General features: G+C 48.1%; 2 protein-coding genes and 1 long non-coding RNA gene across 11 annotated transcripts; 2 read left to right on the top strand and 1 right to left on the bottom strand.

The window, feature by feature from the left end:
* The first annotated feature begins 37,856 nt into the window (after window positions 1-37,856).
* GRK3 (G protein-coupled receptor kinase 3) lies at window positions 37,857-151,660 on the top strand. Of its 3 annotated transcripts, none has more exons than XM_043438088.1 (21): window positions 37,857-38,077; window positions 61,817-61,893; window positions 87,132-87,205; window positions 97,962-98,063; window positions 99,966-100,040; window positions 106,163-106,224; window positions 108,945-108,996; window positions 110,847-110,938; window positions 111,612-111,711; window positions 117,905-117,983; window positions 119,780-119,910; window positions 122,111-122,205; window positions 127,116-127,223; window positions 133,415-133,481; window positions 133,916-134,016; window positions 134,699-134,765; window positions 135,509-135,604; window positions 139,015-139,177; window positions 141,672-141,808; window positions 144,135-144,248; window positions 145,388-151,660. In XM_043438088.1, exons 1-21 carry the CDS (start codon window positions 37,965-37,967, stop codon window positions 145,547-145,549), a joined length of 2,067 nt encoding a protein of 688 aa, XP_043294023.1. In that variant the 5' UTR covers window positions 37,857-37,964; the 3' UTR covers window positions 145,550-151,660. The 3 variants fall into 3 exon arrangements, with proteins under 3 accessions (XP_043294023.1, XP_043294024.1, XP_043294025.1); XM_043438089.1 differs by lacking the exon at window positions 37,857-38,077 and adding an exon at window positions 39,944-40,396; XM_043438090.1 differs by lacking the exons at window positions 37,857-38,077; window positions 87,132-87,205.
* Window positions 151,515-155,232, bottom strand: LOC122421903. 2 transcript variants are annotated; one of them, XR_006263694.1, is made up of 3 exons: window positions 154,600-155,232; window positions 151,882-152,051; window positions 151,515-151,640 (listed from the first exon to the last, which is right to left on the bottom strand). It is a non-coding gene; the product is annotated as an uncharacterized LOC122421903 (long non-coding RNA). The 2 variants fall into 2 exon arrangements; XR_006263695.1 differs by having other exon boundaries at window positions 154,612-155,232.
* A 201-nt stretch (window positions 155,233-155,433) lies between these two features.
* On the top strand, window positions 155,434-376,990 carry MYO18B (myosin XVIIIB). Of its 6 annotated transcripts, none has more exons than XM_043438083.1 (44): window positions 155,434-155,608; window positions 167,904-168,060; window positions 169,817-169,975; window positions 174,496-175,737; window positions 176,269-176,335; window positions 177,179-177,291; window positions 178,593-178,769; window positions 183,328-183,526; window positions 185,448-185,590; window positions 186,390-186,490; window positions 187,507-187,570; window positions 195,718-195,862; window positions 213,184-213,357; window positions 217,251-217,341; window positions 219,213-219,405; window positions 222,561-222,641; window positions 224,723-224,870; window positions 230,556-230,715; window positions 233,307-233,490; window positions 234,273-234,495; window positions 236,394-236,503; window positions 246,145-246,210; window positions 251,036-251,164; window positions 253,040-253,183; window positions 254,821-254,910; window positions 264,857-264,976; window positions 265,260-265,368; window positions 269,327-269,451; window positions 271,486-271,640; window positions 275,193-275,316; window positions 276,156-276,356; window positions 280,450-280,560; window positions 284,437-284,541; window positions 293,974-294,126; window positions 310,307-310,420; window positions 311,516-311,632; window positions 312,585-312,668; window positions 314,169-314,306; window positions 316,597-316,782; window positions 344,155-344,285; window positions 354,760-354,807; window positions 356,112-356,249; window positions 373,453-374,650; window positions 376,779-376,990. In XM_043438083.1, exons 2-43 carry the CDS (start codon window positions 168,022-168,024, stop codon window positions 374,636-374,638), a joined length of 7,587 nt encoding a protein of 2,528 aa, XP_043294018.1. In that variant the 5' UTR covers window positions 155,434-155,608; window positions 167,904-168,021; the 3' UTR covers window positions 374,639-374,650; window positions 376,779-376,990. The 6 variants fall into 6 exon arrangements, with proteins under 6 accessions (XP_043294018.1, XP_043294022.1, XP_043294016.1 ...); XM_043438087.1 differs by having other exon boundaries at window positions 155,434-155,612; window positions 167,901-168,060; window positions 269,330-269,451; XM_043438081.1 differs by having other exon boundaries at window positions 155,434-155,612; window positions 167,901-168,060.
* The last annotated feature ends 94,348 nt before the right edge of the window (window positions 376,991-471,338 follow it).

The raw sequence follows: 471,338 nt of genomic DNA, 5'->3' as shown, positions 1-471,338 counted from the left end.
AGCAGTCGAGCAATGCCCTGTATGGTGCGCAGCAAAGAAGTGGTGCATCTGGGCTCCAAACCGAGCCTATTTGATAATAATAGCCCCCCCAAAAAATTGCACCAAAACCCAAAAAGACAGAGAGTATAGCCATTCCCGGGGGGCTGAGCAGGAAGAGGAGCCCTTCTAATTCCTTCGGCACTACCCACGCAGGCCCTCCTCCGATCCTGGTGTAGCCCTGGGTTACAGATGCAAATACATCTACCCTTTCCCCCTCCCCTCCTATCACTTCAGGAGTCACCGTTTGAATTCTGCTCTCCTTGAAAGCATCGGGCAGTCAGAAATCCTGCCAGCTGGACCCCATTCAAGTCCAGTTGCGTCTGCCTGGCCGGGCAGAACCCAACCATCCGTGTGGAAATACTCAGCCGATAACAGCCAAGGGGACGCGGCCAACACGGGGAAGATGGATGGTTCCCAGACCGGCTTGTTTGGCCTCCAACTCAGGATAATATATGAGCAGTGACGTCAAACAAACGAAATCTTAGCTGGCTCATTTCACATCCTCCTAGGGGGCCTTGCTGCTTCCTACCAAGGGTCCTTGGAGCTGTTACTTCACAACCCGCGGGCCAAAAGCAACGTCAATTGTGTCTTCACAAATTCCTAAAAATATTGCCTAATGGTTTTTTAAAAAATTAATGTCCTGTGACATGCGAGCGTCATTTTCCTGATCGAGGTGTTGAATATAGATTCTGTATATTTATTTATATAGAAGCCAACACAGCCTGAGGCCTGCTGTTTTTCGTTTTTCACATCTGGCCAAACATTGCATTGTTTATGTTTATTTATTTCATGGCAGTGGAGAGAAATTTCTTTCCACTGGGGTGATAAATGGGTAAGTTGTAAGGTACAAGAGGAGGAAAACCTTATAAAATTACTCCATGTCCTTTTCTCCCACTTCTTTTCTTCTTCTGCTTATTTATTTCATATCTTGTAATACTTAAGAGTTCCAGGATTTGAAAATGAGTCCTAAGACCATCACCCAGGCCCTCTTCTTGGAACTCCCATAGCATATTCAATCTGGACCCCTTAAAGTTTAAGGCTTAAGTAAACGTTTGCATTCTAAGAGGCAGGGGGGGGCAGGGGAGATTCATTCAGCTGCAGTCCCAGAGCCTCAGGTTCCATTGAGAATGCAGAGAATTTTCAAGTACATCTGAGGCTCAGTATTTTGGGGGTCCCTGCTCTCTTTGATAATTTGCCAAAAGGTGGTGATTGCAGCCATGAAATTAAAAGACACTTACTCCTTGGAAGGAAAGTTATGACCAACCTAGACAGCATATTAAAAAGCAGAGACATTACTTTGCCAACAAGGGTCCGTCTAATCAAGGCTATGGTTTTTCCAGTGGTCATGTATGGATGTGAGAGTTGGACTGTGAAGAAAGCTGAGCGCTAAAGAATTGACACTTCTGAACTGTGGTGTTGGAGAAGACTCTTGAGAGTCCCTTGGACTGCAAGGAGATCCAACCAGTCCATCCTAAAGGAGATCAGTCCTGGGTGTTCATTGGAAGGACTGACACTGAAGCTGAAACTCCAATACTTTGGCCACCTCATGTGAAGAGTTGACTCATTGGAAAAGACCCTGATGCTGGGAGGGATTGGGGCCAGGAGGAGAAGGGGACGACAGAGGATGAGATGGCTGGATGGCATCACCGACTCGATGGGCATGAGTTTGAGTAAACTCCGGGAGTTGGTGATGGACAGGGAGGCCTGGCGTGCTGCGCTTCATGGGGTCGCAAAGAGTCGGACACGACTGAGCGACTGAACTGAACTGATATGTACCCTCTCTCCACAAAGTGAAAGTGTTAGTCACCTAGTTGTGTCCAACTCTTTGTGACCCCACACACTATAGCCTGCCAGACTCCTCTGTCCATGGAGTTCTCCAGGCAAGAATACTGGTGTGCATAGCCATTCCCTTCTCCAGAGGATATACCTGACCCAGGGGTCAAACCCAGGTCTCCTGCGTTGCAGGCAGATTCTTTACCATCTGAGCCACCATGAAATCCACAAAAATCTCCCTACAAAAGTGGACATGTAATAAAGATGAGCATACAATTTAGGGTACTTAATTTTAGGTGTCTTAGTCAGCTGATGCTGCATAACAAATATTCCCACACTCAGTGACTGACAACAAGGACTTATTTTTCTCACTCGTGTGATCGGCATGTATACAGACCGGCTTGAGTGTTTTAGTCTCAGAGTATGGTTTGGCTGTGTTTGACTCTAGGCTTTGGAATAGTTCATCTGTGCACCGTGTGTCTGATTCTGGAGCTCTGGGGCAACTGCTTTGGGAAACATTTTTTTTTTTTTTAATTGAAGTTGATTTACAGTGTTTTGTGAGTTTCAGGTATATAGCTAAGTGATTCAGGTAAGTGTATAGGTATAGTTTTTCATATTCTTTTCCATTATGGTTTATTATAGAATAGTGAATGCAGTTCCCTGTGCTATGCAGTAGGACCATGTTTATCCATCCTCTACATAATAGTAGTTTTACTGATCCCAAACTCCCGATCCTTTCCTCCCTCACCCTCCCCTTGGCAACCACAAGACTGTTCTCTGTGCCTGTGAAGTGCATTCTTTTCGTGGTGATGGCAGGAGCTCAAGAGACAAGCCACACTACGCAAACATGGTTCATGGTTTTATCACCCTGTCTGCTCCCATTCCATTGGCCAAAATCAAATAGTCTCATAGACAGATGGAAAACTCTACACTACCCAAAAGGGAAGAGGAAAAGGGGTGAACACATATTGACAATACTTCCGTTTATTACCAGCAGGTCATAGACCCTTGGAGAGCTGCCCATGGAGCCCAGTTTAAGAACTGGATCGGAACCTGAGTCTTGTATGGTGATTCACAAGCTGCAGCAAATGTAGAAACGACGTGGTTCAAAATGCAGATCTGAGGCTATCCTGCCCTAGAGATTTGGATCCAGTGAATCTGGGTGGGGCCCAGGAATCTGCATTTTAAATAGTCCCTCCTGTGGTGATGCTGATGGTCCAGGGTCCATACCTAGAGAATCATGGGCTTAGTGGGCTCAGGGCTCAGAGAGGTGGCTGCCAGTCCCAGCTCCATTCTAGCTTTGAACTTGGACAAGTGGCTTTGCTTTTGGAGTCTCCCATTTTCTCTTCTGAGAAATGGAGACAATCTCTCATAAGATTGTTGGGAGGATTCACAGACGAGGCTGGTGATAGAACTAGAATGGGGCCTGAAACATATTAAACCAAGAAATGTTAGTTTGCTGCCATCATCCCCATCATCCCCGTCATCATCTGGTTTCTCCCAGCTCTAACAGTCTGTGATTTGACACCACTTTACACTGTTCTCTGGCTGTAAATCTTATCTCCTCTGACTACTAAGCTCCTTTAATTCTTTTCCCAAATGCCCACAGTGGGACACATTTTGCTTCTGGGCCAGTTATTTTAACAGGTTTAATTTTACCCATCCCATCAGGCAAGGTGTTGTGGACTCCCAGTGGCAAGTCAGAGATGCATTCCTCCCCATCCTCCATTTAGAACCAAGTAGACCATAGCGTGTGAATGCTTAAGGATTTAGAGTGGCTTAAGATCTGTGAACAGTGGCTGGCCAACAGGGCAAAGAGGAACAGTAAAAGGTCATTATTTACCCCGAAGCTCACAGCTCAAACCTCTTGGTGCATCCTTTTCATTTTCTGGCTTGATCTCTTCTTTCTAGACGTCTGAATGTCTCCCTCGCTGCTCGTTTCCCCTCTGCCTCTGTTTGTATTTCTCTCTCTCTCTCTTTTCCTCTTCTCCCTCCTGTGTGCCCTGTTGTCCTTAACATTCTCTGCCCCAACTCTTTCCCCCATCAGTGGTATGTCTGATGCCAGATCCACAGTGCGTGTTTGGTAAACGTCTGAGGGAAGGGGAGGGTGACTGAAAGAAAAGCATTCCCGCATCCGAAATCCAGTTTCCCTCCGTTGAACGGCAGTCTGTTCCACTGCTGGGCAACTTCTCCAAGTGAATGAAGCATTGATTAGCTGAGTAAACAGCAACAGCACCCCTTCAAAATCGGCCCAGGATCTGATCCAATCTCTCGCCTTTTAGAAATGCCATCTAGTGCCCAGAATAACTGTTCCCCAGCTTGCTTTTCCTCCACAGCTGAAGTTTTCCTCCCTGAGCTGAGTTTTTGCTCACATTTTTGAGCCCCTTTTCCTTTTACCTACTCACTTAGCAAAAATGCCACTTGACTTCCCTGGTCATCCAGTGGTTAGGACTCCCAGCTTCCGCTGCAGGGGGAGTAGGATTGATCCCTGGTCGGGGAACTAAGATCCCACACGCAGCGCAACAAAAGCAAACAAAACAGAAAAACACAAAAGTGCCACTTGCCAACTGCTGCTGCCCTTCAGCCCCGCTCAAGCATGCACGTGCCCCATTATGTCCATTACTTTTCACTGGCTCTTCCTGCTTCCCTGTCCCTTTGTATTTCCTGTCCTGGGGGGAGCAAACCTTTTCCATGAAGAGACAGATAGTAAATCGTTCAAGCCTTGCAGGCCATGGATCTCTTAACTACTCAGTTCTACTCCTATGGCAGGAAAACAGTCATAAACATAAACGATGCCCAGGGCTCTGTTCCCATAGAAACAGGAGGTGGGGGCCATAGCTTGCCAAGGTGTTTAACATGGAGTCTGGCAAATAACTCAATAAATGCTGCTTGTTATCTAGAGTTTCACTCCTAGATATTGAACCGACCATCTTTTTTCTTTCTTTTTTTTTTTTGGCTGCGCTATGCAGCTTATGGGATCTCAGGTCTCCAACTAGGGATCTAACTGAGGCCCTAGGCCATGACAGTTCAGAGTCCTAACCACAGGGCCTCCAGGAAATTCCCTGATCTATCCAGTCTTTACTGGGCAGCTACTGTATGCAGACCCTGCTTTCCATAGAGACGTCGATGGTTAGTACTGGAAGAATGGTAGAGATCACCTAGTCCAGAGGTTGAAAACTGACCATGAGGATTTTCTTTCACTTGTTATCTGTGTGACTCTGGGCAAGTTACTGGACATCTCTGTGTCTGTTTCCTCATTTGTAAAATGGGAACTTATAGGAGTGTGATGAGAAATGCATGAGTTAATACACATAAAGTGTTTAGGATAGTGCCTGGAATAAGCATTCAATCATGATAATAATGATTATTACTATTTGCATCATTGATGATGTTGTTTCCAATCTTCTTTTAGGTGGACCATATACTTTCTGGTTTCTCTGAGGTCTTATTTTCTTAGTTCAGCTCTCTGAACTCACTCACTTTTACGTCTTGCCTCTGGAATCACTAGATTTTTCTGCCCCTCTTTATACCAGTCCCCCATACTTCATGGGTAGAAAATCTGAGATCCAGGTCAGGATGGAAGTGATTTGGTTATATCGCCACAGCAAATCTAAGACAAAAATCATGTAGATGTAGACCCCTGGTGTTTAATCTCTCACTGTAGGCTGCATACAGCTCTTCTCAATTGCCGGCCACACACCCTTCAAGCTGAAATCTTCCTCTTTGAATATTTCCATGCTGGTTACAAGGAGCTGGATTCTACCTCTCCCTAAGATGCTCTGACCCAAAGGCTGAAAGCTTCCAGTGAGGCCTCCAACCACATTAGCTGGGAGAGAATCTAGATGGTGTGGACTTCTTCCCACAGGTACTTAATTGAGGCTTACCGGGCTTAACAGCATATAATTTAAAGGGCAGGGAATCTGGCTAAAGGTTTAGAGAGACCCTTCTAGACAGAGCCTGGCTTATTACTGAACTCTTACCACCCGAAAGTCACTGAATACTGGTCGTAGATGAAAAAGTCAGTCATGTGTGGAGTGAGAAGGGCATCCTTGTGGTCACAGGAAAACCAATAAGGTCGGCTTGATTCAATCTTGAGCAAGTGGCAGAGGCATGAGTTATCTTAACATTACAGGAACCATTTATTTAAAAGCACTGTCCTGGGCAGTCAGTTTATCTCCATCAGATGTTGCTTTTACTTGAAGCATCTTGGATAATGGACCTCGTGATCTGTTTTCTGCTGGGTTGCTGTCACAGACCCAGTTGAGAGCTATTCCCTCTTAAAGCAGGAGAAAGGGGACATCCCGAGCAGCCCAGTGGTTAAGACTTCACCTTCTAGTGCAGGAGGTGTGGGGTCACTCCCTGGTTGGGGAGAGGAGATTCCATATGCCTCGCAGCCAAAAAACCAAGACATAAAACAGAAGCAATATTGTAACAAACTCAATAAAGGCTTTAAAACTGGTCAACAGAATCTAAACAAATCTTAAAAAGGAGAAAGAAGGAAAGCCTTTGGAGAGATAAACTGATAATGAACAGCGGAGGTGTGTGCTTATAGGAAATTGCATATATGCCCACTGGATTAGCATATGTAGAACCTTCCATCAATAGTAATGTCCATGATGGAAAGACAGGGTTACCTTTGGTCAAGCAGCATGGAAATGTACTCCAGTTGGCTCATGATATATCTATCCAACAGCTTAGCACAGTGGTGAATTTATGATATTATTGACCTTCCACACCCAAAGCAAGGCCCTTAAATTGACATTTGGCAAAGGTTCCAAATAATTTGGCTCTCAGTTCATGTAATGCAAAGCCACCAGGAGAGAGGAATGGAAAAAGTGGGGTTCAATACAGGTCAATTCTGTATTGACGATATAAGCTGAAAAATCTTATGGGGAATTGAGAATATCACAAGATTTTTGTTGGGCCGAGAAAGAGCTAGCATTTCTACTAGCCAACATTCCTCTACCCCCAAAGTACCTTTCAGAGATGTGGCCAGCTATATTTATGGCTTCTTATCAGGTTTGATTTTTCCAAACTCAGAGAGGCAAGTGTGGTGATAGGAGTTTGGATTGAGTCGATCTTGAGTTGGAAAATCAACTTCTCCTAACTGCGGGATGACATTGAGCAAGTTGCTGACTCTGTTTGAGCCTCAAAGAGTTAGTCATGTGGTCCTGAGGACTAGGTAAGATAGGCAGGTAGTCTCCACAAAATGCCTGGCATACACAAGGTGCTCAATTAATGTTGGCCCCCTTCCAGTAGTGGGCTGGTAAATGTTTAGCAAAAAAAAAAGTTCTGATTTAGCATTTGCCAATTTCCAGGGTGTAAATATGCCCATTGTGGTCCATTCCGGGCTGTAGATATGTTGTCATATCAATATGGATGAGGATGAGGAGGAGGTGAGCACAAACGGTGCCTATAAATTGGTGCAAGCCCACTCCACATCACTGCCTGCTTTCTTCTCTACCGTCCCTCTTTCCCCCTCCAGACTCTTAAATGGGATCCTAGATTCACAGTCAGCATTTAACACATTTGTGTTAAATGCTCTTATTAAATAGATGGGAAAGTGTGTATGCTACTACTTAATAAGTGGGTGCAATCCCAGAGAAAAGAGGAGGATAGGAGAGGCAGTACAGGGTGGATACTTAAGTGGGCACCTCTGCGTATGAAGCTCTGGTAGCTGCTCCATCACATGGGGCCATCTTGGTGGATTTAGAATCATCCAGCTGAACGGAGAAATGGGGGAGAAATGTGTACATCCACTCCCCACCCAGAGTGGTCGAAGATTCCCTGCAAAGGGCAATAAGTAAACATCCGAATTGCTCATAAATGGCTGTTGGGTGAGTCTGTGGCTCTCAGGACTCGGGTCCAGCAAGGAGTTGAGTCAGGGATATAGGGCTATCACTGTGTGCAGATGGGCAGAACCTGTCTCCCCTGTCACGGGGGCTGGAATGGAACCCACAATCAAGGGTCCCCAGGACAGCAGAGGCCGGAGATCTGTGGTGGTGCCTAAGAGGTGTCAGGTACACATTACGGAACGCAGGTACCTAGATCTGCAACCGTCTAAGTTTAATAATTAAATATCAGGGAGCTCTGCCCTTTCACTGCTGAGGTTCTGGGTTCAGGCCCTGGTTGGAAAACTCAGATCCCACAGGACACAGGGTACAGCCAAAAAAGGAAAAAAAAAAAGAAAAGAAAACAGATGTCTCCAACATCTTTCAGACAGATAGACTTCTGTTGATTTTTCTACCTAGAAGGATTTTCATATGAAAAGTTAAGACCTTTATTATCAGCATCAGAGCCTGAATATATTGAACAAAGGAAGCTTTCCTCTATAAAATGCAAAGTATGTTAGCAATTCCAGCACTGTAACCTATTCATGAGTTTTGAAATTTGTACATGTTAGAAACGATACGTGTTAGAGAGGAGAACATATTTTACTTAACATCAGCAAATGATGATCTTTGACAGAATCAGGTGTCTTCAACCTTGGTCTTTGCGGGGTGGATGAACTGAGTCTGTGGCAGGTTTTGTGTGGCTTTGGTTCTTCTTGGACCACACACTCACACACTGGCTCAGCCTATTCAGACGGCCATAAAAAAAATACCATAGGCTGAGCTTAAGCAATAGGGATTTATTTCTCACAGTACTGGGGTTGGGGAGTCCAAGATCAAGGTGCTGGCCAAGTCAGTTCCCTGAGAAGGGCTCTCTTCTGGGCTGGCAGGTGACCACCGTCTCTGTGTCCTCACATGGTGGAGACAGAGAGTGCTCTGGTCTCTCCTCCCCCTCCGTTAAGGCCACTAATCCCATCACAGGGGTCCCACCCTCATAACCTCATAACTTAAATGCAATAATTACCACCTCCAGAGACCATCACATTGGGGGTTGGGGTTTCAACAAATGAATTTTGAGATGATAACAAACTTCCAGTCCATAGCACACACTCTGTAGTATATGCCCACAAAATAAATCATACTAGGTGTCTGTTGTGTATGTCTTCAGGTACAAGGGGTCCAGTCCTCTGAGCATCCAGACCAGGCCCTTAAATGATCCAAGCCATCCCTGCTTCAAGAAGGAATTGTTCAAAAAGGCAGTGCAACATGCAGACTCTCAGGCCACACCCTAGGGTTGGGGGGGGCGGTCTCTGGCAATGGGCCTAGGAATATGCATTTTAACCAGTTCTTCCCTCCTCCACACATCTGCCTGGAAGATTCTAGTAGCTTTTAAATCTCAAGAATCACTGCTCTAAGCTTCTGCATCCTCTGGAGATTTTTGGAACCTGGTTTGTCTCGTTAAAGCTGATGTTTAGGTACTGATCATAAAAACTAAAGCTATGTGATAGGATAAAAGCTGAGCACACTGTGAGATGTGCTTTCATTCTTCCTTTTCAGCTGTGTGTGAGGTACAGTGTACAAATAAAACTGTAAGATATTTACAGTGTGCTGGGCTGTGCTTAGTCGCTCAGCCGTGTCCGACTCTTTGCGACCCCTTGGACTGTACATCGTGACTGTTTGGTAGATGTGTATGTACATTGTGAAAGACTCCTCCCATCTAGTTAATTAACACTCCCATCACCTTCCATCCTTTATTTTATTTTAGTGGAAATGTTTAAGTTGTACTCTCTTAGCAAATTTCAATTATTATACAGTGTTACCAACTGTAGTCATCATGTATTACGTTGGCTATTCAGACTCTAGTCATGTTACAGCTGACGATTTGTATTCTTTTACCAAGCTCTTCCTGTTCCCCTGCAGCCCAGGTCCTGACAACCACTCTTCTACTCTTTGTTTCTATGGATCTGACAACTTTTTAAAAGATAAGTGATACCATGCAGTATTTGCCTTTCTCTCTTTGACTTATTTCACTTAGTATAATGCCCTCGAGTTCCATCCACGTTGTCACAAATGGCAGGATTTCCTTATTTCTCATGGCTAGACAATATTCCCTTGTGTATCTGTTCCACTGTGGATCACATTTCTTTATCCGTTTATCCATTGGTGCACACTTAGGTTGGCTCCGTAGCTTGGTTATTGTGGATGATGCACAGCGATCATGAAAGAACAGATACCCCTCAAGATGCTGTTTCTCAAATGTGCCTTCTGACCACAGTGGTAGTTGGAGCACAGATTTGATGAGCTTCCATTTCAGTTAGTGGAGGAAAAGCAAGAAACGGGGAAGATAATCCAGGTGAACCAGGATTTTTTTTTTTTTTAATTGAATTTCTTGAACTTCCCTGGTGGTGCAGTGGATAAGAATCCACCTGCCAATGCAGGAGACGTGGGTTCGATCCCTGATCTGGGACTATCCCACACGCCACAGGGCAGCTAAGCCCGTGCGCCACAGCTGCTGAGCCCTTGTCCACAACAAGAGAAGCTTCTCACTAGTGAGAAGCCCACGAACCACAAGCAAGAGTAGCCCCCCACTCACTGAACCTAGAGAAAGCCGGAGCACAGCAATGATGACCCAGCACAGCCAAACACAAATACATACTTTAAACGTTGGATTTCTGTGTGAAAAGGGGAGAGAGAGAGACATTGCTCTGCTGAAAACTTGAGTCCATTTTAAATAAAATACATGACTTCCAGCATCTTCCTGTCTGGCAGCTGCTGTCTGTCCCTTCTTGTCGAAGTGGCCACTGCCCGTTTGTCATGTAGGATTGACCTAACCTTTGTGGGAGGAGCTGCTGAATAGTTTAATACCAACATCATTCATTATTGTCATTAATAATTTGATATGAATATTTTAATACTTCAACGGTCACAATCACTTGTTCAACTCTCTCCAGTCTCCCTTTTGAACATTTATTTTTATAACAGTGCTAGGCAAATGCCAGCTTCAGATCTGAGTGTCCCTTGGACTTAAACGTCTGTGGTTCTATAAATTCTTGCCAAAGAGCTGATGTGTAGGACACGTGACCATTAGATTTTCTTAGGTGAACTATGGAAAATGGCACATTTTGTGGTATCGGGGCTCCATGGAACTGAGGACAGAGCAGGAGTCAAGGCCAATTACTTCCCATCATCATCATCACTGTCGCCTTTGTGGAGCATCTGTGATGTGCCAGGCACTGGACCCAGCTTTGTCCTCCAGCATAGCATGTGGTCATCACAGCCACTCCATGGCATGTCTGATCACATTACCCCCATCTTACAGATAGGGGAACGGAGGCTGAGGAAAGTCAAGTCGGCTACGCACGCTCCACCGCTGGTGTGTGTCAGAGCCAAAGTACAGAATCAGGCGGTCCACCTCCAGAGCCCCAACCCCTAACCGCTGGGCATCCTGTCTGAAAGAAGAAGCGGAAGGTACAAGGTGGCTAGATATATTAATATATTGTTAAGTGTGTGCCCGACACCAGAGCTGTTTTTAAATCGCATCCAAATCCCCAGATAGCTTTTTGACAGTGTTTGGAGTCCTTGATAAAAAATATTGATCAAAGAAAGGTGGTGAGCACACCCGTGCTCGCTGGAGATGTATCAGAGCAGTCTACTATTGCATGGGAGGGTGAAAGGCCAAAGCAAAAGTCACTTTTTATTTTTCACATTATTATTACTGCAGAGGTGCATGGTGGGACCTGAGCGCTGCCAGGAGCAGCCCCGATGCCACCTAGAAAGGCACTTTTTAAAACCCAAAAAGACTTCCCCGGTGGTCCAGCGGTTAGGACTTCACCTTCCAATGCAGGGGGTGTGGGTTCAATCCCTGGTTGGGGAGCTAAGATTCCTACATGCCTCGCAGCCAAGAAACCAAAGGTAAAACAGAAGCAATATGGTAACAACTTCAATTAAGACTTTAAAAATGATCCACTTCAAAAAATCTTCAAAAAATATATTATAAAAGCCAGTGGAAAATCTCTGCTCAGGGAGACGTCTCTTAGCAGCCCCTGTGTATCTGCTCTCTGAAGGCATGGGGTGATGTGATTTCAAGGTATGTTCATTCACTTGCTCAGTCACGACTGACTCTTTATGACACCGCATACAGCAGCATGCCAGGCTTCCCTGTCCTTCACCATCTCCCGGAGTTTCCTCAAACTCATGTTCTTTGAGTCTGTGATGGCATCCAACCATCTCATCCTCTGTCGTCCCCTTCTCTCTCTGCCTTCAATCTTTCCCAGCATCAGGGTCTTTTCTAATGAGTCGGCTGTTCATATCAGATGGTCCATGTTTTAGAGCTTCAGCTTCAGTGAATATCAGAGCTTCCAGTGAATATTCAGAGTTGATTTCCTTTAGGATGGACTGGTTGGATCTCCTTGCTGTCCAAGGGACTCTCGAGGGTCTTCTCCAGCACGACAGTTTGAAAGCATCCGTTCTTTGGTGCTCAACCTTATTTATGGTCCAACTCTCACATCCATGTATGACTACTGGAAAAACCATAGCTTTGACTAGACAGACCTTTGTCAGCAAGGTATGCATGGTAGTCATATCATTTAGGATTTAGTGACTCCATTCCCAGTTCCAGAGGTAAGCCCCCTACCCCTCCCTAACTGGCCTAATGCAATCAGATAATCCCACTGTCTAGAATGGTGGTTGCTGGGGGCTAGGGGTGGGGAAAATGGGGAGATGTTGGTCCTAGGATACAGACACTCAGGTATAAGGTGAACGAGTTTCAGGGATCTACGGTCCGGCATGGTGACTGTAACTAACAGTACTTCCCCTTATACTTGAAAGATGCCTGAGAGTCCAGGTTTAATGTTCTCACCATGACAGAAACAAAATGGTAATTATATGAGGTGAAAGGTGCGTTAACTAACCTTATCGTGGTAAACATTTTGCAGGATCTATGAGTTTCAGATCATCTCATTGTACACCTTAAATATACATAATATTACACATCACTTGTATCTCCATAAACATGGGGGGAAAATTTAAATTTTTAAAAAGAAATTCTACTCTTGCACATGCTTGTCTCAGAGATGGTCACACAACCCCAGTCTAAGCACTGAGAACATGGTATTATGTTTCCCTTGGCCTTGTGATGGGTTCAGAGGTGGGCGTGCGACCCAAGTGGGTTCATTTAGAGTCAATCCCAGAATTTTATTTGGCGGCTGTGAAATAGAAACCCTCTCTTCTTCAGGAAGACGTGATGTGTGGAACTTTCTCATTTTTGTCGTTGTAATGAAAGTGAGTCTGAAAACTAAGCCATCATGTGAGAGAAGGCAGAATCAAGACAGTTGCAGAGAAGTGAAGTCAGAACCCTGATCGAGCTGTTCCTACAACCAACTGACCATTTTCATTTGTATGAATCAACACGTTTCTTTTGTTTGCCATGTCATTTTAAGCTGAGGTTTTGTTTCTACAACTAAAAGCAATCTAGCTGTTACATCAAGCATCACGCCTGCAGTTTAAATGTGAGCAGGTCCTAATGGGGAGCCCTGCTTTCATGCTGAGCCCATCTTTAAGCCAACTCACCACTTAGGTTCAGTCTTAAAAAAACAACCAAGCAAGGTCTAACTGCACACTATGTTAATGAGCAATGAATATTTTACTTAAGTTGTTAGTAGAATGCTGGGGAAGCATGTGGCATGTGAAAACGCGAAACCTTAAAATTCTTCATCATTCATCCCCCTAGGACCTCCGTGCCAAAGATAATTGTCTCGTCTTTCCTCTGCCCCTTCTCCCTTCAGCTCCTCCCACCTCTTTAGTAATTCCACTCTCATCCCACATTGATGTTCTGCACTCTATACAAAACAATAGCAGTAATAAAAAAACAGCCATCTTCTTCCCCTCCAACCTGCTCCCAACCCTAGCCCAAGGAACTCATTGAAGTATCTGGCTGACAAAACCAAGACTTCCCGGAGGGTAATTCAGCTGTTGAGAAAAGTGCACGTCCTCTGTGTTGTTACCTACTGTGTTTTAGAAACACACAAGAAATGCTCTTCGGCTGCCCTCTCATCTTTATAGCCTTTCTGACAAGAAAGAGGACAGATTATTACCTCCTTAAGTAAAACCTGAAGCTTGCCGAGCTCCAGTTCCCTCCCTTGGATAGGGAGGAAGGCGAGGGAGGCTAGATCCCTGAGACCCTGAACTGTAGAACCAGTGAGCAGACAGGAAACTAGTGATGAGGGAAGAGAGAGGGATGATGCAGGCAAGTCTCCCAACTGGGTTGTACCGGTCCTACAGGACAACCAGCATCACACTTGGATGCTTGGTACATTCTGTTTGTGTGTCTGTGAAAGGAAGTTATAGCCACGGCTGAGTTTGTGTTGTCACATTAATTATAAAAGCTTTAAGGGGAAAAAAATTCCAAAGGGAATAGAGATTTTCTGAAAAGCATTCTTGTCTAAAGGAAGCTGCATGCAAATGGAAAAACCTTGACATTTAATTGATTTCAGTAATCATGATGACATTGTGTTTTCATTCAGGCTGTGCAATGGGGCTTTAAAACTGTGGGAAAATGACAGACAGGCCCTTGTTAGGGGAAACAAAAATGCTTCCAAGTTGCGGGGTTGAATGTTTTTCTTTTCGTAGGAAAAAAATTATACCCCATCATTTCCAACAGTCCGAATGACAGTTAGCATTATTTCTTTCTTTTAGTAGATATAATGTAAGATTTTCCAGAAAATAGAAGGCATCAGAGAAGAGTTGCTGACACGTTTAAAAAATAGTTAACATCTGAAAATACCTTGTTTTGTAGATTTGACTTGGGAGCCATGTAAATTTCTTTTATAATTTTAGAAAGTTGAAGTAGAAATGAAGAGTAAAATTTTAAAATCAAGAACCTAGTGAAACAGAGAAACCTAACTGTGTGTTGGTTTGGTGACTTAACCATATATAAGCAACTTTAGAACTCAGCAGTTTAGAGGGAAATACCCCAAAGGAAAAAAAATACCTAAAAACAACCAAAAAACTTAAACCATTCTCATTAATCATACTATTAGTAATACCTTGTTATTTCAAAGCTATTTTAGGTACACTGTTATATGAATACATTCTTATGTTGATGTATAAAGTAAATACATTCTTATATTAATGTTGTTAGGAACCAAGATTTTCGGCTTAACAGAAAAGGTATAAACCTGAAGTCAACCAAGTGAATACAGTCTTGTAATCATAAACTTGAACTGGAAATAGTATAAACTCATGATACATTTTCTGTCCAAACATTTTTGTACTTCCCAGTTTTTGGTCACTGTTAATACCTGGAGTCAATGACCAACCCAGAAGTAATGACCCAGACTGTGGTCTCTAAGAGCAAATTCTCAGGACCATAAAAGGAACTGGAGCTCCTTGGAGAAATGGCTAATTCTAGAACTGGTGCAGGAAATGTACAAGATGACGGTGGGACATTGTATTAAGTCAGAAAACAAGGAAGACATCAAAGATTACTGTGGTTATCTTTGTCTTTGTGGTGTATTTGTGGAAATAAAACGGACCCAGGAACCAACCCACTGGCTCTCCTGGCAAAAGAGACTGCTTGAGCATCTAAAAGAATAATACTGCAGAGTGCTGAAATACATCAAATATAGTAAGTGAGTTTGTGATGATAGCAAAAGCAATACAAAACAAACAAACCAACAAAACCCCCAAAACTCATTGGACATTTTCAGAAGATGTTAAAGAACCAAATCTTTATCCTTGATATTGGTAAATAAAAAAAATCAAGCATTTATCTTACCTTTCCTGTGGAAACTATCTTTGTGTTCAAACAGTTGATGAAGAAAAACTTTCTCTTTGGAATTAAAATAGCTGCATTTTGCCATGTCCAAGGAAATAGTGGATCTAGGCAGTGGTCATCATTGGTTGCTAACATCCCCCCAAATGGATTGCCAGAGATTAATGTGTATTCTGATGGAGTAATTCAACTACCTCTAGAATATTCTTGCTCCATGATATTCGGTTGCTGTTGTGTCCAACTCTTTGCGACCCCATGGACTGCAGCATGCCAGGCTTCCCTGTCCCTTGCTGTCTCACAGAGTTTGCTCAAACTCATGTCCATTGAGTTGGTGATGCCATCCAACCATATCATCCTCTGTCATCCCCTTCTCCTGCCTTCAATCTTTCCCAACATCAGGGAATTCTTTCCCAGCATCTTTTCCAGTGACTCTGCTGTTCGCATCAGGTGGCCAAAGTATTGGAGCTTCAACCTGAGCATCAGTCCTTCCAATGAATATTCAGGGTTGACCTGAATTGACTTTAGGATTGACTGGTTTGATCTCCTTGCTGTCCACGGGACTGTCAAGAGTCTTCTCTAGCACCACAGTTTGAAAGCGTCAGTTCTTTGGCATTCAGCCTTCTTTATGGTCCAACTCTCACATCCGTACATGAGTACTGGAAAAACCATAGTTTTGACTATATGGACCTTTGTCAGCAAAGTGATGTCTCTGCTTTTTAATATGCTAAGTTTGTCATAGCTTTCCTTCCAAGCAGCAAGCATCTTTTAATTTTGTGGCTGCAGTCACCATTTGCAGTGATTTTGGAGCCCAAGAAAATAAAGTCTGTCCCTGTTTCCATTGTTTCCCCATCTATTTGCCATGGAGTGATGGGACTGGATGCCATGACCTTCGTTTTTTGAATGTTAAGTTTTAAGTCAGCTTTTTCACTCTCCTCCTCTTGCACCATACTCAAACCTGATTCAGTCAAAGCTCTAAGCCTATAGAAAGCTCTATAGTACAAAGTAGAGCTCTATAGCTCTAAAGTACAAAGTCTAAGCCTTTGTACGGGGAAAACAAAGTGTAAAGGAACATATTCAAAGACACCACATAGATGCAAATCAACAAAATCCAGGTTGTGGCAAACTCCACAGAGCAAATGATCCAGTTTTTCCATAACAGTTTGCAAGGGAAATAAAAAAGAAGCTATAGATAAAGGAAAATAAAGTGGCATATCAGCCAGATGCAATCCTCACTCAATCAAATCAGGTGGAAAAAAATGGAAAGAAAGAAGGAAAATTTGATCTTCTGATTGAATTAATGAATCGTTAAGTTTTTAGGGCTATTAACAATATTGTGGTGATATTCTTAAGAGAGGGAACAAATCCCTGTCTTTTAGAGGTGCCTTCTAAAATGTACCTGGTTGAAATAATGTAATGTCTGGAATTTGCTTTAAATAATCTACTCTGGGGGAAAGAGGTGGGTAGTGATAGATGAAACAAGAATGACCATGAATGACAGTTTTTGAATCTCTGCTTTTGCATATAGTTGTAATTTTCCATAATAAAACATTTAGAAAAAAAGAAAAACCAGCATTTACATTTAGTGATGTATCCTAGGACAGGTGTCTTACGATTCTTTTTTATACTTCAGACACCAGAGCTTCATGGCTATTTCAAACTCATCTGTGGGGAACTTCCCCTAAGAAATTTGGGCTTGGACCCTTACCTAATTGGAATGGGATGATCTTATTTGAACAGAGTAGGTAATGACTTGCACTTTAGACACATATGTCCAATTGCCTTTAGATATCCTATCTTAAGTTTCTGTCTACAGGCATATGCCTATAACTTAACCTACCTAAAACTGAATTCATTCTCTCCCTTTCAAATATACAGAGATCAGTTCCTGTCTGTGTAAGGAAATGTCACCCCTGGTCATCCAGCTGTCCAAATCAGAAATCTAAGAGTCATCATTTCCTTTTTCTTATCCACCCCCCATAACCCAACCATGTTAATTTCACCTCCAACATGCCTCTGAAATTAAGCTTTACCTAAAAGGTCATCATATTTTTCTCGGTTTCTTGCAATAGTCTTCCTCCTGGTCCGTCGTAGCTTAAAACTTCTCTCTGAATCTCCGTTACTTTAGAATAAAACTCAAACTCTTTGCGTCTCAGCAGACAACACACCTGTCACAGGTATGCAGCAGCCACTGATAAGTTAGGTGGCGACTTGACCTCTGAGAAGTCTTCTTTTCTGCTAGTGTCCCCCTCACCAAGCTGCTGATGTCCCTAAATTAGCAATTTATGTCTGACTTCAGCCCTTAATTCCACATGTCCACTTTTAAAAGGCATATCCATTAAAAGAAAGAGAGTTGTAATACTCCCCCCTCCTTCTGGCAAAGACAGTGGAAACCCATGACATGTACTTGAATCTGAGGGCTGCTCCTTACGAACTGTGTGACTCAAGTTCTTTGGGCCTTCTTTTCCTCCTCTGTAAGTTGGGGAGAGTGCCTGAAAAATTCCATGGACAGAGGAATCTGGCAAGCTACAGTCTGTGCGGTTGCAAAGAGTCAAACACGGCTGAGTGACTGATCACATAGCTCAAAGCTAGTTTTACAGGAATATTGCACGATCTAGGTGTTCCATGAAGTATCTGCTTTAACATTTAATAGCTACTTTATACATGACTCCAGTTTAGATGATTAATAAGTATAAAAAAATAAGTGAAATAGATGAGAAACAGCAGGATTCAAGGAAAAGACTGACAAATTTTTGAGCAGCCTGAGGTTTTTGTGTAAGAGCAACTCTTCCTCCTCTTTGGTGAGTTGTGCTTTGAGGGGCATTGCCTACTTTTCCTAGAAAGATAATTTCATCTCTACAGAGTCAACATAAAACCTAAAAGCAGACATAATGGACACTGCCCAAATATTTCTGTCATAATGCACTCGTTGTCAACTATGTCTGTGATAATGCTGCATAGCAACCCCAAACCTCCGTGGTTTATAGCAAACAAAATTTCTTTCTGTTCCATGAGTCTGGGTATCAGCCAGTGTTCACTTGGATTCACCACAGCTCCATGTGACTCTCGGGCTGGGACCAGGCCGTGGAAGCAGTGGCTAGCTGGAGCGAGGCTAAGTCACAACTCACAAGTATACACAAGGCCTCTGTTTGTGTCGCCATTGAAGGAAACAAAGGGTCCTGCCTCAGGTCAGTGGGATAGGTATCCACTTGGTCTACACGGAAGCAAGAGACGGGGGGATGGAAGAGTCATAAATAATACCATCTGCCTTTCCACCATAACTCACATATCCATACATTGGTCACAACAAGGGTTAAAACTCTTTTTTGTACGTTCAGCATACATAACTTCCTGGGGGCAGTTATTCCCTTGTTTATCATTGACTAAGAAAGTATGATTTTCCTGGATTTCCCTGGTGGTCCAGTGGTTAAGACTCTGTACTTCCAGTGTTGGGTACATGAGTTTGATTCCTGGTTGGGCAAGTTCCACATGCCTTGTATCCAGATAAATAAATAAATAAATGAAGACTTTATTTAAAAAAAAAATAGAATTCAAATTTTAAAAAAGAGAGAGTAGGATTCTCCTGATTTAATTTTCTCACTGAAAAAGAAATAAATGCTGACCATAGTCATAATGGAATGTTTGCTGCGTCCCCCACAGCTGAAGCATGTGATCATTACTTCTTTCCCCCTCCGTGAGGAAGAAACCATGGTGATCACATTCGATGAGGAAGTTGAAATGCTCGGAAGTTAAATGACTTCCCCAGGGTCACCCAGCTAGTAACTGTGAGGCAGTGAAACTAAAATCTATGCTTGCACTTCCTCTTCTATCGTCCAGGGAGGCCCATAGTTTATTATTTTTTAAACACATTTTTTTGTAATGTTTAAATGTTATTGTTATCTCTTAATTTTTTACTAATTTTTTGTTTACATACAATGGAATTTTATTCAACCTTAAAAAGGATTTTTCTAAATTGGAAGATAATTGCTTCACCATGTTATGTTGGTGTCTGCCGTACAACCACTTGAATCAGACACGGTTAAATGTATAAGTCCCCTCCCGTCTGAACCGCCCTCCCACCTCCCATCCACCTCTCTGGGTCATCACAGGCTGCCCGGCTGGGCTCCTTGTGTTGTCTGGCAGCTTCCCACTAGCTGTCAACGCTACTCTGTCAGTTCACCCCACCCTCTGCTTCCCTGCTGTGTCCACAAGCCCCTTCTCTGCTTCTGCATCTAAATACATTTTTTAACTTTGAGGACAGAATTCGATTTACAAACTCTGAAGCTAGAACAGAGAGTTCTCATATACCACTCAGCTTCCCCTATGATTAACACTAATCATATCTTCCATTATTATGGTAAATTTGCCCTAAGGAATGTACCAATACTGATACGTTATTAACTGAGGTCCACACATTATTCAGAGCCTCTTAATCATTTTCGAACATCCTTCTTCTGTTCCAGGCTCCCATCCAGGATGAATCCTACGTTCTGTTTACTTGTATCTCTTCAGATTCTTCTTGGCTACACCAACTCTTCAGATTCTCTTTTTTGTTTCTTTTTTTTTTTTTTTTAAGTTATACACAAAACTTTATTCTTTCCTTTTTTTTTCCTTGTGTCCTTCATTGACAGTTCTTTTGTTTGTTTTTTAAATTTATTTTTTTATTGGAGGATACTTGTTTTACAGAATTTTGTTGTTTTCTGTCAAACCTCAGCATGAATCAGCCATAGGTACACATATAACTCCTCCCTGTTGAAGCTCCCTCCCATCTCCCTCCCCGTCCCACCCCTCTAGGTTGATACAGAACCCCTCTTTGAGTTTCCTGATCAATACAGCAAATTCCAGACTTTGTTTTCGATGACCTTAGTTTGAGGGGTCCTGGTCAGGCATTTCGTAGAATGCACCTCAGTTGGGATTTGTCTGGTATCTTTCTCATGATGAGCTGGGGTAATGGTTTTTTAGGAGAAAGACCATGGGGATAAAGTGTCATCCTTGCTACATCATACCAAGGATACGTGTGCATGCACATCTGACTCTTTGCAGCCCTGTGGACCATAGCCTGCCAGGCTCCTCTGTCCATGGGATTCTTCAGGCATTAATACTGGAGTGGGAAGGATACATACAAACATGCCTTAACTTTGGTCACCTGGCTGAAGTGGTATTGGTCAGATCTCACCACAACCAAGTTTTTCTTTCCCCTACCTTGCCCCCGCTCCTTGGAGGGAAGGTGCTGTGCCCAGCCCTCACTTAGGGGGAAGCTACCCTACCCATCTCTTTGAGGGTTAGCCACCTACATTTTTGGGTGTTCTGTATAAGAGATTTGTCTGTGTCCCTCCTTAATTAATTTAATCACTTATAATATTTATATCAGTATGGATGCATGGATATTTATTTTATACTCTGGGTTATAATCCAATATTCCTTTATTCATTTTGTAGCTCAGATCATTCCCAGTGATGGCCCCTGGGAGCTCTTTCAGTCGGTTCTTGCGGTTCCTTTGATATGCCCCCATCATCTTGTGTGTGTTGTTTTTGCTCAAGCACTTTCTTACTTTCTGTGACTGTCAGATCTTTCAGACTCATCTTGTGTCTCCTAAGCCAGTCCTAGAAAAGCCATTTCTCCAGAGATCCCTGGTTCCTTTCTTTCTTTCTTTCTTTCTTTTGAGAATGGCATTAGAAATCAAAAGCTAAAGGATGGTCCAGTGGTTGACTCTCTGTTTCTAATGCAGGGACCATGGGTTCAATCCTTGGTCAGGGAACTAATTCCACATGCTGCATGGTGCAGCCAAAAATAAAGAAAGGTTTAATAAAAGAGCTGAGGGTAGATGCTGGTTCTGGTATTTTGGTGGTGGCTGTCTCCTTTCACCTAAACGTCAGATCTTTTCTCCAATGATATTTCAAAGAATATCATTCTTTTGTTCAGAATGGAAGACTTTCTTCTGTAGCTCCTCTCAGCCCTTGGTGTCTGAAGCTCTTCCAGCTCCATTTCTACCTTTCTTGGTTCCTCTGTAAGCAGAGAGGCTCGGCGACTTCTAGATGCAAAGGCTTCATGGTTCTGGGCTGTGGGGAGGCTGCTTTCTGTCTCGATGCCAGCCCCTTCTGGCCGATGCATGGCTCTGGATTCGGGTCACGAGCGATGAAGTTAACCATGGCTCTGTTAATTCCACCCCCCTGTCGCGTGTGATCACTCAGAATGTGTTGTCTTCAGCAAAAGAGTCTGGAGCGTTTCTCCCAACACGTGCCTGGCACCTCCGTGCCTGCTCACAGCTTTCTGTGAACTTCTTCCTACCTCACATTGTCTCCAGCATACCATAACCTGGGGAAATGTGTCCTCTGCAAGCTTGAGGAGTCCTGCCCTATTGGATTATTGCTGCCCGACAAACAAGCACAACAGCTCAGTCGCATACAAAAAGAAGCATGTCTTTTTATTTATTTAAGTATAATTTGCAATATTATGCTACTTTCAAGTGTATAGCAAGGATATATACATATAGTCTTTTTCAGATTCTTTCCCACTATAGTAATAGGTTATTACAGGATATTGAATATAGTTCCCTGTGCCATATAGTAGGTCCTTGTTTATCTATTTTATATATAGTAGTGTGTATATGTTACAGGCTTCCCTGGTGGCTCAGCAGTAGAGAATCTGCCTGCCAGTGCAGAAGACTCAAGTTCGATCCCTGGGTCAGGAAGGTCCCCTGAAGAAGGAAATGGCTACCTGCTCCAGTATTCTTGCCTGGAGAATCCCATGGATAAATGAGCCTAGTGGGCTGCAGTCCATGAGGCTGTAAAAGAGTTGGACACAACTTAGTGACTAAAGAACAATAAAGTGTGTATACATTAATCCCAAGCTCCTAAGTTAACAGGTTCTGTAAAACTCTGTATAACCTGGCCTGCACCTACCTCTCTTCTCTTATCAGCTGTCTTCCCTCCCATTCTCCTCGGCTCACTGAACTTGAAATTCTCAGAGCTCATTCCTGCCCCAGGACCTTCGCACCTGCTATTTCCTTTGCGGAGAGTGCTCTTTTGGCTTCTCCTTTTCTTGGCATCTATGCAGATCTCAGTTCCTCTTCAGAAAGACCTTTCCTGACCACCTAGCTAAACAGAGACCACCACTGTGCGCGCCCCCCCCCCCCCAATGGCAGTCTTTACACATCACTGTTCACAGCACTTTCTGCAGTCTAACAGGATCTGGTTCATCCATCTACCTGCTGTCTCTGTCTCCTGATAGAATAAGAATCCTCCCTTGCTTGTTCCAGTGCCCCAGTGTCTCCAGCACCTGGCACCATACCAGCACTGGGTAAAAAGGAGTCCGAACCTTCGGAGCCAAGTGGAGGCAGCAGTGTCCTTTGGAGCAGGATAGGGAATGGGAGGGACCTGTGATATTGTCATGGCTGCGGGGCTGGGGCTTCTCCGGAGAGAGGGCAAGTGTGAAAGGGAGTGGGGGAGGGCTGCCGCTTGGTGACGGTTATTCAAGTTTATTCATAGAGTATTTCTAAAAGGAATGGTGTGTGGGACTTCCATGGCGGTCCAGGGGCTAAAACTCCATGCTCCCAATGCAGGGGGCCTGAGTTCAATCCCTGGCCAGGAAACTAGATCCCACATGCCGCAACTGAAAGATCCTACCTGCTGCAATCATGATTGAAGATCCCTGGTGCCACAACTGAGACCCAGTGCAGCCAAATGAATATTTTTTTTAAAGTAAAATGAAGACAAAGGAATGGTGTGAGTGTGAATGTGTGTGTGTGAGAGAGAAGAGAAGCATCCTTGTCCAGAATATAGTAGAACTGACATTAGCAACGTCATAGCATGTATCACTTAATTGTTGGTGTCGTTTAGTCAGTAAGTCGTGTCCGACTCTTTGCGACCCCATGGACTGTAGCCCACCAGGCTCTTCTGTCCTTGGGATTTCCCAGGCAAGAATATTGGAGCGGGTTTCCATTTCCTTCTCCAGGGAATCTTCCCGACCCAGGGATCAAACCTGCATCTCCCTTATTGGCTGGCGGGTTCTTTACTGCTGAGCAACCAGGGAAGCCCATCATTTAATTTCTGCCTGATATTTCGGGGTCTGTGCTCTCTCCAAGCCTTTATCACCCACAAGAGCCTCTCCTCCAAGCTGCAATCTGAGAGGATCCACTTGGGGAAACAAAAGGACACCCTGGGCCATTGCAGTTCAGCATTATCATTTCTTTCCACTTCCTTATTATGAGGTGGGAATAAAGATAGTTCCCTTAATTTCAGAAGAAATGAAAATGACTTTTCTCCGGGCTGTGGGGTAACTTCCCCCACCTCCTCTGTCTGCTGCCAGCTCAGATTCACATGTCCTTATAGGTTTTCGGGAGGCCCTTCTCCACCAAATGTTGTTATTGAATGTAAACCTCAAAGCAGGAATTCAAAAGAATGACACTCAAGGCAGCTATATCTTTTTTAAAAAACTGAGAACTGAATATACAGTCAAAACCCACCTTTCTCTTCTTCATGTTTCTTTTTTTTTTTCTCTTTTCCTAGTGGATGAGGAAAAATGCAGGTGATTGTTTTAAGGCTGAATTCTCAGAAAGGTAATGCCATATTGAGTTGTAGCCTCAGAAAACTGCTCAGAAAATTGATGTGCACACAGTCTGTTCTCAGTGAACTGAATAGAAATACGAATGTTGGAACTGAGCTGAAACGGCAATGGTTGGATGGCAAGGGAGATTAGAATTTTCTTTTTCTTTCATCTCCTCCCAGTGTTCATTTTTGGAGCCTTTTCTTACTGTTGTCAACGAACCAGCCTCTGCAAACATGGTCCCTGGTACTGCCACATGGCTATTGTTTAAACTGTCCCCTCTCGCCTGTCATCTCAGTGTAACTCATCCATCTTTTCTGGTTCATTTGCTGACCTGATGCATGCTGTTGCTATTTTAGAGAGTTCTTACGATCTAGACCTCGGATGGAAAAAGAGGTGACCATCCACCTATCACTGAGGAGCCGTAGCCCCGGAATAGTAAATATTTGCTTGACAAGTGATTTATCACCTTTCATGCCACGATTAAAGTTTAACTTTCATTGAACAACCACTCCATCTATATCGAGACAAACAAATATTTGGGGACATGTGTGGTGGCCCTTTCACTGTCTCCTGAAAGTCTCTGTGGCTCCCCACTAATCTATTCTCTTCATAGCACTTTGTTTTGAAAACAAAAATATAGTCATGCCACAGCCTGTGTGTCATATTCTATGGCTCCCTGGTGCCCTCAGGATTCAGTCCACACACCTTATCCAAAATTTTTTTTAAAGATTTTTTTTTTTTTTTTGGTGCAGACCACTTTAAAAGTCTTTGTTGCATTTTTTTACACCATTGTTTCTGTTCTGTGTTTTGTTCTTTTGGCCTCGAGTCATGCAGGCTCTTAGTTCCCTGGCCAGGGATTGAACCCATGCCTCCTGCATTGGAAGGCGAAGTGTTAGCCACTAGACCACCATGGAAGCCCCTGTCCAGATTTTAAGATCCGTCAGGGTTTGGCTTTTCATGGAGTTCTCCACCCCATTTTATGCTTCCTGTCTGTGAGGCCAGACCCTGGTGTGTCTTGAGGGGCCAGTCAGGAGGCGGGACCACGTGGTGCTGTGAACTAAGGTCGGCGTTACAGGAATCAGAACATACAGGGATGAGGAAGGAGCTGGGGGAAGAAGAGTTTCATAAATGGGAGCTGAGGAGGAAGCGAATGCTAGCAGCTTGGTGTGTCTGGCTGACACGGGGATCCCATGAAAGGGACTGATGAAGAAGTCCACGGAAGTCCATAGAGGTCTGTGGCTGCCGCCTGTGTGACTTCGCAGCTGAGAGTCCAGAAACGGGCTGAACACCCTTGCTGATCAGTGGGGTCGGGGAGAGCCGGGACGGAGGGCAGCAGAGAGGAAGGACACACTGGCTGCTGCGTCACCTGGGTCTCCCTGGTCTTACACAACGTCACTTTTTAGCACCTCTAACCCGGAAGCACGTGTAGAAAGGCAGTCTGGCCATCGTGGTTCCCAGCACAGCGAAGCTGCTAATGGAATAGTCCGTAGGAGTGGGATGGGATGGAAAATAGAGACACAGTCCCTGTGCTCAAGGAACAGAGACAAAGAGCAGATGCATCCCAAGATGGTATCTGGGCACTTCTGCTGTGTGATGTATGATAAAATTCATCCGTCTGCATCGCCACCAAGTCTTCAGTGAAATCCACACTCCACTGACTTTGCTTTCTTTTCCTTTTCCTTCCTCCCTATACCAAGCCCGCCCCCCGCCCCGCCCTTCCTTGTAGGTGATCTGAGTCTGGCCTGAAATTGACATGGGAAAGAACAAAGTCTGCAGAGTTGGCCAGAGCACATGTACTTTCCACTTTATTAAAGGGGAATGTGAGTTTCTAGTGTTGAGAAATCACAGTCTAGGCCAACTCTCTCCTTCTATGTTAATTTTAAATCTTGTATTTAAATGGTTTCCAGAGGGGGAGGATGGGGAGAAGGGACAGTTAGAGAGTTTGGGATGGACATGTATGCGCTGCTGTATTGAAAATGGGTAACCAAAAAAAAAAAAATACAATAAGATAAATAACCAGCAAGGCCCTCCTGTATAGAACATGGACCTGTGCTCAGTGCCATGTGACACCCTGAATGGGAGAAGAGTTTGTGGGAGAATGGATGCATGTATATGTATGGCCGAGTCCCTTCACTGTCCGCCTGAAACTATCACATCTAATCGGCTATAGCCCTGTACAAAATTTAAAAGTTTAATGAAAAAAAAATTCTTGTATTTTAAAGTTACAAAAGTAACACCTTCTTGGAAATATAGCAACACAGAAATAATTAATATTTAAAAAAAGTAAGTTCTGTCTCCCTTATTCCCTTCCAGCCCCACTTACTCCTTGTTTCATCATTGAAAAAGCAGAAGCCCGGGGAGGTTAAGTGCCTTGCTCTAAATCACATAACACTCATTTTGGCCTGTAATGGAGCCTCTTAGGAGTGACCCATCTCTCAAAGGGCCAGACTCTGAAAGCCTGTTCTCTGAAATGCTGATTGTCCACCCAAAAGGTCTGGGAGTGTCTTCATCTAAAATAATTTGCATTGATCATTGTGGTTACAATTTCCATTTCTCCATTAAAGTGGGCAGAGTGAGGGTCATTATCAGAACCTCATGTGGGGCCCTTGTATCTTGGTGGGGGCAACCATGAATTGTGTCAGGGATGGGTCCCTGGTTCAGAGACTCAATATTACAAGTCGAGTGAGGTCAGCTTATTAACTTACCTTTGCAGTGACTGGGGGGCTTGTGTATACAGTGTCTGGCTCAGGGATTTTTCAAAGGCTGTGATCATGGCTCACAGTATGAAGTACGTTTTATCTAGCAGCCTAGTACGCACACATCACACACACATACTCGCATGCACCTCTGAAACAATGAAATATGAGGCTGTGTTGGGGAGGCCTGTGTAGCATGGATCTGAGTGCAGCTTCTGGGAGCCGAGGGTGGCCTATGGTCAACAGTCTGCAAGAATCCAAGGCCCTAAATCCAGCAGGCCATTAGGAACTGTTGGAAATGTTCACAGCACCCATGTGAATGTGGAGCATAGCCTTCCACTGTTGAGCCTCAGATGAGCCCACAGCCCCAGGTGACACTTGACACACGATAGCAGCCCTGTGAGATCAGGATCAGAGGACCCCGTTAAGCCATAACCAGAGTCCTGACCTGCAGGGTCTTTGAGATGCTTAACAAATGTGTATTATTGCTGCATAGCAATAACTGACCCAGAGGCCTTGTGTCTGCATGGAGATACAGAATGTGATACAGAAATCTAACTTAATCTACCAACAGATCTTTTCCAGTTTAAGTGCTGGTAACAGACAGCCCAGAGGGGAAAGAAACCTCCCTGTGGAGGTGCTGAAGTCCTGCAACTCATGACCAGCAGATGAAGGCTTTTGGAGTCAAACATCCCATGATGTCGGGACTGTGACCCCACACAGTCCTGGGAAATCACTTTCTCTCTGACAGCTCTGTTGGGTTCTGATTGTGATCAGAATAGTCGCCAAGACTCCCAAGTGGGCTGTTAGTTGTGGCAACACTTCTTGAGCAAGGGCTCCGCTGGAGAAATGTCTTGATCACAGGCTGGGCGTCCACACAGATGGCAGCTGCACTGATGGGGCAACAACAGTGGTCCAGCCCAAGGGAGAGGTCAGACGCTGTCAGCGCTCTGGCACCCAGATCCGGCAGTGACCCCACAGAACCTCGGTCCCTAGCTGCTCAGCCCCACAAGTTGCCATTTGTGTGCGGCATCGCATAGCACACACTGGTGCGCTTTGGAGAAGGAGGTAAAACGGACACGTCTCTTCATGTCCTCAAGCGTGCAAACACTTGGGCCTGATGTTGCTCGTCTTTCTTATTTGTTTAGAAACACGAAGGCTTGGATGGATGGAACTGTCATCTGTTTGCTCCCTCTCATTCTGTTTTCATTTTCTGTTTCCAGTTGCCCACTGGCTTAGTGGTCAGATTCTTGCAGCCCGACCATTTAGTTGACTAAGTCATCAGTAAGATTTGCAACGATGAAACAAAACACAGGAAACCCCACAAAACAGCCTCTGTGTCTGAGTGTTGAATTTTGTGCCTTTAGTCACTCAGTCATGTCAAACTCTTTGGGATCCCATGGACTGCAGCCCACCAGGTTCCTCTGTTCATGGGATTTCCCAGGCAAGAATACTGGAGTGGGTTGCTGTTCATTCCCCTTTTTTGTTTTTAAAAATAAGATTTTTTTTATGTGGACCATTTTAAAAGTCTTTATTGAATTTGTTATAATATTGTTTATGTTTTATGTTTTGTTCTTTTTGCCAAGGGGCATGCGGGATCTCAGCTCCTCTAACCAGGGATTGAACCCAAGTCTGCTGCCTTGGAAGGCAGAAGTCTTAACCACTGGACCACCAGGGAAGCTTCCTTCCCATTCTTGTTTAAAGCGGTTTATAAGAAAAGTCCTCCAAAAAACCCAGTCTCTCCCCTCACCCTCACCTCCACACCTTTCCCACCACCCCCACCCCACATGCCTTTTTTGGGGACCATGTTGACAGAAGGGGAACGTCATTCTCCACAGAGCTGCCAGAGCTCTCATTCACGTGGTCAGGCGATCATTGTCAGTTCAGTTCAGTCACTCAGTCATATCCCACTCTTTGCGACCCCATGGACTCCAGCATGCCAGGCCTCCCTGTCTGTCACCGACTCCCAGAGTTTACTCAGACTCATGTCCATTGAGTCAGTGATGCCATCCAACCATCTCATTCTCTGTCGTCCCCTTCTCCTCCTGCCTTCAATCGTCCCCAGCATCAGGGTCTTTTCAAGTGAGTCAGTTCTTTGCATCAGGTGGCCAACTTATTGGAGTTTCAGCTTCAGCCTCAGTCCTTCCAGTAAATATTCAAGACTGATCTCCTTTAGGATGTCAGATCCCTATTTGACTCTGTACATGACTCTCCATTACTGTCAGGACAGAATGTGCGCTCCATGGCCCTGGAAGCTCTGACTTCTGCCCTGTCTCAGGCCTCACCTCACCGCCCTTGTTCTCCATCCATGTTCCTTCTGCTCGGGGCCTTTCCCCAGGCTGCATCCTCCACCGGGGAAGAGCCATTGCTCTTTCCTTTTCTGCCCATCCTTTGATTCTCAGCTTAAATGTCACCTCCTCAGAGAAGCCCTCCTGGATCCACACCTGACTGTGAGGTCTGACTCTCAGATACCTATATCCTTCTGGCACATAGCAGGATTTCAGTGAGCTGCTGACAGAGTCCCCGTGTGCCAATGTTATTCTGTGAAGGTAGAGAGTATTACCTGGCTTCCACTATCGTCCAGTGACCCCAATAAAGATTTGCCAAATAAATGATTGATAGAGTAAAGAAATCTATGAACAGATGAATGAATGGAGATCACGTAATGTTTTTAATGTGTTTTTTTTATTCTGAGACTTTACTTCATTTCCCAGAGACTACGAGAAGAGCTTTCCTCATCTTCTGATAATTACCACTTTAGCTCTGAGGTTTATGGTGGCTGGATCATGGTTTCCTACAGGGCAGGGGTCCCCAGCCTCTGGGATCTAAAGCCTGATGGTCTCAGGTGGAGCTGATATAATAATAATAGAAATGAAGTGCACAGTAAATGTAATGCCCTTGGATCATCCTGAAACCAGGTCCCTCACCCCATCCCTGGAAAAAATGACCTCCACCAAACCAGTCTCTGGTGCCAGAAAGGTCCAGGACCACTGCTCTAGGGGACTAGTGTCTGCTCTCAGAGGGGTCAGCTTTGGTGATGCTGACAACGAGGGTTATGACTGGCCTGGCGGGGGTGACATTGGCTGGTCATAGTCACAGGCTTTGGGGCTGGAGTAGTTCCAATCCTCAGTTAAGTCTTAAATGCTTAAAACTGGCCCTGAGAATGTGATTCTCTGAAGGAGAGTATTCTAGACCTAAGAGTGGTCAGGATTCCAGGACTTTTTGTGGTCTCCTGCCAAATTCCATGCTCCGTTCTTTCCGGAAACAGTGTTGTATGGTGGGGGCCCTGGGAGGGTGCGTAGGTGTTGGCGACTCTAGGCACGGGGTCCATCAGACCTGACTGCAGGGGAGGGGACGTCACTCATTCAGTCCCGTGGAGTCCTTACTGTGTGTCTTCTTATTTTGTTTAATCCTCGCAGTCATCTTTGCAATGCCTGCATGCTCAGTTGCTTCCATCATGTCTGACTCTTTGCGACCCAAGGACTGTAGCCTGCCAGGCTCCTCTGCCCATGCGATTCTCCAGGTAAGAATACTGGAGTGGATTGCCATGCCCTCCTCCAGGGGGTCTTCCCGACCCAGGGATTGGACCTGAGTCTCCTGCACTGCAGGTGGATTCTTTACCCAGTGAGCCAACTAGTTACCCTCAATTCCAGAAGAGATGATGGAAATTCAGAGAGGGGAAGTTGCTTAGTCTAAGATCATGCAAGTAATGTTAGAAGTAAGGTCACATGGAGAATTCCATCAGTATCCAGCCTCTTTCCTCTCAACTGTACCACCACCCTGAAATCACTAGTCCAGTAAGGTCAGCTGAATGATTCCTGGGGTAGAAAACCCTCCTACCCTTGATATATCACATGTACACACACAAAATAATCCTGGTAGATAAAATTTTTTTTAAGAAGAGCAGAGCCTGTTATTTTATAATCAGATGGCTTAGAAATGCAGACATTTGGGGGAAAGTTGACTTCCTGACAAATTCATACTAGCGTGTAAATGACTGATAGGAAATCTTTCCCTGAGAGCCTCTTTTGACAAGGGAGGAGAACATGGAGAAGTGGAAAGGGGGCATTTGTGCCTGAAGGGCTCAAGGGGCAGGAGGAGATGGGAGGAGGGGAGAGGAAGAGCGAAAAGAGGGGAAGAAAGGAGAAAAGGGCTTGGGAAATTAAAGGAGACCCAGGAAAGACTCCCTGACAGCTTTGCTCACTGCTCCGAGGTGACTAAGTGGAGTCTCTCTCAAAGAGATGCCAGGGGTGGTATTTGAACAGAGAACTGAGTGGTGGGAGACCAAGAAAAGACCTTGAAGGAGAGTGTTCCGGGCAAAGGGACCAGGAGGAAAAACCTTTGAACCTAGACTTAGTTTGGCCAGAGTGATCTGGGCTCAGTGAATAGCAGGAAGTGACTTGGAAAGAGCATTTTAATGGGATTTTTATAGCTTACTACACACTTGAACATGTGCTATGCTATCTTCTTAAAAAATATTTTTTTATAGCTGTGCTGGGTCTTCATTGCTGCCGGCCGGTTTTCTCTTGCTGCAGCCAGCAGGGGCCACTCTTCGTTGCGATGCAGGGGCTGTTTACTGCGATAGCTTCTCTTATTGCAGAGCACAGGCTGTAGGATGCGGGCTTCTGTAGTTGTGATGCACGGGCTTAGTTGCCCCGCAGCATGTGGAATCTTTCTGGACCGGGGATCTAACTTGTGTCCCCTGCAGATCCTTAACCACTGGACCACCAGGAAAGTTGTGTGCTATGTTATCTTGTTTGACCCAGCAGCCTCATGACTTAGAGTATCGGGACATTTAGAAGACAGGAATCAGGGGCCCAAACTCTGGGCTTAGACTGCCTGGGCTCATGTCCTATTGATTTAGTTATTGTATCGATACTTGTTTTGCAGGTGACTTGACGGAGACCAGCCATCTTCATCTTGACCATTTGGGGAAGATTTAATGAGATAGTTACACAAAGTGTTCAGTGTGATAATTGGCACACATAAGTGCTTAATAATTGTTAGCTATTATAATTCCTATTTTACATAGTCAAAGTAGCTTATTTGGAAGAGCGTTTCAGCGTACCTAGAAACCTCCTGGGAGTGATTCTGTGTCTCAGCCTACCACACTGAAGGTACTCAGTAAACATTTGTTGAATGAGTGAAAGCGTGAACTAATGTGGCAGGAATCAGGCAGAAATAGAAAGGAGAGCATGGAAGTGTTGATGGAGGACTCTGAAGATGATTTGGTGGACAGTGGGGAGCTGCTGAAGGCTCTTGAGTAGGAGCAGGGAGGCGTCAGATGGATTGAAGGAGGTAGGGTGTGGAAGTAGGATGAATAGTTGGCAGACTGTGGGCATCTTCTGGATGAGGAATAAAAGACTTGTGCTGGAGGTTCCAGAAGGAACGCAAGGAGGACTTTCCTTTCATTCTTACTGCTGCAGATCACCGTGGGTAGCTCCCTTCTGTGTTGTAACACACCTGTGCACCTCTGCGTGTGATGTGCTGGTCTGCCTACTGCAGCCACCGGCATCCAGACCTCCTGGATTGCTACCCTAGATGGCTCCAGGATCCCCTCTCGTTAACCTGTCCTGTATATCCAGCCAGCAGACTCTTATTACACAGGCACCTCTGATGTTGTTACTCTTCTATTTGAAACCTTCTGCTGACTTCCCACTGCCACTCAGATAGCTTCAGCTCCCCTCTGTGGCTCCCAGGCCATGTCTAATCTTGTCTTGCTGACCTCTCTGGGCTACTTCTCCTGCTTCTCCTCCTTTCTCTCAGGATTTCCCATTCAGGCTCAGCTGATCTGACCCTTCTGTCTCGAGTCCTCCTGGGTGACACCTGCTTGAACTGTTTCAGAGCCTGAACTGACTGGGAGCCCTGCTCCCAGTCCAGGGTGACTGGGAGCAGGGCTTTTCATCCTTCAGGGTGCCCTGGAATTGCTTGGGCAGGGCTTGTCCTCTACCAGGGAGCTCCCTCTTTAGTAGGCAGTTATGGTTTTCAGTAGCATATCCTCCCCCTCACCTTTAGATTTTCTCTGATAGAAAGTTCTTGAGGCAAAGAACCTGTAATCTTTTATGCCATCCATCCATCCATCCATCCATCCATCCATCCATCCATCCATCCATCCATCCATCCATCCATCCATCCGTCTATCCATCCATCCATCCTATCATCCAGCCAGCCAGCCATCCAATATGTGTTTATTAAGCAAGGTCAGTGTGCTGACTGCAGGTGCTGGAGGAAAAGTTTCTCTTCTGGAAACCTGCTGACGGATCGATTGCTCACCTCCCCCGCACACCGTGCCACCAGTGATTGCTAACGCTCTAGGTCTGTCCTGATACAAGATGGTTTTTGAGAGGTGTGAGTATTCTTCACCATGCAAAGGGTTTCACTGTAGGATTAAGTAAAGCCAGGGAATTTTACAATTTGACGGGGCCTCGGGGAGCAGCTCATTCAGCCCCTTCATTAGGCAGCAGTGGACAGTGAGAGTTAAAAAGCTGAACAACTTGCTTACAGTAAGTCAGCAGTGCTAAAGCCAGAGGGTCATGTCCGACATTGCTTTTCCATTCCTGGGACTGGTCACTTTCCACCATGCTGTGCCGTTGTAGAGATACTCTGCTGATGATGGGGATAATAAGAATGATAACTTTTTTTTTTTTTTGACACTGTTGTAAGTGTTTTTCATATTACAACATGGTTCTCACAGCAGTCTTATTAATACCACTGAGAGTGCCAAGGCTCAAAGAGGTTAAGCAGCTTGTCTAAGATCACACAACTTAGAAGTACTGGCCCCGGGAGTTCCAATCCGGGTCACCTGGCTCCTGAGCCCAGATTCTGAACCGCATCGCTCCAGAGCTTCTCTACAGAGAGGGATTGACCGACCTCCCCGCCCCTCCGCTCCGCCCTGCAGAGAAGTGTGTTTCCCCCCATTTATTTAAGGGTCCTTCTGTATTGAATGTAATTTCAGCTTGTGAACCAAATTGTGATTTGGTTTGTGAACCGAAGTTTGGTATTAGACCTTTCTGTAGTTCTTTGAAGGAATGAAGTGCTATGTAGAACCTCTGTTAGTTTGTGAAGCTTTGCTGTTAAGACAGCATGAAAAGCAGTTGCTGCGATGCATGTGACAACGCACAGAACTGTGATCTCAGTGACAGGTGAATCGGGACAGTGGCCCTGGCGTGGCTGCAAACACCCGCACGCTTTACAGAATGAGATGTTTGGAAATAAGCCCGTCCAAACCCCAGTGCTGTGCACTTTTTCTAAGAAGCAACTATATTTAGGGATTGTTGTTGTTATTGTTTAGTTGGTAAGTCGTGTTTGACTCTTTTGCGACCCCATGGATTGTAGCCCGCCAGGCTCCTCTGTCCCTGGATTTCCCAGGCAAGAATTCTGGAGTGGGTCACCATTTCCTTCTCCAGAGGATCTTCCTGACCCAGGGATTGAACGTACATCTCCTGCATTGCAGGCGGATTCTTTCCTGCTGAACCACCAGGGAAGCTCATATATAGGGGATCACTTGCCAAAAAAACCCTCTCTCTTAGCAGGGATTGGATGAAACACTGATATTAATGAATTAAGCACAGGCACATTCTGCCGGTCCCCAAAACCTTTCTTTTTTTTTAATTTAAATTTTATGTTACATTACAGTTGATTTATAATGTTGTGTTAGTTTCAGGTGTATAGGAAAGTGATTCAGTTATACGTATACATGTATCCATTCTTTCAGATTCTTTTCCCATACAAGTTTTTACAGATTATTGAGTCCCCTGTGCTATCCAGTAGGTCCTTGTTGATTATCTGTTTCATATATAGTACTGTGTCTATGTTAAGCCCAAATTCCTAATTTATCCCTTCCCCCTCAAAAATCTTCTAATTGGAATCTTAAAGTTGACTTTTTTTTCCTGTGTCCATGATTGGTTTTACAGAACAACCCTCCCTCCTCAGTTTTTATAATCCGGGGATTCTCACTGTGAGTAGGAAGCCCCAGTAAAGTGTAGAATCTAAAACAAATATGAGTTAGTTCTTTAGTTAGCTTTTGTCCCTTGAAGCTGTTATCAAAATTAACCCCGGGGAGCATAAATTTAATGCATCCATCTCAGCACCACCTCCTCTTATCTTGGGAAGCCATAGAAAAGAGAAAAAGAGAACATTATGAACCTTGCAGGAACTCTGGAGTTTTATCAATTATCACAAGCAGCATGAACCCCGAGTCATTGAAATCATCTCAGGGAGTGGGAGGGCGGGAAGCGTGCTTATTTGCAAGGGAGCCTTATTGGCTGAGAACAAATGGGTTGCTATTTTTTATTTGTTTTCTCTGTTCGTCCGTAATGATTACAGGCTGGCCTTGGTGTTTAGCGACAGGATCCAGCAGGTCAGTGATGACAGCCCCATCACTGTCATTAGCGCCTTTTGTTTGCAGTGAACATGAAAAGCTGTTCAGTATTAAGAAAGTCCAAGGAAAGAAGGAAGGGGAGGGGCGAAATGTGGGGACAAAGTGAGACAGTAAAGGAGAGAGCCTGGAATCCCAAATTCACATTAAAAGTAGTGGGTGCTCTGGTCACTAACTTCACTGGGGAAGGGGCCTCAATTTTGACTCGCTGTTCTTTTTATTAGAAGAGTCATTGGTTGTGTCTGTAAAGACTAATCTTTTTTTTTTTTGGTGCAAATTTGGGTTCCTAGAAATGCACTAAGGAGATACCCTTTCCCCAAAGGGCCTTTCTGCTTCAAGGGTTGTGTCTGGGAATGACTCTCGTTTCAGTATCTTTTCTAGCAGGCAAAGGTAAAATGAAGCAAAATAGAGGAAATGCAGTGACTTTGTTGGGGACCTATTGGGTGTCAGGCACAGTGCATTTTTATGAGCATTATCTCCTCCACTTCTAACAACCTTGGGGTCCTGTCGGTGGTTTTGTTCCCCCTGTACTGATGAGAACAATAAAATATAAAAGTGTTACCTTGAAGATCAGGCCAGCTAGTCAGGGCAGAGCTTGGGTTAGAATTCAGGTGTGTCTCTTGTTCCAGACTTACTGCTCTACGCTGCAGCCCACCCACTTCCTCCCCAAAGAAAGAGAGAAAGAGAAACCACCCACTGCCAAACAAAAAACTGAATTCAAAGAGGCAAGTTTAAAAATCTCAGTATTTGGAAGACCATGAAAATGTAGGCAGAAGTATGTATTTATTTGATGATTGAATCATGTGAAAGCAAGGGATGATTTTTTTAAAGACATATTGAAAGAAATTGTATGAATTATAAAAATGTGTTATTTCTTGGCAGGGGGGACTTACCTTCCTCCTGGGGTGACCCTTGACAAGGCCTTCTGTGTTCCTTTTTTCCCCCTCCCGCAAAAAAAAAGTGGGTGGAAGACAAAAGTTTGATATTTGGCTTATGCAAATCATCAGTGAATTTGGTGCCCCCTTGTCATTTTGGCTTTCTGATGCCTGACCAAGCTCCTTTGAGTTGAGTGCCTACTTCTTACACACCTCTTATCCTATTCTGGACAAGTTCACTGAATGTTGTGCCTTTGGTCTTGAGAAAACCAGCCAGTTGTGATGACAAGCATACAGGGGAAAAGACAGGGGAGAGGTGTGACTTGGTGGGAGAGGGAGAGAAAAAGAGGGCAGGGCTCTTGGGATGACCAAATCAGGCTGTTTCTGCTGTGACATTGCATTTAACGTCTGGAATTTGACCTTAAGCGTGTCTGGGGCACTCTGTGGACCATGTAAGCTATTGACAGAAGGTTTACTCAAATGCTAGTTAAAGTCAAGGCTCGTGCTACAAGGTGACCGAGGTGAATGCATTTAAAGGATTTTTTTTTTTTTTTAAATGGATTCTCAGCTCAGGTTTTCTTAGATGTCCTGGGTGTCCGTTAACTTCACTCTGGCTGGAGTGATGGGTTCCGAACATGGACGTGTATGCGTCGCTGTGAAAAATTAAGACGTAAATGAAAACCCCAGGCCCATGTGAGCACCAAGACTGAGGATCAGAGAAGCTGGAAATTCCCTCCTGCCTGGGTATTTGGCCTCCAGCTTTCCCACTTCCCTATATCATCCTTCTGTTGGGTCTGTGTGCAGTGTTGTTGTTTAGTTGGTAAGTTGTATCCGACTTGTTGGGACCCCATGGAATGTAGCCCACCAGGCTCCTCTGTCCATGGGATTTCCCAGGCAAGAATGCTGGAGTGGGTTGTAATTTCCGCCTCCAGGGAATCTTCCCAACCCAGGGATCGAACCCACAATTCCTGCATTGGCAGGTGGATTCTTTACCACTGAGCCACCAGGGGAAGTAGGGCTCCCCTAATTTGATGGTAAAACCGCAAGAGTCTGAATGCCAGTTCTAGTTCTCAGCGACCATTATTAACATCCAGATGCAAACCTCTGCATGCAGGGGCGCGGTGACCACCTTGGACAGACAGCGCCTATACCAGTGGGCTCCTAAGGTCAGCTCCGCTCCCACTAGGGAGCTCTCAGCCCAATTCGCCCTGCTTCCTTAACTTGAGACAAGTAACCTTCCGGCTGTTCCGTTTCTCTTTGCAGAGTTTATAGGGTGTATGGTGGAGGGGCGGGGGATTGGGGTGTTCAGGGTCAGAACTGAGGCTTTAGGGGCCGGCCCTCCGGGGGCTGTTCAAAGACGACCTGGACCGAGGCTTCAGCATCACCTGTGTGGACAGGTGGGGCTCGCGCGTCTCTGGAGCCACCCCAGACCGTCTAGAGGATGCTGATGGGTTCTGTCCAGTTTGAAAACTGCCATGTCCGGGGAACAGGGATCTCTTCGCTGCCCACTGGGTGCTGGGCATCGGGCCCTGGGAGCCCTCGGCTCGCAGGGGTCCCGGCGGGGGGGCGGGCATGCTGGGCGTCGGGTCCTGGGCGCCCTCAGCTCGCAGGGGTCCCCAGAGGGGCAGAGAGGGCGGCGTGAGAGCGCCTGGAGCTGCGGGCGGGAAGTCGGGAGCAGGAGGAGGAGCAGGAGGAGGAGGAGTAGAGGAAGTCCCCCGTGGCCACCCCGAAGGGAGGGCGGGACGGTGCCCACAGGGAGCGGGTCAGCCGGCGAGAAGCGGGGCTGCTGGGCTCGGGCGCCGAGGGGCACTGGCCGCAGGGCGCGCGCGCTCCCCGCCGACCCCCGCGGAAGGGGGGGTGGCGGAGGCACGCGCGCGCGCGCACGGGGGCGGGGCGGGGGCGCGGCGGCGCGCGTGGGGCGCTGAGCGGGGGCGCGCGCGGGGCGGGCGCGGGGGGGCTGCCCCGGGGCGGCCCCCCCAACGTCGGGGCGCGGCGGGCGGCGGCGGCGGGAGCGCGTCCCGTCCGGGTCCTGAGGAGCCGCCGCCGCCGCTCGCCAACATGGCGGACCTGGAGGCCGTGCTGGCCGATGTCAGCTACCTGATGGCGATGGAGAAGAGCAAGGCGACCCCGGCCGCCCGCGCCAGCAAGAAGATCGTCCTGCCCGAGCCCAGGTACCGGCTCCCCGCGCCCGGGCGCCGCCGCCGCCCCCCGCGCGGCCGCCAGCGACCCCCTGCGTCCGGGAGGGTCGGGCGCTCAGTCCGCCTCTGACCCCCGGGCCGGCGCTGAGGGGGGAGCGGGCGCTGAGGGGACCGCCTCGCCGTGCCCGTCTCTGAAATGGGGCCTCGGAGGGCTGTTGGGAGGGGACTCCGGGAGAGAGCGCCCCGAAGTGCCCGGCGCGGCGGCCGGCGAGCAGCGAGCGCCCCTGTGAGGGGTTGTTCGGCTGCGGTGTGACTTCGCTGGACCAAGCCTGGCCCCTGTCCCCCTTCCTGCCCCATCCCTTTCTCTCGGGCCAGCCCAGTCCCTGTGGTCCTCCCTGTTTTAAGTGCTCTGCTTCCCTCCTGCCGCACCTATGTCATCTCCGTCCTCCCCTCCAGCCCCCGATTCGGTCCCCCGCCTGCCGCGTCCGTCCCTCTGCCCCGCTGCCTGTCTTTCCCTGGCGCTCCATCCCGGCCGTTCCTTACAGAGTTCCTGCGGCTGTGCCCCTTCCCAACTCCGTCCTCTCCTCAGCTCCCTCTGGGCGCCTTAGTTGGGGAGTGCAGGCGAGTTGCCTTTTTTTTTTTTTTGCCCCGGGCACTTAAATTACCGTTTTCCATGCTCGCTCCCCCTTTTAAGGTCCACCAGGCAGCAAGTAGTGAATTCTGACCCACTTGATTTTCTCTTTGGTACGTGGTGACAGGTCCCACTGGCGGCACTTTATTAAAAGGTTGAAATGGGAATCACTTCAAAACGCATGTTGGAAGGGTGATTCCAGGCAGAAATTTTGTTTAAATTACTAGCCAAGGACCCGATTGAATTGGCAAGGGTCTTGGTGAAGTCCATACCAAGTTGTAATTTTTTTGCCTCAGAAATGATTTATTATTGGTGAAGTAATAAAAGACTTGATTAGTCCATATCATTGGCATTACCCCAGAAAGGGTCATTTATCAGGTTAATAGTGAGTTTCGGATAAGTGTATCAGAGGATTGGAGTTGGATTCTTTTTTTCCCCCCTTAGCTTCCTTCCTAAATAACACCATCACCAGTGGTACAGCAAATGTGGCTCCTTGACGCTTAATAGCTCTTGGTGGAGTTGATGGTACAGTGAGGCATCTTCTTAACGGTGAATTTAAAACTATGTATTTTTGTATATTACTGAAAACTAAAACTAAAAGCCATTCTCCATTTGAAAGCATCAGCCCTTCATGTGTTCTCTGTCTAAGATTGCTTAAATATTACCTTGGCATAAGGGGAAAAAAAAATCTTTCTTGTGATGCTGAGTGATCATCAGATTATTTTTTACAAGTCCAGGAGCCTGAGCCCCACGATATAGAAAATATCAGTCCCTTTGTGCTGTTTGTTGTGAAAAGTCAAACTGTGTACATGAAGGTGTGCGTCCTGAATGTTTTTGGCTCGCTTGTCCTTCTTAGCCCCTGCATCTTGGCTTTGCAGGGGAAAACCTACTTTGATGAGCAGGAACAGGCAGGAAATGTCAGAAAGAGTGGAAGCCCTTTGGAGCATCGTGAATACAGCACTCCTATTCCAGACTTTAACATGTCTGGAGCTCACTGACAAGCAGTGGTGTTTAAAATTTCTGGCAAATGGAAAACTAAGTAAAACAGGAACCCCGAACGAAACCTGAATTTCATTAAAAAAAAAACAAAACCAAAAAAACCCCCTGCATTTCTATAAATGTCATATATAATGCTTAGTTTCTTTTCCTCTTTTTCTTCCTTAAGGACAGGGAATCCTAAATATATAAAGTATCTGTATGTAAAATCAACAAATCTTAACTCATGGACAGTTTTTTTTGGGGGGAGGGGTGATATATACTATTATTAAAATTAGGAACTTCTGTTCATTTTGTTTTTCTTGGTGTTTTGAACTTAATGTGACTTCTGCTTTTTTAATGTCCCTCCTAAGAACATCCTTAGTGCTTAGGGTATTCACTTCCTTGTGTGAAGGCCTTTGTTGTCAGTGACATTCTTTGGTAATGCTCTCTTTAAGGCAGAATTAGTGACGGGCCAGCAGATTTCTCATGACATTTTAGAATTGAGACATAGAAACAGGAGAGTAATTTTAGGAAGCAGCTCTTTAGTAATTGTTATTCTGTTGCTGTTTTTTTTTTTTTTTCCCCCCCAAATAGACTTTTGAATTAGGCCATTGGAATGTTCTCCAGAGATTCTAACTTGTTTTGAATTTATCTCAACTGGCTTTACTTTTCTCCTGTGACCATTCACATAGTCACCGCCACTCCTTGTGCTGAGCTAGGATTCTGTACATTGAGATCATCAGGTAAAACATCTTCACATCTTTCTCCAACTGGATGGCAGTTGGTGGCTTACCTGCTTTATTTGGGGATGGGGTGGGAGGTTGGGGGATTTCTAGATCTGGTAAGAAAGTAAATTTCACATGAAAATGCCTCAGCATCATGACTCAAAAGACTAGTGTGATTTCACTCTTTGGTGAAGGGTACAGGTCAGATGTTCTCTGATAAGAGTCTGTTTCAGCTTCATTTTGAGGAAAGCTGTGTGGTCACCAGTCTCTGGCATTCCTGAGCAAGAGGTTTAGCTTTATGTGTTCAGTTTCTAAATGGGAAGCATAAAACTCGCCATTGGTTGATCCCCAGTGACTCTTTTTTCCAGCTAACTATTTGAAGCCACGGTAGCATTTTTTGTCCTTCCTTATTTCACTTACTTCACCTTTTCCTCCAGTTTTGCACAGAGAGACAACAGAACAAAGCACTACCCAGCTAATTTCAATGAAATGAGGAGTGTGCAGTCCCCTGCCTATTACGGGAGAATCTCACAAAATGGAACATTCCGCCCAGGGGAGATTTTGCTTCTCAGAGACGGCGAAGAGGCAACCATTTTGTTAGACTGACATGTTATTCAGTTAATGAACCAATGAATGTAAATCCTGTGAAAACTGCCTATTTGTTCAAATTATACAACTGCTTTAGTTTACTGAAACATTTGTTGCACTAATGTAGGTGATAATGGGGTCTATTGGTGACAGGCAACTGTGACCCATGGACGCTCTGCGCATGCCCAGTTGAGAACACACACCGTCAGATGTGTGTGCCAGTCGTTTTATGCCATGTTAGGGAAGAAACATTTATTAGGGACTAATTCAGAAACCAAGGCCTACAAAGGGTCAGCACCTTAAGCCCTGTAGAGTCGAGGCAGCTTTTCCTCTCGTCTCATTACTCTCATAATCTTTTCTGAACAGCAGGATTCAGTTGACTTGAGTTGACACATTCTTGCAAGAGGTTCAGTCACAAAATCGATCTCTCCTCCAGAGTTTCATTTCTATTCAGTGGACATTGAAAATTCAGGCTCATCCATCACAAAACTTGTCCTTTCCAAGTCATGGGAAAGCCTGTAAGTGTTTAAAGAGCCTTTATAATTTTCTGGAAACATTTTCAACTGTCCTGAAGAAGGTTTGTGGTACTGTTTATTCCATGAATTCAGTGCACGGTTGTAGAGCTCTTTTCCTGAGGCAGGCAAGGCCTGGCCTGACAGATCCTCCTTTAAGGGGCTTACAAGAGCCAGCTCACTAGGAAAAGACCCTGATGCTGGGAAAGATTGAGGGCAAGAGGAGAAGGGAGTGACAGAGGATGAGATGGTGGGATGGCATCACCGACTCAATGGACATGAGTTTGAGCAAGCTCCGGGAGATAGCGAAGGACAGGGAAGCCTGGTGTGCTGCAGTCCATGGGGTCACAAAGAGTCAGACATGACTTAGTGACTGAGCAACAGAACAACACAGTCTAGTTGGAAATACACAGGGAGTTGAGAAAGATGTTGACTTTCACGCGGCAGTTGCCAGGGATTCTTTTTAACTGTGGACAGGTAGCACAGAGTGGCCTGTACTATTCTGTTTTCACGGAATTCATTAGGCCTGCTCTGTGTTTGGCAGTGATTTTTTAATAATCCCCCTTGAAAAGCTGCCGAGCCGTAATATATGTAGTAATATGGTACTGTGCACCCGTCTACTTTTAAAGTTATCATAGGTGATTGGTCTTGAAAAATAGCTTCGTTTTCTTCTAATGTCGAAATGGGATTTATTCTGTAATTTCCCAGCTCCAGTCAGCGAGTGACCAGAGGATGATTTGGAAGATTCCTCTCCATTTGAGTTGGAGGGTATTCTATGCCTGCATGGCCGTCTCTGAACTACAGAGTCAGGGTTGAACAAACGAACAGCCTTCAGGAAAAAAAGCACTCTTTATTGTCAATAAGAGCATTTCTATGTATGAAACAGTGTGTGCTGCTTTTTCTCTAAACTATACTTTCCAAATGTAATTTATTCTGACCTTTCAGCTATTACTTCATTCTTGGTCAAAGTTAATTTGCGCCAGCGACTTGAAAAGGTAAGGACTGCATGCAGTCAGGAGTTCTTAGAAATAGATGTTCCCTTGCATTCAGTTTGGGACCCAGAATCTGCCCAAGTCAAGCATTATAAAAGGCTTGTGTCGAGAGACCGGTTGATGTCTTTGAGTTCAGGCAGTCCCAGCTCTTAGAAGCGATGTGTTCTGAGCTGGCCTCTTAAAAGAACCTCCTCGGTACCCTGAATCGGGCTTCGGCAAACATCTGTTTGGATCCAGTGTCTTAGAGGCCCTAAGAAGGGACACTTCAGTCTTCAGCAGGTGGATGGCAAGCTTAGGAAGAGATGGCCTAGAGCAGAGAGGACCCCTGGGGTCCCTGCAGTCCCGTCAAGCGAGAGGGAAGCTTAAATTCCCCAAGGCAGTGATGTGATAACCGCCATTCACTGAGAGCACCCCCTCTGCGGGCAGTCTGCATCTTGAGGGCGTGTGTTCCCCACAAAAGCCCTGTCAGGCGATTAGCATCGGCTCACTTTCGTTTCTCAAAGAAGCAGGTGCCCGAAGAAGCAGGTGCCTGAAGAAGCAGGTGCCCGGGAAGGTTGAGGAACCCGGCCCAGGTGACCACTTACCGTGGCTGAGGCAGGAGCGGATTCAGCCCAGGTTTCCCAGAGCTCTCCATCATGCTCTGCCATCTCACACTTCTGGGTGCAGATTCAGCCAGCAGCCAGGGCAGCATTGGAAAGTCAGGACCATCCTCAGAGACTGATAGAGAACAGCTATTCCTCTGGGACCTGAGAAAACGGTAATTATGACTAAGTGAATAAGCAGTTTCTGCCTTATTTCCCAGGAGGAGCTCAGGGGTTAAATGCCTGTTCTGTTTAACACGAGAAGTGCGATCTCACTGCTGTTAATGAGAAATTGTATAATAATAGACTGCCTCACCCTCTGGCTGCCCAACAGGATTTCTGTCTGTTATCATTTAGAGAAAAGGGCAGCCCAGGCTGCCCACTCTCCTCCACCTGCTCCCCCCGCCCCCAATATTTTTTCCATTTCCAGGAAAAGGATAAAAGGAACAAAACTGTATTTTTGGTTTTATTTGCAATAAAAATTACTTTCTCGTTCGATTAATCTTCCTCTGTTAGAAAACTGTCTTTGAAGACAGCTGTAGGTGAAAATGCATTTTCTGTGCCTGATGGTCTGTCCTTGTTTTCTGGACATGGGTGGTGGGGAAATGGAGATGATGAACTTGGCAACTCTGGCTTTCTTATTGTCAAGTCATTTGCCTGCAAAGTCATTTGCATGCTGATGAGGCTGTGTGATCCAGAGTCCTCTGCCTCTCCTCTTTTTCGCTTCTTTATCCTTCTCTGTTTTTATTGAAAGAAAAGAAAGCGAAAGTGCAAGTCACTCAGTTGTGTCCGACTCTTTGCGACCCCATGGACTATATAGTCCATGGAATTCTCCAACCCAGAATACTGGAGTGGGTAGCCTTTGCCTTCTCCAGGGAATCTTCCCAACCCAGGGATTGAACCACAAGGGAAGTCCAAGAATACTGGAGTGGGTAGCCTATCCCTTCTCCATCGGATCTTCCCGACCCAGGTATCGAACCGGGGTCTCCTGCATTACAGGCGGATTCTTTACCAACTGAACTATGAGGGAAGCCCCCTGTTTTTATTACCGATTAGAATTTAGAACCCTGGGGTCTTTTTGGATTGCTGAAGGAAATGGCAACCCACTCCAGTGTTCTTGCCTGGAGAATCCCAGGGACGGCGGAGCCTGGCGGGCTGCCGTCTATGGGGTTGCACAGAGTCGGACACGACTAAAGCGACTTAGCAGCAGTAGCAGCATGGGTCTGAAGGAGAAGAGGGTGTCAGAAGACGAAATGACTGGATGGCATCACCGATGCAACGGACATGAACTTGGGCAAACTTCGGGAGATGGTGAGGGGCAGGCCTGGTGTGCCGCAGTCCAGAATGGGGCTGAGAAGAGTCGGACACGACTGGGCGACTGAACAACAATGGGTTTGAAATGCAAGCCCCTCATCTCCTCTAAATATTCCTCCTGATTTTGGAAATCTTCTTTTGGGTCACCTGTGCTTCGGCTTCAGTGTGAAGCCAAAGCACGTTTTAGTACTTTATAAGACAGTAAAGAAAAAGCCCATTAGAGAACACAGTGAAGATATTTCTGCAGCTCATCTGTTTTGTGACTAGTGGTTTGTAAGAGTCAGCCTTGGCCCAGCCTTGGACTTGTACTCTTGTTCGCTCCCATTTCCTTCTTACAGGGTTTCGAGAGCAGGAAAAACTGATTATAGGAAAGTTGCCTGGCCAGACCTTCCTCCTCAGTGAACTCGAAGGCCAGCTGTCCTTATCGCTGGGCCCTAATTTTCCTGTGCCCTCTCTCCTACCTGCCATATTGTCCTAGGAGAGAAAGTTCTAGACTAGGAAGTACAGCCCTGATTCCACTGGCAGTTTGCCACAGGCCCTCAGTACATCACTTAATTTCAGTGTATGCAGTTTCCCCATCTGTACAAAATGATATCTGTTCTTTTCTGATCACAAACCGTCCCCCAAATCTCTGTCTTTTTAGAGCATTTTCTATCCATACATTTTTGAGCAGGAGAGGAGATTAATTTCAAACACAGAAAACTCAAGAGAAAAAAAGTGGAAGCAATGTGAAATGATAGTTTTTCTTTATTTACACCATAGGTGGTTGTGGTTGGGATTACAAAAAAAAGTAAAAAAAACAGTAGCAGATAAAGGCCCGTGTTGCATGGAGACTGTGAACTCCATGCTCAGAGCAGGTGGGCTTGGAAAGCAGGACTTCTGAAAAGTTAGATTGTTGACCCCAAGTAGGTGAATTTCTCAGGTTTTGTAGGTGAATCTCAGGTTTCTCCTCAGTGTTCTTCCTCTAACTGTTTGTGGGAGTGCTGTTTGTCTAGAACCTTCTGCTCGTGGTGCCTCGCTTGGTTCTTTTCCTTTCTTTCTTCTCTCTTTTTTCTTCTCTCCCTCTCTTCCCTCCCTTTTGTCCCTCCCTTTTCTTCCTTCCATCCATCCATCCAGTAGGCTCTGGGCTATGTTGGCTTCAGTACCTAAGAGTTCATAGGCGAACCACTCTTAAAAATAGATAATTTAGCAATTGAGAGAGTTGACATCCTCAGAAGGTCTTTGTGTCAGTAAAATGAACCAAAAATCATAATCTGAAAGCAGCTGGCTTCAGTGCATTGAGCATAAGGTGATGCATTCTCGTCTTCCTCAGACATCCACAAATACATCTTAATAACCTAGCGTTGTCATAGATAATGTTTGAAAAGATCTTGGAGGGCGTCCAGTCTAGTCCTGTGTTGGGTAGGTGACTTCCCTCTCCAGCATCCAGCCAGGGTCATCTTCTGGGAACATCTCTGGAAGAGATATGGTGTTGGAAAGCACTTTCTCTCCCCCCACCCCCACCACAGGATATATATATTTTTTAATTGGAGGATCATTGCTTTACAATGTTGTGTTAGTTTCTGCAACAGTGTGAATCAGCTCTATGTATACATGCATCCTCTCCCTCTGGGGAGCCTCCCTCCCACCACTTCCTCCCCCAACCTTTTTATTTTCATAGGATTTTTTTTTTTAATTGAAGTATAATGGAAAGCTCTCTTGTAATTCATCCTGTGCACAGATAGCTCTTGTTCCTTTCATGATCCTGTAAAACAAGTTTAATTCGTCCGTAAAGTAATAGATCTTCAGTCTCTTGAAGGCAGCTGCCTCAGCCCCCATAGCTGCTGTGGGGAGCTGACTTACGTGCCTTCAGTTGTTCCTCGTGTCACGCGGAAGCCTGCCCGCTGCTCTGTAATCTACGCTCATCAGTCTGAATATTACCTAGCAGAGTAGGAATATTAAAATTTATGAAGACGAAAAAGGTATCTGCAAAATTACTGTAATAAATACGGTGATGACAGAGCTGTTAAATCCAAAATCAAGTGTATGGTTGAGTCCCTCTGAAAGTTCCATTACAGGGAGAACATTTTTGGTCCTGCGAATGACTTTTAAATTTCATTTTACTGGTTTGGTTAGGGGATCGGTTGTTTCCATAAACGGTCAGAGTTTGGAAGCTAAGCATGGGCTGCATGAGTATTGTGACAGGGACTGTCTTTGACTAGTGCTGAGTGCCTGGCACTGTCTATTTCTCAGATAATCATAGGCTAAACTATTTAAGGAAGAAAGTGAGCTTCCATTAACCTGAAAAGATTCATTTTCTGAGGATTAGAGAATGTTTGTTTCATGTGTTCAAAAATTGACAACTCCGTTAGCTAAGGAAAGCAGCTAGTTTCTTTATTTTCAGCTAGAAAACTTTCTTGAATGACATGTTCGTAGTGTTTGTATTTTGTGTCATTAAGTCAGTCCATTGCTCTTTATTTAGAAAGATGACTGGTGATATTTTCAGGTCATTTCTTCTACATCTTCTGTATCTGTATTGCTTTTGATAAGGATTTAAGTTAAAAATGAACTGAGATGCGAAGGCATTTGCACAGCTGTTAAATAGTGTAGGCTTTCATTTTGCATCATGAAAATGTCTCAAGGCATCTATGACATTTTCAGTGGCTCTTCTTTTAAAAGTACGGGGCTTTTTTTCTCCTTCTATTCTTTGGCCTCTCCACGCAGCATGTGGGATTTTAGTTCTCCGATCAGGGAGCGAACCTGTGCCCCCTGCAGTGGAAGCAAGATGTCTTAACTTCTGGACCACCAGGAAGTTCTCCCAAATGTGAGGCTTTTGATGGTGGGGTGGGGGGGATCTGTACTGCATTTAGAAAGGAACTTATCCTAATAGAAAAGGTCAGGGGACTGTCATCTTTAAAAGGCCCTGCTTTTTTCAGCTACACATACTGATTCTTTTCTCCTATTATAATGACACCCTAAGTGGGAAAGTGGATTACACAGTGAATCTTGTCATTGCAACCCTGAGTATAGAATGGAAAGTTTTCCCTGCTCCCTTGTTGTGTTCCATTTTGGAAGCACTGCCTTCTCTTTTGTTGCCAGTGGCCGTGGAGGAAAACTCATTATTTTATCAAAACATCCCTCTAGAAATGAGCTAGAAAAGAAAGGTGTTCTCTGCACAATAGCAGTTTCTAAGCAAAGGATGAGAGGATGTTTATGCTAATGAAAAAAGTGAAGTGAAAATGTTGCTAGTAGCTCAATCATGTCTGACTCTTTGTGACCCAATATACTATAGCCCGCCAGGCTCCTCTGTCCACGGAATTCTCCAGCCAAGAATAGTGGAGTGATTGCCATTTCCTTCTTCAGGGGATTGTCCTGACTCAGGGATCAGATCAAACCCAAATCTCTTGCATTTCAGGCAGATCTTTACCGTCTGAGTCATCATGGAAGTGCCCCCCCCCCCAAAAAAAAAACATCAAAAAAACTGTTGAGACTTTTGTGTTCAGGGATTTCTTAGGGTTTAATCATTTGGTTGATTTTTTTTTTAATTCCATGTGGAAAACCAGGTAGCATCTTTATGTTTCCGTCCTTTAAATAAAGTGTCTTGCTTGACAGGGGATTGAGGTTTCAAATTATTTAAAAAAAAAAAAAATTCAAGTTACTCTGTAAGAGAAGCTTATTTTCTCTGGCTGTGTCCTACCAGAAAGATCTGATGAAGTAGCTGGTACACACTCCTTTCTGTAAGGTCAGAGTTTTAAGGTAAACATTCTGGCCCTATGGGTATCTTGCGACTCTCTGGCATGGGGTAGGTGGTGGCGGAACAGTTAAAAAAAAGCCAGACTCTAGTTTTGAGGGGCCTCAATGGTCCTAACCTGATAAAATTCTTCCTCCACTCTTAAAAGACATTCTTCAAAACTAGGGTGTAAACCAGATCAGAATTAATTACAGTGATCCTGATGGGAGATCTACTTGTTGGGCTTATCAGTTAGGTTTGAACACATTATCTTATTAAACCGAATGACATCTGTTGTTCATCTGTTTCACATTTATGCAAGAGATTTGAATTTAGATTAAAAAAAAAAAACCTGCATTAGTGCTTGTGTATAGTGCTTTGCAGTTTTACATGTATTGGATCTTTCTTGTTAGTTTTTCAAGTTGTCCTCTGTAGTCGGTAGACAATTGAGAAAGGAAAAAGACAACTACTTGAGACATGTCCACGTGGGGACATTGAGAAGGGCACTTTGTCTGTCTGGAGGGACAGCTAGTGCTCTCCTCGGACACCACGGTCTTTCCTGTGGTCCCAGGGGTGGTCTTCCCCCCGAAGACTCAGAAACTGGATTCTGTCATCACAGAGTCTCTCTCTGCCTCCTAACGTGAAGTTCGCATCCATAAGCTGAGTCAGGTCCAACTAACACCTTCTCTTCTTTGAGGCCGGTGGTTCTTATTTAAAGACCCCTTGGAGAATCTGATGAGCTAGAGGCTCCCCCTCCCCCACCGCAAAATGCACGAGCTCACCTGGTCGATTCATCTCAAAGCCCGACTGTAGCTGGAGTGTCAGATTGATATTCAGCACAGGCTCTCAAGGAGCCCAGCTGCCCGAAGGCCCTGTGACCCAAGCGTCCGGCTCGGAAGGCCGCCCCGTGGACGTGGTGCGGACGCAGGTGGCACAGGCCAGTGGCCGGAGGGCTCAGAAGGCCTGGCCCCTGGCCTGGCAGCCGCAGGAGCCAGGACCAGGTCGTTTCTCTGGGCTTTACCCTGGGTGTGAAATCCGTGAGCCCCCTGACGGTGAGACGCCCCGTCTACACTTCCACGTTTCCTTTCTGACTGGTGCCAGGCCTCCGCTGGAGTCATAGCACAGTTGCTGAAGCCGCAGCTAAGGCTTGCTAGCCGAGGAGCTTCGGGCATTTCTCTGCCCTTTGTGTTATGCCTTGATTTAAAATTTTCATTCTCCAAGGGCAAGCTTTTTCCCTTATTTCCACGTTCTGGGAAACAGCTCCATGATACCCAGCATTCCCATTTGAGGAGAAAGTCCAGGTTCAGAGTGAGGGTAATGGCTCAAGGTCACCTTGGTAGCAAATGGTACAGTTGAACCTCAGGTCAAATTCTGTGCATTTTGATGGACACCCACAGACTACCTTCTGTGGTAGTCTTGAATGAATCTTCTAAACAAAGAAGGTTCTCGGGTTTGGGTAGAGGAACATTGTCAGTTTCAGACTTCAGTAACACAATTTGGAGATTCGTTGTCTTCATTCAATCCCGAGGTCAGCTGCTGGGATCTGATGAGGTGCTGCTCCAGTAGTTACATATACTTTGACCGGAGATGTTGAGTTAATCATAAGTATATGCATATTTCCTGAAAAAATGAGATGTCATAAATTTCATGTTAAATAATAGGATACTTATTACTAGTGATGACACTTTTAAATTGAGAATAGCTACATGTCAGGGGTTCATGGTACTTTCTTAACCCCAAACACATTTTCTTAATTTCTGATGCACCCTTATTTCAAAAAGCAAAATTAAAACTCACGTCTCTGCCTGTCAGTAGGTAAATGGGGATCCTCAGCTTAAAGACACTTGTCAGGTACTTGAGATGCATTAAGTTTTTTTTTTTTTTTAATGTTACATTGATTAATCTTGTTAGTGGTACCTTCTAAATTATGACAGAAAATTAATGGGACAGGTTGCCTATGTAACCCTCACAGAAAGGTCATTGAGCTCACATGGGGATGGAACTCTGTCAGGGACACTTCAGCAAGTCCATCTAGAGCTCGCCGCCTTCGCCTGGTGATGTGTGTTCAGCCCTTCCTTGTCAGTAATGTAGAGATGGGGTTTCCCTGGTGGCTCAGTGGTAAAGAACCTGCCTGTCAGTATAGGAGACGTGGGTTCAGTCCCTGGGTCGGGAAGATCCCCTGAAGAAGGAAATGGCAACCCACTCCAGTATTCTTGCCTGAGAAATCCCATGGACAGAGGAGCCTGATGGGCTACAGTAGTCCATGGGGTTGCAAAGAGTCAGACATAACTGAGCAACTGAACAACAACAAAAATTCCTAGCTGATCATAAGAGATTCATCTTTACAGAGGACTGGCAGCAAATCAAGAGGAAATTGCAGAAAATCAGAAGGAATGATAGAATTAGGAAAAAAAAAACCACATCATTTTGCAACTTTTGCTGAAAGTAGATTTAAGTAAAGATCATCAGTGTATAAAACCATTAAATGAAAGGTTGATTCGGAATTTTAAATGGAGAGGTCAGACTTTCACCAATTAGTGAATTTTCATTTCACTAATGTTGGGGCTCAGGACAGGCCAACCCCCAAATGGGCCAAAGTGATACAGTGATTATTTTGAATTTAAGATTACTTAAGAAACAACCACTGTAAGAAAGACACTCTGACCCTCCTTCGTGCCCCTGAGAGCAGGAAATAAATCTCGCATGTGAAAGGTACCCTCCTGGCACTGAGGGAGACAGACAGCCCTTGTTGCCTGAGACGGAGCGCCCAGGCCGAGAAGGCCGTGTAGACAAGCCTTGTTTCTTCCTTGCTCACTCACTACCCTAAGCCCAAGTTGCTTTCAGGTCTCACAAATGTATTGTTTCTTTGTCTAAAAGGTATAAAAGCTGACAGCTTTGATCATTTCTTTAGATCCTATTGCTATGAGACCTCTGTACATGTGAATTAAATTTGTTTTTTTTTCCTCCTTTTACTCTGTCTTGCATCCATTTAATTATCAGACCAGCCAAAAGAACTCAAGAAAGGTGGGGAGGAAACATCCTCCTTTCCAACCCTGTGTCTCCTGATATGAGGCAACCTGAAGACTGTGTAGTGAATAGTCCTTCCCTCGAAGATGAACCTGAACATATCCAAGTCTTCAGAGCTGACTTGCAGCATACAGGAAATGAGGAGACAGAGGAACACGTTGAGTGATTTTATGAGGAAGCAAACAAGCATATCCAGGATGGGGGCCATCCTTCAGGACTGCCGTCTTGGTTTCCTCAGTGAGTCACTGGCATGAAGATGAGAAGTGACTGGTAGGGATGGAGGGGTGATCGAGAGTAAAACAGAATTAAGAGATAATAATCAAATGAATGTGCACATCTTGATTTGATCCTGATTCAAACCCAACTGGGCTTCCCCCATGGTGCAGTGCTGAAGAATCTCCCTGCCAATGCAGGAGACACAAGAGATGTGGGTTCGATCCTTGGGTCAGGAAGATCCCCTGGAGTAGGAAGTGGCAGCCCACTTCAGTGTTCTTGCCTGGGAAGTTCCATGGACAGAGGAGCCTGGTGGGCTACAATCCATGAGGTCAGACAAGGCTGAGCACTGCACTGCACTTCAAACCTGGCTCTACAGAAGACACCTCTGAGAGAATCCTGGAAATTTGATTTAGGAAATGGGTATTCAGGAATTATTGTGATTTCCAGGGTGGGGTTGGGAAGAGACAATGGACCATGTTTATGGAAGGAAAGTTTCTGTAATTTTCAGAAATGCAGGCGGAAGTAGTAAAGGTAAAATGATATGCAGTCTGAGATTTGCTTTAAAATACTTAAAAAAGCAAAACAAAACATGAAAAGTGAGGGGGAGAATGGAAGCCAGCTAAAATCTTAACAGCTGTCCACAAGGTGTTGACTGATGGATCATGGGATTTCACACTACCAGTCTGTACTTTTGCACGTTTGAAAAATTTTACAAAAGTTTTTAAAAACAAGGGTAGATGACTCCGTGTGAGGATCATGATTGTCTTTGGATAGGGCTGGTGATAGCCTCGTGTTGTCCCAATGTCATGTGTAACCAGCGCTGATGACTTAGGATATAACTTCGTACGACGCACCCTACAGAGATTCTAAACGTCCTGCATCTCAAAGAACAGACTGATGAGCTCTTTGAAAACTGCATTAGATGACTCAAGAAGAGGCTCCTTGGCACCGATTTCAAAGACATGGGTAGAGTTGTAGTGAATTCATTTGCAACCAGAGTTCTGACTAATCCAAGTCCTTGTCGATGAATTTACAACCTTTGGATCGGAAGACTTCTCATTGGAGGATAAGGGGGAAGAAAAAGGATGCAAAAATATCCAAGAGAGAAAGCATATTAAGACATGAAACTTTAGAAAGTGATTTACCCGTTTACTCACTGAAGACAAAACGATTTCAGCGAACCTCATTCAGTGATGAATATCTATTAAATCATAGTTCTGATGTTTACATTTAGCAGGAAAAAAATGACAGCCTGAGCTGTTTAAGATGGTCTACCCTTGAAGCATATGCTCCATGCCTAATGAGACTCTGTAATGTAATTCTCTCTCACTGAGATTACTTGAACAAATTTCTATATTTAAATTACATGAATATTAATTTGTCAAAATAATTTCTTTAAAATAGATATTTTGTAATGCATTGCTCTAAACCAGACCTCACCAACTAATTACTAATAAAGAAAAACAAAACTTTTAAGTCAGAGCAAATCTGGATAAATGGTGCAGTGGGGGGCGGGGGTTACAAGGTATTTCTAGATTGGAAGACTCAGTATTAAAAAGATGTCAATTCTCTTCAAATTAACCTTATCACAATCCAGATCCACATAAGAATTTTAAAGAATGTGATAAATGTGATTCATCCAGAAGAGATAAGTGGGAAAAAATGACCAATAGAATAATGGGGATCTGCTTTAGCAAACATGAGACATTGTTATAGGAATTAAAATCACATGGTCTTGTTCCAGGCACAGACACATTGATGGCAGAGCATGCAGAATCGTGTGTATATGTGTATTTATGTTCATCTCTATAGCAGAACTTGAACTTGGCTTATGAGCAAAGGTGGCATTTTGAGTCTGTTAGGGAGAGGATTGTGTGTGATAGCTGATTGTCGGATCGAGTCCACATTGTACACACACACAAAAGTTCTCCAGTGTTTAATGAGATAATCATAAAAATTATTGAATATAGAAAAATATGAGAGAAGATATTTTTATTATTCTGGAGTACAAAGGGCTGTCCAAGGCAAACCCCCAGACCTGGAAACCATCAAGGAGAAAATGAATACAAAACTCAGATGAAGTTTTCATGTGACGAATGGCGTCGTGTGCCAAATTAGAAGGCGAGTAGTCGATGAATTCCATTGGTTGGTCTTGTACGGAGAATATTTTAGTTTGTAGATCTGTTTGCCTGGGGAGTGCTTGGTCACTGATATTCTTGCCTGGTTCACATTCTCTTAGGGAAGTGGGGTCAGGGAAGCATAGCAGTTTGTGTCCAAGTCAGCAATTTTGCCAGTTATAGAAACAACATGTCATCTGTCAGTCCTTATAAAGGAAGTGTTTGCTTTAAAAAAAAAAAAGAAAAGAAACTTTGAAGAGCTGGACATTAATCTCAAGGGTGGTGAATTAGGTATTCTTGCATAGTTAGAAAAATAAGTGAATCCAAAAGTGGAGGCTCTGTGTTGTCTGGCATTTTTCTCTCTGTGTGTGTTTCTTACCTGCTGCTGTCCTTTGTCCATTTCCTTCGGTTATTCGGTGCAGGCAGGCATGGTTTATCAGATGCTGCACAGGTTGCCCCGTTGCTTTCTCTGTCACCTCGTCTTGGCCAGGGGCCCCCCAGGTCTGGAGTTCAGCCGTGCCGCCCTGGACTCTGCAGCCCCCTGTGACTGTCCCTGTTGACGCCCTAGGGACACTGCATTGTCACACGGCACTGGGGCTCCCTGCTCACCCTTCTAGACACGGCCCCCTTCAGGGCAGAGACCAGGTGGGACTCACTCTGCATTCTGAGTGTCGCGCATGGTGCCTGGCTCGTGGAAAGGACACACTGCCTGTTTTCAATGAACTAGTGATTAAATGAGCAGGGGATGGATATGGAGGTGTGTATATTTACAAGCACGTTGTGGGGAATGAAACAGCCTTGCCACCCGACACACAGTGGAGATTGGAATTGAGAGCGGGTGCCTCTGCAGGGCTTGGGGAAGGCCGGTGACCCCGACCTGAGTCCTGGAGGATGAGCAGAAGGCTTTCATGCGAGGAGAGTGGGAATGGCATTTACAGAATGACTCAGCAGTGAAGAAATCCTGCATGGCTCCTGTGTGCGGTCAGAGGGAAGGTGTGACTGATGAGGTCTCCTGGGGCCTCTTTGGACATGCTCCCCGTGAGGTGCTGAGGAGTGTGGACCCTGGTCAGGATGTGAGACCCTCAGGATCTTTTCATTTATTTATTTTATTGAAATATAGTTGACTTACAATGTTGTGTTAAATTTTGCTGTATGGCAATGTGAATCAGTTATACATACATATATACACACACACACACATTCTTTTTCATATTCTTTTCCATTACGGTTTATCACAGGATATTGAATATAGCTTCCTGTGCTATACAGTAGGACCTTGTTTATCCATCCTATATATAATAGTTGGCATCTGCTAATCCCAAGCTCCCAATTCTTCCCACCCCCAACACCCTCCCCCTTGGCAACCATAAGTCAGCTCGCTTGTGTCTGTGAGTCTGTTTCTGTTTGGTAGGTAAGTTCATTTGTGTCATATTTTAAATTCCACATATAAGTGGTGTCATATGATATTTGTCTTTGTCTGACTTACTTTACTTGGATAGTAAGGTCCATCCATGTTTACTTGGATAGTCTCTAGGTCCATCCATGTTTCTGCAAATGGCACTATTTCCTTTTTTGTAGTTGAGGAGTATTCCATCATATGTACGTACCACATCTTCTTTATCCATTCATCTGTTGATGGACGTTTAGGTTGTGTCCATGTCTTGGCTATTGTGAGTAGTGCTGCTATGCATTGGGATCTTTTAAATGAGATAATTCCATAAAAAATTAATCTTGGAAACCAGGCAAGATGCTCTCGACCCTCCTAGGGACTCTCCTTGGCCCCTGTCTTCCTATTCTCTGATGCTTATTTCACATAGATTACAATGTAACCATTAGGATGAAGCTACTTCTATATCATTTCTGATGCAAAAGTATTTTGAGAAACAGATAAATGGATTCTAAAATGATTATTGTAACTAATTTGAAGAAACAGTTTAGATCACAAAGTTTTGGTAGCTTTAATTAGGTAAACTTGATTGACCCCATAAATGTGTCCATCCTTCAAATTATATCTGTTCAAGTATGACTTTTATATATGATTTTTTTCCTTTTGGTCAGTGAAATTCAGTTATATTTAGTGTCACTTAACATCAGGTAATATATTGCAGAAGAAAGGCATCTCAAAACAGGATGTGGACTGTCAAAATATGGGAGGAAAAAACACAAAGGAATTCACGTTTAGCTTAATTGGCTTGTGATCTCCTGGATATAGATCATCTCATGTGCATTAGTGCTATGCGGATTATATGCAAGACTTTTTGCCCAAGATCTGGTGAACTGAGGAACCTTGGGAAGAGCTGACAGTCGGCTCTACCAGATACTTTTAAAGACCCCTTCAGAGTTTATGGGGCTTCCCCTGTGGCTCAGTGGTGAAGACTCCACCTGTAGTGGAGTTTGATTCCTGGGTCGGGAAGATCCCCTGGAGGAGGAAATGGCAACCCACTCCAGTATTCTTGCCTGGAGAATCCCATGGACAAGACAAGAAGTCTGGCGGGCTACAATCCATGGGGTCTCAAAGAGTTGGACACGACTAAAGCAGCTGGGCACACACATCAGAGCCTGTATCTGGCAGAGTTCGGTGGTTTTAAATCTAGCGGTAGAGTCTTCCTTGTGTTTTGGATAATGTTGCTCCATTTCCGGTATTTAATGAACAGCTAGTGGAAAATGTTTAGTAACTACGTGTGAAAGAAAGCAGTTTTCTTTCAGGGGAATTGAATCTTAGTGTAACTGCTTAGTCATCCTATCTTAAAAAAAAAATTCTGCCTTTTAGGTTTCTTGATGGTCGTAATTTTAGCAGCTCTTATTTGGGTGGTGCTCATAACAAAGCCAGCTTGCTTGATCTTCACAACTACCTTATGTAAAACTGCTTTTTTTAGGTGATATGTTACACAGTATTGAAATACTTGTTTAGATGCATTTCGCTTTGAACATCAGAATAAAACAGAAGTAAACCTCACATAGAACATAGAGAGTTTTAATAAGGAGGGATATCTGCAGCTGTCCTTTGGCCAGGAGAGAGCAGACATCTGGTCCTTAAACTACTTTAGTAGTAGAAAAATTCTTTAAAATATGATATAATATTTATTGCTGGAATGGGTTGCTATTTCCTTCTCCAGGGGATCTTCCTGACCCAGGGATTGAACCCAGGTCTCCTGCATTGCAGGCAGATTCTTTACCATCTGGGCCACTAGGGAAGCCTTTGTATTTCTATAGCAGGACCCCAACAGATTATGATAGGTAAGGCTGGTATATTACCAACAAATTGATATTAAAAAAAGAAAAAACAAACCATTACGCCTCCAAAAACAAACCATTACGCCTCCAGTTGGTATAGTATTATACATAGTAAGTATCTATGCCTTATTTTGATGAGGAGGTATTTGAAGGCCATATTTTGATATTTTTAAATTATCTCGGAACTTCCATGGTGGTCCAGTGATTAAGACTCTATGCTTCCACTACAGGGACGTGGGTTCAACCCCTGGTCCAGGGAGCTAAGTGCGCATATGCTGTGCAGGGTGAAGCAAAAATAAGTAATAAACTTTCTGTAATGAAAATTTCAAACATGCACAAGAAAGAATCATACCAGAGAGTCCTCTTAGTCACTTCATCAGCATAAACTCAAGTATGGATGAAAAGGACTCCTAATGAATAAGACATCCCTGTCACTCAGGGAATGCCGCAGGCTTTAGGAGCTCTGTGCTGAGAACCAGGAGAGAGACCAGATACGTGTGTGTGTGGTTTTATTTATTTTGGCTTCTCTCTAGTTGTAGAGAGTGGAGGCCGCTCCCTAGCTGCAGTGCGCAGGCTTCTCACTGTGGCGGTTTCTCTTGTTGCAGAGCACAGGCTCTGGGGCGTGTGGACTCAGTAGTTGCAGCTCCCTGGCCCTAGAGCACGGGCTCAATAGTTGTGGCACACAGGCTTTTGCTCAGCAGCATGTGGAGTCTTCCTGGATCAGGGATCAAACCCAGATCTCCTGCACTGGCTGCTGGATTCTTTACCAGGGAAGCCCCAGATACATTTTTTTGGGGGGGGGGGGGAGCTATGTATATCATCTCTAGAAGTTTGCTCCTGCCGCTCTGTGATCAAACAATATGTACTCTTTTTATTTTTTTATGTCGTGGCTCCTGGCTCCTTATACTAAGAATAATTATTTTGAGATCATGTATGTTATATCAATAATTTATTCCTTTCTATTGTTGAATATTCTTTCATAATATGGATATCCACTCATACTTACTCATCTGTTGGTGGCATTTGGGTTTCCAGTGTTTGATCATCACAAGTAACGCTACTAAGAACATTCATGTACAAGTCTGTTTATGGATATATGCTTTCATTTCTCTGGGATAAATACCTAGAAGTGGAATTGATGGGTTGGTTATATAGTGGTTTGTGTTTTAACTTATTAAGAAACTGCCCAGTTATTTCCTTTTAACCTTCCCACTAGTTGTGTGTGAGAATTCTAGTTATTCCACATCTTTGCCAACATGTGGTATGGTCAGTCTCTTCTAATTTTAGCTAGTCTATAGGTGTGTAGTAACATCTCACTGTGAGTTTAGTTTGCCTTTTCCTAATGACTAACACTGTTGAGAATATCTTCATATGCTTATTTGCCATCCACTTATCTTCTTTGGTGAAGTGTCTGTATACATCATTTACCCATTTTTAAAAATTAGGTTGTTTGTTTTGTTATTCTTGAACTTTGAAAAGCCTTTATATATGCTGAATACAATTCCTCAATCAGAATATGATTTGCCAGCATTTTCTCTGTCTATGCTTTGTCTTTGAATTTTCTCCAGTCTCTTTTGAAGAGCAGAATGAAAATTTCTGTTTTTGAAGCAAAATTCAGTAACAGAAAGATATCCGGAAATCTCCAAATATCTGGAAATGAGTCAATTCAGTTATAAATAACTCATAGTTCAAGAAAGAAACACCAAGAGAAATTAGACAATAATTTGAATTGAACGAAAATGAAAACAGACTGTATTAGTATCTGTGAGATACAGTTAAATCAGTGCATAGAGAAAATTTTATAACTTTAAATGGTTATATTAGAAATGTTTAAATTCATTGATCTGACTTTTTAAGAAATTGGAAAAATAGCAATTTAATCCCATAGTAAATTATAAGCATTTAAATAACAGAGTGGAAATCAATAAATATAAAAAGTGTAAATAATAGAAGAAAATGAATGAAACAAAAACTAAAGATCAGTATGATTGATACACGTCTAGCTAGTATGATCAAAGGAAAACAAAAAGAACATACACTTTAACAGTATAAAGAATGACTGAAGAGCTTTTACAGACATTAAAAGGACAATTTAAAAAAAGGGGGGGGGGGTGCTTTCCTGGTGGTTCAGTGGCTAAGACTCCGAGCTCCCAGTGCAGGGGGCCCAGGTTCAATCCCTGGTTGGAGAACTAGATTCCAACGTGCTGCAACTAGGAGTTCACATGCCTCATCTAAAGATCCCGCCTGCAGCAACTGAAACAAAGCCAAAGAAAGAACAACAAAGAAATAAGATCAAATCTTAGTAATTTGACAATTTGGGTGAATGGGACAAGTTCTTTAAAAGATAAAAGTTGCCAACACAAGAATAAATAGGAAATATGTTTGGCCCTATATCTGTGAAAGAAATGAAATTTGTAATTTAAAACCTTCCCAAAAAGAAAATTCCAAGCTCAGATGGCTTCACTGATGAGTTCTGTCAAACATTTGAAGAATTAATACTGTCTTATACCAGCTTTTTCAGAACAATTAAATAAAAAGGAATAATTCCCATCTCATTTTATGAATCATACTATCTTAATACCAAAACCAAAGAAAGCTATTATAAGAGAAAGAGTAAGACTTCTACACTGAAAGGTATGAAATAGTGCTAAGAGAAATTAAAGAAGCTTACATAAATGGAAAAATATATTTATGTGTAGTACACTTAATATCTTGAGGTTAATTTCTCTAAAATTGATCTATAAATTCAACAAAATCCCCATCAGAGTCTCAGTAAGCTTTTTCTGGGAAGAAATTTCCATGTTGACTTATAAAACTTAAATGCAGTCATCCCAGGATAGCCAAAAAACAAACAAAAACGAAACCAAAGGCAGTAGAACTATGTTAGAACACTTAGATAACTAAGCCTTCTGGTATCAGCTTGTGTTTTAAACCTAAAGCAATCAAGATACGGTGGTGTTTTTGTGAAGAATAGACATATCGATTAATGTAACACAATAATCCAAAGATAGACCAACACATATTTAGTGTTGAATCAACAAAGATGCCAAGAAAATTCAGTAGAGAAAGGATAGGTTTTTCAACAAATGATATCAGAACAATTATGTATTAGAAGGAGAAAAAGAACCTTGGTTCTTACCTTGCATTGTACATAGAAATAACATGAAATGGATCTTACGCCTAAACATAAAATCTAAACTTTAAAATTTCTAAGGGAAAATAGATTAGGATGTGAGAGATTTCTTAGCACAGACCATCTACCGAAGAATTAATCCTACACCTAGTTCGGAATATGGTTCCATAATGTCTCTCATAATGTCTCATAATGTTCAATATAATTCACCATATGACCAACAGTTTCACTTCTAGATATTTACCCATGAAAAATGAAAACACATGCCCATGAGAAAACTTGTACACAAATGTTTAAAGCAGTTTTATTTATAATAGCCCCAAACTGGAAACAGCCCAAACGTCTATCAACAGATGGACAGATAAACAAATGGTAGAATATTCATACAATAACACACTTCTTGGCAGTAAGAAGGAACTAAAAACTTATGCACATAGCAATACAGGTGAAGCTTGTTTATGCTGAGGGAAAGAAACCAAAAACAAAAGACAATATAGTGCATTATTTTATCTATATAGAATTCTAGAACTATAGCAAATTGTCTTTATTAAACAGAAAGGAGGAGATCAATAGTGTGCTCAGATCCTAGAATTTGGGGAGATAGATTGCAAAAGAGCACTTTTTGGAAAATATAAATATGTGGTATCTTGATTAGGACAGTCGTGTATGTGAAAAACTCATTTAACAGTACACTTAAACATGCATTTAATTACCTCAGTTTGTTTCAAAAAGCAAAAGAAAGGGTGGCGAGGGGAAATGATGCCAAACTATTGCCCATCAGTAGATGACAGAGATTTAATTTCTGCTTTTTCTATTTGGATAATAGCTTTGGAGGTTCGCTTATTGAATAATTGCTCCTTTCTCCATTTTCCTGCCTTGCCACTTCAGTTACATTTCAAAGTTCCATGCATGTGCGGGTCAGTTTGTGTGATTTCTGTTCCATTTCATTGGTCAGTTTGTTTATCTTGTCTTGACTATTTTAGCTTCATAATGGGCCTTTTAATCATCATTCTCTTTCTTCAGAAATGTCCTGGCTATTTTTGAGCCTGTGTTTTTTTGCATGCACTTTATAAAAAGCTTATCTGTTTCCGTGTTCTATGGAAAATCCTGTTGGAATATTGACGGGAGTTATATTGATTTTGTAGATGAATCTGATTAGAGTTTTTGCAATATTAAATCTTTCTGTTCCTTACCATACTATATCTTTCTACTTATTAAAAACTTCTTTACTGTCTCTCAGTACAACTTTGTAATTTTGCCTATAACATTCCTGCACATATTTTGAAAGATTTATTTAAAGACATTCAATGTTTCTTACTCTGATGTAAGTGAAATCTTCTTTCTAATTATATTTTCTTGTGGTTTATACTTGCTGTGTAGTAGTGTGATTTTTTGATATTAATATATCCAGGGAACATTGGCTTTTTCTTTAGAAAGAATCTCATTGATCGGTTAGCAGAATTTGTCATGTGTGTGTGCACGCACATCTTTATTATTTTTGGAAAGTGGTGGTGTTGAGGGAGAACTTCCCCAAATTCCTTATATTATTTTTTTAATTAAGTAGGGAAGATCTCCTGGAGAAAGAAATGGCAACCCAGTCCTGTAACCTTGCCTGGGAAATCCCATGGATAGAGGAGCCTGGTGGGCTACAGTCCATGCAGTAACAAAAGAGTCGGACACGATTTAATGACTAGACAACAACAAACTTGACATGTAAGGTTGGCCCTGGGTTGCAGGAGAGAGTACTAGCCAGAGGTGTGAACTTTAAATTTAGTCAGCTGTTCAAGCAGCTGTGGGTGTCAGTAACAGGCGTCTTTTGTCAAGCCAATATCCTTTTGAGGGGAGCATTTTTTTTTTATTGAGGTATAACTGACAAAATTACATATGTTTAAAGTGTACAGTGAACACCAGAATAGAGTTAATCAAGCCAGTACCCTCGAATGAAGACATCGTGTATTTTCCATTCTAGGGATGGAGACTGGCATTGTTAAAAACATGTCACTCTTCTCTTCTAGTATCCGGAGCGTGATGCAGAAGTATCTTGAGGAGAGACACGAAATCACCTTTGACAAGATTTTTAATCAGAGAATTGGTAAGTCTGGCTGTTCATTTGGCAGACCGTTAATTCTAATTGTGATACTACAGTAAAGTGTAAATGCAGCCCCCGATGCTGTCATGTGTTATAGCTCAAGCTGGGGGTGAAGGAAATGGCATGTAATTAATAAGATCCTAAGTGATTTCTTATGTCCGTAGTAATGTCTCTTGTAAATAAGCTACTGGGAAACAGGCAAGTTTGGGTGTAGGTTTTAAGGCAGTGTGGAAGATTCCCCAGGTCCAAGGATCGGGTTCTTGATACTCAGAGAGAAATCTTCTGTTCAGGTCTGTGCCTGAGGTCCTCATCTTCTCTCACTGACCTTGTACTTTCCATGATCACAGGTGTCGGCATGTGTCTTCATCACCCTCACCCCGCTCTGTGGTTGGCCGTGTGCTTCCAAAGTGTGGGGTCGGCTTACTGGATCAGTTCTCAAGGGTCCATGGGTTTTGTTTGCCGCTCACTCCTGTCAGTTCCACCTCAGTCTCCCTTATTCCTACGGCTGTATTTGGAACCTCTGCTTCACAGGTCACCAGGACTGCTCCTGCTGTGTACGCAGAGTTCACGGACCCGTCGCCCACTGGCTGATGGCCTCGACCCGTTCAGACGTGTGGTTCTGTAGGAGTGCCCAGCAGCTTCTGCCCTGGAGAAGCTGGGACCAGACAGGAATTGCTTTAGTGGGAATTTCGAGGCCCATGAAGAAATGAGATTCTTTTTTCCCACCTGCCTTCTGAAAGACTAGCAGCTTGTTCAAAGGTGCCTGTCGGCTGGGTTAGAGGAGCGCTATCAACTATGTATTTCTGTTTTACATTCCCCCAAATCAGTTCCCCCCCCGTCCAGAAATTTCCTGAACAATCTTTGTTCTCAATGATAGAATTCATCTTTGGCCTGTCAGCTGGCTCTGTTGTTAACTTGCTCTATTGTTAACTTACAGTGATGTAATAAACAGATTATGCTTGAGTTTTTACAAAAAAATCAGTGTAGCTGAATGTAAGAGACCAGGAATCTGTCCTCTCTTTGCATCTTGTTTGCCTCCCACAAATGTTCAGAGGAGCTTTGCAGGGAAACTGTGTCTTAGTTTTTAAATTAATGTAATACTAGAGGAAATTATTAAAATTCCAAGAAATTATAGTCTTTCTGAAGTTTCCTGGAACTCTGCTTCTGCAAGTGTTTCTGCTCCCATGATGTGCAGACACAGGCCGACTTGTCCCTTTGAGACTGAATATTCTGATAGGCCTGGGTCATCCTTCTGTGTATAGGTCAGGAGGCGAGACTCAGGTTGATGAAGTGACTTGTTCTGATATTACATTCTGATAATTCTTTGAAGGCTCCGTTACTATAAAATGTACTGTAGAAGGCCACCCGGTAAGAATTGGATAGATTTGTTTGTTTTTTTTTTAAGAAAGAGTTACAGTGACCTCCTTTATTCAAGTAAAGCAGAAACTGGTATGGAAAGTCTTTGGATTTTTGTGAACCACTGTCTGTCACAAAGTGACCACCTATGAAGAGGTACTAAAGAGTCGCTTGATGAGGGTGAAAGAAGAGAGTGAAAAAGCTGGCTTAAAACTCAATATTCAAGAAACTAAGATCATGGCATTCTATCACTTCATGGCAAATAGATGGGGAAAATGTGGAAAGAGTGTCAGATTTCGTTTTCTTGGGCTCCAAAATCACTGCAGACAGCGACTGCAGCCACGAAGTTAAAAGACACTTGCTCCATGGAAGAATAGCTATGACAAACCTAGACAGTGTATTAAAAAGTGGAGACATCACTTTGCCATCAAAAGTCTGTAGAGTCAAAGCTATGGTTTTTCCAGTAGTCATGTGTGGATGTGAGAGATGGACTTAAAGAAGGCTGAGCGCTGAAGAATTGATGCTTTCTTCGAACTGTGGTGCTGGAGAAGACCCTTGAGAGTCCCTTGGACTGCAAGGAGATCCAACCAGTCAGTCCTAAAGGAAATCAACCCTGAATATTCACTGGAAGGACTGATGCTAAAGCTGAAACTCCAATACTTTGGCCACCTGATGTGAAGAGCCGGCTCATTGGAAGAGACCCTGATGCTGGGAAAGATTGAGGGCAGGAGAAGTGGGCAACAGAGGATGAGATGGTTGGATGGCATCACTGACTCAGTGGATGTGGGTTTGAGCAAACTCTGGGAGATAATGAAGGACAGGAAAGCCTGGTGTGCTGCCGTCCATATGGGGTCACAAAGAGCTGGACACGATTGAGCCACTGAACAACATGAGGCTGTAGATTTGCCTTCTGTAATGACCCACTAAATACAGTGGGCAAAAGGCAGGTGGCGTGCTCTGGAGAAGCCGATCAGGAGTGGCCCGTCTGCTCTGAGGACGACTTAGGGGAGCCCTTAGCCACGCGGAAGGTTTCACCCTGAGCGTAGGGGTTTGGTGGGGGACAGATTCAGCTTTCATCTCATCCTCCGTTGCCTCTTCTTGTCGCTTTCGTGGTGTTTGGTTAACTGCCATCTGTACAAAGCCTCTCCTTTGCTTCTGAGTTTGTACCAAAAAGCAGAAGATTAAACTGTCCTCATGACCAGAGAAAGAAACTCCGTATCTTTGGGAGGAAAGGGAAAAAAAGGAATTCTTTAATGGTGACTTAAAATTTTTCAGATGTTTTACAGCTCTGTTGAGGTACATTTGATACAGTATATTTCACCTATCCAGTTCAGTGGGTTTTGGTGTATTCACAGAGTTATGTGACCATCAGCACAGTCTCATCGTGGAACATTTTCAGTATCCCAAAAAGAAACTGCATCAGGACTCCCCTGGTGGTCCAGGGGTTAAGACTCTGTGTTTCCAGTGCCTCCACTGCAGGGTGCAAGGCTTCAATCCCTGGTTGGGGGACCAAGGTCCCACATGCTGCAAGGCGTGGCCAAAAGATCAACAAATAAATAAAACAAAATAAAATACCTCCCTTCGCCTGCCTCCCTGGCCAAAGGTGGGGGCGGGGAAGAAGCACCCATGAGCAGTCCCTCCCTCTCCACCTTCACTGTACCCCTAACCCCTAAGTACCACTCATCTAATTTCTGCCTCTATGGATTTGGCCGTGTTGTGCTCGCCACATAGACAGTATCATGTAACGTGGTCTTTTGCATCTGGCGTCTCTCAGCATGATGTTTTCAGGGTTCATCCATGTTGTTGCGTGTGTATTGGCACTGCCTTCCTTTCTTCTTCCCCATTAATATGCCCCTGCTCCACCAAGCCATGTTTCCTTCATCCACTCATCTGCCAGTTGTTTCCAGTTTTTGGCTCTTAGGAATAATGCCGCTAGGAGAGGAAGGTTGTTTTATTTTTTTTCTTTTTTCTTTAGCTAAGACAGCAAAAGAGATGATTTATTGTACACATGTTACATTCAGCCACAACTGAGAAGAGAATTACTGTAGAATATCATGTGGGTCCAGGGCAAAGGACTGAAAGAGGGACCGCCTCAATAATGAGCAAGATGGGTCTCTCAGAGGTGGTGGAGGTGATCAGTATGGCCATAGATGTTCCCAGACCCACCGAGACAAGTCCGAGATGGTAGGCATGCAGTCCGGCAGTCTGTACCAGCGTCCCTGGCCTCTGGCTTCCCTTGTTTCTGCTTCTGTGGCCTCCATGGTGTACCAGTTTCCTTGGACCTCTGCCTCATCTTTCTTCTTCTGCTCTTCAGTCTGCACATTCTCTTCTTCCTCCACTTCACTCTCGTGGCGCAGAGATTTCTCAAACGAGGGCCCTAAGGCCAAGAGAGGAAGGTGTTTTTCAGCATGTAATTTGAGCAGGTGGTTTCACGTTACTGAGATGCCCTGGGGATTGTGACAGGCTTGCCCTCCCCTGCAGCTCTAGTTTCCAGTCTCTGAAATGCATCAAGGTCTCTTTCTTCCTGTGTCATTTCTGCCCCTCCCTCTGCCTCCTGTAACTGCTTTTGAGTCTCTCATCCATCAGCCCCCTCATCAAATGTGCGAGGCCCAGAGCTGTCTTTTCCGTGGTTGTGATTAAACCCTCACCTGAAGCTGGCTCCAGGAGCCTTTGATCTGAGCCCCTAATGGCATTAACTCCGGCCTCACAGATTCTCCTCCCGAGAGTAGCTTCACCAGGCACTGGTGGTCTGTGGCTTTTATCTCAATTAAGTTATTAAAAAACCGAAACGTGGTTCGGATAAAGAACTCCTCCCTCCCTTCCTCCCGACTCCTGAGCCTGGAGCTGGTGAGCCTGTCGGGGAGAAGCCAGGTTTGAACTCGGTGGGGGTTGGGGGGGGGGAGGAGGACAAGGTAAGCGTGCAGACACAGATCTGTAATTACGTGTGGACAGAGCTCTGTATTTAACGTGTCTGCTGCTTTCCTGCTCCGTGGCGTTCCCGTTTTCTGGCTGGTGGGAGGGATGGGGCGAGTGGAAGGTGGACCGAGATTGCAGTCCCTCTGAGTCTCCTGGTTTCTGGCTTCCTCCCCTGCCTTCCCCATCTCTTCCCTCCGCCCCTCTCCATGACTCTCTCCGTGTGTTTCCGCCTTGCCGCTTTTCTGTGCTCCCCTTGTTTCCCTTTCACCTTTGATCCCCCGCTACTCCCCTCCTTGTCTCTTTTTCCAAGTCTGCCAGCATCCCTCGTGTTGGCTGGCAGTTGACACACAGTTTTGGGGACCAGCCTCCAATGTGGGCTGTAGCCGCCATGTCAAAATGCTTTCTGAAACAAACAAAATATATAGAAATCTTCCATTTACTTGGCTTCTGAGGCTTTGCTGGGTGGCAAGTGATTGGCAGGCCTGTTGGTTACACTCAGACTGGTGGTCATTTCAGCTGTTTCCCTAGCTATAAAAGTGGGGATACGAATAGTACCCACTTCATTAGCCCTTGTGAAGATCCAGCAGGAAATGGATGCAAAGCCCTGAACATGGTGATTGTTCTTCACAGATGCTCGGTGAATGAAATCTCTGAAATGAAATCTCTTATTATGAAAAGTTTTAGTCTTGGGTAAAACTGAACCAGAATGATGATCCCCCATGCTTATATACCGGGCTACCCTGGTGGCCGAGATGGTAAAGAATCCGCTTGCAATGTGGGAGACCTGGGTTTGGTCCCTGGGTTGGGAAGATTCCCTGGAGGAGGGCATGGCAACCCACTCCAGTATTCTGGCCTGGAAAATCCCCATGGACAGAGGACCCTGGCAGGCTGCAGTCCATGGGGCCACAAAGAGTCAGACATGACTGAGCGACTGAGCGCAGCACCTTCTTATACACCACCGAAACTCAATATGTTTTCAACATTTTGTGTACCTGCTTTGTCCATCTCCTCTTTTTTTGGTTGCCGGAATATCTTAAGGCGTTTAGCAAACCCCTCATAGCATTTCAGCCCTATGTGCATCTCTAGAATATCTGAATATTTTCTTTTACAACTTTAATACCTTTATCCCAACCAATGAAAATGATAATTCTTACTGTAATACTGAGTCTATATGCAGGTTTTTCTAATTAACTTAAAAATGTCCTTTTACTCTTGGTTTTTTTGAATCAGGATCCATATATTGTTCTTGTAATGTAATTGGTAATAACATCCTGCTAATCTAGAATGGTCCCCCACCCACAGGTAATTGACATTTTAAAGAAACCAGGCCGGTTGTACTGTAGAGTGTTCCACATTCTGGATTTTTCTGCTTGCTTTTTCAAGGTGTCATTTCAATGAATTGCACTTCTGCTTCCTAAATTTCCCGTGAACTGAAGGCCAGCTCCAGCAGCGGCAGGAGCGTGTCCGGTTCGGACTTTGTAGCGGGGGGCACGTGGCACGTAGGTGTCGCTCTCTGCCGTCACTTCTCCAAAGCGGCTCAGGCGCGGCCAGCTCTCGGCTTCCCCATTCAGCTGTCATCCGCCATTCGTTTCCTTTTCACTGATGATCTCTGCCTAAATCGATTACTATATTAGGAAGTAACAAAGCGGTGAGCTCGCTAACCGTGCCGTTCCTTCCATGTTTACTGCTTGTATTCATCAGCTCAAGCTCTTTATTTGCCTGTAGAGATGGTCAGGTATGGTTGGCAGATGTCTAAGATGTCTCCCATGACTTTTGCCTCCAGGGGTGTTATTCCCAAGGGTAACCCGCTGAAAGAGGTTTTGCAAATACAGTTAAGACTGTGTTCCAGGTGGGCTGAATCCACTCACACCAGCCTTTTAAAAGCAGAGAATGTCCTCAGGCTGGCAGCAGAAGAGGAAGCCAGAGAGACTAACACGAGAAAGACTGGACACGCCCTTGCCGACTTTGCAGGTTGAGGGACCCCATGAAAAGGATTGTTAAGTGTTGTCTATGGCAGACAGCAGGGAAACAGTCCTACAGCCATCAGAACTGCATTCTGCCAGCAACCTGAATGAGTTTGGAAGCAAATGCCTCCCCAGAGCCTCTAGATAAGAGCCCAGGTTGTCAGCACCTTGATTCTGGCCTTATGCGCTCCTAAGCAGAAAGGTGGCGCTAGTGGTGAAGAACCTGCCTGCCAATGCAGGAGATGTAAAAGACGCACGTTTGGTCCCTGGGTCGGGGAGACCCCTGAAGGAGGGCAGGGCAACCCACTCCAGTATTCTTGCCTGGCAAATCCCATCAACAGAGGAGTCTGGCGGGCTGCAGTCCTTCGGGTCACAATGTGTTGGACAGGACTGAAGTGACTTAGCACTTACATAAGCAGAAAAGCCAGAGGAGCCAGCCAGGACTTCTCATCTCTAGAACCAGGGGCTATTTGTTAGTGACATTTTTAAGTCACTGAGTTTGTGAATATTTGTTACACAGCAGTAGAAAATAATAGAGCAGAGAGACTTCTCTGGAGATCCAGCGGTTTAGACTCCATGCTTCCACCTCAAGGGGTGCAGGTTTGATTCCTGGTCAGGGAAGTAAGATCCCACATGCTGCTTGGCCAAAAAAAAAAAAAGCAGTAACCTTAAAAAAAACTAATAGAGCAGGATAAATGCTTAGTTCTGTTTTTAATTGCCAGTTTCCCAAATGAAAAAGGTTAAGTGACAGTTGTTTTTATTTTTCTAATGGTTACATAGCAATCAACCATCTTAATGGACATCAATTAAATTGATTCCTAATTTGCTATCAGTAAAACTTAGATATTGACAAATGTCCTTGGTTTGGCTCAACTAAAGAATGATTTTAAAGGGATACTGGTTATCCAGTAGATATGGTTAAGATGATTTTGATATCATTTTCTTCTGTGATCAACTGGAGTAATAATTTCATCATATGCAAGTGGGGCATATTCAGTTCAGTTCAGTTCAGTCGCTCAGTCATGTCCTACTCTTTGCGACCCCATGGACTGTAGCACACCGGGCCTCCCTGTCCATCACCAACTCCTGGAGTTTATTCAGGAGTCCATTGAGTCGGTGATGCCATCCAACCATCTCTTCCTCTGTCGTTCCCTTCTCCTCCCACCTTAAGTCTTTCCCAGCATGAGGGTCTTTTCAAAAGAGTCAGTTCTTCTCATCAGGTGGCCAAAGTATTGGGGTTTCAGCTTCAGCATCAGTCCTTCCAATGAATCTTCAGGACTGATTTCCTTTAGGATGAACTGGTTGGATCTCCTTGCAGTCCAAGGGACTCTCAAGAGTCTTCTCCAACACCACAGTTCAAAAGCATCAATTCTTTGGCACTCGGCTTTCTTTATAGTCCAACTCTCACATCCATACATGACTACTGGAAAAACCATAGCTTTGACTAGATGGACGTTTGTTGGCAAAGTAATGTCTCTGCCTTTTAATATGCTGTCTAGGTTGGTCATAACTTTCCTTCCAAGGAGTAAGCGTCTTTTAATTTCATGGCTGCAATCACCATCTGCAGCGATTTTGGAGCCCCCCAAAATAAAATCTGCCATTGTTTCCACTGTTTCTCCATCTATTTGCCATGAAGTGATGGGACCAGATGCCATGATCTTTGTTTTCAAAATGTTGAGTTTAAACCAACTTTCTCACTATCCTCTTTCACTTCCATCAAGAAGCTCTTTAGTTCTTCTTCACTTTCTGCATAAGGGTGGTGTCATCTGCCTATCTGAGGTTACTGATATTTCTCCCGGCAATCTTGATGGTAGCTTGTACTTCATTCAGCCCAGCGTTTCTCATGATGTACTTTGCATATAAGTTAAATAAGCAGGGTGACAATAATACAGCCTTGACGTACTCCTTTTCCTATTTGGAACCAGTCTGTTATTCCATGTCCAGTTCTAACTTTTGCTTCCAGACCCGCATACAGATTTCTCAGGAGGCAGGTCAGGTGGTCTGGTTTTCCCATTTGTTTAAGAATTTTCCAGTTTTGATGAATTCCATCTATCGACAGACTGCTCAGCTCCTCTGACTGCATCCCGTCTCCTGTTAGAGAAGGATGTTTCTCATCATAAGGAGACTCCAGAATAGACAGTTAATTCATAAAGTATGCAAATATTGCTCTCATGTATAAAGAGCATCATGTTTAATGTAATATGACATCATATCATTATTGCCATGGAAGATATTTCCTTTTCTCACACTGACTCGAGGACCTAATCCCAAGTTTGCATATTAATCTTTCAGAGTTTGTGTGAGATAATGTTGGTGTCTGAGGCATGGTTTTGGTCAAGAACAAAACTTTGCAACTTTTACTCTTTTAAAAACAGCTTTATTGAGGCATGATATTACATGTCGTATCATTCACCCATTATGAGTCAGTATAATTTGATGAGTTTTAGTAAACCACGTCTCAAAGAGACCCCCTGTGCCCACTTGTAGTCACTTCCTGCTTCCAGCCACAGCCCCAGGCAACCACTAATCTCTATGTCTCAATAGCAATTTGCCTTTTCGAAACATTTCATGTGAGTGGAATCCTGCAGGCCGTAGACTGTTAGTCTCTTGCATCTGGTTTCTTTCATTTCACATCAGGTTTTGGAGGTTCATCCACACTGTGCGTACCAATCCTTCTTTCCCTTCTGTTACTGAGTGATACCTCCTTATATGGATAGACCACATTTTGCATATCCCTTCACCAGTTGATAGACATTTGAATTATTCCCACTTTTGGTCTGTTACAAATGACGCTGCTGTGAATATTCACATAAAAGTGTGGATGTATGTTTTCATTTCTCCTGGGCATGTTACTAGGAGTGGAATTGCTGGGCTGTATGGTATATTCAAGTTTAACTTACTAAGGTATCACTAGTTGTTTTCTAAACTGTGTCATTTTTACATTCTCACCATCATTTTATGAGAGTTCCAGGTTTGCCATAGCTTCATCAACACTTGCTGTGATCTTTTTGATTCTGACCATCCTAGTGGGTATGAAGTGGTGCTGCATTGGGGTCTTGATTTGCATTTCCCTAACAATTAGTGATATTGTACATGTTTGTGGTGATTAGGCATTCTTATAAATCTTCTTGGTGAAATGTCTATTTAAATCTTATGCCCTTAAAAAAAATGATCGTCTTTATTTGTTATTTATGTCTAATTTACAAATACATCCTGCCCGTCTGTGGCTTCTTTTTCATTTTCTTCATGGTAACTTTTGAAGTACAGGAGGTTTTAATTTAATTTTATTTTATTTTATTTTTAGGAGGTTTTAATTTTAAAGTCCAGTTTACAAATTTTTAAAGAATTTTGGTGTAGAATCTAAGAATTTCTTGCCTAACTGAATTCCACAAACATTTTTTTCTCCTCTAGAAGTTTCATCATTTTAGATCTTAGGTCTTTGGTTGATTTTTGAGTTAATTGTCTTGTATAATATGAGGTAGGGGTCTAAATTCATCTTTTTTTGCATGTGACTATCTAGTTATTTGAAAGAAGTTTTCTTCTTTGAAGAAGACAGCTTCCTCCCCTCCCCCATTGGATTGTCTTGGCACCTTTGTTGAAAATTTCAAAGAACATTTGTGTAAAAGAATGCATAAATTATATTTGGCATTTGGGGTTAAGGCATAAGAAATATACTTGCCATGGACTTTGAAAAAATTATGTTTTGTTATAAAAAGAATATTTTGGAAAGACAGAAATTAGGACAGAAATTGCTGCCTTACAAAGTTCTTTTTTAAAAGGATTTTCTGAGCAGGGCTATAGAAAGAAAACTGGACACACATGTCAGGAGACCTATTTTTTTAATTTAGTAATTATACAAAACCACAGAAATACTGAAAAAAGAAGATATGAGACAAAAGAAAACATTTTAGGGTTACTGTTTTGTCAGTTTCAGAAAACGAAGTTACCAATCTATTTTATAAGTATAAAATCATTTCTTGGTGCTTTGTGCTTCAAAACATGTTAGATGGCTAAAATCTGCAAGTACTTAAAACCCTGCGACTTCTGACCAGAGTTAAGTGATAGCAGGTTGAGCCCTTTTGTACGTGTTTGCAGGGCTGGAAGTCTTAACCTGGGAACCTGCTTCAGGCTTTGTTTTCTGTTTTGTTTCCACCCTTCTTTGGAAGGGTTTGTTTATGTCCCAGTGCGGGGCCTTCCCCAGACAAATATTTTCCCTGACTGACAGTCACAGACGGCCACAGTCCCCCCAGCTCATCTGTAAAGCTTCCTCTGGCTGACAGCCACCTGCCCTGACAGAGAAGAAAAACCTGGGGCACTGTTCAATTCCGCTTCAATTATCCATGTCTTTGTGAAGACTTTTAGTGAGGGAAAGAGTTAAAGATCTATTTAAACTTTCCAGTAGCAGAGGTAAACACTTGACTAAGCACAGCTAATTGGATTTTCAGTTGAAGAGGCCAGGCAGGCACAGGCCACCGGTGGTGAGGAAACCCATAGAAACGATGGGCAGAGCTTCTGTACCCTTTTCGACCTGCATCTCTTAACAGAAATGCCGCCCAGAGAGGAAAGATGCTGCAGAAGAGGGAAAGGCTGTTACTTAAAACCCCACTGGCAGGCAGTCCTTTAGCCGACTCCTTATCTTTTTTGGCTCCAACAAGCCTGGGGATTGGTGTCTCGTGTTGGAGTCAGCCTGAATGGCTCCGAAAATTGGGGACCTGAGAGATTTGCGGCCGCTTTTAAAGAGGGTAAAAAGGCTTAACCCAGTCCTCTGAGAAATTAAGTTGTCTTTTTTTTTTCTTGTTCATTTTAAAGTAGTTTACTTGGGCTGGTTTTCCTTTTAAAAGCCATCTTTCAGGTTCTAAGGTCAGCCATTATTGTCTATTCGCAGAAAAACTCAGAAGAGCTACAGTGTTTACTAGAAAGACGCAATCCTTTAACATATCGTAACTAAAACTATCGGAACACTGGCATGTGACCACCAGACCCCTGATCTGCAGGCTGGCAGCTTTGTCTACTTTTTGTGCTGCGTGTGTACTCAGTCACTCAGTTGTGTCAGACTCTTTGGACCCTATGGACTGTAGCCCACGAGGCTCCTCTCTCCATGGAATTTTCCAGGCAAGAGTACTGGAATGGGTTGCCATTTCCTACTCTAGAGGATCTTCCCGACCCAGGGATCGAACTTGTCTGTTGAGTCTCCTTCATTGGCAGGCAGGTTCTTTACCACTGTGCCACCTGGGAAACCTGTGTACCTTTTAGATGGTTGCTGTTTAATTTTTCTTGAGCTCTTCTGAGCCCGTGGTTGATTGGAATGAACTACTGGTTTAAGACAGTAATGGCTACCTGCATACTGTTAATTAACACCATATGAGTGTTCTCTATGCTAGGTAAAATAACGCGACCAAGCTCACCTAACCCCCAGAAAGCAGAGCCTGAATTGAACTTGGGTTCTTCACAGCTGCTATTTTCTACCTGTTACCAGGAAACGTTAGTTTGGAAGTTAGTATGCATGTGGAGTTTTTTTCTTAATTGAAGTTGATGTGCAATGTTGTGTTAGTTTCAGGTGTATAGCAAAGTGATTGTCATATATATATATATATATATATATATATATATACACACACACACACACACTTTTCAGATTCTTTTCCATTATAGATTATTATAAGATATTGAATATAGTTTCCTGTCCCATACAATAGGCCCTTGTTGTCTGTCTGTTTTACACATAGTAGTGTGTATCTGTCAAGCTCAAACTCCTAATTTATCCCACCTCCTACTTTCCCCATTGATAGCCATAAATTTGTTTCTGTTTTGGAAGTAAGTTCGTTTGCATCTTTTTTCTTAGATTCCACATATAAGTGATATCCTATGATATTTGTCTTTCTCTGATCTACTTTACTAAGTATAATCATCTCTAGGTTCATCCATGTTGCAACAAATGGCATTTCATTCTTTTTTATGACTAATATTCTGTTGTATATATGTACCACATCTTCTTTAACCATTCATCTATTGATGGGCATTTAGGTTGCTTGGCTTGGCTCTTGGAAATAGTACTGGAGTTTTAAAATATCAGCTGTACAGTTCCTATTTAATGTCTCATGATTCTGACATCCAGAATTTGGGAATAACGCACAAAGATCTTTCTGTGGCAGCTCTGCTTTATATGCTTTTGCCAAATGAGACATGGAGAATCAAGTGTGTTTTAAGTGCTTCGTTGGAAACGTCTCATTAAACAAGAAGGCAGATTGGGAAGACTAAGACCACAGGCCCCCAGGGGACTTTCCATCTGCCACTAGCTCACCCTACAAAAGGATAGATGTGAAACCCATGGACCTCTAGCATGTTGGTATCAGGCAGCTGTAAAGAGTTCTGAACTTCTTCGAAGGGGCTACTGGTGACATTTCTGAGTCATGAGTTTAGACCCCAAGGCAGGTATGGGAAACCACTCTTAGCCAAAAGGCAAGTCTAGCCAGTCAGCCAACATCTGCAGCTGACTCAGCTTTGTAGGTCTCTCGCTGCGAGGGTCCACATAATTCAGGGAAAATACTACATGCTCTAGCAATGTTAGTGAAGCTGGCCTCTTAGTATATACTCCCAGACGGTTCCAGGGACCTAGGAAACATCACCTCTACTGGAAAAGTTGTTCGTCGGCTTTTTGAACTGGCAGTGGAGAGGTGGTTGGGCGGTTTTTGGACTTCAGGAGCCCCCGCTGCCTGTAGAATTCCAGGTGGCAGTGCACTGTCATAATATCCCCTTGTGTTAGCTCTTTTGGAAATACCTTTCCTGAGGGTTTTATACCTTATCTGTGATCTTTTCTTAGTATCCCTACTTCTAATCCAAGTCAGGACTAGGAAGTGATTGTGCTCATGCATCTTGGAATTAACTTGCTTGCTTTGTGGGCCATCTGCTGAAGAGTATTGTCACACCGTTGTATTCTACCTGATGCTTTTAGGTCAGCCTTAAAGCCCAGAGCTTTTGTCCTGATTCTGCTCACTCTCTGCTAGCAGTGGGCGCTAGACTCTGGCTCCTGTGGTAGCCAACAAGCTGGGTGTTTTCATCAACCCTTTTAATACTCCTTAGTTTCCTGATCAGCAAAACAAAGGGACTGGAATAGATAAAATCTAATGTTTCATTTAAGCCTAACACTTCATGGTTTCACGAATTAAATTTGAGTTGATTTTCTTTCATTCTTTTTTGCTGTTGCCCTTCCTGCTGTTTTGACAGATGGAGACAGGCGGAAAAGAGATAAAAGGAAAAAAAGAAAAGTAGAGGAAGAAAGGGCTTTCCCAGATGACTCAGTGATAAAGAATCCACCTGCCAATGCAGGAGACTCAGGTTTGATCCCTGGGTCAGGAAGATTCCCTGGAGAAGGAAATGGCAAACCACTCCAGTATTCTTGCCTGGAGAATCCCATGGACAGAGGAGCCTGGCAGACTACAGTCCATGGGGTTGCAAAGAGTTGGGCATGACTGAGCACATATGCATAGAGGAAGAAAGGTGGGAGGCAACAAAGGAGGAAGAAAAGGTGAAGAGAGAGTGAGGGTTTTTACGGAACCACTTCTTATGGGAAATTACTCGTACTGCTTTGTCCCAGCCACAGATAGTTATTTCAGGAAGAAGCTAACCACTTCACGTGTGGAAGCTCCGGCACTAGTCAAGCTGAATTCTACTGCCGTCTCCTAAGACGGTTCATGTACGTCGTCAGCTCAGGACAGTGACAGAGAGCCTGCGCTCTGGAGGGCGGCAACCCCCAACTCTGTAAGGTCAATTCCAGCTCAGCCATCACTGTTTACTAGATGCTGGGCAGGTGGCTTCACCTCTGAGTGCTGGTCCTCTCACCTGGAGAGTGAGACTAGGTCTGTCTCAGCTTAGGTTATTCTGAAGACTAAATGAGATCTGTGTATAGAACACTGAGCACCTAAGGGCTTGATTATGGGCTGCTATCATTCAGACATTATTGATATGGACCTCTTCAAAGCTTCTGCTTCTGAGGTTTACTTGTGCTGCTATGATAAGCCGGAAATTGGTCATCACCATCTTTGTATCACTGTGTGAAGTTACATGGATGGAGTTATATGTTGAGGGTTTTACAGATAGTCCCAGTTTTGTGCATTTAACCCACTCTCCTGCCAAGAGTATGTCCGTACACTGTGATTATTTTCTCAGCATGATGACAGCATTCCAGGGGTGAATGGCCCACCAGTGATACCCCCAGTTTCCTGTCCATCACCTCCACGTGACCCTTGTGGGCACCTGGGCCCTGCTGGGACCAGCGCTAGGACGAGCGTCCACAGTGGGGCCCCAGTGGGCCGCTGTGTTGAGTAGATGGCTCCCGGGAGAGCAGTGGGTGATTGTCCCCACTGTGCAGAGAGGGGAGGGAGCTTCTCACGGCTATATCCCCACTCCCGGGAGGAGGTATAAGGCCCCGAGTGCACAAAAATCACAACAGTTAAAGGTACTGTCTAACTTTTAAAATTAAATACCTCGGTCATTTGATCAAGAAATTACTAGAGTCAGCAGGCTCTAAGTTAAAATAAATTTGGATTGAAAATCATAGAGACCGTCTCATTGCCCTAGTAAGAGATCATTCCATGTTCATTGCATTTCGAACCCAGAGCTGAGAAGCAGCTCCAGCCGCGCACACACCCCAGGAGGGGCCGCAGCAGTGCGCTGTGGGCCTCCATGCCACAGGGGGTTGGCAGTGGCAGCCTCACCACCTGCGTCTGCTGTCAAGGTTCTGCTTTTTTGAGCCTCGAAGGCTTTTGCTAACATCTTTGAATTCTAGTGAAAATATTCAGGTGAGGTGAGAGGCAGGCACTGTTAGAGCACATAGGGGTCAGTACTTGTTAGCGGTGACAGGTCAGCTTAGGGGATGGGATGTGGATGAAAGGGTCACCTGGGGACAGACGTGGTGGTGGACGAGTGTCCTGAGAAAGAGGCGGGAAGAAGGATCCAACTTTGCCGTGTTGAGAAAGAGGCCCAGCTCTAAAATCCTCAGCTCCCAGTTTGAGAGCCGTTTAATTTTTTCTGAAACAGCTGCCTACTTACATTAACTCTTCCGCAGCAGGCTCATTGGCATTCAGAGCTCTCAGCACTCACAGAGCATGTGTAAGGGAGAAGTGCCTAGCACTGAAATCCTTCTGGAAGGATCCCCCAGTCTCCCAGCCCTCCCCGTCCGTTCAGATTTCAGCACTAGGGTAGACCATCCCCCCACCTCTTCCCCATGGGAGCATGCTATGTCCAGATGCTAAGTCTTCCTCCTTCATTATCCCATGGAAATTTCCTGCCTCTGACCACTTGTTCTTCCTCTGAACTCCATCACCCATTAATCTCTCCCCGCCCAGCCTGTACTTCACTTCTTCCTGAACCATCTGTTACCGTAGTGCGAGCCATATTGATCTGCCCTTAGTACTTAACTATCAGATGTTTACTGAGCGGATGAAGTTCTGTCCATTGTGCTGGGGATAAGGAGAAAGCCACACAAGAGCAGGCCACTTCCCTCCCAGAGCCCACAAGCAAACAGCTCCTCAGTGATGTCAGAAGAGCACCCTTTCTTAACACGATGCTACTGTCTGTTCCCAAGGCCGGTGTCAGGTCTAAGGAGATGCTGGAAGTGCTGCCATTGAACACCAGGAGCAAATAAGGAACCAGACAGGGCCAGTACCCGAGAGGTAGAGGGCCCAAAGGATTCCTTTTTTGTTGTTGTTATTTCTGTTTTTTGGCTGCACCACACATCATGCAGAATTTTAGTTCCCCAACCAGGGATCGAACCCGCACCCCCTATAGCTGTGGGTTTCAGAACAGAAGTTGATTCATTGTTAGTAGGTGTACAAACAGGTGCTGATCCAATGGGGCTAATCTGGCCAAGTCTATTGTTGATAAAATAACAAAGCATCTATATAATCTTTAGCTTAGGAGTTTCACTTTGAGGAGTGTAACCTACAGATAGGCTTGAACACATGAGACATGATGTGCGGAGAAGGTCATTTATTTCTGTAGTTTTGTAAAAGCAAGCTTTTTGCTGCAGCCCAAATGTTCACCATTAGGAAACAAGTTACGTGACTTCCCACATTCCATCTGATGGAATGATGCAGCTGGAAGGAGTGGCCGAGTAGCTCTTCGTGACTTGTCTAGAAAGATCCATAAGGTCTTGGGTTATGGAAACAAAGTCTGATGGAGATAGTATGGAGGGAAGTCAGAGTTCGTCTTTGCACCTGCCTTTGTGGCGTGTTAGCAGGTGACACAGCGTCTGCAACAGAGACCCACCCATGGGCGTTTCTCATCTACAATGGTGCAGGGTGAGCGAGAGGCCACCCTGCCCACCCTCCATGTGCCAAGCTCTTGCCACGTTGTGACACTGGTGTCCCTTAGAACTCGGAGTCCCCTGCATCGAGCTGGGTGAAGCAACCACATGGATTTCCTAGCACCTGGCCAAGAATTTGACGCCCACCCCTTCCCTGAAAAGACATAGGAACCAATAATAGAGGTTACGTTGAGGTTGATGGTGGTGGGGGTGCTACTGGGAAGATGAGGGACAGGGACCAGAAGGCAGCTTTTCACTTTGTACCTTCTTAATACAGTTTTACAATTTCGTGCCATTTCGTCCATTCCTAAAATAAAAAGAGATAGTTGTAATTTAGTGGCCTTGGAAGCACTAAGGACCCAGGGCTGTGGGAGCAGAAAAGAGGGACAGCTGCTCGACCTTGCTGAGATGGGGAGGGGGGCTGGTCCTGGGAAGTTTACAGTGTTACGTGATGCTCAGTTGAAGTCCTGAAGGTTAAGTGGTTGTTAACCAGGTCAAGTCTGCAGGGGATGGGTGGTTGTGAGAAAGAGGGGCCGGGGAAGCGGGCAGAGGGGTGGGTGGCGAGAAGGGAGCAGGTGCTGAGAAGTCAGCCCTGTGAAGGGACAGAGGGCTCGTGGCGGGCTGAGTGACCTGTGCTTGTGTCTGGCCTTGCTGGGCAGGTGGGCGCTGTAGCTCGGGAGGTGGTGGGCAGAGCGCAGTGGGCGCTGTGCTGCAGATGATGGAGGCTGGTTCTCATCTGGCCTCTGTGCAGTGATGACGAGGGACCAGCATGGTCAGATCTGGGGCAGCAGCTCACAGGACAGATTAGAAGGGACACTGGGCAAATGATGGGAGCTGAGTGGCCGAGTGGTGATCTCAGAAGCAGCAAGTCCCTCTCCTGCAAAGCGAACATGGCTCGTAACTGATGCAGTGCAGTTAGGTATTGTCTTTATGTACGTTGGTCAGTTCCTCCAGTCAGATTACAGTTACCCTGAGAGCCCCTTCATTTTACACTTATGCTTACAGTATCCGGACCTAAAAACTTACTGGTTGATCCTCTTTTGTTTTAAATAAATCTTTATTGGAATATACATATAGGAAAGTGCTCAAGTCCAAGTGCATAGGCTCATGAATTATCACAGAGTGAACACACATGTGTTAATTGGTGGACTCCTGTTCTGTTTCTTCCTTGATAAAATTATGGTTAGACCCAGCTTGTTTGCCACACCCTCCCCACCTTGTCCCTGTGGCGTTTATCCTGTGATGTACACACATACTCTGATTTCCATACTGCCAGCTTTAATCATTGTTCTTTGAGATATCTTTGGGAAACATAAATCAGGTGGATTGTTGGGATAATTTGTTTTAAGTTGCTTTAAATCTCACTTTATTTTAATTGTCAGTTTGCTTGTTTGCTATTAGATGTGCATTAAACTGTGATAGATGAAAAAAAATTGACCCTAGTCTGGAAAGAGTTTTGGCATGGTGTGCATAGCTAGAAATATTTTTTCTCTTCAATCATTTTCCTGTTTGTAAAGACTTAAAGTAGTCCAGCTCTTGCAAGGATTTAGATATACTTTTCTTGCCTCTGTAATTTCACATTTTCCTCCCAGTCCCAGTTTCCTTTGTTCCCTTTTGAATTGAGAGCCAATTGCTCAGAACCTTCTATGAATTTTTCTTTGGCCAGATTCATTACCATTTGTGCTTTTGTCTACTAAACTGTTACTATTCAGGGTCCCAAATCTCTCCATTATCTAAACGAGTGATCCCTTTAATTAATCTAAGAATATTTTATTGAACATGAATGTGCTAAATTTAAATTGGAGGTGGAATGGGTAACTTGGATTTTTAGAAGAGCTAACTATTTATAATATTCCTTAACTACATTTTTTTCTAATTTTATCCTGTAAGTTTTAAGTCAGGAAGGTGAAAGTTCTAGTTTGACAAGCAGAGTGAAATAAAAAAAAATATGGTTTAAGATTTGCATGAAGTAGATAAATATAATTAACTAAATGTTTTTTTAATATTTATTTATTCCTGTTGGGACTTGGAAGAAATGAAAAGGAGTATTATTTATTGGGAAGTTAGCTCGGTCATATTCGTCTCGAAGGGGCATGATACCCTTTGGGAGTTTATTCATGAGTTATCATTTACAATTTCCTTTATTTTCACCTGTAAGAAAATATTGTGTATCCTAAATATGTCAGAGTCATTTTCAACCTCTGTGTTACCCAGAACCTTTGTAATCACTTATTTTACTCCCATGGCTCTGTGTTTGAATGATTTTTATCTTCCACAGAAACTTGTGCTTTATGAAAAGCATCTTGTAGACATTGACAACCATGTAAGTGATCTGGTATTGACTTCTAGAAATTCTAGATCCCAATTTGTGATCATCTTAAAGCCACTATTCAGGAACACCTTTTGAGCCTTGTCCCTGGCTCAGCTATATTCACCCAATCTTATTTTTCTTTCTTTTTTAGCACCAGCTTTTGTTTTTTTTGGAGGGGCAGGCAGATTCAGGCATTTGAAGTATAATTTAAGTAAAACTCACCATCTACAATGGACAGTGCTATCAGTTTTGACAAATGCATAAAGTTGTATCAATATAACAACTACAAAAGTCAAGGTGTAGAGTAATTCATCGCCTCCCCAAATTTTTAGGGCCATTTATAAGTCAACTCCCACTCCAGACCCTAACCCTTGACAACCACTGATCTGGTTGTTCCTATGTTTGTTCCCATGTCCTTTTCCAGAATGACACAAAAGTGGACTCTGGTTTCTTTCACTTAGCACTGTGCATTAGAGATTCATTTATGTTGGATGTATCAGTAGTTCATTCCTTTGTCTTGTTGAGTAGGGTTCCCTTGTATCAATATATCACACTTTATTCAGTCATCAGCTGAAGAACATTTGGGTTATACCCAATTTTTTGATATTATATATGCAGCTACTATAAATATCTGTGCTCAGATTTTTGTGTGAACATAAATTTTCATTCCTCTTAGATAAATATCTAGGAGTGGGATTGTTGGGTTGAATGGCAAATGGATCTTTAACTAAGAAATGTTTCCCAATGGAGAGTCCCAGTTTCTCCACATTCTCTCCTAATCAGCAGTGGTATTGTTTCTCTCTCTCTTTTTTTTTCTTTTTTTGCTATTCTAAGAAGGATATAGTAATATCTTATTGTGGTGTTAATTTGCATTTTCCTAATGAATACTAATGTTGGGCATCTTCTCATGTGCTTATTTTACATTTATATATCATCTTTGGTGCAAGTATTCAAATCTCATTTTTAAAAAATAGTGGATTATAGTGGATTATTTGTGTTCTCATTATTGAATTTGAGACTTCCTTGTATGCTTTGAATACAAGTTCTCTGTCAGATATTTAATTTGTAGTTACTTTTCTCCAAATGTGTGGTCTATCTTTGCTTTCCCTTTGTAAGTAATAAGTAATGTATGGGAAATTACTTTTGAGACTGTGAATATTCTATTCCTTGTTAAACGTATACCCACTGATTTTGGCACCTATTGATTTTCCAACTCCATCAGTCCTTCTATGGTTTTTGTGCTAAGGAAGCGCTTCCCCTTCTTCCCTTCTCCTGCTTCCCTCCATTGTGGAGTCACAGCCCAGTTTCCCCTTGGTATCAGGATCAGTCATCCCAGCCAACACAGTCATTCCTTCTCTGACTATTGATTCAGTGGCATGAGGAGTCCAAAACATGGTATATTCTTCAAAGCGAATAAGGCTTCTGGTTGCCAAAATTTGATAGTATCAGTCTTCTTCTTTTTTTTTTCTTTTATTTTTATTTATTTTTTTTATTAGTTGGAGGCTAATTACTTCACAACATTTCAGTGGGTTTTGTCATACATTGATATGAATCAGCCATAGATTTACACGTATTCCCCATCCCGGTCCCCCCTCCATCTCCCTCTCCACCCGATTCCTCTGGGTCTTCCCAGTGCACCAGGCCCGAGCACTTGTCTCATGCATAACTCTGCCCTTCCAGTAGTTGTGAAGTGGTATCTGAAAGTGATTTAATTTATATTTGCATGATAACCAACAGTCATGGGCTTCTCAGGTGGTACCAGTGGTAAATGGTGCCCCATAAATGGTCAATCACGCCTGCCAATACAGGAGACGTAAGAGATGCAGGTTTGATTGCTGATTTGGGAAGCTCCCCTGGAGGAGGGCATGGCAGCCTCCTCCAGTATTCTTTCCTGGAGAATCCCGTGAGCAGAGGAGCCTGGCGGGCTGCAGTCCATGGGCCGCAGAGAGTCAGGCGGGACTGAGGCAACGTAGCACACACAGCAGCCTCGGACCCTTCTCATGTGCTTTTCGGCTGTTCATTTTTGCCTTTGTGAAGTGGTCACATTTTTTTGCCCATTCTTTTATTGGGTTGTTTCCTTTTAAAAATTGATTTGTAAGAGTTTTTTTTTTTTTTTAATGTGTATGTAAACTGAATATAGGCCTTTTTCAGATTTAAGTTTCTTTCTTCTCCCATTTCGATAGAAGTTTTTAAGTTTTTTCTTAGTACCTTTTTTTTGAAAAGACTTCCTTTCTCCAATGAACTGCTTTGCTGTCTTTGCTGAAAGTAAGCTGACCACGTGTGAGTTGAGTGTGTTTCCGGATCCTCTGTTGGGTTTCACTGATTTAGTGTTATGCCAGTACCACACTGTTGATGACCGTGGCTGTGTAATGAGTGAGTCTTGAAACTAGACAGTGTACGTCCTTGAACGTTTTTCTTCTTTCTCAAGATGCTTTGAGTATTCTAGGTTTTTTGCATTTCCATATCCATTTTAGAATCAGCTTGTCAGTTTCATTTAAAAGCCTGTGATCGGGAATTATGATTGGGATTACATTGACCCCATAGATCAGTTTGGGGAGAATTAATATCTGAGCAATACTGAGTCTTCCAATCCATATATCTTTCCATTTATTTAGATCTTCTTTAATATTGTTCAGTGATATTTTGCAGTTTTCCACATAGTGGCCTTGAATAGCTCTTATTTACTTATTCCTAAATATTGATTATTTTTTGATGTTAGTGCAAGTGGACTTGTTTCAAAGTTCCATTTTAAAATTGTGTTGTGTGAGTATATCTAATGTCATTGATTCTTAGTTAATGACCTTGTATTTTATGATCTTCCTAAATTCACTTATATATTCTAGTAGCTATTTTGTAGCTAGGATGTGTTACATAGTTAACTAGGTTGTCTAGGAATAAAAATAGTTTTAACTTTTCAATTTTGATAACTTTTATTTCATTTTCTTATTGCACTGGCAAAGACCTCTAATACAATATTGAATAGAAGGTGTGAGTTTAGGCATACTGGCCTTTTCTAATTTGAAATGCTTTGTACTTTATTCATCCTATAGCTCAGAGAGGTCTTGTTGACATCCTGTTTTATCTTTGATCTCAGCACCACATTTAATTCCTTTATATCATTTACTATACATTGAAATTATTTTGTTTGTTTAATACTTTGTTGTCTGCCCCTTCCATCAACCAGTAAGTCTCATATGAGAAGAACTCTGGCTTCACCAACATACAACAACACAGTGACCCTTAGTAGGCACAGGAAATGCTTTATCAAATCACTACATTTTGTTGGAAACTTGTAGCAATTAAACAGTCTGTCCTCCTTCCCAGTGTTTGAACTTCCTTGATAAAACCCCAGACAAGTCTCATTTCTTTGTTGTGGGGGTGGGGGGGTTGCTGGGTTGTGTTGCTGCAGAGGTTTTTCTCTAGTTGTGGCAAGTGGGGTCTACTCTCTAGCAGTGGTACGTGGTCTTCTCATTGCAGTGGCTCTTCCTTGTTGTGAAGCGTGGGTTCTAGGGCACACGGGCTTCGTGGCTGCAGCCCCCGGGCTCTAGAGCACAGGTTCAGTGGCCGTGGCACATGAGCTTAGCTGCCCCGCGGCACGTGGAGTCTTCCCAGAGCAGGGACGGAGGCCGTGTCTCCTGCACTGGCGGGTGGATTCGTTACCACTGAGCCTCCAGGGAAGTCCCAAGCATTATTTCTTAGAAAAGTTTTTTCTTGTTCTCTTTCCTTTCTTTAAATTTTTTTAGGAGGCTAAATTTTAATTTCTCATAGAAACCACTTATATTTAATATCTCAAGTTTTTAATTGATGTTTTATAAAAGACAATACCATTCTTTCTACTGATTTTTGCAAAATATTGTGGTGAGACATTGGGATAGTTTGCCTTTCCTGGATATCATATACACTCGGAAGTTAATCAGTATCCAGACAGTTTGCAGTGGTTCAAATATAGAAACAAGAATAAACACATTCCACACAGTTATCTAGTAAGCAGGTGTTGGGTCATAGTTTTTTATTCTTTGAAATCTGGAGAAATCACACTGATGAAGCAAACCAGCTAGGCAAATTATTTCCTTATTTTTACCTTTTAGCTTTTGTTCTAATCAGTAATATTTCTCTTTTTTAAAAATGTGATTTAAGTCTAATGAAGGTAAATTGCTTTCAGCCTGGAACACAGTGACCTAGGATTTATCCTAAAGGCAAAATATCAAAGTATCTTTCTTCTGGCTGCTCCATTTTAGCAGCTGCTGTGATAGAAAGTAGCACTTCAGTTTATGTACAGACAGGAGGGAAGTACTGTCCCCCACATACAATGTGAAAATAATTCTTTGCAGCTTTCCTGGGGGCTCAGTGGTAAAGAACCTACCAGCCACTGCAGAGGACAAAGTTCGATCCCTGGTCCAGGAAGAGGCCACGTTCCAGGAGTGTGCCACAAGTACTGAGCCCTTGTGCCCTAGAGCCTGTGCTCTGCAACAAGAGAAACCACTGCAATGAGAAGCCCTCGCACCACAACTAGAGAGTAGCCCCTGCTTGCCGCAACTAGAGAAACCCCTGTGCAGCAACAAAGATGCAGTGCAGCCAAAAATTAAATAAATAAAAATTCAAAAAAAATTATTTGGCTTATCGTACACACTAATGATGGAAGTTGCATTAAAGTAGGTGACAGCATATTAAATTGGTTGTTTATTCATTCAGCTCCTCTCTCCATCCCCTTCCTCCCTTCTTTCCTCTCCTCTCCAGTTTACAAAAGGACATTTCAACAGTCCTCCATGGATAATGGAGAGAGTAAGTAGATTGACATTCAGTAAGAGTTTAGAAGACCTGGACAACCCTATCAACCAACTTAGTTCCCTTTTTACTCTGTTTAATGAAACACTCCACCCTATATACTGTTTTTTTTCCAAGTACCCTTGAAATACTCACCTAGAAGGAACAAATTTGGTCCAATTTTGGTCCAAAACCAAATTTCAATAAATTTTACAGTGTTGAAATCCTACCAAATGTGTTCTCTGATCACAACAGAATTAAACAGAAATCGATATCCCTCAAAATACCTGAAAAAGTCCACATATCTGAAAACTGCACAAATGTGCAGTCATTCTGAATGATTCAGGAGTCAAAGAAGACATGACGAGGGAAGTGTAAAATTACTGAGAGGAATGAGAACAAAAATACGACCTTACTCTTATTTTACCTTCTAAACCTTTATGTTTAGAATAAACATATTAACATGCGAATCAGCAGAGAATTACATCTTCAGTTCTTCCTGTTTGGCTGCTCCTTGAGCTCGCTGCTTCCTTCATACACCAGCCCTGTCAGCCCCGCTGCAGCTGACAAGGTAGCCACGGAGCACGGCTGTGCCCCTGCTGGCGGTCTGCTCCAGCCCTCATTACTCTGGCCTTGCCTATTTTACCAAGTAGTTCAGATACTTTTCTTCTAGTTCCAGTGAACAAACGTTTACCATTTTCAGAGGTCGTGTTCCTGGAACCACGGAGGGGAATTTAACGGGGCAGTAACAGACAAGCTCAAGTCATATTACTCTTACGTTAACTTGAATGAAGATCATGTCACTGTCCCATCCAGCCTCTGTCATTTGCTGAGACTTGGCTAGGTGTGAGGCATTGAGCTGGGTTTGGTACAGGATGGGAGCTTGTAAGTCAGATAATTAACTGGGATGTGCTAAGTGCTTTGACTTGTTGGAAGGGCCATGTAAGCAAACATTCATTCAACAAATAATTTATCTGCCTACCACTGTATAGCAGGCACTGTGCGATGGGAGTGGTACCCTGGGCAGCAGGTCCTGATGGTTTGAGGATGAGGTGTGGGGTTGTGAAGGGGAAAAGCATGATCTGGAAATGGATGATCCACTCAGGCTAAAGGTGTTTGGTGGGGACTGGAGGGACTTGAGCTAATACGAGGTAAGAGAAAAGGCTAGGAAGTTTAGGGAGGTCCTTTGGTTGTGTGTTCTTTTTGAGGGAGTTTAGTTCTATTTCAGTGAGCATGTGATTTATTAGATCCATGGTGACTCTCAGCAGCACCTCTGCACTACCCGTATCTCTGATTTCTCTGGTTAATCTTGTGCTCTCTGCAGTGACCAGCGGCACTGAGTGGCGGTGACCACGTGCACTGTTAACTGTGCTTTTTTATAAAACGTGGGAGGTGGGGTTGCCAAGAGAGAGTGAACCCCAATGCCAGAGCCAGGTGTATCATACTCTTATTTAACCTGGATTATGTTCTCGTAGGCATTAGGTATTAAGTAGTCTCTTAAAAAGTTTTAAAATTTCTTCTTTAATGTAGGAGAGGAAGAGGTTGAAACAAATGAATTTGAAAACACCCTGTGGAATAAAGTTTCCATCCACTGCCCACCCTGAAATTTTTTATTCTCTTTCTTTAGGTTTCTTGCTATTTAAAGATTTTTGTTTGAATGAAATTAATGAAGCTGTACCTCAGGTGAAGTTTTATGAAGAGGTAAGAAGTGACTGTTTTATCAATGCTTTTATTTCAAAAGCATATTTAAACTGTTCTTTGGGAAATATTAATACTCGTAGATATCTTACAAATATTTAGAAATTCATTGAAAGTAATTAGTAGTTACAAGATATAATATATAGTTTATTAGAGATGCTGGCACCAACTATAAAAAACATATTTTTAAAACTGTATAGTGTTCTGGAGTCAGTGAAGAATAGTTGGACTAAAATTCCAGAGGAAGAAGACAGAGCATTCTCACCCATTTTATTTTCTGCAGAAGCTTGCAGATTCTGGAGACAGAAGCTGAGGTAGAGGGCTGCTATTGGGTAAAAGAATAACTAGCAAAGTTTTATGGTCACGCATTACTGGAGTAACAAATTGGAGACTTGGTGGGAGAGGCAGGCCTCAAGCCCACAGCCCGTTTTCCCCGCAAGACATTGGGAGGGACTGAAGAGCCAGGAGCTTCTGAAAGACACATTGAAACCTCTCACAGCCTTGCAGGATTACATGATATTTAAATATACACCTGCTGTGGCATGAATCTGAAAACAGAACAGGCAGAAGATGAAAACCCTTCTGAAGATCTAGAACCACTTATTACCTGGGGCAGTGGTTGGTTGTGGGTGTGGTGGGCAGATGAGATTCCAGGTTTGGTGCCTCGCAGGAGGCTGTTTTCTCGGGGACAGAAAAACCAGAAGAGGTTTCTGGGTCTGGAGTAAAGAACAGATGAGACTGAAGGAGCCCTCAAAACATGATGAGTCCCTTTCTCAAGACATGTGCCAAGTTTGGAAGGTTGGATAGGACAGGGGCCCAAGAGCCATCATGAAGACTTCTTAAGGGCAGAACCGAGTCTAGTGTAGAGGAGACAGAGATCTCACTGAACTCCAGGGAGAGCCAGGCATTAGGAATGGGGGTGAACCAGAGGCAGACTGATAGCTTATGGTGAACAGTGTCGGATTCATGATCTCTGAAGAAGGTTTAGCTTTAGGACCAGGGACCAGGCTTGATCACTCAAGAGCTTTTGTGTAGCAGAGTTTTATTAAAGTGAGAAGAGGAACAGAGCAAGCTTCTGACACGGACATCAGAAGGGGGTGGAGAGTGCCCCCCTCACTGGTCTAAGCAAGGGAGTTATATACTGTTTAATTGGTTATTCAGTTCAGTTCAGTTCAGTCGCCCAGTCGTGTCCGACTCTTTGCAACCCAGCACACCAGGCCTCCCTGTCCATCACCAACTCCTGGAGTTTACCCAAACTCATGTCCATTGAGTCAGTGATGGCATCCAACCATCTCATCCTCTGTTATTACAATAAATCAAAAGAATGTCTCAAGGTTTTAAAGATCTTACTAGACCTACTCCCACAATTTACATTTTAAGATGACAGGATTAGAACTAACAATAGAAAGATCTTACCAGACCCACTCCCATAATATACATTTTAAGATAACAGGATTTAGTCAAAAGGTTTTCATGAAGGAGAAACTGTCCTCAAGCAGGATACATTATTGTTATATAATCCTTAGTATAGAGTTTAAACTGAGTTGTTCATTGTGTAATCATCAGCTTACAGCTTAAAGGAAAAAACATTTTCTGTGACTAAGACTAAGGATGTAGAGAAAAAGAAGAGATGGTTGTCCTTTCCTCCTCCTTGAGAACCCCAGACCCCTTTCTCCTCCTTGGGGACCCCGGACTTCTTATCAACCTGCCTAGGACTTGACTCTCTCAAGACTGAGTCCTACACAAATGGCAGCCCAGACCAGCTCAGCTCAGCTCCCTGTTGGGCAGTGAACTCCCTCCCTGCCTGTGCAGCAGAGAGCAAGGGGAGCCCTCTGTCTCTTTTCTAGGTGGAAAATAACAATACTTAAAGACTCTCCAGCATTCACCATACAGGAAAAAATGATATGATACCTAAGAAGCAAGATCATATGATTTATAAACAAGCCAATAGAAGCAGACCCACAGATGAGTCAGATATTGGAGTTAGCTGGCAAGTACCTAAAAATAACCATAAATAATATGTTTAAGACAATAGTGGAAAAGTTGGACAAAATAATTAGATGGAGGGATAGAGAGTTTCGGCATAATTTGAATTTATTGTGGAAAACTAAGCAGATATTCTAGAAAATAAAGTACAGTATTTAACTTAGAACCCAGTGGCTAGAACCAATAGCAGATTGTCACAGTGAGCGACAGGATTAAAGACAAGTGAGATGTACTTAAAAAGGTCTTTGTAGAGGTCGAGTCCCAGAAAGAGAGGAGCGAGAATGGGGCAGAAGCAATATTTGAGGATATAATGCTGTTACAAAATGATGAAAGACAGCAGCTTAAAGATTCAAAATACATAGAAAACCCCAAGCAGGATGACTACAAAGGAAACATATCTTTGCTCATCAATATGAGACTCTGAAATCCCATGACAGAAAATTTTAAAAGCAGCCAGAGGTTAGAAAAAGACACCTCGTTTTTAAAGGGGCAGTAATGTGACCAACACAACTATGACATCTTAACAAACGATTAAGAAAAAAGAAAGACAATAAAATGGCCATCTTTAAAGTAATGAGAGAGAAAAGCTGCCAACCTAGAATTATTTTCCCAGCCAAAACTTCCTTAAAAAATGGAGATGAAATAAAGATGGTTTTGGACAAAAACCAAGAGAATTTGTCAGTAGTGGAACTGCATTACCGTCAGTATTAAAGGGAGCTACTTCAAGCAGAAGGGAAATTATCCTAGATGGAAATGCAAGAAGGAATGAAAGACATTATAAAGGGTAAATATGCATGTGAAATATACACATGTTGACCATATAAAACTATTATATGTTCTTAGGGTTTAAACTGTGTGTATAACTAAAATGTATGAGAGTATCACAAAAGGCAGGAAGAGGGTTAATAAAGTTAAAGTATTTTAAGATTCTGGGATTATTGGGGCCAGTAAAAGTAATAATTTGCATTGATTTGTAAAGAATGCATATTGTAACCTCTTAAGGTAACATTTAAGAGAATAAAATATGTGTATCTAGGAGGTTGAAATAGAGGGGATATGAAATAGAACAACATTGTATTAATCCAAAAAAGGAAAAGAATAAAAGGTAGACATAAAGTAGGAGGTCAAACTGAAAACAAAGAGGAAGTGTGGTAGCTAAAAACCCATTTGTATAAATGATTATATTTAATATAAATGGACTAAATACTCCCGGTAAAAGACTAAGTTTGTCAGGCTGGATGATAACCAAAACCATGTTATGTGCTGCTTATAAGTGGCATGATTTATTTATTTTAAAGTATTTTACTTTACTTTTAAATTAAAATACAATTACTATACAATATTATGTAAGTTACAGGTGAACATTATAGTGATTCCGTGTTTAAGGAAGTGACATACTTTAAACAGAAGGATGGAAGAGGATTTGTAATATATATACTCACTGAAGCAAAGCTGGCATACTATCCGACAAAGTACACAACAATGCTGCCTGGAGATAGAGATGATTTCATCATGATAGAGGAGTCAGTATCTTCATCTTAAATCTGTATGTTACAAATAGTGTAACTTTAAAATACATAAAGCACAAATAGGCAGGAAGGTCAAAACAAAATAATTCTACAATCCTCCTGGGACACACACATACTTCAAGAGCTTGTAGAAACAAAGAGGCAAAAATTAGTAAGGATATAGACGACCTTAATAAAGTGATGAATACAGTTGACTTAACTGACATCCAGAATGCTGCTTTCAGCAAAAACAGTTTGTGTTCTTTAAAGTACGTATGGAACACTTACCAAAATAGAACATATGCTGGACCCTAAAGCAAGTTTCTGCAAATTTCAAGATTGAAATTGTTCAGAGTATGTTTGATGATCACAGTGGACTTAAGCTCAAATTTCACAAGAGTGTTAAGAAATTCTTAGCTGTCTGGAAACAAATAGCTTCTAAATAATTTATGAGTCACAGAGGAAATTAAAATTAAAGTTAGGAAATATATTCATTAAAATATATTTTAGAGATGACATGTGCTAGCATTATTAACATGATGTATCGTTACCCTAAAGCACTTGAAATGGTCCAGAGAAAGCACGGCATAATTAGGGCTGATATTAGTAATCTTTGTACATTTGAAAATTGGAAGGATATTTCTTTTTCCCCTGGTTTATTGATATACATGAAAACTTGATATTTTTCTACATTTTTTATTGTATTAATGTATTTCCAGAAAGGGTGATGAAATGATGATATAATTTGGCATCATGTGAAAAAAAAAGTAAGCTAAATCTGAAAGGGTTTCACTCAGTACAAAATAACTTTTTAATTTCAATCTGAATCAGGCATTTTATCTGTATGAAAATCACAGCTTGATCTGTCAAAAATTTTTTTTCTTTCCTGTGTTCTTAAAAGCTTCACCTCTTCAGTTTCAGCATGTCCTCAGCTGCTTTGTTAAATACAAAGCCATGTCCTTCAGCAGATGAAACAGATGGTCAGTCTACTGGGTTATTTCCTAAGCACTTCTCACCAGTGTGGTGGTGACTCCTGCTGATATGTCTCCACCTGAACTCTAAACACTGGGCCTTCTCTTCCTTGGCTTGCTCCCCAGCGCCTCTGTCCTGGGCTGGTGTGGTGGATCTGGCCTGTCAGATCATCTCCTTGAAGGAAAATGGTTCAGGGCTCCTGACCAACTTGCTCTGTGTTCTTCACGGCATCATCCACGTTGGGGCTTCAAATACAGTTCTCTTAAGTCAGTACAGCCTCTAAGACTGAGGTTATCAGTGTGACTCCTTGCTTTTATCCACCTAGTGGATTCTCTAATTTCTAGTTTATGATCCTGGTCCCTGCTTGCAGTTGGGCAGTCAGTCTTGCTTTGCCCTCCCTGGGTTTCCACAGCTAAAAGTCAGGGTGATGGTAGTGTTATCAGTAGTGATAGTAGGGTGATAGTACCCAAGTAGTACCTTAGGGTTGTCACGCGTGTGTGCAGCATAGAGCAGCACCTGGCATTGGTTAACCTTGCTCCAGTTGGACTTAGAGGAAGCTTACAATAACAGTTATATTACCCTAGATTTCACCGTAAATCATGGAAAACAGGAAGTGTAACATCAGAGGTAAAGTTAGAGAATTTTCTTTACTCATTCAACCTGTATTTGTCAAACACTAATGCTCAAAAGTATTGTTGGTATGAGCAAGACAGAAAACGTGTGCTCTCTTTGAGCTCCTATTTTTGTTGAAACAGACAATAAACAGGTGATAAATAAATAGGAAAGATATTAGGAAATAATGACTCAAAACAGACTCAAAGCTTAATGTGATGTATTGTGATTTGGTGGCCACCTTAAATTGCTGGGTCAAAGACTGACTCTCTGAGGAGGTGCATTTTAGTGGAGTAATTTCAGATATTGTGTTTATCCTTTGTGGCATTCACTTAGTTTTTTGAATCTGTCAGTTTATATTTTTCACCATGTCAGGTAAAATTTGGGCCATTATAAAATGTTATTTCTACCTTAATATCTTCTTTTCCTTTCTCTAGAACTCCAGTCATATGTATGCTTAATCTTTGGACATTATCCTAGATATCACTGATACCCTGTTCAATTTTTCCCCAAATATTTTTTTCCTTTCTGTTCTTCAGATTAGATAATTTCTATGGAGCTGTCTTCAAACTCATTGACTCTTTCGGTATCTCTTGTCTGTTGTTATGTCCATCCATTGAATTTTTATTCAGATAGGATTTCCAATGTGGCTTATTTCATAGTTACTATCTGTCTGCTGCTATTTTCTAATTTGTTGTTCATTATATGTATATTTTCTGTGCATCTTTTAGTATAGTTATAACAGCTGCTTTAAAATCCTTTTCTGGTAATTCCAGTCTCTGAATCACCTTGGATAGCTCCTCACTGATGATCTGTTCTCTTGCGTATGACCCACATTTCTCTGTTTCTTCAAACATAGAACAGTTTTAGATTGTATCTTGTACATTGGTATTGTGGGTTCTCTAAACTGCTTCTCTGTAGGGTATTGTCTCAGGAGTTAATTTGGCTTACTCAGAATTGATGCTGTCTTCTCATGCAGTGGGTAGCAATTTAATCTTGTTCAATTTTTTTAACCTTTGCTGGACTAATTTGGGTCTGTCATGCTCACACATCATTATGCAGTCCACCAGAGACTTTGAGATTTTATATGCAGAATTTTGGAGCTCTCCTCTGACTCTTTATTTTCAGGAATATCCTCTCTTTCTTTCTGGCTTCTGTTTGATGCCCTTTCCCCATAATCTGTGTACTTTTGGTCACTCTTCAGTGGTCCAGTGTAGTTGGGTTTTACAGATGTTCAGAATTGTTCTGTTAGAGATTGGTTGACCTGAATCAGGGCCTGGGTTTGTGATACATTTTGAATATCAAACCAGTGTGATTGGCTAATGAATTGAATGTAGGGAATGATGGGGACAGAGTGAGCAAAAGAGCAAAATCAATGATGATTATTTCTTGTTTGGCTTAAGCAGCTGGGTGGTGGTGGTGGTGGTTTAGTCGCTAAGTTGTGTCCGACTCTTGAGACCCCATGGACTGTAGCCTGCCAGGCTCCTCTGTCTGTGAGATTCTCCAGGCAAGAATACTGGAGTGGGTTGCCATTTCCTTCTCCATAAGCAGCTGGGAGGATGGTTTTACTCATTTTTGTGATTAAGAAAACTAGGGGAAGGGCATGATTGGCTGGAGTAGAGAGGATGTGGAAATATCCAATAGGTGGCTCAGTATCCAGACTCTGGAGCTCTGAGAGAGAAGTGAGTCCTGAAAACCCAGACTTAGTCATTGGAATAGAATTGGTGTTTGAAACTGCGACTGAATAGCTTTATCCAAGGAGAATATAGTGGATGAAAAAGGGATTTCTTAGCACCATGCTCTGAGACACTTCAGTATTTAGAAGTCTAGCAGAAGAGGAAGAATTACCAAGGGAGACTGAAGAAGAGGAGCCAGGATCGCAAGCTCCTGGGGAGTATAGACCCCACAAGTCAGAGGAGGTCCCAGAACTCCGACGAGGCAGGAGTGCAGCCCTGAGCCGAACGCTGCTGGGGTGTCAGGGAGCTGAGGACAGAAAGAGAGGCCCTTGACTGGGCAAGGCAGAGGCCGCTGTGACTTTACTAGGCTGGAATGGCAGTGGGACAGATGGGAGACAGAGAGGGGGGGGCCTGTGACAGCTGTGGGCCAAAGGGGCTTGCTCTTAGGGTTCTGTGTTTAGGCTACATGCTGAGCTGTGAGCTCTGTAACCACCAAAGCAGAAAGGGGGACCACACGGTCAGTGAGTGTTCGCCACTGGGGGTGATGCTTCTCTTCTGCTCTAGCGGCGACCTTTCACCTTGAACCTGGGCCTCCGCCTGCTCCATTCCCTGGGCAACCCGCCCGCCAGAATTAGGGGTGACGCTTTCTCTGTGTGTACCACGGTCAGGGCATCCTGTCTAGAGCTAATTGATGGTTGACTGCATGTTCTTCAATTAGTGGTCTGACTGATAATAGAAAGTGAATTTTGAATTACAGCCCCAGATGCTAAGCTCTTGCTTTGCCTACTAAGAATTAACCTTTGCTGTTGTTCAAGTCGGAGTTTGTAAAGCACAAGGCACTCACTAGAGCCAGAACTATGGTTCAGGGCACAGTTTGTGCAAGAAACTAGGGTTTTCTGTATAGTCAGTCTCTTACAGTTCATAGAAAACTCCCGTTGAATCAGGTATCAGCTTGCTTTACAGGCCCCAGAACATAGACTTAGGTTTCCTTACACTTGTGTTTGAGGGTAATAATTCCATGCAGGTTTAGTATTCCTAGAGTTTATTTGTATGTTTAGGCAGAAACATTTGCCTTTGGTTCACTGATAGTCCACCTCTTTTATCCTAGCATTCTGACATTAATTTTTGGATCTTACTAAAACCTGACAAAACAACAAAAGAAATCAGCCAAGCCAGAGTCCTTTGTTTATTTTCTGGCTCTCCTTCAGATTTCGGTGTCTAGCTTCTGTTTTCTTGCAGCTGTCGTATTTGCGGCTGGGATGGTGTTTGAACCTTGTAGACATGTTCTCCTGAGTTAACTTAGGATGATTAAGCCCAGGTCCTCTGGTTATGCCAACACTGCTGAATTGCTTTTTCATTAAAAAATGTCTTCCTTCTGGAGAAAAACATAATTCGAAAAGATCCATATACCCTGATGTTCACAGCAGCATTGTTTATAATAGCTAAGACATGGAAGCAACCTAGTCTATCGACAGATGAATGGATAAAGAAGATGTGGTCTGTATATACAATGAAATATTACTCAGTCATAAAAAAGAAGAAAATAATGCCATTTGCAGCAACATGGATGGACCTAGGAGATGGTCATACTAAAGTGAAGTAAGCCAGACTGAGAAAGACAAATATCATATGACACCACTTATATGTGGAATTTAAAAGCAAATGATACAAATGAACTTATTTTCAAAACAGAAGTAGACCCACAGACATAAAAACAAGCTCTGGTCACCAAAGTGGGGGAGAGGGGTCAGTTAGGAGTTTGGGGTTGAAATGTGCACATTACTGCATATAAAATGGGTAACCAGCAAGGACCTGCTGTGTGGCGCAGGGAACTCTACTCAATAGATTATAATAATTTATTATGGAGAGAATGTAAAAAGAATATATTGTATGTGTGTCTGTATGTATATGTGTATATATATATATATATATAAACTGAGTCACTTTGTTGTACATCTGAAACTAACATGACATGATAAATCAACTATATTTCAATAAATTGTTTTTTTAAGTAAAGAATTAAAAAAAAACTTTTAAGTGTTTTCCTCTTGGATGGAGTATCAGCCTCCCCTAGGCCTCCTGCCTTTATGTTCAATTTCAGTGTCTGCCCCAGGAAGACTTCATTCTAAGCCCAGGCAGTTAACAGACTTGTGAATTTCAGCCATCTCATTGATATTTAAGGACAGTTAAGATGATCCCAGTAATTTCTCAGTGTGTGAAGCAATTAGCCTTCATACACATACTATATAGGCTTCATGCTCTGTGCATACTCTTCTCCCTGCCAACCATGCCCTTTCATTATCAGAAATTCTCACAGGATTTACTGGTTTTGATTTCAAAATTTGTCAAACTGAGTGAAAGCCACTCAGTCGTATCCGACTGTTTGCAACCCCATGGACTATACAGTCCTTGGAATTCTCCAGGCCAGGATACTGGAGTGGGTAACCTTCCTTCTCCAGGGGATCTTCCCAACCCAGGGATTGAACCCAGGTGTCCCGCATTGCAGGCGGATTCTTTACCAGCTGAACTATCAGGGAAGCCTTATCAAGCTGAGACTATACAGTAAAAAGGTAGCTTTTATTTCCATTCAGTTTGTATTCTCACCTCTAGGAGTGGTCAGAATCACAGCAGAATAAGAAGTGCTCAGATATTATGAAAGTATAACTGGCTACTTGGTAGGAAAACTTTGTTTTTTCAGAAATAAGTCCTATGTAGTTATTAGTCATTATATTGAAACTCTTCACTGCAATCTTCCTACCAACTCCGTATTTCGTTTGTTTTCATTCTCTTCTTGTCTTTTAGATTTTTTAAAATTAATTAATTAATTTATTTTACTTTACAACATTGTATTGGTTTTGCCATACGTTGACTTGAATCCGCCACGGGTGTACATGTGTTCCCCATCCTGAGCCCCCCTCCCACCTCCCTCCCCATCCCATCCCTCGGGGTCATCCCAGTGCACGGGCCCTGAGCACCCTGTCTCATGCATCGAATTCATTTCACATATGATAATTTACATGTGTCAATATGCCGTTCTCCCATATCATCCCACCCTCGCCCTCTCTCTCAGAGTCCAAAAGACTGTTCAGTACATCTGTGTCTCTTTTGCTGCCTTGCATACAGGGTTATCATTACCATCTTTCTAAATTCCATATATATGTGTTAGTATACTGTATTGGTGTTTTTCTTCTGGCTTACTTCACTCTGTATAATAGGCTCCAGTTTCATCCACCTCACTAGAACTGATTCAAATGTGTTCTTTTTTAATGTCTTTTAGATTTAACATATTTCTGTAAAGGAGTAAAAACACTTCTCTGATCTGAGAACTTGTGAGGTTAAGATAATAGAGACCATGTCCTCGCAAAGCATGTTTGCTAAGCCCATTTTATTATTTAGTCTATCTTAACACACGTCAAGTTACTATTTGAAGGAACCTTTCTGTTAATACTTTTAGAGTGCAGAGACGGTTCCAATGTGAAAAACCAGTGCTTTTATCTATGATGAATGTCTTTCCAAAAGATTTAGTTGACTTTTAAAGATCTCTGCAGGAATCCTGACAATTCATTATTATTTTTTCCTCCTGAGTTTTCTAACACTGTAGTCAAGTGAAAATGATCCCCATCATAACTCATAGAAATGGATTACTGCCAAGTTCAAATTATTTGTGCTTTGGAAAGGAGAATTGGCAAGAATGAATGGTCCATGGCTGCTATATCATAAGATAATTGTAACCATGGCAGTGTTTGTTTCCTAATATTGTGTTTCTAAATTTAAGCAACGAGGTTCATCTTAGGAAAAAATCTATTCCTATGTCCCAAGTTGAATTTAAATTATTCCAGCTTCATTATTTCAACATTAGAAGTAGTTGTTTCCTGTGCACTGGCCAATTCAAGTAATTTGCTTGATCTCATGTGGAAGTGGTTTTTGCCAAGACAAGTAATATCTTTTAATAAAGTAAGTTTCTAGGAAGACAGTACCTAACAATCATAACTTTTAACTGTCTAGATAAAAGAATATGAAAAGCTTGAGAATGAGGAAGATCGCCTTTGTAGAAGTCGACAAATTTATGATACTTACATCATGAAGGAGCTGCTGTCTTGTTCACATGTAAGTACCTCTGCTTATTTTATTAATTCAGTATGAGTAAATGAGACAGGCTTCACATGTTTTTGGAATAAAAGTTAAAATAGGAGGAAAGGTTTAAAGGTATTCATCCAGGATGGAACCCATGTTTCTCAAGTTTTGTCGTTTGTTTCCTGGTAATACTGATCCAATATCTGCTGCTCCATCTACTTTTAATAAGGTTTGGTTACTTTCAGTACAGATGTTGATAAAATGGCTAATGCAGATCAGTGCAAGAAAAGGCTAAGCTCAGTTCTCGACTCTCTAAGGAAATTAAGCTTTATTGTTTTTCATTTAGCTCTCCTTTAACAATTAGGCTAATCAAATATTGATCGATAAATATCTTAAATGCTTTCTTTGAATTAATAAGGTTGATTGTAATTATTATGTTAATATAGTTCACTAATAGTTGAATGATGGTTGAAATCTTTTTTTTTTTGCTTGTAAATCAGAGAAACAATCTTATTCAGTCATTAGGATAAACAAAGTTCCTAGGAAATTCTTCCACCAGAAGTAAGTGGAATAATTAATAATGAAAATGTACATTGTAATATCTCTACATGAAAACTGTTTTTCAAAGAAGTGTCCTAAGAGCCCTGGACTGCTGTGTCCAATGCAGTAGCCACTAGCCCTGTGCGAGTATTTAATTGTGTTTACATTTTTTGTTGTTTAGTCTCTTAAGTAGTGTCCAACTCTTTGCACCCCCTGGACTGTAGTCCATCAGGCTTCTCTGTCTAGGATTTCCCAGGCAAGAATACTGGAGTGGGTTGCCATCCCCTTCTCCAAGGGATCTTCCCAACCTAGGGATCAAACCCGCATCTCCTGCATAGGCAGGCGGGTTCTTTACCACTGAGCCACCAGGGAAGTATGTTTGTATTAATTACAACCAAATGGAACTAAAATTTTTATCCCTGACGTCCTCCTGAGCCGCATTTGAAATGTGCAGTACCCACATGTGGCTGGTGGCATAAGCCCAGATTCACAGCATTTCCATCATCGCAGCGAGTCTGATTGGACAGCACTGGTCACGACAATGATACACTTTCGTGCTTCTGTATTTATTGTGTTGTCTGCAGTGCTTACTGAACTTCTGAGCTAGAGCTTACCGTAAGCCTCTGTGCCTCGCTGCCTTGCTGGGGATGGTTGGACCTTGGAAAATGCCACATGTTCACTAAGAAAGCCTCTGTAGACATAGCTTTCATGTAGGGCAGCAGTTTAGAGGGTTTTTAGCAGAGTGATATGCTTTTTTAAGCTCTTCTTCTTGTGCATTACTTCAGACATAATTTGAAGTTTAGGGGGAGGACAGGGTTTCTCATTTTTGTCAGTGTTGAGTTTCATTCCTTTAGAACCAATTCCTCTTTGCAGTGGTTACAGCAGGCCTTTCCTTAACCTAGAGTCTTTCCAACACTGTGGTTTAGCTTTGTGATCCTGGCATTTAATTCTTAGGTATATCTTTGTGCATTCATGTTCTCTCATGAAATAGAAATTTTATGTTTTTAGGACCCCAGTATCAGCCAACTGAGAGATGATGCAATTAATATTAATACGGTGACAATACGATTCCTTACACCCTTTTTAAGTTGAAGTAGCCTTGATCTCTTGTGGGCTTGGATATTTCAGTTAGATGCCCCCATGTGTATCACCCTTCTCGACATAGTTTTTAAGAACTCTGGAAGCTCTGAGGAACAATCATCTGTTTGGCTTGCCCGCAAACATATAGCAGATTTTTTTTTGAAGAATGCATGTTGATGTGCTCACCATAGGTTACTGCTTAGTAACTGTTGTGTTAAATTGTGTGTTGTGACACTGTAAGACATACAGAGGTTTGCTCTGTTTTATATTTGTGGGGGAAAAAGAAAAAGAAAACATTGTGTGTTTTTTTTAAAGCCATTCTCAAAGCAAGCAGTAGAACATGTACAAAGTCATCTATCCAAGAAACAAGTGACATCAACTCTTTTTCAGGTAAGGTAAAATGCTCTCCAAATAAATGTTTCTAATTCACTTAATGGTTGTATTGGGTGCATTCTTTGCTTGGGTGAAAGTGCTGGCGGAATTTCGAGACTGTATTTCTTACCTAGAGGTTTATCTGGAAGAACCAAAGTTTAATGTCACCTGTCTGCTCATTCAAATGTGCTCTTATGCCAGCATCATCAAGGCTGTCCTGAAAAAGGCTGCTAGAGCATTCTTTTAGTGTTTTTTTCCCTATAAATCAATCAAGAGGAGACATTGGAGGGAAAAGCCTTTTCCTGTTTGACATCCCAGACACCTGTGATGAGCAGGGACTGGGCAAGATTTACTTTTCAGTAAATCATGGTCCCCATGGCGATCCTTCCCCAGAAGAAACAGATTCATTTTCAGCAATCAAGAGGGAATGAATGGCCTTGGAGTCGTGACTGAGAAATTGGATTTTGCCTCAGCTCCTCTTATCTTGAACACAACACAATCATAGATTTAAATTATAAGGCTCAGAAAACTTAATCCACAGCTGATGGGCCCATGTCCTGGCTGCTCTTCAGATGCAGTGGTTTTCTTCGTGAAAGCCTTTTTTGTTATCCCGTAGGATTTCTATAGAGATGGCAGCTTGCAAGGGTATGGTCAAATTTCCAAGTGGATCATGTACTTTTTATGTTTCTGGGAGTTACAAGAAATAGGAAAGAATGCCATTTATTAAGGTAATGGTTTTCATAAATGAAAATAACTAGTTTATTGCTTTTATGGATTATTCAGTCATTTGAAGAGAAATAAGTTGATTTTTGCCTTAGTGCCTTATGGTTGGGTTTATTTATATACAAAATGAATCTGATTATTCTATAGAAAAGATACTGGTTTGACTCTGAGAACATTTGGGTACAGTAACCAAATCAGCTGCTGCCTTTCTGCCAAAATGATTAGATGGACATCTCTTAAAATGTCAGACCTTTTAGTATAGTCTAGTTGGTTATAAGCTTGGGCTCTGAATTCAGTGACCTGAGTTTCAAGACCCTGGGCAAGGCACCATACCTCTCCGCACTTCTGGTTTTCCCTCTGTGGAGTAGAAACGCCAGCAGCCTGTCCCGTGAATGGGGTTTTGAGGACCCAGTTCATATGAGCTGCTTTGTACCAGGCCTGTCTATCACAGCACTCCATAAATGTCAATCTTCTCTAACACCTCACAGTCAGAAAGTGCAATCTGAATACCTGCTTTTTGTTGCCTCTGTGAAATTTTCATGTCAGAATTTCGGTTTTCTGACTTTGACATGGTTCAGAGGTAGTTGTGTAGTCAGTTACATTTAATATTGCTAAATTATATACATAGATTTTACAACTCTGATGTTAACTTTTCCTGTAGCATAAATAACATTTAAAAAGATAGTTCCAGATGAGAGATACAAAGACCAACAAAATTAACTTTGTGGCTGCAAGAAACATTGATTTAGAAGCCATGTCTTCAATATATCTTTTAAAAGCACTTTACTGATTTGTTCATAAGAAAATAACTTAGTAATGTTCTGATAAAACAGATATAGAATAGCTGGTATTTTTATTTCAGTGGTGAAGGAAATAGTCATGTTGGTTTAAATAAGAAAGCATTTTAGTGCAATTCAGTATAATACGTACCATTAGAACATAGTGGTCAAAGTATAAAATAGAAGTTATGTGTTTGGATACCCTGTTTATAGAGGGACATTGATCTCTATAACATTTAACTAACATTAAAGTTACTTGATATTCTTTGAGTTGGAATTTCCCCCCCTGGCTTTAAATGAGTTATAATTGACAAATAAAAATTGTATATAATTGAAAGTATACAGTGTGATGTTTTGATATGTGTATTCATTGTGAAATGATTGTTGTAATCTAACTAATCAGCATACTCATTACTTCATGTAGTTATATTTGTGTATGCATGTGTGGTGAGAACACTTAAGATCAACTTTCTTAGCAAATTTCAAGTGTACAATACAGTACTATTAACTATCGTCCCCATACTGGACATTAGCTCTCCAAGACTTATTTATCCTGCAGAACTGAAACTTTGTACCCTTTAAGCAACATCTCCCCACTTTCCCCACTTCCTAACCCTTGGCAACCAACCTGCTACTCTGCTTTTATAAGTTAGACTTTTTAGATTCCACATACAGGAGAGATCAGCTTGTAATTGTCTTTCTGTGTCTGGCTTGTTTCACTTAGCATAATGTTCTCCAGATTCACCTGTTGTGTTGTAAATGTCAGGATTTCCTTCTTTTTAAAGAACAGAATGGAGTATACCATTTTGTGTGTGTGTGTGTACACATATATACATTATATACATGTATATCTCCATTCCCCATTTTCTTTATCCATTCATCCATTGACGTACACTTGGGTTATCTCCGTTATCTTTACTCTTGTGAAGTAATGCCGCAGTGAACATGGGCATGCAGGTATCTCTTCAAGACACTGATTTAACTTCCTTTGGATATATACCAGAAGGAACCTTTGTACTGTTTTCTGTAATGGCTGTCCCAGTTTGCATTCCCACCAACAGTGCACAAGGATTGCCTTTTCTCTGTATCCTCACCAACATGTACCTCTTGGCTTTCGGATAACAGTCATCCTGACAGGTGTGAGATGATACCTCTCTGTGGTTTTGATTTGCATTTCCTTGATGATTAGTGATGCTGAGCACCTTTTCATATGCCTGTTGGCCATTTATTATCTCTTTTGAAAAATGTCTACTCAGGTCTTCAGCCCAATTTTGAATTGGGTTATTTGGGCTTTTGCTGTCGAGTTGAGTTCCTCGTATGTTTTGAATATTAACCTCATATCATGTAGTTTACAAATTACTTCTTTCGTTCTACAGGCTGCCTGTTCACTCTGTTAATTGTTTCCTTTGCTCTGCAGAAGCGTTTTAGTCTCATGCAATCCCACTCGTCTGTTTCTGCTTTTGTTGCCAGAGCTTTGGATGTCATATCCAAAAAATCATCACCCAAACCAGTGTCAAGAAGCTTTTCCCCATGTTTTCTTCTAGTTGTATGGTTTCAGGTCTTACATTTAAGTCTTTAATTCATCTTGAGTTGATTTTTGTACATGGTGTGAGGTAAGGGTCCAGTCTCATCCTCCATTTATTGAAGTGACTGTCATTTCCCCACTGAATACTTGATGCCCTTGTCAAAGATCAGGTGACTGTAGGTGTGTGGATTTATTTCTGAACTCTCTTCTGTTCCGTTGATCCATAAGACCTGTTTTTATGTCAGTACCATACTATTTTGATTGCCATAGGTTTATCATATATTTAAACATTGGGAAATATGATGCCTGAGGTGAAATTTCTTGTCAAGGAGAACAAGGTAGTTAAAAAAATGCTCTGAAAATAAATACAAAATGCTTTTTATTCTTTTTGTTTGAAAAATTGACTTTAGAAATAATTAATTGCATAGGTACATTTGGTGGCAAGAGTTGGGAGGAGTCCTGGCTTACATTACATTCCTGGGATGTGCCAAGCCCCATGTTTGACTCTGAGTGTTCTGTGCTTAGTCATTCAGTCGTGTCTGACTCTTTGCAACCCCACGGACTATAGACCACCAGGCTCCTCTGTCCATGGGGATTCTCCAGGCAAGAATACTGGAGTCGATTGCCATGCCCTCCTCCAGGGGATCTTCCCAACCCAGGGATCCATCCCAGGTCTCCTGCATTGCAAGCGGATTCCTGACCGTCTGAGCCACCAGGGGAGTCTCAGTGTTCTGAATCTTATTAAATCCTCACAACGGCCTTGAAGATTAGATGTAACTCTCCCATCTTACAGATTGAGGAAACCAAGAATCAGAGCAGTGAGGTTGTTTGCTCATGACCCCAGTATTGAACTTTGGTTTTTGCATTGCTCACCTGACACATTTTGTGGTCCTTCATGTTGAAAGCGGCAGTGTGGTATATCATATCTGGTCTTAAGAATTTCTGGTACAGGATATTTTATAAAATATGAAAAAAATGTTAACATAAGAGTTTCTGTAAATAGAAAATCTGTTACATACAAATTTAGTCTTTCATACATCTTTGCACACTTAATATCTTTTGAACCTCTTGAGACTTGTGGCCTTGGTGTTTAGCATCTAGAAGACTTGGCAAAGATGACTATTATCTTTCATTATAGACACATAGGACTTTGGAGCTGCAAAAAGCTTCAGAGAGAGAGAGGTCAGCTTCCCCTGTTACTAAGGAGAGAACAAGTCCATTTGGTTTTAGTGAACTATGCCCAGTGCCCTGCCCAGGACATTGATAGCCCTGCCAAGTGGCGGAGGCTAGCCTAGCTCCGTGGTAGGAAGTGAAGCTCCCAGGTGAGCTGTAGTGGTCTCACTGCCCATGTTGGTGACTGTGGCTTGCCTTGGACATCTCCTGACGTCTGGTCCTTCTTTTTTGCACATTTTTGGGATAATCTAGAAAGACACAGAAAACATTAAATTTCCATCATTCAAGAAGAGAGTAGGGTATCATGATATTTTCCAGAACTAGCTAATTGCCCCTAGGCTGAGTTGTGAAGAGTTGGCATTTGATATTTTTATCACTCTTGATTTGAAGACTACCCCATGGGAAATAAATTTATGTGGTTTATTTGGTAATGTGTAAAGTGGCATGAAATTGGAGCAGATTGTTCTCCACAGGGAAAGAGCCCCACACATGTGAGCCAGGAGTCCTTGCCTTCATCTCGACTTAGCCGTGAACTTGCTCAAAGACCTTGCAAATAGCTAATTTAAAAAAAGGTTTACTCCGTGGGTTCCTTCACTTTTAGTCTTTGAAACTCAATATTAATGCTGATCATTTATGATAATTGTAATTAATGGCAATGATATCATTAATTGTAATTTACAGACTGCCACTACATAATTTACAGGGCTCAGTACACAATGTAAACGTGGGGGTCCTTGTTCAGGAATTTCAGGATGGCCGCAGTAGGGTACATGCCGAGGACTGGGCTCTTCTGTGGGGCTGCATGGGTCACATGCCCATGAAGCTCATTCCAGTCATTGAAGGTGTGTCTGTGGCTTGCCGTGAGCTGTGCCAGACAGTGGAGACGCAGTGGCACACGGGACAGCCCTGTCCTTGCCTTCAGGGGACATGCCATTGGGTGGTGTAGATGACTGCTAAGCAAGTAGGCATGCCCGGGAATCCATCGATGCAAACTGGACAGGCGCTGAGGAGGGCGAGTGCAAGGTGCTATCAGTTCAGTTCAGGTCAGTCGTTCAGCCGTGTCTGACTCTTTGGGACCCCACGGTCTATTGCACACCAGGCCTCCCTGTCCATCACCAACTCTCGGAGTTTACTCAAACTCCTGTCCATTGAGTTGATGATGCCATCCAACCATCTCATCCTCCATCGTCCCCTTCTCCTCCCACCTTCAATCTTTCCCAGCATCAGGGTCTTTTCAGATGAGTCAGTTTTTTGCATCAGGTGGCCAAAATATTGGAGTTTCAGCTTCAACATCAGTCCTTCCAATGAATATTCAGAACTGATTTCCCTTAGGATGAACTGGTTGGATCTCCTAGCAGTCCAAGGGACTCTCAAGAATCTTCTCCAGCATCACAGTTCAAAAGCATCAATTCTTTGGCACTCAGCTTTCTTTATAGTCCAACTCTCACATCCATACATGACTACTGGAAAAACCATAGCTTTGACTAGACAGACCTTTGTTGGCAAAGTAATGTCTCTGCCTTTTAATATGCTGTCTAGGTTGGTCATAACTTTTCTTTCAGGGAGCAAGCGTCTCCTAATTTCATGGCTGCAGTCACCATCTGCAGTAATCTTGGAGCCCCAAAAAATAAAGTCTGTCAGTGTTTCCATTGTTTCCCCATCTATTTGCCATGAAGTGATGGGACCAGATGCCATGATCTTCGTTTTCTGAATGCTAAGTTTTAAGCCAACTTTTTCACTCTCTTTCACTTTCATCAAGAGGCTCTTTGGTTCTTCACTTTCTGCCATAAATGTGATGTCATCTGCGTATCTGAGGTTATTGATGATTATGGGAGCACATAATTGGGAACCTCACCACATCTGGGTCTCATCCACTTGTGTTTTTCACTTTACTGTGTTCTTACTGATGCAGTGTGGAATTTCTTTTCCATCCTTTCCAGCCATACATAGAAGAAATTTGTGAAAGTCTTCGAGGCAGCATTTTTCAAAAATTCATGGAAAGGTATGAAACTTTATGTACAGAGTCTTTTTTGTTGAGATATGTTTGACATGTAACATTATGTTAGTATGGTGGTTTATTTGCTAAGTTGTGTCCAACCCTTGTGACCCCATGGAGCCTGCCAGGCTCCTCTGTCCATGGGATTCTCTAGGTGAGAATACTGGAGTGGGTTGCCATTTCCTTCTCCAGAGCATCTTCCCGACCCAGGAATCAAACCCGGGTCTCCTGCATTGCAGGCCAATTCTTTACCGACTGGGCTATGATATTTAAATCTTGTCCTATGTAGGTGTACCTCGTTTTACCCCATAGATGGTATCCTTAAAATGTGTTAATTTATTCATTCAACAAACATTTATTATCCATGTGCTCTGTACCAGGCTTTGTATTAGCTTGTGCCCTCTATACTTTATAATTTAGGATTTGTATATCTTAACATCCCTTTGACTTTTAGTTTTTTAGTTTCCAAATGATCCAAAATGTAAATAGACTAGGGAACCTCAATATTGAAAGTATCTTATTGGGATGTGTTTGCTAATGCAATCATGAGTCTATATTCAGTTCATTTGTTTATATGTTAAAGTTATATCCTTAAAAATGAGACAACTCTTTTCTTGATTCTTTACATAGTAGAATTTAGGTATATTGGCAGATGTCTTTTGTCATGTCTGTCATTAACGTACCCAATAAATGTGTCCCTTTGGGTTACTCAAACTATAGAGTATGTTTGTCATATAAAATCCTGAAAACTTTCTAGGTAATTAACAAGGACCTACTGTGTAGCATGGGGAATTCTACTTGATATTTATAATAACCTAAAGGGGAAAAGAATCTGAAAAAGAATAGATATACGTGTAACTGAATCACTTTGCCGTACACCTGAAACTAGCACAGCATTGTAAATCATCTGTCCTCCAGTGTAAAATAAAATTTTTTTAAAAAGTAAATTTAAAAAATTTCAGGGATGCCTATGAAAGTGTTCACATGCTTCCCAGGCACCTAAGAGTCAGCCCTTCAGTGTTTTGAGTGTTCCTCTGCGATGATGCACCTTAGGGATCAGACTTTCTGACTCTGAATCTGCGTTCACGTGGACTCTGCTCTTCTCTGTAAACTCGGCTAATTTCTAGACAGTTGTCATGATGATCGAGCCTCAGGGCGGGAGCAGCCCAGCTGTTCAGTAATTGCCCTTTAAAAACAAATGCTTCAGTGTTTGTTTTTTTTTTCTCCTTCTTCTCCACATGTTCACAGAACTAAAGTAATTTTTTAAAAAGTTGTGTCAAGATTCTGCCAGAGTTCAAGAGATAATTTTATCTTGGAGTAGAGTCAGTACTGTGGGAAACGAATCTGCATACAAATGATTACATTTTCTGAGCAGGACCAGAGTGGCTTTGCCAAAAAGCAGTGGCAATGGAACTGAGGGGCCAGGGCCCTGGTTCAGGGCTCAGATTCAGCTGAGTCTTGGGCCGTCTCCATGGCTGCTGATTCTAAAGATCTGACTTTTCCCAAACTCTTGGGTCAACTCATTGTTCTGTGACCCTTGGGGGTGAGGGGAGAAATGGGGATGGTAATTGAAACTGGGAAAGAGGTCTTATAACGCCACTGTGTGTCCAGGTAGACATGCACAGGCATTGTCTCCCACTGCATTGGCCATTCACTTTTTTTTTTTTCAAGAAGTATAGTTGATTTGCAATGTTAATTTCTGTTTTACAGCAAAGCGATTCAGCTAAACATATATATATATATATTATATATATATATATATATATATATATTCTTTTTCATATTCTTTTCCATTATGGTTTATCACAAGATTTTGAATCTAGTTCCCTGTGCTATACAGTAGGACTCTGTTGTTTATTCATCCTATATATAATAGTTCACATCTGCTAATCCCAAATCCCAATCGAGCCCTCCCCCAACCCTCTCATCCTTTCTCACATAGAGAACCATAAGTCTGTTCTCTATATGAAGTTTTACATAAAAATGGGCTATAAATGCAAAATACACACCAAGTTTCAAAGCAATGGATTCAAACCAGTTTCAGGGGCTTCTCTGATAGCTCAGTTGGTAAAGAATCCACCTGCAATGCAGGAGACCCCGGTTCGATTCCTGGTTTGGGAAGATCCCCTGGAGAAGGGATAGGCTACCCACTCTAGTATTCTTGGGCTTCCCTTGTGGCTCAGCTGCTAAAGAATCCACCTGTAATGCGGGAGACCTAGGTTCAATCCCTGGGTTGGGAAGATCCTTTGGAGAAGGGAAAGGCTACCCACTCCAATATTCTGGCCTGGAGAATTCCGTGGACTGTATAGAGTTGGAAAGAGTTGGACACGACTGAGCGATTTTCACTTTCAAAGCAATACAAAAATAAGCATGTAGACTATCTCATTAAAATTTTATATTGATTACATGTGGAAATGATAATCTTTTTATATATTGGCTTAAATAAGATACATTATTAAAATTAAATTACTTATGTGTTATCTGTTACCCGTCTGTTGGACAGTACCAACTCAGATAAAGATTGTTACCATAACATAATGACAATTAAAGCAGAAACGTGAAGTCTTCAATTTGAATCGTAAAATAAAGCCTTGAGTGCTAGGCGACCGCTTTGTGAAAAAAATGTTTACAAAAGCTCACTTTGAGAAGTCACACAAGTATACAGTGCTAGTTTCTCAGTTAACGTGGTATTTAACTTTTCAGTAATTCCTCACATTCCTTTTCAGTGACAAGTTCACTAGATTTTGTCAGTGGAAAAACGTGGAATTAAATATCCATGTGAGTATCATCTTTGCCTTTCTTTTTTTAAATAAAAGCTTCCTTTGGCTCAGCTTCGTGAGAAAATATTTTATTCGGCAGCACACTCCCAAGGGTAACATGCTGCCCAGACAGATGTTGTGCTTACAGCTTTACGCATGAAAATCCATCCTCCCATATCCAGTTGTAAACACTTTGAGTTTTCATCCTCTTTTTTTTCATATTCATATAAGAATGCATTTATTTATTTAAGGAAGGATATTTTAAACCGTAATTAATCTTTTAATAGAAGTAGTAGTAAAGATACAAGTCTTCTACATCATGTAATTCCTGTGCCCGTGTCATTTGCCATCCTGGTAAATTTCCTTGTTTTGTTTTTTTTTTTCCTTATTAGGTGCAGTCATGTAATAAACATGATGATATCTCTTACTAGACCGCAGTTGCATCTTTTTTTATTGTTTTGAGAATGATGAAAGCAGTCCTCAAAGGCGGGATACTTCCTAGCTTGTATCCCCAATACTGCATCTTCTCTTAGCTTTTCCATGTGAGGACTTCTGGGGCACATTCTTTACTTCACTTTAGAGTGTTCATGTCTCTTCCCCTTTCCCTGTGCTCTCTCTCCACAAAGCTTTGCAATTGAGAAAAAGAAATAACTGGATTCTGTTTTTGATTTTTAAAAAAAATTTTTTAGTTGAACAGTACCATTCACAGAAATGGGTTTTGTTTTTTTTTTTCCTTTTTAATTTCCCCTCTCTACCCCATTTCCAGCAGGATTGAGAAGCAAGAGGCAGTGACACATTTTATGAAATAACGGGACTTCCTGGGGGGTCCAGTGATTAAGATCCTGTGCTTCTACTGCAGGGAACGAGGGTTCAATCCCTGCTTGGGGAACTAAGATCCTGCATGCATCCGCATAGCCAAAAAATGAACAAACAACCAAAAAACCCTTATCTCTGCTGTGGATCTTCCTTGTGCCTGTGCTCCTTTAGCAGACGTGGTGTCCTCACGTTTTCACGTCCTCCTGTCCTCTGAGCAGCAAACGTGAGGCTCGAGGGCCGGATGCCCCTGCCTGGCTGCGGACATGATGTCTGAAGGGTTGTCTGAGAAACACTTCAAGGATCTGACCCTTCTTTTGCCAGGATACGTAGCAAAAAGCATTTGCTATTGTCTGATGGCCTCTTACCATGAACATAGGACTATCTCTCTGCCTTTGTACCATCTGGTGCTATGAGAACTTCTTGGGAAGCAAGGCTTTGCTGAGATGGTATTGATGAAAGCCTCGTGCTTATGAATGAAAGCCTCTTCGTCGAGTTACTCACACGCGGTCTGCTTCCACTCACGTGCCCAGCATGAGTCCTCTCTACTTACTGATGCTTTTGATAAAAAAATTCACATGGCCAGCATTTATTGGGCTTTCTGATCATATGGTCCAACTGTTAGGAGAGCATACATGCCCTTGATGCAGACCTATTTTTCTACCACGGAAGTTCCTGGAATGGCTGAACCATTCCCAAACTTTCAGCTTCAGAGGAGCCGAGGTCACTTTGTAGTTTGCCTGGAAATTTCACATTCACTTGTCTTGAAAATATACATCGTATAATCTAAGATTCATGGGACTGGATAAAACAACCGGCTCCCACCAGGTTGTCTTCCCAGTTGCCTCCATGGTTTGCATCCTGTGCAGTTTACATCGAAGGCGGTTCTAGAATGTCCTGCCACCTGTGCTTCTTATCTCTCAGCTTGTGGGGCCAGGCGCCGAAAGGGCAGCAGTGTCAGAATCACTGTTTCAATAACTGTGTATGTTTTGCATGAAAACAGTGGGATAGTTTTTACATAGTCTTATGTTTCTGTGTCGCCTTTTAAATTCACAGTTGACCATGAATGATTTCAGCGTGCATCGGATCATTGGACGAGGAGGATTCGGTGAAGTATACGGTTGCAGGAAAGCAGACACTGGAAAGATGTAAGCATTCTACACTTGTATATTTTGCTGGGAATATTAAGAGGGTTTTATACTCATATTCAAAGAAAATCCCATTTAGTTGATGATCAGTGTTTTAGAATCTTACCCTCTGCACGCTTATAAAATCTTGACCAGTGCTTAATTCACAATTCCTACACACTAAATATTATAGTACAGGCCTCACCCCTACAAAACACACACACACACACACACACACACAAGTACTAGACAGTAGGGATACATACAAAATTTATTTCCCTGAATTTTTTGTGTATCTGCTTTATTGCTTTTATTTAACTGAAATGTCAATTCATATAATAATAGAAATATCTTAATTATTGCTTGATTTTAAAAAAAAATAGCCTTTTCACTTTAGAATAATTTTAGGTTGGGAGAAAAGGAGCAAAAAAATAGTGCAGGGAGTTTCTATGTACTCCATGTCCCTCTTACCGTAGTACGGGACACACGTCACAATGAATGAACAGATATTGATGTGCTGTTACTGACTGAAGTCTCCACTTTATTCAGATTCCCTTAGTCTCTTAGAAGCATTTTGCTGCTTTAAAAGACTTCCCGAGTTTTTAGGAACTTCCCCCAATATGATGTGTATCATTTATGTCCACTTAGATATATTTTCTGTATAGACTTTCTTTAGTAATATTTATGGTTCTAGGTATGCAATGAAATGCTTGGATAAGAAGAGAATCAAGATGAAACAGGGAGAAACCTTAGCCTTAAATGAAAGGATCATGTTGTCCCTGGTGAGCACAGGAGTGAGTATTCAGTTTTGAACATTTGCATTTGTGTGTGTGTGTGTGTTTCTATTTATTTGGTGTTTTTTTTTTTTTTTTTGGTATCAGGACAATTTATTTAAAATATAGCTTTTTTTCCCCCTGGTGAATTATGCAGCTAGCCAGTTCTTGAGGGGATTAGAATTTATAGCAGGGAGCAGCAGCACTAAGTTAATATAAATAATAATTCAGGGATGACCTCTGTCCGAGTTGGGAATTAGGAACATACTACCGGCCTTCGCCATTCACACTGACCACTTCTCCCTTCACTGCACATTTATGACTTCCTTCTTTGTGGAATATGACAGAGATAGCAGGATATAATTGTATCAGTGGCCAAAAAATCACCTGAATATAGTTAAGAATTGGCTGCATGACAGCGAAGGACTAACCCAGAGGAGAAAAAGTTAAGAGGAACGTCGCGTCCCTCCTTCACAAACAGAGAGGAAGTGATGTGGCTTCGTCAACCCCCAGCTATCCCTTTGGAGTGCCCCCCAGAATCCCAGGGACAGAGGAGCCTGGTGGGCTGCTGTCTATGGGGTCGCACAGAGTTGGACACGACTGAAGCGACTTAGCAGCAGCAGCAGCCAGTCCATATCTCACTCGGCGGGGACCCTGTCTTCCTGGTACTTGCCGTCTTTCCCTGCTGTGGATGCTGGTCTTTTCCATCTCCGGCTCCATGTTTCTGCCCACTGGTCTGTTTATTCATACATTCCAGCTGTCATTTTGGGCTCATCACGTGTCAAAGCCAGCTTCACCCTGTGTCATCTTGACTTGTAAAGCAACATCCCGCTCTGATTTGTTTTCCTATTAATGGCATCACCCAGGACCAAAATCTCAGCTTTTATTTACTCAGGCAGATATATGTAAAGACACCCAGGAAAACCCACGGTCCCAGAAACCTGGGCATTGCCCGTGTACCCCAGCAAGTGAGGTGCAGAGCCTAGGGGTACCTCCAGCGGTCACAGCTGGGCTCTAACTAAGGTCGCCTTCACCCAGAGATTTTCAGACTCAAGTCTTCATGATGACACAAGGCATTCCTTTTAGCTGATAAGCAAGGAACCTGAGATCCAGGGACATCATTTCTTTGCCCTAGATGATCCTAGATGATCCCAGTGTTCTTTTCTCATCCCTTTGTAGGCTCCATGTTTTCTTGTCGCCAGATACATTTATTGTGTTGTGGTTTATGTTATTCTAGTGTTAGTTTTAAGTGCTTCTAGAAAGGCTATTTACTATTGAAGTCAATGAATATCATAATTTAGTTTAACTATAACAGATGAAAATGCCATCGCTATGAACAGTAATGTCTTAATTATGCACCTCTGCCTGCCAACATGTAGACATTAAACATTTCAAGTAAGAGTGACTGTGTGTGTGTGACCAAGATTTTAACTGTTTGGAATGGAATCTGAGTGGCCTGCACACTGTATTGGAATCAACGTGAATGACATTGGTTTCTAGTATCTGTTGGAAATGTCTCTGTCTTCATTTCAGATGTGAATGTGTGCTTATTGCAGACTTTAAGTGCTTTATTAAAATATTAATTTTTAATGTCTTATCTCAAAGCCTGGGATGTTTATTCCCAGGAGAGCCTATGGAAAAAAATTGAGGGTGTTGGAAAAATATATGAACAATTTTAATTTTCATGTAGCATTTTTGTTTTATTTAGGTGAGCAGAATGTGATTAAGTAGTTGTAGAATTCCTCACTGGTCTGCCCATAAGGGAGTAAATTAAAAAATTGCGGTTATGTTGGGCTACTGCTTTGAACTAATTTAAGACTTGTTTCTGTTTTTTATTCAAATATCAAGATCGTTTAGCATTTTTTAAAACATTGTAAGTGCATTATTTAACCAAAAGAATTGTAGTAAACTTATTTAGAGTCATTTTTGTTGATCAAAGGCCACAGTTTATAGGATTTAAGTAACCTTTAGTTTAAAATTGCCTCCTTAGGTGATGTGTTGATCGGCCTGTGTCAATATGATTACCTAAGGTGTTGGCATGGAAATAAACTGGAGTCACCATCAGAGTTTTCTTTCTGCTTGGAGGTTGTTTTACTGTTTCAATCTCAAATTGAGAATTCCTACTTCTCACCCCCAAAAGAGACAGTAAGAAGTACTGTTCCCAGTTTTATTCCATAACTTTTGGGTCATGAAAAGGGAATCAGGGCAAGTATGTCCATTAGTGGGAGGAGCCATGAGCACCTTCATTAAGTCAGTAAGTTATTCATGAGGAGTGTTGCTTATTCATTCCCTGATCATCCCTGAGTCTTCGATTGTGCCAGATACTCTGCTATAAGACAGGGGTCCCGAAACGCGAATTTGGTCTTTGCTTTTACAGAGCTGCGTAAAATGAGAGACAGCAGTGTTTACTCAGAGAATCTCAAGACATGTGTTGATTGTTGGAACACGTGGCAAGAGCTGTGAAAGAGAGGTCCGTAGTGCTCAGAAGGTGTTTAACAGGGCGGTCCTCTGGGGTCGGAGGGGACGCCAGGGTGTGTGTGAGTCCTGAGCACGGGAGCTCTGGGACTCACAGGTCAGCACCGCTGGGCTCCGAAGTGATGCGGTGAGGACCACTCGGGGAAGCTGGGGAGAGAGGGAAGCAGACAGAGGCCAGACCAGCAGAAAGAGCTTTCTGGACCAGTACCGAGGACTTTAAAAAGTCTTTACAGCCATTGAATAAACCTTGCAATTCTGAAAGAGTTCCTCTTACTGCAGGGCGGGGAACTTTTCTGGAGGACTACTCTGTGGTCTATTTTATCACAGTTTAAGTTCCTGTAAAATGCAGACTGTTTCGTTCACTAGGAAATCAAAGAAGACAGTTCCAGGGACTTCCTCGGCAGTCCAGTGGTCAAGACTTCATGCTTCCAATACAGGAGGCATAGATTCAATCCCTGGTTGGGGAACTAAAATCCTGCATGCCACCAAAAAAAAAAAAAAAAAAAAAACCTTAAAAAAAAGGAGATAATTCCTTGCTTAAGAGCTTTTATTTAAGGATCCACCTGTGAGAACCCCCTAGTTCTTATTCACCTTGAATTTGTAATCAAGACAGAACATTACCATAATTATCTTAGAATCTGTGCCTACACCATTATTAAACTGCTGCCTGTTTGTCTGTGTGGGTCAGCATTCAGTTCTTTGTGTCTTGGACCCCACCCAAGACTCAAGATGGCATCTGCTCAGGGCCTAAGAGATGAGGGATCCTGGTCAGTGAACTCCTTAGAGATAACCAAATCACATCCCTTTAACCGAGCTTTGATTTTACATTGCTATGGAAACGTCACCTTTGTAAGTGGAGTGACATAGGACAGGGTCTGGTGAGGGTCCAGAGTGGGAGACTTGGGGTTTGAATCTTGGCTGGCTACCAGATTTCTTTGTGGCCTCAGGCAAGTCATTTCCCTTTTAGGAGGTGGGGGGAGGGGGGCGGGGACACAGTGTTTAGTTTCCTCATCTTTAAAGTAAAGAATTTGGACCAGGTGATTTTTTTTTTTAGATGAGCACTTCCTATTCCAGTAGCCTACGACTTTAAATCTCCAATTTATGTTGCATCTTAATGACATAGTATCTTAACTCCACTTTGACGTTTTGCTGTTTTCTCAGGGCTGTCGTTAGAAGGATTGAATACTGTCTGTTCAGAAATACCCCTTTCCAGGCTCTGTTGGTCCCCTGGGTGAAGTGAGTGGAGTTGCTATCTCAAGCGGGAAAAGACCCAGGCTTTACTAAGTTCCTGGTCCACCCACTTGTCTGTTCTAGAGATGAATTGCTCATTAGATCAGGAACCAGAGTATGTGGGGAACCCCATTAAGGAAGGAGCATGATATTTAGAGCAGAATGAGTCGTCACCAGCAGACTATGGAAAGGTCTGGTGAAACACTGGTGGGGCTCCAATTAGGATGGTGCCACCCTGCCCCCCAAGAACCAGATAGCTTTTAACAGATAAAGGACAGCACCTTTATTTTACAACCATATAAAACAAAGTAAATCTCTAAATTAGTGAACACCAAGACCATCTCAACTGAACTCTTAAGGAAAACAAGGTAACCATAAAATGAATTTCCTCCAGAAGACTTGTGGAAATTGAGTTCAGGTTCACAAATCCTGAGTAACAGGCATGTGTCCACACAAATTCATCTGTATGCCCTTCGTCTATAGGTGTGAGCAAAGTGAATTCTGTTCACAGTGTACTCTATTGAAAGTTGAGTATGTTCTGTAGAATTTAATAATTCTTTGCTTCTGTTGAGAAAATAGATGTAGATATTTGATGCTATTTGTTATTTGAATCGGTTGAATGGCAAGTGTTCACTGTGTATGTATCTCAGTGGGACCTAGTGCTGGATCTCGTGGATATTCACCAGGGAGCACATGCGTGTGTCCAGAATCTAGGTCGAGAGACAGAGTCACTGATGTCCCAAAAGTCTCCCCTTACCCTTTTCAGCTGCTCACCCCATGCCCAAGCTAGCTACTACCCAGATGTCTGACACTGTAATTTACCTGTGCCCCTGTTGGAACTTTATATAAATGTATTTTTGTGTCTGGCTTTGCAAGATGCAGCTGAGTTGTTGCTCATAGCAACAGCACCTTCTGTAGCTAAATAGGAAGGGTCACCAGGCTATGTGTGTGGCCTGGGGACCAAATCTGGCTTGTGTTCACAGCCTATGAACTAAAAATTTTTTTTTTAAAGCAAAAGCAGCAGAGAAGAAATTGTAAAGAAAAGAAGCAGAGAAGACTATGTGACAGGGACTGGATGGGGCCTGCAAAGCTTAAAATATTTACTGTCTAGCCCATTTGCAGAAAAAGTTTGGCAGCCCCTGCTCTATAGTATTCCGTCGTATAAATGTGCCACAGTTCGTGTGTCCATCCTCCTGTTGGCAGACATTGGGATTATTTCCTGGTTTGGGCTATTTTGAATAGTGCTGTGAGGACCATTCTCATGCAGGTCCCTTGGTGCACATGAGTACAGATTACTGTTAGGTAAATACCCCGGGCTGGAATTGCTGGCTCATAGGCTTTGCAGGTAGTGATCAACTTTGGCAGATGCCATCAAACGCCTTGTGAAAGTGGTTGTACGATTGTGTCCTCTCAGCCACCATATTGGAAGTCCCATTAACTCTGTATCTTTGCAACACTTGGTATCATCAGTCTTTGTAATTTTAGTCATTCTCCTTTGTTTTAGTGATGAAGCATTGTGATTTGCAGTTTGCATTTCCTTGGGGGACAGCTGGGGTCTAGCGTCTGTTTAAAGACTTACAGACTGTTTGATACTCAGTAACATATACGCAGCATTGTTGTTGTTGTCATGCCATTTTCCTGTTGGGTTGTTTGCTTTTTTCTTTATTGATCGATGAGAGTTCTTTATATATTCACGATATATGTGGATTTCAAATACCTCCTCCCATTCTGTTATTTGCCTTTCTTACTCTCTTAATGGTGTCTACTGAAGAACAGAAGTTTCAGCTTTATTTTTCTTCAAGAGTTATCTGAACTTTTCTTAGCTATTTACATTTCCATATAAATATGGGGATGAGTTTGTCAGTTTCCATTTTAATTGTTTACATGGAATATATAGATTAATTTGGGAGAAAACTGACATCTTTACAATTGAGTTTTTCTATCCCCCACCCTGATATATTTTCCACTTTCAAAAGCTGATTTAATACCATTTTTTTAAATTCCATTTTTATTGTCAGTGTTTCAAGACAGTAATATGAGGAACATTTCTCCCCATGATAAAAGTTCTTCCAGCTCAGAATCAGACATTGAAATGGATATGTGACTATAACCAGAACCAAAGTATAGACCAACAGGAGGACTAGCAAGGCAGTAATATTTTTCCCTAGAATCTGAGTCTTTTGACGATGTAGATAGAGGAGTCATGATTTAATCAGAGTGACAGAGCATCTCTGAGTTCATCTCCAATTAGCGGTATTTGTATCTCTGTGCATTTTTTCCCCATGGAATCAGGCTCGCTTTCCTGGGTCTGTTAAAGTTACCACATAGGTGTCTGTGTTTCATATAGAGGGCAGTGTCATGGCTTAAAAAAAAAATGTATAGATGACACTTGGTAGTAGATGTACTTTCCAGGACAGCTTTTGCTTTTCTTATATATATATATATATGTGTGTGTATGTGTGTGTATATATATATATATATATATAGTTTTTATTTTTTTTCACTCTAGGATTGTCCTTTCATCGTCTGTATGACCTATGCCTTCCACACTCCAGATAAACTGTGCTTCATCTTGGATCTGATGAACGGTAAGCAAGACTTGGGGAGTCTGAATACACTGAATGACTCTGCCGTGATGTTGTTTGTTTGTTTCAGGATGTTTGATCTTAGCTTGCATTGCTCCAGACAGACTGGCCATTTGGGTCTTTCAGATAATTAGATTCCCCCTCAAGTTTAAGGAAGCCTTTCACTCTTTGAATTTCCAGTTCAACTTCATTTTAAAAAGTTGACTGCAGTCAACTGGCCATAAACTTTAGGAATGAAATGTCTCCTAAAGGTTCATAGGCCAAAGACAGGAATGTATTTAAAAACCAACTGTGAAGGACTGACTCTGGGCCAGCTCAGATATTAACCCAGTAGTCTGTACCTTTAGTCCAGACCCACCATATATCAATCTTTAAACTGTCAATGATGAACTGGAGAATGCAGGAAGAACTTTAGCCAGAAAGTAATTGTCTAACAGTCTTCCTGTGGCTCAGATGATAAAGCATCCACCTGCAGTGTGGGAGACCTGGGTTCGATCCCGGGGTTGGGAAGATCCCCTGGAGGAAGGCATGGCAACCCAATCCAGTATTCTTGCCTGGAGAATCCCCATGGACGGAGGAGTTTGGCAGGCTGTAGTCCATGGGTTCACAAAGAGTCAGACACAACTGAGCAGCTTTGACTCACTCACTCACTCAGTTTTCTAATACTAGAAAGTGACATGATGTAATTCAAAGCATTTTTAGTAACAGGGGCTGAAATGGAAAAGCATATATTTCCATAAATGAATACCTGTTTTGAAGTTCAGTTGAAGTTTTAATTATGTTTTGAGTTTTTGATTTAGAACCAGACCCATCCAACAGCATGAAGGAATTTCACAGACGTAATAATGAGCAGACCAGCCAGACACAGCAGCATATTTCCTGCATGACTCGATCTGTGTGACTGTCAAAACTGGCAAAGCTAAGCAGTGAGGGGAGAGGTCGGAGTAGAGTTGGCTGTAATGAGGGGCTGTGAGCTGATAACACTGCCTGGGGTGGGCACAGGGAGCCTTCAGCAATGCTGGAAATCTTTTACATCCTGATCGAAAATAGTCACATAAGAATATGCGTGTGTGAACAGGAAGATGCTTAGGGAACCAAAGGTAATGGAGTTGAACACACGTGAACCTCTGTAAATCAGCTGTGGCTCCGCCTTTATCATTTATGAGAACATTCCCTTACCCTGTTGGTGGTATTCTCTGTCTCTGTAACTGGAGGCCATATGATCATTGACCTTTTCCAACCGTTTATTATTAAAAATTCAAAGGTACTGCAACATTGAAAGGATTTTACTGGGGACACCCAAACACCCAACCACCTGGGTTTTACCAGTTAAAATTTTACTGTATTTGCTTTCTCAAATATCTGTCAATATGAGCAGTGTATTTATTTTGTCTCCATATTTACTGTCCACAGAGCCAGTTGCCAAGCCACGTACTACCTCACTACGAGGGTGATTCAGTTAGGAAACAGGACTGTTGTCACCAAAAGATCAGCTCCTCCCCGTCCCACTCCCCGCAGTGGTACACATGGGCGTTGTGGTGTCCATCCGAGAGCGGAGGCTTGGGTTCATGCTGTCCCGGCCACTGTCTCATCTGAGTCTTCTCAGTGGTTTAGTTTTCTCTGGGATTTTTAAAGTGTTTCATCAGATTACAGAAGTCAGTGATACATCTATATCATACATGTAGACAAAGCATAAAGTTAGTTAACCGTTGTCAACCGTATCATGATGCTGCACGATGCCCGTGACTTACTTCCCTGGAATTCACGCACCGAATTACATTCTGCGTCTTTGATTCCAGGGGGTGACCTGCACTATCACCTTTCACAGCACGGGGTGTTTTCTGAGAAGGAGATGCGGTTTTATGCCACAGAAATCATCCTGGGGCTGGAACACATGCACAATCGGTTTGTCGTTTACAGAGACTTGAAGGTAAGGTGGTCTGACAGATTCCCCGCCTTCTGTCCAACATGTGCAGTAGGTGTCGTATGGTAGTTGTGGTCCCCCACACGTCTCCCCCTCTTTCATGCCATCCCATCATTTTCCTCCTCTCAGCCCTGAGCAGAACATCACCTTCATGATTTCGGTCTCCTCCAGACACTGAATTCTTTTCTAAGGACTCCAGTCTTTCCCAGTTGTCCCTGTCACCTCCCTGCCTGGTGCAGCACATACGCCAGCTCAGATATTTTAGTTAGTTAATTATGAAAAGCAGGGTGGGTTTTTTTTTTTGTTGTCACCCACTTTACAGTTGATCATAATTCTGTTAATGTTCACCAAGCAACTGATTTGGCCCTGGCTCGGTGTGAGGGCAGAAGGTGTACAGAGATAAAGAAGCAGAGAACCAATGTCATGTGGGACATATCTACTGGTGAACTCGCACATAGAAAGACTGAGTCCTAATTCACCAGAGTCAGGGCTGATCAGGTAGGAATGGGGTGTCTGACAGCCAGCAGAATTTCCCCCACCCTCTGAACCTCAGGTGATTTCGAGATTGCTTTAAAAAAAAAATCACTAGCAGATTTCCAGGTTCCAGAACTCCATAGCCCCAGTCTGCCACACTGAGGCTTCTTTACCATGCTTCCCTTTAAAAAGTCTTACTGGACTTGAAGAGACTGAAGCAGGTGCTTTCTCAGTTTTTCCATTCCAGAGCACGATGCTTGCTTGGTCCAGGACCCTGCATGAGAAAGAAAGGTGGTGGTTTGCTTGGCACTTCTGAGGTGATATTCACGTAGCCAGCAGCGTGAAGGTGGGGGAGCAGATGAAAGGGACCTTGACAAATTATAGAGATGATCATGCAGGCACATAAAGGTGTAAATAATGGTGAGAAGAAATGTGATGGGCATGGCAGCTTCCAGAGGATGAGAAACCTGCAGAGAAGCCTGTTTGCCTCCTCTCTCCGATTCCCTGTTAAACTGAACTCAAGTTAACCAGATCAAGTGTACCGATAATGCCCCCTTCTCTAAGGAGCTCATGTGTTTTGATTGGCTTCTAAAAAAGGTTACCTCCTAAGAATCCAAAATGGTGTATTTCACAGTTGAGCATATTATTTTTTTTCCACAAAGTACACTGTAACTTTTAAAGCCTCCTGCAAAGCTAAAGAATTACTCCCGTAGCCTTCATAGGAGCATAAAGAAGAGAAAAAAATGTATTTTCATCAAATTAGAAATAATTAGACCCTGGTTGGCATATGACATTTTATTTCCTCATGGTGAATTTTGCAGAAGAATAAAATACATGCTGAAAGCCTATGAAGTGCCATTGTAATACATTTTAATTTAAATCTATAACCGGTCTCAAATCATCTTGATGTGGTATTTCTGTTTTCTAAACTATTTAGTAGGCAGTGGTATTATCTAATTTCTATTCAAACTTAATTCTAGTCACTCATGATTATTCATGCTTCAGTTTTATAATGGCATGCCATTATTTTTATTTCGAGCAAAACAATAGTTGATCTCCAGCAGAAAAATACCAAGATGACTGTAATTCAATGTATATTAGGGAGGGGAGTCTTGTTTTCCATGATGACGCAGACTAAATCTAATCTTAATGGATACATTTCATCAGAGTTGTGGTCAAAATCATATCTGGTCATTTGGTAAGGCCCTCCATAGATTCTCTCCTAATAAACCAAAATGACGTTTATCAGGATTAGTGTGGCACCGTGGAAGATTTTGATTTCCTAGGTCATCACTTGTACATTGTTACAAGATTCCTTTCTGTGCTGTGTTCCATGGTTCAAAATCCTGGTGGTTCACAGAAGCTGAGGAGCCCGTGGACTCACTGCCTTTGTGGAGAGACACCCCATTCTGGCGGGATCGCAGCTCTTGCTGTGGAAAGGAAGTACTTGCACAGTGATGAGCTGTGGTGGGAACCCCCTGTGTTACCTGCCCTATGTTCCGTCTTCTCCATCCTTCAGTGCCACTCTCCTGCTAAAGTTACTGATAACATGAAAGGTAGCATTGCTGGTCTCATGCCCCACTTGGAGGTGATGATGTAATTAATACTAGAATTCATGTGTACAAATGAACAGTGATAAAAATAATGATAGCAAGTGCCTGTGATTTTGGAAGTTCTCCAAGCCTCGGGACACCTTGGGGACTCTCAGAAATCACCTTCTCTTTCATTTTAGCCCGCCAATATCCTCCTGGATGAGCACGGACACGTGAGGATATCAGACCTCGGTCTTGCCTGTGATTTTTCCAAAAAGAAGCCACACGCGAGTGTGTGAGTAGTCACATTGACTCTGTTCACTATCGTTTCCTAGTTCGACTCACTTTTTCACTCAGACCCCAACATGGTCGTTTGTTCTCCCAGTTTTCTCTTGTCAGCAGTAGTTTCCAACATGTGATGATGCTGGGTCAGAGGGAGAGGAAAGAAGTGGGGTGGCGTGATTGCTTTCACCATTTTGGGGGCATGCAGGGGACCCACAGTGTTAGCTGCCTGGGGGCAGGGAGGCTGAGGGAAGGAGGGGCCTTCGCAGCAGACCCGAGTCCGCACTGGCTCTGTGACCCTCACTGTCTTCATCTACAGAGCAGCAGTTGCAGTAGACCCCAACAGCTTATGTGCCAAAGAAGGGGCACAGGCAATTACATAGAACTTTCCAGGGAAGGCCCAGAGGTCGAGCTTCTCTCTCCATCCACTCTCTCCTTCTTTTTCAAAACATTTCCTTTTTTTTTTTTCCTAAAAAGAAATGAGGATTTTTTTTTTTAATTAAAAGAATCATCTACTTGCAGTTCAAACTTTTAATGCAGATCCTGTTGTTAGATTTCAATATTACATCAGTCCTACATGCAGAGGAAGCTGCCGGCAGCCCGTGCCCTTGGCCATCCCTACCCCCACCTCGGTGGACCCTGAACTGCTTCTAGTGATGGCCCTGCCATCTCCACATGTGCTGACACTGTCCCAAGGACTTGCCTGAACCTGAGATCGTTGCAGTGACAGCAGGCGTGAAGTGGCTGCCCCGGGGCTCAACAGAGGCAGGACAGAATATGTACTGGTTTTCATTCCTATTTCTTTGATGTCAGTTATCTGTGTAGAAAGTATGGACAGGTGTGCAGTTTGTGGAAAAAATTCCCTTGATTATTTTCTTCTTCAGTGTATCAGTCTTAGCAGTGAATGTCTTAACATTCCATCTTATTGTGCGTCATCGCTGTGTTGAATGGTCTTGAAGTAACTCCCAGGGGTCTTGTTTCATGCATCCATGCAGAAAATAAACTATAAATCCTTTTTTTTTCTTTTTGTGAGACTAGAAGTAAAATGGTTCTAAAACTGCTTTACGAGGGGCTGCATTAAATCAGAATTGCCATTTAAGGCTGTGACCAGATATTAACGGCAATTAGTGCCGGCTCCGTAAAGATGTCTCCCTTCCTGCAGAATGTGGGGCAGGGTGACAAAAGCCTTAGCATTTTGCCAGCACTTGACAGTTATGAGGCCAGAACCTGGGGCTGGATGTATCAGCCTCTCCCAGGGAGTTCATCAGACATTTTAAAGAGAGTCATTTGAATTTTTAATGCCACAGCTATTTGATATGCTAATTTCTTCAATTTAGGATAGTCACAACTGAATATGAACCGAAGAGCTCATAAGAGTTAATCTCTCAAAGGAATTAACTTTCAGAAGCAGGGTTGCTCATTCCCTTATAGGGCCTCGCTCACTTCTTACTGTAATTCACACGCCAGCTCTGAAAGGTGGTGTGTTGTCCGTTATCTGAACCGCATCCATAAAGGGTTCAACCTTCCAACCCTGTCGGAAAGCTTGAATGTTTAAATGACGATAGTGAGGTCGCTACTTAAAAAGGATAAGCGCTCAATGAAGAAGTATGTTTAAATGATGATAGTGAGGTCGCTACTCAAAAAGGATAAACTCTCAATGAAGAAGTCTGTTTTTAGGTGGAGGAGGCGGAGAACAGAGGCTTTCGAGACAGATGTGGGCTTGAATCCTTCCACGCGGCACCAGCCTCATTTCTCTCTTCTGCAGAGAGGCCGTCACAGTGCCACTCACTGCACGTGACCGTTGTGAGGTGCAGCCACCTCCGTCATGTAGTAAAGGGTCTGGCTGACGCTGGCCGTGTGCCGCGCGCTGGTGGTGCCGCAGGGTTGAGGCCGACAGGCTCCCTGACCTCCCAGAACAGCAGCCGGGGGGACTGTCCAGGAAGTGACCGGTGTGGGGACAGCATTCATGCTGTGAGTGGAACGTTGGCTGTCCCAGGAACACGTGGCTGGCGGCCTGAATATGTTGTTATTAGTATCTTCATTCAGTTCCGTTTCGTTCAGTCGCTCAGTTATGTCCGACTCGGCAACCCCGTGGACTGCAGCACACCAGGCTTCCCTGTCCATCACCAACTCCCAGAGCTTGCTCAAACTCATGTCCGTCAAGTCAGTGATGCCATCCAACCATCTCATCCTCTGCCGTCCCCTTCTCCTCCTGCCATCAGTCGTTCCCACCATCAGGGTCTTTTCAAATGAGTCAGCTCTTCACATCAGGTGGCCAAAGTATTGGAGCCTTAGCTTGAGCATCGGTCCTTCCAGTGAACACCCAGGACTGATTTCCTTTAGGATGGACTGGTTGGATCTCCTTGCAGTCCAAGGGACTCTCAAGAATCTTCTCCAACACCACAGTTCAAAAGCATCAGTTCTTCAGTGCTCAGCTTTCTTTGTGGTCCAGCTCTCACATACATACATGACTATTGAAAAAACCATAGCTTTGACTATACGGTTCTTTGTCGGCAAAGTCACGTCTCTGCTTTCTATATGCTGTCTAGGTTTGTCATAGCTTTTCTTCCAAGGAGCAAGTGTCTTTTAATTTTGTGGCTGCAGTCACCATCTGCAGTGATTTTGGAGCCTAAGAAAATAAAGTCTGTCACTATTTCCATTGTTTCCCCATCTATTTGCCATAAAGTGGTGGGACCAGATGCTATGATCTTTGTTTTTTGAGTGTTGAGTTTTAAGCCAACTTTTTCACTCTCCTCTTTCAAGACTTCCATCAGGAGGCTCTTTAGAAGCCTGCATAGGGCATGGATATAATCATCGACTTTTTATGGGGTGGAATCTGAAGTTCTAAGAAACTAAGGAACTTGAACAAAGTCACAGGCCTGGAAGATGTTGGGGCTTGAATTAAAATCCAGTTCTGTCCGGCTCTAAGGCTTGAGCTCCCTACACTCGTTTGAACTCCCCGAGTCTTTGAGGATGGACCTGATACTAGATTGAAGGCTTGTGGCCAGACTCTCACCCTCGACTGGGCTTCTCGGGTCTTTTCAAAGTGGTAGGTGTGATCCCAGGACTCCATGTGATGCTGGCAGAGCAGCGTCATGGTCAGTTCCCCATCTTAACCCCGACTCCGTCCTTTAAATGATGGAATTGGATTCTCAAAAACTAAAAGTGACCCGTGGAGCAGCCACCAGACGACACAAGAAAACTTCGTGGAGTCAAGCAGATTGTCAGTGACTCGCTGAGCCCCAGCTAATGTTCTTCAGGAATGCAAGGCTCGGTCTCTAGTCACCATGCCTTCAAATGCTCGGGCGTTCTTTCAGTGTGAACAACACAGACCAGCAGTGGGAAGCGCAGGCAGCCTTGGGTGCTGCCGAGTGGCAGAGGCTGAAATCCACGTGGCAGGTGGCCCGGAGCTCTGCTTTGGTGGTGTCCGCCCAGAGGCATGATATGCCTCAACCCTGTGTATATCTCCTTGTCAAGGTCTTCCCATCCCAGGACTGGGTTTTGATCCCGAGATTCGCAGGTTATAAAGCCACCAAGGTTTTCCTGGCCGCACTGAAATTAAGCTTTCCCAGAAAATGGCTTGGATGCTCCTTAGGGAAATCTCTGACGTCCTCACAGCGTGGCTTGCTGACCTCACACTGGCAGACTTTGGATTGCAGGGGGTGGAGCTTTTCCGACGGATGGACTGGTACTCATTTCCACTGTTTGGAAAAGTCTTTCAAGATGGAACTCTGAGGCTGAGAGGACACAGTCCCAGTGTTGACCTCCCGGGTTACTCTTCTGAGCAGATTCTCACCAATACTGAGCACAAGCAAGCTATAAATGCTTATAAGAACGCAAGGGGTTCTTTTCAAGTGCCAGCGCTGCCCTGAGCCCATCCCACATGTGTTCTGCGGGGTGAAGGTGTCACCTCAACACCCATTCTATCAGTGAAGAAAATTGATGAAAGATGGGAATACAGGTGCAGATAACGGCTTTTGGGGGACCCTTTTGTGCCCACACCTCTGAAAGTTTCCCACAAGCCTTCTCTCACTCTTGGAATGGTGTGTGCTCACATTGTAGGACGGGAGAGGATTTTGATTCTCAGATAGAACATATTATGTGTAAACGGTTGTCCTCCAAGGTGATTTTCCTCAGCTTCCTGTAAGCCATCTGCACATTTGCTGAGCTGGGTCCTTTGACCTGTTGGCAGCTCTTCAGACCTGGGATTTCTCTGTCTCCATACCTGTCGGCTTCCCTGCCACCACTTGGGGACCACCGTGACTGTGGAAGGGTGAGGGCCACCATGGACGCCTGTGCAAACCCCAGTCCTCAGCACGGGGGGTGGCCCCTCACAGGAGTGCCTGATCCCATCACTTCCAGGTCGAGAGTGTGTGGTGTGGTCACCTGCCCTCATAGATGGGGACGGGCACTAACCTGTCCCCATCGCTTCCAGGTCCAGAGTGTTGCAGTATGGTCACCTATCCTCACAAATGGGGACAGGCACTAACCTGTCCCCATCACTTCCAGGTCCAGAACACTGCAGTGTGGTCACCTGTTCATCACCACCTCCCCAGCCCCACACGTCTCCACACAAAAGCTCTCCTGCGGGCAGGAGACCCTTGGCTGCCCCTCGCTGTAGTGGGGAAGGCTCACAAGATTCAGATCTCACCTTCCCAGACCGTGGAGCGTGCCCAGAGCATGCACATGGCTCACGTTTATCTCATATGATAATTTATTAATATTCATTCCTATTTTAACGAAGGAAATATCATTTTCCCATTGGGTGTTTGCCAAACCATATTTGATGGAAGCACCGGTGTCCCCTCCCCCTTGTTTATCCTGCTGCTGTTTGATGAATGGCGCCCTGACCTCTGGACGAGCTGGGAATAGTTTGTCAGCGGGAACACGCTGGTAACCACACGTGCCCTTTCTTCTCCCCAGTGGCACCCATGGGTACATGGCACCTGAAGTGCTGCAGAAGGGGACCGCCTACGACAGCAGTGCCGACTGGTTCTCCCTGGGATGTATGCTTTTCAAACTTCTGAGAGGGTGAGTGACATGTGTCCCTTCAGCCCATAACCATGGTGTGCCCTTGGATCAGGATAAGAAATATTTACGTGTTATCAGACGCCAGTATCTGTATAGATCACGTAGTGATCTTTAAGCCACACAGTGACCCAGGCAATGCTCACAGCTTTTTTTGCCCGTAAAAATGAGTTTCCTTCCCGTAAGCTTTGGGTATTTTTGTCCCACTCCAGGAAGGAATTCCAACACGTTTAGACGTAAAATAAGACTGTGTTGGACTATTTCCATTGTTAAGCCTTATTTGGGGAGTGAGTGCTATTTTTAAATATAGATAATTGAAGAGGGTAGGAGAGTTTCTTTTCCTTAGAAATGAATTACTCATGATTGTTTTGTGAGCTTAAAGCATTTCTTACACAAGAGGGTGAAGACTCAAAGTGAACCTGTGTTAAAAGTGTGCATTTGTTTGTGAACATGCTGAAATCTGCAGTTTTTAAAAACATAAAGATAAAATTGTGCAATTCTGTGCCCTTCACTTGTGTTATACTTGTCCCTTTGATGTAAACTGCTGGAGATGATGAAGTACAGTGGAAAGAGGATGGAATGAAAGTGCTCTTGAGATGTGTTCTCACATTGAACATTTACAAATTATGTTAACATTCCATTAGTTTTAAAGAGTCTTGAGTCAATTTTAATAGAGAGCATAAGTGTTTAAGATGTGTTTTTGATTATTCTGCATTCATAGAGGTACCACAAAAAAGCAGTTTATATTAAAACTTCCTGGTCAGGATTCTCCCTGTTACATTTCCTCTATGAACACACAGGCCTGGTAGTTTGCTTAACTTGCCACGTTTTTCCCGGAAAGCCTTACTGAGTATCACAGCATGTTCTTCTTATATTGGGTTGGCCAAAAAGTTTGTTCATGTTTTTCCATAAGATGTTGTTTAACACAATCTGGAAAGAGGCTGGATTCCCTGTCTTCCCCCCAAACTAGGTTCCAGGCACCCTGGCTGCTTCCCCAGGACTCAGATAATCTAGTTGTTCATTGCTCACCGCCTCACTTGGGAACTGAAATTGTATTACTGCTCAGAGACTCAGGTCCTGTTGGTCCTTAATTGAATTATTGTGTTTGTGGAGCCTGGAGGGCCTTAATTCATGTAATCAGACTAGCTGACCTAATTAGAGAGTTTCTGCAAAGCAGACCAGAGAAAACCACTTTCCACGCAGGATGTTTCCCTGGCTGGCGGGGGTCCCTGTGTGGCAGGGGTCCCTGCGTGCACGGTGAGTGCATCCAAACACGCTGTCTTCACTCGGGTCTCCTCTGGTTGTGGGGGGAGCAGTCAGAGGTCAGAAGCCACAGTTACAGAGTCATGAGACAATTTAAAAAAACTGCACAACAGCAAAACTGTTGTGTATGAACTCAAGTTATGAAAGTCGGTTGTGAAATATGGCAGAGGCTTGGTTTAGTGCTTTGTTTATTGATTTCTGTCTAATTTTGTTATTCTGTCTATAATAATGTCCACACGTATAGACTAGGGATAGTCTGGCATGTATTCCTGTTTTTATAAGATCCAAGGATGGGTCCAGTTGTTAACTCTATGCCAACAGTGTATTTGTGGCTGAAGAAGTGAATTCCGTCCTCCTTGGTCACGGTTCAAGTCTGCAGGACTGAGTTGGAAGGTGCTACTTCCTCTGTGACGTCCTTGATCAGGCTTGGTTAAAGCATTGCGGTTGATGTGACCCCTGTGGAAGGGAGTCTAGGCTGACAGGAAGACATCCAGAGGATGGTCGTGGGGATGGGATGGATGGATAACAAGAGATGAGAATGTTGGCGGCTAGAAATGGTGTCTCACATGGACAGGTTCAGAGAGCTGGGCACAGTGCTTCCGGCAGCCACACTGTAAGCTCCAGCAGCGTTAGTCCTCATGGAATAAAACAGACTCCATGCCAAACCCTCCCCAGAGCTTATACTCAACCCCAGGAGCTCCTGGCAATGCTTGGGGACTTTTTAGTGGTGCCAACTAGGGGAGGGGCTCCTTCTGGTATCTGGCAGGTCGAGGCCAGGGGTGCTGCAGAGGACGCCCCCACTGCCCCCACAAAGGGTCACCCATCCGAGGAGGAGGAACTCCACTGTAGACCAGTCTCTTCCCATCCTTCCCGTGTCTGTGCAGTGATGGTGACCAGGGGTCACCAAGGGTCTTTTCGCTTCTGTTTTCTGTGATCAGATACTTCCCACACTGACCAGTGTGCCCCATCACCTTGGCTGAAACATTTCTCTGCACTTCTCGTTCTGTCGTGACACCCTCGAAGGATTCCGCAGGGCACAAGAGACAGGAACCTGGATGTGAGGATGCTGACAAGACAGGAGAGTGTGTTTGCGTCCCTGGACCATGTGTTGGGTGGGGTCACTGCTTCCACTTCAGCTGACTGTCAGATATGGGAGAGCATCTGTGTACAAAGATGTTGCAATTATGCGGAATTGTGGTCATGACCCTCAAGCTAGAGTTCAGATATCTGTTAAGAGAAACAATTGGTGTGACCATAGCCTTGATCTTAAACTTGTCCCCACTGATGGTCAGACACGAGGGGAGAGCCCAGGGGGTGGTCTGGGGAGAGCGGAGCTCTGTCTGAGGTTACTGAGTTTGCTCCTCTCGGGAAAAAAGGAATGTTTATAAATATTTTGGCAGCTGTTGGCTTAGGTTCAAAACTCACATTTGATGTTGCATGCCGTCTTTTTGGTATTCTAAAATTAATTTTTGATGTAAGACTTTTTAATCACTTGTGTTTATAAACGGATTGTTTCTGAGCTCCGGTGTCACTGTGAATGTGATGTGTCATTTGTGTGTGTCTCTGTATGTTTGCCCATCATTTGTCATGTCTTGAACAATTTCCCTACTCATCTGGGTGAAATTCTCAGCTCTCACACTCTCTGTAATTCCAAAGCCACATCTGACCACTGCACATGCAAATCCTATTTCCACAATGTCCTTCGACACAGCCCAAATGTTGCATGAGGGCTTGGCTGGTGTCGAAAGCTGTTGACAGACCTGTTACCATCTCCTATTTAAAGCGGCTGCGTCCGGGAGCAGCTGTGATCACACAGGATCTGCGGGCCCCACGTGCCTCCCTCAGAATGGAGATCATTACTATCGGAGATTTTCTTTAACATTTTCCAAAATAGAAATGGAATCTTGGGTTTTGTTCACAAAGAATAATCAAGAACCATTGGAAACAGATGCGCATCAGGACTTGAAAGACCAAACCCTCTCCACATGACACCCCAGAGCCCGAGAGCCGACAAGCATTTCCGATCGTCTCTTATTGAGTCAGGCACAGAGAGCTATATTTATCAAACAGGGTTTGTAGCGACCATGCGCATGTGCTGGGAATGTTTTTGGCACCACTAACTTTAACTCCAGTCCCCTCGCAAAGCCCTCCCTCGGGTCTCATGAAAGAGTTTTTAAATTTAGCACAGAGCATCCCTGTCAGAACACAGCCATCCTTCTCTGCAAGTGTGGGGCACAGCCCTCTGCTTCCGGCATCACACAAGGGTCGAGAGCAGGAGGGGGTCCCCTGGCTTTTCACACAGGAGCCAGAGCAGGAGGATTTGCCGAAACAGGGGAGACCTTCCCACACCCTCTTTTACATGTGAAGGAACTCCCCTGGGGAGTGGCAGCAGTGTCTCGTGCAGACGGACCGAGGCCTTAGTAAGCACTGAGAAGTCTGTGCTCCTTTTCTCTTGAGCCGTGAACATGTTCATATCTCCGTGTTTTGCATACAGGAGTGATACAAGCCGGGGCTTAGCTGATGGTCCAGGGGTTAAGAATTTGCCTGCAGGGGACACACGTTCAATCCCTGGTCAGGGAACTAAGATCCCACATGCAGCAGGGTAACTAAGCCTATGCACCTAGAGTGGCCTAGAGAAGCCACTGCAACGAGAAGCCCACGCACCGCAATTAGAGAGCGGCCCCACTCGTCACAAATGGAGAAAGTCCACCCGGCAACAGAGACCCAGTACTGCCAAAAATAAATCTGAAACAGAAAGTGATGCAAGTCAAGTTTTGAAAAATTATAATGTCTCATAAATAACATTATTATTTGTTATTCTATCCCATTTGCTTTTTAATTGCAGTAATTTTACATTTTTTCCCCTTGGAAACATTTAGGGTGCAAAGAATATTTCCAGTCAAAATCTGTTTGAAAGATTAGTGTATGTTTGCTTGGTACTGATTCACCTTATTTAGATTTTTTTTTTCCAAATTAAGGCTTTCAAGAGATGGAAATTAATGTGTTTTTCATTGCATAAGAAAGAAAATAAGCATTAGAGTGCCCCCTCTCGTGCAAAGTGAAAATTGAAATATTTAAATAAATACTCTGAAGTGGAACCATCTCTTCAAGAGATGGTACAGTGCATAGTTTACCTAATTCAGTAGCAGTAAGTTGATTGCAAGGGTGGGTGCAGTTTTAATTAGTTTTTTTTCCTAAATCACATTGAGTTATAGATTCAACATCCTACTCTGTTTTATAGAACTATTTTGTGTAATATCTTGCCTCAACTTATGTTTTATATGCCTTATCAATAAACCTATGAAAGTGAAAAGTCAAAGTGTTAGTTGCCCAGGTGTATCTGATTCTTCACAACCCTGTGGACTGTAGCCCAGCAGACTCCTCTGTCCATGGAATTCTCCAGGCAAGAATGCTGCCATTCTCTTCTTCAGGAGATCTTCCCCACCCAGGGATAGAACCAAGGTCTTCTGCATTGCAGGCAGATTCTTTACTGTCTGAGCCTCCAGGGAAGGCCCAAATAAATCTGTAGGATTGGTCATTTTACAGACATGTCTTTACTACCAGAAAATCCTATCATGTATGTTTCTTCTTTAATTTTCAAGTAAGTAAATAAGGCCAGGGTTTTCTAGTTTGCATGTTTACTAGTCTCTTTTAATGCTAGGAGCATCTTTATTTTAAAAAATATTTTATTGAAGCACAGTTGATTTATAGTGTGCTGGTTTCTGCTGTACAGCTGAGTGATTCAGTTATGCATGTATTTGTGTAATTTTTTCTGTTCTTTTCCATTATGGTTTATCATGGGATATTGATCATAGCTCCCTGTGCTGTACAGTAGGACCTTGTCATTTGTCCGTTCTGTATATAATAGTTGACAGCTGTAATGCCAACCTCCCAATCCATCCCTCACCTCAGCCCCCCTCCACCTTGGCAGCCACCAGTCTGTTCCCTAGGTCTGTGAGCCTGTTTCTGTTTCGTAGATAAGTGCATTTGTGTCGTATTTTAGAGTCATGTGTGAGATATGTAAGATTAGCTTCAGCATTTTAAAAACATAGTCAAGAGTAAGAATAATATCTTTACAAAGAGACATTTATTTTGTTAAGTTAGATTCATTTGTCTCATATGTCTGTCAGTTACCCACCGTATCCTCCCATGGTCTCAGCTGTTGGCACATGCATCATTTCAGTCGTTCCTTTCACCGTTTCGGTGATGTTTGTGGTACTATGGCATGCAGAGGTGAAGGGACTGAGACGAGGTTTCCATGAATGACTCACGGCCAATAGCCTAGTCACAGCGTGAGCCCAGCGTCTCTGACTCTTAGATCTGGAGTCATTTGTAAGTTAGATAGAACATGAGTGAGCAGTTCTCAGACCCTGGAGGGTCTGGGAGCACAGGGTTGGTTTGTATCTCTTATCACCAAAGGAATGTATTTCTTAAAATTGCTGCCTTCTGGGGCGGGGGAGTGTGTTCATGTTGTGTTTTGGTTCAACTGCAGTTCTTTGCATTCTTTGAGGGACTTATCCATTTTTTCTAAAAAAACTGTGTGAACGTTACTATTATCTCAAATACTAATGTGACAGATGTCATGTGTATGACTATCATTTTCATAAAAGCCTGTTGGCTGATTTTTTTTCCAAGTGATATTTTAAATTGTCATTTGGAATATATTTGCTAAAGTTTATTCTGGTAGCATGACTTCACTGACATGAGTATCAAGAGTTCAAGTAAACATCAGCTTTGCTTGTTCAGGACCTGATATGTCTGATTGTCAACCTGATCATCAGGTTTCCTCTAGAAATGGTCTATGTTTATGGCTTTTGTATTCCTGCAGTTTTGAATGAGCAGTGACAGAACATAATAGTTTGTCATATTAGTCAACGGTATTTGCTGTTACCCAAAACCATCTAGTAATAGAATTTTCTTTGTTTCTACAGTCACAGCCCTTTCAGACAACATAAAACCAAAGATAAGCATGAGATAGACCGAATGACTCTCACCATGGTAAGAAAGTCAAAATCCGTTTTTATTCTCATTATAATTTTCCTATCTCATTCCATTACAACTAGTGTAAAAAAAAATATGCTTTCTTAAAATAATGGAAATAGATGCCAAGGCAGATAACAAGATTTGCTAACAGACAGTAAGAGAAAGATACAGAAAAATCAAGACCAAAACTAAAGAAAAAAGGCAAAATGACTGGGACGCAAAAGAGGGAGGAAACCCAATTCTTCTGGCTCCAGCCTGTCGATTGACTCTGAAAGTGATGAGTAACCGCCTTGCATTTCTTTATAGAGTCAATGTTAACTTGTGATGTATCTGCAGTTTGCTTTAACACTATCCTTATGGAAGAAATGGCCTTTAAATCTGGTTGAGGGTGAGGGCAGTGTTTCTACAGATGCGTTTTTGAAGTCGTGTTCCCCTCCTCCCACCCCCAGAACGTGGAACTTCCAGATGTCTTCTCCCCGGAGCTCAAGTCCCTTCTGGAAGGCCTGCTTCAGCGAGACGTCAGTAAGCGCCTTGGCTGCCACGGAGGCGGGTAGGCCGAAGTTTCTGCGTTTCAGCATCTCCCCCCAGAAAGCAGTTCAGTTCCTTTCAATGTATCAAGAATCTGCCATTTCAGTTCAGGGTGGGTAGGGGAGGATCACGTAGGAGCTGTGTGTCTTGACGGGTATGTGTTCCTTAGAGTCTGCAACTCCTTCTGTTCCAAGTGAACTGAGCTTAAGCAGCAGTGCTCTTTGGGAAAAACTGTTTTCTTCAGTTTATGAAGGGGTTTAGCATGCACCATTCTGTTAGATGTGTAGTTTGCTTCGAAATTAGTACTTGTTGCTTTGTATCTCTGTTACCTGATCTATCAGGACTTGTAGACCTTTGCTGTAAATCTCTTTAATATGTAGATCGCTCTAACTCAATTCCTAGTTAAATTTGTTCTCACGATTGCAGACACAGAGATAGTCCACAAAAACCCTAGGTCATCTTAGGCTGAGGTAAGCATCCCCTGTAACTGATTATATGGGATCATATTCCTAAGCTCAGCGTGAAGCATTGCTAAACATCACAGTGTTTCCTGGGTGGTTGGAAAGAAGCATATTTTACCTGCTGTCTTGAAGAACTGAAAATAGTTGTTGCTGTGTGTCCTTAACAGGAGATGACGCTTGTGAACCATTTCTTAGTTTTCCGAATGCATACTTACTGCTGCTGTGATTCTGTCTCTCCCGCAGCTCACAGGAGCTAAAAACGCATGACTTCTTCAGAGGCATCGACTGGCAGCATGTCTACCTGCAGAAGGTACTCCTGCTGGGACCCCGCTCCGGTACCAGCCCCGACACTCTCTCCAGCTGCATCTTTGTCTGCATCTCTGCATCCTGGCTCTGTCCCAAGTTCGCCCCCAGCTCTCCCATCCACAGCCCAGCTTCTTGCTCTTCTATCCAAGCACTGTCTCCTAGCTCATTCTCTTTGGGACCACTTCTTCCTCTTTGTTTACATGTAAAAAATATGCAGGATACGTCATACACATACTTTCAAGCCCAGCCCCACATAATTTAAGAATTAGCATGATTGGGTAGCAGCATGAGCTCCTTGGCTTATTGTAAGATATTTTTTAATGTTCTCTCTGATATAGGAAAACACCCCAAATTAAAGTTGTTGTTTTTCTTTTTCTCATCGTTGATGATCTGCTTTGGACTCGTCTGTGTACAGACTCACTTGAGGACTGATGCTCTACTAGTCCTGCCTGTTTAGACCTAGAGTCCAGGCTCTGGTTTGGCCAGCATCAGCCTCAGGGCGTTTGCGGGTGTGGGACACCCCTCCTGCCCTGTTGCAGGCGTTCAGCCTCTAGCAACTGGATCGTGGAGGGTGCATCTCCTTTGGGGGCCATTGTGAACCTTGTACTGTGATTGTGTGAGCTTGAATGAGTGCTACACAGACTCTGGCACCTTGATGTCTTTCACAGCAAACTCTTTATAGGATAGCGGGCTGGGCCTATGGCGCAGTCCCCTGGTAACCGAACCCTTCTTCTCCCGCTCTTCCAGTACCCTCCACCCTTGATCCCTCCCCGAGGGGAAGTCAATGCAGCCGACGCCTTTGACATTGGCTCATTTGATGAAGAGGATACCAAAGGCATCAAGGTACACTTATGAGGCTAGATTTTAGGAGGGGGATTTTTTTTTCTTTCTTTCTTTTGGAAATCAGACTTCATAACTGTCTTAGTACTGGCCTGTTTGTGTTGGACTGTAACTTGCAGATGAATATCCACGTGTTTGATGAATGTAGAAGAGATCAAGACCTGAATTAGAGACTACAAAGCTTTTTTTTTTTTATTTGATTATTTTGTCAGGTCTTAGTTGCAACACACGGGCTTCTCTCTAGTTAGCAATGTGCGGGCTCAGTAGCACCGTGGCGTGTGGGATGTCAGTTCCCAGACCAGGGATGGAACCTACATCCTCTGCATTGGAAGGCGAATTCTTAACCACTGGACCGTCATGGAAGTCCCTCCCGTAGGAGAGCTTTCTTTGACCACCCGTTTCATGTTTGATAAACTGAAAAATAATCACATTGTTATTGATTTGGATAGATTGGTGGTTAATAGAAAACTCAGATGTATTATGAAGGGGGAAAAACAACCATGTGATGGCAAACATTCCCTGGCTTCAAGCCAGAGAGCCAGCCGTCTTAATTCTCCCAAATTTCCCAGTCTCTCTGTGTTAGGATGAAAAGGGCAAGCAGCATGAATCATTTCACACTTGTCAATCAAAAGTGAATAATCACTGTTTTTTGTACATATAGCATCCTCTGCGTTTTTCAAACTTTGGTTCCTATCATTGTTTTCCAAGTAGACAAGGGCATATTTAGAGATGATGAGTCACGAGACAAAGTCGCCCTCTTTTGGCTGCTGAGTCAAAGCGTGTCACTGCATGTCAAGTTCTCACTGCTCCCACTTTCTCAGCTTCCCCCCGAGTCTCCCCACCACCACCACCACAAACCTCTGAGAGCCGCCCCTGCCCCGCCACCGTGTCGTCTCAGCGGGCTGCGTCCCTGGCCTTGTGTCTGCCTTCTGGTCTCCTACCAGGCAGCCAGCTGTAAATGTGGTTGATGTGCTCGTGGGGTCAGTTCCTCAGGATGGAGGGTGGCGGAGCAGCCCAGGAGCAGCACAGCGGAGAGGGCCACGGCCGCTTCCCTGGTTGGAGCCTTGGCGCCCCTGGGGATAACAGCCGACCGCTGCCCAGGGGCTCGGCCTCTCCTGTGGCCTGGATGACAGGACTTGTCGGGCTGTAACGACCACCCTGCGGCTTCGGAAACAGCCCCTGTACAGAGTTATCTCAGGATCACTGCTGTCACAGAAGAGTTTTGTCATCAGACATGCTTCTCTCCAGCAAAGGACACTAAAAAGAAAGTGAATATCACATGGGAGCCCGTGAAGTTTTTAGTATCCAAAGGGGATTCTCATGCTTTTGGTTTTGTCAGCTGTAGTCTGGCCTTTGGAGTCAGACAGGCTGGGCTCAGACCCTCACTTATTACAGAGTGAGCCGGGGCTGTTGCGGAAGCCTCGGGAGCGCTGGTTTTCTCCCCCATGAAGCCAGCGGTTTCATTGCCAGGCCCCCTCTGGGGTTGGGGCACCTGTGTCCGCCTCCTGGCTGGTGCGCTAAGACCTGTTGTTGGGCTGGTTTTGCTTCTTCCTGAGCCAGAGCTGAGAAGACTGTGTCTCTTAAAAAGCGGCTGAAATAGCACATCGTCTTTAAGGAAAAACAGCTTACTTCTGGTAGGGCTTTGTTTTATGCATTTTTCACATAGGCTGAGTCACAAAGACCAAGGCTCTCTGGCCTTTCAGGAGCTGGAACCGTTTATACATAAAGCAGAGGCATCCATTTCGGAGCAACTGCTTGGGAAAGGAGGGTATTTTCACTTTCACCAAACTCCAGAATCTGTCCCGGTGTTATCGCAGGGTGCTCACCCAGCCTTGATGCTCTGACACTCCACTCCACACACACACACACACACGTGCTCACACTCAGGACACCCAAAAGGTCAGCACCCAGCTTGGTTTGGGCATCTGAAGAAAGCAGAAAGGGGAAAAACGGTACACATTTTGACCTCAGAAATCTTCACTTTCGGGTAACAGATCAATAAGGGCGGGTGGAGAGCATCCCTGTTGGGACCTGGATGCAGGTTCATCCAGTGGTTCAGTGGTTTAGGGATGCGCCAAAGGCCTGTGGTCCAGAGCCTCACCCTCAGTCTTTCTCCATTTTTCTTCTAAGTGACTTGCCTGTAGTAATATCTCTCCCATACTCACCTCTCAGGCAAGGGAGTGAGTGAGTCAAGCTTCTAGAAAGAGCTATGCTTTTGAGAGACAGGCCTATTATTTTCTATCAGTAGGATCGCTTATCTTTCTGCCACAAAACTGTAGCTCAGATATGAAAAAGCATTTTCCCAGCTCGTTTTCAGAGCACAGCCTCACTTAGGGGGAAGAACGAAGAACTCTGAGTAATAGTTTGGCAGAGAGATGCTGTCATTACGTGTAATTTTTATCATAGCGCCTCTAAAAGGCCAAGTTGCCTAAACGCTTCACACGTCTTGAGATTAATCCTACTGTTCAATGTGGATTTGTTGGAAGGTTCGTGGGTTGAACGGTAAATTCAGCCTGGTTGACCTTTCTGTATTTCTCACTTTCCAGATTAATGGAGGGTGGGTAGAGAGCAGCGGGCCCTCCTGGGTTCTCCCTGGTTGATGTCTCTAAACCCACAGAGATCTGTTTTCCTGTCTTTACAAATAAAAAGTGTGTGCATGCTCAGTCCCTTAGTCGTGTCCCACTATTTGTGACCCCATGGACTGTAGCCCACCAGGCTCCTCTGTCCGTGGGATTTCCCAGGCAAGAATACGAGAGTGGTTGCCATTTCCTTCTCCAAGGGATCTTCCCGACCCAGGGATCAGACTCACATCTCTTGCATCTCTTGCATTGGCAGATGGATTCTTTAGCTTTATTGCCCCCTGGAAATCCCACGAATAGAATAGCCTCACTATAATTGAAATATTCTTTTATTGCCAGATTCTTCTAGTACTTTAAAGAAAACCCTGTATATGTTAATTTTTCATTGGCAAAAACAAAGTAAGGATGCTGTAGAAGATTGGCCTGAATCTGACTGACACAGGGTTGGAAGTGAAGTGTCCTTATCATATATCACCCTGTGGTGGACCCTGGTTGTTGGATTGTCCTTTGTTTAGTTTTTCTTTTTTTAAGAAAAATTTTATTGAAGTATAGTTGATGTACAATATTATATAACTTACTAGTGATTCACAGTTTTGAAAGGTTCTACTCCATTTGCGGTCCTTATGAAACACTGGCTATGTTCTCCATGTTGTATAGTATACGCCTGACTGCTCGACGGTCGTCAGCAGAGGTTTATGACAGCTGAGAAGTAGTCTCCTAATGGTTATAGCCTGTCACCTCATTATCTTCCCACACGCAGTTACGGTGCTTTGGAATCTGTTGCCTTTGTAAGCATGTCAAATCATACATGTCTTGATTTCTTAAAATAACAAGCTTCTTGATTGCGACCAAGAACTCTACAAGAACTTCCCTCTGGTGATCTCTGAACGCTGGCAGCAGGAAGTGGCAGAAACGGTTTATGAAGCAGTGAATGCAGACACGGATAAAATCGAGGCCAGGAAGAGAGCTAAAAATAAGCAGCTTGGCCACGAAGAAGGTAAAATAGCCGGTGTGTCTCAAGATATTTCTAATACGATGAATTTTCAAGATCTCTGGTAAAGCAGAAAATGGTATCTGGGTCATAAAATCCTTTCCAGTGGTGGGAGAGGGAGGGGAATGCCATCAGTTGTTTGAATTTTACCTGGCCTGGGAGTGTTCAGCATGAAATGATGTTGCAAAGTCACTCGTCTTCATCTATTTTATTTATTTTTTAATTTTTATTGAAATATAGTTGATTTACAACATTGCGTTAGGTTCAGGTACACAGCAAAGTGATTCAGTTACACGTGCATATGTAAATACGTATATTCTTGATATTTCAAAGTCTTTAGTCCACACACATGTAATATGTATGGGGGTTTGTCAGCAGTATTTTGTCAGTACTCTTGCCTTCTTATCTTGGAGTATTTTAGAGCCAATTTGGAAGCCTTTTTCCCTTTAAAGAGTAAGTATGATGGTGTCAGGAGCAGGGCCAGCTTCATGGGCGTCTGGCCTGTGTGGTATCATCAGGCCTGCCCCCAGCCCCCACCCCCAGGTTAATGCTCTGCTGGCACCATCTTGACGTTCTAAATAATTTTTTAACAAGGAACCTGCATTTTCATTTTCCACTGGGCCCCAAAAAGGGTGGTGAGGAACTTAGCCTCACCACATGTGAGGTGTTTATTAGACATGTTTATTATTAGACATGTTTATTGTCCAGAGGCATGAGTATATACATATTACAAACAGCATTAAAGAGTCACCAAGCCATAGTTTTATTGGCCATATTTGAGTGACCTACTAGGATTTCCAAAGGGAAATACGTCACATCCAGTATTAAATAAACTGGTCATTTTTGATTCACCAAATATTGTCAGTCTTGATTTTTCTAAGACTTTGTGGATTTTGGATTTAAACTTGTTGTGGTTAGTGATTAAGATATCTTTGGTTTTACTTCTAAGCAAAGACCTTCCTGAGGTTAACATATAGTAAGAATGATCAGAAATCATTTCAATCTATGAACAGCTTGCCTTGGTTGGGGCATCTTGATGCAGGGTTCCTGGGTCTTGTCGGCTGTTCCTAGTAGCATTTATCACCTACTTAGAAAAGTGTCCTCCATCCCAGGATGAATGACTGCTTGGCTGAAACTCACCTGAATTTGCACCAAGGGAGCATGGCAGCCCTTTACCCTTGCTTACCTCCACTCTGCAGGGGAAGGGGCTTTATTTCTAAGCTGCTCTTTAGAGAAATGGGTCCATTGAGATCACTGTCGACCACGTTTTCTGGAATGGATTTTACACAGGAAATTACAGCCTCAGTAGTTTGCTCAAGAGAGACCTATGATGTCACTAGAATCTTGGCAGATTGGACCCAGAAAACAAAAATATATATTTTAATGACCTTGTTGAAGTGTAGCCTTTTAATTAGAGCTGCAATTAGAACATCTAGCAGAACAATGAATTTATCTTCAAATATATGTAAGTAATTTTGATATAACTAGATCTTGGTTGAATATCTCAGAGGTCACCCTTACACAAAAATACAGTCTAGGCTTAGATCTCTGAAGTAAAAATAGAAGACTTACACTTTAAGTATATTGAGAAGTTCAGACACCTTTTTCATTAAACTGGCAACTCCGTGAACTGTACCTCATCACCACGAACCCTCCTCCGGCCATGCCCTCTTTCATTTATCCCTTTCCTGCTTTTGTCCATGTGATACAACGTGGGTTTTGCTTATTTATTACATGAATCTCCAACTAAGAGTGTTAGCTCCCTGAAGGCGAGGACTTTTGTCTCTTTTATTCACCGCTGTGCCTAGCACCTACGCATCCATTCCCTTCATAACTGAATGACTGAGTGAATGATAAATGAATGAATGAATGATTTAAGCATGACCACCAAAGCCTCTAAGGAAGGCAAAGCAAGCTACTTAAAATTGACCTTTTTTTCAAGACAATACTTTGCTGTAAAAATGTAATCAGAACTTGGCATGAGCCCAAATTAGCTTGGTCTCTCTACATAACCACATGTTCAAAGGGTAATTATAACCTTAAGTGGAAGAAAGAATAGTTTTGATCCTTGTGTTACTTTGGTTTTTTTGGACAAAGACGCCTCTCTGCTGTTCTTTTTAATAGACCGTTAAAGGGAGAACCCCAATGCCATGTAAAGGCAAAGGTACTTTAGGCACAGTATAATCACCCTCTGTTCCCCAACTGTCACCCTGCATAATGAAAAAACTAGTTAGCAGACAAGCTTTTACCCTCTCAGAGTGATAGAGGAGCATCTTGAATTTATCAGAATATGGAGAAACAGCCATCTAATATGTGAGTAGAGAGCTGAAGAAGTTTGTTCTTTCATGTGCTTAAAAGCCAAAGTAATGATTTCTATAGACTGTTCTCTTTATAGCAACTTGTTCTTTTTCCAGAAAGCGTGTCATTCTTTTTTTCTGAGAAGCCTACGGGCATTCTGTTTCCGACCCTGCTGAACGCTCCGCTGTGTTCTGTGCCTCAGATTACGCCCTGGGAAGAGACTGCATCATGCACGGGTACATGCTGAAGCTGGGGAACCCTTTCCTGACCCAGTGGCAGCGCCGCTATTTTTACCTCTTTCCGAACAGACTTGAGTGGAGAGGAGAGGGCGAGTCGCGAGTAAGTCTGCAGCGTCGGCCGAGCGCGTTTCCATGGTGATTTTGTATCCCTGGCGTGTTTGTAAAAGCTCTCCCGTGCTCTGTGCTCTTCTAACCTGTGTATGTGAGATTTCTCATGTTCATACTCTCAGACTCCTCTGAAGCAAGGAAAGATTTGGTACCCCTTGAAAATAGAATGTGCCATCCAGGGAAGTCAGAGCAGGCAGGTTTGCGGAAGGCTGGAGAGCGGTTGGGTGGATCCCAAAAGGGGACAAAAACTGGGACTTTGGAGTCAGAGGTGTTCAGACACACTGTTCGTGTCTCTGGGACTCAGAAGCACATTCTGTTGACTGAACCTCAGTTTCCTCATCTGTAAAAGGGGAGACGTGGAAATGGTAACAATATAAAGCAAACTATAGTCCAATAAAAATTAATATTAAAAAAGAAAAGGAATTGTAACAACTACTACAGTTTTTGCATATTTATCTTGGGCCAGGTGCTGTCCACACACACACACACACACACACACACATTTAATTTGCTTAGCACCCTTAGAGGCCCAACCTTTATAAAGAGAGAACCAGGACTTAGAGAGGGAAGGTCTGGCCCCAGTGACAGGTTTGGGTGAGGAGTGATTCTGACCAAGGCCTGCCTGTCTCCGTGATGAGGCCTTCCCGAGTCGGGGTCAGGTGAAGCAAGGTCATTGGTGCAGCCCGAGAGGCTTGGCACCGAGCTCAGAGCACCTGCCCTCCTGTCCTGCTGCACCTGTCTAGAAGACCGGAAGTGGGCTCCATCCAATTAGACAGGAAGACAGATACGGCAGCCCTGTAAGGTCCTCTCAAGGGCTGATGTTTGTGAATGAGAAGAAGGAAATCTCCGATCCCCGCCATCACTTGTGGGAAGCTGGGCAGCATTTATTAGACGCCTGCTGTGTGAAGAGCTGGGGGCTCATGTCCCTGGAAAGGGGTGGCCCAGGTGGAAGGCTCTCTGCTCTTGGAGAGGGAAGGTTGGTCATCATAAACAGGACAGCGGTCCCAGCTGTGAAAAATGTAGTTGGTGTATCGGAGTACGGCTTCCCCTTGCCTGGGGCGTGGAGCCCACCAGTGGTGAGCCCACACCTGGTGTATTCGGCTTTGGAATGAGTTTTGCAAATCCCTGTTGGTGAAGATGCCATTTAATTGTGAGTGACTGCTGTCTGAGCATGACCACGTTCTTTACAAATGAGCAGGATCTTCTCACTACTGCTAGTGCCGTAGAAGTCATCTTCTAAAAAGTAATGCAGCCAGGATCTGAGTTGAGATTAAGAAAACTCTTTGGGAGTATCCTCAGTTATAACTCAGGTACTAGTAAATATTGTGTAATATAAAATACACATATAAAATAGTGTATATAATTATATTTTATATAATATTACATGTGTATTTTTTATATTGCAGAATGTAATTCTATAATACACTTTAGTGTTAATCCATACATATATCATTATATAATGTTTATTTGCAGTTAGTGAATGGCCTTAGTAAGTCACTTTTGTACACATTGAAGGGAGATTATCTCACTTTTCAGAATATTCGAATACTAAAAAAAGATAATCTTATTTTGCTTACCACTGGATGTGATAAATTACCTTGGTTTTAAGAAAATGTTTAGTGTCGATTCATGAAGCTATGTCATGTGCTTGGGTAGATTCGTTAAGTTTAAGTCAGGAGAAAAGAAATGTGAGTTTATGATGGTATTGTTTTTCATTTAGGATTCCTGGAGTATTTACCCCAAAAAACATAAAATGGTAAGGTGCTCAGAGGCACTGTGGCATTCACCAGAGGCAATGATGCCATGGACCCAGAGGGACCATCTTTTAAGCACATCACCTGTGTTTATGGCATCATTTCGATATGATCAGAACAGCAGTTGCTTACAAGCTAACATGCCCAAACGTGTCCTGAGCTGCGGGTTCAAAGCCAGTGCCACCCCCCTGGCTCCTGCATATCATGTGTATCGCATCATTGTTCCCTCGCAGCAGGATTGACTGCATCCAGGGGAGTGTGTGATGCCGGAGAGGTGCGTGCTCCACACTCTTCCCCACGTCAGTGCTGTGCTGAGGGAACAGCTTTGCTTTCTGCCTCATAGAGATATTTCTCTCTTTGCAGCTTTCTTTGAGATATTTTGAATGTTTGTACATTTCCCTTGTAGTTGTTTCTCCCCCACTTCTAGAATATCATCAAAGAAAGAAAGATGGCTGTTTTTTTTTTTTTTTCTTTATCTGAGCTGGTAGTTTTCAGTATGATTTATTAACTTAAAAATTCATGCAATAATAAGTGAAGTAACTCATCATTTATTTTTACCAATAGCAAAATTTACTGACAATGGAACAGATTGTGTCCGTGGAAGAAACTCAGATTAAAGACAAAAAGTGCATTTTGTTGAGGATAAAAGGAGGGAAGCAGTTTGTCTTGCAGTGTGAGGTGAGTCTTCATTTGCATTTCCCACAGGGGTGAAGGTTACAACAGTGATGTAAACGTTCAGCAAAGATGCCTGCCTGCTTATCTGACATTTTCTCAGTCCACGCTTCATCACTCACAAACTTAGCAAGAAAGGCAGAAGACACAAGTTTTCAGCAAATTAACAATTATTTTAAAAGAAGTGTTCTTAGAAGATGACAGGAGGAAGGACCCGAAATAACGTGGTTACCCCCTCTCTGGAAACCATCCAGTAATTAACAGGGGCTTCAAATTGCATTTGTTCCACAGTTTCCCAGATCTGCTCTGCTCTTTAAGCATGTTTAAATTGAGGTTTGTGTTTAAATAAACATAAGATCCTCAAGTAACTGTGAGCAGGGAAATGCCATTTTTCTTTCCCGAAGTTCTATCGTAGCTCAGACTTAATTCCTGGACACTTACCTACTGAGGTATTGAGGGAGGGTGTGGAGGTGTGAAAAAGAGCATATTTAGAGAAAGAGAGCAGTAGCAGATACAAAGATGTGCTTATTTTGTGACTTCAACACTTTTCTGCTGGGGCGGGGTGTGTGTGTGTGTGTGTAAAGAGAGAGCATGTTTAGAGAGATAAACCAATAGCTGATAGTAAAACATATGCTTAATTGCTTCATGACATGATTACACATGCGAAGGTGCTTCTTAAATTTGTGAAAACTCCTCCCTGGGGACTTCCCTGGTGGTCCAGTGGTTAAGACTCCATGCTTCCACTGCAGGGGCGCGGGTTCAGTCCCTTGTTGGGGAACTAAGATCCCATGTGTTGTGCAGCTCAGCCAAAAAAAGCCAACTCCTCATATTTTATCTTCTAGACCTAAGTTGTGGTAAGACATCGGAGATCACAGGTGATTGCTCTACAAAGTCAAGGCAGCAAGTCTCCCAGTGGGGCCGTATGAGGCTCCTCTGAAGGGCTTGGTCCCTCCTCTGAGCAAGGGGCCCCTGGAGGAAGTCTCTTGTGTGCCTCCCCGCTTCCTCACTGGCCTAGGGGAGGGACATGGGGTGTGCTTTCCCTGGGGGGGTGTTCCGAGGCCATCTGAACTGGCCAGAGGCTTCCACATGTGTCAGCAGAGCCGTGACACTGTCCCAACTCCTCCCCTCCATGTGTTTGCCCTCAGAGTGACCCAGAGTTTGTGCAGTGGAAGAAAGAGCTGACAGAGACATTCACGGAGGCCCAGCAGCTGCTACGGCGAGCCCCCAAGTTCCTCAACAAATCCCGCTCGGCCGTCGTGGAACTCTCAAAGCCACCTCTCTGCCACAGGAACAGCAACGGCCTCTGAACCCCTGACTGATGGAGAGGGTCCCGGGAGAAAGCACCTCCTCCTCCGGGCAGTCCACATGGGCTGCTTAGTCCTCAGAGTGCAGCCTTGGGGAAAAGTGTGAGGATGAGAGACGGAGTTGCTCCCATCCAGGGTGCTCTGTGGCCGGGCTAGGGCCAGGACTCTGAGATGCTTCCACTAGGAGTGGTGACCACCGTCAGGCTCGGGGGTGCCTCCTCCCTCCTAAGGGCCTCTGCCACCATCGCATCTCTCTGTCCTCGAAACTACTGAAGAAATGAAATTCTCCTTCTTTGCCATACGTTTCTGTTGGTTATGGGTGAACCTAGAACTTGAAATGCTCCCTACTGATCACGGCACTTTTTACATCCACTAGCAAGTGTATCTCAGACTTGCTAAGATGGGATCGAGCAGTCTGCTGTTCAGATTGCCCTGCACTGCCACGTTCTGTCCATCAGCAGCCGCTCCTGGGTTTTTGACTGTCTTTGCTCTGTGCTACTAGGGGGATGGCAGACCACCCCGGGGGTGTCTTTTGTTCTCCCAGGCTTGAAAGCTGCAGAGGTTTTCTTAGAGGGTTGCACCTGGGCCCTCCCCATGGGTGCTGCACCCACGGGTACCAGCCTGCCTGTGACAGGGAGCTCAGGCAGCTGGGGATCGAGGACCCTGCCCGCCACCCCATCCCCACCCCCTGAGGGTGTGGGAGCAGTCAACACCTGAGGCATCAGATCACAGATCTTCAGAAGGTTCGCAGTGGCTCTACAAGAGAGGCAGTGGCGGTTTACATCTCAAGGCAATAGCTGTTTTCAAAACCCTCCAAGTCCACAGCACTTTCCTGTGTCTGGGTGCCCGGGACCGCCTGAGGGGACACCTGTCTTGGGTTTGGACAGAAGCGGTCATGTGACCCAGCACCTCTGGTTCCCTCTGCCTGACCTCAGGAAGCATCTCGGTAATGAATGAGTCAAGGAAAGAAACTGTGTTTGACATTTTAGTATAACTTAAAATGAATTTTATTGAAAAAGGAATGCCGAAGATGAATGTGCCAGAAGGGGTTAACTGTGTGTGTTGAACTTGTGCTGTCGTTCAACTGTCATTAGTGATCCCGGGCCCGGACGGGCCATCCCGTGACAGCAATGGCTAGGTCCCAGTGGCCGTCCTCTCCCCGGGGTTGGTGTCAGGCCCCAAGTAAGTGCTGGGTTCTAAAACCCAGTGTGTTTCCCAGTGATGTCCTCCGTGTCATCAGACTAAAAATAATAACAGTAGTTTTCAAAGTCAACATATTTGTCCTATTCTTAGTGCACTTTTATTGTCTGTTTCCAAGTCGACTACTCACAATATAAATAACTTGACATCGTAATTATCTGTATCCTGTCCTCGATATTTTTAGTGGTTCCAAATCTCTGTGTTTACATTCGTGTGCCGTGCTCACTGGGAAAGTCAGTCCTTCTTAACGAAACGACGTCTTGAGAGTTTGGGAAGATAATTACTGAAACAGCCTTTTGTTTCATAGAAATTTCCTTGGAGAAGAAACTGCGAGGTTTACTGTTTATCTCACTTGCTAGTTGGAGTGTAATATACATGTTCTGCTCTCTGCTGTTTGCAGTGTAGAAGTTGGGGCCTACTATTTACATGGATTCTCCTGATGTGTAAAGGGAAGAAGAGTATTCAAATTCCATTTTTTAAAAAAAGTTGAAATAACAAAAAAACAGAGATGGAAAAGCACTTCATGATGAGTGAACATCTTCCCATAGCGATTGTCCATCACTGTCACCGTTGTTGTTAGCGGCTCTGTTGCAAGCTCGTGTGTGCTCAGCGCTTCCAGTTCAGAGATGAGTAAATTATAGTTTAGAAATTGCTGAGCCTCACGCCTCTGCTGGACAGAGGAGAGATGCAACCTCTCCGTGGAGAAGGTACATGAACCTCAGGGGTCTGGGCTTAGCATCCCAACACTGCATACCCAGGGCACCAGCTATGCCAGTTTGCATCTCTGAAAAACATCATTTAAGCTCTGGACCAGAACATAAGGTCGTCTTCCCTTTGGAAAAGAAAAATGAGTTGGAAACACCCCGAGAGCTCTGTTGCCTCAGATTTATTCCAAGGAAACTCCCTCAACTCAAGATGGATGGATAAGGACAGGGCTGAGAAGTGTCACGTGGATGTCACTTATTAAAAGTACTCTGTGAGGTTAGGATGAGTGGCTTTTTTAGGGTGGGTCCTGGGTTGTGTTGGGGTCTAGTTTGACAGCCCCAGAGAGGCCAGTCTTCCTCCTGAACTCATTCGTGCAGCCGTTCTGATGGGGTATGTGTCTCTACTGCCAGATGGAAGACTTTCCAGGACCCTTCTGTGCCAGCACTTGGTACCCACATGGCCAAAGAAGTCGATTGTTTTTAGAAGACTTGGTGTACGTGGTGTTTTAGGTCTTCATGTTTGGCTGTAACTACATTTGGACCGTTCAAAAGGACAAAATTGAGCACAAGTACTATCATTATTTTATATTTATATGGTTGGGATGTTTTAATGTTTGAGAAAATCGTCGAAGCTGATATTTTTATAAAACTATGTTAATGTCTCGATTTCATAAAGCAAAGGAATCATTAAAGCAAAGCCTAAAAATTGATTACGCTGCTGTGTGACATCTATGAAATGAATTAGAAGCTTGGGAGAATCTGAGGTTATTTCTTTTTTTGGCCTGTTAACATTCTCCTTGGTGCATTTATCCCCTTATGTCACTGGGGCTCATGGTTTTTTCCTTCTCTGTCATGTTTAAGTATGATTTTTCAGCAAAACTGCTAGAAATCAGCTGTTGTTTCATTGCTAATGAGAACGTTTCACTACTTGTGCCTCTAACTGGTCAATTCACAGACACGACAACTTCAGGTTCTGTATGTAAAGAGAAGAAAGATAGCATTCTGCTCAAGAAAGACAGCAACAAAGCTGGAGAAGTAAATAGAGCAACAGCCACAAACAACGACCTTCTTAAAGCAATGTTTCGCCTTGATTTGCAGTTTGAAATATTCCATACAGACCCTGGCAACAATTGTTTGAAGACCCTCGCTGGTCATTTTAAAAAAATGTCATTGACCAACTGACAATGTGGTTTAATTCTGAAGATCAAAGTGTGTTCCCCCCCAACCCCGTGAGGATTTTTTTTTTAATTTCATTTGGAATTTATAGTTTAGTCAATCCAATACAACGTTTGACTTTTTCTGTGGAATTGACTTTTCTGATGTTTCATAATTTTAACCCATCCAGAAAAAAAGAAAATTCTCAAAGTTGGACTTTTTTCGCTAGATGTAAATCTGTTAAAAATCTACAATGTGCCAGTGTAAGATAAAACTTCTCTTGTGTGATTTAATTAGTTGTAATTTTTCTCACCTACATTCAGGGAAATGTATGTGTGTCATTCAGAGATACTTGGAAAGTGAACGCCTCGCCTGCCGGGGGATGGCAGAGAGGAGTCAGCAGCCTTCATTCAGATCTGTGACAGATCCTGAGACGTCCTGGTAGAAGTGGGGCAAAGAGAAAAAGGAGTTTATTTGCTGGTAAAAACTCATCTCTTTACACCATCAAGGACCAGGGAAGTTACAGTTAAACTTGGGGCTTCAGGGCTGTCCTCCTCTTAGAAGAAGAGGAGTTGAATAGTAACTTGTAAGACTTGGTCTCTTTGACTGTGGAGCTACGAGACTTAGATTAGGCTGTTTGCTTTCCACCAGGACTTTAGGTTGCCCCTGTTTGTCATCCAGCAGCCCTGGGGAAGGCCCACGGAGCCCAGAGCTGCTGCCCGTCTGGCTGTGTGTGCCTGGCAGCCAAGCAGGGGGCCAGAGGGAGGTGTGGGTGGCTCTCAGTGCCCTGCCCTGCATGTGGGGTGGGGACGTGGCCGCAGAAGCGCTGAAGTTACTGTGATTCCCTGACGATAACAACACGAGGCTTATTGCCGCTTGAGCCAGGCGGAGTGGCTCTAACAGTTTGAACTTCTCAAAACATTTTTTTTCCCCCTAAAATTCTAACATGATTTTCCTCCTGCATCGGGTTGACTTGAGAAGCTTTAAAGAATTAATCATTTAAATTCATGTTAATAAGAATTTTTGTATCCAGGCCACATTTTAAAAAATTTACTGTAGAATGAATGAAAGTTGAACTCTAAAATGATACTTCTTGGTTTCCTCGAATCATAATGGCCTTTAGATTTCCTTCATCCTCGAAGACGTAAGAGAGCCATTCTCTGACGAAAGGGTGACAGAGATGCTCAGCTCTGGCAATGGGGACACGAGTGACCGGCCACTTCACTGGCATGGCTGGGTTAGCACTTACTGATAATGTAGCACCCCAAATTTTAAATTGCCTTTATAAAAAAGAAAAAAAGCACATGTTACAGAAAGTGAATTAACAGGATATGCATTTGTCAAAACCATATATAGGAAAAATTTAATTCTTCATTTTAGACTTAAATAACTCATGTTCTACAGTAAACTGTCTTATACCTAAGAAATTGCAAAATCATCTCTGAAAAACTGATAACTATGCTTCCATTTTAGTTTTTTTCCTAACATGTCTCTTGTGAAGGTAGGGAATGGAGAAATTTTCTAATCATGTATTCATATTTCAAAGGACTTGAAATTCAACTTCTTGTTTCTTAGTTGATATATTCCATGATGTACATTTTATATATGGTTTATGAGCTAAGCACTGGCCATTTTTTTTAAGTTTTATTGTTTGTATTTTTCTATGTTTTAACTAACAGATGTGGCTTTTTTCTGGGTAACATTAAGATGCCAAACTACATATACATATATATATATATAAACAAGAGTTCTATTTTAGCACAAAAGCATTTTATATTATTTATTGAACTCTCTCTTTGTTCTCATCAAAAACATTTCTTAACTGCTTCTGCTCCTTTTTATTTGTATAGTTTGTTATTTAAGAAAACGCACTCCTTTCTGTTTCATTTTGTTTTGTTTTGTTCACAAAATAAAATTAAAGCAAAGCCTATAGCAGTGTGGGGGCGGACATCCCTTCTCATGGCCCGCAGACTTTTTTCAACAACAGCTTAACCCTCAGAGCTGTGCCGAGAGGCACGTGCACTTCTTGGGTAACACCTGACCGTGAACTTGCCATGAGGTACTGCTTTCATCTACCTCTTCTGAAGGCCCTGTGCTTGGGGACAGGTTCGCCGAACGCGTCCCTCTAGACCAGCTCCACCATAGAAGAACTTCAGAAAAGCATGTTGGTGTCCTCTCCTCATGATGTAGATTTCACAGTGGCACGTAGGGGCGCCAGCAAGCAGGGCAGGTAGGTACTTGTATGGCCAGCCTTCAGGAGCTGAAGTCTACCTGCAGAGCATCACTTCTGACTCTTCCTTGTGCCAAATCCCCCAGCCAGTCTTGCCATCGCCTCAAGATTTGACTGTAGCACCTGATTGATCAGCTCCCTAAATGGAAGCCTCTTCCTCCACGTTCTTCAGAAAACAGCCGACTGGGTTTAAAAGCAGCACTTCTGGGAGCAGCTCCTTTGAACATGACTCTTCCCATCTCGCCAATTCAAAATGATTTGGGAAATGGGCTTGTCCACCGTTAAAACTTTGCAAGAGGTCTTATTTTCGAGCAGACCTTTGAGGGGTCCACATGAAACAGTGAAGATGGGTCCCTGTGAGGGGTGAGGGGGTCCGTCCTCACACGCTGACATTTCTCTCTCCTTGTGTCCCTTGCTGCATAACCATCCACATGGTCACATATTTGTTCTGTTTGTGGCCAAAGGGTAACACCTTTGAAGAAATAAATCTGTTTTCTCTCATGCATTGCTATGCCAAAAGAGGTCAATGAATTGGATATTATAAATCTAAAGATTGTACCTGTTATCTGGTTTTCTTCCTCTTCCCATCAGTTGTGCCAGCAGAGGTCACAGCCACCTCTTGGTGTGTGTTTACCGGTCTGAAATCGTTTCCCATGTGAGATGCTGAGCCAGGTCTGAGGTCACCTGTCCCGTGCGTGGTGTGTCACCGTCGGTTAGTATCGTCGTTTTTCATGGTCATTTGGGGGGCAGCCAGGCTGGTTTTCTTTGTTGATAAATTACTTATATAAACCTCAATAAACAGGATCTGTATACAAAGAGACTTAACTTTGGTGTGCTGTTTTTCCACCCAGCTAAAAACTACATTTCTTCATCAAGCTATTCGGTTATCAGGAGGTGACTTCGTTTGTAAGAAATCCTGATTTGGGGGGAAATTCACGCAGAGGCGGATTTTGTTATAGGAAGGGAACTGCCAACAAGTTTTTTCTGCCAATTTCAAGGATTGTTGGAGCACAGCCAAGTTCAGTGTCGGGGTTTGGGAGACTAACCTGCTCGTGGAAGGCATGGCGCCAGGAAAGAGTCTGGGAGAGCCGGGGGGTCCGTCTTGTTTCCAATTTTTTTAGGAGATTGGCCAGGCCTCCTGCGTGTACTCTCAGGGTGACCCTGGCTTCCCTCCCAGACGTTAAGGCCTCTCCTCCAGCCCTGCTCCCACAAAGACCTGTGGAGAGACCCCGTGGCGTGTGTCACTCTAAGCCAGAAATTTAAGGAGGTGGTGGCCCAGAGCCACAGGCATGCCTGCTTGTTGGCCCATAGGTCGAGGGTAGGGAGATAACCTCTCTGCTTGAGCTGGAAACACCTGTCCCTGACTGGTTCAGGAAAGATGGCCTTCACAGTTGGCCCATGGAGTGTATTTGTATTTGCCAACTTGAAAATATCTCACAAAACAGTCGACGGGAGCCCCAGCTGTGGAGCACGTGGTCATCATTACGGGCAGAGGGCACCCTGGTGGCGGAGCCCTTGGTCTGACATAGTAGGTAACCAGGGCCCACTGCTGAGAGCTGCAGATATCCGGTCACCCCTTGGCACCCAGGAGGAGAGGGAGCAGCCTGGGGACCCTATTCCCAGCAAGGTCACCAGGCAGCCTCTTTGGTCCTCTGTTCTCTCATCCCTAAATTAGGAGAGTTGAATTAGATACTTTGAAGGGCCATTGTAGCCAAAAACATCCTCCAAGTTTCCATCCAAGAGTAAATGTCAGGGACTTCGGCTGTACCTGGAGAGCGAAAAGGAAATCTCTTCTCCCGCAGGGCCCAGGGCTGCTCCCACATGGTCTAAGGATCTCCTCTGTGTCATCGTCCCCCTCAAACCGTGCCTTCTGAACCCGGAGCTCCTGCTGGTTTGCCTGGGCAGGAACCGGGTGCTGAACTAAAGGAAAGGCTATCTTTTCCTGGCCGCTTTCTAACCATTCTGGGTACCAGAGGTTGAAAAAAGGTTTTCAGTCCGAGTTGTTCAGGCTGGTTATCTCCAGGGAAACCGTGAGGCTTCACTCTGTGCTCATGCACGCAGCTTTGGACATGCACATGATCAGCAAAGCCCACAAGGGGAAGTCTGCTTAGTGGCCCACATTAACTTGTCCCTAACAGGTGAAATGGGAGACAGAGGCAGATGGTCACAGCAAGGAGACATTTTGCCTGATTTACAGATACCCCAAATGACTGGATTCTACATTTTTCTTCTTAAAAGATAGCATTGGAAAGTGGATAAAATGCCTAGTTCATAGAGTTGATTTGATAGCTGGTAAAGGGCTTCCTGGAGAAGGGAATGGCAACCCGCTCCAGTATTTTGTGAGAACTCCATGGACAGAGGAGCCTGGCGGGCTACAGTCCATGGAGTTGCAAAGAGTCGGACGCGACTGAGCCACTGAACAACCCCGCTTTCCAGGTGGTGCTAGTGGTAAACAGCCAGTGCGGGAGACCCAGCTTCCATCCTTCGGTCAGGAAGATCCCTTGGAGGAGGAAATGGCAACAGGCTCCAGTATTCTTGCTTGGAAAACCTCTGTGAACAGAGGAGTCTGGCGGGCTACAGTCCGTGGGGTCGCAAAGAGTCAGACGTGACGCGACTGAGCAAAACATGTCTCTGCCTGACCGCCTGACCGTCAGTCATAGTTTCCTGCATTGGGAATTTTCAAAGTGTTCTGCCTTTTACATGTATGTTAGTGAAAGTTAGAAGAAGATGCCTCTGGGCTACTAGCCTGATCCTATTTTAAACCTGTCTTCCGCCTCATTGTTTCTGTGTGACACATAAGGGTGGTTTCGCTTCTCTGTCTTTAAATGCCCTCCTGACCAAGGAGGAATGGAAAAAGGAAGAAACAGATTTACTAATATTCCACTGGTTTGCGTAAAGTTTGGTCCCTCTAACAAATGTAAAATAAGATCATACTGACTGCACTTTCAGAGGCTTAGCTACTCAAACTCAACACATAATTGTTGCCCTTTCTAGATGCCATTGAAAAAGCTCACCTCTTGTAGTGTAACTTTAAATGGAGTGTAACCTATAAAAATTTGGAATCACTGTCTTGTACACTTGAAACTAAGATCATATTGTAAATCAACAATACTTCAATAAAGAACAAGTACATCTCTTTAGTCAGGCTCAGTGATAAAGTTTGTCTGGGTTACATGTAATACATATCTGATACAGTCACATTAAAACAAAAACAAATTGTTGAAATGACCATTCATTCTAATGACCATGGGCTTCAGAGTCAGGAAGTCCGGGATTTGCATCCTGACAACCCCTTGCTAGCTGTGTGGACCAGCATGACATACATAATCTGTGAAAGTCCCTTCTTTTCTCCTTCTAGGTGAGATAGGCCGGGACCTGGGGTCCTTTTCCCAAGTGTTTGCGCCAACATTGGACGAACTTCTTTTAGAGCAAGGGAATACAGAGAGACATTAACTGCATGCATGCACAGTTGGGGTAATTCCTCGGAACAAGAAAATACAAAAGGCCACAAGCAAAGTGGCATTGTGGAGGTGCCGGGAGCAAAAGCCAGTACTGCGCATGGTCCGTGCACCCAACCTCACCATGAGGGTGGGCAGACCACCTAGGCCACCCCTCCTGCCTGAGCCAGGCATCCACCCCCACCCTCCCCTCATGTAAGGAACCAGCCCGCCCTCCTTGGGGAGCAAGTGAGGGCACCTGTTTCTTGTTCTCGCTCCCTGCTGCTGCAGCCCGAGCCCCAGGAAAGCCTTGCCTGAATTCCTCACCCGGCTTCTCACCAATTCCTGTTGATTCGAGCCCAAGGACCAGAGGCGGTAACACAGGCAGTGGACAGGGCAGGCTTTAGAGCCTCTCATTTGCTGCAGTGTTTTAAGACCGTGCCCTCTGGGGGGACGCCAGAAAGAACTTGGTGGGTTCAAATCCTGGCTCTCTGCTTTTTAAGGTTGTTGTCGTTCAGTCACTAAGTCATGTCCGACTCTTGGCGACCCCACGGACTGCAGCACACCAGGCTTCTCTGTCCTTCACAGTCTCCCGGAGTTTGCTCAGATCCACGTCGGTTGAGTCGGTGGGCTGCGTAAGGTAAGTTGGTTCATTTTTCCAAGCCGAAGTTTCCCCATGGGTAAGACGGGCCTGGGGAAAACCCTACCTCCTGGGGTTGTCGGGACTAGGAGGTGAGTTCACAGAAGACCTCAGGTTTGCGCGTGATGGCGGTCGCCTCCTTCTTACCTGTGTTTCCACGCATTGATTGTTTACCAAGAGACACCAGCGTTTGGTTCAGTGATGTCCTTCCAGAGACCAGCTGGGACATGGAGCCGGGCTCTCCTCCTCGCCCAGCTGCTGTGGCCTCCGGTTATCTGCGTGGAGCGGAGGCGGGAGTGTGACTGAGTGGCCCGCCCTGGACGGGGTGGCGTTGGGGGGGAGAATGTGCTTGTGTCGGGAGCTGTCCCCTCCCCCGCTCCGCGCCACCAAATATGTCCATGCGCTCCGGCTGCCTGGTCAGCGGCCACCCCAGGCTGCGTCCCCCGTCCAGACCTGGAGCTCAGCGGCTAATTTTAGAAATGACTTGTCCACTCAGCTGCTGCTATCACACTGGTGCAGGGGAGGGTGCGGGAGGAGCAGTCAGGGGAGGGGATGTGAACGACGGTGTGCGGAGGGGAGCTGTGGACATTTCTCCTCCGTCCCTGCTCGCCCAGCTTGGTGGGATCTCTGTGCTGCGACCCGGGGAGGCCCCTCGGACGGGAGCGGATCCTGTGCCCTTGGCCCCAGGTGGAGAAGGTACCGTCGGGCTGGGTTTTACGACAGGCGCCGGATGAGCGGATGGGCATAATTGTCCGGAATGTGCCTTGGGGGATGCGATGGCCGCTGGTCTCGTCTATTTCAGGCCTTTCAGCCTGCGAGGCCTGTTCCCCTTTGCTGGTTGGGTGTTTCATGGAAGAATTTTACAACCACATACTGGTGTGAGGGAACACTGTTAAAAGATCACCCTGCTCAGGCCCCAGCTGTTGGCCGATTCTTAAATATCTATATACATTTAGAGTCACGGGATAACCACTTTGGAATCTCAGCTGGCAGACGGCAAGGTTCGTATTTTCCCAAAGCTACTAGCGATTTCTGCTTAACTGAGTGTCGGTTGATGTTCAGGCAGCCCAACTCTTCCCCTTTCATGTTTCCAACACTGTTGAGTATCAGCCTTGATGGTAATTTTTTTTTTATTCCATTTATTCCAAATAAGCATGGCAGGGGAGGAGGGAGGGGATGGTGGGTGACGGTTTGAATTTCATGTGGCGCTGACTTGATCCCCTGTCGGAGAGGAGGTGTTTTCTCTGGCTCACCCGTTATGGGCATTTCTTTGAATGGAGACCTGCACTGGCGTCGGTGGGTGGCGGGGGGCAGTGGAAACGCTGGGGAGGGGGCTGTGCTTTCTACAGAGCTCGCTCCCTGGAGTCAGGCCTCAGGGCCAGGGCCTTGGAGCGGCTTTTCCATAGAGGTGGCCGGGAGGGGAAAGCCCAGTCAGTTCCAAGCCGCCCAGTCTGGCCTCAACCCGCCAGGGGCCTGGGCTTCCGTCCCACAGGCTTGGAAAACTGGGCTGCGGCATTCACTCCTTGACCGGCCAAGCACATGCCTGGCCTGTTCAGCACCCCAGCTCAAGGGGGACTGGGGGTCCCACGGGGGCTTCCTGTGTCCAACAGGACCCTGGTTCCCTCGAGGTTGGCTTTGCTACTAATTTTAGGCTCTCCCGGATCTGGGTGATAGGTCTGGGTGGGCTGTGGATAAGATCTAGAATATAATGGCCCAGGACGGGAGGGATTGGCGGGGGAGGGTCTCCCGGTCTCCTGACTTTGGAGGGGCTGCGTGTCACCCATGAGACATCCGGTGGCACCTGGGCCAGGTCACCTTGAATAGCCCAGTGTGGGATCTGCTGACACTGTAACCTCGATCAGTCCCTCCTGGGATCGGAGCTTTAGTTCCGCCTTCTAAACCCCGAGGGCCTTGGTGAGATCATCCCGGAGGTGGCAACCAGGATTCAGTGTCTGTGGCAGCATTTCTCCCAAGGTTGGGTCTTCGGTCACCTCCACCGGCCTGCCCCGGGGTGGGGGAAAGGCTTTTCAAATGCACATTCCCGTCTCAGAACTGCTCAACAGTCCTGGGGGGAAGGGACCCGGAGGTCCTCAGACTTTAAACCGATTGAGGGGTCTGTGTGCTCAGTCGTGTCTGACTCTGCGACCCCTTGGACTGTAGCCTGCCAGGCTCCTCTGTCCTCTGGGATTTTTCAGGCAAGAACACTGCTGCCCACCGAAGCTGGAGAAACACTTCTCTGTGGGAGCTGAAAGAACCCCAGGGGGTCCCCACCTTGTCAAGACTCAGGGTATCACATACTTGCAAAACATACTTGTACCCGTCCACTGTCAGGGTCTGATGAGTGTTTGCACTCATAAGGCCCATGGTCAGCCAGGGGCAGGACCAAGCACTGCTGGGGACTTTCTGAGCTGAGACCAGGAGGCCCCAAATGCCGGAGAGAGCCTCCCCTGCCAAAAAAATGGGAACTCGGGCTGGGTGTCCACGAGGGCTCCAGGAGACAGCTCTTTAGCGGCTCCTGGTTTACCTCGGAGATAAAATCCACTGTCCGGATGGTTCAGTTTAAACAGGTAGTTAGTCGCAGTGGTATGTGACATATCGTTAATTTTTTTAAATTAATATATTTTTAGAAAAATTATAAATTCACAGCAAAATTGAGGGGAAGGTATGGAGATTTCCCATATGCCCTCTGCTCCCTACATTCATAGCCTCCCTTATAATACCACCCCCCCGACGGATGGGATATTTGTTATAGCTGATGAACCTATACTGACACATCGTTATCACCCCAAGTCCACATTCTATATGAGGGTTCACTCTTGGTGGTGTATATTCTATGGGTTTGGAAAAGGCATCATGATATGTGTGCATCATTATTGTATCATATAGTTTCACCGCTCTCAAAATCCTCTGTGCCCTGCGTATTCATCCTTCCCTCTCGTCAACCCCCAGCAGTCACTGATCATTTTACTGTCTCCATAGCTTTTCCTTTTCCAGAACATTACATGGTTGGAATCTACAAGATGTAGTTTTTACAGATTGGGCACTTTTCATTTAGCAATAGGCATTGAAGTTTCCATGTCTTTTCATGGTACCCCTAATTTTTTAAGCTATGTGGAACTAAATTATTTGAAAAATGGAGAAAGTCCGTTTGAGGCAAGTGGAGGGCCCCGGGGCACTGTCAAATCCAGCCCCACCTGTTCGTGGATGGGGCAGCTGAGGCACAGAGAGGGTTAGCAACGTGCCCAAGGACACACAGCTTTGCGGTGACGGTACTGAATTTACAACAGCCACTGCCTTCAAGTTGGGCTCCCTGTTTTAGGGATAATAACCCAGTTTCCCCAGTAACAGGCTTCCCTGGTGGCTCAGATGGTGAAGAATCTGCCTGCAATGCAGGAGATGTGGGTTCCATCTCTGGGTCGGGAATATCCCCTAGAGAAGGGAATGGCAACCCATTCCAGTGTTCTTGCCCGGAGAATTTCATGGGCAGAGGAGTCTGGCAGGCTGCAGTCCATGGGGTTACAAAGAGTCAGACACGACTGAGCAACTAACACTTTCACTTCCCTGATAACCCCCAGCCCTAAAACCTCCACTGTCATCCCCCAAACCTCAAAGGAAAGAATTAAATCTCAGTTGTAGTTTCGACAAAAATTAACTTTGATCACACAAACAAGGTCCTTGGGCTGAGAGCTCAGAACCGTCAAGGCAGGTGTCATCCCCACTCTCCTTCCACTCCCCTCTCTCTCTCTCACACACACACACATGTACACGCACACGTACACCATTCTTTCTGAAGGACCCAGTCACCATCAGCTTCATCTGAATCACCTCCTCCTGCCCCCACCATGACTCACGCAGCTCCATAATTTTCCTTTCAGCTACACTGTGCTTCTTCCTGATAAATTCATTATTTTGAGGAACTAGTTTGTGGCAGCACAGGAAAGATCTTGGAGAATCGGTGAGGCCGATTTACCAAATAATGTGGCCAGTACTGGCGCTCAGAGTGGCAGGAAGTTCAAGGTTCGGGGGTCCCAAGGGAATTTTTCTCTGCCCATAAAAGACTGCGTGCATTTTCAGCTGTTTCTTGAGTACCAGCTGGGGTTTGAGTTTCAGTTTCACGGAGGGCAACCGGATTAGCTGTGGAGAGAGAGAGAGATGGTTGCTCACCAGGATTAAATGTCTCCACGCTGGGTATTGCAGTGAGCTTGGTCAGGAGCAATCAGCCCCATTTTACAGATCGGGAAGTGAGATTTAGAGGCTTAAGTGACTCAAGGTCATGCAGAGTGAAATGAAAGTGGGACTTGGCGCCTTACTGCCAGAGACTTGTTTATTTGGTCTAGTCTAATCAACAGCGTGAGTCGAGATAACCAATTATGCAATGCTGTTCCACAGATGACAAAGCTGATTCAAGCTCATTTAATCCATTGACAGTCTAGCAGGGGGCCTGATATTATCCGTTTTATCCAGAAATCTGAGAATCAGAGAGGGTTAGTGACTTGCCCGGGGCCACAGAGCCACTAAGTGGCAGTGGATCCAGGAGTGACTTCTCCTCCTATTTTTCTTCAGCAGTGGGTTGACTCATTTCCTCAGTTCTTTCTATGTCATATCTATGTATTTGAAGCAAGATTATTTTGCTTTTCTTTTTTTTTCCCCCTCTTACTGCTCCTCTCCACTTGACATGATTCTCCTAGACCAGGGCTTCTTAACCTCAGCACTATTGACATTTGGGACTGAATAATTCTTTGTTGTGGTGGGGATGGGGGCAGCTGTCCTGAGCAATGTAGGCTATTTATCAGCATCCCTGGCCTCTACCCACTAGTACCCCGTCTCCAGTTGTGACAACCAAAAATGCTTTTATGCCAAGTCGCTTCAGTCCTGTCCGATTCTTTACAACAACCCCATGGACCATAGCCCGACAGGCTCCTCTGTCCATGGGATTCTCCAGGCAAGAACACTGGAGTGGGTTGCCACCCCCTCCTCTAGGGGATCTTCCCGACCCAGGGATTGATCCTGCATCTCTTACATCTCCTGCATTGGCAGGAGTGTCCTTTCCCACTAGCGCCACCAAATGCCTGTGAGTGGACACAGTCACCACCTGTTGAAAACCCTCATCTAGTCTCATCCTGTCCGACAGCACTTTCTTTGATAATAGACAAGTCCTGTATCTGTGCTATCCAACATGGTAGCCACTAGTCACATGACAAACACATGAAATGTGCCCGGTGCAACTGAGAGGCTGACATTTACATTCATTTACATTTAAATAGCCCCATGTGGCTAATGGGGCTTCCCAAGTGGCTCAGTGGTAAAAGATCCTGCCTGCCAATGCAGGAGACTCGGGTTCGATCCCTGGGTCGGGAAGATTCCCTGGAGGAGGAAATGGCAACCCACTCCAGTATTCCTGCCTGGAGAGGAATCCCATGGACAGAGGAATGTAGCGGGCTATAGTCCATGGGGTTGCAGAGAGTCAGACACGACCTAGGGACTAAACAGCAGGAGCAGTGTGGCTGATGGCTCTGTAGTAGACAGCAAGGCTCCAGGTAGCAACACAGCAGGAGTAGGAAGACAGCCACATGATGGAGCAATCAAACCCTGAAGACAGTCAGGGAAGCCTCGCAGCAGAAGCCTGACCAGCCTCTTGCTTCACTGTGGCAACAGGAAACACCTAACCGGTATTCTGTGGGATCTGGGCGCCATGAGAAATCTCTCACCTGGAAAACGGTTGAAGGCACCTGATGAGAAAACTGGGGGTGGATCCCGTGGGCGTCATAGGTAGGTCCCTATGTGTTGCTCCAGAGAGGAGCACCCTGGCTAGCATGTGGTCATGCTGGCAGGTTAGCTCTCTGGGTAGGAGGGAAGAAGAGGCAGACCCCGGGCACTGGGAGACGCGGACCCTGGTTCTGCTGCTGTGGGAGCTGAGTCCTCAGCAGAGTCCCTTCCTTGCCCTGCTTGACAGATGCCAGGACCGGAGAAGGCGGGTCTTCTGGCCTCCGAGGGCTGTGCAGGTCTGCTCTAAGAAAAAAGCAATTAGAGCAGACCCCGCGCGTCCCACCTCGTACTGAGCTCCCCAGCACTGGATGTGACCAACGGGGCACTGATCGGTCCTCCATCCGGGAAGTTCCTTGTGAGCCGGGCTGGGCCTCTGAGCCTCTCTTATGGAAGATGAATCCGGCTAGTCTTCTCCTGTCCATCCTTTTCCATCTCAAGACCTCACCTGCCTTGCCCTCCCTCCTTCTAGCCTGCCCTGTCTCTTCACGCTTTCTCTTTCCTTCTGTTAACCTCCCTACCTTTGTTTCCCACTTATCCCCCTCCCTGTTCTCCTCTTTTAGGAGGATGTGGGTTGTTGTGAGTGGCCTGAATCCTCACCCACTTGCTGACTGTGGGGGTTCTCTTGCCCTGATTAGGGGAGGGGGACTGTGTGCTGACCAGGTCCCTTTTCATTCCCATCTGGCTCTGTGACCACCAGACACAAGGTCTGAGTGAGACTGGCTGGACCATGTACAAATCATGAGTCATTTTTGCCCACTTAGCCTCTAGATAGCAAGCAGCAGTCCTCATTCCCTCATTCTACACCCAGGGCAGACATTAACAATCAATCAGATCACCCTTTTCCCTCCGAGCCCAGACGGAAGCTCAGAGTCCTTCCCGAATAACACTCCAGACACAACTACCCCTCTATCAGAATTGATGAGTTGAAGACTATTTGCCTCTCAGCTCTATTGGTCAGCATCCTGAGAGGAAAGAGCTCGACCTTCTTGCCAGGTGAGTTCAGGCAAGTGCCTCAACTTATCTGAGTCTCTGCTCTACTGGAGTGATGCCAACCATGTGGTTGCTGTCTTGGGGATGAAATGGGATAATGGATTTTAAGATCATTAAATTTCAGGTCCAGTAGGAATTTAAGAGGGCTGAGAGCAGTTTAGGTGTGAGGTTTCTATGTCAGTGCTTGGCACTTAGTAGGTTCTCCCTAAATGTGGGTGAATCATCCAGTTCTGGGTCCTGGGCTGGGGTCTCCAAGCTGACTTTGACCGTGGAGTCAAACAAAGATGAAAAGACGACTGCAAGTAGTTATCAGTGATTAAGCACGTGGGTATGTGGCTGTCCTCTTCCCATTTTAGGGCTGAGAAAACTGAGTCTCAGAGAACTTCCTAGGCTCCCACAAGGTAATAGCGGCAGCAGGACATGAACTTGGGCCATGATAAGAGATGCAGGTACAGACGGCACAAGAAGACATCAGAAACCCCTGCCGTAGACTTGCTGGCAATGGCCTGCTCTGTCCCTTGCCAGCTACACTCCTAATTATCCATCCATTCCTTCATTCACTTATTCAGCAAATATGCATTGAGAGCAAAGTATGTGCCAGGCACTGTTCTAGGCTCTGGGGCCGCACACGTGAACAGAACAGATGAAAATGCTGCACCTCTTAGGGGCCATGTTCTACATGACGAGTCAAAAACTAAACCAGAAACACACAGCACGATGGACAGTGAGTCGGTGCTGTGGGGGAAAGAGCAAAATCAGATGATGAACGGCCCTGGGACAGGGTGGAACGGGGCTATGGTGAAGGCAGGATCATCGAGAAGATGACTGAGCAAAGACTTGAAGGAGGTGAACATGTGAGCCATGCAGAAGGAATGTGTGAAGCAGAGGGAACAGAATGTGCAAAGGCCTTGAGGTGGGAACCCGTGTGGAGCGATGCATCCAGGTCAGTGTCACTGAAGCAGAGGAACAAGGGTGACCCCAAAGGCTCTGTAAGTCAGAGAAGACTCTCGAATTTGTCCTTTGAGACAGGTGAAGTCATTGGAGGATTAGCTGCTGGGTCAAGGCTGCACCTTGAGGGGTGAGAGGGAAAGCCTTGAGGCCACTCACACCAGCATGTCTACATGGAAAACTATTTCAAGCCATCCCTGGTTTTGGGAGTGACCTTTCCTTTCACCAGCCCTCCTCACCCCTGAGGGGAGACTTGAGACTTCATCCCATGAATTCAGAGCATCTGGGACCTCTTCATGGGCTTAAAATGGCAGCTGATGAGGCAGGTGTGAGTTTCAGGCCTGGATGAGAATGCGGTGATAAGAACACTTGCTTAAATTAAGGCTTGACAAAGCCTCCCCAGTAGGGTTGGATCCTGATCCTGGGTCAGTGGGGCTGGCCTGGTGCCTTTGAGGGTCAGGACGCGAGGAGTAGAGGCAGAGACTGAGCCCTCCTTGCCCCCATGTGCTACAGCCCTCTGGGCCCGCCCACGGCCCGGTTGAGGACAGCCCAGACCATCAGCCAGGATTCCCCCTGGAGCCTTGAAGCCGAGGTCTATTCTTGGGAAGCAGCCACTGACCTGGCGGGGGCGGATGGGAAGTGCTGGGAGTCGGGCAGGGCAGTGACCAGGGCAGCCACCTCACGTCAGGCCTATTCATAACCTGGGCTCCGGCTGCCCAGGCGTGTAGCAGAGCGGATTATGGCTGTGAGTCACTCGGGGACGCTCCAGTGTCTCCTAAGGGAATGAGTCGGGAAGAGGGTCTTTCGTCCTTTTCTCCCCCCGGGCCCCCCTCCCCTCTCCCCAGGGATCTGGTCTCCCGCTTATTCTCCAGCTCAACCTCACATGCCTTTGCAAGCGGGAGAGCCCACACTATGGGGTCTTTTTCTTATGCAAAGACTTGCCTGTTGCACTTGAACGAGTTTTCAGGGTCTCCCGTGGGCACCTGACCTCATCAGAGCTGAAAAAACCCTTGTTCAGTCTTTGGCTCTTGTGAGTTCACCCTTGCCAGGCCCTGCAGGAGCGCTACTGTGTCAGCCAGTGCTGGGCTGGTCGGTGCTTAACGGACTGACTCTAGGGGTAAAAGCCCCGGTTTGTGATTTTTCCCAGTTTCTAGAGTGCAAACACTCCCTGTGCTGATTTCAAGCTATCACGTGACAGCAACCCTCTGCAGAGTTGGAAAGCGAGGGCCCCAGTAGGCTCTCGCGAGATGATGAGATTTCGCTTGACATCACCTCACGCGGGGTCGGTAAACCAGAGCCACGATGGGATCTCACGAGATAGTGGGAGTGGGCGTGACGTCGCTCCACGCTACACACCTGGAAAGCTAGGGCCACAGTGTGCTCTCGCGAATGATCGGAGTCGACGTCCTCTCGCACGGGGTTATAAAGCAAGGGCTACGGTGGGGTCTCGCGAGATGGGTTCTCCTCAGCGCGGCCTCGCGAGAGCCGTCTCATCAACTCCCCGGATGCGCAGCTCTCACTGCCTGAGGAGAGAGTGCTTGGAATGCTGTTCTGGTTGTTTTCTTGTGGGTAAGTTACTGACAACAGCTACTGACAGGCCAAAGGGGCCGTTGAAAACTCGTGAACCCTAGTAACTCTGACAGTCAGAGATGAGGGGCTGGGGTCTCTTCCAGGAGCGGGCAATGAGGGACTCTACTCACAGCTAGAAGTGAGAAAAGTCGAAGGGCGAGGAAAGAGGTCTTTGCCTCCCCCTCCTGACCCCCTTCACTAAGGTTTTGGTGTATCATTTAAGATCTGGGTATCCCCAGGGGTTTGGTTGTAGGAACCCCCACAAATACCAAAATCCGTGGAGGCCCAAGTCCCTTATATAAAAAGGAGTAATGTTTACCTATAACCCAGCACAGTTTTCCTCGTATACTTTTAACCCTCTCAAGATTGCTAATAATATCGAATGCAATGCGGTTGCTGTCAGCAGTTATAAACACGATGTAAATGCTATATAAATACAATGTAAATATGAATACAGTGTAAATAGTTGTCAGGGCACAGCAAATTCAAATTTTGCTTTTTGGCACTTTCTGGATATTATTCCCCCCCAGTTTTTTAAATCCACTCTTGGTGGAATTTTCAGTTGCAGAACCTGAGCGTGTGGAAGGGCTCTTCGTTTTCTGTGTGGCGTGCTTTGTTACTTGCCCGTTTTGGAGTGTGTACTACGCGCATGCCCCATAGTGCCCTCCGCCGTCTTTACAAGCCAACACTAGCACCTTCCAGTGTGACTGCAAATGTCTCCCAGTCGAACCTGAGACACTGCAGGCAGGATGGGAAGACAGTTGCACTGTTTCTTAAAAAGTCAGACATAAAGTTAGCAGACAACCCAGTAGTGCCACCTCCTAGGAATCTCCCTGAGAAGTGGAAACACATGGGCACCAAGTGGAAACAGCACACCAAGACTTAGAGGCCTATTCATAGCAGCATAATTCATCTTGCCCCAAAGTGGAAACAGCCCAGATGCCCATCAGCTGGTGAATGGATAAAGAGGATGTGGTTTATTCGTAAAAAATGGAATGCTGATGTACACAACAATGCAGAAAAATCTTAAAAAACATGCAAAATGAAAGGAGCCACATGTGAAATACTGCATTCTCTAGGATTCCATCTATATCAGAAGTCTGGGGCTGAGGGTGGGAACAGCTAGTGACTGCAAATAGGCATGAAGGGTCTTTAGGGGGTGATTCTGGTGAGGGTTGCAAAGCAGTGTAAATTTATTTTTAAAAACTAAGTTTATCAAAAAGCATCTAAGTGTGTGCTTACAATGAATGAAGCTTATGGCAGGCATAGAAGTTATACCTCAGTGAAGCGGTTTTTATTTTTAACAGTTTAATCTTTTATTTTATACCTGTATCTGAGACTGACAGGTTCTTTACACTTTGGGTTTGCTGATTTACATTTCCCCCGGGACATTTCTGTTTATACTATGGAAGTAGGTCATTAAACTCTCTTCAGCAGGTTCTTATTGATGCTATCCTTCTAGAAATCTGACAGTGGGATGGATAAAGTTGTTTTATTAATAAAATATTCTTAAGCATCTTTTTCAGGGATTCATACTATTCCTTCAACTGGGATGTGCGCTAATTTATTCGGCTTCTCTAGTTGCTGGAGGCTCAGTCGGTAAAGAATCCACCTGCAATGCAGGAGATCCTGGTTCGATTCTTCGGTCAGGAAGATCTGTTAGGGAAGGGACAGGCTACCCACTCCAGTATTCTTGGGCTTATCTTGTGGCTCAGCTGGTGAAGAATCCATTTGCAATGTGGAAAACCTGGGTTTGATCCCTGGGTTGGGAAGATGCCCTGGAGAAGGGAAAGGCCACCCATTCCAGTATTCTTGCCTGGAGAATTCCATGGACTGTATAATCCATGGGGTCCCAAAGAGTTGGACACAAGTGAGCAACTCTCACTTTTAGGATTTTTAGTCCTACAAGCAACACAGTGATGACGTTTTCTGGTTGAGTATCACTTCCTCAATTGTTTTTCAGAAGAGAAATTTCTAGGTCAAAAGTTGTGTATGTTTGTTAAAGTTTTGAAAATGATGCTAAAAATGCTTAATCTTTTCCTCAAAGCTCTCAGTTGGTTATATAGCCAAGGTTTCCTGCACTTTCCTCATTTTCATGGTCAAATTATATAGCCAATTACTCCCTCACAAAAGAAACACACACTTTTCTGTGATTTCAGAAGTCTGCTGGAGAGTGGCTGCTCTGTGTGTGGGGGGGTGGGGGGGGGCGGAATGTGGAATACTTACTAGAAGGGAGGCTTGTCATGAGCTGATAATGTTCTGTTTTTTATTTATTTTTTTTTCTGTTTTTTTAATTGATATAATTTTATACAGTAAAATATTCTATCTTAGTTGTACAACTGAATGAATTTTTACATGTGATATACTAGTGTAACCAGCACTCTGTCAACCTAAATAAACCTAGGAGGAAGTAATAATAATAATAAAATTTTATTTGGTATTAAAGAATTGCATTTTGAGATACACAGATTCTGATTGCAAAGCAGTGTCCTGCTGGGGAGTAAAATTCAGGGACTTTTAGAGGCTTAAGGGGAGGTTTGCATTACAAAGAAGTGTAATTGATGTTGGAGGCCAAAGCTGGTCTTCCTTAAGGTGACTGAGCACTGAGGCTGTCACTTTGAGGGAAGTCAAAGTTCCTTACGGAGACAAACCTCAGGGGTTCTCGCAGAGTCCTTGTAATACCTGCCATTTGCACCAGTTCCGAAGTTCTGTGGTTGCAGTTGGGGAGGACGTGTATGAGGTCCACCTTCTTAATGGCCTGCCAGCTATGTTGTAAAACCCCTTGACATAAGTGACTCCATTTAACTTCACATTTCACAGCTTGTATCAAGATATAAGACATTTCCATTTTCCTAGAAAGTTCTCCTTCTGCTTCTTCCCAGCTGAAGCCTAATACTCCTCTCACCTCCATTGCTATAGATTAGATTTGCGTGTTCATTATTTTATTTATAATATTTATATATCTAGATAATATTTATACACTGTGTTGTTGTTCAGTCGCTCATTGTGTCTGACTCTGTGACCCCATGGACTGCAGCACACCTGGCTTTCCTGTCCTTCACTATCTCCCGGAGTTTGCTCAAACTCATGTCCATGGAGTCGGTGATGCCATCCAACCATCTCATCCTCTGTTGCCCCCTTGTCCTCCTGTCCTCAGTCTTTCCCAGTGAGTTGGCTTTTCACACCAGCTAGCCAAAGTATTGGAGCTTTAGCATCAGTCCTTCCAATTTATATACTATAATCATACATAAAAGAATATTTCAAATTAAAATGTACTTAAAAATTTTTAATCAAAATTATTTTTATTTTATAATTTTAATTAAGATTATTTTTAATATTTTAAGTTGAAATTTAATATATTTGAAAATAACACCATGTTTTTATTTTAAAAGTTTAATAGTTTTAATCTGGTCACAGGGCTGGTTCTATCGTTGTGTTCTTTATGTGAGAGCCACTGAGCTATACATTTACAAGTACATAGTTTTCTGGCTGTATACGTCAAGAGAAATTTAAAAGTGTGGGGTCAGGGTTGGCAAGAATTTCAGGGCACTGTCCACTCCATAGCCAGCGGCTCTCTGCTGACCATATTCCTCCCAGATGTAAATGACAGTGAGCTGTGCCTGGCCTGGTCCCTGGCATCGGAGGGGGTGGGTGCTGGGCGGTGCCCACGAGCTAACCTGTCTCTCTCTTCTCCCCCTACTGTGTCTCCATGGGTCAGTCTCTGTTCATCACCTCATGCGCTGCCTGTCTCCATAAAGCTGCATTCCGTGCTGCCTGGCAGAGAGCTCCATCTCATCTCATCTCATCTCACCTCACGGTCCTGGCACTGCCTCAGCATGGCCATCTCATCACGCCTCGCCCTGTGGGAGCAGAAGGAAAGTAGCACTCAGGGCTCGGGCTGCAGCCTCAGGGGCCAGCCGGACCCTCCAAGGACGCGTCCCGGCCCTGCTGTCTCAGGCTACCCCCTCCCAGCTCAGGCAGAGGGTCTGACACCCAGAGCTCCCCTGGTGCATGCCCAGGCTCCCTTCCATCTTCCGCCTCAGTTAGCCATGGCGTCTCTAGCCTCCACAGGCATTAGTGACCGTGCCCTTGACTCCCCCCATGGCTGCTGGTCTCTGTCCATCAGGAGGTGATGGTGGGTGAATGAAGGCAGACCAGCTGTCCCAGCACCATCCTCATGGCAGCTCTGATGAGCACGGGGGTTTGTGTGGGAGAGTGTGGGTGGGGAAGCAGGGGGACCAGAGGCAGGGCTGCTGGCTGCCAGGCTTATGCCAAGGGGATAGGTTTCTGAGGTCCCTGCCTTCTGTCACCCATGGAGAACTGGAAATAGGCTCTTCTCCCCAGTGATGGCTCTTTTCCCTGTTGTCTTTGTTGTAAGAATCCATGAAGGGCTGCCTCTTTCTTCTTATGCCTGTTATCTCCTCTGTGCCTCACCCCCACCCTTGTGCACATGATTTGATCAATCATGAATCGGAGGCTGAAGGATGGGGTGGTTGAGAAGTGCCTCCTGGCTGCCTCTGCCCCTTGCTGATCTGATGTGGCATAGACTGATGCTGGAGGGAGCGGGATGACACCTGCCCAAGAGCGTGCCTTTCACTCTCACAGCGTGGGTTTCAGTCCACGTGGAGAGGCGCAGAGGGAAACTGAGCCCAGCCTCCTGTGTCCCCTGCTCTCTCCTCCTGGGCAGAGGCCTGCCTTATCTCTGGGCCTCGGCTGTGTCTCCTGGTGTTTCCTGTCTCCTGTAGCTTCCCCTTTATCAACGGGGCTGCGGAGAGCAAGTCTTTGCCAGCCCCTCAGGGAGGACCTTGATAAGGAGCTTGTTTTAAACCAGTGTGTAGCTCTGGCGTAGAATGCTTGGAGGTTTTTTTGTTTTTTTCCTTTAAACTCATGAGCGGTCACAGTGATGCTGGATAAAGACAAACCCCTGTGGATCACATCCAGTCCCAGGTCTCCATCTCCAAGGTGGCAAGTCTCAGTTGCAATCCAAGTCCAGCCAGCTCTGGCCTGGACCATGTTTCTTGGGTAAAATGCAAGCTTTCCAGCCTAGTGTTGGGGAGTCCCTGGCTGCCCAGGTCCTGGTTTAAGGACCGTCAAGAAGTCAGGGCACGGGGTCAGCGGAGTGGGCTATAGCCATGGGGCTGGATCCTTAGATGAACCGTGGCTTCCAGCCCTCCCTCACCACGCTCCTGGCACAGAAAGTGATTAAGGTGGTGAATTACTTAGTCTATTTACCACAGACTGAGATGGGACCGGAGAGTGTGGGTGGTTCCCTGTGACCCGTCCCCTTCTGGAAACCAGAAAAGCTCCTTTTGAAGCAGGTCTTCCCAGAGATGGGAAGGGTACCCACACCAAGGAAGGGTCCCAGTGGGCTCCACTGTGCGAATCCATACTATAAGGAAACTGGATCCAGGCTGAGACGGCACTGCCTGGAGCAGCCTCAAGCTTGAGCGTTCCATTTTCACCTGTTGTCTCGAGGCTTCCCAGGGCTTCGCCAGCTTCGCTGTGGCCTCTCATACGTGGACTTGGTGTCCGCTTGGCCCCCTCCCCAGCTCCGTCCAAGACTCTTAAAGCACAGCTTGCCCCTGCTGGTTCATTCACTGAGCTCTCTCATTCCTTGCTTCTGCCAAACAGATTCGGGAAGAGGACAAGAGCCCTCCACCGTCCTCGCCCCCTCCCCTTTTCTCTGTCATCCCAGGGGGCTTCATTAGGCAGCTGGTCCGAGAGACTGAGAAAGAGTCCAAGGAAGCTAGACTGAGGAAAGAGGCAGCTCTTGCCTCTCCGGAACGAGAGGTAAGTGGCCCTAACAGAAAAGGACTAGGTGACTGTCAGCACCCACCCTCCTGTCCCGCGAGCCTCCTCTGAGCCACTTGCCAGCCTTTGTTCCTGCAGTGCCCCCCACTGAGGAGTATCCTAGCGTTAACATAATCTGTTAAACTCCTATACATCTGTCAAAACCCAGCTCAGATGGTACATCTCTAGAAAGCTCTCCCATTTCCTTTCTTCTTCTGATTTCCACTTCCCCCTCTATGCCTGTCTTGATTTTGGTCAGCAGAGTAATTACTTGATCATGTGACTTATTTGACTGGGAATTCCTTAAGAGCAGCAACTGTCTCATTCAACTCTGCATCTCAAGCAACTCTCATAGAACTTGGCCCGTGGTGTATGCTCAGAAATTTTTGTTGAGTGAATGAATGAATGGTATCAGTTGATGTATGATGGGGATCACTGACCACTACTTTTGCAGAAAGTGAAAACTAAATATTAGCTAAGGATGTATAGTTTGCTTTCAGTTAAGCAGGAAAGATGTTCAGTTGGTGTTCACCAAGCTATTGCTGTATTGGTTGTTAAAATACTGAAACCCTTCCATCCCAGGTGGTAAATGGCCATGAGCCCAAGTCCCCCAGGCGCCTTCCAGCAGCCATGCTCACCTGGGTCCCTTCCCCAAATCCCTCAGGATGGCCACAAGCCAGTAATTAAAGGGTTACTGCTTGGCGCAGGAGGGGACCTCAGGATCCTGCTTCAGATGGCCTCCCTCTGATTGGTTGGTGTCCACTTGATCTGAACAGCACTGCTGGATGGAAGCAATAAGTGGATGAGGTGCAGTCCCTGTGCTTTAAGGACTTGCAGATTGATCCCAGTTGGTGTCCAGGGCCACCTCTCTCCTTCCCCCAGCTCTTTGGGCCAGGAACCCCTGGGAGAATGGTGAAGCTGGACACCAGGGAAGCAGGCTTGGGTTGCAGTGCACCTGGGGTGTATCACAGTATCAGAGGAAGGGCCTCTTGCGTCTCTGCTGTGCCCTCTTGAGGCGGAGTGGATGCTTCGGTGATGGGGCTGAAAGATCTGGTGGCCACAGAGCCTGGAGTTGGCTTGGGCCCAGCGGCCAGCCTGGCTCTGCCTCCCACACCCCTTCAGCTGTTGCTTGGCGGGCCGGTCCCCCATGTGCCTGCCCCTGTCCAACCCCAATGACTGTGTTGCATCAGGGAAGTCCTGTAGCCACTGAGCTGCTGAAACACCCCGGCCATGAACTCGTGGGGGAAGGTGACAGGGTGGAGAGACTGTTCCCACACCTGCCTGACCAGGCATAAGTAAGTGGGGCCTTTGGCCTCCCACAGGTTGCTGTTAACGGTCAGGATGAGGGCTACTGTGTTCTGTTTCTCACTCGGCAGGACTCACTGTCTGCTCAGGGGCTCGCTTGATACCCCATACAACACGGGGGTAAATGGGATTATACCCACTTATCAGAGGTGGAGACTGAGGTTCAGAGAGGTTAAAGCACTTACTTACTCAAGGTCATGAGGTCACATGGGGGCAGACAGAGCCAGAGGCTGTGTGTCCTCTGCTCTGGCAAGCTGCCTGGGAAAGAAAGGGCCAGTCTGGGGAGTGAGATGGCTGGTGTGGCGGCCACAGTGGCCTGGAGAGGAAAGGGTTCCAGGAGCCTGTAAGCTGTGTGAGTGTTGCTGTGTGCAGGTTAAGAAGCAGAGCTGAGCAGCAGTTGGGGACAGGCTGTCCTGCAGGGCGTGGAAGGCACCTCTGAGCAGGATGGACAGGCCTTAGACCACAGCAGGTGTCTGGACCACGGGCCAAGACGTTCCTGGGCCTGAAGCAGGGCAGCCTCAGGACATGTTCCTATGAGGCAGCAGGCCCCGGCTTGCTCCTGCCAGCTTAATTTTCCTGCTCCATCACTAAATAACTCTGGCCCCTCTCCCTTCACCCAGCACTGCTGGTTTTATTTGGTCCTCATAGAGTCCTTGAAGGGAGTCATTAGCATCCATCACCATTTTGCAGGAGTGGAAGTGAGGCTCTTGGAGGTGACCTGGTTTTCCTAAGGCCACCCAGTCATCGAGGGGCAGGGAGAGACAGGAATAACATCCAACAGGAAGGGATCAAATGTCGGAGGCCCAGGTTCTAGCTCTGGTCCCACCACTCTGTGCTCCAGGCCAGATCCCATCCACTTTCTCAGCTTTAGTTTGCCCATCTGTAAGATGGTGCTGTGAGCTTCCTCTTGGCCCCCATTATTCTAGAAGTATTGCTTCTCCCTCAGACTAGGAGGCTGCAGGTGAGATCTGAGGGCCTCGGTGACCGAGAAAATCCATAGGAGGGGAATGTACAGCATGGAGGGGAGGAGGCCGGGATGGGTTATCTTGTCAGGTGCATCCCTGCATTACTGTCTCCTCTGTGGGGGTTTGGTTTTAAAAATAAAGCACTGACTCACTTTTCAAAACAGTGCAGACAGTGGTGAGATTTGCCAGGTACAGCCAATCCCCTTCCAAGATGGTGACCTGCTTGGCCCCAGAAGGTCAGACTGAGCTGCCAGGCCATGGGGTCTCAGCCCCCTGTTGCATATTGCAGTCTCCCATGGGCCCATCACCCAGACCGGCTGCATCAGATCCTCTGGGATTCGAACCAAAGGGTCAGAAATTTTTTAAAAGCTCCCGGGAGACTCTAGTGAGTCCCAGAAAGACAAGCAAGGTTGTTAATGCTCAGCAGTTAAGGGCACTGTCTTTACACTCAGAGAGGCCTGTGTGACTTTTTGTTCCGTGTTTGTCTCTTGGGCCACCTAACATCTTTGTGTTTGCTCCCTTATCTGTGGAATGGGGAGAAGTTCAGAACATGCTTCACTGGGTTCTTTATTGGGTAAGTCAGATATCGCAGGATGGCCATGTAGGGTCCTCCTCAAGGTTGATAGTAACACGTCATTATCGTTATGTGTATTACTACTGTCACTTTGCAAAGATGAGGATTGAGACTGTGCTCTGGAGGCAACACCAGTCAGAGCTAGAACGGGACGCAGAATGTGGTCCTGCTGCAAACTTGCAGGAACACACAGAGCTCTGGGGCTTCAGGGTCCACGAGGCCGTTTTTCTGATCCAGGTCTTCAGGCACAGACTTGCTGAGGAGGGGGCATTCGAGCTGGGTATAGAAGGATGAGTTGAGCAGGGATGAGTGGAGACGGGCAAGGGGGTTCCAGGCAGCAGGCCCAACGTGAACGAAAGCACGGAAGCTGGGCAGTGTCAGGTGTGGCCGAAACGTGCCGGGGAGCAGGGACAGTGAGACCATTTGGCAGAGGGGCGGGGGGTTCCTCTTCAACAGCTTCGAACGGCAGATGGCTGTGTTGAATGGCTTTCCTGGAGATTGGGCAGCTGCTAAAATCTTTGACCAGGTTTTAAATGACTGGCAGCAAACTGATGGGATACCAGCTCAGTGGCTGTGGCAGTGCCCAGGTGAAGGAGAGTAGACCTGGGTTTGGGAAAGGAGACTCGGGTGTGCAGGTGGACTCAGCGCAATCCTGGGCCTGGTTTGGGTGCACAGGGAGGGTGAGAGGCCCAGATTCCCAGGTGCAGGTGTGTGGGAGGCTGGCTCTAGAAGGGTCCAAGTGGCAGGACCCAGACCAGGGCAGGTGTGTGGCCAGGCCTCAGGGTAGAACTGCCCCCGCTGGCTCCTCCTGCAGATGCTGAGCTGGCCCTGGAGCTGTTCTGGCCACAGCCAGGCTGGCTGGAGGTTGGCGGGGTGGGCAGGGCTGGTGTCACAGGGCAGTAGAAAGATGTAGGGGAGCAGCAGGTAGTGGAGACCCCTGGGTGTCGGGTACCCAGGTGTCTTGGCCAACCAAGAGTGCAGGACCTTGGGGCCAAAGCAGGACCCTCACCTGCTGCAATAGGACCAGTGGCAGCAGCTCGTTTTGTTCAGGTCTCTGAAATTTCCACATCTCGGCATGCAAAAACTCTGGAGGGTCAGGTGGTATCTGCCTGCACTGAGGGAACACCCGATTCTCAGAGAGGATAGGTGATGTTATCCAAGGTGACACAGGCTCCACATCCTTTCCCATCCCTCCCTGGCCCAACAGGAAGAATCAGGTGTAAATAATAGAGCATCAGTGGCAACAGCCAATGGTGGCTCCTGCTGCTGAGGATGTGGTAGGTGCTGGGCTCAGTTTCCATAAGTTAGTGTGAAGCCGCCCGCCCACCCACCCTGAGAGGCCATTATGGTTTCCATTTTATTGGTAAAGAAACTGGCTCAGAGAGGGGAAGTGATTTATCTAAGGCCTCGCAGCTAGTTAGTGGCAGAGTTTGGAGTGAATTTGAGTCTGTTGGGTTCCAAAGTCCACTTTCCTTTCATAATGTCACTTGGCCTTCAAGTTCTGAGCCAAGGTCTAGGATGTAGGATATTGAGGTTTGGCTCATTGCCCCTAGGTGCTTGAGGGTATTTGAGGGAATGAATGCCTGGGTGATTAAAGAAGTGAATGAATGAATGAGTGAATGACAAAGCTGTCTGGTCAGCACGCAGCTGAGAACGGGTTGTGGTGTCTCTTTTAGATCCCAGAGGTTTCCGCTGGCCAGCCCAGCACTGGCACCAAGCCTGGAAGCCAGAACATCCAGTCAGGCTCTCCCCAGAGCGCAGACGTTCTGGGCAAGAAGGGCGAGGAGGCCGGGACCATGGACCCTGTGCTGATGACCATCAATGGCGAGAAGCCCCAAGAGTCAGGCCCCAGTGGGACACCCGCCAAAAAAAGCCTGCCCTTCAAGAGAGGGGTGAGGAGGGGTGACGTGTTGTTGATGGTGGCCAAGCTGGACCCGGACTCCGCCAAGCCAGAGCAGAGGACCCAGCCCCACGATGCCCCTGCTTCCAAGACCCCACCCCCAGCCACGGATCCTGGAGGGGGAAAGAAGGGGGACACCCCAGGGACTCCTTGTGGCCCCCAGGCCAGCACCACAGATGCACCTCCGAAGGCTGAGAAGACGCAGACTGGGGGCCTTGGGGACCCAGGAACTGTGCTGCTGACGAAAGGGGAGAAGGATCAAGGCACAGTGCGAAAAGGGGGCGAGGCCCCCCAGAAGACCAAAGGGGTGACAAAGGGGGAGCTCCAGGGCAAAGAGGGGTCAGGGGACGGGGGTCAACCAGGGGCAGCAGAGAAGGGGGCAGGGGATCCCCCAAACAAGGGGGCAAAGGGGAGTCTCTCCAAGGATGCAGCAGGTGAAGGGAAGTGGGCTGGGGCCCAAGCCCCGGTGAGAAGGTGGGGAGGTTCCCTGGGCAGAAGGGGCAAGTGGGACAGTCCCCAGCGTAAGAAGGACAAAGAAGGTGTGCTCCTGAGTAAGTCAGACAAGACGGAGGAGCCTCAGACCAAGGCGGAGAAGACTGACAAAGTGCTGGGGAAGGTGGGGGAGGCTCCCAGAGCCATGGACAAGGCAGGTGAGCCTCAGAGCAGGACTGGGAAGGCAGGTGAGCCCCCAGGCAAGATGGAAAAGATGGGGCCACCTCAGAGCGCCTCTGCAGAGGCGGGTAAAGCTGGGGGTAAGGCAGAGAAGGACGATAAAGCCCCCAAGGAGGTGGATGCACGTGGGGGTACCCCGACAACAGCTGGTAAGGAGGACCAGCCTGAGAGCAGAGGACAGAGAGCAGAGGCGCCTCGCCCCAGAGCAGGCGATGGGGCCGGGGCCCTGGAGATGGAGCCAGGAGGCCCTGGGCAGCCTGCTCTGGAGGGCCACGTGGAGAAGCCTCAGAGGCCGGCGGAGAGCCAGGAGGGGAGCAGAGGAGGCCAGAGCGGAGTCTCGGGGCAGGTGAGGGGGCTGCGGGGGGCGGGGAGGTGCAGGCCAGAGGAGGGGGATGGGAAAGGCTTGTCCCGGGGGTGGACAGGCGGGGACGGGAGACGGACAGGAGTGGAAGGGCGGCCAGCCCAGAGGAGGGGCCAGGCACGTCCCCCTCAGCAAGCAGGGGCCTGGAGGCCTTGCAGGGGAATCTGAGCTGTCCCGAGGTGAGGTTCTCCACAGAGTGAGGCAGTGTCCCAGCCATGAGAGGTGTCCCATCGCCACTGAGCATTCAAGGTCACAAGGTAGTTCTCTGAGCTGTGTAAATGGCAGATTGCTCAAGATGCAGATCCCCGGGCCCCACCCTGGAGCTTCCCTTTCAGAAGGCTAGGGTGGGGCCATGGCCTCTGCATTTAAATAAGCACCCCCACTCACACTGGGGCATTCTGCTTTAGCTGGTCTCAGGCATACTGTGAGAAATGCCCATGTAAGGGGTCTGCCCCTCACACAGGGGTGGGGGAGAGTGCATCCCCTTGGGCTAATTTATATGAACTTTGCCCCCAGGCTCCTGAAGACAGATGGTATGAGGCAGAGAAGGTCTGGCTGGTTCAGAAGGATGGATTCACTCTTGGTAATTAGGGGTGTTAGCACACCTGGGGTCTGAGTCTCCTTCTCACGCCCCCAGTGCTGGCCGCTGTATGTGCTGGGTCCTGATCATAATTTGGGGACTGAGGGGAAGGGAGGGGTCAGGGGCAGCCAGGAGACATGGCTTTGGAGTGGGACTAGTTGGGTGTCATTTCACTCTTAGCAGCTGGTCTGTTGGGTGCTATTTTCAAAGGCATTTGTGCCTTGGTGATTAATTATTTAGCTAATTCACTAAAGCAACAAGCATTGTTTGGCTTCTGCAGAGTTGTGTCTGGAACCTAGTGCAGGTGGATCTCATCTCCTGAACCCACCTTTGTTGATTACTTGTGGCTGGTGGCCAGACTCTACTGAGAAGTGATTCTGAGTCCTGTTCAGAACTCGGCTGGGAGGAGTGATTGATTAGTGATGTCTGGCGGGCTCTTGGCGTGAGGAGCAGCAGCCCGTTTGCCATTATTTGCCATCCCGAGTCTAGGTGTGCGGCGGACAGTGCGCCCAGCCATCTGACTGCCAACTCTGCGCCTGTGCCCACTGATAGAAGCCCCAAATGAGTCAGACCCAGCCTGTCAGACCCAAACCTGCACGGGTCCGGGGTCACAATTCAGCACCCTCCCTGTAAATAGGCCCCCAAGGAAGAGGATGATGCCCATTTCCACTGTGTCCCAGGTCCTCTCTCCTGCTCCCTGGCCTGACTCAGCAGCTTACAACCTCTCTCTTCTCATCTTTTTTCCTCTTCCCTCCCCCTGTCCCACCTCCATCTTCTTTCCTCCCCTCTTTCCCCGCTGTCCCCCACCTCCTCCCTGCACCCCTCCACCCCTGGGGTGTCTTCCAGCAACGGTGCTGAAGCCGGACGAGGGAACAGCAGACCTGCCGGCAGGAAGGGTGCGACTGTGCATTGACGCGGACGGTAGCGTCACGGAGGTGTGCGAGGAGCACGTTCACCGGGTGAGCCCCCGCCCGCCCGGCCTGCTCCACCCGCCTTCCCCCTCTGCAAGAGTTCCTCGTGCTTGACTGCACTGCATACTTCCCCTCTGCGCGCTGGGGGGAACTGTAGGGAAGTTCACCGTTGAACTCACTGCTCTGCCAGAGGTGTCCTGTTAAAGGGTTTCATTGCTCTGTGCCATGGTGTCCCCTTTATGAGGCCACATTAAGAGATGTTTGTCAGATCTTGGGCCTGGGAATTCTTCTGCTGGAGAAAGGGATTGTTTTCCTTTGAATGGACTTTTGTATGCTTCCTTTTTCACCCTGGCTGCCAGGGGACTCAGAGCCAAATTTGCAGCTTGCCATTAGCTGTGAGACAGGTTCCAGTGACCTGCCTTTTGGGTATCAGCCTTTGGTTTGGTTCTGCTTTTTTGGTTGTTTTGCATAATTTTTGTACTACACCATGAATCTGTGAGAATAAGTCAGAATCTAATGAAAGAAGTAAAAGGTCTTGTCCTGATGCTTTCCACCCTTCACATCTACTACCTGAGAAGGAGCTTCTTCCAGGCGTTCCCTGTGGGCCTCGTTCACCTTCACCCCCTCGTCTCCTCCTCTGCCCACCTCAGGCCCCCTCCTCCCACTAGTGCTGGGAGTTTGCAGAGGGCCAGTGTCCTCAGAAGAAAAACTGACTCACAAAAGACCAGGGCTGACCCACACCACAGAGCATTAGGCCCAGGAAACTTCCAGGAGCCAGAAACAGTGCTAGGAAGCTTTTCAAATGGACGCCCCAAGGAGAGGCTGCAGTCACTCCTTGCTTCTAGAAGGGTTTAGGTGTAGTCTTTCCAACTGATGAGTGTGTGGAGGGCTGTCAGAGAAGTGGGGCAGTCAGGGCATTGACCTCCGTCCTAAGCGTCCCTGAGCACACGCAGAGCTCCCCGACAAGATGCAGAAGGGAAGGAAGCAGCAGAGGACACGTCCTCCGAGCACACCAGCCTTTCTGTGTCTGAGACAGGAGGCACGCGAATCTTGCTGCATGTCCTCAGGGCGTCCCCCCTCCTGGTGCCCTGAGCGCAGGGAGGCAGGACCAGTGTGGGGAAGGGGCGGCTGCCAGTTGCAGAGAGCGCAGGAGAAGTGATGCCGCTGTTTCATCTGTAGGTTTTGTCGCTCTCTGCGGAGTCCTCAGAACACAGCTCCCCAGGAACCGGGTCACCGGGGCCGTGTGTGGGGGCAGGGGGCGGAGGCGGGGGGGGGGGGTGCGGGTGGTGGTGGTCGTGGTGGTGTGGGGGCCCAGGAGGCCAGAGGACGCTCTGTGTGATGGTTCGCAGGCCAACCCCCCCGAGCTGGACCAGGCTGAGGACCTGGCCTCCCTGGTCAGTGTCAACGAGTCCAGTGTCCTGAACACGCTTCTGCACCGCTACCGGGCTCAGCTGCCTCACACCCGCGCCGGGCCCGACCTGATCTTCCTCCAGCCCCAGGGGCTCATGGCGCCCTCTGCCGGCAAGGTGAGGGGGGCCCGGGGGCGGGGTCCGTCAGCATCTCAGGGGGAGCAGAGCCCCCAGAGTCCCTGCAAGCGTGTCTGTGAGCAGCTTCCTGCAGACGTGGGTGCTGGGGCATCAGAGCATCGGGGAGCCTTGGGGACCACGTGCTCCCCCTTCCTTAGAGGGGAAGATAACAGATACAAGCAGCAACAGGAGCGCGAGACAGTGACAGTGGGAGAGCATGTATTGGATGGTGTCAGGTCCGTCAGACTCTGCTTCGGGCAGCTTTGCGTGTCATCTCAGCCAGTCCTCAGGCCCACGAGAGGACGGGGCCCAAGACTAGCCCTGTTCCACGGATGCGAAGCTGGGCCAGCTCTAGACTCAGGCTCGGAGCTGGAGGAGCTGGGGTGAAGCCCACACCGCCAGTCCCTCTGTGCTCTGAAGCCCAGGCCGGACCCTCAGGAGTCCCTGACACCCGCATGAACTGGGAAACTCAAGCCTCCGTTCTCCGGTTCTACTTTTATTTGTTTCTACAGCCCGTGGAGTGTAGAAACGATGTGTTTCTTGTCAAGACCATAGTCGTAGCGAGAGGACTCTCTCGGCGCCACCTTGTGGAGGGCCCTGCAGCTGCAGCCCCGTCCTTGGCGCCCCATCCCCTCAGGATTCTGGCTGGAGAATTCCATGGGCTGTGTAGTCCACGGGGTCACAGAGTCGGACACGACTGAGCAGCTTTCACTTGCCCTTCACTTCACCCTCAGTTCACCTGGTTGCTCCTGACTGAGAGAATGATGGGGGGTCCCGTGTGTGAAGGTGGGCAGATCAACCGGCCTCTGTGGAGCTTCTTGTCCTCGTGGGGAAGACAGGTCCATCATGACAAAGAGAAGCGTGTGGAGGAGGTGATAGGAGGTGGGGAGGACTGGAGATGGCTGGTGCCAGGTCTCACATGGGGTCGAAGTGACTCTGAGCCTGGTGGAGATTTTCAGCAGAGCAGTTACAGGTGGCCTGATTTATGCTACAAAAGGATCCTCTTGGCTGTGGGGTGGAGGTGAGAGGTGGGCAGAAGTGGAGGCAGGGAGATCCACTGGAGGTCAGAATCTCATCTGTGCTCCATTCGGAGGGCTTGTTGGCCTGGGAGGGGTCAGACCTCTAGGATACCTGCTAATGCACCTCAGTGCTTTGGAAAGGTCACGACGCTTCTTAGGCCTCAGTGTTATCATCTGTCAACTGGAGATGAAAAGCTGCATCTTGCCCTTGGAGTCCCATGGGACAAAGCCATTCATAGCCCCTGAATGATGCTGAGTCCGTTAAAGAGGGGGCAGTAGCCTGGACCCCCTCCACGAGGCTTCTCTTTTCTAGGACGCCCCCCATGCCCCTGTAGGTCACCCTCGACCTGGCTGTTCTGGCCAAGGGTCACACATGCACCCCGTCTCCCTCGCTGGGCGAGCCGTGCTCCAAGCCTTCTGAGAAGCCGAGCGCCTGCTCCAGCTCCGTAGGCACCCCCGGGAGAGGTGTCTGTCACAGGTCCCTCCTCTGCAAGTTTGGTTCTCACAGTTCTCAGTTGTCCTGGATCACGGCATCCTTTACTCTGGCTGGGTCACAGAGCCTCAAAATGCAGGCGTTAGGACCCACCCTGGTAGGCGGAACTTGAGCCTGTGAGCCCCAGCTAAGCCCCTGTAACTGCTCGATTGGGGCTGGGCCCCCCTCAAGTCACCCCGCCTCCCGCACCTGCTCTTTGGCTGGGTCTCAGCTGGTTCCTCAAGTGGCCACCAGGTGGCAGCAGAGACCTGCAGGAGGGGCTGGGGCCGCCTTGCAGATGGGCGGGGTGGGGTCTGGGCAGGGCTAGGGGCCTCTCTGGCTGGGGGTCTGGGCCCACCCAGCTGCTGGGAGCTGGGTGTATGCGTGGAGGGTGCAGGCCTCTGGAGTGAGTTGCTGTGACTGTATGGGGTGTAGATGAGCGCATCTGTGTACAGAGGCCTCCGCTGCTGTTGGGGATGTGTGCCCTTGAGCATGCCCGTGTGAAGCATGTAAGGTATCTGTGTGTGTCTGCAGGATCCTCCCTTCTCCCCTGCAGGCCTGAGAAGGCTGACGGTTGGGACAGCCTGGGCCTTGATCTTATGTTTCCAAAGTGGGAGGTGGCTTGGGGCTCAGACCCTAAGACCCTGTGCCTGCCTTATGCCTTCAGGCCGTGTCCAGCCAGTGTGAGGAGCTTGTCTTACTTTGCCAGCTTTGGGGTCCTGCTGAGCCTTTTGCTTTGTGTCAGGATGGGGGCTCATCACTGTTCCTGGGGGTCTTGGGCTGTAAAGGCCAACAATGCATTGGGGGCCCAGGTTTGGGGGAGGGCTGCCCCACTAGGGTTTGTGCCCCTGGTCCTGCCGGGCCACTGGGGAGGGCGGGTGGGCCTTACTGGTCCACTGGTCACCCAGTTAGCCTCCTGGGCTTCGACGCCTCCTCTGGCCAGGCCTGGTCCCTGCTCCCTTCGGTGCCTTTTCACTGCCCTTGCTGTCTCTGCTTCCATCTTCCATCCTCCCTGAAAACCATGCTAAGCAGACATTTCTCAGGGTCACTAGGGATCTCCATGCTGCCCCGTGGTCAGTTCCCTGGTGTCCCCTGACCTGACCCACAGCACACTTCAGGGGCTGGTCCCCTCTCCTCCTGCCGCCACTCCCTCCCTCAGCTCCCGGGATTCTGCTCTCCTGGTTTTCCTCCTGTCCACCAGCCCGCCCTCTCAGCCTCTTTAGCTGGTCCCTGACCTCTTCAGGTCAGCCGCATCCCCCCACATCTTCTCTCTCCCTCCTTAAAGGTCCACTTCCTTGGTGATCTCATCCAGGCTCGTGGCTTTAAAATGACTCCCGTTCAGTATAATTTAATTGGTTTGTTTATCACCTGTCTTCTCCCAAATGAAAGCAAGTTCTAGAGGCAGGGCGTTTTTATATATGAAAATGTATTTGTAAAGGTTTAATTTACATACAGTTAAAGTCACCTCTTTTAACGTTCAGTTCTGTAGGTTTTTGACAAACACAATTGTGTACATGCCTCCACCCATCAACTTCAGGAAGTTCCATCACCCCCAAAAGTTTTCTACACCCTTGTGGATGTCCCCTCCCCCATGCCCTACCCTCGGCAGCCACTGTGATCTGTTCCTTTGTCCCTTTTCCCTAGTTTTGCCTTTTCTGAAAAGTCATATAAATGGACTGGTACAGCATGTAACCTTTTGAATTGGCTTCTTCCACTTAGCACAATTCACACAACGCCCACGTTTGAAATTCACTCATATTGTTGCAGCTCTGAGCTGTTGGTTCTTTTATTCTATTGTGTAGCTTCCTTTATCCATTCAGAGGGGGACCCGCTGGCCCAGTTTTCAAAACTAGGGTGATTGGTTGCCTTATTCGCTCTTTAGCTGAAGGACATTTGCGTTGTTTCTAGGGTGGTTTTTTTTTTTTTTTTTTTTTTATGATTTTGAATACATAGTCAGTGTAGCCAGTGACAGAGAGAGGGCTTTTTGGTGAACATGGGTCTTTGTTTGTCGTGGGTAAATCCCTAGGCGTGGGGTTTGCTCTGTTGTGTGATGCACATTTCACTGTAAAAGAAGTTGCCAGACTGTTCTCCAGGCAGGCCTTACCGTGGAGCTTTCCCACTGGTGTTGTGGGGGAACTCCAGTTGTTCTGCCTCTTCTCCAGAACTTCGTAGCGCGTGTCAAAAAAACCCGACATTTAAAGCCTGTTTTCAGCTGTTTTAACAGGTGTCCAACTGTGAGGTGTCTCCTCATAGTGGGCAGCGTGTGTGCACTCAGCGGCTCAGTCGTGTCTGACTCTCTGCGACCCCATGGACTGCAGCCCCCCAGGCTCCTCTGTCTGTGGAATTCTCCAGGCCAGAATGTTGGAGTGGGCTGCCGTTTCTTCCCCCAGTCTTCCCCACTCTAGGATCGGATCCATATCTCTTGGATCTCCTGCATTGGTAGATGGATTCTTTACCGCTGGTGCCCCCAGGAACCCCACAATGGGCAAAAATTTCCTTAGTTTGTTTTGAGTAACGCTGTGTCCCCAGTGCCTGCTACATAGTAGACATTCAATGGACGTGTGTTTTTGAGTGAAGAGTGAGTGGATGGGGGAACGAAGGAGGTGGAGGCAGCTTCAGGTATCATCGAAGTCTGTCATGGCAAATACTTAGGACGTGTACCACCATCTCCCCAGCCCCATCCTGTCTCCATGGCCGCGTCACTGATCAGTCGGGCCATTTGTCCTGCTGCTCTGTTCAGGCCGGTACAATCCGGTGATTTGCATAGTAGCGAGTGAGATGAACCCCGTGAGCCGACGCAGCTCTGGCTCAGCACTAGTTCAGGCCTCTCATTAGTGAAGCGCAGGCCCAGGCTCAGGTCAGGGTCCGAGACTATGCGTGGGCTCACAGGGGACCAGTGATGGGACTCGACCTTCACACTGGGCTCTCCCCAGAAAAACACACGATTTCTCTGTTAAGTCTGGAGTGGGATGGGAGCAGGAACGCGGATCTGGGCTCAAGGCTGGTTGTGAAGTGCTTCCTGGGCTCTGGCTTGCTGGGAAGGCTGACGCCTGTGATCTTCCTGCAGGTGCCCAGGAGCCGCCGGGACGGCCTGCCTGCCCACATCAGCTCCCTGGCCCAGCGGGCGTACTGGGCTCTGCTGAGCCAGCGGAGAGACCAGAGCATCGTGACCCTGGGCCGGAGCGGCGCCGGCAAGACCGCCTGCTGTGAGCAGGTCCTGGAGCACCTGGTGGGGATGGCGGGCAGCGTGGACAGCAGGGTCTCAGGTATAGTGGTCACCAGGTGACGTGCAGCGGGACACGGGGCGGGGCGTAGGAAGAGGGAAGGGAGAGTGGGGGAGGCCCTGGGTGGCCCTTTCTTGCATCCAGTCAGCCAGCCTTCACTGAGTGCGTGTTGCAGACCCTGTGCTGGCTTCCGGGCAGGGCCATCCCGCTCTGCCAGGTGCTTCCGTGTGAATTAGGAGCCAGGCCTCCTTCCTCCAGACTCCGACTGCCACCTGCAGGTCAGTCATCAACACCCGGTCATTGTTAGAACCAAGCACTTGACAGCCGCGTCCTGGCCCAGCATCCTGATAACTGCAGGCCTGTGAGTGTAGGATCCAAATGCTGTGCCCGTCGACGTGGGGTCCTCGTGCAGCGCACGGCCCGCTGGACTGTGCAGAGGACCTGGCGAGGAAAGACAGGGCCGGGCCTGTGCTCAGGAGGAGCTGACGGCCAGAAGGGAGGCCCAGCTGCCTGTCTGTGCCCGACGCCAGCGCTCTGTGCCACGACGTGGCGGGGCAGGGGAGGGGGAGGGGTCACGGCAGAGGGGCGGGCGGCTGCCTAGAGGAGTGATGTGTGAGCTGGGCCTTACAGAGAGCGTGTCAGTCGATGACAATAATTCAGTATTGGTAGTGATCGTAGTGAGTGCTTCCTGAGGACTTGTGAGCCAGACCCATTCTAAACAGGTTAACTTATTCATTATTTAAAACAGCCCTGTAAGGAAGATATCATTATTATTTGAATTTTATGGAGGAGTCCAGTAAGACGCAGAGAGGTTAACCAGCTTGCCCAGACCACGTGGCTCATACACCCTAGTGCCAGGATTCAAAGCAGAGCTGTTACCCCTGAGCCAGAGTTCTCAACCTACTGTTTCCCCTCTGAGGGCTTTTTAGATGTTACTTCTGCTAATCACCTCCCACCATGAAAGTTTAATGCCAGAGGTTCACCATGTATCTGTTTATGCAGTTAGGTCTATATGTATGTCTGTGTGTGTGTGTGTATGTATCTGTGTTCTATACATAAGATAGGAAAACTTCCCCACCTTCAAGAATCAGTTTCTGCCCTCTTGAGGGCAGTATTCACCCTGCTGAGAATATATGGCCCAAGCAATACTGCTTTTTAGTATAATAGCAAACATAATACTAACAGCACCTCCTTTGGAGCCTGTTCTAAGCACTTTACGTTATTAAATCTTTTAGTCTTCATGACAACCACATGAGGTAGGTAGGTACTTACCCATCTTATAGATGGGGTGTCTGAGACACAGGAAGGTTAATTTGCTCCAAACCATGTAGCTATCAAAAGGGAGATCCTGTATTCAAACTTGCTTAACTGTTGTATTATCCTGCTTCTCCCTGGGGTTATTCCAGTGCTTTATTGAGCACCTGCTCTGCCTCTGGCGCAGGCTAGGAGCTGGGCATCCAGCCGGGAGAGGCACCAGTCTTGGCCCTTGCAGAATGGAGGTCTGCTGAAAGTGTGTGTGGGTCGGAGGGTGGGAGTCAGGCTAGGCTGTACCCAGGTGCCTAGCACAGCACGTGGCACAGAGAGGGACTTGGTAAATAGCTGTGGGAAGACTGCAGGGCTTTCCAAACCTGCCGTGATGGGGAGTTCCCTGAGAGCAGGTCTAAGAATGTTAATGCCCTGCCCCCCTCCTAAACCCCACCAGGTCCAGGAGGCCCTGGGACAGCCCTTGTCACTCAGAAGGCACCAGTCCGGGGTCTGTGTGTCTCCCCGTCTTCACTCAGCCTTGCTCCCCCTGCCCTTCTGCCCTCAGCACAGGGCCAGCCCAGCAGTGCAATGGGCATGGCTTGGAGCTGATCTGGGGAGGTGGCAGGGGTCCCACTGGGGCCGGGGCCCAGAATGGGGTCCTGAGAGGCAGGGGTGGCAGTGCCTGGGCTGCGGGTGATGCCCACCCATGTCCCCACAGTGGGGAAGATTCGAGCCGCCTTCACCGTCCTCCGGGCCTTCGGCTCTGTATCCACCAGCCACAGCCGCAGTGCCACCCGGTTCGCCATGGTGATGTCTCTGGACTTCAACGCCACAGGCCGAGTCACGGCTGCCCAGCTCCAGGTGAGGCCTCTGGGTGGGAGAGGGAGGGAGTCCCCAGAGCTGCAGGGTCCCCAGCCCCTGCAGGGACCTGGAATGTGTCTAAATGGTCATCGCTCCCCAGGCCCTGGCCAGCTCCTCCCCACCTCGTTCAGTGCCCCCACATCCCGTCCCGGAGCGAACTGGCCTGTCTGCATCTTGGAGTATCACAAGGATGAAATATTCATGAGTAAATATATAATTGAGCCGCTCATTAGTTGGGTCTTAAAAGTGTAAGTTGAAATTAAACAGACACTCTCCGGCCTTCCACGGCAGCTCGTGTGTGACGAGCACATGGCCTGTTTGTTCCCATCTCCAAAATCGCCCGGCCCCTCCCCTTCCTCTCCGCAAACATTCTGTTTGAACAGAAAATAGGATTAGGTTATTAGAAGGGTTGTTTGTATGTGGAGCTGGGATAACATCCAGACTCACTGGTGCCAAATAAATCCCCTTTCCGAACTGGCCCTGGAATTCTTGCCTTCATCACCATTTGGGTCAAGTTATTACAGGCTTCCGTTACATGAGAGTATGTTGGAGGGTGACTCTTATGTACGTTAATTGTGATTGCCTTTGGATTCCTTAATCAGAAGGAGTTCCTTAATCAAACAGCATTTGTTAATTCCCTTCGTGGAATCTGAATCAATAAGACCAAGGCCTGGCTGTTCCGATTCGGAGGTGTCCAGCCAAGTTGGGGCCTGAAATGTTGCCTCAGACAGTTGAGTGGGTCTGGGTGGGGCAGCCTAGTGGCCTCGTGGTGACCGGGTGTCTCTCCTCTCCTGGGCAGACAATGCTTTTGGAGAAGAGCCGTGTGGCCCGGCAGCCGGAAGGGGAAGGCAATTTCGAGGTTTTCTCCCAGATGCTAGCTGGGTTGGACCTGGATCTCAGGTGAGCAACTGGGCTGGGTGGGGTCAGCCGAGGCCAGTGAGACAGAGGGTGTCGGCTCTCCCGGGGCCCAGCCCCAGCTCTACCCAGAGCCGAGTGGAGCCCAGTGGTGAGGAACCTGGCCTCTGATTCCAGCTACCTGGGACTGCTCCTGGGCTGGGGAACCTGGCCAGGTGTCATCTGCTCTGAACTGCTGTTTCTTACTCTGTAAAGTGGAAGCGGTACCTTGACTGACCTTGTAGGATTAAGTGAGACACTTCACGTACAGCTCTTTATCCATGCTGGGGTGTGGAGGATGTCTACTCTGGTGCTGGTATTTCAGTCCAGGCTCTGACAGCAGCATGGGAGGTGGGCGAGGAACAGCAGACCCCAAACCTTGCAGAAGTTCCTCAACTCTGTCAGAGCCCTGGCTGCACCTGAGGTATCTCAGGGCAAGGAGGCACCAGGTGGAATAGCCAGCTGAGAAGCCAGGAGCCTCATCTCGGAGGGCCTCCTAAAGGAGGTAGCCTAGGGAGTCCTATCTGCCCCTCCCTGACTCCTGGGTGTCCTTGGGCACGTGGCTCCCTGTCTCTGAGCCTCGGTTTCCTCGTCTGTAGAGAGGAGGATCAAAGTTCCCATGAGGCTTGAGAGGTTGCTTACCCCAGGCAAGGTTCCCCTCTGTGCCCCCCACTGTTTGTCTCCTGCCTTCCTCCCCGATTTGAGGGAGAGGCTCCACCTGTCCTGAGCCTCCTGATAAGGCCAGAGGGACACTTGTACCCTCCAGAGAGATGAGAGAGGAAGCTCTCAGTTCTCAGAGCAGGGTAACTGCGGAGTAAGGAAGCTTCTGGAAGGCCTTTCCTTAGGAAGGGCCCAGTGAGGGCAGCAAGTGAGGAATATTTGGGCAGTGGGGCCAGGGCCCTAGGCCAGCTCTGGGGCCACCTGGGGCATTGTGTGGAGCCCCACACCATGGTGACCACCTGCTCTCCCAGACTACCAGTGTGGGCACGTCCCCCCTTACTTCTGGTCCCTTCTGTTTTCAGGACAGACCTGTACCTGCACCAGATGGCGGACAGCAGCTCCTTCGGCATGGGCCTGTGGCCTAAGGTAAGGAGGAGGCCCTTCTGGGTGTGAGTGGTCTTGTGTCCCCATGAGCGAGGGGTCCCTCTGCCACTGGGGTGCAGAGTTGGCCAGGGCTGGTCACATGGGGGAGGCAGGACTGCCTTTGTGGGGCCTGGGCTTGTTGGGGAAATGAGTCTTGTACAAGTAACGGGAACCAAGAGATGATCTGTGTAGAGGTAAGAGCGTGGGCTCTGGGACAGGCTGTCTAGATTCAAACCCCCGCTCTGACACTTACTGGACGTATGACCTCAGGCATGGGTCCTAGCCTCTCTGGACATCTGTCTCCTCTTTGGTAAAATGACGATGGAAGTGGTATCTCCTCATGGACCTGTTGTGAGGAGTAAAGGAAAGGATGTCATAAAGCACCTAGCCCTGGGCTTGGATCACGTCAGTCAGACGTGATTCTCCTCGGAAATACTGTTAATGATGTTGTGTGGGAAGGGGCGGTCAGAGATGACTTCCTGGAAGGTGGGGCCTATGACCAGGGCCTGGAGAGTTGGTATTCAGTTGTTTAAGAAAGAAGATTATTCACTTGTTTTATTTACTTTTTTATACTTTAAAATTATTTTGAGTCACCTCCCACCCCCACACTCCTACTATCACTCCCCGTCATGCCTGTGCTGAATGCTGGGATTCTGGTCCTCATCTGTGAATTTTCACTCGGTCAGGAGAGAACGACTTGGGAATTAATGCAGTCACGTGAGATAAGGATATGCCAGAGTCTGTACAAAATTCTCTGTAACAGAGGATGGTTGAAAGCTACTTGGCCTCAGTCAGGGAAGGCTTCTTTAGTCAAGAGGATATCAGACCTGGGTTTTGAAGAATGAGTAGTTCACCAGGTGGAGGGGAATGATCATTTCTATTCCTAGGCTTTTTTTCCAGACATACATGTTGGGGAAACAAAGGGTGCTGGAATAATTGGGCATCCTCATGTTAAAAAAAAAAAAAAAGAATTTCAATCCACAGGAACTCACACCATATAGAAAAATTAACCAAAATGGATCCTAGGCCTATATGTAAAACTTAAAGCTGTAAAACTAAGAAAACAGGAGAAAAATTTCTGTAACTTTGGATCGAGTGGAGACTTCATAGGTGTGACATTAAAAGTCCAGCCCCCGAGAGAACAAGTCGATGAGCTGCACTTCATTGAAATTAAGAACTTTTGCTGTTTGAGTGTCACTGTTAATATGAAAATACAAGCCACCGACTGGGAGGAGATACTTGCAGATCACATATGTGATGAAGTCTCTGAATCCAAAATATATAAATGACTCTCAGAACTCATAAATAAAACTACCTGACAAAAAAGATGGGCAGAAGAATTTCAACATAGTTTTACCAAAGAAGATTACATAGATGGCAGATAAGCGTGTACAATATACATTAGTCATTAAAGGAATTTAAAACCACGATGAAATACCACTGCACGATACATAGAGTGCCTACACTTGAAAAGATGAAGCATAACACGTGCTGGTGAGAATCTGGGGTACCTGGAGCTCTCATAACCTTGCAGGTGGGAGTGGAAGAAGTCTCTTACCATCTTGGCAAACCATCTCTCACAAAGTTTAGTGTATACCTCCCACATGGCATGCCAGTCTACTCCTAGGTGTTTATACAGGAGAATGGACGTGTGCATCCACTTTTTTATATGAGTTCATTAGCAGTTTTATTTGTGATAGCCAAAACCCAGAAACTATCCAAAATGTCTATTAACAGGTAAATGGGTGAATTCATTGTGGAATATCCATAAAGATAGTATGCTCCTCAATAATAAAGAAGTACTGATCAAGATAACTGTGCTGAGTGAAAAATCTCGGATGAAAGAGCACAGCTGTGTGATCTCATTTATGTGAAACTCTGGAAGGTGCAGATGAACCTGCCGTGACAGCAGGCGGGTCAGTGGTTGCCTGGGGATTGGGTGAGGGCAGAAAGGGGGAGAAAGGGTTGTGTGAAAGCGAACTTTTGGGGCTGAGGGACGCGTCCATTTTCTTTAGCACTGATGCTTTCGTTTGTGGGTATGTCAAAGCTTATCACGTTGTACTTAAAGATGAGTGGTTTGTTTTTGTCAGTTACACCTCAATAAGGCTCACTCTCTTTCTGTCCCCCTCTCTCTCTGTTGGGTACTGCCTGCAGTTATTGACTAAGTAGGCCTGGGCCGGGACCTAAGAGTCTGCATGTCTCACAAGTCCCCAGGTGATGCTGAGGCTGGGGGTCCAGGGACCCCACCCTGAGAAGCAGGGTCAGCAAGTCTGTTTCGACAGTGGGCGGGGTGAGAGGGAGTGGGGCGATGTGGCTCCCCCAGCCTCACCTTGCCGTTGCCGCCCCTGCCTCGGGGGGACCTGCAGTATGGTCTTCATCCAGGCCCCTTCTCCCCCTGGTTGGGGGCCCGGGCAGCCCAGACCCTACCCTGGATGGCAGAGGATGCGTGGCTGCCCCAGTGCTGGGCTTCCTCTAATGAGCTTGGGCCAGCAAGAGCATGATGGTTTGTTTTCTTGGTTTTGAGGACAAAAAGGGCTCAAGCCAGGCCCCCGTGAGCTTCCTGGCCTGACCTGTTTGTTCACAGTCTGCATACAGGAATGGGCGCAGTGTGAACCCATATCAAGGAGGCGTTTGAAGTGGTTTTCTTTTTTCTGTGTTTCTGGGAGTTGTTTTTTTAGACCAGTTGATCTGTGGGAACTCGTAGGGTAGTTCTTTGTTCTTGTCCTACTAGCTGGCAGGTACAGAGAGTGTTTTCTTTGTTCTCTAAGAGCAAAAATAGAATCTGGAAGCTCATTGGCCTTTGATACAAGCCTGGGCTCATTTTCTGGGATTGGGCCGTCCAGGTATCATCTCAGTAAAGGAATTTGGTGCTCAGAAAATGCCCCCGGGAGTGAGAACTGCTATGTCACCCTGAAGCCCCTAAAGTCACCAGAGTCAGCAAACAGAAATGCAGAATGCCTGCACGTATTCATCTTGTAACTGATGTAGGACAGTGGTGATTGCATTATTAACACTTACTGTTCACTTGAAATGTCCCGGGAGGGTAGATCTTCAGTGATCTCACCACACACCAAGAAACGGTAACTGTGAGGTGGTGGAGGCATGCACTAACTTCACTGTGGCGATCACTTCACAACGTGTTCATGTATCACATCCTCACACTGCACACCTAAAAACAGACCGTACTCATTTGTCAATTATGACTCACAAAAACTGGAAACATAACAGGATGCCCAGTTAAATTAGAGTTCCAGATAAACATCAAATAATTTTTTTTTTTTTTTTTAACTTAAAGTGTGTCCTGAATGTTGCACGGGCAGTCCTGGAGGGTTGAAGTTGTATCAGAGAAGGCTGCCTGGAGGAGGTGAGCATGGGCTGATCTTCTGCTGAGAGAGAGAAGTGAGTCAGGTGCAGGGAGGCCAGCCTTCCTGAGCCCCTGATGCAGAGGTGACGGTGGGGGAGAGGCAGGCAGGCAGCAGAGCGCAGGGTGAGGGTGTGGGATGGGGGGGCTGTCAGCTGGAGCAGGGCCCGGGGGGAGCGGCCCTCTGGGACTGCCTCTGCTGGCCGACTGCCAGCTTCCCCTCCCGGGCCCTGCGCAGCGCCACCCGCCCCGCCCCGCCGCCCCCCCACCTGCCACATCTCAGCTCTGAAATGGAACTCGTTTGAGATCTGCTGGGGCACCAGGACACATTTGAAATCACAAAGCTTTCATATTATTTTCTTCTTCTCTGTAATTTATTTTTCCACAACCTAGGCTGATTTTTTTTAAAAAAAAATAAGTACCATCAGTAGCGGTCATCATCATCATAATAATAGTAATAATCCTTGCCTCCCAGCAGTTTGCTTCTGGCTGTCAGCAGCCAGGCTTCGGCCTGAGGCACATTTATTTTTTATGACCCAGGCATCCACTGTGGAGGAATGTGCTCCAGACAGGAGATTGGGGACCGTGGTGCTCCTGCCAGGGGCTCTGCCCGGAGCTTTCTCTTACTTAATCCTCGCAAGGCCCCTTTGACAGAAGGGATTAAGATCACATCTGTTTTTCAGGAGGAGTAGCCAGGCTCAGAGAGGTGAAGCTACTTGCCCAAGGGCACACAGCTTTTAAGTGGCAGAGGCGGGACTGAAGTCCAGGTCATCGTTGTTGTTCAGTCACTCAGTCGTGTCTGACTGTGCAGCCCCGTGGACTGCAGTGTACCACGCTTCCCTGGCCTTCACTGTCTCCTGGAGTCTGCTCAAGTTCATGCTCGTTGAATCCAGGTTGGCCTGACTCCAGACTGGCACGCGTGTGTCCCCTGACATTGCCGCAGACCTGAGCCCTAGGCGGAGGCTGTGTGTGTTCTGGGATGTGACCTGCTGTGCACCCCGGGTCACTTCTCTGTCAGCTTCGATTTCTCCCCTGTGAAGTGGGTAGGGCAGCGCCCAGCTCCTGGGTCTGCTCCTAGGGTTGGGGCTCAGTAGGGAATCTAGGGTGTGGTGACTCTGCCCGTCCCCAGCACGTGGCCTTGGGCACGTGTCTCACCCTCTCTGAGCCTCAGTTTCCTCCTCCGATGGTTGGAGAGACTGAGGCTGCCTGGCAGGGTAAAAGCTCCTAGAGCGGCCCTTCTCTCCTGCCTCCTTAAGTGTGCTTTCGGCCCCTGGAGAGGACACAGACCTGCCAGTGTTGAGATACCAGGAGCCCTGGCTCTGGATGGACCTGTCCTGCCCTCCCCGCTGTCTCCGTCAGGTTCACCCCCTGTTCAGGCACCGATGTTCCTTTTGCAGGTGAAGTGAGGCTGTGTTCAGTGTTTCCCTCCAGAGCTGCTCCAGGTCCAAGGGTGGAGGGGTGGGGACCCTCCTGGGTTGGTGGGCTGTGGAGACCCGGGGGAGCCTGCCCTGGCCCTGGAGGAGGGCGTGCAGTGTACACCCCCCTGAAGCAGAGTGGGCCCCGGGCCCCGCCCTGTGCTTGTCCCCAGGGGACCGAGTTGCAGGCCCCCAGGGCCACGCCCTCCCCAGAGAGCAGCGCCTGGCTGCAGACCCCGGGTGCCTGCTGCCCTGGCCCCGTGAGAGAGGCCTGCATGTCCATCCTCAGGGTGCTCGGTGCCCAGCGCGCCCTGTCCTCCACCGTGCACTTCCGCTAGGACACCCTGCCCGCCTCCCCACCCAGCAGCCACTTCTCCGAGCTCATGCTGTTTGCTCTGTTCACCACTCCTTCCCAACGCCAGCTCCGCGCCTCGCCCCAGGCCCAGCGCCCACCCTGTGCCATCAGTGTCTGCGTGTCTCCCTCCTTGGACCGGGAGCCCCCAGGACAGGCCGCGGCGATCCGCCTGCCGGGGCTGCTGGACGACGCTGGGGGAGGCGTCCCTGGAAGGCTGGACAGCCTGGGCAAAGGCACCACTGTGTGCCGGGCACCGTGCTGGTGCTTTGCACATGTCCTCATTCAGGCCTCGCAGTGACCTAGGTGCAGGGTTGGTGGAAACTGAGCCTCCGATGCAAGGGCAGGAGATTGTGCTGTCACACTCCTGGGGGCACAGAGCTGGGGGCATGTGCACTTCTGTCCGCTTCCAGGTCTGGATCTGGCCTCTGCATGGTCAAAACCTCCCGCTGCTTTAATCATAGCCTGGTTGAATGTGCAGAGAACATCTTGGATTTTATTCTTCTAAGTGACCTGCCATCTTGGGTTGACCTTAAGTCTGATTGCATCGGACAAACCCTGGGCACCTTCTGAGTTGGCTTTTACACTTTTAACTGATTTTTCTGTATTGAGTTGAGCCATACGGTCAAGTATATAAAAGCACTCATTTTCAGTGTACCACTCAGCGATGGTTATATCCTTACACCTGCAACCCCACCCTGGATCACCATCTAGAACATTCCTCATTCCAGCAAAGGCTCCCTGGAGCCACCACTGGATCAGAACCATCCTTCCCACCTACGTCATCCTCCTGACTTTTCTTCCCAGAGGGCAGTGCTCCTTGCATTTGGCCTTCACGTGAACAGAATCACACGTGGCGTGGTGTTTTGTATGTGGCTCCTCTGGCTCATGTGGGGTTCATACACGTGCTCGCATGATCAGTGATGCGATCTTTCTCATGGCTATGTGGTGCTCCACCACTCCGCCCTGCCTGGACCACCCAGTCTTTATCCAGTCTACTGGTAGACATTCTGGCTGTGAGTTGATCTGTCCCGCCGACCTGACTGATTTCCGTTTTCTCAATTTTGAGGCAGGACTGGCTTTTTTTCAGGGCATTATGCAGAAGTGTCTGGCTCCCTGGAAGTTGAGGGAGCAGTAAACATCCTCCTGATCCTAAGTGTTTTAGATCAGAAGCACATACATTCATCCCTCCATCACCAGGGGAGGCGGGGAGCAGAGGAGAAGATGGACAGAAGCTTCAGTGGAAGTTTTCTAATTCTTCTGTTCCTGTGAGTTAAGTGGCAGATGATGGAGTCTGCCTCTAATTGAAAGTCAAATGCTCATGGCTGACAGTGGGAGCTGTAATAAATGTGTCGCCTCTGTCCTTTTGGTGTCCTTTCTCTGCTACTTTGAAATCTCATAAATAACCAAGAGCATGTTGGTAAGATGCCTTCCCTTCCTCCGTTTGCTCCAGCGGAGCAGCTGTGGTTGCTAGGTTGAGTTCCTGGTTGCTAGGGATTTTGTGGTCCTGTGGTGGCCCAGAAATATGATGGATCAGTGGAACATGCTTTTGCTGTTAATTGAAACATTCCTGTAGCACATCCCTCAATGTCATTGTGAGCTTTGACGTCATCCCAATTGGTCGATGATCCTTGCGGGTTTCTTTCCCAGTTAGAAGAAGTGGCTTGAGTGGAGGGGACAAGTGGCCTGGGCGGGGAGTCAGCAAAACCCGATTCTTACCCTGAATCTGGTACTAATTTGCTCTGTGACCTGGGGCAACCATTGTCCCCTCTCTGAATCCCTAAGATCCAAGGACTTGCCAGCTTTGACAGCTTACGGTTCATCACCCAAGCTATGTGAGCAGGCCAGGTGCAATTCAGTTCCTCATTATCTGCTGGAGGATTATCAACAGAAGAATTCTCATCATCAGCTCACTTCCTCTCCTCCCAGCAGGCTTCAGGAGTTGAGTCTTCTTGGCCAGATGCTGTGTGTGTGTGCAGGAGTTTCAGACTGATTTTAATATTCAATCAGACATAATTGGGATCGTAAATCTGGGAAAGAAAAAGCGATACCCTGCAACCCATAAACATATGATCATACCATTTTCTCTCCTCTCCTGCTGAAAAATCTCTGGCGGTTGCCCACCGCTTGCCCTGCGGATGGCAGACAGGATCTATCTCAGTTGCTGAGGCAGGTCAGTTAGTGGGGGCTGTAAGAGGGAGTGTCCTGAAGAGAGTCTGGACTCCCTGTGGGGTCTTCATTGATTAGTGATGTCTGCCTCGGGTCCAGGAATGGAAACATGGGTGTATTTTTGTCTGTCATGGTAGGAGTTTTAAGCCTGTGCCCTTTAACATGGGGTTTGAAGCCTTCCCTGTTGGCACCGGCCAGCTTCTCATGTGTGTCTTCACCCCTCCTCTGTCTGCCCCACTCCAGAAATCCCTGCTTCCCTGGCCATGTTAAGATGACCACCTTCTCTCCAGAGACCTCTTTTGTTCTCCTTGGCCCCCCACCCACCCGCCTCTGTTCTGTCAAATTGGGCAGCTCTGCCTATTTGCCATTCAGATTTCATTCACAATTTTGTCTCATTTTCTGTGACAACCTCTTTGACTCTCTTGGGCAGGATAAATCAGCCTGGCCCTCCTCTGAGATCCCATAGTCCCCTGCTTAGCCTGTCTCACACTTAGTTGTTTTTACATCTCTTTCCACTTCTACCTTGAAAGGTCCTCAAAGTCAAGTTCTGGGTTTCGCTCATCTCTGCCTCCCCAGAGTCCAGCACAGTGCAGAGCCTCAATAAATCTTATTGAGTGAACACACGAACGAATAAAAATCACATGCTGTCTGAAGTCAGACAGAAATGATTGTTATAACTTTCCCAGCAGTCTGAGTTCCGTGTGTCGGTACTCCCCAGCTTAATCGCAGGTAATTTACTGTGGTCATAAAATGTCCACACATTCCCCTGAGACCGAGCCCCGCTTCCCGCTGCAAGCTTGCGTTTCGTCCACCGTGACAGTCTGTTTGTCTCCCTCTCTCCCCTTGTTCTCAGCCTGAAGACAAGCAGAGGGCAGCAGCCGCCTTCGCCCAGCTCCAGGGTGCCATGGAGACACTGGGCATTTCAGACAGCGAGCAGAGGGCCATTTGGCGGGTGCTGGCAGCCATCTACCACCTGGGCGCGGCGGGGGCCTGCAAAGGTACGTGCTTCCCAGCCGAGCTCACCTGGACTGCCGGCTGTCTCCACTGACGGGTGCCTGACAAGGCCCTTCTGTCCGTGAGAGTGTCACACGGACGGTGCCAGTGTGTTGTCTTCTGTGTCTCTGGGGCTGCTCTCTGCTCGGCTACAGAAGCAGGCATGCTGGGAGGGAAGCGGAGCTGATTTTTCAAGCAAGTCTCATAGCCCAGCACTGTCCAGTGGGACCTCTGCGGTGCCTGGGAGCTCCTCTGTCCAGTAGGATGGCTGCTTGCTGCTTGTGGCCATTGAGCATTTGACATGTAGCTGCTGCAACTGAGGAATGTTTCCATTGTATTAAATTCTAATTAACATACATTTACATAGCCACATGTAGCTAGTAGCCACTGTGCTGGGAAGAGACACCCTGGAACAGGTGAGAGAAGGCTGGGTCCCTGCGCTGAAGGTGATGTGTTTCTGTCTAGACATCTTGGAGAGGCTCCCGCTGTGTGTGCTGAGCCGACCCGGCTGTCCTCCTCCCAGACTTGCTCTCGTCCTGAACTGTCTGTGTGCTGACTGTCCTCCTTCACGTTGGTCTCCCCAAGGGGTTCTGACTGTCCCTGCCCCTCTAGTCATTCCCCTTTCCCTGTAGATGCTCCCGTGACAGCATTTCTGTCCTGACTTCTCTATTCTTGCTATTATCACCTTAGACTAAGAGTTTGCTAGTCTTTTTTTTTTCCTGGGTTATCGCAGTAGCCTCATTGCTGATGCCTTCCCTCCTCCCTTGTGACCACTGGGCTCCTTTCTAGAACACAGACCTGCGGTGCCGTTCCCTGCTTAGAATCCTCCCGAGGCCCTCCCGTGTCTGCTCCATCTTGTAAAATCCCTTGGCTTGGCATTCAGGGCTGCTCTGCCACCTCCCTCGTCCCTATGAAAGGTCCCAAGGAGATGGTCAGTGTCCAGAGCCGCGCGGCTCCTGCCTTCACGGGGCTGATGGTGCCCTGTGTTATGACCGTGTCCTTGTCTAGCTCTTTCCGCTAGAGAGTGGCTTCCTTTGGGCACGGAATGTACAGTTGGGGTTGACTTGCGGAGTGGACACAGGCACGCATGGCGCCTGTCTGGAGCTGTGTGCTGGCACTGGCGGGCGTTCCGGGCCCTTCCTCTGGGAGGCAGCAGACTTCTTTGGAACATGGCAGCACGTGGTTCCTCCACCGCCATCCCCCTGGGCCCTGTGGCCTGTCCTTTTGATTTTCATGCTCTTGAGCCGCCTGTACTGGTGCGCTGATTTGATTTTGGACATTTCTAGAAGTCATGCTGAGTCAGATATAGGTAAGGTGGCAATTCCACAGTTGGTCCAGGCCAAGGGCAGGCATGCCTGACTATACAAACAGAAAAAACAAATGCCACTTGCCTTTTCCAAAAATCAGCCGTGGGGTATGCTCTGTGTCCTGATTGTTTGTAAATCAGACAGCTTTATAAACAGACTGGGACTGGGGACACCACTGCACAGTTCAGACCAGAGAGCTGTTGAAGATTTAGAGTTGGGGAACAGGCATCTGTAGGTTGACGGGGGTGTGGAAGGAAACAGACCTGTTTTACACAACGGAAGACTGAGGCTCCGAAGGTCCAGGTGCAGTAAACCCCAGGGTATGGGCTCTTGAGTGAGGCAGATGTGAGTTAAAAAGCAAACTTCTCCAAGCTTCAGAGGCTTCTCTTTCAATGGGCCAAGACTGGGGTTGGTGTGAGGATTGAATGGAATAAGGAAGAGAAAGCTGTATTAAACTGGGCTCCCCTGAGGCAGACCCTGAGATGAAGATTTGGGTGTGTGTAGCTTTTGGGGGAGGGGATATCAGGAAGAACCAAGAGGGGAGCGAGGGAGGGAAAAGTGGATGATGCTGGGGCATTAAGGTGTGAATTAGGGACTTCCCTGGTGGTCCAGTGGCTAAGACTCCGAGCTCCTAAGGCAGGGTGTCTGGGTTCGGTCCCTACTCAGTGAACTAAATCCTGTATTTCTTGACTAAAAGACCCATCATGCCTCTACTAAAGACCCCAAATGCTGCAATTAAAGACCCTGCATGCTGCAATGAAGATCGAAGATCCCTCATGCCATAACTAGGAGCCAGAGCAACTAAATAAACATTTAAAACCTTTTTATAAATAAATGAAAATAAAAAGCCAAGTGGATTAGCTCTGGGAAGTGAAGGGCCAGTCTCTCTGGGGACCTCTGGGAAATTCTGAAGAGCATGTCTCCTCATTGTGTATTACCCGAGGGGTGAGGGAGCCGGGATGTTGATCCACCACCACCTGCTTCTGCCTGCTTGAAGGTTGCTCCTGGGGCGTGTTACCCCTGCCCTTCCAGCCTGCCCCATGCCTGAGCTGAGCATGTTCCTGCAGCCAGGAAAGCAGAGGGGTGCAGATAGGTAGGTGCCTGCAGTGACAGGCCAGGGACGTGTATGGGGTGGTAGAGATGGAGTGAGGTGCTGGGAGTGGCGGACAGGTCGTCCATGACTCCGGCTCAGGGCAGTCCTTCAGCAGATTGTGCTGTTGAGCCTGGGTTAGCTGACTCTCCAGGATGTCACAGCCACTGGCCTCTCAGCTGCACTCAGCTCAGACAGGCTGGCTCCCTCCCTCCCAGCACTCAGCAAAGCCTAGGGAGAGGGCAAGACAGGGTTCCCTGAAGTCACACTGGAACCCACTCTAACTCTGATGCCACAGGACAGAGGCTGAGGGAGCCCCAGGTCTATTAAGCTGCCACCAGAGAAGTTTGATGCCTGACCCTTATCTCTCCGGGGCTCATGGGGCACCCCCTCTGATGTGGGCTCGGGACTCATACCTGTAACAGTAAAAGAGAAAGTCACTTATAAATATTTTATTAATACATGATTATGGCAATAACTCCTGCCTGCCTTCCCCACCCCACCTTATAAATTATTTTAAGAGGAGCTGCTGTCATTCTGCCTGGGAGGCCTGCCCGGTGATTTACTTACAATATATTCTGCTTTGGAAGATTTCATAATAGGTTGCTCTGAAATCAGCTATTAAGAATTTCAAAGTCGTATATAAATGTCTTGACTTTGTGTCATAACAGATCATTTTGAAATATATTAAGAATCATTTCCATTAATCAGATTTTTTCTCCCCCCATTAAAACGATGCTCTCCTCCCAGCACGCCTGACTTCCTTAACTTGTTTTGAAAGTCCTAATTCTGTTTTTAAAAACCATATCTGTCCCTGTGGGGAGATTTCAGGACTTATAACTGGACTCGGGATTTTTGAACTGTGATGGTAGTAATGACAACTACTGCTAATATTGGTTTAGCGTCTGATGCTTTCAGAAGTGCCTGTACCTCTTGTGACTTTTGATATGATTTGATTCATGTAATAGCCTGGTAAGGAAAGATAGTGCAGTGGGAAAGAGTCAGCCTCCTGGCTTGGCTTCTCTGAACCTCAGTTTCCTCCCCAGCAAAATGGGGTAGTTATGGCAGCCACTTTGCAGGCTTGTTGTGAGGATTAAATGAGTCGGTGCCAGCGTTGAGAGCACAGGCCTTGGCTCACAGTGAGGAGCTCTGTAAGAGGAGGACTGTAGTTCACCTGGCGTCCGACAGCTGGTATATTCCAGAATGAGGCCTCCCTGCCACGACCACTCCCCTGCCCTAGACCTCGTTGGTTGGGTCATTCCTTGCTGGAGAACTGACCTGTTTTCCCAGGCCGCGTGCTTATAGATGCGGCGTCGCTGCACAACCGTGGAGCAGCCTGGGAGGAGCGAGAACTGTAAGGTACCCATCTTATAGATGAGGGGACCGAGGCCTGCCAGAGAGGCTCATCCTCATTCCCCGGGAGCTGGGGTTTGGACCCAGTCTGTCCAGGCGCTGAGCCCAGCCTCTGGGACCACATCCTCTGTCTCTCTGTCCCTGTGTGCCGTGACCTCTGCCCTCTCAGGCTCCCACGTCGTCTCTGGGGCACCCAGAGCTGTTTTCACTCATGACAATTCTGACACCAGAGAGGTGGGCTCTTTCTCACAGCAGGCAATCCTCTGATTCTCTGGACACCAGCTGGGTGTCCTACAATTTAATCCACTCCTGACACTACCTAGAGTTTGTGTAGGTCAAGGGCTCAGTCCCACAAGACTGTACCACTTCAGACACGGGTCACAGACCCCTCCTCGGGTTGATAACTAGCTGGAACGGCTCGCAGAGGTTAAGAGGGCGCTTTACTTACCAGCATCTGCTATAAAGTACACAGCTCAGGAACACCCATGTGAAAGAGACGCAGGGGGCGGGCGGCAGAAGAAGGGGCTTCCATCCTCACTGGTGTGTGGGCCTCCCAGTGCCCTGGAAGCTCTCTGAGCCCCCTCGTCGGGGGTTTTCTGGAGGTTTCATTACATGGGTGGGATTGATTAAATCATTGACCCTTGGGGATTCATTCCATCTCCAGCCTCTTCTCTCCCCTCCCTGGAGGGAATGGAACTGAAAGTTCCCAGTTTCTAGTCATGCCTGGGTCTTTCGGGTGATCAGCCCCTGTCCTGACACCGTCTAGGGTCCCCCAGCCACTGGTCGTCTTCTTAGCAGACAGAAGACACCCTCACCATCTCAGAGATTCCAAGGGTTTTAGGAGCAGTGTGCCCGGAACCACAAAGACCACAGGCACATTTATGACAGGTGCCAGCCGCAAGCCCTGTGCAGCAGCTGCCAGGCCCGGTGGACCCATGAGGGGCTCCTGAGCACGTGCTGGTGGGTTGGTCCCCTCCCCGGGGGCCCAGGCCCTCAGGTTGCCATGTGGTCCTTGCATACTCATGGCTCCTGCCCCGTTTGGATTCTCCCCAGGGAGCCAGTCCCAGCACACTCCTGGGGGCTCCTCTGACCCTCCTCGTTTGGGGGAGTCCCTTTAAGCTTCCACTGACCCCTGAGTGCCTGCAGGGTGCTGCCACCGCGGCCCTCCCCTGCGGCCTCCTCAGCCCCTTCAGCCCCTATGACGTGGTGTTCTTGACCTCAGGAGGCTGGCTGCTGCGGGGCTCTGGGTCACCCTGTCACCAGCAGTGCCCTGGGCAGTGTCAGAGAGAACGTCTCTCCCCAGAGTGTGGCGGGGCTGGGACCCAGGCAGCTTGAAGCCAGCTGCTCCTGGGCTCAGATCTCAGCTTGGCCTCTATTTTGCTGTGTTGACCTTGGCCAAGTTCCAGGGCTCACCTGTACCTCCTCCTTAAGAGGGAGAGAGGGTGGTGGAGAGCTGTTTAGGGTCTCACCCACGGCTGAGGTGCTAGAAATGCTGGGGCTCCGGGCCTCCGCCCGCAGACAGGCCAGGTGGCTCCGGGCTCAGCCGGTCAGTTGTCAAGAGGCCGCATCCCTCCGTCCTTCTGTGCTGCTGCTTCCTCCTCTCTGCCTCCCTGGCTCACGGTCCCTGATGGAGCCCTTGGGAAGGCAGTGGGAGGGGCCCCGGAGGCCGCCTCGGCGTGGCAGGCGGAAAACCCCGGTGATTTGGCACAGGGACGGTTTGCTGTTCACCAAGACTCACGGCCCGGGCCATCCCTCAGGAACCACCAGGGAACCATTTATCCAACCTCAGGTTTCTTTCCTTTGGCAAAGCGGGGCCCATGGAACAATCAGCCAGCCCCCTTGTGTGTGGAATGGCAGCGAACTGATGTTCTCTGGAGTCCACTTGACAAGGAGGCGGGTGGGAAGGAAGGACACCTGGGCCCCGCAGGGGGCGAGCCAGCCTGTGTGATTTAACCTGTACCTGCAAAGTGGTAAAACCCGGCCCACCTTCTACGTGACCGGTCACAAGACTGCATCCCACCTGGCACATGGGATGTGCCACAAGCTGCCGCACTTCTCTTTGCAGAGTGCTTTGTTATCAGTGGTCTCCACTGCGGCATTGCCTGCCTGCCCCTGGGGCAGGCCAGAGTGGGGCGGGGGGTGGTCCTGAGGCCCATTTACCGGGTGGAGAACGCACGCCTCCGGGGGTGCTGCTCCTCGATTTAGGGCACACGGCGAGCCCTCAGTGCTGGTCACAGCAGCTTCTGAGCCGGAGTCCAGTTCTGGACTCTCAGTCCAGTGCTCTTGCCACAGCTTCGATGAAGGCTCTGGGGGCCAAGGACAGTGTGGGGGTTGTGGTCAGAGTGGTCAGGAGTGACACAGACTGGGGCTCGGGGACGTGAGGGTTCTAGCAGGTGCCAGCTCTGTGACTGGGCCGGCGACCATGCTGCAGAAAAAAATCAGGCGCAAGCCCCATGGCTTCAAGCCTCATCTTACTGTCTCCCCAAGCTCCTAGGGCTCTGCAGTGTAGGAGAGCTTGGCTGGGCTGCGGTCAGAGATGGTGACGTGGAAACAGTCGGGGTGGAGTGGCCGGGAGGCCAGGCGCCTCTCTCTCTCTGCTTCTCAGAAGTCAGGGCTCTCCCAGGGGCCTCTTGGGGCCTCCTCATGGCCTGGCGGCTCCACAGAAGCTTCCAGAGAGCATCATGAAAGCTACTTCCCCTCTTCTCAGTCGGTCACACAGGGTCACTACCGCCACGCTCTGTGTCACAGCTTCAGAGGCCAGCAAGCCTGGCAGGTAGGGAGGGAATTCCCACTTGGCAGTGCAGGCTGCTGAGGCTCACAGAGGCTGTGTGAGACTGCCAGGGTCAAAGAATCATATCACGGTTAGAATCAGCACCTGTCTGCCTCCGCAGCCAGTGTCCCACCCCTCTGTAAGGCCGCCCACCCGGCCCAGTCCTTGGGTGCCTTCCCGGTGCCCGGACCTGCCATGGCCCGTCCCGGGACCTCCGCCTCACCGCTCAGAGCAGCTTCTCAGGTCCATCCCCAGCCTGCAGTCTCCCTTCATCTGCAAGGTCGTCCTCTACGGGAAACCGAGACAGAGGAGCTACGAATCGAGGCTCCCAGCATGGGCTCGGGGCAGGTGGACCTGTGTGTGTCTTACTTCGCCGTCTGTGACCCTCTTGACCTCTGAGGCTCAGTGTCCTCATCTGAAGATTGGGGATAATAATTGTGTCGCCTCCCTGCGTCCTTGGGAGGACTACAGTACTCAGTTTGAATATGTGTAGCTCAATGATTCTTGTTATCACTGCTGTTATTATTAATGGAAAATCTGTCCGCTGTTGCAGTGTTTCCCCTCGAAGTCTGAGTCCGCCAAGCTGGCTTGGGCTGGTCTTCAATCCTCTCCAATCCATGTGGCCCCATAGCTGTAAGAGGCGACACACACCCACCCTGGCAAGTCTGAGACTCTGTCACTCTGTCCGCTGTCCCTCGTGACTTGGTGAAATGACAGCAATGTTCAGAATCTAGACTATAATAACCAGGACGAGTGGTGTCTGCCCTGATGGCTGAGTTGCCTGCTTTCCTTCGGCTCTGAAGGCTGATGGGAGGTTTAACTTATCTGTCACTCACTGAATTTACCAGTCTCCTTGTCACTGACCCCACTGCCTGACATACGACGCACTCGGGCCCGTGTATAACCCAAGGACGGGCCCCGTAACGGGATGATGGAGGGAGGCTGCCGATTGGCCACCACTCCTGCCTGCCCTGATAAGGCTGTCAGACCCCAAAGAGACGGGACTGTAACTTGGGGAGCCCCGAGGGGCCTGCAGGAAGGAGAGACGATGGCAGCAATGACAAGGGTCCAGCCCCCCGCCTTCTACCAGGGGCCCCGACATCCAGCAGCCAGGGCAGTCTGTCCACGGATAGGAGGAGGTGGCCTGATGCTTCTCAAGCCCAGGCAGGACCCCAGAAGGCCAAGGGGAGTAGTAATAGCAATGCTGTCAGCTTGAAGCAGTGTATATTCAAGCACCTGGAGCAGACTTTTAACCCTTTTTTATTGTTTTTAAACAACTGCACAAGCAACACCGTAAAGTTGTCTTCCTGTGAAAAATGGAAGCAGCACAAATGAACACAGAACGTGGGAAGCAGGTCGCTCCCCGTTCTCTTGATCCTCCTGCCCCGGAATGCAGCCACTCCTAAGGTGTAAAGGTGACGTTTGGTGCAGCTGACAAGCCAGGACTGACACACAGTTATTAACTGAAGCTCCTGGTTTACCTCGAGGCTCAGCTTGGTGTACCTTCTCTGGGCTTTGACAGATGTCTTCTGTCATGTGCCCACCATGACCGTGTGCTCCAGGCTGGTTCCACTGCCCCAGCAGGCCAGCTTTCTTCCTCAAAATTCTGATTCAGAGTCGTCACAGACTCATCAGTAGTTGGAACAGTAACAGGCTGTCGCTGACTCCTCCCCGCGACCGTGGCCGTGGCCAGGGCTGCAGTCCCTCTGAAAACCAGCGCGTGGCCCTGTCGTGGGGACCTGTGGGGTCCTGTGTGGCCCCAGCTGCAGGCCGCCTCCTCAGGCCCTTGAGACCGAGCGTGCGCTGTGCCTGTGACGGTTGCCCAGGTGGGCGGTGGGGCGCCGCTACCGGTTCAGAAGCAGGCTCACAGTGACTCCGTTTCACACGCTCTGCTTCTCCCTGTCTGGTGCAAGGTGGACCCCGCTGCTCCCGGGACCCCGCGGTGCCCACCTCCTCTCCGCCGACTGCGGGGTTTTCCCACGGAGGGGTCTCTGTCTCCATCGCATTTCTCCAGCTGATGAGCCTTCGGGCAGTCTCCTGCTTCGGGGGATTGTAAACAGCACCGTGTGGGCATCATTGTCTGTAGAGGCAGTGAGGGGGTGAACGTTCTGGGGGCATGGTTTCCTGGGCCTGTGGGACCAGAGGGGTGTGTCTGAGGTTGGACGTTTCCATGAACATGGCACGATTCCCCTCCCTGGGTGTTTGTTCACACGGGTCGGCTCACTGCACCCTCACATGCCCATGGGGGACGTCGGGCAAGAGTCTGGGCCCCTGGACACCTGGGCCGTTGCTGAGTTCGTGTTGCTCCCCTTCCCCCATCCTTCCCCTCCTCCCCCATGCTCCCCCTTCCCCCACGCTCCCCCTCCTCCCCCACGCTCCCCCTCCCCCCTCCACTTCTTCCCTTCCTCTCTCTGCACTGCTCCCTCCTCCCCTCCCCTCCTGTCTTCTCTGTGCCTTGGACAGCTCGGCACCACCATCCTCACTTTCCAGGACACAATTTCCCTCTGATCCAAGGAGGGAGACCCAGACAGGCGCATTGGAGATGCCAGGAGAAAGTTCTAGACAGGAGACATCCAAAGTTCATCAGGGTCCGCCCCCCCAAGGGGTCCTAGGACCTGGGACCCTGAACCAAATCTCCCAAACTGAGAGGGAGTCAGGGAGGATGAGTCAGACAGAAGAGCCCTTGTGAGCAGAGGTGTGGTGGCCCCTTGAGCAAGGCCTGGGGCTTCTGTGTCCCCATCAGCCAGGCGCCAGCCTCAGACCCCGGCACTGGTGCTCTGGGATCGAGAGACGTTTACCACACGGCCCCAGCACAGCCCTGCACCCCCGAGGCCGGTACCCCCGGGCCCTGTCCTGCCCCCACCCGTCCTCTGCCACAGGCCCCAGCTGGTGGCTTGGCTCCCTGCCCGACAGCTGCCGCAGCCCGGCCTATTCTGGGCCACAGGCAAGGATTTATTCTGCGTTTTCTGAGCATATTGAATTCATTCATTAAGCTGGGATGGCTGCTGTGGGATGTAAACAATTATATTTTAAAAAGCCACAAACCCCTGAAGTGGCTGATGCTAGAAGGCATTCCTGCCGCCAGCCCCAGGCTTTTGGAGGGAGGTGTGAGCAGCTGGAACCCCCGAGGGACCGGCTTCAGCTTGGCCCTGCGAAAGCCGGTCCCCTCTTTATGCCCTCTGTTTCCAATAAGTAATAACAGCAGCTGACCTTTATCCGGTGCTTACACAGGGCAGGTCCTATGCTAAGAGCTTTGTTCGTCTCAATGATCCCATGGAGTAGGCACCGTTACCCCACTTTACAGATGAAGAAACTGAGGCTCAGGGAGGGGAAAGGACTTGCCCAATGAGGGTGTGTAGACACTCTCTGGGATCTCTTTTAGCCTTGCTCATCAGAGACTCCAGCGAGCTATGGCTCAGTGAGGACTCCCATCATAAAAGCACGTCTCACCCTTCAGAGTCAGAGCATAGGAGTACTGGTGACAGCAATGATGACGATGATGATGGAATTATTACCTGTCACTATTTGCTGAGTCTGCTCTCTGCCAGGCAGGACTTAAGTGCTTTGCGTGGTTATTCCATTTAATCCTTGTAACCCAATATGGTGACAAGCGGAAGCTCCAGTACTTTGGCCACCTGATGCGAAGAGCCGACTCACTGGAAAAGACCCTGATGCTGGGAAGGATTGAAGGCAGGAGGAGAAGGGGATGACAGAGGATGGGATGGTTGGATGGCATCACCAACTCAGTGGACATGAGTTTGAGCAAGTTCTGGGATCTGGTGATGGACAGGGAAGCCTGGCGTGCTGTGGTCTCTGGGGTCGCAAAGAGTCGGACACGACTGAACTGAACCCGATATGGAGAATTACACCCTTTTTATGGGTGAGTCAGTGGAGGCTCAGAAAGGCAAAGGAAGTTATCGAAGGTCCTAACTTGGAAAGGGGAGGAGCCCAATTTGGGACCAAGGAGTTCTGTCTTTGACGCTCCCCCCATTCTTCATGCTGTGTTTTGCTGCGTGGTCCGTGGTGTCATCAATACACATGGGATTAGTAATCACACCTTTTCATGTGGTTCTTGCCCTGATGAGATTAAGCACTTAGCGCAGCACCAGGCATGTGCTGAGTACTCTGAAAACACCCACTGATTTTCTGGGCTTCCCTTGGACTCCAGCTTCAAAGGAGACAGTGTGATAAGTTGAGGGACCCCTGCTCAGCCTGCCTTGCTGAGGGACCCCAGAATGTAGAAAGAGCATTGGACTGAGGGCCAGCCAGGGCCAGGTTTAATCCTGGCTTAAACTGTGTGGCCTCAGGCTACTGGTCAGCCACTCACTGGCTACTGGTCCCATCCCTCAAGCCATTGCTCCTGCAGTTCCCCCAGGTGATGAGTGATGCCTTCCACCGAGGTCTCCCTGATGACTGCTTCTCAGCTCGGATCAGCTGCCCTGGGGACACTCCCAGGCAGCGTCACATCCAGTGTCTTGTTTCATACTTATAGTGACCCACTGGGAGAGGAGCCACCCCACTGTACGGATGTGGAAACTGAGGCTCCGATGTCCTGCTTGAGATCTCGCAGCCCGGTCTAAAACTGCCAGGCTCTGGTTCTTCCTGTGACCGCCCACCACCCCAAAGATGCCACGCCAGTCTTTCCCCACCAGCTGCTTGATCAGTTAGTCCAGGAGGCCCTACCCTTGCTTCCTTTCTCCTGTCAACTCCTGATGCACAGCAGCAGACTCATGGTACTGGGCAGTCTTGCAGAAGAGTGGCCCATTTTGCTTGGTTTAAGCAGATGCTGCCGCTGCTGATTTATCCACAAGCCATCTTTGTCCTGAACGCCAGAGCATCCGGAGCATTGTCTTTCCAGACAACGCCAGAGCATTGTCTTTCCGGTTGATGGTGGATTCTGAACAACTCAGCAGCAATTTATTGACGGCTTGTTGACCAGGCCTTACGGGGCTCACTCACTGTGCAGAGGGACAGATGACCTTCTCTAAGGTCTGTCCAGGTTTCTGGGGCTGCGTGGCACCCAGGGACAGCAGGAACAGGTAGGAAACCTAACACCCAGGAGGAGCCTTGAAGTTCTGGCCTCTAACACAGCCCCATTTTCCAGGATCCCAACAATTGAACTTGACCTGATATCCCTGGGCAGAAATCTCAGCGTTTGGTCATGATTACAAAGGTTGACATTTATCCCGCAGATCCAGCGCTTAGCGATCTGCACCTGTAACTGCACTAACCCTTCACAAGAATGCCCTGGGGGTAGATGCCCATTTCACAGAGGAGGAAACTGAGGCTCAAAGAGGTGACAGGGTTTCCCCAACATCACCTGGCTTTGGCCAGCGGAGGTGTGATTTGAACCCCAGCAGTCTGTTTCTGGAACATCGCCTTTTCTCGGGGCACCCACAGCCTTTCAGGCTTATCTCTTCCCTGCAGGTGGCCTCCTCCTTCACAGACCTCCAAACTGTAAACCTCTGTGTGAGGACATGTGAGCCGGATGCACCAGCATAATAGATAGGTCATGTAATGGCCAGTGACTCAGCGGAAAAGTCACTTGGTCGTCAATAAATGCAGGAGGCCACAGTAATTGATAGCAATTGAACTGGGAGTGCACATGGGAAAGATGGTCTCGTCATTTTTTCCTTTTTTTGTATTGAGCATAAACAGGAAAACCTGCCTTTGCAGGTGGATCTCAGCATCTCAGAGACTGCAGTTCCATCACTCTCCCTCACTCCGTCCTTTTTTCTCTTTTCTTTCATTTCCCTTTGTTCATTCTCATCTTCAAACCCTAGCCTGCCTCTTCTCAGCAGTGATCTTGGGTGAGTGGCTCAGGTACAATGATTTGCCCAGGGTCACCTGGTTAACGGAGGACTCTTTCAGCTAAGCCACTGTTTCCTAAACTGGTGTCTCAGGGGACGTTCGACCATCTTGGTCTAAAAGCATTCCCAGGCCACATCGATCTACACAGAACGTCCCCTTCTTGGAGCATCATACCATACTCCTTAAAGGCTCTGAGATGTCCTGCAGTTAAGAAACTTGTGTTACCAAACAATGGGCAAAGTGATCGCACACAGCATCCATTTCTCCCCAGGGAACACCTGCCCTGAGGGGCCCTTTGGGAAACTCTGACCCTGGCCGTGCGGCCGCTGTGTCCTGCTCCACAGCCCTCCGGTCACGCGGGGAGTTTCTCTCTCAGCCCTGCCCTTGGTAGCACGGCGGGTGGGGCCAGACCTCACCCCATATGTGCAGACGGTTTCTAGGGATAGACAGAGGCACACACCCAAAAGAGCAGCATGCCAGGAATTTGGCTCACTTTCAGAGAACCTTCTCTTGGCCTCAATAATTCAAGGGAGGTATGTGTTCGTCACTCAGTTGCGTTTGACTTTGTGACCCCATGGACTGTAGCCCACCAGCCTCCTCTGTCCATGGAATTCTCCAGCCAAGGATACTGGAATGGGTAGCCATTTCCTTCTCCAGGGAATCTTCCCAACCCAGGGATTGAACCTGGGTCTACCTGCTGCTTTGGAGGCAGATTCTTTACCACTTGAGCCACCAGGGAAGCCCAGTTGAAGGAAAAACCAAACCAACTGTGTTACGTGGGATCAGCGTCCGAGGCTGTCTCTGAGCCTTAACACTGTAGATGGGTGCAGCTGCTGAGATAAGGATTCAAGGGCTAGAATCTCGCGTGAGAGGTGATCCTAGGAAGCCCTGGGAGGGGCGTGGGGAAGGAAGGCAGCCTGTAAGAGCCTGTCACCGAAACCAGCTACTTCTGCAGGCAGCTGGGGCTCCACTCCGCTGGAGGCCTCTGGGGGTCAGCATAGCGCACACCCCGGAGCAACTGCTCTCCAAAGACCTTACCTTCAGTCCCTGAGTCAGGAAGATCCCCCGGAGGAGGGCATGGCAACCCACTCCAGTGTTCTTACCTGCAGAATCCCATGGACAGAGGAGTCTGGCGGGCTACAGTCCATGGGGTCACAAAGAGTCGGACACAACTCAGCAGCTAACACTTTCAGACTTCCAGTCACTGGTTGAGGGCTGGGGATGTCTGTTCCGTGGCACGTCCAGCCACAGCCTGTGCTTGAGCAAATGCCGGTGCGTGCGAAGGCCCCCAGCAGAGGAAGCACAGGAAGCCCGGGGCAGACGGAGGCGCAGCAGCAGCCCTGCGCTGGTCCGCCCACGTGCCGCCTTCTGAAGTGTGTCCCTGTTGCCTTTTGACTTGGCCTACAGCCCACGCGTGTGCTCGAGCCAGGTCTGATATGTGAGATACTGGGGGTACCAGAGCTGCCCCTAAGCCTGTGCCACGACCGGAGGGTCCAGGGACCTAGACTCAAGCGCCGGCTCAGCCATTTACGGCTGTGACTCAGGGCAAGGCGGCTCCCCTTTCTGGGTCTTGGCGGCCTCTGCTATAAATCAGGCCTACCGGCCTTCAGCCTGCACCCCTCCCAAGGCAGCTGGGAGACGAGCCAGGGCCATTCCGCTGTCCCCCCGCTCCGTGTAGACACATCCAGGTGTGCGTCCCCCGGGCCACGGCGAGATGCACGGACCGTTTTTCACTGAGCATGACTACAGAACTGGTACGTGCAGGTAGTTCTTTCCTACAGAGCTATTTCAAGGGTGGGCGGTCCCGTCAGACAACACTGTATTTATGTAAATCTGGCCACGCACAGGCAGGCGTGAGGCCAGCGGTGACCGATACGTATTCTTCTGTGTGTCACGGACCCTGAAGGCAAGCCACCCACTTCTCTGGTGTTCCACTGGAGGGGAGGCTTGCTGCGTCGGACTCGGGGAAACATGCTGCAGTACTGTACGCTACGGGCAATTTAAGAGATTCTCAAGGGGAATTTTAAGCCTCTGACTCTGATTTTTCGCTCTGTTCTGGTTTCAGAGCAATATCCCAGTGTGAGAGAAGGCTCCTCTGCACGGGCCCAGGGTTAGCACACTGAGAGCTGAAGTCAGGAGGCTTGGAGTTCAGATCTCACGTCTGCCCCTCACCAGCCATGAGACCTCAGAAGGTCGCTCTCTCTGTGGCTCAGTGTCCTCATAAGCAGACCCTGGCTGCTCTGGTGCCCGTGTTCCCGTCCAGTCCACCTTCTCGCCGCCACAGGTGCCGGCCCAGGGTTCTCAGCCCCCCCTGAGAAGGCCTGGCCTCCACCCGGCTCTGGACAAAGGCGGAGGGACCCAAAGGCGGAGGGGTTGGGTTTGGTGCCTGGCCTGCCTTCAGGTGGCTGGAAGCAGAAGTGTGTTTTCCCAGCAAAGCTCACATGTGCCTCCTGGGTTTCACCAGCAGGAGCCTGGAAATAAGCCCCTTAAGTCCGGCAGGACTTAGAGTCCTGCTCTGCGCACTTCGGCTCCTCTTTTCAGACACAGCCGTCGCTTAGCCCCTTCGTGAGCTCTTGTAGCTCTGCGAGGCTACAGGTCACAGTGGGCAGGGTCCGGAGACCGTTTCAGAGGGTGGCCGTGGAGGCGATGGGGCAGGAGAGGGGCAGGGCGTCGGCCGCCTGGACAGTCGTGTTCAGGAAGAGGACGTCTCATTCAGGGCTGGTAGCCTGTAACTCCTCTCTGTAATGCTTGCTAATCTCCATTATTTTTAGCAATGAGAAAGCAGACCTCAGGCTCCCAGGTAGCTGTATCTAATTAGAATCTAATGGTATTTCTGTACACACATTGTATTTATTTCTGCCTTCTGTTTGTGACAAGTGATGGCGGTGTTGGTTCAAGAACTAGCCCCCCATACACTGGGTGGAGGGGCAGGGAGAGACTGAAGAGGCAGCCCTTCCAGATGGGAGGGTGGCAGGTGTGACACACAAAGGAGCTGACACATGAGGCTTGTCTCGGGCTCTGCGTGGTGGGTGGGTCTCCACCCCTGCCCGCCCGAGTCTTACGAGTTTATAGAGAGGCCGGAACTGGGCTGGGTCACAGAGCCCTTCTGGACGGTCTCAGAAGCACCCTGCCATCTCAAGGCTGTGTCCTTGTACCAGTCCCTGCTGTGGGAGTGGGGAGGGGTTGGGTGGACATTCCAAGGGCAGGAGAAAGGGTGAGGCCCCTCCATTTGCCCAGGGCCAGCTCACAGGCCACCCGGCTGTCACATCCTCTCAGTGACCTCCTACAAAAAATGGGTTTTCATTTAAGATAGTGCTATATAACATTTCCTTTCACTAGGTACTTATGGAAAGTGAAAAGATCAGTGATTCCACATCAAAGAAAGTCTTACCTAGGGTTGTAATATTCTCAAGGTGATATTGAAAGGAACTTTCCTGGTGGTTCAGATGGTAAAGAATCTGCCTGTGATGCAGGAAACACGGGTTTGATCCCTGGGTTGGGAAGATCCCCTGGAGAATGGAATGGCTGCCCGCTCCAGTATTTTTGCCTGGAAAATCCCATGGACAGAGGAGCCTGGCGGTCTCCAATCCATATTGATTTTGGGGAAATAGTTCTTCCACTTAGCCTGATTTCTGGTGACTTTTCTCAATCAGTTTTCTCATCTGTAAATAGGGATGATACTGCTTTTGGGAAGATTCAGTAATAATAAGTAGTTAAAATTTGTATGTACTGATTTTTTTCTGTGTCACACCTGGAACTCTAAGACAGATGTTCTGACTCCAAGAGCCATGAGCTGAACAAAGATGACATGTTGAACTAAATGGGGTCAGTGAGTGGCAACTGTTACCTCTGTCATTACTGTCATCGCCGTCATCACACTGTCCCCTCCACCATCCTCACCGCATAATCACCATCATTGTTCTTACCTTCTTGATCATTTTTTAAAGTGGCAGAACTTTTTTACTAGCCATGTAACCTCTCTGGATCTCAGTTTTATTATATGTAAAATGGGAATTATTTCTAAAATGGAGGTAATAAAGTGATGTTCCTGAGAGAATCAGCACTGAGTAACTGGCGTGTAGGAGGACCTTGATAAGCAGTGGCCTGCCCTCCTTCTTCTTGGGCTTCCCTGGTGGCGCCGTTGGTAAAGAATCCGCCTGTGATGCATGAGGACTTGGTTCAATCCCTGGGTGGGGGAGATCCCCTGGAGAAGGAAATGGCAACCCTCTCCAGGTGGATATTGTCAAAGCCCCAAATAAAGTCTTTTTCCAAACTTCGAAATTTTTCTTAAACCAGGCAGATTCTTTAAGATGTCTGTTTGAAGAATGATACCCTTATGATCTCTTTCTGATGGATTGAGAAGTCTCTGTTGGCAGCTGTGATTCTTATTTCAAAGAAACACAGATAGAGGAAGATAGGAGATGGGAGAAAATTATTTTAAGAGTGGAACTGTGGTTTGCCTTAATAAATTATTAATTTTTAAAATCTGGATTACAAAATTAGTACAGAACCACTGCAGAAAGTTTGAAATATACACACTCCCCCTACCCTGTGATTGTTCATGTTTGAATATAGCTCCTTTTCCTTATTTGTATAGCAGCTTAGAGTGATTTAGACAATTGATGCCATACTACAGTATGATTTTTTTCTAGTCCTTTTCATTTAACGTTACCATATAAGTATTGCCCGTGTTGTATAGACTTTGTTGCTGATGTTAAGTGGCGTTATAATAGCCCATAAAGAGGATGATATTTTTAATTGCTTTGGAAAAGTGAACAATGCAGATGGCAGGGCAGTTGGACAAACATGTCTCTTGGGGAGGCGGGCTCCTGTCCGAGGCCATCAGCTGGGCCCAGGCCTCAGTTGTTCAGGCTCCTGCTGAGGGTGGGTGGCCCAGAGGCTGGGAGGCAGCGAGATTCTCTGAGGTTTTCTTGGATGCCTACCCATCACCCGCCCAGGACCTCACTGCCCTCCTCTGCTCTGTCCCCCGCGCAGTGGGCCGGAAGCAGTTCATGCGCTTTGAGTGGGCCAACCACGCAGCAGAGGCCTTGGGCTGTGAGTACGAGGAGCTGAACACGGCCACCTTCAAGCACCACTTGCGACAGATCATCGAGCAAGTGACGTCTGGGCCGAGCCGTCGGAGCCTGGAGGATGAGGCAGCTAGTTCAGGTACCACACGCAGCCTCCCTGGGTGGACTGGGTCCCTGCGGAGCCACCTTGTGGGGACACACCAGCATCCTTTCACTATTCGTCAAGGATTTATTCGTCAAGGTCTACATAAAGTAGACCTTCTAGGTGCAAACAAAGCTGCTTCTCTGGAAATGGTCTTGGCCCCTTCCTGCACAGTGCTCTGTCCTAGGGTCAGAGGCTGCTGAAACCTGGGAGGGGAGCCCTGTGCTGCCAAGAGGGGGCATTAAGGATGGTGCCAAGGGACCATGGCGTTTCCACTGGATGTGGTCTTCGCTGAGCCCCTGCTCTGTAGCTGGAAGACTCACCTGCCAGAACAGAAATAAGGCCAGGATGGTTGGTCTGGAGGGGAGGACAGTAGCTGAGGACAGTAAATAAGGTTAGAGAGCTCACAAAATAGTCTATAAATGGGGTTTTCTTTTCAGACTGAGGGAAGCCATGGGGGAGCACAGGCAGGAGGATGGTATGATTAGTTTATTCTGCGGGAAGCTCAGCCTGGATGGAGAGCAAGGAGTGGGTGGAAACTGATACAGGTCACCCTGGTGAGGTAATGGAAGCCGGACAAAGAGCAGGGTGGACCAGATGGGAGGAGATGGACCAGTTCAAGGTCTAGTTTACAGTCAGAGCTGTTGGCATGAACCCTGGCAGAAGCAAGGGGCCAGGACGCCTTCTGGGACTTGAGTCCGAGCAGCTGGAGGAATGGGGGTGCTCTGAACTGACGTGGAGAGGGGCAGGCAGGAGCACAGTTACACTGCACCTGCTCGAGCGGGCCTGCTGAGTCCCAGGTCTGCAGCCTTGGCGGCCAGATGCTTCAGCTGCAGAAGGTGAGGGCAGAGGGCCCCTCAGAGCCCCGGGGATCTCTGAGAACTCTCCAAGAGGAGCTCTCCGGAGACTGCAGAGTCTGGGCTTAGCGGGTAGCACTGTTTTGAACTGTGGTTTTAGCACCATCTGTTAGAGGCCCCTTGGATCCACAGGGCTGCTCCACCTGCCAGGGACTTCAGCTTGAAGGCTGATGTCATAGACTTCACTGCCATCCAGTTCTGCGCTCTGGTGTAAGCTGGGCTCTGCCTAATAGTTACACCTCCTCTCGAACACGGCTGCACATGTACAGACACACACTTGTACCATGTACAGCCATGTGCACACACCTGCGCTGTCACACGCACAGCACACACGTATGTACACCCACACACACAGAAGCACAGTTACGTGTATGCACTGCTTTGTGAAGCTGAGTCAGCCTCGCAGGCTGAGGTCTCAAGGGTAGATGTTAAGCAGTCAGGGGACCAGCAGGCTTGAGAGAGATGCTGGGAGGCTGTGGGTTGCCTAGCAACGACCCAGGTTGCAGGTGGAGTTAAAGCAGAGACGGGAAATGCTTTGGGGCTGCAGCAGGTAGCCTGGAATGTACAAGCAAAACTATTTCTCCAGGCCCTAGGGCCTGCAGATTTGCAAACTGTGTTTCTAATTCCATGGCTGGAACCAAAACCTAAGGGTCAGTATTTGAGATGTGAGCCCCACTCCTTACCCCGTTCTGCTCAGTGCCCCTTAATCAAGGCTGGCTGTGCTAATGGGGCCCGTGTGTGTTTATACAAAATTGAGGCCACCATTGTAATAGTTTTCTAAGTTTTTTTATTCCTCCTAACAGTATATGCAGGCACTTTTCCATCTCATTCAATATTCTTCTAGACTTGACTTGAAGTATTCTATTATATGGTTGGAGTACAATTTATCTATCCCATTTGCTATTTGTTGGATTTCGAGTTGTCTTGGAAAAGTGATTTTTTGCCAATTTAATGAACAATTGGGAGAATGTATATACCTAGAAATCTTTGTTTCTCTGCATATTTCGTTACAATAAAATCCTAAGGGTAAAGTTATTAAGTCCAAGAGCATGAACATGTTATGGCTTCTGCTATGAAACTGCCAAATTTCCCCCTAGAAATAGAGGGAACAACAGATATTTGCTGAGTAACTATTGTGTGTCAGAAATTGGAATTCGGAGCCAACAAACTCAGAATCAGTCCCCATCCTTGGGGCGCTCCCAGTGGGGGGCGGGGTGGGAGACACAGACTAACAAAATAACCAGGAAGTAAAGATGAGCTGTGGCCAGTGCCGTAAAACCAGGGTCCGTGTGTCCTCTGGTGGCTCATTCACTTCACTCAGCACAACGTCCTCCGGGTTCATCCGTCTTGGTGCAAATGGCAGGATGTCCTTCTTTTTTTACTTTTGAATAATATACTACTTATATCAGAAATCTAAAATAGTCCAACTTATAGAGACACAGAGTAGAATGGTGGTTGCTGGGACAGGGGTAGAGGGAGGGGGAAATGAGACATTTTGATCACAGAGTACATAGTTTCATTTAGTCAAGATGAAAAAACCCTAGAGGACAGGCAAATAAAGTAGTTAGTAGATGAATATCTCCACTGTGCATCGGAGTGCCTGTAGTTTACAGTAATGTATTCTGTGTGTAAAAATCTGTTAATCTTATGTTGAAAGTTCCTCTCTCTTCCTCTCTCACAGACACACACACACACACACAGAGGAAAGAAACTTTCAGATGTGATGGTTATGTTTATGTTGTTTCTATGGTGATGATGTCATGAATTTATGCTTCCAACTTATCAGGATGTATGATTAAAAATGTACAGATTTTTTGGTATGTCAATTGTATCTCAGTTTGAAAAGTAAATTTTTCAAAAAAGCAAGAGGACGTCCCTGGTGGTTCAATGGGTAAAGACTCTACTTTCAGTACCGGGGGCATGGGTTTGATCCTTGGTCAAGGAACTAAGATCCCACATGCTGCATGTAACAACCAAAAATAATAATAATAACAATGATAATAATAAGGGAGTCTGCAAACACCATTTACTTTCCAAGTAGCCCCATGAGACTTAACCTAACTCAGTGCCATTTGACCCTCAGTGTCTTTAGCAGTGAAAAGGGCATCAGTTCAGTTCAGTTCAGCCGCTCAGTCGTGTCTGACTCTTTGCGACCCCATGAATCACAGCACGCCAGGCCTCCCTGTTCATCACCAACTCCCGGAGTTTACTCAAACTCATGTCCATCAAGTCAGTGATGCCATCCAGCCATCTCATCCTCTGACGTCCCCTTCTCCTCCTGCCCCCAATCCCTCCCAGCATCAGGGTCTTTTCCAATGAGTCAACTCTTCGCATGAGGTGGCCAAAGTATTGGAGTTTCAGCTTCAGTGTCAGTCCTTCCAGTGAACACCCAGGACTGATCTCCTTCAGGATGGACTGGTTGGATCTCCTTGCAGTCCAAGGGACTCTCAAGAGTCTTCTCCAACACCACAGTTCAAAAGCATCAATTTTTCAATGCTCAGCTTTCTTCACCATCCAACTCTCACATCCATACATGACCACTGGAAAAACCATAGCCTTGACTAGATGGACCTTTGTTGGCAAAGTAATGTCTCTGCTTTTTAATATGCTATCTAAATTGGTCATAACTTTCCTTCCAAGGAGTAAGCGTCTTTTAATCTCATGGCTGCAATCACCATCTACCTCCATAAAATAAAAATAAAGAATTTATTTTTAAAAAGGCAAGATAGTCCTGAGAATTGGCCTAATGGGTTCGTGGCAGTGGTTACAGCAGGCTTCCCTGAGGAGGTGACATTGGGTTGAGCCCTGAGGGATGACCAGGAGATCACAGTGGAGGAGAGGTAGGGTCAGGTCACACAGGACCCTGGAGGACCTGACAAGACACTTGAACTTGATCCTAAAGACATGAGTAATTTCAGCAGCAGGGTAATGTGTGTGTATGGTGGAAGGTTCTCTAGGGCCAGCAGTGACGTCCCTGGCTCCAGGCAAGGTCCTGACCGTGGGATGCCCACCCTCCTCTCCTCCACACTGCAGGGCTCAAGATGACCGGCGTAGAGTGTGTGGAGGGCATGGCCTCCGGCCTGTACCAAGAGGTCTTTGCCGCCGTGGTCTCGCTCATCAACAGGTAACAGCAGCCTTCGCCCTGGTATAGAGGTGGTCTCTTTGCAGCACGTGAATGAGCCCAAGCCTGGGGAGTTTAGCAGAATGGGGTTCTGTTGAGCTGGAGAGTGGGTTTTTGAGCTGGATGGTGCTGGCTTTAATTCTACCTTGGCCACCCATGGGCTGTGTGACTTTGGCAAATCAGTTCACCTCTCTGACCTCCCCTTGTGCATCTGTGAAATATTCAATAGGTCTGTTCCCCAGGGTCACTGCAAAGATTGAAAGAAGTCAATAAGGGACTCCCCTGGTGGTCCAGTGGTTAAGAATCCGCGCTTCTGTTGCAGAGGGCATGAGTTCAATCCTTGGTCAGAGAACTAAGATCCTGCATGCCATGTGGTACAGCTAAGAAATAAATAAATAAAAATAAATTTAATAGGAAATCAATACAAAATGAAAGATGAATTAAAAAATGCCTGTGAACAACTCTTCCTAAATTGTGATCATAAAACACTGCAGATATCTGCAGGTACTGCTACTGGGAGCGTGTGTTCTCTGTCATGGGGGGTGCCGCTCTGAACCCTGGGAAATCTCAGCAGCTCCAGTGGGGCCGATGCAGAGCTTGCATGAGGGCTTCCCCCCCTCCTCCGTGTAAGCGGGAGGCGTAATTAGGCTTCCACATCCTGTTCAAGGGATGAGGCTGGTGCGTAGCAACAGCACAGCTGGGGTTCTCTGCGGACGTAGAGTCGGCTCCCTCTCTTCCTGCTGGAGTAATTACCCTCTGAGATCACAGACACATTATCTAGAAACCAGGGGATCGTGCGTGCTCAGGGGAAGAAGCATTTATCTGTGAATTGCAGGAAGCAGGTGGCTGCTTCCTGGTTGGCTCTGGGGTTCTGGGAGCCCGAATCTGGGAAATGGGTGTATTGGTGATGACAGCACTCGCTCGTCCTGCCATTTACGAGCACCCAGCAGGCATCTGGCTTTTTGAACATTAACTCACTTAATCTTCACGCGTGTCTGTGTGGTGTGTATAAGGCCCCATTTTACAGATGGAAAACCTTAGCAAAGAACAGCGAAGCGCTTGAGTTCAAACTTAGGACTCTCCAAAGCGTATAACTGCTCATGCTGATGGGGATAACAGCAGAAACCACTGAGCGCTTACCACATTCAGAGCCATGGATGTCTTATCACACCCAGCCCTCCCACCAGCCTTCTGAGTTCGTCTCCATTGTTAGCCCTTCCTCGGCGGACATTCAGAGAGTTTGGGCAACTCTGCCAAGACACACAGCGCCTCTATGGCTGAGCGAGGGTTGGAACCCACATGTGACTCTGTAGAGTCTCTTAACTCTTTGTTTTTGATGTGAATAGTCCCTTGTCGATCCACCCTCATAGATTTGTTAAGAGGATCCAGGGAGGTGAAGCTTGAAAGAACTTTGTAAACCGAGGCAGATACTGAACAAAGTTGTTTTTCTGATGCCACGTGTCACTAAGAAAGAAAAGGAGGCTCTAGTCCTAACGTGACAGCAAATTTGTGGTGCAGCCTTAAGCAAGTATTTTCTCCAGTCTCGGCCTGGTGGAGACAGCATGTGTCCTGATGGCCTGCAGTGTCCAAGGGAGGCGCGTTCCACTCTTCAGCTCCTTTTGTTCCTTTGCAGCCCCTGGGTCTTCCTGTTCATCCCTCCCACCATTTAACACTGGGGGAAACCCATGCTCAGAGAGGTTAAGTAACTTTCCCAAAGTCACACAACCCATAAGTAGTGGGTTCTGCTGGGTCTGCAGACCTGCCCAGCATGCTGCCCTGGTTTCTCCATCTCTATGATGAGGGAGTGGGGGGCCTGGACCAGAAGGGCTCTAAGATTCCATGTGCTCTTGGGGCCCCTCTCCTTTCCCCCCCAGATCCTTCTCCTCCCACCACCTCTCCATGGCCTCCATCATGGTGGTGGACTCTCCAGGCTTTCAGAACCCTCGACACCAGGGCAAAGACCGGGCCGCCACCTTCGAGGAGCTGTGCCACAATTACGTCCATGAGCGCCTGCAGCTGCTTTTCTACCAGCGGACCTTCGTCTCGGCGCTGGAGCGATTCCGGGAGGTATGGCTGGGCTGGGTTGCAGCTTCTGGTGCTCACCCTGGATTTAGCTTCATGCAGTCTGGTCCAGCACTGATTAAAACCCAAGCTCCAGGCCTGGCTGCCAGGGCCTCTGCTCCTCCCCCGTCTCCCTCGGTCTCCCATGGCCTCTTACAGTTCTCTCACAGTTCAGAACTTGGGGCTCCTCAGGCCTCGCACCCACAACTGTCCCTTGTTTGGGCTGATCAGTTCCTCCTCACCCGCATGCCCAAGCTGAGCCGTTCTCCAGCAGTTAGGTTGCACCTTCTCCATGGAAGGCCCTTCATGCCCAGCTGTGGATGAAAATCATGAGTTTGCACAGTCTCTGGATCGTAACATGGGAGCATCCAGCAGAAGTGAATGTGCAGCACCCCTCCAAGGAGGCTTTGCATGTGAATCAGGGAACCTGTCCAGGCTCGTTCCTGCATGCCTGCCTTTACTTATGTTTAAAAAAAAATGTTAAATTGAACTCTAACACTTACACAGACAAGTGCCTAAATCCAGAGTGTACAGCTCGCTGAATTTGCCCAGCTGAGCACACTCACGCAGCCCCCACCCAGGGGAGAGGAGAGTATCGCCAGCGCCCCAGCTGCCCCTGGCATCTACTCCCCCCTTCCTCCCCGGTGTACCCCCACCTCCTAAAGACACTGCTGTGGACATTTGATGAAGTGGTCTGGAAAACGCCTAATCTGTATCAGGCATTCCACATGTGGTAGCATCCATCATATTTTTCCCCATAATATTTCACTTCATTTCTTATGATCAAAGTAAAACATGTGCTTTATTTAAAAACTGGCAAATGCGAATAAGTGTCCAGAAGCAGAAAATACCATCTCCTTTACCCCAACACCCAGAGGCAACCACTATTGCCTCTATCAGTATCTTACACCAGCCATTTTCCCATACATGGTCTTCTCTATAGATTTCGCGTCCGTCTGTATACAATTCTGTTGTTTGCTTTTTCCTCATAGCATTGTGTTGTTCATGTTGCCCCCCACCATTCACAGCTCTTAGAAAGGATGCATGTCTCTGGTTATGTCTGATTCTATCTCAGCTCTCCTTTGGACCCCTGGGTGATTTTCACATTTGTTCAATAGCCAAGTCGTGTCTGACTCTTTGCAGACAGGACTGCCCATTGACTGCAGCACGCCAAGCTTCCTGTCCCTTACCATCTCCTGGCGTTTGCCTGGGAGATTTCCACATCTATGCTGTTGTAAACAGCACTGTGATGAACATCTTTGAATATAGCATGGTCTGGACATTTCTGATTACTTTTGTCTGCCAGCTGGTATTATCCAGAGTTTGTTTGCTTTCTCTGGCACTCAGCCCAGCACTTATTGGGTGCTCAGTAAATATTAGAAGAGTCTGCGCCGAGTCATCAGTTCCTGATAACCTCACCAGGATTGCTGACAACCCTGCAGGATGGACAATATTAGGATGCTCTAGAGATCCTGTATCCTTTCTTCTCGTATGAAGGCTAAAAGGATAAGAACAAAGAACCTGATTAAACATGGGCAAAGGGCTTCTCTGTTGGCTCAATGGTAAAGAATCCAGCTGCCAATGCAGGAGGCATGGGTTCAGCCCCTGGTCTGGGAAGATCCCCCATGTCTCGGAGCAACTAAGCCCATGCACTACATCTACTGGGCCTGTGCTCTAGGGCCTGGAAGGTGCAACTGTTGAAACCCACACACCCTAGAGCCCATGCTCTGCAACAGAAGAAGCCACTGCAATAAGCCCACACAACTAGAGAGTAGCCCCTGCTTGCCACCACTGAGCAAAGTCCATGCAGCAACAAAGACCCAGCACAACCAAAGATAAATAAATTAAGAAAGTTTTTAAACAGGCAAAGGAATTGAATAGCTATTTCTCCAAAAAAGAAAAGCAAATGGCCAATAAACACATGAAAAGATGTTCAGCATCACTAGTTTAGGGAAATGCAAATCAAAACCACATTGAGATACCATTTCACACCCACTAGATTGAAAAATAAGCAAAAAGTAAGAACTGCTGGGGGAGGATGTAGAGGAGCTGGAACCCGTGTGGACTGCTGGGAATGAAGAATGGTGCAGCTGCTGTGGAAAACAGTACGGTGTTTTCTCAGAAAATTAAAAATAGAACCACCACTTGATCCAGAAATTCCACTTCTGAGTATCTACCCTAAAGGATTCCAAGCAAGGTCTTGAAGAGAGATTTGTATACCCATGTTCATGACAGCGTTATTCGTAATAGCCAAAAGGTGGAAGCCACCCAAGTGTCCATCAGTGAATGAATGGGTAAACAAATGTGATGTTTTCATAAAAGGGGCTGTCATTCAACTATAAAGAGGAAGGGCATTCTGACACATGCGGTGACTGGATGAACCTTGAGAACACTATGCTCAGTGCAGGAAGTCAGTCCCAGAAGGACAGTCCTGTAGATTCTGCTCATGTGAGATGCTTAGACTGGCCACATTCACAGAGGCAGAAACGGGGAGAGGGAAACAGGGAGCCCGTGTTCACTGGGTGCCGAGTTTCAGTTTTGCAGGATGAAAAGGTTTGGAGCTGAATGGTGGTGAAGGTTACACAAAATGTGGATGTGCTTTATGCCGATGAAATGTGCCCTTAAAAAATGATTTAAATGCAGACTTCCCTGGGGGTCCGGAGGCTAAGGCGCCACACTCCCAATGCGGGGGCCCAGGTTTGGTCCCTGGCCAGGGACTAGGGACTTTCCTGGTGGCTCAGACAGTGAAGAATCCGCCTGTAATGCGGAGGACCTGGGTTCGATCTCTGGTTCAGGAAGATCCCCTGGAGGATGCCGTGGTAACCCACCCCAGTATTCTTGCCTGGAGAATCCCCATGCACAGAGGAGCCTGGCAGGCTACAGTCCATGTGGTCACAAAGAGTCAGACATGACTGAGCATAGCACAGGGCGAGGACAGGGAAACCAGACCTCACATGCCACAACTAAGACACTGCACCACCAAATAGATAAATAGTTTAAATGTTAAATTTTATGCCATGTGTATTTTACCATGATCAAAAACAATAAAAAGAGGCCAAGGTGTGATGATTAAAGCCCTCACTTCTCTTAAACCTCCTCCAGAAGTTTCTTCCCCTTCAGCTCCCAGAAGGAACTAACACTGAACTTGTGTGACTTTCCAGGAAGATGTTCCTGTGCAGTTTGACCTCCCGGAGTCATCCCCGGGGACCACGGTGGCCGTGGTGGATCAGACTCCCTCGCAGGTAACACAGGGCCCTGTGAACCAAGGCTCTCAGATGCCTCTTGGGCTTTTTATCCAAATACTGGCATATTGGAGTCTTTGAACTACTAGATCACAGCTCTGTGCACACCTCAAATGACCCAGGGATTGTTCAAAACACTGACCCTGGGGACCCCCTCCCAGACTCTGTGTTGATTGGTCTGAGGGTGAGGCCTGGGCAACCAGCATTTCAGTCCCATCAGGTTGAGAGTCTGAGTCTGCGTCTTAGAACGCACTCGTGCCTGGAGCCTGTGGACGGAGCCAGGGGGCTCCAGGGCTGGTACACGGTGGCCTCCAGGCACTGTCACCTAGAAAGATCAGGTGTTCAGGCGAAGATGCTGAGCCCAGCAGAGACTGGGACAGCAGGGGCCCCTGGGGATGGAGAATGGGGGTGATGCTGGATCCAGGCCCCTGAGCTCCCTGGAGGCAGACAAACTTTAGTTTGGGAGACCCCTGAGTCTTTGCCTCCCTCTCCCCCCCCGCCAGAACCCACTGTGCTGACCCCTGATCTACCGCTCTGCATAGCCCTCTCTCAGAGCGGTCCGTGACCGTCACACTGGAATTTGCTCTCCCTCATTGCCCCCCCCCCCCCAACTCCCTCCAACCTGCTGTAAAAGGAAGGGCTCAGGCTGTGGAACTTGCCGGGCTCAGATCTGATCTTGGTGACCTTGGGCGCGTCACTTCTCCTCTCTGAACCTCAGCTTTTTCATCACCCGAATGGGAACGACAGTTTCACTGGGTTGTCCTGAACACACGTGAGGTCCGGGACAAACAGACCCATAGGGTGGGTGACACCCAGCAGGTGGCCTGCTGGTCACGTTTCTCCTGCGCTTGGACACCTTTTCCTGGTTCCCTGGCTTCTCGGCTCACAGCGGGCTGCACCTTGTCCTGCAAAGCCCTCTCGACCGTGAGCCCTGCCGGCCTTTCATGGCTGCTTCTGCTGCTCCCTGGCACCTCTCGGGCTGGGTCCCCATCCCTGTCCTGCTTCCTCCCTCCCTGGGAGGGGCGGGCCTGAGGGACTACCCAGACAGTGTGAGGAGGAAAAGATCCTGGTGTCCCCAGGCCTCTTGGGCAGTGGCTGGAACAGCTAGGAGGGGCTGGATGTAGATTTCAGCTCCAGCGAGTGAGGCCAAGGTGAAGACTCAGGATCCCGGGGGCAGGTCCACCTCTGCCCTGGGCCTGTCCACGTGACCCTGGATGTGTCCCTTCCCCTCGCTGGATCCCTCTCAGTGGGGTGTGGACTGATATTCCTGTGTCAGAGTGAGCAACTGTCCTGGTTTACCAGAGATGTTGCTGACCTTGGCACTGAAATCCTCATGTCCTGGGAAGCCCCTAACCCTGGGCACACTGGGACCGTTGGCCATCATACACATCGCATTTCCTTTTTAACCACTTGACACCATGCTCAGATGCGTTAACTCACTGGGGACCCTTGGATAAGTCCCGCAGAGCCCCCCGCCTCTCCCCGTTTCCCACGTGCAGAGATGCAGGGTTGCCTGAGGGTCTTCTGATGCTGGCGCTGGATTTAAAATTTCACGTCAGTGTGGTTGAGGCAAGTTCACTTTCTCTTAGATGTTCTTGGTGCCTTTTTCCTCTCAAGATTTTACTATAAAAAATACAAATACTTCTAAGAGGAAGTGATGGGGAAGGGATAAATCCTTTCATGTTAGGCTGTGCATGAAGAGACCAGCTGCCTGTGTGGAGTCAGAGATGTGAGGTGTACAGAGGGCTCGCTCTGGTTAAATCCTCACCTTGGAGGACAGTGTTGTCAGTCTCCATTTTGCGGAAGGAAAGATGAGGCTCCGAGAGCGGCAGTAAGTTGCCCAGGGTCATCCAGGAGGTGAAGACAGAGGCAGGATCCAGACCTTTGTAACCGAGAGAATGGTAGTTCTGTGGCTTCTCCACTGAGAGTCTGGGGGTGAGCGGGAGCGTGGGTCCAGACCAGCACGTCTGAGTCGTGATGCCGGGCCACAGACCCCCGATTCCCTCGGTGGGACGAGAAGCCCAGGCCTGGCCTCTGTCAGGGGGTCGGGGCTCCGCAGTGTGTCCTGGGTCTCCCTCCAGGTGCGCCTGCCAGCCGGAGGAGGTGCCGAGGACGCCAGGGGCCTTTTCTGGATCCTGGACGAGGAGGTCCGGGTGGAGGGCTCCCAGGACAGCGTGGTGCTCCAGCGCGTCTGTGCCGCCGCTGAGAAGAGAGGAGCTGGAGCTGGAGGTGAGGGAGGGAGCCCGGGCGTGGGGGCTGCCGAGGCCAGCGTGGGAGCTGGAGTCTGTCTTCCTCGAAGCCCTGGGAAGGCCTGCGCTGGGGAGGGCTCTGCGCCTGCCTGGGGGTGCCTTCATTCATTCCTGTGCTCATTCACTCACGTGTCCATCACGTGTTCTGAGCGGGCTCTAATCTACACGGAGGCAAGCCGCCTGATGGGACCCCCATCCGTGCTGGGGGTGAGGCAGGGGTGGGAGACGACAAGCTGACCCACAAGCACGTGTGTCTGCTGAATCTGAGATGGCAGACTGGGGGTCGGCGGTGGGCGTCAGGCGGACCTCGTTTCTCCGCCAGCCAGGGGCTCTCAGGGGAGAGGCCTGCAGGTAAATCTGACGGAGAGCCAGGCGTGCGGTGCCGGACAAACAGGGAGATGTCGTCTGGGCTCAGACCTCCGGCCCTGGCAGGCCTCACAGAAAACGTCGGTTTTAACCCAAGAGCACTGAGAAGCCACGCGGGATTCTAGGCAGTGGGAGCTACGGTCAGATTCGGGTTCCCCAGACGGCACTGTAGAGTCATGAGAGGAAGGCAGCCGGGAAGGGAGAGCAGCCGCCTCCCCGGGGAGGTGGGCAGCCTCTGGAGCTGCTGAGCACTGGCTGATGGGCCGGATGGGCGAGAGGAGAAGTGCAAGGGAGTGGACGCTTGGAGCTGAAACAGTGAGTTCAGAGGCCATGGGGTTTGGCATCCATCAGCTTTAGGTTCAAGTCCATCTATTCATATTTTCACCAATGTGGGCCCCAAGCCAGTCTCACAGCATTTTGTACAATGGAGATGGAGCTCGCCCTGGCTGCCTTCTCTCCAGAATTTCTACTGCCGTGGTGGGGTGAGGGGACGTACCTACAGAACTTGGTCATCAGCTGCCAAGTGCTGCAGTTGTTACTGACGAGGCCGAGGCTGTGATACAACTAAGAATATCATCCCCGTCTTCCCAGGGGCTGGAGGAGCGCTGTGTGCACTCCACACAGGGGCCGAGCTCAGGGCTTTGTGTAGAGTGTCTGGTTGAATTCTGTCCCGTATTTAGAAGTCAGTATTCTTACCCCCCAGGGTGAGGAAAGTGCGCCCCAGAGAGAGGCTTGTAGAGAACGCATCTTGTGATCACCCTGACAGTGCATGTCAGAAGGCAGATTCAACACAAGCCATGTCCGTCTCTCAGCCTCGAGTGAGCCCCCTTCCACCCGGATGCCCCCCGGCATGTAAGAAGACAAATGCACTGTGGGGTCTTCCAGGTCCCTCCTGACATGGCGGTCAGATTGTGGGCTTGTTCATTCACTGGTGCCTTCAAGAAATACTTCCGGAGCACCTGAAATGTAGGCTGGGAAATACATCTGTGAACAAAACAAAAATCTCCACCTGAGGGACTGACATTCTAGCAGAGGAGATGGATGATAAAGAAAAAAACCAAAATCTATAAGAAGACACTGAGCACCACAGTTCTAGTTTGGATCACTAAAGGAACGAAGGTTGGCAGGGATTCGGCCCTGGGGCTTTCCAGGGACAAGGCTTGTGTCCAGCACAGGTAGTTGGGGAGGAGTGGCCAGGGATATTGGAGGAGGGACGGGAGGGTGTGGCGTTCTGGAAGCCTCAGGAGGAGAGACTGACCGACCGAGTTAAATGCTGCTTGAAAGTTTGAGTGAGGCGTGTCTGAAGAATGGCCTTGACTTGGCTGCGTGGAGGTCCCTGGCCACCGAGAGAAGTGCAGCTCCGATGGGAGTGTTTGGGGTGACCTTCTGGCTGGAGTGGCTTGTGAGACATTGGGGAAGGAGCTGGAGAAAGACGTGGACAGCGCTCAGTGCTATTGGGCTGGAGCCTCTGTCCGGCACACACGTGGAGCGCTCCTGCATCTGATGACTCCAGCCGCTCTCTCGGGACCACACCCGGAACATTAGCACCTGCATGGCTCCTGAGAGCTTGGCTCTGCGGCGACTTGCCTGGGTCCAGGAGGGGCTGTGCCTGGGGCCCACGGTACTCTTAGGGGTCCATGACAATCTTTTAATTTCTGTTAAAAGTAGAAGAAAAAAATGGACTTGAAGGCAAATACATGTTTTAAGTATATGTTATGAAATGAACTGTATTCCCCCTCCTCAAAAATTCGTATGTTGAATTTCTAACCCCTAGCACCCGAGAATGGGACTTTGTATAGATACAGGGTCCTTAAAGAGGTAAGTAAGTTTAACTAATGTCACTCTTCAGTTAAGTCACTCAGTCGTGTCCGACTGTTTGCGACCCCATGGACTGCAGTGCGCCAGGCTTCCCTGTCCATCACCAACTCCCAGAGCTTACTCAAACTCATGTCCATTGCGTCAGTGATGCCATCCAACCATCTCATCCTCTGTTGGCCCCTTCTCCTCCCACCTTCAATCTTTCCTAGCATCAGGGTCTTTTCCAATGTGTCGATTCTTTGCATCAGGTGGCCAGAGTATTGGAGTTTCAGCTTCAGCATCAGTCCTTCCAATGAATATCCAGGACTGATTTCCTTTAAGATGAAGGGGTTGGGTCTCCTGGCAGTCCAAGGGACTCTCAAGAGTCTTCTCCAACACCACAGTTCAAAAGCATCAATTCTTTGGTGCTCAGCTTTCTCCACCGTCCAACTCTCACATCCATACATGACTACTAGAAAAACCATAGCTTTGACTAGACAGACCTTTGTTGGTAAAGTAATGTCTCTGCTTTTTAAAATGCTGTTTAGTTTGGTCATAGCTTTTCTTCCAAGGAGTGTCTTTTAATTTCATGGCTGCAGTCACCATCTGCACTGATTTTGGAGCCCAAAAATATAAAGTCTCTCACTGTTTCCACTGTTTCCCCATCTATTTGCCATGAAGTCATGGGACCGGATGCCATGATCTTTGTTTTCTGAATAGTGAGTTTTAAGCCAACTTTTTCACTCTCCTCTTTCACTTTCATCAAGAGGCTCTTTAGTTCTTCTTTGCTTTCTGCCGTAAGGGTGGTGTCATCTACATATCTGAGGTTATTGATATTTCTCCTGGCAATCTTGATTCCAGCTTGTGCTTCATCCAGCCCAGCGTTTCTCATGATGTACTCTGCATATAAGGTAAATAAGCAGGGTGACAATATACAGCCTTGACATACTCCTTTGCCAATTTGGAATCAACCTGTTGTTCCATGTCCAGTTCTGACTGTTGCTTCTTGACGTGCATACAGATTTCTCAGGAGGTCACTGTGGTGGGTCCTAATTTAATATGACTGGTCCTTCGGAGGAGCGATTAGGACACAGACATGCACAAACAAAGACACAGGGAAAAGGCATCCATCTGCAAGCCAAGGAGAGAGGCCTCAGTGAAACCAACCCTGCTAACACCTTGACCTTGGGCTTCCAGCCACATAGTCTGTAATGCTTTGTTATGGCAGCTGTAGCAAACCAATATAATATTCTCATGTATTATTAATGTCAATCCTTCTTTCTACTGACACAGTCATGAAATATAATTTTGTGTGCTTGTATATATGTATATGACCCTGGACTGCCCTCACCCTGGAGGTGGGGGTCAGAGTGCTTGGAGTGATGCTGCCCATGATCCTCTCTGTTCCGGAAGGTCACCTCTGTTTTCTGAGGTGCTGACCTCTGCCATCGGGAGGGGCAGTGGGAACCGATATTTGTGGGGCCCTTAGTCTGAGCTGGGCAATGTGGACACCACCACACCCCACCTCTGGGGAGTACCTGGGACCTAGGAGAGGCCCAGTGACTGACCAGGGCCCTGTGGGCCCTGTCTTCAGGATATGTCTCCAGGGTTTTGGAATGATTATTTTCTTCCTTGCAGACTGTAGAGGAGGAAACTCACCCAGACCCACAGGAAGCCAGGACACAGAGCTGTTAGAAGCCCACCCAGGCATTGGACCCGAGCGTCCTGGGTTGGACCCGTGCTCCACCAGTTAGCTGCAATGTGTGTGCATTGTAGGAAGTCACCTCCTTCCTCGCCTGTAAAATGGTGACACTCCCGGGCCTGGGGTGAGGACAGAGGGGCTCAGGTGCACCCAGAAGCGTTTGTAAGTCCTCTTCCTTCGGCTCCCTGCTGGGCCCTCCTCTGACCCCTATTCTCTCTGTAGCCACGCTGTTCCTTCCTGACGCCCTCCTCATCTCCTTCAGGGCCCCTTCTGGGATGTTTGGCGACCTGTTCTCTTGGCTTGCTTCTCATCAGCCCAACGACCTCCCTATATGCGCTCTCCCCCCCCACCCCCCCAGGTCAGAGGGTACCTGTCTTGGACTCTGCTGTCTGCCCGCCATCAGCCCAATGACCTCCCTATATGTGCTCTCCCCCCCCACCCCCCGAGGTCAGAGGGTGCCTGTCTTGGACTCTGCTGTCTGCCCAGGGCCTGGGTCGGTGCAAGGCTCTGTGGACCCCTGCCATTGCCCCCTCCCCACCCCTCCCCTGCTCTGCTCCAGCTCACTGGTGATGCAGCATCGAGTGAATCAGAGTTCTCAAATGGAATGTTTCCTGGATCCTGAGTTTTAGGCTAAAGACACAGAAAGCAGGGCCAGAAGCAGAGGTATCCTATAGGGTGTGATGGGGGCAGGACTCCCAGCCCGTTTCCTCTTTCTGTGAGACCTGACCAGACACGGGAAGGCTCTCAGGTCCCAGGGGAGAGATTCTTGTCCTGGACTGACTGATAGACATATTAACTTGGACATTTTGGTATTAAAAAAATTATTTTTTGCCTCTGGAGCTTTCCGATTAGCTCTGAGTTAATGAGAACATTCACTCAAGCAGAACACGTGGGGCTCACTGGCTGTTGCCTCTCATCTGAGGTGCACGCTGGGCGGAGGAAGAGACTGAGGCTCAGAGGTTTAGGTGGTTTGGCCCCTGTCCCACTATTAAAAAATGGTCAGGTCAGGATTTGAACCCAGGTCTTCTCTAACTCCAAGCCCTTTTATTTCTCCCACTCTGTCCCTTGGAACCAGGTGTCCGCCAGCATCTTCCAAGAATTTGCTGTGCGTTTATTTGGTAACTGATATTCCAGACAATTTTAAGTGGTATCTATGCATATTGTCAAAGTATTTAATAATTGTGTATTTATTTCCAGGAATATTAGAAAGTAAATATAGTTGGCACACCAAACCTGCAATATAATGCTTCTTTACAAATGGATTTTACCTGTAAAACTGAGCCGACTGAAAAAAAATACATTAAATAACAGTCCAGGTGATTCATGGGTCTGCCTAGAATCACAAAGATGGTATGTGTTAATGGTAATTGGGGAATGCAGGTATTCCAATTTCTTAGATTTAAGAAAGCAAGGAGGAGGGGCTTTCCTGGTGGTCCAGTGGTTAAGACTTCACCTTCCAATCTAGGGGACGTGGGTTAGAACAGAAGTTAGATCTCTGTTCAGGGAACTACCATCCTGCATGCCTCCAAGCTGAAAAACCAAAATGTAAAACAGTATTGTGACAAATTCAATAAAGACTTTAAAAACAGTCCACATCAGAAAAACTGACAGAGGAAGCAAGGAGGAACAGAATGCAGGTTGGAAGCCGTGCATGTAAATGCACGAAGCAGGGGAAGCATGGTGCCCAGAACCGATAGCTCGAATCATGTTAACATGGGAGCAGGGTGTTCTCAGTGGCGCCAAGCGATGACAGAGTGTCCCCCCCAGGCCCCAGCACTCATGCCGTGTGTCTGCCTGCAGGAACCTCTGCCCTCCGGACCTGTGAGCAGCCCCTCCAGTGCGAGATTGCCCACCAGCTGGGACACGACCCCGTGCGCTATGACCTCACGGGCTGGCTCCACAAGGCTAAACCCAACCTTGCAGCCCTGGACGCCCCCCAGGTCCTGCAGCATTCCAGCAGGTGAGCCCAGCCAGGGCTGGGGATGGGCGGGGGGCATTCGAGGTGCTGGGGCCGTGCAGTCACCGCAGGCCAGTCAGTGATGGAGGGCCGCTACGGGGACCCTTCCCTAATGACACGAAGACCTGTAACTCGACAGGAATGACGCAGCATCTCCTGGGACTGGCCCGAGTCCAGCCAAGGAGGAAGCCGGCGTCTGGGGAAGTGGGACAAAAGCTTGGAAGCTGTGACTTCTTATTCTGGCTTCTGGCCTTTCATTAAGTATCTGGGAGATGATGTGACTGGAAGAACTTTTATGGACATCCTCCAACTAGGGGATCATAAAACCGAAGTGATAACTTTTTGCAGCCTGAAAAAAAGCTGACTGCATTTCTTGACTGCTCTGCTCAGACGTGCTGGCAGAGGGCTGCCTTGAATTCAGAGAGCCTTTGGAAATGCTTGTTGGGGGAATGTGTGTATGCACACGTGTGTGAAGCTGAGACCACATTTACTAATTACCTGCTATGTACTTGGCATCAGAGTAAGAACTTTATAAGGGTCTTTAAAAATATATCTATATCTATATCTATCTATCTATATATATATATATTTACTTGTTTATTTGACTGTGCTGTGTCTTTAATTGCAGCATGTAGATCTAGTTCCCTGACTAGGGATTGAACCCAGGCCCCCTGCATAGGGAGCGATGTCTTTTAGGCACTGGGCCACCAGGGAAGTTCCTATAAGGGTCTTTTTAATCCTTACAACAACTGTGTCCCTAGCCCCATTTTATAAATGAGAAAACTGAGGCCCCAGGAGGTGAAGTGGTTCATATTTGACCACACAGCAAAGAGTGGTAGAGCCAGAATACAATTTGGGTATAAGTAATCCTTGGAAGGTGTTCTCAGAGCCTCGTGGTCAGAGTTGATTGGAAAAATCTAGTCGGGGCTCAGGGGCGCACAGCTCCCAGAGAGAGATCCAGTCAGAGGACAGGGCAGAAGGAAGGGTAACAAGCCCAGAGTGCTGTATGGGGAGCTGGGGGACCTGGGTCCAGTCCCAGCCCAGCCCCGTGTCCCTTGGGTGACTGTGGGCAGCCTCTTTCCCTCCGTGTTTCTCGCTTCCTCCTCTGCAACCTCAGGGTTTGTTGGACGAGGCCACGTTGCACAGTTCTAAAGTCAGGCAGATGCTCAGATTCTGCTTTTGCCTTTTTCAAGCTGCATGACCTGGGCCTCGGTTTCACGGTCTGAGAAGTAGGAATGATGCTGCAAGCTTCCAAGTGTTATGTAAGGCTTTGGTGACATAACAGAGAGGATGGCTTATTAAGGAACCTGGTTCATGGTTACCTCTCAACAGACCTCTTGTGGCCTCCTTGTAAATCGCCCTGCTGCTCAGAAACCCTCAAGCTGAGTGAGGGGTGTAGAGTTGGGGAAGGGCGGGCACACCTTGGTTAGCCAGGTGTCCTGGTGAGTGTGGGACTTTCTGAGACAAGGAGCAGTGTGTGCTCCCGGGTGGGAGAGTACGGCAGGTGTGGCAGTAAATCCCAGCAGGGCGTCTCGCAGACTTGAGAGCTGTGGGTTGGTGAGTTTGAGGGCAGACAGCGCTTCTTCTTAGCCTGTGGTTCTACAGTCAGGATCCCAATTCACCAGGACTGCTTGTGTAGCTTTTTGATTCCTGGGCCCATCTAGTCTCTCAGGATGCTGGGGGGGTTACCAGGAGGTGCTCATGCCCACTCAACCTTTGCGCCATGTGTCAGGAGGTCCAGAGAGGACCCGTGACTGCCCCAGGCCACAGCGCACATTGCAGACCAGAGGCCGGGTCTCCCAGCGCCACAGACGGGCCCACAGATGGGGCCGTCCTCACGCAGGGTCAGGGCTGTGGGCACCACCTTCTCTCCCTGCACCAGGCGGGGTGCCCACAGCCCTCCTTCTCAGGGCTCCCACTTCCAGGGGGCTCTCCAGGCTGTCTGCCTAGACTTTTGTTGCAACATGAACATCTTTGCGCCGTTGTTAGTCTGCGTGCTCCGCAAGGCATGGAACCGCTTTCAGCAGCCTCGGTGCATCTGGCAAGACTCATTTTCTTAATGGCCGTGAAGTCAGTTGGGCACAGAGCAGGGATGGATGAGGGTCTTGAGGGATGGTCTGGGTGGGGCCTGGATTTGCCGGGGAGTCGCCACAGGCTTCTACTGGAGGGGAGAGGCTGGGGCAGCCAGAGAGCTCAAGGCCTTCCCTGGGTCCCAGCTTCATCCTGGGGCTCGGTAGGGTCTCCTTGGTGCTCAAATCAGACTAAGCACCTGATGTACCCAGACCCGTTCTAGAGATAACCGAGATGATTTTGCCCTCTAAGAAAGTGCCGGCTGGGTAGAATTTCTGCAGGTATGTAAGTGACGGGGACATCTAGTAGAAGGAAGATGCTCTGAGGTCAGGAGAGGGAGAGAGGCGTGGAGGAAGATGCTGGCATTTGTCCCCAAGCAAAGGATCGTCTGGCAGAAGGGACTATGAACAGACTTGGCAGCTAGGACACGGTTTCAGGAAGCAGATGTCCAGAGGCAAGGGGGTCCCCTTCGCTCGCCCCCAAACCCCCTGAAGCCCCTCTCTTTCTCCCCGCCTACCTGCCAGGGAGGAGCTGAGGAGCCTGTTCCAGTCCCGGGCCAAGCTGTCCCCTGTGTGCCGGGCTGTGGCCGGCCTGGAGGGCACCTCCCAGCAGGCCCAGCAGCGGAACTGCGCGGTGCGGAGGACATTTGCCAGCAGCCTGGCCGCGGTGAAGAGGAAAGCCCCCTGCTCCCAGATCAAGCTGCAGATGGTGAGCGGGGTGCTGTTCCCACAGGGTGGGGGCCTCCCTGCCCGCCTGCAGGGCGAGTTATCCAGGCACACCAGCTCTGAGCTCCCCAGTGGGCCTGAAGGGACAGGCAGCCAACCCCCACGCTCCACCGAGGAAGAAACCAAGGCTCAGGGCAGCACAGTGACCCGTCCCAGTCTGAGGCCTAAGCCTCAGCTCCTTGGTTTCACCTGAGCAGCTTCAGGAAGTTGGCAGGAAACAGGTCGCCTTCCTGACCAAGTTGACAAACATTGCAGCCAGCACTGTCCTGCCTGCCTCCCTCCCTCACCTCTCAAAGGCCGGCATGTCCACCTCCAGGCTCCCCATAGAGAGGGTGGTTGGACCCAGCACTGGTGTGAAGATGTCACCTGGACACGGTAATCCAGTAACAAGAGATTAGGTTGAGCTCAGAAGGGGGAGACTCAGGAAGGGGGGCTTGAGGAGACGACTCGTAGCATCTTATCCTGGAAAAGCCCTCAGCCCAGGTCCTGGGCTCTAGTTTTCTTCTTGGGTGACTGGTCCCCTCTGCTTGGGGCCACTCACTTGTCCTCTCCATGTCCCAGTTTCTCCATCTATGATAATAAGGATCATTATAGAGGTCCTTTATTTCTCCTGAGTAGAAATCCATCGGGCCATGGATGAGAGGGCCTTGTGGTAGGACATAGGGCCTCCAGAGATGCCCAGGCCGGACTGAATGTATGTTTGTGGAGTGTCCAGACCCCTGTCTGTCTCACCCTGGCCCTGACCCCATCTCTTCTTGGTCCTAGGATGCGTTGATCAGCGTGATCAGACGGTCGCAGTTACACTTCATCCACTGCCTGGTGCCACGCGCAGCGGTGGAGAGCAGAGGCGGGCAGGGGTCTCCGACTCCGCCACAGCCCGGTGGAGACAAGCCTGAGGCGGGCTGGTCCCTCCCCTCGGACATCCCCGCACTGAGGGTGCAGCTCGCAGGATCCTACATCCTGGAGGTGCTGCGTCTGCACAGAGCAGGTGAGAGGCGAGCAGGGAGCAAGCACCTTGTCGCCAACTCCTGGGACTTGCTCTTTGAGCCCAAGTCCAACCGTTCCTGAATTAGTTGTGCACTCCTGGAAGGCTGGGCTTCCCTGGCGGCTCAGTGGTTAAAAAAAAATCCGCCTGCAATGCAGGAGACAGAGGTTCAATCCTGGAGCCAGGAAGACCCCCTGGAGGAGGGCATGGCAACCCACTCCAGTATTCTTGCCTGGAGAATCCCATGGACAGAGGAGCCTGTTCGGCTACAGTCGATGGGGTGGCAAAAGAGTCGGACACAACTGAGCGACTCAATAGCTTCAGTGACCTGGAAGGCTTGGGGTTTGTCTTGCCCATCTTCCTTTCAACAGCAAACATCTTAGGAGCCTCGGCCTTGGAATCGAGGGTGGAATTTCCTCAGTGATTAGTATTTGGTCTTCAGGATGCTCAGCCTGGTTTGGGAGATCCACATGGAAACGGGTGATGATTGTATGGCGGGACCAGGGCATGTGTCACACAGGATGCGGGAGGTACCGTGTGCCCAGAGGAGGCAACGTCTTCACTGAGTCTTAGAAGAAACCAGCTGTTCACCTCTGGGTGGTGTGGGGAGAGGGAAAGTGTGGCCGGGGGAGCACTGTGTGCAGGGAGGTGTGGGGGCGCCTGGGTTTCCAGGTTCACGATGAGTGGGGGTGGGGGTGGGAGAGGAGGGGTGGACCCACCGGGGAGGCTTAACACCACCTTTGGAAGAGTGGCTTTCCCTGGTCCAGCTGAGGAGGGGATGGGCGTGGCAGGGGAGGAGGGGTTTCCATCGAAGGAATGAAGTGTTAGACCCATATTTTAGAAAGTAGGTGTGCACCAGGGTCCCCCCATTAGCTCCTCTTCTGAGCTGAGTTTGTTCTGAGATTTTCCCATTCTTTTTCTGCCTCTGAAACACCATCAGCCACCCTGTGGATTCCCTTCCCTGACAGGAACAGCTCAGGCGAAGTCAGGGGATGGGGTGACTGGGGCTGATGGGCGTCTAGGTGGGCTCCCGCTTGTTTAATATTTCCTCAGTCACTGACACCCCAGCTTGTGGTCACTGCCCCATCTCCTCCCACTGCACTCATAATGAATCCTGGGTGCGAGGTGTTGGGCAGAGAAGCCCGGAGCAGCCGGCAGCCAGTCCTCAGTTTCGACATCTATGTAATGGGATAATAATACAGGCCCCAGAGTCTCTGTGAAACAAGTAAGTTCTTATCCTAGTGTCTTACACCCTTGAAAGCTCTGTAAATGGTGTTATCATGACTGTGGAACAGACCTTCTGTTTCCTGCTCTGGCTCCCTCTGTCTGGACTTCCTTCCACACAGAATCCTCTCACAGACTCTCACAGCCCTTCAAGGGCCAGCTCAAACATCACCTTCTCTCAGTAGCTTTTCAGTTTCCACACAGAAGGGTGCAGCTGTGTGTATCCTACACTTTAGATTTAAAAGAACCCTTAGATATGGCCTGATGCAGTGTTTCCTATGTGCATTCTGTAGGATGGTAAAAACTATTAGATCAAAACATTTTCTCATGGCCCAGCATGTTTGGAGAAATCTGGGTTAAGCCAAGCTAATCAGGCATCGTCCCTGCAGAGGTTCTGGAGCCTTTGACATTGGTATTGATACACATCATGACCTTCCAAGAGGCAGAGGAGGGGGCAGCATTTTCAAGCTTTCAGTGGAGCCTCTTACAGGGTCTGTGTTCTGGGGAATGCACTTGGCAAATGGTGATGGAAACCAGTGTCTTATATTAGCAAACAGGGAAACCGAGGCCCTGAGAAGTGAGTGCACACAGCAGATGAATGGCAAGACTGGCAGTAGACCCCTGGGCCGGGCATCTCATTTGGATTCTTTGTTCTTCTCCCGCTCCCCACACCGCAGGCTACGCTGACCACATGGGGCTCACTCAGTTCCGCCGAAGATTCCAGGTGCTGGATCCTGCGCTCATGAAGGAGCTCACATCAGCCCCTGAAGGAGTGGATGAGAGGAAGGTATGTGGACCTGGGGGTGGGGGTGGGGGGGCACCGACGCTTCTGTTCTGCAGGGCATGGCCCTGGGGCAGCTGGGGCAGCTGGGATCTGAGAGTCGGGTCTTGGGGCAAAGATGAGGGTGGCGTGACGTTTGACTCGCACCCCTGTTCCAGACTGTGCTCCCTACAGTGTCACTTACAACACTGCCCATCCCAGAATGGTCCTTCTGAAACCCTGCATGAGGAAGTGCAGGAAAAGAATTAGAACCACAGGAAGAGCAGGTCTGAGGTAGGAGGGCTCCCAGCAGGTTGAAACATCATCATCCCTGTATCATCATTGCACTCGGTACCAGCACGCTGAGAGTCTGTGAAAAGAGGGCTTGTGGCCCCAAACGTTCCCCTCAGGGGCTTTGCAGAGGGCTGTCGCCTCTCCCGAGTCCTGGCCAGGCCGGTGTCATCTTGGTGTCCAGATCTTGCTCGTGTTATTCTCCATCGTATCTTCTTATTTAAACACCTGGGTAGCACTTAGCCATGTCTGAAATAACATTTTTTGAAGGGACTCTGTGTTTTTGGGCTCATGGCAAGTGCTCAATAAATTGCCTGTTGGATGAGTGAGTGAAGACACGTACCTAACCTTGTACTGCTGCCCCTGTGTGTCTCCTTTCTCCATCTCTACCATTAACTTCTGGAGCCAGAAGTCTTCACTCCTAGTGCTAAACCCCCCATAAATGCTTCTGTTGAGAATAGCCACTGGCTGATCAGTGATGACAGAGCTCTTGACAGTTTGCAAAGCCCTAGTGCATCCTCACAACGGCCTGCAAAATGAGTCATTGCACCTCTTTTGTGAATGAGGAAACGTGGGCTCCTAGAGGTGACTGATTGCCTTGAGGCCACACAGTCAGGCGTTCGTGGGTTTGCCCTTGAACTCAAGTTTCTTGATTGCGTGGAGGGTTGTTAAGAAAGCATGGGCTCAAGTCACACAGACCTGCAGTTGTCTCCCAGCTGGGGGTGTGAACTTAGACGAGTTAATCCATCTTTCCTGCCTCAGTTCCCTAATTTGTAAAATGGGAACAAGGGTAATACCAACCTCAGTGGAGCATTTGGTGGATTGTATGTAGTAGCGTAATTGACGTGCTTGACACAGGGCCCGGCATATAGTAAGGGCTCATTGTGTGTGAACTGTGATTGTCGTTGTCATCGTCATCACTGTCTTCCAAGGCCAGAGAGGTGGCAGCCAGGCCGCACAGACTCTGCATTCACAGCTGTGTTGAAACTCCCCTCCAGTGAGTGCGCCCACGTGCGCCTGACCCCCCAGCCTGGAATCCTCAGTCAGTGAGTTGCAAGGCAAGAAAAGCCAGCAGCAGAGGCACAGTTCTTAAGTCCTTTCTTGGCTTTCTTGTGGAGCAGGGACCAGGGCACAGGCTCCCTCCCGCAGACACGGCGGCATTTCTCATGACGCTCCTGCGTCCCACCCCCGGGGAGGGGGACCTCAGACCCCAGCTGGTGTGGCTTGGGGCTGTCCCCTCCCTGGGGGGCATCCCACTGTGGAAACCACGAAACTGCCTGGCTCAGTGCCACCAGCCACTGTGTACCAAGCTTCATCGGGGTTCCTTATCCTTGGTCACCCGCACCCCCCAGTCTTGATCTCCATCCAGAGCATCTGGAATGGAACCACTGAAAGGGGCTTGGGCTCCTCTGCTGTGCAGAAGTAGGGCGTGGGGGAGTTTTCGGTGGGGGCGGGGTGGGGGGTAGCATATGGAAGCGCTTCTATTCTGGACGACTCAGCAGTTCTCTCTCGTAGCCAGACCGAAACCACCTCCACACACACACTGGAGGCCTCGGAAAGTGGAAAATTACAAGCAGAATGGACTGGGGAGTTTTCACTTCTTGTTATTCTTTTTTTTTTTTTTTCATTTGCTCACAAATTTCATTTGCTGCAGCATAGGATTTTGGTAGCAACAAAAGGAAACGCCAGCCTGCCTCTTATGAAAAAGCTGATAAATATTCATCTGCCAGGCAGCACGATACACCATGAATTATACATGAACACGTGCTTGGGTGGGCAAACTGTCAGCCTCTGTGTGCAAAGCATTTAAGACCTCAGGATTTAATAAGACAAGTCTGACAGATAGGAAAGGTCAATATTGTCATTAGACACTAGTCGGCAGCAGAGGGAATTCACTGGCAGGGTGTGAGCCGGCCTCGGCGCATCCCCTGTGTGCCTGACGTGCATGTGGTGCCTAAACCAGGCTCTCTCCCAGTGAAGTACTCCCGTTTGGAGGGTCCCTGCTGGATTCTGTGCTCCTGAAACAAAAATAGCATATGCCTTTTTTTTTTTTTTTTTTTTTAACCACAGATGCACAAACTCTCATCACAAAATATCAGACGTAATGTGAAAAGGTTCCCTACTGACTTTCACCCTGAAACAGCCGTCAACTGATAAAGCCTCCCTGCTCTGGGAATTATCCCCATTTCACAGCAGAAGCAACTGAGGCTCCCACCCCCAGCCAGGCCTTGGGGCAGAGGTAGAGCCGGGGTTTGAACCCAGGCTCTCAAACTCCTCGCACAGGGCTCTTTACTATGTATTGTAAAATACACATAACATCAAACTTACCACCTTAACCCATTTTTAAGCATGCAGTTTAGTGGCCGTAAGTACATTCATGTTATGTAACCATCACGGCCCTCCATCTCCAGAACTCCTTTCATTTTCCAAAACTGGAACCATCCCCATTGAACACTACGTCCCCATCCTGCCTCCGAGCCAGCCCTTGGCAACCACCGTTCTGCTTTCTGTCTCCATGAATTTGGCTGCTCCAGGAACCGCATGTAAGTGGGCTCAGTGTTCGTCCTTTTGTGACTGGCTTACGGCACTTAGTATGGTGTCCCCAGGGTTCATCCATGTAGTAGCACATGTCAGAATTTCCTTTCTTTTAAGGCTGACTTGCATCCTTGTATGCAGCATTTTGTATATCCATCCTCTTGTCGGTGGACATGTGGGCTATTGCCACCTTTTGGCTGTTGTGAATGACCCTGCTATGAACACAGTGTACTGATGCCTCTTTTGAGACTGTTTTTTATTCTCTTGAGTACATACTCAAAGTGGAATCGCTGGATCATATGGTAATACTATATTTAATTTTTTGAGGAACGTCCAAACAGTTTTCCATAATGGCTGTACCATTTTCTATTCCCTTCAGCAGTGCATGAGGGTTGCAGTTTCTCCACATCCTTGTCAACATTTGTTATTTTCTGGGGTGTTTTTTGTAGTCACCCTTTCAGGTGTGAGGTGGTATCTCATTGTGGTTTTGACTTGCAGTCCCCTGATGGCCAGGGCTGGTGAGCATCTTTTTATGTTCACACAGGACTTTTGAATGGAAGCCCTTTGAAGACAGGCAGAGTATTTGGTGAAGATTTACACAGAACATGCCATCGTGATGTTAATTTAAAATAATTATTATCGATTCCATCCAGCTGTCACCAAGCGTCTGCCTTGCACCAGGCCCTGTGCTAGCCACCAGAGAGACGGGGATGATGAAAACAGCCTCCTGAGGAAGAAGGACAAAGATTAGCAATTCCCAGACAGAGAGGGGGCTTTGGGAGGTCCCAGGGAACACCTCTAAAGCTTCTGATATTTCCAGCAGGGGTTGAGGGTAGGACATAAAGGGAAGACAGAGCAAGTGATGATTGAATAGAGCTTTCTGGAACAGTTTGGAGGAATCAAGTCAGAGAAAGAGTGCGCAAGCCACACTGGGTTTGGCAGATGCAGAGGTCCAGAGTCAAACCCAGATCCAGTGTGGCTGGTGCATAAATGCTGACAGGTAGAAGAAAAGGGTCTGAGGATGTTGGCAAGGCAGACCATGGTCGTCGTCAGCAGGGGCAGAGAGTCTAGGCTTCATCAGGTGGTCAGTGATGGCAGACAGGAAGGTTATCAGCAAGGGCATGGCATTGAAGATCAGATCTTTATTATTAGAACTTGCTTAAGCAAAGTTACGAAGGAAGTCAATTCTACTCTGCCCATCCCCTGGCCCTTTCTAGGGAGCAGTGTCCTCACGCTGACCTCGACCTCTTGAGGATGCCTCTGTCTCTTCTAGACACCCAGGCATGTGCTCAGGTCTCTAAAATGACCATCTTGCCCTCTAATCATGGTGGGTCCCTCTCCTCTCTCCCAGGCTTTCCCATCTGGCTAAGATTATGCCTTAACCTACACTGAAGGCCTCCCAGAGTGACCGTGAGGGGGTCTCAGAAAGGTTACTGGAAGAGCTCGTTAGGTTCACATTCAGCTCTGTCCGAGATTCTGGTCCCTTATCTCTTTGCTGCTGAGGCAGGAGTTTCCAGGTCTCCCTGATGGATGACAGGAAACCCCTGGTCCCCTCTTCCCTTCAAAGTGTCTACAGTGAGGATTGATTCTAGCCACCAAATCTCTGTCCCCAAGGACTTGATCTGAACACAACTATGGCATGCCTATCTTCTCAAAGGCAGCCACTCTTGTTCCATCTCAGACCATGGTGATTTCCTCTGAACTTGACCCCGAGTCCTTTTCTCTTTTGGAGAGGTTCCCATGAGCCTGTGGCTGGGGGCCTTGGGTGGGGAGAGGAAGAGAGGAAGCTGTCCATTCTAAGGTGCCAAAGGATTTGTCCAGGCCCCCTGTGGCCTTGTGTTTGTGTGCATGCCTGCTTAGTCACTCTGTTGTGTCCACTCTTCCTCACTCCCATGGACTGCAGCCCACCAGGCTCCCCTGTCCATGGGATTCTCCAGGCAAGAGTACTGGAGTAGGTTGCCATTTCCTTCTCCAGGAGATCTTCCCAACCCAGGGATCGAACCTGTGTCTCCTGTATTGGCAGGTGGATTCTTTACCACTGAGCCACCTGGTAAGCCCTCCCATAGCCTTAGCCCTAGCCCTCTGGAATTTATTCATCGTTCTTGACTTTCTCACTTTGCCGTCCTCTTCCAGTTTGGGTCTCCTGTTTTAATGATTCTGCTTGTTTTCTGTTTAGTGTGAACCAGCCCAGTTATACAAATAAGTGTGTTTTTTATTTATATGTTTGTCCATATTGCTTGTGCTTCGTGCCAGACATACTGTTTATAATCATGAAATTATAAAGAACAGAGACGTAATCCTAACCTTTATGGAATGTTTTGATCAGCGTGTGCAAGTTTTGGTGGTTAAAAGCACGTGGTTTAGAGTCAGACAGACTCAGGTTCAAATCCTGCTTTCTGCCATCTCTCTTTCCATTCATCTGTGCCCCTTGATGCTTGGTAGCTGCATGACCAGGGGCAGTGTGTGACAGGAAATAACAGTGCCTGGCACATAGTAGGTGCCCAGCATATGGCAGCCATCGGGCCACAGTGTGGGTTTTCTGGAGGAGGTACTGTCCTGACAGCAGGGTGGTCAGGAGCGCGTCCACTCCCACAGCCGTGGATCCCTGCGTCGCGCGACCCGTGGAGGGGTGAGTAGGGAGCCCTTCCCAGCCACGGCCCTTTGTGGTTCCTGGAGTCTTCCACTGCTGGTTTGGCATGTGCAGCTTAGTGTGAGATGCTAGACTGTGTGCCTTGCTGGGGGGAGGGGGCATCCTCGTTAAATATTGGAGAGAACCCTCTGTGCACATTGGAGGCTGAGCTGGGTCTCTCCCGGGTACATTCCGGGCCCAGCAGTCTGAGCCCAGAGTGGTGAAGGGTGAGGGCGTGTCCACTCCACAGCACCCCCGAGGGGCTTTTAACCTCAGAACCTCCGCCACCCACTAGTCCTCATGGAAACTCAGCATGTGCCACGAGTGGTGAGTTAATTAAGCCCGTTATGTGCCTTGTGAGAGCTGTCTAGAAGTCTTTTTTAAGGCCAGCATCTACACCCTGAGAGGGGTTCCCGCGACTGATTTTGGGGGTTTTGTTCCTTGAACATAGGTCACACTTTCTAATTTCTTTGCATGTCTTGTAATTTTTTGTTGAAAACAGGACATTTTCAGTAATAAAACATTGCATCTCTAGATCCCAACCTTCCCTAGTTGCTTAGTAACTTAATAGGACTAGATTTATGGAGTCTGTCTCCCCTGCGGTGTGAGACTGCTACTGTCTCTGTTCACTTCTTAAGAATTCTTGTTTTTATTAGAAATTGTGGATTCTCAAGGGTTGACCCCATGCCAGCACAGCTTAGTGGTCAGCAGAGGTTGTGGTCAAACATCTTGAATGCGTGACGCTTTTATCTGATTTTTTTTACTGTGATTTTACAGTGATCTGTGTGGTTTGGAAGATATGTCCAACATTCAGGCATTTATGGTTGTGCCACGGATTTTCCTTTCTGTATGGTTCTTCCCCGTATTTTCTGCCTGTGCACTCGGACACGACTGAAGTGACGTGGCGGCGGCAGCAGCAGCATGTGGCCTCATGTTCCCACGTCCCGTTCCCAGTATCTCCTTGTTAGGGGGACCTGGCTGATCACTGGCCCACTGCTTGCCCCTCTCAGAAAACAGTGTGAGGCTAGCTGTGCCATTGACCTTCTCCATTCGTTTGGGGCCAAGATCACTTACTGTTTCTGACGATGGTTCTGGGTGTGGGATTTCTCCGCACTTTGCTCCGTGTACGTGAACCCCTTCTGGCAGCAAAGCAGCTAGTTTTCATTGCTTGCCTCACCCCAGTGGGACCCCTGCAGTGACAGAGGCTGGTGGGAGTGGAAGGGTCTTGATCACAGGTACCGCAAACTTCCCACCATTCTTAAAGGCCCAGTAGTTTCTCTTGAATAAATGCTTCTCAGTTTTTATTTTATTTTCCTCTTGTGCAGAGAGAAAAAAAACGTTTTCTGGATATGTTGGTTTTTTGCATTTTGCTGCCTGTAGCTCCCTGGGAGCAATTTGGGCTAAAATGTAATAATAAGTGAAACCACTGAGTTTTTGGAGGGGGCACTATGGAATGTTCTCGGAGGTCAGAGGAGGAAACTTCCCGCCAGATTACAGCCTTGGTCTGGACTTTTAATAAGCATTTTCTCTTTTGTGTGTGTCTTGGGAAGTTTTCTGTGATGCTATGATCCGTGGAATTGAAACTCATCTACCAAATTACTCTGTCTCAGAATACCTTTTTCTTCATGGAATGTCACAATGACTTTTCTGACAGTTTATTCTGTAGATAAACTTGGTGGTTTTCAGTGAATGGGAAGTCCAAAAGGGTTGGTATGGGGGTGGAGCAGGAGGGGAATTGGAGTCACAAGGGGACTAGGCTGGACCTGCATTTGTCCAAGGGTACAGATCTCTTGACAGGATTGCTCCAGAACCTGCGGCCTCTGTGACAAGAGGAAAGGGAAAGTGTTAGTCACTCAGTCATGGCTGACTCTCTGTGACCCCTTGGACTGGGGCCCGCCAGGCTTCTCTGTCCATGGGATTCTCCAGGCAAGAATACTGGAGTGGGTAGCTATTCCCTTCTCCTGGGGATCTTCCTGACCCAGGGATGGAACTGGGGTCTCCCGCATTGTGGGCACATTCTCTACTGTCTGAGCCAGATTCCATTAAATGGCTGGTGGCCTGGCCAAGGCAGGGTCTAGGGATCGCAGGTGAATTTGTTTCTCCTGAAGGGGGCGTTGCCTTTCTCCACACTCCAACCTGCCCTGCTTCCACCCTCACTGGATTGCATCATATTTATTGAGCTCCTGCTATGTACCAGATGCGGTAGAGGAAACTGATGAATTAAACATGGACTCTCCCTCCCTCATCTAGGCCAGGAACACAGGGTTAGTGGCCATGTCATGATTCAGCAAATATTCGGGAGAGTCAGGCCGTCCCTGGCCAGTGGGTAAGAGGACAGGGTGCTGGGGTGGCTGTCACGGGAGTAAATTTCCCAGTGGCCTAGGGTCCTCTGCCCCTGTCCTGGGCCTGGGCAGCAATGCAGACATAGAGGTTGCAGTGTGGCCTGACAGACCCTGATTCGAATTTGGTTCGTGTAACTTATAACCTTGGGGAAATGCCTTCATTCTGTTTTTGTCTTTGTTTTTAATATTTATTTATTTGGCTGCTCTGGGTCTTAGTTCCGAACTCTTAGTTGTGGCAGATGGGATCTAGTTAGGGATCAAACTCGGGCCCTCTGCTTTGGGAGCGTGGAGTCTTTGCCACTGGACCCCCAGGGAATTCCCTTCATTTCATTTTTTTTTTTAACTTGCGGCAAAATATACATAACATAAAATTCAGCATTTTAGAGATTTTTAAACGTGCAGTTTAGCAATATTAAGTATATTCACACTCCTGTGTGGCCATCACCACAGTCCTTCTCTAGAACTCTTTCTTTCTGCAAGACTGAATCTCTGTACCCATTGAACACTAACTTCCCATCCCCGTCACCCCAGCCCCTGGCAGCCATCATTCTATGGACACTTTCTGTGAATTTGACTGCTCTAGGAATCAATCAATTCCACTTATCAATATAAGTGGAATCATATGGTATTTGTCCTTTTGTGACTGGGTTATTTCACTAAATATAATGTCCTTAGGGTTCATCCATGTTGTAGCTTGTTTGAGAATTCCCTTCCCCTTTAAACATGATTAATATCCCGTTGGGTATATACACCACATTTTTGTTTATCCATCCGTCTGTTGGTGGACACTTAGGTGGTTGTTGTTCAGTCCCTAAATCATGTCTGAGTCTTTGAGACCCCGTGGACTGTGGCGTGCCAGGCTCCCCTGTCCTCCATTGTCGCCCAGAGTTTGCTCAAATTCATGTCCATAGAGTTGGTGATGCCATCTAACCATCTCATCCTCTGTTGTCCCCTTTTCCTCAATCTTTCCCAGCATCAGGGTCTTTTCCATGAATTGGCTCTTTGTATCAGGTGACCAAAGTATTGGAGCTTCAGCTTCAGCATCAGTCCTCCCAATGAATATTCAGGGTTGATTTCCTTTATGATTGACTGGTTTGATCTCTGTGCAGGCCAATGGACTCTCAAGAGTCTTCTTCAGCACCACAGTTCTAAAGCATCAGTTCTCTGGTGCTCAGCCTTCTTTATCGTCCAACTGTCACATCTGTACAAGACTACAGAAAAATCATAGCTTTGACTAGACAGACCTTTGTTAGCAAAGTGATGTCTCTGCTTTTTAATATGCTGTCTAGGTTCATCATAGCTTTCCTGCCAAGAACCAAGTGTCTCTTAATTTCATGGCTGCAGTCACCACTGAGTTTAGTAACACTTAGGTTACTTCCACCTTTTGGCTACTGTGAATGATGCTGGTGTGAACTGAGTGTGTACAAGAATCTGTTCAAGTCCCTGCTTCCAGTTCTTTTGGGTATATATCCAGAAGTGGAATTTCTAGAGCATATGGTAATTACATGTTTTATTTTTTGAGGTTTCACCGTTACTGTTTTCCATAGCAGACACATCCTCCATTTAGTTTTGCATCTGTGGTTCTCTCCTCTATGAAATGGGTGTGCTAGTGTGACGACCCGCCTGGGGTTGCCATGAGGGTGAAGTGAGATGGTGTCTGTGAAGGTCTCAGCAGGGTGGACGGCACAGTCAGTACCCAGTCCATGCCCATCTCTGCACTTTGTTGGGGAGGCGGAACTCTGTTAGCTCAAAGACATGGGAGACATCTGCTCTCTCCGGGTATCTATCAGCCCTCCAGCCAGCTGACCATCCACTCTGGGAGTCTCCAGCCTGCAGTCTGTCTTGCCCTCTAACTCTCCTCTCCTTCCCAGGCTGTGGCACAGCTCCTGCAGACACTGGACCTGGAGAAGAAGGCCGTGGCCGTGGGGCACAGCCAGGTGAGTAGAGCGCCGTTGTTTGCCGTTCTACCTGTGATATCAGGGACCCACATGAGACCTGACTCTTGTCCTCCTCAGCTTCCGCTACTTCTGCATGTCTCCTTTTCCCTCAGCTGAACACAGGGCTAGTGACTCTCTGCCCTCCTTATATGACAAGGCCGTTAAGATAAAATGTGGTAAGTGTGGGTGGAGAGACCATTGAGGAATATCATTTGTTAGAGGTGACACTCTCAGGGACCTCGGCAGTCTGCAGAGTTAACATCTGGACCTTAGTAGAACTTTCTGAACCTCAGAAAGGCCCACCTTTACTCGGAGCCTTGCAACTTTTACTTTGCAACCATGTGTAACACAGATGGTAGTCTTAGAGATTAGCAGCAGTAAGTGAGAGGCGAGGGCATGAGAAGAAGGTGTATAATTTCAGAGCTGAGGGACATAGATGTCTCCAAATGGGTGTTGAGCCAGAAGCCCTGCAGAAAAAGTTTAAATGCTTAGAGAAGAATTTCATGGAGCCCTAATGTGCTCAAGGCATCCTCTGAGTTTTCATGAGGGAACATACAGTGTTCAGGGCTCCCCAGATGACTTGACCCTGGGGCCTTCAGCCACTTGTTTCAGTGGAAGACCCATTACCACCTCCCAGAGTGAGTGGGTCATAGTGTGGGGAGTGAACTACAGAGTTTGCAGACTCAAGGACCAGCTGGTGGGAGGAGAGTGGGGACAACATTTAGGAATACAAACTGGAGACAGAGGAGACTAGGGGGCCATGTCTCCACTTAGTTACCTTCTGAGTGATTAACATCATCCAGGAAACCCTTGTCAATCGCCTTCCATGTTCAGGTACCATGTATAGTTCTGGGGCAGGACCCTGGTTTCCAGAAGCCCATCCTGGGGGCACTATTGGCCCTGAGTACCTCTTATCAGAGTCAAGTGTCCTGCCCCATCATGCCTCTTTCCTTGGAGAGCTCACAGTCATTCACTCTGGTCCTTGCCCCCTAGACACACCAGCCTCTCCCCACAGGCTTCTTGGTCCTGCTAAAGCCTGTGGTGGAATCTGTTAGTCTGCTGTGGTCCCAACCTGATTGGTCCATAGGACGTTCTGTGGACGTTTCCCGCAGAGGAGATAAACCCACAGGTTACTGGGCCCCACCATAAGGCTGGTGCTGCGCTAAGCAACATCATATGTTGTTCCTCTTTTCCCCTCATAGGCTCTGTTGGGATGATTATAATATCCCTTCTTCACCATGAGGAAACTGTACCCCTGGGAAGTCAGCCCCTTTTCCAGGTCCTCTCAGGATCCAGGAGCACAGCTCCCATGGAAATGTGTACCAATCCAAAGCCCAAGTTCTTTTCCTTTTTTTTCCTTTGTCACACCCACAGCACATGAGATCTTAGTTCCCCAGCCAGGGATTGAACCCATGGCCCCTGCATTGGAAGCATGGAGTTTTAACCACTGGACTGCTAGGGAAGTCCTCCCACATTCTTTTCAATATGCTGTGATTCTATTGTTTATTAATGGAAATATACAGCAAATTCTTTAATCAGAGGAATTCTTCTTCAGCTCCAAGAACATCATCCTTTTAGACTAGCAGCGGTTCTCAAAGTGTGATCCCTGGACCAGCTGCCTCAGCATTGCCCGAGAGCTTCCTAAAAACATACGTTCTCAGGTGACGCCACCCCAGCCAGACCACTGACTCTGAAACCCTGGAGGTGGAACCCCACAGTCTGAGTTGTAACAGGCTCTCTAGGGGATCCCAGTACATGCTTAGGTTAGAGAACCCCTGTTTAGATAAGTGCCAATTATTTCATGAGTTTCACAGTTAGTCCCTGTGACCCCAGCAACTATTGCAGAGTAAGGAAGAAAAGACCCAAACAAGAAGTCACTGTTCACAGTCTCAGGGTGGTGAGACAAAAGGCCTGCAAGCCAGAACATCCCATGATAAAACAGGATGAATATTGGGTCATACTTGGCATTCACTAAGAAACCACCCAGAGCATGTCAAAGTCCATGTACCCTTTTGGCAGCCAGGTGTGGCAGACTGCCATCTTCAAGGGCAGGTGCAGGTCTCGTGCTTTGTCGGACTCATCGCTTCATAGATGGGAAGCCTGTGAATAGGAGAGAACAGACTCATCTGGTCCACACCCAGGCCCCACTAGTGCCCCAGAGTGCGGATGTGGAGTACATGACTTAGTCTCTCTGAGCCTCAGTTCCCCCATCTCTAAAATGGACCCCCTACTTTCTACCTCCCAAGTCGGCTGTGGGGATCAGTACATTGTCATTTGGCAGCGGTGGTCTGCATTGTTTGTGGTAGGCATTTGCCAGCAGGGGCAGGATGCTTGTCAAACAGGGTAAGATTTTAATGCTTAAAGAATTGATCTCCTCTCATCTGGAAAATTACTAAGAGAGAATAGCTAATTTCTCCGCAGTGTTAGACAGGAGAGCCATGGCCACATCAGAAACCTTGGCCTGCAGGATCTTGAGAGCAAAAGCAGTGTGCCTAACAGCGGCCTCCAGAGATCCATTCAGACGGGGGTGTTGGGACAATACACTCTGCTTGGGCCCAATAAGCAGCTGGATCCACAAAAGTGAGTCATTTAGATTTTCCTTTGTCATTCTCAGCCCCCAGTGCCTTACCGAGGCCTGTGCCGAGGGCCGTGACATTTATGAAAAAGGTGGGATTCCACATGCCGTCGGCCTCCTGGACGACGATGTGCTCTTAAAAGAGAAAAGAAAAGAAAAAAAAAATCAAGATTCTACAGAGGCGATGACTTATTCCCATTCTGTGTATGGTCGTTTCCAATTATCTTTTTAATGAAAGCTTCATACTTAATCAATAACAGTTTTGGCAGCGCCTGCCGACTTTTGTAATATACGGACTAGTGCTGTCATCACTTTGATCATTGATTTTTTTTTTAACAGCAGCTTTTGGGACTCACTAGCTTGTGAAATTAATACAGTCATTATTGAGGCAATCTGATAGGTAATGAGTCAATCGTGTCTTTGTTTCAACGAGGCTGATTGTCTTGGCAGCCCGGCTCATAGGAAGTGTTGTGTAAAGTGATGGAGGGTTACAGGACAGAGTTGGTTAGCGGCGATGGGGTGCGCTAATCTCCACCTTCCCTCTGAGAAAAGGTTTGCCACGGGGCTGGTCAAGAGGTTGGTCATGGTTACAGAAAACAGGTTTAAGGGGATGGAGACTTGACAGAGACCCTTGGTTCCACCTGGAATCAGATTACTGTTCGGCCACAAACCCCTGATGTTTGGGTACCACGTGAGCCAGGAGATGAAAGCTCCTCATGCCGACGATGTGAATGGGTGCAGGAGGTGGACTCAAGGTTCCCGGATCAAGTCTCAGCTTTGCTGCTCACCAGCCACGTGAACTTGAGTTAAAATGGGACATAGGAGAAGAACTTCTCAAAATGCTTATGCCATGCAAATGTTAATTACATTCAGTGACAACCATGGTCTCCTCTGGAGTCAGAGAGGGAAGTAAATCCTGGTGTTACCATTTGGCAGTGGAGGATCTGGGCAAAAACATGCCTTTTTTAGCCCTAGGTTCTCCCTCCATCAAATGTGGGGATTGGACACTTTCCTGGTGGTCCAGTGGGTCAGACTTCTTGCTGCCAGTGCAGGGGGCTGGGGGTTGATCCCTGGTTGGGGAATTAAGATCCCACATGCCACACGGTGCAGCCAAAAGGGAGTTTTTAAATGGGGGGGGGGTTGTGGTAACTACCATCTAAGATTCTCCCTGTCACATGTTTTGCCTTCATATCAGACATCTGGTTCAGATCCAGAACATAGGAGGGCTCCATCCATGTTAGCCGTTAATGGATAATGCCGTAGATTACCTGACAGTATCAGTGAATAAGATGGCACTCTCCAGTGGCTGGCCACCTTTGGGGCTACAAACCGCATCTGGCGAAGTAACGCGTGAGACTGTGCTCAGAAAATGAACAGCATGGGAGCGTCTCTCCTTTGCCTCTGGGGAGGCGACACCAACCGCAGTGACCCCAGAGCCTTGGCCAAGGCAGGCCTGGCCCCAGAGCTTCAGGTTCACTCTGAAAACCCTCCGCTGTTCCCCGCAGTCTCTCAGGGGCAGCCCTGTGGGAGCCGAGAACGCATTGATCACTTTGCTGCTGGAGCCCCCATTCGTTATTGACCAGCTGAGGCCCGGAACTGTGAACCTCCAGCTGTCTTCCGCTCGATGCCTGCACTTCTCCCACGGGCAGCTCCAGCCTGGCCCTGTCCTCTTCTGACCGAGAAGGGCTGCCCCCACTTGCCGCATTCTCTGCCCCTCTTTCTGAAGCAGGACTGAGGGTTTCTGGGGCAGCTCTTCTCTCCTGGCCAGCAGCACTTGTCAAAACAGAATGCACACCCAGGAATGCCACCCAGCCCGCTGGTTCTGCACTCCCTGGGGCGGGGCCTGGGAATCCACATTGACCACAGTCCACGGGTGTTGCCAGGACACGGAGACATGAGGTGGTTTTCAGCAAACATGCGTGAGTTCCCCTGAAGACTGTGCTGACACACGGGTCCCGATTCAGCAGGTCTGGTGTGGGGCCCGGGACGCTGCGTTTCTAACAAACCCCTGGGTGGTGACAGTGACCACACTCAGGTGTGTGGGCCATTCTGTGCAGCCCCGGGGGCCAAGAGAAGGGAAAGAGGAGGCCTCAGGAGGCAAGGTGCTCTGACCATTCAGAACCCTGGTCCAGGGCAGCTGCTCATGAACGTTCTGGGTGGATGCAGTAGTGGGGCAGAGCTGCAGCCCCTCCCACATGAGATAGTCTGATGCATTTGCAGAAAGTCACCTGCAGCCTTCCCTCCCTCCAGGTCTTCCTCAAGGCGGGTGTGGTGTCCAGGCTGGAGAAGCAGCGGGAAAAGCTGGTGTCTCAGAGCATCGTCCTGTTCCAGGCGGCCTGCAGGGGCTTTCTGTCTCGCCAGGGATTCAAGAAGCTGAAGGTGGGGGTGCTGAGTGTCACGTGAAGCCAGCAGGGGCGTGGGATCTGGAAGAGCGTCCTCCACACTGGTCCAGGGGCTGTCATCCCTGCTTCTCACACTTGCTCTTGTGCATGAATCTCCAGCGGGATGTTGTTAGCATGAGGCTCATGGTCCAGTGAGTCTGGGGTAGGCAAGGAGGTCTGCCCATCTCCCATGCTGGTGCCAACACTCTGTCCAGGCGGTCACACTTTAACAGACACTTTGTAAGATGATACAGCTGTTTCTAGGATATTGACGTGAGTTTGAGTAAACTCTGGGAGTTGGTGATGGACAGGGAGGCCTGGTGTATTGCAGTCCATGGGGTTGCAAAGACACGACTGAGCGACTGAACTGAGCTGACATCAAATCACCACTGATGAGAACCTTGGTCAGGATGTCCAGAGGTTGTCCAAGCCCTCCTGTGTTGGAAATGATTTCAGGCTGTCCCATCTCTGAAGAACTTGGCTGCCGTGGGTCAGACAGGGCATGGGCGGGATCTATCCATGGAGGCCTTTAGGGCCAGAGAGCAGGGTCGGAATCTGCAGTCCTGAACCACTCTAGGTCACCATCCTCAGACCTCTCCAGAGACTGAGTCTCCTCTCTGCAGCCTGTGTGATGGAGAACGCAGCATGGCTCTGGAGGCGAACAGGAACCATGTTTGAATCTCACCTCTACCAAGCAGTCGCTGAGTGGAGGCGACATGAGATAACATGCACGTAGTACAGGACGCCACGTGGTAACTGCTCAGTAATAGTACCAGCCGCCGCCGCCCTAGTGGCGGTGTTAATTACTGCCACTGGCACAGAGTCTCAGAGCACGTGCCCCCGCTTCTGTGAACATGTAAACTCACAAATATGTACTTGGTGAGAACAGAAAAAGGCAAGAAGATTAATAATGAAAATACTGTGAGCTGTTTCAGCGGCCCACTACTCAGGTCGTTTATGCCGTGGAACAATTTGAAACAGGGTAATTAAGAGCCTGGGCTTTGTCTGCAGCGGCACTGCAGGGGTTCAGATCCTGACTCGACCTCTGAGAAGCTGTGTGACACTGGACCAGTGACTGTACCGCTCTGTGCCTCGGTTTTCCCATCTGTAAAACGGGGATGATAAAAACACCTACGTTCGTAGGACTGTAGTGAGGACTGAGCTGCTATAAGATGCTCCGGGTAATGTCTGGCCTGTAGGAGGCACAGTGCCAGCTGAGCAAGCCTTGGCTGTTGTGATGGTGGCTTCTTACTCAGCTTGATTCCCACCTCTGATTAGAATGACCTAGGTCAGCGGTTCTCAGAGTGTGGTCCCCGGACCAGCAGCAGCCACATCAGCTAGGAGTTTGTGCACAATGCAGATTCTCTGGCCCTGCCCCAGGCTCACTGAATCAGACGCTCTGGGCTGGAACCCAGGCATCAGTGTTTTGACAAGCCCTCCTGGACATTTGATGCACATTCAAGAGTGAGAAGCATGGACTTGTGTTTAAATGCACTGAAAATAGTATCTCTTCCTTAAATATCAACCGGCAGCATCATCAGGGCCACCGCTTCTTGTGAGCAGGTTTCAGGAATTTTCCAGGAGAGTCTTGCCTTGCACGGTGACTTTTGAGCCTGATCCTCACGTGAGAGGTGACCCCATTGTATAGTATTTCTACTCCTTATCCTATTGTTATTATTAGTTATTCCAGACTAGACTGTGGCCTGATGCTGACAGCCTGACTCCATTAAAGGAAGCCTTTTTTTTTTTTAAGTTCTTCCCTATCCCTTCCACTAAGGATAAACTGATATCCTCCAGCCCCCTTGCCCCTCGCCCTCTGCCTCCTTCAGCTGAGTTGGGAAGGGCCCTCAGTGTGCATTCTCATCCCCTGCAGATTCACCGGCTGGCTGCCCGGTGCATCCAGAAGAATGTGGCTGTGTTCCTGGCGGTCAGGGATTGGCCGTGGTGGCGGCTGCTGGGTTCCCTTCGGCCCCTGCTGAGCGCCACCATCGGGGAGGAGCAGCTCCGCGCCAAGGAGGTGGGTCCACACGGTGGGCAGGGCGATCTCCACTCCCCCCGACCCCCTCCAGCCCGCTCCCTGGTGTTTGCATCCAGACCCAGTGCCCGCAGCCCTGGATATTCTTCATCCAGGAATGCTCCACCACTAGCCCTCACCGCCCCTTTACAGATATCCCTCTGCCCCAGTTGGCACAGCCTCCCTCCACCTGGTGCCCAGCTCCCCGGTAGGTGAGTGGGTGCCAGTCAGAGGCAGGCACTCCACCTCGGGTATGGGAGCATGTGTGCCCACTCCTCCCAGAGAGGGTCTGCGGGCGAGTTCGTGAGCCGTTTATCTTTGTATCGCAGAGGACACTCCCTACCCTCCCTTCAACCCCGTTAGCACCCACCTGATGCAGGTAACTGTTCTGATTGCTGTTTACTTGCTCAGTCGTGTCTGACTCTTTGTGACGCTGTGGACTGCAGCCCACCAGGCTCTGCTGTCCATGGGATTTTCCAGGCAAGAGGACTGGAGTGGGTTGCTATTTCCTTCTCCAGGGGCTCTTCCCAACCTGGGGATTGAACTCGGGTTTCCTGCCTTGGCAGGCAGATTCTTTACTGCTCAGCCATCAGGGAAACTGTTCTGATTGGTTTCTGGTTTACCCTGCCTGTTGTTCCTTTTGGCCAAAATGAGCAAATATAGGCATATCTTGGAGATAGTGCAGGTTCAGTTCGAGGCTGCCAAGATAAATCGGATATCACAGTGAGTCATGTGAATTGGGTGACTTCCCAGGACCTATACAAGTTATGTTGACACTATACTGTTAAGTGTGTAATAGCACTTGGTCCCCCCAAAATCTGCATACCTTAATTAAAAGATAATGCTTTTGGAAAATAGACTTGCTCACCACAGGGTTGCCACCAACCTTCAATTTGTAAAAAATGCAGTATCTGCAGAGCCCAGCCAATGAAGCGAGGTATACATGTACACACGCGGGCGCACATGTGTGCGTGCACACACACACACACACACACACACACAGGACTAGTGGTTTCTTTCTTACATAAAAGGTGGCATACTATATATTCTTCTGCAACTTGCATTTTTCACTTTAAGAACTGTGCCACGTCCATATTTTTGGACTGTCTTTTAAAAATTTTAGTTGAAATGTGTGTGACCTACGGCATTGTAAAGTTAAGGCACACAACATGTTAATGTGCTGCATTTATGTACTGTCACGTGGTTCCCACTTTTATAGAAATCTTTCTCGTTCTCTCTTCATGGCCATGTGGTCCTCCTTGGGGTGTGCGTTTCATGGTTCACTCCACTGGCCTGCAGTGGGTGAGCATTTCAATTGCTCCTGACAGTAGTGTTGTAAACCTCATGACGACCCCCTGGCCAGAAGTGGCAATTGGGGAAGATGAAGAGCTGGGTGCCCCGTGTCACTCAGGAGTGCCCTGTCTCAATAAACAGTGGCTTGTTCCGAGGATTTGCATCCAGACCCTAGTCCAGGCTGGTATGGACCGGGCTTGCCTGAGCAGAGATGATCATATTCAGAAATGGCTGTCATCACAGATCGGCTGGCTGAATCACCCACTGGGTTTTCTGGTCACTCTTAACACATGTGGAACCTACATCTCCATCCAGAATGGCTTCTGTTACTATGTTTGCTTTTGTAGGCGGAGCTCACAGCGCTGAGGCAGAAGCTAGAGAAGTCAGAGAAGTCTCGGAATGAACTCCGGCAGAACGCAGACCTGCTGGAGAGCAAGGTACCCCCTTCCCTCCTGCGCGGGGGGAGGTCTGTTGATGGGGAAGGTGACAGTGAGCCCGGCATGGTGCTCAGTGCCTTCAACACTCCTCAGAGTGACCCTGTGAGGTTCATGCCACTCCGCTCCCTGCTTTTACAGAGGCGGAAACGCGGGCGCTGGGGTATTAAGTGCCTTCCCCCATCCCCACAACCAGCAAGTGTAGAGATGAGTCTCAAAGCCATGTCATGTGGCTCCCAAGGGAAGAATTGCTTAAATAAGTCACAAAAGCACAGCTCGCAGGGGCGAACGATCACTGTGACCCCAATAAGGTGATCAACTTCTGATTGTCAGAGCATAAAATAAAGACACACCACGTACTTGAAGATGAAATTTGCAACACATGCAACTGACAGAGAGTAACCAGAATATGTAAAGAACTTCCTCAAATCAATTGGGAAAAGGTAAACATTCCAGTGGAAAAAAAAGGGGGGGGGGACAAAAATTAGAAATTGGCAGTTCTCAGCAGGGGAACTCATTTCAGGAGTTTAAATGATCAGGAATGCAAATGGCCAATAAACTCATGAAAAGATGCTCTAGTAACTAGCCATCAGGAAATGTACATTAACAGCACAACAGGTATCACTTAATGCTTGAAGTGGGCAAAGTCCTAAAGTCTGATGTCGCCAAGCGCTGGCGACAGGAGCGTGCAGCAGCAGGAACTCAGGCTGCTGGTGTGGGTGTAAATTGATCTCATGGCTCTTGATCGGTCTAGCATCATCTCTGAGAGTTGAAGCTGCCTGTACCCTGTGGCCCAGCAGTCCCGCTCCCAGGTTCACATACTGGAGAACCTCTCCCACAGAAATGAAACGACGAGACGCTCACAGCAGCAGCGCTTCTCATGTTGGAGAACATAGGCACCAGAAAGGGAGTCTGTTGACAGAATGGATGAACACATCTTGTTAGTGAAATACAGTGAAAATGAATAAAGAGACGGGCAAACTATGGCCCACAGGGCAAACCCATTTCACCACCGGTTCTTTATAAAGTTTTATTGGCAGAGCCACACCCATTCATTTCTGTACAATCTCTGGCTGCTTTCATGCTACAAAGGCAGAGTTGAGCAGTTTGTGACAGAGACTGTGTGACCTGCAAAGATTAAAAATAGTTACTATCTGGCTCTTTATAGAAGAAAAGGCCTTTCAACTAGAGATATAAGAACCAATATGGACTGCCCTTAAAAAACAAGTGCTGAAGAAAAAGAATTGAGTACTGTTGTCTTTTGCTGGTGAACCTAATTACAATCCCTGCTAGCCATCAACCAAACCAAGCACTATTGTCAGCATGACACCACCCCAGCCGTGCAAGCACAGGAAGCTCAGGTTTTGCTCTGGACTGAGATAGTCTCTTGCGCTGCCTCAGGACCTTTGCACTGGCTGCCTCTGCCTTTCCTCCAGATCTGCACAGAGAGGGGTGCATCACATGGTTCAGATCTAGCTTCAGACTTTTCAGTCCACAGACGTCTTCCCTGACCACTTACGTGATATCACCCCCCGCTTGACGTCCCTCCCCGTCGCCTCCCTCTGTTTAATACCTGCGGCACTCCACCATCTGAAAGCTAGCCTGCACGTTTATCTACTTGGGGTCTGTCTCCCTCTGTTGGCCTGGAGACTTTGTAAGGACAGGGACTTTGCCTTGTCCCAGGCTGTATCCAAGGGGTCTGGTCAAAAGTCTTATCACATGGAAGGTACTCAGATATATCTGATGAACAAGGGAATGAAAAGGGAATGAATGAGCTCCACCTGAACTTCAGCAGAACCCTGTGACGTACCAGGGCTTCCTGGAGACAGGCAGCTGGGACTAGGGTGAGCCAAGCACTCGCCTAGGGGGCAAGATTTAAGGGAGCCCTGAAAACCTCAGAAACCAGGATGGGGAATTCCCTGGCGGTCCACCCTCACGGTCAGGGGAGGGGCAGGGGCTCCTGGAAAGGAGGGTCTCCGGCACACCAGGGGGAGAATCTGGCCTGGGTTACTGCCCCTCTCGTGGACGAGACTGTGAGGAGAGGGAATGACACCTGAATGCCTCACATTCTCCACTGAGGCTCTAGAGAGCCAGCGCCTGACCTCTCTTTCTGGAAGTAGCCATGAGTAGAGCAGCAGAAGCTGTCGGAGAGCTGTGGGCTGGTGGGGAATATCGGTGGCTTCCCGGCAGAAATTCCTTCCCGCCGAGCTGACATTTTATGCAGTAATCCATCACGAGCTGTCAGGTCGGACTTGGGGGTTTGCGATGTGTCAGCGGCTGGGGGGCACTTGGAGAGGAGGAGGAGGTGAGCATTTCTAGCATCTGGAGCTCCAGCTCATGGGACACTGGTGGTGGGGAGGGAGCCAGGCTCCTGAGGCCCAGGCTATGCATGCTTGTGTCAACACCCACAGAATATTCTGCCTGGGCTCTTTTGTCTTTGTATCACACATGGTTGCAGAAAGCTGCATGAAGTCTTAAAAAAATAAGATAAAAATTTAAAGCTAAGAAAATCAGCAAAGGGACCCAAGAATCAAAGAATACAGAAAAATCAAGGAAAGAGAATATAGACCTTTCCCATTGGCCTTAGACTCACTCTCAAATCATGCCTTTGCCTGTGTTGTTCCTTCTGCCTAGAACCTCCCCCTCCACCCTCCTCACCTGGTAAACGTCTGGTCATCCCGTCATACTTAGTTCAAGTGGTGCTTCCTCCAAGAAGCCTTCCTTGACGCTCTAAGGGTGGGTGGTGGTTGTTTCATCACTAAGTCAAGTCCAACTCTTTGCGACCCCATGGACAGTAGCCTGCCAGGCTCCTCTGCCCATGGGATTTCCCAGGCAAGAACATTGGCATGGGTTGACATTTCCTTCTCCAGGGGATCAGTGCCTCCTGATCACCTCCTGTGTCCCAGCTAGACTGCCCTGGGAGGCCTCGTCACATCAGCCCTGCCCCCAGTGCAGAACAGACACCCAAAGGGTGTGTGGAACTGTTAAAAATGGGTTGAAGTTTTGACACAGTGCTTCCTAGCAACCAAAGCAAAAAGAAAAACAGGATATTCCATGAACATGTTGTGCCTGGGTTATAGGCACACACACCCGCACAGACCCCTGTTGCTTGAGCGAAGAGTAACTTTTCAGGATATGGAGATAATTGAGATATTAGAGAAACTTCTCCCATGAAGCCTCATTAAAAGGGCCCTGAGGGCACTCACCTATATTCACACAGTAAATACCAGAGGGGTCTGTAGAAATGCTTTTGGTAGTGTCACATTAAACTTCAAGTCAAGGGCATGATGCCCATACCACAAAGAGAATTCAGTCAGGAAGCAAAGCTGAGCTTCATCCTGGAAGCACATTTAGATGACCAGGTGTTAGGATTTCTTTCTCTTCCTCCCCAACGCCTCCTCTTTGTCGTCGTCTTCCTCCTGCTTCTCTTCTTCCTCCTGCCTTTTAAACTCTATGTAACAGTCCAACATACAAAAAAAGTGTACACAAAGTGTGCAGCTTAATGAATTTTCACAAAGTGGACGCACCAGTGCACCCAGCACCCCGAGCGCTGGTTGACCCAGTTTGCTCCCAGTTTCCCCGACCTTGTGCCCCTTTCAGCCACTGCCCCCCACCATTAACCACCAAACGGACTCCTAACACTGAAGAATAGTTTTTACCTTGTTTCTGAACTTTACTGAAATTCATTGAATCTGTGCCTGCCTTTGTCCCTGGTTTCTTTCATTTGACATTGCTGGTGACGTGGGTGACTGTGGTTCTCGGACCCCCTCTGCTGTAGACTGGTCAGTTACGTGCAGACCCTCGTCCTTACCCCTGCCTCTAAATGAGTATTCTACTGTTTCTATTTTTTAACTGCAAAGAACCAGCTTGCTCTGGACCTCCTGACGCGTGTCTTTTGGTACACAGATCGCGCATGGCTGTTAGCACACACCAAGGGATGGGGCCGCTGGGTTTTATTTCTGTGTGCAGTTTTCTTAGATGCTGCAGCTAGCTCACTACCTTGTTGGCGTCCATTTGTTCCCCCACAGCTGCGGGTGAGCCTCTGTCTGCTCCGCGTCTTCCCAGCACTGGGCATTGTCTGCCTTTTTCATTTAGCGACTGTGGCTGGTGTGCATTTGTACCACCATGTGATTTTAATGTGCGTCTTTTCACCTGTTTTTGGCTATTCGGTTATCTTCTCTGACAAAGTGGCCTGTCCAGTCTTTCCTATGGCTTTTCTTGTTGACCCGTAGCAGTTCTTCATAAGCCGTGGATGTCTGGTCAGTTGTTCAGTGTGGATATAACTATATAACTAGTGTGGATCCCTTCCACTCTGTGGCTTGTCTGTGCTGATGGAGTAATTTATGGAGTGTTTTCCGAAGCCCTGCATCTCTTCAGGCCCGTCAGAGGGCAAGGAAGTGGTCCAGGGCTGCAGAGCTCCCACACCTGCATGTGTTACAGCAGATGTGCTGTTTGCGCTTTGATTCTGTTTTTATCGATTCTCAGGTGAATTGTTTTCTTCCTTTGTACTTCGCAGAGCCCAGTCAGCAGCCTCTCACACTAGGAGCTGGCCATGCATTCCTCTCTCATGTTCTAAACTGTGCATCTTACGATCAATGGCAGCTCAGATTTGGTGAAATGCAGCATGCTGGGGCCCGGGTAGGATTCTATTTGGAGAAAGGGCTCTAATTCCTACCCTGCAAAGCTACTGTTGATTTATACTGCTTGCATTTGCACTTGAAAGAGCATCAGAATCACCCATGAGTGCTACGTTACTCAGTCGTGTCCAGTTCTTTGTGACCCTATGGGCTGCAGCCCGCCAGGCTCCTCTGTCCATGGGATTTCCCAGGCAAGAATACGGGAGTGGGTTGCCATTTCCTCCTCCAGGGGATCTTCCCAACCCAGGGATCGAACCCGCCTCTCTTATGTCTCCTGCATTGGCAGGCAGGTTCTTTACCACTAGCGCCACGTGGGAAGCCCTCAGAATCACCCAGAGGAGCTGTTCCCCCTGTAGCTTTCCTGGCTCCATCTCTCAAGGTTGGGCCTGGGAGGGAATCTTGGGAGTCGGGGTCCCTCCGCACTTCTCCAGCAAGCCTCGAGGTGACCCTGGGGCAGAGGTTCATGCTATGTTAGGGTTGTGGGGTTCTCCTCCTTGAACATGTGTTAGAATCCCCAGGAGGATGGGTTAGGGTGTGAATCGTTGGATCCCAGCCTTCAAGATTCTGAGTCGGTGGCTTGGGATGGCCCTGGAGCTTTTGTAGTTCTAGTAAGTTCTCAAGTGATGCTGAAGCCGCTTGTTCAGGGACCACACTTTGAGAAACGTCAAGTTACGGAATAGGCACGAACTGTCTGCTTCTCCTCGGTTCTCCTTTCTCGGAAGGGCGCTTCTATTGACAGTCGGGGAGCAGACACTCCCTCAGGGCTGTGCATCGTGCAGCCCCCCAGCACCCTTCTCCGCGTCTGCACCCCGCCCCTCGTCTCGGCGGGGAAACAGCCACAGAAACGTGGCTGGAACATGGTGTGCCTCCTCAGCGAGAATGCTGTTTGACGAGCCTTATTAAAAAGACAACATTACTGCAGAATGATTTAAGTGCTTCATTTGCAAAGGAGCCGAAGAGGAGACGAGGAGCCTCTGAGACGCCGGCTATAAATATTCTTCAGGCGTGCAGGATCGGCCTGCATGCCCAGTGGGGTTTGTATTTCCACAGGGAAGCAGCCCTACTGGCTGGGAGCACCAGGGAGGCTGCAGGAGCATAAGGTGGTGCCTGAGAGCGGGGTGGTGTCTTCTCTCTGGAATATGTGGAGGACCTCGTTTATGGCAGAAGACGGAGGCCCCTGTGTACCGCTGTCGGGCCTCATTAGCCCAGGAAGTTTCACTTCTGGGTGAAGAATCGCTGAGGGAACCAGCGGGGCGCAGCAGGGACTGGAGATCTAGAGCAGACGTGCGTTAGCGGAGCCCTGAGCGAGGTGGCTCCCGATGGCCGTGACTGTCCACCAGCAGGGTGGGCGAGGCGCGTGGCTCCCTGGGGGCCACGTGGGCAGATGGCCCCCGAGCCGTGACCTCGCCCCGGGTCTCCTGGCACCCGGTTCTGTGCTCTAGTGCAGCGCCAGGCTTCTGTGGGGACGGGATGCTGGAGCCCCCTCGTCCCCGGGGGAATAAAACAGCCTGCTTTCCTCCCTGACTCGGGTTGTTAGGGTCTTTTGAGCCTTCACTGGGGGGCCACGGGGGAGGGTGTCCTCCTGGCGGACAAGGACTGCAGAGGCTCTATGGACGCTGGGCGGGCGTGTTCAAGGATGACCACGGCGGGGTGAGCCCAGGACCCGCAGAGGAAGGCACGGCAGGAAAGTCTGCTGTCTGTGCCTCCACTCCCCCAGAGGAGAAAAGGGGCCATTGTCTCCTCTCTACCTTTTTTCTCTGCTGATGTTTTTCATTTTCTGTTTCAGTCACTCAGGTTGATGGGGATGGGGGCTTTCTTTTGCGTAGGGGTCCATCAGGCTCCCTTTGGCTGCAGCCTCGGTCTTGCCTCCCCGCTGACCTGCACTCGCTGGCCGTTCCCCATCGCCTCCCTGAGCCGCGTGTCCTGGTCTGCTCCAGAACGCCCACCCCCAGGGGCCTGGGGGCAGGGGATCGAGCTGGACGGGGGATGCTGGACAGGAAACAGCATCTGGACAGAGGTCCAGCCAGGACCCCGAGTTGGGCTGCCTGGGCGGGACTGCCTCTGAGACCAATCAGCTCTGATCTGAGCAACTCGTTCCACCTCTCACAGCCACCGTATCTTGTTCTGTGTGAGCAAGCGACAGAAACACCCTCCTCATGAGGCTTCTGTGCCCAGGGGTCACGTGTGTGTTCACAGCAGTGGACGAGTGTGAGCTGTTTCTCATTCTAGGGCTTAAATAAACAGATCATTTTGGTTGAGAAAAGCACAGGGAGAGAGGGGAAAGCGTGCTGTTTGCTCTCTGCAGGACAGGTGGTTTGGGGTCCAGGGGTCCTCAAGTCTAAGAGCCAAGGACACAGTTGGGCCAAGAATGTGGTTGCTCCACACGTGGTTTTCTCCCCTCCCCAGCAGCAGAGTCTCCGAAGGCAGGTCTGGCAGGCAGTAGGTGCTTGCATCGCGCAGGGCCGGTGACCGTGACAGCCCAGGGCGCCCTCTGCGCTCGGCAGTTAAGGTCCTTCACAGCCACGTAACCCACGGTTCCCCCGCGGTCTGGTGTCTGTGCAGGATGCATGGAATGTTGTTTCTGTTTGACTGCAAAATGTACAGCAGATACATTCATTTCCGTCTCCGTCTCTCTGGCAGACCCTTGGAGTCATTGTCCCTGAGTAGAAAGAGGGTTTCTGATGATTCAGCCAAGCAGTGGGTCCAGGGAGGATCCCAGAATAATTCCTGGTTAATTGGTCCTAGTGTGGTCTGCACAAGGCCCTTCTGGGTTTGCAACCCAGCTGTCATTAAACTGGTCTTCATTTTGCTCTCACCTGCTAGCTCTGGGTGTGGTGCCCACCCCTCACCTCAACGACAGAGCCTCTGGACCCGTGTGAAGGAAGAGGGCTTTGTGGGGATGGGAACGGTCAGAGGCTACTGTCTCTGAGAAAAGCAGCTGTTGTTTCCTCAATTTGGAAAGATGAATTGTCCTTTGAGCTCCAGACTTGGGGTCTGCGGAATTCAAAATTAATGCATTAAATTAATTTTGTGCTCTCTTTGCTCAGGCCGATTAGCACAAATTGAATTTCATACTAAATGTTTAAGGCAGAGAGAATACTCTCCTGGTGTTTGGTATCCATGCTGATGGCAGGGATGGGGGGCATTTAGGGGTGTGATCCGGGGTGCTTCTGGAGTACACTGGCCTGTAGTCGGTGCCCACTGCAAGTGATCACTTTTCCAGCTTGAATGCCTTTACACACCCCCGTGGTTCAGACAGTAAAGAATCTACCTGCAATGCAAGAGACCTGGGTTCAATCCCTGGGTCAGGAAGATCCTGAATGGGTCTGGCAACCCACTCCAGTATTCTTGCCTGTAAAGTCCCAATATGCTTGCCTATAAAAACTCTTGAGAGTCCCTTGAACTGCAAGGAGATCAAACTAGGCAATTCTAAAGGAAATCAGTCCTGAATATTCATTAGAAGGAATGATGCTGAAGCTGAAACTCCAGTACTTTGGTCACCTGATGCGAAGAACTGACTCACTGGAAAAGACCCTGATGCTGGGAAAGATTAAAGGCAGGAGGAGAAGGGGACAACAGAGGATGAGGTGGTTGGATGGCATCACTGACTCGATGGACATGAGTTTGAGCAAGCTCCAGGAGATGGTGATGGACAGGGGAAGCCTGGCATGCTGGAGTCTGTGGAGTCGCAAAGAGACAGACATGATTGAGTGACTGATCTGAACTGAAAGTCCCGTGGACAGAGGAGTCTGGCAGACTGCAGTCCATGGGGTCGCAAAGAGTTGAACACCATTGAGCAACTTCCGCTTTACTTTAAATCTGACCCACCTAGAGCCAAATGAGGCTAAAATTAGGAGGTGATCCTAGCCTCTCCTATGGTGGTAACACATGAATTTTACTGTGCTGAAGAATCACCCTGGAGTGTATTGAAATTCAGATTCCTGGGATGGCCAGGAGGACAGTAGACATCACCTAATTCAGAGCATTTTGTAGCTTAGGTGACCACAGCCCCAGAGAGGAAGAAGCTCGTCCAAGGTCACACAGTGCGTGAGTTGTTGTGTCTGAACTTGAACCCTGTGCCTTGCTTCTGTGTTTTTTTTCTTTTCTTCCCTCCCTCTGGACTTTAACTGCTGCCTCACACAAGCATAGCCCCAGTTTCATGAGGACTCTGCTGTGCAGCGTCATTTCTGCCCTTCTTGGTCATGAACTGTCCACTTGTATGTTTTTTTTTTCTCACTCTACTCGGCATATCCTTGAACCCAGAAGGCTGTATTTGAAACAATAAGACCACAAAAGCACGGACTCACTTGATGTTTCCCATTTATTTGGGGGGAAAAAAGCCAGTGCAAGTGGAATTCATTTAAAAAATAAACATCTTTATTTTTAATCTAAAACATGTCTGCCTCAACTCACTGAGGTGGGACCAACAACTCAAGATCTACTTCTTCTTTAAACCACACCCCTCACACACAACTACATGATTTCCAGTTTCGATTTCTTTAAAGCAGAGCAAATGGCAAAGGAATTCGAATGCAGAAGCCTACACTTTGTACTTGGAGTTTTTCCTTTATAGTTTTTGCACTTACACCTATATGACACAATTTTAAGAAGCAACCCACTTGTATTCATTGCCTCCAAAGCATTCAGCCTAGTTTTCCTGGGAACTCTTGGCCCAGTCACATCTTACAGGTTTATGTAGTAGCTAATAGAATAGGTAATTGCATAAAAGTGTGTGAGGCATAAACAGGTTGGGAGCACACACAGCGTGACCGCATGGCTGAAACCTGGTAGAGGCAGGCGGGCCCCGGGGAACCATCAAGAGGTTTCCTGGCCGAGAGCATCCATGGAGAGTGGGCATCTGTGAGTGTGTGTTTTACCAAGGAAGCTTGTTGTTTGATCAAGTGAAATGACTCCTGAAGGATAGCTAAGGAGAGTTTCTACTAGAATAAATGTTTTTTAATTGAGCATTTACTATGTGCTTGGCACTGTGCTAAGCTCTGTGTGGATTATCACACTTAATTCTCAAAACAGTTCTCTCCGCTGTCCCCTTCCTTACTGAAGCGGAGAAAACTGAACATCAAAGAGGCATCCTGTGTGGCTCAGAGCCACACAGAGTGAGTGCTGGGCCAGGAATTCTAGCCCACCAGGACCAGTAACATCCCGACACCCGTGCTGTTAACCACCTTATTACACTGCAGGCTTGCCTTGCGATAAGACCTGGTATCAGTGTGAGGATGGTCCCACGGAGCATGGGCGGGGGGAGAAGGGTTGGCAGCCCTGACAAGTAACTCTGCCTTAACTCTCCCCTCCAGATCGCTGAGCTGACCACACAGCTGGCCGATGAGTGCTTCAAAGGGGACGTGGCCTGCCAGGTGCTGGAGAGTGAGCGGGCAGAGCGGCTGCGGGCCTCCCGGGAGGTCCAGGAGCTAAAGGTGAGTGGTGGGGAGCGCCGGGGCTGTGAGTGCCCGAGAAGAGTGGCTGGGAGGCTCGGGCCTGCCCTTCTCTGCTCACATCTGGGATGCACGGGCTCGCTGACTCCCATGCTGGGAATCCTGGAGGACATCCGAGTCTTCCTAAGTCTTGGCCTTGGAGGTGTCCTGGGTGAAGATTGTGGGGGTGGGGGTGGGGATAGGGGCCAGTCCTGGTTTGAAAGCACCTTGGGTGAGATGGCCACTGTCTTAGGTCCAGTTTGAAACCTCGAGGCTTCTCTTCCAGAGCAAGTATGAGCAAGTCCAGAAGAATCTGGGAGAAGTGGAGAAGCGGTTGGAGGAAGCCCAGCAGAAAATACAGTTGAGTGATTTAGAGAGGAGTCACACTGGAGGAGGTGAGTCCTTGGGAACCATGGAGTCAGACACTGGTGGGAAAAGCTCTCCTTTTTTTCATTCATTCATTCATTCATTCACACATATGGAGCATTTACAATCCTCTAGGTGCTGCATTAGGGGCTGAGATGTTGTCAGAGAAAACAGGAACAGATCTTGCCTTCTCAGGGTGTACAGTCCAGTGGAAGAGGCAGGCATTAAACAGAGAACCCAAAAATATCTAAGGTAATAAATTACCAATGTGACAGGTGCTGTTTATTAATAATACAAAGAATGATTTAAAAAATAGTGGTTCTATAGATGGGCAGTTCAGTTCAGTCTCTCAGTCGTGTCCGACCCTCTGAGACTCCATGGACTGCAGCACGTCAAGCTTCCTTGTCCTTCTCCATCTCCTGCAGCTTGCTCAGACTCATGTCCATCAAGTTGGTGATGCTGTCCAACCATCTCATCCTCTGTCATCCCCTGTAAATGGGCAAGGCACCCTTATATTTAAGAATCTTTTTTATGAGTTATTTTATAAATTTTTGGGCTTTCCTGATAGATCAGTTGGTAGAGAATCTGCCTGCAATGCAGGAGACCTGGGTTCAATCCTTGGTTTAGAGAGGTTCCCTGGAGAAGGGAAAGCTACCCACTCCAGTATTCTGGCCTGGAGAATTCCATGCGGTTGCAAAGAGTTGGACATGAGTTGGACATGAGTGACTTTGACTTTCATAATATAAATTTTTATTAAATTCCAGTGAGCAAGAGTTATTGGAAGAGATCCTGATGCTGGGAAAGATTAAAAGCAGGAGAAGGGTGCGACAGAGGTTGAGATGGTTGGATGGCATCACCAACTCAATGGACATGAGTTTGAGCGAACTCTGGGAGATGGTGAAGGACAGGGAAGCCTGGTGTGTTGCAGTCCATGGGGTCGCAGAGAGTCAGACACAACTGAGCGACTGAACAACAATATAAGTTTTGAGGAACTCAGTTCAGTGGTTAAGAAGTGAAAGCTATAAAATCACATTTCTGAATTTGAATCTAGACTCTGTTACTTTGGTCAAAGAAATTATCGTGCCTTGGTTTCCTCATCTTTCAAATGGCTGTAGACAGAGATGATGAATGGAAGGTGTTTAGCCACATGTATGGTACAGAGTGCTGAATAGCTGTTGCTCACTTTATTATTGTTTCTAGTAGCACTAATAGTGGTATCCTTATTCCTGCTCATCACCTGTGGAGCAGGGACTCCTCCTGGCCCTATTTGAAAGTGATGTCAGGCACTTGGTTAGCAGTTAGAGTGAATTGCCCAGTGAGAGATGTGCTCAGTGAGCCAGGGATTCCTGGTGGTGCCGGTCTTGGTCGCCTGGAGACACATCTCACGGCTGGATGGGCAGGAGGCATCCTTATCATCTCCTCTCCCCAGTCGGAACTAGTCAGCTGAGGAGGGTTCCCGGCATGTCTGTCAGCCTTTATAAAACGTAGACATCATTCCTCTAGTGCCCCCAGAGAATCGATGCCCTAGAAACGTCAGGGACACTCAGAGGGGCCGAGGTCAGGAGGTGGTGGAGGAGGGGAAGGCACGTTGGCTTCCTACTCCATTCCTGCCATCCTCTCATCCCGGCTACCCGCAGGGCAGGTGTTTGCCAGGGAGGTTCATCCTGAGGAGGCCAAGACTCTCGGGTACCCGAGCCCCAACAAGGTGGGGCCCACTCAGAGAGAAGGGAACCTGTTTTCCCAGATCCGGCACAGGTTCCCCAGAAGAACATCAGCCCCGGTTCCATCCTGATGGTGATTTATGTCTGAACGATGCTCCCCGGCCATTTGTCTTCCTGTGCAGAGATACGGGAGTCAGCCGAGGGGGAAATGCGCTGAGCTCAGGAGCACATTAGTCACAGTGCTGCGCAGGCTTTCAGCTCAGGACACTTATTCCAGGAAGCCAATCCACAAATATTTTGTTTTTGATTATCAAAGTAGTACATACTCATTATGGAAAATGTCTAAGACATAGGAAAGTTGAAAGAAGCAATAAAACACTTTAATCACACCACTGCAGTGCCGCCGTAACCTCCCCTATGGATCAAGCTGGAGTAGAAATTATTGAAAATATATATGTTTTCTCACCATGCATGGTGGAATCTTTAAAGAGAACCTTTCATGGAATGTATTCAGCACTGAGCTGGACTCTGGGGCGAGGGTTGTAGAAGAGTTTTAGTTGGGCCTTGCTGTCCAGAAACTTGCAATGTCAGTGGGAGGTCAGGGAAGCCCAGGAAAATGGTACTGGAAAATGAAGGGCTCACTGATGTGTATGTGAAGAATGGCACCCACGGGGAAGGAGGCTGGAGGCGGAACTCGGCCTGGAGGAGTGGAGCAGGTCCTCAGCTGTCTGTGGCGCCCACTCACACCCCTCTCTGGAGTGCAGAGCACACGGGCCACCCCAGAAATCCTTTCTGCTGCCCTTTCCTTTTTGAAGCTGTGCCATTTGCCACTTGAGATTGTTTTTTCCTGGTGGAGAGATAGGATTCCTTTCCTACCATGATGTTATTTACCCTGATGGAAATTTGAAGAAGCTTTAACTTTTTACAATTATATCATCCTTCTGTTTGGGTTAGTAATGTGAGAATCACCCCCGACAAGACCTCAGTCCTGTCGTCCATCTGTCCATCCATCCATTCACTCACCCAGCCACCTCTGCAGTGAAAGTTATGGAGCATTTGTGATATGCGAGGCATTATAGTAAGTCCTGTGGATGTGGATACAGTCGTGAACAAAACAGAGTTTGCTTCCCTCATGAGTTTGAATCCTCTTCTGAACCTCCTTAAGTTCCTTTATGAGAGTCCTGGTCATGCTTCGTTCAAGCTGACTTTACATGTTTGTCTCCACAAGTGGATTCTTCTGGAAGATAGAATGGTTTCTTATTCATGATCTCTTGTGCCTGGTATGGAGTAGTGTGAGTATTTGGTTGGATGGAAGGTAGATGGAACAGTGGATGATGGATGGATGGATAGATGATGGATAGGTGGATGGATGAATGGATGATGGGTGGATGATGGATAGAGGGATGTTGGGTGGATGAATGGATGATGGATGGATGATAGGTGGGTGGATGGATGATGGATGGATGGTGGGTGGATGATGGATAGATGGATGATGGAAGGATGGATGTTGGGAGGATGGATGGATGGATGGATGGATGGTTGGATGGGTGATGTTTGGATGGATGATGGATGGATGGTCTGTATCTTAAACTGTCCATTTGTACAATGTTTTCCATGTCTCTATTACCTTAAACATTACTCTTTTATTCAGTCAGAAAATAAGCTACCTAGTGTGCCTGTTCTAGTCAGCGAGTTTTCATCTCCACCAGCAAATGACTTTTTTTTTTTTGGAGAATTTTACCAAATCAAGGGATTGTTCAGTTATTACATAGAGACATGTTGTGACCAGTGTCTCTGTTGCTCTTCACATAGTAGGCACTTTAATTATTGTTCACTGACTTATTTGTTAATTAATTCAACCATCCCTGATGATGTACTCTGTCACCCAATGCATATGGCCAGTAGGATGGCCAGCTGGTAAACTTGTTTTACCACACAGGGGAAATGTCCATGTGTAGGGGACTCTTCTGAGGGTGTGGAGAGCCCACAAATGTGTAAAACAGCTCCTCTACCCTCAAACATTATGGAATTCCCATAGGGGGAAGGTATAGGCACACATGTAGAGAAATTGAGGACTGTGAATGACCAAGCTTACAATAGTGAGTGGTAAGTAATGTTCAACACCTGGAGGTAGTCAAGGAAGGCTGCCTGGAGGAAGCAGTGTTTTTAAGCTTGGACTTAATGTGGGATTTCCAGATCCTACGCCTAGGGTTGAACATCAGGAATTCTGTTAACACTGTGAAATTGTGCACAAAGAGCCAAGGATGGGAGGGAACCGCCCTGTTCACCGACTTTCCTAACAGGTCTCTCTGACTCTCTTAAACAGCAGATGAGTGGCAGATGCGCTTCGACTGTGCTCAGATGGAGAACGAGTTCCTCAGGAAGCGTCTCCAACAGTCGGAGGAGAGACTGGAGTCGGAGCTGGCATCTAGGAATGAGCTGGAGCAGAAGGTAAGGGGGGAAGATAGTCTAGGTCATCAAGGTCACAGAAATAGGGCAGGGTCTCTCCTCCCTCTTCTAGGTGTTGACTGAACCCAAAAGGGAGAGAGGGCAACACCTGTTTCACGTGTTTCCACCTCCACTGACGTCACACACGCAGATTGCTGTGGGATGTGGGCAGTAGGTCTACTCTTTGTCACAGTGTCTGTCAAGGTCTAGCTTGTTTTCTAATTGTTTGTTTTCTGATTTTCTTGTATATTTTGGATAATTTCTTTATCAAGTATATCTTTTGCAAATGTTTTCTTCCTGTTGTTTTTCATTCTCTTGACTGTGTCTTTTGCAGAGTAGAAATGTTTAGTTTTAATAAAATCCAGCTTATAAATTCTCTCTTTCATGGGCCATGCCTCTGGTCCTATATCTAAAAAGTCATTGCCAAATCCAAGGTCATCAAGGTTTTCTACTATGTTATCTTCTAGGAGTTTTATAGTTTTGCATTTTATATTTACATCTGTGATCCATTTTGAGTTAATTTTTGTGTAAAATCTGTGTCTAGATTTTTTTTTTTTTTTTGCTTGTAAATAACCAGTTGTTTCAGCAACATTTGTCAAAAAGTCTCCACTATATAACATTTGCCCCTTTGTAAAAGATCGACCAACAGTATTTCTGTGGGTCTGTTTCTGGACTCTATTCTGTTCCATTGTGCTGTTTTTTTTTCCCCTCCTTCAAGAAAGGCTTATTCTTTCTCACCTCTTTGCATATGTTCTCTCCTTTTCCTTGAACACTCTCTTCCCTACCTAAATATCTCCAACAAACATTACAATCTCAGCTTAAATATTCTCCCCCCCACCCCAGGAAGTCTTCTCTGACACAGATTGGGGGGGGGGTTGCCCCTGATTTATTTCCCCAGATATAAGCCTCATTATGCTGTATTGTTATTATCTGCTTACTTCTTGGTGTCCCCCAGTAGAGGTAAGCACCATAAAAGTTGAGGTCGTATTTCCTGGCCCATTATTATTTATATATCTCCTCACTGTGAGCAAAAACTATCATGAAGTCATCCTGCGGAAGTGGGTCAGGGTGAGATCTCATGGGATTTTATAAACAGCGGAAGTTAGGCTCCCCTGGCGATGGTTTTAGCGGTCACTTTCAAGGTGGACATTGTATCGTGATCCTCAGGAGACAACCAGGCTGTAGATAACCAGCCAAGGGACAGCCGCCCAGGAACAGCCCAGTTCTTTCAGAACAAATCATCAAGTCAGGTCAGCCTCCCCATGGAAGGAGGGATATTCATGCTACATTAAAAAGTAATAAAACTGCAACCTTTTTCTGAGCAGCAGAATATAAGAAAACATCCCATTTGCCTTCAAATACTGAATTTAGAATTACAGGCTTCATTAACTCGGTGTTTTGCTTATTTAAAGCAATTCTTTAATGAGCCCATTTCTTCAAAGTGAGTGTGCCAAGTCGCCCTCTCTCCCAGACCTAAACTAGGACATTTGGGAGGGTGTTTCCTGGAGGAAGATGCGACAGCCGTGGCTTTTCTGTTTGTTTGCAGCCGCGTGCGTTCCTTTGTGAGTCAGTCCATCTAAAGTGCCATTCACTGCCCTGCCCTGGAGAGCCCGTCCCGTGGGTCTCCTGGTCAGAATTCCTCTGAGCTGTTCTGGCTTCTTCTCAGCCAGTCCACACACATCTCCCAGATGAGGCAGCTGACGGGGGGTATCAATTATACATGGTCCTCCAGGGGCTGTCGAGTTGGGCAGGGCATGTTCAGAATCTGCTGGCTGGAAGAGTATTGAGGAAAATTAAAATCCCTCAGAGAATTATAGACGCCAACCCCCCCCATATTACCCCTGAGCAAACTGAAGCTCAGAGAAATAGCTCCCCACACTGGTGCAGGTGGCAAGTGGTCAGGATCGGGTCTCTCTGGCCCAGAGCCTGATCTCTTCCTCTTAGACTCACACTGGGAGTGGCAGCTGCTTCAGCTGGGAAGTAGGGGGCCCGTTCAGTGCCCATGGGGCGGGCTGATTCCTTCTGCTCCTCCCACAGCTGAGGGAGCTGCAGAGGGCCTATGAGGAGGCCCAGAGGACGGCCCAGCAGCTCAAGAGGAGGTGCCACCTTCTGACCTGCGACCTGGAGGACACGCGCTTCCTGCTGGAGAGCCAGCAGAGTCGGAACCATGACTTGGAGAGGAAGCAGAAGAAGTGAGTCGTGACCTGCACGCTCGGGTGGGCTGCCTGGGTACTGGGGTCTCCGGATTCTCTCTGAAAGCCCGTCACTCCAGTCAGGGCTCTTCATCCCTGGAGCTCAGCCTCCCTGTTCTGCCCTAACCCTCCCCATCCCTTCCCATCCCTCCCCACACGTTGCTATGTGGTTCTCCCAAGAATGCAGCAAGAAATCGTTCTTCTCTGTTATCCAGTCTCAGCTCTATCGCCAGCTGCCCACGTAAGCTTGGGGGGCTATCTTGGCCTCTCTGGGCCTCAGCATCCCCACTGAAAGTGAAGGGTTTGTTGTGGAGGCAGAGTCGGCCTAGCCTGCTGGGTAGGGATCCAGTGCTGGTTCAAGTCCCAGCTGTGCCTCTTTTCCAGTTGTGTGACCTTGGACAAGTCCTTCAGCCCTTCTGGGCGGATTCCGTTCCTCAGGTGGAGCGCCCTTTTGTGGTGAAGCTAGATGATGCAGTTGGTAGATCCCACGCAGGACTAGGGTCTGGTTCCCTCCCCCACTGGTGAAAATGGGGAGGCGGCCAAAAACTTGAGTCACTGCCCTTTCCATTTAAAGTTTAGACTCTCAGCTCATGTGAGAAGTTCTGGCAGGCTCTGGGCTCTGTGCATGAATAAGATGCCAGTCTTGAATCCGCACACTGGTTCTGGCGCTTGCTTTCCCCATGGGTGGAGCCTAGATTGGCGCTCAGGTCTCTCTCACAAGCCTCCGTACGTGGAACCTCATATCCTGGGATGCCTTCATCCCTGGACTCCTAGGCTGTGTCTGAAGTTCTTCAGCTCAGTTGGTGAGGGTAAAGCTGTGCGGGGGCCCTGTTCTGAGCCAGACAAGCCCTACTGGAGACTTCCTAGGAGGCGAATAGATGAAACTTAGCTTCTTTTAGAAGGTCCCAGTTGAAAACACAGAAAAACCTTGCTCTGTGCCAGGACGGGGTTTTTGCCAAGAACGCCTTTTTTCCAAGAGGTAGCCAGCCGAATTACATTTCCATGGGAGTGGTACTGGTTTTGGATTTGATCTGCATTAAATATTGTTTCTCTCATTTATCTTTGAGCTTTCCTGAACTGGCTTCTTCATTAAAAAAAAAAAAGTTCTTTGGGGGGTTATTAGTATGCCTCCCCAGATGAGAGAAGTTTGTTCTTTTCTGGCTCATAGCTGACTCTTGTTTTCTTTTCCACCTTCGCATGCATGCTCTGGCTACACCTTGTCCTTGCAGCAGGGAAAATGGCTTAGTCCCACCTCGATCATTTCCTGTGTGACCTTGTCAGGTAACACTACCTCTCTGAGCCAGATGGTAACTGATGTTTTAGAGCTGTCCTTGAACTTAAGCAGACCACCTGGTGTTAAAGACTGGCTCCGACAGATTCCGTCTGTAAATCGAGAGTTGGAATTCCATCATGGCGCAGGTTTCTGCTGACTGTGACAGTCCTGGCCCTTATCTTTGGGTTCTCCTCCTGTTCTGAGAGCCCTTAAGGAGGACTTTAGCTTCCTGATGGGTGGCAGGGGGGCTCTGCCCTTGGAGTTTATGCAGCCAGAAAAGTCCATCTCTCTGGTGTTTGCCGTGACCACTCACCTTGCACAGAATCCTTCATTCCGGATACTGGCCCCCAGAGAGTTCCCATTTCACCGTACTTGCATCTCTTCTTAAAGCTCACCTCCCCTGTGATGCAGAAGGACTCCTCTACTCCCTGATCATCTCTTGGCAGAAGCTAGCTTATGTTTTGATGCTAATTGCAAATAGCAGCCATTACCTTTCTAGGTGGATTCGCATTTTAGCTGGGAGCCCATGAGCAAGTAGAAGTCTCTCATGGTGGAAATTCAGGTAGCATGCATGTAGTGAGGGAGAGATGGAGAAGTTAGCCATACTTCCTCACACCTCTTTATGTTTAATCAAAGCGTCAATGCAGTGCCTCCATAGTTGACTGGGCTCTGGGTGGAGGGATGTCTCCATGCTGTTGAGGTTCCCTGGCCCACCTTGGCCTCTCAGTTCAGAGTGGCCCGATTGCCACGGTTACTCACGGGTCACAAAGCTCAGTTCTGAGGGCCACTGGAGCTGCCCTAGGGGTAAGGCCTGTGCTGGAGCAGTGGGAGGCTGGACCCCTGGCCCGCTCCTAGAGGGGTGAAGGCCATGAGTGAGTTCATCTGGCCTCAGACAGTTGGTCAGACAGTGTGTTCCAAGAGTTAGGGTCTATTAGAGGCATTTCCTGGCATCCAGTGGCCCAGAAGGACTCCTTGAAGACGTCCGTCACTGTCTGGCCTCCACAGTCTTCCCCTGCTTGCTGCAGCCCCTGAGCAGGTGGCTGGCGGACCTCCTTAGTCAGCAGAGAGGCTGGCTCAGACCCGCTTCGGGGACCTCTGAACTTCAGTCTTCTCTTCTGCAAAATGGCTATGATGTGTTTCCTGCTGAACTGCTATGAGGACTCCATGGAGCCCAGCTCAGAGCAGGGCGCTTTGAAACTGTCAGACCATTACCATCATCACAATGTTGCCATTCAGAGGCAGCCAATAGCACCTCTCGAATGACGTCACCAGGAGCCAATCAGAAAGCCCCTGGGCCCTTCCGACAGTAGAGGCTCCCTCATATGACCCGTAGTTGACTTTCTTTGCAGTCTTGAGGCTTTGACTGACCATCTACCGTTGAGGGACATTGGATGACCTTGTAACAAGGGAGACCTTCTCACCAAGGCTGAAACCTCACACCCAGTTCAGCCACTCTGGCCACACCCAGTTCCCTGGAGCAGGTGGCCAAAGCCACATCTTATTGACCAAAGTCACATCTTCCTGAGGCTTGGCAGAGCCTTCTGCAGGTTTCCTCACCTGTGAGAGGGACAGAAGCTGAAAGAGCTGTGTGAAATGACGCCCAGTCCAGGAAGCACCTCTCACCCAGTGGTCACCATCGTGGAGGGGCAGGTGGGCTCCAGATGAGGTGTTTCCTGATCCCCTGACGGCACCCACAGGGCTGTCTGGTCCTTGTGGTTTCTGCTTAGGAACCAAATGCGGACAAGATGGAATGCATAACTGTCTCATGTTCTATTGTAATAACCATGCTCTGATACGGCTGATGTGTATGTGAGCCCCACAGGACCCTGCACAATATGAAATACTGATTGTCCCTTGTTTGTGCTGATCAACACATTCATTCACTGATCAATGAATATTAAACACCAGCCTGGGCTTGTAGAGTTCAAGCTCCTTGACATATGTCGGCAAACCTGATAGATTAGCTTTTCCTATATATCTAGTTTTTTTGTTCTTATACTCTACTTATATAGTTTTGTTCTATTTTTAATTTTGCTTATTTTTTTTTATCATATTTTAAATAAGTGTTTGGTATTTTTCTGGAAACCAGAAACCCTCAAAGTCGCCCTCTGGTGTTCAGTATTCCTACCCCATATCCACAAGCCCTCCATCATCTGATACTGTCTGTCTGTCTCTAGTGGTTCTCGACAAGCTAACGGCCTCTCTCCAGTCCCACCCCTGCCCTGCCCCAGGCGCACCCCCCACCCCCGGGTGCCATGACCTGTGTTCTGCTTGGACAGGTTTGACGCGCAGCTGGCCCAGGCCCTGGGGGAGTGCGTGTTTGAGAAGGGCCTCCGTGAGAAAGTGGCCCAGGAGAACACCAGCACCCGGTGTGAGCTGGGCAGGCTTCAGCAGCTCCTGAAGGTGAGGGTGGGGGCGCAGCGCCGCCCGGGCTGTCCGTCGCTGGGTCTCAGGAAACCCCTCGCGCACCCCCACTGCACGTGGTGCCGGGGAGAGAGCTCCGTGTGTGACTGTCCTGCTCTGCCAGCCCGCCAGAGTCACAGAGCCCAGCGCGCCTGCATCAGCAAATCATGGGTGGCAGGTGGTGGATAAGCAGGCCTTGTTAGCTCCATGTCCCTCACTATCTTGCTCCAGGCACCTGCCTGAGTTCCGAGGTGCCCACCTGGGTGCCCATCTGGCACAGCGGAGTTAGCTGTAGACCCAGGTAGGGGCAGGGCCTGCCCCTTGCAGGCTGCAGCTCAGAGGGATTTTATTTAAATGGGACACAGGCACCTCACCTCACTCAGCTGCTCCTCAGCCTGCTGTGGCTCCCCGTTACCCTGGGAGAGCCTCTGAGCCTGGCATGCAGCCCCCTCATGGTCACGCCCAGACTTCCGACCTTCTAACCTGGAAGAGTCATTTCTGGCCACTTTGCTTCCCGGCTCCAACATCTCCGGCCCAGCCTCGGCAGGCGCACAGCTTTCAGATGGCGAAAATACCTCCTGTTTGCACTCTGAGGTATAGCTCTAGGGCCAGGGTGTTGCTTCCCACCAACTCCCCACCCGTGCCTGTCTGAGCTGTCCCAGGAGGGCCCTCGGGGTCCCACAGGGGGCACAGCGAGGGGCTGCAAGGCCCAGGTGGCAAGGGCTGCTCTGAAAAGTGGAAAGCACCCTCCCACCAGTTTTAGAGGTGTCCTCGGGGTGGGGGAGGGGTGGGGAGTGTGGTCACGTGACCCTGGATCCCTGCCCACTTTGTCTCCGCAGCAAAAGGAGCAGGAAAGCTTGCAGCTGAAGCAGGAGGTGGAGATGCTGCAGGCCCAGAAGCAGGAGCTGCTGAGGTCACCCTCGCTGGGGGAGAACTGCGTTGCGGGCTTGAAGGAGAGACTCTGGGAGCTGGAATCCAGCGCCCTGGAGCACGAGGAAGTCCAGAACCAGCAGGAAAACACCATCAGGCAGCTGGAGCAGGTGGGAAAGTCCTGTCCAGAGCGGTGCCCTGCCCCGGAAGGGCTGGGAGGTTGTGATTAAATTCACCACCTCACTCAGCTGCTCCTCATTCTTCTGTGGCTCCCTATTACCCCAGAGAACCTCAGAACCCCTGGGCCTGACACTCAGACCCCTCATGGAGCCCCCCTCCTACCATCCTGCAAGCGTCATCATCACCTCCTCCAAGAAGCTCACCCTTATCTCCTTCTCAAACACAGTCCCACCCCAACTCCACATTCACTCTCTCTCACCTTCACAGCACCTACCATCATGTGCAACAGTGTTTTCCAAAATGTGCTCAACGCTTTTCTCCCCATTAGGATATGTGTTTTATGGAGACGGGAGGACTTTTTGGTTGACCTTGCTTATTAGGGCATCTCCTGATGAGGCCAGGTACATAGCTGGTACTCAGTAAATAACTGTTGACCCTATGTCTGGTATTCAGCACTGTCTGGGTACCAGACTCAGTCCTAAGCTCTCCTCACATATCATCTCATGAATCTCCACATGAAATCTATAGGCTGAGTTTTCCTCCGCTCTACAGATGTGGAAGCCGAGGCTCAGAAATAGAAAAAGCGGCCTGCGCCCTCTGATGCCTCAGTGCCTCACACACCTGTGTTGGGCACAGCCTCCAGGGAGGTGGGAGCCCTGATTTTTGGAAAATGCAGAGTAAGTGGAATAAGGCAGGACTCCAGATTCCATGGAGAAGGGAATGGCTACCCACTCCAGTATTCTTGCCTGGAGAATTCCACGGACAGAGGAGCCTGGCAGGCCACGGTCCATAGAGTCACAGAGAGTCGGACACAGCTGAGCGACGAACACACACATGCCCTGAGACTCTGGTACCAGCCCCCTCGATGAAGCACCTGATGAATGTTCTGTTTGTCTGCTTGTTTGTTTATATGCCCCAGTCATTCCACAGAGAAGTCAAGGGATCTTATAAGATGTATGTGTGGTAAATAGAAAAAGAAATAAAACAAGCCAAACTAGAAAAACACAACTTAAAACCAGTGCTAAGGAAGAGTGAATTAATATGCAGACACGCAGAACATACACTCTCACACACTCAGTAGTTTTAGCTTTCAAATTCCTGGTGGCCAGAGAGAAAAGGGCAGTGTGACTTACATGCTTTTTTCATCCCCAAGATAAAAATAAGCCAAGTTTTCAAGGAGAAGCGAGGCTTCCCTTGATGCTTAGTTCTAAAGCAGTTTCTCACATGGGACTTCAGAAGGGGTAATTATTTTGAAATGGTTTTACGATTGGAACTCCTTTTTCAAGAATATCTGACCAGCCAGCATGAATACGTAAAGCAGATAAACTCTGAGCTGCTCTGGTGAAGGCGGATGGGGGAGTGGGGGTGGTTGGGGATAGGCCCAGTTGCTGGCCTTACTTCTCACTCATCCCCGCTCCATCTGGATGGAATCTGCTGAGCACTGAGACTTGGGTGTGGCAAGTGTGGGGACAGTCTGGAGAGGTTGAGAAAAGGACAGAGCTTCTTTGATCAGTCTGTCAAACCCGTGTTTATTAAGCACCTACTGTGTGTCAAGCACTGGACAGATGCTAGGAGTGTAACCGTAAACAAGACGATGTGGTGTCCACCCTCCTGAAGGTTAGAGTCATGCTGAGTATTATGGGAAGGTGTAACCTGCAGGTCTGGTTTGGGGACCAGATTTGGAGTACTCAGGGAAGGCTTCCTGGAGGAAGTAACATTTACTGATGCTGAAAGCGGAAGGACGAGTCTGAGTTGTCTGACCAGGAGAGTTCCAGGTAGGGGAACAGCCCATGCAAAGGCATAGAGGCAGGGGTGTCACATGGCATGTCACATGGCATCTAAGGAGCTGCAAGATGGTCCCATGCAGATGGGGTCTGCGGACATTTGGCGAGCCCCCTGTTCTCTCTAGACTTCAGTCTCCTCAACTGTACAATGAAGTCAGAGTCTTGTCCACCCCCAGCCTCCCTCCAACCCCAGCTGTGAATCTGTGAAGGTTCGTGATGGAGGTGGGCCATCTGGGCAGGTCGTTCAGGGATGGAGGGGATGGAACAGTGTTACACAGCAGCCCAGAGTCAAGAATAGAGTGGGACTCCCTTGGTGGTTCAGCGGTTAAGACTCTCGCTCCCAATGTGGAGGGCCCAGGTTCAGCCCCTGGTCAGGGAACTAGATCCCACATCCTGCAACTAAGACACAGCACAGCCAAATAAGCAAAAATAAATAAATACATTTTTTAAAAAGCACTCTTTAAAAAAATAAAACAAGCACTTTGGAAAGTTGAGTTAACTCTGGGAGATGCCACCAGGGGACCATTATGTGCTTGGGAAGCAGAAATGTGCTGCCTTGACCTCAAGGACCCAGGGAGCTGAATGCAGCTGCCCAGCCCCCCGCCCCTCCCAGCTTACCCAGGAGGCTGACTCAACCCCTCATTCATCTTCTCATTCATCTTCAGCCTCGCCCATCACCTTGTACTGCTCTGGGTTATTGTAGACATCCAGGAGATATTTATTGATTACAACATAACACTTTTTCCAGGAAATTTTATGTTAACTCACATAAGCTTGACATAAATGGTATTGCAGATGTCAGGAGTATCCAAGAGCCTAGAAAAAAAATGAAAAAGGAATATTATATTTACTTGCTTAAGCTCCTCATTTTGGATTACCTCCTCATAACCTCTTGTCATTTTAAAGGCAGCAGGGAAGGAAGTTGGCATTTAAAGTGAGCCTGCTTTCTGCCGGGAATTCTTAACGGGGCTCTGATGCTTTCAGTTCTTTTTCCTCTTCACTATGGTCCTACATCGTGGAGAGTATCATCAGCATTGGAAAAGGCCACCGTTGTCTTTTCTCGCCTGAATGTCCATGCCAGGGGCAGCAGTTGTGGCCTCGTGAAAGCTTGCTGCGAGGTGCAGGGCAGTGCGGGGCGGATGGTCAGGGCCTGATTGCCCCTGCAGTCTGGCCCTCTGCCGTGCTGGGTTCCATGCTGCTCTGTGACTCACAGCGAGGAAGAGTGCAGATCATTGAAAGCTTACCAGTACAGGCTCTTGGGGTCTGTACCCTGGAGGTTCTGACCCAAGAAGTCTAGAGTGAAGCCTTGGAACTGAATTAAAAAAAAAAAAAAATAGAAGGGCACCAGGTAATTCTAATATGCCACAAAACTTGACAAGCAAGAGCTTGAGTCAGTCTCTCAATTATGAAAATCAAGAAAGTAAACTCTTGGGAGTTTTCTGGTGCTCCAGTGGTTAAGACTCTATGCTTCCAATGCAGGGGCTGCAGTTTCCATCCCTGGTTGGGGAACTAAGATCCTGCTTGCTGTGCGGCAAGTGTTACTTCAAGTATTTACATACACTGTTAGCTTGACTGTAATTTTTAAAAAAGAAAAAGGAAATAAACTCTTAAACTGTAATTGACTCCCATGATCGTGCTTCCAATTCTAGACTCTTGTACATAAGATGGCACAGTTTAAACATCGCAGAGCAGGTTTTGGAGGGTCTCACTGAAAAGACCCTTCTCCTTCATGGGAACACAGTTCTTAGTAATGTCAGGCTTCCAGGTAGAGAGGGGCTAGTCCTAACTCTGAAAAATAATAGGGAAAGAAAAAGGAATCTTTCTGTGCCAGGCATTATGCTGATTCTCACCAGTGTATTTTAAGGAGGCTGTTTTCTACAGAGAAAGGTAACTAATCAAAGGTCACATCTTGGGCGTGTCACCTCCCTCTCCAGGGTTTCCTATCCTCAGAAGGAAACTTATTCTGTCATTCACCCACCTACCTGGCCACCCATCCAGAAAAATTTCCCTGATGCCTGCTCCAGGGATGACAAACCCATTTCATCTTAAGAGCGTTGAGAAGGATTCTGAGGTCACGTCTCAACTCAGTGGCACAGAGTCCAGTTCATTAGTGACCTCTGTTATGACCATGGAAGGGACAGAGGCAGCATTTGGGCCATTTATCTACCATTTTTGACCTCTCTGGCTGCCTGGCGGGGATAACTTGACTCTTACCCATGCTGTCCAAAAACACAGCTGAAATGCTAAGGGTGACGTGGTTGGTGGGGGTCACTCTCATGCGCTGTTCTTGCCCCCTCAGGTCCGCCAGCGGTTTGAACTGGAGATTGAACGGATGAAGCAGATGCATCAGAAGGACCGTGAGGACAAGGAGGAGGAGCTGGAGGACGTCCGCCAGTCCTGCCAGAAGCGGGTACATGAGCCGTGAGCACAGCTGTGCCCTGGGGTCCCGGCGGGGCCAGTCTGGGTGCCTCGTCTTTAGAGCAAGGGGAGTTCGGGGACTGGGATGAGCTTAGCTTCCTCAGGAAGTGCTTTCGAGGGTGCTGGAGCAGAAGTACCTGTCCTAATAACTACAATTCTGGGGCTTCCAGAAGCCTCTGAACTGTCCAGCATAATCACTCTAGACTTCTACCAAGAGCCCAGAGTGCCATGTGGCTGACGCCCTGGATAAGGATGTATATGTGTCAAGAAGGGGACTAATCCCTTCTGGTTGGTTTGCCTTGCAAATCGTTTCTTACATTTTTATCCAAGCTCTTTGCAGACATTTCAAACAGTGTATAAGAAGGCAGCAAGCGCTTGAAATCTTAAGACATCATCATTATTACTATTTTAGATGTTCTTTCTTTCTCTGTGCCCGTACGAGCACATGTACAGAGATACCATTTTACCTAAATGGGGTCGTGCTGCTTTGAAGCCTACTGTTTTCCCTCTGAAGTTTGTTCTGGGCCTCCTCTCCTGTCAGTACATGCGGACCTAATTTACATGTTTACGGGCTTGAAAGTATTCCACCAAAGGCCTGTGCTCTTGTTTACTCAACAAGCAAGTCTCTTATCATTGGACATCTAGGATTTTCTGATTTTCTGTTATTATAACCAACACCAAGACAAACCTCCTTATGGATGCACTTACTGATGTGAATTATAAGGTGAATCTTTAAAACGGAATTGCTGAGAAGCTTTGGGTTAAGCCTCTCTGAACAGGCTTTCTCTGGGCAGGACTTCTGTAGTCCCTTCATAGCCTGGGTACATTGCGCATCTCCCAGAAGGGGCCGAGTACCATTTCCCATGGTCGACTCTTGATATTAGCTCCCTAAACAACGTCTCTGCATTGACCTCCGACTGCAGGGGCTGAGAGCGTGGGTGCTGGAACTCATTGACTCTTGGTATGAGTGTTTGCCTTTCCAATGCAACAACAGTGTGATCCTGGGAAGGTGATCGTAAACCCCCGCTCCACCCAAACTCCATGCCCTTCCTGAGCTGCTTTCTCCATATCCACCATTGGTCACTCGGAGCCAGTTTATAAGACACACAAGAAAGCTGATGTTGCTAGTTTATTTGGAGTCATAGAGGCTTGGATTGAATTCAGACTCCGTTAGCTATCAAATGTGGGGCATGGGAGAAATCACATAACCTTGCTGATAAGCCTCACTTCTCTCATCTGTGAAATAGGATAACAGTGGCCACCTTGCAGGGTCACGGGGAAGAGTCAAGAGATGACAGGTGTGGAGCCATGGCTCAGAGTTTGTAACGTCCTCATCCTTTACTGGAAACTTAACAAGCAGTACTGGTGTGTGTGTGGATTTCCAGGCAGCCGATCCTTCCCAGAGGCAGCTGGGAACCAGCCCCCTGGCTGACTTGCTCTTGGGCATGCCTGCTCCATCCCAGGAGAAGGCGGGTGCAGGGACTTGACGTCCTGTAGAGTCCCCTCCTCCCCCGCTGCACTCCCCACCTCCTGCCCCAGGAGCATGATCCTGGGCGGGGCTGGAGGAGGCCGTGGTGGCGTCAGGACCCTGGCGGGAGATGGGCCTCTCCTCTGGGCTGATGGGGCTGCCTCGGTACCCCGTCACTGTTCAGGGTTGGGTGGGGGGGGCTGCCTGTAAGAACCGAGCCCTTCTTCACTCCCAGTGGTTGACGCTGCTGCATCTGCTGCCCGGCCTGCTCCCCAAATACTCCTTTTGGGGCTCCTTTACAGTTCAGCCCCTCTGGGTATTCACACAGATCTTCCCAAGGGGCCAAGTACATTCTTCCCAGAACTTCCCGGAGTTGAAAAAGTCATAGATTTTAGGTTCATTCAGACCTGTGTGCCCTTGAGTAAGTCTCCTAACTTCCCTAAGACTCAGTTTTCTCATCTGTGAAATGGGAGCAATAAGAGAAAATTATTTCCTTCCCCTATGCTATTGTGAGAATAAGATCAAAGAATGGTAGGTGCCTTATAAACTGCAAAGTGCTGAGAGTTACCATGTAGAAATGTTCTACAGAATACTCTCTAGAAAACTGCCTCGCTTGACACATAGCTTTTATTATTTTGTACATTTTTCAAAAGGAGTTTCAGCTTCTGCAGTCTTCATTTTCAGCAGGTGTGAGCAGACTGCCTTGTGTCTCTCACTCTTAAAAGAAAGTCTTGAACTGTCTTCTGAAATGACCATCCGTCAGGACTTTATTTTTTCTCTCCGTGGGTCAGGAGGTGGAAACCCAGTCCCTGCCCATGTGCCGTCAGGTGAAGGGGGCGCAATTGCTAGTGCGTTCCAGGAGCGCCTCAAACATGTTGTGAGTGCCCCAAGCCAGGACCCTGATGGGCTGGAGATGTGACCCAGACCCTCCTGAGGCTTCTTCATGGACAGATAAAGGAGGGGGAGTGAGGTCAGAGAAAGGTGTGCCTCTCCTCTGACAGATACTAGCACTTGCCTGCACGTCCAGTGACCGCTCTGCTGGCTCTGTCTCTCCCCGTGGCAGGAAATCAATCATTAGTGACCTGGGTGGGAAAGCTGCTGACTGGTGGTGGCGGAGGGGCCCAGGCCAGCAGACGGAATGCTGACCGTTCTCAGCAGCAGCTGACCTAGGGGTCTCTGCTTCAGGACCTCTCTCTGACTCGGTTTTCCCATCCGTGAGGGAAGTCCACTGATAGCACAGGATGGAGCAGGAGGAAGGGGTGAGGCCGGTGCAGAAGAGGGCTGCACAGCACGGCTTCCGTGGGGCGTCCGCTTCAGCAGGGAGCACCTGCCTCTGCTGAGAAATCAGAGCCAACTGTGAGTTAGAAGAGCTGCTCGGAGCCATAGTCTTAGTCAGTTTGGGCTACTCCAGCAAAACTGGGGGTGGAGAGTGGGGCTTAAAGAGCAAAGGTTTATTTCCCGTAGTTCTGGAGACTGGAAAGTCCCAAGATCAAGGTGCTGGCAGATCTGGTGTGGGGCAAGGGCCCCACTCCCGACTTGCAAATAGACAGCTGCCTTCTCACTGTGTCCTCTCGTAGGGAAGAGAGAGGAAATAAGTTTCTTTTTTGTAAGGGCACTAATTCCAGCATGGGGGCTCCTCCCACCTGCCAACCTCATCTAACCCTAACCATCTCCCAAAGGCCTCATCATCAAATATTCTTGCCTTGGGAGTTAGGATATCAACGTTAGGAATTTTGGAGAGACAGACTTGCAGTCCAGACACCAAATAATCTCAAATGCAACTTTTGCTGCATTATAGTTCCCAGGTAGCTCAAGGGTAAAGAATCCACCCCTGCCAAGCAGGAGACACAGGTTCAACCCCTCGGTTGGGAAGATCACCTGGAGGAGGGCATGGCAAACTACTCCAGTATTCTCGCCTGGAGAATAAAGGAGCCTGGTGGACTATGGTCCATGGGGTTGCAAAGAGTCGGACACGACCCAGTGACTAAACAGCAACAGGTGTATTTAATACGAGAGATGAATGCATTTTAATGTGTAGGATATGATGCTGTACAGTCTTAAAAAGTCCATGCGCCCAGACTTATACCTGTTCTAGAGAGGCCACAGCAGAGGAAGGAGACAGCTGTTAGGAAATGGGCAGGGGACTGGGGCTGGGGATTCCACAGTGAATGCCAGGGGGCTCCCCATAATGGTCCAGCTCCTGAGCTTTTAGGCTTCCGAATTCTCTGGCAGAAATACCTCCTCCCCCTGCCCAAGCTGCTAGGTCAGCCTTTGTGGAACCGGGCAAGCGGCCATGCACTCCGCACCCCCAGCCCCGTCTCCAGAGGGTCCTGGCCTTGGGGGATTTGTCCAGATGGAGTGCTCGTGTCTCATGCCCGCGTCTGCCGTCTGTGCCCACAGCTCCGCCAACTGGAAATGCAGCTGGAGCAAGAGTACGAGGAGAAGCAGATGGTCCTCCACGAGAAGCAGGACCTGGAAGGCTTGATCGGAACCCTCTGCGACCAGGTAAGGGGGAGCCGCAGCAGACAGTCGGGAGAGCACAGTCCCTGCCCCGGGCCGGTTGAGAGCTGATTCCTGGGGAGGCTGGCGGGGAGCCGAGGTCTTAGGACCGGGCCGGGGCTAGACCTGTCATCTGGCCTCCACCTGCTCCTCCCAGGCGCCCTCTGCTCCACCAGTCTGTCTGTCCTCACTCACCGCCGCTTCACAGGGGACCTTCTGTGTGTGTGTGTGGGCAGTGGCGGGGGGGGTGGTCTTCACACAGCAGGGTTCTTGGAAGAACCCCTGAGAATATAGAGAGGGGGTCTGGCCACAAGTGCCAGACCTGGTGGCCTTGCCTTCAGCCACTGCTGGGGTGAGCATGTAGACGGCCTTCGCTTTGGTGGGGTGACTGTGAACGGCCACTGTGCTCACAGCTGCCCTCGTGAGAACCGGACTTTTGCTGGCCGCAGAGTCAGGCCAACGGGGCTGGGCTGCTCCTGTCTGCACGGCGCTGGGTGATCTGATGAAGCTCCCTGAGCTCCTGATGAGCAGAGCCTGGTGGGCTGCCGCCCTCGCCGGAGACCAGGGCACTCGGGGCAGCGCTGCCAGCCTGACGGAGACCAGGGTGCTCGGGGCAGCGCTGCCGGCCTGACTTTGGGAGCAGCATCTCTCCTTGTTGTCGATGCGGGGAGGGAGGCGAGGGGACTGTCTCATGTGTTGCAGCCTGTTGAGCAGCACCCCTGGCCTCCACCTCGTAAAGGCCAGAAGCACGCCCCTCGGCCATGACAACCAGCAGTGTCTCCGGACACCACCAAGTGTCCCTCCAGGACAGTCAGCCTCCCCCTTTACAGAGAAGCACCCCTGTAGAGAAAGCAGTGAGCAGAGCCAGCGCCGGGTGTCGGAGCTGTGGGACCGCTCCTCCATCCCTGGGATGTTCCTTCCCCCACCCGTGCTCCTGCCCCGTGAACCCCCGCACTGGAGAGAAATGCCAGCAGCTCCTATGATTTTCCTTTAAAATATCACTGGAACGTTTCTTTAATGTATCTGCTTAATGTGTTCATTGTCTTTTAATTAGTGACAATCTTGCTGTCAGCATCACCACCCCCACCCCAGTCTTTCCTCTTGTTCACAGAGAGCTGCGGGTCCCCTCCCAGTAGTCAGCCAGGCCTCGGGCAAATAGGTGCTCACTATGTTGTTGTTGTTTTTAATTGAGTAAATGAGTGAATTCTAGAGCGGGGCCACCGCCGTCATGAGAGTGAGAGCCGGAAGCGGAGGGCATCAAGGGAGGACCATATATTATTCCTTCTCTGGGTTTTCTGGGTTTTCAGCCAAGCAAACTGGGGCCACTGAGTGCACAAGCCACTGAGGCTCTGCCGCCTTTGTGGCTTCCGTGCAAGAAAGCACACCCCAGTGTTTGATTCTGGAATGACAGAAATCCCTGGGAGAGGACTTCCCTGGTGGTCCAGTGGGTAAGACGCCATGCTCCGAATGCAAGGGGCCAGGGTTCAATCCCTGGTCAGGGAACTAGAGTCCACATGCCACAACTAAGAGCCCGAATGCCACAGTTAACAATTCTGTGCATGGTGCAGCCAAATAAATAAAAAGAAATATTTAAAAAAATCACTGGGAAAAGGTCACCTTCTGTCCAGCATGGTCCGTTTGAGAAAACAAAGGCATTAATCCAGTAAAGAAAAGTTTTTATAAATATTGCTAAAGTCTGAAATTTGACATGCAGAGAGAAGATGACTTCAGTGAATGAAATGCTAATTCTGTGTGAGTCACCGAGCTGGAGCCTTTGAATAACTTAGCACGTTACATACTTGTAAGTGTTTCAGTGAGACAGAGAGTGGGACAGACAGTGTAGTTGATGTCTGTGCACCAGGGGGGCAGGGTTCACATAAATTAACTTTTTGCTTCATGGGGTTCAGATGTTTTTTAAGTAAGCAGAACATTTCCCAAACAGTTGGTGGCCCCTTGGTGTCCATTCCTCGTCTCCCGTATCTCTATCCGTCTGTCTTTTCTTCCTTCCTTCCCAGAGGGGACTGCTTTCCTGAGGTCGGGGACCGTAATCCCCCTGCCTTTATTTTGTCCCCCACTGTGCTATGTTTTTGAGATTCCTCCATGCTAGCACGTGTAGCTCTAATCCATCCTTTTACACTGCCTCACAGTGTTCGTTTTCTTTCACCCCTGTTCTTCTATTGGTGGATATTTACATGTCTCCCAGCGGTGGAGAGCTTCTCCAGGGTATGAAGCTAGAGGAGGAATAGCTGGCTATGAGGCATGTACCATTTTGGAATGATCAGATGTTGCCCATATTGTTCCTCAAAGTGATAGCGGCAGTTTATGTTGTCACCAGCAATTTTTATAAATATATTTAAATTAATTAGTTGATGTATTTAATTTTTGGTTGTGATGGGTCTTCGTTGGCTACGTGCGGCATCTCTCTACATGCAGTGAACGGGGGCTACTTTTCATTGCGGTGCATGGACTTCTCCTAAAGTCTTCTTGTTGGCAGTTGGATTCTTAACCACTGGACTAGAAGTCCATCATCAGCAGTTTTTTCTTTCTTCCCCACATCCCCCCAGCACATGGCACTGTCAGACATTTGAAAATCTTTACCAGTTACTAAGTGTTAAATTGTACTGCTTATCCCCCTTTACTAGTGAAATTCTGCATTTTTCATATTTATTATGATTTTCTCTTTATGTGAGTTACCCGTTTATAGTGTTTCAGTTCAGTTCAGTCACTCAGTCATGTTCGACTCTTTGCAACCCCATGGACTGCAGCATGCCAGACTTCCCTGTCCATCACCAGCTCCTGGAGCATGCTCAAATTCATGTTTGTTGAGTCGGTGATGCCACCCAACCATCTCATCCTCTGTCAGCCCCTTCTCCTCCCTCCTTCAATCTTTCCCAGCATCAGAGTCTTTTCCACTGAGTCAGTTCTTTGAGTCAGGTGGCCAAAGTATTGGAGTTTCAGCTTCAGCCTCAGTCCTTCCAATGAATTTTCAGGACTGATTTTCTTTAGGATGGACTAGTTGTATCTCCTTGCAGTCCAAGGGACTCTCAAGAGTCTTCTCCAACACCACAGTTCAAAAACATCAATTCTTTGGTGCTCAGCTTTCTTTTTGGTTCAACTCTCACATCCATACACGGTTACTAGAAAAGTCATAGCTTTAACTAGAAGGACCTTGTTGGCAACATAATGTCTCTGCTTTTTAATATGCTGTCTAGGTTGGTCATAGCTTTTCTACCAAGGAGCAAGAGTCTTTTAATTTCACGGCTATAATCACCATCTGCAGTGATTTTGGAGCCCAAGAAAATAAAGTCTCTCACTTTATTGTTTCCATTATTTCCCCATGTATTTGCCATGAAGTGATGGGACCAGATGCCATGGTCTTTGTTTTTTGAATGTTGAGTTTTAAGCCAGCTTTTTCACTCTCCTCCTTCACTTTCCTCAAGAGACTCTTTAGTTCCTTTTCACTTTCTGCCATAAGGGTTGTATTATTTGTATATCTGAGGTTATTGATATTTCTCCCGGCAATCTTGATTCCAGCTAGTGCTTCATCCAGCCCAGCATTTCACATAATATACCCTGCATTTAAGTTAAATAAGCAGAGTGACAATATACAACCTTGACATACTCCTTTCCCAGTTTAGAACCAGTCTGTTGTTCTATGTCCAGTTCTAGCTGTTGCTTCTTGACCTGCATACACATTTCTCAAGAGGCAGGTCAGGTGGTCTGGTATTCCCATCTCTTGAAGAATTTTCCACAGTTTGTTGTGATCCACACAGTCAAAGGCTTTGGCATAGTCAATAAAGCAGAAGTAGATGTTTTTCTGGAACTCTCTCACTTTTTCGATGATCCAACTGATGTTGGCAATTTGATCTCTGGTTCCTCTGCCTTTTCTAAATCCAACTTGAACATCTGGAAGTTCTAGGTTCACGTACTGTTGAAGCCTGGCTTGGAGAATTTTGAGGATTACTTTGCTAGCGTGTGAGATGAGTGCAATTGTGTGATAGCTTGAGAATTCTTTGGCATTGCCTTTCTTTGGGATTGGAATGAAAACTGACATTTTCCTGTCCTGTGGCCATTGCTGAGTTTTCCAAATTTTCTGGCATATTGAGTGTAGCCCTTTCACAGCATCATCTTTCAGGATTTGTGATAGCTCAACTGGAATTCCATCACCTCCACTAGCTTTGTTAGTAGTGATGCTTCCTAAGGCCCACTTGACTTCACATTCCAGGATGTCTGGCTCTAGGTGAGTGATCACACCATCGTGGTTACCTGGTTCATTAAGACCTTTTTTGTATAGTTCTGTGTATTCTTGCCACCTCTTCTTAATATCTTCTGTTTCTGTTAGGTCCATAACATTTCTGTCCTTTATTGTGCCCATAAAGTGTTTGGTCTTCCTCTTTTTTCTATTCATTATTCATGACCCTTATCCAAGATGCTAATCCACTTTTGGTTGTATATTTTGGAAGGAGCTCCTACTCTGTGGATAAGCATTTCATTTTGCTTATAATGTTTTAGAGGCTTCCCTGATGGCTCAGTGGTAAAGAATCTGCCCATCAATGCAGGAGATAGAGGTCCTATCCCTGGGTCGGGAAGATCCCTTGGAGGAGGAAATGGCAACCTACTCCAGTATTCCTGCCTGGAGAACCCCATGGAGAGAGGAGCCTGGCAGGCTACAGTCCATGGGGTCGCCAGAGTCAGATACTCGTTAGCAGCTAAGCAACAACTACATAATGTTTTTTACTTAATAAAGTGTTTTTTAAATAGTATTATTAGCCGGTTATGGTTGATGCTTTTAAGATTTCTTTCCTTACCCGAGTTCATGAAGATAATTCACCATATTTCTGAAAAGTTCTAAAGTTTTGGGCACTTTTAAGTCTTTAATCCACCTAGCTTTTATTTTGGTATGTGTGAGGTAGGAATCTATTTTTTCCTGATATAAATCACTTTTGTTTTATTTCATGAGTGATTTTTTTTTTTTACAATTTTTATTTATGTTTGTCTGTGTTTGGGGGCTATCCATTCTGTTTAATTGGTTTATTTGTCAGTTCTTGCATCATGTGGTCTTAATGGCCGGGTCTGATAACTTGTAAACAGCTCGTCTCTATAATTCTCTTATCTATTTGTGATCCTTTAATCTTCTTATTGAGATTGCATAGCATACCCTGATGGGATTTTCAAATGCATTGGTTTGCAAATTAGTTGGGAACCAGTGACATAGTTTTTTTTTTTTAAATAGTGAACCATTACAATCATGAGCATGCTATATCTCTTCATATATCTGTGGCTTTCATAAATATTTTACTTCTTATTATAAATTAATAATTTATAATAAATAAATAACCTTCTAGTATGTATTTTATTTTCATCTGTAGAAGTCCTGAGCTTCTTTGTTAGATTTATTTCTAGGAATCTTATAGTTTCTATGGCTATTATGAGTCAAATGTTTTTCTATACTTTGATTAATTATAATGGTAAATGGGAATATACTTTGCTTATAACTGTATAGTAGTTTTCTCTTTCCATATTTTGAGGTTATGTTTTTCAGTGCATCTAAGTTTATTTTATTGCTTTATTTCCTTGGCACATTGTAGGTTGTTCCTTTATGGTGTTCCTCTTTTCTCCATGAATTACTTTTGCCTTATTTTATTTTGCTTGATTTCTTTTAGTTTGCCTGCAAGATCTTTTTTTCTTTTTTATCCTTTTGCTGTTAACCTTTCCTTGTGTGTGTTTGTGTGTGAACCTTAAAGAGCTGGATACTATTTAACAATATCTTGTAGTACTTTAATCTGTAACTTTTCATTGGAGAATTTAATTCATTTATATTTATATAATAATCAATGCATTTGAAATTATTTCTGGTTTTTTTTGTGTATAGTTTTTGTTGGTTTATTACTCCTTTTCTTTGCTTGTTCCTTTTTCCCTTTCCTGCTTTGGGACAGATCGATAATGTCTTCTATGATCCCTTTTATTCCATTGCTGGGTCTAAAACTACAAACCGTATTTCTGTTCCTTTGGTAGTTACCCATACATTTTTAGGTAAGTCCATAATTTTTTTCTGACATACTTTAATTTTCACAGCAAGTCTGTGGAATAGATACTATTTGTTCCTTTATGTAAATGAAACAAGTGAGGCTCAAAAGGTAAAGCCCATTGCCCAAGATCAATAGCTTATCAGTGGTGTAGCTGCATTCAAAGCAAGATCTATATTATTGGAAAACCTTTTTTTAAGAAAAATCTAACACCATGCTGCTTGAAAAATGATTAAGTTTCAGCTAACTAGAATTATCTCTTTTGAACCATCTTTTTTCATAATGTTATCAAGCAATCTAGATCTGCCATTAATTTGCTATAAAACCTTCAGCTACATACATTCTCTCTCCAAGCCTCAATTTTCCTGTCTGTAAAGTGGCTTGATTGTCCCTAATATTTAGATCATTTGTTAAAAGTGCTTAGAGAGTTCTTTGTCAGCAGATATTGAACAGCTTCCCCTAACAGCTTTATGATAAACGGTGAGACTATCGAGGTTGGAATAGAGTTTCCCACAACAACACTGAACATCATTTAGATTTATTGGTTAATTATTCACCGGCTTTATCTAAATTTGAATCTATGTGCTGCAAAATGTAAACTTGCAGAATGACATTTATTTCCCATTAACCTAATGAGTTTGGGGCTTTTTTTTTTTCTCCTCCTCTAGTGTAGCAATTTATTATGAAGGGGAGGATGACTTGGTCTGAGGTTTTGTTGTGAATTTTGTTTGCAATGATCCCTCTGGAAAGGAGATGGTGCCAGCATTTTCAGTCTTTTTGGCAGCAAGAATGGAGTCACCCGGAATGTCCCCGGTACCGACCTGCCCCACAGGAGAATGAGAAGCACTTTAGGATGTGTGCAGAGCAAGGGCAGATGCAAAAATGAGAAAGGCGCAAAAGCATGCTGCCTGAGCGTAATCACGGCCGAGAATCCGGGCTCTCGAGTTAGTAAGTCCAGGCTCTGGTGTAACGAGGCGTGGTGGGTAGAGACTTGAATTCTAATGACGGACTGCCTGGGCTCCGATCCCTGGTGGACACTGAGGAGCAGTGTGACCTTGGGCTGATTGGCTGCGCCTCCATCTCCCTGTGACAGTATCCGCTGAAGCGCCCCACACACCGCAGGAGGCGTGAGCGGGCCCCAGAGCGCCTCTCTCGTCCTGCCACCTGCCCTGTCTGTGCTTTCTGCCCTCATGCTAATCCCCCAGCACGGCATATTCAGGACAGTTTCTCAGCTGCGTCCTTCCTATGCCTCAGCTCACCAGCTCCTGCTTACCTGAGACTCAATAATCCCATGCCAGCCTGAGCTGGAATGCTCTGCCCTTCCGTAACACCCTTTAAAAAAAAAAGAGCAACACATAACCTCTCTCATCGTGTATTTTACTAAAATTACCTCTTTGCAGTCAGTAAAACTGGGTTCATATCCTAGCTCTGCCACTTATGATCTTGGGCAAGTGACTTCACTTTTGTTGTAAACCTCAGTTTCATCATCTGTAAAATGGGAATCAGTACTTCACACCCCATAGATTCACCACATGGATTCCATATGTTCAGATGTGTTTAGAACAGTGCCTGACACGTAGCAAACCCTCTAAGTATAAGCTATTACTATTTTAATAAAGGCAAGAATAATAATGTCACTATAAAGAGACTATCATGGGAGTAAAATGTGGTAATATGTGACAAAGGGCCTGGAACAATGAATGCCCAGTCCTCAGCTGCTCGGCTCTATATATCAGCATTTTAAACTTAACAAAGCAATGTATCTGAGAACTAAGAGGCGGTATTCTAAGAATCAACTCATTTTTCAAAGAATTCAAAACTGGTGGTAAAATAATAGTCATGTAAAGTCTAGAGGAATACATTCTAGGTCATCAGACAACGCTCATAATCTTTGATATTTGTAAAGCGTTAGGCAGCGTACAAAGTACTTTTTGATTCATTATCATGTCTGATCCCTGTCTTATCTCAACAAGGAGGACAGAGGCCTTTTTTTTCTTTTTTTAATCTCTTCCTTTACAAATACTCAGGTTCAGAGAGGTGGCATGACTTGGCCTGAATTCCACGTCCAACAAGTGGTGAACCAGGGTTTTAAGCCTGGGCCACTTCATTCTAAATCTAAAATACCCTGGGACATTTTAACACCCTAGGGATTGGCTGTACTTGGTGTGGAGGCACAGGTATCCAGGGGTGGAGAAACTGGGTCCCACGGAGGACAAACGTACACCCCATTTTCTTTAAACCCCCCCCCCAACAATGCTGCCATGTTCTTTCCTCTGGTCTCCTGCAGAGAATGGGGCTTTAGTTTCTTTCAGAGACATTAGCCCCAATGCTTTTGAAGTCACTGTTCTGTTTCTAGGGGAGACTGTGGGCTGTCGAAATTTCATCAGGCCCCTGTGTGTTTCTTCACCTCCCTTGGTTTGCCTCAGCCTGTGTTGTTGGCAACTGGGAGTTGTCAATGAATCTAATCCGCCCTGGTGCAGTCCAGGCTGAGGCTTCTTCAGGGGCCACTTGACTACTGGTCCTTTGAAGGACAGGATCCTGGGTGACAGAATGTGCTCGCCTCTGGGCAAGGTTCCTCTGCAGAAAATGGCCTTTTTTTTTTTCTTTTAATTTGTGTGACTTTATTTTTTAAATATCTATTTATTTATTTGTCTGTGCCAGGTCTTCAGTGTTCATCGTGGCATGTGGGATCTATTTCCCTGATCAGGGATCAAATCTGGGGTCTCTGCATTGGGAACTCAGAGTCTTAGCCACTGGACCTCCAGGCAAGTCCCTGGTCTGTCTTTACACTAGCGAAAGAGACCAGCTCGAGGGACAGAAATGCATCGTTTAGGCCTTGAAGAGCAGCACAGCTGTTTCTAACACCGTTTACTGATGTGTGACGTACACACACAGACGCACACCTCGCCCCACCTGTATAGAGCATAGAATTTTCATCAACCCATAAAGCCAGCACTCAGATTAGCGCCACTCATAGCACTGCTAAGCAGTGCCCCTCCTGTATTGCCCAGTCTCTGCCCCTGGAGGGGACTGCTGTCCTGACTTCTGTCAGCAGAGGGCCACACCTGACATGGTGGCTCTCACAAGGTGATGCTCTGGTTCACATTAGGAGCCAGGATGGCTTGGATCACCCCGGGGTGTGAAACAGTCATGACAGCAGCTCAGACTGTTGTGCCTTTGCTGTGAGTCGTGCCCTGGACCAAGCACCTAATTTCCACAGCAGCCCTGTGTGGTCCCTGCCACTCCTGTTTCACAAGCGAGGAGGCTGAGGCCTGGGAAGGAGAAAGGCCTTGTCCATGGTCCACAGTATGAGTGGTGGAGGCAGGATCTGAACTCAGGGAGCCTGTTTCCAGAGAACTTGGGCCCTGGCCACTGCTTTTCCATCTTAGCTCACACTTCCCTTGGCTTCCAGATCGGCCATCGGGACTTTGACGTGGAGAAGCGTCTTCGGAGGGACCTCAGGAGGACTCACGCCCTGCTGTCAGACGTGCAGCTCCTGCTGGGGACCATGGAGGACGGCAAGACGTCGGTCAGCAAGGAGGAGTTGGAGAAGGTGCAGAGCCAGGTGGGCGTCATGGGCCTCTCAGAGCTGGGTGGGGAGGGTACTGCAGCCAGCAGGGGGACAGTGTGGATGCTGCCCAGATGTGGACACGGACACAGCCCTGACCTCTGACTTTCACAGACCTGTGGAAAGGTGGGGGGCATGGGGGGCTGGGGGGGCATGCAGATGTGATACATGAGGACAGGGGTTTATAAATGACTGGGGAGCCTGTTCCCTTCTTTGTGGCTGAAGCAAATGAGTTTTGAGGCCTTGGACAGATCAGGGCCCTGGGGCGGAATGGCAAGTACAGCGTGTCTTCGTGCCTGTGTGTGTGTCTGTGTCTGCCTGTGTGTGCGCATGCGTGATGACCAGCAGAGCTGGGTATGAAACAGATAGAGCTGATCATGCAAATCCTACATGAGTCTCATCACCTCCATTCACAAGCGAGGGGACAGAGTGGCAGAGGGGGGAAGTGACCCACTGAGTCACAGCTAGACATTGCAGAGTCAGGATTTAAACCCAGGTTTCCAGACCCCACCGTCCCTGGCTGCCTCAGAGGAGAACTGGAGGTGGATGGGAAGCGAGGCCAAGAGGGAGCCGACCACCTCAGGAGACGTGATGGGCGTGGACTGTCCTCAAAGTTAGCACTAGAAGTCCCTTGTCCTGGGCAAGCCCTCAGTCCCAGAGAAACCCAGACGGTTGGTCAGTCATTTTCTTCACAGCTATGGCAGAACATTAGAATCACTTGTGCTTGAATGTGTCCTCCCTCGATCCTAGTGGTGTCCCTGGGGAAGGGCAAGTGGTACTGTGCCCATTTTACAGATGGGAAGGTTCTGTCTGGAGGTGCGAAGCAGTGTACCCAAGGTAACACAGCAGGAGGGTGGCAGGGTTGGAATTAAAATCCAGGGCTCATGAGTCCAAGTGCAGAATCTGGGAGCTCTTTTGCTTCACCCTGCCTCTTCCTGTCTATGTGAGTGACCAGGCGGATGGAGGACCTGAGCCACCTCTGTCAGGCGGGCAGGATGTCCGAGCACTCAGTCATCTCTCAGGCATCTCGGGTTCATGCAGCCCCCTTGGCAGGGGGCCCTGTGTTCAGCCCATCTTCCATCAAAATATTCCTGATGCCATCCAGCCCCCCTCACCCCAGAGGTGAATGTTCTTGAAAAGGAACTGCAGTGGTTTTGTTTCTTCTCCTTTTCTGTTTTTCTTTTTTTTCAAGTATTCATGAGAAATCTCCCTCTGCAGGGCTAAAACGTGTGTTCTTGGAAAATAGTGGTATTTAATGAAGGCGCCTTGCGCTGAATCAAAGAGCTTCATTCTTCTGCAAGTCCTTCTTCCCCGTCTCTGCATCCGGCTCCTATCAAAGGGAATTCACAGCCTTGGCTTTCTGTGGCCGTTGTCATGGAAATCGTTATAAGGATGGGATCGCGTGGACCAGAGGTCAGGGTACAGTTGCTTTGGCTCCCAGCACACGTGTCCCGGATGCTGGAGTCAGAGCTAATCAAATAAAGCAGCGATGACATTGGGCACTGCTGGCCCTCCTCTCCCGAGTACGGGAGTTGTCCTTTACCTGAAGGCTCCGGGGACAGAGGCAGGGAGCACATGCAGGAGGGGGAGGAGAGAGCTACGTTTGCTGCATCTTCAGTGCTGGGGGTGGTGCTGAACTGTTCCACTCACCCCTTCATTCAGTATTTATGCAGCGTCCACCGAGTGCCCGGCGATGTGCTAGATCTAAGTGTATTACGGTTAGCAAGAGAGGCGCGGCCCTCTCCTCCTGCAACTGACGTCTCATGGGAAAGAGGACAGCAAACAATGATGCAAAGAAACAGAAACATCCCACACCTTAATTCAGGAAGTAAAGGAAACAGGCGGAGTTACTGTCAATAATAAAGCGAATAGGGAATTGCGCAGGGTCTCCTTTAGCTTGGATGGGTCAGCTCGACTCCCCTGGGAGAAGGAGAAGCAGTCAGTGGCCATAATGTGCGGGGCCTGGAAGGTTTGGATTTTATTCCAGTGGTGATGAGAAGCCGTAGGGGCATCCTGAGCGGGGCGTGACACAGTCTGACTCATGCCTCTGTGTGGGGAGTGGATTGAGGAGGGCTGAGTGGGTGCTGTTAGGCTGGTGTACCGCTCTGGGCTGGAGGAAATGGTCTCTGGGGGTAAATGGAGACAGCAAAAGGAGGCAAACTGGGGGCTAGTTTGAAGCTGATGGGACTGGTGGGGCAGGAGGCAACAAGAAGTGTATTTATTTAGATCATCCTCACCAGAACCCTGGGAGGTGGCAGTTTCTGTTTTTGAGCCATTTTACTAACTAGGAAACAGGCTCTGAGAGGCTGAGTGATTTGCTCAAGGGCACACAGCAATCTATGTCTTCATGCTGCCGGTTCTGTACCACGATGTTAACATTTTTCTAGCACCTACCACGTGTCAGGCTTTTCCTTGGAATTTCAGAGTCCCCAGACTTGGCTGCACATCAGATAACAAGCATTGTTTAAAAATCAGACTTCTAGATCCCCCCCTCCTCCTTTTTTTCCCTTTGTTGAGACCCAGGATCTGCATTTATAACTGTCACATTGAGGGAATTTCGATGCTGGTCTTAGGACCACCATTTGGGAAACCTGGGCCTTGTTCATCCCTCAAAACCCCCTCTCAAGTTCCCTGGCATGGGCCCATTTTGCAGATGAGAAGACTGATGGTGAGATTGTATTAGTGTGACAGAGCCTAGATCAACCCATTTTAAAGTTCGTTAAATATTGAGTAAGGGGAAGTGGATCCAGCACTTGCTAGTTTTGTGACCTTCACCGTGTGCCAAGACTTCCGTGAGCCCTTCTCCTAAATCGGAGCATCGTCGTCACCTGGTCGCCCGGGCACGTGTGCGTGTGTGGTGGGGGGGGCGGTGATGAGGTGCTGCCAGGAGAGGTTTGAAGAGCTTGAACCCCTCCAAAGCCTCTACAGCTCGCTAACCTTGGCGCTGGGTAACCTAGAGAGAGGTTTTCTCTCAGGGCAGAGATGAGGAATGCGTTTGAAAGCACCTGTCAGCGAGCAAACTGTGCCCATTCAGTGAGTCCTGATGCGGTGTCCACTCTAGGATGATTTGAGAGCAGGCAGCGGGGATAAGGTAGTGCCCTTCTGGATAGGGGGCTCCCAGTCCAGGGAGAGGCCAGCCTTGGAGGAGACTCTTGCCAGCAGGGTGACAGGATCTTTACTAGGGAAATGTTGTTGTTGTTTAGTCACTAAGTCATGTCTGACTCTTCTGCGGCCCCATGGATTGTAGCCCACCAGGGTCCACTGTCCATGGGATTCTCCAGGCAAGAATACAGAAGTGTGTTGCCATGCCCCACTCCAAGGGATCTTCCCGACCCAGGGATTGAACCCACATCTCCTGCATTGGCAGGGGGTTCTTTACCACTGAACCACCAGGGAAGCCCCTGAGGAAGTGTTGGGGGGTTAGCTAAATGGCTGTAGGAGAGGAGCTGATGGCTTCAGCTGTCTTAAAGATGGAAGTGACCGGCTGGCTGAGTAAGGCGCATGTGGGTGTTCTGGGAGGAAGCACCAGAGCATCCAAGGGCAGAGGCAGGTGGGGAGATGGAGCATGCTTGGCTGTGCGTTGTATCGCTGGTATATGGTGTTCCCCGAGGTAGGAGCGGAGAGGATGAAGCCGCTCATTGAGGCTGGTTTACTGAGCCTGGCTAAAGAGTTTGGGCCTTATCCCAAAGGTGACAGAGAGCTACAGAGCAGGCAAGAGTGAGGTCAGAAGTGCTTGTGAGAAGCGGCAGGCTTCCAGGCCCAGCGGAAGCAGTGATGTGTAGCGCGCCCTGCTCAGCCAGAGGCGTGGGAAGGTCTTCTTGGAGCATCGGTCCCCAACCTTGTTGGCACCACGGACTGGTTTCGTGGAAGGTAATTTTTCTAGGGACCAGGCTGGGATGGTTTCGTGATGACTCAAACGCGTTATATCTACCGTGCACTTTATTTCTATTGTTTTTATATCAGCCCCACCTCAGATCATAAGGCATTAGACCCCAGAGGTTGAGGACCCCTGCCTTAGAGCATCTCCCAGAGGCCCTGGATTCTTCCCATGTGGACAGGCAGCCCCTCTGCCCCTTGCCCCTCCATCTAGAATCCTGAGAAAATTGCCTCTTTCTACCCAGCTTCCCTCCATTGGAAGACTTGGTGCTGTCTCAGTTAACACTTGAGGCTTAAGACACTGTGATAAAACACGGAAGATGCACACCTCGTGAGTTCTAATCCCGCCTCTGCTGTTTAACTAGTTAGTTGTACGATTCTGAGTAAGTCACCCTGCCTTTCAGAGGTTCCTCGTTCTTACTGAAGAAAAACGGTCATGATATTCCCAGCTTCTGGGCTGGGAGAAAGCACCCTAGACCCTGGATTGGAAGGAATTCCCTAAACTGAAACCTGTCAGACAGTGATTTTTAAATGTAGGGATGCCCACTGGCTCCTACATCCCCCCACCCTGAGCTGGCTGGTGGAAGACTTTGGATTCGGGCCGGGATTTTACATGACCTGGTGGAACAGGTAGACAAGGCAATGAGTGGGGCGGGTCTAATGACACATGTTCTTTAGGGGCAATTACTAATTAATTCCCAGGGAATGTTTCCACTGGAAACAAACTAATCTGGAGACAGAAGCAATCCCAGCCACCAAGATATATAATTGAGATAATCGCTGTGCATAAATAACATCTGTGAGCAGCAGATGCCGGCACCTGGCTCCGAGGAGGAAGTGGAGGACGCTGTCTGCTCCGGGCAGTGGCTGCCTTTTTTTTTTTTTAAGTCATGCCTTTGACCTTTGCCTCCTCCCAAAAGGAAATATGTCATTTGCTTTTTTTTTTTGGTTAAACGGAAAAGAGTTTGCACCGAGCTCTTCAGTTGTTTACTTAATTCCTGCCGGGGGCTGTCTTCCCCCTTCCTGCTGAGGACAAAGCTGTCGCCACGTCTCATCCATTGGACCCCCTGAAGAGCTCTGGCACCCAGCCCCTGCCCGCCTGCCCCCTTCTCATCCCACACCACCTGCGTGTCTCATTCGGCATTCTCTCAAGTCTGCAGGCCTCCTGTCTTGCGCAAGCAATCTTTCTGCCACCTGATCTTTGGGGAGAGATTTTTTAAAATACAAATACCACCTGGTTCTTTGCATTCGGGATCTGTCCGTGGCTCCCCATCACCTCGGAATACAATCCACCTCCCTCAATTTGACCTTTAAAGATGCACAGTCCAGGACTTCCCTGGTGGTCCCGTGGTAAAGAATCCACCTGCCAATGCAGGGGGCATGGGTTTGATCCCTGGCCCGGGAAGATCTCACATCCCACGGGGATCCCACATACAACTAAGCCCTTGGGTGGGCCCCCTGGGCCCACTGCGTCTTCCACACGGTGGACTCCCAGTGGCCCCCACCAGAGCACAGAAGACTGAGGATCCGCTGTGCCCTTAACCAGGATGGTGGTCACCAGGCATCACCTGCGCTTCCACAGGACACTGGAAATAACTAACAGACTCTCGGAGGATCATCCCAGTGGAGTCTTTGGTGTGAGCGAACACTTTGGGACCACATCTCTCCAGCCCGGAACCATGGAACAGATGGTCTGGATGTTTTATTTGAAGAGACTTTTCTTAAAGATTATGTTGGAGTGAATTGATTCAATATTAACATAACCTCCTGTCAGAGAGAGATAAAGACCAAATTGTAATTGGTTAAAAACATGGTTATCAGCGACCTGTTCACCCCACAAATATTGACACTTCCAAGGCTGTGATGAAGTGGGAAGAGGCTGGTTTGATGGCAGACGGGGAATGTCATCTATGCTCATCCCTCAAAGCATAGATGAACCACTCAGCTGTGGAGGGCCAGCCCCCCAGAGAGCCTGGCCACCCCCTGGGGCCATCATTACCATGGGAACAATGACACCGATGGCAAACATCCATGCTTTACACTCAGCCAGTCCTGGGGCCAAGCGCTTAGAGGTCATGACCCAACTCTGTGCCCCCAGCCCACCTCAGTGTAGAGTCCCTCGAGTGGAGGGGCCTGTCCTCCGGCGCAGAGCTCTGTGCATGAGCAAGGCATCACAGCGTGGCGGGGTTCCCACAGGAGGCAGTCAGCATTCAGCAGTCCCGTCTCTGTAGGAGGAAGCTCAGCGTATGAGAATCCCACCCGAAGTCGCAGAGTCTGGGGGGCAACTGGGATATACTTTATTTCTTTCTTTATGTGTCATTTGTGTGCTGGCCATGCCGCACAGCACATGGGCTCTCGGCTCCCCGACCAGAGATCAAACCTGGGTCCCCCGCCTTGGAAGCCTGCAGTCTTAACCACTGGACCACCAGCAAGGTCCCTAGGATGTACTTTAAATAATGTATCTTGAAAGAATCTCAAATGTACCAAAAAATTATAAGGGTAGTTCAAAGGATTCCTTTAAATCCTTCACCTAGACTCCTCAATTTTTAACTTTTTGCCACATTCGCTGTATCATTTTCTCACTAAATTACATCCTCTAAATTATTTGAAAACAAGTTACAGACATGAGATCCCTTTAACTTTAGCAAAATTGGAAATTTTAGCGTGGGCATTCTAACCCCAGGGTCAGAGAACTAAGGCTCACAGGCCAAATCCAGCCCACGCTGCCTGATTTTTCGTTTTTGTTTTGTTTTGCTTTGTTTTTTTATTACAGCCTGAGAGCTGAGAGAGGTTTTGTTTTTAAACCGCCACATTTAAAGTTAGATAAGTACCTGCATTTATCCTTCCATTTTGCCTCTAGACCTACAGAGCCTAAAATGCTTTCCAGCTTGCACTTGAAGGAAAACTTTGCTGACCCCTTATACTATCTGCGGATTCTGATTTTGCCTATTGTTTGGCTCACATTCTTTGTAGCCATTTTTCTCCCTGTTCAGGACCCAGCCTAGAATGCGTCACAGTTGCGTTCAGTCTTGTGACACTGTCCATAGAACCTCTGTCTTTGTATTTTATGACGCTAGAATTTTGGGAGAGTTCAGGCCAATTGTGTGGTAGAAGCTTCCTCCACCTGGGTGACCTAGAATTGGAAGCCGTGTGTTTTTCATCTGAGCCGCTTGGATTTGTGTGGGTCTGAGGGTGTTCCTGGGACATGAGACTTCTGATCTTAAAACCAAAAAAGTTCCAGGCAGACAGGGATGAGCTGGTCACCCTGGAGCCAGAGCTTCAAGTCCTAAGTAATTCTAGGGAAGATAAAAGGGCCCTCTGGGCTCCCCCTAAGACCTTTTGTTCTCAGAAGGTTCCCACAGGTTTAAGGGAGAGGCCGAAGAGCCAGATGCTGATTTAAGAGTCATTTCTCGGTTCGTCAGCTGCTCCTGTGGCTCCTGACCTGCATTCCCACCCTCCACCTGTTCCCATTCCGCACCCGCTCGAGCCTGTCTCACTGTCCTTGGTCCACTGATGCAGAAGAGACTTGCTGATGGCGCTGCTCTGGTTTCTAGCTGCCTCACGATTTAGCCCCTTTGCTGTTGATGGGCATGTAAGTTATCTAGACATAGAGCCATTGTGAATGGCCGGGCAGTGGGTGGCCTCGGGAGGGGGCGTCCGGGGCTCCTGTGAGCCACATGGGGCAGTGGGCAGCTCAGGGGGCAGAGGGCAGCCCCGCTGATGGGGGCTGATTCAGCGATGTGCAGAGCTGGGCTCGAAGCCTCGCTCCCTCGGCGCATGGGTGTGGAGTCCCTACTGCCTGGGGCCCCAGAGGTGAGCAAGGCCCAGTGACCCTTCGGAGCCCCTGTCCAGTGGGAAGACAGACAGGGCGATGCTCAGATGCTGTGCTATTTAGGGGAGCACTGGGGAGCTGGAATATCACAAAAAGGGGGGCATGAATGGATGGGGGCAGGGAGGACCTTTTCTGAGTATTTTATCCTGCTTTTTCAAGTTTGTATTTTTTTTCTCTCTCTCTCTTTGGAATGTGTTACAAATCCATCGTCCCAGAGGGAAGTCAGGAAGGAAATTCTTGAAGTCTGTTCAGTCATGTAGGACCTGCGCCATCCTTTGGTCCTGTAATACAAAATTAGAAAGGACTCCTAAACTCTCAAAGAAACAGACTTAAAACAAGTAAAAGGAGACCTGATTTACTCAGCAGGTGGTAAGCACATGCCACAGGGCTTACAAGGAAAAGCTGTGCATTTAAAAGCGACCTCGGTTCACTTCCTGGCTCCAGTCATCATTTAATAGCTGTGTGACCTTGACAAGTTAACTAGAATATCAGAGGCTATCTGAACCTCAGTCTCCTCATCGGTAAAATGAAGACAAGAGTCAGTATGTGTTGCAAATTAACAGACACATGGTCAGCATTCACAGAGAGCAGATGCTATCACTGCACTACTTGTCATGATGATTGTTACTACTCTGAGATGAGGATGGTGGAAACAGTAAATCCTCAGAGAGCATTTCAGTGCGTCCATAAATGATGGTCCTCTAGCACAATGTAAGGAAAGTCATAGAACGTTTAGAATATGCCCAAGTGATTGGAGATCAAGGACACAGAGAGGAACCACCATACGGTCTTAGGAAATTTCCCTCAAGGCTGCTGTCATCCAGCTTCTGAGCTGGACAGACCATCGGTGGACCTGATCTGATATTTCTAGTATGTTTGCATTTAATAAATTTGTTCTCTATCGGGGCTGTCTGTAGTTTGAAATGTTGGTGACTGCCTCCAGGGAAAAGCTTCCTACTAAAGGGTAACTCTTCTGGGCATGCTGCTGGGACGTCATGGACCGGGGTGTGTTGAGATTAGCCCACCAAAGCCACCATTTCTTAGAACACTTCCCATGGCATTTGCTCTGCAGTATTTTTAAATCCTCTGAGTTGTTCAGTCAGACCCAGACAGAAATCCAGGTTCTGACCACTCTGCTGAAATATCAGAATTTTTCCTCTTTCCCCAGCTCATTCTGTGTGTCGAGCCAACTTGTCTCGTAGCTTAATAAGTCCAGAGCAAACATTTTACCTCGGGTATTTAGAGCGGGCAGATGGCGTCGCACAGGAAAGCAATGCTATTCATCGGTTTGTAGCTGATGTCTGTGTGCTGGGAATCTCAATCGCCCTCCCTCCCACTGGATGAGAGGGGTGTGTGTTGGCGAGAGGATGCCCGAGACAGACTCAGCAGCAGAGAAAGGCTGTGTGCAGAGGGGGCTGGTGGTGGCCCACAAACAGCGTGGGTTTCTTTTTCCTTCAGCTTGGGTTGAGAGTCTCATGGACTTGACTCTGACCTTGGGCAAGTCACTCTCCTGCCCAGGCTGATTCCTCCCCTGCATGGCTGTGGTGGGCTACAGTCGTGATAAACCTCAAGGCCCGCACGGTGCCTGATGTGGTCAGTGTCGAAGAAATCTCATCCTGTCTTCATCTCCCCACTGAACAATAGGGAAGGGGAATGTCAGTGTTTATCCTCCTACAAGGAGGGATGTGGTCACAGAATAGTAAATACGGGGCTGTTACACTGTCACAGGGTTTTGGAGGGAGCTACTTGATCTAACTTTGGGTGCAGCAGCAAACACTCTCACCCCGGTTCCAGGTGTTTACTCTGTGGCTGACTCTCTGTATGTATCAGCTCTTCCGACTCCCTCACTCACCCTCTATCTGGGTTCCAGGGAACAACAGCACAGCTCACAGTTCATTAAGCAGAAAAAGGGACGTGACTGGCTAAAATATCTGAAAGGTTCTGAGGCTACAACTGCCTTCAGGCTTGGCTAGATCTAGGTGCTCGAATCATGACATCAAGAACGCATCTCGTGCCTCAGCACCTTGACGTCACCTCGTATCCTTAGGCACTCTCTTCCTTTTGGGCGGCAGGACGGACACTCCAGGCTCACATCCTGTATTAGAAAAAGCCAATCTCGTGTCCGTAGTCACAGCCAGAATCCCGGTGTCAGTCTTGCTATTGTCCCACGACCAACCCTGAGGTCAACCGAAGGCGGTGCTCTGAGTCATGAGCATCTCCTGAGTCATGAGCATCGCCTCTGTGCTCGAGGGAGGGGTGTCAGCCCCATTGCAGACATCTGAGGGATGGACATTCTTTGCAGAGAAGATGGGGGTGCTGTTATCCAAAGAAAAGAGAGTGGGCGTGTGCAGTCACATCACCAGATTCCTTTTCCGGAGCCTGTGTGGTGGGGACCGCTGTTACAGAGGAGTGCAGTTAACCAGCGGCTTGGGCGTGACAGGAGATGAGCCGCATCCAGTATGGAAGTGCTGCGGGCGCCTGGGGGCTGCCGAGCACGTGGGGGAGGCGTCTGAGCCCCCGGGAGCCTGGTGTCCAGGCCGCCACCTAGTGCCAGGATGACCCAAGCTAAGTCGCCTCACCCCCTACTGTCACTTTCCCCAGGAGCAGCAGTGAGAATGGCGGCTGACCTGAGCCGAGCGTGTTGTCCTCGGGGCGGAGGGACTGCACGTGGGGCCGCCTGGCACGGAGCAGGGGCTCAGACACCTCCCCCACGTGCTCGGCAGCCCGCAGGCCGCTGTGGCGCTCCCACCCTGGCTGCCACTCGTCCCCTCTCACCCCCGAGAGCTCAGGCCTCCCGGGCCTCCAGTGTCCTCCCACCCTGTCCAGGAGTCAGCACCTCGCCGCGCCCACCCAGGCCAGGGCCAAGGCCTGCATTCCTGCGCACGGTGTCCACTGGTCCAGGGCCCCTGGCTCAGCGGCAGGGGAGGAACTGACGCCCCGCCCTTGTGCAGGCGCTGGGGACGGGTGGCTGATCCAGCGAGTGGATGACGGGGTGACTGGACTATGCGAGGGAGAGAGGAGCTTCTGGCCATTACAGGCATTTTGGTGCTTTGTACCCATGTACTTTGCACATTAGTGTATTGATGTTGCAAGAAACAAGATTTGAAAGGAGAGAAAATGTGAACTTGTAGGAAGATCAATTGGTTGTTTTGGAAGATCAATTTGAAGATCAATCAATAGGTTGTTTTGCTGAGAGCCTGCTGTGGGTCCCGCCCCCACCCCGGGTCTAAAGGGGGTGGAAATCCTGGGGGCCTTTTCTCCCCCCGGCCTCCCCACCATGTGAGGCCAGGTCCTGCCTGGAACCCGGGAGGGCTCATCCATGGGGACGGGTGGTGACTTGGAGCTGACAGGGGTGTGCTGGCAGCTTCCCCCGGGACGCAGCTGTGGGGCTGGCGGTGGGACTCCGGGAACCTTCTGGGGGAGCCGCTGCCCTCTGACGGCTCCACCCGGACCTCCTCCGGGGAAGACACCTTCAGAGCAGCGGCGGCCCGGGGCACGAGCAGGAGGGAGCTGATCTCAGCCCTGCCGCAACTTCCTCCTGACTTCATAAAAACGTCAGTCACGCAGCCTCAATATGGAAATAACGTGCAGTGAGTTATTCTTCCGCCACGTCATCCATAATGGAAAATCAGCCCAAGATGGCCCTGTATTTCTTCCTGCTCCCTAAAGTGTAATAAATTGAAATTTTTAAAGCTCGGCATTAACACACCTCGTCAGCAGCATCCCCAAGCCTGCCCGGGGGAGTCTGTGAGCTGGGGGATTTCCGGTGTTGCCCAACCAGACCTGATGAAACCTGGGCCTGCTTGACTTGCTTGCCTCTAGGGCCAGCACCCTCTCTCCAGCCATCCCAGTCTGCCTGGAAGCTTAAAACCCTTCCCTGGGATTGTGGTCCGGGCCCTGCCTCACCCTGGCCCCATGACCGACAGCTTGGCCTCTGGCACTCTCCTCACCTCTAAAATGGGGTTGGAAAGTCCTCACTTCTCAGGGTAGTAAGTGATGAAAGTGAAACTTGCTCAGTTGTGTCCAACTCTTTGCGACCCCATGGACTATACAGTCCATGGGATTCTCCAGGCCAGAATACTGGAGTGAGTAGCCTTTCCATACTTCTCCAGGGGATCTTCTCAACCAGGGATTGAACCCTGGTCTCCCACATTGTAGGCAGATTCTTTACCGGCTGAGCCATCAGGGAAGCCCAAGAATACTGGAGTGGGTAGCCTATCCCTTCTCCAGCGAATCTTCCTTACTCAGGAATTGAACCAGGGTCTCCCGCATTGCAGGCAGATTTTTTACCAACTGAGCTATCAGGGAAGGCCAGTGATGAAAGAGACAACAGCAATCTCCGCCATTCCTGTTTTGGCATTGTCTCAGCGCCAGGCGCTGTGCTACGCGTGCTCGGGTTTTCACTGATTTATTCTGCAGGGGTCCTGGGATGTGACCAAGCCCATCCTATAGACGAGGAAACTGAGGCACGGTGAGTTCAGTGACTGGCTGAAAAGGCGGATGCTCCAGGTCTGACCCCACACACGGTGTACCTGGTGCTTAGAGGTGCCAGCATGGCCTGGTTTCCTGCCGCTTCCCTTTGGTGTGAACGCTCTCCTCCCAGGAAGGCTCTGGTCTTGATGTGTTTCCTCAGTGGATTCAGAATCCAAGTTCTGTCAGTTCTCCCTGATTTGTCTCCCTGTCATTCTGCAGCCCTGCCTGGCTCAGGTCACGGTGACACGGCCGAGTGGCCTCTGTGGTCACAGCAAGCCTCTGGGCTGTATTCTCTGCAGCTGGGGTTCTCTCTCTATTTTAATCCATCCTGCTCCTTCCAGAGTGTGGCTCTCCATGAGGGGCGGCGGAGTACAGTGGTTAAGGCCTTGGGCTCTGGGGTTGGACCAACCAGGTTTCCCTGCTGCTGGCCGTGTGCCTGGGAGCAAGTCACTTCGCCTCCATGAACCTGTTTCCTCCAAGGTCAGATGGTCCTCACAGCAGCACCTTTTCTCCTAGGGCCCTCGTGGGGCTGTTGAGAAGCCAGGCAGATAGAGGCCATGCACTGGACATGGTCCCCAAGCAACAGTAGCAGGTGTGGCCACTGATGCCTGAACCATCAGGACCAAGATAATCCTCTCTCCAGCCCACTGGGAGCTGAGACCAATGCCCGCAGCCCCATGTGCTGCCTGCGTGCCATCTCTGCTCCTCTCTGCCTGGGGATGAGCTGTCTCTTGGCCCTGCTTGCTCCAGGGAGCCTGGGGAAAGGAAGGAGCATGTCAGATATGCGTGCATGCTCAGTGGATGACTTTTGTCTGACTCTTTGTGACCTCATGGACTGTAGCCTGCCAGGCTCCTCTGTCCATGGGATCTCCCAGGCAAGAACACTGGAGTGGGTTGCCATTTCCTTCCCCAGGAGATCTTCCCTACCCAGGGATCGAAACTGTGTCTCCTGCATTGGCAGGAGGATTCTTTATCACTGAGCCACCAGGGGACAGAAAATACAGCCTTTCTTCTGTGGGGGCTCTGAGGACCAGCAGCATCATGTTGATGAAACCCTCCTTCAGCCAAAGGCGGGACTCAGCAGATGGGAACTGCGTCGTCTGTGGGCTCTACTTACGATGACTCTCCCTTGCCTCCTGGCCCTGGGCCGAGCGACTCGGCCTGGCAGGGCCCCGCGGGACGCCTCCTTCCACTGCTAGTTATCTGACATCATCTCCCATGCTGGCCCATCTGCTCCTGCCTACCCGTTTCTTTTGTTCCTTGCACACTGCCCTGTGTAGACCTTTCCATTTCTCCCTACTTCCTCTCTGATTGAAGCACTCCACCACCACCCCCCTTCCTGAAGGACCACAGCAGCATCCTCTCTGGCTGCCCTGTTGCTAATCTTGTTCACAAAAGTGCATCCTCCCATGGCAGCCATAGGGAGATCACGCCGCCCTCCTCCTTAGAGTGTGGTTTTCCTGCAGACTGAAGCAAACCTGAGCTTGGCACCCTGGCTCACTGCTGTGACTCCCACCTACTTCCTCAGCATAGCCACCTCCTGGCCCTCCCTGTGAGGCTGACCAGCCATCAGTTCAGTTCAGTTCAGTTGCTTAGTCATGTCTGACTTTGCAACCCCATGGACTGCAGCACGCCAGGCTTCCCTGTCCATCACCAACTCCCGTTTACTCAAATTCATGTCCATCACGTTGATGATGCCATCCAACCATCTCATCCTCTGTCATCCCCTCCCGCCTTCAATATTTCCCAGCATCAGGGTCTTTTCCAGTGAGTCGGTTCTTCACATCAGGTGGCCAAAGTATTGGAGTTCCAGCTTTAGCATCAGTTCTTCCTTCCAATGAATATTTAGGATTGATTTCCTTCAGGATGGACTGGTTGGATCTCCTTGCAGTCCAAGGGACTCTCAAGGGTCTTCTCCAACACCACAGTTCAAAAGCATCAATTCTTTGGCACTCAGCTTTCTTTATATAGTCCAACTCTCACATCCATACCTGACTACTGGAAAAACCATAGCTTTGACTAGATGGACCTTTGTTGGTATGACCAGCCATACTGGCTGTCTTTCTGTTCTGCAGCACCAAGCTACTTGCTGTTTCTGCCTCAGGACCTTTGCACTTCCTGTTGCCTCCATTCAGGGAACCTTCTCACCGAAAGCTCCACCTGGCTATCTCCTTTGCATCTTTTAGGTGTTAGTTGCATTAAGTGCCTCTCCTTAATGAGGCCTCTGACTTGTGCCTGAATTGAGGACTGGCTTTGCCCTGCCAGCCTGAGGAGAAGCCCTTCACTCCCCCCACCCCTGGCCCCTACCCTGCCTTCCCAGAGGCCCCAGAGTCACCTGCGGGGAAGATGAGCCCACGCCTGACTTCTCATTTCCTCTGTCGATTATGCTCTAACATTGCCAATTACCTCCCCTGCTCCACATCATTTTTCTCAGTGTGTCTCAGTCCCTCCCAGTCGCTGAGCGAAATGGGCCACCGAGCCCTCCCCACCCAGCCCAGCACGGGGCCCTGCTGCAGAAACACGCTTTCCTTACAGCCTTGAGGATGGAGCTTTGGGGAACTATGGCTGCTGGCAGGGCATGGGGCTAGGATTAGAGGCACTGTGCCAGGAAGCTGCGGGAGGAGGCTGGGGCCTTGGTTTCCCCGCCTGTGCGCTGGGGGTATTAGCAGCACACACCTCCCAGGTCTGCCCAGAGGACTGACAGGTGATACTGGAACAAAGGCGGCCTGCCTGCTCCCCGGCTCTAGTGTCGGGCCGAGCTCCTGGATGTACTGAGGAAGATGAAAGTGGTCCCAGGCAGCCTTTCCCCACAGAGACCCCCTTGGTCAGCTGTCCTGGGGGTGTCCTCTGCCCTGGCTCCCCCATTTTCCTTACAATGATCAATGGGGCCCCTTTGCTGGGTGGCCTCAGGGATCCGATTGTGTGCATGACATTTCAGTAGGAGTCTAGCTTGCTTTTTTCTCCCCCTATCTGTTGGCACCAACCTTAAAGTCATTTACTATTTTGGAGGGACCGTGGCCTGGCAGTTGAGAAAGCAAGCTGGTCTGGACGATTCAAGTGGTGTCTTTGCGCCTTGCAGCTGTGTGACTTCAAACAAGGCACCAGCCCTCTCTGAACCTTAAGTGCTTGCCTTCCATGATTTATAAGGCAGTTTTCTGCTCAGAGATTCCAGATTTCTAGGGTTCAGAAACCTGGTGGATGCTCAATCGCAGAACAGACTTAGGGTTTGTGCACAAATGTGGTTTCTCCAGTGGGAAATGTTTGTCCTCTGGGGCCACACAGGTCCTTGTACCCACCCCCATGGCTCCACTGTGCTAGGATAGGGGGCCTGCTGTGTGCAAGTGGACAGAAGGAAGAGAAAAGAAAGGTCGAGAAAGAGAAACTTTAAGTCAGTGGCTCTTAACCTTCAGGAATCTAGTGAAGTCATGTACCAGGAGGTGCTCACACACAGACTGTTTTGCATACCATTTAAAAGCGGGTTCACAATTCTGATTAAAAACCCCTACTTGGCAAGTCCCCACTGAATGAACTATGAGCACCTCCTCTAGGAAGCCTTCCCGGCCCATCCTGTGTTCCAGGGTCCTCATGCCCTCCTCTTCCTTGTACCCTCAGAGGGGCTGTCATTACCTGTCCCTGTCTCCCCCGTGGGAGGGCAGGGGCCACCATGAGTGTTCTGAATGTGCCAAGTGCCGAGTGGGTGGCAGCAAATACCCGCTGAATGTGTGGGGGCTCACCCCTGGTGCTAAATCGGGGGTGACCTGGCCTTGCGTTGTGGGGCAGGGCTTGTTCAGTGTTGAGTGGGCTTGGAACCTGGCCGCCTCTGCTGCAGACAGCTCTGCTGCCCCATCTGTGGGTTGATGAAGAGCTGTGAAGATGGGAGGGTCGCCTGCACTCGCCCTCCTGCGAGGGGCGGGGCCAGGCCGGCGGGGAGGGCCGGTCAAGGGGGCCAAGTCCTGAGACCTCTCCCCTCCCCTCTCCCGCTCCTGCCGGGTCCAGCTGGAGCAGAGTGAAGCCAAGTGTGAAGACGCCTTGAAGACGCAGAAGGCGCTGACGGCGGACCTGGAGAACATGCACAGCGAGCTGGAGAGCATGACCCGCAGCAAGAGCCTGGTACCTGTGCCTCCGGGGGCAGGGCCACCGCGGCGCCGCGGGAGGGGCCGGGGCACGCCTTTACATACCGGAGGTCGGTGCGGCCCTCGCAGACCCACTGAGTGCTCGCCGCCGCTCTGCGAGCACAGGCAGCCTGCCCCGAGCTGAGCGTGAGCGAGGCGTCGGGGCGCGTCTGAGGGTCAGCCGTGTGAAGGGAGGCAAGGCGCCCTCTGGGGACCCAGGGTGCTCAGCCCCGGGGGACGCTTCCAGTCCGAGCCTGTCGTTCGCGCAGCACCGGGACCGGAAGTGGGAGCACAGCTCTCTGTTGCGAGCCCGCACCGTGCACCTGTGGCAGACCCACGGTGCGCTACCACCCCAGGAGGGCACGTGGCCACTGTGGCCGGGCTACTTCTTCAGGTCCAGTCTTCCAGGCGCAGCCTGTTTGGCCTCACTCCTGAAAGGGCCTCAGCCGTCTGGGAGCTCAGCGCTGAACAGGGACGAATGAACATACACCACAGGTCTATCATGCTGGTGAAGACGGGGCGTGCTCACTGTGTGCCGTCTCTGGGTGCACAGGGTCAGCTTGCTCGTAAGGTTTAGGTGGAGCTAGAGGTTTATCAGCAAAAGCTTCTCTCTGGCCCTTTTGTCCCCGGTTTGGTTGGTGCTAGATCAAGGGAAACCTGCCCACAAACACTGACACACACACGTGTACAGGGATGGATGTGCACACTTGCATACAAAGTCACAGACGCACCTCCAAATAAAGGCCCTTGTAGGTAAAATATACATCTAAGTTTAGCCGTAATTATTGAGGTTACTCACGTGTATGCACCATGCACGCTTAAGCTATATATGAATAGATTTCTGGGTGGGCTTACATAGCTATTCACACACACGTGCTGCATTAATCCAGCCAGCCGCATGCCTGCCTAGAGTGCACACACGCACGACATACCCACAGGGGGCGTTGACACAGCTGTGGCCTCCCTTTCAGGTAGATGTTCACTCACCTGACACACCCATGGGCAAGCCTCCCTGCTGTTCATCACCCCCCCCAACCCCGCAGACCCTCTCCCGCCCCCTCCCACCTCACCTGTGCTCGTCCTGCTCCGGCAGGTGGACGAGCAGCTGTACCGGCTGCAGTTTGAGCGGGCAGACCTCCTGAAGCGCATCGATGAGGACCAGGACGATCTGAACGACCTCATGCAGAAGCACAAGGACCTCATTGCGCAGGTAGCGGCCTCGGGCAGAAGAAGGTTGGCAGCCTTGGGCGGGTGGGCGCGGACTCAGTCGGGCCACTCTCTGGTCTCAGGACCTTGGAGGATAAACCACAAAAGTAAACAGGAATCATGATTCACACTTACTTTTGTTCAAGGTGGACATTTATTTGTTTAGTTACAAAAGCAGTAAATTAGTACGCCCATTATAAATACTGTAAAAGAATAAATACCTGTGGAAAATAGAAAGCAAGGAGCCCTCCTCCCCTCTGGGATCCTCTCTGGAGATAGTCACATTCAGCCATTTGGCTCAACTCTTTCTTAAGGCCCTGTACTCCCCGTTGCCTCATTTAGTCTTCAGACAGACCCTGGGTAGAGGGTCTCAGCAGAGACCACCAGCCAGTTTTACAGATGGAGACACTGAAGTGCAGAGAGGTTCTGCTGCTTGCTATGACTGGAATCCACGTCTGGAACCCCAGTTGCTGCTGCTGCTGCTAAGTTGCTTCAGTTGTGTCTGACTCTGTGCGACCCCATAGACTCTGCCCACCAGGCTCTGCCGTCCCCATAGACTCTGTGCGACCCCATAGACGGCAGCCCACCAGGCTCTGCCGTCCCTGGGATTCTCCAGGCAAGAACACTGGAGTGGGTTGCCATTTCCTTCCCCAATGCATGAAAGTGAACCTGACCTCAAATAGTACTCTTCCCACCAAATTCTGGCCCTAGTGCCGCAGCCATCTCATTCCATCTGGGCTCTCAAGGGCATATGATAAGGTGCTGGACAGTTGACCGAAGCTATGGGCTATGGCATGGGAGTGAACCGCTCTCACTGAGATACTGGGGGATGTGAGAGGCCCTTTAGAACTAGCTGTTGTCATAGACACTCTGTGATGTGCACCATCTGTGGGTGGGGGAACAAGGGACTTCCAGCAGAGCCTGTGGTCTCAAGGTGACACTTTTCATCTCGCCAGTCTGCTGCCGACATTGGGCAGATCCAGGAACTGCAGCTGCAGCTGGAGGAAGCCAAGAAGGAGAAGAACAAGCTTCAAGAACAAGTATGTGCTCCCAGCTGCCATGTTGTGGGGGAGGACCACGGAAACTGTTATTCATTCACCCAGTTGTTCACTCAACTTCAGTCACATGGCAGATGAATTGAGGACAACCCCAGCAGACACACACACACACACACCACTGCCCATGCTTTTCACATCCATAGACACACACAGACACACCATTGCTCATGCTTGTTCACACCCACAGACACACACACACTGCTGCCCATGCTTGTTCACACCCATAGACACACAGACATACTACTGCCCATGCTTGTTCACACCCACAGACACACACAGACACACATACTACTGCCCATGCTTGTTCACATCCATAGACACACACACACACCATTGCTCATGCTTGTTCACACCCACACACACACACTGCTGCCCATGCTTTTCACATCCATAGATACACACACACCACTGCCCATGCTTGTTCACATCCATAGACACACACACACACCATTGCTCATGCTTGTTCACACCCACACACACACACTACTGCCCATGCTTGTTCACATCCATAGATACACACACACCACTGCCCATGCTTGTTCACATCCACAGACACACACACACACACACCATTGCTCATGCTTGTTCACACCCACAGACGCACACACACTGCTGCCCATGCTTTTCACATCCATAGACACACACACACACTACTGCCCATGCTTGTTCACACCCACAGACACACACACACTACTGCCCATGCTTGTTCACACCCATAGATGCCCCACACAGTGAGGCCCATCAGACGTTCAGAGCAGGATTTCTCCCCCTGAGAAGGGGCTCCAAGGAACAGGGCTGGTCAGTGCAAGACAGGATCACCATCCTCTGTGAAACTTCCATTGAAGTCATGATTTCTCCTAAGTTTCCTAAATTCCCCATTACCTAGTGAGTTGTTACCATCCATGAAATTCTAAAAGCTCTCCTAGAACCCACGCATGTGCCCACTTAGAGCAGCTATCAGAGTGACCTGGTCTCCAGCAGTACCTGTGGGCACAGAATGACCACAAACAGAACAAAATAATAGCAGGAGTGGCCATTTGCTGGTGCTTATTATGTACCAGACATTAATCTTCTTCAGTCTTCACACACGAGACTGAGTAAACAAGGCTCAAGGAAGCACACTGACCTTCCCAGACTCATCCAGCTAGACAGTGGGGAGCCAGGTTTGGAACTCCAGGAGAGGTGCTTGGCTCCCAAACCTACTCTCAGTAGTGTCCTTGATGTGAAAGCTTTGCTGCCCTCAGACCCCAGGGCAAGAGCAGGAGGTAAGAGAGGCACTGGCTGAAGGCCTGAGTGAAAGCTGAAGGCACAGGAAGGGGTGGGGTCCGGGGCGGGTCCTCAGCCTGGATCTGGCAGTTGCCGCGTGCGCACCTGAGCTGAGAAGGAGCGGTGCGGATGGGCCTAGGGCTGGGGCTGGCCGGGGCCCCCGACCCAGGACCCAGGCCGCCACGTGGTCAGTGGTTGTCTTGGGTGCGTCCCCAGCTGCAGGTGGCCCAGATGCGCATTGAGTACCTGGAGCAGTCCACTGTGGACCGGGCCATCGTCAGCAGGCAGGAGGCAGTCATCTGTGACCTGGAGAACAAGACAGAGTTCCAAAAAGTGCAGATCAAGAGATTTGAGGTACCAGTTGGCATGTAAATGTTGCTCAGACCTAGAGCTGTGCAGGCTTTCGTGTCGGCTCCATCCTTCCCCCCACCCTCCGTTTGTCCTCTCGTATGCCTTTGTCTGGATCTGTATCACTCATCCACCTCCCATCCGAATTCCCTCCCTCCCTCCTTCCTTCCTTCAGTCTCCCTGTCCCACCAGCTACTCATCCACTCAGCCTGTCCATCTCTTCCATCCCCTTCCCCATATCCATACACCAGCGTTGGTCCATCCATCTTGCCCCTTCCATTTGTTCTTCTTCCTTTTTCTTTTTTCTTTGCTTCCTCTGTGCTTTTCCCCCCTTTAGACCTTGATCCCTCTGTCCATCTTTTTATTCATTGATCTACTTCTGCCCATCTTCACCCCCTGGCTCATCCACACAGGAACAGGACACTTCTTCTGTAGCTAGTGTTAGGCTTTGTTTCAGGAACATGAAAGACAGATGCTGCTTCCCAGAAGCACAGCGCTTTGTAGGAGATACATACTTTGTGGGTGAGATACGTACATAAACACCCATAGTAAGGAGAGAGGTCTGTGAGGTTTGGAGAATGGAGGTCTTTTCAAGCCAGGGAATCAGGGACGTTTCCAGGACTTGGATGGGCAGCGGTGGGGTTCAGTGACTGTCCTCACTGTTAGCTCTGTACACCAACGGCATGGGACATTTACAGAGGCCATCACCACTGCCAGAACTTTCCATATCAGCTGCTCCACTTGTTCATCACAGCCCCTGGGGCAGGTAGGAGAGAAAGAGAAGATGGCCCCAGAAAGGTCGAGTCATTCAAGATAAAGCAGGTAGCATCAGGGACAAGAGAAGATTGACTCCTGACCTTTGCTCCGTTCTGCTCTCAGGTTCTCATCTCCCTGTGGCCAGCTGGCTCACCCACAGGGTGACCGTGTGTTTGGCCAATGGAAGGCTACTCTTCTCACTCTGAAACATTTTCTCCCAACCCTCTGTTGGGCATCTCATCTCTAGGAAAGCTGCTCTGGATGAAGACCAGAGAAAAACTTTCTGCCTTGACCCTCCATCGTTCTTGGAATTGCTCACGGTATCCCTCAGGGCATAATTGTCTCTGCAGATCTCCATGGAATTTTGATCTATGATATTTTAAATGACTAAATATGTAATATTGAGCTGCATCATATATAATTTTTTGCTTGATTCTAGCAGCAGCAGAGAAAAAACCATGGTAGAATAACTTGAACGGCAGATTCTGTCTCCAGATTCACCTTTCCTCTGACATCACTGTTGGAATTTAGCAGAGCCCCAGGTCCTGGAGATGGGATACCTTGGGGACACAGTTTGGGCATTCTTCTTATGACCCTCCTGTTGCCCTTTGAAACTGTTGCTAAACTCCAATTGAATGGGAAAAGAGGAAACGAGTTGTGAAGCTTTTCTTTCAGACCATCATTCAGTCTCTGATCTGGAAAGGGGCTCAGAATCCTTAGCAGGGACCTAAAATCTTCATGCGGGCTCCATTTTATGTCAACACTCGAGTATTTGCCCATCAGAATCGACTGGTTCCAGACTTGTTGGCCATGAATTATGCAGCCCCCGCCGTTGGGTTAAGGTCTTCAGTGATGCCCACAGCTCTTTTCTCTCTCCTCATAGTTTCATTGTGTCCTTCTGGCTTTTCCACACACACACACAAAGAAAAATGCCATAAAGTATGAGAGCTGAGGCTCATGGGAGATGACTTGCTCAAACTCCCTTGTTTTACAAATCGGGAAACAGTAACCCACCTTGGGGAAGGGGTTTGGACCCACCTCTCCCTCTCCTCCCTGCCTGATGTCTTCTCCATGGCACCACTCCACCTTCCAAACCTTGAGCTGAATGAAGGCTGCTATAAATATTAATTCCCAGCCCTTACCCAGCACATAGGATGTGCTGGGTACTGAGCCAAGCCTTCTGTATAACTTAATGTTTTCAACTCTCACAGCATCCCTGAGACATAGGTACAGGCATCTCTGCCTCTCCGAAAGGTTAATTACCTGCCCAAGGTCACATAGCTGGGAAGATAGGTAGAGGTAGGATTTGAACCCAGAACGTGAATTCAGCGTCAATCACTGTGTACGCTGCCTTCCAGAGTAACAGCTCTCATTTTCTACGTTTCCTTAATTTTTGTACCAGAAATCAGGGTTATTACCGTAGTTACTTCATTAAAACGCACAGAGACTCAGCAGAGGGTTTCTGTTCCTGGAGCCCCCCAGTGTTGGGCCCCAGACCTCTAACTCCAGGCTGGGCGTGTGCTCTCTGCCCGGGCTGCAGGTGCTGGTGATCCGGCTTCGGGACAGCCTGATCAAGATGGGCGAGGAGCTCTCGCAGGCCGCCGCGGCCGAGTCCCAGCAGCGGGAGAACAGCCAGTACTACCAGCGGCGCCTGGAGGAGCTTAAGGCAGACATGGAAGAGCTGGTGCAGCGGGAGGCCGAGGCCAGCCGGCGGTGCATGGAGCTGGTGAGTGCCGTCCTGGGACCGGGGTTCAGGAGGGCAGCCCTCCTCCTTTCTGAGTAAAGCCCTCGGCGCAGGCCTCTGGGATCTTGGTGCAACCCGGAAGCAGGGAAGAAACTGGAAGGGGATGGGCTGCGGGCCGACCCTGCCATTGGCCCCAAACTCCGGGGGCGTGTCCAAAGTGAGCCAATGCCGTTCCCTCCTGCAGGACGGCGAACAGCCGCCGTCGTGTCTCAGGCTCCGAACTTTCTCTTCCTGCCTCACACTTTCTCCTCCAGAGGCAGGGCCGCCTTGTGCAAAGAGGAAAGAATCAGCATTTATTATATTTCTCTCTTGCATAGTCCTAAGACCCATAATACCGTGTAATCGTCATGTAGTCGTTATAACCATGCGAAGTCAGAATTATTATCCCCCTTTACAGATGAGGAAACTGAGGCTTGACAGAGCAGACTTGTCCTGGTCGTACCTAGTAAGCATGAGAGCTCTTTCTGGGCTGTTAACAACCACCGCAAAGATAAAAGACAAAAGCAATTGTGCTAAGCCCACCACTTATTAAGCACTGGCCAGGTGCCGGGTTCTGAGTTAATCCTTTCTCATTTAAATCTCCATGTCAGTCCTGTGAGGTAGGTACTGATCTTATTGCCATTTCCGGATGGAAAAACCGAGGCCCAGGGACACACACGTGTCAAACTGAGGCCCAGAGTAGTACATTCACTTGCTGAAGGCCACACACAAGTAAGACATTAAATTCAGTTCTGCGCAACTGTGTAGTCTCTACTTTTATTCACTGAGCCATGCTTGTTCCCTGCTGTGGCTCAGGGTACATTTTAAATTGCATTTCCTTCCCAATGGGGAGGTTTCTCCATAGTCGATTATATTTTCATGAGGACAGTTTCCTGCAGGGATCACAGAGCACCTGAGACAGCCTGCTCCTCCTTTCCCCCAGGAGCCCAGCTGTCTCCCAGCCTCCAGGTTTCCACTTGCATGGCCTGGAGGCACCCAGCACCCCCTTGGCCTGCCACCACACACCTCTGAGACAACCCGGATCGCGCTGTGGTTCGGCCCAGAGGGCTCTAAATCACCGTCGTTATCTCCTTCCTGCCCGGTCCGCTCTGGGTCTGTGACAGGTCTCACCACCTTGTCCTCCGGCAGCAAGTATACTTCTCGGGCCACTGCCTCCCGCGGCCGGTGTCACTCCCATCAGCTCTGCCCTTGACAGGCCGGCAGCCCGCCTGTCATGTGGGGGAGGCGAGGCTCTGCGCAGAGACCCGGGTTCCCAGACAGAATCCGAGCCCTGTGACTGGCAGCTCCTCTACTCCACCTCGCCCCCGGTGGCCCCAGGAGACGGCGAGCCTCTTTCTTCCACCTGACAGGCTAACTTACTTGTTAACCAGCCCTGCTTCTCCTGCAGCCCAGCTCCCCTCCTGCCAGCTCTGGCTGGCCTCAGACAATACCCCAGCCTTTCTCCTCTGATGTCTTCTTTAACTAGCCACACACCCAAGCTTTACAGTCCCATCAGGTGGTGGTTTCCTCCTCTCCCCTCTGCTCTTTTTCTTCTTCCCTCTCTGTCCTCTCCTCTCCTTTCCTCTTTCTTAACTTCCCTCTGTGCACCCCCATTCCCAGGGACATGACACCCCCATTTCCAGGGACATCGTATACTTAAGATCTATAAAGGCCCTGAAAGACGGCAAAGGTTATAGTGCAACCCCCATATACAGATCAAAACTCTAAAGCACAAAGCTTGCATGTTTGCTGAAGTTAGACCCGCATCTTTCTCAGTTTTCTCATTGCAAGATTCTGGATAAGCTTACCAAGACTGAACTATCCTTTTTATTTTGTTGTCTTTGGGGTTGGGTGGTGTATTAGTTTTCTAGGGCTGCCTTGGAAATTTACTCCAAACTGGGTGGTTGGTTTATCTATTTTTTTAAATATTTATTTGACTGCACTGCATCTTAATTGCAGCTCCCAGGATCTTTGATCTTTGTTGTGGCATGCGGGGTCTAGTTCCCTGACCAGGGATTGAACCTGGGCCCCCTGCATAGGGAATGTAGACTCTTAGCCACTGGACCACCAGGGAAGTCCTAACTGGGTGCTTTAAAATGAGAGCAATTTATTCTCTCACAGTTCTGAAGGCCAAAGTCTGAAATCAAAATATTGGCAGGTCTACGCTCCCTTTGATGGTTCCAGGGTAGAATTCTTGTTTGCCCTTCCAAATTCTGGTGGTTCTAGGTGGTTCTTGGCGTATGGCTGGGTCACTCCAGCCTCCGCCTCTGTCTTTACATGGTCCTCCTCCTGTGCATGTGTGTCTCAGATGCCCTTCGACCTTTTCCTCTAAGGCCACCTGTAACTGGATTTCGGGCCCACTCTAAATCCAATCTGATTTCATCTCAGGTTTTTACCATAGTTACATCCATAAACACCCTTTTTCCGCATAAGACCATGTTGACAGGTCCTGGGAGGACGTAACTCTCAGGGGGCGCCCCTTCTAGCCCCTCTGGAAGGAGGGCGCATCGCGGCCCAGCCGGCTGTTGTGCCGTGATTCTGTGGGGGCAGGGCACGCAGGGGCAGGGGCAGGCCTGTCCTAACAGGGGAGGTCCCCAGCTCACCAGCCCACCTGCCTTCCTGCAGGCACCTTGCCTTTGAGCCCCAGGGTAGATATTTCCCCTGGGGGAGGAGACGATGCCATATTTCCTCATGTCCTCATTTATCCGTTTACTCAACACCAAGTCTGGGCACGGCATGCAGATGGCATTGGAGGGGAGGGACAGGGAATCACACGGTCCCTGCTTTTTGTAGAAGCTCACAGTGTGGGCGGAGCACTGCTGGTGGGAGAGTTGGGTGAGGGGAGTTCTCAGAGGAGCCCTGTGGCCAAGGCCCCTCCCTCGGCATGGCATGGCGTGGTGTCCTGGCACTCTGCTAGGCGTCCAGGAGATGGCTTCTCACCTTTCAGGCTCATGGCTGTGCCACCAGCTTGCATTCTTCCCTTCCACCTCTATAAGACAAGGAACGGCTGCTCTGTGTCGTGTGCTCTCGATAAGACTTCATCTGCGAGGCAGTCAGGGTTCCGGTCCTTTCATTCTTTGAATTGATATGTGTCCCTAGTCTTTACTCCAGGCCAAACGCAGGGCTGGATGTTGGGGACCAGCAGGGAACAAGACGGACCCTCACCCCCGAGGAGTGTATACCGCAGGGAGAAACATTGCCAAGGCCACTGCTTGTGTATTTTCTATGTTTCTATGTTTCTAGCTTTCTCTGAAAGCTTCTCCCAAGCTTTCATGGGAAAACAAAGGATCCATGTGCTGGGATCTGGAGGGTCTTAGAAGGCCAGGTGGCATCGTGCTCCCACTCACAAGTCACTTCTGTGAGTAACCACTGCCCTCTTCATCTTCTGTTTTTAAAGTTCAAATCTCCCTGGGAGGGATAATGAATTTTTGAACTCTCTGAGCCAAGCATTCATTCATTTGTCCCCTGAGTGAGCACTGATTGGGTCACTCTGGGCTTAGGCTCTTTGCAGATGTCGTCTTTAAAAAAAAAAAAAAGTTTCTTTACGTGGTGGCTGCCGGATCTTTGTTACGACACATAGGATCTTTAGTTGAGCAAGCACAGTCTTAGTTGCAGCAAGTGGGATCTAGTTCCCTGACCGGAGATCAGACTCTGACCCCCCTGCATTGCAGTCGCAGAGTCTTAGTCACTGCACTGCCAGGGAAGTCCCAGATGTCACCTTCTTTCATGCTTCCATCACCCCAGCAGGTGTGGACACGCAGTGCAACCCTAGGGCCGCAGGGTCTGGTGGCAGAGCTGGAGTCAGCTTCCCTGCATGTCCAGCTCAAAAGCTCTCACTGGGACAGCATGCTACCCTCCCAACCCACCCCTGCTGAGAGATGGTCTCTCTGCCGCAGGAGACCCCACAAAGGATCCCACACCTTGGACCGTGGCAAGAAGCGGGAAGGATGTTGATGGCTCTGCCCTCTGCATTCCTTCCCACCTGTCCCAGCCTGTCCCATTTGTCACTGCTGGTGTTAGTTTAAAGGGCCGTGAGTTGTTTCGTGTGAATGATTTACACCCCTGGCCGGCACACCGGCACGTCCAGATCAGGATCAATTACCCCGCCGATGGAATGTCTCTTCCCAGAAAAAAGAAAAATGAGGTTTTGCCATTAATTTTCGTAAATGTACTATTCCTGGCGACTCCAGGAGCCATTATGGAGAAAAGAATATTCTGGCTCTAAATCATTCAAGTCCCTTTGTCATTGGGGCGGCGAGACAGCTCATCTGTGGATATATGTCCTGTTGTTTTTCCATAGTTAACAGAGCTCGGGCGAAACCACCTCAGCCCCAGGACAGTGTAGCCAAGGGAGGTCAAGGGCAACTGAAAGAACTGAGGGTGACTGGAAGGCCAGCCCTCTGCCGGCACCGGTTTTGAAGGCTGCGCCTGTCAGGTTTACCCTTCATTACTTGGGTCTGACTCTGTGGTCTTAACTTTCCCTTGAACCGCGTGCTCTTTCACAAGCTGGCCCCTCTGCTCACTCTTCACTCATCCCCCAGTGACCCAAGCTAGAAATCACAATGGCCCTTCTCTCTCCGGCTCGCACAGATTAATGGCCATGCCTGCTGATTTTATCCTATTGAGGTAGTTTTCACATCCACCCACTCCTGTTCCAACCCTGTGTCCTCTGTCTTTATTTTAATCTGCAACCCCCCTGGACTAGGCCTGTACGGTTACCTTGTATCTTGGCTCCCCACTGTTCCTGTATGATTACTCCTCCCTGCAGATCCTTCTAGAAGGGGCACATCTTGACTGTGTTACTCTTCTGCTAAGAAATCTTCCATGGCTCTCCTCCACTGCCTTCAGAACAGAGCCCCAGCTTCTTCCTAGAGGCCGAACCTCTGTAGGTTGCTCCGCCTTTGGTTGTCGGCCTCTTAGCACCTCACATGATCTACTCGAGCATGAAGGCCCAGCGTTCTCGCCCCTCTGTCAGATGATTTCTTGACTCGTCACCTTAGTTCTCATGCGTCCCTCTGCCTGCCTCCACAGCCTTGCAGATTTAGATCAGGGCTCACTGTCAGGAAGCCCTCACGGTTATGCAACTCCTCTGTGTTCCCACATGGCCTTGCGTTCACCCCATTCACATAGGTTATTGTGATTGCCTGTGTTCTTGTCCTCCTAGACTGGGAGTCTCCGAGATGGGGGGTGGGTTTATTCGACCGTTGGTCTTCAGTTCGGGGTTAGGCACAGGATAGATCCTCAGAAATTGTTTTGCTGAGTGGTTTTCACAGCATTTTGAAATTTTACCTTGTAAGAGAACAGCTCAAAAATTAACTTAAAAGTTGGAACTTTCAGATCAACACACTTCGGTTTGCATCCTGCCTCATGGCTGTGCCATCTCCCTGATGTTCTGGGAGATGCAGACATAGATGGACCAGGGCCTGTGCCTCTGGAGATCTCAGGATCCAGAGGAGGAGATGCGTGTGTCTCTGAATATTTCTGATACAGGCTGGGGTGTGCAAGCAAAAAAGAGGAAGTGGTTTGGTAGAACTGGGAGACCAGGAGAAGTTTGCCTGGAGGATGTACCATCTGAATGTCTTCAGTGATGAATCAGTGTAGGCTGGCAGCTTTGGGGTGCTATGTTCAGTTGCTCAGTCATGTCCAACATGTTGCGACCCCATGGACTATAGCCTGCCAGGCACCTCTGTCCATGGGGATTCTCCAGGCAAGAATACTGGAGTGGCTTGCCTTGCCCTCCTCCAGGGGATCCTCCCAATCCAGGGATTGAACCCAGGTCTCCCACATTGCAGGCGGATTCTTTACTGTCTCAGCCACCAGGTTTGGGGTAGCAGCTGTCTGATTGTGGTTGTCTTGTCTCCAAGCAGTTACATTTGACAAATGCCTGCTGTGTGGCCGGCAATGTCCAGGTCTCCACAAAGGCAGACATAAACCACCTGCCAGGATGTAAACACAAGCTCTTTGCTTCTTTCTTTCTTTCTTCTCTTCTTTATCCTTGCAACTCCCCCACTGACCACCAACTACAAAACATCCCTACCCCCACCCCCGCCTCCTGCCCCCTCCTGCTTCTCTTGCTGGACAAATTCTCAGTGGTCTGGCTGTGGACACGGAGTCTCTCTCTCTCTCATTTCCTCACACAATTGCTCTGGCTCATCTTGGGGAGGAGGATCTGTATTAGTTTCTCAGAGCTGCCATAACAGGTTACCAAAAACTGGTTGTCTTAAGACAGAGATGGGTCCTTGGACGGTCCCAGGGGCTGGAAATCTGAGAGCCAGGTGTCAGCAGGCCCACTCCCTCTGCAGGCTCTGGGGGAGATTCTTTCCTTCTTCCAGCTTCTGGGGGCTCCAGGCATTCCATCTCACTCCCCATCTTCACATGGTCTTCATCTCTTCCCCATCTCTGTGTCCTCTCTTCTCCTAAGGACACCAGGCCTCAGATTTAAAGCTCCCCTAATCTAGTATGACCTTGTCTTAACTACATTTGCAAAGACCCTATTTCCAAAAAGGTTATAGTCTCAGGTTCCAAGTGGATATGATTTTTGGAGAGGACATGTCAACTTACTACAGGGTGGTGGAAAGAGCCCTGGACTTGAAGTAGGAGCCCACGGGTGGCTAAGTGAACACTGCAGAACCTCAGTTTCCCCTTCTGTAAAATGGGAGCAAGATACAGCTGATCTCATTGGGTGGCTGAGATGGTGTATGTAGAAGTGCCCAGTGATAGCACACAGTAGGCACTTACTAGATGCTACTGTGGTTTCTTTCTTCTTTCTTTTCACTCCTGTGACGACTCTTTCTTTGTCCACTCAGGCAACATCCTAAGTCCACCAGCTCCGTGTGCACATCCCGCCCAGTGCCCACGATGGCTGGGGGCTATGTTGATGAGAGCTAGGGCTTTACAGCTTACTGAGTGCTGGGTGTTGGGGTAAGGACTTTACCTGAGATCTGTCCTTTAAGCTTCACCCTTGGAGGTCATTGTCCCTCTTTTACCAATAAAGAAACCAAGATCAGAGACCTGGAGCAATCACTCCAAAATCTACACTCCAGTCAGTTGACTGAGATAGAATCTGGACCCAGGTCTGCACTGGTTCAAACCCATTCTCTTCTTCGGAAGATTTAGACACGTGGTATTTACTCATTCAAGTACATTTATTACAAGTGAGTCATAAAAATGAATATTGCCTCTGATTTTGTAATCTAGGGTCTCCCCGTCTTGGTGTTACTGACATTTTGAGTTGAATAAATGTCTGATATGCGGGCTGTCCTGTGCCTTGTTGGATATATAGCAGCATCCCTGGCCTCTGCCCAGCACATGCAAGTAGCCCCACCTCAGGTCATCACAAAAGTATCTCCAGACCTTGCCAGCTGTCCCCTGGGGAGCAGAGTCACCCTGTTAATAATCACTGCTCTGATCCCATCCTCTCAGTAACCCTAAGTAACACCCACAATACTGTCCACTTTGTGTGTGTGTGTGTGTGTGAGTCACTCAGTCATGTCTGACTCTTTGCAACCCCGTGGACTAGCCCATCAGGCTTCTCTGTCCGTGGGATTCTCCAGGCAAGAATACTGGAGTGGGTTGTCATGCCCTTCTCCAGGGGCTCTTCCTAACCCAGGGATCGAACCCAGGTCTGCTGCGTTGCAGGCAGATTCTTTACCAGCTGAGCCACCGGGGAAGCCCCCCTCATTTGACAGATGATCAAACAGAGACTCAGGGCATGGTGGGGGAGTGACCTGATGTACCCCAGGTCACAGAAAAACTGCAGTGGAATCCCAAAGGTGGTAGGAAGAGGCAGCCTAACCCCTAAACACAAAGGGAAAAGGCAGAAGCAGTGCCAGCAAACCCAGTCCTCACCTTCCCGAGACCCAGAGGCGACTTCACAGCGGAGTCTAATTCAGAGTGGAATGGGAGGCCTCGCTGCAGAATATGTGCTTTTAATAATGTTTAAATAAAACATGGGAGCATGGGTGTGATCTCCGCGCCGAGCCTGGCTCGTCAGCAGCCCAGGGAGAGTCATAAATAGTTAATAGACAACCACTTATGGCTCTACTTCTGTTAAACCCGGCATCAATTATATATGGCTCATGAATTATGTATCTGGTGTTACTTTGGGGTATATTTTCCACCTTTGGGGGAAAAGAATGAAAAGAATGTGAGGCCTAACAGGGAAGGGATGGCTCTCTTCTGTACTGGTGAAATTCTCTCTGAGGAGGGAGCCTTGCATGGATATGATGGGGAGGTTCCAGCGAACTTGGACCTGGGGAGACTCAGATCACCAGGAGGAGAGCTGGGGCAGCGGTGTGCCAGCTAATGTTAACACCCGGCTCTCCGGGGTGGGTGGAGTCCCGGCTTGTAGTGTTTTCCAAGCTCTCTGATGGAAATCCTCCCCCCGGGGCTGGTGCCCAGCCAACAGTGTGACGTCACGGAGTGCGGCATTGGGAAGCCTCGCAGAGCAGCACTGTTAGATGGTGTCTTCACCAGACAGGTGTGATAGACGCGAACAGCTGCAGAAGCTCTCCAGATCCCCTGCATTGGCAGGTGGGTTCTCAACCGCTGCACCACCAGGAAAGTCCCACCTTTGCTTTCAGTGTGATTTATTTAATTACTTGTAAGTTGATATTATTCGACTTTTAATAATACATGGCTGTATAACAGCTGGCTCACAGAATTCCTGAAAATTCAGCCATCAGCTCTTGCCAGCCAGTAAGGAACTAGTTCCAGCACACCGCAGGCTTGGTGTCTCCTTGGGGTGGGGTCACCCTGCTCTGGGAATACAAGGAGCAGAAGCAGGGAGTCAGAAAGCTCTTAAATCACATCTCATCGCTTGCTGACTGCCTTTTTCCTTAAAGCCAGATTACACCAGTCTGAGAGCTCTGTCCTCTTGAAAACATTCTTTCACCTCATGTATGAAAGGGGTGTGATCGAATAGACTCAGAAAGACTGAAGCGAGTAATCCACGCGGCGCTTCTCGCTCTGCCTGCCACATAACTGCCCTTCCATATGCTGGCTACTCCGCCTCCCCTTCTAGTTCCCTTCTTCCTGTCTTCTGAGATTCTGGACGCAGGTGCTAAGGGCTTCAGGAAGCCCAAAGCCAGATTCTGTGTAGTTTTCCTGTTCGCTTTTGCTTTGCTTTGGTTTGGAGCCACCCAAACACCCACGTTTCCAAACTCTAGGTCAGATCACAGCCCCCCTCCCACCAGCTACACCCAGGGCATCTACCAAACCCAGAGTTAAGGGTTTGATTTTAGAAAACTCTCAGTGTTCATCTCCCACCAATGACTCTGGATTTCGGAGCGTAAAGATGAATTATTTTGGCTGGAAACTTGGCTGAGTATTTTAAAAGGCATTCCATGTGGAGGGCGTTTGGGGCCATGAGCAGGGTGTAAATAACACCTTTTGTAGCTCTCTTGACAGGGAGATAACTCTCCTAATTACTGCCCCGTTATCTCAGTGTGATCCAAAACGACCTGACACATTTCCTAAACTCCCTGTTCACATGCCAGTCTCTCCCCACGAGGAACGGCCTCCCGTATTCTCAGAGAACTGGCGGGAAAACGTGGGCCTTCCTGCCACCCAGCTGGCCAGCACCGAGGGCTCCTGCTTGTCTCCACACAGGTTTCCACAGGAGAGAAATGTGTTCCTAAACAGGACTTAGACCCTCGTGTCACCATCCCCGGGTGTATTTCTGAAACATGAAGGTTCCTGAGCTCTCCTGAGCCCAGGCGGTGAAGGCGCTGGTCTCAATTCAAGAGATGTTATCACCTAATGAAATGAGTTTATTTGCATCTGCCTCTGAGATGAGATATCTAGATAATAAAATCTATTACAGGAAGCCTACCTAGGAGTAATTGGGTCTATTACTCCCTGACTTATGGCTTTGTTTCAGCATCAAAAACAGACTCTCCAGTAATTAATCAGAATTTAAAGTTGCTAATACCAATTATACACAATGTGTGGAGTCTGGAGATGGCAAACGGAAGAGCAAATACTAATCTCATCCCCAGAGACTTCATCAGTTGAACTCTTGTCACTTTCGACTCAGCTGGAAATTAGAGTAACTTAACTCCCCAAAGTTAATTACTTTACAAAAGGTGAGGGGGGTGGAGATACCAGTTGAATGGTACAGGTGTATATTAAATTATTAAAATAAATCCAATTGAAATTGCTTAGATGAGGTTAAGCCACACTTAATTGTATGTCAGAGAGGCTTGGGAAGGTCAGTCTTCACAACCCAAAGCACAGTTACTGTCCCAGTTGAACATCTTCAGGAGATAGTGATCCCAGGGAGCCCTCAGTCAGACTCTTTAATGTTTTAAATTCATTTCCAAACTATAATCTGGTTTGAAAGATAATTCATCTCTTTCTAGTGCTTTCTTCTTCTTTAGCTGAGCTTAAACAGCAAGAAAGTAGAAGGACCTCTCAGAACTTGAGGATTAAAGCAAGCAGTGGTAAAGAAAAATTGGCTGATTGGGAATTGCAAGTGTAGATGAATAAAAATGGATGACTGAACTGGTCTAACATAGAGCTCTTTTGGTTGTAAGCAGCAGAAACAAACTTCAAATTGGCTTAAGCAAAAGGGAATTTATCACTTATTCTAATGAACTGGTCCTTTACAGAAAAAAAGAAATCTTGCTTACCTTTACCCTTGAACATGAAATTAAAAGATGCTTACTTCTTGGAATAAAAGGTATGACCAACCTAGACAACATATTAAAAACCAGAGACATTACTTTGCCAACAAAGATCCATAGTCAAGGCTGTGGTTTTTCCAGTAGTCATGTATGGATGTGAGAATTGGACCATAAAAGAAAGCTGAGTGCTGAAAAATTGATGCTTTTAAACTGTGGTGTTGGAGAAGACTCTTGAGAGTCCCTTGGCCTGCTAGGAGATCCAACCAGTCCATCCTGAAAGAAGTCAGTCCTGAATATTCATTGGAAAGACTGATACTGAAGCTGAAACTCCAATACTTTGGCCACCTGATGTGAAGAACTGACTCCTTGGAAAAGACCTATGCTGGGAAAGATTGAAGGTGGGAGGAGAGGGGGATGACAGAGGATGAGATGGTTGGTGGCATCACTGACTCAATGGACATGAGTTTGAGCAAGCTCCAGGAGTTGGTGATGGACAGGGAGGCCTGGCGTGCTGCAGTCCATGGAGTCGCAAAGAGTCAGACCCGGCTGAGCAAATGAACTGAACCTTCAAACATGGCTTAGCACATACTAGGCATAAAAAAATCTTCCCTGGTGGCTCAGAGGGTAAGGTGTCTGCCTGTAATGCGGGAGACCCGGGTTCGATCCCTGGGTCGGGAAGATCCCCTGGGGAAGGAAATGGCAACCCACTCTGGTACTCTTGCCTGGAAAATCCCATGGATGGAGAAGCCTGGTAGGCTACAGTCCATGTGGTCGCAGAGAGTTGGACACGACTGAGTGACTTCACTTTCACTTTTCACTTTCACTTCCAGGCATAAAAAATGCATACTGAACAAAGCCTGGCAGGAGGGGCCGAGAACGCGGAGCCTGGGTGCAAACCTCACGGCCGTCACTTCCTCTTGCGTGACTTTGGCCCAGACGCTCACCTTCTGTGTCTCTGTCCCCTTATAAAATACGGGTAATTACTGCCAAGTCCCGCACAGCACTTCAGGGAAGATTTAATGAGATAATGTGCTTAAATGCTTACCTCAGTGCCGGGCACTGTGACGTCGTCACCGTCGTCATTGTCGTAATCTGTTCTGGCTGTTGTGACAAAGTGCTGCAGACTGGGTGGCTTCTCAGCAACAGGAATTTAGCACTCATAGTTCTGGAGGTTGGGAGGTCCAAGGTCAGGTCACCAGCATGGTCGCACTCTTGTGAGGGTTCTCTACCTGGTTCGTAGCTGGTGCCTTCTCGCTCTGTCCTCAAGTGGTGGAAGGGTCGAGGGCTCTACTCATGTGGGCTCCATCCTCACGACCTAATCACCTCCAGAGGCCCCACCTACGAATACCATCACCTCGAGGGTTAGGATTTCAACAGAGGAATGAAGTGCAGGCAGACATTCAGACCAAGCAGTCATCATCACTGCCGCCTCCATCATCACCACGACCACCATTAGCCTCCTAATGGCCATCCTAATCACCACCCCCCACACCATCATCACATCACCACTGCCACCACTCATTATCACCACCGTGACCACCAATCCCCACACCATCATCACATCACCACTGCCACCTCCTCATCATCAGCATGACCACCAGTCCCCACCACCAGCATCTCCATTACCATCCCCCCCACCACCAGCAGCATCACCATGAGGGGGAGACCTAGCACAGAAGAGCCCCTTGGAGAACAGACAGGCTCTGAGCTTCCGAGCAGAGGTATAAGCCTAGGCAGTGGTTAAATCATTTCCAGTTAGACAGTTATGGGAATTCTCTCCCCGACGTGCTACGTCCCCCTTGTGACCGGGGGTCCATATCTGTTCCTCCTTATCTGTGCTCAGCATCCTGGGCACCAGTCTCATTGGAATTCTGTTCTTTGCCCAGTCTTGCTTTGCCTGCATTCCAGGTAAGTGACATGGAGCCCATCCTGTTGCATGTCACCCCTGCCGCACTCCCGCTCAGATAATTAGAATCAACACATTCATTTCCCTAACAGCATCCTCTTCCCTCTCGAAAAGTTTTCAAATGGAAGAAGAAAGGCAGAAGCAAGCTCCATCTGTCCTTGTTCAGACAATTTGCAGCTGTCCACGGCTGACACTCACCCAGCTGGGCAGCCGAGCCAGGCTTCCTGTTCGCTTTTGGTGGGAGGTGACACGGTCGATGCTGTTATTAAGGTTTGGCAGTGGTTTAGACACACGGCATCCTGCTGGAGGGAGGCTTAAAAACAAACACTCAGGGGGAATCCTTCAGACTCCAGCCTTTGTGAGCTAATTGCTTGGCAGGTGGGGAAAAAAAGATGACTAATGTGACTTCTCAGGAAACAAAAGGAAAAGAACTCAGGAAATAAGATGGTTTTCACTTCTTCCTGAGAGTGTGCCCAAATTTCAAGAGGTTGCACCTAGGTAGCATTGAAATGCTCTCTGCTGGGAATCAGCAAATTTTTTCTGTAAAGTCCACGGTAGTAAATAGTTTAGACTTTTGCAGGCCTTGCTATATCTGTCACAACTGCTCAACTCTACTATAGCACAAAAGCAGTCAGAGAATGAGTCAATGAACAATGCATGTTCCAATACAACTTTATTTATAAACACAGGCACAGGCCAGATTTGACCCAGGGATCCGGAGTTTGCACCTTGTTTGAAACAGAAGTTGAAAGGGTTTCATCAAGTGTTGGGATTTGCACAGCAAACTCACAGACCTACTTTAGAGGTTCCCAGGGGTCCCACTCAGACTTGGGCCCACATGGAGGACAATTTTGCCTGGTTCAGACCACGTGTCTCCCAGGACAGCATCTGGCCTCCAGAGACGGATTGAGAGGGGGAAGGAACTTCGAGGGGCTGCCCTGACATGTTCCCTGGCACTGGGAGAAAACCTGAGGGAAACCAGTGAGAGGGCATTGGACCCATTCCTGCCTTCCTGAAGCCCTGGCCCCCTGAGCCGAGCAGGAGATGACCCTAAGCACCTGCAAGGGCAGGCCAGGCCGACCCGGGAGAGCCCGGGGCCCCGCTGCGAGGTAATGAGTCTGTTCATCCCAGAGGCTGGTGCCACTGGGCTGTAACCTTGAGATGTGCAGGGAAAAGAGACAGCGGAGAGCTTGGCGGTTGTGTTTCTTTCCTGCTGGGTCAATAAATGAATAAATGGACCGTGAGCGGCCAAGTGGCTGTTGTAATATTAGATTCCATCAAAAGGAAGATCACAGAAGTGCACGGAGGGAGCTTCCTTCCACGTCTCCGTGTCTCCCGGCTGGGAGCCGGGCTTGCTGTTGTCGCGGTCTGAGCGGAGGGAGGCGGGGAGGCCAGGCGCTGACACGTACTGCCTGTCCACGCCGTGGCCCACCTTGTGCCCGTCTCGTTAAATCAGCACTTCGAACCCTGTGAGCGAGGTGGTATTTTTTATCTTTCTCTCTCACATTTTAAAGAGGCTTGCAGAAGGTGAAGTGAGCCTTGCAGCTCAAGGCTGGATGGCTTGGCGACAGTACATGTAGTCAGTCTCTTAGGGGCCAAAACCTGTGCTCTCAGTCAAAATGCTGGTCTTTCTCAAAGCTCGAGTGCCCACGGATCACCCGGGGCTGTTGTTAAAATGCCTGACCTGAGTCAGCAGATTGGGGACAGGGCCTGAGAGGCAGCGTGGTGATGCACGGACCTCGTGGGAGTGTGGCTGCCAGTGCATCACACCCTCTCCTTGTTCCAGAGCCGGTGGAGTCACCAGTTGGGGAGCTTTATGTTTTTAGGATGAGGTCACACAGCGAGTGGGAAGTGGTTTGTTCAGGATTCAAGTCCACATCTGTCTCATCCGGAGTCTGTCTTCTAAAGTCTCTCCCCCCTGTTACGCCTTTAGGTTGGCCCTCAGCCGGGGTTGATTTTGCCCCTCGTGGAGTGTTTGCAGTATCTGGAGACATTTTTGTTTGGCACAACTTAGGGACAGGGCGCTGCATCCGTCTAGTGGGTTAGAGGCCAAGGATACTGTCTCTCAGTATCCTGAAATGCCCAGAACCACTCTCCTCTCCCCGCAACAGAGAATCGTGTGGCCCCCGACGACAATAATACTGATGTTGAGAAACCCTGCACTTGAGCTCAGCCTCCTTCAGTCCAGAAAATCAAATCCATCCAGAGCCCCTCTCCAGAGAGCACGTAGTGCCCTTGAATTAGAGGAGTCAGCATTTGAAAGCATCCCACAAAAGCGGCATGAACCAGCCAGGATCATAACTAACAAAAACACCCATTTCCCAGTCAGTGGGTGGAACTTCCCACTACTCTGAAATGAGGCCAGGGTGTTCAGGTCTCTGTCACATGCTGTTGCCTCAGCAGATGGAAGTCAATCAAGTCTAGAAATGACTATCTTAATCTCCGGTCATTATCACGCCTGGCTGCCCAGGGTTGATCGGTGCCTTTTGCTGTTTGTATCACCCCCGCCGTTTTCTCTGACAGTAGCCCCCCGACCTCCACCTGTTCCTCGGCCAGACGGCATTGACTCTGGTCCAAGCCCAGGGAGGGCCAGAATCCAGCATTGATCGCCAATACCAATAACTCTGGTCTGGGTTTTTCCTGATCAATTCTTGGTGAGACTGTATCTAATAATACGAGATTATAGATGAGGGTTGATTTACCTAGGGAGAGGGGCAGGAATTGCTTTCCCCACTTACTTACCCCAGTTCATTCATGATGGTACTTTGGTTTGTTGAGAACGCCAGCCGGGGCTTTGGTCATGATGAAACCATCAGATGTGTCTGAAAAAAGATCTGAAGAAGGAAGCAGTGTGATAAATAACATTTCGGATGCACCCAGCTCTTCACAGTTTACAGAGTACCTGAACGTGCGCCGAGCCTCCCAGTGCTCTGTGTTGAAATTGCTGCCTCCCATGAGGTTGAGGGGACAGACTCGAGGGTGTGCGCATTGGTACCTGGGGAGCCGGTGCAGAGGCGGGGGCCGTTTCCAGCTCTCGAGTCCTGTGTGGGGCTCAGTCTCTCCCCTGTGCCGACCCTTGCTGGCTCTGCCTGCCAGGCACAGCTGGTGGGATGTGGTCCTGTTTTTTTGGTCACTGCTGACTTGGGTATCAATACCCAAGCCCTTTACTCCCAGCCTGCCTTCCGACTTCTGGATCTGTAGGCAGTGTCTGCAGTCCCTGGCCAGGTCTCTCCTGGGATGTTCTGGACTCCTCTGGGTGCTGACAGGGGTGAGACCGAACTTCCCCTGAGGGGTTGGCACATTGGCAGTGATGGTTCTGTCTGAGAGCAGGAAAGAGGGATGATGTTTATCGAGCATAAAATTTACTATGTTTTATGCAACATTTCAAGTGCTTTCCATCTGTGAATCCTCAGCTAGACCCACAGCGCAGTGGGGCTATAGCACTCCCACTTTACAGATGAGGAGACTGAGGGTCAGGGAGGTGGGGGGCAGACTGCTCACTGTCATGCTAGAAGTGGTGGAGCTGGGTTGCAAGCTCTTGTTTATGTCAGTTGAGGACCCATGGTGATAAGACTGCATACTGCCCCCACTGTCAATGTAGAAGTGGGAGAATTTAAAGCTGAAGCATTTATGGGATGGTTTCTAAGTAGTTCCAAGTACTGCTTTAGGCATTTGGGATATTAGGCTAAGTACAGCCCTACTCAAAGGAGCTCAATATAACAGGAAATCAGAAATTAATTACAGTCTCGTGGGGTGTGTGTTTAACCCAGGGACTTGTCCCAGTGCCCAGAGATGAAAGTGACTGATTCTACCCAGGAGAGCCAGAGAGGTCATCCCGAAGAGGTGGCTGTGGAATGGGTCTTGAAGGATGAATAGGAGTTAGCTTGTCAGAGCAGAGAAGCACATTCCAGGTGGAGGAATGGCCGGTACGAAGGCACGGAGGCGTGAGGGCACAGCACGACTGGGTGCTGGTGAAGACTGTGGTGCTTACTGGTGTGTGGGTGCAGGGCGTGGGCGGTGGCAGGAGAGGGACCTTGGAAGGTGGGTTGAGAGAAAGACTCCGGAAGGCTTGCTCAGCTCAACTGCACAGTCTGGACTTGCGGAAGTGAAGAAGCACTGGGGCTCTTGAGCAGGAGAGGACTTGATCAGATTAGAAAGATTCTCCCCTAGATGCTGCGTGGAATGTGGGTTGGCGAGGGGGCTGGATTGAAGAGAGAAGGGCCAGTTTAAGGCGACGAGAAGCCTCAGGAGATGGTGATGGACGCTGGGTTTACAAGGGGATGGAGAGCAAGGGAAAGAAGCAGAGACCAGCCCACTGTGTTGATAAGATTCTTGAGGCTCAGCGGAGGGGCCAGGGGTACATAGTAATAAGTCGTTCTCACACTTCGACATCTTTGGATAGAAATCCCAGAGGCCAGATGAGAAGTTACAAAGTCCGATCTCTCCATGTGTGCAGTCACGTGGGGTCGTGGGCTGGGGAGATCTATGAGCTTCATTTCCATTTAAATTGAAATAAGACATGTCAAAGGTGGCCTGATAATTACTGCCTGGAACAATGGCTCTCTGATGCGGGAAGCACAGTGTCGGTGTACTCCGTACAGAGAATTTCTCCATCTGAGACTTAATTACGCTGATATAATTATTCGTCTGTCAGGAAAGTCGGGTGGCACAGATATGTCATATTTGCGTTGGAGCAGAAAAAATGAAAAGCCTCTTTGGCTTTTTGCAGGAGGCAGTGGGTGGGCGGCCTTGGGAAGTGGGGAGCAGGGTGTTTGGAGTTCAGTCCAGGTCGGGTTGCCTGTCTGCAGCAGCAGGTTTTGTGAGGGCCCCCTGGGTGTCAGCCTCAAGAGGGCTGGACTCCGGTGACAGTTCTGTGCCCCTTCCTGAAGATGCTGTAGGAGAAGTCAGAGGCTGGGGGTGATTCTAGGGCTGGGAGAGCTGTGAACTCTGAGTAGTTAGAACTGTAAGGAACTTTAAAGAAGTTTTACTGGCAAACCTCGTGACCCTAAGATGCACAGCAGAGTTGCCTGCTGGTGTCTCCAAGCCTGATCACACTGCCTTCCCCCATCCCATCCTGCCAGCCCCAGAGACCCTCAGCCACATCCCTCTTCTGTGTGTGAGGGCCTCCTGCCTTCTGCCACGCCCCATCCGTCGGGGGAAACATGGGGCCCAAAGCATCAAGTACAGAGCCCACTTCTCAGACTGCAGCCCCAGCCCATAGCACCGTTATAACCCAAATAGCTGCAGCCGGGGCTTAGGCAAAAAGTGGCTTTATCCAAAGTGTGGGAACAGAGAAAGGAGAGAGGAATGCTTGCTGACCCAGGTGAGATGACCTGGGTAGGACTGGCTCAAGTTCTGCTTCTGCTTCTGCCACCCTGGGGCCCAGCAACCGTGGCCAGGTGGCGTCCTGCCCTGAGCTCAGCCTGGGCCCCTGGTGTGTGATGTACGTGCCCGCGGATCTTTGCGTGCTGCTTGGATGTGCATAGTGAGTGCACCTGAGACTGTCTACAGCCCAGCTCTTTATCTCCTAGATTTTTTTTTTTTTAATTAGTTGGAGGCTAATTACTTCACAACACTTCAGTGGGTTTTGTCATGTCTCCTAGATTTTGAACAGCCCAAGTCACCTAAAATATTAACTTTTCAGAAGGCGATAAAGACTCTCAGGCAATAGCTGGGGGCATTTTAAAACAATCAGCCTGAAACTTGGGAAGGGAAGGGAAGGAAAGACAGCAAGCAGGCGCCCAGAGCCGCGTGCTCTCTTCTGCCTGGAGATTAGTGGAGGGTCCTGGCGGGCAGCTGTGGGGGGCGGGGGGGCGGTGGTGGGGGCAGGCGCCAAGGTCCCCTGCTGTGTAACTCCATTCTGCCTTTACTATAAAACTCTTTTACCCGATTGTGCATCAGATAGATGTGTCTGTACACACCTGTAGAAGTGAACACAGGATGGGAATATGGCAACATAGTCGTTAAGAAGGATTGTCCCCCAGGAAACAGACTTAAGGGCATTTTTCTTATATTTTTTGACCACGGATCGAACCTGTACCCTCTGCAGTGGAAGCACAGTATCTCAACCACTGGACTACCAGGGAAGTCCCAAGGGAAATTTTTAGTTTTTTTGTTTTTTTTTTAAATATATTTTCTAAATTCTCTTTAGTGAACCCTATTAGAACCAAAAAAGAAAGGAAACTGTGTCTCAAAAAAAAGAAAGAAAGATCCCACGATGTTACATTAGTTTGTTCGGTTTGCCGTAGCCCAGTGCCACAAACCAGGTAGCTTGGTGAAACAGCAGCGTATTGTCTCACGTTCTGGACATAAGAAGTCTGAAATTAGCATGTTCACAGGGTCTTGCTCCCCTAAAGGTGCCAGAGAAGAAACTGTTTCGTGAATTTGACCTGGCAGTTTGCTGGCAACTTTTGATGTTCCTACTATTCTAAATGCGTCCCTCCAGCCTTCTGTCTCCACATAGCGCTCTCCCTCTGAGCCTTCACTTCGCGAGCAGCCGCCATATCATGCGGACACTCAGGCAGCCCAGCAGGGCCCTCACGGCTGGGGACTGAGGCCTCTAGCCGATAGCCTTGTTGGTGAACTTTCTTGGGAAGGACTTTCCAGCTTCAGGGAGGCCTTCAGACCACCGTAGCCCTGGCTGACATCTTCACTGGAACATCATGATAAAACCTGTATGAGTTTCCCATCACCATTACAGCAAATTAACACAAACTTCATAGCTTTAAAATGACACCATTTAGTCTCTGTTAACGATAAGGTCAGAAGTCCAAAATGAGTCTCACGGGGTTAAAATCAAGGTGAAAGGAGGCCTGGCTCCTTCTGGAGGCCCCAAGGAATGACCTACTCCTTGCATCCTTCAGCTTCTAGAGGCAGCCAGCATTTCTTGGCTTCTGGCTGCATCACTCCAATCAGGGATTCCATCATTACATCATTGCTTTCTTCCCCATGGACCCCCCTCACCTCCCTTCTATAAGGACCCTTATGGTTACAATTAGGGGCCACCCAGAATATCCACAGAATCCAGGATAATCCATCTCAAGATTTTTAATTTAGTCACATCTGCAAGGTTCCCCTTGCCATCCAAATCCAACATATTCATATGTTTTGGGGATTAGGATGTGGGCATCTTTGGGGGCCTTATTCATCCTCCCTTAGACCATGAGTCAGAACCACATAGATAAGCCACCTCTGAATTCCTGGCCCACAGAAAACCATGGGAGATAATGAATGATATTTGATATTTCAAAATGACTAGGTGTTGAGGCAATTTGTTATATAGCAATAAATTACTAACGCAGACTGGAGGTTGTAATCTAGCATTTGGTTGTAACACTTGGCACTCATAATTCTGGATTTATTGCAGTGTCTTCCTTGAAATATGCAAGTAGAGAAGTGTACAAATCGCAAAAGTATACGTTGGATGAATTTTTTTTACAGACCAAAAACACCCTCGTCTGTCTTTAATAACAAAGCCTGGGATGTAGCCCAGATGCTTTTGTGCTCTGTACCAGTAATTCTCCTGTGTCTTCTCCGATTCATTCTCACCCCTTTTCTGCTCTGAACTATAGGAAGCTGTTTTCCCAGCTTGCCTTCTGGTAAGTTCGGCCAGTAGAAGGCAGTGACGGACAATAGAAAGATAAGAGGAGGAGAAGAACCAAGGTGTTCTCCCTCTCTCATGCTACCTTGAGGAGGGGGCAGCCCTGGCCACAGCTCAGGCTCTGTAAGCCCGTGTCCTTTTAGGGACCCTCCTCCCTGACAGCAGCTCCCACTGGGCGGCCCTGCCGTTGCCCGACTTCTTGGCTTTTCCTTCCAGCCCTAGGTGAGCAGTACCTTCCTGCTATTGCTAATCTCTTCTGGCTTCTCATCTTCTCCATCACCTGGAAAACCAAGTCCCTATATTAAATTCCTCTGGTTGAATGATCTAGAGTGATTTCTATCTTCCTGACTGATACAGGCTTCCTTGGAGGCATTACATTAAATCCTTCTGACTTCAACAAAAAAAGCATCAGGTTCATAGAATTCATTTTCTGAAAAATGAGGCTATCCTCACTATACAGTCCCTGCAGGTTTCATATTTTCAAAGTCTTCACTTGGAAAGAAGGAAACGGGAACGTTTGTTACGTATCAGGTGCAAGCCACGGTATGAGGTATACCAGTTGTATGCAGTTTTACACTATTTCACTTGTTCCTCACAGTACTGTTTGTGTGGAGTAATACTGTCATTTTAACAGATGAGAAACTGGAAGTCAGAAAGTGTTGGTGGCTCTCCAGAAGTCACACGGCGCTTCACCTTGCCCTAAGGCCAGTGCTTCTCCAGCTGCTCCCGCCTTGGTGGCGGTTTGCATCTCCCCCGCCCCTCCCCGCCCAGCAGGGTGTCTCCCGAGGTGTGGTGGGCTTCAGCTTCCCTCGGCCCCGTAGAGCACCCATCAGTTTCAAGGAGAAATACCCACTACCCCAACCAGCTAATGTAAGTTTCTTGAGGATTCAGGAGGCATTTCCAGGACGATTGAGGTTAATTTGAAGTGTTGGCAGGGTTGGCAGTTCCAGTTGATGCTGGCGGATGGAGCAGAGGGCAGCCCCAGGGAGAAGCACTTAGCTGGATGGTTCAGAGAGTGGTCTCGGGCCCCACATCGCCTGCGATCCATTAGACGTGCCTGCCGCAGGCGAAGAAAAGGGACAGGAGGGCTTGTGAGATTATTTCCTGCCCCTTTGGAAACAGGTAGGCCTGAGCTTGAACCTGTGCGTCACTGTCCAGCTGGGTGACTTTGGGATCTCTGACGAGTCACTCTGTGTCTGTCACATCATTAAAATACAGTAAAAGAATTTGCAGGACTGTTTTGAAGAGAGGGTATTGCCTCGTGGCAACCAGCTTCTCCCTAGCCCTGCTTCCAGGTGGAGATTGGGCTCCTTTTCATGAGCTTCTCCTGTTGCGGAGGGCGGGCTCTAGAGCATGCAGGCTCAGTAGCTGTGGCACACGGGCTTCTTTAGTTGTGGCACGTGGGCTTAGTTGCCCAGCGGCAGGTGGGAGCTTCATCTCCCAACCAGGGATCAAACCCAAGTCCCCTGCATTGGAAGGCGGATTCTTAATCACTGGACCACCAGGGAAATCCCCACAGTCTTAAATAAGGGAATCTGGCGCATCATTTGGGGTTTCTAAGGGGCGCTCCAGCTCTTTCTCAGAGCGGGACTGAACACGTCCTGCCAGTGCTCACGCCATTGTCCTTAGGGCTTGGGGGCTCTTGCCAGGACACAGCGCACGGGGCCCTTCCTCCCAGGCACGTGACCTTTGCACAATTTAAGTGAAATGGTGGTGGTTCCTCAAAGCTCACCCCGGAGGTAGTAATTCCGCTGCGACTTCGTTGTAGTATTCTTGGGTTACTTTTTATGGGTTTCTATTGTATATGGCTCTGAGGGTTCTTATAAAGATGATGTGAGAGAAGGTTTTGCAGACACTCAGCACCATGCCTGCCCATGTGAGAGACAGAAATAAATACGTTCATTTATTAATTATTCACAGATACTTGTTAACTACATGCTGCATGTCAGACTGGGAATACTTGTGTGTGTATCTATAAATACACATGTGCACACACATTCACACATATACACATTTATATATATTTACATTTATGTTTTCAGATACTATATGCATACGTTATATAAACATGCATTTTGTATATATTTCTACAGCTTATGTATGTGTGTATAATTTCTTTAACACCAGTCTCTGTAAATAAAGTTTCCATTTGTCTTTAGCACATCAAAAACGAATAGCAAGATGATTTCTCACCAGGTGTGGGGGATGTTTCCAGATAGTCTGCTCTATGCTATAAACTGTGCTGTGCTATGCTTAGTCGCTCGGTCATGTCCAACTCTGTGGCCCCATGGACTGCAGCCCGCCAGGCTCCTCTGTCCATGGGATTCTCCAGGCAGGAATACTAGAGTGGGTTGCCATGCCCTTCCCCAGGGGATCTTCCCAACCCAGGGATCGGATCCAGGTCTTCCCAACTGCAGGTGGATTCTTTACCATCTGAGTCACCAGGGAAGCCCATACTGTAAACTCGGTGAAATTAACTTTGGGAAGCCTTGTGGGATACCCCCCAAAAGTGAATAAGGCAACCTCCAGAGCCGCAGAAAGTGACATATGAGAGTCCCGTGTGTCTGCAGACAGGAGAGGGGCCTCTGAAGGCGGAGATGCCCTGGGCAGAGGAACCAGACAACGGTTTTAAATATTAGCCTCTAATTGAACCTCACAAGAGGAGACGATGTTAATTGCAGCCACTAATTATTGTATGAACTGCTCCCTACGTGAGCAGCTCCACACAGCATGTTCCAAGGGGAGCAGCCTGGGCGTTTAACAGGGTTGATGAGTCTCTTCCACAGTGCGAGGGCGGCCAGCACACATACATACCACGTGGTCTTGTGTTGGTGTCTCTATGCATGGTGTGTATTATGTGCAGCTAAGCGAGTATCACCCTGTCCCTCCTTTATTCGCCTCTTACAGTCATGCAGTAACACCGTTCACTCAATCCTAAGACATCTTGAGTGCCTGTTCTGTTCCAGACTCAGCAATACAGGTAGATTTGGGCCCTAAAAGAATGATGCTCTGCGGAAGTTAGGAGTTTGTCTATACCTCCTGCACCTGGGTCAGTGCTGGCGCATAGTTCATGCTCAATGTTTGTTGAATGAATGATATGTAATATGCATACATACATACCTATATATATATAATGAATATATACGTTATGTCAGTGTTTTATGTCTATTACAATGTATGTATCACTCCCAGGTGGCGCCAGTGGCAAAGAACCTAATGCAGGAGATGTAAGACACGCGGGTTCGATCCCTGAGTCAGAAGATCCCCTGGAGGAGGAAATGGCAACCCACTCCAGTATTCTTGCCTGGAGAATCCCATGGACAGGGGGGCCTGGCAGACTGCAGTCCATGGGGTTGCGAGGAGTCAGACACGACTGAGGCTCCTGAGCACGCAATCACTGTGTTATGGCTACAGAGTAATGTGGACATACGGGTTATTCGTTAGTGGGTTTCTGCTGGATACATCTTACTATCTATATAGTTCTGTAACCTAATTTTTCCTCCAGCTTCTTCCTGCCCCATGTCCCTAAAAAGAGAAAATCACAGAAGACCACAGGCTTACCCTTGGCCTCAGAACGCAGCCTCACTTGTGTAGCAGCAGTCCTGACCAGGCGCTGCTCCGGGGGTGGAAGAAGGCCCGGCCCTCCCTGTGCCCTCTTCTCCTGGTGCCCCCCTCCCGTGTCTCTCGAGCTGTCTCTGGCAGGGGCTGGTGGGGCCGCCGCATCCGCGTCGCCTAATGACTGGGTTTCTGCAATCAGCAGACTCCCTGCTTTTCGAGCTGAAGCAGGAAAGGTGCGCTGATTGCTGATGACACAGACTCTGAATTTCCCAAATCCGTCTTGGCAGGTTTCCACTGAGCATGGTGTGCGCCCCCAGGCAAATTGGAGGGTGGAGCCCAGAGGGCAAGGGGCGTGGTGGAGAGTGAGGGGGGCAGCAGCAGGTCCCCGGAACCACCTGCCTCGTCCGTCTGTGGATGGTTTTCTTGCTCTCGACTCTCCTTGCTGTCTGTGTAACTCACCCTTTAAGCTGCCCTTGCTTTCCACCCCTGCTTCTCCTCTGCAGGTGGTGAAAAGCCTTCAGAGGCCTGCATTCCAGCCTCCTTATCCTCTGTGTGACCTTGGCAGACCACCCCAGTGCTGTGGGGACACCCACCCGGTTGCTGCTTGTTCTCCTCTGAGAATTAAAAGACAGTAACGTCACTGCTGGCCAAGCCTTTCCTCTCTGCCACGCTCATTCTATGCTCACAGCAGCCCTGCCAAGGGGCCCCTGCTGCCTCCATTTTACCCATGGGGATCAGAGAGGTTGAGTAACTTGCTGATGGTCACATAGCCTGTAGGTGGGAGAGATGGGATCTGAGCCCAGGCATCCTGGCTCCAAGAGCCTACTTTCATGATCATGATAGTGCGGATCGGACCCACCTCAGGTCCCCACTTTCTCTCCTCACCTGCTTAGTCGCAGCCCAGAGCACCCCGTCCCTCTCCTCTGTCCTCCAGGAGGCCCCTGCAGGTCAAGGCCGGAGGACCTTGTTGTTCCCTCTGCATGATGTTGACATGGGCCAGGGTCACCCAAGCACAGCTGGGAGGGGCCATCTGGGCTCTTCTCACTTGGCTCATGTGGCACGAGGGCCTCACCTGGGAACCAGGACCGGGCTGCCTGGCTTTGTGGTCCCTCGACTGTGTGGCCTTGGGCGGGTCTTCTTGCCGCCCTGCTGCTCGTCTCTAAAAGAAGCCTGGCATGGCCCCGACGGGGCCTGTCTTACAAACACACCGATGCCTCGTCCCCTCACCTCCCAGGGACGCTGTCGTCCTGGCCCACTAGCAAGGAGCTGAGCCCAGGCGATGCTCCTGCCGTCTGCTGGGATTGTGTGCCCAGCCGTCTTCCTGGTATCTTGATGAGCTGACAAGCACCCCCTCGCCGTCCCGCAGTGTGCGTTATTTCCTCTGACAGCCCACCAGCCTCCTGCCTGGGGGCCCCCGCCTCAGACCACAGCTCACCTCATCAGCACCGAGATGGGGATTTCACAGCTGGCAGTTTCAATCAGCCGCGATGTTCCACCAGCCCCTGTGCGCACCCCCACACCTCTCCACGCCGCCCCTTCCCTCGTCAGCTGGGCTTGACCCTTCGGCTTCCTTGGCCTTTGCTCACTCTCTCTCTCAAATTGAAAAGGACGCACAATCAAGGAAAAGGCACAGACTTACAATACCGTGGATGAATCAGCTGGCCTGCTATGGGGAGCTGAGTGTGTCCCTGCAAAAGGAGCCCTGGGCCTCGCTGGCATTCCCAGGGGCAGGCAGGCAGAGCCCCAGAAAGATCACTGGCCGGTGAGCGAGGCAGCCTGCCCCGAGTGACTTCCCTGGCCTCAGTTTCCTCATCTGCAAAATAAAGAAAAGCCATCCCAGGCTCAGAGAAGGGCTGTGCTGTTGGTGAGTTTTGGGGAGCTGAGAGCCGTACTTAAATGGACCCACAGTCCCTTAGGTTTTCACCCTTCACACTCTCATCAGTTGGGATATACCTGGTGCCCAAGACAACAGTCAAAAAGCAACTTGACCTAAGAGCAGCTTGAAGGAAAAATCCTATCCCTCACCCACCTTTGCTCCTATCCGTAAATATTCTCAGCTCTCCACGTGTTTTCCCAACTGCATGTGTGCTGTTTGCATGGAGGCCTGGGCATAATATTTTCTGTTCTTTTCTGCCTCCTCGACACTGTTTCACTAAGGGTTCCCCGCTGGCCCCATCCTAACTGCTAATGTTGACTTCTGTCTGAGAGCATCAGAGTGACGCACTGCAGTCCCCCTGCCAGTCCCCGCGGCTGGGGGACGGGCGGCTCTGAGGCTCTCGGCATCATCAGTAGCTCCACTCCAAGCGTCCTGGGTCCAGAGCCTTGCTCTGCTGCCCGCTTTTTTCATGTTTATTGTTGATGTTACTGTTGGTTTCCCTGGGTCTTCATGGTTGCACACTGGCTTTCTGTAGCTGCAGTGCATGAGCATCTCATTGCCGTGGCTTCTCTGGTTGCAGAGCACAGGCTCGAGGCGCACAGACTTCAGCCTGTGCTTCAAGTTGTGACTCGCAGGCTCAGTAGTTGTGACACACGGGCTTCGTTGCCCTGCGGTGTGTGGGACCTACCCAGACCAGGAGTCAAACTCGTGTCCCCTGCATCGGAAGGCAGATTCTTAACCTCTGGACCAGCAGGGAAGCCCTGCTCTGCCTTTTGACTCCTTCCCTCGCTAGGATTAGCTCCCAGAAGGTGGGTCTCTGGGGTGAACGCAGGGTTTCTCAGGCTGGACACTGGTGACACTCGTGTGACATAATCGGTCCTCGGTGGTGGGGGCTGCTCTGTGAACTGAGGATGCTGGACAGCACCCTTGGCCTCTGCTCTGCGAGAGGCCACCAGACCCCCATTGACAACCAGCAATGCCTCTACACAGCGTCTCCTGGAGGGCAGACTCACCCTCAGCCGACAGTCATTGTGCGAACGGGGAGGAGTGTGTGGAAAACGTGACACGTGGCAGTCAGAGGCTTTCCAGAGAGTCTGGATGAAATCCGGTTAGGGCGGAAAGTATGGATGAGCACAGATGGAGTCTGCTGCATCCGCTCAAGTTCCAGCTTGAGTTCCATTCAAGCCTTTGCTCCCCCAGGCCTCATCTCTTCATCTGTGAAATGGGGACAGTGATAGAGCTTCGTGCCAGGCTCGTGAGCAGTGAGTGAAGGCAGGGGCCCTAAACACTGAACGCGGCGCTGGGCGTGGAAAGGTCTCAGTACACTTCAGTGGTGCTGGCCAGCTGCAGAAGGAGCCCTGCTGGGGTTTCTGTCTTTGCCCGTGCTGCCTTTGAGGGCGGTGGGAGGGCTGGGGGAGTCTGGGTGACAGAGTAGAGAGGGACCTGCTCTTCTGCCCTCCCACCAACCTCCGCCCACATCCATCCCTGGGGCAGGACTCAGCCTCCAGAACCGGCCTCAGCAGCTCTCCTGGGAAACATCACTGAGTCTTATGTCCGCCACCCATCCAGGGCATCCTGTGTGGGGTCGCGCAGGCCGGGTCCAGCATTCCTGCTGTGCGTGAGCGCCTGAGGCATCTGTTCCTGCTCTGAAATCTGCAGCATCTGTCTGAGGCTCCATAAGCCCTTCCTTAGAGAGAGGATACCCACCATGTCACAGGGACCCGGTGAACACCAGGCTCCTCCCCAGAACTCTCGTAGGTGAGTGGGGGTCTCGCCCAGGGCCAACGTGTGCTGTGGTCTCTGTCCCCAGGAGAAGTACGTGGAGGAGCTCGCCGCAATCAGACAGACCCTGCAGACTGACCTGGAGACGTCCATCCGGCGGATCGCCGACCTGCAAGCAGCCTTGGAGGAGGTGGCGTCCAGCGACAGCGACACAGAGAGGTAACCTGTGAGGGGCAGGCGGGGCCGGGCACGGCAGCCGGGCTGCGCCCTGGGGGCTCTGCGGTCTTCAGCGGACAGGGCTCCCCTCTCCAGTCTGGGGTTCCGGGGACTCAGGCGCGCTGGGGGCGGGAGGACAGCTGGCCGGCTTGGGCGAGCAGAGGCGGGATGCTCCCCGCTGGTGGTACCGTCCTTGCTGAGGTCCTGGGCTGGTGACCGCTGCTCAGAGGCGTGTAGCCGCCGACTCCCCCGTGAAGGTGTTCATTCTCAGCATCAGTGTGACACAGACACAGTGGACTCGCCGTGTTCTGGCCTCTAAATGAAGGGCTTTATCTAAAAAAATGCTCAGTTTGTGCAAAAATAGCTTCCACACCAACATCCTGAGGATTTCTACAATGTCCCACTAATGTGCACAGCTGCGAAATTGCTGGTAAAATGGCAAATCCTGATCCTGCAGCCGCTTCCCAGCTCATGGTCACATTCAGGGTCCCCGTCCGCCCCCACCACCAGTTTTATTAGTCATGACAGGACCGACGTCTGTAATTACAAACCCCTGGCACCAGTACTTCTGCTCCGTGCTTGGGCTGGCTTCTCCGTTAATAGAAATGCTGGAGCTTTTGCATTAATTATAAAAGGAATTAATGACTGTATATACTAGTATTGAAGGTTTTTTACAAATGGGCAAAACTTTTAAACCATTTTTGCTTGCACAGAAGTAGATTGCTTTTCTAATAAACAGTAAAAGTTCTAAAAATAACAAGACTGGAAAGAGGCAGAGTCTGTCCTTGGAGGTGCAGGCACAGGCTAGGCAGGTGTGAGAGGGAACCAGGGTCCACGCCTGTGAAACAGCCTGTGTTCAGGACTGTGTGAGGGGTGAGGTGGCCACAGGACCCCCGGGGTGAAAAACGCGCCTTGGACCTGGAGGAGCCCAGGCCGCACATGGGATTCTTGCAGCTAGAAGAGGGGGCGGCTTAGGGAGGGTGCAGGTGCTGCCTTTCAGCCAGCCCGATTTCCAATCAGGGATCCGAGGGTTCATTTTGGCATGACTTTGTTCAAGTCTGTCAACTAGCTGTCTCAGATGGTAAAGAATCTGCCTGTGATGCAGGAGACCTGGGTTCGATTCCTCGGTGGGAAAGATCCCTTGGAGAAGGAAATGGCAACCCAGTCTAGTATTCTTGCCTGGAGAATCCCATGGACAATGGAGCCTGGTGGGCTACAGTTCATGGGTTGAAAGAGTCGGACACAACTTACCAACTAAACTACCACCTGTATTCTTACCAGGGAAGAATCCCCTGGACAGAGGGGCCTGGTTGGCTACAGTCATTGGGGTCACAAAGAATTAGACACGACTGAGTGACTAATATTTTTACTTTCCTCCAGTTATTCAATCTCTTTGAGCCTCAGTCTCTTCATCTGTAAGATGGGTTGATAATAAGAAGTGAAAAACTCCGACCCTGGCACAGACCCGTGTACCTGGCGGGGCTCAGCCATCATCAGTTCCATTCATTCATCCGTGTGATCGGTTCCACCTGTTCCACGCCACACTGAGTTGGGTGTTTGTCTCAGTCCACTTGCTTCTTGTCATCATGTGTCTCCATCTTAGAGATACAGGGAGACTGAATAACTTGCCTGGGGACAGGCGGAAGTTAAAGTCCTGAGGAGTAGAAAGGGGGAGGAGAGCACAGGTCTCTGCCTCCAAGGAGGCCACATTCTGTGTGTGTGTGTGTGTGTGTCCCGGCCCGTGAATACAGTGGACAGACTGATGAATAAAATACTATAGTAGGAGTTACAAAGACAGAGAACACGATGCTTTGATGAATGGCAGGGGGGTACACTTGGCCTCTCTGAGAGGAAACATTGAACTGAAACCTGGGTTGAAAGAAGGAGCCAGAGGTGGGAGCCTGGAGAAAAGTGAGTCAGGGCCGACGAAGAGTGTTCTGGAAGTAAACCCTGACCAGCCTGCCCAAGTGAGATAAACGGAAAAGAGCGAGAGTCTCCTGCTCTTCTTCCTTCCCTCTCTCCCACCTTTCTTTGCCTTTTGAAGTGGCCCACTGTGTCCTCATGAAGTGCCCCAGGACCCCAAGCAGGATCGGCAGCATAACCCATGAGTCCACGGAGGATGAGAACCTGGGGCTTTTTGTTCACAATCAGTTCAGTTCAGTCGCTCACTCATGTCTGACTCTTTGCAACCCCATGGACTGCAGCACACCAGGCTTCCCTGTCCATCACCAACTCCTGGAGTTTACTCAAACTCATGTCCATCGACTTGGTGATGCCATCCAACCATCTCACCCTCTGTCGCCCCCTCTTCTGCCTTCAATCTTTCCCAGCATCAGGGTCTTTTCAAATGAGTCAGCTCTTTGCATCAGGTGGCCAAAGTATTGGAGTTTCAGCTTCAGCATCAGTCCTTCCAATGAATATCCAGGACTGATTTCCTTCAAAATGGACTGGTTGGATCTCCTAGTAGGCCAAGGGACTCTCAAGAGTCTTCTCCAACACCACAGTTCAAAAGCATCAATTCTTCACCGCTCAGCTTTCTTTATAGTCCAACTCTCACATCCTTACATGACCACTGGAAAAACCATAGCCTTGACTAGACAGACCTTTGTTGGTAAAGTAATGTCTCTGCTTTTTAATATGCTGTCTAGGTTGGTCATAACTTTTCTTACAAGGAGCAAGTGTCTTTTAATTTCATGGCTGCAGTCACCATCTGCAGTGATTTTGGAGCCCCAAAAAACAAAGTCTGTCATTATTTCCATTGTTTCCCCATCTATTTGCCATGAAGTCTTGCAACCAGATGCCATGATCTTAGTTTTCTGAATGCTGAGTTTTAAGCCAACTTTTTCACTCTCCTCTTTCACTTTCATCAAGAGGCTCTTTAGTTCTTCGCTTTCTGTGGTAAGGGTAGTGTCATCTGCATATCTGAGGTTATTGATATTTCTCCTGGCAGTCTTGATCCCAGCTTGTGCTTCACCCAGCCCAGCGTTTCTCATGAAGTACTCTGCATATAAGTTAAATTAACAGGGTGACAATATACAGCCTTGACATACTCCTTTCCTGATTTGGAAACAGTCTGTAATTCCATGTCCAGTTCTGTTGCTTCCTGACCTGCATACAGATTCCCCAGGAGGCAGGTAAGGTGGTCTGGTATTCCCATCTCTTGAAGAATTTTCCACAGTTTGTTGTGATCCACACAATCAAAGGCTTTGACATAGTCAATAAAGCAGAAGTAGATTTTTTTTCTAGAATTCCCTTGCTTTTTTGATGATCCAGCAGATGTCAGCAATTTGATCTCTGGTTGCTCTGCCTTTTCTAAATCCATCTTGAACATCTGGAAGTTCACAGTTCACATACTGTTGAAGCCTGGCTTGGAGAATTTTGAGCATTACTTTGATAGAGTGTGAGATGAGTGCAATTGTGCGGTAGTTTGAGTATTCTTTGGCATTGCCTTTCTTTGGGATTGGAATGAAAACTGACCTTTTCCAGTTCTGTGGCCACAACTGAGTTTTCCAAATTTGCTGACATATTGAGTGCAGCACTTTAACAGCATCATCTTTTAGGATTTGAAATAGCTCAACTGGAATTCCATCACCTCCACTAGCTTTGTTTGTAGTGATGTTCCCTAAGGCCCACTTGGCTTCACGTTTCAGGATGTCTGGCTCTAGGTGAGTGATCACACCATCGTGATTATCTGGTTTATTAAGATAGTTCTTCTGTGTATTCTTGACACCTCTTCTTAATATCTTCTGCTTCTGTTAGGTCCATATCATTTCTTTCCTTTATTTTGCGCACCTTTGCATAAAATGTTCCCTTGGTATCTGTAATTTTCTTGAAGAGATCTCTAGTCTTTCCCATTCTGTTATTTTCCTCTATTTCTTTGCATTGCTCACTGAGGAAGGCTTTCTTATCTCTCTTTGCTATTCTTTGGAACTCTGCATTCACATGGGTGTATCTTTTAACTCAGATGACCATTATATCTACTACTGTGGGCAAGAATCCCTTAGAAGACATAGAGTAGCCATCATAGTCAACAAAAGAGTCTGGAATGCAGTACTTGGATACAGTCACAAAAACGACAGAATGATCTCTGTTCGTTTCCAAGGCAGACTGTTCTGTATCATAGTAATCCAGGTCTCTGCCCCGACCAGTAATGCTGAAGAAGCTGAAGTTGAACGGCTTTATGAAGACCTACAAGACCTTCTAGAACTAACACCCCAGAAAGATGTCCTTTTAATTATAGGGGACTGAAATGCAAAAATAGTAAGTCAAGAAACACCTGGAGTAACAGGCAAATTTGGCCTTGGAGTACAGAATGAAGCAGGGCAAAGGCTAATAGAGTTTTGCCAAGAGAATGCACTGGTCATAGCAAACACCCTCTTCCATCCCCAGATTGTCAATACCGAAATCAGATTGATTACATTCTTTGCCGCCAAAGATGGAGAAGCTCTATACAGTCTGCAAAAACAAGACCAGGAGCTGACTGTGGCTCAGATCATGAACTCCTTATTGCCAAAATTAGACTTAAATTGAAGAAAGTAGGGAAAATCACTAGACCATTCAGGTATGACCTAAATCAAATCCGTTACTATTATACAGTGGAAGGGAGAAACAGATTCAAGGGATTAGATCTGATGGACAGGGTGCCTGAAGAACTATGGACAGAGGTTCGTGACATTGTACAGGAGGCAGGGATAAAGACCATCCCCAAGAAAAAGAAATACAAAAAGGCAAAATAGTTGTCTAAGGAGGCCTTACAAATAGCTGTGAAAAGAAGAGACGCAAAAGGTAAAGGATTAAAGGAAAGATATACCCACTTGTTCAGAATAGATCTGGAATTTCACAGCAGTCACAGCAAAGCAGCACCACATGCAGGCCCCTCTGGGCACGGGCTGGGAGCCTGTGAAGCCAGCCCTGAGCCCAGGTTGCTTCCTGGGAAGCATCTCCTAATTCTTAGCTGCCTTGGGCCTCCCTGTCTTATAACTCCCACGGAGCGTGGGTTTCAGTAATGGCATAGGCGTGGGAGGAGACGGGGGAAAAATCGCCCAGAAAGAAGGCTCAACACTTCTTAAGTCTCAGTTCCAGAGAATTAGTACAATCCAAGCCATGTTGTCTGGTCACTGCACAGTTAAATCAGTTATCAATGAGAAAAAGAAGTGTGTGGTTCCCCGGGGTGGAGAGCCGCCGTCCGAGCAAGGCCCCACTCCCGCCCGGGCGCTGTGGGCGCTCTTCCCTGGCATCTCAGCCCCACACACCCCTCGTAATTGCCTCATCGCCTGGGGACGGCAGTGTTGCTTGGAGCCTGAGGGATTGGTCCAGGTATGTCTCTGAACTGAGCTCTCAATTAAGATTCAAACCCACCCTGGGAGAGAGACACAGCGGTGCTTCAGCTGGAGGTGAGGCTCTTTGAGAGACTTGTTCAAATTATGAAAAGTCACATTTCCCCATGTTGGGAATTAGATCCGAGTGTAACAGGCCTTCCAGGCTGGAAACGTGGCTACGTGCTCGGAAAGCCAGGAGGCCGTGTGGCAGCGTTTCAGCGCGTGCTCGCCAGCACCGGTGCCCCTGCACTGTACCTTAGACTGGGGCGTCAGCCTCCTTAGACTAGTGGAGGGACACTTTAAGCTGTTCCCCCAGGCTCAGAGAACGCTCATGACTCATGCAGCAGCCGACAGCCCCATCAGTTCCTGCCCAGGGTCTGCGGTTGCTCTGTCATCACCTCGGCTGGGAGTTTGGGGTGGGGTTGGTGGGGAGTTCAGAAAGGTCAGTGGATGACCCCTGACCCCCAGGTCAACCAACAGTATCCATGCCAGCTGGCTGCATCTGAGACGAGGGCTGTGGAAAGGCATCCTCTGGTGCCGTGTTGAGTGTTAAGCTGTACATTTTCCAACATCCATGCTGCTAACTTGACGAATTTGAGCTGCGGTGAGAGAAGTAGAAAGATCTGGGCCTAAGCAAAGATGATGGGGGCCACCGAGGGCATCATCCCACATCAGCTTATTCGGTAGTGGGCCCAGGCTCTGGCCAGACTGCAGCAGTTCCTGCTGTGAAGTCAGGCAGGCTCGAGGCCACCCACCCCTCTCTTCCCACAAAGCTCTTAACCTCCCGATTTCGCTTAGAAGGAGTGGCTCCCAACACTGCTCTATTATTCTGAGACATTCCAAGTTACCTCGCAGGGCCCTTAGTGCAGGACTGGAGGCTCATCTGACGCCTCGGAGGACACTGGTCTTCCCTTCTTTATTAGGTTTGTTTTTGACTGCGCTGGGTCTCCGTTGCTGCGCGGAGGCTGTCTCTAGCTGCGGCGAGCAGGAGCTACTCTTCTTCATGGCGTGCGGGCTTCTCATGGCCTCCACCTCTCTCATTGAGGAGCATGGGCCTAGGCGTGTGGGCTCAGCAGTTGTGGTGCTTAGTTTCCCCCACAGAGTGTGGGACCTTCAGCGACCAGGGATGGAGCCCGTGTCCCCTTCATTGGCAGGCAGGTTCTTAACCACTGGACCACCAGGGAGGTCCAGACGTCTGTCTTCCTAAGCATCTTTCTAGGAAGGCCTAGATACCCAGCTAGTGGGTTTCTTGGGGAATGAGGGCTCCAAACCACTTTATCCACCCTGGCATCACAGGACACACTGATCATCGTGCTATTGGCATCTCTTTCCTGAGGACTGACTTTGTGCCAGGCTACACAGCCTACCTGCCTTCCATGCATAGTTCTCGCAACAACCCTCTGAGGGTGGTAACCATTATCACCCCCAGTTGACAGATGAAGAAACTGCAGTTTAGACAAGTCAAGAAACTGGCCCCAGCTCACACAGTAAGTGATGGGGCTGTGATTTGATTCCAAGTTGACCCCACCACCCACACTTCCAATGAGCAAGCCCTGCTGTCATGTCAGACATAGCCCATCTCTCCCCTTTCTCTTGTCAAGGTCTTGGTTCTCTGCCAAGTCTACTGGCCTGTCATCCTGGTGAACTTGTGTCTGTCACTGTGATACGGGGCCAGTGCATCTGTGTGTCACTTCCCAGGCAGTGTTTGTATTCAGACCAGAGTCGTCTGGCAAAGGCTCCATGGAAAGGAATACAATGGGAGACATTTAATTACTTCCGTTGCTCACCAGCAGTCTGCCTGTTCACAAGTGCCTGGCCCACATTCCTCTTGAAAAGTCACAGGAACCAGGGCAAGAGAAAGAACCGCTGAGGACATGTCAGGAGATGAGGGAGAAGCCAGGGATCACATATCATGGACCAATGCTGGCTGCACGGCCAAGGAGATCAGGACCATGGACAGGTCGCCTGCCCTTCCCGGGCCTCTGCTTGCCTGCCCAGCAGATTAAAATCATCACCATCACCACCCTTGAGTCCTTCCTGTGTTAGGGCGGGAGGTACGGTCAGGGACAGGCAAACACGGATCTGCCTCATGAGCTCGAACTCAGACTCTTTCTTCATGTGGTGGAAGGGTCAGTGGGTTTTAAACTCTCTTGTTAGGAAGAACCCCCTTTTACACCAAAGGAAACGCCTATAGAAAATTCCAACTTAGGATGGAGCGTAGACATCCTCAGATTGGAGTGAGAGAGGAAGTTCCCTGTGGATGGACTCGGTGTTCAAATCTGCCCTCCTGCTGACAGGGCTCTTCCCCCAGACTAGAGATGCATTCACTTTGAGATGTCCGGTTGTGCCGGGCCTTGGTTAGTTACATTGTGCTCTAAAGATGCTCCCTTACAGGATCCAGTTAAAGATCATTATTCAGTCCATTGAAGTGGGTGAGGAAATACATCTGGTTGCCCAGACCTTGTCTGCTGCAGAGTTCAAGGCCAGTCGCCCTCCGGGTTATGGGGATGTTTGATTGTCCAGGCACCCATGGGGATCTCTGGGCACAGCCTGTCTTACTCAGACACACAGACTCCCGGGGTAGACAATGGACCCGAAGCCCCTCCCTCTCAATCGTCAGGCCTCTAGCCCCATGGTGGCCAGTTTTTTCCCTTCCTCCCTGCTCGTGGGCAAGAGAAACCTTGTTCTTCTGTTTTCTAAGGGGTGTGCCACACCATTTTGAACTCTATGGGTTGGGCTGCAAGACTCCTCAGTTCTTTTTTTTCTTTCTATGAGCATTTCAGAAGATGTAGCCCTATTCACTCAAACCCTTCCCTCTGCTTTCCAGGGCCCTTACCTACCACATTCTAGCTTCTTTGGTCAGCTGGAACCAGTGTCCTTATCTGAGATCTGTGAACTGGTAGATCAAGTGAGGGGTGTCCATGCCTGAGTTCTACAGATTATACCATGAACCCACAGATACTGCACTAAAATTCGAGCCTGTGTTTGTGCATTTGGGGAAGTGGAAGTCCCACAGTCTTCATAAGATGCTTATAAAAGGCCCAGGACTCCTGCTCTAGGGCCTCGGTGCATCCTCTCCATTGTACATGGTCTTTAAGCATCCAAGTAGCCTCAGCATCTTGGTCCAGAAGCCTCATTTCACAGACGGGGACACCTGACACCCCAGACAGGGGAGACAGATGGCCGAGGCCACGCTGAGGCACGAGGATTCAGTCACCCCCTTCACAGTCTGGCCTTCCTTCTGCAGCCCCAGTGCGCGGAGCCTTGGGAGAGACTGGTGCTACTCACTTAGACTACTTCAGTTAAAGTTTTGAAGTATTTGTAAATCGTTTGTTAAGAAGTTGTTTAAAAAAAATTATCCTCAAGAGATCCTCAAGAAGATTTAGGGTCATTAACAAAGATATTTTCATTCTATCTCTTGCTGTCATAGCAAATTAGCTCAAATTTCATAACACAGGAATGCCCCAGCCTCACATCAAAGTGACAGATACAAGTTCGCCAGCATGACAGGCCAGTGACTTGGCTGAGAACAAAGACCTTGACAAGACGAAGGGCTTGAATCTGAGTCTCCCTGGGCTAGAGCCAAAGTGTCAGCAGGACTCTGCTTCTTCTGGAGTCTGTGGAGGAGAGTCTGTTTCCTCACCAACTTCCAGAAAACACCCACATCCCTTGGCTCATGGCCCCTTCCATCCTCAAAGCCAGAAATGTTGCATCCCTGGCTGTTGTTCCATAGTCACAAGTCCCTCTGACCAACCCTGGAGAAAGGTCTCTGCTTTTAAGGACCAGGGTCATTAGAGGGGGCCCACCCCGATAATGCAGGACAGCCTGCCTGTCTCAAGATCCTTGATCTTAATCACATCTGCATACCCCTTTTAACACCTCAGGAAACACAGTCACGGATTCCTGAGATAAGGATTGAGATGTTGACATCTTTGGGGTCGTTATTCTGCCTCTCAAAGCGTGATTCACAAAAGTTGCTTTTCGTTATACTGAAGAGGCCAGCAGATTTTTCTTTAAAAGGCCAGATAGTAAGTATTACAGCTTCTCAGGCAGTGTGGTCTCTGTTGTAGCTGCTCTACTCTGCTATTGAGGAGCAAAAGCAGTGCCAGATAAAATGCAAGTGAGTGGCAGTGGCTGTGTTCCAATAAAGCTTTATTAATAAGGACAGATATGTAGATTCAGTCCATGGCTGTCATTTACAGACCCCTCTTCTTTTGGATTCACCAGACACCATCCAAGAGAACTTCCAGTCTGGCCTGAGCCGTGGGGCCAAAGGGACAAATAAGCTATGTTCTTGGCCTGGGAAGGGCCCTTGCAGTCTGATGGGGATGAAGCGATGTCAGTAGAAGTCAGGAGAGTGACTGGTCCTTGAGGCAAGGGACCAAGGCTACAGGTGCCTCTCAGAAGAAGTGGCAAGGGCGTCTGGAAAGGACTTGCCCAGATTCCACTGAAGAACAAAGCTGGGAGGTCCCGGCCTGAGGAGCCAGGCTCGCATGTTTGAAGTTTGTTGTTTGACTGTCTGTACCCTGGGCGATTGCACTCTGGTTAGAGCATGAGCCAAGTAGCTCTTACAGACCTGGGATTCAAAGCTATGTGACCTTGGCCAGGGGTGTCAGCTTCCTCGGCTCCAAGAGGGAGAGTGGGATCACGTGTAAAGCATGTTTGTTGAATCACGAGTTCTCCCTAAAGAAGAACCACTATTGTAATTAACTTCTGAGTTTTCCAGAATGCACTGAGAAAGCTGATCGCCGCAGCCCCATGTCTGATTTGCAAGCAGTCACAAAGGATATAAAGCCAATGCCTTGCCCGCTGGCAATTATGATGCTATTAATAGCAGTACTAGTCATGCTAAAACAGGAGCAAGGGTAACGGTTGCTACCCTTTAATTAACACTGCTTATTTGCCAAGAACTGTGCTGAGATGTTCACAAGGGTGATCTCACTTGGTCAGCTCCACAGAGCTGGGGGCAGAGGCCCATGATTAGCGACATTTTACAAAGGCGCCGAGGAGGCTCAGAGAAGACGGGGGGCTTGCCTAAGATCACACAGCGGCCAAGGTTGGAGGCGGGACTCAAACCCAAGTTTATCTAACATCAGAGACTGTGTTCTTCCCCGGGCCCTGGCAGCCCAAGGATAACCGACTCTTGTGCCTCCTCCTAGTGTCCAGACAGCGGTGGACTGCGGCGGCGGCAGTGGCAGAAAGGAGATGTAAGTGAGTCCCGAATAGAACGGAGCCAGTGAACTGAAGCCAGAGACGGGCCCCCGGCTGTGTCCAGCTTGCAGAAGGAGCACACACACCCACCTGGACGGTCACCGCAGTGTCCACAAGAGCTCTGACTCCATGCTCATAGCACATAGCACCGGGGGCATGCTACTGACCCGTAGACTTCTCGTAGACAAAGAGAAGCCTGCAACTTACCACACCGCTGTCCTCAGACGCTGTCTGAAGGACAGACATCAGTTGCCTCAAGAGTTTTTAGACTGACATTTGAGCCCTGCACATTCTGGTCCTGACTTACCCTCCACTGGGGACTCCTCTTCCCATATCTCCCGTGCCCTGTGTGGGTACGAGTCCCTCCACCTGACGCTCCCTCCTCCAGGCCTGCGTGGCCAAGCCCCAACCTTCAAAGAGGACGTAGCCCAACAGCCACCACTGCATTCCTTCCCTTACGCCTCCAAGAAACTAATCGGGGCTCCCTCTTTGTCCTCCTTAGAACCCATCGTCTGTCTTCATCTATGGCACTGATAGTTTTCTTTTTGATGTTACGGTTATTTATATAGATGTTTACTCTGCTAAAATGGGGTCCTGTGGACAGGGTCAATGTTGAGTTCATGTTTATAGCTCCTTCCCATGACATAGAGTATTCTATAAACAAACAAAATTTGTAAATATATATATATATTTATTATATATCGTAAATGAGTGAATATATCAACCAGGAAGTGAAATAATCATTCAACACCCACATCAGTGACAGGCTCCCACAGGCCTCTCCCTGTGCTGCTTTCAGAAATAGGGGGTGTACAATTAAGTCTCTGTCCACAGAGACATTCCAGCTAAGGTAGGCAAGCAGTTAAGACCTTCACAACTGATAGATTCCATGAACATATCATTTGGTCCGAAATCCAATGCCAAATTTTACTCCAAAGTTGGAAGATACCTTGGCATCTATATTAGAGTATTTATCTTCCCAAGGAATAGCAATGATTTTTAACGTGGGCATTGGAATTGGAGGGACCAGAGTCTGCATCCCAGCTTCATCACTGACTAACCGGGTTACCTTGGTTAAGACCCACACCCCCCAGTGTGGCCTCCCCAGATCCCATTACTCTCATCTATGTAACGGGTACGGTGCTGGCTCCCACCTCTCAGGGATAGTATTGTGAGCACTGGTTAAAGTGATCATGTTCAGCACAGCACTACGCCTGGCTCATGCTAAAGGGTGAATATCTAGTTATTACTGTTACTGTGGTTGTCATCATGTTGACAGAATCTTGCATTCTGGTTCTAGAGATAACGTCTCCACCCTCAGCTCCCAGCCGGAGGGCAGTCTGCAGTCTTGGTTGAGTTGTACTCTGTCCCTGGCCACAGACACCGCAAGGACCACCTCTCGACAGTCAGCCATCAGCAGCCGTACCCTCAGCCCCAGGTAAGAGTATCCCCTGCTGCCTCTGGGTCACAGGCTTCCCAGGTTGCTGCTTAAGTCTTCCATCTCCTGTGTCCTAGACAGGGACACGCATGGTCCAGTTTGAGGTATGACCCTGCCACTTCTTAGCTGTGTGACTTAAGGCAGGTCAGTTACCCTCTCTGAGCCTTCACTTCCTCCTCTGTGAAACAGGAAGTACAATTGTATTTACTGCCCCAAACAGTCAAAATGAAGAGGATCTAATACAGCCCACCTAATGCATGGTTTTCCAGATGATTTCAAATAGCACGGGGTGAGCATTTTTAAAAATAGCTGTAGATTTACTATGTTTGTTTTCCATCTAAGGCAAGTCCTGATAATTTTCCATTTATAGATAGTTTTATATTTAAATTTTTCTTTATAAACATGTTTACTGAAGTTTTTTGGTTTTGTTTGTTTCTTTTAATGGGAAGTCTGTATAAAGACAGTTAGGCTGGATGATGTTTTCCTTGGAAATCTCAGCTTTCTTTGAATGGCAGAATTTTATATTTTGTTTCCTACCATGGGAGGAGACAAATTCAGTCACGCCTTGAGATGGGACCCTCACAAGTCTATAGGATTGCCAATAATAATTTGCTCCAACAAATAGGCCCCAGGCCTCAGCCTCAGCTGCAAGACTTAAATCTGTCTTCCCTCTTGCTTTCCAGCTCCATTCCTCTCAGCTCATTTGGTTTTCCTGTTCAAGGGCAGCCCTCTTGTAATGAGGAGCCAATGGCCATAAATCAGAAATTATGGATTAAACAGATGCGTAATTAAGATGAAATGCACACTGCTTGTGTGATAACAGAAGAGCCGATGTGATAAGACAGAAAAATCACAGACTAATGGAGCAGACCCAGATGAGTCCTCGCTGACTTGAAACGGGTTTACTTTGAAGCAGGAGGCTGTCTTTACGAAAAGAAGGGGGTGGGAGTTCATGCCAAGCTTTCGGGCATGTTCAGCAAATGGCAAATGTCTGCTGATAATCTTAGGCTGAAAGATTTGATGTTGAAAATATCAAAGGGAGGCCCTGAGAATGGGGCGCATCAGGGGAGTTAATTAAAGCAAGATTATCTGATTACCACTCTTAATTAAAAACAAAGACCTGTGTGGAGAAAGAGCCTTGTCCTCGGCGAACTCCTCCGAATGCTGAGGACTTTTTCTCTCCTGATAACTAAATAACTTCTGGTCTCCCCGATCAGCCAGTGTATCAGGCAGCAGAGGCCGGAGCTGAAAGTGCAAGCACATTAACATAATATCCAAAAGTTTCATAATTATATTAGGTGCATGATAAGGAATTACACCCGAGCTGAATGGGAGATGAGAGGCTGCGGTGATTTCCGTACGTGGACTGAAGTCAGAGCATCTGGCTTCCAATCCCAGGGCTGCTCCTCTGCAGCTACGAGACTCGGGGCAAAGGTTTTGTTTGGGTTTTGTTTCTTTTTTTGATAATTTTTAATGGACTATAGTTGATTTACAGCGTTGTTAGTTTCTGCTGTAGAGCAAAGTGAATCAGTTACACGTATACATGTACATGTATCCACTCTTTTCTAGATTATTTTCCTGTATAGATCATTACAGAGTATTGAGTAGAGTTCCCTGTGCTATATAGTAGGTCCTTATTACTCATCTGTTTTATATATAGTAGTGTGTATGCGGGGCTTCCCTGGTGGCTCAGTGGTAAAGAATCCGCCTGCTGATGCAGGAGAATTGGATTCGATCCCTGGGGTGGGAAGATCCCCTGGAGAAAGACATGGCAACCCACTCCAGTATTCTTACCTGGGAAATTCCATGGACAGAGGACCGTCGAGAGTTACAAGTTGTGGGGTGGCAAAAGAGTCAGACACAACTGAGTGACTAAACAACAACTGTGTGTATACGGCAGTTCCAGTTTCCCAGTTTATCCCTTTCTCCCTTCCCCCATTAGTAACCATAAATTTGGGGCAAGTTGCTTAACTTCCCATGTTGTCTTGTGAGTAAACCATCGTCAGGGTTAACAAGACGAGGCACTCAGAGCCCAGCTCCTAGAAAGAGCTCCAGAAAACCAGCTGCTTTCCTGGTGTTGGTATTTGATGCCCAGAGTGACCCCGGGGAACTGATGCCATCACCTCCATGCTGCATAAGAAGGATCTGAGGCCCAGAGGTTCAGGAACAACTGACTGAGACAAACTCGGCCACACCCCAGCTCCTGTAGCTTCGCCCCGCGCGGCACCTGCACGCAGCCCTCGCTAGACCCTAGCCCCCCTTTCCTGGCGCGCTGCCCTCCAAGTCCTCAGGCAGAGGGGCCTGCACCAAGGACAGCAGTTTGGAGCAGGAGGCAAGAAAGGACCAGAAGCCCCTCGTCAGTTTTCTTCATGTTGGTGTCCCTCTGGCTGGCACACAGATGGTGCTCCGTAAATGTTTGTTGAATGAATAACCGGCCATAACAGCAACACTGGAGCAGAAATGCCAACTGTACTTGGCCACAACTCAGCTTTGTCATTCAGAGAGGGTCAGTAATTTGCTCCATGTCATCAGCAGGGAAGCAAAAGAGCCAGGATTTGAACTCTGGTTTAAATCCTTCCAAAGCCTGTATTGTGTTTGCCGTGCTTCCATGACTCCGACTTTTATCCAGGTGAATCACTCACCTGGCAAAGTTTACTGGCAAAGAGCTGGCCTGTTATTAACATTAAAACTATATAAGGGTCAGTATTCAACATCCATCCAAATGATATTTATTAAGTGCCTACTGAGTGCCAGATTCCATGGCATTAAGCCTTGAAAATTTTGAGCCCTTATTAACCTATTAACCTATAAACATACTCTTTGGAGTTTAAAGATTCTAGAACTTCTGAGTTAGAAGGGACCATTAGATTATTTATTATTAGTCCAATCCTCTCGTTATATAAATGGGAAAAATTAAGGTCTGCAGAGGGAACTATCTTACCTAAGCTTATAGTGAAGACTGACCCAGAGTTCAGGTGCCTTGACATCCAGCTTTATAATCTCTAAATACTTCTCCCTTTTATTAGAATATAACTGAGAAGGCTACAGTCCTCTTGCTCACCACCCCAACCTCACCTCCCTTCTGAAAGGTATCCACTGTCTTCAGTTCGGTGTGTACCTTCCACGTCTTTCTCTGTGTATTTATAAATACACATGTACTTGTAGCAAATACATAGCATATTTGTGGGCTTTTAAAACACATAAGTGATACAATGCTACATTATGTATATGTACCTCTGTGTGTGTGTGTATGTGTGAAGCCATTTCAGTCGTGTCCAACTCTGTGTGACCCTTTGAACTGTAGCCCACCAGGCCATGTGTCCATAGGGTTCTCCAGGCAAGAATACTGAAGCGGGTTGCCATGCCCTAAATGTATGCATCTGAATTCTCAAAGTGCTTATTTCTTTCCCTCAATAATATACTTTAGAGATCTCACCCTGTCAGTTCACATAAGTCTATCTCATTCTTTTAAATTCCTGCAGAACATCTTAAGATGATGCCATGGATTTATTACACTGTACTCTTGTTTCACTTTTAGTTGATTTCAGGATATTTGCTATTAACCTGTTGTGTGTGTGTGCTTAGTCACATCCAACTCTTTGTGAGCCCGTGGACTGTAGCCCGCCAGTCTCCTCTGTCCATGGAATTTTTCAGGCAATAATACTGGAGAGGGCTGCCAGTTCCTCTTCCAGAGGATCTTCCTAACCCAGGGATAGAACCCTCCTCTCTTTCATCTCCTGAACTGACAGGCAGATTCTTTGTCACTGAGCCACCTGGGAAGCCCTGTTAACCTGTTAGCCTTTAAACACACACACACACACACTTGCACAGGGCAAATGCTTCTCTACGTCAGAGAGAATCTGCATTTTAAACTTGACCAGATGCTACCAGGCCATCCAGGCGCTCTCTGTGCTGAGGAGGTGGAGGCGGGTTAGAGTACAACGGGAACTCTGTGGTACGCACCCCCATATGACCTGGCCTGTCACAGGGCTCAACAAACGAGTCTCTGGGACATTTCCAAATTTGACTGAAAAAGAAGGTCACTCTAAAATCAGAAGAGAGGGAGAACGCAGTCTTCTGCCAAAAAAATAAAAGCATTCCTTGTATTATTTATAAGAGGACGTCAACTCAAGAGAAATACGCCTAAAGCTTGATGATTTACAGCCCAGGAGTCATGAAGCTGCTGATAAATGCAGGAGCTTCTGGAGATGGAGACACTAAATTACCTCCATGCCCCTGGGGAGGGAGTTTATGGGCTTGGTGGTGGCAGCCGGCTTGGCTCCAGAGCCTCTTTTGACGGCCGGCTGCAGCTGGTGCCAGGGCGCCCAGGGCTGGCGTGGAGCGCCCGGCCCTGCAGGGTGCCCGCCTCTCCCTTCTGCCCTCTGGGCCAGCACCCTGCCAGCAGAGTGTTCCAGTAAAGGGTTCTCTCCTCTCCCTCCCTGTCCTCACGGCACCTTGGGCTTTCCAGAGGGGACCAAGCCCCATTTTCATCCAGACCCCCATGCCCCTCAGAACCTCAGCCTTGGTCACTCACACGGCTCTGCAGGGTCCAAGCACAGACAGGCATTAACTGAACCAGCTGTGTAGACGCTGATGCCTTGTCACTGGCCTGTTTTCTTTCCTTTTACTGGACAGTTATTCCAAACCATCCTGACTTTCCTCTGGCTCCAACTCCTCACTCTGAGCAGACACCCTAAACTCCTGGTTCATTGAAAGGAAAAACAGCGGCCTCAGAATGGTACCTATAAATGATCACTGTCTGCCCCACCTTCCCTCTGGGCTCAGAAAATGAGATCCGGTCTTGGTCGAGTGGAATCCGCACCCCGCTGCCTGCTCGCTCCTACAATCTCGGCCCCCGCATTTCCAGCTGCCCTTCCTCCGCGGGTTCTAAACACCTTCGGGTCCTTCCGTCTTAACTATATCCTCACCCGTCACCCTGCAGTCCGTTTCCTCCCTTTGGAGCCAGGCTTCTCCAGAGTGGGGTGTCCACAGCGCCTTCACTCCCCTCCCATTTCTGCCTCTGTTTCCTCCAGCCCAGAGCCCGGGGCTACACTGAAACATTTCTCAGCGTGTCAGCAGCTTCCCAAGGGACAAACCAAGGGATGTGCTCCAGTCTTGATCTTTTCCTGGACTTCTCTGCTGCACTGGCCCGTTAGACATTTCTTGGAACCCCCTGCCCACCTGGCCTTTTAGCTGTTTCTGCTCCTTTTGTTGTTACTGTTCAGTCATTCTGTCGTGTCCCCCTCTTGGCGACCCCCATGCACTGTAGCCCACCAGGCTCCTCTGTCCATGGGATTACCCAGGCAAGAATACTGGGGTGGGTTGCCATTCCCTTCTCTGGGGATCTTCCCGACCCAGGGATCCAACCTGCATCTCCTGCATTGAAGGCAGATTGTCTACTGCTGAGCCACTAGGGAAGTGTTCCTGCTCCTTGGCGCTCCCCAAACTTCTCTTTTCTGGTTTTTTCCTTCCCACCCCAGCCCCTCCCCCCATCTGCTGGGGATCCCAGGGTGCTGCTTTCACCTGTTTTTCTGCCCACCGGGTCCCAGGCAATCCTCCTGTGATTTTAACCCCCTCACTGTAAACGGGTGACCCCCAAATCTAGCCCTCCAACTCATGTTCTCCCAAGTCGCAAACATGTATATCGTGTGTAACTGCCTGCAGTTCAGAAGCTGGCCACCTGGCTCTCTCTGTGGTATCTGAACGCTGTGTGTCCGAGGGGAGCCTCCTCCCTCTCCCCCACCAGTGTCATCAGAATCACGTGGAGGTCCTGTCACCCGTCCCCCACGCTGGAGCCCTCCACCCCTCTGAGGCTCTCATCCCTCTCGCTCATCCCCGTCGTCCGCTGATCCCTAAATCTTGTTTATTCTGCACCTCCGCGCTTCGGGCAAATACTCTTGACCTTCTCTCCATCCTCACTGTCAACACCGTGAAGCCAGGCCACCATCATTTCTGCCCTAGACTCTGGCAAAGCCCTTCCAACCCCACCCTCCTCTAGTCCCTCCTCTGCACTCCAGCCTCTCAAATGAAAATCTGGTTTCAGTGGCTTCCTGTCACCTACAGCAGGAGTCAGCCGATGACTGCACACAGTAAAAAAAAAAAAAAAAAAAATCTGGCCCTTGACCTGCTTTTGTGAAAGTTTTATTGGATCACAGCCATGCCCTTTTAAAAGAAATTTTGCATATTGTTTATGACTGTCTTTGGCCAAGGGTGGCTCTGCCGGATGAGTTAACTGTCGTGTCACAGAGCAACAGAGCAGGTTGTTGGCAGCGTGGAACCAGGGTTAGTGGAAAACAGTGGGGCAGCCTGAGGGTCTGCGGCTCCCTGTGGGGGGAAGAGGGAAGGGTTCTAGCGTTTGGGATCCCCATTTGGTGGCCTTGGGACATCCAAACAGAACCGTGTGTGTCCTGGTCAGAGACTTTGTTTATCCCTAAATCTCAGTGACCGCGATCTATCACCACATAATTAGAGATGCTGTGATTTGAATTTATCACCAAACATGGCTCTGCTCTGTTGCTATTGGACTAGTACCATATTGCAGTGTGAGCGTGGAGATTATTGTATAAATTATTCTCACTCACATAATCATCGTGATTTTAATTACTGTGTAATCTTAGCTAATTACTGTTGTATGTATCATTTGCTTTGGTACCGATTTAACACAACTGCTTTTCGTTTGGCTAAAAGGCAGCGTTACGACTTTTCCTTTTTCAGGGAAAAAATGTGCTTTCTGTAAACATTTGCAGTCCCATACTCTTGGCTTGTGGTTCTTCGCTTAAAAGCAATAAATTTAGACACCACCATCCTCCTTTGATCAGCCCCCACTGACTTTTATGTGGGATAAGGCTGGCTTGAGTCAGTAAAAAGGTCTAAATTATAGGGTATTGTTTTAAAATAAAGTTGTATTACTCTCAAGGAAGTGCAATTACTCTACTGCAGAAGTGGGGCCAAGGCTGGGTCACGTGAGACCTGCTTAAATGATTAGATAAGACTCGTTTGTAATTAGTTCATTAATTATGTAAATGTGAATGGAGGCTACTTGGCATTGAAAACAGCTTGTTCTCAAAGTAGGTTAAGCATTGACTGCTAATCTTATTTCAATAGCACATTTATTTACTGGTCTCTGTGTTCTTAGAACCTGCGCTCAGGATCACTTTAATCCATCCTGAATGTACCTAATGAATGAGTCTCTCATGAAAATGGTTTTATGTCTTCCTGGGACAAAAGAGTGCTTTTCAGTTTTATCAGCATTAAGAAGATTAGCGGGTAAGATGTGGAAATGTTCAATGCGAACATACTATCCGTGGACCCAAGGCCTGAGCAAGTGAGGAGCAGGAGAAGCCTCTGTCTGTCTGGGGTTCATGCTTGGAGCCAGCATCACTCTTGGACAGGCTTCTGTGGGAAGGAGGGGTGTTTTCTGTCTAGAGCTCTGGGTCTTTGGTAGATCTGCGAATCCTTCAGGAATTTTGAGGCTCACCTAAGTTAGATGCAAGTTGGTGTAAAACCGTTTGGCTTGATCATTGACTGTTCAGAACATTCTTGTAGAATCTGTGGTTCTCTGAGCTAAACTTTCATTAAGCCAGCCTATGCAAACATACATACCGAAAACTGTGTCTGTATAAAATTTTAAAAACTTGGTCATACCTTAATAATTACTACCCAAATCAAAACCAGCCCATGGCTAGTGCCCCGACACCTTCCGGTATCCGTTGCAGTCATGACCTCCTCCTTACTCAAGGACGACCACCACCCTCACTTCTGCTCTGTGTTAGAGTCCGTGTTAGATAGGGCCATTGTTTGAGCCCTCTGATGCCTTTATGTTTAAATGTAGCTTTTCTGTTTTTTCTTAGGAGGTTTTCTCTCATAGAACCTGGACGATCACATCCAGAATGAGATGTGATCTGCTAAAATCAGACTTTTCTACTCCTTTTACTCAGTAAATATTTCTTCCTTGGTGTCTGAGCCCAGAAAGACATGAAGGGTCATTCATACTTCCCTCTACTCATACACACCTTCCCCTCTCGAGTATCAGCTGCTTGAACACAAGGGTCCTTCACCTCAGTGTCAGCAGGAGCTGGCATCGTAGCACTCCACAGAAGGTTCTGAACGGCAAGGAGGAGGGGTGGATGGACAGATAACTTCCATTCACTTAAAGCTGCATTTATGAGGAATCTGGGTGCTGCTAAAAGTCAGAGACTGTGGTTACTGCCATTGTATGGTACTCAGCAGAGGTATTGCCTGTACCTGGAAACCAAAAGAAAGCACTGTGAATTTACTTAACTGTGTTGAACCCAAGTTGACTCTCCGATCCAACTTGATCACTTTTCACACCCCGTGTGTTCTTTCAGGACATCGTAGAGGTTGTGTCTGAAGGGCAGGCTGAGGTTTGAGAGCCGGTGCTCTCCGGTCTCAGACTGTGACCCAGGAGGCTCTCTGCATCTCTGTCTCTCCAGGAAGGAAATGTGGTTCCAGCTCCCTTTCAATTCTGAAGGGGATGAAATTCCGGAGAAACGAGATCAGGATTGGGTTTCAACATAGGAAGAATTCCCTCTAGATTGTGCACTGGAGGTTGGTTTTGAATCTCTTGGTTTTAAGCTCAGAGAACTGGCTTTGACTGACCCGTGAGTGGGGCTGCCGGGGCCTGAATGAACCTGCCAGATGAGGCAGATGGAGCCTTTTGTCCCTTGTTTTCTTCATTCTCATCCTTCTATTCCTCCAGTCCTACATTCTTCCCATTCCACGAACTTCCCTTGATGGGCTCTTCTAGATCCTGGGAATTCAGAGGAGAAAAACAGAGTCTAGTTCAGAATTAACAGTCTTGTTGAGAGTTGTAAACAAGTAAGCAAACGGTTACAGGACGGAGAACAGGAAAACACAAGGCTCTGAGGATCAGAGGAGACCCCAGCCCAGCTTGGGAGGTGGGCACAGACTTCTGGAGGTGGCTGTACTTGGGCTGAACATTGAAAGTCAAGCAGAAATATTTACTTTTTGGTTTTTTTAAATTGGTAATAGAATCACCGGTAAAGTGTCCCTTCCTATCCCCCTCCCCTTCCTTTCTTTCTTCCTTCTTTTTTAAACAATGGAGGGGACTGGGCACTGTCAGCTCTGCTAGCCTCTACCTTAATTTGATAATTTTTTTAATATTGATTTTATTTCTATCTTTACCTTCCTCTCTACTTCTGTCTATATCAAAACACATATTTTATCCCCCAGCACTATGAAAGTAAGTTGAAAACATCATACCAGTTCTCCTTAAAATAATTTCACAGCTTTATCCTACAGAGAAGGACTTTTCCAAACTGCTGCACCATTTTCAACGCTAAGAAAATGAACAAATCTACAATATCCTCCAAGATCCCAACATTGTTCTGAACCCAGTTGTTCTGAGGTTGTATCACTGTACTTTAAGTTCTTTAAAAATGTATTTATTTGGCTGCACTGGGTTTTAGTTGCCACATGTGAACCCTTAGTTGGAGCATGTGGGATCTAGTTTCCTGACGAGGGATAGAATCCCAGGCCCCCTGCATTGGGAGCATGGAGTCTTAGCCACGGCACCACCAGGGAAGTCCCCTCACTATAGTTTTTTAAAAAGAAGGCTCCTGTTAAGGACACTCATTGTATTATGTTGTTTTGTTTCTTTGGGTCTCTCTCTCTCTTTTTTTTTTTTTACAAAAAAGAAAAACAGACTTTATATTTTAGAGGAGGTTTAGACTTAAAGAAAAATTGAGCTGAAAGAACAGAGCACCCATATCCACCCCTTCCCTGTCTTTCTACCCTCAGTTTCCCCTCTTGTTAACATCTTCCATTAGTCTTTTTTCTTTCTTTTTTTTTTTTTTGGTAGCACCACGTGGCATGTGGATCTTAGTTCCTTGACCAGGAATTGAACCCATGTCCTCTACAGTGGACACACACACACAGTCTTAACCGCCAGGGAAGCCCCAGCCTTTAGTCTGGTTTAAACCAGAATGGTTCCCCTACTGCCCCACTCCCACTGAAACAGACTATTTTTCTGTAGAGAGTCAAGCCTGGTTCTGATGGCAGCTCTGTTCAAAACTCCCGGGTTCCAGTACCTGGTTGGCCAGTAAGAACATGCGGGTGAGACGTGGCAGATTCTGTCCACCTACAGGAGATGCACAGGCAGGTGTCCACTGAGGGCAGTCCACCAGATCAAGTTTTTTTTAAGTGTCAAGGACTCAGCACCTGCTTCAGATCAGAGAAAATGGCAAGCAAAGCTTAAGCATTGTCTTGTCTCATAAAAACATTCTGCTATAAGGAATACAGTGTATTTACAGAGTCTGTTTCCCGACTCAAGTCTCTGCACCTTCAGGTCAGAAATAACCAGGTTGAGGGCCTCTCTGTGGCGTATTCCACATCTCTTCTGCTTGCTCTCAAGGTCTCCTTCAGTGTTCCACACCCATGGCATCCTCCTTGCTTCTCGTTGTTCAGTTGCTCAGTGGTTCAGTTGCTCAGTCACGTCCGACTCTTTGTGACTCCATGGACTGTAGCACACCAGGCTTCCCTGTCCTTCACCATCTCCCGGAGTTTGCTCAAACTCATGTCCATTGAGTCAGTGATGCCATCCAACCATCTCATCCTCTGTCTTCCCCTCCTCCTCTTGCCCTCAGTCTTTCCCAGCATCAGGGTCTTTTCAAATGAGTTGGCTCTTCACATTAGGTGGCCAAAGTATGGGAGCTTCAGCTTCAGCGTCAGTCCTTCCAGTGAATATTTAGGGTTGCTTTCCTTTAGGATTGACTGGTTCAATCTCCGTGCTGTCCAGGGGACTCTCAAGAGTCTTCTCCAGCACCACAGTTCAAAGACATCAATTCTTTGGGCTCAGACTTTTTTTTTCAGTCTTCCCTTTCAGCCGAGGGGCTTTCTAAGCCTTCATGCCTCTGCCTATGAAATGTAGACACCAGCCCTACCGGTCCAGGGTTTTGCAGAAACCAGTGAACAAGCTACTAGCTGGTAGGAGGGACTTTCTTCTCCTTGGAGTGTCTTCCTCAGCATCACCCCCTCCCAGATCCTACCCTCTTCTGGAAGCCTGACTGCACCCCACCTCCAGAAAGACTGTGCCCTCCAGCCCCGGGCCCTCCCTGTCACTTGCCAGCCTCCTGTAGCATTTCCAGTCCACAGTTCACAGTGTTCCTGGAGCTTCTTGCACTGCTGCCCCTTCTTCAAGGGTTGATGCAGCATCCACCCTTCAGTATGGCTTTGAAAGGCTAAGGCAGCCCGTCCTCTCCTGTGAGGAGCTTAGCTGAATGTTGTATAGAGTCAGTCAGATCAAGGTAGGAGCCTCAGCTCTGCTCCTTCCTCTCCATCTGCCTCTCTGACCCTCAGTTTCCCCCTCTGTGAAACAAACAGTCAACAGTAATGAACGGTAGGGCAGAGCAGTCAGGACCCGTGTTCCCCAAGCTGGATTCAAATCCACATTCTCCCATTTACTCTGTGACAACTTGCTCATCCTTCTTGAGCCCTTTTGTGAAATAGGAAGGTTATTAGTAGCTGACTTAGAGGGCTGTCATGGAGAGAAAATCGAATAACGTCTGCAAAGCCTAAAGGCACAACATACCCCTGTGATGCAGAATTCCCATGCACACTATAGGGGCCTAATAAATGTGTCAAGTTTTCTGCCATGTCAGGCACGGTCTGAGCGCCGTGCCGGCTTCTCTTACAAACCATCAGTTTCTATGTGGGACTCGATTATGGAACCTTCAGGCCATCTTCAAAGGACATCTGGTTTCCCGTCCAGGCCTCACTGTTAAAGAACATCAATACATTTTTAATTTCCTCTTTAATTTCAGGGTGTGAATGAAGAATGGGGGTGACAGTATGTCTCTGGGGATGATTCATGGGGTCATTAAATCTGTATCGAGTTTCCTGTAGCTACTGCTGGCCCAGGCTCTGCTCCGACTCAGACCTGGAGAGTCTGATTTTTGCTGTGTGATTGTTCTAATGCCGGTGAAGCCAGCATCTCCCTGACTTGAGCCTCATGATGTTTGGTCACTGTATCTCAGTAGATTTTGGACAGTGTATGTGTGTAGATATGAGTTCAGCTGCTTGCAGTTTCCTCCTAGCTTTCTACGCCCAGGGCGTGTGATGTTGTAAAGGGCAGAGCAAGGGTGTCAGATCTGGCCAACCCTGTTCAGATCCCAGCTCTGCCACTGAGCAGCGTGAGCCTCGAGCAGATAGCTTCTCCCCGGTGAGCCTCAGTTTCCTCATCTGCAAGGTGGGCTGATCATCCAGATCCTGACGAGATGAAAGGATATGCCTTTTTATTCTTCACCCAGTGTTCCTGGAGCATCTCCTCCATGGTTGGCACCAGAGGAGGAACGAGGGAGCTGTGGTCACAGGACGGCCTGGCAGGGGAAGGTGTGGCCTGAACCAGACCCGTGTCTCAGCAGCTGGCTAGCTCTGAGGTTAAACAGACCTGAGTAGCCTCACCCCTTTCCTGTGCTACTCAGAGCAGGCTCGGACATAGGAACTGCTTATTCTTTTTTAAAATAATTTTTAAATAAATATATTTACGTGGCTGTGTCAGGCCTGAGTTGCAGCTCGTGGGTTGGGTCATGTAGGATCTTTTGTTGTGATGCACGGGCTTTGCAGCTCCACAGCACGTGGGATCTTCATTCCCCACCCAGGGATTGAACCCCATCTCCTGCATTGCGGGGTGGATTCTTAGCCACTGGACCACCAGGGAAGTCCCAGGAATTGCTTATTCTTGAACATCTGCCCTCAGTCCAGGGCCTTCTGTAGCCCTGATGGGAGGGGCCATTAACTGAAAAGCAATCATGAGGATGTTAGGCATGTATTCATGAGTAGTAATGTTTTGAAATGAATGGGAAATGTATGCAAGTTCAGTTGCACCAGGGTCCACCTCCCATGAAGAGCTGGGGGCAGGCAAAGACATCTGTGGGCCTTGCTCAGTTGTACTGATTGTCCCAATGATGTCCATAATCTCTGAAGTTCGGCAGGGTCATGGTGCCCACCCTCACAGCCAGGCTTCACAGGGTACATGGCAAGGGAGGGACAGAGCCAAGATCTGAACCCACGCGTCTGCTTCCCAAAGCCTGGATTCTTAGCCTCCTGGGTTACAAACAGGAATGTTGTAATGTTCTAATGTTAGAAATTCAAGCATTTTTGCATGATCATATCCTGACTTTTCTAATAAGCCTTCATAAATTTGAGTCACCAGTACTTACAGGAAAAGAAATAAAAGGAATCCAAACTGGAAAAGAAGAAGTGAAACTGTCAATGTTTGCAGATGGCATGATACTATACGTGGAAAATCCTACAGGCACTACCAGAAAACTACTAGACTTTATCAATGAATTCAGTAAACTTGCAGGATACAAAATTAACACCCAGAAATCTCTTGCATTCCTATACACTGACAACAAAAGATCAGAAAGAGAAATTAAGGGAACAATCCCATTTACCATCACATCAAAAGGAATGAAGTACCTAGCAATGAACCTACCTAAGGAGACAGAAGCCCTCTGCTCTGAAAACTATGACATGCTGATGAAAGAAATTGAAGGGAACACAAACAGATGGAAAGATATATCATGTTCTTGGACTGGAAGAGTCAATATTGTCAAAATGACTATACCACCCAAGGCAATCCACAGATTCATTGCACTCCCTATCAGACTCCCAGTGGCGTTTGTCACAGAACTAGAGCAAAAAAATTTTAATTTATATGGAAACACAAAAAGACCTCAAACAACCAAAGAAGTCTTGAGAAAGACAGATGGAATTGGATGAATCAGACTCCAACCTCAAACGATACTACAAAGCTCCAGTGTTCACATATATTGTTTCGTTCATCAGTGCACTTAATTGACATTCATAAGATGCCTACTGTGCGCCCATACTTAGTGAGCACCTCCTATGGGCCAGAGCACTGCCACATCACTCATTCACTGAACATATGTTTATTGAACACCTACTGTGTGTCAGGACCCTGTTCTAGGCACAGGGGTAAAGTAGTGAATGCAACAGACGAAAACACTTATCCTCCTGTAGTTCTTATTTCTGCATCATTGCCAGGTTGACCTGGTTTCATCCCATCACACAGCTGAAGAAACTGAGGCCTAGAGAAGTTAGGTGACTGTCCCAAGGCCAGTGGGTGGCAGAAGCAAACTAGACTCCAAGGGACAGATGTTACCTGGGCAAGGTGACGTCAAAGAGACAGTGTTAAGCCTGTATCACCGTAGAGTCCAGAGGAAGTTCCCAGAGAAGGGTGCTGCCTGCCGAGGGGTTGGAACCCCATCTCTGCCACTCCCAACTGTGTGTGCTTGCCATGGCCACTCCGCCTCACTGTACCCAGAGCCACGACTGCTACCCCCAGTGTGGCCCTCGAGGTTACAATGGACGTGGTGGTCAGCTCCATGCAGGCAGGTGGCCCATCTGCTTGTTCTCAGCTGTATCCATTTGCACAGCACCTGGCACACAGTAGGTGCTTGGCCAGGGGCAACCGTTAGGGGCCCAGCCTGGCCCCCGTGCAGCTGGAGGCCCAAGAACCTGCCTGCTGGCTCCTTATCAGGCAGGTATGTGAGAAGCCTCTTCCTCTTTGGACAGACCAAGGGGCAGATGCAGAAGTTCCCACCATGTTTCTGGAGTCCCTTCTTAGAGATCACAGTGCCCCGTCCAGCTCATGTCCACACCCGTCTCCCAGTGGCTCAGAGCAGCTCCTATCCATCACCTCTTGCCCTGGCCAAGGCTGTGGGAGGCAGGCACAGTGACATCTTGATTAGCCGCCATCCATCCATCATGTGATGCCGGTGGAAGGTTGCTCCATCTGAGCTGAGTTGTCCCAGGAGGACAGCTGGGGGGAAATGAGACTTCCCAGGGTGTGTCTGAAGTGTCCAGAGCCAGGGCAGGACGGAGAGTGTCACCCCGCCCCAGGCAGCAGAGCTGCAACTCTCACCCTGACACCTGCAAGAGGGCGTCTGGATTCAGATTCAGTTCTGTGGCCCCCACACAGAGAGGAGGGGACACAACACACTTCTCCCTTGGAGTGGCAGAGCAGACAGGAAGTAGAAAAAGATGCTGCAGAGATGGGGTAGATTTCTGAATGCTAAACCCAGGAGGCAGCACTCAGCCAAGACAAGGCGTCTGTCTTTCCTTCTCCTGCCGCCCTTCCAGTCTTTCTCTCTCTACCCTCACTTGCACTCCTCACCCCGTCCCCACTCTCTTCCCCACCCCCGCCGAAGTCTACACTACTGGGCCTGTGTTCTAGTTTGAAACCCACCAGCTGAGGCTCTGGAGGCACCAGCCAGACCACTGCAGAAGGTGGAACCCCACCTACCCCAGCCCCACGACACCGACCCCTGGGCCCCTGGGCAGAGCTCTGAGATCAGCATCTAGTGACAGCCAGGTGGGTCCCACGTGGCTTTGTGGATATCGCCCTTGGTTCCCACCAGGAGAGCCTGTGTCCTCTGGGCTCGGGCACCAGCACACACAGGCTGCACTCTCAAGGGGAGCTGGGGCCAGTGGGATGGCACAGTCACAGGAGATTCAGCGGCAGGTGCCCCGGGTGCTGCCATCCCCACGTGGCAGGCAGCGGCGGAGACCGAGCGCCCAGGACACATTCATCACGCCTGCCTCCCTTCAGAGCCAAGACAGGACGGAAATGACTTTTGTCAGCTCTGCAGCAGCCCACTGCCCCTGGCAGCTCCAAGCTGTTTATTAAAAAAAGAGAGAGAGAAAGAAAGGGATGTGAATGTGCCACCTTGCCGTGTACGAGGGGAGCGGCTCCAAAGGGATGATGTTGACAAACAGCCCTGCAGGTGATCACACCGCAGCGCTCCAGCTCCCTGCCTGGCCCATGTCCAGCTGCGATGGAGATGGAAGGTGACGGGCAAGAAAGGGCAGGGAGCAGCTGCTCTGGGCAAACGGTGTGGCTTTTGTTGGAGCCTTTCCCAGGAGCGATGAGACGTCGGGTCTCCCACCCGTGCACTGTCCTGTCCATCCTCCTGGGACCTCCCGTGAGGCTTTCATGGGGCACCGTGGGGGGGGTGGGGTGGTGAGGCTCCAGAGAGCCAGAGGTTATCAGTAGTAATCGTAATGAGCACTAACGGCTAATTATTGATGAGTAATTGCCATTGATTATTGATTATTAATCACTCAGCATAATTGTTAAGCATTATTTGAGGAGCCAGGTGCCAGGCACTAGGTCCAGGGCTGGTTCCACGATTCCAGCCTTTATGTGTAGGTGCTGACTCCTCTGTAGTCATTCTCCTGGTGACAGAGCCACAAGCAGAGACCTGCATCAACACCCCACCCCCACCTCAGGCCGAGCCTGGCCCCGGCCCCCAGGCCCACACTGACCCTAGGCCCACACCGAGGTTTCATGCCCCTTTTTGCTTTTTGTAAATTACAACTTTGCTGGTGGGTGAGAAGGAGGTGGTTTGTCTTACAGGGAGGACAAACAGATTTTGTTCGTTAAAGGACCGGTTGATGGACTCCAGTCTCTGGCTTTTAAGGCCCGCCCTTCACTTTACAGGCTGTGATTTGGTCTCACTGCCAAGATTTCCACTTCTCAGAGGCAGAGCAGTGTTGGCTGCAGCTGCGAAATGCCTCTGCCTGGCAGTCCCAGAATAGAAGGCGTCTGTCCTCTCTCCTGTGTAGTGTTGGTTTCAAGTTGATTTCATGTAAATTTTTCCCTTTTGAAGGAACTTTTTTTTTTCCTTTCCCCTGCCCACCCTCCTTCCATGAAACAGTTGGGAGCCTTACAGCACCTCATTCAGACGCATATTCGGGTCACTGGCTCTCCCGAGCTCTGCTCTGTGGGGTTGTCCTCCGGGCTTGACCCTAAATAAGAAAATAACCTCCAGTGGGTCCCCCTTGAGTCTTCAAGAAGCAATTTACCTGTTTCCCGGCAGGCTATGGGATGGCAGGTCCTTCATGTCATGTGTGATGCGTCCTCCGTCTAAGTCATCCATCAGAGCTGCAGTTTTAATCTGTTCAAATGTATTTAGCTGGGTTTAATTATAGACAGAAATTGCATTTCAGAAAGCAATGAGAAATCACTTGTGGCTGGAGTTTGCCCATTAGAGCACGTGGTTCGTTGGAGAGCGCGGCGGGGACGGGGAACGCGTTTCCAAAGTGAAACAGAATTAGCGCCTGCGCTCCAGAACCGATGGCACGGATAGTACGGCTGGCACCGTGTGCGCTGACCATGCTTCTATTCTTGGCGCAGGACCCAGGAGGAGGCCGGCGATGGGGCCCGGGACGTCCGCAGCAGGACCTCGGGGGACAAGGCCATGTCCCCGCTCTCCCGCCGCCGGGGAATGTACAGCCACTTCGGAGATGGCGAAGAGTGCGGTGTCCAAAGAAAGGCCCCCGAGAGGCCGGGCGCACCGCCCTCCCCGTCTTCCCAGAGTGGAGATGCGTCCCCGCTACCGCGGGACAAGCTGCCCAGCCCGTCGGCCGCCTTGTCGGAGTTCGTGGAAGGGCTCCGGAGGCAGAGAGCACAAAGAGGGTGGGGGTCGCCGCTAGGCCTGGAGGACTGGCCCACGCTCCCCATCTACCAGACCACCGGGGCGTCCACGCTGAGGAGGGCCCGGGCGGGCAGCGACGAGGGCGCCCTGGCGCTGAGAGCCGGGGCCGGCTCACCCCTGGATGTGTCGGCCAGTCTCCCACGGTCCACCAGCCTCAAGTGCATCTCCTCGCAGAGCGTGGGGAACCCCAGCCCGCCCCCCGAGAAGTTGAAGACCCGCTTCAGCTCCTGTGAGTCCCTCCTGGAGTCGGGCCCCAGCTCGCGGAGGACGCCCAGCTCCCCGGGGGCCGTGCGCAGGGACCTGCTCTCGTCTCCCACGCTGCGCCCGCGGAGGCGCTGTCTGGAGTCCTCGGTGGACGACGCGGGCTGTCCGGACCTCGGCAAGGAGCCTCTCGTCTTCCAGAACCGCCAGTTCGCGCACCTGATGGGGGACCCCCTGGGCAGCGACCCATTCAGCTGGAAGGTCCCAAGCCTCAACTACGAACGCAAGACCAAAGTGGATTTCGATGACTTCCTGCCGGCCATCCGGAAGCCCGAGACGCCCACGTCCTTGGCCCGAGCGGCAAAAGATGGGCGAGACAGTTCACAGCATTCGAGCGTCCGCTTTGCGACAGAAGAGCCCGACCGGGGCTTTGTCTCCGGGATCGGCACCGTTTTGAAAAGGAGTCCGGAGTCCAGGGAGGACCCCGCTCACCTCTCCGATTCATCGTCCTCCTCCAGCTCCATCGTGTCCTTCAAAAGCGCCGACAGCATCAAGAGTCGGCCGAGAGCCCCCAGGCTGGAGGGCGACGGCGGCGAGCGGGCATCCCCCGAGAACAGAGAGCCGGGCGCAGGGAGGAAAGAGGAGGACGTGGAGAGCATCATGAAGAAGTACCTGCAGAAGTAGGAACCAGCTCAGGTAACAGCGACAGGCGGGCCGGCCCTCCGGGGGCGGGGATGAAACCAGGAGGTCCACTTAGTCTGACAGCCTGGATGCAACCAGTTGCTGCCACTGCCGGTAATGGTGTGACTCATTTCTCTAGAGAGGAGGGGTTTTAGAGATTTTCACGGAAATACTGTTACTATTTATGCAAATAGTGTTGCTGATAGAGGCACAACTTAGAAGCCCTCCCTGGGAGCCACTGGATTCTCTGCTCCTTGAAATACAGCTAGGAAGCCTGAGGGTCCGGTGGGGTGGGGTGGGCAGATGCTGTAAGGTGGCCCCCGGCTCTTAAAGTCTCCCCACCCTTGCCTTGTTCTCTCCCCAGCGCCCGGTTCACCTGGCGCTGCGTGAGCCGGGAAGGCGTCTGTCCACACAGTGAGGGGAGAGCCCGGGTGGGAGGTGGGAAGAGGCCCTGACACGAGCAAAGTCCAGCCCTTGCTCTAAGTGTGTAAAGAGAAACTGGGGCCTGAGAAGGGGGCGGGGGGACAAGTGCAGAGGTCCCGGTCTGCGCCTGATCCTGGCACTTCACAGCAGCGGCAGGAAGACGTCCTCACTGCTAGCAGCGGCTCACGTTTGCTGAGTTTGTTTATCAGGTGGTCATTTGGTGCCCACGGTACCCCCGAGAGTGTAAGTATGATTTATCCCTGTCCTGCAGGTTGGCAGACAGGATCACACAGGTTAAGGCACTTGTACAGACTCACCCAGGCAGAACTGGGACTCGAAACTCCACAGAGTCCGCATTTTTGTTGCTGTCGTCTTTTCTTAGGCGTATGCTCCAGGCCTCTTTGTGAGTCGGCTCAGAGGCACACTGACGGAGCTGGGTCTTTAAAGGGGTGGCCTCTATCAAGGGCAAACCGAGGCAGACCTCAGAACCATACATCTCACTGGGGGCTGGAACTCATGGACCCCAGCCTCGCTCTAGGAAAAGGGGGAGAAGACCTCAAGATCAAGGTCACCCAGTGAGTCTGCCACCAGCCCAGCCACACTGACTCCCCGTCTGGTGCTCGTTGCCCCGAGGCGAGGCTGGCCCCTCACTACCCCTCTCAGGGCGTGTTTCAGAATTGATGGCCCCCGACTGAAATGGGAAGCCCCATCAGGCCGGCCGGGAGGAGTAAGCACCTCCCTCCGGGGTCAGGCACGCTGCCAACCCACAGCCCGGTTGCCGTCTCCGAGTCACTGAACGTCGGAACTGCAGCGGCCGGAGGCTCAGGTGGTCGAGTGGCCGCACGTGGTGCTCAACCCACACCTGCCTCCTTCCTGGACCCAAACGAGCCACACGTCCTGCCACTTCGGGAGTCACCCTCAGCCCATCAAAAAGCCATTGTGGAGATGGGCTTTGGATGGTATCAGAGCAAATTAATTTGACTTAACATGGCCTCTCTCTCTGTTCTCAATTACCAAGGAAAGATCTGATGTTCATTTACATTATTATGCTCTCGGGGACACAGAACTCGGTTTCAAAGGCCAAGTAAAGGGCACACGTCCAGAAGCGGAGCAGCCCTTAGCAGACATCCTCACAGAACATCTTGTCTCTGCCATTTTTTTTTTTTTTCTTTTTAAAGCTCAGCTCCTCTTCTCCCCTTCCAGCAATGCTCTCTGTGATAATGGAGCGCCTGCCTAAAACCCTCCTCCACCTTTGACTTGCACGCGGGTGTTGGGAGCTGACAGTACAGCCCTGTTGCCTGAGACGCAAGTGTGTTATAGGATTCGGAACCACTCAGCCCCCAGAGCTCAGGTCTTCCCTGTAATATCCACATGATGAGACCTTGCTGAGCGTCTGTGTTCTCAGCTGGAAAATGGGAGTAGTGACCCCAGCTCCCCTCAGTAGCACTGTGAGTGGGACGCGAATGAAAGACCCCAGCCCAGAGCCAGCACTCGCTGGCCGAGGTGCGTGCCGGGTACCTGCGCTCGGCAGTGGTGGCCCTCCCGCATCTGTGTCTCGGGTGCCCTCCACTCGTTTCCCTGCTGCCCCCGCTCCACACTCATGCCTCCTGGCATCGTTGCTTCTGTGACACCACCTGGGAATGTGGGCTCCAGGGCTTCCACCCAACAAAACACACGCCTCGGGCCCCAGTTCTCAGCTCTGATCTGCCTTTGTTTCCAGCTTCCTGGGACACACTGCCCTTGAAGACTTCCCGATTCCACAACTGTCTGGAGAAAGAGACAAAGATTGGCCAGGCCTCCCTGGGGGCCCCAGGTCCACAGCCAGTGTGGCTGCCCTCGAAAGGCCAGGGGGCCCAGCCGCGGCACATCCCGAGGGATGTAGGGCTCCCAGCGTGCTAGGTCTGTACCCAATAAAGCGTTGGCTCCTTGGAATCTGTGCTGTCTCTCTATTCTATGATCACATTACCTGGGACTCTGGAGGGTTGATGGGGTGCAGCTTGAGGTAGTAGGGAACCAACACAAACTATTTATAGTTTTGGGTGCATACTGGTGTTTCTGTTCCTCCATATTTACACACAGTGGCCTTGATCCTCTTCACTTGGCCAAGTTCAGCCCTCAGGTGTCACCTCCTCCAGGAAGTCTTCCCTGATATATCAAACTCATCAAATTGAAACAAATGCTCTTTCTTCATTCTTCTCTAATTCCCTTGCTTATCTCTATCCTATTTCCCTTGTCTATTTATGTGTCTCCATTCTGTGTATGGGCATTCAAGAAATTCTGATGAACAAATAAATGAACAAACAAACGAACCACAGAACTAGTCAGTAGCTCAGACAGCCTGAGTGCCCGTGGCACACTGACGTATATGCATCCTGCAGATGTCCACCTTAGCAGCATTCACGGGCTGTGACATCTGCTCTCACGCCCCGTACACCCCCTCACGTACTCATCCTACCACCCACACACAGCTCTGCACTTGTACCAGAAACTACACTCTCACAGGCACACTCCCGCCCGGACACCTGCTTTTCCAAGCATCCTCGCAGTATCAGTAACACTAAAGCTGTAGGCTGATGCTTATTGACCACATACTGTGTGCTGGTCACGGTGCTGGGCATTTCACATGGTGAATCTCCCTTCTACTTTATAAAAAGTCCCAAGAGATAAAGCAGCTTTTTTTTTTTCCTATTCACAAAGGCAGAACTAGCTTATGCCTGCCTTCAGGTAACCAGTGCCACTGCTCCGTAAGTTCTCAATGGCATATACTCCATGCCCTACCCTACGTGTGTCTCTATTCCTAGGATGACTCTGGTGCAGCCCATCACAGCTCTCATCAGGAAGGAAAGTCCTCTTAGGATCCCCCGTGTGTTAGTCTGCAGTAACAAAGCCCCTCAGACTGGGTGGTCCAAACAACAGAGACTCACTGTCTTGAAGTTCTAGAGGCCAGAAGTCTGAAATCAAGGTGCTGGCAGGGCTGGTTCCTTCAGAGTATCTCAAAGGACTCACTCTTGGCTTGTACGTGGCCATCTTCCTCGGGTGTATGTCCATCTCTGTGTCTCAATGTCTTCCTTTTATGAGGACACTAGTCATATATAGTAGGCCTCACCCTGACTTCTAACTGATTACCCGTGCAGAGACCTTATCCCCTCGTAAAGTCACATTCTGAGCTACTGGGGGTTAGGGTATCTGGGGTGGAGGTGAGGGGCGGGAGACACAATTCAAGCCCTAACAACTTAGCAGCTAGCACTCAGTCCGAGATGGGGAGATCTCTGCCTATCCTCATCGGGGGCTCTGGGTACAAGTGGGAAAGAGAGGAGAGATGGGGCAGGAGGGAAACTGACCAGACAGCCTCCCGGGAGACCTTGCCATCTTCCCGTCTCTGGGGCAGCTCTCAGTGGAAGAGTGAACTCTGCTTTCTCAGATGCCGCGCGTCTCCCGCTTGGTGAGTCTGTAGACAAATATTAACACATCGTATATTTATATACATTTAAGGAGCATCCCTCACCAGCCTGCCTCACAGGAGTGGCCCCAGCTCACCAGAGAGAGCTAGGGGCAGGCGGAGGGAACGTCCGAGATCTCCGCAGGGAATCAGAGGCCCTGGCCAGGAAGAGGGTGCCGCTCTGAAGCTCATGATGTGTGGGTGTGAGGGGCCAGAAGGGGAGCAGGCAGGGCCCAGCGTCCTCCTCCAGTAGAACCCGTGGAGCCTTGGGAAAGCCACTCCCCTAAGTGGGCCTGTTCCCGCGTCTCTGCTGGGGTTGAGAGATGGACAAGTGTCGCAGGCTATACTAGTTTGCTAGAGCTGCTATAACAAAATACCACAGGCTGGTGTGGGGCGAGCGGGCTGTGGACAACAGGAATTTATCTTCTCGAAGTTCTGGAGGCTGGCCTCCGCGATCAAGGAGTCGGCAGGTCTGGCTTCTGAGGCCTCGCTCCTTGGCTTGCCAATGGCCACTGCCTCGCTGTGTCCTAACATGTCCTTTCCTCTGTGCCCACGCATCCCTGGTATCTCTCTGTGTCCATATTTCCTCCTCTCATAAAGGACCCCCGTTCCCCTGGTGACTCAGCTGGTAAAGAATCCACCTGCAATACAGGAGAACTGGGTTCGATCCCTGGGTTGGGCAGATCGCCTGGAGAAGGGAAAGGCTACCCACTCCAGTATTCTGGCCTGGAGAATTCCACAGACTGGATAGTCCACGGGGTTGCAAAGAGTCGGACATGACTGAGCAAGTTTGACTTCACCTCACTTCAAAAAGGACCCCAGTCAGAGTGGATCAGGGACCAGCCTCAAGGCCTCACTTGATCTTAGTCATGACTTTAAAGGCCCCTTCTCCAAATGCAGCCACCTTCTGAGGTTATGGGTATTAGGACTTCAACATACGAATTTTGTAGGGGTCGCAACTGAGCCCATAGTGCATGCTATGCCAAAGAAGGTGGCAAGTTTGTTTATTAATTAGTTTATTAATAATGACCATTATTACTCATGTATCAACTGCATAAATATGTCCCAAGCACCCAGCTTGGTGCCCAGACAAAAGCAACTGTGGAAATCCGGAATAAAGGTTCGCCCAGCCTTCCTGGCATTGGAGTCTTGCAGACATTTTAAGGCCTGGAACCTGTGAGTGCTGCTCTTCCCGTGCCAGCAGGATTGCTTATCCAGCCAGTATCTGCCAAGCACCTGCTGCTCAGCGCCGGGCACCGTTCCCCACACGGGGGATCCGTGGGGAGCAGGTGGAGCCCCCCTGCTTTCCTGGGGGTAACATCCTCACTGGGGAGACAGACAATGAGCGAGAAAACAAATCTGTTGTCAGAAAGCAAGAAACGCCGTAAAGGAAAATAAAGATGAAATTGTCTCGTGAGTTTCCTGTTTCAAAGTGTTCTGGGTGTTGATTTTACGAAGTTGTTCAGTCGATAAGTCGTGTCCGACTCCTTGTGACCCCATGGATTACAGCCCACCAAGCTCCTCTGTCCTCCACTGTCTTCCAGAGAGTTTGCTCAAATTCATGTCCACTGAATGCTTTCACAAAGTACCTTTTTGTAAAGGAAGAAAGCCATCATTTTTCTTCAGTGATGTGTGAGTAGCGTATTCAAAAATGTTAAACCCAAGTCGCAACAGCTACGCTTTCCTCAGCGTGCAGCAGGAAGCAGAAATCCCGAAGATGCTAGGCAGAAGTCAGTCCCACACCCTAGAGGATAGCCACTGCCCGCCCTGCCTCTCGAATCCCCCAGCCCAGCACAGCCTGAAACAGGAGATGCTGAGCCAGCTGGGTCCTCCCCGCTGCAAACTGACTCCAGAAATTCCAGCGTGGATCCGTGTCCCGTCAAGCTCAGCCCAGGGCCCAGCGCAGTAAGCACCGAGCAAGCCTTCACTTCTCCGACCTCTGCTCCCGGGGTAACTGAATGGCTCATACCCTGGGCTCTGCCTCCTCCCTGCCTGACCTCGGTCAGCTCACCACCTTCTGGGCCCTCGTTTACTCATCTGTGTAATGGGTCTAAAACTGGTCCCAGCCTCCCAGCCTCCTGTGGAAAATCAAACGCTCAGGGAGCACCCAGCCCTGAGCCGGGCACACAGCCCGCAGCCCACAGTAGCAGCGCTGATCGTTGGGCTCAGAACCGCTTCCGCCGCCCTCCCCGCCCCGGTGCCCAACTCAGAGGCGCCATCTGCACGGCCGGCCCCGCCTGGCTTTCCTGACGTCACCACCAAGGTCGTTCCAAAGCTCAGGGTGTTGGAGGCCCCACATCCAGGAGACTTGAGCGGCTGCCCCAAACGTTTCCTCTTGTTTCCAGGCACCAAGGCCATTTTCAGCAGCCTGCCCAGGTCTTTAAAAAAAAAAAAGTGGACTCTCAGGACTAGAAGAAAGCCTGGAGGTAATTTTACAGGTGAGGAAATGGAGGCTCAGAGAAAGAAAAGATTTGTCCTAAGACAAAGGTGGATCTGAGTTCGGAACTCAATTAACATTTTTTTATTTAATAAAAAATGTATTGAACCTTTCTACCACCCTATTTCCGGAGCACCGAAGATAAAGCTGGGACCGGGATGGGTAGAGGGCCTGCCGTGAAGTAAACCATGAAGTTTGCGGTTTACTGGAGAAGGCAGGTAAACTGGGAGATAAGCCATCGGCCGGCTGCACTCACCTGAGGCCTACCTGCTCCGGGTCATCCGGCCTCCCGTGCCTGCTTCATCCCAGCCCGGGGCCCACCCCATCCCACTCAAGCCAGCAGAGACCCAGCGCCTGTCCTAATTGCGCTGGATGTCTGCACAGTTCAGGGCTGAGGAGCCGAGGTTTTGCGTTCTTTCCCAGTTCCCGAGATTGTAGGCTGTAGGTGGGAAGAACAGGCGGGGGACCACTTGTGGCAGCCGGGGGGAGGCAGGTGCTGGAGGCAGGTGTAGCCTGAGAGGCTCGCGATGTGATGAATGGCATGGCTGAGCTCCTGCTACCGTCCCCCCGGAAGTGGTGGGCCGCCTCGGCTGGGTGCCCACCCCCAGACCCGACTGCTTGTTTACCCGTCAGCCACCTTCAGAGCACAGAGACAGATTCTAGGCAGCAGGCCTGGTGACAAGGTGAGGTGGTGACTTTGTCACCCTTTGTTAAGAACCATCGACACCCCCACTCCCTCTGTGTCTGCAAGGAGCCCACTGCTATGCTGGGCGGTACTTAGACATCACTGCTAAGGAGCGGGTGTTGAGGGCCTGCTGCCCTGTCCATCACCCTGCGCCCTTCTACACCTTCATGAAAACATCTTAAATGACTCAAAACGCTGCTTTGTAACTAGCTGCAGGAAGACTCGGTAGCCCTAGGCAAAATCCTGCTCAGAGCCCAGGCCTTTTGCATGTGGAGCTCAGAGCAGTGGTTTATCTGAGCCTCTCCGTCCCCTATCCCGTCGCCTAGTTTTTGGTCTTCCCGCTCAGGCTAGCACAGAGGGGAGGGGGAGATGCCGCTGCGTTTGCCCACAGCCCTTATCTGACCCAGCCCCCAGGTGATCCTCAGAGGAGTCCGCAGCCCGAGGGGGAAGAAGGCAGGGGGGTGGCATCCTTCAAAGCACAGTATCCAAGTCCCCGGTCAGCTGAGTCCAGTGACTGCAGCTGACTCTGAACTGAACTCAATAAACAGCAGTTCCCTGTCGCTCAGCGAGTGGAGAGAGGGAAACAAGGGATCATGGAGAAGGTGGAGATGAGAGGAGAGGGTGCGGGGTTCCCCTTGAATCAGGTGTTGGAGTTCAGAGAGGATGTGAGGGGTGACAAGGGGAGCTGGGATTCGAAACCAGGGCTCTGACTCCAGACCCGGGCATCCTTGGTACTGACGCCATGGGACGAGCTTGGCAGTGTAGACAGTACTTTCCTACAAGTCAGCTGGTAGAACAGGTCTGTGGATCCCATCGCTTCACCTTCATCATCTCCCTCTGGCCAAACCAAGCCAGCCCTGTCTGCTCCACCTAGAAGATAATAGGGTCCAGACTCTAGGAATGGGTTTTGGTTTACTCCCATCCTTGTCACTTTTGACTCTGTGATCTCAAGCAGTTTTCTGAACTCCTTTAGGCCTGACTTTTAGAGCTTAGGAGCTTAGAAGGAGCCTTCCCTGTAGTTCAAACGATAAAGAATATGCCTGTGAGGAAGGAGACCAGGGTTCGATCCGTGGGTTGGGAAGTTTCTCTGAAGGAGGCAATGACAATCCACTCCAGTATTCTTGCCTGGAGAATTCCTTGAGCAGATAAGCCTGGCAGGCTACAGTCCATGGGGTCGCAAAGAGTTGGACACGACTGACTAACACACTAACACATTTAGAGTTTATCTTGCCCACAGAAGCACAAGGATGAGGACTATTATGCCCATTTTACAGATGGGGAAACGGAGGCTCTGCAAAACCAAATGACTGGCCAGGTTAGCAGTGAAAGAGCTGGGATCAGAGTTCAGAGCATCCAACTCTGGTTCAGGGTTCCCTGGCTCCTGCCAGTCTCACGGCCAATCTGGGGAGAGTCTAAAAGGGGGTTCTGGCTGTGTCAGAGGGAGGGACACCCTAGGTAAGGTCCCCCCCACCCAGTCGTCGTTCACCTGTGCTGTCAGCGCCCATCTCAGGCCACCTCCCTCCAAGGTGGGGTAAAATAGCCTTTCTCCTGTCTTTGAAGCACCCCAGTTTCATGCCTAATGGGTTGAGTGACTTATACCTAATTGCCATGACCCAATAAGCCATCATAAGATTTACAAGTGTCCTCTCCAGGAAAGAGAGCAGTAGCTGAATTTATTCTTACCACCACTGGCTCATTGGGTAGCTCTGTCAGAGGTGGGTGGGTGGGTGACATGGCTTATGGGCCATGGGCTGTTGCCCACTGAACCCGTGCATGGAAATCCCTAAGGTGGGTGTGGAAGGTGGGGACAAGCGGGGAGGGACAGGCAGGCGTGTCCTCTGTGCCCGAGGGGCAGACACTGCTGCCAGGACCTCACTGGTACCAGCGCATTGGACTGGCCCGCTATTTTTTATACGCAGAAACAGGACCAGAGAGGAAGCATCTGTTGCTCAAAGCCACACAGTGGATTGGAAGCAGATCTGAGCCTGGTGTTTTCCACAGAGAGACACAGGGGTGGGGAGACTCTGGCAGAGCCTGCAACCCCACCTGGAAGTTAGGGATGGCTGAGAACTGTCGGAGGAAGGGCGATTCATAAGGTGAGCCTGGCAGGTGGCCTCCTGGCACATGACATGCCCAGCAAATGGTAAATAAGAGGAGAGAGTAAAAGATCAGATGTTTTAGATAATGAAATGTGTGGGGGAAAGGAAGCAGGAGTGGATCCAGGAGGCACTGAGAGCGGTGTGGAGAGTATTTTAGACAGAGTGGGCAGAGGAAGACCACTTGAAAAGGACACAGTAAGTAAAGACCTGAAGGGAGTGAGGGAGGCACCCACGTCTGTAACTTGGGGAAGAGCATTCTAGGCAGAGGGAACAGCCAGTGCAAAGGCCCTGGGGTGGGGTGGTGAATGATGTGTTTGAGCATCTGTGAGAAATCCAGTATGGCTGGAATGGGGTGTGCGAGGGGGCAAGGAATGGTGGACGAGGTCAGAGAGGTGATGGGGGCCAGATGATGCAGGACTTGGTAAAGATGTTGGCTTTCTCTCAGCTTTGGGAGCCATTCAGGGAGACCACCCATCCCGCCTCACCTGGACTAAGAGCGCTCCGGGGACCCAGGACTAGGCATGCTAAAACCGGGCAAGTTCCAGGCAAACCTAGAGCCACTGCAGGGTTTGGAGCAGAGCTGTGACGTGATCTGACCTGGGATTGATGAGGGTCACGCTGATTGCTGGGTAGAGAATAGATTCCAAGGGACAAGAGCTGAATCAGTGAGATCAGCTTGGGGAGCTGATCCAGGGGAAGCATGAAGGTAGGTCAGACCAGAGTGGTCACTATGGAGGTGGTGAGAAATACTGAGGAGCTGAACAGATCAGAAGGCAGAGCCAACAGGAAATGCTTGAGGGAGAAATGAGCGCCCTTCCCCTTCACTGACAACCTGGCAGGTGGCCTCCTGGCAGATGACGTGCCCAGCTGCCCTGGGTAAGATGAAAAGTAGGTGCGTTTCTGCCTTCCCTGGCCTTCCTCTCTGCCTCTCCTCTTCCTGTCTGGAAGGGACCAAGAGCGACTGACTACCTGTGCCTTCTGAGCATCTTTCAGGATGCAGCCATCAAGGCTGTGCACTGAGGGTGCAGACGAGGCATGGATCCCCTTTGCACAGATGAGGAAACTGAAGCTCGGGGGATAATAAGCCCCCCGTGTCAGGCAGGCCTGGGTTTCAGGGTCAACCCCTTCCAAGTGTAACTCACCCTGGGCACTTTGGAGCCTCCATTTTCTCATCTGCGAAATGGACTCAGTGACTCTCATCAAGCTCATCACCACAACGAATAAAGGAGACATTGTGTGTGAAAGCTCTTGGCGTGAGGCCTGGCCCATAGTGGACCCTCCTTAATGTCAATTCCTCTTTCTTTCCCCAGATCCTTCTGCCAGCCTCCCCCTACAAAGCCTTCCTGAGTGAATTAAAGAATGTTCTTAAGGACTGATTCCCTGGAGCCCAGCAGAGCCATTCTGTTCAGCTGAGTAGGGAATTATTTACATCTTCTTTTCTAAAGGCAAATAATTTCCTTGCTGAATTAGTTCCCAAGCAGCCTGCAGGCTGTCTTGTAATACACAGATATGAGCGAGTGTTAACGGAGCCCCTATTTGTCCAGCATACCAGAACAGGGATGCTCGAGGGCTGCAAACATCAGGACCGTGTTACTCCCAGTCAGAAATTTCTTTCACTCCTGCCGTCTCCATCTTCAAACACTCACTCATTTGTTCACTCATGAATTCATTCAGCAAACATTTGCTGAGCACCTATTATGTGCCAGGTACTGTGCTGAGCACTGGGAAGCCAGGCAGGAGTGAGGACCACATCCTGCCCCCAGGGCACTTACAGCGCAGTGACTAAGACTCTCCTAAGTGCCAACCACGGTGCTTGGCTCATTAAACAAACAAGAAGACAAATAGTCACAATAGCTCAGATTTCTTTTTCAACTGATGTCAACTTTACATGCAATGAAACACTCAGATATAAAGTATGCTGTTCAATCTGTTTGACAGATGTCAAACAGTGCTGAATGTTCATTGGAAGGACTGATGCTGAAGCTGAAACTCCAATACTTTGGCCACCTGATGCGAACAGCTGACTCATTTGAAAAGACCCTGATGCTGGGAAAGATTGAAGGCGGGAGGAGAAGGGGAAGACAAAGGACGAGATGGTTGGATGGCATCACCGACTCAATGGACATGAGTTTGAGAACTCCAGGAGTTGGTGATGGACTGGGAGGCCTGGCGTGCTGCAGTTCATGGGGTTGCAAAGAGTTGGACATTACTGAGCGACTGAACTAAAACAGTCACCCCAGAAAGTTCCCTCATGCCCCCTGTCTGGTCCATTAAGCTTTTCATCTCTCCATCACATCTGAAGGAGAGTCTTGTTGGGTATCCTTGGTTGTAGTTTTTCTCCCTTTCATCACTTTAAATGTATCATGACATTTCTTTCTGGTCTGCAGAGTTTCTGCTGAAAATCCAGCAGATAGTCTTATGGAAGTTCTCCTGTATGTTATTTGTTGTTTTGCCCTTGCTTCTTTTAATATTGTCTCTTTAATTTTCATCATATTAGTTACAATGTGTCTTGGCGTGTTCCTCTTTGAGTTCATCCTGTATGGGACTCTCTGAGCTTCCTGGACTTGGGTGACTGTTTCCTTCCCCAGTTAGGAAGGTTTTTATCTCTTATGTCTGCAAATATGTTCTCAGACCCTTTCTCTCTTTCTCCTTCTGGGAACCCTCTATTGCAAATGTTAGTGTCCTTGATGTTGTCCCAGAGGTCTCTGTCCTCATTTCTTTTCATTCTTTCTTTTTTTTTCTGTTCATCACCGATGATTTCCACATCTCTGTCTTCGTGCTAACTGACCCATTTCTCTGTGTCATTTAAGCTACTGCTGATTCCTTCCAGTGAGTTTTTCATTTCAATTATTGTCGTCTGCATCTGTCACTTCATTTTGCCTAATTTGCTGTTGGTACTTTAACGTATCTGGTAGGTTGATTCCATTTCCTGACCTTGGAAAGGTGCCCTTCTGTAGGAGATGTCCTATGGATCACAGCAGCACACCCACCCACCCCCGCCCACATTCAAGCTATATGCTCTAGGGCTTCCCCCGTGAGAGCTGTGTGGGCGCTTTATGGCCCCACACTGACGCTGACTACGTGGGCCGCCTTGTGGGCTTGGTCGGCCCTCAGTCCAGCTAGTTTCCAGGCCTTGCCTTGTGTGGCTGCCGCTGCCACTGGTTGGTGGGATTGGATCACGAACTGACTATGGGACCCAGGGGGCTTTGGGGCTAGTCCTGCCTCTCTGGTGGGCAGAGGCAGGGTCCAGCAGACTCCGAGGCTGTTGCCTGCCCACTGGTGGGTGAAGCCAAGTCCTGGGGGCTAGCGCCAGATGCTGGCAGGCAGAGCCAGGTCCTGGAGTCTGGCTGCAGGGCCCAGGGTTCCCAGGGCTAGTGTCAGCCCACAGGTGACGGGGAAGTTCCTGACACAGCTGGGTCCAGGTGTCTCGAAGCTCATGTTGTACTGCGAGTGGACAGGCACACTGGACAGTGGACAGTGGAAGGTAATGCAGAAACAGACTCTCAGGGCCCAGCTGGTCCAGGGCAGAGTGTGGCTTGTGGTGAGCAGGCGGGGTCCGCAGGATTGGAGACAGCGGTTTTCTCGCCTCTGATGTCAGCCCAGGTGGGTGGGACTGGCCCAGCGGCTCCCCGAGGGCGGGGCCGGGCACAGGGGATTCTGGGATTGTGGGGCACCAGCTTTCCTGGGTGCAGGGGATTCTGGGATTGCGAGGGACAAGGGCCCTGGGTGCAGGGGAATCTGGGATTGCGAGGGACCAGGTTTCCTGGCTGCAGGGGATTCTGGGATTGTGGGGGACAAGGGCCCTGGGTGCAGGGGATTCTGGGATTGTGGGGGACCAGGGCTCTGGGTGCAGGGGCTTCTGGAACTGTGGGGGAGCTGGGCCCTGGCAAACCCCCTTTTGCATTTCAAAGCCTTCGAAGGTGTTCCAGGCACAAGGGACCTCCGCTTGAATGTCCTTTCCTCTCGGAGTCTAAATAGGTGTCCTTCAGTTACTTTGTACCTTGCTGCCTGTTTATTTTCTTTATGACCTAAATCACAACCTGTGCTTTAGTCACTGGTCTGCAGTGTGTTGTCCATTTCGCCCACTAGGCAGTAAAATCCTCGAGGAGAGAAAGTTTTTCCTGGAGTGAAACAGGAACAGAAAAAGGTAATTGTTAGAAAGAATGCCCTGAGAGGACTTGGAACACAGACTGAAGAATCCCCAAATTCTAGACCAATGAGATAAGTGTATGATGGCCCTGCCCTGAATCCTAAAATTAAGCTTCGATTTAAATGTACTGATATTAGTGTTATTATCATTATTACTAGCTGAGGGTTAAAGACACAGAATTCTCAGAGACAAAGGAGGGCTCCTATCATCTGCCTACAGCAATTTTCTCCACCAGCAGAAAGGAAGGCAATGCAGAAACTGACAGACTCTCACATAGTTGCGACATATCATTCAGGGGCTCCCTGTCACCCTGGGGGCAGAAGAAATTGAATTCTTTATCATGCTCTCTAGGGCCGTCACACAGAGCTGATGTGCAATTGTTTGTTAGTGTCTGCTTGTTGTTCCGCGTTGTGAAGAGGGAAACAACGGTTTAAGGAAAGAAGAGCAGACTTCAGGAGGGAGCTGACTGCTCTGGGGCTGTCCCCAGCTGTCAAACCCTGTAGGTCTCCAAGGTGACCCCCTGCTCCCAGTCCAGAGAACTACGTCTTCCTCCAAATGCAGTGGCTTTGGAAAGCAGAAGTCACCGACCTGGAGACCCAAGAAGCATTTTAAGAGCAGCAGCAGGAGAGAGCAAAGTGAGGGAAGGAGGTACAGTAATTTAATCTCCATGCAATTGCTCTGAGGATAGTAAACACAGCCTCTGGATTCACAAAGATTGAATGGAGAGGACGCACTTTCAAAATAGGCCACTCCAGAGTCACAGGTCTCATTTACCATTTATTGAAGCATGGGGAAGTACAGTGCATTTATTCCCAATGAGACAATGAGTGCAAGTGCATTTCATAAACTTTAAAACACTTGGCAAATAAAAGGCAGGGGTTATTTAGCAAGCATAATGTGCTTCTGACACAACGTAATAAAGGTTTCATAAATGCAGGGTTGTGACCGTTTTGGTCAAAGCTGAATCCCGTGTGCCAAGCTCAGGGAGACACTAACGCCGACGTGTAGCGCAAGGCCTGCGCCTGTCCTGACCACACCTCTAGGCAGCCTTGAGCAAGTCACTTCCCCTCTCTGATAACCAAAAAGCGGCTTCATGAAGCTGCCCCAGAGAGTCAGTGGGAAAATGCATGTTAAGTACCAGTCTCTGTGCCTGGTATATAACAAGTGCAAAGGAGTGGCAGACCCCCTTTTGCATTTCAAAGCCACCATCCAGACTTAACACACTGGAGCTTCTAAATCGAAAGGGCAGCTGTTCTTGCAAAGTCATTCTGAATCAGTGCTTGAGTTGACATTAGTTCTTATAAGAAATGGCCTCAGAAACAACCTTGTTCATCTCTGATGGGAAATTAAATTATAAAACAAATAAACAAGGGTGAACACGCCCATCAGGTCACCTCAGTGGGTGCGTGGAAATTGATGAGCTACTGTTTAATGCACAGTCCCTCCTACAGAACCGCTGCAGAAATACGGTTGGCAGTGTGGGGAGGATGAGCCGTTTATCTGAGGCTGAATGTGGGTCGTCACTACATACCATGAGTTTGCAGTGCATACGGGCTGCAGAGTCCCGTCAGAACCCTGGCGTAACTGAGCAGGGTAGCCTCCCGGGGAGTTTCAACACGTGGCTCAGTGCTCAGACTGAGTTCTCAGTGCTCAGACGGGCCACAGTTCATCGGGAGAAGCTACCTGAGGTTCCCTCCTTCTTCGCAGGTATCAAGTCTGTTTGAATGAGGATGAAGGCTATCACCAAGTGGTCATGGGACAACAAAGAGCTGCAGACCTTATTGTATCCGAGTTCTCTGGACAGGGTACAGTAAGGATGAATTCAGCAGACAGAGGAACAACAGGATTTGGGCTCTCTGCAGCTCTTGGCAAATTTCTCACTGCACCTCCTCTTGAGTTTCCTTGTCGCTAAAATGAGGGCAATAATAATAAGCCTTAGTCTCCTGTGTAATTGCATGAATGAAGTGTTAGAACCGTGCTAGGCTCATAGAAAGTGCCCAACGCACATTAGATATTCTTATTTTTACTCATGGGCAATAAAAAGGGGTCTCTGAGAGGGTCCAGAAGTTAATGGGCTCCATGGTAGCCTCCAAGTTTGGATGTTTGGGTGAAAAGTTGCCAGAAATAGTTACAAGCTGTGTCGAGGAGAGAGTGTTCAGGGCAGGTACCGTTCTAAGCAAGAGAAGTGAAGATGAAAGCCCAGAAACAGAGTGTTCTAGGCTAGCGTGATCAGCAAGCCTTGGAGACAGACCGCAGTAGAAAGACTCCCATCTACTGAGCATCTATTATCTTCCAAATGCACACTGGGTATTTTGTGTACATAATGGTACCTAATTCCCACAGCAGGTAAGATATAGATCACCATTCCCGTCTTAAAGGGAGGATGCAGAGGGCTGAGGTGAAATGCTTTGCCAGATTCACAAAGCTCATGAGTGAAGAGATGTGGTTTGAATCCAAGCCTATTTTCTTCCTAAAATGTTTCATTTTAAAGTAAGACCTGCCTATGGAAAAGAGTAACTACCCAAAAATATGCCAAAAAAAATGTATCCTTCCCTACTTCCACCCTGAGCCCATTCCCAGAGGTTAAAATTCCTCGTGATCTATGTTAATCTTTCCTGAGATATTTTTATGCACTGACAACATTGCACTGGGTCTTTGCTGCCCCTGTTTCGGCGAGCCGGGCCGGGGCTCCTCGTCACTGGCGTGCAGAGTTCTCACTGCGGGGCTTCTCGTTGCAGAGCACAGGCTCTGGGTGCGTGGGCTGCAGTAGGTGCAGACATGGGCTCAGCTGTGGCTCAGAGGTGCTAGAGCACAGGCTCAGTACTTGTGGCTCAGAGGTGCTAGAGTGTGCATGCTCAGTAGTTGTGGCTCAGAGGTGCTAGAGTGTGCATGCTCAGTAGTTGTGGCTCAGAGGTGCTAGAGCACGCAGGCTCAGTAGTGTGGCTCAGAGGTGCTAGAGCGCGCAGGCTCAGTAGTTGTGGCTCAGAGGTGCTAGAGCACAGGTTCAGTAGTTGCAGGGCAGGGGCTCAGTTGCTGTATGGCATCTGGAACCTTCCCAGACCAGGGATCGAACCCATGTCACCTGTATTGGCAGGCAGATTCTTAGCCACGTTACCACCAAGGGAAGTCCTAAAGTATACAAATTTTAAAGTAATTTTAAAACATAGCTAGAGTATATATTAAATAAACACTTCTCTGCTTTATGCTTTGGCCTTAAATATATGCCTTGGAGATTGTCCTGACTTAGCGTAAAGAGGACCTTCCTGCCGGGGTCCAGCCTCGGCAGGGTCCAGGGGGCACCCTCAGGATGAACGGCATCGGCGAGAGAGAGAGAAGACACGTGAGACCTGCCTTGATAGGGCCAAGTCTGCGAGGGAGAGAGAGAGAGAGAGAGAGAGAGAGAGAATGACCAGACGGGGGTGCAGAGAGTCTGGCAGAGTCTGGCAATCCTTTATTTTTTACCATAGCTTTTATACCCTAAGTTAGTACATTTCTAAAGGGAAGATAGTTTAACATTACGTCAGCTTGTCCTTCACAAAACCAGGGTGTTTTCTGCATACTTCTTTGTTTATGAGGGTCTTGTACATTATCTTCTGGCCTTGGAGCCTATTAACATTTAATGCAGGTCAGGTGAATGTAAACCTATTTTCTGTTTCTATGGTGACCTTAACTGAAAGGTAGCAGTCTCATAGGGCAACAGTACAGAGTAGAAGTATAACCTTGTTAACACAAAAATTAATCCTTCTGCAGAGGTTGTCAGTTGCGTTTATCTAAGAAGTTTACCCCACACAGACTCTGCGGCTTCAGTGAGGCAGCCTCTGCCTAGCACTCCTGGCTGACAATTAGCAACCATCTCATTGTTACCACACTAGGGTGGTATTTCTCTAGGCTCTTATTTCTCTAGATCTTTAGCTATATTAACAATGGTTTCTGTAACACAACCTTAGCACATTAAAAGCGAAAACACAGCAAGAAAAACACAGCAAGCAAACGTCAACCCAATAACCACCTTTAGAATAATTTTTCTTATGTTTTCTAATAGGACTTCCTCACTCCCCGAAGGGCTCTATGTCTACTAGGGCCTTTACATGATCAGGTTCTTTATGCCGTTTTATGATTAGGGTATTAATATAAGCAATCATGCATATTAGTACCAAGGGCATTAATGCATTTGCCAAACAAACTAAAATACCAGCAAAGGAGTTTAAATTAAAACACTCCTTTCACCCTGGATAATCTCATAAAATACCACCACCTGGGAAACTTATTGATTAAAGTTCTAAATTGATTCTTATTTGGGAAGAGATGGGGGAAGGCCTTCTGCCTATGTCACAGAAATTAGGGAGTAGTCTATTGAGGCAGGCATCAGAAAGACAGATATCATCTTTAAGGTGAGCGCCGAGGACAGCTTTTCAGAATCCCTGAAAACCTGATCCTCCTTGCCCATCAGGTTTTCTCCCTCATGACCTTGTCATGGGTGGGATCTCGTGTGCCAGCTCCCGGCACCTTCCGAATTTGCCATTCCATGAACCAACCATAATTTTTAACCAGTCCTGCTTGGTGGACATTTATACCTTTTCCAGTCTTTTGCTTCTATAATTCTGTAATGAATATCCTTGAAAAATGTCTCTGAATATATGTTTGCAGTCATTTATAGGATACATAGTTACATACTTACAGGTTAAGTCAAAAGATTAAGTGCATTTGGGGTCTATTTCAGTATGTTTTGGTAAAATCTAAAACGGGTGTGGTTTCCCAGTATTCTAGAGGTCCATCTTCTCCATGGCTGGTGGAGCAGGAGTGGGGCTTGTTAGTTGCACAGTCGTGCCTGACTCTTTGCAACCCATGGACTGCAGCCCATCAGGCTCCTCTGTCCATGTGATTTTCCAGGCAAAGATACTGGAGTGGTTTGCCATCTCCTTCTCCAGGGGATCTTCCTGACCCAGGGATCAAGCCCTTGTCTCCTGCACTGCAGGCTTGTTAGGGGTTAAAGGCATAAATTTGGGAGATAGGAATCCTTCCAGCAAGGCTGCAGGGTATTTTGAGATGGTTTTGATCACTTCACACATTATCTTCTTACAGAATAGAAATGATTGATTCCTCCACTGATGCAGCTACTTACAAAGGAGAGAGGTGGAAGTTGACTCATTCATTGTCTGTCATGTCCCATGCTGCCCTGATGCTGCTTTAACAGGAGAATGGGACTCGTGGGTTTACATCATCAGCCTCATTCCCTCCCCTCACAGATTCCCTCCCCAAGGACGATTTCGCTATTTTTTAAATTAATTTGTTTTCACTTTTGGCCGCCCTGGGTCTTTGTTGCAGAGCATGGGCTCTTGGTAGCTGCACGCAGGCTTTCTCTAGATGCTGCCAGCAGGGTCTGCCCTCTGGTGTGGAGCACAGACTTCGGGGCACGCAGGCTCAGGAGCGGAGGCACGGGGGCCTAGTTTCCCCACAGCGTGTGAGATCTCCATCCCCAGACCCGGGAGCGAGCCCGTGTCCCCACACTGCACGGTGGATCCCTAACCACTGGCCCACCAGGCAAGTCCCGATTTCACTATTGTTTGTCCAGCATCCTCACCCTCTCTTCCCTGGTCCTCGGACATTTATTATGTAGAAGGAAGGAGAACTCAGTAGGGGGAGAACCAGGAGGTAGGCTTTGGAAAGATTTATTTAGGAGGAAAAAAAAAGTGAGCCAGAGAGGAAAAGAAAAGAGGAAGAATTGACAGGTTGGGTGTTAAGTGCTTGATTATGAGTTGAGGCTTGTAATAAGGAAGTCACTTTGGGGCAGCTACCAGATGGGAGGATAAGAGAAACCAGGGAAGGGAGTTTTAAACATGATGCTGTGATTTATGAACTGGGTGTCTCCTTAAGAGAGAAAATGAAATAATTGCTTTTCTGTACTTTTTGGTTGCTGGACGGTGCTTCTCTGAATGCCAGACTGCCCCCAGACCACGTGGCAGCCAGGATTTCCTTGGGTCATGCTGCTATTGCTGTCAACATCCTCAGTTACTCTCCTCCCCATGACTGCCATCTATTAAACACAATTGTGTGCAAGACACAGCATTCGTCTTTTACATAGTTTTCTTTTTAAACAGTAGGTTAGGTAATACCACTGCCCGTATTTTACAGAGAAGGAAACCCAGGGTACATGTGGTTCGGCATTTTGCCCACAGCCTGGCTGGTTGGCTAGGACTGGAACTTACACCCGTGTGTGTCAGTATCAGAAGCCCAGGCTCTCATCGCCTATAGCATCCTGGCTAGCATCTTGTTTTAGTGTAATCTGTGTAAAATATGGGGACAGATTGCTCAGTCTGTACAATATGCCTTTCAGTCTCTTGGGAGTGAACCCAAAACTCACGGCTTCTGGAATTTTTCCTGGGGAGCTGGAGAGCTCCCTCGGGGAGACAGTGAAGCATCGGCGCTTAAGAACTGCATAAGGGACCCCCGTCTCTGTAGGGGCAGGAGTGCACTTGGGGTTAATAGAAACCACATGTACAGCCGTGAGGTGGTGAGGAGTCGACCTGCTTAGAAAGGGTGAGTCCAGGTGCTAAGAGATGAGACCACAGACCTAGACAGGGACCAGCTCATGAAGGCATCTGAATGCCAGGCTAATGGGTTTGGCTTTATGATAAAAACATGAGAAGTCTTTGAAGGGTTTTGCGTAGATTTTCGTACTCCAGCTGCAAAGGACGAGGTGGATGAGGGAGGGGCAGAGGGAGCCGGTGGAGATACTATTGCAAATGTCCAGGTGAGGGAAGACGTTGGGTGAGCTCAGAGAGGATGCAACATGAAAGGTGATAGCAAAACCTAATTGAATGTGGGAGTGGAGAAAAGGAGCAGATCCCAGGATGCCTCTGAGATTTTCACCGCTGCTCCCCCAGGCCAGTGATGACCATCAGCCCAGAGCAGGGAGTCCCTGGAGACAGTTCCGTGATACGCCTACTCCCTGCAGCTCCCCCTGGAGAACCTGCGTCATAAACCACATTGCTTCACCCAGATGTTGACAACTACATTTTTACCTCCAACTTTACAATTCGAGCCTCGGGAAGGGGGGCTATCAGAACTTCACCAGGGCTCAATGAAACTAGCTATGTGTCTACCCCACCCTCGAGTCCTGGGTGCTCGGGTGTCTCCGCCAGGAAAATCTACCTGTGCAGCAGGTTTTCCGACTCATGGAAAATCTCCTGCCAGGGATGCGCAGGCCCTGTTCCTGTGATGAGTTTGGATAAACATAAGTCAGAGAAGCAACAGAAAGTGAGCTCTCCTTGGTGAGTTAGAATGAGCCAGGTTGAAACTAGATCACTCAAGCTTCAAATCCGGAGACAACTTCCAAGGGCCATGGGGTGATGGAGAGAGCAGGCAGGCAGAGTTATGAAATTTCAAAGCACCGAGGATGCTTAAAATTCCTTGAGGGGAATATCCACATCACACTCTTTTCTTCCAAGTTGGAAGGTAAACAGGGCTGAGAGCCCTGGAGAGAAACTGAGCCTTGCTCTGTTCTTCCCAGAGCCCAGAAAGAGTCTTTGTTGAGACAGCATAGTGAAGGCTAGAGCTTTGGCACCAGGGTCAACTGCACAGTTGACAGTTGATAGCCTGGCTCTACCGCATACGGTAGGACCTGAGTCCAGAGACTTGACCTAAGGGTCTTATTTTTCTCATCTGTAAAATATAAACTGATGCTGTTACCCACATCCTCTGGTATCTTGAGGATCTGACGACAAAATAACACAGAGAAGATGCCTTTAAGTAACACAAATTTTGAGCATCAGTTAGTGCCAGGCCCCACTACACATCCTTCTCGGAGACGGCAGATGGGTGCCCTGTCTTCATGACGTGGACGGTCCAGTAGATCATCAGCGCATCAGCTCCAGCAAGCTTCCTGACCTGGTATGTGTCAGACTGTATGCTAGGAGCTCTCATTTACAATCTCTGCGCCTCGGTCAGGAGCTAAGGGCTAAGCCTTGTGTAAGCCCAACCTCTTTTCTCTGCAGAACACTGAGTTCATTTAGGGATGAGGCTGGCACAAGGCTCCAGCCCACTGTGCCCCAGGTCCTTACTTACAGTGTACCCATGTGTAACTGAACAGCCCTGCCTGCTAAGCTACTCGGAGAGAAGCTATCTTGTATCACTGGCTTTTTTTTTTTTTTTTTTTTTGTAACCTCATTACATTCTGTTTGCCTTTGTTGCGGAGAGCCATGCAATGGTCTAGGCTGAGGTTTTTGTAACCCGCAGCATTAAAGAAAGACTTGTCTCCTCTAATCCTCTGACAGCAGAGGTTGCTAAGGAGACCACTGTCATATTAACTCAGTAAACACTGAGATGCTGATGACTCGTGAGGAGAGGCTTTCTCCTTTGAGAAAGGAAAAATCTCTCCCTTTAGATGAAGGGGGAAAAACTCTCATGGGGATTGTTGTCATCCTGTTGGGGAAAGGGGATCAAATCACTTTGCAACTCTTTATCTTTCTGTTTGTCAGGAGGCTAGCGAGGAGGCTGCGGGAGAGATGGAGGAACTCCATTGTAATCTTTCAGCTAATGGAGAACTCTAGACTCCCTAATGTTGCCTGTAGAATCCTGTGCCTGTTGCATGGAGCAAGGTGGGAGAAAATAAAGAAAACGCCATCAAGAGTGGCACTTTGGCAGAATGTGTATGCCTCCTTGTAGCTGGGTTGGAGAAGTAAGTGGATGTCAGGCTGGCTTGAAGATGCAGAAAAGATCCCACCCCACCAGAAGAACTAACCCTATGCCTGAGATGAGCTCATGTTGCTTGCTCAGGCAAAGTAAAATGAAAGGGTTCATCTGTTCCCGGATTGACAGCAGACTTGGATTAATAAAAAGTGCCTGCGTATGCATGCGTTGCATTAAAGTATTTATCGTACAATGAAAATGATTGATCAGATGAGTAGATAGTATTCCAGCTCCCTGGAGATTTAAGTTCCGTACTCTGAGGGATACGGATTGTTCCATGGTGTATCCAGATCTGGGGAACCCTCCCCTGAAGTCAGTTGAGGGTCTGTTACAAATAGGGAGACTGGGTCTCTATGAAACCGAAGTAGGGATCTACCAAAGAACTCAGTGAATCCACAGGCTTTGGTTCATGGAGTCATAAATCCATGGATTGTAGGGACTGAATGGAAACATGATGATGTCACAGATTTCAGTTTGCAGAAGGAAGGACTGGGAGCCAGAAAGATCTGTTTCCACATTCAAGGTCAAACTAGAACCCACTCCTAGCCTTGTCTTTCACACCAAGAGAGTGTTGGGTGTTTTCATGGTTTCAAAAGTCTTCGTGGAATTTACTCCATTAAGTTTTGGCATCCCTGGTGGCTCAGATGGTAAAGAATCCGTCTGCCAAGGCAGGAGACCCAGGTTCAATCCCTGGGTTGGGAAGATCCCCTGGAGAAAAGAACAGCTACCCACTCCAGTATTCTCGCCTGGAGACTCGGACGGACAGAGGAGCCTGGTGGGCTGCAGTCCATGGGGTTGCAAAGAGTCGGACACCACTGAGCGACTAACACTTTCACTTTTCCTGGCATCACATGATCTCACCTCCATTTGCGCCACAAGAATGCTGACCAGATAAGTCAGTTCCTGCCTCCGTTTTCTTCATCCCCTGAGTCCTTAACATCTCTGCTCCAGCAGCTCCCGTCCCTGCTCAGCTCTTTGCTGCCTGTGGTTCTTGACCTGTTCTGTCCCCGCCGAGCCGCCCAGGATGACAGAGGGGCGGGGGCAGAGAAGATAGGCAGCTACCAGGGAAGAATCTGAGGTTCGGGGGCCTTCTGGTGAAACGTACACAGTGAGACCGAGGAAGAATGGCTTTTTCAAACACATAAATAGAAAATCACAGAGCCTGCGTGCTCACCGCTACATAATGAATGCGCTTGCCTTTTCCTAACAACACTTTAAGCCAGTAATTGGCCCAACAGAGGACACGAACTGAGCACCAAGTCACAGAATAGTACAGAAAAATCGCAGAATGGCATTGCCTCCCACCAAGAGAGGCGCCTGCGTGCCGAGCGCTTGTAGAGACACGTGGCTGGCATTTAGAGGAGCGCATTCAGCAGAAGAAAGAGCTGTAGAAGACAGCTATCCCTGGGGTCCCTGGCCTTTTCCACATCAGAGGGTTCTTTGATATGTCCCCCACCCCCACCCCACTTCCCCTGGGCCTCATGTTCTAAAGGATCCAGCCAGGAAACTAAACCGCTCTGATCATCAGGAAAAGGGTGTGTTTCCCCGCAGAATACCTGCGGGTCTATGTAACCAAAGATCACTCAGTCAACAGGGATGCTTCTAAAAAAGAAGTGGTCCATCCAGTCTAAAACAGTAACAAACCAATAATGACAAGACGTATTAGGTGCCTCCTGGGGCCCTGCCAAGGACTAGAACCTTATCATACTTCTTTTTTACCAGATGGTCACGAGTGGTCATTTCACAGTTGAGGAAACTGTGGGATTGTTCCTCATGGTTGAAGAACTGTGGAAACTAAGGAATTCTGTAACAGCCACAAGGATCCAAACTTGGGTTGTTGTTCAGTCGCAAAGTCATGTCTGACTCTTTGGGACCCCATGGACTGCAGCACACCAAGCTCCTCTGTCCTTCACCATCTCCCCGAGTTTGCTCAAATTCATGTGCATTGAGTCAGTGTTGCTATCTAACCTTATCATCCTCTGCCATCCCCATCTCCTGCCTTCAATCTCCCAGCATCAGGGTCTTTTCCAATGAGTCAGCTCTTTGCATCAGGTGGTCAAAGTATTGGAGCTTCAGCATCAGCATCAGTCCTTCCAATGAATATTCAGGGTTGATTTCCTTTAGGATGGACGGGTTTGATCTCCTTGCAGTCCAAGGGACTCTCAAGAGTCTTCTCCAGCACCACAGTTAGAAAGCATCAGTTCTTCAGTGCTCAGCCTTCTTTATGGTCCAACTCTCACATCCACACATGACTACTGGAAAAACCATAGCCTTGACTATACAGACCTATGTCAGCTAAGTGATGTCCCTGCTTTGTAATATGCTCAGAACTTGGGTTGATCTGACCACAAAGTCACTTCTTAACATTACATGGTGCACCACTTTCATGAGTCTCTTTGCAACATCGTCAGTCATTTGAGGGCTGTTCGTTAGTTTCTTCATTAGCTTCTGCAAGATTGGAGGTTCCAGGGTAAACATTTTTGTTTGGATCTCAACTTTTCCCTTTTCCCTTAATAGTTGAGGCAGTGGGGGCCCAGATAGGATTAGGAGCTTGTTGAGTATGGTGGTGGTGGTTTAGTCACTAAGTCATGTCCGACTCTTGCAACCCCATGGACTGTAGCCCCCCAAGCTCCTCTGCCCATGCAATTTCCCAGGCAAGAAACTGGAGTGGGTTGCCATTTCCTTCTCCAGGGAATCTTCCAACCCAGGGACTGAACTCAGGTCTTCTGCATTGCAAGCGGTCTCTTGCTTCCCAGGTGGATTCTTTACCAATTGAGACACTAGGGAAGCCCAACCCAGCTAATTAGCAGCATTGCCCATTTTAAATCCTATCCTTTCTAACTCAGTCCTGAGCTCTTTCTATTCAGCATCAGCAAGTACCGGTTGAACGCCTACCATAGGACAGCGTAGAAGTAGCGTGTATGTCATCACCCTCCTGACCTGCATCTGCTGCAGACATTACTAATCAATCATGGAACTCTTTCCCACTGAGCCTGGGGATGTGGCTAGAGGCAGGCCCTCTCGATCAACTGGATATGGGAAAATGAGATAAACCCTATTTACTATCGTCAAAATGGCAACCCACTCCAGTATTCTTGCCTGGAAAATTCCATGGACAGGGGAGCCTGGTGGGCTACAATCCATGGGGTCACAAAGAGCTGGACATGACGGAGCACACACGCCCTGGTCAAGGCCTTCCAGTCAAACCAAAACAAGTGCAAAATGCGTATCTGCTCCCCAAAATGTTATCACTATCAGCAAGTGTTATCAGTCGAAAGTCATGTCTTTCAAAATACTAGGAAAGACCAGATTCAGTTCTGGTGAACTTTGCAGACAGATAAGCAATATTACAAGCTGATGTCCACACTCTGCTTAGAGGTCGTGATAAACCTAGAGGGGAATGGGGAGGGGGTCCACCAGGAGGGGTCCACCAGCAGCCAGCTGACGGGCCAGTCAGAACGAGGCAGCAACCCCCCGAGATTAGTCTGTGGTGCCTGAAGCTGAGGACGAGGGGTTAAAACCCAACAAGAAAGCTGAGACTGACAGCTACGAGAGTGTATACATTCAGGATTTCCAGACAACAGATCTCTTTCCCTTTCCTCCTCTTTTATGTGCTGGTCCTAGAACAGGGAAGGTCATAGAATCCAGAGAGAAGGGGCCTAGAACACTGACCTTCACAGTATCTTTGGGACCTCTCTGAAGGACCCCTGGACAAGGACATTTCCTGAGTGGTGAATGCCATGTGGTCAACGATTACAGGGTCAAGATTCTTTCAGCCAAACAAGACTATGTCATATTGGTTGTTACTGTACCTGCCCAAGGGCCATGGCTGCTGGGGTGACGGATGGTGGGAGCGTTAATGAAGGGGGTGACCAGATCAGAGGAGGAGGGCAGAGATGTCCAAAATGAGCCACACCATTTCCATTTGAGATGCCAAAAAATAAGGGCTTTCTAAAGAACTGTCTTCCAGGAAGGAATTCTTTGTCATGGATGTGTCAAGCCCCTCTCCCAGGCAAGAGCAGCTCAGGGATTGTCTGCCCTTGGAGCTTGGGGAAGGGACCAGCATCCACCCCTCAGGGCTCAGCAGCTGCTGTCTGCACCATTCCGGACCCATTCTTTTTTGAATACATCACCACCGCCTGCCTAAATCCATCCTTAAGCCCCCAGAGGGCGTCTTGGAGAATTATTCTCACAATTCCAAAGACAGAATTGGCCTCTTCAAACCCATGAGAGAGCAGCCCCTGCCTGGTGATTCATTATGTTCAATTCAAAATCAACCCCCCGTTGTTCAAGCCTCCCCCGCATGCCTGGGGCTCTCGGAAGAAGAAATTACACGTTGTCCTAGAGAAGGCTGGAGACGGCGTGCGGGTCCAGGTTACAGCGTGTTGGTGCATCTGAGACCCACGTGGTGACGGTGGAGAAGATTGTTGTGATGGCCTGGGAAAGGTTTTGTACATCAGAATCTGGGGGGACGATTTCAAGCATATTTTTATTTTTTTAATGAGTTTTGCCATCTGTACAGCCCAGGATGTTGTTTCTGTGGAGAGAAGCTAAGAGTTCACCTCCTGGGTGTCAGATGCAAAGATGGTAACTGCCTCTCGTACATCGCCAGGTTCCTACATCCTGGTGGGCCAAATCTGACCCCTTGTTGTTTGAGTAAATAAAGTTTTATCATGTCTGTTAGTCACTCAGTCATGTCTGACTCTGTGATCCTAGACTGTAGCCCGCCAGGCTCCTCTGTCCATGGGATTCTCCAGGCAAGAATACTGGAGTGGGTGGCCATTCCCTCCTCCAGGGGATTTAAGAGAACCCAGCAAATTTGTTTGTATACAAATTTGGTCTGTGGCTACTTCACAAAACAATGGCAAAGTTGAGTCATTGCAACAGAGACTGAATGGCCTGCAGAATCTCAAATATTTACTCACTTCACAGGATAGGTTTGCTGATCCGTGATCCAGGGGGACCTCTGGGAAGCCACAGAATCTTGTATTGAAGCTGAGAGTCTGTGCCAGTCCGGAATCTCTCTCGCCTGTTTGTTTTCTACTTAGGGAATTGCCAAAGGAGCGGACTCCTGTTAGTGCATTTGAGGCTCTTAGGTCACTGGCTTCTGTCTGGGTCCAGCACTGGCTGGTTTGGGCAGGAGATTAGAGAGGAAGAAGAGGGTTAATCTCACACACACACACACACACACACACACACAAACGCACACACAGGTCAGCATCCCCAGTGGCTACTGTGGCCCCTGCTTTGACCTCAGATTCTGGTGGACTCACCCACTGCGAGGCCAGCTTCTGAGGGACCTCAGGCCTGGGTAACACTGTCTTCCTCCTTTACCTCCAGCGAAGAGTGGGCAGGGGCTTCCGGCTGGATTCCTCCCTGGGTCCCTCACTGGGTCCCCTGCGGGTCTCAGCCCTTCCATCAGGGCCATAACTAGTTCCCTGTCCCAGATTCCCTCTTCTGCATCGGTAGATTGTCTGTTTTCTTTGTTTGATCCTGACGCTGGATCCCAGGCCGGAGCCTGAAAGTCCTGGGGTTTTCTACGTGGTTGAGCTGTTAAGAGTTTGGCTCTGAATTCTTGGGGCTTCTGTTCTGCCACGTGTTGGGAGCAGATGCTGCATCAGCCAAGGAGCCCTGGCTAGGACTCTGGGCTTCCCTCGCCTCCCCAGATAAGTGCCCTCTCCCGTCCTCCACTACTTCTGTCCCGCCCGCAGTGAGACGGAACCCCGAGTGGGTGGCACTGTTAGAGTTCCCAGCTTCTGACTTTTCCAGCCACAAAAGCTACACCCTGCCATCCAGGAAGGGCCATCCTTCTGAGGCTCTTAGCTTGTTCTTGCATCATTCACGCTCTCAACTCCCCTCTGCCCAGCTCCAACCTCTTAGTCCAGTTAACATCAATTGCAGATTGTTTGGCTGTGGTGTTCTTGACATTTGACTCTTAGCCCTCTCTAGCCCATCTGTTTTGTTTGGGGTGGTTTTTTAGATTTTAAAATTGATTCTGAAAAAAATTAATCCATGGGGGACTTCCCTGACAGCCCAGGGGCTAAAAGTTCTCCTTCCCATGCAGAGTGAGGGGGTTGTAGGTTCAAACCCTGGTTTTGGAGCTCAGCTCCCACATGCTCATGGCCAAAACAAGACATAAAACAGAAGCAATATTGTAACAAATGCAATAAAGACTTCAAAAATGGTCCACGTTAAAAAAAAATCCATGGTCAAACATTTTAGGAAATGCTGATTTTTAAAGAGATTTCTTTACTGCAGGATGTCTCAGAAGTTTTAAAATACAAAGGAGCTGAGCCTGTAGTGTTTTCAAAGCTCATTCGAACATGGAACTCTTCTTCTTTATCCATGGATGGCCTTACAGGACTTGGGATCCATGAAGTATTGCTTGATATTATAAAATTCTGTCATTTTTGCCTGTGTAACTTCCATCCTCGGCCCACCCGCCTCCTTCGGGTGATGGCTACCTCTCCCCAAGTACCTTCTCCATCCGGTGTGGGTGGGATGGACACCCTTGCCACCATCTTCACCAGTGAGATTGGGAATGTAACCCAGTCCTGTTTGCAGGGCTTGCTGAGAATGATAATTTGGGGTCTGAGCTAAACCAATCAGAGTCATCTCTAGGTCCTTTCTGGCAAGAATTTCAGGAAAGACTTGTTCTTTTTCTTCCACTGGGGATGTTGAGTTGCTAGGATACTACTAGTAGGCCAGCAAGTCAAGTGGCTGTCAGGTGGAGAGAACATACTGGAGTAGAAACCCAAGCCAGGAAAGACAGCAGAACCTGGAGATGGAGAGCAGAGTCCTACAAACCCTTCCTGAACCTCTGTGCTCAGTCAGGCCTGAAGCGTGTTGCATTCCTTTGACCTTTTAATTAGATGAGTTAATGAACTCCACCATCCCTTTTAAATTTCATTTTTGCTTAAGCTCGTTTGAGTTCGCTTTTTCTCTCTCACAAATGGAATGCATCTGACTAATTGATGAAGGCAACCTAGCCTCCTCTGGTTCAATTTATGTACCATGCCACCTTAGGTCAGAATCCCCCTGCTGGCCCTGACTCCTCAGAGTTCTGTCCCCACAAGTAAGCTCCAAGGCTGGTGTTCTGGTCTACCCACTCCATGTTCCCCAAAGAGAGGTGGTTATACGGAAGTAAGTAGCTGATTATGGAGCCGACAGATGGAACGAGACAGGAGCACAGCGTAGCCTCCGAGTGTAATTCATCAGGTCACAGTCTCAGCCTCCTGGGGACTGGTCACGTGCAAACCCACTTGGTAGACTCTTAGGGAAACGGTGAACCACCCCCACCCCGGGCCTTCCCTACGGTTATGCCGTGATTGTCTGTTTCCTCTAACTGTCTACATTCTCTGCTGTTACAGTGTTCCAACAACAAAGATCATTGATTCCAGATCATTGATTCTGGAATAATTAATTTCCTCGGTGCAGCTAGAAAACAACATATGTTGACTTGAATGATATTCAGATTAATAGAAGAGACTGAGGCCTTCCATCTGAGTGGCGGTTCTAATTTGGAAAGTACTCAGGTGGAATGGCAGAAGTACCAAGGATACAGGTGTAGACAAGTGGCAGGCATGGGGGAAATCCGAGGTGTGAAGCGCACAGTGGAAATACCAGCGTGAGGAGCACCACGTGGCGTGGACAGGAGCTTCCACACACACTCTGGCTGATAACGCCGGCCGCCCCCTGAGCTGGCAAGGATGTGGCGTTTCACTTTGCAGACATGACTGAGGGAGCCAAAGATATGAAGTGACTTGCCCAAGATCACAGGGCCAGAGGGAGGCAGTCAGGCCTTGACGGGGGCTCTCCCGCCCCGGTCGGGTTCTCTTCACACACCACCCTGCAGGCTGGGGTCAGTGTGGGACTGTTATTTCCCGATTCCCCAGCCATGCATACAGTGACTCTGCCCTCAGTCCCTACCCCAAGGTGTAAATTAACCCCCCCATGGTAAACATCACTTTGTTATAATATCTGCATTTTCTTTCCACCTCTAGCCTTTCCTGTTGCCACCACTGAGAACTGTGACTGTAGATGCCACCTCCAACCACAAAGGGTCAGAGTCTGAGAATAGTGTGACTGCAGTTTAGGTTTTTTCCCCGATCATTCTGTTATAGCCACGCTTTCCGGGAAACAGACTCACTCAGAAGGACAATGCAGATAGTGGAGTGCAGTTTATTATGCCGGCGGGCCCAAGGCAGAGTCTCCTCTTAGCCAAGGACCCCGTCCAGCATTTGTGAAAATCTTTTATACCCCATGCCTACGTGTCTAAACCCACCTCCTATCCCTTGTGTACGTGTCTAAACCCACCACTTGCCCCATGTGTACGTGTCTTAAACAGTCAATAGTCAATAAGCCCGCAGTTACATTCCAACCAGTTAATAATCGATAAGCCTGTGATTACATCTTGACAGATACGAAAAAAAGTTTATGACCTGTCCGGAGACAGGGTGATTACGGTATGCTTCCTCTTAGGCAATGAGTAGCCTGGATGTGATCTTCAGGATTCCTCTGTCTGGAGGGGGTCTTATCCTTCCATTGTCGTCCTCACAGGCACTAAGCAGAGAGTTCAGAGTCCACTGGAGAGGCAGTCGAGCACAGCCAGCACGGACAGGCCTGAGATGGAGTTCAGGCCCTATGAATTCCTTCTTCAATTCCTGTCTGGATTCAGTGGCTTCTGGCTTCTTAGGGCATCTTAGCAAATCAAATAATTTTTTTTCTAAGGGCAGTAAAGTCTTTTGAAGATAATCCTTGATATCACGATGGACCTGAGTAAATTTTATCATTCTTAAGAGACTCAACCAACTCCATTAAGATGAGTAAACAGAACTTAATGTCATCATTAATTATCATGCCATCATTAATTATTAGTTAAAGCATTAATTATCCTTTCTTTAATGTCTTTCTCCACAGCTCAGTCATAAGCTCCAGGAGAAATCATGCCTGTCTTGTCCATCGCTCTGTCTCCTCAGCAGTAGTAAATGGTTGAGCACATCGTAAATACTTATATTAGGAAATAACACAATGATTGGATGAATGAACAAACCATTAAGATGAAAAAGTGAAAGTGTTAGATGCTCAGTCGGGTCTGTCTCTTTGGGACCCCTTGGACTGTATCCCGCCAGGCTCCTCTGTCCATGGGATTTCCCAGGCGAGAATACTAGAGTGGTTTGCTATTTCTTACTCTAGGAGATCTTCCCAACCCAGGGATAGAACCTGGGTCTCCTGCAGTGGCAGGCAGATTCTTTACCATCTGAGCCCCCAGGGGAAACCCTTTCACTTTAGTGAAGCATTATGATAAGATAATTAAATCAGCATAAACAGCATACCCATTGGCTGATCCTAGATAAACATCAGCTTCTGAACGTTATGGCCAATAACAAATTCTCTGTTCAGTCAGTACTATTCACCACCATTCAGCAATGTAGCTACTAATCTCTTACTGTGGGCCAGGAATATCTTTAGATTTAGAGCCACTTCATATTCTTTTCAGAAAGGATTGAGGTGCAAACACACAGACATTCAAACATGTAGACATACACACACACACAAACACATATATGTGTGTAGATACATATGAAATTCATTTTTAAAGTCTTAATTTTGTTAAGATGTCAGTATTACTCAAAGTCATCTACAGTTTTAATGCAATCCTTATCAAAATCCCACTGGTGTTTTTTGCACAAAAAGAAAAACTCGTATCAAAATTCATATGGAATCTCAAAAGGACCCCAAGTAGCTGAAACAATCCTATGAAAGAACAAAGCTCTAGGATTCACACTTCCTGGTTTCAAATCTTATGACAAATCTACACTAATCAAAACAGCGTGTTACCGGCTCGATGACAGAGAGACCAATGGAATAGAAGAGACAGTCCAGAGGTAAATCCCCACATTTACGGTTCAGTGGTTTTCAGTAAGGAGGCCAAGACCGTTCAATAGGAAACTGCAGTATTTTTCAAGAAATAGTGCTGATAAAATTGGGTATTCACATGCAAAAGAATGAAACTAGACCTTTACCTAATACCACGTACAAAAACTAACTCAAAATGAGTCAAAGACCTAAAAATATAAAATCCAAAACCAGGTCCACTCAAGTACTAAGCGTGGTCACATGACCCAGATGTGGCCAATCAGAACATTTCATTCTCTTGGCTAAAGGATGGGTTTAGGGATGAGCAATGACCTCAGCTGGTCCAGTGAGAGTCAGCCCTGGGACATTTGCCCCAGTCTTGGGACAGGGAGCTCTTTTGCCTACTGGGGTCTTTATCTGGAAAGAGCAAACTTCCAGCTGTCTGCGGCTAATTTTACCATCTTGCTTATATCTAGGAATGAAGACAACACTTTGTCTTCAAGAAAGCAGATGTGAGAAAAAGAGGATGTTGGGAAAGCAAAACCAACGGACGATTAGTGTGAACGTCTAGATACAGCCACACCTGAAGATCGTGTGTAGCACAATTATCATGTGTAGCACGATTATGTGAAGCAACCGGTGCATTTGGTTGTTTAAACTACTTTGACTTGGATAACTGTCATTTGCAACTAGAAGAGTCCAGATGCATGTATCTAGCAGAGTGCTAAAGCATAATAGGTGATCAGTGCTAATTAAATATTGTCACCAGGGTCCCCAGCCTCCAGGCCTCAGACCAGAACCTCCTGTGTGGTCAGCATTAGATTAGAAATAAGGTACCCAATAAACGTGCTTGAATCATCCTGAAACCATCCCTCCCACCCCACAGTCCATAGGAAAATTGTCTTTCATGAAATTGGTCCCTGGTGGTTAAAAGGTTGGGGACCACTGATACCTACTATACCAGCTGGTACCTACTATGTAGGGCTTCCTGGGGTGGCGCAGTGGTAAAGAATCTGCTTGCCAATGAGGGAGCCGCAGGAGACATAGGTTCAATCCTGGGTCAGGAAGATCCCCTGGAAGAGGAAACCGCAACCCACTCCAGCATTCTTGCCTGGGAAATCCCATGGACAGAGGCGCCTGGCGGGCTGCAGTCCACGGGGTTGTAAAGGCAGACACAGCTGAGCAACTGAACACACACACACAACTCGCATTATGTGCCAACCATCTAAGTCCTGGAAATGGCCATCGTGTACTCGAAGGCTTGGGTTCCAGTCCTGGCTTCATCTTCATCCCTTTCGTATGACTACTACTGTCTGAGCCTCAGTTTGGAACATCCTGAGGTTGGAACAGATCAGACATTGCAAATCGGTGGTTGTGGGCAAGACACAACCCTTCTTTGGGTGTTTTATTTGGCCTCCGTGGTATTTTATAATTTAATTTCATACAAACTCAAGTGTCCGGCTTCTCTGGGAAAATGGGGAGTCAGTCCACACTGACCCCCTCGTTGCCACACAGCAACGATAGACGGACTTTAAGAGGGGCGCGCCTAAGTTACCCCAGGCCCCCACCCCATCAGCTTGCACCTGTCCGCCCCGCTCGGCCTGTGGCCCGCTGACCACAAGAAGCACGTGAGTTTGTGCTGGGCAGGCCGCCCTCCTTCAGTCTTAGCATTTTCTGAGACAGCAGAACATCCCCTCTGTGGGCACGCGAGAGAGATTGAAACCAAGTAGGGAAACAGCCCCGGGACGGGAGGCCCTCAGCCCTGCTGACCTCTCCAGGGCCCCTTGGAGGGTCCTCAGGCCCAGGGAAACGGCAGCAGTCGGGGCAGAGACGCACAAACTGAGATGGTCTGTCTTTGCCTCTCAGACAAAGAAAATCCTCTCGGTGCGAAGCCTCCCTGACAGCTTTGATGTCCCTCTTCCAAGCGGCACCACTTCAGAAAAGAGGCAGGCAGGGGCAGCGAGCTGAGAACAAAGAAGCATTTCCTGGGCTGCTTCTCCTTCTGTGTAAATAATTATCTGGAAGGGGAGAGGAAAAAAAAAACAACAGCTCACAGCTAAAGAGCTGGGAAAGCAAAAGGAGGATGAAAGGGGGCTGGGGGTTTGATGTGTCCCCGGGAACAGTCCTTCAAGGGAAAAACGAGGCGCAGAAAATCCCTCTTCGTGTGTTCTAAACACCTAGCCTGGGACGTTCAAAGCCCTTGGCATTGGTGCTGTAATTAAATCGTGGTTCTGGAAGCTGGTGTGTGGATAAGCCGACAGTTTCTGCTGGACTCCACTGGAGCCCTAGAGGGTGAGGCTCTGGGGTCAGCTGAGCCTGACTTTGAGCTTGGCTCCGCTGCTGATTATAAATGGGGTTTAGGGACAAGACGCCTCTTCCCACCTTAGGGTCTGTGCAAAGGCTCATCGGAGGCCGAGTCTGGGAGAGCATCAGGAGGGCGCGTTAGGGGCTGGTGAAACAGTTCAGGGGAGAAGCAGCAGCAGACTCGAAGCCGGCTCAGGGGAGGAAGCACACAGATGCCCGATAGCAAACGAAATTGAAGTTCTGGTCACTTTTTTTCCTGAGTGCAAAGGGGCGTGTGAGTTTCTCCCTGGAGGCACAGGGAGAACAGGTGATAACCAAGCCTCCCAGACTGGCAAAGAAATGGATCTGAGTGGGCAGTCGCTGCCCGCTACCGGCTCGTCTCTGCCTAGACAGTGAGGCCATTCACTGGCCGGGCATTCAGGGGCACCCATGGGAGACCTTTAGAAGCATGAAACAGGACACCCCAATCATGCAGTCGTCCACAAAAGACTCTGTGCCGCCAGGGCTGTGTATACCCGGAGGGCAGAGGAAGAAGACGTTGCATTCAGCTGTCTGTACACTCCCGAAGCAGGCACCCCAGGCAAATGACACGGTATCATCTTGTCCGCAGCCTGGGGGAGCCGGATCCCAGAGAGACTGCTCCGGAATTGCTGCTTGGCGCCAGATAACTGGAGCCCCTGGCTCTGTGAGGGGCAGGGGGATTTCCTCTCCTCTCATCGGATAGAGATAGATGATACCTGCCGCGTTGGCTCACCGCTGTCGAGTCTGGGAGTGGTGATCACATGGCAGGGTTGTTCCGGCCGCTCCAGAGGAGACTCTGAGGGTCCCCGTCATCAAGGGCAGTAAGAGACGGTCTCCAGGGCAAGTGTAGGCTGAGCACCAAGGATTACTGACGGAGATGCATGATTAGCCCGGGCCCCAGATGAGCCAGGAAGTGGATATGGAGCCAGTTTACTTCCCCTGAGTTGGGTCGTTTGGGGGATAAGGTTACTAACCACACTCTATCCTTACCTCTAACCCTCACCTAACCTGAATCCTTACCCCAATCCCAGCTAAATTTGAATTTCAGATGAAAAAACAAACCCACAATTTTTAGCATAAGTATATCCCATCCAATATTTAGGATATACTTACACTAAAAAAAATTCACTGTTTATCTGAAATTAAAATTGACCTGAGCATCTTTTATTTGCTAAATCTGGCAATCTGAGTTGGGAACTTGGTGGAAATTTAATAGAGGGATGGGAATGAAGACTTGTGACCTTCAGGGTAAAAATGTTTTGGTTTGGCCAGCATGGTGCTTCAAAACCAAGGACATTTCAGGAATGCCCTGGTGGTCCAGTGGTTAGGACTCCGTACTTCCACTGCAAGGGGCGTGGGCTCAACCCCTGGTTCCCCTGAGATCCCCTATACTGCACAGTGAAGAAAAAAGATGTTTCACATAAAACCCCAACTTCCACCTTCTCTTGAGAAGTCATAGGTCAGGTCACACCACCCCCTTGGCCACCAGTTTACCACCATCCTTACTCCTGCCTGCCTACCTGGTCCCAAATTGCTCTTTTATCACTTGCTGGTCTTTATATCATCGGAGTTTAAGACCTAGAGAGACTCTGGTTCACTCACTGCCGTTGACTCACTCTTCAGAGTGAGAGCCTGGAGTCACTGATCCGAGATTCAGCTTTGGCTGGGTGCACGCCACTGTCCCACCACCCGGCTCTTCACCTTCCCATCTGGAAAGTGGAGATAAGTCCAGCCCTACCTCGCTCTGGAATGGGATAAAGGTGGGAAGAAAGTGTGAGCCTGAAAGTTCTCTGAGAAGGGAAGTGACAGATCAAGGCCTTCACCCTGCCATCAGATGATCTTCCCAAAGTATACATCTTTCCATGGTTCCCTGCAAGATGTACTGCGGACTTCTGCCCATGGCCCACAAGGCTCAGTGGTTGGTTCACCCACAGGGTTGGAATATCTTCAAACCCATCTCCTCCATGCAGTGTTGCAGACCCTGGACTCTCCAGGTCCTCAGACTCACCCTGGCTTCTTGTGCTTGGAGCATGCTCCCCGCCCCTCTCAGTGGTTGTAGCTTGAATTCCACCTCCTTCTCCCCACACTCTGTTAGGGTACAGGTGTCCTTGCTATGTGTTACTCCTCACTATCCTTCTCCAACATGGTATTTCTCCTGCACATCAAAGACCAGTCCTAAAAACAGACAAACACACACCAGCCCTTGCTCATTTGAGCTAAGACAAGGGGTTACGGGAAGGTCCTGGATCATGCAGACAGCCCTAGGGAGCCTAAAACAGGAGCTGGAGGGTGGTCTCTCTTAAGACCTTGTCCTGTGTGACACAGTCCCAGCAACTTTCTGTCTCTGCATGACTCTGATCAGACTTCCAATTCGTGAGCAGCAGACTGAGATTGGCCACGAGTATGTGGCATCTGTGGTTGGCTGCCTCACCCGAGAAGAGCCAGGGCAAGAGGGGTGTGGTTGGGGGGAGGAAGTTGTCCCCAAAGAAAGAGAAGCTGCTGTTACCTTAGAAGCAAGGATGGGATGCGGGTAGACCAAGCCAACTAGTGTCCTGCACAGGCTTATATCGTCATTATCTTTTGTTTTTTGTTTTTCCCTTTTTTGCCTCTCACTAACTATGCTGCCAATCCCTTGATATCAGTGCCTTTGATTCCCCAGGACACACACCGCCTCATCATCCCAGAAACTTAATGGAAGCTCCATAAGGATTCACAGAATGAGTATAAGTGTTCCGAAACAGGGTCTTTGCCAAGAGTTAACATAACAGGCCTGAGGCTGTGGTCTTTAGAAAGGTCTGTTTGCCAGGTTGGTCTCCCAGCTGGCGTCTGGGAACTTGACTTTCAGAATGTTGCAACCTGCTAAGGTTGATTCTCTGGGTCTGGATTATTCGTACAGTGTGATTTATGGTTGCTTTCCTTCTAGGAATTTTGGGTAATTCCTGGCAGAGAAATCTATGTGGCTAGCCCCCAATAGACGACTGAAGTTGTGAGTCTCAGACAGGCTACTCTGGGCGTTACAAGTATCACAAACGTGTGGTTGCATTTTTGCTGCTGGAGGGAGAGAGCACCCTGTGTGACCCCCCCCCACCCCCCAGAAGGGCGAGAGCATAGGGCCTGTGAGGGGATTCCTCCCGGGCCTCCTCCCCTTACCGAGATGCCCACACATCCTGTGTCCCTACTGGACGTTAGCCACGGGGACAGTGAGGTGCTGAGTCCCCTGAGGGCATCTGGTGAATCACTGGAGGCGAGGACGGTCTTAAGAACCCCCCAAAACAGGACCAGACCTTTCAAGCAGGGCCCACAATTTACATGACACTTTACAACACCCTTGCATTCAACTTTTGAACTGTCGAGTGAGGGAGGTAATGCTCTTGCTTTAGAGATTAGGACCCTAAAGCTCAGAGAGGGGAAGGGTTTTGGCCAAGGATGCAGGGAGGAGGAGGGCTATCCCGTGATGGTCACCTTCTAGTGTTCAGGACCACTTCACTCCGAACCGTTAAAGGGGGATGGTTCCTTTGGGACCAGCCAGTGGATGACTCAGTTCCTCTTGTCAGCAGTAGAGTTGATATTTGCATCTGTGCCCGTTTGACTCTGGAGTCCCCAAGTTCAGAACCGTTACTATTTCTTGGCCATGTGGCCTCCGACATCTCACTCCCTTGCTCCGAGCATCTATCCCTTCATTCGTAAAATGGCGTTAACACGCATCTGTAAGAGGAACCCAGGCACCCGCTCCACGGTCCTAGTAGAAAGCCATCAATCGCCGGTTCCTCTCTCCCTCACTCCCCTGTGTGAGTCCTACCGCTGCCTCTGCCTGTTTCCCCTCTATAAAACGAGGCAGCCGATTTTAGGGCTGTCAGAGTCCTTCTGGGGCTGGCATCAGATATCAAAGAATGAGCAGCCTTTTAAAATCCCACCGGCTCTGATCATAAGCAGCAGATCAAACCTACCTCCGCCACTCAGAAACAAGGCTGTGTACGTGTTGTGCAAAGACAGTGAGGCAAAAACAGCCTCCAGCCTCTCCCAGACGGGGATCCTGCAGGAAGACAGGTCAGAGTGTCGAGAGGTGCCTTGTTTCACGAAGGCAAGGGCAGAGGGGGAAGGGAGGGCAGAGGATTTACATATGGGGTTGGACTCTCTACGGCCAGGGTCACCAGTGTGTTCTTACAGAGCTCAGCGGGTCATTTTTATAGAGCCTGATGGGCAAAAGTGAAGAATGCCTCGTCGGGAGGCAACAGGGAGTGGTGGGGACTGTGGCAAACTTCAGACCCCGTGCCGAGCCTTGGAGAGGGAGCCTCCCAGCTCCAACTGTTTCTGCCAGATGGGAGTGCAGGAATGGTACTGGCAGATGGCCTCTCTCTCTTTTTAAAGAGAAGCCAGAATTTAAAGTAAAATATTTCCATTTTTAAGTGTTAGCTTGAATTTTCCTGAAGATCTCTGAGTGCATTAGAACTCTTCAAGTGGTGGAACTGGTCCATAGTCTATTTGTTTGCAATCTCTGAGCAGACCTCATTTGCAGCATCTTTGTCACTAAATCCTGAAGACTTTGTGACCACGGTTTGCCCCTGCTTCTTCCAAGATGGTCATTTCCAGAGGATGATTTTGAGGAAAAGCCAGCATCATTTAAGTTTTATTATTCCCCCCCAATACAGAGTCTTTTCATACCCTTTTGCTTTCGTTCAGGTGTGTCCCTCCTCAAAATAACAGCTACCTGGACAACTCCTACTGAGCCTTCAAAACCCAACTCAAATGCCCACTCCTATGTGAAGCCTTTACTGATTATCACCTTCTTTTGCCAAGGATTTTAATTCCTCGCCCCAACTCTGCATCCCCACCACTCTCATCTCATGTATTAATGAGGGCCTATTCATTAAGGGACTATTTACAATGGAATACGCACTACAATGGATACATTACAGTGGGCAGGGTTTCCGGAAACCCACCAGATAGGGGGCAGCGCTGGGCTAACAACACTGGGGAACCATTACCCCTGAGATCTGAAGCTACAGAGGAAGGAACGGGTCCAGCACTCACAGAGGACAGGATGATTCAGGATTCCCTGACAGTCTTATCTCCCAGTGATGCTATCAGGGGAGCCTGGAGAACGAGCCCAGCCTCACTTTCCTCCTACGATCCCGAATCTTGCCGGGGCCTTCTGTCGGCAGAACACAGCTGGCAGCAAGAGACGAGGGGGTCTGCTGATGTGGTCCGTAAGAGCGGGCCTCTGGAGGCAGAGCAGGGTGGAGTGCAGAGGGCAGACAGAAGATGCCCAGCTCCCACCCTCCTTGCATGGGCCTCTACATGGCACCGTGTTTAGCTCTGGTCCCCCAGAGACTGAAAACTGCCAGCAGACAATCATAGCTGCAGGCCCCAACACCAGCACATGGAAGGTGAAAATTGCTCTAGAAGTCACTTAGTGCATCATATAGCACCTGGTGGAGCATGGGTAGTGATGAAGGATTATCTTTAGATTATGCGTAGGTGCCAGGTAATCATGAATTATTTCACCAGGTGTTATGTGATGCTCAAAGTGAAATCTACTTTATCAGCACCTACTGTGTGAGGTATTACCTCTGACCTCCAGGACCTCTTAACTTAAACTGGCAACACTTGGATCATGGAAATTAGCATCCATTCCAAAATTTCCCTATCTGGCTGCCAGAGGACACTGGTTTTGCTATGATGCTCAGAGATGTTATCTCAGAAAAGCCCATTATCACGTATAAGGGCCTATGGATTAAGCAAATATCTTTCCTGCAGGACTTGTCTGAGCCTTTAACGTACCCCATGTGATGTGAGTCTCCTGAAGAGGCTCATAGCAGACACTTTGCCCAGAATTATTTGGTCACAGGATCTTTTTCCCCAAGGAGCATCTCATAAATCTGTTTTGTTGATATCTACCCTGGAAAACGTGGACCTTCTTGAACCAGTTGATTTTACAGATGGGAAAACCGAGGCTCCGAAGCAGCCGTCACCCACCAGTCTAGCAGGGAGCACAGTTTGCATGAGGAGGCAAGTGTCAAACTTGCATCTGTTATTGCCTTCTTTCTCCATAGTGTGGTCAGCTCTTTCTCGGTGGGAGTCTCCCCCATACTGGGACTGGGAATTGGATGGGAAGTAGTAGGCGCTCCTTTTTGCTAATCAGTCCGTGGGCCTCTGGCTGTGGCTGTCATGGAACCCTGGGCCCCTAACTGATGGGTCTGACCCGTTGTGAGACATCGTTGCCATGAAGAAGCTGGTGGGGTCGTGGGAGAGAGGAGATGGCAGTGGGTGAGGGGTGGAGAGGCTGGCTGAGCAGCGCTGTCCCGTGGGCGACCTTTCACTTCCTCTCGTGGCCGGGTCCCCTAACCACAGGCACCAGGCAGGGAGCCCCATCTCGACAGGACAGCCAGAGCGGGTTCATAAGACGGCAAGCCTGACAGCAACTCTCCGGGGCTGGAAGCTCTCTAGTGGCATCTTTGTGCTTCAAGACAGTCTATTTCTTTCTCTCCTTTTTAAGTTTTCTTTTGTATTGGAGTATAAGTGATTTGCAATCTTGTGTTAATTTCAGGTGTATAGCAAAGTGGTTCAGTTATACACATCCATGTATCTATTCTTTTGCAAATCCTTTCCCCATTTAGGTTAAGACAGTGTTTCTTTTTGTTCATAATGGTAATTTTTATTTTAGAAATAGTGCATAATGAAGAAAGAAAAGACCAAATACAGGACCGAATGAAGAAAGAAAAACAAGACAGTATTTCTTATCACAGATCTTACCTTTCTCTTTGGCCTCATCTGGTGGCACCAACTGCGTTCCGGCCAGTGTACACAAAATACAGCTCCCCAGACTCACCGCTCTGCTGTCCACGTCCTCAGCCTTGTTCTATTTTACCAGAGCTCTCTAGGTAAAATTTATCCGACTGCTCGGCCAGCTTCAGCTGTGAGAGGTCTGGTGGTGGCTGGTGAATGCCTGGGCACCAAACCCAGCTTTGTCACTTCTTAGCTGGGCCGCTTTGGGAAAATGGCTTAGTCTCTCTGAGCCTCAGCTTCCTTATCCCTAAGATGAGGATAATAATACTCCTTGCGTTGAAAAATATTTTAAGCGTTAAATGGAATAATTATTCTTCACATGTCATATGGTGGGTACTCAAAAAGTGGTGGTTATGATTATTCTCCCTTCAAATTTCAATTTAGAGGCCAATCCTCTGGGAAAGCTCTGATTTTCGCCAACACACACACAGACACATATACACAGAAACCCACCCACACACACAAACACCAGTTCCTCTTACATCTCCCTAAGGTGCCTATAGTTTCTCCAGCCCTGCATTTATCTCCTGGTAAAGCAATTATCTGGGCTTCTCTGGTGTCTCAGTGGTGAAGAACATGCCTACCAATGCAAGAGATGGGGGTTTGACCCCTGAGTCGGGAAGATCCCCTGGGAAGGAAATGGCAACCCACTACAGTATTCTTGCCCGGGAAATCCCATGGACAGAGAAGCCTGGCAGGCTACAGTCCATGAGGTCGCAAAGAGTCAATACATCTGACCCAGTCGAAACTATTTCTATTACTTACTTCTGTGTTAGGGGGAGAAAGAGCCAGTGTCAGAGCAGCTGCTGAGTACCAGACTCAGGGAGGAGATAACAGTATTTGCCCAAAGTCACCTTTGTCAGTGACAAATGCGGAATTGACTCAAGACTCACAAGTCTTGTCTGGGACAATTTCCATTACCACTGAGGCCATCCCAAAGGATCCCAGCTCCCACGACTCCTGGAAACTCAAGATTGGAATGCTCCCTCTAATTGAAAGGGATAAGGAAAAGTTTACTCTGTGTTTTGTATGTTTTTGGCTCAATACCCTGAGCAAGCATTCCGTTTCCTGAAAGACCACTGGGTCCATGTCCTTTTCAGCATAGCAGCAAAGGTCTCCTTGCTGAATCGTGGTCACTGATGACTTCTTTTAGAGACTAAGCAGGGGAATGCATTGCCAGGTAAAATGACTCCCTGAGGAAACAAGGGTGGGATCCAGGAGAGGCCCCTGGCTCAGATTTCCCCCAAGTGAAAGGTGGCTGTCCCTGGGGTCTGCCGTGAATTGCTGTCTTTCAGGCAGCCCAGCCCGGGACTGGGTCATCGACACGGAGGCCCAGGGGATTGCCTTGGCTCTGTCCAAGGCAAGCATCCTTTGTTCTGTTAGGTTTCAGCCCTCCCTGGGAGCAGCTGCAGGGGTTTCTGAATGGGTGACCTCATTTTAGCACAGAGATTATTCATGGCACTTAGAACAGTGGAGTGGGCTTAGAGATCGATCCTGGCCACCTCTTTACCTGTAGGAAAACTAAGCCTGGGAGGTAGGGAGTAATTGGAATGGTATTACTCAGTGGCAGATCTTGAATCTATCCGCCTTCCTATGGCACCTGGACATTCTTGCTAGCTATTTCTGGATATCCTCTGGCTGATGAGATGGTCAGATTGCAATGGATTTGAAATAGCCACACAAAATGTGGCAACGTTCCCACTTAGCAGTGGTAGGTTCCCTTGTGAAACCCTTCAGTGGCCCACGATGCAAAAATTAGAACATGGAAGATAAGTATGTTAGCTAAGGTTTGTTGCCTAGCTACCAGAAACCTTCCCAAATGCTTTCTATTCGTGGCCTTGCTCACCATTCCCAGTGACCCATAGAGGACTCATCACCCTTTTACAGATGAACAAACTCATCATGAGAGAGGTTGAGAGACCTGCCCAGGGTCACACACCTGAGATGCGACAGAACCAGGACATGATCCTGACTGCATGACATGTTTTTTTGACCCCACAGCTCATGCACCTAACTGTTAGGCTAGCCTGCCTCTTGTTCTGCAGACGCTGAGTGAGGACCAGTCTGTGCAAGGCTCTGTGTTAGATGCTAAAGAATCAAGGATGATTGACACACAGCTCCTGTCCTCAAGGAGCTTACCTTCATGTAGGAAGGACAGAAACAGATAATTACTAAGTTATTTATTAGTAGTTATGATCAGAGCTAAATATGGGGGCTAAATGTTCCCTTGTGTTGGCTGACTTTTTTCCAAAGTGCTTACAGCATTCTATCTCTGCTCTTACTTGGACCCATCAAAAAAAAACCCAACATAGGTATTATCTGCCTTTGACAGATGTGGATGCTGAAGCCAAGAAAGGACTGGTTTGGATAACAGATCAAGTTGGCGTCTTGCCCAAATCCACAGTATCCAGTTCAGGCTCCTTCTCCACGAGACAACAGGGAGCATCCAAATAGGCTCTTGGTAGCCAGAATTAATTCAAATGCTGAGGATTAGGAAAAACTTCAGTGGAGAGAAATCACTCCATTTATACTGTTCATTTGTGGGTCCTCCTTAGTTTTAAAGAAGGATATTTAAGATGACATGCCTGACGTCAGTAGAAGTGTGGACCTTTTGGGGTCCTCTGACTTGTCACCACTGGGGCCTGTCCTCAGCCCTCACTTCTCGGCCAAGACATAAAATTTTTGGAGTTGTCATGCTAATGGTCTAGCCCATTAGTCTGCCAAAGTGCTCTGTAATTTCTACTTTTTCTCTCTCTCTCATCTCCTTCCCAGTCCCTCTCACACACAGACCTGTTTTCTGAATAACAAAGGATACAGAACAGTCTGCAGCCTCAATCTCACTGCTATTTCTTGTGGAAATAAGTTTTCACCTTATTGAACTGTTCAGGAGTTGGACACATGCCTCCTACTGTGATCAGAGCAAAGAATTAGTACTAAACATAAACAATGAGAGTGTGGGGTGGGGGGAGTGACTTATGGAATTATAAGTGAGTAAGAAAGCATCCAGACTTCCACTGAAGATGCTGTTTAATTCACTGCAAGACTGATGGCGGTCATGCTAGAATGAAGTTGGCAGAATGTTGCTCTGACACAGAAGTGCTCAGTTCTTTAAAAATTCCTGTCACTGTCCAAGGTCCTGACTGAGCTGTCATAGAGTCCAAATAGTTGGCCATTTCCAAGGACTTCTCTGTTCTAGGTTGCTCATGGAGCATTGTCCTGATCTGAGAGTACATGTAAGGGGTCATGGTTGAAAACCCGTAAGAAGACAAAGATCAAGGTTGCAAACCTATTACTGATTCTGGTTCAGTTCAGTTCAGTTCAGTGGCTCAGTCGTGTCCGACTCTTTGCGATCCCAAGGACTGCAGCACGCCAGGTTTCCCTGTCCATCACCAACTCCCAGAGCTTGCTCAAACTCATGTCCATCAAGTTGTTGATTCCATCCAACCATCTCATCCTCTGTTGTCCCCTTCTCCTCCCGCCTTCAGTCTTTCCCAGCATTAGGGTCTTTTCAAATGATTTGGTTCTCCGCATCAGGTGGCCAAAGTATTGGAGTTTCAGCTTCAGCATCAGTCCTTCCAATGAATATTTAGGGCTGATTTCTTTTAGGATGGACTGGTTGGATCTTCTTGCAGTCCAAGGGACTCTCAAGGGTCTTCTCCAACCACACAGTTCAAAAGCACCAATTCTTCAGTGCTCAGCTTTCTTTATAGGCCAACTCTCACATCCATACATGACCACTGGAAAAACCATAGCTTTGACTAGATGGACCTTTGTTGATAAACTAATGTCTCTGCTTTTTAATATGCTGTCCAGGTTTGTCATAACTTTCCTTCCAAGAAGTCTTTTAATTTCATGGCTGCAGTCACCATCTGCAGTGATTTTGGAGCCCAAAAAAACAAAGTCTGTCACTGTTTCCATTGTTTCCCCATCTATTTGCCATGAAGTGATGGGACCAGATGCCATGATTAGTTTTCTGAATGTTGAGTTTTAAGCCAACTTTTTCACTCTCCTCTTTCTCTTTCATCAAGATGTCAGGCAATTCTCTCAACCTCTAAGATCTCTAACCTGTGGAGGAAAATGCTTGTGCTGCCCACTTTACAGAGATATTCAAAAGATTTAGTATCATTCGGTATATTGCAGAGTTTGGTTTTGTGCCCTGAAAATATGATGATGATGATGATAGTGATAATAATTATATTAAACTTGCAATAAAATTGAAGATTAGGCCACTGACATTGTGCTAATTTATGTATATGGATTCTTCTAATTGTCATAAGATTCCCTCATATTATTAGACTGTATTATGCTCATTTTGTAGATGAGGAGCCCACGACACAGAGGGTTTAAGTCATTTTTGCCAACTCACGAAGCTAAATGGAGTGGAAACTAAGACACATGGAAAATACATCTTACTGTGAAGTAAAGAATAAGGTATGGATATGGATTGTGCATTCCCTTTGAGATCCTCAGCACTTCCCGGAACGGAGTCTGGACTTCCATTCCCTCAAAAGGGAAATTTCGCAGCTATGTCCCGAGACCAGCTTCCACTGGACAAAAGGAAACAGTTCTGAAACAGTGGTGGTCCGTCTGAAACAGTGGTCCCTTCATGTCACCACTGTGCCTTGAAACCTCAGTGACACCATCTCCATTGCTTGTAGGACCATGTCCAAGCACTTGAGCCTGGCGTCAAAGACCACTCACCATCAGGCTTTCTGCCCCAGTGTTCCCTGTCTCCCATAGCCAACACTCAGGCCACCCCACACTTCTACCTGTTTTCTGAGTATGTCAAGACTTGCCTGCCTCAAAGTCTTGACTTGTTGGCAGAAAGAGCCCTTCCTCATCTAACAGGATAACTTCCATTCAGTCTTCAAGGCCCTAGTTAAATGATTCTGCCTCAGGAAGCCTTCCCTGATTTCCCTTTCTCCTCTGTGCTTCTAGGCCACTTGTACTTCTTTATCCTACAAGATCTAAGGTACATTTTAACTACTGTTGGGAATGTCCATCTTTTCTCCCTTCTATCAGTGCTATTTCAAGGCCAAGGGTGGCTCATTCATCTCTCTATCCACAAAACTTAACTCAGGGCTTGCCATTTACATTGTGGATGTGAAAGGATGAATGCGGCTTCTCCCAGAAGAAAGAGAATGGAGGCTTCAGAGCTAATTCCCTCAAGGGAAAGAAAAAGGATAAAAATAGCCCTGTAGATTCAAAGTTAAAATCTGTGCTCAGCAGTTAAAGTCTAAGCACAGAACAGCAGAAAGAGCTAGAGCTTAAAAGTCAGATGGTTTCAGGTTTGCAGCCTTTCTCTACATATCCCTGCTCTAACCTGGAGAAGTCTCTTCTTTTCCCTAACTTCAGTTTCCTCATCTAGAAAACTAAAACGATTTTATTCTACCTGGTGGTATCACTACAGAGGTTAAATAAGAAGATGGAAATAACCAGTTTCCATCAACAGAATGAATATAATGGAATATTATGCAGCTGTGAAAAAGAATAAACTGTAGCTACATGAATTAACTGGGCTTCCCTGATGGCTCAGATGGTAAAGAATCCACCTGTGATGTGGGAGACACAGATTCAATCTCTGGGTCAGGAAGATCCCCTGGAAAAAGGAATGGCTGCACATTCCAGTATTCTTGCCTGGAGAATCCCAGGGACAGAGGAGCCTGGCGGGTTGCAGTCCATGGGGTTGCAAACGTCAGACATGACTGAGTGATTCACACTTTCACTTTAACTCCACATGAATTAATGTCAGTGAAACACAGAAAGTTAATATTGAGCCAGAGAAATAAATCCCATAAAAATCTATAGCACATGAGACCATGTATATAAAGTTCAAAACCCAGCAAAACACTGTTGAGAGGCAGAATAGCATGCTCATTATGGACTTTGGAGCCAGCAGTAGGTTTGTGAGCAGGTGTCCCCTTCTTTCAGCTGTGTTTCCCTCGTGAATTAACCTTTCTACATCTACGAAATGAGAAAGACGGCACTGGCCCCCACCTCAAACAGGTCTTGTGAAGATGAAAGGAATTAATATGTATCAAGTGCTTAGAAGAGCGCCTACCGCAGAGCAAGCACCCATAAATGTAGCTCCTATTATGTTTCTGTCTTTGTCATTACCATTGTCACTATTACCATCATTTAGGAACATGCACATGATGGCAAAACAATACAGAAAGCGAGGAAACGATTAACAGGAAATTCAGAGCAGTGGCTTCTTTCAGGAGCTGCTGAATTATTAACCCTGCTCTGTTTCATGAGCCAAGTGGCAAGGACGCAGCGATTCACACAGTTGCTACCTTTAACTGCATGTATAGATTCTCACTGTGTGGTGTGTATGGTATGTTTCAACAATGAAAAGTTTTTAAGACTAAATGGAATTAATTATTGGAGAGGATCAGCACCTCTCTCCTCCTGCTCCCAGCCGAAATCTGGCCTTTCCTGTGGGCCTCTGGGTGATGCATTCGCCTTCACCAAGGAAGCCTCAACCTTCTGGAAAGGAACTGATCTGTTCAGCAGCTTCCCTCATCCATCATCCCCCAAGCAGTGTGTTTTACATTCATCTGCAGATGAAGATAAAAGGGCGGTGCATTGCCCTCTTTAAGATTGCTGGCGGGATAAGCGTGAAGAGGAAGGCTTTCATATTTTACCCTGTGTTTGCAGTACTCACTCTTCAGCACAGAACTGAAGAATCTTGGCCTGCTTCTAAAGTTGCTATTTGAGAAGCAAAATGCCCGAGGAAGAACGGAAGATTCTAAGCCCTGGAAAAGCAACATCTCCAGGTTAAGATTTTATCACCGATGAGCACATCATGTGAGCAGTCTGATATTTCGGGGGTTCACTCAGCAGGCTTGGTGGCTGTGTGTCCACCATGGCTTTTGAATTCAAAAGCTTTATAAAAATAATAATGGCAATAGTCAATTAAGTCCTTGCTGAGCACCAGGCTCTCAGCCAAGCATCCTGTGTGCATGATTTCCTATAATCCCCACAACAGCTTTCTGGGGAATGCACGTCTATCCTCGTTTTATAATTATACAGAGGGCCAGGGAGGTGAAGACACTTGCTCAAGGTCATACAGTGAATGGGGGCAAACAAGTTCATCTCCTTTATACTCAGGGTCTCCTTGATTGCTGCACACTTCTGAGAGAGAAGGGGCGTTCCTATAACTGTTTGACAAATGAGTAAACTGAGTCCCAGAAAGAGGAACTGTCCAGCCCAACCTGATGCAGTTGGGAAGAAGCAGGATTCCATCTGAGCCCATCTGACTCTTGAATGGAAAGGTTTGATCCACTCCCCACCCTGCCTTCCTTCTCTTAAACAGCAAAGATGATTTTCTTATGAGCACAAATGCCAGTCTACAATACACTCAAAGAGTCAATGGGGGAAATCATAGCCTTCCACCTAGGGTTTGGGCAGAATTGCCTTGAGTGCCCTGGACCACAAAAAGGATGGAATCAGAGCCACAGGGGACAGGAAAGATGTCAGAGGGTGTGAAATTGAGTCTGAAAGGGCAGTGAGCAGGCAGTTTGTGGCTGCAGAAGTGAGGAAGGTCACAGGCATCTCTGAGGAAATTGTGTGCAGGAAAGACATGACAGAGAGGTAGGGGTGACAGAATGGACAAAGCCAGAGCAGGGCTTGAGAGGCTGTATACAGGAAATCTTGGGACAAGTGGGGTACCTTAGCATTCAAATGGTGGGTGTTGTAAGGTTGCTGTGGGTTCCAGCTGGTCCCCCCATTTTTGCTATCCATCCATCCATCCATCATCTGTCTACCCATCCATTCATATTCACCCATTCATTTGTCTATCCATCCATTAATATCCACCCATCCATCCATTTATCCATCCATCCATCCATCCATCCATCCACCCTAACACCATGCATCTATCTCTTCATTCATCCACCTATCCACCTATCCATCCACTCAGAAAGTGAGCTCCTTATGAGTAGGAACGTCACCTGTCCCGCTCACCACTGTATCCTCAGCATCTGGAAGGGTTCCTGGCACAGGGTAGGCATTTAATAACTACTTGTCGAGTAAATGAACAAACCCTTCCACTGGGCTAACATTTGCTGAGTGCCCGTCAGCTACCCTGAGGAGAGCTGATGTTCCCCTTGGAGCTGATATTCTAGTGGGAAGAAATAGACAGTAAAGAACATAAACTGACAAATACATATCACGTCATATAAATGCAACTGGCCAAGTAGTATGGTTTAGTGCGGTTTCCCCTAAAAAAAGTCTGAGTAGGGGATTCAGGGGAGGTCATTGATCTAGGAGGCAGTCCTTGAAAGTGCCATCAAGGAATGGGAAAATCGAGACAAGGGAAGAAACCCGATAAATAACATGTTCATGAGTAAGTTTTGCTGCGAGTAACTGGCGTTCAGTCCTGCAAAGAACACTCTTTATATTTGCCCACTCAGAGGCAAGGTAGCTGGAGTATCTTCCACCAAGTCCTACCTCTCGTGGCACGGTGTGGATGGATGGGTATGTGTGGATGGAGGTGGTATTTTATTAGATAGTCAGGGAAGATCTCTCTGATAAAATAAGCTTTGAGAAGAGACCGAAGGAAGTGAAAGAAGGAGCTATGCACGTGTGTTGGGAAAGAACATCCCAGGAAGCGGGAAGTCACGTACAAAGGCCCTGGGCCTGGGCTGTGCCCGGATGTGCAAGGAAAGGAAGAAGATTGTGCGCTGGGGTGGAGTGGCCAAGGACGGGAGACGTGGAGGAGGCCAGACCACGCAGCTTTGTAGTCGCTGGTAAGAATTTCCACTTTGACTCCAAGTGAGATAGGAAATCACTGGAGAATTTTGAGTGCAGAAGAGTCAGGATTGGCTTTTGTTTTAAAAGGCTGCTTCTGGCTGTCATATGGGCAGGGAGGACCATGGCAAGTCTGCTGCAATACTGTATTACTGCTGCAATACTGCAACTACTGCATCCGAAACTAGCTAAAAATCTCAAAGTTCTCCTGCAAGGGAAAAATATTTCACTATTTCAGGTGATGAATGGTAACTCATCTTATTGTGGTAATCATTCCACTGTATATCTCAAATCATTATGCCGTGCACATTAACCTTATACAATGTTGTGTCAATGACACCTCAGTAAAAATGAGGGCAAGATAATCCAGGGTATGTATCATGATGGCTTGGGTCAGAATAATGACAGTGGTGGTTTTAAGGAACCATCAGACTCTAGATTATTCAGAAGGTCGGTATTTCTTGTCAGATGATATGTGGGGGGTGAGGAAAAGGAAGCAATGAAATTGACTCCCAGAAGCTGGAAGGACAGAGGTGTCATTTGTGTGAGGTTGGGAGGGTAGCGTGGCCGCCTGAGGTTGAACGCCTGTTAGACACCCAGGATGTCCTACGCAGGGTTGTCTGGGCTTGGAGGCACAGAGGCTGGGGATGTGTGCTTGACATGGGGAGTCGTCGAAACACAGCTTGTATGTGAAGCTCAGAGGTTAGATGAGATTCTGCAGAAGAGAATCCTGAGTCCCAAGATGTCCCAGTGTGCAGGCAGTGAAGAGGAGCTTTGACAGAGATGGAAAGGATGAGATGGGAAGGAGAAGCCAGGAAGGAGGCTGGAAAACCAGGAGCACGTGTGTCCCGGAAGCCAAGTCAAGAATGCGTTTCTAGACAAGGGAACAACCAACGGTAGCAAGTGCCGCTAACAGTTCCAATAAGACAAATGTTAAAGCTGGCCCCTTGGATGTGGCAAAATGGAACTCATCAGTGACCTTCACCGGGCTAGCTTCATGGCAACCCGACTGGATTGGACTCAGGGGAGAATGGGAGAAGAATTAGAGCAATCCGGACAACTCTTTTGAGTAAATTTTTTTTTTTTTTTTTTGTAAAGGGAGCAACAGATGGTGGCTGGAGTGGGATGTGGAGTCAAAGACAGTTTCCGTGTTGTTATTTTTGTTTGTTTGAGCTGTTGGAGCAAGTGTGCTCCCTGATGGGAGTAACCCACAGAAATAGAAAAACTGATGATGCCAGAGAGAAAGGGATCAGCTGACAGGGTGAGGTGTTTGCACAGGTGCAAAGGGGAAGAACCCAGGGCCCCGGGGTGTGGTCTGCAGCTCAGACAGGCCCCCCTGGACACAGGACGGGAGAAGGAGCCCAGGTTCACCTGGAGAAGCTTGGCAGGTGTGGAGCACAGCGCCAGGGGACCACTTCCTGTTGATGCCGGGGAAAGGATGAGAGGTTATTAGATGCAACTGAGGGGGGAAAGCTGGAGGGTTGGAGACAGAGCTGGGAAAGTTGTGTGGCAGCCAGGATCAAGGAAATGCCATGGGACTGCGAATCAGCAGCAGGAATTTAAAGTGAAAAATGGCAGCAGCCCTGAGACTGTGGAGTAACAGGTATGGGAAAGTCAGGATGCATGGCTGTTGTTTTTTTCTTTTTTTTCTTTCCTCATTTTGGGCTGTGCTGGGTCTTTGCTGTTGTGCAGGCTTCTCTATAGCTATGGTGAGCGGGGGCTACTCCCTAGTTGCATCACACACACTTCTCACTGCAGTGGTTTCTCTTGTTGTGGAGCACAGGCTCTAGGGCGAGCAGGCTTCAGTAGTTGCATCACATGGGCTTAGAAGTTGTGGCTTCCAGGCTCTAGGGCACAGGGCTTCATAGCTGTGGTGCATGGGTGTGGTTGCTCTGCAGCGTGTGAGACCTTCCTGGATCGGGGATCGAACCCGTGTCTCCTGCATTGGCAGGTGGATTCTTTACCACTGAGCCACCAGGGAAGCCCCAGGACCCACCTTTAACCTGGCCTGGGGCTTGGCCAGGTGAGCGGGAAGGAGGTGGAAGGTTGACAATAAGAAACTCGAAGGCAAAGAAGTGATTACAACAATGGGCCATCTCTCTCTCCCTCTCTCTCTGACACATACGCATTTACACACCAAGACACCTTGCGGGGATGTGGGAGTCGGTCTTTGTAACTTCCAGAAACACCACAGAGCTGTCAGCGGTGGTGAGCCCCCTCACTGTGCAGTGAGCTACTTTGTGATCCTGAAGTGACTGCTGTGTCTGTTCTGGATCACTGTATCATATTTCCCCCCATCAAACCAGAGAACAACAGCTGTGAGCACCAGGGAAGGAGGAAGTGGGAACAACCACGACAAAACCAGAAGTGTGTGTCTGAGGTTGTTCTCCCTTCTTCCAATCCGGTGTATCTTTAAAACAAAGCGCCCGGGACTCCAGGGGTCATGAAGGACTCTCTCTCTCTCCTTCTGCCCTGGAAAGGCATAAATCTCAAGGGGGGCCATGCAGGTCAAGCAGGCTCTCACTGGCATCTAATTCAAGTCCAGGAAGGTTGCTGGAGACTGGCAACAGGCAGGAGCTTAATCCATCAGGGAGGTGGGGATGGCACGGCCAATGGCGATCAGTACAGGTGGGAGCTTCAATCTCATTGGAAAGGACTCCTAATTGTGTGATCCAACACTTAGATAAAGGATTTTTTTTTAAAGCACACAAATGGCTTTTTCTGCGATAGTTGTTTCTTCTCTCGGGCGTCCCGGGGCAGAGAGCCAGAGGACAAAGGAAGGCGTCCCAGTGACCCAGCAACGCCAGGCCCTGCCGTTTCGGCAAGGCATAGCAGCCCAGGTTTCGGAGCTCACAGACACTCAGGGCAGGGGGACTGGGGCTGCTGGGGAGGGTGGGATGCGAGCAAAGTGTTGCTCCTCCCGGGCCCAGCAGCAGTCTCTCATCACTGGCTGCCCATCTACAACAGCCCTGTGTGCGGAAAGATGCTGTGGCTCAGTGGGAAAGACTGGGGATTGATTAGCAATGTCTGCCTTGAGCGTGGAAGGGGAGGGCAGTGGTCATGCGTCAGCCGTCTGTGACCCAGGGTGTTTTGTGGAAAACCTGTCAGTCCAGCAAGATGGGAGTGTGGCTCTAAGATGATAGTGAGGCATGTCAGGTCCGTAGACCCTTGCCGGAAGATAAATCTCAATCTCGCTTAGTTATTACTCATATGACCTGGGGCAAATGACTACATCTCTTGGAACTTCTTTTTCTTTCTTTCTTTTCTTGGTCTGCACAATGGCAAGAATGATGACCTCATTGATGGATCTGAAGAGAAAATGACTATTTAAAGCCCTTTGTGAATTTTTATATAGGCACAAGGTGTTGTTAATATGGTTACAGTGATTTCTGTTGTTTCCAGTATTCGTTTTTAGCGTCTTGCCAACTGTGGAGCAAGGATTCTGCTTGGTGCTTTTCTGTGTGTTATCTTGTTTATATCTCATAATGATTCTGCAAGTTAGGTATTCATCACGGTCTCCATTTCACGGAGCAGGAAGCTGAGTCTCACAGAGGTGAGGTGACCGGCTCACTGCCATACCGGCAGCGTGGATGGATCCAGGTTCCAAACCAGGCTGCAGAGACCCCTCAGCCACTGGTTTCCATCTCCATTCTGTTGACCTTTTGGCACCAACCAGTCTAGGAGCCCAACTTCCTGGGTCCCGAGTCCCAGTTCCTTTGAAGACTCCCTGTGTGTCCTGAGGATGCTAACCGCACCACCCGCCCCTGCCTGGAATTCAATCTCCACATCCTGGAGAGAGACAGCATAGACCCATGGCTTCCAGCCTGTGTTCCTTGGAGCTCCAGAGGTCTGGAGAGTTTCCCTCAAAGGCTGAGGGACGCTAAGCCTGGCAGTGATGGAGATCCGTGTCAGGGTTCCGAGCATGCTTTAAGTTGAAGAGGAATCCCACTGCTTAGAAGAAGTTTGCAAACCATCTCTTTAAATGATGGTGATTATCATTTATTCAACATCTATTATGCACCAAGCCTTTCACATACGCTATTCCCAGCCCTCAGTAATGAAACTTACAGTAGGCCTTATTACACACATTTTTAAGGAAAGGAAGCTGAGGCTCAGTCTCTGACTCCAGGTCACCCTGGTAGTGGCACCATGTCAGGGGTTCCAATTTATATGTGTCTTATTTGTTCTAATAATTTATTTGTTTCTGGCTGTGCTGGGTCTTTGCGGCTGTGTGGACTTTTCTCGAGTTGCAGCCGGCGGGGGCTGCCCTCCACTTGTGGTGCACGGGATTCTCGTTGCGCTGGCTTCTCTTGCTGCCGAGCGCGGGCTCTAGGCTCGTGGGCTCAGGAGTTGCAGCTCCTGGGCTCTAGAGCACGGGGTCAGTAGTTGCAGCGCATGCACTTTGTTGCCCTGCAGCATATGGGATCTTCCTGGAGCAGGGATTGAACTCCTGTCTCCTACACTGGCAGGCCGATTCTTGACCACTGAGCCCCCAGGGAAGCCTTAGATCTGTCTGATTTTGAAGCTGGTGGCTAAACCTTCAGGCTGCAGGACCAGTTCGCTTGATGGAGGCAGTTTGTAATTAGTTCATCGTTATTGTCTTCAGAGAAGACATTTTCAGAGAGTAACAGCCCAGGCGATGGTGGCAAGGTCAGCTAAGCGGGTATTTGGATTCCTCACTGGTAGAACTCTATGGCTGACAAGGGCAGAGACCTATTTTAACAAGCAATCTTCTCCTTTGAGATCCATCCAAGCAGAGGGCGCATTCGTCGCAATGCAGAACCGAGAACAAGATTTTGCCAGTCGAGACGGCGTGCCCAAAAAACTTTTTTAGTCTTGCGGGAGCATCGCTGGCAAACATAATTTGAAAATCTTTCTCCTTAACATGCTGCCTCCTGTCAAAGAATGGGATTCTCATGCATATTTCATCCTGTGGCTTTTTAATTAAAAGCTATTATATATTTATTTTTCAGCTGCTGTAGGGGGACGGAATGTAAGCATTCATTCAATAACCATTTATTATGTCCTCTTACGTGCCAGCCCCACGAAGGACACTGGGACGTGCAAAGTGATTAAGCCACAATCCCTCTCCTCAGGGGGGATACAACCCAGATGAGGAGCAAGAGAATAGATGTGTAAATAAATACACATATAAAGGGGTGCCAAGAGCTGTGACAGAAGCTTATTCATTAGGGGGTATTTCTAACCAGCGCCCTCTGAGTCAAATTCAGTCCTTCAGCATATGTGGAGGCCCCCATAAAAAGGAAACTTGTGGCCAAGAGTCATCTAGAGGTTTCATATAAGAATCTAGATTATGGGACTTCCCTGGTGGTCTAGATTACAGGACTTCTCTGGTGGATAAGACTCTGTGCTCCCAATGCAGGAGGCCTGGGTTCAATCCCTGGTCAGGGAACTAAGACCCCACACACCACAATTGAGCCCGTGTGCCACAATAATGACCCCGCACAGACAAAATAAATTTTTTTAAAAATCTGGCTTTAAAGTTCCTCATGAAAAGTCCAGAGATCCGGCAACACCAGGCCTGGAATCCGACACAGTAGCATCGGTGGGAGTGGAGTGATAGCCACCTTCTCCTGGAGGGATTTCATTCTTGACTTTGCCTCAGTCCCCACCACTCCCTATTGCCCTACATTTGGCCTGCTCGTCTCATGTGCTGCCACTCCCTGGCCTCTGGAGGGTTTATGTTTGTGGCTCTTTAGAAGCTGGTAAGACAGTAAAGCCTTGACTGGATGCTTCTTTGACTATTCCCTGGCTATACATCCCGGTCTTTAACTTTAGCTCTTGGTGACCTTGGGGAGATCAGTTCTTCTCTCTAGACAAGTAAGAAAGAAAGAGAGGGAGGGAGAAAGAAAGAAAGGAAGGAAGAAGTGAGGAAGTAAAGATCTGATACATATCTAATATGCATTCAGATAGGTATCTATATAGCAAGATGGATGGATGGATGGATGGGTAGAAAGACAGGTAAAGATAGAATAAAGAATAAACCTCTTTTTACAACTGTGTTTCTATATAAAGTTTGAGGGTGGAAGATTTTCCTTGAAGCACCCAAATAACTCAAGAGGTGAGGGAAAAATAACATTTTTATGCCAATTATCTGACAAACAGATTGCTGCATGCTTGTCCGACTTCCCTTCTGGGTCTACTTTTTCAGCCTGGAGACATGAACAGACGCAGCCTCGCTCTGCTCCAAGTATTAAATAAATTACCTTCCATAGACTCAATCATGCTGTTGCAAGCACCATGGAATGTTCTTTGGCTTCACAAAGTGTGTCCTCAAAGTTTGCCTTTGATTTGCCTTCCTGAGGCTTCAGAGCCTCCCAGCTTCTCCCAAGCTGCTCCTTTGATAAAAGTGTTCAGTCTCTCTGGTTTCCGTTTTGCCGGGCACATAGGGAGCCTGTGGGGAAGCAGGTCCTGCTGGGAAATGATCAGCGCGTTTCATCCCATGTGACCTGAATTCACGGCAGCTCCAGGCTCCTGGCTTTGTAGCTGGCAGCTGAGGGGCTGTGAGGGAACCTGGGACCCTAGATGGGAAGGGGCACAGGAGGACATCTCCCCATACTACAGATTGGGAAACTGAGGTCCAGACAGGGGAGGAGACATCCCCAGTGTTCTGAGGCCCTTCTCCTGAGACAAGATGGGCTTTATATCTTTTCAACATCTCTCTTTAGATGTTTTTATGGGCTACGATGCTTGTTGATTTGGTTGTTCTTTGTCGTTTTGTTTGTAGCCACAATTTCTTCAGCCAGTGCCTTGAAAGAGACAGGATATAATAAAACAATTAAAAGCATGGCCTCTGTTCTCAAACTGCTGGAATGCAAATCCCGGCTCCACCCAATTTCCTGCTGTGTGACCTAGGGCAAGTTACTCGACCTCTCTGTGATTCAGTCTCTGCATCTGTAGAGTGAGGGTAATCGCAGGTTGTTGTGAGGATTAAATAGTTCAATTTGTGTAAAGTGCCTAGAATCTAATAAAGCACTTTAAATGTGCTTGCTACTTTCATTATCCACAGATGCCATTATTTTTCCTAATACATCTTCTTTTAGCACTTACACTACATGTTCAATATGTCTGCATGAAAAGCATCTTTGCATGTTTGAAATAGACTTCATATATATGTGTGTATCCTTTACCAGTGTCAATTATACTTCATTCAACCCAACACATATGCGTGGGTCTGCTAAGTGCAAGCACCAAATGCAGGCACTACTAAGCTATAACATGAGTAAGCACTACTAGTAGTACTAAGTGCCAACTCAAGTACTAAATGCTACTACTTGGGAGCACTACCATGAATACTAAGTACTGCTACTTAGCAGCACTACTGCTACTAGTTAGTGATACCACTGCTAAGCCCAACTACTACCGCACGGTACCACCACTTAGAAACTTTACTGCTAGTACTAATCACTACTACTAGTAGTCACTGCTACTGCTAAGTGCAAGCACTGCCCTAAGCAAGGTGAACAGCATTCCCTCTTCCCTTTTAACTCTCTAAAACCTCAACTTCCCTGCCAGTAGAATGGGAATGCCAACATACTTACCCCTGGGAAGGGTGGTGGGAAAACAAACTGTTCATGCAGGTCAGCGGTTCAGCAGAGGCGTGCTCCTGGCCCCCACTCTTCAAATAATGGCCCTTGGACACTGTTGTGGACAACTGGCCTTGTCTGGCCCGGCTACCAAACCCTGAAGAGAGGTCCCCAGCGTGAGACCAAGAGGCTGCAGACATGGGGGAGGAAGAGAACTAACATCTAAGTCCCTACTACGTGCCAGGCTCTGTACTGCGTACTCCTGTGACATCCTTCTCATTCCCATTCTAATTATCACTCCCATTTTAGAGATGGGAAAACTGAGACTCAGAGAAGCAAAGCAGCCTGTTCCATAACCCTGAGCCCAGCTCTGGTTTGATTCCGCTAGGTCAGAGGTCATCAAGATTTTTCCGCAAAGGGCCAGGTAGTAAATTCTGTCAGCAACTAGTCAACTTTATCATTGTGCCACAGAGCCAGCTACTTATAATGCCCACATGAAATGACACAGATGTTTCCAATGAAATTTGAATCATTTTACTTGGCCCATGGCCATAGTTTGTGATCCTGCACTTCAGGATACTTCCCCTAAGACTGTTACACTACTTTTTTTTTTCTTTAGTCCATGCCATACGGCTTGCAGGATCTCAGCTCCCAGGGAGAGCCCGGAATCCTAACACTAGGTTACCAGAGAACTCCCCCAGTCACTCTGTTGTTCTTTATTGAGCTCGTACTATGTGGGAGGCATTTGCTGGTCCCCTGGGCTGTGTTTTCCGATTTTCCCTTGACATTCATCCTGTTTTTTTCCTTTTGGCACACAGCTTAAGGGATCTTAGTTTCCCAACAAGGGGTCGAACCCAGGCCCTTGGCAGTGAAAGCGCTGATTCCTAACCCTTGGACCACCAGGGAATCCCCATATTCTCCCCATCTTTGAGATGGGAAAAGCGGAGTCTCCTCAAGACCTGTGTATTGCACAAATCGACTCTCTGCCCGAAAAGACCGTGCAGCCTCCTTGTACCCACATCGGCAAGCCAGAACCCAGGGGACTTTCGGGGGTGGGGAAGTCTTTCATTTTCCTTCCACGTCTCGTGGGTTTTCACATGTACCTCTGCAACAGAATCGAACGAGCAGGCGTGTGCTTGCAAAGGTCACAGAATTCAAATAAAGGGCCTCGTGCGTCCTTCTCCAGAAAGCACAGGAACGCAGAAGGAGCCGGCATTGCTATGCATTCATCACCGACCTGGTTCCGGTGCTGAGGAGAGGTGGCTGGCAGGGAACGGATGCGCTGGGTCCCTAAGAGGGAGCCATGCACCCTGAGACGCCTCTCTTGCCTGAAACAGACAGGAAGTGATGGTCACCACCGCTACCTGTGAGCAGTCAGGATGCTCCTTCCTCCTTGGAAATGCAGAGAGAAACTCTTAGGGCGCCTGCCAAGGGGTGCCTCCACTCGCAAACGTCTCCCAGCACACTGTCACAGTGCGTCTTCTACCGTGACTGTTACCTTTTCAAGAATAACGCAAAGGCTCAGTCAATCATTAACACCATAGTGTGAATTAGTTAGGGTTCAGAGCGGAACAAGTGCTGGACTGGGAATAGAGAAACAGGGCGTTGAAGCCGCTGTGGCTTCAGCCACCTTGTCAGTGACTTGGCCGTGGGCAAACTGCGTTTTCTCTGCAGAGCGTAGAAGCTGAATTACATGAAGCTTACAAGTGGTCTGAGAATGTGTGGAGCCTCAAGGCCTGTTTTTATCTCTGTTAAATTTTTTTTAAATGTTTAATTGGGATAATTACTTTTAAGTGAACAATATGTTTAATAATTTAACTATATTTAATCTTTAATGTTTCCATTTAGTGATTTATTTAAACCATAAATTTTCAAATGATTTTTGACTTAGGATAATTAAACTTTCAATTGTGAATTGAGACAATTAATGTACACAATTAGGGTTTGCCCCAGACCCCAGTGTTCCCTGATGCCTCACATTCTGCCGCCTCTCACATTTGTTACACCTGCCCTGGCCCCCAAAGTTATCTAATTTTTCACTGGTCTGGGAACATGGCTCTGGATTTTAATGCATGAGAGCAGACTGCAGGCTGAGCTCTGAAGGAATGGGTCTCTGGTCAGGTAAGTTTTGATGAAGGGGAAGACAGAACGTCTGTCTTTGCAAAGTATTTTCTGGGGAAGGTGAGATGCCATTAGAAGCCAGGAGACATCAAGGAGACAGGCCGTGTCACTTTCCCACCAAAATGTTAGTGTCGTTGCTTTGATGCAGGAAACAGCCTAACTGAAAGCAAAGATTGTCAGAGCTTCCCTGGTGGTCCAGGACTAAGGGGCTTCCCTGGTGGTTCAGTGGTAAAGAAGCCACCAGCCAATGCAGGAGACACAGGTTTGGTCTCTGGGTCAGGAAGATCCCCTGGAGAAGGAAATGGCAACCCACTCCAGTACTCTTGCCTGGGAAATCCCATGGACAGAGGAGCCTGGTGGGCTGCAGTCCATGGGGTTGCAAAAGAGTTAGATATGACTTAGAGACTAAACAACAACAACCAGTGGCTAAGACTCTACGCTCCCAATGCTGGAGGCTGCCTTCGATCCCTGGTCAGGAAACTAGATCCCACATGCCACACAAGAATGTGCACCCCACAGCTAAAAATCCCACACACCATAACTTTAAAAAAAAGATCCTTCATGCTACAACTAAGACACGGTACAGCCAGATAAACAAATAATTTTTCAATGAAAAAGAAAAAAAAAAGAGCTCTGGAGTCCAGTCTAAACACCAGGCTTCAAACCCAATTCCAGCTCTGTTTCCCTGGGCAAGTTACTAATTCCCCTTGAGGCCCTTATACTAAATACAAGTCGATGGTAGTCAACTTTTTATCTTTTTTTTAACTTCCTATGTATACAAGACAGGACATTTCTATGTACATTTCCCTCTTCTCCACAAAATGAAGTAGGAGTTGCTTTCCCCGCTTGATAGACGAAGAGACTCCACGGACCCAGCAATGTAGGGGGTCAGACAGGGAGCAAGGGCGGGTGTCACCGCACCCCGGCTTCCCTTCCCTGTCACCAGGACGCTTCCGGGCTCCTCCCGCGAAGCTGGGGTGTTGATAAAATGCACCTGCCAGGGCCGGTATGAGGATGGAGCTTGAATGACCACCTGGCTGCAACTCAGCCCCTTCATCCCAAAGATTCTCGGTCACAAAGCAGTTCCATTTCCTGTTTCTGGAGGATTCCAGACAACGATGAGGGAAACACCCAGAGGAACCCACTGCCTGCCAAGCCCCCTTGATTTAGCAAGCAGTTTTGGAGCTGCTGCCCCAGGGCTGCCCGAAGGCCTGAGAGGGTGGAGGACAGGCTCCTGCCCGGATAATGGCCGCTTGTTTCTGGACCTCCCGGAGAGGGGTCCTGCACCCTGAAATCAGGAGGACCGGGGGCCTGCTGAGCTGTTTCCTTTCAGAATTCATCTCAAGACCAAGAGGAAGGAGGAGTCCAGGCACTGGAAAGGGAAGGTCACATCCATAATCCACTCGCAAAAGGAACTATTAGTACCTAGCCACTGTCCACCCATCCAGAAGCTGGTGATGGAAATGAAGCCAGGAAGTTGGCGGGGGAGGAAAAAAAATCACCCAGGGCTCTCCTCATATATTACCATAGTTGATCCGAGTCGCTTTGCCTTCCCTTTTTTCATTGTCATTATTATTGCCATTTCCATCTTCTCCCCATTGAGTTTCATGGCCTGTTACAAGGGTTTTCCTCTGGAACAGAGCAAGAAATAAATTTCCCGAACACTTTCCTCCCACTGCCTGGAAACACAGCGATCCTTTTTCTGCCCGGACTGATTCCTCACCGTTAAGAGGAGAATTGGAAAGTTATCTACGGAATGCAGCAAAGTGGGTCTTGACCCCTGGAAATAAAAATTAAGCATTTCATATATATGGTATATATATATTTTCCTTTTTAACTTTTAGATGACTACTCAGAACCATGATCGCATTTAAAGTCTCACACCAGCCCTGATACGGAGGAAGGAGAGGAACGAGCCTCAGGAGGGAAACCCGAGGCCCAGAGTGGTTAGGTAAGTTTGTCCAAGATCACACAGCGAGCCCCAGCAGAGCCAGGTCTGGACTCAGGCTTCTGACCACACCAGTCCACCATATCCTCGCTAGAGGGGTCAAGTGGTACCTGTTCACCCCGGGGAGATGTTCAGCCCATAGTTTACAGACTGGACACCAGGGTGTCCCAAATCAAGAGATGGGGTTACAGGTCTCACACTGGTGGTGGCCCCTGGGATCTTACGGCTTGGACAGGCAAGGAAAAGAGGCAGTGGGACAGACGGGGAGCTCAGAGACCTGCTGATGCCTCTGTCGGGACTGGACCTGGTTCGTTCACTTAAACCATCCGTCTCAACCACCCCGTGTCTGTTTCCGTCTCTGTGTCCCTCTCCACAGCTTTCTCTCTCTCCCTCTGTATCTGTATGTTCCCCTCCCCGCCTCTCTCTGCTTCTCTCTGTATCTCTGTCTCTCCATCACACACACACACACACACACACACACACACACACATAATCTCAGGGGTCCCCAACCTCTGGGATCTAATGCCTGATGATCTTAGGAGGAGCTGAAATAAAGTGAAAGTGAAGTTGCTCAGTCGTGTCCGACTCTTTGCGACCCCATGGACTACAGCCTACCACGCTCCTCCGTCCATGGGATTTTCCAGGCAAGAGTACTGGAGTGGGTTGCCAGTTCCGTCTCCAAATGGAAATAAAGTGCACAGTAAATGTAATGTCCTTGAGTCATCACCCTCTCCCCGCCCCACCCCTGTCCACGGAAAAATTGTTTTCCATGAAACCGGTCCCTGGTGCCAAAGAGATTGGGGACCGCTGCCCTATTTGATAGTTTTTCCTCTTCTTCCCCAAGTGATATATATCAAGGAAATAAAGGCAGCTCTTTCTCTTCAAATAGGTAGAAGCCCTTGATCTGGAAGCTGTTCAATTTTCCACTACCGTGTTCATTTTCAAGGTAAGTTTCATGTCTCTCTTTCCTCCATTTGATGCCATAATTGGGGCATTTTCTTGATGCCTTAATTCAGCAGCACGATTGTGGAAACGCTCACTCACTGTCCCTCCTGGCCCTCCTTCTCCCTCCTTCCTTCCACACCTGGTTCCCATAATAGCATCCTTTCTTTCAGTGCAAATCGAAGGAGGTTTTTTTTGTTTTCTTCCCCCAAACCCTTGTCCTTACAACTGATATCCTTCAGGAAAGAAAAAAATTAAATGATTTGAAATATTTAGGGGTCATTTTGAAGCCGCGACAGGACTGCTGCTCTAGTCAAAAAGATGGTCTGCAACCCCCCTCCTCCTCCTCATTCAGTGACAGAGAAATAGACACCGAGACAAAATGATTACACAAATCCTGTGCTTCGTGTCGAATTCCCCATCAAATATTAGCAACTCGCCTCAAGGTGAAAGAGAGGGAAAATGAGATCTCGGATGGAGCAGAGGCGTCACCAGGCAGACAGTGCTCTCGGCTCCTGGCTTCAGCTCACCCCAACCCGATTCTCTGCTTAGGACTCAGGCAGCACTGGCTTCCACTCTCAGCTCTGCCGCTTAATAACTTTGTGACCTTGGACACTCGTTTCATCTCTCTGGGCCTTCAGTCCCTCCTCCTCTACCTGTGGGGTTGTTGGGAAGGTTTACTGAGACTGTAGCGATACTCTGTTGTCAGTGATGGAATCAGGTACCCATTGGTGAGGCTTCCTGTTCACCCACAGGGACAAGTCTCATTCCATCCCACTGCAGTTCTACAAGGATCAGGGTGATGATTATATCTACTGTACAGCTGCAAACACTAAGGACCAGAGAGGTGCAGCCACTTGCCCAAGGTCACACAGCTAATAAGAGCATGCTGGAACTGTTCTTGAACCACACGTGGAAACGCCAGTATACCGGGCCCCGAGCCTACTACATACTTAGAAGGTTTTTGTTCCCGCTCTTCTCCCCACAGTGACCCCGTGAGGACAAGGACTCAGCCTGTCTGTGACATGATAACTCTACGTACACCTTCTCCAGAGGCCTTCTGGAATAAAGTCCCCTGTAATTAGTAGAATGGCGCTTTTCCGGGGACCAAAGTAAAGAGACAATAAAGCAACTCCCAGGGCAGACAAGCGCGTGGACCGAAGCCAAGCGCTGGGTCCTGACACAGAGGAGATTAATGGCCCTTAAAGTGGTGTAGCAACTGTGAAGTTCAGCCTGCAGCTTCTGGAGGGTGTCAGCCCACGGCGGTTTGGGAGTCACTGATGGGGTGGGGGTGTGGTGGGGGGTGGTCAGACATGCTCCCCTAACATCTGGCTCACCCAGCTGCCATCGTGGGAGCCTCATCTGGCCCGGGTTGAAAGCCCCCACTCCAGAGACAGGTCCAGAGACTCCCCGGGGGTCTAATCCCAGGTGTGGGAGAAGAACACCAGTGCTTCCCTGCCTGTTGTTGATACGTTGTAACTGCTCACTGTCTCTCCTTTCTCAAACTTGCTGGCCTCAAGTCTGTTTACACTGGTAAAAATGGTGGAGGATCCTCCAGAGCGTTTGTGTATATGCGCTCTATATCAGTAAAAATCATGCTGTTAGAAATTAACATGGGACTTCCCTGGAGGCTCAGTGGTAAAGAATCCCCCTGCCAATGCAAGAGACACGGGTTCAGTCCCTGGTCCGGGAAGATCCCACGTGCTGCAGGACTGCTCAGCCCTTACGCCACAGCTACTGAGCCTGTGTTTTGGAGCCCAGGACCCACAGCTACTGAGCCTGTGTTTTAGAGCCCAGGATCCACAGCTACTGAGCCCATGTGCTGCAACTTCTGAGGTCTGAATGCCCTACAGGCTATGCTCCACAACGCAAGAGAAGTCGCTGCAATGAGAAGGCCACGCACTGCGATTAGAGAGTGGCCCCTGCTCACCACAACTAGGGAAAAGCCCGCATAGCAAAAAAAAAAAGAAAAGAAAAAGACCCAGTGCAACCAAATAAATAGATAAAATTGTAAAAAAAAATTAACACGGATGCATTTTAAAAACATTTCTTTATTTACAAATCACAATCATAAACCATTGCAAGTCAACATACGTAACATGTTCTACTGAAAAATTATTACATTTTTCACAACCAATAGAAATACTGAGAAGAGCGACCTTGACAATGCTGATGACAATGATGATGAATATATTTTATATCGCAGACACTGGTCTACCATCATGGGGAATCTTTACTACAGCCCCAGGAGGTAATTCTAATATTCTTTTCATTTTATTGTTGGGGACACAGAGAGCTTCAGTAACTGGCCCAAGGGCAGAACTGGAACTCAGACCCACACAGACGGGCTCCAGGTACCGCGTTCCTGGCCTTGACGACGTCTGTACAGTCTCCATCACAGAGAAACAGTCTCAGAGGGGAGAATCCTGTCCGCCTAGGTGGTAAACCTCGGGCGTTGCACTTGGCAACTGAAAATACCAAGAGCATGCTCACTAGGCAAGGCTGGGTTTAGTCAGCGTCGTGCTTGTTAAATATTTGATCGGAGAATTAAATGGTAGCTTCTCTCCAGAGAACCGAAGCCGATGGGCCCAGAAATAAAGTTGATGAAAATAGCCGTAATTGTAATCATCCCAGAATGTGTACGGTTTACAAAACCATCCCCTACGTGTTCATTTATTTAATCCTCTGTTTATATGATGCTCACAATTCTTCCTGCAAATCTGCAGTCCACGCTTTGTCCCCACAGATGCATCCTTGAACCAGGGGTCCTCCTGGCGGGCCTGGGCTTCCGTTGCAGCCCCTTTAATCCCATCCTTGGTCTCCCCGCACCCCTGACCCTCCCTCCCCACCCCCTCTGTGTTTTTGCCTCTTGAATGCTGCCCCTAGAGGTCTCCTTCAGTAATGATGATGGCAGCGAATACTCATTGGTCACCCTGCGGGATGCTAGGCACAAATTGTGTCCTCTCCGCCTCCAGGTAACTCTCGAGTTACGTGTTTCTGTTAGTGTCGTCCCCACCGTGCAGATGAGGACAGCAGAGCTTAGGGCAGTCACGTGATCCACCCAAGGACACGCACCTAGGAGCCCCAGCCCCGGGGCTTCCGTGCAGCAGCCTGACTCCCCGGCTGGTTCAGAACCACCGGGCAGCCCTGCCTCCCCTCAGCAAACCTGATCCAGCCCTGCCCTCCCTGGACACCTTTGCATCCCGAGAGCCCACAGACACTTCAGTGTGGCCTCCCAGTCCTTTAAAGTCGGGTTCCTGACTCCTCCCCCGGCCGCTCCCTCCTGCCTCACCTTATTACCCTGCACCCCACCCTCCAACCACACCAAATCCCCCAGTTCGACTGTCACAAGCACAGCTTTGCATATGCTGTTTCCTTCCCCAATCGCTGTGCCTTCCTCCCCAACCTCCTAGGCATGCTGGAAGACCTGCTCCTGTCCCTTCTGAAGTCATGGGTGATTTTTCACTCCCTTCTTAGCACACTGTCAGGGCACTATCAGAGTCCTCCATCTGCATGTGGATTTAACCTTATCACATTGTGTTGGTTAGGGCATTTGAGGAGGGGGGCAGAGACAGTGGATTCAGAAACGCGGGATGAGTATCCAGCCTTGACTACTTAGTAAATATGTGTAACCCTGCTCAAGTGATTTTCACCTTTCTGAGCCTTGGTGGGCCCCTCTGTGAAATGGGTATGATAACAGGGTTTCATGCCCTAACAGCAGTATTATAAGGATACAAGGGGTCAGACTTTCTGGATCACTCAAGAGGAGGCTAGAAAGGTTGTCCAGGCTCACCTGGCCACTGCCTTTTCCTCCCAGGTGTGGCCATGCATCTAAGGATGGGGCTGAATTTTCCTGAGAACTAGAAGAGGCCCAGGAGTCAAGAGATTTTCCTAGCAAGGTTGGAAACAATGTAGGTTCTGTTGAAAAGAGATCAAAGCCCCAAGTAAACAGGCTTGTGGGCATCCCAGGAGGCTCAGTGGTAAAGAATTCACCTGCCAACGCAGGAGATCCAGGAGGTGTGTGAGTTCAATCCCAGGGTCAGAAAGATCCCCTGGAGGAGGAAATGGCTACCCACTCCAATATTATTGCCTGGAAAATCTCATGGATCTCATGGACAGAGAAGCCTGGCGGGCTACAGTCCATGGGGTCCCTAAGAGTTGGACACAACCGAGGGACTAAACAACAACAAACGGGCTTGTGGGGCCATGAAAAGCAAGTGTCTCTGGGTCTGTCAGGACACAGGTCTGAGCTCTGAGTGTGTGTTGGAGTTGGGGGAGGTGACCAAGGTCTTCTCGAGTCAATCCCTGGCTACCTACCTAGGAGCCTGTGGAGGGTGGACAACTCATGTCCACAGCACCCGGGACAAGGTGAATGCGTTATAAATATCCCCTATTTCTAATCACAAGAACGGTGATAGAGATCTGTTCTCTATTAGCTGCTTAAAGCATCTCCCAGCAGTCCAGTTGGGTTGAGATTCTGGGGTCACCCATCTCGCTATTACAAAATGTATATATATTTTTGGTGAGCCAAGGGTCCTCTTGGGCATTTGAAATGACTGATGAGAAGTGCGTGTGCACACACCATCTGGTGAATACCCCACACACACTGTTCAGTCACCCCGCTCACCCCACTCTGCCCTGGCCAGCCTCAGCTCAGCTGGGTCCGCTCCATCCCGCTCACAGATGCATCTCCTCCATCAACCCTCCTCTCAATTCCATTTCATCTCCTGTCAGTCATCTCAGGAAAATCTCACATCCTTCCCAAGCCCACTGCCACGCTTCCGAGTGCCAGTTTACTCCGCGTCCTCTTCTGAGCCCGCTGCCGTCACCAGCCCCGTGCCGAGGACCCCAGAGGTCCTCAGCCCCCTGTCGTCGAGGGGAGATGTCACAGCCCTCGGCAAGAGAGAGCTGCCACCTGTCAGTATCACCCCCTCCCCGGCCAGGATGCTCTCAGCAGGGTCGAGAGCAAAACTTCACTCTGTCCCCTGAAGGGGACTAAAGGCTCTGCCCCGGCACACTGTCTCCCTCTCCTGAGTTTCTGGACCTTGTATGCACAGGATCCTCTACCTAGACATCTCATTTCCCCACTTGGTTTATCTAACTCCTCCACCAACTTCAGAACTCTTCCTCGACATCACCTCCTCCAGGAAGCCTTCTCTGCTTTCCAGACTGAGTCAGGGGCCTCCTCTGGATGCCCTCAGCTGCCTCAGCTTCTCCCATCAGCACATTCAGGATACTGAATCATCACTGCCCGACTGACTATGAGGTCGTGAAGCCAGGCTTGTTCATCCCAGTGTTTCCATGACTTGGCACGTAGGATACCCTGGACTGATGTGTTGTTGTTGTTGTTTAATGAATGATGAAAAGAATGCAGCCTGCCCCCGGTGAAACAAATATGATTGTGTGATTCTGGATGACTTTCCAGAGAGCTTCCCCACTATGCCCCGTGTCCCAGAGACAGATGGAGTTTTCTGGTTCATGATGTGTAAGTTCCCATGACGATGAGGAGATGTCTGAGAGTCCAATGATGATGATCTTTTCTGTCCAGCCTGGTCCCAAGGCCGCCTTCCTCACCTCGGCACCTGCAGGGTTAGCCAGAGTGCATGGGGCTCAGACACTTGCTCCTTGGAAGAAAAGCTATGACAAACCTAGACAATGTATTAAAAAGCGGAGATATTACTTTGCCAACAAAGGTCCATCTAGTCAAAGCTATGGTTTTTCCAGTAGTCACGTATAGATGTGAGAGTTGGACCATAAAGAAAGCTGAGCACCAAAGTATTGATGCTTTGGAACTGTGGTGTTAGAGAATACTCTTGAGAGTCCCTTGGACTGCAAGGAGATCAAACCAGTCAATCCTCAAGGAAACCAATCCTGAATATTTATTGGAGGGACTGAAGCTGAGGCTGAAGTTCCAATAATTTGGCCACCTGATGCGAAGAACTGACTCACAGGGAAAGACCCTGATACTGGGAAGGATTGAAGGCAGGAGGAGAAGTGGGCAACGAAGGATGAGATGTTTGGATGGCATCACCAACTCAATGGACCATGAGTTTGAGCAAGCTCTGGGAGATGGTGATGGACAGGGAAGCCTGGCGTGCTGCAGTCCATGGGGTCACAAAAAGTCAGACATGACTGAGCGAATGAACAATAACGGGGCTCAGAGCTATCCACCGACTCCACGGGTGAAGCCTCAGTGGGTTTAGGCAGGGCTGGGTGAGGGTTCCACTGGGGGAGTATTCTCTCTGCTGGGGCCATGGGCATGCTGTCATAGCATAGTTTGTCTCTTGTAAACTCCTTTGGGGAGCCTGCCATCATCCATCATGGGAGTTTTGGTCCAAGGAGGATAATATTCTCTTGCACAGCTGTACGATGTTTTTTACCCACTGTTATCCAAACACTGCCTCTTCTTGGGAACTTTAATGATATATTTTTTACCTAAAAGCCACGAAAGAGCTTGGCAGGTTGTATTTTCTGAAGATGGAGATAAATACATTCCCATAAAACTTTTGTATAATGGGGCTGACATCCCTTAGATAGGGTCTATGTCTCCTCCCCCGTCTCGCGGCAGGGGCTGGTCACCGCTTTGCTCAATAGGGTGTGATGGAAATAAAGCTCAGGGATTTGCAAGGGGTGATGGTCAGAAAGGATGCAGCTCTTTCCTGGAGCTCTCCCTCCCCCCCCTTCCCACCTCCTCCTTACCCTCCCTTCTCCATCCGCCCCCCCGCCCAACTACCTTCTTCACTCTGGAATGCAGCCATCTTACTAGGAGGAAGCCCAAACCAGCTCCTGCTGAGAGACCCCCTAGTGGGGCCAGGCAGAGGAGAACCGAGCCTGCTACCAGCAGTCAGCATCAACCGCTTGTCTTAGGAATAAATGAGGCTTGAGATGGTTCCAGCTCCAGCCTTCAAGTCTTCCAGCTGAGACCCCAGGCATCACAGAGCAAAGACAAGCCACCCTTGGCTGTGCCCTGGTCTGAATTCCCAGCCCCCAGCAGCCATGCGCACGTAAATAAATGGTGGTTTTGCTGAGTTCTGGGGGGATTTGCTATGCAGCCATAGTAACTGAAACAAGACTGAAAGTGAAAGCGGAGGTCGCTCAGTCGTGTCCGACTCTTTGCGACCCCATGGGCTGTACAGTCCGTGGAATTCTCCGGGCCAGAATACTGGAGTGGGTTGCCATGCCCTCCTCCAGGGGATCTTCCCCACCCAGGGATCGAACCCAGGTCTCCTGCACTGCAGGCAGATTCTTTACCAGCTGAGCCACAAGAGAAGCCCAAGAATACTGGAGTGGGTAGCCTATCCCTTCTCCAGCGGATCTTCCCGACTCAGGAATCAATCCAGGATCTCTTGCATTCCTGGTGGATTTTTCAGCAACTGAGCTATGAGGGAAGCCCACATATGTACACGATCATGTGTGAAATAGGTCGCTGGTGATACGTTGTTGTCTAACACAGGGATCCCAGCCTGGCGCTCTGTGAAGACCTAAAGGGGTGCAGTGGGGGGTGGAGGGAGGGAAGCTCAAGAGGGAAGAGTCACATGTACACTAATGGCTGCTTTGCATTGTCGTATGGCAGAAACCAACACAATATTATAAAGCAATTTTCCTCTAATTAAATTTTTTTAAAATTTGAAACAAGGCTGGAAACAAAATTTGAAACAAGACTGGAATGCAAAAATATATGGAAACTCAAAGAATTGGTGTATGCTGAGAACTGGGCGCAGAAGCCACCCACCCACCATTTCTGTATAAACAAGGGCTTTAAAATCAGAACTCATCAGCTAAATGGGACGATCACAAGGGACCACTTAAAGGATTGAGACGAGTAATACCCCTGTCTTACAGATGTGGAAACTGAGGCTTGCAGAGAGTGCCCGGGGAAATGAACATCCAGGCCCATGATATGTGTAATGTAAGCATTCTCTCCTGGCAAGAATCATAGGAATAATGAGGATTCACTGAGTGCCCCTCATGGATTAGGAGCTTCGGTCTATGTTGCTAAATGTAGGCTTCACCATACTTCTTCAATGGAGTCCTGATTGTCCCCATTCCACAGATGGTGAAATTAAGGCCCAAGGACGGGGAGGTGACTTACCCAGGGTCGGAGAGCCAGGGGGTGGAAGCCCTCAGTTCTGAACCCACATCTGCCCCACCCAGCCCGCATCTTCTCACAATTTGCGCTGCTTCCTTCCTTACCGTCACTGCCGGCTTTCTGCCATCTCTAGAGCAGAGATGATGTCTCCGGTGTTCGCGCTCCAGAGGCATGCGTTAGAAGAGGGTGTGGCTACTGCCTTCCAAGTCAGATGCTCGTGGTTCAACTTTCACCTGCTACTTACAGCCTGTGTGATCTGGGGTAAGATGTCACTTCACCTCTTTGAGCCTCAACATTTTCTTGAATAAAATTGGATGAAAAATGCCTTCTTGCTTTAAGTATCAAAGGAGACACGATATATAAGGGACCGAGAACAGCTCCCAGTAAACGTTAAGGATCCGATCCAAGTCTGTTTTCCTCTTTTAATCCCCATTCAAAGCACTCCCTTCTGAACGGGTCTCGATAATCAAACTGACAGCCTACCGCAGTCAAGAGCTTTGTCGTGTAGTTGACATGGTTTAACGCGCTTTGCATAAACTGCATCTAATCCTCACAGCAACACCATGAGGTCTAGATACTATCGTTATCTTTACAGATGAGAAAACAGAGGTACAGAGACAGAAAGCTGTTGTATTAAGGTCCTGGGGCTGCTGTAACCAAGTACCACAAACTGGGTGATCTAGAATAACAGTAATGACCTAGAAATGACCTAGAAATAACAGTCTCGTGGTTCTAGAGGCTAGAAGTCTAAGATCAAGTGTCAGCAGGTGTGGTCCCTTCCATGGAAGGTGAGGGAGTCCCTGCCTCTCTCCTAGCTCTTGGGGAGTTGCCGGCCTTCTTTGGCCTTCCTGGGCTGTAGGAGCATCACTCTGATCTCTGCCTGCATCTTCATACGGCATCCTCCCCGTGTGTGTCTGTGTCCAAATTTGCCCTTTTGATATGGAGACGGGTCGCGTTGAATTAGGAGCCCACCCGCTATGACAAACCTAGACAGTGCATTAAGAAGCAGAGAGATCACTTTGCTGACAAGGGTCTGTATAGTCAAAGCGATGGTTTTTCCTGCAGTTGTGAGAGTTGGACCATAAAGAAGACGGAACCCCAAAGAATTGATGCTTTCAAAATGTGGTGCTGGAAAAGACTGTTGAGAGTCCCTTGGACAGCAGAGAGATCAAACCAGTCAATCCTAAAGGAAATCAACCCTGAATATTCACTGAAAGGACTGACGCTGATGCTGAAGCTCCAATACTTTGACCACCTGATGTGAAGAGCCGACTCACTAGAAAAGACCCTGATTCTGGCAAAGATTGAAGGCAGGAGGAGAAGGGGGCAACAGAGGATGAGACGGTTGAATGGCATCACCGACTCGATGGACATGAATTTGAGCAAACTCTGGGAGATAGTGAAGGACAGAGAAGCCTGATGTGCTGCCGTCCATGGGGTCGCAAAGAGTCAGACACGACTGAGTGACTGAGCAACAACTACTCCTCATCTTACATGCATAACCTCATCTTAACTAATTACATCTGCAGTGACCCTATTCCCAAATAAAGTTCCATTCTGAGATATTGAGGGTTAGAAATTCAGCATACAAACTGGTGGAGTTGGGGGACAGGATTCAACACCTAACCTTTGGCTTATCTAAGATCAGCTTCAAGCCCAGCTGGGCTGCCTCCAGCATCTGTCCTCTTGACCATACCACCAGTGATGATCTCAATGCCCCATCGAGAGATGGAGCAAAGGATTTCCTGGGCAGAAGACATGGCTTTCAAGTCCAGCTGTGCTGCCTGAGAAGTTCTCTGGCTTCCCAAGACCAGCCCCCATCCTGGTGGTGACTCAGAGGCAGCCTAGGAACACCGGGGGTGGCTTCACCAACAACTTTCCCAGAGCACAAGAACAGTTCGTTTGCTAACGCAATTAAAAACATAATCTGTGCTATTAAATGCCTCCTCCATTTTTCTGCTGCATGCATCCCCCCAGCGCACTGAGTTATATGCCTTCCCTAATCATTGCTAGCGTGTCATTTCCTTCTTCAACTGCCATCCTTAGAGACAATGGGGGTTCGAGACGGTTTGTTTTAATGTCAGGATCTACGTCTCTGATAATTATATACACACACCCCACTTTGCAGGGAGTTCACTGCTCAAATGAGAGGTGAGGCTGACAGCTCTGACACCCCAGCCCTCGCGTCAGCTGCAGACAGGGTGCATGCCAAGGGCACAGATGCCAGTCTCATCGCCGTGGGAGTTCACTCTTTCTGCAGCATCAGATGACAGTCGCTACAGAGTCTGAACCAGACACATCAGTTCTTGACAGCCCAGACCATGCAGAGAAAGATCACCCAATCAATCCACCTACACTGCCTTTTCCACAACTCATCCCACTTTTGCATGTGAGAATAAAAAAACGAGACGTGCGCATGTAGAGGATACTCTGGTCCTCTTTTAGTTGGAAACATTTATTTGTGAGCCTGTCATGGGGGCGTGAATGGGAAATACCAGTTATTAAGTACCTGCTATGTGTCAGGCAGTGCTAGACCATTAGCACTGTCGGCATTTTCACAGTGGCCCTGTGAGGGCAAACGTTATTACCATTTTTAGATGATTAACCAGAAGCACACAGAAGGGAAGAGATCTAAGTGAGTTAGCTCAGCTGAATTGGACTTCAAAGCTATGAGTTGACCTCTGTGTGCTATTTTATACTTTGATAATATCCTTTCATATAACTCCTTTTCCATTAGCCTCTGAAGCAATTCTTGGGTTTATTCATACCTTTTCAGACCTTTCTTCACATTTCTCTTTCCATCAGGGTTCTTCTCTGTTGTTTTTATCATTAAATAACAGTGCTCTCTCAGGATTTTCTATGCTTATTATCCTCACTAGCCAAAACTCTGCCTAGACATCCCACTTAAACCAAATGGCTTCAACCCTCAGCCACATGCTGAGGGTTCTCAAGATCTACTGTTTAAATGTTAATCTCACCTTTAAAAGTATCTTCATCGTGATATTTAGGCTGGTGTTTAACCAAATGTTTAGGTACCATGACCTAGTCAAATTGACATATAAAAAATTAACCATCACGTAGAGTAAAGGCCAAGAGACACTTTATGGATGAATAATTGAGTGATTTTTGTTTCTTGAAGTAAAGTTGATTTACAATGTTGTGTTAGTTTCTGGTGTTCAGCAAAATGATTCAGTTACCCATACATAGTCTTTGTTCATATTCTTTTCCATTATGGTTTATCACAGGATATTGAATATAGTTCCCAATATTATACAGCAGGGCCTTGTCACTTATCCACTCTATGTGTATCAGTCACTCAGGCGTGTCCAACTCTGCGACCCCCTGGACTATAGCCCACCAGGCTCCTCTGTCCAAGGGATTCTCCAGGCAAGAGTACCGGAGGGGGTTGCCATTTCCTTCTCCATATCCACTCTATAGATAAGAGTTTATATAATAATAGTTTGTACCTGCTAATCCCAACCTCCCCATCCAACCCTCCCCCACTCCCTCCCTTGGGCAACCACAAGCCTGTTCTCTGTGACTATGAGTCTGCTTCTGTTTCATAGATAATTTCATGTCTGTCATATTATACATTCCACATATAAGTGATATTATATTTATCTTTCTCTTTCTGGAGGACTGGTGACGACACAGACAGCCTCGCCTATCCCCAGAGTTTCCGATTCAGCAGGTCTGGTTTTGGGGACTGAAGAACTTGCCTCTCTAATATATTCCCAGGTGATGGTGCTGCTGGATCCACTGCACTCTGAGACCCAATACGGTAATTCCTGTGAGGAAATTAACATAATGCCCAGCACATAATAAGTGCTCAATAAATGGCGGTCCTTGCCAGCTTCATCCTCAATCTCATCTCACCATTGTATGATCCTGCAAGCTCAGAACTTTCTGGAAATGGGTCTGGATGGGAGTGTGTGATGCTATGTTCCCTGTGGAAGGGAAGAGGAGAGTATTAAAAACCCTGTTCAGAGTAACACCTCCTGAACCAGTGAGGTTGAACAGAGGGGGCTGGGAACGCAGACAGCATGAGTCAGAGGCTCCAGCTATAGCAACACAGGGTCCCAGCACTGGGCTCCCTTCAAGGGCCCTGACATCTGACAGGGCTGAATCTGAATTCTGGTCCTGCTTCTGCCTGGATGTGTGACCCGGGATAAGCCACCTAGCCTCTCTGGTCCTCAGTTTCCTTTGTAGAATAGGAATGACACTAATGGCATCTACGTCCCAGTTACCTTTACAGATGAAATAAGGTGTTTATGGAAAGTGTTTAGCATGTAGCACTCAAGGTCTGAACTCTGTTATTATCTCCCGTCCTGCTGGTGCCCTGAGAACAGAAAACATTAAGATCCTTGACTTCCTGGCCTCAGAATTCTAGACTCATTCTGGGAGCCAGAGCTCTGTATCTGCGGATCATTTTTAATTTCTTGGCATCTTCCTCAGGGCATCTGCCTCTTTGGATGAAGATTTGAATTGTTACCTCCCAGAGCCAATAATATACCTCACCTCTCTGCAGACAAAAGTAAATATAATTAAAAAGTGATTATGATCTGAGACTACTTTCATAAGCTTTGCTAGACCTAATTATACAGTGAGCGAAGTCTCTGGGTATCCAGGCCTTCCTAGGTGGAGCTTACTGATGCTGTCAGCTGCGTGCTGGTTGAGTAGGGACCAGATTTGTACCCTCGGGTCACTGTTATGAGCCTCAGGAGGGGCGCTGACCCAGCACAAGCCGTGTCCAGGCTTCCATGAAGTCCCTGGTCCTGAGTTTTTTCATCCAAGGAGCCTGTATTGAGCATCACCCATGGGTCAGATCCCACTCTCAAGTCTTACTAAGGGAGAGAGGGGCTTGTCAGTAAAAGCACAGTGACGAATTTGTAAAAAGAGCATTGATTTACTAAAGAGAGTATGCAGATGACAAACAAGCGCATGAAAAGATGTTTCAATCATTAGCCACTAGGGTAAAGCAAATTAAAACACCTATCAGAATGATTGAAATTTAAAAAAACAAAATAGTGTCAACACCCAATGCTGGGAAAGATGTGGAGAGATTGGACCACTCATCTATTACTGGTGGGAATACAAAATGGGAGAGACACTCGGGAAAACAGTTTTGCAATGTCTTATAAAATATGCAAATATAAGACCCAGCAATTGCTTTCTTGGGCATTTGTCCCAGAGAAGTGAAAATTTATGTCCACACAGAAACCTGCACATGAGTGTTATAGCAGTTCTATTTGAAACAGCCAAAAAGCGGGAACAGCCAGGGGTCTTTCAGTGAATGAACAGTTAAGCCAACTGTGGTGTCTCCACACATGAAGCACCACTAAGTAATGAAAAGGAAAAACTGTTGACATCTGCAACAAACTTGGATGAATCTATAGGGAATTATCTTTGGGCAGGGGGGTGCAATCACAAATATTACTGAATAATTCCACTTATCAGGGTAGGGGGAGCCAATCATAAATATTACTGTATAATTCCATTTATATGACATTTTTGAATGCCAAAATTATAGGCATGGAGAACAGATGAAAGGTTGCCAGAGGCTATGGAGGAGGTGTGGTGGGATGGAAGTGGGTGTGGCCATAAAGGGTGCCAGGAGGAAACTTTGTGGTGATGCACCAGTTCCGTGTCTTGACAGTATCAATGTTAACATCCAGGCTGTGATGACATTGTACTCTAGTTTTTCAAGATGTTACTGCTAGGCAGAGAGTGCAGAGGATGTCTGTCTTATTTCTTGTAACTACACATAAATCTATAATTCTCTCAAAATTAAAACTTTAATGTCTTTTTTAAAAGAGTATTGGCTCCCTGCCTAAAACCATCCACAGCTTCCTGCCGACTTTGTGATAAAATCTAGAGTCTCATCTTGGTCTGTAGACCCTACTGACCTCCAAAATTATCCCACGATGCCCCATTCTCTGGACTTTAGCCATCCTGGGCAACTTTCATTTTTGTCTCATCTGATTTCAAGCCTCCCTCAATGGTGTTCCCTCTCTGTGGAATTTCCACACACACCCCCCCTCCCCCAACTTCTTTTCCCTTCTTTTCTGCTCCTTCACTTCATTTGGATGTCAGCTTAAATGTCACCTCCTCCTGAAAGCCTTCCTGGATTCCCTCCAAGGCAGACTCCTCCGCAAGTTTTCTTTGCTTTTTTTGCAGTACTTTAAGTAATTTATAAGTATTAATATGTTTTCTGGTTTACTTTATTTTATCGTCTCTGCTAAACTATAACCTCCTTGAGGGCAGGGACGACATCAGCCCTGCCTATTAGTGCCTCCCCATGGTAAACCCAGTAGCCAGTACATAGTGGAGCTCCATCCCTGGTCAGGGAACTAGATCCCACATGCTGCAACTAAGAGTTCACACACCACAGCTAAAGATCCCACCAGCCACAACTAAAAAAGAGATCCCACATACTGCACCTAAGACCTGGCACGGCCAAACGTAGTCATTCATTAATGTTTTTTAAAGGAAGGAGGAGAGAAAGAGAGAACAGAAGGGAAGGAAGAAGGAAGGATGGAAAGAAATGAGACAGGAAGAGAGGGAGAAACAAGGGGGACTGGAAGGAGGGCAGGGTGGGTCTGGGAGAATCAACAAGACTTTGGCTGCACGTGAAAGCAGGGAGGACAAGTCTGTGATGACACCTGGGTTTGGCTTAAGGATCCTGACAGATGCAGGGGCAGCTCACCCTTCCCGAGGATGGAAAGGGTTTATGATGGGAAAATGAGTAGAAGGAGTTCATTTCCAATGTGTTGATTTCCTCCATGGCCGTCTCCCCAAATTTTTCTGGAACTAGTTATCTTGGGTGTACACAGAGGTGCCCTTTTACCAAACCCAGTAATTCAGTGAATCAAAAGGAACATGATTAAAAACTGAGAATAAGAATGATAAATTCCTTCACAATTTTTTTTTTTTAAATTCAGAGACATGTGCATAGATTCAATACCCTTATGACAGAAGATGCGGCTCTTTCCCTGAGTATGTGTTTGCTATTGGAGCCTCCTATAATTTTTCTTGCAAAGCCACCGCGGGGTGACATGCCCTGACTCGGAACCTTCAGTCACACCTCCCACACCTAATTTGGTAGCAGGTTTCCCCCACCCCAGGAACTCTCCTTTTCACCGAGTCTTTGTGTAGCATCGAGTTTCCTATTCACAGAAACATTTTCTGTTCTTTTCACACTACATTTAGTGTAATCGGTTTACTTAATTAAATTGTATAATTATAATCACAAGTACAACTGGCAAAAACAGGTTTGGGAACAGACGTAACTGACTTGGAGGAAGTGTGCAACTCAGCTATGGGGTGCCCAGCACCCCATCGAATGAGGACGGTGTCCGTAAGCCATCGGTGGGTGGTGGGCATCCATCACCCTGTTTGTTGGAGGGAATGAGAGTCTGTAAACATGGCAAGTTGGTTAAGAGGAAGTTGGCTAAAATTTTGTTAAGTATTTATTTAAACATGTAGTTAATATACACCTGGCATCTGGCTCCTGCTGAAAGCCAGAGCTAAAGCAGACCATTCCAGAACCTCCAGGCTATGAGGTACGGATGTTGACAACTTTTTACAAAAGCAGCCAGGAGCCCTTTGCTACTCTCCCTGACTTTTGCATATATAAAATAGAAGTCTGAATTTTTTGGCACCTCCCCAAACTCAAAGGATAATCAGGTTCCTACCTCCTGAGGAGCCCGAGGCAACCTGTTAAATGGTAATGACCCCGACACCAAGATCAGGTAGACGAGATTTGAATCCTGACTCAACTGTATATTGGCTGTGTCTTCCTGGAAAAATGACTTAAACTTGCAGAGCCTCAGTTTCCTCATCTGTGAAATAGGAGTTAGCATGACTGTATGTGAAATGCCACATTTAAGCGCAGCACACAGCAGATGCCTCATACATGGTAACTGCTATTATGATAATCATTGAAATCCGAGAGAGATGGGCAGCCCAGCCAACAGCCTTTGGTCATGCAACAAATAGATGCTGCTTCATGTCCTAGAGAGGAAAAAGCAATTTGCCATTTCCTCTCCCACTTGAGTTGATTGTGGGTTCCTTCTGATTAATATTTATGAGCCTGGCATTGTGCCTTTGCAGGGGAAGGGCCCTGTTTGTTGAGCAGAGGTCCATAAATCTATATGGTAATTATCCTCCCCTCTGATTCACTGCCCATAGAAGCAGAGATAGCTTAAACAAGGCACCCGTGAATTTAATGGGCAGGACACATTGGCCATGGAGAGAGCAGGTATGCAAAACCTCTGCAGGAAATGTGTCAGGAGAAACCAGGGCCTCTTGGACTCCTGGGATAGATATTAGGGTTAGAGGATCTTCAGAGGTTGTCAGGTCTGATTTGCCTGCCCAGCATTGATTCCACCGGCTCTGGTCACACCATTCTGATGTTCACTCTGGAGCCAGTATTCCCCTCCTGCAGAGGGCCTCCAACATCTAGATCTGGTCAGTCGGCATAGTCCAGCCTCCTTCTCCACACTGATTGGCTTATAATGGGCCCGGGACTCAAGCTGACCCAATCAGAATGAATCTTGGAACTCTGTTACAAAAGATGTGCTGCTAAACTGGGAGAATATCAGCTTGGGAGTGCCACAGATGATTCCCTGGAGTGTGCCTTCCCAAGAAGCAAACCAAAACAGAATCTCTGCGAGACAGAAACAACCACTTCTTGATGATGGTGTTTGAGTTCCTGGATGCAGCTGTGCCTGAAGTCCTCTTCCTTAAACTTTCCAGTTTACGTGAACCGATAAATGATAATTATTGCCGTAAGCCAATTGGATTTGACAGTTGTCACTTGCAACCAAGAGAATCCTATGACTGTTTACCTCTTCATTTGATAGATATTGAAGCCCAAAGAGAGGTGGTCACTTGTCCATGGTCACAGAGCAAGCTTGTGGGGAAATCCAGTGTGATTTGATTTTTGTATTTTCAAAACACACTTTAGGCAAAGCTTTAAAAAAAAAAAAAAAGTGCAGGTAGCCAAGGTTGGTATGAGGAAATTGTACACTCATGCAATATTAAAAAAGCGTAAATATTGGTAAACCTTTCTGGGGGCATTTTGGCAACAGAATAATTAGAAATCATGTTAATTTTTAACCTTCAAATAAATCATATTATACAGAAAGCATGATTGCATGAATGCTGCATAAAATATATCTATCTTCTCACCCAGAAATTCCGCTTGAAGACTCTGTCCTACAAATATTTCTAAAGAGCATACAAAGATTTAGCCACAGAGATGTTTATCACTGTTGTATTTGCAGCCATGAAATTTGGGGTGAGGAGAAACCTTCATAGGAAAATTAAGATATAGGATTTATCCATAAAATAAAATACTGTGAAAGGTTAAAAATCATGTTTTTGAAGACTATGTTATGACACAGGAAAATGTCCATAACCTATTAAGTTAAAAAGGCAGGTTATGATCAGTTTTGTACCATATGATGCCATGTGACTCAACCTGAGGGAGGAAGCACCAGTATTTACATACATATGCATATGTGAAAGCGGTCCAGAATACAGACAGCAGAAAAATAAGCCAAAGTGTTAGCAGTGTTTATCTCTGGGTGATATTTATTTGCCTCTTTGTGCTTTTCTGTGGTTTCCAAATATACTACAATGAACATGTGTTACTTATATAATCAGAGAAAATGGAAGTGTAATATTAAAAAAAAAAATTAAGTGATGCAGGTTGGTAAGAAGAAACTGGGCCAGCCAGCGATGGGGAGGTGGTCCAGCCTCTGTCAGCTACTTTGTAGACTCCACAGATGCTCAAAAATAGTTGCCTCAGCAATAGAACTACATTTACAACCTGAATTATTATAGTAGCAAACCTGTATTAAACCTGCACTCAGTCAGGATTAATACAATTTTAATTCTCACGACTTCTAAGAAAAGGCATTATCAACCCCATTTTACAGGTGAGATAGCTGAAGCTCAGAGAAGATAAGTATCTTTCTTGGGGTCACACAGCTGAGCGAGAGGCGAGGTTGGAATTCCTATCCCATTTATCTGAATCAAACTTTAGCTTGTGATGGCTACCGTTCTCTTCTGGCCTAGAGGAGGCCTGGCCCCATGTTCCAGGAGAAGTAACTGAGGTTCTGCGGGGTGAAGTTGTTTGCCTGCGATCACACAGCTGGGAGATGGCCCATAGGTGACCAAAGCCAGGATGCTGTCCACTGCTCTGACTGCTTCTGGACTAGCCCGGCTGCAGTGTAGGGAGGGCCTTGGGGGTGGGGGCAGCCTCTCCTGGGTCTGGGCTTTAGGGAACTGCCGTGTTAATTGCCAGAATCAATTTGTGCTGACCCCCCACAACTCCGAGCCTGCTGAGACCTGTTTCTATGGCCGGCAAACCTCAAATTGACCACAAGAAATGGAAGTCATTTCTAAAGAGGTGTTTATTGTTACCAACCTCGGCTGCATTCCGAGCCAGCATCTATTCCTCAAACAAGTGGAATTTAAAGAGCCTTGGAGAAGGAAGGCAGAGAAGGAAACTCACCAATCCCACCTGACTGTTCTAGAAACGGCACTCCTGGCCCGCCCCTGGCAAGGAAGCTGCTGAGAGTCCTTTAAGATCTGACACTCCTCCTCACTCTCTGGCCCTCATCAGTCCTCCTCGGGGGCTCATGTATCCATCATTCCTCCGGGACTTATGGAGCATCTACTCTATACCTGGCATGGTGCTGGGTGCTGAGATTACAGAGACGAAGGAAACACAGTCACCCCCGTAGACAGCCCACGGGCTGGAGGGGGAGGAGGAGAGGGAGACAGAGCAGCCATTCAATCAGAGGGGGATTCGCTCATCCATCTATTTGCTCAGGAAATATTTAGTAAGTAGCTGGTGGCTCAGATGGTAAAGAATCTGCCAGGAATGTGAGAGACCCAGGTCCGATCCCTGGGTTGGGAAGATCCCCTGGAGAAGGGAATGGCAAGCCACTCCAGTATTCTTGCCTGGAGGATCCCATGGACAGAGAGGAGCCTGGCGGGCTACAGTCCATGGGGTCGCAAAGAGTTGGCAGGACTGAGCAACTAACACTTTCACTTTTCACTCAGTGCCTCCGAGCCCTCACAGGACTGAAGATGCTGCAGGATGGGTTCTTGGGGAAGGAGAGCCCGAGACAGGGTTCACAGGAAGTCAAGAGAGCTCTTGAGAGGAACACCTGTAGAAGGATGGAGAAGGATGCAGGGTGGGGTGGAGAGAAGAGAAGCCACATGCAGACCAACACCGGCCCTGACCACCGCCACAAGGGCATGGAGCTGGGATGGCCATCCAGTACTAGTTCAAACTGGACCATACCAATCACTCACTGGGTGTGCCCACCCCAGGAAGGCGATGACCTTGGATGAGGCAGCTCTTTGCAGCTAAAGCTTCCCTGAATGAGGCTGAGAGCAGAGGGCTGCCTGCCAACAGCACTGGGAGAGGTGTCTGGACAGTGCGTCTGATGAGAGGTCCATGACAAGAGAGAGTAATGAACCAGACAAACACAGTCCCAGCCCTGCCAGAGCTTTCCTTCTGTCTGAGAAAAGCTATTCTGTGGAATACCCAAAATTGAGCAACGAAAAAGTGAAAAGCATTCATCCATGCATTGACTGATCTATTCAACATTGATTAAACAATTTTTGTGTTCCAGGTACTGCTAAGGATAACACTCATGACATGAGAGATACCCCAGAGACAATAGACAGACAATTCCATAGTGAATTGTTTTTAGAATAGTTATGACAAGAGCTACAAAAGGAGAAGCAAAGCATGGGTTATGACAGAAGTTCGTTGAGCTCTAACTGTGTGCGAGGCATAAAGATGTTCTCTGTGAGAGGTGATTCATTCTAGGGCAGTGCAATCCAGGAAGGCTTCCCAGAGGAGGTGACATTTGAGCCAAGTCTTGAAGGCAGAGAAGGCGATCACGGTAGGTGGAAGGAGTCGGGGTGTATGTGTGTGCATGTGTGTGCTGTTACGTCCAACTCTTTGCGATCCCTTGGACTGTAGCCTGCCAGGCTCCTCTGTCCATGGAATTTTCCAGGCAAGAATACTGGAGTGGGTTGACATTTCCTACTCCAGGAGATCATCCCGACCTGGAGATTGAATGCACATCTCTGCATCTTCTGCGTTGGCAGGAGGATTCTTTACCACTGCACCGAGGGAGGCACGTTCAAAGGGGAAAAGGCAGCTTTGTGTCACTGCAGACGTGCAAGATCGTGTCCCAGCAGATGGAGGAAGAGACTTGCTCACAGTCAGGAAACACTAAGGTGGCTTCAGTCAGGCCTTCCTCCATGGCACGACAGTGCCCATGAGCCCACTTGATATGAACCCTTTCGTGGATGCCCTCGGCAACTCCTGGGAAGGTGGGGGAGCCTTAGCCCGCTTGCTGCCTCAGCCATGCACCATCTCTGCCCTCCACGGAGAGTCAATAGCAGCGTCACTATCCTTTCAGAGCAAAAGTGCCTACACAGCCTGCTTCTCTTAGACCAATGACATCTGGACTCTTTGGCTGTCAACAGTTTCTACAGATAGCCCTTTAAGACTGTCCCTTGGCAATAAAAATATTAATAATAGCTAATGTTTATGGAGGGCAGTCCATGTGCCAGGTGTATTGTTAAGTGGCTCCTCATTTCAAATAATCCTCAGAAACCCTATGGAGGGGGTACTGTTAGCCTCTCCAGGCAGCTGATGAGAAAGGAATCTTCACAGAGGTTCAGTTATTTCTTTACACAAGGTCACACAGTCGGCAAGGTGCCTGCCAGACTCAAGCCCTGTCTAATACCAAGCCCAAAGCCAAGTTCATAATCGCCGTGAAACACGCCTCCCTGTCCTGCTGTCACTTCCTTCAATGCCCTGAACCCTGCATCCATTTCGAAGACCTGGCTGGAAGGTCATTAGCCAGTAGGAAGCTAACCGGGAAAGGTCTTTCTTATAAAAAATAACTCCCCGTTATCACGCACACACACATTATAGAAATATTGTTGTGTAAATGAAAGCGGAACAAAGGACAGCATCAGTAGTTCCATCACTGCAACACGAAGGGTGGTTAATATTTTACACATGTCCTCTTGGTTTTGTTGAGATTGCTGTTTTTGTCGTCGTGGATTCGTCGTTCAATTGTTGAAATCAATTACCCAGGCATTCCTCTGTATTATAAGCATGGCCCAGGTTGGCATAGATACTTTGTAATCATCAGCTTGAGTGGCTACATAATATTCCATTATGAGTGGAATGGGGCAGGATTTATTGACCCTTGTTTTGGACAGTTAGGCTGTTTTCAATTTTTCGCCTCTTACGAGTACCACCTCAGCAACCATGCTTGTGTCTGTAAAGCTTTTATTTCCTATTGAGGATTATTTCATGAAGAAAGAATCTCAGAAGTACAGTTACTGCAACTGAAGTCATAAACAATGTAAAGAATCTTGATATCTGCCTGCCTCTGTTGCTTTTTGCATCAGTACAAGTGGCCTCCGGCAATGAAGGAGCCCAAACAGTGTATTTCTCTATTTTTATTTTCTTCCACACAAATAAAACATGGTTGTCATAGAAGAGCAGTGCAGGTTTTTTAATAAGCCTAAGTAGAGATTTCTTCCCCGAGGTCTTAGGAGCCATCTTTCAGATCCTGCCAATTCGGTCTCCTTCTGTCTGCAAGGGTCTCACTTCCAGCGCCTGGAAGGGTTACCATAGCAGCGCAGAAAACTTCAGGTGGTCATTAGTTCTCACGAGCCCAGCATTGTAAGATAGGAATAGGATACTTAGGGTACCCACCGAAACAGAACCAGTCTTTAGAATCTTTCCATAATAGCCTCACGCAGACTGATCCCACTAGGATGTCCTCCTGCTTTGCAGAATTGGCTGTTGCAGGTACAGAAAACACACAGAAGTGTTTCAGTCCTCCTGGGCGTGAGGACTGCCTCGGTACCAGGAAGTCCGCACATACAAGCAGATTCCAGCATGGGGGGCGGGGGCAGGACCGGAGCTGTGGATGTGCTGACTCCTGAAGCGCACCCCAATCTCTGGTCCCTTCCTTGCTTCCAGTTCTGACCTCGCGACTTGTGTCCCACTGACCATCTTCCCCACCGCAGATCACAGGTGCTCCATCAGAGACCTGGCTTCCACTTCCGTGGGAGGGACACTTAATCCTGAGGGACACTTATTCGTCATCAGCTACTGGCCTCTCTCCGCTTAAACCTGCCTCTTGAATCTGCCCCCCTTCTCCACCTCCACCGTCACCCCTGATGGCCAGTTGCCCCTCACCCCCCATCTCTAGTCTGGCTAATTGGTCTCCCTCCCTCTGCTCTTGCCTCCACAGTCCATTCTGTGAGAAAGGAAGAGCGGTCTTTTTTTTTTTATTATTGATTTACAATGTTATATTAGTTTCCTGTATAAAGCAAAGTGATTCAGTAACACACACACACACATATCCCTGGGTTGAGAAGACCCCTTGGAGGAGAGCATTGCAACCCGCTCCAGCACGCTTGCCTGGAGAACCTCATGGGCAGAAGAGCCTGGCCGGCTGCGGTCCTTGGGGTCGCAGAGAGCCTCACACAGCTGAAGAAACTTAGTGTGTGTGTGTGTGTGTGTGTGTATGTTCTTTTTCATATTCTTTTCCATTATAGTTTATGATATTGAATATAGTTCCCTGTACTATACGGTAGGTCCTTGTTGGTTATCTATTTTATATATAGTGATGTTTACCTATTAATGCCAAACTTAATTTATTCCCACCCCACCACCACATTCCCCTTTGGTAACCATAGCTTTCTTCTCTATGTCTGTGAGCCTGTTTCTATTTTGTGAATGAGATCACTTGCATCATATTTTTAGATCCCACATGTACGTGATATCATCTGATGTCTGTCTTTGTCTGACTTCCTTCACTTAGGTCCACACATGTTGCTGGAAAGGACACCATTTCATTTTTACGGCTGAGTAATATTCCATTGTGTATATAGACCATATCTTCTTTTTCCATTCATCTGTCGATAAACTTAGGTTGCTTGTAGGTCCTGGCTATTGTAAAGAGTGCTGCAGTGAACGCTGGGGAGCCTGCATCTTTCTGAATTAGAGTTTTCATCTTTTCTGGATATATGCCCAGGAGTGAGATTGCTAGATCACATGGGGAAGAGAGTTCTCTTTTTAATGAAGTTGGAGTCAGCGCTGGAACGTAAGAATCTAGTCATGATGAATCTGGTTATAACCTTCCAGTGATTTCCCATTAGACTTTGGAGTCACCTCACCTCCTGCCATAATACTTCATCTTTTCTTAATCTGCTCAACCCACAGACGTCCTGCCTTTCCCATGCTGCTCCCGCTGCCGGTGGGACCCTTCCTCTCTCCCTCTGATTTCTGGACTCCTCCTCCGCCTCCGGGTCTCAGCTTAAACATCACCTCTTCAGCGACCACTTCCCTGACCAGTCACCAAACAGGACCCCGGTCCCTCCGTGGTGGGTCTTGTCAGAGCTCCCTGGGCTTTTCCCATAAAGCACTTGTTACAGTTTAAAACCAACCCTTTGGGCAGACTTTTTTAACTTGTGGTAAAATACACATAAAGTTGATCATCTTAACCATTTCTAAGTGTACAGTTCAGCAGTGCTAAGCGCCTTCGTATTGCTCCATAGCAGTCACCACCATCCATCTTTAGAACTCTTTCATCTTGCAAAACTAAAGCTCTGCAACCCGTCAAACAACGCCTCCCCGCCTCAGCCCCTGGCAATTATAATTCTACTTTTGTCTCCATGAATTTGACGGCTCTAGGTACCTCATATACATAGAATCATGCAGTATTTGTCTTTTGGGACTGGCTTACTTTACTTGCTTTACATTCACCAGCATTGCAAAAGGGCTCCAATTTCTCCACCTCTTCACCAGCCAACACGTGGTTTCTGGTTTCTCCCTAGTGGTCATTCTAATGAGTATGAGGTGGCATCCTATTGCGTGTGGGTTTAACTTTTTTTCCTGGCTGTGCTGGGTCTTCGCTGCTCTGTGGGGCTCCCTCTAGCTGGGGAGAGTGGGGGCCCCTCTCTAGCTGCAGTCCTCAGCTTCTCACTCTGGTGTCTCCTCTCGTGCTGAGCGCGGGCTCCAGGGTGTGCAGGCTTCGGAAGTTGTGGCACGTGGACTCGGCAGTCGTGGCCCCCGGGCTCTAGAGCACAGGCTCAGTAGTTGTGGTTCATGGGCTTCGTTGCTCCGCGGCATGTGGAATCTTCCTAGATCGGGGATTGACCCCGTTGGGCAGGCAGATTCTTTACCACTGAGGCACCAGGGAAGCTCCTTTTGGTGGTTTTGATTTGCATTTCCCCAGTGACTAGTGATGATAAGCATCTTTTCACTTCCTTATTGACCATTCGTCTATCATCTTTGGAGAAATATCTGTGTGAGTCTTTTGCCTGTTTTTGAAGCAGGTTGTTATTGAGTTGTAGGAGTTCCTTATGTATTCTGGATATTAACCTCTATTAGATATACAATTTTCAAAGATTTCTCCCATTCTGTGCCTTGCTGGGTAATTTGTCGTAGTGTATCTCTACCCCACAGCTGAAGGATTCAAAGGCGAGAGAGTAAGTCTGTTGTCTCTATCAGTATATTACAAGCACCTATCACAGTGCCTGAACAGAAAAGATGCTCAATAAATATTGAATGAATGAATCAGTGAATCGGTGAATCAGGTACTGTTTGGAGACCCCTCTGCAAGCCTCCTAGCGACTGGACCATGAGTAGACTCTTAGAGGCAGGTGGGAAGCATGTTGCCACAAGAGTTCAAAGCTTTTACTTCCATTCCTCACCACAGCTTTTCCCCGATGACTAAAAACCTATTTTATGGGAAGCCGCAGCCTTCACTTTACTTTCTTTCTCCCCCTGCGATGAATCACATTTCGGTTCACGGCAAATCCAGAGCATCTCTAGCGACTGTGCCAGGAACAAAACCTTGAGAGAGTAAAAGGGGGTGGGGGGGGGGGGTAAGAAATCAGCTTGCGCAGGCAAAAAATAAGCCCTGGAATCCCTGGGAAGTTGCCTAGAGCCAGAGTTCCTGCAGGAGAGCCAGACCCAGAAGCTGCGGGCCTGGAGGGAAGCGCGTGTGGTGTTTGATCCACGTTCTCAGAATGGGGCTCATGAGTCTTGACAGCAGCATCAACCATTGTTGTGTTACTAGATGTGTGGTCCCCCCCAGCCAGGCTTGGAGGGCTGACTCCAGGAAGCCAAGACGAGAGGGATGAGGTGGATATTTGCCGTGACAGCGCTTTTGAAGCGGAAATATCCATGCATTAGACCGAAGGCAGAGCTCTTGGAGGGGCAAAGGGTTGCACCTGAGGCAGAGAGAGAGAGGGTGGCAGGGAGTGGTAGGAGGCTGCAGCCCTGCCCTGGCTGGGCAGCAGTTTTCCCTGGATGCTCACACATGAGGAATGCCCTGATGGCTGAGACAGGCTCTGAGTAGCTGCGGGATGTGGTCCCAGCCTCCCTCATCCCCATCAGCTCCTCAGGTGGCCCCTGACCCCTGACCCCTTTGGATTTCTAATCCCCTAAAGCCCCTGCTACAGCGATGTGACTCTGCAAGATGCTTCAAGGGCAGGGGCCTGTGGGGACTGATGGCTTCATGGCCGCAGCATCCTTTGTTTACTGAGATGACAGGAGACCTTCTTTGTCCATAGCCTGATATGAGAGCCGTGAGCCTACTGTATAACTGCTATGGCTTGGATTGTGTCCCTCAAAATTTATTTGCTGAAGTCTCAATCCCCAATACCTCGGAATGTGACATTACTTGAAAATAGGGTCATTACAGATGTTGTTACTCAAGATGAGATCATTAGGGTGGGCCCTCATTCACTATGACTAGTGTCCTTATAAAAGGAGAAAATTGAAACACAGACACATATACAGGGAGAATGCCAAGTGACGATGTGGGCAGAGATCAAGACGATGCTCCTACCAGCCAAGGAATACCAAAGGTCCCCAGAAAATCACCAGAGGCAAGATGAGGGGCATGGGACAGACTCTTCCTCACAGTCCTCAGAAAGAGGCAAATCTCGTTGACTTCTTTTTAATATTTACTTTTACGTATTTATTTTATTTGGCTGTACCAGGTCTTAGTTGCAGCCCTCAGCATCTTCAATCTTTAATTCGGCATATGGGATCTTTAAGTTGTGGCATGTGAATTCTTAGTTGCTGCATTTGGGATCTAGTTCCCCGACCAAGGATCGAACCTGGGCCCCTTGCATTGGGAGTTCAGAGTCTTTTAGTCATCGGACCACCAAGAAAGTCCCAATCCTTGTTGACTCCTTTATCTTGGGCTTCTAGCCTCCAGAACTTGGGACATCAAATCCCTGTTGTGTTGTGAGCCGCTAGTCCATGCTCCTTTGTCATGGCAGCTCTAGTAAGATAACACCGTAACCAAGGGATATCCAAGAAGAACCTGCTCATTCACTCACCGAGCATTTTCCAAGACTGCTTTGTACATACATGGGCGCTCTATGAGGGCAGAGGCTGTCTCTTGTTTGTGACTGGGTCCCTAACCCTGAGTGCAGGTGCAAGAAATCCTGCAGATGGAAAGATGAGTCAATGACTGAGAAAATGAATGAACAATTGCCTCCAAGACTCTAGAAATAGTCTGGAGGAGTCTTTTCACACTGTGGTGATAATGGATGATGGAAATACCTTTGGAAAGTAGGATTCTAGCCACAGATATGTGAATATCCCTGGAAATAAGTCAGATGAGATGCTCAGCCTGTGTTTACACAATCTTCTTTTGTATGGGAGGTAAAATCCCTTTGGTTTGTGGACTTTATAAGTTATTCTGAGTGTATCCATAGCAGCGTAATATATTGATATTAAAAACTGCATTTATATTCAAGTCCTTGTACCCCTTCCTTTTCCTTGCCTTTCTAGTAACTATCAGATAGTCCTCAGGGAAAGGAAGCAAAAAAAAAAAAAAAATGAGAATCGAAGAATTGGCTTAGAGTTCTTAGGCAGACTTTTGTGAATCCATAACAGAAACCGTGGTATTGAGAGCCATGGGTTTCCACTGAAAATGGCAAATGTTTGAGCAGGAAAAAAAGACCCTTTTTAAAAAAAAAAAAAACTTGAAGTCTGAATGCTGGCCTAAATCAGAGTACAGAAGAAGGTGTGAAGGCAGAATATCCATTCTTCCGTGGCAGTCGGCTGAAAAGAAGAACCAGCAGGGTCCTGAGAGGGACCCCGGGGTCCCGATACTTGGACAGAAGAAGAGACAGGGACCACTAACACTCCCGTAAGTTGAGATGCATCCCAGGGCCCCTGGCTTCCCAGATAAGCCTCAATTCAACATGGCCCTCTACCGTAGGGTAGCAATAACCCGGGGAGTTGTCTAGACTTGAGGCAGCCACTCAGAGCTCCCAGGGGAGGCAGTAAAATCCCAAGCCCCACTCCCCGCCTCCCAGCTGGAACCAAGAAGCATGGCATGTGGGCCTTCATATGCAGGCCCTGGTGCACTTTGGGCCTCAACTGGGTGAAAGATGACCCCTGAAACTTGTCACGAGGTCAGCACAGGCCCGCCAGGACAGAAGCCTTCTATAGACTCGGACGGCACCCAGGAATAAGCAGAGGGGGTGAGGGAGGAGAATCCTGAATTGTTGCAGTAATTACCAAGAAAAAGAAAACTCTGGGTTTAAGCATCCCTCTCCTAAGAAGTAACTCTAATTCTAACCCTACCCCGCTGCCCCAGAAATAACTCAGTTGCCTTGACTTGGCGAAGCTAATACAGTCAGCCCTCTGTATTTCTGGGTTCCACATCCAAAGATTCAACCATATTAAAAAATATTTGTTAAAAAAAATAATTCTCAGAAAGTTCCAAAAAGTAACACTTGAATTTGCAGTGCAGTGACAACTATTTATATAACATTTACTTTGTATTTACAACTCTTCATATAGCATGTCCAGATAGCTCAGCTGCTAAAGAATCCACCTGCAATGCAGGAGACCCTTGTTCAATTCCTGGGTTGGAAAGTTCCCCTGGAGAGGGGATAAGCTACCCACTCCAGTATTATTGGGCTTCCCTGGTGGCTCAGATGGTAAAGAATCCACCTGCAATTCAGGAGACCTGGATTGGATCCCTGGGTTGGGAAGATCCCCTGGAGGAGGGCATGGAAACCCATTCCAGTATTCTTGCCTGGAGAATCCCCATGGACAGGGGAGCCTGGAGGGCTATAGTCCATAGGGGTAGCAAAGAGTCAGACATGGCTGAGCAAATAAGCACTCATATGCACACACACAGCATTTATACTGTATTGGGTATTACAGGTAATCTAGAGATTATTTGAAGTATATAGGAGGATGTACATAGGTTATATGCATATAGCACACCATTCTATATAAGGGACTTAGCATGGATGATTTTGGTATCCACAGGGGTAGGGGTGGGGTCCTGGAGCCAATCCCCTGCAGATACTGGGGGATGACTGTACCTCTATTCATAGCTCAAGAGCTAGACTGACTGAATAATGAAGAAGAAAGTTTACAGAAGTCTGCAGCTGATGGTGTCTGTATATCAACTGTGGCTAACTCTGAGATTAAATCAAGCCACTGGAGAGACACTCCTGGAGACTCTTGAACTTGCAACTCCTGCAAGGCAGACAGTTTTAACAAGTAAACCTGCAAACTTCAGGTTTTATCTGGCAAACCCTAAGGTCTTGGCCCCACTTGACAAGTGTTGAAGTGAAAGCAGCCTGCTTTTTGACATAGGAGACTGGGATTCTTTTTTCAGATTTTAGCCCCTGGTTTGGGATTTGCAAATGTGGTAGAAGCAGCTCCTGAAACACACCCATTTCCACCCCTGTAGTAACAGACATTACAAATCGATTGCTGAGTCTCAAGATTTTTTTCAATACAATGCAAGATGGCAAGCTCCATTGGATAGGAGTTGGCACACAAGTCGAAATTAATTGCCCTCTTTGATTGAATTTGAACTCAGACTCCAAGAAGAAAAGGGTAACCCCTGAATGACAGTGCCAAGAACAGAACCCTGCTCCCCAACTGGACACTTTCCACTGGAGGCGCAAGGTTCTGTTGGGCTGTATCTATAGCTCCTCTGTGATCAGCATTGTGCCCCCTGCGTGCAGGAGAGAGAATATCAAAGGTTCCCCCGGCTCTGTGCAGCGCACCCCTGGGCCAGCCCCAGCAGGGACAGGCTGCTGCCACGTGGGTTAACGAACAACAGGAAATTTGTTCTGAAGCCACCGTCCTCAGTTCACATCCTCACCCTTGCGTTTCCTGACTGTGCAATCCTGAGACAGCTACTTTTCTTCTCTGGGCCTCAGTTTCTGCATCTGCAAATTGAGGACTGTTCGCATTGACCCCACTGGGTCTTTATGAGGATGACATGAATTGATTTATGAAAAGCCCAACCCCTGGCTTTCCTGAATGCTCACCAAATGAGCATTCAAGACCCTGCAGGACAATTCTGGAGCCACTAAAACCCTCCCCTCCAGCTGCTGTATTTCTTTCCTTGCATTAGGCTCTCTAAGGAGAGTGTTGTATTTTGAGCTTGGTTAATGAGTCATTTGCACCTAAGAGCAAACAAGAAAAACATGGCTTAAAAGCAAGGACAGTCAGCATTGGAAAAAGTCTGGACTTGAGCCCCAGCCGCTGTTTCCCGCTCTGGGCAGTTCTGCAGGCAACCTTGCCTACCCAAGCCTCACTTTTCTCATTTGCACAATGGGCATCGAGCTCGATGCCCCTGGGGGTTCTTTGATGGCAGGGGCAAGTGTGGCGGTGTGCGTGCCTGCTCGCCCGCACACTGCAAGTGGTGAATTCAGGCAGCATGAGCTCATTTGCCAGCAATGCGCTGGCCTGGCGCCTGGCCCATGGCGGGCCAGGCTCCCCGGGGCAAGAGGAAATGAAGTTTGACTCAAGCTTTCGTTAACACTCCGCTGCAGCTGGCCAGGCCTCCCTCTGCTGGGGTTAGCACCGATGACGGGGAGGAGCTTGGCTGGGGACGCTGGGCTGGAGGGAAGCTGGCTCTGCCAGGCGGAGGGCGGGCAGAAGACTAAGTCGCACATCACTGCAATCAGAGATGGATCCCATCCAGGAGGAGGAAAACAGAGAAGCGGAATTCAGATAGCACTGCCTCCGAGTCTCCCATTCCTGGTCTTCTCCCCCGACGGCGGATGAATGCTGTATAAAGTTCAAACTGCCCTCCAGTCTTCAGTCACTGAGGTGCCCAGGGCGTGAGCAAACTGCCTAGGGATTGCCCACCCAGAAAGGAGGGAGCCCAGACTCACATCCAGGTATGTTAGATCCCCAAACCCAAGTCGTTAACCAATTAACATGCCCTTTGTGAGAAATGTGGAGGGTTTGCCTGGAGGAAAACAAGCAGGGAGGGAATCATTGTTAATTGGACATATACTATGGGTCAGGCAACATATTGACCCTGGAGAGGTATTTTTTTCCCTCCTGACACCAATCAACTCCCTTGATTCTCTGAAACCAACTGGGGGTTTTATAGTTCAATTCAATTCTGACTGATGACCCCCAGTCAATGCAGACTTCACAAGTTAAGGGCTCAGTCCCACAAGACCGCCTTGCTTGGAGTGCCAGTCAACAAGCCTGGGGTCCCCAGGTTATGAACACTTCTGCCCAACTTGGCTACCCATTCCGGGGGGAGGGGGTTCCTGCAAACCCCACCACCAAGGCTGGATAATTCGCTAGAATGGCTCTGAGAACTCAGCAAAGCGTTTCACTCATTATTACTGGTGTTTTATGAAAGATACATCGCCAGGAACAGCTGAATGGAAGAGATGCACAAGGCAAGGAATGGGGGTCTTCCATGCCCCCTCCAGGTGGGTGAGCCACCCTGCCAGCATCTTGATGTGTTCAGCAACCGGAAACCCATCATTCAGGCGTTTTGTGCAGGTTTCAGTACAGAGGAGAGATAAGAAAGCCTTCCTAAGTGAACAATGCAAAGAAATAGAGGAAAACAATAGAATGGAAAAGACTAGAGATCTCTTCAAGAAAATTAGAGATACCAAGGGAACATTTCATGAAAAAATGGGCACAATAAAAGACAGAAATAGTATGGACCTAACAGAAGCAGAAGATATTAGGAAGAGGTGGCAAGAATACACAGAAGAACTGTACAAAAAAGATCTTCATGACCCAGATAACCACAATGGTGTGATAGTTCACCTAGAGCCAGGCATACTAGAGTGCAAGTCTAGGGGGCCTTAGGAAACATTACTACGAACAATGCTAGTGGAGGTGATAGAATTCAGCTGAGCTATTTCAAATCCTATAAGATGATGCTGTTAAAGTGCTGCACTCAAAATACCAGCAAATCTGGAAAACTCAGTAGTGGCCACAGGAGTGGAAAAGGTCAGTTTTCATTTCATTCCCAAAGAAAGGCAATGCCAAAGAATGTTCAAACTACTGCACAATTAAACTCATTTCACATGCTAGCAAGGTAATGTTCAAAATCCTCCAAGCTAGGCTTCAACAATATGTGAACTGAGAACTTCCAGATGTACAAGCTGGATTTAGAAAAGGCAGAGGAATCAGAGATCAAATTTCCAACATCCTTTGGATCATAGAAAAAGTAAGAGAATTCCAGAAAAACATCTACTTCTGCTTCATTGACTAAGCTAAAGCCTTTGACTGTGTGGATCATAACAAACTGGAAAATTCTTCAAGAGATAGAATCAATTCAGTTCAGTCATGTCCGACTCTTTGTGACACCATGGACTACAACATGCCAGGCTTCCCTGTCCATCACCAACTCCCAGAGCTTGCTCAAACTCATGTCCATTGAGTTGGAGATACCGTACAACCATCTCATCCTCTGTTGTCCCCATCTCTTCCTGCCTTCAATCTTTCCCAGCATCAAGGTCTTTTCAAATGAGTCAGTTCTTCGCATCAAGTGGCCAAAGTATTGGAGTTTCAGCTTCAGCATCGGTCCTTCCAGTGAATATTCAGGACTGATCTCCTTTAGGATGGACTGGTTGGATCTCCTTGCAGTCCAACGGATGCTCAAGGGTCTTCTCCAACCACACAGTTGAAAAGCATCAATTCTTCAACGCTCAACTTTCTTTATGGTCCAACTCTCACATCCAGAAATGACTACTGGAAAAACCACAGCTTTGATTAAAAGGACCTTTGTTGGCAAAGTAATGTCTCTGCTTTTTAATATGCTCTCCAGATTGGTCATAGCTTTTCTTCCAAGGAGCAAGTGTCTTTTAATTTCATGGCTGGAGTCACCATCTCCAGTGATTTTGGAGCCCAAGAAAATAAAGTCTCTCACTGTTTCCATTGTTTCCCCATCTATTTGCCATGAAGTGATGAGACTGGATGCCATATTCAATGTTTTCTGAATGTTGAGCTTTAAGCCAACTTTTTCACTCTCTTCTTTCACTTTCATCAAGAGGCTCTTTAGTTCTTCACTTTCTACCATAGGGGTGGTGTCACCTGCACATCTGAGGTTATTGCTATTTCTCCCAGCAATCTTGATTCCTGCTTGTATTTCATCCAGCCCAGCATTTCACAACAAACAGGGTGATAATATACAGCCTTGATGTACTCCTTTCCAGATTTGGAACCAGTCTGCTATTCCATGTCCAGTTCTAACTGTTGCTTCTTGATCTGCACACAGATTTTTCAGGAAGCAGGTCAGGTGGTCTGGTATTCCCACCTCTTTGAGAATTTTCCACAGTTTGCTGTGATTCACAGAAAGCCTTTGGCATAATCAATAAAGCAGATGTTTTTCTGAAACTCTCTTGCTTTTTTGATGATCCAGTGGATGTTGGCAATTCAATCTCTGATTCCTCTGCCTTTTCTAAATCCAGCTTGAATATCTGGAAATTCATGGTTCAGGTACTTGAAGCCTGGCTTGGAGGATTTTGAGCATTACTTTGCTAGCATGTGAGATGAGTGCAACTGTGCAGTAGTTTGAACATTCTTTGGCATTGCCTTTCTTTAGGATTGAAATTAAAACTGACCTTTTCCAGTTCTGTGGCCACTGCTGAGTTTTCCAAATTTGCCAGTATATTGAGTGCAGCACTTTCACAGCGTCATCTTTTAGGATTTTAAATAACTCACCTGGAATTCCATCACTTCCATTAGTTCCGTTTGTAGTGATGCTTCCTAACGACCACTTGACTTCACATTCCAGGATGTCTGGCTCTAGATGAGTGATCACACCATCGTGATTATCTGGGTCATGAAGATCTTTTTTGTATAGTTCTTCTGTATATTCTTGCCATCTCTTCTTAATATCTTCTGCTTCTGTTAGGTCCATACCATTTCTGTGCTTTATTGTGCCCATCTTTGCATGAAATGTTTCCTTGGTATCTCTAATTTTCTTGAAGAGATGTGTAGTCTTTCCCATTCTATTGTTCTCCCCTATTTCTTCACATTTATCACTGAGGAAGGCTTTCTTATCTCTCCTTGCTATTCTTTGGAACTCTACATTCAGAAGCTTATATCTTTCTTTTTATCCTTTGCCTTTAGCTTTTCTTCTTTTCTCAGCTATTTGTAAGGACTCCTTGGACAACCATTTTGCTTTTTTGCATTTCTTTTTCCTGGGGAAAAAGAATCAAGAATGCCAGTAGAAATATCAATAACCTCAGATATGCAGATGATACCACCCTTAGGGCAGAAAGCAAAGAAGAACTAAAGATCCTCTTGATGAACGTAAAAGAAGAGAGTGAAAAAGCTGGCTTAAAACTCAATATTCAAAAAAACTAAAATCATGGCATCCAGTCCTAACACTTCATGGCAGATAGATGGGGAAACAATGGAAACAGTGACAGACTTTATTTTCTTGGGCTCCAAAATCACTGGAGATGGTGACTCCAGCCATGAAATTAAAAGACACTTGCTCCTTGGGAAAAAAGTTATGACCAACCTAGACAGCATATTAAAAAGCAGAGACATTACTTTGCCAACAAAGGTCCCTCTAGTCACAGCTATGGTTTTTTCAGTAGTCATATATGGATGTGAGTTGGACCATAAAGAAGGCTGAGTGCTGAGTAATTGATGCTTTTGAACTGTGGTGTTGGAAAAGACTCTTGAGAATCCCCTGGACTCAAGAATCAACCAGTCCATCCTAAAGGAAATCAGTTCTGAATATTCATGGGAAGGACTGATGCTGAAGCTGAAGCTCCAACACTTCAGTCACTTGATGTGAAGAACCAGCTCATTGGAAAAGACCCTGATGCTGGGAAAGATTGAAGGTGGGAGAAGGGGATGACGGGGGATGAGATGGTTGCATGGCATCATCAACTCAGTGGACATGAGTCTGAGCAAGCTACAGCAGATGGTGAAGGACAGGGAAGCCTGGTGTGCTGCAGTCCATGGGGTCGCAAAGAACTGGAGATGACTGAGCAACTGAACAACACCTCTGATTCAATCATTGCTACTGCTGTTGATAATTCGTTTCAATCACGTCCGACTCT

The sequence above is a fragment of the Cervus canadensis genome, chromosome 1 (genome assembly GCF_019320065.1).
Source record: "Cervus canadensis isolate Bull #8, Minnesota chromosome 1, ASM1932006v1, whole genome shotgun sequence".
NCBI classification, from domain to species: domain Eukaryota; kingdom Metazoa; phylum Chordata; class Mammalia; order Artiodactyla; family Cervidae; genus Cervus; species Cervus canadensis.
This window is presented reverse-complemented; position numbering and strand designations above follow the sequence as displayed.

What these genes read in the sequence shown, in the direction of transcription:
- GRK3 (XM_043438088.1), top strand. Translation starts at nt 37,965, where the DNA reads ATGGCGGACCTGGAGGCCGTGCTGGCCGATGTCAGCTACCTGATGGCG. An exon ending in ATCGTCCTGCCCGAGCCCAG is followed by an intron (nt 38,078 to 61,816) that starts GTACCGGCTCCC and finishes CTTCTCTTCTAG; the next exon opens with TATCCGGAGCGTGATGCAGA. An exon ending in AAAGCAGACACTGGAAAGAT is followed by an intron (nt 110,939 to 111,611) that starts GTAAGCATTCTA and finishes TTATGGTTCTAG; the next exon opens with GTATGCAATGAAATGCTTGG.
- MYO18B (XM_043438083.1), top strand. Translation starts at nt 168,022, where the DNA reads ATGGCCATCTCATCACGCCTCGCCCTGTGGGAGCAGAAG. An exon ending in TCGCCCTGTGGGAGCAGAAG is followed by an intron (nt 168,061 to 169,816) that starts GAAAGTAGCACT and finishes TCTGCCAAACAG; the next exon opens with ATTCGGGAAGAGGACAAGAG. An exon ending in AGCGACAGCGACACAGAGAG is followed by an intron (nt 344,286 to 354,759) that starts GTAACCTGTGAG and finishes GCCTCCTCCTAG; the next exon opens with TGTCCAGACAGCGGTGGACT.